Source organism: Somniosus microcephalus, chromosome 10, assembly GCF_052327205.1.
Source record: "Somniosus microcephalus isolate GS21.2 chromosome 10, FLI_Smic_1.0, whole genome shotgun sequence".
NCBI classification, from domain to species: domain Eukaryota; kingdom Metazoa; phylum Chordata; class Chondrichthyes; order Squaliformes; family Somniosidae; genus Somniosus; species Somniosus microcephalus.
The window spans coordinates 200,107,046-200,683,761 of NC_140996.1; the positions used below are offsets into that span (position 1 = coordinate 200,107,046).

At 46.6% G+C, this 576,716-nt stretch overlaps 1 protein-coding gene and 1 long non-coding RNA gene across 3 annotated transcripts; one reads left to right on the plus strand and one right to left on the minus strand.

The window, feature by feature from the left end:
• The first annotated feature begins 32,515 nt into the window (after positions 1 to 32,515).
• On the plus strand, positions 32,516 to 340,921 carry anos1 (anosmin 1). 2 transcript variants are annotated; one of them, XM_085999449.1, is made up of 14 exons: positions 32,516 to 32,808; positions 50,888 to 50,935; positions 277,807 to 277,869; positions 278,210 to 278,432; positions 292,231 to 292,415; positions 295,181 to 295,310; positions 301,105 to 301,310; positions 305,304 to 305,493; positions 310,779 to 310,934; positions 326,019 to 326,113; positions 328,579 to 328,750; positions 333,554 to 333,774; positions 338,533 to 338,674; positions 339,983 to 340,921. In XM_085999449.1, the coding sequence occupies exons 1-14, from the start codon at positions 32,623 to 32,625 to the stop codon at positions 340,033 to 340,035; spliced, it is 2,070 nt and encodes a 689-aa protein (XP_085855575.1). In that variant the 5' UTR covers positions 32,516 to 32,622; the 3' UTR covers positions 340,036 to 340,921. The 2 variants fall into 2 exon arrangements, with proteins under 2 accessions (XP_085855575.1, XP_085855576.1); XM_085999450.1 differs by having other exon boundaries at positions 32,518 to 32,808; positions 305,304 to 305,448.
• On the minus strand, positions 38,620 to 228,858 carry LOC147111998 (uncharacterized). Its single transcript, XR_015079795.1, has 2 exons — positions 228,693 to 228,858; positions 38,620 to 39,733 (listed from the first exon to the last, which is right to left on the minus strand). It is a non-coding gene; the product is annotated as an uncharacterized LOC147111998 (long non-coding RNA).
• Positions 340,922 to 576,716: the final 235,795 nt, after the last annotated feature.

Here is a 576,716-nt window from a genome sequence, read left to right on the forward strand (position 1 = left end):
CGGCGTTCCCCGCATGCGCTGTTCATGCTGAATGCCGGCATTTCCAACGGCCAGATGCGTGAGTACCCCGAGCGCACTCACGCCTTTGGCCGCGAATTTCTGGCCCAATACTACAGTCTCTTAGGGCTGGATTTTGTGGGGGATCAGTGGGCACGGTTGGTGGCGGGTCAGGTGGGAAAGTGTTTTTTCTCCCCAGCGGGTCGGGACCCCGCCGCCACGCACCTTTACCAAATGTCGAGATTGTGAGCGCTGAGCAGACCCGACACACAGCGGCGAGGGAGGCAATCAAAATCATTAATGGCTTGTTTACAGCCAATTGTCAATGGTTTATTTCCAGCTTTTTGGATTTGACAGGTTACCCTCTAGTTTCCCGCTGTTCCTAGACCTCGTCTGTGAAGCTGAGCTGGGAGGTCAGTGGCCATTGAATCAGCTGATGAGTTGACAGCTTCAAATGTCAAGTCAAAGCTCCCAGCTGATTGAGACATGTTCCCTCAACCACTAGCTTCTCTAAACTGCATTTCCACTACAGATTCAGGATGTTGCAAGTCTTTACACAAGTCTCCATCCAGTCTGACCTCATTACCTCTCCCACCATTGACAGATTGTTTCTGTCATCTCAACTTCACCTGCCATCTATTCCATCAAATGTAAGAAATCACACAACACCAGGTTATAGTCCAACAGCTTTATTTGAAATCACATGCTTTCGGAGCGCTGCTCCTTCTTCAGGTGAAGTGGAGAAATGCATAAAGACACAGCTTATATAGTCAGAGAATCATGTCAGATGTTTACAGGTAACCTTTCCAACTGCCATTTATCGCACCTCGGCAGAGAGATAATCACAGCAGTCAAAGGTGTGAATGGTGTCCAAACAGGTCAGTCAGGGAAACATTACATCAAAGAACAATGAGGTGGGGTCACAAGGGGTCAAATATTGCAGATGCTGGGGTCTGTATGAAAAACAAAAAAACAGACAAAAAACATTTTTTTTGGCTGGAAATCACAGCAGGTCCAGCCGCATCTGTGTAGAGAGAACAAGCCAATGTTGACTCGAGTCTGGATGACCCTGCATCAGGTGGGGTTACATGCAGCGTGACATGAACCCAAGATCTCGGTTAAGGCCGTCCTCATGGGTGCGGAACTTGGCTATCAGTTTCTGCTCGACGATTTTGCGTTGTCGTGTGTCTCGAAGGCCACCTTGGAGAATGCTTACCCGAAGATCGGAGGCTGAATGTCCTTGACTGCTGAAGTGTTCCCCGACTGGGATGCGGGTGGACCTGCTGTGATTTCCAGCCAAAAAAAATGTTTTTTGTCTGTTTTTTTGTTTTTCATACAGACCCCAGCATCTGCAATATTTGACCACTTGTGACCCCACCTCATTGTTCTTTGATGTAATGTTTCCCTGACTGACCTGTTTGGACACCATTCACACCTTTGACTGCTGTGATTATCTCTCTGCCGAGGTGCGATAAATGGCAGTTGGAAAGGTTACCTGTAAACATCTGACATGATTCTCTGACTATATAAGCTGTGTCTTTATGCATTTCTCCACTTCACCTGAAGAAGGAGCAGCGCTCCGAAAGCTTGTGATTTCAAATAAAGCTGTTGGACTATAACCTGGTGTTGTGTGATTTCTTACATTTGTCCACCCAGGTCCAACTCCGGCATCTCCACACCACATCTATTCCATCAGCATGGGTGCCCTTGAAATTCTCTCACCTTGGTCCTCAGAATCCCACCATGATCAGCCCCAACACCAGCATCACCAGGCATTCCAGCAGCACCAGGCACACCAGCAGCACCAACAACAACACCAACCTTCTCCGCAATCAACTGATGCTGCACAGGACACAGGGCATCAGCACCTGGCCACATTGCGGCCCGGGAGGCCAGGGATGGCCTCACCATGGCCAGATTTACTTCAATTGACGCTGTACACCCTGGCTGTCACGCCAACACCATAAAGCAATGCCCAAGCCATTCCTTTCACACACATCACCATTGCGGGGGCTACTGTTGTGTCTCACCATTCACTGCAACTAAGCCACTTCCAAAGGCGCACACAAATCTGTCCAAGAACGCAAAATGTTGAAAATAAAGGTATCAATGTTTGACACCACATTAACAGAATCCGGTGGGCAACCTGTCAAATCCAAAAAGTGGAGTTGAGGTCAAGATCAGATCAGCCATGATCTTATTGAATGGCGGAGCAGGCTCAAGGGGCCAAATGGCCTACTCCTGCTCCTATTTCTTATATTCTTATGTTTATTTGAACATTGCATAAAACACCCAAGTGCCTACCCTTGTGTGTTGTTAGTTGGTATGATAGCACTAGGATGAGGGTAAGTGTGAGGGGTGGCTAGTGAGATGGGGATGTGATAATGTAGATAGAGAGGGATGGGTTGAGGTGCAAGGTAACTTGGTGTAAGGATGTGCAGGAGTAGGGTAGGGAAGGCAGAGTGATGGGGATGTGATGAGAGGCACAGCTGTGCAGCAATGAGAGGCACAGCAATGCCGTAGAACACTGACAGCACAAATGTCAAAATAAATTTGGCCATAGTCCCTTCAAGGAAACCGGCTGATGACGCGTCAACAAATGACGTCACCAGACCTGCTTCCTCTAATTGGCTGGCAAATGCGCTTAACAAGCCCAATCTTGGGAAATTCATTTCAGAGGCCGGGATGGAGACAACAGTGGGTTCGGGACCCACCACCGACGTCACCCGCCACAGTTCTGCCGAAGTTTGTAAAAATCGCGGCCTTACTGCTTCACAGCATGAACCCACCCGTTGTCCAAATTTGATGTATTTACAAAGCGTTTTATCCAGTTTCATTAGGCATTAATCTCCTGAGCTGGCTCTGTCACTGAACTGCTCTGTAGCTGTCTGTGCTATACCCGTCCTGGTGCTGAAGCTGGGCCCCTGAAATGGAGAGTTCTGTTCCCCAACAGAAATCCCTCCCCATTCTTTTTTTGGTGTAGCCTGGTTTAAACATGGAGCCAGTGGCTTCAGGGTCACACCATTGATATTTCCAATGGAAGTCCGAGTTTGCGCATGTGCGCATTGGTCAGGTGACGTCATGCCTTCGACCCTCCAAGTTCTTGCATGCGCAAATCGGCATTTTTCGTGCATACACAAATCGACGAATTGACGTCATCCAAATAAAATCCCGAGATTTAGGAGTTCCATCGCAAGATTGCAGGTGATGCTTTAATTCACTCCGAAATCACGTCTCTAGTGATGGATTCATGAGAGTTGGCAATACTGGGGAAGGAAACCGGCTGCGTCCTTACCCGGTCTGGCCTATATGTGACTCCAGTCCCACACCATTATGGTTAGCTCTTAACTTCCCTCTGAAGTGGCCTAGCAAACCACTCAGTTGTGTCAAACCGCCACAGAGAATAGCATTGTGGGAATACCTCCACCACACAGACTAGAATGGTTCAAGAAGAAGGCCAATCACTACCTCAAGGGATGGCCAATAAATGCCCACCTTGCCAGTGACTCCCACATCACGTGAATGAATTAAAAAAAAACACATGGCTTACCACACTCCACTTGGATTGTAACTGCAAAGAAATCAAGGAGTTTGGCCAAACAGGATCTTCTCCTTCTGAATCCATGTTGACCGCTTCTTGTTGTTCAGATAATCCTCAAATTTACCCCCACTGATGGATTCCAATTTAAAAAAAATCTCTTTTGCCTTCCCTTCCTCCTCTCTTGAGCATGTCAGGATGCGCGAGAAAGATCACCAACTTTGGAAACACAAGTTCTGTGACATATGTCATAGTTGATTAACAGATCAGGAGGACTCTAAAATGCTTGAGATGTCCATCAAGTTAACAGCAACTAAAAGCGAAAGGAAGGTCAAAGCTTCAGGTGGGCGCATCTAAAATATGAATTTATCTTTCGGTTTCAGATGGTGACTCTGCCAGTTGTGCATTTCCAATGTCGTCTGTGTTTTTATTGTCTGTGTTTTTAATAACTGTATTAAAAATAACATTCAAAAAATTAATTTTTATTGGCTACGGACAGGTGCCAATTCCTAAATATTAGTTAAATCACCCACCATTTGGAGGATCTTGAAGATAATGTTCTTGAAGATAATGCAATCAATTCAAGGTTACTTTTGTGGATATTTTCTGTAAGGATTTTTTTTAATTTAGATTACCAAATACGTTTAGCATGTTGCAGCACCATGCTTTCATCCCTTTAACCCAGATTAAAATTCCATTCGAGCAGAGGCAATGGATTGATGGTTGTTGTGGATTCTAAATCAGATTAGCTATGGGAGTTTCCCTGCATGAAAATTGTTGCTTTTTCATCTTCATTCAAGCTATAAGAATTGACATAATGGGGAAAGAAAAAGTGGCACTGGTTCAGTTGTTTTATGCATGTTGCCAGGATAATTTAGAATGAGTTCTGAAATGAAGCTGACCTGTGCTTAAACATGCTGTCACTGGATATAAAGTAGGAAAATATTCCAGTCCCCAGGGCCGCCATCCAGCTCCCTGATAAGCACAAATTTATACCATTTTTAATTAGATTTTTTTTTTCGCCAATCACATCTCTATTATTAATGGTACAGACATTGTGACCTAAAATCTTTATCTAAGTAACACATGCATTTCTAAACTTGAAGACTTATTTGAATGAATGTAGGTTCAGGTCTGTGCTTTCAGGAGAGATGGAGTGAGTGAGCTTTGAGAAAGGGGTTACATTAAACATTTAATAAGGTGGATGAAACAAAATCCCTTTATTCAAACACGATTTGATTCAAGGTAATGACAGACATGTGAGTGTTGCATTTTTTAAATAATGGCTGTTATTGAAAAGCTTCAGGAGGTGCAGTGTGCATTGAGTATTGGCATTCTCTGCAAAGAGAAGGACGGAATGCAGAGCTTTGTAAATACGTCTATTATACGTTCAGGTTAGAACTGTAGGTGGTGTTGTGAAAGGTATTTTCGATATTATTGTGACACACAATAGCTGTTATTTTATAGTTGGAGTATATTACCATGAGATTATGCAATCTGATCACCTGCTTTCCATAAATTGCTTAAAATGTTTTCTAAATATTTTCTTTTAGCCACCATCTTTACTCAGTAATTGATATTTTTAATGTCCAAAATAGGCGTTTAAAATTTTTAAATTACTCATTTCACAGTAACATGATTAAATTTACCCATTGAATTTCCTTTTGTGTCTTTTAATGACTTCATTAAAGTTTTTACTTAAAGGACTCCATCTCTCCCAAAAGCCTGTTCTTGGAGCTGATACTTTTGTCCCAGTCTGTGACTCTGTGAGCTGAATTGGCATTGTGTAGTCTGAATATGCGCAGTGTACCTACTTTCCCAGGGTGTGTCAGAACTGTTCCATCAGTTGCATTGATTTGATAGTTTTCTTTACCTCCTAGCACTTTTTGCCCAGTAGCTTTTCTTAAAATATTTTTGAGTAAACAAAAGACAAATTTCGAAAGCTTTACTGATGTAAAATTTATATTGAACATTATTAAAAAACAACAGAAACGGTATGTGCCAAAGAAAAAAATGTGAGGAGATAGGGAATGGAGAAGGGATAAGGGACACAATTAGTGTGAGGGGCTGAAGCATGAGTGATTGGGGGAGCGGTTGGATGAGACGGGAGCTGCACACAGCCACATTTCCCCCACAACCCCCACCCCAAATGCAGTCATTGGTGGCTCCTTTGAGGATTCCAAGGAGCAGTTTTTCCCCCTCCTTAGCTCAGAGGTAGAGACAAATTGTAGTGTCCACAATGCCACCCCAGCTGAGATCACCTATCTCTGAGAATCAAACTTAGGGACTTTTGACGGAGCAGGCTCGAAGGGCCGAATGGCCTACTCCTGCTCCTATTTCTTATGTCCTTGCGTTCTGGTGCGTCTGCCTCAGTTACACAAAATCTGGCTCGGGAGGTGCAGTTACTACTATTAGACTTTCAGGTGCAGTCTCAATTCTGAATCTTGCAGCAAGCAATTTCTGTTATACAAGCCAAATGTTACTGTTTGTACATAACAAAGTACAGAAATATCAAAATAAGAAATGAATCTTTGAATGTGAAGTGCTTCCCCTTCGATGTGTTTTGGGGGGTTATTATTAAATCCTCAAGTACTTTGTGGGAAAGGCTCCTCTATAGAGTCCGGCAGACCTCCACCTTATTGATGAGAAATTGAATTGCTCCAGCGACACAAATCAAGGTCCCTGTGGACCACGTCTGCAGCCCAGCATTGTTGTAAATCTATTTGTGTTGTTTTTCAGACCATCTTGGAGCGCCTTCAAAAAAGAAACACCTAGCCTTTGATCAATTTTTGCTGTGTGGCCAAGTGTGTCTGTTACCTGGGCTTGATATGAATGTGGTTAGTCTGTGTAGCAAAAGTGCCAGAACCGAAAAAATAGATGCTTCCCGATTGGTCTGTTAACACGTTAACTACATTCCTATTGTTTCTGGATAGTGAGAATTCTCCACAGAGATGCCATTGACTATTATCCACTTTATTTCCTCAACGAAAAGGATGTTTCATAAGAACCTAAGAAATAGGAGCAGGAGTAGGCCATATGGCTCATCAGGCCTGCTCCGCCATTCAATAAGATCATGGCTGATCCTCTCCCTCAACTCCACCTTCCCGCACTATCCCCATATCCCTTGATGCCCTTAATATCCAAAAATTTATCAATCTCTGACATGAATATACTCAAAGATTCACAACCCTTTGAGTGAAGAAATTTCTCCTTATCTCAGTCTTATTTACATACACAGGATTACATAGGATATATGGCACAGAAACAGGCCATTCGGCCCAACCAGTCCATGCCGATGTTTATGCTCCACACGAGCCTCATCCCGTCTTTCCTCATCTAACTCTATCAGCATAACCCTCTATTCCCATCTCCCTCATACGCTTGTCTAGCCTCCCCTTAAATGCATCTATACTATTTGCTTCAACCACTCCCTGTGGTAGCGGGTTCCACATTCTCACCACTCTTTGGGTAAAGAAGTTTCTTCTGAATTCCTTACTGGATTTCTTGGTGACTATCTTATATTGATGGCCTCTAGTTATTCTCTTCCCCACAAGTGGAAACATTCTCTCTGTATCCACTCTATCAAAATGTTTCATAATTTTAAAGACCTCTATTAGGTCACCCCTCAGCCTTCTTTTTTCAAGAGAAAAGAGACCCAGCCTGTTCATCCTTTCCTGATATGTATACCCTCGCATTTCTGGTATCATCCTTGTAAATCTTCTCTGCACCCTCTCCAGTGATTCTATATCCTTTTTATAATATGGTGACGAGAAACTGAACTGGACCAGCCATATAAATACTGTGGCTACAAGAGCAGGCCAGAGGCTGGGAATTCTGCGGCAAGTGTCTCACCTCCTGACTCCCCAAAGCCTTTCCACCATCTACAAGGTACAAGTCAGGAGTGTGATGGAATACTCTCCACTTGCCTGGATGAGTGCAGCTCCAACAACACTCAAGAAGCTCGACACCATTCAGGATAAAGCAGCCCGCTTGATTGGCACTCCATCCACCTTCAACATTCACTCCCTCCACCACCGGCGCACTGTGGCTGCAGTGTGTACCATCTACAAGATGCACTGCAGCAACTCGCCAAAGCTCCTTCAACAGCACCTTCCAAACCCGCGACCTCTACCACTTAGAAGGACAAGGGCAGCAGACGCATGGGAACATCACCACCTACAAGTTCACCTCCAAGCCACACACCATCCTGACTTGGACCTGTATCGCCGTTCCTTCACTGTCGCTGGGCCAAAATCCTGGAACTCCCTTCCTAACAGCATTGTGGGTGTACCTACACCATATGGACTGCAGCGGTTCAAGAAGGCGGCTCACCACCATCTTCTCAAGGGCAATTAGGGATGGGCACTAAATGCAGGCCTAGCCAGCCAGCGACGCCCACATCCCATCGATGAATAAAAAAAAAGTACTCCAAGTGTAGTCTAACCAAGGTTCAATACAGGTTTAGCATAACTTCCCTACTTTTCAATTCTATCCCTCTAGAAATAAACCCTAGTGCTTGGTTTGCTTTTTTTTAATGGCCTTGCTAACCTGTGTCGCAACTTTTAGTGATTTGTGTATTTGTACTCCGAGATCCCCTTAGTATTTGGCCGACCCCTTATTCTGAGACTGTGACCCCTAGTTCTAGACTCCCCAGTTTCTGGACTCTTTAAAAGAGACTTCAAACAAGATGACTATCTAAAAAAAAAACTTTAATTGAGACTTTATACAAATGTTTTCAACCCAAATTCTTATTGATGCTAATTAATCAAAATGACATACATACAAATATACAATATATGCAAGCATCATTAATTTCTTGGTTGATTACTAATATTTGAATTCCTTATCAGCACTTAATAAAGCAGTTAAAGAAAAGATAAGCATACACAGCTTGACCCATGAACAGAATCTGTATAAGGTAGAGGTGAGACAAATCAAAAAGTGGAAATGGGCTTCTTGGATCAAATGAGTTGGTCCTATTCCTAAAATGTCCTTTCTTCCTATATATTTTTGGTTTTAAGGTGGTGCATCTCAAACTATCAGGTTCGGTAGTATTTGGACTTGTATGTGAGAAGTTATGTTAAATAGAAAATGTACTACTTATGGTAATTATTATATTCACTACTCTTGACACAGTGGCCTAGAAATTGCGGTCGGAGGCGTACCTCCGGAGTACGCCTCCGACCCGCAAAACAATTCCAAAAGTACCTCCTGGCGCCCAGGCTGCAAAGAGTTGCGGTCACGGGCCTTGAGGCCGAGGACAGCGCAATGGCCCACGGATTCCAGGGACACAGGCGGTTCAGAAGCGTACCTGGGATCACATGTGCCCGGTCCTCCATTGACAAAGGAGAATTCCATTGCAATCATTTACGAAGGGAATCTCCTAATGGAATCCCGAAATGTAAAAATTATACAATGTACAGAATTGCAATTTTAATTATAATTACCTTCATTGCACCAAACTCAATAAAAAATATTTTTTTGATAATTTCACACATCATTAAAAGTGTAATAAGGGCTAATACTTGCATAAATTCATTTAATAAAGTGTATGTGCATAATTTTGGATATGTAAATGTTTAATTTAAGCCTCAGATATCCCCTTACGCTGATGCAAACAGGCCCTGCGCCTGCTTGCATCAACATTAAGACTTATGTGGGCAATTGCTGGCCAGTCACTGGGCAAATAGCACAACTTTGCGCCAGCGATTGCTGTTTTGGAGCCTCCGCGGATGGCCTGTCAACGCGTATGTTGACAGGCCGCAAGTTCCGGATTTCTCGCATGCGCAACAGCATGTGGAATATGGAACTTGCAAGGCATTTCAAGGGATTACAACAACGCTGTACACCATTACAGACACCGCAATTTTCAGGGTCAATAACTTGTCACTTACATATCTAAATATATCTAAATATAGTAAATAATTACCCTACTCCTTATCAGAAACTAAATTAATATTACAGTGCACCATAGTTTCTTAGATGTGCCACCTTAAAATCAAAACAGAGAGACTGTTTAACTGAATAATAAGAAACTCTCATTTACTCAGCTATATTCACTCCCACTTACAAATATAGTTACTATAACCAGGAAATTACAGTACAAAGAACCGGGTTAACACCACCATTAAAGTAGTGGAGAAAGGAATTTAATACAAGTGCATTAAATGTTTGTATGATAACAGTAATTTCCAGGCTCGTATCTCAGTACTGACAAAAAACAGGAGACTGATTATATTAAAGTAACTGTTATTTTGATAAGTACATCCAAATTAAATAAAAGCTTGTAGGGTAATGAAGCTTTAAGAGAAATGTACAGAACTGTAGCACTTTTCCTAATTAACAGTATGTTCTTAAAAAGTACATGAAGTTGTTAATTTTAGCGCAGAAACACTACTGGAGCCCTTGGAGCCTTTGGAGCGTTAACAAGATAAGGGCTATGAAATTATCATAATGGAAATGTACCAAGTTAACAGTTTCTCAAAATATAAGCTGTACCAAATAAGGTTAACCATTTCAGTAATGTATCTTTCTTACATTGTGCTTGTGCTCCCTAACACATCATTAATAATCGCACCAAGAAATTCAAAGTAATCAGTAAGCAGTTTAATAATAAGGAAAAAAGACATTGCTCCAAAACAGCTGCTGTATTCCTTTCTGTGCGACCACAAATGGATGATAATTTGCTTTGAGTGTTCAAGTTACATTTTTTAATTTAAAACATTTTATTTTCTTCCCTCCCACCCATAAAGCAACTTGGGATGTTTTCTGCGTTAAAGAGTATATACATACAAGTTGTCATAATGCATGCATTAATTGTGCATTAAGGTGTAGTTATTTAGTGGTTTAAATGAGGAAAATGGCAATCGCCATGGATTTCCGTGGTGGAACTATGATAATTCCCTTCAAACTGTTTCCGGCAAGGGTAATGGCGGAGCGACACAAAAGTCCCAGGAAAATATGGAGTAGCTCAATTAATGGCGTAAATCACTTACTCCATAATTTCCTCTTTCTTTTGTGCCGTTCAAGGATTCCTACGCCATAGATGTGTCATTACAATGTTGGGAGACCCCCGGAAAATCTGGGTCAATCTGATGGGTTCCTTAGTTGTGTGTTGCATTCAACCTCCCAGAAAGCACATGGAGTAAAGTTGGGTAACTTGCATTTTACATAGAATCAGTGCAAGTTGATCAAATTAAATATATGCTATAAATTTATATTCCTTATCACATCCTTCCCTCCTAGAAATATATCTGTTTGAAATGTTATGTTACTTCAGTGGATAAAGAATATCATGCCACAGTGCAAGGAGGTAAAAATGGCTCTCCACCTGCATGATACAGAAGATGTGGGGAGTACACGCTAGTTAAATGTTATTGCATATTCTTATTTTTTTATTGTTATTGCATAGTCTCAAAATGTTCTCCTTATCCACCAATATTGTGACATTACAACAGTGACTGCACTCCAAAAGTACTTCATTGTCTGTAAAGCGCTTTGAGATGTCTGGTGGTCGTGAAAGGTGCTATATAAATGCAAGTCATTCTTTCTTTTCTTTTATATATGGCTCTCACCGACTAGTGCCTGAACCAATAACTGTGTCCTGATGTGACAATTCTAATCCGCTGCATACCATTCATGCCAGTATACTGACTACCTTTGCAGGTGTTCAGTTGCAGCTGTCATACCTGCAGTGATACCTACAGGACCTTGGAATGCTCTGAGCAACCACTTGAAACCCTAAGGATTACTATCCATCGATATTAATACAGCTGCAATAAACCCAACCCCATGTTGAAATCAGACAAGCATTGCAACTGCCTTACAAGGTTGGAAACAACAATAGTAATTGATCCAATTTTTACATGTAGCTGACAACTTAGATCTCACACTTTTTCATAAATAAAAGTCTGCAGTGCTTCAAGAAACATAAAGGCACCAGAAGAAGTGCAAGTACTACTGAAGACTTCAATTATGATGAAGGGTATAATCTGCTTTTTCTCTTTACAAATGCGGACTAACCTGCTGTGTATTTCCAATATTTTATGTTTTTACAACAAATTTCCAGCATTTGCAATTTTTCCTTTTAAAATGGTAACACTCTTTCATCGCAAGAACACCAGATGAGAATGGGATCAGGATGTTGGCGGGAAAGCAGACCAGATTGCTTGGTCGGGACATTGAGCAGTTATGGAATATAGCAATACTGGAGTGCTAGCCTAGATTTTTGTGCTCACGTCGTTAAATCTCTCTGATACTTTAAACTGTTTTTTGAGTGACCCCTGTTGGATGTGCATATGTATGGATGTTGAGAAAGAAAAAAGACTTGCATTTATATAGCGCCTTTCAAGACCACAGGCTGTCCCAAAGCGCTTTACAGCCAATGAAATACTTTTGAATTGTAGTTACTGTTGTAATATAGGAAATGTGGCAGTCAATTTGTGCACAGCAAACTCCCACAAACAGCAATATGGTAATGACCAGATAAGCTGTTTTTTTTTAGTGATGTTGATTGAGGGATAAATATTGGCCAAGACACCAAGGATAACTCCCCAGCTCTTCTTCGAAATACTGCCATGGGATCTTTTATATCCACCTGAGAGAGCAGACGAGGCCTCGAATTTAACGTCTCATCTGAAAGACGGCACCTCCAACAGTGCAGCACTCCCTCAGCACTGCACTGGGGTGCCAGCCTAGATTTTGACTTGAAGCCACAACCTTCTGACTCAGGGGTGAGAGTGCTACCCACTGAGCCACAGCTGACACTAGGTGAACAGCTGATCAGGGTCAACTGTGGTTCCTGTATGGTAGAATAGATTGCTGACAATCATTGTCAAGGCTCACACATAAACAATGCCCAGGAAGGAGTAAGGGCCTTCAGAAGGGCAGGGGAGGGGAGAAAATTGGCAAGGGGAGAAAAGAAAAGAAAGATGAGGGCTTTGTGAAGATTTAGGAAAGCTGCATGTGGTTTCTGCACAAGTTGCCTCTCCCCTGTGCTGACACTGGCCATGATCTCAATTTAGTTAATGTCACTGTCTTTACTGGGGCAGGTTTCTGCTTACTCAGCCTGTTGTTAGGGCAGAGCAGTAATCCGTTGTAAAACCATTTTCAGAATAAAAAGCATTTTAAATTATTAACCTTTCAGTAAAAGAATCAAATAACAATTTGACCAGGGATTAAACTAAATTTGTTCTGCATAGTTCAACCCAAAATGATATATTACTGACTAAAGTCTAAGTTTAATCCCTTTGGTGAGGAAATTAAATAGTACAGAACCTCTGTCATCTGGTCAATTATTATTGGTTAGTTTTGAAAGGTCAGACAAACAGATCTAATGAGCCCAGCTTTCACTAACTATCTGAGGACCACTCGGGCTGAGAATATCAGGCCTACAATTAAGCTGCCAACAATGCAATAAACATCACACCAGTTGATCACCAAGCCTACAGTTAATTGTTTGTTGTTTGGAACTCAGAAGAGCAGATGTAAAGAGGAAGTTTTGTTTGGCATGTCTACAACATTTATAACATAAAATTAGATGGGAATGCACAAATTTGAACGGAGAGATTTTCCTCAGCCTTCAAGCAGAGCAGTATGAAAAAGGTCTAAATTATATACACTACAGGATACTCCGATACAGTGAGTGAGTGGCAAAGCTGAAGCAGTTTTATACAGCATAATTCAGTTTTCCTTTCATTTGATTTTGTTTGGCACCTACCCCTCCAGGATCAAGGATGTCACTGAGTGGGTGCAGGATATTCTGAGGGGGGAGGGTGAACAGCCAGAGGTCGTGGTCCATATTGATATCAATGACATTGGTAGAAAGAGGGATGAGGTCCTGCAGGCAGATTTTAGGGAGCTAGGAAAGAGATTAAAAAGCAGAGCCTCAAAGGTAGTAATCTCCGGATTACTCCCGGTGCCACGTGCGAGTGAGTACAGAAATAGGAGGATAGAGCAGATGAATGCATGGCTGGAGTGATGGTGCAGGAGGGAGGGCTTTCGATTCCTGAGGCCTTGGGACTGGTTCTGGGGGAGGTGGGAGCTGTACAAGCCAGACCGTTTACACCTCAACAGGGCCGGGACCAATATCCTCGCGGGGAGGTTTGCTAGTGCTGTTGGGGAGGGTTTAAACTAACTTGGCAGGGGGATGGGAACCAATGCATAGATTCAGAATGGAGAGAAGCAAAGCTGGAAATGGAAGGCAGAAAATTCGTAAGTGAGTTTGGAAGGCAGAGGAAACAAGAGCTAGAAAATAGACAACAAAGGGGTCTGGCAGTGCTTAATGGTATGCACTTCAATGAAAGGAGTCTCGTGAATAAGGCAGATGAGCTGAGGGCAGAGATAGACACATGGAAGTATGATATAATAGCTATTACTGAAACATGGCTGAAAGAAGGACAGGAATGGCAGCTCAACATTCCTGGTTACAGGATTTTCAGATGAGATAGAGAGTGGGATAAAAAAAGGAGGGGTGTCGCAATATTGGTTAAAGAAACAATTACAGCTGTGTGGAGGGGTGAAATGTTAGATGGATCATCAAATGAGGCCATATGGGTTGAACTGAAGAACAAAAAAGGGGCAATCACACTGCTGAGAGTGTACTATAGACCCCTAAATAGTCAGAGGGATATAGAAGAACAAATATGTAGGCAAATATCTGGGAAGTGCAAAAACAATAGGGCAGTAATAATCGGGGATTTCAACTATTAACTGGGATAAAAATCAGTGTAAAAGGTATAGAGGGTGCAGAATTCTTAAAATGCATTCAGGAGAACTTTTGTTAGCCAGTACGTAGCAAGCCCAACAAGAGAGGGGGCAATTCTAGACTTGGTTTGAGGGAATGAAGCTGGGCAGGTGGAAGGGGTATCATTAGGAGAGCATTTTGTTGGTAGTGATCATAATTAAGCTAGATTTAGCGTAGTTATGGTAAAGGACAAAGATAGACCAGGAGTAAAAGTTCTCAATTTGAGAAAGGCTAATTTTACTAAGCTGAGATGTGATTTAGCAAAAGTGGACTTGAAACAGCTACTTGAAGGTAAATCAGTGTCAGAGCAGTGGGAGGCTTTCAAGGAGGAGATAGCGAGGGTTCAGAGCAAATATGTTCCCACAAAGAAAAAGGTTGGGACTTGCAAATCTAGACGCCCCTGGATGTCAAGGGGCATACAGGGTTGGATAAGGCAAAAAAGGGAAGCTGATGTCAGTTACCGAGAGCTAAATACTGCAGAAAGCCTAGAGGAGTATAGAAAGTGCAGGGGTGGAATTAGAAAGGAAATTAGGAAAGCAAAGAGAGGCCATGAAAAAATATTGGCAAGTAATATCAAGGAAAACCCAAAGATGATTCATAAATAGCATAGAGTCAGGACCTGCACATGGTGAGACACCGGGCACAAGTGCGCTGGTGCCAGGGCACTGCATTGGAGGTCTTGGTTGAAGAAGTGGAATGGAGGAGAGAAGTCTCAGGGAGGCAGGAGGTCCTCCAGGCACTTGCTTAGAAGGAAGTGACAAGAGATAGCCGTGGAGGTCAATGCCAGGAGTATAGCTCCAAGAACATGGATGCAGTGCAGGAAGAAGTTTAATGATCTTACACAAATGGTCAAGGTCAGTGAATGCATCTTCAAATGTCATATCCTACCAACTGCACCACTAGCCTCAGCCACTGCTCAATTCACCACACCCCCATCATTCACCTACCAACATTCTCCATCAATAGGACTCATACCTAATATTCATATGCTTCACTTCACCCTCACACACTTAGCACTGTTGCAAGCCTCAAACCCACATCTCACAGCTTGAACATACTGGCAGCCATTCAAACATGACAGCCACATCACCCAAACAGATTGCATGGCACTCACTGACACACTTCCCTCTCTCTTGCAGGAGAAGGTGGTGCACAACCGGAAGCAGCAGGAACTAACCGGAGGGGGAGAGGCATGTTCTGAGCCCCATGGAGGAGACAGTGCTGGCCATTATGGGAAGGGCCATTGCTGAGCTCATGACCACTGGCGGGGCTGAAGCAATTGAAGATGAGGGTAGCTGCATACTTAATCTTCCTTCTGTCATCCCACTTCTCCCTCATCCCACAATCTCTTCTGACTGAAAAATTGCTGATAGTGTAAGCAGGTACTTCTTACTTTCTCCACTCCCCTCACCACAAACCTACCCTTGTCCCTTTTTCCTTTCAGATACCCAAGAACTGCAACCTGCCCAGGCAGTGGAGGAAGAGCAAGAAGACAGTGAAGATAAAGACGCAAGGTCACTCGATTTCACAGTCGCAGCCACCAGCTCAGATACTGACATTGTGCGTATTTTAGAGGATAGCATAGAGTCAGGACCTGCACATGGTGAGACACCGGGCACAAGTACGCTGGTGCCAGGGCAGGGGGAAAGGATAACACAGGTGCCAGCTCACCGGAGGGCAATGCCGCACACTAGTTCTGCTGCAGAGGACGTAGATGATGGGCTCAATTTTGCCAGGCCCGAGGAGGCGGGATTGGAGAAGTGTGGGTTGCAAAAATTGCAAAAAATGGCGGGCGGCTCTGATCCCGCCTCCATCCCACCTCTGAGCAATTTTCCCACATTCGTGGTTTCAGACCCCGTTTCCATCCCACCTCCAAGAGGCAGGATAGGCCCTTAAGGCCCTTAACTACCAGTTAATTGCCTCTATAATCCCATTTTGAGAGGCCTTTCTGATTTTAACACATTTCCCCCGTGCTGCACGCCTCCTCTGGAACACGCCAGTTAATCCTGGCGGCCTCACAAGTGGATTGCTTACTAACAGCTGCAGCTCCACCATTAAAAAGGAGTTTTCACTAATGATCATTTGCAGGTGGCAAAACTTTGTTGTCTCAGGTCTGGGGGAACTTTTAGCAGGCCTACTCATTGTTGTGGAAGTTTGGAGCCTGACACCCATCTCCAGTGTGACCTTCTGGGAAACCCCTCTCCCCACCTTGACTGAGCGCTTCCTCAACTGAGGCATATACCAGAACCATGGGAACCATTTATTTCCTTTCCTCCTGGACATCAGAATCGGATGAAGACCAGCCGTGGCAGCAGCAGAACCCTGAACAACAGCATCACCAACAGCAGGAGCAACAACAGGAGTGCCAAGCTGCTGCTCACCCACCTGAAGCTGCATAGGCCAGAAGGTGCCAGTGCGTGACCACATTGCTACCCGGGATGCAAGGGACGCACTCATGTTGGCCAGGTTTGCTTAGCCTGCACAATCAAACACTTTTGCCTTGCATCTTCTTACCAGAGCATCGACAATGGACAAGAACCTGTGGATTCCTATCACTCTGACCATCATACTGACAATTGCAAGTCGCCCGAAGCCATCAATGTGGACGTCCCATTTGCGAAATGACATAGGCCACAACTTCAACAGTTTGCCATCATATCTGTTTATCATCACAATTCAAGGATGGCTTGTCAAAAATCAATGCAACATAACACCCAAGTGAATACCCTTGTGACTACTTGTGCTTTATCGTCCTCTTACGCGTGCTCCTATGTGGGGCTTCCCCTGTGGCTTCAGCAGATGTGGAGGCCACTTGCTCACTTTCTTGCTGCTCCTGTCTCAACACCTTTGGTGGCTGTCCTCTGGGGTTGCGAACTTGTGACGGCTCGGCAACAGTCTGCTGCTCCTGCGGCTGTGCAGGGGCTGAGATGCCCATCTCAGTTGGGTGAGGACTCTGGTGGGGCTCTGACCGAGGGCTTTGCAGTGGCATGGTCGTGTGAGCGCTTGTAGAGGAGCCCCCACTTCCTTGTTGTCTGCCACCAACATCCCTCTCATGGGTCAGCCCCACTTCAGAACTAACAAGTCGCTTGACAGCACCTTGCTGCACTGCAGGGGGGCCATGAGGACCCGTTTCTGCACTGGAACTCCTACTCCAGAGGACTTCCATGAAGGTCTGGTTTCTCTACTCAATAGCTGACCATCGTTCCTCAAGAGATGTCAGTCTATTCTGAACAATGACCATGTTTTCAATACCTTAGCGACTAAGCTCCTGCATGGCCATAGCCATCCTCTCCTCTACCGTAGCCATCCTCTCCTCTATGGTAGCCAGCCTTACCACGGAGGTAGCCATCCTTTCCACAGAGGTAGCCATCCTTTCCGTGGTGATGCATTCATAGAAACATAGAAACATAGAAGATAGGAGCAGGAGTAGGCCATTCGGCCCCTCGAGCCTGCTCCGCCATTCAATGCGATCATGACTGATCATCCAAATTCAGTACCCGGTCCCTGCTTTCTCCCCATATCCCTTGATCCCTTTAGCCTTAAGAAATATATCCAACTCCTTCTTGAATATATTTAATGAACTGGCCTCCACCGCCTTCTGTGGTAGAGAGTTCCACAGGTTCACCACTCTCTGGGTGAAGACATTTCTCCTCATTTCTGTCCTAAATGGGCTACCCTTTATCCTTAGACTGTGTCCCCTGGTTCTGGACTCCCCGACCATTGGGAACATCCTTCCTGCATCTAGTCTCTCTAGTCCTGTTAGAATTTTATTAGTTTCAATGAGATCACCTCTCATTCTTCTAAACTCCAGCGAGTACAAGCCCAATCAACCCAATCTCTCCTCATACGTCATTCCTGCCATCCCAGGTATCAGTCTGGTGAATCTTCGCTGCACTCCCTCCATGGCAAGAACAACCTTCCTCAGATAAGGCAACCAAAACTGCACACAATACTCAAGGTGTGGTCTCACCAAGGCCCTGTACAACTGCAGCAAGACATCCTTGCTCCTGTGCTCGAATCCTCTCGTTATGAAGGCCAACATACCATTTGCCTTCTTAACCGCCTGCTGCACCTGCATGCTTACCTTCAGCGACTGATGCACAAGGACACCCAGGTCTTGTTGCACTTCCCCTTTTCCCAATCTATTGCCGTTCAGATAATAATCTGCCTTCCTGTTTTTGCCACCAAAGTGGATAACCTCGCATTTATACTGCATCTGCCATGCATCTGCCCAATCACCCAACCTGTCCAAATCATACTGGAGTTTCTCTGCATCCTCCTCACAGCACACACGCCCACCCAGCTTTGTGTCGTCTGTAAACTTGGAGATATTACATCTAGTTTCCTTGTCTAGATCATTTATATATATTGTGAATAGCTAGGGTCCAAGCACCGATCCCTGCGGTACCCCACTAGTCACTGCCTGCCACTCGGAAAAAGACCCGTTTATTCCAACTCTTTGCTTCCTGTTTGCCAACCAGTTCTCTATCCAAGTCAGTACCTTACCCCCATCCCATGTGCTTTAACTTTGCACGCTAATCTCTTATGCGGGACCTTATTGAAAGCCTTCTGAAAGCCGAAATACACCACATCCACTGGTTCTCCCTTATCTATTCTACCAGTTACATCCTCAAAAAATTCCAGTAGATTACTCAAGCATGATTTACCTTTTGTAAATCCATGTTGACTTTGTCCGATCCTGTCACTGTTTTCCAAGTGCTCTGCTATTACATCTTTTATAATGGACTCTAGCATTTTACCCACTACCGATGTCAGGCTTACCGGTCTATAATTACCCATTTTCTCTCTACCACCATTCGCCAATGCCTTCACAAAGGCTTTGCTCATGTTCGCGATGGACTCCTCCACTCGCTCCACACTCGCAGTGACCCTGGAGACAAACCCTGCCAGAGACTCCTGCACCTGTTCCTGGAGTTCCAGCACCACTCTCTTTCTGGATAGACCCGGAGGCAAAGGGTCGACATGCAACTGAGCCGAGCTGGCAGAGTCCTGCGCCCTCAAACGAGGACTCTCCACTGCTGTCCCTGTCTCCACCATCTGCTGATGCTCACTTGTGATCTGTGATACACCAGGTGAGAACACTACTCTATCTCGCGAAGGTCCCACTGAGGTGTGATTGTCTGCGCTGGTGCTGGGTGCACTGAATTCTGCTGACGCTGCGCCCTCAGAGGTTGCAGCTTCCTCTGAGGAGTCTTGAGGCTCAGGCTCTGTGAAGCTGTCAAACACTGACATTCTCTGTAGTTTGATGAGTTCTTGAATACAAGAACTCATCAAACCTCTTTCTTTTGCAGAAATTAAATGCAACGGCCATCTGTCATCTCTGCCGCGAAGGTGCGAGACTCTCCGCATACCCACCGATTGAAGCCTGCAGGAAGAAACAAAGGTAAGTAAACTTTTTCTATCACTTTCCACTTACCTCACATACTCACCTCTCCACACTTGCACCCATCACTTACCTTCACAGCGCACTTTTTGCACCCCTCTGACCCCCGCAGACCCATTACTCGCCTCGGTGACCCTGGTGGGTTTCGGAGCCTTCGGGAAGCCCGCACTTGTGTGGGTAAAATAGGGATAATCCTCTTATCTGCCTGTTAACTTAAGTGGCTGTAATCCCTTTCCACCTCCAAGGTGACGGGACCCGGCGCGGGACGGCTACCCGCCTCCTGACAAGATGGCACGGAGGCGGGTTGGGCACCCGCCTCCAGATTCTGTCATTTTCCCGGCAGTCCCGCCTCCAAACCCGTTTCCCCAGGGCTGGCAAAACCCAGCCTTAGTGATTATTGTAAATTTACGTATGCTAGTTGCCAACTAATTGACCAGTAGAAATAATACCTGATCAACCCCTTAAAATTTTGAACACCGCTATTAAATCTCTTAACCTTCTCTGTTTCTCTAGTCTCTCCTCGTAACTAATATCCCCTCACTTCTGGTATCTGCTTAGTAGATCTCTTCATGCACTGCCTCCATTGCCTTCCGAAAGTAAGAGCCCAAAACTGGAACAAACAAGGGCTGATTTCCTGATTGGAAACTCCCAGCGTGGAACAGTGTTGCAGGGAGTGCTTTCTGAGAAATAGTGGGCCCACAGAACCTGAAGCAAGGCGGTCGCCGCTGGCCCTGAGGTAAGCTTCCCACAAAGATCTTGTGATCTCTGTGGCGAGAAGTTCGACTTTTCCAACGTGCAGTTGAAATCAACGTAGTACAGTGGGGAATCCCTAGTGCGAGCTGCTGTGACCTCAACAAGCTGTCGAAGCAGCCAATCACAATGCAGAATTCTCACAGCCCGAGAACCAGGAAATAGAAAGCACTAATAATCAATCACTAGATTGGGACATACACATTGGGTTAAGGTAAAAGCTGAAATATCAGGGACAAACTTTTAAAAGAATTTTTTTAATTAATTTTAAAATCCAATAGATTTTTAACTTAATGGAGAAGCTTGACATTCAACCAATATAAAATTAGTTTATCAGGGCCAGAATGGTTGTTTATCAGTAGTTAGTCCTCAGATCGCAGTTAAAAACCCAGTTAGCACCTCATTTGAATGGGTCTAACTTTTTATGGGGTTTCTAACAGTGATATTTGTTCAGGGAAGGGGAAGTTTTTGTCAGATCAGTGATTTCATTGATTGCTGGCTCTGGGTGGGGGGTCCACAGTGCAGCCTGTATCGGAGCAGTGAATGACAGACCACAACTTCACGATTTCCATGTTAGGCTGCACATGCGCTAAATCCTGAAGTTGCGGTCAGTTTCAAAGGCGAAATGATGGCAAATTCTGCCAGTTCACCGTCATCAGGACTGCAAGTTCCAGGCCATTATCTTTAGTACTGTATTCAAATCAGAGCACACATGGGTCAGGGTTCAACTGAAACCAGTAATACAAGGATATAGAAAGGCTAGCAGAGTGAGCAGACAAGTGGCAGATGGAATTTAATACAGAGAAGTGTGAGGTGATGCATTTTGGCAGAAGGAACAGGGAGAGGCAATATACACTTAATGGCACAGTTTTAAAGAGTGTGCAGGGACAGAGGGACCTGGGAGTTAATGTGCATAGGTCCCTGAAGGTGGCGGGACATATTGAGAGAGTAGTTAACAAAGCATATGGGATCTTGGGCTTCATAAATAGAGGTATTGAGTACAAAAGTAGAGAAGTTATGCTGAACCTTTATAAAGCGCTGGTTAGGCCACAACTTGAGTATTGCGTCCAGTTCTGGTCACCACACTTTAGGAAGGATGTGAAGGCCCTTGAGAGGGTGCAGAGGAGATTTACCAGAATGGTTCCGGGGATGGGGAATCTTAGCTACAAGGACAGGTTGGAGAAGCTGGATTTGTTTTCATTAGAACAAAGGAGGTTGAAGGGTGATTTGATAGGTGTACAAGATTATGACGGGCTTAGATAGGCTAGACAGGGAAAGGCTGTTCCCACTAGTGGATGGTACAAGGACTAGGGGACACAGATTTAAAGTTTTGGTCAAGTGATACAGGGGGGACGTGAGGAAAAACTTTTTTATGCAGTGAGTGGTGATGACCTGGAATTCGCTGCTGTCGGAAGTGGTGGAAGCGGAGACACTCAATGTTTTCAAGGGGAGACTGGATAGGCACTTGAGGGAAATTAACTTGCAGAGCTACAGGGATAGAGCGGGGAATGGGACTGACTGGATTGCTCTAGGGAGAGCCAGCACGGACTCAATGGGCCGAATGGCCTCCTTCTGTGCCGTTATGACTATGACTTTTATGACTCTATAAGGCAACATTAGTTACCAACAAAAAAAGTCAATTATAAAATGAATCGAAAGGTTTCCATTATTAGGTTCGATGCTGATACATTGGCTATGGAAACAATTTAACGATTTGATTGAAGTTTGAATTTGTGCCATGTACTAAACACGACGTTATATTTACACCAGCTCGGGGCTGTTGGAAGTTTTAGATGCGTTCTCCTTGTTTGTCCAGAGCGCGGCGCCCTTTTCTGATACATTGCCTGTTTATACTCGATCTCGGGCCACGCCTCACACTCCGAACCTGGAAGTTCCTACTTTCCGTATTATGCATAGCTAGCACCCAGCACAGCACTATTGCACAAAGCATCATGATTGTCCAGAGATGTTTTTATTTCCACAAGGGCTGGTTATTGCTAAGCAATAGTGATTAGCGGATAATCATTAAATATAATTAATATTGACGTTTGTTATCCTGTCATTCCAGTAAACTGTTCTGCGCGCCCAACCTTTATATAAGGAAAAGTACGGCTCTGCCCATGACGATATAAAATCCATAGCAGTAAATTAAAACACCTTTTTGGAGTAAAGGGCATTTTTGATAACAGTAATTTCACTGTGGGCCTCGTTATTTAAAATTAAAGTGAGCTTTCAGTCATTAGTATTGATTTTCTGTTCACTATGACTGTGCGTGAGTCTGTGTGTGTGTATGTGTATGAGCGTGTAAGTATGTGTGTGTGTATGTGTATGAGCGTGTAAGTATGTGTGTGTGTATGTGTATGAGCGTGTAAGTATGTGTGTGTGTGTGTGTGTGTTTACACTGGCTAAGGGGCGGGTGAAACATACCTGACAGGATATTCACCTATTTTCAGATTGGTGCTGGGAAGGTCATTGATCCTGTACATCTTTTTCTGTGTTAGCTCGTTCTGTTTCTGACATGTCCACTGACTGTGTGTAATTTCCATAATCATAATCATAATCAACTTTATTGTCATTGTTAGTGCACAAGTGCAGTACAACGAAATGTAGGCTTGCGGCTCCCGAGAGTGTACATTTAGATTAAGACATTTAAACATTCAACATACATTTGGCTTGTAATACATTAACATAAACATAACCATAATAAAGTGCATTGGCAGATGTGCAGGCTTTAGAGTTTATTTGTGGAGTTCAGTAGGATGACAGCCCTGGGAAAGAAGCTGTTCCTAAATCTGGTCGTACGGGTGCGAATGCATCTGTAGCGTCTCCCAGATGGCAGGAGGGCGAACAGACTGTGGCTGGGGTGGGTAGGGTCTTTGATGATGGACCGTGACCTCCGTAAACAGCGTTTCTGGTATATGTGCTCTATGGTCGGTAGCCGGGTGCCGGTAATGCGTTGGGCAGTTTTGACTACCCGCTGCAGGGCTTTCCGGTCATAGTAGCTACAGCTGCCATACCATACTGCGATACAGTTCATCAGGATGCTCTCTATTGTGCAGCGGTAAAAGTTAGAGAGGATCAGGGGTGACAGGTTACATCCCTTCAGCCTCCTTAGGAAATATAGGCGCTGCTGGGCCTTCTTCACCAGAGAGGAGGTATTGAGGGACCAGGAGAGGTCTTCCGTGATGTGGACTCCGAGGAACTTAAAGCTGTCCACCCTTTCCACCACAGCCCCATTGATGTGGATGGGGGTGTGACTTCCGCCTTTAGACTTCCTGAAGTCCACAATGATTTCTTTGGTTTTCTTGATGTTAAGGGCCAGGTTGTTATCTGCGCACCACTTCACGAGATGCTGGACCTCCTCCCTGTAGGCTGACTCATCGTTGTTGGTGATCTGGCCTACTACCGTGGTATCATCCGCAAACTTGATGATGGTGTTGGAACCATGAACAGTCACACAGTCGTGGGTGAAGAGGGAGTAGAGGAGGGGGCTCAGCACACATCCTTGTGGGGCCCCCGTGTTCAGGGTCGGGGGGGGGGAGGTGTGGTTACCTAATTTGACAGACTGGGGTCTGTTTGTTAGGAAGTCCAGGGTCCAGTTGCAGAGGGAAGTGTTCAGGCCAAGAGTGTGGAGTTTGGTGGCCAGCTTGTTGGGGACGATAGTGTTGAATGCTGAGCTGTAGTCTATGAACAGCATTCTGATGTAGGTCTCTTTACCATCTAAGTGATTCAGTGCCGAGTGTAGAGCAATTGTGATTGCATCCTCTGTTGATCTGTTTGCACGATAGGCAAACTGGTGTTGGTCAAGAGAGGCGGGAACACTGGCTTTGATGTGAGCCAGGACCAGTCTCTCGAAACACTTCATTATGATGGGTGTGAGTGCGACAGGTCGATAGTCGTTCAGGCACGTCACAGCCGTCTGATTACTCTGATGTCTTTTGCTTTTTTTACTGTCCCCTAACTTACAAGTGTGTGAACATGACACAAAAGACTTCTTTTTAAAAGCAAGTCCTACTTCTCGGAGAAGACGTATAACGCACGTCTTTCCCAACTTTAGTATCCAATAAAACATAGCATCCAGTGGGATTTAATCAGCGGTTCTATTTACAGTGTGATCATGGCGACAGACAGCACACATACTGTGGGCAGCAGTTAAAATTTAGATCTAGGATGTGTGATTCTATCAATTCAATAATTATTCAAATGGATGGAACAGACAGTTTCACACCAGTAGCCTGGCCTTTAGTCGCATTTGTTGCTACTTTGAAATCGCACACGGATGATGTGGTTCACTGAACACCCACACTGGACTGTTACACCTCCCTGGGTGGATCGGTTGTATTAAAGACACAGCGCCAGACTTTCTGTTGCGCCGAATGTTGAGCAAAATGGATATTTTTTTAAACTTCCCTTTTAAAAGGCGGATCCAGCAAATTAATTCCCCCCCCCCAAAAAATCCAGGATATACATAAACCTAGCATTGTATTTATGAGCAAAACAATGCAGGGGGTGGTATATTGTCCTCATGGGAATAACATTGCAAACTATTTTTGAAGAGGGAAAAGACCCAGAAAAAGTGTGCATCGTTTTTGCATGCCGTCATATGCAGTGAACGTGATGACGCCATCAGTAAGATCATTGCATGGAGTGCTGAGAAACAAGTAGCGCGGTTTATCGATAGAAAAATACTGCAGATGCTGGAAATCCGAAATAGCAACAGAAAATGCTGGAAAAACTCAGCAGGCCAGGCAACATCCGTGGAGAGATGTTGTGAAACTGGAGTGAAACTGGTATGAAACTGTTCCATCCATTTGAATAATTATTGAATTGATAGAATCACACATCCTAGATCTAAAGTTTAACTGCTGCCCACAGTATGTGTGCTGTCTGTAGCCATGAACACACTGTAAATAGAACCGCTGATTAAATCCCACTGGGTGCTATGTTTTATTGGATACTAAAGTTGGGAAAGACGTGCGTTATACATCTTTACTTCTCCGAGAAGTAGGACTTGCTTTTAAAAAGAAGTCTTTTGTGTCATGTTCACACACTTGTAAGATAGGGGACAGTAAAAAAAGCAAAAGCAGTCTCGACAAAGGGTTTGACCCGAAACGTTGACTCTATTTTCTCTCCACGGATGTTGCCTGGCCTGCTGAGTTTTTCCAGCATTTTCTGTTGTTATAGCGAGGTTTATCCCTCCCCTCCCCTGGTGCCCATGTAAATGCAGAGAACAGGTGGCTGGAAGTGTGTTGCCATGCTGTGACACACTGTAACTTGGAATTATATCATAAACTCAGTAATGAAACTTGTGTGGTTTATGAAGCTCATTCAAGCCTAGAGGTGTGTTGTAGCCCTATAATATTTTCAAACCCTTTATATTCTGCGTTCCTCCAATTCTGGCCTGTTTTGCATCCCCGATTTCCTTCGCCCAATCGTTGGCGGTGTGCCTTCAGCTGCTTCGGCCCCAAGCACTGGCATTCCCTCCCTAAACCTCTCCGCCTTGCTGTCCTCTCTTAAGACACTCCTTAAAGCCTTCCTCTCTGTACAAGATTTTGGTCACCTGTCCTAATATCTTCTTCTGTGGCTCGGTGTAAAATGTTGTCTGATGACGCTCCGGTGAACCGCCTTGGGAAAAGCACTATATAAAAGTAAGCTGTTGTTATATTACTTAGAACTCACCTGTTGTGGTGCTAGTGAGCTTTTGCATTGAAGCTTCAGCACGAAGCCTGTAGCGTCTGTTTTGTTCTGGATGTTAATGACCATGAAGTCATTCAGGTCACTTGAGGCTTTTTCAAGCAACTTTAAATCATGTACAGTACCAGCAAACGAGAGGAACTTATCGGTGGCACAAGAGCAGGGTTTTCTCATGTACATTTATTCATACTGGTCAGAAAAAAAGAGTATTTTAACAAAAATCTCATTCTTCTTTATTGAGTTACAGTAAAATGCTTCCGTATATGTTGCAATAAAATCGGTGCTTGCTAACTACCGTCGATCTCCAATCTTCCTTTTCTCTCCAAAGTCTTGGAATATGTTGTCTCTGCCAGATCTGTGCCCCTCTCCTGAAACTTCCTGTTTGGAATCTTTTGAATCATGTTTCCACCCCTCCCACACCACTGAAATAGACCTAACCAAACTCCTGAATGACATTCTCGGCGACTGTGACCATGGTGCATTATCCCTCCTTATCCCCCTCAACTGCTCTGCAGCCTTCAGCATGGTCAGTCATACCCTCTTCCTCCAACACCTCTCCTCTTGTCCAGCTTGGTGGGACTGCTCTTGTTTGGTTGCACTCTTATCTATCCGCTTGCAGCCAGAGCATCTGTAGCAATGGTTTCTCTTTGCATGCCCAAACTGTCAACTCCCGAGTCCCCCTAGGATCTATACTTGGTCCCCGCCTCTTCCTCATCTGCATGCTACCCCTTTCTGACATCATTTGCAGACATGGGGGTCAGCCCTCACCACCGATTCCAATGCCCCCCACCCCCACCGCCCGCCCCAGCCACTGTCTCAATCTGAATCAGACTGTTTGCAACCTTGGTGTCCTGTTTGACCCCAAGCTGAGTTTCTGATCTCATATAGTTTCCATCATAAAGACAGAGAGACTTCCACCTCCATAGCATTGCCTCGGCCCTACTTTAGCCCATCCACAGCTGAAGCCCTCATACATGCCTTTGTCATCTCCAAACTTGATTACTCCAATGCTCTCCTGGCCAGCCATGCACCCTCCACCATCTTTAAGCCAACTCCTCTATAACGCTGCTGCTTGTATCAGATCCTGCCCCAAGTCCTGCTTGCCCAATATCCTTGACCTTACTGACCTACATTTGCTCCTGGTCCCCAATGCCTCAAAATTAAAATTCTCATCCTTATGTTTAAACCCCTCCCTATCTTTGTAACCTCATCCAGTCCTGCAACCCCTCTCTCACCTAAACTCTCCATTTCTCTGGCTTTTGCCTGTCGTGTACCCCACTCTCTTCACCCCACCATTGGTGCCTGTGCCTTCAGTTGCCTAGGGACCATGCTCTGGAATTCTTTCCCTAAACCCTTCTGCCTCTTCACGGCTTCTCCTTTAAAAGCCTTCCTAAAACCCAGCTCTCTGACTATGTTTTTGGTCATCCTCTCCTAATCTCTCCTTTGGCTTGGCATCTGTTTTTCCTTAAATCTCCCCGTGAAGCATCTTGAAATGTTTTTCTATGTTTAATGCGATATATAACTAAGTCGTTGTTTGTTGTTGTTACATAAAATTTATATATAAAAAAGTCAAACCGAGACAGATGGAGTGGAAGTTCAGTCTGACCTGCAAAGGAGAATGCGTAACACAATATGTATAAGTGTGGGCTGGTCAGCTTTAGTTCCATGTTTTTAGGTGAGATGACTTGGGGTATAATATGTTAAGTAAACAGTGTTGGAAGATGGGGGAAGGGAAAAGAGATGAGCGTGTAAAAATTGTAATTGATTATTAAGACATTTCACTCCAAATTGGGCCGTTTGGGCGAGAGTCTGCAGTAATTGCTAGAATTCAGCATACATTGGATTCATAGTTACCTGGTCTACCCTGCCTGAAAGTGATAGGGCAAGGAAAGCCCACCTGAAACCAGCAGAGCAGTTGACAGGAGATTGGAGTGAAATGTGTATAAAGGAAAATTAAAAGATCAACTGCACCGTTAATGAGAAATGGAATCATCTAAAAGGAGCATTACACCAGAGGTTCCATAACAGACAGGCTCATCGGCATGTAATCAAGTAAATTGCGCAACACACTCGGATTTTTATAGTGTAGAAAGTATGGGATATTTAATGGGATATTGGGGAGACCAAACGCAGATTGGGTGACCGCTTTGCGGAACACCTCCGTTCAATCCGTAAGGGTGACCCCGAGCTCCCGGTGGCCTGTCACTTTAATTCACCGCTCCATTCCCACTCGGACCTCACCGTCCTCGGCCTCTTGCATTGTTCCACAGAAGCTCAGCGAAAGCTCGAGGAACAGCACCTCATCTTCCGATTAGGCACTTTACAGCCTTCCAGACTCAATATCGAGTTCAACAATTTCAGATCATAACCTCGGCCCCTATTACATTTTTACTTATATTTTTTATTCACCCCTTTGTTTTGGTTTTTCCCTTCCCCCCTTTTCTTTTTTTTCTCTCTCCCACATGGCAGCTGTCTCTCATTCTGTCAGAACATTTCACACCTAATCTGAGCCATCTTTTGTCTCCACTAGTCCTATCACCATCTCGTCTCGTTTTGAATACCTCTTAATGTCTCTTCACTTCTCTTTTGTTCTGTCCCAGCCCTGCCTTTTGATCTATTTCATTTCCTTTCCAGTTTTGAAAAAGGGTTAAACCCGAAACGTCAACTCTATTTTCTCTCCACGGATGTTGCCTGGCCTGCTGAGTTTTTCCAGCATTTTCTGTTGTTATTTGGGATATTTAATGTTCTGTTCAAGTTAGATAAATTTAATGCATGTCAGACCATTTCTTAACTGTGTTTAGTGAGTTCAGAAGACATGGGGAGGGGGGAGAATTGCTCTGGTCACTATGTGATAATGAAATTGTAAGCATATATTTTTTAATACATTTATGATGTAGCTACACATAGCAACCAAAGTAACTCTTTCCCCAGAGTCCTAGGCTAATTCAGCTGGTTTGAATCTTGCTGTCACATCAAACATTCCAAATTCTAGAAGTTGGCCCAGATCAGCTGTAGAGCTGAACCAACGCAAAGTCCTGGTCACTAAATGGGAGATTGGGCTTCAATCACAAATTCTATACATCTAGAAGATTGGCCACTATACTGTTCAACAACTGGCAGCAGCAGAACCCTCAGTTTTGAGTCTCCCTCTGCCTGATCTTAAGGTAAACATTGCCTAAATGCAGAACGCCATAAAAAGTAGCATGGATGGAAGTTACTCAATGATTGTAATCAACCAGTCTCCAAAATAAACTCCATGAAAAGGTATTAGAATAAGTAATCAAAAAAGCTCATGGAAATGCTGGCCGTTATCTCAAGTAGGTTGGAATACAAAAGTGAGGAAGTGATCCTTCAGTTGTATGGAGCCGAGGTTAGACCACATCTGGAGCACTGTGTTCAGTTTTGGGATTAACCTCAGGAAGAATATATTGACCTTCGAGGGGGTACAGTGTAGATTAACTAGAATAATACCAGGGTTTAAAGGGTTAAATTATGAGGACAGGTTGAATAAACTTAGCTTGCATTCCCATGAGTTTAGAAGGTTGAAGAGTGATCTAATCGTGGTGTTTAAATCCTTACAAGAGGGGTCTATCCCAGGCCCGGTAGAAACGAATCTTATCTCCCCAACAAAAATGGCACAATCGCAAAAAATAAAATCAGTAGAAATCTAAACCACGTCCCCTCCACTTAGAAGAAATCTCGCAAGGAATCCCTCCAACCAATCCCTGCTGACAAGAAAATCAGACCTGGCACATAACCCCACCTCCCCATCTGAGAAGAAAATTGGGCCGACCTGTTGCCCCCATCCTTCCAGCCCATTCACAGAATAATTTCCCCCTAACCCCTGCCAACCTCCCCACTGAGTATAAAAATCATCCCTGTGAGAGGGTAGGGAAGCTCACTCCCATCCCTTGCTAAGACATTTTTCCACCCACCCCCCCACTTGCTGATTTCCCCTGCTTTTGCTCACCTTTCCCCATTCCCCTCCCCTGTTTCTCCCTCTCCTCCACACACCTCTTGCTCTTCCCTCCTCCCTGCTCTGCCACCCTGCCCATATTCCCTTTCCCACCTCCCCTTTCCTTTCCTCTCCTCTCCTTTCCTCTTCCCTCCCCCTCATCTTCCTCCATCCCCTGCCTGGTTCCATCTATCCTCACCCCCCGCTAACCCTGCTTGTTCTGAATATTCCTCATGGTCTTGACTCCCTAAGTGCAACACCATGGCTGACTGAAATTTGCAAACACAAGTAAAGTTCTCATATAAATAATTTTTAACATTATGAATATTGGAAAATATATACTGTATATCAAAAATATAGGATTAAATGCCACATTCAAAAGTGGCCAAACAAGGAATTATATTGCCAGAATTTTCCTGGTACAATACTAAATGTGATAACTGTTGAATGCTCAAGACCAGTTGGTGCTAGCCAGCAGTTGCTTTTGTAGGTTTTGCTTAATGCTGAATACCTACTGAAGTGTAACTGACTTAAAAACACATTGAAAACAAATCCTTCCACTTGCTGGGCTCATGATGATCTGTCATTTGTGTACTTTGCATACACAGTATGGGTGTATTTATTCATGGTATTTTTCATGATAATAATGTATATAATCTGTACAAATATGTGATTGCAGATGTTCTTTACAGTGCAAAATACTGCTAGTAGTCACCTGCCATTTAAATACCAAATAAGCTCTTGTTACAGGAAGGATTTGTTACATGCTTGCACTGGTCTTGGCTGGCGATAGCTTGCATCACTTACCACGAGCCAACTCTTTTTGTTCTTAAAATTATGTTAAAAGGAGTGGGCAACATTCTGGGTTTTCTGCATTAATATTGCAGCATCTGCAGTACTGGTTCAAACCAGGAAATACCTGGTTTATAGTGTCATGGCTCCAACTTGCCCAGGTAGGATCTCTGTGCATGTGTAGTTACAACACTCCCATCCTAGTGATTAAAATGTTCATGTTTAGAGGGCACAAATAGATCTTCCACACCCTCTAAACATTTAAAATCAACTCCACCTATGTTTAAAAAGTGCTCAGGGGTTGGTTTAAGATGTGCTTTGCAGGCTCAAAAGGCTACCTGATCATTTTTTTAAACCAGATTGACACCACAGTAGTATGTCAGCCTTGGCTCAGTCATAGCACTCTTGCTCTCTGAGTTGGAAGGTTGTGGGTTCAAGTCCCACTCCAGAGACTTGAGCACATAATACAGGCTGACTCTTCAGTGCACTACTGAAGGAGCACTGCACTGTCGGAGGTGCCATTTCTCAGATGAGATGATAAACCTGTCAGATGGATGTCAAAGCTCTCATGGCATTATTTTGAAGAAGAGCAGGGGAGTTGTCCCTGGTGTCCTGGCCAATATTTATCCTTCAACCAACATCAATAAAAACAGATAATCGAGTCAGTATCACAATTGTTGTTTGTGGAAACTTGCTGTGTGCAAATTGGCTGTTGAGCATCATCCTACATTACAAGTGACTGCACGCCAAAAGTATTTAATTGGTTGTAAAGTGCTTTGGGACATCTTGAGGTTGTGCAAGGCACTACATAAATACAAGTTCTATCTTTCACAGTGGACTTGTACACCACGCTGTGTCAAACTGAAGTGTTGTGAGACTGTCTCCTCTGGAGCCTCTCGTTCTACTTCTCTTGGGACAAAGCATAGCTAAAGTTGCACCCATAGTATCCCAGGGCAAGGAAAACAAAGCAACCTGGCAGAGATCTAGGTTAATAAAATGTTATCCTGATTTTTTTTATTTATTCATTCCTGGGATGCGGGCATCGCTGGCAAGGCCAGCATTTATTGCCCATCCCTAATTGCCCTTGAGAAGGTGGTGGTGAGCCACCTTCTTGAACCGCTGCAGTCTGTGTGGTGAAGGTACTCCCACAGGATGATCTGCTGGCTGGTTACACAAAGTTTTAAGAAGAATTGCTTTTAATGATTCCATTCTTTTTATTTGCAATTTAATTCCAATTCTAGTTCAGGCTGTAACTACAAAATATCTTGAAACTTTGATTAGATTTTCATTTTACTGAAAAATATTGGGTCTTAACATAGACAATCTTCCAGGGATATAAAAGGCACTTGTCATTAAATAACACATCGAGTTGTTTACAACATCTTTGACTGAGTTAATAATGGGTGGTCCACCTAAAACTATTAGATTCTTAGCTCTTCCTCCTCTAAGCATTTTCTGCAGTGGATTTCTCTGGATTGTGAGAGTTAAGGTGCTCACCTAGTATGGCTGTGTGTGTGTGTGGGGTGGGGGTGAGAGGTGGGGGCGCGGTTAGCGCCTGTTCCCTGTCTGTCAAACAACACTGAGCCAATGGGCGCTTTGTGCCGCCTCTGGGAGGCGGCGGCAAGAGTTTTGACTCCAGCCTGAGAAAGGGATGTGAAGCCTGGAGACTGAGAACTGATCGCATTCAGGACGGGCTCACCATCACCCCGCTGCTAAAACGTCAAAGCCGAATCTTATCCTGGCATCAAATGGCTCGGTGCAGTGCACTGGCTGCCCGTGTGGCTCTCGTTCTGTGGATTACAGCCGGGTGGAGCTGGGCTGGTCGCAAACAAGAGGAATCGCTCGCCACCGACAGTGTTTCCAAAGCTAGATGTACGTCCCGTTGCCTGAGCCTGCACATCACCCGGCTTTCAGCTTTGTTCAAGAACTTTCAGGTAGATCAGAGATCATTACTCACACACACATACACCTCAGTGTAAAAGTCTTGCCTTAGCGGGCAAGCTATTGTTTTGGCTCTGAGTGTTTCTACACATCACGAAGTTCTCCTGTTAATTGTGTAGAAACAGTCCTGCGAGAATATTCAGTCTCTCAGGTGATGAAGACAGGTTCAGGTAGGGTCGGAAGTGCCCTCGCTACTGTTTAACACACAACCCCCAAGGTGCTGCTTAAAAAGAAGCTTGCTCGCTGCCATTTCATTTCATTTCACCTGGTCAGTTCTTCGGTTTTTATTGAACCTGACGAATGTCTAGGTGAAACCGGCACCGCTCATTTATAAAACAAAAAATAATTACTTTATGTTCTTAATGTTCTTATGCGTTTGGCAATTGGGCTACAACTTTTTTAAGATTCGAAAGGGAGAGGAGCTGATGTTCGCTTTTACTTTGGAAGGTGTTTTTTTGTTAAATAACTAGTGTAAAGAACTGGTAGGCGTTGTGCAAACGGGGTTAGAAGGTGTCTGTCATTTATGTCAAACCAGGTGAACTGACACGAATGTGCGGGTTAAACAGGAGATGTAGTCAGTTTCTTTTTGCAAATCTTTGAGTCAAATTTCAGCGCATTAGATGCACATGGTGTAAGGCGCTGGTGGATGCACTCTGTGAAATAAGTGCTCGGATTTGACCAAACGTTTGCAGAGACCTTTCTTTAGTGGAATGTCTAGTAAAATAGTTTTAAATAATTAAAAATATATATATACATATCCTTAGGAATGGCATTTCAACTTTAAAATGCCGATACCCTGCTGTGATTTTAATATTTCCACATTCCAGTTCAGGCTTGATTCGATTCTTAAAAATGGATTGAAATATCAGATGGCTTCCATTCCTACCTAGATTGTCAAACGGTATTTAGTTTCACCGTCGAGGTTCGTTTTATATTCTTTTTGCTTTCGGTGAACACAGAAAGTGCAGCACATGGTTCTTCAAGTTGCATGTTTCCGCGGCAGAAGAAGCCTTGCTTGTAGCCGTGGTTTCTTTTGAGTAAAGGCTAACAGGCGTGGGGGCGATTTCCAAACGATCCGGAGCTGCCGGGGTTGGAATTTAACCTGCACTTGTTCCTCCTCATTCTGCAAACGGCATTCAGATTCTTTCCACAACCCCAACAACAGCAATGGGCGGGGGGATGAAGTCAGACAATGCTGGGAAACGCTCCGCAGCTCAGGCAGCATGTGTGGAGGGAGAGACACAGAGTTCACCTTTCAGCTCGGTGACCTGTGGGAAGGTAACTTTGGGGACAACAATCAACCGTTAAAGAGAATGATGGTGCTAATGTCTCATTGCAAAAAAATAAAGAGGAGCTCATTTGGACTATAGGGGCTGAGATCCCGGTTCTTGAAAATGAACTTTTGCTGCAGAAATGTGGCCGTTTGTAGTTTTGTGGAAAAACGTACAGCCAATAACAAACAAAAAGGAGTCCAGACTTAGTCCCTGGCAACAAGTTAGCAAAAATGATAAACTTTTTAACATAATAAATCTGTGCCGTGCCATAACTTGATCAATCAAAATACTCAGTATAATTGGACGGGGAATTCCCAGAAATATTTCCACTTACACTGGGTGTGAGTGAGGGAAATCACCGTCTAAATACACTGCACCATCCTATCTCTCCCCCCACCCCCCCCATGCCATGTAAAACCCATACCCAGAAATCTAGGGACTAATGAAACGGGCGCCGAAAATCTACAGCAGTACGCGCCCTGTGGGACCAAAGTATTATTCGGTTCTGATAAAGCAAGCATGCTTTGCATTACAGTCCCCCAAAATGATATTCAGTGGAATGCAGAATATTACGAGACACAATGGGCAAAAGCGCCGAGCCGCACACACGTGTCTCTGTTTATAGTTACACCAGGCAAGAGGAAACTGCAGAGAAATCTTGTCGGGACAGTGTCTTGGTATTTTTTTGCCCCTCTTCTGACGTGCAGTAGTGAACTTTTATTACATCGAGGGGCACTGTCAAAGTAATTCAACAAATAATCCCCGCGGCGTTGCTGAAGGGCGGTGGAGTGTGAGATATTCCCAAATCATAGAATGATACAGCCCAGAAGGCGGCCATTCGGCCCATCGTGCCGGTGCCAGCTCTTTGACATTGCTCTCCAATTAGTCCCAGTCCCCTTAAAAGACCCCCCCCCCTTTATTTGTTAAACTTTTGTGTTGAAAAGGTTTCAAATATTACCAGTTCACCACCTGCGCACGGAGTAAAACTGAACCCAGACTCCTGCCGGAGTTCGAGATTATCTGGTCATTATCACATTGCTGTTTGTGGGATCATGCTGTGCGCAAATTGGCTGCCGCGTTTCCGACATTACAACAGTTGACTACACTTCACAAAAAAGTTCATTGGCTGTAAAGCGTTTTGGGACGTCCGGTGGTTGTGAAAGGCGCTATATAAATGCAAATCTTTCCTGCACACAGGACAACAGAAAGGCGGGGGGGAATCTCTGCGGGGCTTTGTTAGCTGTGCCTTGACCAAGCGAGGGCTGCAGTTCTATTGGCAAAACGATTGATCCGCGTGTTAACAGGTTCTGGCCAGTAAAGGTTAAGTTCACACGAATGAGCTGAACAAATATTTAAAGGCACATCTTTCCAACATATTTGAGCGCGGCGGGAGCAGCCTCGCCAAGAATTCCTGATTTCAGACAACCTCAAGTGCGAGGTTTTCAGACCATCAAACGCCTTTCGGCTTTATTGACAATGGGCGGCTATAGTGGTTATTTAAGGTCTATTGCAGTCGTGGACTGATGCTCACCACGAGTAAATGTTTATTGCCCCCCCCCACCACCACCAGCCCACCCAATGCAGACTTTAGCCAGCGCGATCAGCATATTTACAAAAGGAATTCGTGCCCCGGCTCGGCAGGTTGTGTATCGGATCTCAGAAGTTGCTTCACACCCTGCAGTGGGCTTGCTGCCTGTGTCGCGGTGAGACCCAGCACTTGCCAGGCACCAGCTCCTCCCCACACGATCAGGTTACCGCGCCCCACCACACATGTATTTTCATTCATTCTCCCTCCCCGCTGTTACTGGCGTGTCTGCCCCTCAGCTCCGCCCCGTTTTTTTTCTGAGAACACATTGCTGATGCTTCTTTTTTTAAAAAAAAGTTAACTCATTTTGGACGGGCGCCGAAAGACAAAACAATGAGAGAAAAGACTGAAAGATATTCACGGTCAGTGTAATTTCTCTCGAAGGTGAAACTCTCCACCTGAACAAATAATACCGGCTCTAACCTCATGTTTCCGGCTCAATTCTGTGCGTTGAACTTGCCTCGAAAGGATTATTCTCCCGAATTACTGTGCAGGGGAGGAACAGAGGTGGATTCGGACGAATAACAGGTGGAGGGCGGGGCTCAATCCATCCCTGCGTTGTGGAAGAGGCGATACTGGTGGGCTATGGAACGGAGACCCTTGCATAAGGAATGCTAAATGAGAAAAGGGGACGTCTTTTGGATCGTCAGAAAAAGACTTTCACGACCACCGGACGTCTCAAAGCGCTTTACAACCAATGAAGTACTTTTGGAGTGTAATCACCATTGTAATGTAATGTCAGAGTTATGTCAAATATTGGAGGGATAAATATCCAATGAATAATGATTAATGAGCACGATACATCCATTGTATAGAGGGGACGCCATGCTCAGATTCTGTCATATTTCAATCCCTATACATTCAGTGTCTGCTTAAGTAAAACTTTTTTTGTCTGTTGCATGAGTGTTCCCACGTGGTACTGTGTCTACCTACTTCAACAGTGGCACAGTGCAGTTATTTTCAGTGTCTTTCCTGGAGAGGGAGCTAGATTGCGATTGTAATACTGTACAACTTTTACCATTGGATAAAGGATCCATCGTGGATTAATGATTTACTCGGAAAAATCCCCGAGTGACATAAGCTACAGAACATAGAAGATAGGAACAGGAGTAGGCCATTCGGCCCTTTGAGCCTGCTCCGCCCTCCGCCATTCAACGAGATCATGGCTGATCATCCAAACCCTAGCACCCGGTCCCTACACCGACAGCCATCCCACCCAAGCCCTATCCCCACGTATTTAATCCCCCCTAACAGTAAGGGCCAATTTTTATCATAGCCAATCAACCTAACCCGCACATCTTTGGACTGTGGGAGGAAACCGGAGCACCCGGAGAAAACCCATGCAAACACGGGGAGAATGTGCAAACTCCACACAGACAGTCACCCGAAGCCAGATTTGAACCTGGGTCCCTGGCGCTGTGAGGCAACAGTGCTAACCACTATGCCACCGTACCAAACATGTGAAACTCACTGCCTTATCACTGAGAGTGACTGAAATGGCAACACATAGGTTTGGTGGGAACAGCACTGTTATCACTGGTAAACTATTATTTACAATTTTAAGATATCTTAGATATTTGTTGCAGTTAAAGTTATTTGTGAATAATAAAAATTGGTCTCATAACAGTACCATTTAAATTCAAAAGCGTAAGTTTTTTTTTCAAATACGCCCTGCCATAGTAATCAGTCTGACATCACATCACAGTGCTCAATCAATGTACGTTACGCCTTTATTAAAACCTTTTTCCCCTTCAATTTTCTCTCATCCTCTTCTAAGGCTACAATATAGTTCCATGCCCAAGTGGCTGTTCATTATGTTTGAGCTGTGAACAGTGGACATAGTCTTGTAGCCCCTTTGACTGTGGAGGACACCTTCTAAGCATATTCCTGTTTTCACCCAATGTCTGCATTTGCTTGCTTTCTAGCATGAGTCACTGGACAATGGTGAGGAGAAGGAAGCCTTTCTTCTTGTTGTCAGCAGTGGTAGCACTCTCACCTCTGAATCAGAAGGTTGTAGGTTCAAGTTCCTCTTCGGAGACTTAAACACATAATCTAGGCTGGCATTCCAGTGCAGTACCGGGGGAATGCTGCATTGTCGGAGGTGCCGGCTTTTGGATGAGACTTTAAACAGGCCCTGTACACCCACTCAGTTGGATGCAAAAGACCCCATGGCACTATTTCGAAGACTTTTTCCCATGGCACTATTGGCCAGTGTCCTGGCCAATATTTATCTCTCAACCAACATCACTAAACATTATCTGGTCATTATCTCATTGCTGTGCGTAATTTGGCTGCCGCGTTTCCTACATTACAAAAGTGACTACACTTCAAAAATATTTAATTGGCTGTACAGTGCTTTGGGATGTCTGAGATCATGAAAGGTGCTATATAAATGCAAGTCTTTTTTGTTCAGAGAGATTGAGGCAAAATGAAGAACCCGTATTAGCACCCCAGCTTAAATCAGCTAAATCCACAAAGGCTGGAGACCAAGGGATCTTTCCAATCCATATAGTTTAATTCCAAACTTATTAGTTTATTTACCAATAAATAATTGGTGTATCCTAGGCCCTTCTCTAACTGTCATCAGTATAGCCTTTTCCCCTTACTGAGAGCATAATAATACCATTCATTTTAGTAACTGCCATAAAATGATAAAATGTATAACATGGCTAATAAATTTTAAGAAATGCTGATGTAAAATGTTCCTTCCTTTTGAGAATTGAACTGCCACACAACTATTGCATGTATGTTGTAGTGAACCACCGTGGTATCATATGTGTTGTAGCAATGTGCTGTATAACCACCAAACATATAACATATGACCATTGTGGGAGGCTATGTCAAAGCTATGAACTAAACAGTTTGTGCTAATTTACATTGAAGTGTTTTGTCACAATTTCCATTTGTTTGTGTAACTGGTAATAAATAAAAAAGAATCACATGAACATGTATAATTCATTTTATAAATTAATTTTCCAAAAACCAATAATCACGTGATAATTAGAGCTACAACTGCTCTCGAGAGTGATATTGATTTACGCATGAAAAATGAGCTACACAATAGAATTTGCCCATGTCTGCAGTGTCAGTGAGTTATAGGGTCTTCATTATTCATAAAGTAAAAGTCAATATCACACTTGCGATGACCTGTTGTCCTCCTATTTATCATAGGCTATAATTTCTTTGAATTACAAATTCCCACTTAATAATCATTGAAACTACCCACCTCCATTTTGAGAATCAAGCCTTTTGATTCCCATGTACTGAACCTCAAGGGATTAGCTGGTTAGTTTACAGGATGGGAGAGAGGCATGAAACTTGAACTGGAAGTATGCACCTTTTAATAGGCATTTAAAATATTTTCTAAATTACATTTGTGTGATTTTAAATAAATAGATGAGATGTCATTTAAAATAATTTAATTTTCAACTCATTATAAATTGCTTTGTTGGTAAAGACTACACCACTCCAACATGAGTGACGTTCCATTTGAACTTTGCATGGAATGCTTGCTATGACTGCAAGCAACAGGCATTTAAAAGGTACCCAATACTGTACTACACTGTCATGCTGTTAAACAGCTTTCCTAAGTTATGATATTTTGATAGTCTATTATTTTAGTGGGAAATAGAGGTAGATTTTTAATGAATACCAATACAGAAAGATACTTGTTTTATTACTTATACAGATAACTGTCCTTTATTATTCCAGCTTTGTGCAGTTTGAAATAAGTGAATACTTCTATCATTTGTGCACACACACTGTTCTCTGCATTTCTCCCTTGTTCCCTTTATCGCTTTCCCTCTTTTCCGTCTCCACCTTGTTTTCTCTCCACCTCTTTTTCTGCCTCCATATTTTTCCATCTCTTTTAAAAAAAATCTTTTTCATTTCTCTTTCTTGCTGTCTTTTCCAGAGCCACGGTACAGTTGGAAGTTGCCGTCGTTACGTTCGCGTCCAGTGATGTAATTTGAATGCTGTTACTATGAGAGACATCCTGTCCTGTTCCAGGTCTTGCACCCACCAAAGCAGCATTGGGGATGACACTGGTCTTTTATTGTGCTAAGCAAAGTTGGAAGAAAGCAGCAATTAGAGATTGCGGTCCTTAGATCAGTGTGCACCTTTTCGCTAGGACCTCATAAGTGGCAAAGCAGTATATGTGGCCAGGTCATTAAGGAATTTTCTTTCCTATTTCTACTGAAAATACATGTGGTGCAGTGCTCCCTAATTACCAGGGCTCTGTAAAGGATCTTGAATAATGATTCATAGTTACTTCATAAAATGTGCAGTGCACCCCTGATTTATGAATAATTCAGAATTCTTCTACCAAGCTATTTTTGTTTAAAAGTGGTACAGAAGTTGAAACAGGAAACTGTCAGCAATGCGTGGTGCTTGACAGTGCCATGCAAGCTGTTGTACCCACGCTGCTGCACCTTAAATGGTGGTGTAAAGCAAGCATCTCCTAGACTCTTCACATTTTATAACAAATGTTTCACCACAGTAAAAACAACACTGCTGAATCATATCGGAGAACCTTTATAAGCAATAGAGTCTGGGAGCTAATTTGTGAATGAGTGCTACATAAACATTCAAAGCACGTAGGGATGAAAAAAATGACATGTCTGATGATTGATAAGTGGCTACTTAAATGAGATTACGACTAATTAAATTATGGTCATTTATGTAGCTCTTTCTCTAATATTCAAGCATCAAGGGTATACTTGTCAATTAATTAATATTGGAAAATAAATTGCAAACACTAGGAGAATGGAACTGACAACTCACAGACCCGTTGGATTAACAGGATAATCAGAGGATTGTAACAACAACAACTTGTATTTATATAGCACCTTTAATGTAGTAAAACATCCCAAGGCTCTTCACAGGAGTATTATAAGACAAAAAATTTGACACCGACCCACATAAGGAGAAATGAGGGTGACCAAAAGCTTGGTCAGAGGTAGGTTTTAAGAAGCGTTTTAAAGGAGGAAAGAGAGGTAGAGAGGCGGAGAGGTTTAGGCAGGGAATTCAAGAGCTTAGGGCCTAGGCAACAGAAGACACGGCCACCAATGGTTGAGCGATTATAATCATGGATGCTCAAGAGGGCAGAATTAGAGGAGTGCAGATATCTCGGGAGGGGTGTGGGGCTGAAGGAGATTACAGAGATAGGGAGGGTCGAGGCCATGGAGGGATTTGCAAACAAGAATGAGAATTTTCAAATCGAGACATTGCTTAACCGGGAGCCAATGTAGGTCAGCAAGCACAGGGGTGATGGGTGAATGGGACTTGGTGCGAGTTAGGACACAGGCAGCTGAATTTATCAAATTTATATCAAATTTTATTTGCCATATGTATTACTACAATGGAATGTTTTTACTCCCCGATCACTTCCACAATAGGCTGTGGGAGCTCACAGAGACACGTCGCTATTCTACAGCGCCATGTTCAGTAAAAGTCAATTCAATTGCGTCCAATGGCAGTGGGAACGCGATGTTCATCAGCTGCTCCGTCTCCACGGACTCCTCCTCCCTGTTGCCGGCTCCACAATATGGTGTCCTTCTTCTCACGCTCACCGACTGGCCTCAGGTCTCCATGCCTGGCTCTCCCTCCTTCCCCTCGAACTGCGAGCTTCCCGCACTGTCGCCGGTTCAAATTTGCAACGGCCCGGGGCCTGCCTCTCACGCTCACGTCCGGCCTCCAACCGCCATGCCCAGCTCCCCTCCTCCTAGTCCGAAACAGAAATTCACGATGAGGAGCTGCCGGGCGACGTGCCGAAGCGGGTCTTCGTGGCTGCTGCTGCCGCTTCCCGCTGCTGCGCTGCCTCCGCCCGACTCGCCGAACACATCGCTCCGGCATCGGGAGCGGGCGGCAGGGGGTGCGGGCCGTCCGAAGCAGGAGAGCGCTTAGCTCCGGACCGCCTCGGTCGCCATCTTGAATCGAATGAATCGAATTTTGGATGACCTCAAGTTTACATAGGGTAGAATGTGGGAGGCCAGCCAGGAGTGCATTGGAATAGTCAAGTCTAGAGGTAACAAAGGCATGGATGAAGGTTTCCGCAGCGGATGAGCTGAAGTAAGGGCGGAGACAGGCGCTGTTACGGAGGTGGAAATAGGTGGTCTTAGTTATACTGTGGATATGTGGTCAGAAGCTCATTTCAGGGTCAAATATGGCACCAAGGTTGCGAACAGAGTGGTTCAGCCTCAGACAGATGTTAGGGAGAGGGATGGAGTCAGTGGCTAGGGAACGGAGTTTATGGCGGGGACCGAAAACAATGGCTTCGGTCTTCTCAATATTTAATTGGAGAAAATTTCTGCTCATCCAGAACTGGATGTCGGACATGCAGTCTGACAATTTAGAGACCGTGGAGAGGTCGAGAGAAGTGATAGTGAGGTAGCCTGTACTAACTTGCTTCTTAGATCTACTTTTTTTTGGGCCATTCTTTATTTATGCAGTCCTGCATGCTCGTCTTCCTCTCTGTCTTCTCAATGTGTTGAAACCAAGACTCAGCACACTATCTGCCACTTTGACTCATTCTTTTTCAAGACCTTAACACTGTGGGCTTTCTTGTCTTCCTTTTCTTCAAACAATCTAGTGGCATTTAAAACTCAAATTTGGTACCACATAAATTCTACATCTTGATTCACTTCAGCCTTGCTCCTTTCAACCTTGGTGGTGTCTAGGACAGTGGACCTTCATCCTTTAATCGGATTTCTCAACAAAACATTGACAAACCTATCTGTTGTATTTTACGGTTTATTGTGTTTATTTTAAAGCATGAACGCTTTCCCAGTTCTTTCAATTGAAAAAGTGATATGTAAACCTTGTGTGTCCCCTGCCGCATGCTGTTGCTTTAAAATTAATGATCTGTTTTGATGACCATCTGTGCATGCGTAAAGAGGAAGGTGTGAACCAGTCATTTGGCAGCAGCAGCTTGGATTTCTGTTTTTAGCTAAGTTTGCAACACTTTTTCCCCTTTATATAGTGACTCAATGTCATTATTCTCAGTCACCTCAGGTATGTGATGTTTCTTATCTTCGGGAGAAAAGGGAAGGCGATGCCTTCTGTTGCATTCTAACTCCTGTGGGAAGCCTACAGCTGGGTGTCCACAGTGCCTCGTTCCACCCTTTGAAAGCAGCAGGAAACCAACAGGCCAGCTAGTCGTCAGCTGCACAAATACATTGGCCCTTTCAGCACCAAATGAGATCCTGATGGGTACCTGGTGTGTGCAGAGGTGGAGTTTATGTCCTGTAACATGCACAAAATATGTTGAATGTGTTCCCATCACTCGCTCGCTGGCAAGTGACTATATACCCATGGACAAAAATCAAAACTTCTTTAAAATTCCAGTGCATTAAACATAACAGATGAACGAGTAAGTTATATATAGGAATATGTCAATGTTACTTTTAATAGTTATTTTAAGTGATTATAAATAAATCCTTACCATGACATTAAATCTTGTTTAAAAAAAGTAAATTTGTTCATTATTGGCCAGTTTTGTTAATTGTGGTATAACTTGCTTGGGTCCCAAGAACAGGCCTCCTACCTTACACTGCTTTTAGAGGTTGTAAAGATTATAAGATGACTCCAAAAGTAAAAGAAAATTGGTTCTTTCATCAGGAAGGAGTTGATTTATGACCCCTCCCCCAACTAGCCGGGAAAGCCTATGGCCATGGTACGACATTTCCTTCCTCAACACCATCTGCCCCATTGGTTTTGTTGAGTGAGATTGTGTAATTAGTGGCAACTTCTAGTTTATGCTTTAGAACGGTGTCCATAGGGAACAGAATTGAGAGTTCCAAAAATTCATTTTGTTTAACACTTTTAGGATCCACCAGAAAGAAAAGATGTTTGTCCTCTTTGTTGGGTTGGATTTGAACCCAGGTGTCAGAGGTGAAAAGTACAAGTTCCCCAGTCCCTTTCCTTTCTTAACCAGGAATCTATTGAGACACTTGAAAAATCATCTGTCACCTTCATTGCATTCCTAATGTAGTTTTCACAATCGAAATGCTACTCATGTTACAGACATATCTACTGTGCCAAAACTCTTAAGCGTACATTTGGAAAAGTGACACAGCCCTGTATAACTACGTCGTTGTTGTGTTATTGATCTAATGATAAGTTAAAAAAAAAATTAGCAAAGCAAAACAGAAGAAGTGCAAGTAAAGCATACAGCAACATAAGTGTTTGTGTAAGAATATAAACAGTATGGTTTCTATTGAAAGGCTTACTTACCCAACTGCAATAGTGTTACGTTGAACTGGAGAGATGAACCCTTTATTCATGTAAGGAGTACCATAAGCTTTAAACATGTCTTGAATTTTGATTTGATCCTCCCTCTGCGCATAGATGGTTGATATTGATTAAACAATTTAAAATGCTAGAATGGGGACTTGGTACTGGTACAGTAGGCACAGAAAGATATTATGCAAGTTATATTCACAAGGCCATAATATTATCAAAGATATATTACATCTGCAGCATCGTCAAGACAGCCATATTAAAGAAAAAAACTTTACTTCCCAAAAAGAATGGGAAATTTGAGTCATTGACATGAGTAGGGTTAAACAGGAGCTGAGTCATAAAATGTTTAACGTTATCCCCAGTGCTTCCCACTGTGGTGGTGTTAATGGAGACCCTGTTTCTATTCAAAGCACCTTTTCTTTTCAACGCGACAAAGCATTAGTTTGAAGAGAGCATCTACTCGAATGCCTTTTTGTTCTCTGTCCACTCTGCAGTGTTTACCAAATACGCATGATCAGATAAAGAAAGTATTTTGCTTGCTAGAGGATGTTCTAATTGAGAGGCTTCTGTATATTTGAAGTGGGTTGAAAATGATCTCTCTAAATTAGGCTGTTCCATTGTTTGAAAAAAAACATGGAGTTGTGTTAGCACTAATTTTATGAAACTATAATTCTGACACATTCACTTTTGTAAAATCGTTTTCTTTAGTGCCCAAGGATTTTGAAACTTGCAATTGAAGAGCTTTCAGGAAATGTTATACTTGGTGTGGTCATGGTTTAATTAGAGCAACAAAAGGGAAGACATTGAGAGTGTGGTTAATGAGAATTGCTGAGTCTTAGAAGAAAAGTTCTTCCAGCATTTTAAAACACAGATAAAATATATTTTTTGATTTGTAATGTAACACAAATTTTCTAAGTGTTTTGCATAAAGGCAGTGTAGTTCTTTACTGGTTGTTTATAATATCCATTGGGCAACACCTTTCAAATTAGAAGTACTGCTCCCCCAATAGTTTAATGTCACTAAACTACAGGGACCAGAAAATCCAAGTTTGCTTCCTGTTCTGCTGAATTACTTTATCTCAGCTGGCTGCCACATTGGCCTCAGTGCCCTTAGGCTGGACAAGGGAATAATTAGCCAGGTTTCAACTCCTCTGATTACTATCCAGTGACCCCTCCTTGAAAGTGTGTGCGTGTGGATGTTGGGGAGGACAAGATTGGGGTCAGCTGTGACACTCTCCACACTCACTGCCTAGGCTCATGTGTGACGTGTTAGGAGGCTGCTAACACCCATGGAACAGTATCCCAGTAAGAGACAGAATCTTCAGGAGAGGAGAGGAGAATATTAATTGTGTACCTGCCACAGTTGTTGGTAACATTTCCTTTAATTTCCAATATGTAGAAATATGTTGTATGCTTGCCATATAGAAACCGATGTAGATTAGCACAGCAACAAAAAAATAACTGAAGTATATATGGGAACATGTACTAAAATTTGGATATTTTACACTGCTGTAGTTACATATAACACATCTCCAAGGAGAGCAGAAGGACTGCAGAGTCATTTAGAATTGGGACTTGCTACAGTTGCCACACACATTAGCACTCGTCAAGAAAGCAGCTCCAACGAAGGTTCTATTTTAATTCTTTTTATATTTTGAGATATTGAAATGCAATATTTCTCTGACCTGAGTTTAAAGTAATGGCTTTTTGATTGTGCAGTTGTCACACTCAAGCCACAAATGTCATTACCCTGCGTATCAGGGGATCCAAACCGACATCAATAATAATCTGAACTGAGTGCAGGTCACAAGTTGGTCTTGGAATTAAGTGGTTGTGGCTGATTTTTCCCTTGAATGCTTTCAAGTATGTTTTGAATATTTAAATCTTTTCAGTTAATAACTTTAGTGCATTTATCTACCAAGCCACCATTAAGGCGAACCTATTGAAGCAAGTTGGGGCATTCCAATAATAAATTGTAAAAAACAATTAATAACATTTGCTTTTCTATCATGATAAAAATCTCAAAATGCTACACATTTTTTAAGTGCAGTGACTGTTGTTGTGAAGGAAAGCACAGTAGCCATTCTCTAGTTTAAGCTCAGGAATTCACTCCCTAAACCTCTCCGCCTCGCTACCTCTCTCTTCTTTTTTAAGACGCTTCTCACTTTGACCAAGCTTTTGCTCACCTATCCTAATATCTCCTTATGTGGCTCGGTGTCAAATTTTGTTTGGTAACGCTTCTGTGAAGCGCCTTGGGACAGTTTACTACATTAAAGGTGCTATATGAATGTAAGTTGTTGCTGTTGTACCAGCAATGTTCAGCCCGTGGCTCAGTGGGTAGCACTCTTACCTTCTGAGTCAGAAAGTTGTGGGTTCAAGTCCCACTCCAGAGACTTGAGCACAAAAAGCTAGGCTGACACTCCACTGAGGGAGTGCTGCACTGTCGGAGGTGCCGTCTTTCAGATGAGATGTTAAACCGAGGTCCCATCAACTCTCTCAGGTCCCATGGCACTATTTTGAAGAAGAGCAGGGGAGTTATCCCCGGTGTCCTGGCCAATATTTATCCTTCAATCAACATAACAAAAACAGATTATCTGGCCATTATCACATTGCTGTTTGTGGGAGCTTGCTGTGCACAAATTGGCTGCCACATTTCCTACATTACAACAGTGACTACACTCCAATAAGTACTTCATTGGCTGTAAAGCGCTTTGGGACGTCCGGTGGTCGTGAAAGATGCTATATAAATGCAAGTGTTCATTTTCTTTCAAACACCAATAACATGAGCGGCTAGTTAATTTGTTTATTTTTAGTGCTATTAGTTGAGGGAGGAATGTTGTCCAGGACTCTGGAAGAACTGCATGCTCTCCTTTGAACAACACGTGGCATCCTTAGTGTTCACCATAGCCACGGAACAAAGAGACGGGACCTTTCTTAATGTCTCATTTGAAGACAAGCACTTCTAAAAAAGCAGTACATCCTCAGCACTGCATAAGGGTATCAGCATAGAATATAAACTGAAACCATCATGTAGGGCACAACCTGCTGACAATCGGGCACGGTGGCCTGCACTGCATGATGAGATATTGAGCAATACAGGCAACAAAGTTGGTTCTCGGTCCATGCTTTGTTGGCTGATTTCAGCTTGGGCGGCAGTCGGGGCACTTTAATTGGTTTCAATAAACATAATGGACAGGTTTTCTAGCAAGTTGTGCTGAAAAGTGGGTATGAGTGAAAGTTAAGCGATAACAGGATCCGGCTGTGATGCTCTTCATGGTGGAATAGCCTTTCAGCTCTCACAGTCTAGTCTCATACATGAAAGATGGCTACCTGAACGAGGTACTGCAGGACTGCTGCTATTCATGGCACCATACTCCAGCATGAAGCACTAGTTCCAGCAAAGGAAGGTGAAAATCGGGGGGAAAAAATGCTGAAGACCCGATCAGAAAGTATAGTGGCAGAAAGCGGTGAAGGTGGACAACTCGATAACATTGAATACTTTCAGATACCTAAAGCATTATGTGCACAGTTGCCGAGCTCTTTGTGGTCTCCTGAAACAACAGAGCCCTTAGATGACAGCAGGTTAACCTATTACTGGATGAAAGTGATGTATATTTTCATTTGGCTGCAATGCTATAGATATTCTCACGTTCCTATATTTCTTGTGGATTGAGAAATAACTCACACCAGATAGCAAATGACCAACAGGCTGAGCTTTAATTTTTCCACCAACTACCTCTGACTGGTAGTTTATTTTGTCGCTGCTCCACCTAACAGCAACTGTATTTGAAATATGTTGGTAAATGCCCAGCTTCCATTTACCAGCTGCAGTTTGGCAATCAGACATTCTACACTGTCTGATGTCACTCGCTTTTGGGACATGACTTATGGCATTTTAATAACATTTGTCAAATGTCAATGACTTTTAAAGGGGGAGAAATTCGGTATCGTCCCATTTGGGGCGCTAACTTTTAACAGTTGAAAAAATTAGTGCCAGGCGCTAATGTTTTTCAACTTTTAAAAAATTTGGTTTTGCACTCCCAATAGGAAGTACTCCACTTGCTTCCTGGAGCACAGCAGGCGGGGCAGTAGGGGAGCAGTTCTGCTCAATGGGCCGTGCAGCGCTGCCGCGTTGGAAGGCTCCTTCACTTCCTTAAAGGGAAGGGCCATCACTGCAGGCTCTGCAAGGGAAAACTTACCTGGTCCCGGACAGCAACCGTGATCCGGGCCGATCAGCCTGAATCACTGCAGCAGAGTGCTGGGCTGATCGATCGCTGGCAAAGAGAAATGAAAAAAAAAAACAGCATTTCACAATTTTTTTTACTTACCTCGGCCACCTCACCTTTAAGTATCGCCCCCGAAGCGCCCGGCCTCCCGATGAACGCCTCCTGCAGCTGTCTGTGTTGTCACCCGGCGATGCTACAGGGGACGGAACCGAAGTTCGGGACCGGGGCGATGCGCACGGCGATGATGTCACGATCTCTGGGCGAAGGAGATCGGGGCGCAACGCCATACTGCCGCCGCAAACCTCCCGCCGAATATAGCGGGAGTCGGTAAGTGATTAGCGCCCTGTTGTCACCCCCCCAGAGGCAATAACGGGAGGTGCTAAGGTGCCCAATTTCTAACCCATATGTCTTTTAAGGTATTGCATTTAATAGCAGGAGGCTAAGATTTTCAGCCTAACAGTCATCTCTGCACATGTTCAGAACGGACTGCATAAAATACATTTTGATTAAAGTAAAACAATATAATTCGAAGTTACTTTTTTTTTAGATACAATTGATGTATATAAGGGTAGAAAATCCTTGACATGTGTGATTCTGGCAGGAATGGTGTGCCGCAGGATGACTTTCAGTGTACGGCCATTCTGTTCCTGCCAATTGCAGGAACTAGAAGTTAGGACAAGACTGCTTGTTGGAGGCCCAGATAAGAGGTTATTTGATAATTGGGATGGGACCTATGATAGAATTGATCATACATGTGCGAGGAACTGGCTTCATGAAAGATTGGTCTTTTCTCATTCTATGTTTTCAGACATTTTTATGTTTTTCTGACTGAGAGCTTTCTGGATTTGATGTGATGGATAGCAAGATGTGCCATCTTAAGTTTCAACAAAGTCATTGGAAGCAAAATAATGCTTCACAGATTGAACTTAAATTATAGAGCTGTATTTTGGAATAACAAAGATTGTTTGATTTGTTGCTTAATTTTTCTGAGTAATTGCACACCTCCACGAAGAGGGTCAAAGTTCCTTGCAGCCCTTAAGTGATGCTGCATCACCAAGTTGACTCTCCTGCAGTTTGAAACTTAGGGGGGACGTTGCATTCTTCTTGTAGGGCCTAAACACCAATTGGGTTATAAAATGGTGCAGCAATTTAACATTAAATGCTCTCTGGAAAAATGATACATGTGGAAAATGACTCAAAGTATTTCATAAGAAGCCATGCACAACAATTTCACTGACTGATTGTTTTCTGTCTTCTTGAGTAGAATATTATTAAAATGTTCCAAAGTATGTCTTTCAGAAGATGGATAGGGTCATGCTGTATCAGAGCTAATGATGTTCTGACTTCGCCTGTTTCACATCCAAATGAAGTGGTGCTGATTTATCTCCATAATGATGCATTTGAAAGAATCGCAAGCATTTTTGTTAAATTATAAATCCAAAGCAGAAAGCAATTACTTAAAATGTGCTGCATACATAAAGGTTATGCACCATGGAGACACTGCATACCAAAATGTTGCATCATATAACGACCATATAGCAAATAACAAAATAAAAAGTCATGTGCTCACTGTAATCTTTTATAAACCTCCAGTTTTGTCTCTCCCTTTCCTGAAGGTGCTCACTCAGCTATGATTCCAGGAGCATTATCAGCTTCTTGGGATTTGTATAAGCCCCTACCTTTTATTAATGGGCTTAAACAGTGCACATTGGTAGGCTATTTGACACTGGGAGACATCACAGTCAAGCCCAATCCAGGTTCAATCTGACACCTGTGCATATACACTTTCTATCAGGAATCATTGAGTAGCAATCAGGAGTGGTGATTTTTCCCTCCTCCCTCGTGAATGCTGTTGGGCTGTTTACAGCCAAACTCAATTTTGCCCTCACCTGTTTCACACAATTTCTCTTTCAGCACTGGCTGATTTGACTTCATCCTCCCGGGTGCAGGAATGTTGAGTGAATAATGCTCCCCTCCCCACTGCTGCTCTGACTGAACTCACGCTGGGTTCAAACCTGGGACTTTGCTGATCCTTATGACTCAGTGAGAGCTGCAGGCAAATGCTTGTTGACCAATTACGCATCAATGCTCAGTGACATCATGCACAGTTAAAGGTAAAGTCTCACTTCTGCACTCCTGATGTGGAGCCTTACCCGCTGGGATCATATAGTAGGTCCATTGGAAGGGATGCAGCCCTTGATTTTTCAAGTGGCAAAATTATGGGCTCTGCCTGTGCAATGTTTTTTGATGTGTGCTCGGGGTGGGGGCAACGCAAGAGAGGAAAATTTACCCAGCAACGTCAAGGTTTCCTACAGAACATTCAGATAGTACCTCCAGCCCACCACTAGTATGCAGAACTGTTACAGAATCTTTGCAAGACTGAGCCAAAAGAAATAACTAGCGTCCAGTGTAGGATACTGTCAATCACTGAACCAGTTTTCTTGTTTTTGCATATATTATAAAAATATATACAGTCCAAAGATGTGCGGGTTAGGTTGATTGGCTATGATAAATTGACCCTTAGGGGGATTAAATACGCGGGGATAGGGTGGGATATGTGTTGGTGTAGGGGTTACGGGGAACGGGTGGGATATGTGTCGGTGCAGGCTCGATGGGCCGAAATGGCCTCTATCTGCACTGTTGTGATTCTGTGAATTCTGTGAATTCTGTGAATTCTGTGTAATTGATTCGAAATATAAAAATACTGTTCTTGTTTTAACACAGTCTTTCCCCCCTCCTTTTTGCAGAATAATGGATCCCTGAATTGGTGTCAAAATCACAAGCAATGCTCAAAGGTGAGTGCACTACAAGCAAGATATATAAGGAGATGTAACTTGTAAGTACTTCCCACATCAAGCTTTACACAATAAATAATAAAGGTAGTACAACATGCTGAACCTAAACTGGCTCTCCTCCCTCCCTCCCCATCTCTCTCGAAGGCACTCGCTCATGCTGGGGCCTCACAGGCCCTTACTGCCACCCAGCGCCCAGTCAAGCAAATATTCTTCACGTGTGAGCCTACACAGTGAGTGTCGGCAGGTTATTTGACTGGACTGTGGCGGGAAATTGCAGCCAAGTCTACTCCCGTTCTCACCCACTGCCCATACAGCTGCCTTTCCCAGCAGGAGCTACTGGCTCGTATTCATGAGAACCATTGCGGATTTTATCCCGACCTAATCCAGGGTTGCAGAAACTAATGGTAGCACTTCTATGGCCAGTCAGACAGACCCAACTAACTCCGCCTAGACTGGGGATTGAATGTGGGACCTCGCTGATCTGCATAATCCTGTTCCATGATAGGCAGTGCATTTACCATCTCAGCCATGGGGGAGAGCTGAACCTCAATAGTAGAAAAAATATCAGATTTCTTAAGAAATCAATCTCTCTTAACCTTATCCCTTTGCCATTATTTTATAACCAATAATACATATTACAAGGTTAATCATTGATGAAGTACATTTCCAGAATGAGAAAATTATTGGGGGTATAAAAGGACATCACAAGCTTACAAACCAAATGATTTGAACAGCAGCAGAGACCTACATCAGTTACTATCTGTCCACTGTTTCCTCGGTAAAGTGTACACCGCCTTTTGTCCTGATTCTTGCTGACTCTTTGACCCCAATAGATCACACAGTAACAAAGCCCATACCTTCCTGGTCAGGTTGTGTTCAAGACTCCTGGTGAGAGGGGGCAATGTGCTGGCAGCATCCAGGGTCAGAATAACACTAGAAACTGCAGGCTTGGGTTGTTCCTTTCACACCGCTACAATGGAAGGATCACCCTTCTGTAGCTCCAGAAGATTATTTCACTCAAAGCTGTAAAGAATGAGTGAAGACAAGCTGTCAGCTTCTTTGTCTTCATATCAGTTGTCTAGCACAGCACATCAGTGACAACCACTGAAGGAGCTGAGATTCAATAATTTGACTCAAGTAGTAGCACTTTGAAGAGCTCTGGCACTCAACTGTAATGTATTAAAATTTATAAATTAATATTTTATGCATGATTCTATTCAGCTTTCTGCCGCATATGTTTGGATTATATCTATAACAGTCGTTTTCTTTTGTCAAGTAACCGTTCGTAAGTTAATATGTATAAACTAATGAATACCTCAGACTGTAATCTAATAATAGAGTTCAGGTATCACCAGAAACAGTGAGAATGAAGTTCAAACAATTTAGGGATATTTAGGGCAAGGGATTTGTTATATCTCGGAAACTCAGCCTAACCGCTCGCTCTCGTCATTATCCAAACCTAGGAATTGGACTACAGGCTTGAAATCTCTCCCAGTTAACCTGTCAGTATTTATAATGAAACTTGTTTCAATTATCTGTGGGTTTTATCCTGTTTTTATATTAGCAATGTTTTTATATAACACTGTCTGTACACACTTTGGGGTTATATTTCTCCTGTTGCTAATTGTAATGAAACTGTTGGGGGTGGGGGGGTGCTGCGGTGGGGGTTGGGGAAATCTTGCTTTGTATTCATGACAACTTTTTTGAGTATAATTATTGATGGAAAGATATTCACTCCCTCATTCCTTATTTGTGATGATGATTACACAAGAGAATTAATTGCTACAGGTATATCCAGAAATAGTCTGTAATTTATTCATAAGATATACATACACACAATTTATTTTTCATAGTATTTTAGCTTTTTGGGTGCTGAATATCCTTCGTACACTTGGAAATATGCAAGGAAGTAAATTCCCTTATGGGATTGTTATTAAAAAAAACTGTGCCTATGTGAATGTGTATCCATGATGCTATAACATTATCGACCCAGTGTTGTAGAATGAGCTTCAACCAAATCAGATTGCACCAAGCACAACCCTGGACACCAGCTCTGTTCCCACCCAGACAGCGCCCTACTCCTTTGAGCGCTACAGGGCCTAGAGCAGCAGGTCGGTTCACAGTAAAGATTGTGTGCCCTCGAGGCTTGGACAGAACCAAGGCTAGAGTGGGGTCTGAGTAGGCCCGAAGCTGGAGAGGCAGCGACGCAGGTCTGGTCTTGGAGCAGTGGCTGAGCGGGGATAATGCTGCAGTAGAAACTGAGTAACCCTGAAGCCACAAAGCATGTCCACGGGAAATCGAGTTAATCTGATTCAAAAAGTGTTGGAATAGGATTCATTGTAGGTTCGGAGTGATATAAGTCCAGATATGCCAATTTTTGTAGGCTCGTAGGTGCATAAGATGATGTTAATGTGTGACTGATGCATGCATTTGTGGTTGTGTTGGACACATTCATTCCATGTTTTGTCATAGATGCAGCCAGCCAAGTCATTGAGACTGGAAGGTCTGAGGTACTAGCTTATAACTGAGGAAGGTGTCTACCGTAATGAATAGCATATGACATGTTTGAGTTGTTTTTGATCAGAAGTGTACCCTGTATTCTGATTCACTCTATGATCCATCTGACACTAAGCCTTGACCCAAAAATGAAAAACAAAAATCATGAATTGAAAAATATCAGTCATAAAAGATCCATGAGATGGGTTATGACACATTAACAATTATATCATAATTGCTCTGGCTTTGACTAGGCTACAAACAATGCCAGCTGCACTGACCTCGGTGAGTCAGAGTTTTGTGATTCTTAAATTACCATTTACAGTTGATTGTCGGTATAAACTGCAATTCTGATAAAGCGGGAGAAAGAGGAGAGGTGCAATTGTGATCACTGAGTAATCCCACTGAAAGTGGAAGTACTTGGTTATACATGGTGTGGAGTTTGATACTGTAATAAATGTGGAATTGGATTTAAATATGGTGGGCAAGGTGGCATCAGAAGATAGTTAGATGGATAGGTCTAGGTTAAAAGGGCAGAGGGGACAAACAGTCTGTTCTTCGTATTTCCTTAAGTCATCTGTTTATCTCTTGGCTACCAATCTATTCGCTGTGTTGAATTTCCTGGAATTCCTGGTGAGAAAAGCTTCACTTTGACGTACAATGACGGTTGAAAAGTGAAGTATTTAAAAGGCCAGCACTCGAAAAGCCAGTACAACTCTCAAATGGTGCCTGCCTCAGCATTTGTGGAACGCTGTTTTCCAAATGTAGCACCACATTCAGCGCTGAACTGACAAAGGACGCAGTGGGAGCTGTAGGACTGTTAAATATAACATGATGTCTCCAGACAAATTACTACATCATTTTATTAATAGCTGCAAATTGCATATGTTCCATATTATCAGCACTTGTGCTTTTTAATTTTTCATATTGCATATATTGTTTTATTTTAGCAAAATGATATGTGTTGGGAGAATTGCATAAAGTCCTTGTTTGCAGACAGGAGTGTGTTGATTAATATTTATCTAGAACTGTATATACAGAATCAAGTAATAACTGACTCTGCAAACTGAGTGCAGGTACTTGGATTGAAGGATTACACTATCAGACTGAACCTTGTGATTGTTATGTTTACTCTGAGTTTTCCGCATGAAGGTATCTTCTATTGAATACCTGATGAGAGTATCCCGAGACATCATAGACTCGAATGTTTAACCAGACATAGTGATTCAGTATTGTAAATGCACTCCCATATTTTTTTTAAAACACATATTCTGACATCAATATGCATGATCGAATAAACCTGTAATTTTCAATCAAATCAAATCAAATCAACTTTTATTGTCATTGTTAGTGCACAAGTGCAGTACAACGAAATGTAGGCTTGCGGCTCCCGAGAGTGTACAATTTGGATTAGGACACTTAAACATTTCAACATACATTTGTACATATATATTAGCATAAATATGACCATAATAAAGTGCATCGCAGATGTGCAGGCTTTAGTGTTTATTTGTGGAGTTCAGTAGGATGACAGCCCTGGGAAAGAAGCTGTTCCTAAATCTGGTCGTACGGGTGCGAATGCATCTGTAGCGTCTTCCAGATGGTAGGAGGGCGAACAGACTGTGGCTGGGGTGGGTAGGGTCTTTGATGATGGTCCGTGCCCTCCGTAGGCAGCGTTTCTGATATATATGTTCTATGGTCGGTAGCCGGGTGCCGGTAATGCGTTGGGCAGTTTTGACTACCCGCTGCAGGACTTTCCGGTCATGGGAGCTACAGCCGCCGTACCATACCGTGATACAGTTTGTCAGGATGCTCTCTATAGTGCAGCGGTAGAAGTTAGAGAGGATCGGGGGTGACAGATTACATCCCTTCAGCCTCCTCAAGAAATATAGGCGCTGCTGGGCCTTCTTCACCAGAGAGGAGGTGTTGAGGGACCAGGAGAGGTCTTCCGTGATGTGGACTCCGAGGAACTTAAAGCTGGCCACCCTTTCCACCTCCGCCCCATTGATGTGGATGGGGGTGTGACTTCCGCCTTTGGACTTCCTGAAGTCGACGATTATTTCCTTTGTTTTCTTGGTGTTAAGGGCCAGGTTGTTGTCGGCGCACCACTTCACGAGATGCTGGACCTCCTCCCTGTAGGCTGACTCATCGTTGTTGGTGATCTGGCCTACTACTGTGGTGTCATCTGCAAACTTGATGATGGTGTTGGAACCATTAACAGCCACACAGTCGTGGGTGAAGAGGGAGTAGAGGAGGGGGCTCAGCACACATCCTTGTGGGACCCCCGTGTTCAGGGTCGGGGGGGGGAGGTGTGGTTGCCTAATTTGACAGACTGGGGTCTGTTTGTTAGGAAGTCCAGGGTCCAGTTGCAGAGGGAAGTGTTCAGGCCAAGAGTTTGGAGTTTGGTCGCCAGCTTGTTGGGGACGATAGTGTTGAATGCTGAGCTGTAGTCTATAAACAACATTCTGATGTAGGTCTCCTTACCATCTAGGTGATTCAGTGCCGAGTGTAGAGCAGTAGTGATTGCATCCTCCGTTGATCTGTTTGCCCGATAGGCAAACTGGTGTTGGTCAAGGGAGGCAGGAACACTGGCTTTGATGTGGGCTAAGACCAGTCTCTCGAAACACTTCATTATGATGGGTGTGAGTGCAACAGGTCGATAGTCGTTCAGACACGTCACAGCCGCTTGTTTAGGCACAGGAATGATGGTGGCGGTCTTGAAGCATGCAGGGACTACTGCCTGGGCCAATGACAGGTTGAAGATGGCGGTGAAGACATCAGCCAGCTGATCAGCACATTCCTTGAGTACCCGTCCAGGAATGCTATCCGGTCCAGTAGCCTTTCGTGTGTTCACCCTTACGTCGGAGGTCGACAGAGTGAGCACCTGGTCTTCCGGGGGTGGCAAGGCTTTGGTAGCCGGCTCCTTGTTGTCCCTGTTGAAGCGGGCGTAGAAGTTGTTAAGCTCCTCCGGAAGGGAGGCGTCGCTGACCGGGGGACTGGTGTTTTTGCCCTTGTATTCAGTGATGGCCTGGATGCCTTGCCACATGCGCCGGGGGTCCGAGTTGTTGCGGAAGTGATCCTCTATCCGCAGTGTCTGTTTCCATTTGGCAGTCCTGATACCCTTTTTTAGGTTGGTCCTAGCTGCTCTGTAAGCCGCCGCGTCGCCAGATTTAAATGCTGCGTCGCGTGCTTTCAACAGTGAGCGGACCTCTCCGTTCATCCAGGGTTTCTGGTTGGGGTATGACCTGATATTTTTGTGGGTCGTGACGACCTCGACGCAGCTGTTGATGTAGAATAGCACTGTGGATGCGTATTCCTCGATGTCATTGTGGGCAAACATGCCCCAATCAGTGCGTTCGAAGCAATCCTGAAGCTCCGATACTGCCCCCTCTGGCCATACTTTCACTGCTCTCATTGATGTTCTCTCTCTTTTTTGATGAGCGGTTTGTATGCCGGGGCTAGAAACAGGGAGAGGTGGTCAGACTTCCCAAGGTGGGGGCAGGGAATGGCCTTGTAAGCGTCTACAATGCTCGTGTAGACTTGATCCAGTGTGTTCTCCCCTCTTGTGGGGCAGGAGACATTCTGGTGGAATTTCGGTAGTACAGTTTTTAGGTTTGTGTGATTGAAGTCCCCCGCGACGATAAAAGCTCCGTCTGGGTGCGCAGTTTGTTGTTCGCTGATGGCCCTGTAGAGGTCCTTCAGTGCTAGTTTGGCATTAGCGTGTGGTGGGATGTAGACCGCAGTGATGATAACATTCGTGAATTCCCAAGGCAGGTAGAAGGGTCTGCACCTTACCATGAGGAATTCCAAATCAGCCGAGCAGGATCTATCAATTATATCACTGTTGGTGCACCAGGCATTGTTGGTGTAAATGCACAAACCGCCTCCCTTGCTCTTACCGGAGTCTGCAGTTCTGTTGGCGCGGAAGACCGTGCGTCCTTCTAGTTGTATGGTGGTGTCAGGGATGCCATTGTTCAGCCAGGTTTCTGTGAAGATCATGGCGCAGCATTCCTTTGTCCTTTTCTGTGTGGTGAGATCCAGTTTGATCTCATCCATTTTGTTCTCCAGTGACCTGACGTTGGCCAGGAAAATACATCCTATAATGTAATTCATCAGTGGTTTGTAGTCATTATTTGCTCATTTTTTATCTACTTTCTATAATAGGGCCATGCATTGCATTTTAATTGGGAATATAACAAGGTTTCAAGACTTTAAGCCTTCTATTTTTTTTTCATTCTTTAGATGTTAAGCTAACCATATAATTGGAGAATCCCCACTTCTGCTTTCTTCAGCCTGACCAAGCATTTCCTTGGCCCTAAACTTACATACCTGACCAAAATGGCCACCAAATTTAAGTGTTGCAGCTCCATTCACAAATCACAAGATTTTACAATATTCACTGTGTCTGGCTGAACATTGTGTTTTACACTTATTTGACGAGGGTGAGTGATGTTTCAGGATACTCTCATGAGTTATTGTCATGCCGTGTGGGGGGGTTAAGCAGCAAGTCCCCCTCAACAGCCAACATTACAACACTAATGTTAGGAAATCCCATAAAGTACCTTCAGAACATGGGTGCCTTATATAAAAACAAAAGCTGGTTGGAAGTGGACTACTGCGGCATAGACAATTCCTCTTTACCTTTTATCAAGGCTTTAGCATCAGCTGGACACCAATTTGGAGTCACATACACGATTTACCATACATCTGACTATTCATTTTGCTCTACACATTCGTCAGAAGCTTTATGGTTTAGCAGTTATCATCTCTATTGTGCTGAGAAGATGTTGATTGTGCACAAAGGACTAAAAATATTCCATAAAAAGGCTTACTGTTTGTGAACTGCAAGGTTTCCGATGCATTTGGAATGAAAACAAACAAAAACACTGCCAATCATATCCATCAATTATGGCTTTGAAAGTGTGTCAAGTGTTAATCCAATAAAGTGGAGATTCTGAATGACAGCTGCCTGCTTGGAGTAACAAATGGGCAAATCACTGTCCATGGCTGTCTGTTATTTCTAGGGCAGAGGTGAATAGCTGGCTTTCCATCACCGTCAAGTGCAAAAAATAATTCATGCTGGAGCGAGAATTTGTAATGCACAATCCCTCTGCCTAGATCTATTGACTGGATGAAATGTTTTTTTTATTGTTATGTTAAACATACTGTTACTGAATAATTTAGAATAGTGTTAAAATAGGGAATGACTACAAGCAATTTGAAAAACATTGCTAGGTTACAACATGCAACATAAATTCATTTTGTAAGGAGTTTTATAAATATGGTTTTAAGTATAACAAAGGATCATTGTTTAAAGTGATCAAACAGTATACTCGCAATATATTTTAGATATAGATGATATGAAGCATCTTTTTGTTTATATTTTGACAGTTATTGGTATAAAATGTTTTATTTATGAATTTATGAATAAAATATATCTTATATGCATGCTAATCTCTGCTATTATAGCCGTGGCAGCATCTTGTCATTACGTAGAATAATGACTCCTATGCGGATGTTTTCACTACCCATCCCTCACAGTCAATAAGGCACAAAGAGGAAGTGTGCATGGAATATCTTTATCTTTTCTGTGACCCTTAAAGTGAAGTTCACTTTGAATTAAGGATGCATTCTTGGGAGCAGGAACTCTTGACTGTAAACAGTATAAACTTTTGCCCCTGGACCCTTTTTGCACTGTGACCTTTTGAATATCTTCATAATTGATGAGCCTAGATGGTATAATTCTCAGATAGAATTATTTCAAAATCACAGTTTAAAAAAAATACTTTAATATGACCTTCTACTGTCTTTTAGGTTCCCCCCCTTTCAAGCTCACACATGTTCCTTGATGAAGTGTTTGGCCTACTGGCCCCCCTCCTAGCCTTGGCTAATGGTTTGGGCTGACTCAACCATTATTTTTCTTAACCCTCCATATTTGGAATTGAGAAGTGGAAAGCCTTCACTTGGCTCCTCCCAACAAGGCTAGCCAAGACTGGAAACATTACTGCCTAATGAATTATGGACTCAAACCAGGAATCTACTGCTCCATAGTACATCACATAGGCATATCACTGTGGCATGCCATAATGAAGGTTGTTCTGTTTAAACGCTTCAAATCTAACACTGTTGAGAAGATCCCAGGTGATTCATACTCTATCAAATGATGGAGGTTGCTTTGCCTCCAGAACAACCTGCACTACAGCTCATTAAAATTTAATCCTTTGTATTTTAGGACTTTAAAATAAGTTTTTTTTCATTTGTTTAAATTGAGACTGGTTGTCTGTGAATTTTCCTGACATGCCATTTTCACCACCATACAGTATTTACATCAGAATAAAACTGGCAAAACTCTAGTCAAGAACAAAGCTTCTTAGTGCAGCTATTTCACATCAATATCAAAACAGACTGAAAACTCATCTTGACCCTCAACAGTACGATTGCAAGTCTTTGATGTTCTCTGTTGGTCTCCGGCCAACAAATGATTTTGTTGTTTGGCAGAGGATGGTTTCATACACTGAACAGATGGCAGACAACGTGGGACAATTGACCATTATAGAGTTGAGGCAGCTGAAACACTGTGGAACATGATGGGAGGGACAGAGCAGATTTAGTCCAAATGCTACTTATATTGTTCGGCCTCCAAATTAGTCCCATCATGAAACCTTCCACAAAGGAATTTGAAAAAGTGTGTGCTACGTGAAACTAGGAGCTTATATTTTGCTGAATTCCGTGTCCAGCCCAAGTTCGTTATTATCATTATAAATGGGCAATTGGATACGTAGGCCCTGAAATACTGGAGGATGAAGAGTGGGTGCATCACCCGCTGGATGGGGGGCTGGAATTTGCCGTATAACCCAGATGTGCTGAGTTTCTGCTCTGTTTACATTTCGCTATCAATTCCTGTGAGTGGAGAGCAGTCAAGACTTCTCCCTGACCGCCCCCCCACCCGCCCCAACACCACCCCACCACCACCGCCATATGTTGTGGGTATATCTAAGGGGGGAGGGGAGTTCCTGGGCTACCCTGGTATTTCTACCACTTACGCTCCTATTATGCAAAGTGGAAGGCTCCCCAGCTGAAAGCGGGCTTGTGCTATATTCAGGGTCGAATAAAAGCCCCTGAAGTTAATAGGACAAAGGAATTGATTACACGTAAAAATGCCCCCTCAGGAGCCAAAGAAAAGATAACTAACCTTTTGCTTTGACCTGGGAAGAATCTCTGGGTCCACCCAGTGGAGTGGCTGTGGATTGTTATTTCCACCGCTCTGACTATTTCAATAACCCTGTCTCCACAACTTGGAGTGAGGGGTTCATCCTTTGCTGTGAGCGCATGGCAGTCCTGCTCGGCCACGTTTCCTCTGGCAGAGTTAGGACCCTGAATTTGGGGGAAGGTTGAATTTGGAATACATTTGAATGTAAATGTCACTTTTTAGTCTGGGTTTTACTTCAGAAGCCAATGTTAACAGATAACAGTTAACATGTTAAACTGGCCCACAATTCCTTGTGCTAAAAGCTCACAACTGATTTTATTTAGTTGTCTATTTCAGTGACAACCCACTGCTGCTGAGCTGCAGGTGAACACATATATATTTTTGGCCAACATACCCACATTAGGTCTGAACCTCCACGTTCATTAAGATACTGATGGGCCTTCAATAACCACAAAACTAGAAGTTATAGACTTAAACAAGTTGGCTTTTAATCACTAAGATCAGAGCTAACATCTTAACACGCCGACTGGTTCACAGGAATGAGTCATACAGATCCTGGGATATTTATGTAAGAGAAGTCAGGGGCGGAGCCAAGAGCCAAGACCTGGAACCTCCCAGGTTAGTCGGGAAAGAGGAAGTGAAACTATACACAATGGGGGAGGGTAATATACATGAGTGCAAAACGAATACAGGATCAAGACAAACAGATTTCATTACATTCACCCCTTCTATAGATTTAGTCCATCGGGGTGATGTTTCTTAAAAGTTGGTATAAGTGAGTCTGTCAGGAGGTTTTGCAGTTCTCAGTGATCGGCGCAAAGCCGGTTGGGGTGCCTCTAGGGGAGTGGATTCTGGTTCCTCCGCTGTCCGGGCCTCCGCAGTGTCTTCCAGGTTATCTGCAGTGTCCTCCAGGTTAAAGTTGGGTATTGATACCTCTGGGCGTCCTGTCTCTTTGTAGTGTAGGTCTTCATCGGGTAGTCTCCCATCGTTCTCTCCGCTCCCCGAGGGAGCGAGGTCTTTTATGGAAACAGTGTCCTCTCACCCATCAGAGTATTCGATATAGGCGTACTGAGGGTTTGCATGGAGGAGCTGTACCTTTTCCACAAGGGGGTCCGTTTTATGGCCTCTCACGTGCTTCCGCAATAGTACTGTCCCTGGAGACGTCAGCCACGCGGGTAGAGATATGCCCGAGGTGGATTTCCGGGGGAAAACGAACATCTTTTCGTGAGGGGTAGTGTTAGTGGCAGTACATAACAGAGACCTTATGGGGTGGAGCACGTCTGGGAGGACTTCCTGCCAGCGGGAGGTCGGAAGGCCTTTTGACTTTAAGGCTAACGTGACAGCCTTCCAAACAGTAGCATTCTCCCTTTCCACTTGCCTGTTACCCCGGGGGTTGTAGCTAGTGGTTCTGCTAGTGGCTATCCCCTTCGAGGGCAAGAACTGGCGCAGCTCGTCACTCATGAATGACGTCCCCCTATCGCTGTGTATGTAGTTCGGCATGCCAAACATGCAGAATAGATTACAGAGACACTTGATGACCGTGGCACTGGTCATGTCTGGGCAGGGAATGGCGAAGGGGAAGCGGAAATATTCATCAATGATATTGAGGAAGTATACGTTACGGTCGGCAGAGGGAAGGGGTCCCTTGAAGTCCAGACTTAGGCGCTCGAATGGCCGTGTGGCTTTGATAAGGTGTGCATGGTCAGGCCTGTAGAAACGAGGCTTGCATTCCGCACAGATGCGGCAGGCTCTGGTCATTGCCCTGACCTCCTCGATGGAGTGGGGCAGATTGCGGGACTTTATAAAATGGTATAGTCGGGTGACCCCTGGGTGACAGAGGTCGTTGTGGAGACCCTGTAATTTGTCCGTATGGATGCTGGCACACATTCCCCGTGATAGGGCGTCTGGGGGTTCATTAAGGGCTCCCGGCCTGTACATAATATCATAGTCGAACGTGGATAGTTCGATCCTCCACCTGAGTATTTTGTCATTCTTGATTTTCCCCCTTTGTTTGTTATTAAACATGAAAGCCACCGACCGCTGGTCGGTGAGCAGGGTGAAACGTTTGCTGGCTAGGTAGTGTCTCCAGTGCCACACTGCCTCCACTATAGCCTGTGCCTCCTTCTCGACAGAAGAGTGCCTGATTTCAGGTCCCTGAAGGGTTCGGGAGAAGAAGGCCACAGGTCTCCCAGCCTGATTGAGGGTCGCAGCTAAGGCAAAGTCTGACGCATCGCTTTTGACTTGAAAGGGAATGCATTCGTCCACTGCACACACTGCAGCCCTTTCAATGTCCTGTTTAATACTGGTGAAAGTCTCCCGAGCTTCAGCTGATAGTGGGAAGGACGTCGATTTAATGAGGGGTCGAGCCTTATCAGAGTAATTGGGCACCCATTGGGCATAATACGAAAAAAATCCCAGGCACCTTTTTAAAGCTTTGGGATTGTGTGGCAGGGGCAGTTCCTTTAGGGGGCATAATCGTTCAGGGTCCGGTCCAATTACCCCATCTTCCACCACACAGCCGAGGATACAGAGACGGGTTGTGTTGAAGACACATTTGTCTTCGTTGTCGGTTAGATTCAGCTTTAGGGCAGTTTTTTAAAATCTCGCAAGATTTAGATCGTGGTCTTGCTGGTTGTGCCTGCAGATAGTGACATTGTCCAGATAGGGGTAGGTAGCTTGTAGTTTATTCTCGTCAACCATGCGGTCCATCTCACGTTGGAAGACCGAGACCCCATTTGTTACCCCGAAGGGCACTCTGAGAAAATGGCAGAGGCGCCTGTTCGCCTCGAAGGCGGTGTATGGGCGGTCCTCCGTTCTAATGGGGAGCTGGTGATACGCGGATTTGAGGTCGATAGTCGAGAAGACTCGGTATTGCGCAATCTGGTTGACCATTTCTGATATGCGGGGTAAAGGGTAGGCGTCCAGCTGGGTATAAATATTAACAGTCTGGCTGTAGTCAATTACCATCCGTTTCTTTTCGCTATTTTTAACTATGACTACTTGGGCACGCCACGGGCTGGTACTGCATTCAATAATGCCTTCCCGCAGGAGTCTGTCCACTTCCGCCTTGATAAAGTGTCTGTCTTCCAGACTGTACCGTCTACTTTTGGTCGCTATGGGCCTACAGTTCGGAGTGAGATTAGCGAATAAAGAGGGCGGGCTGATTTTTAAGGTTGATAGGCCACAGACTGTGAGTGGCGGCTGGGACCCGCCATATGCTAGTGTGACACTTTCGTGTTGGCACTGGAAGTCCAGGCCCAAGATTACATTAACACAGAGTTCTGGCATCACGAGGAGTTTAAAATCCTTGTAGTCCGTGCCTTTTACAGTCAGTGTTACCACACAGTAGCCCAAAATGTCCGAAGTGTGGGGCTTAGCAGCCACAGCAATTCTGCTCCGTGTAGGGGTTACCGTTAATGAGTGCCGCCGTACCAGGCTAGGGTGGATAAAACTCTCGGTACTCCCACAGTCAATTAAACATTTCGTTAAATTCCCGTTTACCTGTATGTCCATCGTGGATTTTGTCAACGGGTGTGGCCTGGATTGATCCACCGTGATCGAAGCCACTGTTGGGCCCTGGGCGGCTGTTGAGTCGGGAAAAGATGGCGGATCCCAAGATGGCGGCCCGCACGGCACGCACGAGGCGGTGACGGAGTTGGAAATCGGATTCCCCCTGCAGACTTTGCTAAAATGCCCCTTTTTCTTACATTTGAAGCATGTAGCGTCCTTCGCTGGGCATCGTTGTCTGGGGTGCTTGGCCTGGCCGCAGAAGTAGCATTTCGGGCCTCGAGACATTGACGCTGTAGTAGGACTCCTGGGTGAACTTCTGTGTGGGGACTCCGGCGGCGTAGAGCTGGTCTGAGACCTGGATAGGGAAGATGGCTGATTCCAAGATGGCGGCCCCCTCGGCACGCACGAGGCGGTGAGGGCCACATGGCCGGAAGAATAAGAGTCAGAGTTTTTCTGGGCCACGTCCAGCGATCGCGCAGTGGCCACTGCCTTTTTTAAGTCCAGGACCTCCTTCTCCAGCAGTCTCTGCCGGATATAATTCGATTTGAGGCCCGTGATGAAGGAATCGCGGACCAATTCGTCAGAGTACGCGTTGGCCGTCACGGCCTTGCAGTTACAGTCCCGGACCAGGTCCTTTAGGCCCTGTAAGAAATCGTCCATTGATTCCTCTGGTCGCTGCCTGCGTGTAGCCAGCAGATGTCTGGCGTACACTTCGTTTACCGGCCTCTGGTATTGGGCCTTCAGGATAGTGATGGCCTCCGTGTAAGAGGTGGCGTCCCGGATGAACGAATAAATCCGATGACTTACGCGAGTAGTCAGTAGACTCAGTTTATCTACCTCGCTAGCGGATGAGGCCCCCGCGAAGAGTTCGAAGCATTTGAGCCAGTGTCCAAATTGATTTGATGCTTCAGCAGAATGTGGATCCAAGTCCAGATGCTCTGGTTTTAGGAGTCAATCCATCCTAGTATTCTTTAGTGATTAAAATTGATGGGCCTTCAATAACCACAAAACTAGAAGTTATAGACTTAAACAAGTTGGCTTTTAATCACTAAGATCAGAGCTAACATCTCAACACGCCGACTGGTTCACAGGAATGAGTCATACAGATCCTGGGATCTTTATGTAAGAGAAGTCAGGGGCGGAGCCAAGAGCCAAGACCTGGAACCTCCCAGGTTAGTCGGGAAAGAGGAAGTGAAACTATACACAGTGGGGGAGGGTAATATACATGAGTGCAAAACGAATACAGGATCAAGACAAACAGATTTCATTACAGATACGTAAATTGGCTGCCGCGTTTCCTACATTACAACAGTGACTACACTTCACAAAGTACTTCATTGGCTGTAAAGCACTTTGGGACATTTGGTGGTCGTAAAAGGTGCTATATAAATGCAAGTCTTTTTCTTTTATGTGGAAAGTGGGATGAAATCAAGAAATTAGCTTTCATTTATGAACTAAGTGCTGGTACACCTATTATCCGCAATTTTTTATGGATCACTCCAAATACCGTAAGGTGTAATCAAACCAAGAATAAGTACGTATTGTAGAATTTCCATTATTTGCACTCCAATTATTCATCACATGTTAGTTTGGTTCATTGCTGGGACTTGGAGGGGTAGTCCCATCACTAGGGGCTTAGATGCTTCCACTTGGACCCAAATGGCCCAGGACTACTTTGGTGCAAGTCACTGCCCTAATGGCCGGTTCTGCCTGAATTAGCTTACATGCGCTCTGTGCCGGTAACCTAGGTGGTTTTATCTAGGTAAGCTCCAGCAATACCCCTATGAATACGCCTTAGCTCAGAAGCCTTAGCTCATGTCAATCTCCACTTAAGTTCCTTGAACTTGGGTAAGTCCCTACAAGGAGAGATTGTGTGTACTTCATACTGAACAATCAGAAACTAGATTTGGGTGAATTTCGCAGTTTGGATTATCCGAAAACCTCGGGACCAGCTGTGTTTTGGTTTTCAGAAAATTTCGGATTTCGGAAGGTATTTTATAAGACTGGGAAATTTGTCGGGGGGTCATCGGCGGGGGCCGGGGTCGTGCGCCACTCTGGTCATGTCGTGCGCACGACTTACGCTGAACGAAAAAATCTTCGGTTTTTAGAGGGTTTCGGTTTTCGGAAGTTCGGATAAAAGGTAGTCTACCTGTACTGTGGGAAACGTGCTCGCGCCGTGGTATGTTCGGCAGAATTCACTAAGACTGTCGGCCTGGAAATGGATCTTCCTGGTAACTGGTCTAAGCGAGTCCCAGTAGAATTGCCTTTGTTTTGCAGCTGGTTGTGCAAGCCCTGCATTTGGGGAACCCGGCAGGATGAACACGATTTTAAGCATTGTAATGAGTTTCTGTTTAAAAATGTTCAGGCATATTTTTAGAGACGTATTTTCTCAAATAGACAACCGAACAAAAGGTAATCCCTCTTGACTTGCCTTCCCCTTTAATTATTTTAAATGTTTGCACATTTCCCGTACTGTTAGCACAAGGAGAATTGATTACCCTGCAACATTAATAAAATCAGGGTGATTTGAACTGCCTGTTGTCATCCTTTCATTTCATTTAATATATTATCTCTAGTGGCCTCTAAAGGTCTGCAACAATCAAGGTTCTTATTTAGATTAGGTTGGAAAGCGATTCATTTAATCACAGGCGGTCGAGTCAGTGGCATAGATTAAGGCTGTAGCATTGTTAATGCCCTTTTAATATCTCTTTAGGCACCACTTTAAACAGTCAAGGGATCTGTGAGCAAATGAGTTAACTGAGCAGCTGTTTCTGGATCACTTTGTGTTTACAGTCCTACAGAGACGTATTTTTACCCCTTGACCTCAATGGAGAGCAGGGGACTTGGGGCATCCATTAGTGAGTGCAATGGCAATCCCTTTTACCATAGGTGTTGCTGGCTAACTTGAGGTTCCTGCTGATTCACCAGGGATTAGGAACAGAAGCGGGCATGACTTTTTATAATTGCATCTGCCAAATATAGCTCGTTCCCAGTCTGTTTTGATCAATTTTAACCTTCCTTTATCTTTCCTTTATGTGCACCATTACGAGAAAGATGCAATCATCCATAGTATTTTAAAAGAGCAACAGTATTGGAACCAGCAGAGGCACACTTGTTTGAGGTTTTAGTGTTGGTGGGAGGTGGTTTTGATTTTGCACTGACTTTAAACATTTTTATGCTATAAATCGGATGTCGTGCAGCAGAGTAAAACTCCTTCCTCTGGACTATCTTACTGCCATTTCCTCTGGTGTCAGATCGAGCCCCGACACCAGATTCGGACTGCACTTACACAATAACTGCATCATTGGTGGTCTTCAGCTGTAGTATAAGCGTACCCTCACGTTAATATAGGAGTGGAAAATGGTATAGATTTACTGCTAGCACAACGTTGCTTAGGGTCTGCCTCACTCACCTATGTTCTACTGCTAATGGCAAGTCCACGTTTAAACCCCCTGAACTAAAGAGTACCACTGGGGTTAGAAATGGAGAGAAAAACACCCAACCAGGCAGTAGAGTGCAAGCTGCATGGGGGAGACCTTTGATATTTTTCTAACCACCCCTTGCAACCATATGACTAGAATCCAGTGTCAATCCTGTGAAAATACTGTGTAGGCGAGAGGGGCAGTTAATGATACTGGATGGTAATAAGGGCTGCTTTGATTTGTTTTCATTACCGTTTGTTTTTAAAATTAGTTGTGGGATCCCCTTCACCAAATGCAATCAGCCATTAGCGGTAATGGATGGTAACAAAAATGCTCACTGGAAACTCTCAGCATTTAATCCATACTTTCTTTTGAAAATAATAGTTTGTCCTCCAGTGTTTTGTTTATCTTGCCTTGGAAATCTGTAGTGGAAGAGTACGGTGCAGATGGCTCAGCCTCAACAACATTGAAGCATTAGGCTGTTGAGAAAGAGACTTGTGTCTCACATCTCACTTGTTCTTGGGTTTCCTTTCCATCAGTCATGATCAGCTCACCTGGGAGAAGGAGGGTAACTCTGCAGGGATAGTTATTGGCTCAAACGTCTCTCTTGGCAAGTTGACTTATGTTCTTATTGGGCCCAGCGGGCTCAGCAGGCCAATTAAGGGCCACCCGGCAACAGGTGACATCACAGATTGACATTTCATCTGTCAAGAGCTTTTGACAGATGAAATATCAGAGTTTGACAGCGCTTTGAAGCTGTCAAACACTGGCAATCTGTACACTAAGTTAATTCCTTCCTCTCAGGCTGATTTAGAGATCTCTCCAGAACAGAAAGCTGAATGCTGCAACTTTTGACAGCTCGCGGCCATTCTGCTTTCTGTGCCGGTGAGATGAGGGACTCCTGAGACCTGAAGGAAGGAGGGCTGTAAAGGTAAGTAAAGGTAATTAAACTTCTTTAAACACTTTACACACACTAAACACACTTACCTCTTTACTCATGCACCCATCACTCACCTGAACACTGGACATCTCGAACCCTCCAAGTCTTTCAGCCCGACGGCCCGCCTCGCTAACTTGGCGTGGTTTGGAGCCGTCGGGAATCCCACACTTCAGGAATAAAAATAGGGATTAGGCTAAAAACTGCCTGTTAACTACCTGTTAACAGGCAGTTAATTGGCACTAATCCCCTTCCCACCTCGGGGAGGCGGGTCCCAGCACGGGTTGGGTACCCGCCTCCTTTGAAACTGGCATGGAGGCGGGTTGGGGGTGGGATGGGTTCGTGCCCCCCTGATTTCGAGATTTTAACCCCCCACACGCCTCCAATCCTGCCTCCACGGCCCAATGAAAATCCTGCCCTATATCTTTACTGCTTGATTAGAATATTTGTTTTGGACATTTTGTGCATTTCAGATCCTACAATAACCGACAGATAGCATGCCATGTTTTTTTTTAAGTATTTATGAACAGAAGCTGACTGCTTCTCCCTAATAAAAGTCAGTTAATCCACTCGCCATATTTTTGGTGTTATTCCAGTTTCATGTTTAAAATGGTTGTTGTTTCTGTTTGTGTAGGATTTATTCTGAAATCACTGGCAGATATCATTTGTGGATGGATGATAACTTCAGTGAGGGATGGTAACTCAAAACAGATGGGGAACATGAGTAAAATGGCACAAGGCTTTCAGTCAGCGGTCAAGCTCTCAGTATTTGTATGCATTAGCAATAAGCATGGGTAGTAGTGTTGTGATGGTCCCCAGACAGCGATTAGAGCCACTTCTCTTGCTGATTAAAGAGAGAGAGTGTGAAAGAAAAGATAAACAGGATTACAAAGGCTTTAAGCCCAGGAAACATCTTGCACAACACCGACTTGCTTTGCTGGTTGCAGGATGATATAGTCAGTTGTCTGCAGTACCTTTCACAAGTTGTTATGTGCTGTGAGATTAGTTAATCATTGACACAACAAGTACAGATTTTCCACACTGTGCCATCTGTCATTTTGCTGTGTAAAAAGCTTCTGCTTTTGATGTGAAGTTTGATCCTGGAACCCACTTTGAATGGTGTTAATGGGTTGTCTTGCCTACACTTTGACAGTGACTGGGGTAATTGTCAAGATGCTCTCATACTGTGGGACTTGCGTGAAGAAATTTACACACATTTGGTAAATCATTTACTCACTATTGTGCAGGATCTTCCAGCCTTTTCAAACAACTTTTTTTTTATAATTGACTGTACGAAAGTATATTATCCTTCTGAATGATTTTATGGTGCTGATATACTACAGGTACTAATTCGAGATGAGCTACTGCTTATGGCGATGTGGAACTGGCAGTACTGTAGTAGTGTTGGTTGGCCCTCACTCTCTGCTCCATTCCAGTTGGTCCTGGTACATGTTATACTGTTCTACTTAACAGTGTTGAAGGGCTGTTCAAAGAGCTGACAGGGCACGTGGCTCTATTTTTATTAAGAAGGTTAAACAAGTCGAAGAATTTTCAGTTGGTCCCCGTGAAACCTTTTGTGTCGTTGGAGTCGCACTGCAGTGAATGTGAAGCTGATCAGGGAAAGAGTGAATCTTCACTACTGGCTGCAAAGCAATTTCTGCTTTGCACTATTGCTGAACTAGAAATATAAACCTGGAGTCAGGGCCCAGCTTGAGTCTGGAGCAAAGCAGAGTGAGAGTTCCTGGACTCTCCTCTCACACTACTTCGGTTTGACAGCACATGGTCCGTAAATCCAAAGTGGTGTCAAAGCTGGTTTTCAGAGTGCTCCCCTGGATACTTTGTAAACCTGCCTGACCTTAATTTAAATCTTTAGGGAGCAGGCATTCTCCCCTCCTCACTGTCTAAACATTTAAAATGTCAAACATTCGGGGGACAGCTCAGCCAGTGCATGTATCTCGGCTTGTGTGGGGCTCGCTCCTCTACACAGGACAGCTCAAGCTCCAGCTGGGCAGGAGCCAGATGATGTTAAACGTGGTTCTGCCTGGCCGGGACCCGAGTTGCAGCTACTGTTCTCAAGATTGGTAGCCGCAGTGGAAGTTCGCCCTTGGACTACCTCAAGGTCTCACAACACTTGACAAAAAATCCATCTGGGCGGCTTCATTCCTGAGCCTTGTTACAAGTTTCCTTGTAGTTTTCTCAAGGTCAAAATTACATTGCATCAATGTGCGATGGGAAAGAAAGAAAGACTTGCATTTATATAGCGCCTTTCATGACCTCAGCATGTCCCAAAGTGCTTTACATCCAATGAAGTATCTTTTGAAGTGTAATCACTGTTGCAATATAGGAAACGCGGCTGCCAATTTGCGCACAGCAAGCTCCCACAAACGCAAATAATAAAAGATAATGGGGGGAAAATGTTCGCCAGCAAAGTTGCCGGTCTCACCTGCTGGAAATGGCCGCAATGCTAACCGAGTGAAATTGGTCAGGGGGGGGCATAGAGCTAGGTGGTGCAGCGCTCATCTTCCGTGCAACGCTGTCCTGGTGGCATTGCTGGAGGCATCCGGGATGAAGTTTCTATCCAGGTGCAGAGTTGCAGCTTCCCACAGCCTCTGTGAGCAAAGCTGTGGAGCTCGTAGAGAATTGTGGGCACTAAAGATGTCTGAGAATTAAAGGGGCCATGCATACTGAAACAATACAAAATAAAATGCAGTGAATCAATACATTTTTCAGCCCTTTCTGCCTTTTAAGAAATATTCAATATTTTAAAAAAGTTCCAAATGTGAATATTCAGCTATTAAAGCTGAATTACCTTCCTAACCTCAACAAATGGGAAAACTGGCTTAGCACGAACACAAATAGCTCAGCAAGCCAGGGAAAGGGCACCAAGGGTCTCGCACGCAGCACTCCAGCTTTGTGCAGGGAGTCAACACTGCAAGAGCGGCCCTCTACCCACAGGGGCCAGGAGACCCTCCAGAAAGAACGATGTGGGACCACATCATTAAGGCCATCACTGCCAGTAGTGTTGCTCCCACCACCTGGCTCCAGTGCCCAAAGAAGCTTCATGACCTCAGACCACTGGTCAAGCTCAGTGAATGCATCTTCAAAAGCCATCTCCTACCAACTGCACCACTAGCCTCACACACTGCTCAATACACAACCCCCAATCACTCACCTACCAACAATCTGCACCAATGACGAGGCACATCTCCCATTCCTAGCCTCACCTCACCCCCTTGGAGGAGATGGTGCAGGCCATTCTTGGCAGGGGCATGGTTGAGCCCTTGGCCAGCGGCCGGGTTGAAAGGATACAAGATACTGGTATCCTCGTACGTTATCCTCCTTCTGGCATGCACCTCTTGCTTTCCTGCCCCCCCCCCCCCACCGTCAGCACAACTGTACCCTTGTGCCTTCCTCATTTCACACACCCAAGAAATGCAGCCTGCCCATCCAGTGGGTCAACAAGCAAAGACAGCCTGCCCAGCCAGTGGGACCGCAGGCGGATGATTCCATCCTGGATATCCCGGCCACAAAGGGGCTGTGTGGGATGCATCCTTCCATATGATTCCTCCTCTTCGGCCTCCTCCTCTTCTGCATCTTCCTCTTCTGCATCTTCCTCTTCCCTCTGCAAGCGGATGCTGTAAATGTGAAATTACAACATAAAAGGCTGGAAATACTCAGTTGGTTAGGCAGCATGTCGACCTGCGACGTGAACTTTGTTTTTCTCTCCACGGATGTTGCGTGACCTGCTGTGTATTCGCAGCATGTTCTGTCTTCTCAAAGGCCTTCATTTACCATCTGAGCCCTTGCAAGTGTCCAGCAACACTCTCTACACACTTAAAAAACTTTTCACATCTATTGCAGCAAGTCACCACTTCAATAAAATCAAAAACCCAGTCCAATCCCTTAAATTCAAACTTAACTGAATGATGTGTGTGTCCCTTTAAGAGCTGCAGACATCGCCACTGTCAGCCTGCTTGCATGTCAGGTTAACCTGGCATTCTTAGGACCCAGTAGGGTCAAAGTTCGTGATGGTGACGTTAAGTCGGCGTTGTACGCCGATTGACATCACCACGCCGCCATTTTCTTTTAGGGTGCTGCCAGTTACCAGCAGCGCAAAGGAGGAGAGGAATATGGCGACCGTCACGGGACCCGCCATCAGCTGGCGAAAGAGCAGCAGCCGCCATTTTATCACCATTTCATGGCGCTACGGAGTGGTGGTAAGTAGATGAATTTCTAGCCCAATCTGTTTTGATATTGGTTAAGGGATAGAAATAGTGCCATGGGATCCTTTACACCTAAAAGGGGAGACGGGACCTCAGTTTAACATCTCATCTGAAAAACGGCACCTTCGACAGTGCAGCACTCCCTCAGTACCGCACGGGAGTGTCAGCCTAGATTTTGTACTTGTATCTCTGGAGTGGGACTTGAACCCACAACTGTCTGAGCCATGCCTGACAACAAGATGTGTAGGATAACTAGCCTATAAGAATTGAGTCATTATATAGTTTGAAGACAATTGCTGTCATCGTGGTTGTAGCATAATGTTAACATATCAATGCGCCACGTGTGATGTTGTACGGAGTAACCACACTGCATCACCTGGCATGCATATTTTGTTAAAATTATACAGATTTAAAACAGATGTCAGCTTCTTCTAAAGGACTTCTGAGAGCTCGTGTGGCAGGGAGGTTCTGGCTGCAGATTCAAAGTGCAAAAAGTTTTTTAAAATCTGGAGTTCATCAGCAATTAGCATGCAGCTGCCTTTCATGGGCATGTTTCATTGAAACTCTCACATCATAAATTAGCTGCACTAAGTAAATGATTAAAATTACACCACCTTCAAAATGTGTAACTTGTGCATCTATACCAGATAAATACTGTAACTGGTTTAGTCACAACTGAGTTATTGTGAGCACAGATTTAAATGGGACAGTAAAAGAACCTGAATATGGCTAAAAGTTGAGCTCATGTATGTAAATAATAACCAACCGGCAGTGGTGTTGTGTAGAAAATAATGCACAATCTTGAAGGGCAAGTGAGCTACTCGTTTATCAATGTTAGAAGTATGATGATTTCTCCTATCTCACCACTCCCAAAGTCTCTCATTAGAATTACTGATCTCCTGGCTAGCCTCCCATTCACCATCCTTCATTGTCCATAAACTCAGCTTATCCAAAGCTCTGCTGATCCTATCATATCCTATTCTATACCAAGTCCAGCTTGCCCACCACCCCTGTCCTCACTGACCTACATTGGCTCCTGGTCCCCCCAATGCCTGAAATTTAAAATTCTCATCCTTGTGTTTAATCTCTCCATTGCCTCGCTCACTCCCTATCTCTGTAATCTCCTACAACCCCTTCTCCTGCCCAAACCCACCAGTTCTTCAGGTTCTGGCCTCCTGTGTGACCCATCTCTCATTGCCCCACTATTGGTGGCTGTGCCTTCAGCTGCCTTGGCCCCATGCTCTGGAATTCTCTCCCAAAACGTCTGTGCCTCCTCACCACCTTTAAAACTCCTTTGAAAACTCACCTTTTTGACCAGGTTTTGGTCACCCCTCCTAATCTCTTCTTTGCAGCAGCATCTGATTTTCCTCATGCATCTGTGAAGCAATTTGGGATGTGTTTCAACAGTAAAGGTGCTATACAAATGCAAGTTGCTGTTGTTGTTATGTACCACACATTTTTGCACAATGAAACAAAAAATACTTCTCTCTGATAAAGCTGGTGACGTAAATGACCAAAGGTTACGTGACGCCATCAGCATCACTTCTGGATTAAAAATAATAAACTTGCTGAGTTTCATACCACAGGTTTAATGTTTGCTTTAGTCATTCCGTTCGTTGTGTGAAAGATTTATGTCGTTGCAAAAGGATTTGTCCTAAGACGAATAGGAAGCTTGGTAGGCGATGGGTGGGTTGGTGGATTGTTAGCTTTTACCATTGCATCATGCTTGTTAAGACTAAAGAAATCTCACCAGAATATAAATTCAATCTCAGAATTTCTACAGTAGTCAAGATATCTGAACTGATTTCAAAGGGTGATATCAAATGAAGTCCTACAGGTCATTTAGTTATAAACATCAACAACTTGAAAGGCTCATTGGCACTTCAGTTTTAAATTGGAAGCAGTGAGAGTCTGACTTCCCATAACCTTAACCCTTTGAGGAATGAGAGACCCTTTCATTTTCAATAAACAATACCTCATTTGTAAAACATCTGGAAAATGTAGTTTTCTGAAAACCATGCACAAGTGCACAGTGGCAGAAGGGTCGGTAACCAGTGGACATAGATTTAAGGTCATTGGCAAAAGAATCAGAAGTGACATGAGGGAAAAAAATGTACACAGCGAGCTGTTATGATTTGGAATGCACTGTCTGAAAGGTTGGTAGGAGCAGATTCAATAATAACTTCCAAAAGGGAATTGGATAAATATATGAGGGGGAGAAATTTGCAAGGCTATGGGGAAAGAGTAGGAGGGTGGAACTAATTGGATTGCTCTTTCAAAGAGTCGGCACAGGCACAATGGGCTGAATGGCCTCCTTCTGTGCTTTATCATAGTCATAGAGTTATACAGTACAGAAAGAGGCCCTTTGGCCCATTGTGTCCGTGCTGGCCAGCAAGCCCTGCCTATTCTAATCCCATTTTCCAGCACTTGGTCCGTAGCCTTGTATGCTATGGTGTTTCAAGTGCTCATCTAAATGCTTCTTGAATGTTGTGAGGGTTCCTGCCTCTACCACCCTTTCACGCAGTGAGTTCCAGATTCCAACCAACCTCTGGGTGAAAAAGTTTTTCCTCAAATCTCCTCTAAACCTCCTGCCCCTTACCTTGCAACTATGCCCCCTGGTTATTGACCCCTCTACTAAGGGGAAAAGTTCCTTTCTATCTACCCTATCTATGCCCCTCATAATTTTGTACACTTCAATCAGGTCCCCCCTCAGCCTTCTCTGCTCCAAGGAAAACAACCCCAGCCTGTCCAGTCTCTCTTCATAGCATTTTATGATTCTATTATTCTATGTAGTACAAAGCCCATGATGATTTCTAAATCCACAGTACAGCTGGCTTAATTGTGGAAAAAGTGTAATTCTGTTAATTTTGGGAATGTGTTACAGAAATGTGACTACATTCCTCACATTCTTCACAAACAATGACCTGAATGTTGCTAGGTAGACAGGACCTGTGAGGAGAGAATTTTACCCATTGTTAAACAGGTACAGGAAAGGGCCGGAACTTCACTATAGTCTGAAGCTTGTTGGTCAAGGCTGCAATCATATTTATAGGTTGGCTTGTTCAGCTAGGCATATGACCTAAACACATTTGACTAAGAATATAATTAGAATTGTCTAATCACTGTCTGTAGAGTAGGGGAAGGTACAGATATTCTCACATCATTTGTCGCAACACACCCTTCTGAATATTTCCCTTCTGAGCTGAGCTTCTGACCCCATATCCTCTCCATCACACAGATCACCTATTTCTACCTCTGTAACGTCACCCACCTCCTCACATGCCTCAGTCCGTCTACTGTTGAAACCCTCCTACATGCCTTTGTCATCTTCAGACTTGACTATTCCAATGCTTTTCTGGCCGGCCTCTCATTCTCCATACTCCATAAACTTCAGCTCATCTAAAACTCTGCCCCAAGTCCCGCTCACCCGTCACCCCTGTCCTTGCTGATCTACATTGGCTCCGGGTCCCTCAGTGTCTCCAATTTAACTTCACATCCTTGCGTTTAAATCCGTTAATGGCCTGGCCCCTCCCTATCCCTGTAACCTCCTCCAGCCTCTTCAAACCCTCCCCCAAACTCTCCATTCCTCCGACTCTGGCCTCTTGTGCATCTGCTCCTTGAAAAACTTCCTCAAAACCTCCTTTGATCATTGCTCCAATTACCTTACTCCCATTATTGCTTAGTGTTTGGTTGTCACTTCTGTGAAACTCTTGGGGTGTTTTATCACCTTAAAATGCTACGCAAATACAAGTTGTTAGAACCTGACTATCTGGTGTTTTCATTTACTCAAACTATACTCATCCTCATTGCATAATCTCCTAAAATGTTGTCATCAACTTATTTATTTGGATCACATCTCTTGTGAATTACACGGAGACACATCAGGGAATTAGAAACGGGTCTGTCTGCCTTTATTTTTAGTGAGTCTTCAGCATTGTTAATCCAAGAGATCTCGCAGGGAGACTCTTCTGTGCAATCGTGCAGCAGAACTTTCAAAGGCGCCCTTAAGACTAGCACACTGAGGCATTAATTGTTCCTTTAACTTCACTTTATCTGCATCAGTGAGTACGATGCGTGGCGTGAGGGAAATACATGAAGTGGCTCTTTTTTATACAGCTCTTCCATTGACTTTTAATTTATCCAGTCAAAAGCCATTGCTTGAAAGCAGTCTATACTAACTGAGATGTGCAAGTTAATCAACTGTAAATTCCAGTCAATTGGCATGAAGATGTTGATTAGCCAGTTCTGAAGTACCTGCCAAAACACTTCTAAGACGAGGAGGGATCTCCCTGGCATTTCCACACAAGATAAAGCAACACTTTGTGAAACTTGACAAACAAAGCTCAATTAATGAATGCTTTCAAAAATAATTATGATCTGTCTTCAACTCCCTTTCATATATTTTTCAAAAGCTAGTCAAAGAAAAACAAAATTCTTCTCCAGAGCTGTTATTAGGAAGTTCTCGGAAGCCTCCTAGATCTGAGCCAAAATATACATATAAAATTAGTGATCACGATTTCATGTAAAGCTTCACTATATTTCACCCCCGTAACCTCACAAAACAGAGCCTTTCTTTTCCAGTTTACCTCTGAAAACATGCCTCTTAACTAGAGTGGCGGTTGGGGGAGGGGGCGGCTACACTTGGCCTCAGCACCCATGCTCTGGGAAAGGGAAGAAGAATCAGCCAGGGTTCCTGTACTTTTCCGTGACTCCTGCTGGAGATTGCGAGTTTGTGGATATCGATCGAAAACAAGATCGGGTCCAGGTGTGATGCCACCCACAATGAAATCGCCAGCCAATATGCACTGTCTAGGCTCACGTACGTACAGTGCTCACTTGTGCAAGGTATCCAAAGTCAGTGCCTTCAGGGTTGGAGGGGAGAGAAACGAATCTGTCGCTTTTCCTCATGTATTTTTTTTATCAAGTGCATCGTGAGGGACTTTTACCCTCGGCTTGCTTACCTTTCTTCAACTGGGTTTCTCTCGGGTAAATAGTTAATTTATTTTCAATCCTTTAATTTAAAAAGGCAGCCGTGACTAAACTAAGCAAATGAAAACTGACACATTTTACGAAAGTTTACATAAAAATAAACGATTTCTTCTGTTGGAACATTCTGGGCCATTTCGGCATTTCTGAACTGAAGTATTTCAGATGACATATTGGAAAAGAAATCCCCACTGAATAATCTGGCCACCACGAGTAACCATTCGCTTGTAACTAAACAAATGTAGTGTTGTGAAAGTGAGGGTGAATTACTAAAAATCCTTGTGAGTGTGTAGGAGCGCCCCGAAGGAGCAGCACCTTTTGGGTTGAAACCATACTGTGTAATATTAGTAAGAAACCGGTTCGTTCCTTTTTTTTTAATGAAATGCCTCAGTCTGATGTTTTAATGAAAATGTTAAACAGCTCAACACCTGTTACAATAGCAGAAAAGAATTTCATATGTTAACATTGATTAAATTGAAAATATTTCAACCCCCTATGATTCTATTTATATTTGAACTAATGTCAGTCGTGATCACACTGCTATGTGACATTTATTAAAAGTGGCAGAATTTCTTAAACCTCCCTGCCTCTTCACTGCCCGTTCCTTAAAACACAATTCTTTGACCAAGCTATTAGTCACCCCTACTAATCGATTTTGTTTTTGATCAGTGTCCATTTTCCTCATGTCTATCTCTGAAGTGCCTTGGGATGTTTTCTATGTTGAAGGCACTATATTAATATATAAGTTGATGTTGTTGATTGTATAAAAGATTTTTAAAATGCTTTTATTCATTCGTTCTGACTGAGAGTCAGTGTAGGTCACGGAGGACAGGGGTGCGGGTCTTGGTGTGGTGAAGGATATGGAGAGTAGCGTTTTGGACAAGCTGGAGTTAATGGAGGGTGGAGAATGAGAGGCCATCCTAGAGAGCATTGGAGTAATCAATTCTGGAGATAGAGGAGGCACGTAGGAGGGTTTCAGCGGCGGATGGGCTAAGATAGAGGTGGTGGCAGGTGATGCTACAGAGGTGAAAGTAGGTTGATGGAGAGGATCTGGGGTCTGAAACTCAGCTTAGGGTTCAATAGGACACTCAGGTTGTGAACAGTCTGGTTTTAGCCTGAGACAGTGGCCAAGAAGAGGATGGAATCAGTGCCAGCGAAGTAGAGTTAGTGGCAGGGGCCAAAGACAATGGTTTTGGTCCTCCCAAGCTGACAGTTCCTTCATAAAATATCACACTGAAACACACTTTTGTGTGTTAGTTTAGGGTAATCCTGTGTATTGGGCCATTTACAGGTATTAGGCTGCTGTGTTTATTTTCAGTGATCCAGCACTTGGAAATGACACAAGATAACACAGAAGTGCTGTTTGCTGGATTGGAATTCTATACTTGTATACAAAAAACAACAGCCAGAGAGCATTTGTTCAAACCTAAATACTTGGTCTTGCTGATGAAAAGGTTAGCTGGATTAAAATGGAAGAATTTTGGTGATCAAATGGAAAAGACACTTGATAAGTTAGTGATGATAACTGGGATCTGGCTGAAATGGGACTCCATATGAAAAAAGAGACAAAACTGCTGAGTGTAAATGGCAACAAGTGGAAAAGAATGATCAGGACCTCTGAGTCTAATGACACTGGAGAATCCAAGGTTCATCTAGTTAACAGATTGTCACCAAAAATCATTGGAATTAAAGTGAACGTTTAAAGGGGAAGGCATGTGCCGAAGGAACTATTTTGTAAACAAAATGTACTCACACAAAATGTTTGTCATTTTTCCCCCCAAAAATCCAAATTTTATGCCCAGTGAGGACTTACCATTTTTGGCCGGTGACTCTAGTCCAGCAACATTAAGGACAGCAAGGAACCATTTGCATACCCAACCATTATATTCATTTCAAAGGAGGCTACAACTTGGAAGTTTAAAAAAAATGTGTTTATGGGATGTGGGCGTCACTGGCAAGGCCAGCATTTATTGCCCATCCCTAATTGCCCTTGAGAAGGTGGTGGTGAGCCGCCTTCTTGAACTGTTGCAGTCCGTGTGGTGAAGGTACTGTTAGGGAGTTCCCGGATTTTGACCCAGCGAAGTTGATCCAGTGCTGTCTGCTGATGGGAAAACACACTACCGGCAGAGTAGGTGGCTGGAGTTGGCTGCTGGATCCCAGGTCAGGCAACTCTGGATTGGATCAAACAAAGTTGGAGCAACTTTAAAGGGAAGGACACCCGAAATAATAGGTCTCCATCTGGCAGTAAATACTGAAGTTTTATGAAATTAATAAATATTTTTGTGACTATATATTTTTCATATAGATATTTGGGTGGCAGTTAGAATGGAAAACTACTCCCCCTAGACCACCCTTCCCCTTTAAAGAGGCAAAATTGGAGAACTTATGAAAAGCTGACTTTGTATATTAAAACACCTCAGGATCAACTGTAAGCTACAGAAAAGACTGCTTTCTCTGTCACTTGAAAATGAAATCGTTTTAATGATTAAACAAGCCTACGTTTCAGATTTAGCAAATTGATCGTTCTCGTGTACATTAGAAATCACAGAAATCACAGAAACCCCACAGTGCAGATAGAGGCCATTTCGGCCCATCGAGCCTGCACCGACACATATCCCACCCGATCCCCGTAACCCCTACACCAACACATATCCCACCCTATCCCTGTAACCCCACGTATTTAATCCCCCTAACACTAAGGGTCAATTTATCATCGCCAATCAACCTAACCTGCACATCTTTGGACTGTGGGAGGAAACCGGAGCACCCGGAGAAAACCCACGCAAACACGGGGAGAATGTGCAAACTCCACACAGACAGTCACCCGAGGCCGGATTCGAACCCGGGTCTCTGGCGCTGTGAGGCAACAGTGCTAACCACTATGCCACCGTGCTGCCCCTGTACATTATGCTACTGTACATTATGCTACTGCACTGTTCCTATTATTCCAGCTATGGAAAAGGACAGGGAGAAATCTAGAGTAAGAATGTTTAACTGGGGGGAGGCCAATTTCAGTGGGATGAGAACGGATCTGGCCCGGGTAAACTGGAATCAAAGATTGGCAGGCAAAACTGTAGTGGAACAATGGGCTACCTTTAAAGAGGAAATAGTTTGGGTACAGTCGAGGTACATTGCCACGAGGTGGAAAGGTAGGGCAACTAAAGCCAGAGCTCCCTGGATGACGAAACAGATAGCAAATATGATGAAGCAGAAAAAAGAGCACGTATGACAGATGTCAGGTTGCAAATACATCTGAGAATCAGGCTATATATAGAAAGGTCAGAGGAGAAGTGAAAAAGAAAATAAGAGGGGCAAAGAGAGGGTATGAGAATAGAATAGCAGACAACATAAAGGGTAATCCAAAAGTCTTCTATAGGCATAGAAATAATAAAAGGGTAGTAAGAGGGGTGGGGCCGATTAGCGACCAAAAAGGAGACCTACGCATGGAGGCAGAGGGTATGGCTGAGGTACCAAATGAGTACTTTGCATCTGTCTTTACCAAGGAAGAGGATGCTGCCATAGACATAGTGAAGGAGGAGGTAGTGGAGACAATTGATAGGATAAAAATTGATAAAGAGGCATGCGCACAAATCATTGAGGGTGGCAGGGCAGCTTGAGAAAGCAGTTAAAAAGGCTTACGGGATCCTGGGCTTCATAAATAGAGGTATAGAGTACAAAAGTGTGGAAATTATGATGAACCTGTATAAAACACTGGTTTGGCAACATAAGAACATAAGAAATAGGAGCAGGAGTAGGCCAATCGGCCCCTCGAGCCTGCTCCGCCATTCAATAAGATCATGGCTGATCTGATCCTAACCGCCAATCTACTATCACAGAACCATCTCCTGAATCTAACAGAATTAGACACACAAAATAGGAGCAGGATCAGGCTACACGGCCCCTGGGCCCGCTCCGCTACCCACAGGGCCATGTCCGATCCGAACCTAGACTCATGTCCAAATTCCTGCCCACTCCCCGTAACCCTTAATTCCCTTTACTTCTAGGAAACTGTCTATTTCTGTTTTAAATTTATGTAATGATGTAGCTTCTACAGCTTTTTGGGGCAGCATATTCCATGGACCTACCACCCTCTGAGTGAAGTAGTTCCTCCTCATCTCAGTTTTGAAAGAGCAGCCCCTTATTCTAAGACTATGCCCCCTAGTTCTAGTTTCACCCATCATCGGGAACATCCTCCCCGCCTCCACCCAATCCAACCCCTTCACAATCTTATATGTTTCAATAAGATCGCCTCTCATTCTTTTGAACTCCAATGAGTAGAGTCCCAATCTACTCAACCTCTCCTCATATGTCCATCCCCTCATCCCCGGGATTAACCGAGTGAACCTTCTTTGTACTGACTCGAGAGCAAGTATGTCTTTTCTTAAGTATGGACACCAAAACTGTATGCAGTATTCCAGGTGCGGTCTCACCAATACCTTGTACAACTGAAGCAATACCTCCCTATTTTTATATTCTATCCCCCTAGCAATGAAAGCCAACATTCCATTGGCCTTCTTAATCACTTGCTGCACCTGCATACTAACCTTTTGAGTTTCGTGCACCAGGACCCCCAGATCCCTTTGTACTTCAATACTTTCCAGTTTCTTGCCATTAAGATAATAACTTGCTCTACGATTTTTCCTGCCAAAGTGCATAACCTCACACTTTCCAGTATTGTATTCCATCTGCCAAATCTCTGCCCACTTACTTAGCCTGTCTATGTCCCCTTGCAGGTTTTTTATGTCCTCCTCACTCACTACTTTCCCTCCCATCTTAGTATCATCTGCAAACTTTGATATGTTACACTCAGTCCCCTCCTCCAAATCGTTAATATAGATTGTAAAGAGTTGGGGACCCAGCACTGACCCCTGCGGAACACCACTAGTTACTGATTGCCAGTCTGAGAATGAACCATTTATCCCAACTCTCTGCCTTCTGTTAGGTAGCCAATCCTCTATCCATGCCAGAATATTACCCCCAATCCTGTGATTTTTTATCTTAAGCAATAATCTTTTGTGTGGCACCTTGTCAAATGCCTTTTGGAAGTCTAAATACACTACGTCCACTGGTTCCCCTTTATCCACCCTATATGTTACTTCCTCAAAGAACTTCAGCAAATTTGTCAAACATGACTTCCCCTTCATAAAACCATGCTGACTTTGTCCTATTAAATTATGATTATCCAAATGTCCTGTTACTGTCTCCTTAATAATGGACTCCAAAATTTTACCTACCACAGATGTTAGGCTAACCGGTCTATAGTTTCCAGCCTTCTGTCTACTGCCCTTTTTAAATAAGGGTGTTACATTAGCAGTTTTCCAGTCTGCCGGGACCTTTGCTGAGTCCAGGGAGTTTTGGAAAATTATTACTAATGCATCCACAATCCCTACCGCCACTTCCCTCAAGACTCTAGGATGTAAGCCATCAGGTCCAGGTGATTTATCCGCCTTGAGTCCCATTATTTTACCGCGTACCACTTCCTTAGTGATTTTGATCGTGTTTAGCTCCTCCCCCCCTATAGCCCCCTGTTTGTCCAGTGTTGGGATATTCTTAGTGTCCTCTACTGTAAAGACTGATACAAAATATTCATTCAGTGTTTTTGCCATCTCCATATTTCCCACCATTAATTTCCCGGTCTCATCCTCTAAGGGACCAACATTTACTTTAGCCACCCTTTTTCTTTTTATATAACTATAAAAACTCTTACTATCTGTTTTTATATTTTTTGCTAATTTACTTTCATAATCTATCTTCCCTTTCTTAATCAATCTTTTTGTCATTTTTTGCTGTCTTTCAAAGTTTTCCCAATCCTCTATCCTCCCACTAGATTTGGCTACCTTATATGCCCTTGTTTTTAGTCGAATACTATCCTTAATTTCTTTACTTAGCCACGGATGGCTGTCTTTTCTTTTACACCCTTTTCTTCTCAGTGGAATATATTTCTTTTGGAAGTTGTAAAATAACTCCTTAAATGTACACCACTGATCATGTATCGTCTTACCCTTTAATCTATTTTCCCAATCCACTCTACTCAATTCCGCTCTCATACCTTCATAGTCTCCTTTATTCAAGCTTAGCACGCTTGTTTGAGATCCAACCTTCTCACCCTCTAATTGAATATGGAATTCAACCATGTTATGGTCACTCATTCCAAGGGGATCCTTTACTAGGACATTTTTAATTAATCCTGTCTCGTTACACAGGACCAGATCTAAGGTTGCTTGCCCCCTGGTCGGTTCAGTTACATACTGCTCAAGAAACCCATCCCTAATACACTCAATGAACTCATCCTCAAGGCAGCCCTGCCCAATTTGATTTGTCCAATTAATATGATAGTTAAAATCCCCCATAATTACTGTGTCCAATTCTGGGCACCACACTTTAGGAAGGATGTGAAGGCCTTAGAGAAAGTGCAGAAATGATTTACAAGAATGATTCCAGGAATGAGGGACTTCAGTTATGTTGATAGGCTAAGGTTGTTCTCCTTAGAGCAGAGAAGGTTGAGAGGAGATTTGATAGAGGTTTTCAAAATCATGAGGCGTCTGGACAGGGTAGATAGAGAGAAACTGTTCCCATTGGCAGAAGGGTCGAGAACCAGAGGACACAGATTTAAGGTGATTGGCAAAAGAACCAAAGGCGATGTAAGAAAAAACTTGCTTAGGCAGCAAGTGATCTGGAATGCACTGTCTGAAAGGGAGTTGGATAAGTATCTTAAGGAAAACATTTTGCAGGGCTACGGGGAAAGAGCAGGGGAGTGGGACTAGCTGAGAGTCGGCACGAGCTTGATGGGCCGAATGGCCTTCTTCCGTGCTGTAACCATTCTATGATTCTAAGTTATTGAGGTGAGATTTGCTCATGTTGTAAATGAGGGGGACGCGTGCATGGAATTAAAGATTCCTTTCTGGAGCAGCCAAAATGGCACAAAGCAGCAACAAGCAGTAACATGTGCACAAATCCACCATAAAAAAGGAAACGGACTCAGCCAGCAACCCCATCCAGACTGATGCACCAGGCCTGCTTCTGGGTGGTGCGAGTGCTGATGGGAGGCTGTGCGAATCCCAGCAGGAAGAGCTAGATCTGGTTACGGTTGTTAATTTTCATTCTGGTCTTGGGACTTACTGCTGACTGATATCTGTGAGACTCATTATTCACACTCTGGGTGGTGGGTATGGATGTAAAATGTGTTGGAACTCTGAAGACTGGAGTGGAAGGCAGGACTGCAGCTGGGAAGAAGGTTGTGAGTGAAAGAAAATAGCTAGGAAATTAAAAAAAAATATGTGTGCTTCTGAAGACTCAACTTGTCCTTTAGGATGAAACCGATGTTGTAAAAGGAAATGTTTTAGAAATTGAACTGTGAATGGAGTCAAATCTGCACAGATGTCATTTAGATAAAAACACATTTTTAGCAAGCCCCTGTATACTCCTAGTAAGGACATTCATATTTGCACAAATGTGATGAGAAGCAACGTTTTAGTCGCTCCTAGTCTATTGTACATCACAGGATCCTGTTATTATTGCATATATAACAAAATCCTTCCATCTCGAGTATCGTTTTTGTGCTGCACACAGTCAAACCACACATTTCAGAAAGCTGAAAATGCTGGAAATACGCAGCATCTGAAAGAGAAAGCCAGGTCACCGCTGCAGGTGAACAGGTTCTGATTAAGGGCTGGGCCTTCTCCCTTTCAAGTGCTGACTGACTCGTTCACTAGTTCAGACAGTTTCTGTTCGAGGTACCATCTTCATGAAAAATGTTTGCAAAGTCAGAAGAGCTGTGTGTTTTTTGTCTTTTGTCCCAAGTACGACCTGTGCAAGTGGCATAGAGATAGATCAAAGCCTTCAATCTCATTTATTTATGTATCTGTACACCGATAAAAATATAATCTTCCGCAAAATGACTTTTCACTACATAAGTCGATCTTAACGTTAAATAGTGTGATGATAAACATTCCATAACCCCATTTTACAATGGTGTCCAATGCAGCTGCACTATACTTCCAGGTGCTGTCAAAATAGTGATGTGAACTGACCCTTTCGCAGTGGGGCAAGATGAAAGTTTACGGCTCAGGCTGAGCCCAGGGACAGATGCCTGGCAAACATCAGCGGGGTGATAGCAAGAGTTTGAAGATGTCATTATACACTGGTGTCTCAGCTGCCTGTTAACAGCAAGGGTTCTGATCGCTCTGTCAGAGCTCTGTCACGAACCATGTTTATGCTGTCTTCCTTCCGATGTAAAACTGGCACTAAATCCACGACGTGGGGCATGCTTCATTTACACCAGAGCATTCTTGGCAGGGTATACTTTTGTAAATTTAGGAATTTCTAAATGGGGGCTCGTCACTTCTCCTTCCGCAGTGAGGTCCATAATGCCCTCCATTTTAGCAAATAAAAGCTGCTACCTGTTGCGTTAGATTTAAAGATTGAACGGCGCAAAGAAATATTTGAGCACTTGTTGAACACCAGAGTCAGTGTGGAATAAACACTGAATGATTCAGTGGGAGAGCGGGGGTCAAATTGGGGTATGCAAATTGTCTTGACCTTTTTACTCTTCATTACATGCCCTGAAGTCCCTAATGCCAAATTAACTTTTCCCTCCGCTCTAGCAGGCTGTGCCTCACATTTAACACTTTATTCATGTACTAGTGCATTACTTTACGTGAAAGAGTTTTATATATTCTATATTCAATAAGCATCGACATGAAAAGAAAGCTCTATTCAGACATCAAGCCTGAACTAAATGGGAAACTAAAGAGATTGTAGCTGTGTTGCAGGTCAGGAGACACACGTAGTCAGTGGGTAATATTCTGGGATAATAATGCCCGACCCTGGACTCTCTACTATTAGTCATTCCAACACAGTTAGGTCAGTTTCTCACTGCTTTAAGATGACTTTGGAACAGTCCTTTGTAAAGACACATGCAAAGCTGGAGCCAAATTACATCACTCCTCCTAATGCGAACTAGACATCAAACAAAGCTGAAGTTGCTTGAATTGCCCTGAAGCCTACTTCATTCGGAGGATGTTCTGGACTAATTGTGTGCTTTGAGCTGTTAGAGCTGGGTGAAGGCGATTGTCACTCACACTGTTCAGAAGCTTTGTTTGTCAGTTTGGATCAAAAAAGCTATTGCCATGAAAAAGTGTAAACAACAAAAATGTGAAAAAAGAACTCAGAAAGCACATGTTGCACAATATACTCTAAAGAACAATTCTGGCTTTAAGCTTTCCTTTTAGCACATATACTCAAAATCAATACGAGCCTAGATTTTGTGATATGGCCACAATATAGCCCCAAATGACTAGTAATAAGAAAGAAAGACTTGCATTTTTTCTATCACACCTTTCACGACCTCAGGACGTCCCAAAAGCGCTTTACAGCCATAAAGTAAAAATAGGGGGATAAAAATTCTGAAAATCTTCAAAAAGGCGCAGAAGACATCATGACCCATTAGCAGCCTTTGAGAAGGCTGAAGGGGGAAGACACTAAGAAGTCACAGACAAACGTGAAAGGAAAAGAAACCCAAGGTGCAGGCATGAGTCTACAGGCAAGTGATTAGGGTTGCCAATCCTCCAGGAGTCTCCAGGAATGTGAAAATCAATCTTCAGGACGCTGCTGCCAGCAACCCAGGAGAAAAAAAATCATAGGCACATTAAAAAAGAGTTGGTCATGTGATGAATACACCCAACCAAAGATGCCAACCCTACAAGTGACCTGTTTGATGGCTGCTGAAGTGGAAGTGGTCCTGCATGAAGTGGTCTCGAGGAGGGCTGTCCTGAGTGCCCAATCCCACATACAGAAAAACGATTCCCTCTGGTGGAGGAATCCAGAACAAAGAGGCATAATCTTAAAATTAGAACTAGGCCATTTAGGAGTCAAATCGGGAAACACTTTTTCTCACAAAAGGTCGTGGAAATCTTGACGTGGATGCTGGGTGAATTGAAATTTTCAAGACTGAGATCATAGATTTTTGTTAGGTAAGGGCATCAAGGGATATGGAGCAAAGGTGTGTAACTGGGATTGAGGTACAGATCTGCCATGATCTAATTGAATGGCGGAGCAGGTTCGAGGGGCTGAATGGCCTCCTTCCATTCCTATGTTCGTATATAGCAACGGTACGTTCAGGCATCTTTTGCATGCAATGTTTTCATCTGTCCCAACCTATTGCACATAACGGGATCCTGCTGAGTTATTTACACAATTTCATGGTTCACTACTTGACTGACAAATACAATGAATTGCCATGCTGAAACTGTGCTGTTCTTTCAAACTGTGGCTATTTTTTTGTATAAAATTAAATGAATGACAAACGAAATGATCAATGTTTGTTCTGTTTATTTGCTTTTCTTATCCCAGCACCATTGAAAGGAATTAAAGAGGCACAGCACTGCATTGGAACCAGCCTGACTGTCATTACAGAACGACCTTTTATAATGCGCTGCCAACTGGACTGTATCGCTGAACTGAAAGGCACTTTGAACAGGACACAAATAGGGCCAGAGACGAGGGGGCAGATCTTGACTTTGTGTGAAAGTGTAAAACGGGTGACTTCAACGGAAATAAAAATCGGGAGAGATGTAAAACATGCTGCCTTCTCGCTATCACCCGTTTTACACTATCGCACAAAGTTAAGACCCGGCCCAGGTACTTAAACAACTGGCACTATGATACCATGTAAAAATGTTGTTGAATGTTCCAATGATAGAAGTCATCGTTAATTTTTCTTTTCACCAGTTTTTCCTTCCGCCACTTTTCTTCTGTTTGAAGGCTTGTCGCAGCTTAGCGTTACAGGTAAAAGGAATAACAAAACATAATGGCCCTGAATTTCCGATCGGAGGCTTCCTGCGGGCGGATGCCTCCGATCAGAAAAAAATTCTACGAACCCACCTGCTGGTCCCGGAGATACGGAGCCTTCCGCTCCTGGGCCTCTCCTCTTGGAAATGGGCAGAGGCCCAGGTATCCCAGGGGGCCATGCGGTTCGCAAACATCCCTGGGATCACATGGGCCAGCCCAACCAATGGAAGAAGGGAATCCCCATTCATACTTTTGACAGTTCCGTACGTACAGAACTGTCAACAGTATGAATGGGGATAACTGCAAAAATGCACCAACACACTGAAATAAATAAATAAAAATCATTACATATATAAAATTTATTAAAATGGCATTAAAAATGTTAAACAAAAATTAAATTTTTTGAATATTTTATAAATATGTTTTAACGGGGCTTAATATAACCTTATCTTATTGGACAGGGTTTTTAATTTATAAGTGAGTGATAAAATCTTATCTTTCGATTTTTTTAAAAACTCTTATGCTGGTAAAAGCAGGCCTTAAGCCTGCTTTTACCAGGCATAAGAATTCGATGGCCATTCAGCGGGCAGAAGTTGAGCAAATAGCGCAACTCTCCACCCGCAGAGGCCCTTTTCTTGGGCATGTGGATGATCTGTCAAGTTCTTGACAGATCGCAAGTTCCGGGTTTTTGTGCATGCGCTTCACATGCCTAAACCCGGAACTTGCGCGGCCCCTATGGGTGCGTACGTACCTTGTACACACCCGTGGGGGTCGGAAATTCAGGGCCAATGATGAAAGGCATGTTCTATATACACGATACAGGTTACTATAAACATTGCTTTTTATATATCATTGCAATAGAATGCCTTATGTACATTGTCTGTTTCACCTGGCACTTACTGCCTGAAAATAGCCAATAATGGCCCTAATTTCTTACAGTGATTAATAAAGACTAAAAAGAAAGAACTTGCATTTATATAGCGCCTTTCATGATCCCTGGATGTCCCAAAGTGCTTCACAGCCAATTAAGTACTTTTGAAGTGTGGTCACTGTTGTAATGTAGGAAAATACAACAGCCAAATTGTGCACAGGATGATCCCACAAACAGCAATGAAATAAGTGACCAGACAATCTGTTTTAGTGATGTCGGTTGAGGAATAAATGTCAGTCAGGACACCGGCAGAGCTCCCCTACTCTTCTTCCAATAGTGTCATGGGATCCTTAATGAATAGGCAGATGGGATTATGATGGCTGATCTGCTGAAGAAAATATGTCCCTTAGCGCACAAAATCTGTAACTTTTGATTATGTCATGCATGGCCAGGCCAATAGTGTTCTTTTCTGCTCAGCTGTAGTACAGTGATATCAAAATCAGTGTACCTTCATTTCTTAGTGTAGACACCTGTTGATAGTAGCTGGAGGTAACAGGTGGAAGGAATTTGGCAAAGTCTTTCTAATTTTCTTTTTAGACTCTTGTGTGTCCAGGTTTATCTTTTTTTATTCGTTCCTGGGATGTGGACGTCACTGGCAAGGCCGGCATTTATTGCCCATCCCTAATTGGCCTTGAGCCACCTTCTTCAACCACAGCAGTCCCTATGGTTTATTCTTATTATTGTTTTTTGTAGTGGTTTGTTACAACTGAGTGGCTTGCTAGGCCATTTCAGAGGGCAGTTAAGAGTCAACCACATTGCTGTGGGTCTGGAGTCACATATAGGCCAGACCGGGTAAGGACGGCAGATTTAGTGAACCAGATGGGTTTTTATGACAATCCAGTAGTTTCATGGTCACCATTGCTGATACTAGCTTTTTATTCCAAATCTATTTAATTAACTGAATTTAAATTGCCCAGCTGCCGTGGTGGGATTTGGATTCTCGTCTCCGGGTTATTATTCCAGGCCTCTGGATTACTTGTCCAGTAACCTAACCACTATGCTACCGTTCCCTCTGTTGGATGTATGGGAGATGTATCTGATCTGTTCAGTGTGTATGGTATTCTAGGAGTTTTGAAGAAAGTATCTTTTCATATAATACGTGTAACAAGATTATAACCACTCAGAGGAACCCCCAAGAGGGATGGGGGGATCATGCAGTACGTTCTGGCTAGGGTCTTGAGGATTGTATGTTCAGTACTGCATGCTCCAGAACTTTGTCTTTCATGGAGGTCCTGAAGGATGAAGGGCACTGTGGGCATGAAGTGGACCAGCAAGAGGAGCAGCAGCAGCTTGAAGAGGCAGAGGACAACTACAAGAGACATTCATATCAGCCTCATACAGGAGACCTTGATTTCCTCATCTGGCACTACATCTTCCCCCTTCCCTCCACAAATATGCCATCATATGAGGGGCTTGACGTATGAGGAAAGGTTGAGTAGGTTGGGACTCTACTCATTGGAGTTCAGAAGAATGAGAGGCGATCTTATCGAAACATATAAGATTGTGAGGGGGCTTGATCGGGTGGATGCGGTGAGGATGTTACCACTGATGGGTGAGACTAGAACTAGGGGGCATAATTTAAGAATAAGGGGCTGCCCTTTCAAAACTGAGATGAGGAGAAACTTCTTCACTCAGAGGGTAGTAAATCTATGGAATTTGCTACCCCAGAGAGCTGTGGAAGCTGCAACATTAAATAAATTTAAAATGGAAATAGACAGTTTCCTAACAGATAAGGGAATTAGGGGTTACGGGGAGAGGACAGGGAAGTGGACGTGAGTCTAGATTCGGATCAGCCATGATCCTATTGAATGGTGGAGCAGGCCCGAGGGGCCGTATGGCCTACTCCTGCTCCTACTTCTTATGTTCTTATATGCAGACCCTTCACTGTCTACAACACATAAAGCTCCCATTCATGTCACCTGTTAAAGCTCCACCCAAGCCGTTGCAAGAATAAAGGGGCTGAAGTTCAAGTTCACCGAGAGGTCGAAATCGCCAGCTTGTTTTACACCTTTCCCAATTTTCTTTTCCATTAACTCCAAAGGGAAGGAAAATCAGGCGGTGCATAAAATGAGCAGCCAGTACACTGTCCCCCATTTTGGGCTCCCGCTGAAGTTGAATTTCACCCCCAGTGTATGTACACGCAACTTCAGTGCAAACATAATTTTACTTAGAAGCTATATTGTATGTGTGCCTCGTGCTCTCACTCTGGTGTTTTCCCTTGGTGGCGGAGCATTATGTATGTACTCTTAACCCTAACCTTGTAATTCTCCTAAGTAATACTTCAATGCCAGGTGTGCATGAGGTGGCTGGGGGCTGAGTTAAATGATGTACCCTTTGGGACTGAGGTGGCCCTTGTCTCACAGCAGCTGATGGCTGAGATGGACCTGCTGCAGGCTGCACATCTTCCCGACACTCACTGGCCCATATTTTCCGACCCCCATGGGTGCGTACGAGCTGTGCACGTGCCCATAGGGGCCGCGCAAGTGCCGGGTTTAGGCATACGGGGGTGTCCAGAACCAGGGGTCACAGTCTAAGGATAAGGGGTAAGCCATTTAGGACTGAGATGAGGAATTTCTTCACCCAGAGAGTGGTGAACCTGTGGAATTCTCTACCACAGAAGACAGTTGAGGCCAATTCATTAAATATATTCAAGAAGGAGTTGGATATATTTCTTAAAGCTAAAGGGATCAAGGGATATGGGGAGAAAGCAGGGACAGGGTACTGAATTTGGATAATCAGCCAGGATCTCATTAAATGGCGGAGCAGGCTCGAGGGGCCGAATGGCCTACTCCTGCTCCTATCTTCTATGTTTCTATGACAGACCCAATGCATGCCCAAGGAAAGGGCCTCTGCGGGTGGAGAGTTGCGCTATTTGCTGAACCTCCGCCCGCTGAAAGGTCATAGAATTCTAACGCCTGGTAAAAGCAGGTGTAAGGCCTGCTTTTACCAGCATAAGAGTTTAAAAAAAATAGAAAAATAAGATTTCATCACTCACTTATAAATTAAAAACCCTGTCCAATAAGGTATGTTTATATAAGCCCCGTTAAAACATATATAAAAAAATTCAAAAACTGAAATTTTTGTTTAACATTAAATGCCATTTTAATTAATTCTATATATGTAATGGTTTTTCTTTATTTATTTCAGTGTGATGGTGCATTTTTGCAGTCATCCCCATTCATACGTTTGACAGTTCCCTGCGTACGGAACTGTCAAAAGTATGAAGCAGGATTCCCTTCTTCCATTGGTTGGGCTGGCCCACGTGATCCCAGGGATGTTTGCGAACCGCATGCGCCCCTGGGATACGCGGGGCCTCTGCACATTTCCAAGAGGAGAGGCCCAGGATCAGAAGCCTCCGTATCTCCGGGACCAGCAGGTAGGTTCGTAGATTTTTTTGCTGATCGGAGGCACCCGCCCGCAGAAAGCCTACGATCGGAAATTCAGGGCCATTATCTGAGCTCAGATATGAAGAGTAGACATTTGGGAAAGGCACATGTGGCCCATTACCTGCAAAACTCTTTCTTTCAGGAGTGTCAGTGGGGGAGAAAACTGGCACCAAAGTAACTATTTTTTATGATACTATTATAAACAATTGGCAAGGTCAAATGAGTGAAACGTTTAGTTCTGTCGGAACAAATGAGTCATTAAAATGCAATAGTAATAAACATTAACAATAATTGAATGATAATTAATATCAGCAGGCCACTAACCATAACTGTCCAGGGGTGTTACTTACCCATCTTCTGGCTTTCTATCACCAGTTTCTATTCAATTTTCACAATTTGAATGATCTCTCAGCATGAGATTACAACAATTATGTCGAATGTATTGAGCGTACTTCCTAGGAAAGCAGATGGCCTGGGTGCAATGGGAGCTCTCCACTCACGTCTCTCCACTCTAGGTCCTCTTAGTGCTGCAGATGTGGATAGATCACTACTGTAAGCACACTCACACGGATTCAACAGTGCGTTAAGGCACCTGAGGCTATGAGGAAGACCCAGGGGTGTTTTAAAAGCCCTGACGCATTGTGATTTCAAATGGAAAGTCCAGTCACAGTTTAAAAAGGTCTATGGCAAGAAGTCCTAGTGGGCCATGAAGTGCGGTATCCTTCGAGTTTACTCATCCGGGTGCTGCAGGGCTTCAGGAACCACAGAGGAGAATTAAAATCTTGACCTGGATTGCAGTGCGATCATCCAAGTGTGGATTATGGCTGCGCAGTGGAATTCTAAAGTTATTTTACAGCTAATAAAACCCGTTACTTAAAAAAAAAACTTGTTTCCATCCCAAAATAAACAATGGGAGCCAAGAGGAAGAAGAACCAATTGTGGTAAAAGATGTAAACCTCCCTTTACTTTCAGGAAGAAAAGGCTGAGGAAGATATGTTCAGTTAGATGAAACAGAATTACATTGAAGTTTAAAAATAAATAACACAAGCGGAGAATAAGCAGCAAGAGAAAATGGAGAAAAATAGGGACAGCAGGACAAATGGTGTTTAAGCTTTTTATTTTTAGTTGTTTATGTTTTGGGGAGCTTTTCTACACTTATTGGTGCTACATTCAGTGGGGCCTAAAGCCAACATCGTTGCGCTTGTTTTATGGGCGTAAAACGGGCACAACAATGACAAATTTAGCAGTGGGTCAGCTCACGCCCAGTCTGCTCATACGTTTGGACCACTGCTAAATTCGTCGGGTCTATTATTCAGATGATCCTGCTGGCCGCTTAAATCAGTGTTAGGCCCCATACATATTGAAATGAGGGGTCCAACGCCTGTTTTAGAGCCCCTTGCTGAAATTGCTTGGCGATGAGCGGGATCCAGCAGCGGCCTTCGCAGCGGCCAATGAAAGGTAAGTTTATGTTATTTTTTAATTCAGATATTGTTGCTGAGGAGCAGGTGTGCTCTACCGACTCCACAGCACTCGTGACTGCCCCCAGCTCCCACCCCCCCCCCCAACCCCCCGCCACCACTTCGATGCCCTCCCACCCAATCCCCGCGACTTATCTTCAGGCCGCTGCCAGCGAGGCAAGTGGCCAGACATTTGCCTTTAGAAAAGGGGGCGAGTGCCTGCAGCTCCCCCAAATAATGAAATGATTGCGCAGATGGATGAACAAAGTTGGCAGCCGACAGGAAATAAAGCGATTTAGGGGTCCACAATATAAATCAATTAAAACTTGCTTACTTACTTTTGTGGGATCTTGCTACCTGCAAATTGGCTGCTGCATTTGCCTGTACAATAACAGTGACTGCCCTTCAAAATCAGTTGTGTCAAGCACTTTGAGACATTTCCCAAAGACATTATAAGGCAAGTCTTAACCTTTCATTGCTGAGCTAACTGACCACAGCCAGGCCAGGGCACCTGTAATGGCCCTAAGATTGACCTTAGTATCCGATGGATTATTGCTCCTAATTGCTGTTCAAGTGACCTTGCTGAAGCATGTACATGTATGGGCTAGATTAGACATCCCAATGGTCAAATGCATGCTCACTGTCTAAGCTAACACATAAAGAATAGCCACTTGTGTAAGGTATTGGAGGACGGTGGCATAGTGGTTAGCACTGTTGCCTCACAGCGCCAGGGACCCGGGTTCGAATCCGGCCTCGGGCGACTGTCTGTGTGGAGTTTGCACATTCTCCCCGTGTTTGCGTGGGTTTTCTCCGGGTGCTCCGGTTTCCTCCCACAGTCCAAAGATGTGCGGGTTAGGTTGATTGGCTATGATAAATTGACCCTTAGTGTTAGGGGGATTAAATATGTGGGGTTACGGGGATAGGGTGGGATATGTGTAGGGGTTACGGGGATCGGGTGGCATATGTGTCGGTGCAGGCTTGATGGGCCGAAATGGCCTCTATCTGCACTGTGGGGTTTCTGTGATTTCTGTGATTTCTGTGACTGTCTGTAACTGCTTGAGTCAATGCCTTGTGTCACCATGGCTCGGATGTTGCCTGAGGAACAGGTTGTGGGTTCAAGCCTTACTGCACAAGGTGAGCTCATAATCTGAGCTAACACTCCAGTGCAATACTGAGGGAGTGCTGTATTGTCGGAGGTGCTGTCTTTCAGATGAAATGTTAGACAGAAGCCCGATCTGCCTAGTCAGAGGAGTGTTAAAGATCCAAGGGGCTGTATTTTACCTTTTGGTGCGGCCTAGGGGCGGGACAGCTTCCTTCCGGGTTCCGATCCCGCCCCCAACAACGTCTGACGCACAGACACTATTTTGCGTCAACTGGCCTTGTTAAGTCTACCCTGTGGGCTTGACGGCCAATTAGGAGAAAGCCGGTCAGATGACGTCATTTGATGACGCGTCATCTGCCGGTTTTCTTAAAGGGGCCGTGCTCAATTTTTTTTGACAGATGATTTTCAGTGTTTGACAGCATTGAGGTGCTGCAAACACTGACAATCACTGTACAAAGGTGAGCTCTTGCACCCAGGCTCTCCAGTGACTCCCTCCTTAGGCTAGAACAGATGAGGTTACAGAAGCGATCTGTCACTGGTGAGAGAGGTTCTCCCAATGAGGTGGGACTACACAAACACTTCAAAACTTGTTACCTACAGAAAAGTCTAAATACATTAAAAATGATTTTCCCAACATTTTCTTACCTCTGAAACTCACCAGTGTACCATTGGATCCTTCACACCACTTCTGCAGTTGTCATCAATGAAGAAACATTACAGTAGACCCACAGCACGCCACACTTACCCTGGCGTGGTGTCCGGATGTCGGGAAGCCCGCAGTAGACCTGTCAAAATTGGAAAAAGCCTCTTAACTGCCTGTTAAGTACTTGTTAACAAGCAGTTAAGTGCCTATAATCCTCTTCCCGCCACTAGGTGTCGGGTCCATGCACAAATCGGGGACCCGACACCCGGGAAGATTGTTTGGAGGTGGGTTGACGGCGGGTTTGGGACCCGCTGTCAATCTTTGCAATTTTACCGGATGTCCCACCTCCAAACCCACCCCCTGAGCGCTGGCAAAATTCCCCCCCATGGTACTATTTGAAGGAGTTCTCCCTGTGACCAAGTCAACATTCGTTTCTCAGCCAACACCACCAACAATGGATTAAACAGTCATTCATCTTGTTGCTGCTTGTGGGACCTTATACAGAAATTGCCTGCACTTCAAAAATTAATTTGTGTGCAGAACTTTGTAATATTTCCAAGATGTAAAAAAGTGGTAAATGCAACAATCATATATAAATGTAAATCTTCCTGGGGAAAGCAGGGTGAAAACTGAGGGGGAAGGAAAGCAAATTTGAGAAAAGTACAATTTTAATACTTCAGGGTTTATGGAGCTCATTGAAAAATGTTATTTTAAAGGTACTGGCAACCTAACTCTTTTCACTTCTGTCTATGGCATTACTGTTCTATTTTGGGATACAGTACATGAGTAATTTGAGACATGACATGTGGTAGGTCTAGCATGCTAGGGAGGAAAAAGATGACTTTGGACCTATGGTTCCCAAGGCTCTCCACCACTGGGGTTTTCCTCATGTCATTTCTGGGTCTGTTGTAGACTAATTGAAAGGGATTGATTGCCACGATTAGTCAACAACTCCATTATCGTTGTATCGTGTGACTGCCAGGATGGTAGAAGGCGACCTAGATGGACCTTGGTCTTTTTTTGTCTAGCAATTCCTATGTTTCTAATGTAGTAACTACTTAGACTGTTGACAGTTATTCCCATAAAGCAATGTATCACATCTCTCCATAATCGGGGGGATGTGCCATCACATAAATGTCATCACTGTAGAGTAGATTCGAGATGGAAAACAAAGTGGAAAATGATGAAACCTCCAACATCTGCCTGTTTGAAACCATCTTTTGGCTCTTTATACAAAAGTGGGATTGTTTAAATATTTACAATTTTCATTGAAATATTTTTAAATTTATGAATAGGTGACACATGACAGACAAAAATAGTAACCAAAAGCACCAACTGAGTGACAGTGGGTCACATCACTCAGCTACTGCACTGCACAAGCAGGTCCTGCCTAATCCCTTTCAACGTTGGCCTAGATACTTTCTGTTAATCCAATGTATCTTTGCTAGCTCAAATTATCATTCAAAAAGAATGATTCCAGCAGTTAGTAGCGCATGATAGCAATAAATCACTGTTAAAAATGTCTGATATTGAATAATCTAGTGAAAGCCTAGACAGGGTTCATAGCATTTCCTACAGGATCTAAAAGGATACACTGAAGATACAGTGAGATAATTTTATATGAAAATATTTGGTTGTAAAATAATTACACATATTTGAAGTAAGAGGCGAGACAACTTAATGGCTGCACATATGAAAATAGGAGCATGTTGCCAAGGAAGTGACATTGTTCAGTAAGCACTCTAATGCGATCATGTCAAATGTCCCTCTCTGATATTTTAACAAAGGCATTAACCCATTTGTTTTAAACAGGTTAATACCCCGGTTAAGATAGAGGACAAAAGAATTTGATGCGGACATGTTTTTATTTAATTCATTCATGGGACATGGGCGTCGCTGGCAAGGCCAACATTTATTGCCCTTGAGAAGGTAGTGGTGAGCCACCATTTCAGAGGGCAGTTAAGAGTCAACCACATTGCTGTGGGTCTGGAGTCACATATAGGCCAGACTGGGTAAGGATGGCAGATTACCATCCCTAAAGGACAGAAGTGAACCCGATGGACTTATATGACAATCTGGTAGCTTTTCTTTTAAATTCCAGATTTATTTACTTAACTGAATTTTTAAATTCCCTAGCTGCCATGGTGGGATTTGCCAGCTGATTTGCCTCTGAGTCAGATGGTCGTGGGTTCAAGTCCCACTCCAGGGACTTGAGCACAAAAATCTAGGCTGACACTCCAGGGTAGTGCTGAGGGAGTGCTGTACTGTCGGAGGTGTAGTCTTTCGGATGAGATGTTAAACCAAGGCCTCGTCTGCCCTCTCAGGTGGATGTAAAAGATCCCATGGCACTCATTTTGAAGAAGAGCAGGGGAGTTATCCCCAGTGTCCTGGCCAATATTTATCCCTCAATCAACATCATTAATAGCCATGGTGTGGAGATGCCGGAGTTGGACTGGGGTGGACAATTGTAAGAAATCACACAACACCAGGTTATAGTCCAACAGCTTTATTAACTCACTCACTGCAGTGAGTGAGTTAATAAAGCTGTTGGACTATAACCTGGTGTTGTGTGATTTCTTACATCATTAAAACAGATTATCTGGTCATTATCACATTGCTGTTTGTGGGAGCTCGCTGTGTGCAAATTGGCTGGCGTGTTTCCCACATTACAACAGTTACTACACTCCAAAAGTACTTCATTGGCTGTAAAGCGCTTTGAGACGTCCGGTGGTCGTGAAAGGCGCTATAGAAATTCATTCCTTCATTTCTCCCTCCCTCCTTCCCTCCTTCCCTCCTTCCCTCCTTCCCTGTGCCTCTCTCCTTCCAGCCGTTCTTCGTTGGCTGTCAGAGTTTTCAGTTGTCTTGGCCCCACTTTCTGGAACTCTTTCCCCAAACCTCTTCCTCTTGCAACTTCCCTCCCTACCTTTAAAAAACTTACTTTATTGACTATGCCTTTGACCGATTCTTTGAAATCCTCTGTCCCTTTGTCTCCCGTGTGAAGTGCCTTGGGATGCTTGATCACATTAAAGGCCCTGTACAAATCCAAGCTGTCGCTTGCCATGAAAGTAAATATTTAAAACTCACCCACCTTGACCCAAGCTACCATTTTACTGAAAATCAAAATGGAAAACGGTAGAGGTTTAAGGTACGATAGCAAAATACTGCAGATGTTGGAAATCCGAAATAACAACAGAAAATGCTGGAAAAACTCAGCAGGTCAGGCAACATCCGTGGAGAGAAATTTGAGTTGACATTTCGGGTCGAACCCTTCTTCAAAACTGGAAAGAAAAGAAAATAGATTGAAGGCAGGGCTGCGATCGGACAAAAGAAGTGAAAGAAACAAAGGAGATGGTAATAGGCTGAGATTAGGTGAGAAGTGTACTGGCAGGGCAAGAGGTAGCTGCCAGGTGTGAGAGAGAAACAAAAGGAAAGCGGGGGGGGGGAAAAGGAGTGGAAAAATTACAAGAAAAAATGTGTAATAGGGGCCGAGGTTATGATCTGAAATTGTTGAACTCGATATTGAGTCCGGAAGGCTGCAGAGTGCCTAATCGGAAGATGAGGTGTTGTTCCTCGAGTTTACGTTGAGCTTCCATGGAACAATACAAGAGGCCAAGGACGGTGAGGTCCGAGTGGGAATGGAGCAGTGAATTAAAATGACAGGCGACCGGAAGCTTGGGGTCACCCTTACGGACTGAACGGAGGTGTTCCGCAAAGCGGTCACCCAATCTGCGTTTGGTCTCCCCAATATAGAGGAGACCGCATCGTGAGCAGCGAATACAGTATACTAGATTGCGAGAAGTACAAGTAAATCGCTGTTTCACCTGGAAGGGGTGTTTGGGGCCCTGGACAGTGGGAAGGGGGGAGGTATAGGGGCAGGTGTTACATCTCCTCCGCTTGCACGGGAAGGTGCCAGGCGAAGGGGAAGGGCTGTTTGGGGTGATAGAGGAGTGGACTAGGGTGTCTCGGAGGGAGCGGTCCCTACGGAATGCTGAAAGGGGAGGGGAGGGGAAGATACATTTGGAGGTGGGATCACTTTGGAGGTAGCGGAAATGCCGGAGGATGATCCATTGAATGTGGAGGCTGGTGGGGTGAAAGGTGAGGACAAGGGGAACCCTATCGTGGTTCTGGGAGGGAGGGGCAGGGGTGAGGGCAGAAGTGCGGGAGATAGAACTGACACGGTCTTTCACTTCTTTTGTCCGATCGCAGCCCTGCCTTCGATCTATTTTCTTTTCTTTCCAGTTTTGAAGAAGGGTTCGACCCAAAACGTCAACTCAAATTTCTCTCCACGGATGTTGCCTGACCTGCTGAGTTTTTCCAGCATTTGCTGTTGTTATTTTAGAGGTTTAAGGTAGGTCAGTCAGCACCTTTCCATTTCCTGCTTTTTTCCAGTTCTGACGAAAGGTTAACTCTGTTTCTCTCTCCACGGATGCTGCCCTGGCCTGCTGAGTTTTTCCAGCATTTTCTGTTGTTATTCCTGACAAAGATAAATGGGTTAATATTTCGGGCGAGACCTTTCATCAGCTCCGTGATTTTCTGTTTTTATTTCAAATTTGCTGTTTTTCTTTGCGTCGCCACCAGTTTCCTGTCGGCTGCCCACTTCTAGAGAAGCTGAGGCATCCAGCCAAAGCCTCCAAGCCCCCCTGCCTTCCACACGTTGTGCCTTGTTGCTCATTCTGCTGCCCAGGTTGCACGTGTCAGCCAGTTAGAAACTATGCAGCTCGTGCAGTTTTGAAATGTTTGTTATGTGTATAACATTTAAAACTGTGTATGGCTGCTACTGGCCAAGGATGTAGAAAATTGGGGGACTCAAGTCTGAAAAGGGGGAAATTAAAAAAATTAGCCGAGATAGAGGGGAGTACAATTACTTCTAGTCACCGGTTTTTAACATTCTAGTAATTTTGATGAGCCAATCTTAATAATCTCCTGTTTAGAAATAAAAGTAACTGGAATTAAACAAACAGGTTTGCGACAGGTTTCGTCTCTCTAATTGTGCTTCACATCAAGTGAATTATTCACATAATAAAGAACAAGGGGCTACATTTTAAATCTGGGTAGTTAGACCGAGGGAGCAGTCTGGTCTCTCTTGCTCGGTTTTGTCCTTGCTGGTTTAAAATTCACTGAAAGATGAAACCCATCAAACTTAATGGTGTGCGATTCGAAACAATGAGCTTCCTCAGCACTAAGAGTGATGTAAGCACATACTGCACCTGTTCAATATATGCAGTGCACTTCGTAGTAGTGTGTGTGTGTGTATGTATAATATATTTATAAACATAGTGCCCTCGCAATGATTCCTGACAGCCAGGACGTTGACCCACAGCAATTATATTCCCTGCGTGTCTGATTCTGTCTGCTTGTTAGCCTTTTTTCAAGTGAATTCTGAAATTTCCACATGCTCGATTGCTAACAGGTATTGTATTGTAAATCAATCTACAGTTAAATATTAAAATAAATCCTTTTTGCATGAGAAATCTTAGTAGCTGACAGAAAACCTTGGTATTCCATGCCATGTGTGGCCAATATTACATTACACTCAGAAAACACAAGGCTTTTTGTTCCCCTTACAACTGCAGCGATAATACCTTTGTAATATATATACTGGGCCTAGAAATTCCAGAGATCTAACTGTGGATTATTGAGGAATATTATTGAGCTTGTCAAGAGTTTAATCAGGATTGATATTAACTTGGTGCCGAGTTTCAGCTGCAGACGATTTCTCAATAAAGCTACAGTAATGACTTTGTGGCTGTTTATCCTGTGGTGCCACCATTATCACGCATCAAGGACAGGAGGACTGACAGCTAGTTGGCACGCCGAGAGTTATCGCAGGCACAAAAACTGCTCAAAAATAGAACGACTGCTCGGAAATAGAACACAATCGAAGTACTGCATACGTTGAGCAGTAACAAATGCCAGTGAGGGATGTCAAGGCTGCAGCCTAATGCAAGGGTTCAAACAATGGTTAGAAACCACTGAAACATTCGAGCAAAGAGGCAGGAGGCATTGCAACTCAACGGAACAGCTCTTCCTACTGACTTGCTGCAAACCTTTATCCCTCCGGGGGTTCACTTTTAATCATCAAAATCAGACTTCGCACTATGAAAAGTGGAATTCTGTCATCAGGATTGCCCCAAGCTTTGAAGTGATAAGACGACAATTGAAATTCTAACCAGTTGAGACCTAGAAATTGGATCGTGGTCACTGCTCTCATTAGCATAGTGCCAGCGAGCTGCGGGCGCCAATCGTGGCCACAGAGGCAGCTTGCCAACTGTGGCGGTGGGGTCAGGGGGAGGGGTGGGCGGCATGATCGGTTGGCCGGGACCTAAGGTGAATCCTTGGGGGGGGCGGGTGCATTCAGGAGGGGGTGAGTGGTGGCCAGTAGCGGGCCGCACTTTTCATGTGGAGCCGGGAGGAGCACTCCCTTTAAGGACCGCTGGCTCGGCCTCATGTAGACCAGGTGATCCTGAACGCAGCAGGCCTGACTAATTTACGGTTGGGGTCCTAAAACAGGCATTAGGCCCCTTATTAGCATATTCAAGTTGCCAGGCAACTACCAGGGACGCCTCTGCAGCGCCCACATCAATATAGCGCTGGACGTGTTTTTGACACACTTCCGGTGGGCCCCCTAAATGGAACCTCTTTGCAGATGTTTTCTCCCGTAAAACGGGCGCAACGAGATCCAATTCCACCATCTGAAACTCTAAGCATGGAAATTATTTTTGATTACAAGTAAACTAGGAGGAACAAAATTGTGTTTCTGGGTCTTTCAGAGAAAACAATGAAAGGAAACGTGGTAATGTTTCTTTAAGAAAGCACTACAATGTAATAAGATCCAATTTACAATAAAATCTCATTGAAGCATACAAAATTATTACAGGGTTTGATAGGATGGATGCTGGGAGAATGTTTCCCTTGGCTGGGGAGTCTAGAACCAGGGGCCACAGCCTCAAGATAAAGGGTAGGCCATTCAGGACTGAGATGAGAAGAAATTTCTTCACACAGAAGGTGGTGAATCTTTGGAATTCTCTGCCCCAGAGGGCTGTGGAGGCTCAGTCATTGGGTATATTCAAAACAGAAGTCGATAGATTGCTGACTAGTAAGGGCATCAAGGGATATGGCGATAAGGCCGGTGAATGGAATTGAGGCAGAAGATCAGCCATGATCTCATTGAATGGCGGAGCAGGCTCGAAGGGCCGAATGGCCCACTCCTGCTCCTATTTCTTATGTTCTTAAATAATTGTTTCCTTTTAAAATTACTACCTGATTCGATACTGCTGCAAATTGAGCATTTAATTAAAGGCTACTAACAGAAATGAGATAATTGGCGTCTTTATCTTGGCTGTATGCTACACCGAGTGCATAATCATTATTATTGAGAAATGAAGCAAGGTGTCTTTTTAAAGTGACAACTGATCTGTGATAATTTGAAGAATATTAACCTTTTGTTACTGCAAGATGTAGCATGTAGCTCCTTTAAATTGTTTCAATTATATTCTGACATCAGTTGAACACTCTTAATTAATGGAACCCAAATGCTGAGCTAAGTTGTAGATTGCTATTTATTTTGCCCTTTCAAAATACATTGATCTTTCAGCTAAAACATAATCAAAAAAAGATGACTAGGTGATTGAAAAATGTTCCCAACATCCTGAAGTGATTTTTCTTTTTGTATTTTATTATTGGTTTATATTGTGGGACTGCTTTCCCTGGGGGTGTATTATTTGTCTCCACTGGGCATCTGAGGGCTCAAAATGGTGGCACGTGACATCCGGTAGCGCCTCCAGCACCTTTTATTGTTTGATGCCAGCAGCTGTGCACCTCTGCTGCCAAATCCACCTCATTCATAGTACAGGGATGTCCCCGGAGAGCTGCCCTGGCCAGCAATGCTGTAATATGCGTTTGCTTTTCCCCTCATTTCCTTTTTAGATCGCCTCGTGTCACTCATCAAAGCTTCATATCTGGTAACAGTGGGTGGGCAGTGAACCAGCTCTCAGCCCTCTACAAATGCTGCTCTGTGATTGGACAGAAGAAGGTGTCAGGTGATCACCCAATGATGGCTCTTTTTTTTGTAGAATTGTCTGCCCATCTGCCCCTCTCCCCTCCCCCCCTCCCCCCCTCCCACCGCTCCCCTTGACCACTTGCCTGAGTCTTTGCTTCCCCAGCTGTGTGCTTGAGGCTCTGTCTTACTCTGATGCTGTATCTAAGGGCCCCTACATTCCACGATCTGCATCCAAGCCTTTCTTTCTGCCCGACTGTGTATCCAAGGCCCCCTCTCCCTCAATTTGTGTTTGATGTGACTGCCTGTACCTGGTTGAGTGCCTGAGGGCCCTGGCTCATCTATGTGTTTGAGATCACTACCTCCCTATTACTGTGCAAGGGAGAAAAATGTATACCAGTGCTTCGTGAATGGTATCAAAATGGCTAAGGAAGTTGAAAAAGATCTGGAGGCTTTCGTAGACTTGGTGCACAATATGTCCAATCATAATGTAGCAGGCCACCAACAATGCAAATAAAACGTGGAACAGCATAAACAAAACAGAAGCATGCAAGTCCGCAAAAGTCATGTGTTACAGAGGGGAGTTGGCACTTTGAGATAGATTTTGACTTTGTGCGATAGTGTAAAACAGGTGATGCCAAATCGGCAGCCTGCTTTACATCAATCCCGATTTTTATTTCCATTGACTTCAATGGAGAGTGGTGAGAATGTGGAACTTGCTACCACATGGAGTAGTTGAGGCGAACAGCTTAGATGCCTTTAAGGGGAAGATAGATAAGCACATGCGAGAGAAAGGAAAAGAAGGATATGCAGATAGGGTTAGATGAAGTAGGCATGGGAGGAGGCGTGTGTGGAGCATAAACATGAGCATGGACCAGTTGGGCCGAATGGGGTGTTTCTCTGCTGTACATTCTATGTAATTCTATGTAATGGAAAGTTGCTCCACAGAGCCACTTACTGGCCAGGACCGGCAACTACTTAGTGACAGTTGGCACAGCAAAATTGAATGGTAAATATTGACATATCAATTAACAATAGCAAATGTTGATACAAAAGCATGACCAAAAATTGAAAAGCAGAAGTCGGGTTTGTGGATAAGAAGTGCACATCTTACACAAGATTTTTAACAACATATAGAAAGAATATTATACCATATTTGAGGATCTCTTGGTTGAAAACCAGAAAGATTATTTCTATACAGGTATCAACAAAGCGTCTTGTTTTTAACTTATGTAGCAGTGAATTAACACATTCTGTAGGGCTGGAGTTCCAGGTGTCTTTGTTCAGCTTTCAGTAAGGTTACTGATGTGGTTGGGTAGAGGAAGCAGATGAAAGTCACAACAGGATTACCATAAGCTACTACCATTACTCTGATCTCAGTTATCATCAGAGGAAATGCAGCACAAATTGGAGTAAATAAAGAGAGGAGAAAAGAAGCAATAATAGCACCTGGCAGTATAATAGCTTTGTAATGTAACCCCCTAAAATAAGAACATAAGAACATAAGAATTAGGAGCAGGAGTAGGCCATACGGCCCCTCGAGCCTGCTCCGCCATTCAATAAGATCATGGCTGATCTTCGACATCAACTCCACTTTCCCGCCTGATCTCCACATCCCTTGATTCCCCAAGAGTCCAAAAATCTCTCTATCTCAGCCTTGAATATACTCAATGACTCAGCATTCACAGCCCTTTGGGGTAGAGAATTCCAAAGATTCACAACCCTCTGAGTGAGGAAATTCCTCTTCATCTCGGTCTAAAATAATTGGATTCAATTAACAGTGAATCTATCAATGATCATTTGTAATGGTTTTGTATGTATATCGGGCATGGAATACCCCAGCAGAAACAGTGGCAGTAACAGCTCATAATGGGGGAAAAATTCAGTTGGTTTGCACCTCCCGTTAGCGCCTTAGGTCGATGTTTGCACCGCTCGCGAAATTGACCAGACATTTTGCGGCGGCGCTAAACACTACCGCCACGATCTCCTGCGCCCGCAGATAGTGACATCAGTCAAGCGTGCAATGCCCCGGTAGCGCCCCGGACCGGATATTGAGTGGCGCCCCCTGCCTTACTGCCTGCCGCTAGCAACGACAGGTCGAGGGGAACGTTTTGCAGTTGGGAAGGGACTGGGGGAGCACTATTTAAAGGCGACCGCATCCTGCCTTTTTTTTTGGCGACATTTTTGCACCACACATTCTGAGTGAGAGAGAGAGACTTCTGGAGATATTCAACGCTGTGTTGAGGAGTTTTGGGTACTGAGTAGCACTTTGCAGGTTCATTTTGATTTGATCATCCTTGCATCAATTTAGAAGAGACTGTGGGGGCTGCACTCTGAGCTCTTTCCCTGGGTCTCTCCATTGTTCTTTCCAGCAGATTTGATGTACAGGTCTCTCCAGGCCGAGATTCAAGGCTGCAATGAGCAGGGTGTGGATGGAGAGCAAGATCGACCCTCCCCTTTAAGAACTAGCCAGCGCCAGTGTGTCTGTGTTCCATTGCTGACTGACATCACACGAGCTTCGCCAGCGTTCTGAGGTAGCGCCTCGCTCCTCGGCGTTAGCGCCTTAAGGGAGGTGTGTAGCGCCTGATTTAGTGCTCCAATCACCTCCAGGGGCAATAGAAGCCAAGTTTGCAGTCGGAGATGATAATTAACGCCAGGCGCTAAACTTTGCGCCCGGCCGATAATTGCGCCCCAAACGGGGCGATGCTGAATTTCTCCCCCGATAGCTTTTAAAAGGGAAATGGATTGGAAAAGAAAAAAATGAAGATGGTTTGGGCAATGGGCATGGAATAAGAGCGGGTACAGATGCAATAAGCCTCTTTCTATGCTGTGATTTACGAAAATTCAGTAACTTAATTATGTAAAATTCTTACAACAATGGTTGTAGGCAAAATTCAGCTAACATCCAGCACTCTCCTTGGTAGCCTCCCGGGTCCCACCCGGCATCGACGACTACCAGATTAACAGTCCAGCACCCACATACTATCCTCTTTTGCCATGTCTTGCCAGCCCCCATTGGCACACCACCCAGCAACACCTTGAATTCAAGATCATTGACTTATCTACAAGTCCCTCCAGGTCCTCATTGCAACATTTACAACATTCCACTGTCTGTGCACGGGGTAAAAATGTCACTGACCCTCTGTGTACAGGGTAAACATTCTTCTGTCCCTCTGTGTACAGGGTAAACATTCCACTATCCCTCTCTGTGTACAGGGTAAACATTCCACTGCCCCTCTGTGTACAGGGTAAACATTCCACTGTCCCTCTGTGTACAGGGTAAACATTCCACTGTCCCTCTGTGTACAGGGTAAACATTCCACTGTCCCTCTGTGTACAGGGTAAACATTCCACTGTCCCACTGTGTACAGGGTAAACATTCCACTGTCCCTCTGTGTACAGGGTAAACATTCCACTGTCCCTCTGTGTACAGGGTAAACATTCCACTGTCCCTCTGTGTACAGGGTAAACATTCCTCTGTCCCTCTGTGTACAGGGTAAACATTCCACTGACCCTCTGGGTACAGGGTAAACATTGTAAATAATATGATAGAATTCTTCATTAAGATGGAGAGTGAAGTAGTTGACTCAGAGACTAGGGTCCTGAATTTAAATAAAAGAAACTACGATGGTATGAGGCGCGAGTTGGGTAGGATTGATTGGGGAATGTTACTCAAAGGGTTTTCGGTGGATAGGCAATGGCAAACATTTAAAGATCACATGGATGAACTACAGAATTTGTTCATCCCTGTTTGGCATAAAAATAAAACAAAAAAGGTGACTCAACCGTGGCTAACAAGGGAAATTAGGGATAGCATAAAATCCAAGGAGAGGACATATAAATTGGCCAGAAAAAGCAGTAAACCTGAGGATTGGGAGCAGTTTAGGATTCAGCAAGGGAGGACAAAGGGATTAATTAAGAGGGGGAAAATAGATTATGAGAGTAAGCTTGCAAGGAACATAAAAACTGACTGTAAAAGGTTTTATACATATGTGAAGAGAAAAAGATTGGTGAAGTCAAGCGTAGGTCCCTTGCAGTCAGAATCAAGGGAATTTATAATGGGGGACAAAGAAATGGCAGACCAATTAAATACATACTTTGGTTCTGTCTTCACAAAGGAGGACACAAATAACCTCCCAGAGATGTTGGGGAACATAGGGTCTAATGAGAGGGAGGAACTGAAAGAAATCAGTATTTGTAGGGAAATGGTGTTAGGGAAATTGACGGGATTGAAGGCCGATAAATCCCCAGGGCCTGATAATCTATATCCTAGGGTACTAAAGGAAGTGGCCCTAGAAATAGTAGATGCATTGCTGGTCATCTTCCAACATTCGATAGACTCTGGAACAGTACCCATGGATTGGAGGGTAGCTAATGTTACCCCACTATTCAAAAAAGGTGGTAGAGAGAAAGCGGGGAATTATAGACCGGTAAGCCTGACATCGGTAGTGGGGAAAATGCTAGAGTCCATTATAAAAGATGTAATAGCAGAGCACTTGGAAAACAGTGACAGGATCAGACAAAGTCAACATGGATTTACAAAAGGTAAATCGTGCTTGACTAATCTACTGGAATTTTTTGAGGATGTAACTGGTAGAATAGATAAGGGAGAACCAGTGGATGTGGTGTATTTAGACTTTCAGAAGGCTTTCGATAAGGTCCCTCATAAGAGATTAGCATGTAAAGTTAAGGCACATGGGATTGGGGGCAAGGTCCTGACTTGGATAAAGAACTGGTTGGCAGACAGGAAGCAAAGAGTTGGAATAAACGGCTCTTTTTCCGAGTGGCAGGCAGTGACTAGTGGGGTACCGCAGGGATCGGTCCAAGGACCCCAGCTATTCACAATATATATTAATGATCTAGACGAGGGAATTAAATGTAATATCTCCAAGTTTGCAGATGACACAAAGCTGGGTGGGCGTGTGTGCTATGAGGAGGATGCCGAGAAACTCCAGTATGATTTGGACAGGTTGGGTGATTGGGCAGAAGCATGGCAGATGCAGTATAATGTGGATAAATGCGAGGGTATCCACTTTGGTGGCAAAAACAGGAAGGCAGATTATTATCTGAACGGCAATAGATTGGGAGAAGGGGAAGTGCAACGAGACCTGGGTGTCCTTGTGCACCAGTTGCTGAAGATAAGCATGCAGGTGCAGCAGGCGGTTAAGAAGGCAAATTGTATGTTGGCCTTCATAGCGAGAGGATTCGAGTACAAGAACAAGGATATCTTGCTGCAGTTGTACAGGGCCTTGGTGAGACCACACCTTGAGTATTGTGTGCAGTTTTGGTCGCCTTATCTGAGGAAGGATGTTCTTGCCATGGAGGGAGTGCAGCGAAGATTCACCAGGCTGATACCTGGGATGGCAGGAATGACGTATGATGAGAGATTGGGTCGATTGGGCTTATACTCGCTGGAGTTTAGAAGAATGAGAGAGGACCTAATTGATACTTATAAAATTCTAACAGGACTAGACAGACTAGATGCAGGAAGGATGTTCCCGATGGCGGGGGAGTCCAGAACCAGGTGTCACAGTCTAAGGATAAGGGGTAGGCCATTTAGGACAGAGATGAGGAGGAATTTCTTCACCCAGAGAGTGGTGAAGCTGTGGAATTCTCTACCACAGAAGGCAGTTGAGGCCGATTCATTAAATATATTCAAGAAGGAGTTAGATGTATTACTTGAGGTTAAGGAGATCAAGGGATATTAGGAGAAGGCAGGGACAGGGTACTGAGTTTGGATGATCAGCCATGATCTCATTGAATGCCGGATAGGTTCTAGGGCCGAATGGCCTACACCTGCTCCTATCTTTTATGTTTCTATGTTTAAACATTCCACTGTCCCTCTGTGCACAGGGTAAACATTCCACTGTCCCTCTGTGCACAGGGTAAACATTCCACTGTCCCTCTGTGTACACAGTAACTATTCCACTGTCCCCCTGGATACACAGTAAACATTCCACTGTTCCCCTGGATACAGGGTAAACATTCCACTGTGTCTCAGTGTACAGAGTAAACATTCCAATGTCCCTCTTGGTTGAGGGTAAACATTACAATTTTCCTCTGGGAACAGGGAAATCTTTCCACTGTCCCTCTGTGAAGAGGTTAAACATCCCACTGTCCCTCTGGGTACAGTGTAAACATTCCACTATCCCAAGGGCACAGGGTAAACATTCCACTTTCACTCAGCGTACAAAGTAAATATTCCAGTGCCCTGTGTGTACAGGGTAAACATTCCCCTGTCCCTCTGGGTTCAGGGTAAACATACCACTGTCCCTCTGTGTACCAGTTAAACACTCTACTGTCGCTCTGTGTACAGGGTAAGAATTCTACAGTCTCTCTGTGTACAATGTAAACATTCCACTGTTCCTCTTTGTACAGAGTAAACATTCCACTCTCCATCTGTGCACAGGGTTAACATTCCACTGCCCCTCTGTGTACAGTGTAAACATTCCACTGTCTCTCAGTGTACAGAGTAAACATTCCAGTGTCCCTGTGTGTGTATAGTGTAAACATTCCACTGTCCCTCTGTGTACAGAGTAAACATTCCAGTGTCCCCCTGTGTACCGGGTAAACATTCCAGTGTCCCCCTGTGTACAGAGTAAACATTCCACTGTCCCTCTGTGTACAGAGTAAACATTCCAGTGTCCCCCTGTGTACAGAGTAAACATTCCAGTGTCCCCCTGTGTACAGAGTAAACATTCCAGTGTCCCCCTGTGTACCGGGTAAACATTCCACTGTCCCTCTGTATACACTGTAAACATTCCACTGTCCCTCTCTGTATAGGGTAAACATTCCACTATCCCTCTGTATACACTGTAAAGATTCCACTATTCCTCTGTATACACTGTAAACATTCCACTGTCCCTCTCTATAGGGTAAACATTCCACTAAATTAAAGAAGCGTGCAATAAGGGCACAGCAGTCATCATGGGTGACTTTAACCTACATATAGATTGGGCCAACCAAATTAGTAACAATACTGTGGAGGAGGAATTCCTGGAGTGTTTGCGGGATGGTTTCCTGGACCAATATGTCGAGGAACTAACCAGAGATCAGGCCATCTTAGACTGGGTATTATGCAATGAGAAAGGATTAATTAGCAATCTTGTTGTACGAGGCCCCTTGGGTCAGAGCGATCATAATATGGTCGAATTCTTCATTAAGATGGAGAATGAAGTAGTTGACTCAGAGACAAGGGTCCTCAATTTAAATAAAGGAAACTACGATGGTCTGAGGAGCGAGTTGGGCAGGATTGAGTGGGGAATGGCGCTCAAAGGGTTGATGGTGGATAGGCAATGGCAAACATTCAAAGACCAAATGGATGAGCTACAGAATTTGTTCATCCCAGTTTGGCGTAAAAATAAAACAAAAAAGGTGACTCAACCGTGGCTAACAAGGGAAATTAGGGATAGCATAAGATCCAAGGAGAGGACATATAAATTGGCTAGAAAAAGCAATAATCCTGAGGATTGGGAGCAGTTTAGGAGTCAACAAAGGAGGACAAAGGGATTAATTAAGAAAGGGAAAATAGAATATGAGAGTAAGCTATCAGGGAACATAAAAACTGACTGTAAAAGCTTTTATAGATATGTGAAGAGAAAAGGATTAGTGAAGTCAAGCGTAGGTCCCTTGCAGTCAGAATCGGGGGAATTTATAATGGGAAACAAGGAAATGGCAGACCAACTAAATGCATACTTTGGTTCTGTCTTCACAAAGGAGGACACAAATAACCTCCCAGAGATGCCGGGGAACATAGGGTCTGATGAAAGCGAGGAACTGAAAGAAATCAGTATTTGTAGGAAAATGGTGTTAGGAAAATTGATGGGACTGAAGGCCGATAAATCCCCAGGGCCTGATGGTCTACATCCCAGGGTACTTAAGGAAGTGGCCCTAGAGATAGTAGATGCACTACTGATCATCTTCCAGAACTCGATAGACTCTGGAACGGTACCCATGGATTGGAGGGTAGCTAATGTTACCCCACTATTCAAAAAAGGTGGTAGAGAAAAAGCGGGGAATTATAGACCGGTAAGCCTGACATCGGTAGTGGGGAAAATGCTAGAGTCTATTATAAAAGATGTAATAGCAGAGCACTTGGAAAGCAGTGACAGGATCGGACAAAGTCAACATGGATTTACAAAAGGTAAATCATGCTTGACTAATCTACTGGAATTTTTTGAGGATGTAACTGGTAAAATAGATAAGGGAGAACCAGTGGATGTGGTGTATTTGGACTTTCAGAAGGCTTTCGATAAGGTCCCACACAAGAGATTAGCGTGCAAAATTAAGGCAAATGGGATTGGGGGCAAGGTATTGACTTGGATAGAGAACTGGTTGGCGGACAGAAAGCAAAGAGTTGGAATAAACGGGTCGTTTTCCGAGTGGCAGGCAGTGACTAGTGGGGTACCGCAAGGATCGGTCCTAGGACCCCAGCTGTTCACAACATATATTAATGATCTGGATGAGGGAATTGGATGTAATATCTCCAAGTTTGCAGACGACACAAAGCTGGGCGGGAGGGTAAGCTGCGAGGAGGATGTCGGGAAACTCCAGTACGATTTGGACAGGTTGGGTGATTGGGCAGAAACATGGCAAATGCACTATAATGTGGATAAATGTGAGGTTATCCACTTTGGTGGCAAAAACAGGAAGGCAGATTATTATTTGAATGGCAATAGATTGGGAGAAGGGGAAGTGCAAAGAGACCTGGGTGTTCTTGTGCACCAGTCGCTGAAGGTAAGCATGCAGGTGCAGCAGGCGGTTAAGAAGGCAAATGGTATGTTGGCCTTCGTAGCAAGAGGGTTCGAGTACAGGAACAAGGATGTCTTGCTACAGTTGTACAGGGCCTTGGTGAGACCGCACCTTGAGTATTGTGTGCAGTTTTGGTCACCATACCTGAGGAAGGACGTTCTTGCCATGGAGGGAGTGCAGCGAAGATTCACCAGGCTGATACCTGGGATGGCAGGAATGACGTATGAGGAGAGATTGTGTCGATTGGGCTTATACTCACTGGAGTTTAGAAGATTGAGAGGGGATCTCATCGAAACCTATAAAATTCTGTCAGGTGTGGACAGACTAGATGCAGGAAGGATGTTTCTGATGGCCGGGGAGTCCAGAACCAGGGGTCATAGTCTAAGGATAAGGGGTAAGCCATTTAGGACTGAAATGGGGAGGAATTTCTTCACCCAGAGAGTGGTGAACCTGTGGAATTCTCTGCCACAGAGGGCCGTGGAGGCCAGTTCATTAAATATATTCAAGAAAGGGTTGGATATGTTTCTTGAGGCTGAAGGGATCAAGGGATATGGGGAAAAGGCGGGGACAGGGTACTGAGTTTGGATGATCAGCCATGATCACATTGAATGGCGGAGCAGGCTCGACGGGCCGAATGGCCTACTCCTGCTCCTATCTTCTATGTTTCTATGTATACACTGTAAACATTCCACTGTCCCTCTGTGTACAGGGTAAACATTCCAGTGTCCCCCTGTGTACAGGGTAAACATTCCAGTGTCCCCCTGTGTACAGAGTAAACATTCCAGTGTCCCCCTGTGTACAGAGTAAACATTCCAGTGTCCCCCTGTGTACCGGGTAAACATTCCACTATCCCTCTGTATACACTGTAAACATTCCACTGTCCCTCTCTGTATAGGGTAAACATTCCACTATCCCTCTGTATACACTGTAAACATTCCACTGTCCCTCTCTGTATAGGGTAAACATTGCACTATCCTTCTGTATACACTGTAAAGATTCCACTATCCCTCTGTATACACTGTAAACATTCCACTGTCCCTCTCTGTATAGGGTAAACATTCCACTATCCCTCTGTATACACTGTAAACATTCCACTGTCCCTCTGTGTGCAGTGTAATCATTCCACTGTCCCTCTGTGTACAGGGTAAACATTCCACTGTCCCTCTGTTTAGAGAGTAAACATTCCACTGTCTCTCTGTGTACAGTGTAAGTATTCCACTGTCCCTCTGTACAGGGTAAACATTTTGCTGTCCCTCTGTGTACTGCGTAAACATTTCTCTGTCCCTCTGTGTACACAGTGTCATAAATCGCAACTTCTACAAGAAGTAACTCAGGAAGTGTTAGATCCGTGTATCTTGATGTGTCCTTCAATAATTAGACAAGAGACTGCAGGGAACAATCAACAGGTGTTTACTGGATGAGGGTTACTCTAAAACTAATTGTACAGATCCCTACTCAGGGTTTATATACAGGTGTGGTCACTGCCGGTACTACAGTATACAGGAGCTGTAAAAGTAGTTCTCCCCTTAAAAGTACATACACTACAATTCCTCCCCTTTTAGATTAACAGTACCATAACATTCATTTAACAATTAAATATCAACTAATTACAATTAACACTTTTAACATGCAACATTAACTGAAAATAGTCTATTTATAAATTCAGTCTTTGGGGAGGCTTCCTGATCCTTTCTGGATAGCGCCTTTCCTGAGTGTCTTGCTCTTGGTGCGGAGGCGATTCTGGCCCCGTGTCGTCGGTTGGTTCATCAGCTTCCGAAGCTGCTGTTTCTGGGGTAGATGCTACCTGTATGTCGGGTTCATCACCAGGTACGCGAGACATGGGTTGACTCGTTCCTGTGACTCTAGGATCTGGTCAACATGTCTCACAATGTTCTCCCCAACATCCACTGTGTACATTAGTGGCCCCTGCCGTGTGCATATCGTTCCTGGTTGCCATTTCTCTGTTCGGTAGTCGCGGGCCAAGACTGGTTGCCCTACATTGAAGCTCCTTGTCGGCTTCTCATTGATGTGCTGGAATTGCTGATTCTCAACATCTCTTCGTACATTTGGTCTGAGCAAATCCAGACGAGATCTCAACCTTCGGTTAAAGAACATCATGGCTGGGGTCTGGTTGGTGACTGCATGTGTCGCATTTCTGTAGGCTAACAGGAAATTGTCCACCTTATGCTGCAGTGGAATGTCGTCATCGCACATGGCCCTTATTGCTTTTTTAAAGGTTTGTACGAACCTCTCAGCCAATCCATTTGTGGCTGGATGATACGGGGCGGATGTGTAATGCCTTACCCCATTCCTTTTCATAAATCTTCGAAACTCTTCGGACACAAACTGTGGTCCGTTATCAGAGCAAATCTGCTCTGGCAAGCCGTTCCTGGCAAATATGGTCCGTAGGACTGCAATCGTTTTCTCTGTGGTGGTGGAGGACATTTTGATCACCTCAGGCCGTTTCGAGTGCGCATCCACGGCTATTAAAAACATTGAGTCCATGAATGGACCAGCAAAATCAATATGCACCCGTTGCCATGGAGATGAGGGCCACTCCCATGGGTGTAGAGGGGCATGTGGTGGTGCATTTTGGACCTTCTGGCATCCTGAGCAGCTCTTTGTCAGGTCCTCGATTTGCTGATCGATCCCTGGCCACCACACATAAGCCCCAGCAAGGCTTTTCATTTTCACCCCTCCCAGATGGCCTTCGTGAAGCTCATTGAGCACTCTCTCCCTTAACTTGGGTGGAATTACCACTCGGGATCCACACATCAAGGTCCCCTAGCATACTTACAGCTGTTCTCTTCTGGATGAGAATGCTGGCAACAGTGAGTCGCCATGTGTTGGCCATCCCTTCACCGTCAAGTCATATACCCGATACAGTGTCGGGTCATTTCGGGTCTCCTTCTCTATATGAGCGTTAGTTACTGGCAAGCGTTCAATTATAGTCAAATAAAATATTTCGACAGGGTCCACTGCAGGTGCTTCCTCCGCAGTAGGCAGTGGCAGGCGTGTTAGCCCATCAGCGTTTCCATGCTGTTTCGTGCCCTTATACTCGATTTCATATTGGTTCGCCCCTAGAAAAAGGGACCATCTTTGTAGCCGTTGCGCAGTCATCACCAGAACGCCCTTCTTTGGATTAAAGATGGAGACAAGTGGTTGGTGGTCAGTCAGCAAGGTGAACTTCTGCCCGTGCAGATAATGGTTGAACTTTTTCACTCCCCACACTAGGCTGAGGGCCTCCCTGTCAATCTGGGCGTAGTTACGCTCGGCTGAGGTTAGTGACCGAGACGCAAAGGCTACTGGCCTCTCCGAGCTGTTCGGGAATTTGTGCGACAGCACCGCTCCAATGCCATAGGGTGATGCATCACACGCCAACCGAATTGGTAGTGCTGGGTTGAAATGAGCCAACACCTCTTTTGATGTGATCAATTCTTTGCACTTCTGGAAAGCTCGTTTACATTCGTCATTCCACTTCCATGGTACCCCCGTTTGCAGTAGGGTGTTCAGTGGGTGTAGTACTGTAGACAAATTCGGCAAGAACTTATGGTAGTAGTTCACCAGCCCGAGGAACGACCTCAGTTGTGACACATTTTCCGGTGCTGGAGCCTTGACTACTGCCTCAATCTTTTCAGGGGACTTATGTAACCCCTCTTCATCAATAACGTGGCCACAATACAAGATCTGCTTCTGGAAAAACTCGCATTTGTGGCGATTAGCTCGGAGCCCATATTCCTTCAATCTAGTGAGCACCTGCTCCAGGTTGGCGAGGTGATCACTATCATTTTCGCCCGTGACCAGGATGTCGTCCAAATAACACTGGGTCCCTGGAATCCCTTGCAGGACTTGATCCATTGCCCTTTGCCAAATAGCCGGAGCTGATGCTACCCCGAACACCAGCCGGTTGTATTGGTAGAGACCTTTATGAGTGTTGATCGTGAGGTACTGTTTCGAGGCTTCTTCTACGTCCATTTGCAGGTACGCCTGGGCCAGATCAATCTTAGTGAAACGTTTCCCTCCAGATAGCGAGGCAAAAATATCTTCAATCCGCGGAAGCGGATATTGTACAGTGTGAAGAACTGGGTTCACTGTCACCTTAAAGTCCCCACAGATGTGAACCTTCTTTGGTTCCCCAGGCGTATTACTCAACGACCTCTTCATTACAGGAACGATGGGTGTAGCCCACTCGCTCCAGTCCACTTTGGACAGTACTCCTGAACGTTCCAAACCTTCCTGCTCTGCTTCGACGGATCGCATAAGGTCTGGCCTTAAAAAACTTTGGGCTTGCATTTCCCTCTATTTTGATCGTCGCTGTTATGCCTTTTAGTGTTCCGAGTCCCTCCTGGAACACTTCTTGTGCGTCAGTTAGCATTTTTGACAGTCGTCCAGGTGTGATGTCGTCATCCTTTTTGGTATCTACAGTCAGTGCTTGTATGGAATGCCAATCTAGCTGTATCTTCCGGATCCATTCACGTCCTAGTAGTGGTGGTCCTCCATCTGGCAATACATATAGGTCCATTTTTGGTGTTTCCTTGCCATTATATATAACGTTCACCCTTATTTTTCCTTTGGGGTAGACTTTTTGCCCCGTGTATGTCTTCAAGACAATCTCTGTATCTCTCAAGGGTATATGTGAGAATAGCCGCTTGTAGTCCCTTCGGTTTATGACTGTTAGGGCTGATCCTGTGTCCAATTCCATTTTCACTTGGAGTCCGGCTATCTTGAGCGTGACCCAGATAGTTTGGTGATCCTCTGTTTTGATCACATTATGTAGTTTCAGACAACCCAGCTCCTTGCTTCCAGAGTCTGTATCACTTTCCTGTTCGTCTGCACTACTCTCCGTCACCTTATGTACCTTCTTGTACTTCTCCTGTGGGGATTTCTTGCTGCTGGTTTTCTTTTCCGACCTGCAGACTCTTGCTATGTGTCCTACTTTTCCACACTGTCTGCACACTTGGTCCTTGAACCAGCAATCGTTATGGTCGTGTGTTCTGCCGCAGCGATAGCACTTCACTGTTCCGTATGACATTTCATTTGTGCCATATTCTTGCGGTCTCCGTTTTATCTCTGCCGCACCCCGTGCTGCTGCTTCGTGTGATACTGCCATGCTGAAAGCCTTGTCCAGCGTAAGATCCTTTTCTGATAGAAGCCGTTTCTGGGTTCCTTCACTTTGAAGCCCACACACAAACTTGTCCCTTAAAGTATCTGCTAGTCCCGTTCCAAACTGGCAGTGTTTCGATAGCTTGCGCAGTTCCGTTAAAAACTCAGCATTACTTTCATCTTTATGCTGGTTCCTTTTGTGAAACTTAAATCTTTCCACTATCAGCAGCGGTGTGGGGTCTAAGTGGTCCTGTAGGATTGACACTATGTTTTCAAAATCCTTTTCCACTGGCTTCTCTGGGGTTACTAGATTTCGCAGTAAGCCATACGTTTTTGCACCCATTGAATTCAACAATACCAGCGCTTTCCTGTCATCTGGCACTTCATTCGCCTTGCAGTACACTTCTATGCGTTCGACATATGTCGTCCAATCTTCGACTTCATTGTCGAACGCTGTGACACTGCCACTCTTCGGCATCCCTGGGTGTGGTTAGACTGGCTCAAAATGGTGTCTCCCGCGCTCTCCCTTCTTCTCCGCTGCGGCTCAAAATGGCGTCTCCCGTGCTTTCCTTTCTTCCCCGCTGACGCTGCTCGGCCCTTGAACACCGGCTGTGCTCTGCGCGTTTTCCTGTGCGCCTCTCTCTCTTGTTGACGCTGCTCGGCCCTTGAACACCGGCTGCGCTCTGCTGTCTCTCGTTGACGCCGCTCGGTTCTGAACACTGGCTGCGCCCTGTGCGCTCTACCCTCTCTCTTCTCCCATCGATGCCGCTCGGTCCTGAACACCGGCTGCGCCCTGTGCGCTCTACCCTCTCTCTTCTCCCGTCGACGCTGCTTGGCCTTTTTCTGTGACGTCGGTCGGCTCTAGCCGCCGTTATCCGGGAAGGGTCTGCGCCGTACCTGTTGCCAGCCCGTTTCGCTGGACCACCGTGACTGGAGAACCAAGCCCAGCTCTCAACAGCCTCCCCTGTGATGCTCAAGTCTCCGCTGGATGGTCGACGCCCGTGCTTCTGGACGCCGCCTTCTTCTTTCACTGTTCTCCAGGAGCGAATCCCTGGGCGGTGATGCAGAGTTGCAGGTAGGTTTGAATCTTCTCGTCGCCAATGTTAGATCCGTGTATCTTGATGTTGTGTGTCCTTCAATAATTAGACAAGAGACTGCAGGGAACAATCAGCAGGTGTTTACTGGATGAGGGTTAGTCTAAAACTAACTGTACAGATCCCTACTCAGGGTTTATATACAGGTGTGGTCACTGCTGGTGCTACAATATACAGGAGCTGTAAAAGTAGTTCTCCCCTTAAAGGTACATACACTACAGGAAGTACTACTGAACGGCCAGCTGAGGGCGCCGTCCGAGGAGTATAAATACTCGGGCGTGGGCCCACCGTGGCCAGAGACAATCTGGAAACAGGAAGCTAGTGACTACTAACTAGACCTCCATGTTTTGTTACAAGTCGATTAAAGCCTTGCTTTATGTACAACCAAGTGCGTAGTGAGTCTTTATTACGTCACACAGTAAACATTCCACTTTCCCTCTGTGTACAGGGTAAACATTCCTCTGTACCTCAGTGTACAGGTTAAACATTCCACTGTCCCTCTGTGTACATGGTAAACATTGCACTGTCCCTCTGTGTACAGTGTAAACATTCCAGTGTCCCCATGATTACAGTGTAAACATTCCACTGTCCCTCTCTGTATAGGGTAAACATTCCACTATCCCTCTATATACACTGTAAATATTCCACTGTCCCTCTATGTACAGTGTAAACATTCCACTGTCCCTCTATGTAGAAACATAGAAACATAGAAGATAGGAGCAGGAGTAGGCCATTCGGCCCTTCGAGCCTGCTCCACCATTCAATGAGATCATGGCTGATCATCCAAATTCAGTACCCTGTCCCTGCCTTCTCCCCATATCCCTTGATTCCTTTAGCCTTAAGAAATATATCCAACTCCTTTTTGAATATATTTAATGAACTGGCCTCCACCGCCCTCTGTGGCAGAGAATTCCACAGGTTCACCACTCTCTGGGTGAAGAAATTCCTCCTCATTTCAGTCCTAAATGGCTTACCCCTTATCCTTAGACTATGACACCTGGTTCTGGACTCCCCGGCCATCATAAACATCCTTCCTGCATCTAGTCTGTCCAGGCCTGACAGAATTTTATAGGTTTCGATGAGATCCCCTCTCAATCTTCTAAACTCCAGTGAGTATAAGCCCAATCGACACAATCTCTCCTCATACGTCATTCCTGCCATCCCAGGTATCAGCCTGGTGACTCTTCGCTGTACTCCTTCCATGGCAAGAACGTCCTTCCTCCGGTAAGGCGACCAAAACTGCACACAATACTCAAGGTGCGGTCTCACCAAGGCCCTGTACAGCTGTAGCAAGACATCCTTGTTCCTGTACTCGAACCCTCTTGCTACGAAGGCCAACATACCATTTGCCTTCTTAACCGCCTGCTGCACCTGCATGCTTACCTTCAGCGACTGGTGCACAAGGACACCCAGGTCTCTTTGCACTTCCCCTTCTCCCAATCTATTGCCATTCAAATAATAATCTGCCTTCCTGTTTTTGCCACCAAAATGGATAACCTCACATTTATCCACATTATAGTGCATTTGCCATGTTTCTGCCCAATCACCCAATCTGTCCAAATCGTACTGGAGTTTCTCGACATCCTCCTCACAGCTTACCCTCCCACCCAGCTTTGTGTCGTCTGCAAATTTGGAGATATTACATCCAATTCCCTCGTCCAGATCATTAATATATATTGTGAACAGCTGGGGTCCTAGGACCGATCCTTGCGGTACCCCACTAGTCACTGCCTGCCACTCGGAAAACGACCCATTTATTCCAACTCTCTGCCTTCTGTCCGCCAACCAGTTCTCTATCCAAGTCAATACCTTGCCCCCAATCCCATGTGCCTTAATTTTGCAGGGTATATAGGGTAAGTTTATAGGGTAAACATTCCACCGTCCCTCTTTGTACAGGGTAAACATCCCAGTGTGCCACTGTGTACAGGGTAAACATTCCACTGTCTCTCTGTGTAGAGGGTAAACATTCCACTGTCTCTCTGTGTACAGGGTAAACATTCCACTGTCTCTCTGTGTACACTGTAAGTATTCCACCGTCCCTCAGTACAGGGTAAACATTTTACTGTCCCTCTCTGTACAAGTTAAACACTCTACTGTCCCTCTGTGTACAGTGTTAGCATTCCACTGTCTCTCTGTGTACAGGGTAAACATTCCACTGTCTCTCTGTGTACAGTGTTAGCATTCCACTGTCTCTCTGTGTACAGAGTAAACATTCCACTGTCTCTGTGTACAGGGTAATCATTCCACTGTCTCTCTGTGTACAGGGTAAACATTCCACTGTCTCTCTGTGTACAGAGTAAACATTCCACTGTCTCTCCGTGTACAGGGTAATCATTCCACTGTCTCTCTGTGTACAGGGTAAACATTCCACTGTCTCTCTGTGTACAGGGTAAACATTCCACTGACCCTCTGTGTCTGGGGTAAACATTCTACTGTCCCTCTGGGTACAGTGTAACCAATCCACTGTCCCTCTGTGTACAGGGTAAACATTCCACTGTCCGTCTGTGTACAGGGTAAACATTCCACTGTCCCTCTGTGTACAGTGAAATATTCCACTGTCCCTCTATGTACAGGGTAAACATTCCACTGTCCCTCTGGGTACAGTGAAACATTCCACTGTCCCTCTATGTACAGGGTAAACATTCCACTGTCCCTCTGGGTACAGGGTAAACATTCCACTGTCCCTCTGGGTACAGGGTAAACATTCCACTGTCCCTCTGTGTACAGGTCAAACATTCCACTGTCCATCTGTGTACAGGGTAAACATTCCACTGTCCCTCTGGGTACAGGGTAAACATTCCACTGTCCCTCTGTGTACAGGGTAAACATTCCACTGTCCCTCTGGGTACAGGGAAAACATTCCACTGTCCCTCTGGGTACAGGGTAAACATTCCACTGTCCCTCTGTGTACAGGGCAATCATTCCACTGTCCCTCTGTGTACAGGGCAATCATTCCACTGTCCCTCTGTGTACAGGGCAATCATTCCACTGTCGCTCTGTGTACAGAGTAAACATTCTACTGTCCCCCTGTGTACAGGGTAACCATTCCACTATCCCTCTGGGTGCAGTGTAACTGATCCACTGCCCCTCTGTGTACAGGGTAAATGTTTCACTGTCACTTAGTGTACAGGGCACGCATTCCACTGTTCCTCCATGTACAGGGTAAACATTCCACTGACTGTGTGTACAGGGTAAACATTACACTGTCCGTCTGTGTACAGGGTAAACATTCCACTGTCCCTCTGGGTACAGGGTAAACATTCCACTGTCCCTCTGTGTACAGGGTAAACATTCCACTCTCCCTCTGGGTACAGGGTAAACATTCCACTGTCCCTCTGTGTACAGGGCAATCATTCCACTGTCCCTCTGTGTACAGGGCAATCATTCCACTGTCCCTCTGTGTACAGGGCAATCATTCCACTGTCGCTCTGTGAACAGGGTAAACATTCTACTGTCCCTCTGTGTACAGGGTAAACATTCTACTGTCAAACTGTGTGCAGGGTAAACATTCCACTATCCCTCTGGGTGCAGTGTAACTAATCCACTGCCCCTCTGTGTACAGGGTAAATGTTTCACTGTCACTTAGTGTACAGGGGACGCATTCCACTGTTCCTCCATGTACAGGGTAAACATTCCACTGACTGTGTGTACAGGGTAAACATTACACTGTCCGTCTGTGTACAGGGTAAACATTCCACTGTCTCTCTGGGTACTGGGCAAACATTCAACTGTCACTCTGGGTACAGTGAGTATTTAAACTCACTTTCACGGGCTTTTTCTCAAAGGCCGGTCAATCTCGCAGACCAGCAGCAGCGTTCCAGAGCCACGCTACAATTCAGAAAGTGACACAGGAAGAGGGAACAGCTGATTGGGTGAGTACGGCCAGGTGAGTATTTATACTACTCTATAGTTTGACAGTTAAGGTTAATAGCTTATAAAGTTTATAAGGTCTTAATTTTTGTGGTTATAGTTTCTAAGGTCTCTGTTGTGTATCGGAGAGTGCTAGTAACCAAGGGCCCTTGAATATATCATTTAATTGTAATGCAACTGGTGGTATTGATTTGATTTAATTTAATTTAAATTAATTAAAGGGTAAGTCATGACAGCACAGCTCGGCCCCGTGACATGCTCCTCCTGCACTATGTGGGAAATTAGGGACATTTCCTGTGTCCCTGACGACCATGTGTGCGGGAAGTGTATCTAGCTGCAGATACTGGCAGATCGCATTGCGACGCTGGAGCTGCGAATGGATACATACTGGACCATTCGCGATGCTGAGGACGTCGTGGATATCACGTTTAATCAGTTGGTCACACTGCAGGTAAAGGCTGCAAAGGCAGGAAGGGAATGGGTGACTGACAGGCAGTGTAGTAGGCGCAGGCAGGTAGTGCAGGGGTCACCTGTGGCCCTCCCCCTCTCAAACAGATATACCAATTTGGATATTGTTGAGGGAGATGGCTTATCGGGGGAAGGCAGCAGCAGCCAACTTCCTGGCACCGTGGGTGGTTCTGCTGCACAGGACGGGAGGAAAAAGAGCGGAAGAGCTATAGTAATAGGAGATTCTATTGTAAGGGGAATAGATAGGTGTTTCTGCGGCCGCAAACGAGACTCCAGGATGGTATATTGCCTCCCTGGTGCAAGGATCAAGGATGTCTCGGAGCGGCTGCAGGGCATTATGGAGGGGGAGGGTGAACAGCCAGTTGTTGTGGTGCATACAGGTACCAACGATATAGGTAAAAACCAGGATGAGGTCCTAAAAGCTGAATAGAGGGAGTTAGGAGGTAAATTTAAAAATAGGACCTCAAAGGTAGTAATCTCAGGATTGCTACCAGTGCCACGTGCTAGTCAGTGTAGAAGTAGAAGGATAGTTCAGATGAATATGTGGCTAGAGGAATGGTGCAAGGCGGAGGGATTCAAATCCCTGGGACATTGGAACCGGTTCTGGGGGAGGTGGGACCAGTACGAACTGGACGGTTTGCACCTGGGCAGGACCGGGACCGATGTCCTAGGGGGAGTGTTTGCTGGTGCTGTTGGGGAGGGTTTAAACTAAAATGGCAGGGGGTTGGGAACCTGTGTAGGGAGACAGAGGAAAGGGAAGAAAGGATAGAAGCAAAAGACAGGAAGGAGAAAAGCAAAAGTGGCAATCAGATAAATCAAGGGTTTAAATCAAACATGGCCACAGTAAATAATAATTCTAAAAGGTCTAAGAGTGTTAAAAAAAACAAGCCTGAAGGCTTTGGCCTAGAAATTCGGTTGGCTTTGCGCCCAGTTTTCGCCCAAAGAGGGCTTTTGCGCCATTTGCTAAAATTCCCCCGATATTCAGCGGTGCGGTAATGGTGGCGTTAGCCAGTAGCGCTGCGCCGCCACCGATGACGTCATCGGTGTGCGCAGTGCCCCGCTACCGCCCCGCTACCAGCCCGACCGCCATATTGAGTTGCGGCCGCCTCTTCCGCCGCGACGGCCGCAAACAGCGACCAGAAAACGGGGCCTACCTGATGCGGTAGTGGGGCGAGTTAAGGCGGATGTGCGGCCGGCCGCTTTTTCGGCGGCCACCTGCCCGCACCTCCTCCCCCGGCCTCCTCCACCCCCCCCCGCGGCATTGCCAGCTGTTTTCCGGGAGCCCGGCACTTCTCCGTGGTGCCGGGCTCATTTGCCGGCACTAGCGAGCGGCGATCGCGCTGTTGCAGGCACCTCCCCCTTAAGAGAGGGAGGAAGGCCTGCAGTACCGCAGCCTGCCGCTCCGCAGCGGGTGGCGCTGCGGCACTTAGCGCGCCGATATTCAGTTTCAGCACCCCAAGCGGGGGCGCCGAAACCCTTGATTTGCGGCCGGCTTCGACTTGGGGCGCTGAAACTGAATATCCGGCGGGCGCAAGTGGCTCCGCGCACAGTGGTAATTTCTGGGTGCAAGCGAGCTGGCCGCCCCAAAGTCAATTTCTAGCCCTCTGTGTTTTAATGCGAGGAGCATTCGTAATAAGGTGGATGAATTAGCTGCGCAAATAGATGTAAATGGATATGATAAAATTGGGATTATGGAGACATGGCTCCAGGGTGACCAAGGCTGGGAATTCAACATCCAGGGGTATTCAATATTCAGGAAAGACAGGCAAAAAGGAAAAGGAGGTGGGGTAGCATTGCTGGTTAAAGAGGAGATTAACACAATTGTAAGGAAGGATATTAGCTCTGATGATGTGGAATCTGTATGAGTAGAGCTGAGAAATAACAAGGGGCAGAAAACTTTAGTGGGAGTTGTATACAGACCCCCCAAACAGTAATGCTGAGGTTGGGGATGGCATTAAATGGGAAATTAGAGACACGTGCAATAAGGGCACAGCAGTTATCATGGGTGATTTTAATCTACATATCGATTGGGCAAACCAAATTAGCAACAATACTGTGGACGAGGATTTCCTGGAGTGTATACGGGATGGTTTCCTGGACCAATATGTCGAGGAACCAACTAGAGATCAGGCCATCTTAGACTGGGTACAGTATTATGTAACGAGAAAGGATTCATTAGCACTCTTGTTGTGCGAGGCTCCTTGGGGAAGAGCGATCATAATATGATAGAATTCTTCATTAAGATGGAGAGTGAAGTATTTGACTCAGAGACTAGGGTCCTGAATTTAAATAAAGGAAACTACGATGGTATGAGGCGCGAGTTGGCTAGGATGAATGGGGGAACGTTACTTAAAGGGTTGACGGTGGATAGGCAATGGCAAACATTTAAAGATCGCATGAGAGTGGTGAACCTGTGGAATTCTCTACTGCAAAAGGCAGTTGAGGCCAATTCATTAATTATACTCAAGAAGGAGTTAGATATATTCCTTAAGGCTAAAGGGATCAAGGGATATGGGGAGAAAGCAGGGACAGGGTACTGAATTTGGATGATCAGCCATGATCTCCTTAAATGGCGGAGCAGGCTCGAGGGGCCGAATGGCCTACTCCTGCTCCTATCTTCTATGTTTCTATGTTTACAGGGTAAGCAGTCCACTGTCCCTCTGTGCAGAGGGTAAACATTACATTGTCTCTCTGTGTACAGGGTAATCATTCCACTGTCTCTCTGCGTACAGGGTAAACATTCCACTGTCTCTCTGGGTACAGGGTAAACATTCCACTGTTCCTCTGTGTACAGGGCAATCATTCCACTGTCTCTCTGTGTACAGAGTAAACATTCCACTGTCCCTCTGGGTACAGCGTAAACATTCCACTGTCTCTCTGTGTACAGGGTAAACATTCCACTGTCCCTCTGGGTACAGGGTAAACATTCCACTGTCTCTCTGTGTACAGGGTAAACATTCCAGTGTCCCTCTGGGTACAGGGTAAACATTCCACTGTCTGGGTGCAGGGTAAACATTCCACTGTCTCTCTGTGTACAGGGTAAACATTCCACTGTCTCTCTGCGGACAGGGTAAACATTCCACTGACCCTCTGGATACAGGGTAAACATTCCACTGTCCCTCTGGGTACAGGGTAAACATTCCACTGTCCCTCTGGGTACAGGGTAAACATTCCACTGTCTCTCTCTGCGTACAGGGTAAACATTCCACTGTCCCTCTCTGAGTACAGGGTAAACATTCCACTGTCCCTCTGGGTACAGGGTAAACAATCCACTGTCCCTCTCTGCGTACAGGGTAAACATTCCACTGTCCCTCTGGGTACAGTGTAAACATTCCACTGACCCTCTGGGTACAGGGTAAACATTCCACTGTCCCTCTAGGCACAGGGTAAACATTCCAATGTCCCTCTGGGTACAGGGTAAACATTCCACTGTCTCTCTGTGCACAGGGAAAACATTCCACTGTCTCTCTGTGTACAGGGTAAACATTCCACTGTCTCTCTGTGTACAGGGTAAACATTCCACTGTCCCTCTCTGCGTACAGGGTAAACATTCTACTGTCCCTCTGGGTACAGGGTAAACATTCCACTGTCCCTCTGCGTACAGGGTAAACATTCCACTGTCCCTCTGTGGACAGGGTAAACATTCCACTGTCCCCCTGTGTACAGGGTAAACATTCCACTGTCTCTCTGTGTACAGGGTAAACATTCCACTGTCCCTCTGGGTACAGGGTAAACATTCCATTGTCCCTCTGGGTACAGGGTAAACATTCCACTATCCCTCTGGGTGCAGGGTAAACATTCCACTGTCCCTCTGTGTACAGGGTAAACATTCCACTGTCTCTCTGGGTACAGGGTAAACATTCCACTGTCCCTCTGGGTACAGGGTAAACATTCCACTGTCCCTCTGGGTACAGGGTAAACATTCCACTGTCTCTCTGTGTACAGGGTAAACATTCCACTGTCCCTCTGGGTACAGGGTAAACATTCCACTGTCTCTCTGTGTGCAGGGTAAACATTCCACTGTCCCTCTGGGTACAGGGTAAACATTCCACTGTCCCTCTGTGTACAGGGTAAACATTCCACTGTCTCTCTGTATACAGGGTAAACATTCCACTGTCCCTCTGGGTACAGGGTAAACATTCCACTGTCTCTCTGTGTACAGGGTAAAAATTCCACTGTCCCTCTGGGTACAGGGTAAACATTCCACTGTCCCTCTGGGTACAGGTTAAACATTCCACTGTCCCTCTGGGTACAGGGTAAACATTCCACTGTCTCTCTGTGTACAGGGTAAACATTCCACTGTCCCTCTGGGTACAGGGTAAACATTCCACTGTCCCTCTGGGTACAGGGTAAACATTCCACTGTCCCTCTGGGTACAGGGTAAACATTCCACTGTCCCTCTGGGTACAGGGTAAACATTCCACTGTCTCTCTGGGTACAGGGTAAATATTCCACTGTCCCTCTGGGTACAGGGTAAACATTCCACTGTCCCTCTGTGTACAGGGTAAACATTCCACTGTCCCTCTGGGTACAGGGTAAACATTCCACTGTCTCTCTGTGTACAGGGTAAACATTCCACTGTCCCTCTGCGTACAGGGTAAACATTCCACTGTCCCTCTGGGTACAGGGTAAACATTCCAGTGTCCCTCTGGGTACAGGGTAAACATTCCACTGTCCCTCTGGGTACAGGTAAACATTCCACTGTCTCTCTGTGTACAGGGTAAACATTCCATTGTCTCTCTGGGTACAGGGTAAACATTCCAATGTCTCTCTGTGTACAGGGTAAACATTCCACTGTCCCTCTGTGCACAGGGCAATCATTCCACTGTCTCTCTGTGCACAGAGTAAACATTCCACTGTCCCTCTGGGTACAGGGTAAACATTCCACTGTCTCTCTGTGTACAGGGTAAACATTCCAGTGTCCCTCTGGGTACAGGGTAAACATTCCACTGTCTCTCTGGGTGCAGGGTAAACATTCCACTGTCTCTCTGTGTGCAGGGTAAACATTCCACTGTCTCTCTGCGTACAGGGTAAACATTCCACTGTCCCTCTGGGTACAGGGTAAACATTCCACTGTCCCTCTGGGTACAGGGTAAACATTCCACTGTCTCTCTGGGTACAGGATAAACATTCCACTGTGTCTCTGGGTACAGGGTAAACATTCCACTGTCCCTCTGGGTACAGGGTAAACATTCCACTGTCTCTCTGGGTACAGGGTAAACATTCCAGTGTCCCTCTGGGTATAGGGTAAACATTCCACTGTCCCTCTGTGTACAGGGTAAACATTCCACTGTCTCTCTGGGTACAGGGTAAACATTCCACTGTCCCTCTGGGTACAGGGTAAACATTCCACTGTCCCTCTCTGCGTACAGGGTAAACATTCCACTGTCCCTCTGGGTACAGGGTAAGCATTCCACTGTCCCTCTCGGTACAGGGTAAACATTCCACTGTCTCTCTGGGTACAGGGTAAACATTCCACTGTCCCTCTGGGTACAGGGTAAACATTCCACTGTCTCTCTGTGTACAGGGTAAACATTCCACTTTTCCTCTGGGTACAGGGTAAACATTCCACTGTCCCTCTGTGTACAGGGTAAACATTCCACTGTCTCTCTGGGTACAGGGTAAACATTCCACTGTCCCTCTGGGTACAGGGTAAACATTCCACTGTCCCTCTGGGTACAGGGTAAACATTCCACTGTCTGTCTGTGTACAGGGTAAACATTCCACTGTCTCTCTGGGTACAGGGTAAACATTCCACTGTCCCTCTGTGTACAGGGCAATCATTCCACTGTCTCTCTGTGTACAGAGTAAACATTCCACTGTCCCTCTGGGTACAGCGTAAACATTCCACTGTCTCTCTGTGTACAGGGTAAACATTCCACTGTCCCTCTGGGTACAGGGTAAACATTCCACTCTCCCTCTGTGTACAGGGTAAACATTCCACTGTCCCTCTGGGTACAGGGTAAGCATTCCACTGTCTCTCTGTGTACAGGGTAAACATTCCAGTGTCCCTCTGGGTACAGGGTAAACATTCCACTGTCTCTCTGGGTGCAGGGTAAACATTCCACTGTCTCTCTGTGTACAGGGTAAACATTCCACTGTCTCTCTGCGTACAGGGTAAACATTCCACTGTCTCTCTGGGGACAGGGTAAACATTGCACTGTCCCTCTGGGTACAGGGTAAACATTCCACTGTCTCTCTGGCTACAGGGTAAACATTCCACTGTCCCTCTGGGTACAGGGTAAACATTCCACTGTCCCTCTGGGTACAGGGTAAACATTCCACTGTCTCTCTGGGTACAGGGTAAACATTCCACTGTCCCTCTGGGTACAGGGTAAACATTCCACTGTCCCTCTGGGTACAGGGTAAACATTCCACTGTCCCTCTGTGTACAGGGTAAACACTCCACTGTCCCTCTGGGTACAGGGTAAACATTCCACTGTCTCTCTGTGTACAGGGTAAACATTCCACTGTCTCTCTGTGTACAGGGTAAACATTCCACTGTCTCTCTGCGTACAGGGTAAACATTCCACTGTCCCTCTCTGCGTACAGGGTAAACATTCCACTGTCTCTCTGTGTACAGGGTAAACATTCCACTGTCCCTCTGGGTACAGGGTAAACATTCCACTGTCTCTCTGTGTACAGGGTAAACATTCCAGTGTCCCTCTGGGTACAGGGTAAACATTCCACTGTCTGGGTGCAGGGTAAACATTCCACTGTCTCTCTGTGTACAGGGTAAACATTCCACTGTCTCTCTGCGGACAGGGTAAACATTCCACTGACCCTCTGGATACAGGGTAAACATTCCACTGTCCCTCTGGGTACAGGGTAAACATTCCACTGTCCCTCTGGGTACAGGGTAAACATTCCACTGTCTCTCTCTGCGTACAGGGTAAACATTCCACTGTCCCTCTCTGAGTACAGGGTAAACATTCCACTGTCCCTCTGGGTACAGGGTAAACAATCCACTGTCCCTCTCTGCGTACAGGGTAAACATTCCACTGTCCCTCTGGGTACAGTGTAAACATTCCACTGACCCTCTGGGTACAGGGTAAACATTCCACTGTCCCTCTAGGCACAGGGTAAACATTCCAATGTCCCTCTGGGTACAGGGTAAACATTCCACTGTCTCTCTGTGCACAGGGAAAACATTCCACTGTCTCTCTGTGTACAGGGTAAACATTCCACTGTCTCTCTGTATACAGGGTAAACATTCCACTGTCCCTCTCTGCGTACAGGGTAAACATTCTACTGTCCCTCTGGGTACAGGGTAAACATTCCACTGTCCCTCTGCGTACAGGGTAAACATTCCACTGTCCCTCTGTGGACAGGGTAAACATTCCACTGTCCCCCTGTGTACAGGGTAAACATTCCACTGTCCCTCTGGGTACAGGGTAAACATTCCAGTGTCCCTCTGGGTATAGGGTAAACATTCCACTGTCCCTCTGTGTGCAGGGTAAACATTCCACTGTCTCTCTGGGTACAGGGTAAACATTCCACTGTCCCTCTGTGTACAGGGTAAACATTCCACTGTCTCTCTGGGTACAGGGTAAACATTCCACTGTCCCTCTGGGTACAGGGTAAACATTCCACTGTCCCTCTGGGTACAGGGTAAACATTCCACTGTCTCTCTGGGTACAGGGTAAACATTCCACTGTCTCTCTGTGTACAGGGTAAATATTCCACTGTCTGTCTGTGTACAGGGTAAACATTCCACTGTCTCTCTGGGTACAGGGTAAACATTCCACTGTCCCTCTGTGTACAGGGCAATCATTCCACTGTCTCTCTGTGTACAGAGTAAACATTCCACTGTCCCTCTGGGTACAGCGTAAACATTCCACTGTCTCTCTGTGTACAGGGTAAACATTCCACTGTCCCTCTGGGTACAGGGTAAACATTCCACTCTCCCTCTGTGTACAGGGTAAACATTCCACTGTCCCTCTGGGTACAGGGTAAGCATTCCACTGTCTCTCTGTGTACAGGGTAAACATTCCAGTGTCCCTCTGGGTACAGGGTAAACATTCCACTGTCTCTCTGGGTGCAGGGTAAACATTCCACTGTCTCTCTGTGTACAGGGTAAACATTCCACTGTCTCTCTGCGTACAGGGTAAACATTCCACTGTCTCTCTGGGGACAGGGTAAACATTCCACTGTCCCTCTGGGTACAGGGTAAACATTCCACTGTCTCTCTGGCTACAGGGTAAACATTCCACTGTCCCTCTGGGTACAGGGTAAACATTCCACTGTCCCTCTGGGTACAGGGTAAACATTCCACTGTCTCTCTGGGTACAGGGTAAACATTCCACTGTCCCTCTGGGTACAGGGTAAACATTCCACTGTCCTTCTGTGTACAGGGTAAACATTCCACTGTCTCTCTGGGTACAGGGTAAACATTCCACTGTCTCTCTGTGTACAGGGGAAGCATTCCACTGTCCCTCTGGGTACAGGGTAAACATTCCACTGTCTCTCTGGGTACAGGGTAAACATTCCACTGTCCCTCTGGGTACAGGGTAAACATTCCACTGTCTTTCTGTGTACAGGGTAAACATTCCACTGTCCCTCTGGGTACAGGGTAAACATTCCACTGTCTCTCTGGGTACAGGGTAAACATTCCACTGTCCCTCTGGGTACAGGGTAAACATTCCACTGTCCCTCTGGGTACAGGGTAAACATTCCACTGTCCCTCTGTGTACAGGGTAAACACTCCACTGTCCCTCTGGGTACAGGGTAAACATTCCACTGTCTCTCTGTGTACAGGGTAAACATTCCACTGTCTCTCTGTGTACAGGGTAAACATTCCACTGTCTCTCTGCGTACAGGGTAAACATTCCACTGTCCCTCTCTGCGTACAGGGTAAACATTCCACTGTCTCTCTGTGTACAGGGTAAACATTCCACTGTCCCTCTGGGTACAGGGTAAACATTCCACTGTCTCTCTGTGTACAGGGTAAACATTCCAGTGTCCCTCTGGGTACAGGGTAAACATTCCACTGTCTGGGTGCAGGGTAAACATTCCACTGTCTCTCTGTGTACAGGGTAAACATTCCACTGTCTCTCTGCGGACAGGGTAAACATTCCACTGACCCTCTGCATACAGGGTAAACATTCCACTGTCCCTCTGGGTACAGGGTAAACATTCCACTGTCCCTCTGGGTACAGGGTAAACATTCCACTGTCTCTCTCTGCGTACAGGGTAAACATTCCACTGTCCCTCTCTGAGTACAGGGTAAACATTCCACTGTCCCTCTGGGTACAGGGTAAACAATCCACTGACCCTCTCTGCGTACAGGGTAAACATTCCACTGTCCCTCTGGGTACAGTGTAAACATTCCACTGACCCTCTGGGTACAGGGTAAACATTCCACTGTCCCTCTAGGCACAGGGTAAACATTCCAATGTCCCTCTGGGTACAGGGTAAACATTCCACTGTCTCTCTGTGCACAGGGAAAACATTCCACTGTCTCTCTGTGTACAGGGTAAACATTCCACTGTCTCTCTGTGTACAGGGTAAACATTCCACTGTCCCTCTCTGCGTACAGGGTAAACATTCTACTGTCCCTCTGGGTACAGGGTAAACATTCCACTGTCCCTCTGCGTACAGGGTAAACATTCCACTGTCCCTCTGTGGACAGGGTAAACATTCCACTGTCCCCCTGTGTACAGGGTAAACATTCCACTGTCTCTCTGTGTACAGGGTAAACATTCCACTGTCCCTCTGGGTACAGGGTAAACATTCCATTGTCCCTCTGGGTACAGGGTAAACATTCCACTATCCCTCTGGGTGCAGGGTAAACATTCCACTGTCCCTCTGTGTACAGGGTAAACATTCCACTGTCTCTCTGGGTACAGGGTAAACATTCCACTGTCCCTCTGGGTACAGGGTAAACATTCCACTGTCCCTCTGGGTACAGGGTAAACATTCCACTGTCTCTCTGTGTACAGGGTAAACATTCCACTGTCCCTCTGGGTACAGGGTAAACATTCCACTGTCTCTCTGTGTGCAGGGTAAACATTCCACTGTCCCTCTGGGTACAGGGTAAACATTCCACTGTCCCTCTGTGTACAGGGTCAACATTCCACTGTCTCTCTGTATACAGGGTAAACATTCCACTGTCCCTCTGGGTACAGGGTAAACATTCCACTGTCTCTCTGTGTACAGGGTAAAAATTCCACTGTCCCTCTGGGTACAGGGTAAACATTCCACTGTCCCTCTGGGTACAGGTTAAACATTCCACTGTCCCTCTGGGTACAGGGTAAACATTCCACTGTCTCTCTGTGTACAGGGTAAACATTCCACTGTCCCTCTGGGTACAGGGTAAACATTCCACTGTCCCTCTGGGTACAGGGTAAACATTCCACTGTCTCTCTGGGTACAGGGTAAATATTCAACTGTCCCTCTGGGTACAGGGTAAACATTCCACTGTCCCTCTGTGTACAGGGTAAACATTCCACTGTCCCTCTGGGTACAGGGTAAACATTCCACTGTCTCTCTGTGTACAGGGTAAACATTCCACTGTCCCTCTGCGTACAGGGTAAACATTCCACTGTCCCTCTGGGTACAGGGTAAACATTCCAGTGTCCCTCTGGGTACAGGGTAAACATTCCACTGTCCCTCTGGGTACAGGTAAACATTCCACTGTCTCTCTGTGTACAGGGTAAACATTCCATTGTCTCTCTGGGTACAGGGTAAACATTCCACTGTCTCTCTGTGTACAGGGTGAACATTCCACTGTCCCTCTGTGCACAGGGCAATCATTCCACTGTCTCTCTGTGCACAGAGTAAACATTCCACTGTCCCTCTGGGTACAGGGTAAACATTCCACTGTCTCTCTGTGTACAGGGTAAACATTCCAGTGTCCCTCTGGGTACAGGGTAAACATTCCACTGTCTCTCTGGGTGCAGGGTAAACATTCCACTGTCTCTCTGTGTGCAGGGTAAACATTCCACTGTCCCTCTGCGTACAGGGTAAACATTCCACTGTCCCTCTGGGTACAGGGTAAACATTCCACTGTCCCTCTGGGTACAGGGTAAACATTCCACTGTCTCTCTGGGTACAGGGTAAACATTCCACTGTGTCTCTGGGTACAGGGTAAACATTCCACTGTCCCTCTGGGTACAGGGTAAACATTCCACTGTCTCTCTGGGTACAGGGTAAACATTCCAGTGTCCCTCTGGGTATAGGGTAAACATTCCACTGTCCCTCTGTGTACAGGGTAAACATTCCAGTGTCTCTCTGGGTACAGGGTAAACATTCCACTGTCCCTCTGGGTACAGGGTAAACATTCCACTGTCCCTCTCTGCGTACAGGGTAAACATTCCACTGTCCCTCTGGGTACAGGGTAAGCATTCCACTTGCCCTCTCGGTACAGGGTAAACATTCCACTGTCTCTCTGGGTACAGGGTAAACATTCCACTGTCCCTCTGGGTACAGGGTAAACATTCCACTGTCTCTCTGTGTACAGGGTAAACATTCCACTTTTCCTCTGGGTACAGGGTAAACATTCCACTGTCCCTCTGTGTACAGGGTAAACATTCCACTGTCTCTCTGGGTACAGGGTAAACATTCCACTGTCCCTCTGGGTACAGGGTAAACATTCCACTGTCCCTCTGGGTACAGGGTAAACATTCCACTGTCTCTCTGGGTACAGGGTAAACATTCCACTGTCTCTCTGTGTACAGGGTAAATATTCCACTGTCTGTCTGTGTACAGGGTAAACATTCCACTGTCTCTCTGGGTACAGGGTAAACATTCCACTGTCCCTCTGTGTACAGGGCAATCATTCCACTGTCTCTCTGTGTACAGAGTAAACATTCCACTGTCCCTCTGGGTACAGCGTAAACATTCCACTGTCTCTCTGTGTACAGGGTAAACATTCCACTGTCCCTCTGGGTACAGGGTAAACATTCCACTCTCCCTCTGTGTACAGGGTAAACATTCCACTGTCCCTCTGGGTACAGGGTAAGCATTCCACTGTCTCTCTGTGTACAGGGTAAACATTCCAGTGTCCCTCTGGGTACAGGGTAAACATTCCACTGTCTCTCTGGGTGCAGGGTAAACATTCCACTGTCCCTCTGGGTACAGGGTAAACATTCCACTGTCCCTCTGGGTACAGGGTAAACATTCCACTGTCTCTCTGGGTACAGGGTAAACATTCCACTGTCCCTCTGGGTACAGGGTAAACATTCCACTGTCCCTCTGGGTACAGGGTAAACATTCCACTGTCTCTCTGGGTACAGGGTAAATATTCAACTGTCCCTCTGGGTACAGGGTAAACATTCCACTGTCCCTCTGTGTACAGGGTAAACATTCCACTGACCCTCTGGGTACAGGGTAAACATTCCACTGTCTCTCTGTGTACAGGGTAAACATTCCACTGTCCCTCTGCGTACAGGGTAAACATTCCACTGTCCCTCTGGGTACAGGGTAAACATTCCAGTGTCCCTCTGGGTACAGGGTAAACATTCCACTGTCCCTCTGGGTACAGCGTAAACATTCCACTGTCTCTCTGTGTACAGGGTAAACATTCCACTGTCCCTCTGGGTACAGGGTAAACATTCCACTGTCTCTCTGTGTACAGGGTAAACATTCCAGTGTCCCTCTGGGTACAGGGTAAACATTCCACTGTCTGGGTGCAGGGTAAACATTCCACTGTCTCTCTGTGTACAGGGTAAACATTCCACTGTCTCTCTGCGGACAGGGTAAACATTCCACTGACCCTCTGGATACAGGGTAAACATTCCACTGTCCCTCTGGGTACAGGGTAAACATTCCACTGTCCCTCTGGGTACAGGGTAAACATTCCACTGTCTCTCTCTGCGTACAGGGTAAACATTCCACTGTCCCTCTCTGAGTACAGGGTAAACATTCCACTGTCCCTCTGGGTACAGGGTAAACAATCCACTGTCCCTCTCTGCGTACAGGGTAAACATTCCACTGTCCCTCTGGGTACAGTGTAAACATTCCACTGACCCTCTGGGTACAGGGTAAACATTCCACTGTCCCTCTAGGCACAGGGTAAACATTCCAATGTCCCTCTGGGTACAGGGTAAACATTCCACTGTCTCTCTGTGCACAGGGAAAACATTCCACTGTCTCTCTGTGTACAGGGTAAACATTCCACTGTCTCTCTGTGTACAGGGTAAACATTCCACTGTCCCTCTCTGCGTACAGGGTAAACATTCTACTGTCCCTCTGGGTACAGGGTAAACATTCCACTGTCCCTCTGCGTACAGGGTAAACATTCCACTGTCCCTCTGTGGACAGGGTAAACATTCCACTGTCCCCCTGTGTACAGGGTAAACATTCCACTGTCTCTCTGTGTACAGGGTAAACATTCCACTGTCCCTCTGGGTACAGGGTAAACATTCCATTGTCCCTCTGGGTACAGGGTAAACATTCCACTATCCCTCTGGGTGCAGGGTAAACATTCCACTGTCCCTCTGTGTACAGGGTAAACATTCCACTGTCTCTCTGGGTACAGGGTAAACATTCCACTGTCCCTCTGGGTACAGGGTAAACATTCCACTGTCCCTCTGGGTACAGGGTAAACATTCCACTGTCTCTCTGTGTACAGGGTAAACATTCCACTGTCCCTCTGGGTACAGGGTAAACATTCCACTGTCTCTCTGTGTGCAGGGTAAACATTCCACTGTCCCTCTGGGTACAGGGTAAACATTCCACTGTCCCTCTGTGTACAGGGTAAACATTCCACTGTCTCTCTGTATACAGGGTAAACATTCCACTGTCCCTCTGGGTACAGGGTAAACATTCCACTGTCTCTCTGTGTACAGGGTAAAAATTCCACTGTCCCTCTGGGTACAGGGTAAACATTCCACTGTCCCTCTGGGTACAGGTTAAACATTCCACTGTCCCTCTGGGTACAGGGTAAACATTCCACTGTCTCTCTGTGTACAGGGTAAACATTCCACTGTCCCTCTGGGTACAGGGTAAACATTCCACTGTCCCTCTGGGTACAGGGTAAACATTCCACTGTCCCTCTGGGTACAGGGTAAACATTCCACTGTCCCTCTGGGTACAGGGTAAACATTCCACTGTCTCTCTGGGTACAGGGTAAATATTCCACTGTCCCTCTGGGTACAGGGTAAACATTCCACTGTCCCTCTGTGTACAGGGTAAACATTCCACTGTCCCTCTGGGTACAGGGTAAACATTCCACTGTCTCTCTGTGTACAGGGTAAACATTCCACTGTCCCTCTGCGTACAGGGTAAACATTCCACTGTCCCTCTGGGTACAGGGTAAACATTCCAGTGTCCCTCTGGGTACAGGGTAAACATTCCACTGTCCCTCTGGGTACAGGTAAACATTCCACTGTCTCTCTGTGTACAGGGTAAACATTCCATTGTCTCTCTGGGTACAGGGTAAACATTCCACTGTCTCTCTGTGTACAGGGTAAACATTCCACTGTCCCTCTGTGCACAGGGCAATCATTCCACTGTCTCTCTGTGCACAGAGTAAACATTCCACTGTCCCTCTGGGTACAGGGTAAACATTCCACTGTCTCTCTGTGTACAGGGTAAACATTCCAGTGTCCCTCTGGGTACAGGGTAAACATTCCACTGTCTCTCTGGGTGCAGGGTAAACATTCCACTGTCTCTCTGTGTGCAGGGTAAACATTCCACTGTCTCTCTGCGTACAGGGTAAACATTCCACTGTCCCTCTGGGTACAGGGTAAACATTCCACTGTCCCTCTGGGTACAGGGTAAACATTCCACTGTCTCTCTGGGTACAGGATAAACATTCCACTGTGTCTCTGGGTACAGGGTAAACATTCCACTGTCCCTCTGGGTACAGGGTAAACATTCCACTGTCTCTCTGGGTACAGGGTAAACATTCCAGTGTCCCTCTGGGTATAGGGTAAACATTCCACTGTCCCTCTGTGTACAGGGTAAACATTCCACTGTCTCTCTGGGTACAGGGTAAACATTCCACTGTCCCTCTGGGTACAGGGTAAACATTCCACTGTCCCTCTCTGCGTACAGGGTAAACATTCCACTGTCCCTCTGGGTACAGGGTAAGCATTCCACTGTCCCTCTCGGTACAGGGTAAACATTCCACTGTCTCTCTGGGTACAGGGTAAACATTCCACTGTCCCTCTGGGTACAGGGTAAACATTCCACTGTCTCTCTGTGTACAGGGTAAACATTCCACTTTTCCTCTGGGTACAGGGTAAACATTCCACTGTCCCTCTGTGTACAGGGTAAACATTCCACTGTCTCTCTGGGTACAGGGTAAACATTCCACTGTCCCTCTGGGTACAGGGTAAACATTCCACTGTCCCTCTGGGTACAGGGTAAACATTCCACTGTCTGTCTGTGTACAGGGTAAACATTCCACTGTCTCTCTGGGTACAGGGTAAACATTCCACTGTCCCTCTGTGTACAGGGCAATCATTCCACTGTCTCTCTGTGTACAGAGTAAACATTCCACTGTCCCTCTGGGTACAGCGTAAACATTCCACTGTCTCTCTGTGTACAGGGTAAACATTCCACTGTCCCTCTGGGTACAGGGTAAACATTCCACTCTCCCTCTGTGTACAGGGTAAACATTCCACTGTCCCTCTGGGTACAGGGTAAGCATTCCACTGTCTCTCTGTGTACAGGGTAAACATTCCAGTGTCCCTCTGGGTACAGGGTAAACATTCCACTGTCTCTCTGGGTGCAGGGTAAACATTCCACTGTCTCTCTGTGTACAGGGTAAACATTCCACTGTCTCTCTGCGTACAGGGTAAACATTCCACTGTCTCTCTGGGGACAGGGTAAACATTGCACTGTCCCTCTGGGTACAGGGTAAACATTCCACTGTCTCTCTGGCTACAGGGTAAACATTCCACTGTCCCTCTGGGTACAGGGTAAACATTCCACTGTCCCTCTGGGTACAGGGTAAACATTCCACTGTCTCTCTGGGTACAGGGTAAACATTCCACTGTCCCTCTGGGTACAGGGTAAACATTCCACTGTCCCTCTGGGTACAGGGTAAACATTCCACTGTCCCTCTGTGTACAGGGTAAACACTCCACTGTCCCTCTGGGTACAGGGTAAACATTCCACTGTCTCTCTGTGTACAGGGTAAACATTCCACTGTCTCTCTGTGTACAGGGTAAACATTCCACTGTCTCTCTGCGTACAGGGTAAACATTCCACTGTCCCTCTCTGCGTACAGGGTAAACATTCCACTGTCTCTCTGTGTACAGGGTAAACATTCCACTGTCCCTCTGGGTACAGGGTAAACATTCCACTGTCTCTCTGTGTACAGGGTAAACATTCCAGTGTCCCTCTGGGTACAGGGTAAACATTCCACTGTCTGGGTGCAGGGTAAACATTCCACTGTCTCTCTGTGTACAGGGTAAACATTCCACTGTCTCTCTGCGGACAGGGTAAACATTCCACTGACCCTCTGGATACAGGGTAAACATTCCACTGTCCCTCTGGGTACAGGGTAAACATTCCACTGTCCCTCTGGGTACAGGGTAAACATTCCACTGTCTCTCTCTGCGTACAGGGTAAACATTCCACTGTCCCTCTCTGAGTACAGGGTAAACATTCCACTGTCCCTCTGGGTACAGGGTAAACAATCCACTGTCCCTCTCTGCGTACAGGGTAAACATTCCACTGTCCCTCTGGGTACAGTGTAAACATTCCACTGACCCTCTGGGTACAGGGTAAACATTCCACTGTCCCTCTAGGCACAGGGTAAACATTCCAATGTCCCTCTGGGTACAGGGTAAACATTCCACTGTCTCTCTGTGCACAGGGAAAACATTCCACTGTCTCTCTGTGTACAGGGTAAACATTCCACTGTCTCTCTGTATACAGGGTAAACATTCCACTGTCCCTCTCTGCGTACAGGGTAAACATTCTACTGTCCCTCTGGGTACAGGGTAAACATTCCACTGTCCCTCTGCGTACAGGGTAAACATTCCACTGTCCCTCTGTGGACAGGGTAAACATTCCACTGTCCCCCTGTGTACAGGGTAAACATTCCACTGTCTCTCTGTGTACAGGGTAAACATTCCACTGTCCCTCTGGGTACAGGGTAAACATTCCATTGTCCCTCTGGGTACAGGGTAAACATTCCACTATCCCTCTGGGTGCAGGGTAAACATTCCACTGTCCCTCTGTGTACAGGGTAAACATTCCACTGTCTCTCTGGGTACAGGGTAAACATTCCACTGTCCCTCTGGGTACAGGGTAAACATTCCACTGTCCCTCTGGGTACAGGGTAAACATTCCACTGTCTCTCTGTGTACAGGGTAAACATTCCACTGTCCCTCTGGGTACAGGGTAAACATTCCACTGTCTCTCTGTGTGCAGGGTAAACATTCCACTGTCCCTCTGGGTACAGGGTAAACATTCCACTGTCCCTCTGTGTACAGGGTCAACATTCCACTGTCTCTCTGTATACAGGGTAAACATTCCACTGTCCCTCTGGGTACAGGGTAAACATTCCACTGTCTCTCTGTGTACAGGGTAAAAATTCCACTGTCCCTCTGGGTACAGGGTAAACATTCCACTGTCCCTCTGGGTACAGGTTAAACATTCCACTGTCCCTCTGGGTACAGGGTAAACATTCCACTGTCTCTCTGTGTACAGGGTAAACATTCCACTGTCCCTCTGGGTACAGGGTAAACATTCCACTGTCCCTCTGGGTACAGGGTAAACATTCCACTGTCCCTCTGGGTACAGGGTAAACATTCCACTGTCTCTCTGGGTACAGGGTAAATATTCCACTGTCCCTCTGGGTACAGGGTAAACATTCCACTGTCCCTCTGTGTACAGGGTAAACATTCCACTGTCCCTCTGGGTACAGGGTAAACATTCCACTGTCTCTCTGTGTACAGGGTAAACATTCCACTGTCCCTCTGCGTACAGGGTAAACATTCCACTGTCCCTCTGGGTACAGGGTAAACATTCCAGTGTCCCTCTGGGTACAGGGTAAACATTCCACTGTCCCTCTGGGTACAGGTAAACATTCCACTGTCTCTCTGTGTACAGGGTAAACATTCCATTGTCTCTCTGGGTACAGGGTAAACATTCCACTGTCTCTCTGTGTACAGGGTAAACATTCCACTGTCCCTCTGTGCACAGGGCAATCATTCCACTGTCTCTCTGTGCACAGAGTAAACATTCCACTGTCCCTCTGGGTACAGGGTAAACATTCCACTGTCTCTCTGTGTACAGGGTAAACATTCCAGTGTCCCTCTGGGTACAGGGTAAACATTCCACTGTCTCTCTGGGTGCAGGGTAAACATTCCACTGTCTCTCTGTGTGCAGGGTAAACATTCCACTGTCTCTCTGCGTACAGGGTAAACATTCCACTGTCCCTCTGGGTACAGGGTAAACATTCCACTGTCCCTCTGGGTACAGGGTAAACATTCCACTGTCTCTCTGGGTACAGGGTAAACATTCCACTGTGTCTCTGGGTACAGGGTAAACATTCCACTGTCCCTCTGGGTACAGGGTAAACATTCCACTGTCTCTCTGGGTACAGGGTAAACATTCCAGTGTCCCTCTGGGTATAGGGTAAACATTCCACTGTCCCTCTGTGTACAGGGTAAACATTCCACTGTCTCTCTGGGTACAGGGTAAACATTCCACTGTCCCTCTGTGTACAGGGTAAACATTCCACTGTCTCTCTGGGTACAGGGTAAACATTCCACTGTCCCTCTGGGTACAGGGTAAACATTCCACTGTCCCTCTGGGTACAGGGTAAACATTCCACTGTCTCTCTGGGTACAGGGTAAACATTCCACTGTCTCTCTGTGTACAGGGTAAATATTCCACTGTCTGTCTGTGTACAGGGTAAACATTCCACTGTCTCTCTGGGTACAGGGTAAACATTCCACTGTCCCTCTGTGTACAGGGCAATCATTCCACTGTCTCTCTGTGTACAGAGTAAACATTCCACTGTCCCTCTGGGTACAGCGTAAACATTCCACTGTCTCTCTGTGTACAGGGTAAACATTCCACTGTCCCTCTGGGTACAGGGTAAACATTCCACTCTCCCTCTGTGTACAGGGTAAACATTCCACTGTCCCTCTGGGTACAGGGTAAGCATTCCACTGTCTCTCTGTGTACAGGGTAAACATTCCAGTGTCCCTCTGGGTACAGGGTAAACATTCCACTGTCTCTCTGGGTGCAGGGTAAACATTCCACTGTCTCTCTGTGTACAGGGTAAACATTCCACTGTCTCTCTGCGTACAGGGTAAACATTCCACTGTCTCTCTGGGGACAGGGTAAACATTCCACTGTCCCTCTGGGTACAGGGTAAACATTCCACTGTCTCTCTGGCTACAGGGTAAACATTCCACTGTCCCTCTGGGTACAGGGTAAACATTCCACTGTCCCTCTGGGTACAGGGTAAACATTCCACTGTCTCTCTGGGTACAGGGTAAACATTCCACTGTCCCTCTGGGTACAGGGTAAACATTCCACTGTCCTTCTGTGTACAGGGTAAACATTCTACTGTCTCTCTGGGTACAGGGTAAACATTCCACTGTCTCTCTGTGTACAGGGGAAGCATTCCACTGTCCCTCTGGGTACAGGGTAAACATTCCACTGTCTCTCTGGGTACAGGGTAAACATTCCACTGTCCCTCTGGGTACAGGGTAAACATTCCACTGTCTTTCTGTGTACAGGGTAAACATTCCACTGTCCCTCTGGGTACAGGGTAAACATTCCACTGTCTCTCTGGGTACAGGGTAAACATTCCACTGTCCCTCTGGGTACAGGGTAAACATTCCACTGTCCCTCTGGGTACAGGGTAAACATTCCACTGTCCCTCTGTGTACAGGGTAAACACTCCACTGTCCCTCTGGGTACAGGGTAAACATTCCACTGTCTCTCTGTGTACAGGGTAAACATTCCACTGTCTCTCTGTGTACAGGGTAAACATTCCACTGTCTCTCTGCGTACAGGGTAAACATTCCACTGTCCCTCTCTGCGTACAGGGTAAACATTCCACTGTCTCTCTGTGTACAGGGTAAACATTCCACTGTCCCTCTGGGTACAGGGTAAACATTCCACTGTCTCTCTGTGTACAGGGTAAACATTCCAGTGTCCCTCTGGGTACAGGGTAAACATTCCACTGTCTGGGTGCAGGGTAAACATTCCACTGTCTCTCTGTGTACAGGGTAAACATTCCACTGTCTCTCTGCGGACAGGGTAAACATTCCACTGACCCTCTGCATACAGGGTAAACATTCCACTGTCCCTCTGGGTACAGGGTAAACATTCCACTGTCCCTCTGGGTACAGGGTAAACATTCCACTGTCTCTCTCTGCGTACAGGGTAAACATTCCACTGTCCCTCTCTGAGTACAGGGTAAACATTCCACTGTCCCTCTGGGTACAGGGTAAACAATCCACTGTCCCTCTCTGCGTACAGGGTAAACATTCCACTGTCCCTCTGGGTACAGTGTAAACATTCCACTGACCCTCTGGGTACAGGGTAAACATTCCACTGTCCCTCTAGGCACAGGGTAAACATTCCAATGTCCCTCTGGGTACAGGGTAAACATTCCACTGTCTCTCTGTGCACAGGGAAAACATTCCACTGTCTCTCTGTGTACAGGGTAAACATTCCACTGTCTCTCTGTGTACAGGGTAAACATTCCACTGTCCCTCTCTGCGTACAGGGTAAACATTCTACTGTCCCTCTGGGTACAGGGTAAACATTCCACTGTCCCTCTGCGTACAGGGTAAACATTCCACTGTCCCTCTGTGGACAGGGTAAACATTCCACTGTCCCCCTGTGTACAGGGTAAACATTCCACTGTCTCTCTGTGTACAGGGTAAACATTCCACTGTCCCTCTGGGTACAGGGTAAACATTCCATTGTCCCTCTGGGTACAGGGTAAACATTCCACTATCCCTCTGGGTGCAGGGTAAACATTCCACTGTCCCTCTGTGTACAGGGTAAACATTCCACTGTCTCTCTGGGTACAGGGTAAACATTCCACTGTCCCTCTGGGTACAGGGTAAACATTCCACTGTCCCTCTGGGTACAGGGTAAACATTCCACTGTCTCTCTGTGTACAGGGTAAACATTCCACTGTCCCTCTGGGTACAGGGTAAACATTCCACTGTCTCTCTGTGTGCAGGGTAAACATTCCACTGTCCCTCTGGGTACAGGGTAAACATTCCACTGTCCCTCTGTGTACAGGGTCAACATTCCACTGTCTCTCTGTATACAGGGTAAACATTCCACTGTCCCTCTGGGTACAGGGTAAACATTCCACTGTCTCTCTGTGTACAGGGTAAAAATTCCACTGTCCCTCTGGGTACAGGGTAAACATTCCACTGTCCCTCTGGGTACAGGTTAAACATTCCACTGTCCCTCTGGGTACAGGGTAAACATTCCACTGTCTCTCTGTGTACAGGGTAAACATTCCACTGTCCCTCTGGGTACAGGGTAAACATTCCACTGTCCCTCTGGGTACAGGGTAAACATTCCACTGTCTCTCTGGGTACAGGGTAAATATTCAACTGTCCCTCTGGGTACAGGGTAAACATTCCACTGTCCCTCTGTGTACAGGGTAAACATTCCACTGTCCCTCTGGGTACAGGGTAAACATTCCACTGTCTCTCTGTGTACAGGGTAAACATTCCACTGTCCCTCTGCGTACAGGGTAAACATTCCACTGTCCCTCTGGGTACAGGGTAAACATTCCAGTGTCCCTCTGGGTACAGGGTAAACATTCCACTGTCCCTCTGGGTACAGGTAAACATTCCACTGTCTCTCTGTGTACAGGGTAAACATTCCATTGTCTCTCTGGGTACAGGGTAAACATTCCACTGTCTCTCTGTGTACAGGGTAAACATTCCACTGTCCCTCTGTGCACAGGGCAATCATTCCACTGTCTCTCTGTGCACAGAGTAAACATTCCACTGTCCCTCTGGGTACAGGGTAAACATTCCACTGTCTCTCTGTGTACAGGGTAAACATTCCAGTGTCCCTCTGGGTACAGGGTAAACATTCCACTGTCTCTCTGGGTGCAGGGTAAACATTCCACTGTCTCTCTGTGTGCAGGGTAAACATTCCACTGTCCCTCTGCGTACAGGGTAAACATTCCACTGTCCCTCTGGGTACAGGGTAAACATTCCACTGTCCCTCTGGGTACAGGGTAAACATTCCACTGTCTCTCTGGGTACAGGGTAAACATTCCACTGTGTCTCTGGGTACAGGGTAAACATTCCACTGTCCCTCTGGGTACAGGGTAAACATTCCACTGTCTCTCTGGGTACAGGGTAAACATTCCAGTGTCCCTCTGGGTATAGGGTAAACATTCCACTGTCCCTCTGTGTACAGGGTAAACATTCCACTGTCTCTCTGGGTACAGGGTAAACATTCCACTGTCCCTCTGGGTACAGGGTAAACATTCCACTGTCCCTCTCTGCGTACAGGGTAAACATTCCACTGTCCCTCTGGGTACAGGGTAAGCATTCCACTGTCCCTCTCGGTACAGGGTAAACATTCCACTGTCTCTCTGGGTACAGGGTAAACATTCCACTGTCCCTCTGGGTACAGGGTAAACATTCCACTGTCTCTCTGTGTACAGGGTAAACATTCCACTTTTCCTCTGGGTACAGGGTAAACATTCCACTGTCCCTCTGTGTACAGGGTAAACATTCCACTGTCTCTCTGGGTACAGGGTAAACATTCCACTGTCCCTCTGGGTACAGGGTAAACATTCCACTGTCCCTCTGGGTACAGGGTAAACATTCCACTGTCTCTCTGGGTACAGGGTAAACATTCCACTGTCTCTCTGTGTACAGGGTAAATATTCCACTGTCTGTCTGTGTACAGGGTAAACATTCCACTGTCTCTCTGGGTACAGGGTAAACATTCCACTGTCCCTCTGTGTACAGGGCAATCATTCCACTGTCTCTCTGTGTACAGAGTAAACATTCCACTGTCCCTCTGGGTACAGCGTAAACATTCCACTGTCTCTCTGTGTACAGGGTAAACATTCCACTGTCCCTCTGGGTACAGGGTAAACATTCCACTCTCCCTCTGTGTACAGGGTAAACATTCCACTGTCCCTCTGGGTACAGGGTAAGCATTCCACTGTCTCTCTGTGTACAGGGTAAACATTCCAGTGTCCCTCTGGGTACAGGGTAAACATTCCACTGTCTCTCTGGGTGCAGGGTAAACATTCCACTGTCTCTCTGTGTACAGGGTAAACATTCCACTGTCTCTCTGCGTACAGGGTAAACATTCCACTGTCTCTCTGGGGACAGGGTAAACATTCCACTGTCCCTCTGGGTACAGGGTAAACATTCCACTGTCTCTCTGGCTACAGGGTAAACATTCCACTGTCCCTCTGGGTACAGGGTAAACATTCCACTGTCCCTCTGGGTACAGGGTAAACATTCCACTGTCTCTCTGGGTACAGGGTAAACATTCCACTGTCCCTCTGGGTACAGGGTAAACATTCCACTGTCCCTCTGGGTACAGGGTAAACATTCCACTGTCTCTCTGGGTACAGGGTAAATATTCAACTGTCCCTCTGGGTACAGGGTAAACATTCCACTGTCCCTCTGTGTACAGGGTAAACATTCCACTGACCCTCTGGGTACAGGGTAAACATTCCACTGTCTCTCTGTGTACAGGGTAAACATTCCACTGTCCCTCTGCGTACAGGGTAAACATTCCACTGTCCCTCTGGGTACAGGGTAAACATTCCAGTGTCCCTCTGGGTACAGGGTAAACATTCCACTGTCCCTCTGGGTACAGGTAAACATTCCACTGTCTCTCTGTGTACAGGGTAAACATTCCATTGTCTCTCTGGGTACAGGGTAAACATTCCACTGTCTCTCTGTGTACAGGGTAAACATTCCACTGTCCCTCTGTGCACAGGGCAATCATTCCACTGTCTCTCTGTGCACAGAGTAAACATTCCACTGTCCCTCTGGGTACAGGGTAAACATTCCACTGTCTCTCTGTGTACAGGGTAAACATTCCAGTGTCCCTCTGGGTACAGGGTAAACATTCCACTGTCTCTCTGGGTGCAGGGTAAACATTCCACTGTCTCTCTGTGTGCAGGGTAAACATTCCACTGTCTCTCTGCGTACAGGGTAAACATTCCACTGTCCCTCTGGGTACAGGGTAAACATTCCACTGTCCCTCTGGGTACAGGGTAAACATTCCACTGTCTCTCTGGGTACAGGGTAAACATTCCACTGTGTCTCTGGGTACAGGGTAAACATTCCACTGTCCCTCTGGGTACAGGGTAAACATTCCACTGTCTCTCTGGGTACAGGGTAAACATTCCAGTGTCCCTCTGGGTATAGGGTAAACATTCCACTGTCCCTCTGTGTACAGGGTAAACATTCCACTGTCTCTCTGGGTACAGGGTAAACATTCCACTGTCCCTCTGGGTACAGGGTAAACATTCCACTGTCCCTCTCTGCGTACAGGGTAAACATTCCACTGTCCCTCTGGGTACAGGGTAAGCATTCCACTGTCCCTCTCGGTACAGGGTAAACATTCCACTGTCTCTCTGGGTACAGGGTAAACATTCCACTGTCCCTCTGGGTACAGGGTAAACATTCCACTGTCTCTCTGTGTACAGGGTAAAGATTCCACTTTTCCTCTGGGTACAGGGTAAACATTCCACTGTCCCTCTGTGTACAGGGTAAACATTCCACTGTCTCTCTGGGTACAGGGTAAACATTCCACTGTCCCTCTGGGTACAGGGTAAACATTCCACTGTCCCTCTGGGTACAGGGTAAACATTCCACTGTCTCTCTGGGTACAGGGTAAACATTCCACTGTCTCTCTGTGTACAGGGTAAATATTCCACTGTCTCTGTGTACAGGGTAAACATTCCACTGTCTCTCTGGGTACAGGGTAAACATTCCACTGTCCCTCTGTGTACAGGGCAATCATTCCACTGTCTCTCTGTGTACAGAGTAAACATTCCACTGTCCCTCTGGGTACAGCGTAAACATTCCACTGTCTCTCTGTGTACAGGGTAAACATTCCACTGTCCCTCTGGGTACAGGGTAAACATTCCACTCTCCCTCTGTGTACAGGGTAAACATTCCACTGTCCCTCTGGGTACAGGGTAAGCATTCCACTGTCTCTCTGTGTACAGGGTAAACATTCCAGTGTCCCTCTGGGTACAGGGTAAACATTCCACTGTCTCTCTGGGTGCAGGGTAAACATTCCACTGTCTCTCTGTGTACAGGGTAAACATTCCACTGTCTCTCTGCGTACAGGGTAAACATTCCACTGTCTCTCTGGGGACAGGGTAAACATTCCACTGTCCCTCTGGGTACAGGGTAAACATTCCACTGTCTCTCTGGCTACAGGGTAAACATTCCACTGTCCCTCTGGGTACAGGGTAAACATTCCACTGTCCCTCTGGGTACAGGGTAAACATTCCACTGTCTCTCTGGGTACAGGGTAAACATTCCACTGTCCCTCTGGGTACAGGGTAAACATTCCACTGTCCTTCTGTGTACAGGGTAAGCATTCCACTGTCTCTCTGGGTACAGGGTAAACATTCCACTGTCTCTCTGTGTACAGGGGAAGCATTCCACTGTCCCTCTGGGTACAGGGTAAACATTCCACTGTCTCTCTGGGTACAGGGTAAACATTCCACTGTCCCTCTGGGTACAGGGTAAACATTCCACTGTCTTTCTGTGTACAGGGTAAACATTCCACTGTCCCTCTGGGTACAGGGTAAACATTCCACTGTCTCTCTGGGTACAGGGTAAACATTCCACTGTCCCTCTGGGTACAGGGTAAACATTCCACTGTCCCTCTGGGTACAGGGTAAACATTCCACTGTCCCTCTGTGTACAGGGTAAACACTCCACTGTCCCTCTGGGTACAGGGTAAACATTCCACTGTCTCTCTGTGTACAGGGTAAACATTCCACTGTCTCTCTGTGTACAGGGTAAACATTCGACTGTCTCTCTGCGTACAGGGTAAACATTCCACTGTCCCTCTCTGCGTACAGGGTAAACATTCCACTGTCCCTCTGGGTACAGGGTAAACATTCCACTGACCCTCTGGGTACAGGGTAAACATTCCACTGTCCCTCTGGGTACAGGGTAAACATTCCACTGTCCCTCTTTGCGTACAGGGTAAACATTCCACCGTCCCTCTGGGTACAGGGTAAACATTCCACTGTCCCTCTGTGTACAGGGTAAACATTCCACTGTCCCTCTGTGGACAGGGTAAACAGTCCACTGTCCCTCTGTGTACAGGGTAAACATTCCACTGTCTCTCTGTGTACAGGGTAAACATTCCACTGTCCCTCTGGCTACAGGGTAAACATTCCACTGTCCCTCTGGGTACAGGGTAAACATTTCACTGTCCCTCTGGGTACAGGGTAAACATTCCACTGTCCCTCTGTGTACAGGGTAAACATTCCACTGTCTCTCTGTGTACAGGGTAAACATTCCACTGTCCCTCTGCGTACAGGGTAAACATTCCACTGTCCCTCTGGGTACAGGGTAAACATTCCAGTGTCCCTCTGGGTACAGGGTAAACATTCCACTGTCCCTCTGGGTACAGGTAAACATTCCACTGTCTCTCTGTGTACAGGGTAAACATTCCATTGTCTCTCTGGGTACAGGGTAAACATTCCACTGTCTCTCTGTGTACAGGGTAAACATTCCACTGTCCCTCTGTGCACAGGGCAATCATTCCACTGTCTCTCTGTGCACAGAGTAAACATTCCACTGTCCCTCTGGGTACAGGGTAAACATTCCACTGTCTCTCTGTGTACAGGGTAAACATTCCAGTGTCCCTCTGGGTACAGGGTAAACATTCCACTGTCTCTCTGGGTGCAGGGTAAACATTCCACTGTCTCTCTGTGTGCAGGGTAAACATTCCACTGTCTCTCTGCGTACAGGGTAAACATTCCACTGTCCCTCTGGGTACAGGGTAAACATTCCACTGTCCCTCTGGGTACAGGGTAAACATTCCACTGTCTCTCTGGGTACAGGGTAAACATTCCACTGTGTCTCTGGGTACAGGGTAAACATTCCACTGTCCCTCTGGGTACAGGGTAAACATTCCACTGTCTCTCTGGGTACAGGGTAAACATTCCAGTGTCCCTCTGGGTATAGGGTAAACATTCCACTGTCCCTCTGTGTACAGGGTAAACATTCCACTGTCTCTCTGGGTACAGGGTAAACATTCCACTGTCCCTCTGGGTACAGGGTAAACATTCCACTGTCCCTCTCTGCGTACAGGGTAAACATTCCACTGTCCCTCTGGGTACAGGGTAAGCATTCCACTGTCCCTCTCGGTACAGGGTAAACATTCCACTGTCTCTCTGGGTACAGGGTAAACATTCCACTGTCCCTCTGGGTACAGGGTAAACATTCCACTGTCTCTCTGTGTACAGGGTAAACATTCCACTTTTCCTCTGGGTACAGGGTAAACATTCCACTGTCCCTCTGTGTACAGGGTAAACATTCCACTGTCTCTCTGGGTACAGGGTAAACATTCCACTGTCCCTCTGGGTACAGGGTAAACATTCCACTGTCCCTCTGGGTACAGGGTAAACATTCCACTGTCTCTCTGGCTACAGGGTAAACATTCCACTGTCTCTCTGTGTACAGGGTAAATATTCCACTGTCTGTCTGTGTACAGGGTAAACATTCCACTGTCTCTCTGGGTACAGGGTAAACATTCCACTGTCCCTCTGTGTACAGGGCAATCATTCCACTGTCTCTCTGTGTACAGAGTAAACATTCCACTGTCCCTCTGGGTACAGCGTAAACATTCCACTGTCTCTCTGTGTACAGGGTAAACATTCCACTGTCCCTCTGGGTACAGGGTAAACATTCCACTCTCCCTCTGTGTACAGGGTAAACATTCCACTGTCCCTCTGGGTACAGGGTAAGCATTCCACTGTCTCTCTGTGTACAGGGTAAACATTCCAGTGTCCCTCTGGGTACAGGGTAAACATTCCACTGTCTCTCTGGGTGCAGGGTAAACATTCCACTGTCTCTCTGTGTACAGGGTAAACATTCCACTGTCTCTCTGCGTACAGGGTAAACATTCCACTGTCTCTCTGGGGACAGGGTAAACATTCCACTGTCCCTCTGGGTACAGGGTAAACATTCCACTGTCTCTCTGGCTACAGGGTAAACATTCCACTGTCCCTCTGGGTACAGGGTAAACATTCCACTGTCCCTCTGGGTACAGGGTAAACATTCCACTGTCTCTCTGGGTACAGGGTAAACATTCCACTGTCCCTCTGGGTACAGGGTAAACATTCCACTGTCCTTCTGTGTACAGGGTAAACATTCCACTGTCTCTCTGGGTACAGGGTAAACATTCCACTGTCTCTCTGTGTACAGGGGAAGCATTCCACTGTCCCTCTGGGTACAGGGTAAACATTCCACTGTCTCTCTGGGTACAGGGTAAACATTCCACTGTCCCTCTGGGTACAGGGTAAACATTCCACTGTCTTTCTGTGTACAGGGTAAACATTCCACTGTCCCTCTGGGTACAGGGTAAACATTCCACTGTCTCTCTGGGTACAGGGTAAACATTCCACTGTCCCTCTGGGTACAGGGTAAACATTCCACTGTCCCTCTGGGTACAGGGTAAACATTCCACTGTCCCTCTGTGTACAGGGTAAACACTCCACTGTCCCTCTGGGTACAGGGTAAACATTCCACTGTCTCTCTGTGTACAGGGTAAACATTCCACTGTCTCTCTGTGTACAGGGTAAACATTCCACTGTCTCTCTGCGTACAGGGTAAACATTCCACTGTCCCTCTCTGCGTACAGGGTAAACATTCCACTGTCCCTCTGGGTACAGGGTAAACATTCCACTGACCCTCTGGGTACAGGGTAAACATTCCACTGTCCCTCTGGGTACAGGGTAAACATTCCACGGTTTCTCTGTGTACAGGGTAAACATTCCACTGTCTCTCTGTGTACAGGGTAAACATTCCACTGTCTCTCTGTGTACAGCGTAAACATTCCAGTATCTCGCTGTGTACAGGGTAAACATTCCACTGTCCCTCTTTGCGTACAGGGTAAACATTCCACCGTCCCTCTGGGTACAGGGTAAACATTCCACTGTCCCTCTGTGTACAGGGTAAACATTCCACTGTCCCTTTGTGGACAGGGTAAACAGTCCACTGTCCCTCTGTGTACAGGGTAAACATTCCACTGTCTCTCTGTGTACAGGGTAAACATTCCACTGTCCCTCTGGCTACAGGGTAAACATTCCACTGTCCCTCTGGGTACAGGGTAAACATTTCACTGTCCCTCTGGGTACAGGGTAAACATTCCACTGTCCCTCTGGGTACAGGGTAAACATTCCACTGTCTCTCTGTGTACAGGGTAAACATTCCACTGTCCCTCTGGGTACAGGGTAAACATTCCACTGTCTCTCTGTGTACAGGATAAACATTCCACTGTCCCTCTGGGTACAGGGTAAACATTCCACTGTCCCTCTGGGTACAGGGTAAACATTCCACTGTCCCTCTGGGTACAGGGTAAACATTCCACTGTCCCTCTGGGTACAGGGTAAACATTCCACTGTCTCTCTGAGTACAGGGTAAACATTCCACTGTCCCTCTGCATACAGGGTAAACATTCCACTGTCCCTCTGGGTACAGGGTAAACATTCCACTGTCCCTCTGGGTACAGGGTAAACATTCCACTGTCTCTCTGTGTACAGGGTAAACATTCCACTGTCCCTCTGCATACAGGGTAAACATTCCACTGTCCCTCTGGGTACAGGGTAAACATTCCAGTGTCCCTCTGGGTACAGGGTAAACATTCCACTGTCCCTCTAGGTACAGGGTAAACATTCCACTGTCTCTCTGTGTACAGGGTAAACATTCCACTGTCTCTCTGGGTACAGGGTAAACATTCCACTCTCTCTGGGTACAGGGTAAACATTCCACTGTCCCTCTGTGTACAGGGCAATCATGCCACTGTCTCTCTGTGTACAGAGTAAACATTCCACTGTCCCTCTGGGGAGAGGGTAAACATTCCACTGTCCCTCTGTGTACAGGGTAAACATTCCACTGTCCCTCTGGGTACAGGGTAAACATTCCACTGTCCCTCTGTGTACAGGGTAAACATTCCACTGTCCCTCTGGGTACAGGGTAAACATTCCACTGTCCCTCTGTGTACAGGGTAAACATTCCACTGTCCCTCTGGGTACAGGGTAAACATTCCAGTGTCCCTCTGGGTACAGGGTAAACATTCCACTGTCTCTCTGGGTACAGGGCAAACATTCCACTGTCTCTCTGTGTACAGGGTAAACATTCCACTGTCCCTCTGGTTACAGGGTATGCATTCCACTGTCTCTCTGTGTACAGGGTAAACATTCCACTGTCCCTCTGCGTACAGGGTAAACATTCCAATGTCCCTCTGGGCACAGGGTAAACATTCCAGTGTCCCTCTGGGTACAGGGTAAACATTCCACTGTCCCTCTGGGTACAGGGTAAACATTCCACTGCCTCTCTGTGTACAGGGTAAACATTCCACTGTCTCTCTGGGTACAGCGTAAACATTCCACTGTCTCTCTGTGTACAGGGTAAACATTCCACTGTCCCTCTGTGTACAGGGCAATCATTCCACTGTCTCTCTGTGTACAGAGTAAACATTCCACTGTCCCTCTGGGTACAGGATAAACATTCCACTGTCTCTCTGTGTAGAGGGTAAACAATCCAGTGTCTCTCTATGTACAGTGTAAACATTCCACTATCCCTCTGTGTACAGGGTAAACATTCCACTGTCCCTCTGTGTACAGGGTAAACATTCCACTGTCCCTCTGGGTACAGGGTAAACATTCCACTGTCTCTCTGTCTACAGGGTAAACATTCCAGTGTCCCTCTGGGTACAGGGTAAACATTCCACTCTCTCTCTGGGTGCAGGGTAAACATTCCACTGTCTCTCTGTGTACAGGGTAAACATTCCACTGTCTCTCTGCGTACAGGGTAAATATTCCACTGTCTCTCTGGGTACAGGGTAAACATTCCACTGTCCCTCTGGGTACAGGGTAAACATTCCACTGTCTCTCTGGGTGCAGGGAAAACATTCCAGTGTCCCTCTGGGTGCAGGGTAAACATTCCACTGTCTCTCTGTGTACAGGGTAAACATTCCACTGTCCCTCTGGCTACAGGGTAAACATTCCACTGTCCCTCTGGGTACAGGGTAAACATTTCACTGTCCCTCTGGGTACAGGGTAAACATTCCACTGTCCCTCTGGGTACAGGGTAAACATTCCACTGTCTCTCTGTGTACAGGGTAAACATTCCACTGTCCCTCTGGGTACAGGGTAAACATTCCACTGTCTCTCTGTGTACAGGATAAACATTCCACTGTCCCTCTGGGTACAGGGTAAACATTCCACTGTCCCTCTGTGTACAGGGTAAACATTCCACTGTCCCTCTGGGTACAGGGTAAACATTCCACTGTCCCTCTGTGTACAGGGTAAACATTCCACTGTCTCTCTGTGTACAGGGTAAACATTCCACTGTCCCTCTGTGTACAGGGTAAACATTCCACTGTCCCTCTGTGTACAGGGTAAACATTCCACTGTCCCTCTGGGTACAGGGTAAACATTCCACTGTCTCTCTGTGTACAGGGTAAACATTCCACTGTCCCTCTGCATACAGGGTAAACATTCCACTGTCCCTCTGGGTACAGGGTAAACATTCCAGTGTCCCTCTGGGTACAGGGTAAACATTCCACTGTCCCTCTAGGTACAGGGTAAACATTCCACTGTCTCTCTGTGTACAGGGTAAACATTCCACTGTCTCTCTGGGTACAGGGTAAACATTCCACTCTCTCTGGGTACAGGGTAAACATTCCACTGTCCCTCTGTGTACAGGGCAATCATGCCACTGTCTCTCTGTGTACAGAGTAAACATTCCACTGTCCCTCTGGGTAGAGGGTAAACATTCCACTGCCCCTCTGTGTACAGGGTAAACATTCCACTGTCCCTCTGGGTACAGGGTAAACATTCCACTGTCCCTCTGTGTACAGGGTAAACATTCCACTGTCCCTCTGGGTACAGGGTAAACATTCCACTATCCCTCTGTGTACAGGGTAAACATTCCACTGTCACTCTGTCTACAGGGTAAACATTCCACTGTCCCTCTGGGTACAGGGTAAACATTCCAGTGTCCCTCTGGGTACAGGGTAAACATTCCACTGTCTCTCTGGGTACAGGGCAAACATTCCACTGTCTCTCTGTGTACAGGGTAAACATTCCACTGTCCCTCTGGTTACAGGGTATGCATTCCACTGTCTCTCTGTGTACAGGGTAAACATTCCACTGTCCCTCTGCGTACAGGGTAAACATTCCAATGTCCCTCTGGGCACAGGGTAAACATTCCAGTGTCCCTCTGGGTACAGGGTAAACATTCCACTGTCCCTCTGGGTACAGGGTAAACATTCCACTGCCTCTGTGTGTACAGGGTAAACATTCCACTGTCTCTCTGGGTACAGCGTAAACATTCCACTGTCTCTCTGTGTACAGGGTAAACATTCCACTGTCCCTCTGTGTACAGGGCAATCATTCCACTGTCTCTCTGTGTACAGAGTAAACATTCCACTGTCCCTCTGGGTACAGGATAAACATTCCACTGTCTCTCTGTGTAGAGGGTAAACAATCCAGTGTCTCTCTATGTACAGTGTAAACATTCCACTATCCCTCTGTGTACAGGGTAAACATTCCACTGTCCCTCTGTGTACAGGGTAAACATTCCACTGTCCCTCTGGGTACAGGGTAAACATTCCACTGTCTCTCTGTCTACAGGGTAAACATTCCAGTGTCCCTCTGGGTACAGGGTAAACATTCCACTCTCTCTCTGGGTGCAGGGTAAACATTCCACTGTCTCTCTGTGTACAGGGTAAACATTCCACTGTCTCTCTGCGTACAGGGTAAACATTCCACTGTCTCTCTGGGTACAGGGTAAACATTCCACTGTCCCTCTGGGTACAGGGTAAACATTCCACTGTCTCTCTGGGTGCAGGGTAAACATTCCAGTGTCCCTCTGGGTGCAGGGTAAACATTCCACTGTCTCTCTGGGTACAGGGTAAACATTCCACTATCCCTCTGGGTACAGGGTAAACATTCCACTGTCCCTCTCTGCGTACAGGGTAAACATTCCACTGTCTCTCTGGGTGCAGGGTAAACATTCCACTGTCCCTCTGTGTACCAGGTAAACATTCCACTGTCTCTCTCGGTACAGGGTAAACATTCCACTGTCTCTCTGGGTACAGGGTAAACATTCCACTGTCCCTCTGGGTACAGGGTAAACATTCCACTGTCCCTCTCTGCGTACAGGGTAAACATTCCTCTGTCTCTCTGGGTGCAGGGTAAACATTCCACTGTCCCTCTGTGTACAGGGTAAACATTCCACTGTCTCTCTCGGTACAGGGTAAACATTCCACTGTCTCTCTGGGTACAGGGTAAACATTCCACTGTCCCTCTGGGTACAGGGTAAACATTCCACTGTCTCTCTGGGTACAGGGTAAATATTCCACTGTCCCTCTGGGTACAGGGTAAACATTCCACTGTCCCTCTGTGTACAGGGTAAACATTCCACTGTCTCTCTGTGTACAGGGTAAACATTCCACTGTCCCTCTGGGTACAGGGTAAACATTCCACTGTCTCTCTGTGTACAGGGTAAACATTCCACTGTCCCTCTGCATACAGGGTAAACATTCCACTGTCCCTCTGGGTACAGGTAAACATTCCACTGTCTCTCTGTGTACAGGGTAAACATTCCACTGTCTCTCTGGGTACAGGGTAAACATTCCACTGTCTCTCTGTGTACAGGGTAAACATTCCACTGTCCCTCTGTGCACAGGGCAATCATTCCACTGTCTCTCTGTGCACAGAGTAAACATTCCACTGTCACTCTCGGTACAGGGTAAACATTCCACTGTCTCTCTGTGTACAGGGTAAACATTCCAGTGTCCCTCTGGGTACAGGGTAAACATTCCACTGTCTCTCTGGGTGCTGGGTAAACATTCCACTGTCTCTCTGTGTGCAGGGTAAACATTCCACTGTCTCTCTGCGTACAGGGTAAACATTCCACAGTCCCTCTGGGTACAGGGTAAACATTCCACTGTCTCTCTGGGTACAGGGTAAACATTCCACTGTCTCTCTGGGTACAGGGTAAACATTCCACTGTGTCTCTGTGTACAGGGTAAACAGTCCACTGTCCCTCTGGGTACAGGGTAAACATTCCACTGTCTCTCTGGGTACAGGGTAAACATTCCAGTGTCCCTCTGGGTACAGGGGAAACATTCCACTGTCCCTCTGTGTACAGGGTAAACATTCCACTGTCTCTCTGGGTACAGGGTAAACATTCCACTGTCCCTCTGGGTACAGGGTAAACATTCCACTGTCCCTCTCTGCGTACAGGGTAAACATTCCACTGTCCCTCTGGGTACAGGGTAAGCATTCCACTGTCCCTCTCGGTACAGGGTAAACATTCCACTGTCTCTCTGGGTACAGGGTAAACATTCCACTGTCCCTCTGGGTACAGGGTAAACATTCCACTGTCTCTCTGTGTACAGGGTAAACATTCCACTTTTCCTCTGGGTACAGGGTAAACATTCCACTGTCCCTCTGTGTACAGGGTAAACATTCCACTGTCTCTCTGGGTACAGGGTAAACATTCCACTGTCTCTCTGGGTACAGGGTAAACATTCCACTGTCTCTCTGTGTACAGGGTAAATATTCCACTGTCTGTCTGTGTACAGGGTAAACATTCCACTGTCTCTCTGGGTACAGGGTAAACATTCCACTGTCCCTCTGTGTACAGGGCAATCATTCCACTGTCTCTCTGTGTACAGAGTAAACATTCCACTGTCCCTCTGGGTACAGCGTAAACATTCCACTGTCTCTCTGTGTACAGGGTAAACATTCCACTGTCCCTCTGGGTACAGGGTAAACATTCCACTCTCCCTCTGTGTACAGGGTAAACATTCCACTGTCCCCCTGGGTACAGGGTAAACATTCCACTGTCTCTCTGTGTACAGGGTAAACATTCCAGTGTCCCTCTGGGTACAGGGTAAACATTCCACTGTCTCTCTGGGTGCAGGGTAAACATTCCACTGTCTCTCTGTGTACAGGGTAAACATTCCACTGTCTCTCTGCGTACAGGGTAAACATTCCACTGTTTCTCTGGGGACAGGGTAAACATTCCACTGTCCCTCTGGGTACAGGGTAAACATTCCACTGTCTCTCTGGCTACAGGGTAAACATTCCACTGTCCCTCTGGGTACAGGGTAAACATTCCACTGTCCCTCTGGCTACAGGGTAAAAATTCCACTGTCTCTCTGGGTACAGGGTAAACATTCCACTGTCCCTCTGGGTACAGGGTAAACATTCCACTGTCCTTCTGTGTACAGGGTAAACATTCCACTGTCTCTCTGGGTACAGGGTAAACATTCCACTGTCTCTCTGTGTACAGGGTAAACATTCCACTGTCCCTCTGGGTACAGGGTAAACATTCCACTGTCCCTCTGTGTACAGGGTAAACATTCCACTGTCTCTCTGGGTACAGGGTAAACATTCCACTGTCCCTCTGGTACAGGGTAAACATTCCACTGTCTCTCTGGGTACAGGTTAAACATTCCACTGTCCCTCTGGGTACAGGGTAAACATTCCACTGTCCCTCTCTGCGTACAGGGTAAACATTCCACTGTCCCTCTGGGTACAGGGTAAGCATTCCACTGTCCCTCTCGGTACAGGGTAAACATTCCACTGTCTCTCTGGGTACAGGGTAAACATTCCACTGTCCCTCTGGGTACAGGGTAAACATTCCACTGTCTCTCTGTATACAGGGTAAACATTCCACTTTTCCTCTGGGTACAGGGTAAACATTCCACTGTCCCTCTGTGTACAGGGTAAACATTCCACTGTCTCTCTGGGTACAGGGTAAACATTCCACTGTCCCTCTGGGTACAGGGTAAACATTCCACTGTCCCTCTGGGTACAGGATAAACATTCCACTGTCTCTCTGGGTACAGGGTAAACATTCCACTGTCTCTCTGTGTACAGGGTAAATATTCCACTGTCTGTCTGTGTACAGGGTAAACATTCCACTGTCTCTCTGGGTACAGGGTAAACATTCCACTGTCCCTCTGTGTACAGGGCAATCATTCCACTGTCTCTCTGTGTACAGAGTAAACATTCCACTGTCCCTCTGGGTACAGCGTAAACATTCCACTGTCTCTCTGTGTACAGGGTAAACATTCCACTGTCCCTCTGGGTACAGGGTAAACATTCCACTCTCCCTCTGTGTACAGGGTAAACATTCCACTGTCCCTCTGGGTACAGGGTAAGCATTCCACTGTCTCTCTGTGTACAGGGTAAACATTCCAGTGTCCCTCTGGGTACAGGGTAAACATTCCACTGTCTCTCTGGGTGCAGTGTAAACATTCCACTGTCTCTCTGTGTACAGGGTAAACATTCCACTGTCTCTCTGCGTACAGGGTAAACATTCCACTGTCTCTCTGGGGACAGGGTAAACATTCCACTGTCCCTCTGGGTACAGGATAAACATTCCACTGTCTCTCTGGCTACAGGGTAAACATTCCACTGTCCCTCTGGGTACAGGGTAAACATTCCACTGTCCCTCTGGGTACAGGGTAAACATTCCACTGTCTCTCTGGGTACAGGGTAAACATTCCACTGTCCCTCTGGGTACAGGGTAAACATTCCACTGTCCTTCTGTGCACAGGGTAAACATTCCACTGCCTCTCTGGGTACAGGGTAAACATTCCACTGTCTCTCTGTGTACAGGGGAAGCATTCCACTGTCCCTCTGGGTACAGGGTAAACATTCCACTGTCTCTCTGGGTACAGGGTAAACATTCCACTGTCCCTCTGGGTACAGGGTAAACATTCCACTGTCTTTCTGTGTACAGGGTAAACATTCCACTGTCCCTCTGGGTACAGGGTAAACATTCCACTGTCTCTCTGGGTACAGGGTAAACATTCCACTGTCCCTCTGGGTACAGGGTAAACATTCCACTGTCCCTCTGGGTACAGGGTAAACATTCCACTGTCCCTCTGTGTACAGGGTAAACACTCCACTGTCCCTCTGGGTACAGGGTAAACATTCCACTGTCTCTCTGTGTACAGGGTAAACATTCCACTGTCTCTCTGTGTACAGGGTAAACATTCCACTGTCTCTCTGCGTACAGGGTAAACATTCCACTGTCCCTCTCTGCGTACAGGGTAAACATTCCACTGTCCCTCTGGGTACAGGGTAAACATTCCACTGACCCTCTGGGTACAGGGTAAACATTCCACTGTCCCTCTGGGTACAGGGTAAACATTCCACGGTTTCTCTGTGTACAGGGTAAACATTCCACTGTCTCTCTGTGTACAGGGTAAACATTCCACTGTCTCTCTGTGTACAGCGTAAACATTCCAGTATCTCGCTGTGTACAGGGTAAACATTCCACTGTCCCTCTTTGCGTACAGGGTAAACATTCCACCGTCCCTCTGGGTACAGGGTAAACATTCCACTGTCCCTCTGTGTACAGGGTAAACATTCCACTGTCCCTCTGTGGACAGGGTAAACAGTCCACTGTCCCTCTGTGTACAGGGTAAACATTCCACTGTCTCTCTGTGTGCAGGGTAAACATTCCACTGTCCCTCTGGCTACAGGGTAAACATTCCACTGTCCCTCTGGGTACAGGGTAAACATTTCACTGTCCCTCTGGGTACAGGGTAAACATTCCACTGTCCCTCTGGGTACAGGGTAAACATTCCACTGTCTCTCTGTGTACAGGGTAAACATTCCACTGTCCCTCTGTGTACAGGGTAAACATTCCACTGTCTCTCTGTGTACAGGATAAACATTCCACTGTCCCTCTGGGTGCAGGGTAAACATTCCACTGTCCCTCTGTGTACAGGGTAAACATTCCACTGTCCCTCTGGGTACAGGGTAAACATTCCACTGTCCCTCTGTGTACAGGGTAAACATTCCAATGTCTCTCTGTGTACAGGGTAAACATTCCACTGTCCCTCTGTGTACAGGGTAAACATTCCACTGTCCCTCTGTGTACAGGGTAAACATTCCACTGTCCCTCTGGGTACAGGGTAAACATTCCACTGTCTCTCTGTGTACAGGGTAAACATTCCACTGTCCCTCTGCATACAGGGTAAACATTCCACTGTCCCTCTGGGTACAGGGTAAACATTCCAGTGTCCCTCTGGGTACAGGGTAAACATTCCACTGTCCCTCTAGGTACAGGGTAAACATTCCACTGTCTCTCTGTGTACAGGGTAAACATTCCACTGTCTCTCTGGGTACAGGGTAAACATTCCACTCTCTCTGGGTACAGGGTAAACATTCCACTGTCCCTCTGTGTACAGGGCAATCATGCCACTGTCTCTCTGTGTACAGAGTAAACATTCCACTGTCCCTCTGGGTAGAGGGTAAACATTCCACTGTCCCTCTGTGTACAGGGTAAACATTCCACTGTCCCTCTGGGTACAGGGTAAACATTCCACTGTCCCTCTGTGTACAGGGTAAACATTCCACTGTCCCTCTGGGTACAGGGTAAGCATTCCACTGTCCCTCTCGGTACAGGGTAAACATTCCACTGTCTCTCTGGGTACAGGGTAAACATTCCACTGTCCCTCTGGGTACAGGGTAAACATTCCACTGTCTCTCTGTATACAGGGTAAACATTCCACTTTTCCTCTGGGTACAGGGTAAACATTCCACTGTCCCTCTGTGTACAGGGTAAACATTCCACTGTCTCTCTGGGTACAGGGTAAACATTCCACTGTCCCTCTGGGTACAGGGTAAACATTCCACTGTCTCTCTGTGTACAGGGTAAATATTCCACTGTCTGTCTGTGTACAGGGTAAACATTCCACTGTCTCTCTGGGTACAGGGTAAACATTCCACTGTCCCTCTGTGTACAGGGCAATCATTCCACTGTCTCTCTGTGTACAGAGTAAACATTCCACTGTCCCTCTGGGTACAGCGTAAACATTCCACTGTCTCTCTGTGTACAGGGTAAACATTCCACTGTCCCTCTGGGTACAGGGTAAACATTCCACTCTCCCTCTGTGTACAGGGTAAACATTCCACTGTCCCTCTGGGTACAGGGTAAGCATTCCACTGTCTCTCTGTGTACAGGGTAAACATTCCAGTGTCCCTCTGGGTACAGGGTAAACATTCCACTGTCTCTCTGGGTGCAGTGTAAACATTCCACTGTCTCTCTGTGTACAGGGTAAACATTCCACTGTCTCTCTGCGTACAGGGTAAACATTCCACTGTCTCTCTGGGGACAGGGTAAACATTCCACTGTCCCTCTGGGTACAGGGTAAACATTCCACTGTCTCTCTGGCTACAGGGTAAACATTCCACTGTCCCTCTGGGTACAGGGTAAACATTCCACTGTCCCTCTGGGTACAGGGTAAACATTCCACTGTCTCTCTGGGTACAGGGTAAACATTCCACTGTCCCTCTGGGTACAGGGTAAACATTCCACTGTCCTTCTGTGCACAGGGTAAACATTCCACTGTCTCTCTGGGTACAGGGTAAACATTCCACTGTCTCTCTGTGTACAGGGGAAGCATTCCACTGTCCCTCTGGGTACAGGGTAAACATTCCACTGTCTCTCTGGGTACAGGGTAAACATTCCACTGTCCCTCTGGGTACAGGGTAAACATTCCACTGTCTTTCTGTGTACAGGGTAAACATTCCACTGTCCCTCTGGGTACAGGGTAAACATTCCACTGTCTCTCTGGGTACAGGGTAAACATTCCACTGTCCCTCTGGGTACAGGGTAAACATTCCACTGTCCCTCTGGGTACAGGGTAAACATTCCACTGTCCCTCTGTGTACAGGGTAAACACTCCACTGTCCCTCTGGGTACAGGGTAAACATTCCACTGTCTCTCTGTGTACAGGGTAAACATTCCACTGTCTCTCTGTGTACAGGGTAAACATTCCACTGTCTCTCTGCGTACAGGGTAAACATTCCACTGTCCCTCTCTGCGTACAGGGTAAACATTCCACTGTCCCTCTGGGTACAGGGTAAACATTCCACTGACCCTCTGGGTACAGGGTAAACATTCCACTGTCCCTCTGGGTACAGGGTAAACATTCCACGGTTTCTCTGTGTACAGGGTAAACATTCCACTGTCTCTCTGTGTACAGGGTAAACATTCCACTGTCTCTCTGTGTACAGCGTAAACATTCCAGTATCTCGCTGTGTACAGGGTAAACATTCCACTGTCCCTCTTTGCGTACCGGGTAAACATTCCACCGTCCCTCTGGGTACAGGGTAAACATTCCACTGTCCCTCTGTGTACAGGGTAAACATTCCACTGTCCCTCTGTGGACAGGGTAAACAGTCCACTGTCCCTCTGTGTACAGGGTAAACATTCCACTGTCTCTCTGTGTACAGGGTAAACATTCCACTGTCCCTCTGGCTACAGGGTAAACATTCCACTGTCCCTCTGGGTACAGGGTAAACATTTCACTGTCCCTCTGGGTACAGGGTAAACATTCCACTGTCCCTCTGGGTACAGGGTAAACATTCCACTGTCTCTCTGTGTACAGGGTAAACATTCCACTGTCCCTCTGGGTACAGGGTAAACATTCCACTGTCTCTCTGTGTACAGGATAAACATTCCACTGTCCCTCTGGGTGCAGGGTAAACATTCCACTGTCCCTCTGTGTACAGGGTAAACATTCCACTGTCCCTCTGGGTACAGGGTAAACATTCCACTGTCCCTCTGTGTACAGGGTAAACATTCCACTGTCTCTCTGTGTACAGGGTAAACATTCCACTGTCCCTCTGTGTACAGGGTAAACATTCCACTGTCCCTCTGTGTACAGGGTAAACATTCCACTGTCCCTCTGGGTACAGGGTAAACATTCCACTGTCTCTCTGTGTACAGGGTAAACATTCCACTGTCCCTCTGCATACAGGGTAAACATTCCACTGTCCCTCTGGGTACAGGGTAAACATTCCAGTGTCCCTCTGGGTACAGGGTAAACATTCCACTGTCCCTCTAGGTACAGGGTAAACATTCCACTGTCTCTCTGTGTACAGGGTAAACATTCCACTGTCTCTCTGGGTACAGGGTAAACATTCCACTCTCTCTGGGTACAGGGTAAACATTCCACTGTCCCTCTGTGTACAGGGCAATCATGCCACTGTCTCTCTGTGTACAGAGTAAACATTCCACTGTCCCTCTGGGTAGAGGGTAAACATTCCACTGTCCCTCTGTGTACAGGGTAAACATTCCACTGTCCCTCTGGGTACAGGGTAAACATTCCACTGTCCCTCTGTGTACAGGGTAAACATTCCACTGTCCCTCTGGGTACAGGGTAAACATTCCACTGTCCCTCTGTGTACAGGGTAAACATTCCACTGTCACTCTGTCTACAGGGTAAACATTCCACTGTCCCTCTGGGTACAGGGTAAACATTCCAGTGTCCCTCTGGGTACAGGGTAAACATTCCACTGTCTCTCTGGGTACAGGGCAAACATTCCACTGTCTCTCTGTGTACAGGGTAAACATTCCACTGTCCCTCTGGTTACAGGGTATGCATTCCACTGTCTCTCTGTGTACAGGGTAAACATTCCACTGTCCCTCTGCGTACAGGGTAAACATTCCAATGTCCCTCTGGGCACAGGGTAAACATTCCAGTGTCCCTCTGGGTACAGGGTAAACATTCCACTGTCCCTCTGGGTACAGGGTAAACATTCCACTGCCTCTCTGTGTACAGGGTAAACATTCCACTGTCTCTCTGGGTACAGCGTAAACATTACACTGTCTCTCTGTGTACAGGGTAAACATTCCACTGTCCCTCTGTGTACAGGGCAATCATTCCACTGTCTCTCTGTGTACAGAGTAAACATTCCACTGTCCCTCTGGGTATAGGATAAACATTCCACTGTCTCTCTGTGTAGAGGGTAAACAATCCAGTGTCTCTCTATGTACAGTGTAAACATTCCACTATCCCTCTGTGTACAGGGTAAACATTCCACTGTCCCTCTGTGTACAGGGTAAACATTCCACTGTCCCTCTGGGTACAGGGTAAACATTCCACTGTCTCTCTGTCTACAGGGTAAACATTCCAGTGTCCCTCTGGGTACAGGGTAAACATTCCACTCTCTCTCTGGGTGCAGGGTAAACATTCCACTGTCTCTCTGTGTACAGGGTAAACATTCCACTGTCTCTCTGCGTACAGGGTAAACATTCCACTGTCTCTCTGGGTACAGGGTAAACATTCCACTGTCCCTCTGGGTACAGGGTAAACATTCCACTGTCTCTCTGGGTGCAGGGTAAACATTCCAGTGTCCCTCTGGGTGCAGGGTAAACATTCCACTGTCTCTCTGGGTACAGGGTAAACATTCCACTGTCCCTCTGGGTACAGGGTAAACATTCCACTGTCCCTCTCTGCGTACAGGGTAAACATTCCACTGTCTCTCTGGGTGCAGGGTAAACATTCCACTCTCCCTCTGTGTACCAGGTAAACATTCCACTGTCTCTCTCGGTACAGGGTAAACATTCCACTGTCTCTCTGGGTACAGGGTAAACATTCCACTGTCCCTCTGGGTACAGGGTAAACATTCCACTGTCTCTCTGGGTACAGGGTAAATATTCCACTGTCCCTCTGGGTACAGGGTAAACATTCCACTGTCCCTCTCTGCGTACAGGGTAAACATTCCTCTGTCTCTCTGGGTGCAGGGTAAACATTCCACTGTCCCTCTGTGTACAGGGTAAACATTCCACTGTCTCTCTCGGTACAGGGTAAACATTCCACTGTCTCTCTGGGTACAGGGTAAACATTCCACTGTCCCTCTGGGTACAGGGTAAACATTCCACTGTCTCTCTGGGTACAGGGTAAATATTCCACTGTCCCTCTGGGTACAGGGTAAACATTCCACTGTCCCTCTGTGTACAGGGTAAACATTCCACTGTCTCTCTGTGTACAGGGTAAACATTCCACTGTCCCTCTGGGTACAGGGTAAACATTCCACTGTCTCTCTGTGTACAGGGTAAACATTCCACTGTCCCTCTGCATACAGGGTAAACATTCCACTGTCTCTCTGGGTACAGGGTAAGCATTCCAGTGTCCCTCTGGGTACAGGGTAAACATTCCACTGTCCCTCTGGGTACAGGTAAACATTCCACTGTCTCTCTGTGTACAGGGTAAACATTCCACTGTCTCTCTGGGTACAGGGTAAACATTCCACTGTCTCTCTGTGTACAGGGTAAACATTCCACTGTCCCTCTGTGCACAGGGCAATCATTCCACTGTCTCTCTGTGCACAGAGTAAACATTCCACTGTCCCTCTGGGTACAGGGTAAACATTCCACTGTCTCTCTGTGTACAGGGTAAACATTCCAGTGTCCCTCTGGGTACAGGGTAAACATTCCACTGTCTCTCTGGGTGCTGGGTAAACATTCCACTGTCTCTCTGTGTGCAGGGTAAACATTCCACTGTCTCTCTGCGTACAGGGTAAACATTCCACAGTCCCTCTGGGTACAGGGTAAACATTCCACTGTCTCTCTGGGTACAGGGTAAACATTCCACTGTCTCTCTGGGTACAGGGTAAACATTCCACTGGGTCTCTGTGTACAGGGTAAACAGTCCACTGTCCCTCTGGGTACAGGGTAAACATTCCACTGTCTCTCTGGGTACAGGGTAAACATTCCAGTGTCCCTCTGGGTACAGGGGAAACATTCCACTGTCCCTCTGTGTACAGGGTAAACATTCCACTGTCTCTCTGGGTACAGGGTAAACATTCCACTGTCCCTCTGTGTACAGGGTAAACATTCCACTGTCCCTCTCTGCGTACAGGGTAAACATTCCACTGTCCCTCTGGGTACAGGGTAAGCATTCCACTGTCCCTCTCGGTACAGGGTAAACATTCCACTGTCTCTCTGGGTACAGGGTAAACATTCCACTGTCCCTCTGGGTACAGGGTAAACATTCCACTGTCTCTCTGTGTACAGGGTAAACATTCCACTTTTCCTCTGGGTACAGGGTAAACATTCCACTGTCCCTCTGTGTACAGGGTAAACATTCCACTGTCTCTCTGGGTACAGGGTAAACATTCCACTGTCTCTCTGGGTACAGGGTAAACATTCCACTGTCTCTCTGTGTACAGGGTAAATATTCCACTGTCTGTCTGTGTACAGGGTAAACATTCCACTGTCTCTCTGGGTACAGGGTAAACATTCCACTGTCCCTCTGTGTACAGGGCAATCATTCCACTGTCTCTCTGTGTACAGAGTAAACATTCCACTGTCCCTCTGGGTACAGCGTAAACATTCCACTGTCTCTCTGTGTACAGGGTAAACATTCCACTGTCTCTCTGCGTACAGGGTAAACATTCCACTGTCTCTCTGGGGACAGGGTAAACATTCCACTGTCCCTCTGGGTACAGGGTAAACATTCCACTGTCTCTCTGGCTACAGGGTAAACATTCCACTGTCCCTCTGGGTACAGGGTAAACATTCCACTGTCCCTCTGGGTACAGGGTAAACATTCCACTGTCTCTCTGGGTACAGGGTAAACATTCCACTGTCCCTCTGGGTACAGGGTAAACATTCCACTGTCCTTCTGTGTACAGGGTAAACATTCCACTGTCTCTCTGGGTACAGGGTAAACATTCCACTGTCTCTCTGTGTACAGGGTAAACATTCCACTGTCCCTCTGGGTACAGGGTAAACATTCCACTGTCCCTCTGTGTACAGGGTAAACATTCCACTGTCTCTCTGGGTACAGGGTAAACATTCCACTGTCCCTCTGGGTACAGGGTAAACATTCCACTGTCATTCTGTGTACAGGGTAAACATTCCACTGTCCCTCTGGTACAGGGTAAACATTCCACTGTCTCTCTGGGTACAGGGTAAACATTCCACTGTCCCTCTGGGTACAGGGTAAACATTCCACTGTCCCTCTGGGTACAGGGTAAACATTCCACTGTCCCTCTGTGTACAGGGTAAACACTCCACTGTCCCTCTGGGTACAGGGTAAACATTCCACTGTCTCTCTGTGTACAGGGTAAACATTCCACTGTCTCTCTGTGTACAGGGTAAACATTCCACTGTCTCTCTGCGTACAGGGTAAACATTCCACTGTCCCTCTCTGCGTACAGGGTAAACATTCCACTGTCCCTCTGGGTACAGGGTAAACATTCCACTGACCCTCTGGGTACAGGGTAAACATTCCACTGTCCCTCTGGGTACAGTGTAAACATTCCACGGTTTCTCTGTGTACAGGGTAAACATTCCACTGTCTCTCTGTGTACAGGGTAAACATTCCACTGTCTCTCTGTGTACAGCGTAAACATTCCACTATCTCGCTGTGTACGGGGTAAACATTCCACTGTCCCTCTTTGCATACAGGGTAAACATTCCACTGTCCCTCTGGGTACAGGGTAAACATTCCACTGTCCCTCTGTGTACAGGGTAAACATTCCACTGTCCCTCTGTGGACAGGGTAAACATTCCACTGTCCCTCTGTGTACAGGGTAAACATTCCACTGTCTCTCTGTGTACAGGGTAAACATTCCACTGTCCCTCTGGCTACAGGGTAAACATTCCACTGTCCCTCTGGGTACAGGGTAAACATTTCACTGTCCCTCTGGGTACAGGGTAAACATTCCACTGTCCCTCTGGGTACAGGGTAAACATTCCACTGTCTCTCTGTGTACAGGGTAAAGATTCCATAGTCCCTCTGGGTACAGGGTAAACATTCCACTGTCTCTCTGTGTACAGGATAAACATTCCACTGTCCCTCTGGGTACAGGGTAAACATTCCACTGTCCCTCTGTGTACAGGGTAAACATTCCACTGTCCCTCTGGGTACAGGGTAAACATTCCACTGTCCCTCTGTGTACAGGGTAAACATTCCACTGTCTCTCTGTGTACAGGGTAAACATTCCACTGTCCCTCTGTGTGCAGGGTAAACATTCCACTGTCCCTCTGTGTACAGGGTAAACATTCCACTGTCCCTCTGGGTACAGGGTAAACATTCCACTGTCTCTCTGTGTACAGGGTAAACATTCTACTGTCCCTCTGCATGCAGGGTAAACATTCCACTGTCCTTCTGGGTACAGGGTAAACATTCCAGTGTCCCTCTGGGTACAGGGTAAACATTCCACTGTCCCTCTGGGTACAGGGTAAACATTCCACTGTCTCTCTGTGTGCAGGGTAAACATTCCACTGTCTCTCTGGGTACAGGGTAAACATTCCACTCTCTCTCTGGGTACAGGGTAAACATTCCACTGTCCCTCTGTGTACAGGGAAATCATGCCACTGTCTCTCTGTGTACAGAGTAAACATTCCACTGTCCCTCTGGGTAGAGGGTAAACATGCCACTGTCCCTCTGTGTACAGGGTAAACATTCCACTGTCCCTCTGGGTACAGGGTAAACATTCCACTGTCCCTCTGTGTACAGGGTAAACATTCCACTCTCCCTCTGGGTACAGGGTAAACATTCCACTGTCCCTCTGGGTACAGGGTAAACATTCCACTGTCCCTCTGTGTACAGGGTAAACATTCCACTGTCCCTCTGGGTACAGGGTAAACATTCCACTGTCCCTCTGTGTACAGGGTAAACATTCCACTGTCCCTCTGGGTACAGGGTAAACATTCCACTGTCCCTCTGTGTACAGGGTAAACATTCCACTGTCCCTCTGCGTACAGGGTAAACATTCCAATGTCCCTCTGGGCACAGGGTAAACATTCCAGTGTCCCTCTGGGTACAGGGTAAACATTCCACTGTCCCTCCGGGTACAGGGTAAACATTCCACTGTCTCTCTGTGTACAGGGTAAACATTCCACTGTCTCTCTGGGTACAGGGTAAACATTCCACTGTCTCTCTGTGTACAGGGTAAACATTCCACTGTCCCTCTGTGTACAGGGCAATCATTCCACTGTCTCTCTGTGTACAGAGTAAACATTCCACTGTCCCTCTGGGTACAGGGTAAACATTCCACTGTCTCTCTGTGTAGAGGGTAAACAATCCAGTGTCTCTCTATGTACAGTGTAAACATTCCACTGACCTCTGGGTACAGGGTAAACATTCCACTGTCCCTCTGTGTACAGGGTAAACATTCCACTGTCCCTCTGGGTACAGGGTAAACATTCCACTGTCTCTCTGTCTACAGGGTAAACATTCCAGTGTCCCTCTGGGTACAGGGTAAACATTCCACTCTCTCTCTGGGTGCAGGGTAAACATTTCACTGTCTCTCTGTGTACAGGGTAAACATTCCACTGTCTCTCTGCGTACAGGGCAAACATTCCACTGTCTCTCTGGGTACAGGGTAAACAATCCATTGTCCCTCTGGGTACAGGGTAAACATTCCACTCTCTCTCTGGGTGCAGGGTAAACATTCCAGTGTCCCTCTGGGTACAGGGTAAACATTCCACTGTCTCTCTGGGTACAGGGTAAACATTCCACTGTCCCTCTCTGCGTACAGGGTAAACATTCCACTGTCTCTCTGGGTGCAGGGTAAACATTCCACTGTCCCTCTGTGTACAGGGTAAACATTCCACTGTCTCTCTCGGTACAGGGTAAACATTCCACTGTCTCTCTGGGTACAGGGTAAACATTCCACTGTCCCTCTGGGTACAGGGTAAACATTCCAGTGTCCCTCTGGGTGCAGGGTAAACATTCCACTGTCCCTCTGTGTACAGGGTAAACATTCCACTGTCTCTCTGGGTACAAGGTAAACATTCCACTGTCTCTCTGTGTACAGGGTAAACATTCCGCTTTTCCTCTGGGTACAGGGTAAACATTGCACTGTCCCTCTGTGTACAGTGTAAACATTCCACTGTCCCTCTGGGTACAGGGTAAACATTCCACTGTCTCTCTGTGTACAGAGTAAACATTCCACTGTCCCTCTGGGTACAGCGTAAACATTCCACTGTCTCTCTGTGTACAGGGTAAACATTCCACTGTCCCTCTGGGTACAGGGTAAACATTCCACTGTCCCTTCTTGTACAGGGTAAACATTCCACTGTCCCTCTGGGTACAGGGTAAACTTTCCACTGTCTCTCTGTGTACAGGGTAAACATTCCAGTGTCCCTCTGGGCACAGGGTAAACATTCCACTGTCTCTCTGGGTGCAGGGTAAACATTCCACTGTCTCTCCGTGTACAGGGTAAACATTCCACTGTCTCTCTGCGTACAGGGTAAACATTCCACTGTCTCTCTGGGTACAGGGTAAACATTCCACTGTCCCTCTGGGTGCAGGGTAAACATTCCACGGTCTCTCTGGCTACAGGGTAAACATTCCACTGTCCCTCTGGGTACAGGGTAAACATTCCACTGTCCCTCTGGGTACAGGGTAAACATTCCACTGTCTCTCTGGGTACAGGGTAAACATTCCACTGTCCCTCTGGGTACAGGGTAAACATTCCACTGTCCTTCTGTGTACAGGGTAAACATTCCACTGTCTCTCTGGGTACAGGGTAAACATTCCACTGTATCTCTGTGTACAGGGTAAACATTCCACTGTCCCTCTGGGTACAGGGTAAACATTCCACTGTCCCTCTGGGTACAGGGTAAACATTCCACTGTCTCTCTGGGTACAGGGTAAACATTGCACTGTCCCTCTGGGTACAGGGTAAACATTCCACTGTCTTTCTGTGTACAGGGTAAACATTCCACTGTCCCTCTCGGTACAGGGTAAACATTCCACTGTCTCTCTGGGTACAGGGTAAACATTCCACTGTCCCTCTGGGTACAGGGAAAACATTCCACTGTCCCACTGGGTACAGGGTAAACATTCCACTGTCCCTCTGGGTACAGGGTAAACATCCCACTGTCTCTCTGTGTACAGGGTAAACATTCCACTGTCCCTCTGGGTACAGGGTAAACATTCCACTGTCTCTCTGGGTACAGGGTAAACATTCCACTGTCCCTCTGGGTACAGGGTAAACATTCCACTGTCCCTCTGTGTACAGGGTAAACATTCCGCTGTCCCTCTGGGTACAGGGTAAACATTCCACTGTCTCTCTGTCTACAGGGTAAACATTCCACTGTCCCTCTGGGTACAGGGTAAACATTCCACTGTGCCTCTGTGTACAGGGTAAACATTCCACTGTCTCTCTGTTTACACGGTAAACATTCCACTGTCCCTCTGGGTACAGGGTAAACATTCCACTGTCTCTCTGTGTACAGGGTAAACATTCCACTTTCCCTCTGAGTACAGGGTAAACATTCCACTGTTCCTCTGGGTACAGGGTAAACATTCCACTGTCCCTCTGTGTACAGGGTAAACATTCCACTGTCTCTCTGGGTACAGGGTAAACATTCCACTGTCCCTCTGGGTACAGGGTAAACATTCCACTGTCCCTCTGTGTACAGGGTAAACATTCCACTGTCCCTCTGGGTACAGGGTAAACATTCCACTGTCCCTCTGGGTACAGGGTAAACATTCCACTGTCCTTCTGTGTACAGGGTAAACATTCCACTGTCTCTCTGTGTACACGATAAACATTCCACTGTCTCTCTGTGTACAGGGTAAACATTCCACTGTCTCTCTGTGTACAGGGTAAACATTCCACTGTCTCTCTGGGTACAGTGTAAACATTCCACTGTCTCTCTGTGTACAGGGTAAACATTCCACTGTCCCTCTGGGTACAGGGTAAACATTCCACTGTCCCTCTGTGTACAGGGTAAACATTCCACTGTCCCTCTGTGTACAGGGTAAACATTCCACTGTCTCTTTGTTTACACGGTAAACATTCCACTGTCCCTCTGGGTACAGGGTAAACATTCCACTGTCTCTATGTGTACAGGGTAAACATTCCACTGTCCCTCTGGGTACAGGGTAAACATTCCACTGTCCCTCTGGGTACAGGGTAAACATTCCACTGTCTCTCTGGGTACAGGGTAAACATTCCACTCTCTCTCTGGGTACAGGGTAAACATTCCACTGTCCCTCTGTGTACAGGGCAATCATTCCACTGTCTCTCTGTGTAAAGAGTAAACATTCCACTGTCCCTCTGGGTACAGGGTAAACATTCCACTGTCCCTCTGTGTACAGGGTAAACATTCCACTGTCCCTCTGGGTACAGGGTAAACATTCCACTGTCTCTCTGTGTACAGGGTAAACATTCCAGTGTCCCTCTGGGTACAGGGTAAACATTCCACTGTCTCTCTGGGTGCAGGGTAAACATTCCACTGTCCCTCTGGGTACAGGGTAAACATTCCACTGTCCCTCTGGGTACAGGGTAAACATTCCACTGTCTCTCTGTGTACAGGGTAAACATTCCACGGTCCCTCTGGGTACAGGGTAAACATTCCAGTGTCCCTCTGTGTACAGGTTAAACATTCCGCTGTCTCTCTGAGTACAGGGCAAACATTCCAATGTCTCTCTGCGTACAGGGTCAACATTCCACTGTCCCTCTGGTTACAGGGTATATATTCCACTGTCTCTCTGTGTACAGGGTAAACATTCCACTGTCCCTCTGCGTACAGGGTAAACATTCCAATGTCCCTCTGGGTACAGGGTAAACATTCCAGTGTCCCTCTGGGTACAGGGTAAACATTCCACTGTCCCTCTGGGTACAGGGTAAACATTCCACTGTCTCTCTGTGTACAGGGTAAACATTCCACTGTCTCTCTGGGTACAGGGTAAACATTCCACTGTCTCTCTGTGTATAGGGTAAACATTCCACTGTCCCTCTGTGTACAGGGCAATCATTCCACTGTCTCTCTGTGTACAGAGTAAACATTCCACTGTCCCTCTGGGTACAGGGTAAACATTCCACTGTCCCTCTGGGTACAGGGTAAACATTCCACTGTCCCTCTGTGTACAGGGTAAACATTCCACTGTCCCTCTGGGTACAGGGTAAACATTCCACTGTCCCTCTGTGTACAGGGTAAACATTCCACTGTCTCTCTGTTTACACGGTAAACATTCCACTGTCCCTCTGGGTACAGGGTAAACATTCCACTGTCTCTCTGTGTACAGGGTAAACATTCCACTGTCCCTCTGAGTACAGGGTAAACATTCCACTGTTCCTCTGGGTACAGGGTAAACATTCCACTGTCCCTCTGTGTACAGGGTAAACATTCCACTGTCTCTCTGGGTACAGGGTAAACATTCAACTGTCCCTCTGGGTACAGGGTAAACATTCCACTGTCCCTCTGTGTACAGGGTAAACATTCCACTGTCCCTCTGGGTACAGGGTAAACATTCCACTGTCCCTCTGGGTACAGGGTAAACATTCCACTGTCCTTCTGTGTACAGGGTAAACATTCCACTGTCTCTCTGTGTACACGGTAAACATTCCACTGTCTCTCTGTGTACAGGGTAAACATTCCACTGTCTGTCTGTGTGCAGGGTAAACATTCCACTGTCTCTCTGGGTACAGTGTAAACATTCCACTCTCTCTCTGTGTACAGGGTAAACATTCCACTGTCCCTCTGGGTACAGGGTAAACATTCCACTGTCCCTCTGTGTACAGGGTAAACATTCCACTGTCCCTCTGTGTACAGGGTAAACATTCCACTGTCTCTCTGTTTACACGGTAAACATTCCACTGTCCCTCTCGGTACAGGGTAAACATTCCACTGTCTCTCTGTGTACAGGGTAAACATTCCACTGTCCCTCTGGGTACAGGGTAAACATTCCACTGTCCCTCTGTGTACAGGGTAAACATTCCACTGTCCCTCTGTGTACAGGGTAAACATTCCACTGTCTCTCTGTGTACAGGTTAAACATTCCACTGTCTCTCTGTGTACAGGGTAAACATTCCACTGTCTCTCTGTGTACAGGGTAAACATTCCACTGTCCCTCTGCATACAGGGTAAACATTCCACTGTCCCTCTGGGTACAGGGTAAACATTCCAGTGTCCCTCTGGGTACAGGGTAAACATTCCACTGTCCCTCTGGGTACAGGGTAAACATTCCAGTGTCCCTCTCGGTACAGGGTAAACATTCCACTGTCCCTCTGGGTACAGGGTAAACATTCCACTGTCTCTCTGTGTACAGGGTAAACATTCCACTGTCTCTCTAGGTACAGGGTAAACATTGCACTCTCTCTCTGGGTACAGGGTAAACATTCCACTGTCCCTCTGAGTACAGGGCAATCATTCCACTGTCTCTCTGTGTAAAGAGTAAAAATTTCACTGTCCCTCTGGGTACAGGGTAAACATTCCACTGTCCCTCTGTGTACAGGGTAAACATTCCACTGTCCCTCTGGGTACAGGGTAAACATTCCACTGTCTCTCTGTGTACAGGGTAAACATTCCAGTGTCCCTCTGGGTACAGGGTAAACATTCCACTGTCTCTCTGGGTGCAGGGTAAACATTCCACTGTCTCTCTGTGTACAGGGTAAACATTCCACTGTCCCTCTGGGTACAGGGTAAACATTCCACTGTCCCTCTGGGTACAGGGTAAACATTCCACTGTCCCTCTGGGTACAGGGTAAACATTCCACTGTCTCTCTGTGTACAGGGTAAACATTCCACTGTCCCTCTGGGTACAGGGTAAACATTCCAGTGTCCCTCTGTGTACAGGGTAAACATTCCGCTGTCTCTCTGGGTACAGGGCAAACATTCCACTGTCTCTCTGTGTACAGGGTAAACATTCCACTGTCCCTCTGGTTACAGGGTATATATTCCACTGTCTCTCTGTGTACAGGGTAAACATTCCACTGTCCCTCTGCGTACAGGGTAAACATTCCAATGTCCCTCTGGGTACAGGGTAAACATTCCAGTGTCCCTCTGGGTACAGGGTAAACATTCCACTGTCCCTCTGGGTACAGGGTAAACATTCCACTGTCTCTCTGTGTACAGGGTAAACATTCCACTGTCTCTCTGGGTACAGGGTAAACATTCCACTGTCTCTCTGTGTCCAGGGTAAACATTCCACTGTCCCTCTGTGTACAGGGCAACCATTCCACTTTCTCTCTGTGTACAGAGTAAACATTCCACTGTCCCTCTGGGTACAGGGTAAACATTCCACTGTCCCTCTGGGTACAGGGTAAACATTCCATTGTCCCTCTGTGTACAGGGTAAACATTCCACTGTCCCTCTGGGTGCAGGGTAAACATTCCACTGTCCCTCTGTGTACAGGGTAAACATTCCACGGTCCCTCTGGGTACAGGGTAAACATTCCAGTGTCCCTCTGTGTACAGGTTAAACATTCCGCTGTCTCTCTGAGTACAGGGCAAACATTCCAATGTCTCTCTGTGTACAGGGTCAACATTCCACTGTCCCTCTGGTTACAGGGTATATATTCCACTGTCTCTCTGTGTACAGGGTAAACATTCCACTGTCCCTCTGCGTACAGGGTAAACATTCCAATGTCCCTCTGGGTACAGGGTAAACATTCCAGTGTCCCTCTGGGTACAGGGTAAACATTCCACTGTCCCTCTGGGTACAGGGTAAACATTCCACTGTCTCTCTGTGCACAGGGTAAACATTCCACTGTCTCTCTGGGTACAGGGTAAACATTCCACTGTCTCTCTGTGTATAGGGTAAACATTCCACTGTCCCTCTGTGTACAGGGCAATCATTCCACTGTCTCTCTGTGTACAGAGTAAACATTCCACTGTCCCTCTGGGTACAGGGTAAACATTCCACTGTCCCTCTGGGTACAGGGTAAACATTCCACTGTCCCTCTGTGTACAGGGTAAACATTCCACTGTCCCTCTGGGTACAGGGTAAACATTCCACTGTCCCTCTGTGTACAGGGTAAACATTCCACTGTCTCTCTGTTTACACGGTAAACATTCCACTGTCCCTCTGGGTACAGGGTAAACATTCCACTGTCTCTCTGTGTACAGGGTAAACATTCCACTGTCCCTCTGAGTACAGGGTAAACATTCCACTGTTCCTCTGGGTACAGGGTAAACATTCCACTGTCCCTCTGTGTACAGGGTAAACATTCCACTGTCTCTCTGGGTACAGGGTAAACATTCAACTGTCCCTCTGGGTACAGGGTAAACATTCCACTGTCCCTCTGTGTACAGGGTAAACATTCCACTGTCCCTCTGGGTACAGGGTAAACATTCCACTGTCCCTCTGGGTACAGGGTAAACATTCCACTGTCCTTCTGTGTACAGGGTAAACATTCCACTGTCTCTCTGTGTACACGGTAAACATTCCACTGTCTCTCTGTGTACAGGGTAAACATTCCACTGTCTGTCTGTGTGCAGGGTAAACATTCCACTGTCTCTCTGGGTACAGTGTAAACATTCCACTGTCTCTCTGTGTACAGGGTAAACATTCCACTGTCCCTCTGGGTACAGGGTAAACATTCCACTGTCCCTCTGTGTACAGGGTAAACATTCCACTGTCCCTCTGTGTACAGGGTAAACATTCCACTGTCTCTCTGTTTACACGGTAAACATTCCACTGTCCCTCTCGGTACAGGGTAAACATTCCACTGTCTCTCTGTGTACAGGGTAAACATTCCACTGTCCCTCTGGGTACAGGGTAAACATTCCACTGTCCCTCTGTGTACAGGGTAAACATTCCACTGTCCCTCTGTGTACAGGGTAAACATTCCACTGTCTCTCTGTGTACAGGTTAAACATTCCACTGTCTCTCTGTGTACAGGGTAAACATTCCACTGTCTCTCTGTGTACAGGGTAAACATTCCACTGTCCCTCTGCATACAGGGTAAACATTCCACTGTCCCTCTGGGTACAGGGTAAACATTCCAGTGTCCCTCTGGGTACAGGGTAAACATTCCACTGTCCCTCTGGGTACAGGGTAAACATTCCAGTGTCCCTCTGGGTACAGGGTAAACATTCCACTGTCCCTCTGGGTACAGGGTAAACATTCCACTGTCTCTCTGTGTACAGGGTAAACATTCCACTGTCTCTCTAGGTACAGGGTAAACATTGCACTCTCTCTCTGGGTACAGGGTAAACATTCCACTGTCCCTCTGAGTACAGGGCAATCATTCCACTGTCTCTCTGTGTAAAGAGTAAACATTTCACTGTCCCTCTGGGTACAGGGTAAACATTCCACTGTCCCTCTGTGTACAGGGTAAACATTCCACTGTCCCTCTGGGTACAGGGTAAACATTCCACTGTCTCTCTGTGTACAGGGTAAACATTCCAGTGTCCCTCTGGGTACAGGGTAAACATTCCACTGTCTCTCTGGGTGCTGGGTAAACATTCCACTGTCTCTCTGTGTACAGGGTAAACATTCCACTGTCCCTCTGGGTACAGGGTAAACATTCCACTGTCCCTCTGGGTACAGGGTAAACATTCCACTGTCCCTCTGGGTACTGGGTAAACATTCCACTGTCTCTCTGTGTACAGGGTAAACATTCCACTGTCCCTCTGGGTACAGGGTAAACATTCCAGTGTCCCTCTGTGTACAGGGTAAACATTCCGCTGTCTCTCTGGGTACAGGGCAAACATTCCACTGTCTCTCTGTGTACAGGGTAAACATTCCACTGTCCCTCTGGTTACAGGGTATATATTCCACTGTCTCTCTGTGTACAGGGTAAACATTCCACTGTCCCTCTGCGTACAGGGTAAACATTCCAATGTCCCTCTGGGTACAGGGTAAACATTCCAGTGTCCCTCTGGGTACAGGGTAAACATTCCACTGTTCCTCTGGGTACAGGGTAAACATTCCACTGTCTCTCTGTGTACAGGGTAAACATTCCACTGTCTCTCTGGGTACAGGGTAAACATTCCACTGTCTCTCTGTGTCCAGGGTAAACATTCCACTGTCCCTCTGTGTACAGGGCAATCATTCCACTGTCTCTCTGTGTACAGAGTAAACATTCCACTGTCCCTCTGGGTACAGGGTAAACATTCCACTGTCCCTCTGGGTACAGGGTAAACATTCCATTGTCCCTCTGTGTACAGGGTAAACATTCCACTGTCCCTCTGGGTACAGGGTAAACATTCCACTGTCCCTCTGTGTACAGGGTAAACATTCCACTGTCTCTCTGTTTACACGGTAAACATTCCACTGTCCCTCTGGGTACAGGGTAAACATTCCACTGTCTCTCTGTTTACACGGTAAACATTCCACTGTCCCTCTGAGTACAGGGTAAACATTCCACTGTTCCTCTGGGTACAGGGTAAACATTCCACTGTCCCTCTGTGTACAGGGTAAACATTCCACTGTCTCTCTGGGTACAGGGTAAACATTCCACTGTCCCTCTGGGTACAGGGTAAACATTCCACTGTCCCTCTGTGTACAGGGTAAACATTCCACTGTCCCTCTGGGTACAGGGTAATCATTCCACTGACCCTCTGGGTACAGGGTAAACATTCCACTGTCCTTCTGTGTACAGGGTAAACATTCCACTGTCTCTCTGTGTACACGGTAAACATTCCACTGTCTCTCTGTGTACAGGGTAAACATTCCACTGTCTCTCTGTGTACAGGGTAAACATTCCACTGTCTCTCTGGGTACAGTGTAAACATTCCACTGTCTCTCTGTGTACAGGGTAAACACTCCACTGTCTCTCTGTGTACAGGGTAAATATTCCACTGTGTCTCTGTGTACAGGGTAAAAATTCCACTGTCTCTCTGTGTACTGGGTAAACATTCCAGTGTCCCTCTGGGTACAGGGTAAACATTCCACTGTCTCTCTGTGTACAGGGTAAACATTCCACTGTCTCTCTGCGTACAGGGTAAACATTCCACTGTCCCTCTGGGTACAGGGTAAACATTCCACTGACCCTCTGGGTACAGGGTAAACATTCCACTGTCCCTCTAGGTACAGGGTAAACATTCCACTGTCCCTCTGGGTACAGGGTAAACATTCCACGGTTTCTCTGTGTCCAGGGTAAACATTCCACTGTCTCTCTGTGTACAGGGTAAACATTCCACTGTCTCTCTGTGTACAGCGTAAACATTCCACTGTCTCGCTGTGTACAGGGTAAACATTCCACTGTCCCTCTCTGCGTACATGGTAAACATTCCACTGTCCCTCTGGGTACAGGGTAAACATTCCACTGTCCCTCTGCATACAGGGTAAACATTCCACTGTCCCTCTGCGGACAGGGTAAACATTCCACTGTCCCTCTGCGTACAGGGTAAACATTCATCTGTCTCTCTGGGAACAGGGTAAACATTGCACTGTCCCTCTGGGTACAGGGTAAACATTCCAGTTTTCCTCTGGGTGCAGGGTAAACATTCCACTGTCCCTCTGTGTACAGGGTAAACATTCCACTGTCTCTCTGGGTACAAGGTAAACATTCCACTGTCTCTCTGTGTACAGGGTAAACATTCCACTGTTCCTCTGGGTACAGGGGAAACATTCCACTGTCCCTCTGTGTACAGGGTAAACATTCCACTGTCTCTCTGGGTACAGGGCAAACATTCCACTGTCCCTCTGGGTACAGGGTAAACATTCCACTGTCCCTCTGTGTAGAGGGTAAACATTCCACTGTCTCTCTGTGTACAGGGTAAACATTCCACTGTCCCTCTTGTTACAGTGTAAACATTCCACTGTCCCTCTGTGTACAGGGTAAACATTCCACTGTCCCTCTGTGTACAGGGTAAACATTCCACTGTCTCTCTGTTTACACGGTAAACATTCCACTGTCCCTCTGGGTACAGGGTAAACATGCCACTGTCTCTCTGTGTACAGGGTAAACATTCCACTGTCCCTCTGAGTACAGGGTAAACATTCTACTGTCCCTCTGTGTACAGGGTAAACATTCCACTGTCCCTCTGGGTACAGGGTAAACATTCCACTGTCCCTCTGGGTACAGGGTAAACATTCCACTGTCCCTCTGGGTACAGGGTAAACATTCCACTGTCTCTCTGGGTACAGGGTAAGCATTCCACTGTCCCTCTGGGTACAGGGTAAACATTCCACTGTCCCTCTGTGTACAGGGTACACATTCCACTGTCTCTCTGTGTACAGGTTAAACATTCCACTGTCCCTCTGTGTACAGGGTACACATTCCACTGTCTCTCTGTGTACAGGTTAAACATTCCACTGTCTCTCTGGGTACAGGGTAAACATTCCACTGTCTCTCTGTGTACAGGGTAAACATTCCACTGTCCCTCTGCATACAGGGTAAACATTCCACTGTTCCTCTGGGTACAGGGTAAACATTCCACTGTCCCTCTGGGTACAGGGTAAACATTCCACTGTCTCTCTGGGTACAGGGTAAACATTCCACTCTCTCTCTGGGTACAGGGTAAACATTCCACTGTCCCTCTGTGTACAGGGCAATCATTCCACTGTCTCTCTGTGTAAAGAGTAAACATTCCACTGTCCCTCTGGGTACAGGGTAAACATTCCACTGTCCCTCTGTGTACAGGGTAAACATTCCACTGTCCCTCTGGGTACAGGGTAAACATTCCACTGTCTCTCTGTGTACAGGGTAAACATTCCAGTGTCCCTCTGGGTACAGGGTAAACATTCCACTGTCTCTCTGTGTGCAGGGTAAACATTCCACTGTCTCTCTGTGTACAGGGTAAACATTCCACTGTCCCTCTGGATACAGGGTAAACATTCCACTGTCCCTCTGGGTACAGGGTAAACATTCCACTGTCCCTCTGGGTACAGGGTAAACATTCCACTGTCTCTCTGTGTACAGGGTAAACATTCCACTGTCCCTCTGGGTACAGGGTAAACATTCCAGTGTCCCTCTGTGTACAGGGTAAACATTCCGCTGTCTCTCTGGGTACAGGGCAAACATTCCAATGTCTCTCTGTGTACAGGGTCAACATTCCACTGTCTCTCTGGTTACAGGGTATATATTCCACTGTCTCTCTGTGTACAGGGTAAACATTCCACTGTCCCTCTGCGTACAGGGTAAACATTCCAATGTCCCTCTGGGTACAGGGTAAACATTCCAGTGTCCCTCTGGGTACAGGGTAAACATTCCACTGTCCCTCTGGGTACAGGGTAAACATTCCACTGTCTCTCTGTGTACAGGGTAAACATTCCACTGTCTCTCTGGGTACAGGGTAAACATTCCACTGTCTCTCTGTGTCCATGGTAAACATTCCACTGTCCCTCTGTGTACAGGGCAATCATTCCACTGTCTCTCTGTGTACAGAGTAAACATTCCACTGTCCCTCTGGGTACAGGGTAAACATTCCACTGTCCCTCTGGGTACAGGGTAAACATTCCACTGTCCCTCTGTGTACAGGGTAAACATTCCACTGTCCCTCTGGGTACAGGGTAAACATTCCACTGTCCCTCTGTGTACAGGGTAAACATTCCACTGTCTCTCTGTTTACACGGTAAACATTCCACTGTCCCTCTGTGTACAGGGTAAACATTCCACTGTCTCTCTGGGTACAGGGTAAACATTCCACTGTCCCTCTGGGTACAGGGTAAACATTCCACTGTCCCTCTGTGTACAGGGTAAACATTCCACTGTCCCTCTGGATACAGGGTAAACATTCCACTGTCCCTCTGGGTACAGGGTAAACATTCCACTGTCCTTCTGTGTACAGGGTAAACATTCCACTGTCTCTCTGTGTACACGGTAAACATTCCACTGTCTCTCTGTGTACAGGGTAAACATTCCACTGTCTCTCTGTGTGCAGGGTAAACATTCCACTGTCTCTCTGGGTACAGTGTAAACATTCCACTGTCTCTCTGTGTACAGGGTAAACATTCCACTGTCCCTCTGGGTACAGGGTAAACATTCCACTGTCCCTCTGTGTACAGGGTAAACATTCCACTGTCCCTCTGTGTACAGGGTAAACATTCCACTGTCTCTCTGTTTACACGGTAAACATTCCACTGTCCCTCTCGGTACAGGGTAAACATTCCACTGTCTCTCTGTGTACAGGGTAAACATTCCACTGTCCCTCTGGGTACAGGGTAAACATTCCACTGTCCCTCTGTGTACAGGGTAAACATTCCACTGTCCCTCTGTGTACAGGGTAAACATTCCACTGTCTCTCTGTTTACACGGTAAACATTCCACTGTCCCTCTGGGTACAGGGTAAACATTCCACTGTCTCTCTGTGTACAGGGTAAACATTCCACTGTCCCTCTGAGTCCAGGGTAAACATTCCACTGTCCCTCTGTGTACAGGGTAAACATTCCACTGTCCCTCTGGGTACAGGGTAAACATTCCACTGTCCCTCTGGGTACAGGGTAAACATTCCACTGTCCCTCTGGGTACAGGGTAAACATTCCACTGTCTCTCTGGGTACAGGGTAAGCATTCCACTGTCCCTCTGGGTACAGGGTAAACATTCCACTGTCCCTCTGTGTACAGGGTACACATTCCACTGTCTCTCTGTGTACAGGTTAAACATTCCACTGTCTCTCTGTGTACAGGGTAAACATTCCACTGTCTCTCTGTGTACAGGGTAAACATTCCACTGTCCCTCTGCATACAGGGTAAACATTCCACTGTCCCTCTGGGTACAGGGTAAACATTCCAGTGTCCGTCTGGGTACAGGGTAAACATTCCACTGTCCCTCTGGGTACAGGGTAAACATTCCAGTGTCCCTCTGGGTACAGGGTAAACATTCCACTGTCCCTCTGGGTACAGGGTAAACATTCCACTGTCTCTCTGTGCACAGGGTAAACATTCCACTGTCTCTCTAGGTACAGGGTAAACATTGCACTCTCTCTCTGGGTACAGGGTAAACATTCCACTGTCCCTCTGTGTACAGGGCAATCATTCCACTGTCTCTCTGTGTAAAGAGTAAACATTCCACTGTCCCTCTGGGTACAGGGTAAACATTCCACTGTCCCTCTGGGTACAGGGTAAACATTCCACTGTCTCTCTGTGTACAGGGTAAACATTCCAGTGTCCCTCTGGGTACAGGGTAAACATTCCACTGTCTCTCTGGGTGCAGGGTAAACATTCCACTGTCTCTCTGTGTACAGGGTAAACATTCCACTGTCCCTCTGGGTACAGGGTAAACATTCCACTGTCCCTCTGGGTACAGGGTAAACATTCCACTGTCCCTCTGGGTACAGGGTAAACATTCCACTGTCTCTCTGTGTACAGGGTAAACATTCCACTGTCCCTCTGGGTACAGGGTAAACATTCCAGTGTCCCTCTGTGTACAGGGTAAACATTCCGCTGTCTCTCTGGGTACAGGGTAAACATTCCACTGTCTCTCTGTGTACAGGGTAAACATTCCACTGTCCCTCTAGTTACAGGGTATATATTCCACTGTCTCTCTGTGTACAGGGTAAACATTCCACTGTCCCTCTGCGTACAGGGTAAACATTCCAATGTCCCTCTGGGTACAGGGTAAACATTCCAGTGTCCCTCTGGGTACAGGGTAAACATTCCACTGTCCCTCTGGGTACAGGGTAAACATTCCACTGTCTCTCTGTGTACAGGGTAAACATTCCACTGTCTCTCTGGGTACAGGGTAAACATTCCACTGTCTCTCTGTGTCCAGGGTAAACATTCCACTGTCCCTCTGTGTACAGGGCAATCATTCCACTGTCTCTCTGTGTACAGAGTAAATATTCCACTGTCCCTCTGGGTACAGGGTAAACATTCCACTGTCCCTCTGGGTACAGGGTAAACATTCCGCTGTCCCTCTGTGTACAGGTAAACATTCCACTGTCCCTCTGGGTACAGGGTAAACATTCCACTGTCTCTCTGTGTACAGGGTAAACATTCCACTGTCTCTCTGGGTACAGGGTAAACATTGCACTCTCTCTCTGGGTACAGGGTAAACATTCCACTGTCCCTCTGTGTACAGGGCAATCATTCCACTGTCTCTCTGTGTAAAGTGTAAACATTCCACTGTCCCTCTGGGTACAGGGTAAACATTCCACTGTCCCTCTGTGTACAGGGTAAACATTCCACTGTCCCTCTGGGTACAGGGTAAACATTCCACTGTCTCTCTGGGTGCAGGGTAAACATTCCACTGTCTCTCTGTGTACAGGGTAAACATTCCACTGTCCCTCTGGGTACAGGGTAAACATTCCACTGTCCCTCTGGGTACAGGGTAAACATTCCACTGTCCCTCTGGGTACAGGGTAAACATTCCACTGTCTCTCTGTGTACAGGGTAAACATTCCACTGTCCCTCTGGGTACAGGGTAAACATTCCAGTGTCCCTCTGTGTAGAGGGTAAACATTCCAATGTCCCTCTGGGTACAGGGTAAACATTCCAGTGTCCCTCTGGGTACAGGGTAAACATTCCACTGTCCCTCTGGGTACAGGGTAAACATTCCACTGTCTCTCTGTGTACAGGGTAAACATTCCACTGTCTCTCTGGGTACAGGGTAAACATTCCACTGTCTCTCTGTGTCCATGGTAAACATTCCACTGTCCCTCTGTGTACAGGGCAATCATTCCACTGTCTCTCTGTGTACAGAGTAAACATTCCACTGTCCCTCTGGGTACAGGGTAAACATTCCACGGTCCCTCTGGGTACAGGGTAAACATTCCACTGTCCCTCTGTGTACAGGGTAAACATTCCACTGTCCCTCTGGGTACAGGGTAAACATTCCACTGTCCCTCTGTGTACAGGGTAAACATTCCACTGTCTCTCTGTTTACACGGTAAACATTCCACTGTCCCTCTGTGTACAGGGTAAACATTCCACTGTCTCTCTGGGTACAGGGTAAACATTCCACTGTCCCTCTGGGTACAGGGTAAACATTCCACTGTCCCTCTGTGTACAGGGTAAACATTCCACTGTCCCTCTGGGTACAGGGTAAACATTCCACTGTCCCTCTGGGTACAGGGTAAACATTCCACTGTCCTTCTGTGTACAGGGTAAACATTCCACTGTCTCTCTGTGTACACGGTAAACATTCCACTGTCTCTCTGTGTACAGGGTAAACATTCCACTGTCTCTCTGTGTGCAGGGTAAACATTCCACTGTCTCTCTGGGTACAGTGTAAACATTCCACTGTCTCTCTGTGTACAGGGTAAACATTCCACTGTCCCTCTGGGTACAGGGTAAACATTCCACTGTCCCTCTGTGTACAGGGTAAACATTCCACTGTCCCTCTGTGTACAGGGTAAACATTCCACTGTCTCTCTGTTTACACGGTAAACATTCCACTGTCCCTCTCGGTACAGGGTAAACATTCCACTGTCTCTCTGTGTACAGGGTAAACATTCCACTGTCCCTCTGGGTACAGGGTAAACATTCCACTGTCCCTCTGTGTACAGGGTAAACATTCCACTGTCCCTCTGTGTACAGGGTAAACATTCCACTGTCTCTCTGTTTACACGGTAAACATTCCACTGTCCCTCTGGGTACAGGGTAAACATTCCACTGTCTCTCTGTGTACAGGGTAAACATTCCACTGTCCCTCTGAGTCCAGGGTAAACATTCCACTGTCCCTCTGTGTACAGGGTAAACATTCCACTGTCCCTCTGGGTACAGGGTAAACATTCCACTGTCCCTCTGGGTACAGGGTAAACATTCCACTGTCCCTCTGGGTACAGGGTAAACATTCCACTGTCTCTCTGGGTACAGGGTAAGCATTCCACTGTCCCTCTGGGTACAGGGTAAACATTCCACTGTCCCTCTGTGTACAGGGTACACATTCCACTGTCTCTCTGTGTACAGGTTAAACATTCCACTGTCTCTCTGTGTACAGGGTAAACATTCCACTGTCTCTCTGTGTACAGGGTAAACATTCCACTGTCCCTCTGCATACAGGGTAAACATTCCACTGTCCCTCTGGGTACAGGGTAAACATTCCACTGTCCCTCTGGGTACAGGGTAAACATTCCAGTGTCCCTCTGGGTACAGGGTAAACATTCCACTGTCCCTCTGGGTACAGGGTAAACATTCCACTGTCTCTCTGTGCACAGGGTAAACATTCCACTGTCTCTCTAGGTACAGGGTAAACATTGCACTCTCTCTCTGGGTACAGGGTAAACATTCCACTGTCCCTCTGTGTACAGGGCAATCATTCCACTGTCTCTCTGTGTAAAGAGTAAACATTCCACTGTCCCTCTGGGTACAGGGTAAACATTCCACTGTCCCTCTGGGTACAGGGTAAACATTCCACTGTCTCTCTGTGTACAGGGTAAACATTCCAGTGTCCCTCTGGGTACAGGGTAAACATTCCACTGTCTCTCTGGGTGCAGGGTAAACATTCCACTGTCTCTCTGTGTACAGGGTAAACATTCCACTGTCCCTCTGGGTACAGGGTAAACATTCCACTGTCCCTCTGGGTACAGGGTAAACATTCCACTGTCCCTCTGGGTACAGGGTAAACATTCCACTGTCTCTCTGTGTACAGGGTAAACATTCCACTGTCCCTCTGGGTACAGGGTAAACATTCCAGTGTCCCTCTGTGTACAGGGTAAACATTCCGCTGTCTCTCTGGGTACAGGGCAAACATTCCACTGTCTCTCTGTGTACAGGGTAAACATTCCACTGTCCCTCTGGTTACAGGGTATATATTCCACTGTCTCTCTGTGTACAGGGTAAACATTCCACTGTCCCTCTGCGTACAGGGTAAACATTCCAATGTCCCTCTGGGTACAGGGTAAACATTCCAGTGTCCCTCTGGGTACAGGGTAAACATTCCACTATCCCTCTGGGTACAGGGTAAACATTCCACTGTCTCTCTGTGTACAGGGTAAACATTCCACTGTCTCTCTGGGTACAGGGTAAACATTCCACTGTCTCTCTGTGTCCAGGGTAAACATTCCACTGTCCCTCTGTGTACAGGGCAATCATTCCACTGTCTCTCTGTGTACAGGTTAAACATTCCACTGTCTCTCTGGGTACAGGGTAAACATTCCACTGTCTCTCTGTGTACAGGGTAAACATTCCACTGTCCCTCTGTGTACAGGGTACACATTCCACTGTCTCTCTGTGTACAGGTTAAACATTCCACTGTCTCTCTGGGTACAGGGTAAACATTCCACTGTCTCTCTGTGTACAGGGTAAACATTCCACTGTCCCTCTGCATACAGGGTAAACATTCCACTGTTCCTCTGGGTACAGGGTAAACATTCCACTGTCCCTCTGGGTACAGGGTAAACATTCCACTGTCTCTCTGGGTACAGGGTAAACATTCCACTCTCTCTCTGGGTACAGGGTAAACATTCCACTGTCCCTCTGTGTACAGGGCAATCATTCCACTGTCTCTCTGTGTAAAGAGTAAACATTCCACTGTCCCTCTGGGTACAGGGTAAACATTCCACTGTCCCTCTGTGTACAGGGTAAACATTCCACTGTCCCTCTGGGTACAGGGTAAACATTCCACTGTCTCTCTGTGTACAGGGTAAACATTCCAGTGTCCCTCTGGGTACAGGGTAAACATTCCACTGTCTCTCTGTGTGCAGGGTAAACATTCCACTGTCTCTCTGTGTACAGGGTAAACATTCCACTGTCCCTCTGGATACAGGGTAAACATTCCACTGTCCCTCTGGGTACAGGGTAAACATTCCACTGTCCCTCTGGGTACAGGGTAAACATTCCACTGTCTCTCTGTGTACAGGGTAAACATTCCACTGTCCCTCTGGGTACAGGGTAAACATTCCAGTGTCCCTCTGTGTACAGGGTAAACATTCCGCTGTCTCTCTGGGTACAGGGCAAACATTCCAATGTCTCTCTGTGTACAGGGTCAACATTCCACTGTCTCTCTGGTTACAGGGTATATATTCCACTGTCTCTCTGTGTACAGGGTAAACATTCCACTGTCCCTCTGCGTACAGGGTAAACATTCCAATGTCCCTCTGGGTACAGGGTAAACATTCCAGTGTCCCTCTGGGTACAGGGTAAACATTCCACTGTCCCTCTGGGTACAGGGTAAACATTCCACTGTCTCTCTGTGTACAGGGTAAACATTCCACTGTCTCTCTGGGTACAGGGTAAACATTCCACTGTCTCTCTGTGTCCATGGTAAACATTCCACTGTCCCTCTGTGTACAGGGCAATCATTCCACTGTCTCTCTGTGTACAGAGTAAACATTCCACTGTCCCTCTGGGTACAGGGTAAACATTCCACTGTCCCTCTGGGTACAGGGTAAACATTCCACTGTCCCTCTGTGTACAGGGTAAACATTCCACTGTCCCTCTGGGTACAGGGTAAACATTCCACTGTCCCTCTGTGTACAGGGTAAACATTCCACTGTCTCTCTGTTTACACGGTAAACATTCCACTGTCCCTCTGTGTACAGGGTAAACATTCCACTGTCTCTCTGGGTACAGGGTAAACATTCCACTGTCCCTCTGGGTACAGGGTAAACATTCCACTGTCCCTCTGTGTACAGGGTAAACATTCCACTGTCCCTCTGGATACAGGGTAAACATTCCACTGTCCCTCTGGGTACAGGGTAAACATTCCACTGTCCTTCTGTGTACAGGGTAAACATTCCACTGTCTCTCTGTGTACACGGTAAACATTCCACTGTCTCTCTGTGTACAGGGTAAACATTCCACTGTCTCTCTGTGTGCAGGGTAAACATTCCACTGTCTCTCTGGGTACAGTGTAAACATTCCACTGTCTCTCTGTGTACAGGGTAAACATTCCACTGTCCCTCTGGGTACAGGGTAAACATTCCACTGTCCCTCTGTGTACAGGGTAAACATTCCACTGTCCCTCTGTGTACAGGGTAAACATTCCACTGTCTCTCTGTTTACACGGTAAACATTCCACTGTCCCTCTCGGTACAGGGTAAACATTCCACTGTCTCTCTGTGTACAGGGTAAACATTCCACTGTCCCTCTGGGTACAGGGTAAACATTCCACTGTCCCTCTGTGTACAGGGTAAACATTCCACTGTCCCTCTGTGTACAGGGTAAACATTCCACTGTCTCTCTGTTTACACGGTAAACATTCCACTGTCCCTCTGGGTACAGGGTAAACATTCCACTGTCTCTCTGTGTACAGGGTAAACATTCCACTGTCCCTCTGAGTCCAGGGTAAACATTCCACTGTCCCTCTGTGTACAGGGTAAACATTCCACTGTCCCTCTGGGTACAGGGTAAACATTCCACTGTCCCTCTGGGTACAGGGTAAACATTCCACTGTCTCTCTGGGTACAGGGTAAGCATTCCACTGTCCCTCTGGGTACAGGGTAAACATTCCACTGTCCCTCTGTGTACAGGGTACACATTCCACTGTCTCTCTGTGTACAGGTTAAACATTCCACTGTCTCTCTGTGTACAGGGTAAACATTCCACTGTCTCTCTGTGTACAGGGTAAACATTCCACTGTCCCTCTGCATACAGGGTAAACATTCCACTGTCCCTCTGGGTACAGGGTAAACATTCCAGTGTCCGTCTGGGTACAGGGTAAACATTCCACTGTCCCTCTGGGTACAGGGTAAACATTCCAGTGTCCCTCTGGGTACAGGGTAAACATTCCACTGTCCCTCTGGGTACAGGGTAAACATTCCACTGTCTCTCTGTGCACAGGGTAAACATTCCACTGTCTCTCTAGGTACAGGGTAAACATTGCACTCTCTCTCTGGGTACAGGGTAAACATTCCACTGTCCCTCTGTGTACAGGGCAATCATTCCACTGTCTCTCTGTGTAAAGAGTAAACATTCCACTGTCCCTCTGGGTACAGGGTAAACATTCCACTGTCCCTCTGGGTACAGGGTAAACATTCCACTGTCTCTCTGTGTACAGGGTAAACATTCCACTGTCTCTCTGGGTGCAGGGTAAACATTCCACTGTCTCTCTGTGTACAGGGTAAACATTCCACTGTCCCTCTGGGTACAGGGTAAACATTCCACTGTCCCTCTGGGTACAGGGTAAACATTCCACTGTCCCTCTGGGTACAGGGTAAACATTCCACTGTCTCTCTGTGTACAGGGTAAACATTCCACTGTCCCTCTGGGTACAGGGTAAACATTCCAGTGTCCCTCTGTGTACAGGGTAAACATTCCGCTGTCTCTCTGGGTACAGGGTAAACATTCCACTGTCTCTCTGTGTACAGGGTAAACATTCCACTGTCCCTCTAGTTACAGGGTATATATTCCACTGTCTCTCTGTGTACAGGGTAAACATTCCACTGTCCCTCTGCGTACAGGGTAAACATTCCAATGTCCCTCTGGGTACAGGGTAAACATTCCAGTGTCCCTCTGGGTACAGGGTAAACATTCCACTGTCCCTCTGGGTACAGGGTAAACATTCCACTGTCTCTCTGTGTACAGGGTAAACATTCCACTGTCTCTCTGGGTACAGGGTAAACATTCCACTGTCTCTCTGTGTCCAGGGTAAACATTCCACTGTCCCTCTGTGTACAGGGCAATCATTCCACTGTCTCTCTGTGTACAGAGTAAATATTCCACTGTCCCTCTGGGTACAGGGTAAACATTCCACTGTCCCTCTGGGTACAGGGTAAACATTCCGCTGTCCCTCTGTGTACAGGTAAACATTCCACTGTCCCTCTGGGTACAGGGTAAACATTCCACTGTCTCTCTGTGTACAGGGTAAACATTCCACTGTCTCTCTGGGTACAGGGTAAACATTGCACTCTCTCTCTGGGTACAGGGTAAACATTCCACTGTCCCTCTGTGTACAGGGCAATCATTCCACTGTCTCTCTGTGTAAAGTGTAAATATTCCACTGTCCCTCTGGGTACAGGGTAAACATTCCACTGTCCCTCTGTGTACAGGGTAAACATTCCACTGTCCCTCTGGGTACAGGGTAAACATTCCACTGTCTCTCTGGGTGCAGGGTAAACATTCCACTGTCTCTCTGTGTACAGGGTAAACATTCCACTGTCCCTCTGGGTACAGGGTAAACATTCCACTGTCCCTCTGGGTACAGGGTAAACATTCCACTGTCCCTCTGGGTACAGGGTAAACATTCCACTGTCTCTCTGTGTACAGGGTAAACATTCCACTGTCCCTCTGGGTACAGGGTAAACATTCCAGTGTCCCTCTGTGTAGAGGGTAAACATTCCAATGTCCCTCTGGGTACAGGGTAAACATTCCAGTGTCCCTCTGGGTACAGGGTAAACATTCCACTGTCCCTCTGGGTACAGGGTAAACATTCCACTGTCTCTCTGTGTACAGGGTAAACATTCCACTGTCTCTCTGGGTACAGGGTAAACATTCCACTGTCTCTCTGTGTCCATGGTAAACATTCCACTGTCCCTCTGTGTACAGGGCAATCATTCCACTGTCTCTCTGTGTACAGAGTAAACATTCCACTGTCCCTCTGGGTACAGGGTAAACATTCCACGGTCCCTCTGGGTACAGGGTAAACATTCCACTGTCCCTCTGTGTACAGGGTAAACATTCCACTGTCCCTCTGGGTACAGGGTAAACATTCCACTGTCCCTCTGTGTACAGGGTAAACATTCCACTGTCTCTCTGTTTACACGGTAAACATTCCACTGTCCCTCTGTGTACAGGGTAAACATTCCACTGTCTCTCTGGGTACAGGGTAAACATTCCACTGTCCCTCTGGGTACAGGGTAAACATTCCACTGTCCCTCTGTGTACAGGGTAAACATTCCACTGTCCCTCTGGGTACAGGGTAAACATTCCACTGTCCCTCTGGGTACAGGGTAAACATTCCACTGTCCTTCTGTGTACAGGGTAAACATTTCACTGTCTCTCTGTGTACACGGTAAACATTCCACTGTCTCTCTGTGTACAGGGTAAACATTCCACTGTCTCTCTGTGTGCAGGGTAAACATTCCACTGTCTCTCTGGGTACAGTGTAAACATTCCACTGTCTCTCTGTGTACAGGGTAAACATTCCACTGTCCCTCTGGGTACAGGGTAAACATTCCACTGTCCCTCTGTGTACAGGGTAAACATTCCACTGTCCCTCTGTGTACAGGGTAAACATTCCACTGTCTCTCTGTTTACACGGTAAACATTCCACTGTCCCTCTCGGTACAGGGTAAACATTCCACTGTCTCTCTGTGTACAGGGTAAACATTCCACTGTCCCTCTGGGTACAGGGTAAACATTCCACTGTCCCTCTGTGTACAGGGTAAACATTCCACTGTCCCTCTGTGTACAGGGTAAACATTCCACTGTCTCTCTGTTTACACGGTAAACATTCCACTGTCCCTCTGGGTACAGGGTAAACATTCCACTGTCTCTCTGTGTACAGGGTAAACATTCCACTGTCCCTCTGAGTCCAGGGTAAACATTCCACTGTCCCTCTGTGTACAGGGTAAACATTCCACTGTCCCTCTGGGTACAGGGTAAACATTCCACTGTCCCTCTGGGTACAGGGTAAACATTCCACTGTCCCTCTGGGTACAGGGTAAACATTCCACTGTCTCTCTGGGTACAGGGTAAGCATTCCACTGTCCCTCTGGGTACAGGGTAAACATTCCACTGTCCCTCTGTGTACAGGGTACACATTCCACTGTCTCTCTGTGTACAGGTTAAACATTCCACTGTCTCTCTGTGTACAGGGTAAACATTCCACTGTCTCTCTGTGTACAGGGTAAACATTCCACTGTCCCTCTGCATACAGGGTAAACATTCCACTGTCCCTCTGGGTACAGGGTAAACATTCCACTGTCCCTCTGGGTACAGGGTAAACATTCCAGTGTCCCTCTGGGTACAGGGTAAACATTCCACTGTCCCTCTGGGTACAGGGTAAACATTCCACTGTCTCTCTGTGCACAGGGTAAACATTCCACTGTCTCTCTAGGTACAGGGTAAACATTGCACTCTCTCTCTGGGTACAGGGTAAACATTCCACTGTCCCTCTGTGTACAGGGCAATCATTCCACTGTCTCTCTGTGTAAAGAGTAAACATTCCACTGTCCCTCTGGGTACAGGGTAAACATTCCACTGTCCCTCTGGGTACAGGGTAAACATTCCACTGTCTCTCTGTGTACAGGGTAAACATTCCAGTGTCCCTCTGGGTACAGGGTAAACATTCCACTGTCTCTCTGGGTGCAGGGTAAACATTCCACTGTCTCTCTGTGTACAGGGTAAACATTCCACTGTCCCTCTGGGTACAGGGTAAACATTCCACTGTCCCTCTGGGTACAGGGTAAACATTCCACTGTCCCTCTGGGTACAGGGTAAACATTCCACTGTCTCTCTGTGTACAGGGTAAACATTCCACTGTCCCTCTGGGTACAGGGTAAACATTCCAGTGTCCCTCTGTGTACAGGGTAAACATTCCGCTGTCTCTCTGGGTACAGGGCAAACATTCCACTGTCTCTCTGTGTACAGGGTAAACATTCCACTGTCCCTCTGGTTACAGGGTATATATTCCACTGTCTCTCTGTGTACAGGGTAAACATTCCACTGTCCCTCTGCGTACAGGGTAAACATTCCAATGTCCCTCTGGGTACAGGGTAAACATTCCAGTGTCCCTCTGGGTACAGGGTAAACATTCCACTGTCCCTCTGGGTACAGGGTAAACATTCCACTGTCTCTCTGTGTACAGGGTAAACATTCCACTGTCTCTCTGGGTACAGGGTAAACATTCCACTGTCTCTCTGTGTCCAGGGTAAACATTCCACTGTCCCTCTGTGTACAGGGCAATCATTCCACTGTCTCTCTGTGTACAGAGTAAATATTCCACTGTCCCTCTGGGTACAGGGTAAACATTCCACTGTCCCTCTGGGTACAGGGTAAACATTCCACTGTCCCTCTGTGTACAGGTAAACATTCCACTGTCCCTCTGGGTACAGGGTAAACATTCCACTGTCTCTCTGTGTACAGGGTAAACATTCCACTGTCTCTCTGGGTACAGGGTAAACATTGCACTCTCTCTCTGGGTACAGGGTAAACATTCCACTGTCCCTCTGTGTACAGGGCAATCATTCCACTGTCTCTCTGTGTAAAGTGTAAACATTCCACTGTCCCTCTGGGTACAGGGTAAACATTCCACTGTCCCTCTGTGTACAGGGTAAACATTCCACTGTCCCTCTGGGTACAGGGTAAACATTCCACTGTCTCTCTGGGTGCAGGGTAAACATTCCACTGTCTCTCTGTGTACAGGGTAAACATTCCACTGTCCCTCTGGGTACAGGGTAAACATTCCACTGTCCCTCTGGGTACAGGGTAAACATTCCACTGTCCCTCTGGGTACAGGGTAAACATTCCACTGTCTCTCTGTGTACAGGGTAAACATTCCACTGTCCCTCTGGGTACAGGGTAAACATTCCAGTGTCCCTCTGTGTAGAGGGTAAACATTCCGCTGTCTCTCTGGGTACAGGGCAAACATTCCACTGTCTCTCTGTGTACAGGGTAAACATTCCACTGTCCCTCTGGTTACAGGGTATATATTCCACTGTCTCTCTGTGTACAGGGTAAACATTCCACTGTCCCTCTGCGTACAGGGTAAACATTCCACTGTCTCTCTGTTTACACGGTAAACATTCCACTGTCCCTCTGGGTACAGGGTAAACATTCCACTGTCTCTCTGTTTACACGGTAAACATTCCATTGTCCCTCTGAGTACAGGGTAAACATTCCACTGTTCCTCTGGGTACAGGGTAAACATTCCACTGTCCCTCTGTGTACAGGGTAAACATTCCACTGTCTCTCTGGGTACAGGGTAAACATTCCACTGTCCCTCTGGGTACAGGGTAAACATTCCACTGTCCCTCTGGGTACAGGGTAATCATTCCACTGACCCTCTGGGTACAGGGTAAACATTCCACTGTCCTTCTGTGTACAGGGTAAACATTCCACTGTCTCTCTGTGTACACGGTAAACATTCCACTGTCTCTCTGTGTACAGGGTAAACATTCCACTGTCTCTCTGTGTACAGGGTAAACATTCCACTGTCTCTCTGGGTACAGTGTAAACATTCCACTGTCTCTCTGTGTACAGGGTAAATATTCCACTGTGTCTCTGTGTACAGGGTAAACATTCCACTGTCTCTCTGGGTACTGGGTAAACATTCCAGTGTCCCTCTGGGTACAGTGTAAACATTCCACTGTCTCTCTGTGTACAGGGTAAACATTCCACTGTCCCTCTGGGTACAGGGTAAACATTCCACTGACCCTCTGGGTACAGGGTAAACATTCCACTGTCCCTCTAGGTACAGGGTAAACATTCCACTGTCCCTCTGGGTACAGGGTAAACATTCCACGGTTTCTCTGTGTCCAGGGTAAACATTCCACTGTCTCTCTGTGTACAGGGTAAACATTCCACTGTCTCTCTGTGTACAGCGTAAACATTCCACTGTCTCGCTGTGTACAGGGTAAACATTCCACTGTCCCTCTCTGCGTACATGGTAAACATTCCACTGTCCCTCTGGGTACAGGGTAAACATTCCACTGTCCCTCTGCATACAGGGTAAACATTCCACTGTCCCTCTGCGGACAGGGTAAACATTCCACTGTCCCTCTGCGTACAGGGTAAACATTCCTCTGTCTCTCTGGGAACAGGGTAAACATTCCACTGTCCCTCTGGGTACAGGGTAAACATTCCAGTTTTCCTCTGGGTGCAGGGTAAACATTCCACTGTCCCTCTGTGTACAGGGTAAACATTCCACTGTCTCTCTGGGTACAAGGTAAACATTCCACTGTCTCTCTGTGTACAGGGTAAACATTCCACTGTTCCTCTGGGTACAGGGGAAACATTCCACTGTCCCTCTGTGTACAGGGTAAACATTCCACTGTCTCTCTGGGTACAGGGCAAACATTCCACTGTCCCTCTGGGTACAGGGTAAACATTCCACTGTCCCTCTGTGTAGAGGGTAAACATTCCACTGTCTCTCTGTGTACAGGGTAAACATTCCACTGTCCCTCTTGTTACAGTGTAAACATTCCACTGTCCTTCTGTGTACAAGGTAAACATTCCACTGTCTCTCTGGGTACAGGGTAAACATTCCACTGTCCCTCTGGGTACAGGGTAAGCATTCCACTGTCCTTCTGTGTACAAGGTAAACATTCCACTGTCTCTCTGGGTGCAGGGTAAACATTCCACTGTCTCTCTGGGTACAGGGTAAGCATTCCACTGTCCCTCTGGGTACAGGGTAAACATTCCACTGTCCCTCTGTGTACAGGGTACACATTCCACTGTCTCTCTGTGTACAGGTTAAACATTCCACTGTCTCTCTGTGTACAGGGTAAACATTCCACTGTCTCTCTGTGTACAGGGTAAACATTCCACTGTCCCTCTGCATACAGGGTAAACATTCCACTGTCCCTCTGGGTACAGGGTAAACATTCCAGTGTCCCTCTGGGTACAGGGTAAACATTCCACTGTCCCTCTGGGTACAGGGTAAACATTCCAGTGTCCCTCTGGGTACAGGGTAAACATTCCACTGTCCCTCTGGGTACAGGGTAAACATTCCACTGTCTCTCTGTGTACAGGGTAAACATTCCACTGTCTCTCTAGGTACAGGGTAAACATTGCACTCTCTCTCTGGGTACAGGGTAAACATTCCACTGTCCCTCTGTGTACAGGGCAATCATTCCACTGTCTCTCTGTGTAAAGAGTAAATATTCCACTGTCCCTCTGGGTACAGGGTAAACATTCCACTGTCCCTCTGTGTACAGGGTAAACATTCCACTGTCCCTCTGGGTACAGGGTAAACATTCCACTGTCTCTCTGTGTACAGGGTAAACATTCCAGTGTCCGTCTGGGTACAGGGTAAACATTCCACTGTCTCTCTGGGTGCAGGGTAAACATTCCACTGTCTCTCTGTGTACAGGGTAAACATTCCACTGTCCCTCTGGGTACAGGGTAAACATTCCACTGTCCCTCTGGGTACAGGGTAAACATTCCACTGTCCCTCTGGGTACAGGGTAAACATTCCACTGTCTCTCTGTGTACAGGGTAAACATTCCACTGTCCCTCTGGGTACAGGGTAAACATTCCAGTGTCCCTCTGTGTACAGGGTAAACATTCCGCTGTCTCTCTGGGTACAGGGCAAACATTCCACTGTCTCTCTGTGTACAGGGTAAACATTCCACTGTCCCTCTGGTTACAGGGTATATATTCTACTGTCTCTCTGTGTACAGGGTAAACATTCCACTGTCCCTCTGCGTACAGGGTAAACATTCCAATGTCCCTCTGGGTACAGGGTAAACATTCCAGTGTCCCTCTGGGTACAGGGTAAACATTCCACTGTCCCTCTGGGTACAGGGTAAACATTCCACTGTCTCTGTGTACAGGGTAAACATTCCACTGTCTCTCTGGGTACAGGGTAAACATTCCACTGTCTCTCTGTGTCCAGGGTAAACATTCCACTGTCCCTCTGTGTACAGGGCAATCATTCCACTGTCTCTCTGTGAACAGAGTAAACATTCCACTGTCCCTCTGGGTACAGGGTAAACATTCCACTGTCCCTCTGGGTACAGGGTAAACATTCCACTGTCCCTCTGTGTACAGGGTAAACATTCCACTGTCCCTCTGGGTACAGGGTAAACATTCCACTGTCTCTCTGTGTACAGGGTAAACATTCCACTGTCTCTCTGGGTACAGGGTAAACATTGCACTCTCTCTCTGGGTACAGGGTAAACATTCCACTGTCCCTCTGTGTACAGGGCAATCATTCCACTGTCTCTCTGTGTAAAGAGTAAACATTCCACTGTCCCTCTGGGTACAGGGTAAACATTCCACTGTCCCTCTGTGTACAGGGTAAACATTCCACTGTCCCTCTGGGTACAGGGTAAACATTCCACTGTCTCTCTGTGTACAGGGTAAACATTCCAGTGTCCTTCTGGGTACAGGGTAAACATTCCACTGTCCCTCTGGGTACAGGGTAAACATTCCACTGTCCCTCTGGGTACAGGGTAAACATTCCACTGTCCCTCTGGGTACAGGGTAAACATTCCACTGTCTCTCTGTGTACAGGGTAAACATTCCACTGTCCCTCTGGGTACAGGGTAAACATTCCAGTGTCCCTCTGTGTACAGGGTAAACATTCCGCTGTCTCTCTGGGTACAGGGCAAACATTCCACTGTCTCTCTGTGTACAGGGTAAACATTCCACTGTCCCTCTGCGTACAGGGTAAACATTCCAATGTCCCTCTGGGTACAGGGTAAACATTCGAGTGTCCCTCTGGGTACAGGGTAAACATTCCACTGTCCCTCTGGGTACAGGGTAAACATTCCACTGTCTCTCTGTGTACAGGGTAAACATTCCACTGTCTCTCTGGGTACAGGGTAAACATTCCACTGTCTCTCTGTGTCCAGGGTAAACATTCCACTGTCCCTCTGTGTACAGGGCAATCATTCCACTGTCTCTCTGTGTACAGAGTAAACATTCCACTGTCCCTCTGGGTACAGGGTAAACATTCCACTGTCCCTCTGGGTCCAGGGTAAACATTCCACTGTCCCTCTGTGTACAGGGTAAACATTCCACTGTCCCTCTGGGTACAGGGTAAACATTCCACTGTCCCTCTGTGTACAGGGTAAACATTCCACTGTCTCTCTGTTTACACGGTAAACATTCCACTGTCCCTCTGAGTACAGGGTAAACATTCCACTGTTCCTCTGGGTACAGGGTAAACATTCCACTGTCGATCTGTGTACAGGGTAAACATTCCACTGTCTCTCTGGGTACAGGGTAAACATTCCACTGTCCCTCTGGGTACAGGGTAAACATTCCACTGTCCCTCTGTGTACAGGGTAAACATTCCACTGTCCCTCTGGGTACAGGGTAATCATTCCACTGACCCTCTGGGTACAGGGTAAACATTCCACTGTCCTTCTGTGTACAGGGTAAACATTCCACTGTCTCTCTGTGTACACGGTAAACATTCCACTGTCTCTCTGTGTACAGGGTAAACATTCCACTGTCTCTCTGTGTACAGGGTAAACATTCCACTGTCTCTCTGGGTACAGTGTAAACATTCCACTGTCTCTCTGTGTACAGGGTAAACACTCCACTGTCTCTCTGTGTACAGGGTAAATATTCCACTGTGTCTCTGTGTACAGGGTAAACATTCCACTGTCTCTCTGGGTACTGGGTAAACATTCCAGTGTCCCTCTGGGTACAGGGTAAACATTCCACTGTCTCTCTGTGTACAGGGTAAACATTCCACTGTCTCTCTGCGTACAGGGTAAACATTCCACTGTCCCTCTGGGTACAGGGTAAACATTCCACTGACCCTCTGGGTACAGGGTAAACATTCCACTGTCCCTCTAGGTACAGGGTAAACATTCCACTGTCCCTCTGGGTACAGGGTAAACATTCCACTGTCCCTCTGTGTACAGGGTAAACATTCCACTGTCCCTCTGGGTACAGGGTAAACATTCCACTGTCTCTCTGTGTACAGGGTAAACATTCCACTGTCTCTCTGGGTACAGGGTAAACATTGCACTCTCTCTCTGGGTACAGGGTAAACATTCCACTGTCCCTCTGTGTACAGGGCAATCATTCCACTGTCTCTCTGTGTAAAGTGTAAACATTCCACTGTCCCTCTGGGTACAGGGTAAACATTCCACTGTCCCTCTGTGTACAGGGTAAACATTCCACTGTCCCTCTGGGTACAGGGTAATCATTCCACTGTCTCTCTGTGTACAGGGTAAACATTCCAGTGTCCCTCTGGGTACAGGGTAAACATTCCACTGTCTCTCTGGGTGCAGGGTAAACATTCCACTGTCTCTCTGTGTACAGGGTAAACATTCCACTGTCCCTCTGGGTACAGGGTAAACATTCCACTGTCCCTCTGGGTACAGGGTAAACATTCCACTGTCCCTCTGGGTACAGGGTAAACATTCCACTGTCTCTCTGTGTACAGGGTAAACATTCCACTGTCCCTCTGGGTACAGGGTAAACATTCCAGTGTCCCTCTGTGTACAGGGTAAACATTCCGCTGTCTCTCTGGGTACAGGGCAAACATTCCACTGTCTCTCTGTGTACAGGGTAAACATTCCACTGTCCCTCTGGTTACAGGGTATATATTCCACTGTCTCTCTGTGTACAGGGTAAACATTCCACTGTCCCTCTGCGTACAGAGTAAACATTCCACTGTCTCTCTGTTTACACGGTAAACATTCCACTGTCCCTCTGGGTACAGGGTAAACATTCCACTGTCTCTCTGTTTACACGGTAAACATTCCACTGTCCCTCTGAGTACAGGGTAAACATTCCACTGTTCCTCTGGGTACAGGGTAAACATTCCACTGTCCCTCTGTGTACAGGGTAAACATTCCACTGTCCCTCTGGGTACAGGGTAAACATTCCACTGTCCCTCTGTGTACAGGGTAAACATTCCACTGTCCCTCTGGGTACAGGGTAATCATTCCACTGACCCTCTGGGTACAGGGTAAACATTCCACTGTCCTTCTGTGTACAGGGTAAACATTCCACTGTCTCTCTGTGTACACGGTAAACATTCCACTGTCTCTCTGTGTACAGGGTAAACATTCCACTGTCTCTCTGTGTACAGGGTAAACATTCCACTGTCTCTCTGGGTACAGTGTAAACATTCCACTGTCTCTCTGTGTACAGGGTAAACACTCCACTGTCTCTCTGTGTACAGGGTAAATATTCCACTGTGTCTCTGTGTACAGGGTAAACATTCCACTGTCTCTCTGGGTACTGGGTAAACATTCCAGTGTCCCTCTGGGTACAGGGTAAACATTCCACTGTCTCTCTGTGTACAGGGTAAACATTCCACTGTCTCTCTGCGTACAGGGTAAACATTCCACTGTCCCTCTGGGTACAGGGTAAACATTCCACTGACCCTCTGGGTACAGGGTAAACATTCCACTGTCCCTCTAGGTACAGGGTAAACATTCCACTGTCCCTCTGGGTACAGGGTAAACATTCCACGGTTTCTCTGTGTCCAGGGTAAACATTCCACTGTCTCTCTGTGTACAGGGTAAACATTCCACTGTCTCTCTGTGTACAGCGTAAACATTCCACTGTCTCGCTGTGTACAGGGTAAACATTCCACTGTCCCTCTCTGCGTACATGGTAAACATTCCACTGTCCCTCTGGGTACAGGGTAAACATTCCACTGTCCCTCTGCGGACAGGGTAAACATTCCACTGTCCCTCTGCGTACAGGGTAAACATTCCTCTGTCTCTCTGGGAACAGGGTAAACATTCCACTGTCCCTCTGGGTACAGGGTAAACATTCCAGTTTTCCTCTGGGTGCAGGGTAAACATTCCACTGTCCCTCTGTGTACAGGGTAAACATTCCACTGTCTCTCTGGGTACAAGGTAAACATTCCACTGTCTCTCTGTGTACAGGGTAAACATTCCACTGTTCCTCTGGGTACAGGGGAAACATTCCACTGTCCCTCTGTGTACAGGGTAAACATTCCACTGTCTCTCTGGGTACAGGGCAAACATTCCACTGTCCCTCTGGGTACAGGGTAAACATTCCACTGTCCCTCTGTGTAGAGGGTAAACATTCCACTGTCTCTCTGTGTACAGGGTAAACATTCCACTGTCCCTCTTGTTACAGTGTAAGCATTCCACTGTCCTTCTGTGTACAAGGTAAACATTCCACTGTCTCTCTGGGTACAGGGTAAACATTCCACTGTCCCTCTGGGTACAGGGTAAACATTCCACTGTCTCTCTGGGTGCAGGGTAAACATTCCACTGTCTCTCTGGGTATAGGGTAAGCATTCCACTGTCCCTCTGGGTACAGGGTAAACATTCCACTGTCCCTCTGTGTACAGGGTACACATTCCACTGTCTCTCTGTGTACAGGTTAAACATTCCACTGTCTCTCTGTGTACAGGGTAAACATTCCACTGTCTCTCTGTGTACAGGGTAAACATTCCACTGTCCCTCTGCATACAGGGTAAACATTCCACTGTCCCTCTGGGTACAGGGTAAACATTCCAGTGTCCCTCTGGGTACAGGGTAAACATTCCACTGTCCCTCTGGGTACAGTGTAAACATTCCAGTGTCCCTCTGGGTACAGGGTAAACATTCCACTGTCCCTCTGGGTACAGGGTAAACATTCCACTGTCTCTCTGTGTACAGGGTAAACATTCCACTGTCTCTCTAGGTACAGGGTAAACATTGCACTCTCTCTCTGGGTACAGGGTAAACATTCCACTGTCCCTCTGTGTACAGGGCAATCATTCCACTGTCTCTCTGTGTAAAGAGTAAACATTCCACTGTCCCTCTGGGTACAGGGTAAACATTCCACTGTCCCTCTGTGTACAGGGTAAACATTCCACTGTCCCTCTGGGTACAGGGTAAACATTCCACTGTCTCTCTGTGTACAGGGTAAACATTCCAGTGTCCGTCTGGGTACAGGGTAAACATTCCACTGTCTCTCTGGGTGCAGGGTAAACATTCCACTGTCTCTCTGTGTACAGGGTAAACATTCCACTGTCCCTCTGGGTACAGGGTAAACATTCCACTGTCCGTCTGGGTACAGGGCAAACATTCCACTGTCCCTCTGGGTACAGGGTAAACATTCCACTGTCTCTCTGTGTACAGGGTAAACATTCCACTGTCCCTCTGGGTACAGGGTAAACATTCCAGTGTCCCTCTGTGTACAGGGTAAACATTCCGCTGTCTCTATGGGTACAGGGCAAACATTCCACTGTCTCTCTGTGTACAGGGTAAACATTCCACTGTCCCTCTGGTTACAGGGTATATATTCCACTGTCTCTCTGTGTACAGGGTAAACATTCCACTGTCCCTCTGCGTACAGGGTAAACATTCCAATGTCCCTCTGGGTACAGGGTAAACATTCCAGTGTCCCTCTGGGTACAGGGTAAACATTCCACTGTCCCTCTGGGTACAGGGTAAACATTCCACTGTCTCTCTGTGTACAGGGTAAACATTCCACTGTCTCTCTGGGTACAGGGTAAACATTCCACTGTCTCTCTGTGTCCAGGGTAAACATTCCACTGTCCCTCTGTGTACAGGGCAATCATTCCACTGTCTCTCTGTGTACAGAGTAAACATTCCACTGTCCCTCTGGGTACAGGGTAAACATTCCACTGTCCCTCTGGGTACAGGGTAAACATTCCACTGTCCCTCTGTGTACAGGGTAAACATTCCACTGTCCCTCTGGGTACAGGGTAAACATTCCACTGTCTCTCTGTGTACAGGGTAAACATTCCACTGTCTCTCTGGGTACAGGGTAAACATTGCACTCTCTCTCTGGGTACAGGGTAAACATTCCACTGTCCCTCTGTGTACAGGGCAATCATTCCACTGTCTCTCTGTGTAAAGAGTAAACATTCCACTGTCCCTCTGGGTACAGGGTAAACATTCCACTGTCCCTCTGTGTACAGGGTAAACATTCCACTGTCCCTCTGGGTACAGGGTAAACATTCCACTGTCTCTCTGTGTACAGGGTAAACATTCCAGTGTCCCTCTGGGTACAGGGTAAACATTCCACTGTCCCTCTGGGTACAGGGTAAACATTCCACTGTCCCTCTGGGTACAGGGTAAACATTCCACTGTCCCTCTGTGTACAGGGTAAACATTCCACTGTTCCTCTGGGTACAGGGTAAACATTCCACTGTCGATCTGTGTACAGGGTAAACATTCCACTGTCTCTCTGGGTACAGGGTAAACATTCCACTGTCCCTCTGGGTACAGGGTAAACATTCCACTGTCCCTCTGTGTACAGGGTAAACATTCCACTGTCCCTCTGGGTACAGGGTAATCATTCCACTGACCCTCTGGGTACAGGGTAAACATTCCACTGTCCTTCTGTGTACAGGGTAAACATTCCACTGTCTCTCTGTGTACACGGTAAACATTCCACTGTCTCTCTGTGTACAGGGTAAACATTCCACTGTCTCTCTGTGTACAGGGTAAACATTCCACTGTCTCTCTGGGTACAGTGTAAACATTCCACTGTCTCTCTGTGTACAGGGTAAACACTCCACTGTCTCTCTGTGTACAGGGTAAATAATCCACTGTGTCTCTGTGTACAGGGTAAACATTCCACTGTCTCTCTGGGTACTGGGTAAACATTCCAGTGTCCCTCTGGGTACAGGGTAAACATTCCACTGTCTCTCTGTGTACAGGGTAAACATTCCACTGTCTCTCTGCGTACAGGGTAAACATTCCACTGTCCCTCTGGGTACAGGGTAAACATTCCACTGACCCTCTGGGTACAGGGTAAACATTCCACTGTCCCTCTAGGTACAGGGTAAACATTCCACTGTCCCTCTGGGTACAGGGTAAACATTCCACTGTCCCTCTGTGTACAGGGTAAACATTCCACTGTCCCTCTGGGTACAGGGTAAACATTCCACTGTCTCTCTGTGTACAGGGTAAACATTCCACTGTCTCTCTGGGTACAGGGTAAACATTGCACTCTCTCTCTGGGTACAGGGTAAACATTCCACTGTCCCTCTGTGTACAGGGCAATCATTCCACTGTCTCTCTGTGTAAAGTGTAAACATTCCACTGTCCCTCTGGGTACAGGGTAAACATTCCACTGTCCCTCTGTGTACAGGGTAAACATTCCACTGTCCCTCTGGGTACAGGGTAATCATTCCACTGTCTCTCTGTGTACAGGGTAAACATTCCAGTGTCCCTCTGGGTACAGGGTAAACATTCCACTGTCTCTCTGGGTGCAGGGTAAACATTCCACTGTCTCTCTGTGTACAGGGTAAACATTCCACTGTCCCTCTGGGTACAGGGTAAACATTCCACTGTCCCTCTGGGTACAGGGTAAACATTCCACTGTCCCTCTGGGTACAGGGTAAACATTCCACTGTCTCTCTGTGTACAGGGTAAACATTCCACTGTCCCTCTGGGTACAGGGTAAACATTCCAGTGTCCCTCTGTGTACAGGGTAAACATTCCGCTGTCTCTCTGGGTACAGGGCAAACATTCCACTGTCTCTCTGTGTACAGGGTAAACATTCCACTGTCCCTCTGGTTACAGGGTATATATTCCACTGTCTCTCTGTGTACAGGGTAAACATTCCACTGTCCCTCTGCGTACAGAGTAAACATTCCACTGTCTCTCTGTTTACACGGTAAACATTCCACTGTCCCTCTGGGTACAGGGTAAACATTCCACTGTCTCTCTGTTTACACGGTAAACATTCCACTGTCCCTCTGAGTACAGGGTAAACATTCCACTGTTCCTCTGGGTACAGGGTAAACATTCCACTGTCCCTCTGTGTACAGGGTAAACATTCCACTGTCCCTCTGGGTACAGGGTAAACATTCCACTGTCCCTCTGTGTACAGGGTAAACATTCCACTGTCCCTCTGGGTACAGGGTAATCATTCCACTGACCCTCTGGGTACAGGGTAAACATTCCACTGTCCTTCTGTGTACAGGGTAAACATTCCACTGTCTCTCTGTGTACACGGTAAACATTCCACTGTCTCTCTGTGTACAGGGTAAACATTCCACTGTCTCTCTGTGTACAGGGTAAACATTCCACTGTCTCTCTGGGTACAGTGTAAACATTCCACTGTCTCTCTGTGTACAGGGTAAACACTCCACTGTCTCTCTGTGTACAGGGTAAATATTCCACTGTGTCTCTGTGTACAGGGTAAACATTCCACTGTCTCTCTGGGTACTGGGTAAACATTCCAGTGTCCCTCTGGGTACAGGGTAAACATTCCACTGTCTCTCTGTGTACAGGGTAAACATTCCACTGTCTCTCTGCGTACAGGGTAAACATTCCACTGTCCCTCTGGGTACAGGGTAAACATTCCACTGACCCTCTGGGTACAGGGTAAACATTCCACTGTCCCTCTAGGTACAGGGTAAACATTCCACTGTCCCTCTGGGTACAGGGTAAACATTCCACGGTTTCTCTGTGTCCAGGGTAAACATTCCACTGTCTCTCTGTGTACAGGGTAAACATTCCACTGTCTCTCTGTGTACAGCGTAAACATTCCACTGTCTCGCTGTGTACAGGGTAAACATTCCACTGTCCCTCTCTGCGTACATGGTAAACATTCCACTGTCCCTCTGGGTACAGGGTAAACATTCCACTGTCCCTCTGCGGACAGGGTAAACATTCCACTGTCCCTCTGCGTACAGGGTAAACATTCCTCTGTCTCTCTGGGAACAGGGTAAACATTCCACTGTCCCTCTGGGTACAGGGTAAACATTCCAGTTTTCCTCTGGGTGCAGGGTAAACATTCCACTGTCCCTCTGTGTACAGGGTAAACATTCCACTGTCTCTCTGGGTACAAGGTAAACATTCCACTGTCTCTCTGTGTACAGGGTAAACATTCCACTGTTCCTCTGGGTACAGGGGAAACATTCCACTGTCCCTCTGTGTACAGGGTAAACATTCCACTGTCTCTCTGGGTACAGGGCAAACATTCCACTGTCCCTCTGGGTACAGGGTAAACATTCCACTGTCCCTCTGTGTAGAGGGTAAACATTCCACTGTCTCTCTGTGTACAGGGTAAACATTCCACTGTCCCTCTTGTTACAGTGTAAGCATTCCACTGTCCTTCTGTGTACAAGGTAAACATTCCACTGTCTCTCTGGGTACAGGGTAAACATTCCACTGTCCCTCTGGGTACAGGGTAAACATTCCACTGTCTCTCTGGGTGCAGGGTAAACATTCCACTGTCTCTCTGGGTATAGGGTAAGCATTCCACTGTCCCTCTGGGTACAGGGTAAACATTCCACTGTCCCTCTGTGTACAGGGTACACATTCCACTGTCTCTCTGTGTACAGGTTAAACATTCCACTGTCTCTCTGTGTACAGGGTAAACATTCCACTGTCTCTCTGTGTACAGGGTAAACATTCCACTGTCCCTCTGCATACAGGGTAAACATTCCACTGTCCCTCTGGGTACAGGGTAAACATTCCAGTGTCCCTCTGGGTACAGGGTAAACATTCCACTGTCCCTCTGGGTACAGGGTAAACATTCCAGTGTCCCTCTGGGTACAGGGTAAACATTCCACTGTCCCTCTGGGTACAGGGTAAACATTCCACTGTCTCTCTGTGTACAGGGTAAACATTCCACTGTCTCTCTAGGTACAGGGTAAACATTGCACTCTCTCTCTGGGTACAGGGTAAACATTCCACTGTCCCTCTGTGTACAGGGCAATCATTCCACTGTCTCTCTGTGTAAAGAGTAAACATTCCACTGTCCCTCTGGGTACAGGGTAAACATTCCACTGTCCCTCTGTGTACAGGGTAAACATTCCACTGTCCCTCTGGGTACAGGGTAAACATTCCACTGTCTCTCTGTGTACAGGGTAAACATTCCAGTGTCCGTCTGGGTACAGGGTAAACATTCCACTGTCTCTCTGGGTGCAGGGTAAACATTCCACTGTCTCTCTGTGTACAGGGTAAACATTCCACTGTCCCTCTGGGTACAGGGTAAACATTCCACTGTCCGTCTGGGTACAGGGCAAACATTCCACTGTCCCTCTGGGTACAGGGTAAACATTCCACTGTCTCTCTGTGTACAGGGTAAACATTCCACTGTCCCTCTGGGTACAGGGTAAACATTCCAGTGTCCCTCTGTGTACAGGGTAAACATTCCGCTGTCTCTATGGGTACAGGGCAAACATTCCACTGTCTCTCTGTGTACAGGGTAAACATTCCACTGTCCCTCTGGTTACAGGGTATATATTCCACTGTCTCTCTGTGTACAGGGTAAACATTCCACTGTCCCTCTGCGTACAGGGTAAACATTCCAATGTCCCTCTGGGTACAGGGTAAACATTCCAGTGTCCCTCTGGGTACAGGGTAAACATTCCACTGTCCCTCTGGGTACAGGGTAAACATTCCACTGTCTCTCTGTGTACAGGGTAAACATTCCACTGTCTCTCTGGGTACAGGGTAAACATTCCACTGTCTCTCTGTGTCCAGGGTAAACATTCCACTGTCCCTCTGTGTACAGGGCAATCATTCCACTGTCTCTCTGTGTACAGAGTAAACATTCCACTGTCCCTCTGGGTACAGGGTAAACATTCCACTGTCCCTCTGGGTACAGGGTAAACATTCCACTGTCCCTCTGTGTACAGGGTAAACATTCCACTGTCCCTCTGGGTACAGGGTAAACATTCCACTGTCTCTCTGTGTACAGGGTAAACATTCCACTGTCTCTCTGGGTACAGGGTAAACATTGCACTCTCTCTCTGGGTACAGGGTAAACATTCCACTGTCCCTCTGTGTACAGGGCAATCATTCCACTGTCTCTCTGTGTAAAGAGTAAACATTCCACTGTCCCTCTGGGTACAGGGTAAACATTCCACTGTCCCTCTGTGTACAGGGTAAACATTCCACTGTCCCTCTGGGTACAGGGTAAACATTCCACTGTCTCTCTGTGTACAGGGTAAACATTCCAGTGTCCCTCTGGGTACAGGGTAAACATTCCACTGTCCCTCTGGGTACAGGGTAAACATTCCACTGTCCCTCTGGGTACAGGGTAAACATTCCACTGTCCCTCTGGGTACAGGGTAAACATTCCACTGTCTCTCTGTGTACAGGGTAAACATTCCACTGACCCTCTGGGTACAGGGTAAACATTCCAGTGTCCCTCTGTGTACAGGGTAAACATTCCGCTGTCTCTCTGGGTACAGGGCAAACATTCCACTGTCTCTCTGTGTACAGGGTAAACATTCCACTGTCCCTCTGCGTACAGGGTAAACATTCCAATGTCCCTCTGGGTACAGGGTAAACATTCCAGTGTCCCTCTGGGTACAGGGTAAACATTCCACTGTCCCTCTGGGTACAGGGTAAACATTCCACTGTCTCTCTGTGTACAGGGTAAACATTCCACTGTCTCTCTGGGTACAGGGTAAACATTCCACTGTCTCTCTGTGTCCAGGGTAAACATTCCACTGTCCCTCTGTGTACAGGGCAATCATTCCACTGTCTCTCTGTGTACAGAGTAAACATTCCACTGTCCCTCTGGGTACAGGGTAAACATTCCACTGTCCCTCTGGGTCCAGGGTAAACATTCCACTGTCCCTCTGTGTACAGGGTAAACATTCCACTGTCCCTCTGGGTACAGGGTAAACATTCCACTGTCCCTCTGTGTACAGGGTAAACATTCCACTGTCTCTCTGTTTACACGGTAAACATTCCACTGTCCCTCTGGGTACAGGGTAAACATTCCACTGTCTCTCTGTTTACACAGTAAACATTCCACTGTCCCTCTGAGTACAGGGTAAACATTCCACTGTTCCTCTGGGTACAGGGTAAACATTCCACTGTCCCTCTGTGTACAGGGTAAACATTCCACTGTCTCTCTGGGTACAGGGTAAACATTCCACTGTCCCTCTGGGTACAGGGTAAACATTCCACTGTCCCTCTGTGTACAGGGTAAACATTCCACTGTCCCTCTGGGTACAGGGTAATCATTCCACTGACCCTCTGGGTACAGGGTAAACATTCCACTGTCCTTCTGTGTACAGGGTAAACATTCCACTGTCTCTCTGTGTACACGGTAAACATTCCACTGTCTCTCTGTGTACAGAGTAAACATTCCACTGTCTCTCTGTGTACAGGGTAAACATTCCACTGTCTCTCTGGGTACAGTGTAAACATTCCACTGTCTCTCTGTGTACAGGGTAAACACTCCACTGTCTCTCTGTGTACAGGGTAAATATTCCACTGTGTCTCTGTGTACAGGGTAAACATTCCACTGTCTCTCTGGGTACTGGGTAAACATTCCAGTGTCCCTCTGGGTACAGGGTAAACATTCCACTGTCTCTCTGTGTACAGGGTAAACATTCCACTGTCTCTCTGCGTACAGGGTAAACATTCCACTGTCCCTCTGGGTACAGGGTAAACATTCCACTGACCCTCTGGGTACAGGGTAAACATTCCACTGTCCCTCTAGGTACAGGGTAAACATTCCACTGTCCCTCTGGGTACAGGGTAAACATTCCACGGTTTCTCTGTGTCCAGGGTAAACATTCCACTGTCTCTCTGTGTACAGGGTAAACATTCCACTGTCTCTCTGTGTACAGCGTAAACATTCCACTGTCTCGCTGTGTACAGGGTAAACATTCCACTGTCCCTCTCTGCGTACATGGTAAACATTCCACTGTCCCTCTGGGTACAGGGTAAACATTCCACTGTCCCTCTGCGGACAGGGTAAACATTCCACTGTCCCTCTGCGTACAGGGTAAACATTCCTCTGTCTCTCTGGGAACAGGGTAAACATTCCACTGTCCCTCTGGGTACAGGGTAAACATTCCAGTTTTCCTCTGGGTGCAGGGTAAACATTCCACTGTCCCTCTGTGTACAGGGTAAACATTCCACTGTCTCTCTGGGTACAAGGTAAACATTCCACTGTCTCTCTGTGTACAGGGTAAACATTCCACTGTTCCTCTGGGTACAGGGGAAACATTCCACTGTCCCTCTGTGTACAGGGTAAACATTCCACTGTCTCTCTGGGTACAGGGCAAACATTCCACTGTCCCTCTGGGTACAGGGTAAACATTCCACTGTCCCTCTGTGTAGAGGGTAAACATTCCACTGTCTCTCTGTGTACAGGGTAAACATTCCACTGTCTCTCTGTGTACAGGGTAAACATTCCACTGTCCCTCTTGTTACAGTGTAAACATTCCACTGTCCTTCTGTGTACAAGGTAAACATTCCACTGTCTCTCTGGGTACAGGGTAAACATTCCACTGTCCCTCTGGGTACAGGGTAAACATTCCACTGTCTCTCTGGGTGCAGGGTAAACATTCCACTGTCTCTCTGCGGACAGGGTAAACATCCCACTGTCTCTCTGGGTACAGGGTAAACATTCCACTGTCCCTCTTGGGACAGGGTAAGCATTCCACTGTCCCTCTGGGTACAGGGTAAACATTCCAGTGTCCCTCTGGGTGCAGGGTAAACATTCCACTGTCCCTCTGTGTACAGGATAAACATTCCACTGTTCCTCTGGGTACAGGGTAAACATTCCACTGTCCCTCTGGGTACAGGTTAAACATTCCACTGTCCCTCTGGGTACAGGGTAAACATTCCACTGTCTCTCTGTGTACAGGGTAAACATTCCACTGTCTCTCTGTGTACAGGGCAATCATTCCACTGTCTCTCTGTGTACAGAGTAAACATTCCACTGTCCCTCTGGGTACAGGGTAAACATTCCACTGTCTCTAGGTGTACATGGTAAACACTCCACTGTCCCTCTGGGTACAGGGTAAACATTCCACTGTCCCTCTGTGTACAGGGTAAACATTCCACTGTCCCTCTGGGTACAGGGTTAACATTCCACTGTCTCTCTGTGTACAGGGTAAACATTGCAGTGTCCCTCTGGGTACAGGGTAAACATTCCACTGTCTCTCTGGGTGCAGGGTAAACATTCCACTGTCTCTCTGTGTACAGGGTAAACATTCCACTGTCTATCTGCGTACAGGGTAAACATTCCACTGTCTCTCTGGGTACACGGTAAACATTCCACTGTCCCTCTGGGTACAGGGTAAACATTCCACTGTCTCTCTGGCTACAGGGTAAACATTCCACTGTCCCTCTGGGTACAGGGTAAACATTCCACTGTCCCTCTGGGTACAGGGTAAACATTCCACTGTCTCTCTGGGTACAGGGTAAACATTCCACTGTCCCTCTGGGTACAGGGTAAACATTCCACTGTCCTTCTGTGTACAGGGCAAACATTCCACTGTCTCTCTGGGTACAGGGTAAACATTCCACTGTCTCTCTGTGTACAGGCTAAACATTCCACTGTCCCTCTGGGTACAGGGTAAACATTCCACTGTCCCTCTGGGTACAGGGTAAACATTCCACTGTCTCTCTGGGTACAGGGTAAACATTCCACTGTCCCTCTGGGTACAGGGTAAACATTCCACTGTCTCTCTGTGCACAGGGTAAACACTCCACTGTCCCTCTGGGTACAGGGTAAACATTCCACTGTCCCTCTGTGTACAGGGTAAACATTCCACTGCCCTCTGGGTACAGGGTAAACATTCCACTGTCTCTCTGTGTACAGGGTAAACATTCCAGTGTCCCTCTGGGTACAGGGTAAACATTCCACTGTCTCTCTGGTTGCAGGGTAAACATTCCACTGTCTCTCTGTGTACAGGGTAAACATTCCACTGCCTCTCTGCGTACAGGGTAAACATTCCACTGTATCTCTGGGTACACGGTAAACATTCCACTGTCCCTCTGGGTACAGGGTAAACATTCCACTGTCTCTCTGGCTACAGGGTTAACATTCCACTGTCCCTCTGGGTACAGGGTAAACATTCCACTGTCCCTCTGGGTACAGGGTAAACATTCCACTGTCTCTCTGGGTACAGGGTAAACATTCCACTGTCCCTCTGGGTACAGGGTAAACATTCCACTGTCCTTCTGTGTACAGGGTAAACATTCCACTGTCTCTCTGGGTACAGGGTAAACATTCCACTGTCTCTCTGTGTACAGGGTAAACATTCCACTGTCTCTCTGTGTACAGGGTAAACATTCCACTGTCTCTCTGGGTACAGGGTAAACATTCCACTGTCTCTCTGTGTACAGGGTAAACACTCCACTGTCTCTCTGTGTACAGGGTAAATATTCCACTGTCTCTCTGTGTACAGCGTAAACATTCCACTGTCACTCTGGGTACTGGGTAAACATTCCAGTGTCGCTCTGGGTACAGGGTAAACATTCCACTGTCCCTCTCTGGACAGGGTAAACATTCCACTGTCCCTCTGTGTACAGGGTAAACATTCCACTGTCTCTCTGTGTACAGGGTAAACATTCCACTGTCCCTCTGGGTACAGGGTAAACATTCCACTGTCCCTCTGGGTACAGGGTAAACATTCCACTGTCCCTCTGGGTACAGGGTAAACATTCCACTGTCCCTTGGTGTACAGGGTAAACATTCCAGTGTCCCTCTGGGTACAGGGTAAACATTCCACTGTCTCTCTGGGTGCAGGGTAAACATTCCACTGTCTCTCTGTGTACAGGGTAAACATTCCACTGTCTCTCTGCGTACAGGGTAAACATTCCACTGTCTCTCTGGGTACACGGTAAACATTCCACTGTCCCTCTGGGTACAGGGTAAACACTCCACTGTCCCTCTGGGTACAGGGTAAACATTCCACTGTCTCTCTGTGTACAGGGTAAACATTCCACTGTCTCTCTGTTTACAGGGTAAACATTCCACTGTCCCTCTGTGTACAGGATAAACATTCCACTGGCTCTCTGGGTACAGGGTAAACATTCCACTGTCCCTCTGGGTACAGGGTAAACATTCCACTGTCCCTCTCTGCGTACAGGGTAAACATTCCACTGTCCCTCTGGGTACAGGGTAAGCATTCCACTGTCCCTCTGGGTACAGGGTAAACATTCCACTGTCTCTCTGGGTACAGGGTAAACATTCCACTGTCCCTCTGGGTACAGGGTAAACATTCCACTGTCTCTCTGGGTACAGGGTAAACATTCCACTGTCCCTCTGGGTACAGGGTAAACATTCCACTGTCTCTCTGGGTACAGGGTAAACATTCCACTGTCTCTCTGTGTACAGGCTAAACATTCCACTGTCCCTCTGGGTACAGGGTAAACATTCCACTGTCCCTCTGGGTACAGGGTAAACATTCCACTGTCTCTCTGGGTGCAGGGTAAACATTCCACTGTCCCTCTGGGTACAGGGTAAACATTCCACTGTCTTTCTGTGTACAGGATAAACATTCCACTGTCCCTCTGGGTACAGGGTAAACATTCCACTGTCTCTCTGGGTACAGGGTAAACATTCCACTGTCCCTCTGGGTACAGGGTAAAAATTCCACTGTCCCTCTGGGTACAGGGTAAACACTCCACTGTCCCTCTGGGTACAGGGTAAACATTCCACTGTCTCTCTGTGTACAGGGTAAACATTCCACTGTCTCTCTATTTACAGGGTAAACATTCCACTGTCCCTCTGTGTACAGGGTAAACATTCCACTATCTCTCTGGGTACAGGGTAAACATTCCACTGTCCCTCTGGGTACAGGGTAAACATTCCACTGTCCCTCTCTGCGTACAGGGTAAACATTCCACTTTCCCTCTGGGTACAGGGTAAGCATTCCACTGTCCCTCTGGGTACAGGGTAAACATTCCACTGTCTCTCTGGGTACAGGGTAAACATTCCACTGTCCCTCTGGGTACAGGGTAAACATTCCAGTGTCCCTCTGGGTGCAGGGTAAACATTCCACTGTCCCTCTGTGCACAGAGTAAGCATTCCACTGTCTCTCTGGGCACAAGGTAAACATTCCACTGTCTCTCTGTGTGCAGGGTAAACATTCCACTGTTCCTCTGGGTACAGGGTAAACATTCCACTGTCCCTCTGTGTTCAGGGTAAACATTCCACTGTCTCTCTGGGTACAGGGTAAACATTCCACTGTCCCTCTGGGTACAGGGTAAACATTCCACTGTCCCTCTGTGTACAGGGTAAACATTCCACTGTCCCTCTGGGTACAGGGTAAACATTCCACTGTCCCTCTGGGTACAGGGTAAACATTCCACTGTCCTTCTGTGTACAGGGTAAGCATTCCACTGTCTCTCTGTGTACACGGTAAACATTCCACTGTCTCTCTGTGTGCAGGGTAAACATTCCACTGTCTCTCTGTGTAAAGTGTAAACATTCCACTGTCTCTCTGTGTACAGGGTAAACACTCCACTGTCTCTCTGTGTACAGGGTAAATATTCCACTGTGTCTCTGTGTACAGGGTAAACATTCCACTGTCTCTCTGGGTACTGGGTAAACATTCCAGTGTCCCTCTGGGTACAGGGTAAACATTCCACTGTCTCTCTGTGTACAGGGTAAACATTCCACTGTCTCTCTGCGTACAGGGAAAACATTCCACTGTCCCTCTGGGTACAGGGTAAACATTCCACTGACCCTCTGGGTACAGGGTAAACATTCCACTGTCCCTCTAGGTACAGGGTAAACATTCCACTGTCCCTCTGGGTACAGGGTAAACATTCCACTGACCCTCTGGGTACAGGGTAAACATTCCACTGTCCCTCTAGGTACAGGGTAAACATTCCACTGTCCCTCTGGGTACAGGGTAAACATTCCACGGTTTCTCTGTGTACAGGGTAAACATTCCACTGTCTCTCTGTGTACAGGGTAAACATTCCACTGTCTCTCTGTGTACAGCGTAAACATTCCACTGTTTCGCTGTGTACAGGGTAAACATTCCACTGTACCTCTCTGCGTACATGGTAAACATTCCACTGTCCCTCTGGGTACAGGGTAAACATTCCACTGTCCCTCTGCATACAGGGTAAACATTCCACTGTCCCTCTGCGGACAGGGTAAACATTCCACTGTCCCTCTCCGTACAGGGTAAACATTCCACTGTCTCTCTGGGAACAGGGTAAACATTCCACTGTCCCTCTGGGTACAGGGTAAACATTCCAGTTTTCCTCTGGGTGCAGGGTAAACATTCCACTGTCCCTCTGTGTACAGGGTAAACATTCCACTGTCTCTCTGGGTACAAGGTAAACATTCCACTGTCTCTCTGTGTACAGGGTAAACATTCCACTGTTCCTCTGGGTACAGGGGAAACATTCCACTGTCCCTCTGTGTACAGGGTAAACATTCCACTGTCTCTCTGGGTACATGGCAAACATTCCACTGTCCCTCTGGGTACAGGGTAAACATTCCACTGTCCCTCTGTGTAGAGGGTAAACATTCCACTGTCTCTCTGTGTACAGGCTAAACATTCCACTGTCCCTCTTGTTACAGTGTAAACATTCCACTGTCCTGTGTACAAGGTAAACATTCCACTGTCTCTCTGGGTACAGGGTAAACATTCCACTGTCCCTCTGGGTACAGGGTAAACATTCCACTGTCTCTCTGGGTGCAGGGTAAACATTCCACTGTCTCTCTGCGGACAGGGTAAACATTCCACTGTCTCTCTGGGTACAGGGTAAACATTCCACTGTCCCTCTGGGTACAGGGTAAGCATTCCACTGTCCCTCTGGGGACAGGGTAAACATTCCAGTGTCCCTCTGGGTGCAGGGTAAACATTCAACTGTCCCTCTGTGTACAGGATAAACATTCCACTGTTCCTCTGGGTGCAGGGTAAACATTCCACTGTGTCTCTGGGCACAAGGTAAACATTCCACTGTCTCTCTGGGCACAAGGTAAACATTCCACTGTCTCTCTGTGTACAGGGTAAACATTCCAATGTTCCTCTGGGTACAGGGTAAACATTCCACTGTCCCTCTGTGTACAGGGTAAACATTCCACTGTCTCTCTGGGTACAGGGTAAACATTCCACTGTCCCTCTGGGTACAGGGTAAACATTCCACTGTCCCTCTGTGTACAGGGTAAACATTCCGCTGTCTCTCTGCGTACAGGGTAAACTTTCCACTGTCTCTCTGTGTACAGGGTTAACATTCCACTGTCCCTCTGGGTACGGGGTAAACATTCCACTGTCCCTCTGGGTACAGGGTAAACATTCCACTGTCCTTCTGTGTACAGGGTAAACATTCCACTGTCCCTCTGGGTACAGGGTAAACACTCCACTGTCCCTCTGGGTACAGGGTAAACATTCCACTGTCTCTCTGTGTACAGGGTAAATATTCCACTGTCTCTCTGCGTACAGGGTAAACATTCCAATATCTCTCTGCGTACAGGGTAAACATTCCACTGTCCGTCTCTGCGTACAGGGTAAACATTCCACTGTCCCTCTGGGTACAGGGTAAACATTCCGCTGACCCTCTGGGTACAGGGTAAACATTCCACTGTCCCTCTAGGTACAGGGTAAACATTCCACTGTCCCTCTGGGTACAGGGTAAACATTCCACGGTTTCTCTGTGTACAGGGTAAACATTCCACTGTCTCTCTGTGTACAGGGTAAACATTCCACTGTCTCTCTGTGTACAGCGTAAACATTCCACTGTCTCGCTGTGTACAGGGTAAACATTCCACTGTCCCTCTCTGCGTACAGGGTAAACATTCCACTGTCCCTCTGGGTACAGGGTAAACATTCCACTGTCCCTCTGCGTACAGGGTAAACATTCCACTGTCCCTCTGTGGACAGGGTAAGCATTCCACTGTCCCTCTGCGTACAGGGTAAACATTCCACTGTCTCTCTGGGTACAGGGTAAACATTCCACTGTCTCTCTGTGTACAGCGTAAACATTCCACTGTCTCGCTGGGTACAGGGTAAACATTCCAGTGTCCCTCTGGGTGCAGGGTAAACATTCCACTGTTCCTCTGTGTACAGGGTAAACATTCCACTGTCTCTCTGGGTACAGGGTAAACATTCCACTGTCCCTCTGGTTACAGGGTAAACATTCCACTGTCCCTCTGTGTGCAGGGTAAACATTCCACTGTCCCTCTGGTTACAGGGTAAACATTCCACTGTCTCTCTGTGTACAGGGTAAACATTCCACTGTCCCTCTGGGTACAGTGTAAACATTCCACTCTCCTTCTGTGTACAAGGTAAACATTCCACTGTCTCTCTGGGTACAGGGTAAACATTCCACTGTCTCTCTGTGTACAGGGTAAATATTCCACTGTCCCTCTGGGTACAGGGTAAACATTCCACTGTCTCTCTGGGTACAGGGTAAACATTCCACTGTCTCTCTGTGTACAGGGTAAACATTCCACTGTCTCTCTGTGTACAGGGAGACATTCCACTGTCTGGGTACAGGGTAAACATTGCACTGTCTCTCTGTTTACAGGGTAAACATTCCACTGTCCCTCTGTGTACAGGGCAATCATTCCACTGTCTCTCTGTGTACAGAGTAAACATTCCACTGTCCCCCTGGGTACAGGGTAAACATTCCACTGTCTCTCTGTGTACAGGGTAAACATTCCACTGTCCCTCTGGGCACAGGGTAAACATTCCACTGTCCCTCTGTGTACAGGGTAAACATTCCACTGTCCCTCTGGGTACAGGGTAAACATTCCACTGTCTCTCTGCCTGCAGGGTAAACATTCCAGTGCCCCTCTGGGTACAGGGTAAACATTCCTCGGTCTCTCTGTGTACAGGGTAAACATTCCACTGTCTCTCTGCGTACAGGGTAAACATTCCACTGTCTGTCTGGGTACAGGGTAAACATTCCACTGTCCCTCTGGGCACAGGGTAAACATTCCACTGTCTCTCTGGGTACAGGGTAAACATTCCACTGTCTCTCTGTGTACAGGGTAAACATTCCACTGTCCCTCTGGGTACAGGGTAAACATTCCACTGTCCCTCTGGGTACAGGGTAAACATTCCACTGTCTCTCTGGGTACAGGGTAAACATTCCACTGTCCCTCTGGGTACAGGGTAAACATTCCACTGTCTTTCTGTGTACAGGGTAAACATTCCACTGTCCCTCTGGGTACAGGGTAAACATTCCACTGTCTCTCTGGGTACAGGGTAAACATTCCACTGTCCCTCTGGGTACAGGGTAAACATTCCACTGTCCCTCTGGGTACAGGGTAAACATTCCACTGTCCCTCTGGGTACAGGGTATACACTCCACTGTCCCTCTGGGTACAGGGTAAACATTCCACTGTCTCTCTGTGTACAGGGTAAACATTCCACTGTCTCTCTGTGTACAGGGTAAACATTCCAATGTCTCTCTGTGTACAGGGTAAACATTCCACTGTCCCTCTCTGCGTACAGGGTAAACATTCCACTGTCCCTCTGGGTACAGGGTAAACATTCCACTGACCCTCTGGGTACAGGGTAAACATTCCACTGTCCCTCTAGGTACAGGGTAAACATTCCACGGTTTCTCTGTGTACAGGGTAAACATTCCACTGTCCCTCTGTGTACAGGGTAAACATTCCACTGTCTCTCTGTGTACAGCGTAAACATTCCACTGTCTCGCTGTGTACAGGGTAAACATTCCACTGTCCCTCTCTGCGTACAGGGTAAACATTCCACTGTCCCTCTGGGTACAGGCTAAACATTCCACTGTCCCTCTGCGTACAGGGTAAACATTCCACTGTCCCTCTGTGGACAGGGTAAGCATTCCACTGTCCCTCTGCGTACAGGGAAAACATTCCACTGTCTCTCTGGGTACAGGGTAAACATTCCACTGTCTCTCTGTGTACAGCGTAAACATTCCACTGTCTCTCTGGGTACAGGGTAAACATTCCAGTGTCCCTCTGGTTGCAGGGTAAACATTCCACTGTCCCTCTGGGTACAGGGTAAACATTCCACTGTCCCTCTGTGTACAGGGTCAACATTCCACTGTCTCTCTGTGTACAGGGAGACATTCCACTGTCTGGGTACAGGGTAAACATTGCACTGTCTCTCTGTTTACAGGGTAAACATTCCACTGTCCCTCTGTGTACAGGGCAATCATTCCACTGTCTCTCTGTGTACAGAGTAAACATTCCACTGTCCCCCTGGGTACAGGGTAAACATTCCACTGTCTCTCTGTGTACAGGGTAAACATTCCACTGTCCCTCTGGGCACAGGGTAAACATTCCACTGTCCCTCTGTGTACAGGGTAAACATTCCACTGTCCCTCTGGGTACAGGGTAAACATTCCACTGTCTCTCTGTCTGCAGGGTAAACATTCCAGTGCCCCTCTGGGTACAGGGTAAACATTCCTCGGTCTCTCTGTGTACAGGGTAAACATTCCACTGTCTCTCTGCGTACAGGGTAAACATTCCACTGTCTGTCTGGGTACAGGGTAAACATTCCACTGTCCCTCTGGGCACAGGGTAAACATTCCACTGTCTCTCTGGGTACAGGGTAAACATTCCACTGTCTCTCTGTGTACAGGGTAAACATTCCACTGTCCCTCTGGGTACAGGGTAAACATTCCACTGTCCCTCTGGGTACAGGGTAAACATTCCACTGTCTCTCTGGGTACAGGGTAAACATTCCACTGTCCCTCTGGGTACAGGGTAAACATTCCACTGTCTTTCTGTGTACAGGGTAAACATTCCACTGTCCCTCTGGGTACAGGGTAAACATTCCACTGTCTCTCTGGGTACAGGGTAAACATTCCACTGTCCCTCTGGGTACAGGGTAAACATTCCACTGTCCCTCTGGGTACAGGGTAAACATTCCACTGTCCCTCTGGGTACAGGGTATACACTCCACTGTCCCTCTGGGTACAGGGTAAACATTCCACTGTCTCTCTGTGTACAGGGTAAACATTCCACTGTCTCTCTGTGTACAGGGTAAACATTCCAATGTCTCTCTGTGTACAGGGTAAACATTCCACTGTCCCTCTCTGCGTACAGGGTAAACATTCCACTGTCCCTCTGGGTACAGGGTAAACATTCCACTGACCCTCTGGGTACAGGGTAAACATTCCACTGTCCCTCTAGGTACAGGGTAAACATTCCACTGTCCCTCTGGGTACAGGGTAAACATTCCACGGTTTCTCTGTGTACAGGGTAAACATTCCACTGTCTCTCTGTGTACAGGGTAAACATTCCACTGTCTCTCTGTGTACAGCGTAAACATTCCACTGTCTCGCTGTGTACAGGGTAAACATTCCACTGTCCCTCTCTGCGTACAGGGTAAACATTCCACTGTCCCTCTGGGTACAGGGTAAACATTCCACTGTCCCTCTGCGTACAGGGTAAACATTCCACTGTCCCTCTGTGGACAGGTAAGCATTCCACTGTCCCTCTGCGTACAGGGAAAACATTCCACTGTCTCTCTGGGTACAGGGTAAACATTCCACTGTCTCTCTGTGTACAGCGTAAACATTCCACTGTCTCGCTGGGTACAGGGTAAACATTCCAGTGTCCCTCTGGGTGCAGGGTAAACATTCCACTGTCCCTCTGGGTACAGGGTAAACATTCCACTGTCCCTCTGTGTACAGGGTCAACATTCCACTGTCTCTCTGCGTACAGGGTAAACATTCCACTGTCTCTCTGTGTACAGGGTAAACATTCCACTGTCCCTCTGGGTACAGTGTAAACATTCCACTGTCCTTCTGTGTACAAGGAAAACATTCCACTGTCTCTCTGGGTACAGGGTAAACATTCCACTGTCTCTCTGTGTACAGGGTAAACATTCCACTGTCTCTCTGTGTACAGGGCAAACATTCCACTGTCTCTCTGGGTACAGGGTAAACATTCCACTGTCTCTCTGTGTACAGGGTAAACATTCCACTGTCCCTCTGTGTGCAGGGCAATCATTCCACTGTCTCTCTGTGTACAGAGTAAACATTCCACCGTCCCTCTGGGTACAGGGTAAACATTCCACTGTCTCTCTGTGTACAGGGTAAACATTCCACTGTCCCTCTGGGTACAGGGTAAACATTCCACTGTCCCTCTGTGTACAGGGTAAACATTCCACTGTCCCTCTGGCTACAGGGTAAACATTCCACTGTCTCTCTGTCTACAGGGTAAACATTCCAGTGTCCCTCTGGTTACAGGGTAAACATTGCACTGTCTCTCTGGGTGCAGGGTAAACATTCCACTGCCTCTCTGTGTACAGGGTAAACATTCCACTCTCTCTCTGCGTACAGGGTAAACATTCCACTGTCTCTCTGGGTACAGGGTAAACATTCCACTGTCCCTCTGGGTACAGGGTAAACATTCCACTGCCTCTCTGGGTACAGGGTAAACATTCCAGTGTCCCTCTGGGTACAGGGCAAACATTCCACTGTCCCTGTGTGTACAGGGTAAACATTCCACTGTCTCTCTGGGTACAGGGTAAACATTCCACTGTCCCTCTGCGTACAGGTTAAACATTCCACTGTCCCTCTGTGGACAGGGTAAGCATTCCACTGTCCCTCTGCGTACAGGGTAAACATTCCACTGTCTCTCTGGGTACAGGGTAAACATTCCACTGTCTCTCTGTGTACAGGGCAAACATTCCACTGTCTCTCTGGGTACAGGGTAAACATTCCACTGTCTCTGTGTACAGGGCAAACATTCCACTGTCTCTCTGGGTACAGGGTAAACATTCCACTGTCGCTCTGTGTACAGGGTAAACATTCCACTGTCCCTCTGTGTACAGGGCAATCATTCCACTGTCTCTCTGTGTACCGAGTAAACATTCCACTGTCCCTCTGGGTACAGGGTAAACATTCCACTGTCTCTCTGTGTACAGGGTAAACATTCCACTGTCCCTCTGGGTACAGGGTAAACATTCCACTGTCCCTCTGTGTACAGGGTAAACATTCCACTGTCCCTCTGCCTACAGGGTAAACATTCCACTGTCTCTCTGTCTACAGGGTAAACATTCCAGTGTCCCTCTGGTTACAGGGTAAACATTCCACTGTCTCTCTGGGTGCAGGGTAAACATTCCACTGTCTCTCTGTGTACAGGGTAAACATTCCACTGTCTCTCTGCGTACAGGGTAAACATTCCACTGTCTCTCTGGGTACAGGGTAAACATTCCACTGTCCCTCTGGGTACAGGGTAAACATTCCACTGCCTCTCTGGGTACAGGGTAAACATTCCAGTGTCCCTCTGGGTACAGGGTAAACATTCCACTGTCCCTGTGTGTACAGTGTAAACATTCCACTGTCTCTCTGGGTACAGGGTAAACATTCCACTGTCCCTCTGCGTACAGGGTAAACATTCCACTGTCCCTCTGTGGACATGGTAAACATTCCACTGTCCCTCTGCGTACAGGGTAAACATTCCACTGTCTCTCTGGGTACAGGGTAAACATTCCACTGTCTCTCTGTGTACAGCCTAAGCATTCCACTGTCTCGCTGGGTACAGGGTAAACATTCCAGTGTCCCTCTGGGTGCAGGGTAAGCATTCCACTGTCCCTCTGTGTACAGGGTAAACATTCCACTGTCTCTCTGGGTACAGGGTAAACATTCCACTGTCCCTCTGGGTACAGGGTAAACATTCCACTGTCCCTCTGTGTACAGGGTAAACATTCCACTGTCGCTCTGCGTACAGGGTTAACATTCCACTGTCTCTCTGTGTACAGGGTAAACATTCCACTGTCCCTCTGGGTACAGTGTAAACATTCCACTGTCCTTCTGTGTACAAGCTAAACATTCCACTGTCTCTCTGGGTACAGGGTAAACATTCCACTGTCTCTCTGTGTACAGGGTAAACATTCCACTGTCCCTCTGGGTACAGGGTAAACATTCCACTGTCTCTCTGGGTACAGGGTAAACATTCCACTGTCTCTCTGTGTACAGGGTAAACATTCCACTGTCTCTCTGTGTGCAGGGTAAACATTCCACTGTCTCTGGGTGCAGGGTAAACATTCCACTGTATCTCTGTGTACAGGGTAAACATTCCACTGTCCCTCTGGGTACAGGGTAAACATTCCACTGTCTCTCTGTGTACAGGGTAAACATTCCACTGTCCCTCTGGGTACAGGGTAAACATTCCACTGTCTCTCTGTGTACAGGGTAAACATTCCACTGTCTCTCTGCGTACAGGGTAAACATTCCACTGTCTGTCTGGGTACAGGGTAAACATTCCACTGTCCCTCTGGGTACAGGGTAAACATTCCACTGTCTCTCTGGGTACAGGGTAAACATTCCAGTGTCCCTCTGGGTACAGGGTAAACATTCCAGTGTCTCTCTGGGTACAGGGTAAACATTCCACTGTCCCTCTGGGTACAGGGTAAACATTCCACTGTCCCTCTGGGTACAGGGTAAACATTCCACTGTCCCTCTGGGTACAGGGTAAACATTCCACTGTCTCTCTGGGTACAGGGTAAACATTCCACTGTCCCTCTGGGTACAGGGTAAACATTCCACTGTCCTTCTGTGTGCAGGGCAAACATTCCACTGTCTCTCCGGGTACAGGGTAAACATTCCACTGTCTCTCTGTGTACAGGGTAAACATTCCACTGTCCCTCTGGGTACAGGGTAAACATTCCACTGTCCCTCTGGGTACAGGGTAAACATTCCACTGTCTCTCTGGGTACAGGGTAAACATTCCACTGTCCCTCTGGGTACAGGGTAAACATTCCACTGTCTTTCTATGTACAGGGTAAACATTCCACTGTCCCTCTGGGTACAGGGTAAACATTCCACTGTCTCTCTGGGTACAGGGTAAACATTCCACTGTCCCTCTGGGTACAGGGTAAACATTCCACTGTCCCTCTGGGTACAGGGTAAACATTCCACTGTCCCTCTGGGTACAGGGTAAACACTCCACTGTCCCTCTGGGTACAGGGTAAACATTCCACTGTCTCTCTGTGTACAGGGTAAACATTCCACTGTCTCTCTGTGTACAGGGTAAACATTCCAATGTCTCTCTGCGTACAGGGTAAACATTCCACTGTCCCTCTCTGCGTACAGGGTAAACATTCCACTGTCCCTCTGGGTACAGGGTAAACACTCCACTGACCCTCTGGGTACAGGGTAAACATTCCACTGTCCCTCTAGGTACAGGGTAAACATTCCACTGTCCCTCTGGGTACAGGATAAACATTCCACGGTTTCTCTGTGTACAGGGTAAAGATTCCACTGTCTCTCTGTGTACAGGGTAAACATTCCACTGTCTCTCTGTGTACAGCGTAAACATTGCACTGTCTCGCTGTGTACAGGGTAAACATTCCACTGTCCCTCTCTGCGTACAGGGTAAACATTCCACTGTCCCTCTGGGTACAGGGTAAACATTCCACTGTCCCTCTGCGTACAGGGTAAACATTCCACTGTCCCTCTGTGGACAGGGAAAGCATTCCACTGTCCCTCTGCGTACAGGGTAAACATTCCACTGTCTCTCTGGGTACAGGGTAAACATTCCAGTGTCCCTCTGGGTACAGGGTAAACATTCCACTGTCCCTCTGGGTACAGGGTAAACATTCCACTGTCCCTCTGGGTACAGGGTAAACATTCCACTGTCTCTCTGGGTACAGGGTAAACATTCCACTGTCCCTCTGGGTACAGGGTAAACATTCCACTGTCCTTCTGTGTGCAGGGCAAACATTCCACTGTCTCTCCGGGTACAGGGTAAACATTCCACTGTCTCTCTGTGTACAGGGTAAACATTCCACTGTCCCTCTGGGTACAGGGTAAACATTCCACTGTCCCTCTGGGTACAGGGTAAACATTCCACTGTCTCTCTGGGTACAGGGTAAACATTCCACTGTCCCTCTGGGTACAGGGTAAACATTCCACTGTCTTTCTATGTACAGGGTAAACATTCCACTGTCCCTCTGGGTACAGGGTAAACATTCCACTGTCTCTCTGGGTACAGGGTAAACATTCCACTGTCCCTCTGGGTACAGGGTAAACATTCCACTGTCCCTCTGGGTACAGGGTAAACATTCCACTGTCCCTCTGGGTACAGGGTAAACACTCCACTGTCCCTCTGGGTACAGGGTAAACATTCCACTGTCTCTCTGTGTACAGGGTAAACATTCCACTGTCTCTCTGTGTACAGGGTAAACATTCCAATGTCTCTCTGCGTACAGGGTAAACATTCCACTGTCCCTCTCTGCGTACAGGGTAAACATTCCACTGTCCCTCTGGGTACAGGGTAAACATTCCACTGACCCTCTGGGTACAGGGTAAACATTCCACTGTCCCTCTAGGTACAGGGTAAACATTCCACTGTCCCTCTGGGTACAGGGTAAACATTCCACGGTTTCTCTGTGTACAGGGTAAAGATTCCACTGTCTCTCTGTGTACAGGGTAAACATTCCACTGTCTCTCTGTGTACAGCGTAAACATTGCACTGTCTCGCTGTGCACAGGGTAAACATTCCACTGTCCCTCTCTGCGTACAGGGTAAACATTCCACTGTCCCTCTGGGTACAGGGTAAACATTCCACTGTCCCTCTGCGTACAGGGTAAACATTCCACTGTCCCTCTGTGGACAGGGAAAGCATTCCACTGTCCCTCTGCGTACAGGGTAAACATTCCACTGTCTCTCTGGGTACAGGGTAAACATTCCACTGTCACTCTGTGTACCGCGTAAACATTCCACTGTCTCGCTGGGTACAGGGTAAACATTCCAGTGTCCCTCTGGGTGCAGGGTAAGCATTGCACTGTCCCTCTTTGTACAGGGTAAACATTCCACTGTCCCTCTGGTTAAGAGTAAACATTCCACTGTCCCTCTGGGTACAGGGTAAACATTCCACTGTCCCTCTGGGTACAGGGTAAACATTCCACTGTCCCTCTGTGTACAGGATAAACATTTCACTGTCTCTCTGGTTACAGGGTAAACATTCCACTGTCCCTCTGGTTAAGGGTAAACATTCCACTGTCCCTCTGGTTAAGGGTAAACATTCCAGTGTCCCTCTGTGTACAGGGTAAACATTCCACTGTCCCTCTGGTTAAGGGTAAACATTCCACTGTCCCTCTGGTTAAGGGTAAACATTCCACTGTCCCTCTGTGTACAGGGTGAACATTCCACTGTCCCTCTGGTTAAGGGTAAACATTCCACTGTCCCTCTGGTTAAGGGTGAACATTCCACTGTCTCTCTGTGTATAGGGTAAACATTCCACTCTCTCTCTGGGTATAGGGTAAACATTCCACTGTCTCTCTGTGTATAGGGTAAACATTCCACTGTCTCTCTGGTTAAGGGTAAACATTCCACTGTCTCTCTTGGTGTAGGGTAAACATTCCACTGTCTTGCTGGGTACAGGGTTAATATTCCACTGTCCCTCTGGGTCCAGTATAAAGAGTTCAGTAGCCCTGTTCATTCAGTGTGAAAGTATAAGTAATGACACTCCTTTATTGAAATTGCCACACAGTTAAAGTAAAATCTAACTTTTCGTGGTTATTATAAATGGCATATTTTTATAAACTTACTGGTGAAATTAATTTTCAATTTAATGGAATGCAGCTTTTTGAAACAGCTTGCTTTCACAACAGGCCTGCCTATAAATGAGTTGCACTGGCTGGTTTTGAATTTGGTGTGATCTCTAATTCTTATGAACGTTTCACTTTCTTGTGTAACTGCGTATGATAGGAAGGCGGTTATGTTCGAGGGGTGACCAACCTGCGACTTTCTATTGTATGATCAAACAGTACGGATGTCATCCATTTCGTAGCTTAACAAGGCTCCTTTGTTTCAAAATCAATATCATATATGCAAATTTTGTCCCTCTAACTTGACCAGCTCACTTAATCAGCAAATCAGCCACTTATTTCAGTCTCAATCTACATTTTGAAGCCTCGTAAGTTTGTAGCCTTTACTTACACCAACAACTTGATGAATAAATCTGGCAGCAAATTGACAGTATAACTGTGCCTCTCTACTTTCTTGCTGTATCTAAACTATTGTGGCCTCATATCATTTATCTCCATTTTAGAGACCTACAATAATAGCTACAATTTTCCCTGTTCAATTTTCTTGTGACTGAAAAATAAATGACAAAGATTGTCTTAGCCAAGTAGTGAGTAAATTTACAAATCTATTTCCAGCTCTATCTCTGTATCCTGTGAGATTTAATTAAGAGTAAAATCAATTGCAGCTTTACTGGGATAAAGTGATTGCTGTGTGAATAGAGATACAAAGGCTCCACAAGTCAGAAGGAACAACTGCAATTGCATTCTACATTGTCCTACAATGCCCTTAGTAAAGTGATACTGGAGAACTGCCTTTGGTACCTCAAGTGTTATGAAAATCTTTCATGAGTGATTAATTTGTGCATTATATACGTCAAGGTCATTACTGGAATATTTGCCATATTCCAGGCAACTGAAGCAAAAATCCTGCTTAGGCCATGCACACTTGCTTGTTATTACATTCTTAAGTCTGTGAAGATGAATTTAACAGTTTTTTCAGTCACTGGAGCATGTCCAAAAGCCATGACATTATCAGAAATCAACTTCAAGATGCCACAAACTATTAACAATTCCCCACAATTGTTTAGACCACACTTGATTTAAAATAATGTACATTCCGAAAATAATGTATATTCAGATTATTTTACAATATGCAACAAAGCCTACCATTGGGGCATATGCCCTATGTCTGTCTTCTTTTGGAAACCAGAGTACTCTCTGACTTTTTGCACAGTCAAGTTTTTGAAGGACATCATGGCTGACTGGGACTCTTCTTGATGCTGTCTGATCTGGTTTCTGTCAGCTCTCCATTGCCAAAGGGTCTACTTTCAGTTTCTGTCAAAAACCAATTGCAGTAGCACTACAATTAAACTCCGAGCCAGAACTTTTTGTTAATGTCAATGTTGATAAAGTTGATTAAAAATCCTGTGGATAGCAGGGAGTTTAGAGAGGGACAGAGAAAGATGGAAGGAGAGATAGAGAGGCAGAAAGAAAAGCAGTTGAGACGGAAATAGGCCGAGGTGAATAGAAGAAAGATAGAATTCGTGAGGAGACTGAGAGGTACAGTGAAATGGAGACTGAGAAAAAGCTGGAGACAGAACTAGAAATGAGAAAGGACAGACCGGAGAAGCTGGAGTTGCTCTCCTTAGGGCAGAGAAGGCTAAGAGGAGATTTGGTAGAGGTGTTCAAAATCATGAAAGGTTTAGATAGAGTAAATAAAGAGAAACTGTTTCTAATGACTGAAGGGTCAATAACCAGAGGGCACAGATTTAAGGTGATTGGCAAAAGAACCACAGGCGACAAGACAAAAAGCTTTTTTACGCAATGAGTGGTTAGGATTTGGAATACACCACCTGATAGGGTGGTGGATACAGATTCAATAGTAACCTTCAAAAAGGAATTGGATAAATATTTGAAGAAGAAAAAATTGCAGGGATATGGGGAAAGAGCGGGGGAGTGTGACTAACTGCATTGCTCTTTGAAAGAGCCGGCACAGAATTGATGGACCAAATGGCCTCCTTCTGTGCTGTACTATTCTATGATTTTATAATTCTATAACAGGGATTTTTCAAAGAAAATAAAAGATGGAAAAATGCAAAGAGAAGTCTGAAAATAGCTGCTGGTGCAATGACTTATGCCAACAACAATTAAACAACAACAATTTACTCAGTTACTAGTTTCTTGCACTTCTTGCCTATTGAGCACCTCTCTTAAAATTGCTGTAGGGCATTTCAACAGGCAGTGCTCTTTGTTGCCCAGAATTTGCTTTTAGCTATTTATTAATGCAAATCCCTGTCGAGGTAGAGGTTGGCTACAGGTCTTGAAGCAGGTAACACAGCTCTGTAACAGCCTCTGATCCCCTGTTGTTACCAGTTCGCTGTGCCTGGACCTATAGATAAGAGGGTGGCATATTGGCATGTGCAGACAGTCCACCTCTGGTATCCCTGGCAGCCCTTCATTGCTCCTGCTCGTCCTTCTCCCTTAAATCAAGATGTGTACATAAAGCAATCCTCTTACGTACAAAGTACCAGCAAAAACTAATTCACTCTGTTGTTGTTAGCTTCGGGTTACTGATGGATGAGAAACTGGAAGACCTTAATGGTCATTTCATAGGGACAAAGGGAATACATGTGAGGTGTATGATGACAGCAAGTTACTGTGCTCCCCTTAAATACCAATAATGAGCAGGTTTGCATTGACAAACAGCTCAAAGCTGCCAATTTTCACTGATCAACTGGATTTCGCAAATACAGAGGTGATTGACGGCAGCTATGTAGTCATCTGGGCCCCTAGGCACAATGCAATGAAAAGGGTTCTTCTTCAACTGATCAATGACCATCAAACTTGTAACATTTAGAATCATAGAATCATATAATTTGACAGCACAGAAGGGGGTCATTCGGCCCGCCGTGCCTGTGCTGGCTCTTTGAAAGAGTGATCCTATTAGTCCCACACTCCAGCTTTCTTCCCAGAACCCTGCAAATTACTTCTCTTCAAATACATGTCCAATTGCTTTTTGAAAGTTCCTATGGAAACTGATTCCACTACTCTTTCAGGTAGTGCATTCCAGATCTTAACCGCTTGTGAAGTAATTTCTCCTCATTTCCCCTCTAGTTCTTTTGCCACTTATTTTAAATCTATGACCTCTGGTTACAGACCCACTTGCCAGAGAAAACAGTTTCTCCCTACTTGCTCTTTCAAAATCCCTTTTAATTTTGCATACCTCTGTTAGGGCTCCACTTAACCTTCTCTGCTCTACGGAGAACAATCACATCTCCAATCTATCCACAGAACTGAAGTCACTCATCCTTGGTATCATCCTGGTAAACCAGTCAGCTTAACATCAGCAGTAGGAAAGATAATGGAATCCCTACTAAAGGAGAAAATATAAGAACATCTAGAAACCAAAATTATTATAATAATAAACAGTCAACATGGATTTCAAAAAGGAAAGTCTTGCTTGACCAACCTCATTGAACTTTTTGAAGAGGTAACAGAGAGAGTAGACTAGGGTAATACAGTAGATGTAATTTATCTAGATTTTCAAAAGGCCTTCGATAAAGTACCACATAATAGACTAATGAATAAGGCCAGAGAATGCGGAGTCAGGGGACAAGTAGCAGAATGGATAGCTGGCTGGCTTCAAGACAGAAAGTAGAGAGTAGGGGTAAAGGGTAGCTATTCACAGTGGCAGCAGGTGGTAAGTGGTGTTCCACAAGGATCAGTGCTGGGACCACTGTTGTTCACAATTTACATTAACGATTTAGACTTTGGAATCAAAAACACAATTTCTAAATTTGCATATGACACCAAATTGGGGGGATAGTCAATACTGAGGAGGACTGCAACAAGTTACAAGAAGACATTAATAAACTTGCAGAATGGGCATATAATTGGCAAATGAATTTCAACACAGATAAATGTGATGTATTACATTTTGGTAAGAAAAATTGGGAGGTCACACATTTCTTGGAAAATATGAATCTAAATGGGGTAGAAGAGGAAAGGGATATCGGAGTACAAATACACAAATCACTAAAAGTAGTGACACAGGTTAACAAGGCCATAAAAAAAGCAAACCAAGCACTAGAGTTTATTTCTAGAGGGATAGAATTGAAGAGAAGTTATGCTAAACTTGTTTGGACTTTGGTTAGACCACACTTGGAGTACTGTGTACAATTCTGGTCGCCATATTATAAAAAGGATATAGAGGCACTGGAGAGGGTGCATAAAAGATTTACAAGGATGATACCAGAAATGCATGGGTATATATCAGGAAAGGATGAACAGGCTGGGTCTCTTTTTTCTTGAAAAGAGAAGGATGACGGGTGACCTAATAAAGGTCTTTAAAATTATGAAAGGTTTTGTTAGAGCGGATACAGAGAGAATGTTTCCACTTGTGGGGAAGAGCAAAACTAGAGGCCATCAATATAAGATAGTCACCAAGAAATCCAATAGGGAACTCAGAAGAAACCCAAAGAATGGTGAGAATGTGGAACTCGCTCCCACAGGGAGTGGTTGAAGCAAATAGTACAGATGCATTTAAGGGGAGACTAGACAAGCATATGAGGGAGAAGGGAATAGAGGGTTATGCTGATAGAGTTAGATGAGGAAAGATGGGAGGAGGCTCGAGTGGAGCATAAACGCCGACATGGACTGGTTGGGCCTGTTTCTGTGCCGTATATCCTATGTAATCCTATGTGATCCTTTGTAAATCTCCTCGGTACCCTCTCCAAGGCCCTGACATCCTTCCTAAAGTGTGGTGCCCAGAATTGAACACAATACTCCAGCTGAGGCCTAACTAGTGATTTGTAACAGTTTAGCGTGACTTCCTTGTTTTTGTATTCAATGTCTCTATGTAGGCTAATGCCTGCTTCCCTGGCAGTCTATCAATGCTCCTGCTCGCCCTTCTCCCTTAAATCAAGGTAAGCACAAAAAGCAATTCCAGCAAATCTGGACATCCTGTCTTTGGGGTGAAGACGTGTGTTGGGCCTATGAGAACAGGCAGGGCCATTGTTGCTTTGTAGTCCTTTTGATGAACAACTCTGTAGCAAGGGCTTTCCAATAACAGGCTTTTCTATATTGGCCAACCTCTGCTTAGTTCATCAGTCCGTTTGTAGCCAGCAAAGAAATAGGGCTAGTTTGTTTACTACCTAAGAAGTGAACATCCATTTTCAACGCTCAATGTATGTTGAAAAATAGTTTGGGAAGAATCTATTCCCTGGTGGGAACAGGGCAGGAAAATTATTACAATATTTAAGGCTAAGTATTTTTTTAAATGTACAATGAATGATTACTCATGAGGGTACAGTTTTTAAAAAATTTGTTTTTTTTTCCAAGTTCTTTGCTCAAAGTAATCCTACATTTTATAGAGAAAAAGTAATTTCGCATTGGTTCTGATCGACAGCTGGACAATTGCAAGCCTCTGCTAATGTGTGATCTTGTCTCACCAACACCAGTTAACCTCAAATTAACTTCATGATCTCCTATTTGCAGCAATTAGACTTTTGTGGCCTTTAGTGGGCAGGCCTCACCAAACACAACTGCAGCTTAGCAGCTGAATAATACATTGTGTATTACCTTACAGCTCCCACTATGATTATAAAACAGCTTATCATCTGATTTGCTATGATCAATGCCGTTATTTCTGATGGAAACCATAGAAAATGTAACTTGGCTTTTCCAGTAGACTTTTCAGTCTCTCACCCTGAAAATCTCATAGATCGAACCAGAAGGCTGATACTTCATTTTTTTTTTGTACAGAGCCTTTCATGACGACCCTTGCCTCCAATCACTCTGCCGGTTTAGAAGACAGAAAGTGATTTTATTTTATTACTGAGGCAGCAAACATGCATTCTAAATGAAGACAGATACCATTATCAGTTCCTTAAATAATGTATCAGGTTGACTTTTTATAGCTGTCAGCATCTATCAAGTGGATGAGTGATGGTGCAAATATTTTTACAAGTGTTTTGAGTAAGGACAAAAAAAAACCACACGCTCAATTCCTTTTTGAGTAATTTTTCGATACATAGCGTCAAAATTGAATTTTTGGCTGCCATATTCGGCTTTGTTGAACTAATCTGCTTCACGTCATGTCACATTTGGAACACTGAATGCATGGTGGAGGAGCACCAGGAATGAGACTATCATGTACACTGGCATGAACGCAGGTGCTGAAAGTCCACAGGGACGCTTAAATGTCACTCCTTCCCTTGCCACCACTTGTGTCAAGGCTTCTCATTTCAAAGACAAGCTAATCCATTTATTTTCAGAACATTACTCATCAGGATCGCTGAGATTATATTTAGCCAACTATTCAAGGCCCTTCTCTAGTGGGTTTGTAGATGTCTTTATCAGACAAGATGTCCATGGAGCTTTCAGCCAATATTTTGGTGTCACAGAATTCTCAAAACTCACCAGCTTTCTGCACATCTAACTCCTTCCCCTTCGTCCTCTCTGATCCTCTCCCTATCTCTCCTGATTGGTGCATCTGTGCTGGGAGTGCAGTTCCACGGCATCAGCTTGGTCCACTAGCTTGTCCAATGACCCTTCTTCAAATGTGACCTTGGACATTGAGTGTGGGAAGCTATTTAATACACACACACACACACACACTTAATATAAATGGCGGAATGACACCACATAACATATTCCTGTCATTTGCATGATATTTAAGTATGCCAGCCCATGAGCAGATGTAGTCTGTGCCATATGCCACTTTTGTTGGTGGCAAGTGGGGATTTTCTACCAAACGTTGCCTGAAAATTTAGTCCAGTGTGCCTATCGGGATTATACTCGATTTTATATTTCCAGCATACCTCTGGAAATAGGGAAGATGCTGCAAACATAAAGGGTGAAAAAAAATTGGGGCGCTAACTTCACTGGGGCGCTAAATGTAGCGCCCCAGAAAAATGAGCCTCCCCGCGCCGGAAATTGAGTGGTTGCGCCCCAAGGGGGAAGTGGGGTACTACTGGAAGCGCCCCACATCCCTCTTGGGGCGCTGTGAGTCAATATTGCGGCGTTATGTGCCGCAGCTCCACACGCTGCGGCACGTCGCGCCGCGGTATTGCAGGCCTTCCTCCCCTTCTTAAAGGGGAGGGGCCTTGTGCAGCGCGACCTGGGGCCCAGCTGGGCCCCCGGGGATCGGGAGTGCAGGCAAAAGAGCCCGGCACTCAAGAGAAGTGCCCGGCTCTTGGAGCGCAGCCAGCACTCTGTGTGGGGGGGGGGGGGCATTTCAGGTGGTCTGGGACGGGAGCGCAGGCAGGTGCTGGCGGGTGGCCAGCAACAAAAATGGCCGCCCCGCACCTCGCCTTTAAATTGCGCCTCCCCGGCCGCAGGTACACCCCCCTGACCCTGCCGGACATAGCGTCCAGCGGTAAGTCAGGGAGCGCCCCCAAAGATCGTGGCTGGGGCGTCAGCGGGGCGCTGCGCTCAACAGTGACGTCATCGCCAGCGGCGCAGCACCGCAGGGCGCTACCAGTTAGCGCCACTACTAACCTCCCGCTGAATTTTGCAGGAGGCGTGGGCAGTGCCGCGCCCGGCGCTAGTTGCGTTGCGTCCCGTTAGCGCGCTCTTAAGGCGCTAACGGGAGGCGCAACCAACTGAATTTTTCCCCCTAGGTTTGAAAAGTTTGAAAAATACCATACACTGCTCTGTCTTTCATACCCTCAAGCACTTGCTCTACCACTTTGAATTTGCCGTCACTATAGCCTTGATTCTCTGCTGGGTGTTAAATGAATAATACCAGCAGTAAACAAATTATTTCAATTAATATTCAGAAAATCATGCTTTTGATGGGCGAGGATTCTCAGCGGCGGTGTGTAGCAGAAGATTACACCATAGTGTTTTTTTGAGAAGTCTAAATTTGCCTTGTATTTAATTTAATTTGTTGATTAGCTCTATTAGTGACTATAGCACAATATGTATAAGAAGAAACGGTATCAGTTTTAAGAATGGTGCGATGCAGTAGGTTTGTGCACTGCTTTTTCTGGGAGTTCTATTTAAATCTAACCCTGACTGATGGGATTATTATTTCTCTCTTTTAGCTATATATAAAATGAGTTTCGGCAGTTTCAATTGGTTTGTTGTGGTTGTGAGCCTGCGGCACAAAACTGCTCATAACTCAGCACTAATTGGCTCCAAATGGCAGCTTCAATCAAAATGGCTGGTGTGGGAAATGGAAATGTCACATTTGTGTAGTAAAACTGCTCTTCTGACACTAACAGTAAAGCATTTTGTTGGTTCAAACCTGCATCTATCCTGAGCCGCGCCTGACCTGAGAGTGCTCAATACTTCTGTCATGACATAAAGTGTGAAAAATGTTCAACTCTTCAACCTAATAAACACAAAACTGAGCCAAAGATGAAACAAAATGAAATAATACTCTTATGATCTATAGAAAGACATATAGGATGACGTAAGTAAATAACATGGTCTCCTCTACATTGGGGAGACCAAACGCAGATTGGGTGACCGCTTTGCGGAACACCTCCATTCAGTCCGTAAGGATGACCCCGAGCTTCCAGTCGCCTGTCACTTTAATTCACCTCCCCATTCCCACTCAGACCTCACTGTACTCGGGCTCTTGCATTGTTCCACGGAAGCTCAACGTAAACTCGAGGAACAGCACCTCATCTTCCGATTAGGCACTTTACAGCCTTCCGGACTCAACATCGAGTTCAACAATTTCAGATCATAACCTCGGCCCCTATTACATTTTTGCTTATATTTTATGCACATCCTTGTTTTGGCCCCCCCCCCCCCACTTTTTTTTCTCTCCCACATGGCAGCTGTCTCTCATTCTGCCAGAACATTTCACACCTAATCTAGAGCCGTCTTTTGTCTCCACTAGTCCTATCACCATCTCGTCTCGTTTTGAATACCTCTTAATGTCTCTTCACTTCTTTTGTTCCCTCCCAGCCCTGCCTTTCGATCTATTTCATTTCCTTTCCAGTTTTGAAAAAGGGTTAGACCTGAAATGTCGACTCTATTTTCTTTCCACGGATGTTGCCTGGCCTGCTGAGTTTTTCCAGCATTTTCTGTTGTTATTTCGGATTTCCAGCATCTGCAGTATTTTGCTATCGTACTAAGCACTTAGTTTGAGTATAAAACAAGGTTTTAATCAACTGTTTCACAACCATGAGCTCTAGTTACATCACTAGTTCCTGGTTACCAAAAACGGCCTGAGCAAGCTGGGCCCACGCCTGAGTATTTATACTTTCCTTGGACGGCGCCACCAGCTGGCCGCCCAGTGTTATCTCATGAGTCATTTCTACATAAATGCTAAGATTCATGACATAGGATTTGTAATTGTCAAAAAGGAGAAGGGCAGCAGGTGCACGGGAACGCCATCACCTCCGAGTTCCCCTCCAAGTCACGCACCATCCCGACTTGGGCATGTATCACCATTCCATCATTGTTGCTGGGTCAAAATCTAAAGCAGATTTACCACACAGACTATAGTGGTTCTAGAAGTTCCACCATCACTTTCTCAAGGGCAACTAAGGATGGGCAATAAATGCCGGCTTTGCCAGCGATGCCCACGTCCTGACAATGAACTCAAAAACAAAAGCACGGAGCCTATTGTTAGGGTGAATTACAGCACTGCGCTTTCACTTCTTGGACCTGGGTTCCACTCTCTCAAAAGATGGCGTGAAAGTTTCCTGCTAGCTATTGTGGTAAACCACTGTTTGTATTCCTGTTTGTCCTGTTTGTATTCCACTGTGTACATGCCTGGACATGCCTCGGCTGACTCCTCCCACAGGTCCTAGTATAAAGGTGACTGCTCCCCAGCCCTTGGTATCCTGGACCGGTCGACCACTCGAGGCAGACCTCCATTCTGTTGTTAATAAAAGCCTTTAGTTACTCTTCTAACTCTCAGTCTTTTATGAGTAATTGATAGCGCATCAATTTTATTAACAACATTTTTATAATGGAGAAGATCCTCACACCAGCATGCCTGGACTTAGATCATCGGGAGGTGGACTCATCCACCAAGTTTACTCACTGGCTTAAGTGTTTCGAAAAATTCCTGACCGCCTCCGAAGCAATCAAATCGGACGAGGACAAACTGGATGTCCTGACCTCCAAAGTGAACCACCGAGTGTACTCGGTCATCCAAGACGCGACCTCGTACGCGGATGCTATCAAGCTCCTCAAGGACCAGTACACGCGCCCAGTAAACGAAGTGTACGCCAGGCACCTCCTGGGGAGTCGTAAACAACAACCTGGGGAATCGACCGTGGAATACCTTCAGGCACTGTCTGTGCTTGGCCGGGCCTGTGGTTGTAAGGATGTAAAGGCCGCCGTGTACACAGAGGAACTTATCCGGGACGCTTTTGTAGCGGGCCACAGATCCAATTACACACGACAGCGACTGTTGGAGCAGAGTAACCTCGACCTCAACAAGGCCTCTGAACTCGCACTATCGTTGGATGCAGCCTACCAGGGCATGGATGCCTACTCCTCTGCACCGTGGACGCCGCGGGGAATGACAGCCTGGGACACGGTAGGACCGCCTCATAGCACCGTGCCACCCCAGCCACACCCCAACAACGGCCCAACTACCGCAGCAGTGTCCCAAGGCCAGACAGCAGTGCCCCAAGGCCAGAAATGCTACTTCTGTGGCCAGGCAAAACACCCCAGAGCGCGCTGCCCGGCGAAAAACGCGATCTGCTCGGGCTGCGGGAAGAAGGGACACTACGCTAGCGTCTGCAGGGCCAAAGCCACCCCGAACCCCAGCAGCGCCGCGTGTGGGCCATGCGGGCCGCCATTTTGGACCTCCCCGGCCGTGTGCGAATCACCGGTACAGCAGCCATTTTGGACGCCTCCAGCCACATGGGGATCATGGACGCCGCCATCTTGGACGACAGCCGGGACGCAGCAGGCCCCCGACACCGCCTCATCTGATACCCGCAGCGACACACCGACCCCTACGCTGGCATCCGTTACACTGGACCAAGCGAGACCGCACCAACTGGCCAGTTCCACAATGGACATTAAGGTAAATGGTCACGATACAATCTGCCTTTTTGACTCTGGGAGCACGGAGAGCTTCATCCACCCCGACACGGTGCGGCGTTGCTCTCTCCCAGTCCTGCCTGCGCAACAGCGGATTTCTATGGCCTCCGAGTCCCAGTCGGCGGACATCGGCGGCTACTGCGTGGTGACACTCGTAGTAGACGGGACCGTGTACGATCATTTTAAACTTCTGGTCCTGCCTGACCTCTGCGCTGCCGTCCTGCTGGGGTTAGATTTTCAGTGCCACCTTAAAAGTGTTACGATGGCGTACGGTGGACCCCTACCCCCACTCACAGTCCGCAGCCAGCAGCTTCCAAATTGCCCGCCGCGCACCAGGTGCAACCTCTCCACACTCAGAGTCACCCCCCCACCACTGTTTGCTAACCTCACCCCCGACTGTAAGCCCATCGCCACAAAGAGCAGGCGATACAGTGCCGGGGACAGGGTTTTCATTAAAACCAAAGTGGAGCGGCTCCTGAAAGAAGGGATTATTGAGGGCAGCACCAGCCCCTGGCGAGCCCAGGTTGTGGTCGTTAAGACCAGCGAGAAGCAGCGCCTGGTCATCGACTACAGCCAGACAATAAATCGCTACACCCTGCTGGACGCCTACCCACTCCCCCGTATAGCTGATATGGTCAACCAGATCGCGCAGTACCGCGTCTTCTCGACCATTGACCTGAAATCAGCATACCACCAGCTCCCCATCCGCCCTGAGGACCGCCAGTACACTGCCTTTGAGGCAAACGGCCGCCTCTATCACTTCCTTAGGGTTCCCTTTGGCGTCACCAACGGGGTCTCCATCTTCCAAAGGGAGATGGACCGGATGGTAGATCAAAATGCGTTGCAGGCCACTTTCCCATATCTGGACAATGTGACCATCTGCGGCCGTGACTTGCAGGACCATGACGCAAACCTCGAAAAATTCCTCCGCACCGCCCAACTCCTAAACCTGACATATAACAAGGAGAAGTGCATATTCTGCACAAACCGCCTCGCCATCCTTGGCTGTGTTGTGGAACACGGAGTCATCGGCCCCGACCCCGACCGGATGCATCCCCTTATGGAACTTCCACTGCCCCACTGCCTCAAGGCCCTGAAGAGGTGCCTAGGGTTTTTCTCCTATTACGCCCAGTGGGTCCCCTACTATGCGGACAAGGCCCGTCCGCTGATCAAGTCCACCTCTTTTCCCTTGACGGCAGAGGCCCGCTTAGCCTTCCACCGTATCAAGGAGGACATTGCCAAAGCCACCATGCACGCAGTGGACGAATCCATCCCCTTCCAGGTGGAAAGCGACGCGTCCGACTTTGCCCTGGCCGCTACCCTCAATCAGGCGGGGAGACCCGTGGCCTTCTTTTCACGAACCCTCCAAGGCCCGGAGACCAGACACTCCGCTGTTGAGAAGGAGGCCCAGGCGATTGTGGAGGCTGTGCGTCATTGGAGGCACTACCTGGCCGGAAAACGATTTACCCTGCTCACTGACCAGCGTTCAGTTGCTTTTATGTTTAACAACAAGCAGAGGGGCAAAATCAAAAATGACAAGATCTTGAGGTGGAGAATCGAACTTTCCACCTACAACTACGAGATCTTGTACCGGCCCGGGAAGCTAAATGAACCCCCGGATGCGCTATCGCGTGGCACCTGCGCCAGCGCGCAGATCGATAGACTACGGGTCCTCCACAATGACCTCTGCCACCCGGGGGTCACCAGGTTCTTCCACCTCATCAAGGCCCGCAACCTGCCTTACTCTATTGAGGAGGTCAGGACCATGACCAGGAACTGCCAAGTCTGCGCTGAGTGCAAACCACACTTTTATAGACCAGACAGGGCCCACCTGATAAAAGCCACTCGCCCCTTCGAGCGCCTGAGCGTTGATTTTAAAGGGCCTCTCCCCTCCTCCGACCGCAATGTGTACTTCCTCAATATTATTGATGAGTACTCCCGTTTCCCGTTCGCCTTCCCCTGCCCGGACATGACCAGTGCCACGGTCATTAAATGTCTGAACAACCTCTTCACCCTGTTCGGCTTCCCCAGCTATATCCATAGCGACCGGGGCTCATCGTTTATGAGCGACGAACTCCGTCAGTACCTGCTAACTAGGGGTATTGCCACAAGCAGGACCACCAGTTACAACCCCCGGGGGAATGGACAGGTGGAAAGAGAAAATGCGACAGTTTGGAAGGCCGTCCTGCTAGCCTTAAAGTCTAGGGGCCTTCCAACCTCCCGCTGGCAGGATGTGCTCCCCGATGCGCTCCACTCTATTCGGTCACTGCTCTGCACTGCCACTAACGCCACCCCTCATGAGAAAATGTTCGTCTTCCCAAGGAAGTCCACATCAGGGACATCGCTACCGCCATGGCTGACGTCCCCAGGGCCGGTCCTACTGAGAAGACACGTGAGGACCCATAAAACGGACCCCCTGGTCGAGAGGGTCGACCTCCTCCACGCCAACCCCCAGTATGCTTACATCGCATACCCGGATGGGCGGGAGGACACAGTCTCCATAAGAGACCTTGCACCCTCGGGGACCACAGTAACCCACTACCCACTACCACCCCCCCCCACGATCCGATATCCAGCCCCAGCAGACGGCAGGCCTGGGCCCCGCGACCCGCTCGACATCTACGAGGACGACACGCCTGTGCCACAGCCTACGCTGGACTCGACGCCGGAAGCTTCACTACCCCTGCCGTCGCCACGCCGATCACAGCGGCAGACAAGACCTCCGGAGAGACTCCAATACACTAACTTTTAATACACTTCACCCCGCCGGACTCAATTTTAAACAAGGGGTGAATGTGGTAAACCACTGTTTGTATTCCTGTTTGTCCTGTTTGTATTCCACTGTGTACATGCCTGGACATGCCTCGGCTGACTCCTCCCACAGGTCCTAGTATAAAGGTGACTGCTCCCCAGCCCTTGGTATCCTGGACCGGTCGACCACTCGAGGCAGACCTCCATTCTGTTGTTAATAAAAGCCTTTAGTTACTCTTCTAACTCTCAGTCTTTTATGAGTAATTGATAGCGCATCAGCTATTCAACGCTTTTGTTTCATTTGTGTATGGAGGAGTGTGCAATAAGGTGAATCACCACAGGGAAGAATCATTTGGCACTATAAAATTTTTAAAAACTTTATTTGGAATAAAAGCCACAATTAAGTAAGGGTTATGCTTAAGATCCAAAGGCAGCAGGCATAGAATCTGCTGCAGCACAGATTATTCGGCACCATGCTCTGCACTAGGGTCGCAAACCCGCCAGGATTATCCTGGTGTATCCAGGGATTAAAGATTGTTCTCTAGGACACTGCTGCGAGCAACCCAAGAGAAAAATCTTAGGGGCATTAAAAAAAGTGTATTTTTTTCATTTGCTTTGAACACTTTTGTTCATTAGTTATAAAAATATTGGAGATGAGAAAAAAAGACTGTTTGACTAACGGTCAAGAATAATCCAGTCGAGCAAGGGAGTCTGTTCGCTTTCCAATTGGCAGGGGCAGGACGGTGCACTGTGAGGATTGATGTGTCGGACGACCAATGGTGGGAGTGTGGAGGCGAAGTGTGTTGAAACCTCCTGGAATATCTCCAACTAGAGTTGGTAAATCTACTCTGCACACTGATAAGATTTTGCAACACAACCCCTTCAGTTCAAGCTTTGTGGCAAATCTCTTAACTGTATTACTTGACCAGAAACTTAACTGGACCAGCCACATAAATACTGCGGCAACAGATAGCAAGAGTTTCTACAGTTATATAAAAAGAAAAAGGGTGGCTAAAGTGAACGTTGGTCCCTTAGAGGACGAGACCGGGAAACTAGTGGTGGGGAACATGGAGATGGCAAAAACGCTGAACAAATATTTTGTATCAGTCTTTACAGTAGAGGACACTAAAAATATCCCAACACTGGACAAACAGGGGGCTATAGGGGGGGAGGAGCTAAACACGATTAAAATCACTAAGGAGGTGGTACTCGGTAAGATGATGGGACTAAAAGCGGATAAATCCCCTGGACCTGATGGCTTACATCCTAGGGTCTTGAGAGAAGTAGCGGTAGGGATTGTGGATGCATTAGTGGTAATTTTCCAAAACTCCCTGGATTCAGGAAAGGTCCCAGCAGATTGGAAAACTGCTAATGTAACGCCCTTATTTAAAAAGGGAGGTAGACAAAAGGCTGGAAACTATAGACCAGTTAGCCTAACATCTGTGGTTGGTAAAATGTTGGAGTCCATTATTAAGGAAGCAGTAACAGGACATTTGGATAAGCATAATTTAATCAGACAGAGTCAGCATGGTTTTATGAAGGGGAAGTCATGTTTGACAAATTTGCTCGAATTCTTTGAGGACGTAACAAACAGGGTGGATAAAGGGGAACCAGTGGATGTGGTGTATTTGGACTTCCAAAAGGCATTTGACAAGGTGACACACAAAAGATTACTGCACAAGATAAAAAATCACGGGATTGGGGGTAATATACTGGCATGGGTGGAAGATTGGCTATCTAACAGCAAACAGAGAGTTGGGATAAATGGTTCATTCTCGGGTTGGCAATCAGTGACTAGTGGTGTTCCGCAGGGGTCAGTGCTGGGACCCCAACTCTTTACAATCTATATTAACAATTTGCAGGAAGGGACCGAGTGCAACGTATCCAAGTTTGCTGACGATACAAAGATGGGAGGGAAAGCAGTGAGTGAGGAGGATATAAAAAACCTGCAAAAGGACATAGACAGTCTAAGTGAGTGGGCAGAAATTTGGCAGATGGAATATAATGTTGGAAAGTGTGAGGTTATGCACTTTGGCAGAAAAAATCAAAGAGCAAGTTATTATCTAAATGGAGAGAAACTGCAAAGTGCTACAGTACAAAGGGATCTGGGGGTCCTGGTGCATGAAACACAGAAGGTTAGTATGCAGGTACAGCAGGTGATCAGGAAGGCCAATGGAATCTTGGCTTTTATTGCAAGGGGGATGGAGTATAAAAGCAGGGAAGTCTCACTTCAGTTATACAGGGTACTGGTGAGGCCACACCTGGAATACTGCATACCGTTTTGGTTTCCATATTTAAGAAAAGATATACTTGCTCTCGAGGCAGTTCAGAGAAGGTTCACTCAGTTGATTCCGGAGATGAGGGGGTTGACTTATGAGGAAAGGTTGAGTAGGTTGGGCCTCTACTCATTGGAGTTCAGAAGAATGAGAGGCGATCTTATCGAAACATATAAGATTGTGAGGGGGCTTGATCGGGTGGATGCGGTGAGGATGTTTCCACTGATGGGTGAGACTAGAACTAGGAGGCATAGTCTTAGAATAAGGGGCTGCCCTTTCAAAACTGAGATGAGGAGAAACTTCTTCACTCAGAGGGTGGTAAATCTATGGAATTTGCTACCTCAGAGAGCTGTGGAAGCTGCGACATTAAATAAATTTAAAACGGAGATAGACAGTTTCCTAGCTGATAAGGGAATTAGGGGTTACAGGGAGCGGGCAGGGAAGTGGACGTGAGCCTAGGTTCGGATCAGCCATGATCCTATTGAATGGCGGAGCAGGCCCGAGGGGCCGTATGGCCTACTCCTGCTCCTACTTCTTATGTTATGTAGGTCAGAGGCTAGGTATTCTGCAGCCAGTGTCTCGCCTCCTGACCCCCCAAAGCCTTTCCACCATCTACAAGGGACAAGTAAGGAGTGTGATGGAATACTCTCCACTTGCCTGGATGAGTGCAGCTCCAACAACACTCGAAGCTCGACACCACCCAGGACAAAGCCGCCCGTTTGATTGGTGCCCCATCCACCACCTTAAACATTCACTCCCTCCACCACCGGCGCACCGTGGCTACAGTGTGTACCATCTACAAGATGCACTGCAGCAACTCGCCAAGGCTTCTTTGGCAGCACCTCCCAAACCCGCGACCTCTTCCACCTAGAAGGACAAGGGCAGCAGGCGCATGGGAACACCACCACCTCCAAGTTCCCCCCCAAGTCACACACCATCCTGACTTAGAAGTATATCGCCGATCCTTCATCGTCGCTGGGTCAAAGTCCTGGAACACCCTGATATACCTATCAATTCGTCCAATAAAAGGCGACGAGTTAGGAACGTAACTAAAGGGTTTTATTGACTAAATAACAGAGCCCACCCTCGTGGGTGATCGGGTCCAACAAGGAGGAATACCAGCCAGTCGACTACCTTTATACCTGGGCAGGTAGGTGGAGCCATGGGCGGAGTCGGAGGTGGTCAGCCCAGGTATAACAGCGCGACAAGAGGCGACCTCGTATCGTGATACAACAGTGATAACGGTGATAACAATACAACAGTGATAACTATAGTGTAACGATAAAAGTGGTTTACCACATTCACCCCTTGTTTAGATTTGAGTCCGGCGGGGTGAAGTGTACTACCAGTTCTGGTATGTCAGTCTGTCCGGAGGCCTCGTAAGCCTCTCCGATCGTCGCAGCGGCGGTGCTGCATTATCCGGTGTTAGTGCTGGTGTCTGCGTGGTCGGCGAAGGCTCGTGGGGTTCCGGCATGCCGTCTACCTGGGCTGGAATTGGGGGGGTGGTGGGGGGGGGTAAAGGTGGTGTCTCCGGAGTGCCCGAGGGTGCGAGGTCTCGTAAGGAGACAGTGTCCTCCCGCCCGTCTGGGTAAGCCACGTAGGCGTACTGGGGGTTGGCGTGCAGGAGGTTCACCCTCTCGACCAGGGGGTCTGTTTTATGGGCCCTCACGTGCTTTCGCAGCAAGACGGGCCCCGGAGAGGTCAGCCAGGTTGGTAGAGTGGTTCCCGTAGTCGACTTCCTGGGGAAAACAAACATTCGTTCATGGGGGGTGGCGTTAACGGCAGTGCAAAGTAGTGACCGGATGGAGTGCAGCGCTGTCCGGAGGACTTCCTGCCAGCGGGAGGTTGGGAGGCCCTTAGACTTTAAGGCTAAGAGGACGGCCTTCCATACCGTCGCGTTCTCTCTTTCCACCTGGCCGTTCCCTCGGGGGTTGTAGCTGGTGGTCCTACTTGCTGCAATACCTCTCGCTAGTAGGAACTGACGGAGTTCCTCGCTCATGAAAGAGGAGCCCCGGTCACTATGTATATAGTTTGGGAACCCGAACAAGGCGAAGAGGTCGTTCAGGCATTTAATGACCGTGGTACTGGTCATGTCTGGGCAGGGGAAGGCAAAGGGGAAACGGGAGTACTCATCAACAATGTTGAGGAAGTACACATTACGGTCAGAGGACGGGAGGGGCCCCTTAAAGTCGATGCTCAGGCGCTCGAAGGGGCGGGTGGCCTTGATCAGGCTTGCTCTGTCCGGCCTAAAGAAGTGCGGTTTGCACTCGGCACAGGTCTGGCAGTTCCTGGTTATGGTCCTGACCTCCTCGATGGAGTAGGGCAGGTTGCGGGCCTTAATGAAGTGGTAAAGTCTGGTGACCCCGGGGTGGCAGAGGTCGTTGTGGAGGGTCTGAAGTCTATCACTTTGCGCGCTGGCGCATGTAATTCGTGACAGAGCATCGGGGGGTTCGTTCAGCTTACCTGGCCGGTACAAGATATCATAATCGTAGGTGGAGAGCTCGATTCTCCACCTCAAGATCTTGTCATTCTTGATTTTGCCCCTCAGCTTGTTATTAAACATAAAAGCGACCGAACGTTGGTCGGTAAGGAGGGTAAATCGTTTGCCTGCCAGGTAGTGCCTCCAGCGTCGTACCGCCTCCACAATCGCCTGGGCCTCCTTCTCGACCGACGAGTGTCGGATCTCAGGGCCCTGTAGGGTCCTTGAGAAGAAGGCCACCGGTCTCCCCTCCTGGTTAAGGGTGGCGGCTAGGGCGAAGTCGGATGCATCGCTCTCGACTTGGAAGGGGATGGACTCATCCACTGCGTGCATAGTGGCCTTGGCAATGTCTCCCTTAATGAGGGAGAAGGCTGCGCACGCTTCCTCCATAAGGGGGAAGGATGTGGACTTCATGAGGGGTCTGGCTTTGTCCGCATAATTGGGCACCCATTGGGCATAGTAGGCGAAGAGCCCCAGGGTTCTCTTAAGTGCCTTAGGGCAGTGGGGGAGGGGTAGCTCCATGAGGGGGCGCATTCTTTCGGGGTCGGGGCCGATGAGTCCGTTCTCTACTACACAGCCAAGGATGGCAAGGCGCGTGGTGTTAAACACACATTTCTCCTTATTGTAGGTGAGGTTCAGCCGTTGGGCTGTACGGAGGAATTTCTCCAGATTCACGTCGTGGTCCTGCCGGTCGCGGCCGCAGATGGTGACGTTATCTAGGTAGGGGAATGTGGCCTGCAGTCCGTTCTGGTCAACCATCCGGTCCATCTCCCTTTGGAAGACCGAGACCCCGTTGGTGACACCGAACGGGACCCTAAGGAAGTGGTATAGGCGCCCATTCGCCTCGAAGGCGGTGTACTGGCGGTCCTCGGGGTGGATAGGGAGTTGGTGGTAGGCCGACTTAAGGTCGATGGTCGAGAATACGCGGTATTGTGCAATCTGATTGACCATGTCAGATATGCGGGGAAGGGGGTATGCGTCCAGCTGGGTGTATCTGTTTATGGTCTGGCTGTAGTCGATGACCAGGCGATTTTTATCGCCGGTCTTAACGACCACGACCTGGGCACGCCAGGGGCTGTTGCTCCCCTCGATGATGCCCTCCTTCAGGAGACGCTGCACCTCAGAGCTAATGAAAGCTCTGTCCCCAGCGCTGTACCGCCTGCTCTTGGTAGCGACGGGTTTGCAGTCGGGGGTGAGGTTAGCGAACAGGGAAGGTGGCGGCACCTTGAGGGTGGATAGGCTGCAGATGTTACGCGGTGGGCGGTTTAACCTTCGCTGGTTGTCGACTGTGAGTGGGGGGAGGGGTCCACCGTATGCTAGGGTTACACTTTGGAGGTGGGATTGGAAGTCCAGCCCTAGTAGGACGGCAGCGCAGAGCTGGGGGAGGACGAGGAGTTTAAAATTTTTATACTCTGTACCCTTAACCGACAAGGTCACAGCACAGTAGCCGCTAATGTCCGTGGCGTGGGACCTCGATGCCATCGAGATTCGGTTGCGCGTTGGCAGGACAGGGAGGGAGTAGTGGCTCACCGTGTCTGGGTGGATGAAGCTCTCCGTGCTTCCGCTGTCGAACAGGCAGGTCGTGGCGTGGCCGTTTACTTTGATGTCCATCATCGACTTGGACAGGTGGTGTGGGCGGGCTTGATCCAGAATGACGGAGGCTAGTGTGTAGGTAAGCGAGTCGTTGTCGTCTGCGGGCGAGGCGGTCGTCGGGTCCGGGGGCCCGGTGGCAGTCGGGCGTGGTGGGTAAAATGGCGTCTCCCACGAGGTAGGACAAAATGGCGGAGAAGATGGCTGCCCCCATAACTCACATGAGGCACTATTGGGGTCGGTTGCCTTGATCAAAGATGGCCGCCCCCATGACTCACGTGTGGGGATGCTGGCCTCAGTTGCCATGAAAGAAGATGGCCGCCCCCACAGTTCGCATGAGGCACTGCTGGCCTCTGAAGATCTGCTCCTGCAGGCCTTAGAGAAGTGGCCTTTCTTCCTGCAGGTTGCGCAGGTAGAGTTCCTGGCTGGGCAGCGCGACCTCGGGTGCTTCTCCTGGCCGCAAAAGAAGCAGCCGGCGGCCCGATCGCAGGTGCCCGATGTCGGAGCCGGTACCGGGGGTGGCGGGCCCGGTCGGGTCCGGGACGCCGACGCTGAGGTAGGTCCCGGGGGCGGCGCTGCGAAGGGTATTGCGGTAGGGGTCGGGCCCGAGTCCCAGGGTCGCGAGCAGTACCTGGAAAACGCCTCCTGGTCCTGATGGGCCACCTCCAGGGAGAGAGCGAGGGCTTCAGCTTTGTCCAGGTCGAGGTCTTTAGCTTCAAGCAGTCTTTGCCGTGAGTAGTCGGACCGTAGGCCTTTCACAAAGGCATCGCGAATATTATCTTCCGTATTTTCAACAGCCGTCACCGCTTTAAAGTCACAGTTCCTGCCGAGTGCTCTTAGCGCCCGTAAAAATTCAGCTACAGACTCTCCTGGCTGTTGTGGGCGGGATCTTAGGAGGTGCCTGGTGTACATGTAATTTACCGGGCTGCGGTACTGCTGTTTCAGTAGGTTGATAGCGGCCTCGTATGTAGTCGTGTCCTGGATGAGTGCGTATACTCTCGGGCTCGCTTGGGCGTTCAGAAGTCTTAGTTTGGACCTCTGCGGGACGCCGGATTCTTCCAGGTAGGATTCGAAGCAGTCCAGCCAGTGTTTGAAGTTGAGGGCTGAGTTTGCTTCCTGTGGGTTTAGATCCAGGTACGGTGGTTTGAGGGCTTGCAGCCAAGCCGGCTGGTGTGGCTGGCGTAGCCCGGTGTCTGAAAGCTGCTGTGGCTGTGCTTCTGGGAGGGCTTCTGGCTGGCCAGTAGTAGACATCTTTAAAATTTAGTCAATAAAATTGATATACCTATCAATTCGTCCAATAAAAGGCGACGAGTTAGGAACGTAACTAAAGGTTTTTATTGACTAAATAACAGAGCCCACCCTCGTGGGTGATCGGGTCCAACAAGGAGGAATACCAGCCAGTCGACTACCTTTATACCTGGGCAGGTAGGTGGAGCCATGGGCGGAGTCGGAGGTGGTCAGCCCAGGTATAACAGCGCGACAAGAGGCGACCTCGTATCGTGATACAACAGTGATAACGGTGATAACAATACAACAGTGATAACTATAGTGTAACGATAAAAGTGGTTTACCACACTCCCTACCTAACAGCACTGTGGGAGTACCTTCACCACACGGACTGCAGTGGTTCAAGAAGGCGGGCAATTCTTGAGGGCAATTAGGGATGGGCAATAAATGCTGGCCTTGCCAGCGACGTCCAGATCCCATAAGCGAATTTAAAAAAAATGATGTGTTTTACATTCTACCTACTTTTTAGTTAGTGCAGACCATTTCTGCCTGTTTTGGAAGCTGAGGTTTCCTAAAATCCCTTAGGTAAAAAAGCCCTTTAAAGTGAGTGTCCTTAGTGGGATGACTTTTGCACTATTCAGTACTTATAGAACATGAAACTACAGCAGAAAACTTTACCTCATACTCTGCTCTGATATCCATTAATGAGAAATGGAAAAGGCATCCCTGAGCAGTAGGAGGAGTGATTCTGAGGTTGCAGCTAATGTACTTTGTAGGAATACTGTAGAGAAACTCATGCTATATTTGAAGGTGGATAAACACAACACAAGTCCTTGTTCCCTCCCCAGCGTCATAATGCCTCACATTCGGGAAGACAAATGATCAACAATTTATAATCTAAACAGATGGGGCAGTCACAGTGACACAGTAACCCAATGCTGTATGGCATGTTGTTGAATTCCTGCCTTCTGCTGCTCTACAGTGGGGAGCTTGTGATTGGAAGCCAGGGGCTTCCCCTCAGGGAGGAGAGCAAACCAGAAGGAACGTCATTCCTGGACATCTCCTAACATTTGACCACTGTCATCTATGGGCATCCTTTCAGCCACATGGGGTTTAGGGAGAAAAGAAAGGGATTTCTTATCCATGGAGAAATAAAATGACAAAAGAAAAATGAAATCCCGATTATTTAAAAAGGAAATGACTGTCAAATTTTCCATTTAAATGTTATTGGTCATTGCTACACCTATATATTATTTAACAAGTTGCACAGGCAGGTAATGCTAAAGTTAGAAAAACATAAAGGCCTAGAAATTCAGTTGCGTTCGCCAGCCGTTAGCGCCATAAGAGGAGTAGATCTCGAGCGCTAGGCACTTAGCGCCCAGGCGCAGACCGATCTGCGCCTACGCCCAACTTCAGTTGACATTTAGCGCCGGCGCAAAGTGTTTGCGCGCGCTCAGCTGCGCGCGCAGCTTATGACGTCATTTCGTCGTGCAACGCCGTTTGTGCGCCCCAAACCGGAACTTCAGTGGCGCCCGCCCAATGTGGGCGTGGCGCTGTTAAGAACTGTGAAGTGGAACGCAGCAGAGGCCCTGCGGGCCTCGGGGAGCGCTAATTAAAGGGCACTTAGACTGAACTATAAAGGCCAGCCATTTTGCTGCAATGACTTTAGTGCTACGGATTTCTGGACAGAGACCAAGGAAGAGACCTTACTGATTTGGGCCAACATAGGAGAGGTATTTTTGGCTTCTGGCCAGAGCTTGGAAATTTGACTCATTGTGATTTCACTGTTTGCAAGTATATTATGGGGGCTGCATGGGGTTCCAACCCTCAGTTCCAGCATTATGTGCGAAGGGCTCGCAGACGCTGTGTGAGAGGGGCAGCCATGCCTAGACGCAGAGGGGCCATCAGGCGTCGGCAACGTAGGCCTTACCCACTCAGGGAATACCGCCAGCAGGTGTCCTATCTCACCATGACTGCCGCGCATTGTGTTAAGAGGCTGTGCTTCAGAAGGGAGGTGGTTGCAGAGATCTGCCAGCTGCTTCACAGAGATCTGCGTCCACAGCTGATGTGCAGGACGTCTCTGTCGGTGGAAGTGAAGGTCATGGTGGCTCTGAACTTTTATGCAAGCGGCTCCTTCCAAGCCGCTGCTGGGGACATAGCAAACATCTCCCAGTTCGCCGTGCATCGCTGCATCCGGCAGGTCACCGATGCCCTTTTCGCAAGGAGACGCCAATTCATCTCCTTCCCCATGACCCTAGAGAGGCAGGAGCAGCGTGCAGTCGGATTTGCGAGGATCGCCGACTTCCCCATGGTGCAGGGCGCCATTGACTGCACGCATGTGGCTTTGCGGGCACCTATCGACAATGCCGAGGATTACCGCAACCGGAAGGGCTACCATTCCCTCAAGGTATAGCTGGTGTGTGACCACAGGCAGCGCATCCTAGCTGTCAATGCCCGCTTTCCAGGCAGCAGCCACGATGCATTTATCCTGCGCCAGACTACTGTGGCTGACATGTTCCAGGCACAGCCTCCCCCAAGAGGATGGCTTATCGGGGCAAAGGCTATCCTTTGTGTACATGGCTCATGACCCCGCTCCGCGTGCCCAGGACCCCTGCTGAGGAGGCATACAACGAAAGCCATCAAGCCACAAGGAACATCATAGAGCAAACGATTGGCGTCCTCAAGCAACGGTTCCGCTGCCTGGATCGTTCCGGCGGATCTCTACAGTATTCGCCGGATAGAGTCTCCCAGTTCGTCGTCGTTTGCTGCATGCTGCACAACCTGGCTATCCGCAGGACTCAGGCACTGCCACCTCACGTTGGACCACCACCTCAGGAGGACGAGCAGGAGGACCATGAGGAGGAGGAGGAGGAGGAGGAGGAGGAGTACCAGCCCAGGAGGGAGCCACAAGGTCCAAGGGCCGTCCGTCGGCGGCTTATTGAACGACACTTCTAGGCCCCCTGTCAGGGAATGGCTTGTGGCAATGAAGGCACATGAATGCAGCCGCTCCGCAAGCCCTCAGCCGGTTAACGCAACAACCACTTGAAACATCACACATGGACAAGCTGCATAAATAAAAAGCTTTATTGAACAAACTCAGGGCCCTTCCCACATGAAACCCAAAAACAGACAAGACCCCCAAAAAACAGTCAAAAACATATCTCACTCCCACAACCTGGGGAGGAATAACAAAACTTGTCCATCCAAATGGCCTTCATCCTCGGCTTTACCAAGACAAACCCCCCCCATACAGAACACAAACACCCCCATATAAAAAAACATTTGCCTTCATCTTCGGCCTTACCAAAATAAACCCCCCCCATACAGAACACAAACACCCCCATATAAAAAAACATTTGCCTTCATCTTCGGCCTTACCAAAATAAACCCCCCCCCCGTACAGAACACAAACACCCCCATATAAAAAAACATTTGGCAACACACTCTACTTTGTGTGCCGAGAGGGCGAGTCCTTGTCCAGGCTTTTCCGGCCCCTGGCCGACCTGCTGCTCCACCTCAACCTGGGCCCTGTGGGTGTTGCAAGGCTGGGGGAAGGCTCCTGAGGGGCACAATGCGTGACGGCAGATGCCCTTGGGGGTCGGCCTAGACGAGCTCCGGCCCTGGAGGGGCCGGCTGCTGACTGCTGCAGCTGTGGCTGGGCAGCATCAGTCTCTCCAGCAGCTCGTCGCAGCTTTGCTGGGGGAGTGGCAGTGGCGGCTGCAGCAATGGGGGCAAGCTGGCTGATGCCAGGCGCTCGCTGGTCGCCAGAGACACTGGCAGTCGGCCGGGCTGGCACTGCAGCAAGCGCAGAAATCTGGTGAAGGCCAGACCGCTGTGCTGCAGCAGCGCGGCGGGTGCCCTGGCGATGCGTGCGTGACACAGCGAGTGTGGCAGCAGTGAGTGCCCGTACTGCCCTGGTCTGTGCCCGCATCAGACCAGCCAGTGACTGCACGGCACCACTCGTCAACTCTCCACTCGCTGTCTGTGCTGCCCTGAATTCGGACCGACTCGCGTCCTGTGATGCCCTGAATTCTGCCCGACTCGCGTCCTGTGATGCCCCGAATTGTTCGAGACCCCTGGCCTGTGCTGCCGCGAGTTGTTCAAAACCCCTGGCCTGTGAGGCCCCGAAATCGGCCACACTATGAGCCAGGGACTCAATGGCCTCAGGCAACCGTGCCACAACCCCCATGAACTCGGTGTGGCGACGTTCCGAGTCCGCGGACATTTGATCAAGGAGGCGCACCTCCTGGGCGAGGACCGTCTCCGGACTGGAGGCCGGACTCTCCCTCTGGGGAGAAGGCCGCCGAGCTGCCCGACCCTTCCCGCGTGGCTGGACGCCACTGGACCCAGCAACTGCATTCCCCTGCAACACTTCCCCCCTCTGGGGAGAAGGCCGCCGAGCTGTCCGACCCTTCCCGCGTGGCAGGATGCCACTGGGCACAGGAGCTACACTCCCCTGCAACACTTCCCCCCTCTGGGGAGAAGGCAGCCGTGCTGCCCGACCCTTCCCGCGTGGCTGGACGCCACTGGGCACAGGAGCTACACCCTCCTGCAACACTTCCCCCTGGCTCTCCTCCAGGCAAGACGTGTCCCCTCCATTGCCATCCCCTGGCGCGGATGAGGGTTCCCCCAATGTGCCGCCTTCCTCTTGCTCCACGTCATCCTCCTCTTCCGAGGGACTGACACTCGCAGCTTCAGGGACCTCCTCCTCACCAGCTGAAAGCAGGAAGGCACAAGAGTAGCTTTAGAATGAGGACAGGGCGTCAGCGAGGGAGGCATGAGTGGTGGCATTATGCGCATTGGTCGGACAGTGGCAAAGGATGTAGATCTGAAGCGCAAGGGGAACGAGAGATGTCCAAACGGTCATGTCCTTACCATTGGGGCCCAGCACAGGGTCGGCATCTCCAATTGCAACGGGGCCAATCACCCGGGCACCCATGAGTCGACCCACGCGCTCCTCCAGGTCACTGAGCTCCTGGAACTGGGCACGGCCTCCCCCGGTGACAGTCCGGCTCTTCAGATTCTCGGCCAGCTTGGCCTGCAAGAGAAAGGACGGCTTCTAAGTACAGTGTGGTGCCCTGTTGTTGTGTGCACTGCCTCCCATGGTCGAATAGCTTGGCCAGTGTGGTGCCCTGTTGTTGTGTGCACTGCCTCCCATGGTCGAATAGCTTGGCCAGTGTGTAAAGTGCAGAAAGTGCTATTGATGTTCATGCCAGTGCCATAGCTGCTGGAGGAGGGCTGGCCATTAGGCCTTTGAGGTCCCTTTGCCCATAATGTGAGGTGCACATGCAAGGATGAGGAGGACACTGGAAAGGGTACTCACCCTGACCAACCGAGTGAGGTCGTTAAACTTTTTCCGGCATTAGTCACCAGTCCTGGGGACATCGCTGTTGTCTGTGACCCTCTGGCCGATTTCCCTCCAGGCTCTCCTGTACAGCCTCTTGGGAGCCTTCTTGCCACTGTCCGGGAACAAGATATCTCTTCTCTTCTCCAAAGCCCTAACCAGCACCTTCAAATCATGGGCAGGGAAGCGCTGCGCTCGCTCACGGGCCCTCTGCATCCTTGCTGGTGCTATTTCTCTCCAGCAGCAGTGTTTAGGCCTAGCTGGAGGGCTGCAGTATCCAGGGCGTGGCAGCAGACCAAGTCGACCCTTCCCCCTTTAAGAGCTGGCCGGCGCCAGGGTGTCTGCTGTCAATCAAAACATGACCGCACCTGCGCTGCGTCCGGCCTCGGCGGTATCAGTCTGCACCGCCGGCTTAGCGCCTAAAGATAGGGGTGCAACGCCAGTTTTAGCGCTCGAGCAAACTCCTTGGCCAAAGCTACTGAATATCGGCGAAGTGGCCTCCACTTTCCGGCGGGCGCAAACTTTAGCGCCCGCCCGACTTTACCGCCCCAAAAGTGGCTATACTGAATTTCTAGGCCAAAGCATCTTATTTGGTCAAGTGAAATAGCTACAGATTTGTCACCAATCTTGAACTGTATGGGTTGTGTTAGAAAATCTATCAGTGTGAAACGGATGGTGCAGCTTTCTTTCTGTTAGTGGACTACACAGACTAGTATGGAGTAAATTTTCATCTTCACCGCATGGGTCATCTGACAGAGCGAATCGCCCGCCCGTTCTAGAACCCATCTGATTTTCATTCTATTGATTTTAAATATGGGTACGGTAGCATAGTGGTTATGTTACTGGTGACTTATATGTTACTGGTTATGTTATGTAACTAGTAATCCAGAGGCCTGGACTAATGATCTGGAGATATGAGTTCAAATCCCAGGATGGCAGCTAGGGAATTTAAATTCAGTTAATTAAATAAATCTGGAATAAAAAGCTGGTATCAGTAATGGTGACCATAAAACTACAGGATTGTTGTAAAAATCCATCTGGTTCACTAATGCCCTTTAGGGAAGGAAATCTGCTGTCCTTACCCGGTCTGGCCTATATGTGACTCCAGACCCACAGCAATGTGTTTGATTCTTAACTGCCCTCTGAAATGGCCTAGCAAGCCACTCAGTTTAGGGATGGGCGATAAATGCTGGCTTTGCCAGCGATGCCCACATCATGTGAATGAATTAAAAAAAATAGCAGGCAGGCCCTCCTAAGGCATCATCTGTTATGATTGTCAATAGCAATTTCTATAGATAGCAGCCTGATCTGTATTAGTTACAGTTCTGGTCACCACAGTATGAAAATGATATGGCAGCTATTCAAAGGATACAGAAGAGAGCAACCAGAATGATTGCGAGGATGGAGGGATTGGATTATGAGGAGCGATTATGTAAATCGGGCATGTTCTCACTGGAAAAGAGAAGGTGTGAGGTGATATGATTGCTGTTTTTAGGATTCTAAAGGAACAAGATAATGTAGGCCTTGACAAGCTATGTCACCTTGCCCAGAACAGTAGAACCAGAGGACATACCCTGCACTTGAAGGGGGGTAAACTCAAATCTAATCTACGGAAACAACATTTTAGTGAGCGAGTGGTCAATCTATGGAACAGACTCCCTAAGGAGATGGTGGAAGCAGTTATATTGATTAATTCAAATGCAAATTAGATCCATTTCTTTCAGAAAATAACATTTAGGGATACAGTATATATGAATAATTTGAGACATGCTTGGAATGCCAAAGGTGACTTTGGACCTATGGTTCCCAAAGCTCTCCACCACTGGGGTTTTCCTGGTGTCACTTCTGGGTTTGTTGTAGACTAATTGGTAGAGATTGATTGCTATGATTAGTCAACAACTCCATTATCATTGTATCCGTGACAACCAGGATGGTAGAAGGTGAACTGGATGGAACTTGATCTTTTCTCGTCTAACAATTCCTATGTTCGTATGAAAAGTCTGCACTGGCTGAGAAAAAACACAGTGATATCCAAACCCACGTTTCTCCACAAAATTACATTTAAAACACAGTTAAGAATGGTCATTTTGTAAAATCCTTAAAGGGAAAGGAAAGTCCAACATGATTTTTTTCTTCAAAGTTTGTTTCTTTAATAGGAGGAAATAGGAGATTTGATCTTTTTTAAAAAATGTTAATTTTTTTTATTGGAATGGAGAATGCTCCGATCATGTCACGAATCGAGAGCCCCCAGCCTGCAGCATGCTTTCTGGGGTTGGGGGGCTGTGGTGCGACTCTCAGGCAGGGCTAAGAGCACCTCTGCCCCTCCACCTTCACTGGACTGGCCTACGGAAAGGGAGATCTGACTCAAGGGTCTCCATACTGTAAGAAAATGGTTGCTTTTTAAAAAAAAATCCAGCGAAATTCTCCAGAGTCTCTTTCCTTCTGCAAAAAAGGAGATTACCTGCAACAAAATTACTTCCCTAAATTTGCCTTCCTCATAATAGTTTTTGTGTTCCATTCCTCAGCACTAACATTTTGTGATGAGTGCAAAATTCGTAAGAAAACAAGGCCATAAAAAAGTTCCTAAAGGCATTTTTGGTGGTCAGGGAGCTTTAATTGTACCAACTGAAGCAAGAACAAACAAGAGAAAAGCTAGTTATTTAAATAATGAATAAGCAGTATTCATTCTAACCCATTGTGGAGCTAATGCTACTTACCTTATTTCTTCTTTTATCAAGAGCACACTTCTGGTCTTTATGTTTCACAGGTTTCTCGTAACTACTGTTTAAGTATTTAAAGGAACACTGCTATTTTGGAATTCTTGCTGTGTAAGGCAAAAATTCCTGAGCTAAAGCACTGGCTTGGCGGTATGTAAAATAATCGTGGCCTGGCAGCGGGCAAGATCAGTGCATTCGTGGATATTTGTCAGAGAAACTACAGAAAATAACAGTTCAAAACGTAGATCAATCATAAGCACATCCTATACATGCCATTTTGTTGTATACATTTTTGAAATAACTTATTAAAGGGATGTTATTATCAGAAATTACACGCAGTTACTGACATAAAAAGTTTCTTTGCTTGACTGCATCCATTTTATGTCAAGGTGCAATATTTAAATACTTAACTCAAGAGATGTCATAGGGTAGCAGTCCACCAGCATCTCCGATACAACTGTCATCACTGGTAACACGTTACGATGTTGCTGTGGTCAGTTATCTATCCAGCCTTTTCAGAACAGAATGGCAATAGCCCTTTAAGCAGTATTTTTTTTAAATAGATGGTACTTTGTTATACAGGTAGACTATCCTTTATCCGAACTTCCGAAAACCAAAAACCTCTAAAAACCGAAATTTTTTCGTTCAGCGTAAGTCGTGCGCACGACATGACCAGAGTGGCGCACGACTTACGCTGAGCAGGGCAGAGGGTCACAGAGTTCCCTCCTGGGTAGGAGATTGCAGGCCGAGCCGGGCAGTGTGAAGGAGGTACCGGGAGAGTGAACCCAACAATACAGCGGCCGGTCCGATGGCTGCAGCAGCCCGTCCGATATTCTTTTCTCCCCCCGACCCGACCCGACCCGCGGCCTGTCCGATATTCTTTTCTCCCCCCCCCCGACCCGACCCGACCCGACCCAACCTGATCCCCGACCCGTCCGATATTCTTTTCTCCCGACCCGACCCGAACCGCGGCCCATCCGATATTCTTTTCTCCCCCCTGTCGCCCCCCCCAGACCCCCGCCGACCCCGATCCCCCCCGGACCCCCCCCTGACCTCGGACACCCCCCCGACCCCGGACCTCCCCCCGACCCTGGACCCCCACCGGACCCCCCCGACCCCAACCCCCCCCGGACCCCTCCGACCCCCCCCCGGACCCCTCCGACCACCCCCCGGACCCCTCCAACCCTGACCCCCCCCCGACCCCCCCGGACCCCCCCGACCTGAACCGCGGCCCATCCGATATTCTTTTCTCCCCCCCCACCCAACCTGATTTGCGGGCCAGCTTAGTAGGAGTCAGCCGATATCCGGCTTTCCAGAGAAGCAGGAAGGGGAATGAGACACGGAACAGTCGCAAGAGGTAGCCTGAACTTTTAAAATTTATATTAAATACAAATTTCCCGGTCTTATAATAATACCTTCTGAAATCCGAAAAATTCTGAAAACCGAAACTCAGCTGGTCCCAAGGCTTTCGGATAAGGGATAGTGTACCTGTAATAGGAGCAGAGATTGAACTTGAGAATAACATTACCTAGGATAAAATATACAGAGAAATCTGCTTACATAGGAACCAAGTACAAGATCTTGATAAACGCAAATGTGGCAAATCTCAATTTGCTTCTGATTTCTCAATGATGGTAAGACACTAGCCTCATTGTAAGCACGTTTTTTGCCTGCCCTGCCTTATTGTGTATACAGGTTTTCACTTTATTAGAATACGGAAGACACGAACTAGACTTGTGGCAATGTGGAATTTGACCATAATTAACAGTGTTTATTGCACTTACACCCATAAGAGTAGTATCCATTGGGATAGAAATCTGGTAAATTCCAGCAACACATGGAGTTTAGCCTCTAAAGCCCAGGATTTGGGTTTTTTAATATTCGTTCACGGGATGTGGGCGTCGCTGGCAAGGCCAGCATTTATTGCCCATCCCTAGTTGCCCTTGAGAAGGTGGTGATGAGCCGCCTTCTTGAACCGCTGCAGTCCGTGTGGTGAAGGTAATCCCACAGTGCTGTTAGGGAGGGAGTTCCAGGATTTTGACCCAGCCAGATGAAGGAAGGGCGATATATTTCCAAGTCAGGATTTTGCTAATGCACATTGCAAAGGCCAGCAGTCAAGATAGGCGGCATGTTGGTTGCTCCCAATGTACTTTGATAATTTTATGTAAACATGCGACCCAGTGGTGTGAGGCAAGCACTTCCATCCTAAATACAGCGTCAATGAACTGAGGGCAAATACTTAAGCAGCCCAACCGATCGCCTCGTATTGCTTTCAATGCTGTCATTCGGCTGATTAAGCCACTGCCAGGAAGCCTGTGTGAAACACTCAAATCATCACATCAGTATCGCTCCTGTATCAACCACCAGTGACGGACCCACAACCACCAGTACTTCACTCTAGTGCATTATGACTGGACTTGCTCTCTCCACACACAACCTAAGTTGAGGAGCTTTTGACATTTAGCCGTTTTGTTGGATCATGGAAGCTGGCGTTTGCGTTGATAGAACTGGCTCCCGTACCCTGAGGGAAGAATCCAGTCAGGATAAGAGAGTTGGTTTTACGAATGCAAACGCACGGAATTTAGTCTCCTGTGACATGAACTGCAGAAGTGCTAAGTGTAGAAGCGCCCTTAGGAAGGAAAGAGCCTGTAATTGTACTGCTGGCTCTTGTTCAAGCCGGCACAGTGGAACGACTATTATGCTTTTATTGAAATCCTGGTGAAAGTAATTCATTCAACATTCCCACATGAAAATTGCAGACACCCATCATTGCATTTTATTGAAACCCCAGGGACAATGCTGAGTGTTTTCTAAAATATTTAGATACACCAACTATCCTCAGTCAGATAAAACATCAGACGCTGCCGATATGTGGGACCCTTCCGAATGCACCTCATTTCCATTCACCATAGTTTCAGTTGCAGTGCGTTCAGAATGGAAGGCACTAGCGTTACACTTTCCAGATTTTCACTCGAGTGGTAGAATAGAATTGCGTCCCCATGGGAAGCGTCCTCGGAGACAGCTACTCCTTCCGTGCCATTGGGATATGAAGAGGCACAGATGCCTGCTGCCACGATGTATCATTTAAGCTGACCATCAAATCTGACTTACATAATACACCATTCAGGCTCTTTTCAGTGAGGCGACCTCTGCATTTTGTTATGGTGTGAAATCCAGAGTGAATAGCCTCCTTTGGCTCCTACTCCTTGCTAATACGGAATATATTGCTCCAGGGTAAAAGAAACAATTAGTGTGTTAATTATGTGCACAGACACTTGTGTTCGGTGGCATGATAAAACAGGAACTTCATCTCTCAGTGCATTCCAGTAGAGCTGGGTAATATTGACAGTCCCACCGAAATGTTAGCGCAAAGTATGTAGGCTCTTGCTTCAGTCTGGAGGTGTAACACTGCACAATGAAGGCTTTGTTTTCATCTTTGCCTAGTTATTACACTTGCTTCATATATACTCCACATACAGGAGAATCGAAAGCTCTGCTTGTTACAAGGCAACAGCACTTCAAAACGTACAGATGATAATATACCTTATGAACCTTGAGTGCAATGCTTAAACATTTTACCATCACTTGAACTTTAAGGTGTGTCGCATACACCTTTAATGTTTTAAATAAAAAGTAAATAGAGGAAAAGCTGGGATCTCTGGACACCTAGGGACTGGAATGGTGCATTTATGAAATGGCTGAAGTGTTAATTTATAAGAAATGCAGAAATTATTTTTAAAAAGCTAAAAAGAAAATGATCTCTTTAAGTCAGTACATTTTAAGATATTCAAATATATGAAAGAAGCCAAATACAGTCCAGTGCAGGGAGTGCTGAAGTAAAGCACAGTACTGCCCATAATTGCAAACGCTTTTGAGGAGCTGAAAAACATGGTGCACATAACACCCAATGGTGTACATTATAATGAAGTGCCCGTAACTCTGACATTGTATTGCACTTAACACTATGAGGAAATTGAAGGCAGCAGAGTTGACTGGTAACTTCCCAGATATGAGAAAGTGTGAGGCATGACATGCTCGTGGGCATAATTCATGCTTACTAGACCACTCAACATGTTACAATGTTCTTAATCCAATAGTATGAACACTTATTTGATTAAATGAAACAGAGAAGCAACATAGCCTGAAATCAACAGCAAGTCCATCAGCATCTGAAAAGAGAAGAGGGCCTAGAAATTCGGTGGGGTTAGCGCCCAATTAGAGGCGTTAGAGGGCCTTGCGCCGGAATTATAGCCGCGATCGAAATTGCGTTGGGCCCTACCATCGGCGTTAGCCGGTAGCGCTGCGCCGGCACCGATGACGTCATCGGTGTGCGCAGCGTCCCGGTTGCCGTGGTAACGCGGCCGGACGCCCAAATTCAGTTGCGGCCGCCTCGCCTGTGGCAGCCGCAACCAACGATTGTTCAACGGGATGTTGCAGCACGTAGCGCCGGCGCATTAAGGTGGAGCGGCGACCGGCTGCTTTCCCGGCGGCCGCCTGCCCGCACCTCCCTCCCCGGACTCCTCCACCACTCCCCCGTGGCACTGATGTGTGTGGCCCGCGAGCCCGGCACTTCTCCGAGGTGCCGGGCTCATTTGTCGGGCGAATCGACCGGTCAGCGGTCGGCTGCAGGCAGCTCCTCCTTAACAGAAGGAGGAGGCCTGCAGTACCCCAGCCTGCCGCACCGCATCGGGTGCCGCAGCGGGGGATTAGCACCACAAACCTGCATTCAGCGCCCATAGCAAGGCGCTGAAACCCTCCATTAGCGCCCGCAGCCGTCTGGGCGCGGGGCAGCTGAATTTTTGGCGGGCACAGCGGCAATTATCGCGGGCGCAAAATTTCGGGCGCAAAAGCCCTGGCGGAGGCAAACCTAATTTCTAGGCCGAGGTCTCCTACAGGTGTGCATGGACCTGCTGTCTGTGTCCGGCATGTCCTGTTTTTACTTTAGATTTCCAGCACTGCTTTTTTTCTTTTAAATCACATACCCTGTATATTACAGATTAGTACTGCTGTGTGGGCTGAATATTGCAGTGCAGTCCTCTACCTCGACGTACAGTGACGATTGCCACAGCTGTACCATAATGCTGAAAGAAACAGTGGCGATTCTTTTCCTTTCTATTAATGGACCAGTTACTCATCTCACTGCCTTAAAGGGATACCGTATAGCAAACCTGTTTTCATTTGTTTACAAACATGCATTACAAAAACATCGGGCGCGATCTTGCCAGCCCTGGGGAGGTGGGTATGGAGGCGGGACTGCCGGGAAAATGGCAGAATCTGGGGGTGGGTGCCCATCCCGCCCTCAACCCGCCTCCGTGCCATCTTCCCAGGAGGCGGGTAGCCGACCCGCGCTGGGTCCCATCTCCTGGAGGCGGGAAGGAGATTACAGCCACTTAACAGTCTGTTAACAGGTAGTTAACAGGCAGTTAAGAGGATTATCCCCATTTTTCCAAGAGAGGCGCAGGCTTCCCGACGTCGGGAAACGCTGCCAGGGTCACTGAGGTGAGCAGTGGGTCTGCGGGGTGCAAAATTGTGCTGTGAAGGTAAGTGATGGGTGCAAGTGTGGAGAGGTAAGTATGTGAGGTGAGTGAAAAGTGATGTTTACTTACCTTTGTTTCTTCCTGCAGGCTTCAACAGTTGGGGATGTGGAGAGTCTCGCATCTCACCGGCAGAGATGACAGATGGCCGCTGCATTCTCCAATGCAACAACCATCTAATTTCTGCTCACTAAAGAGGTTTGATGAGTCCTGAACACAAGAACTCATCAAACTACAGAGAATGTCAGTGTTTGACAGCTTCACAGAGCTGTCAAACGATGACAATTCATCTGTCAAAAATTTTTGACAGATGAAACGTCATATGCTGACGTTCTCTGTAACCGGCCTCCCCTTAATTGGCCTGCTAAGCCTGCTGGGCGGGCTTAACAAGGTCAATCAAAGGGAAAATAGCGTGGGTTGGCCACAAGTCGATGGAGGCAGGACAATGATCCGACGAGCAGCAGTCCCGTCTCCTGCGCCCCCATTGGCAAAATCACCCCCATCATGTTGAAATGCATCTTCACACATGTGAGATCATTGTAATGAATGGGATAAATGGAGAGGGGGCGGGGTAGACCTTGACTTTGAGCGATTTTGTAAAATGGGTGATAGTGAGTTGGCAGTCCGTTTTACATCTCTCCTGATATTGAAATTTTAAAATCAATGGAAATGGGGAGAGATCTAAAGCAGCCTGCTGACATGCTCTCTGTTTTCCACTATTGCACAAAGTCAAGATCTACCCCATTCTCTTGTTCTTGTTCTTTTTCTTGGCCAAAAAACTTTTGGCAAATATTTTCTGGCATGAAGACCGCTCTCCTTTAACTAGTCATCTATTAAGCCTGTGAGAACACCTTACCTGAGTGATACCTGTTTGGTCCCGGGGTCAAACAGTTCTTGCTGTCTGTGATATTGAGTACTTAGTAAATGAGTGATACTTGTAATAACACCAATAGTTGGGTTTCCGGCCATCCACAGACTGGGGAGTCTAGAACCAGGGGTCACAGTCTCAGAATAAGGGGTCGGCCATTTAGGACTGAGATGAGGAGAAATTTCATCACTCAGAGGGTGGTGAATCTTTGGAATTCTCTACCCCAGAGGGCTGTGGAGGCTCAGTCGTTGAGTATATTCAAGACAGAGATCGATAGATTTTTGAATATTAAAGGAATCGAGGGATATGGGGATAGTACAGGAAAGTGGAGATCAGGTAGAAGATCAGCCTTGATCTTATTGAATGGCAGAGCAGGCTCGAAGGGCCGAATGGCCTACTCCTGCTCCTGCTCCTATTTCTTATGCTCTTATGTTATTAGATGCTGGCAATGCAGCAAGATAATGTTATTGGGAAAGTTGTAAAAAATCTAATTCTGCAGTAAGGCACATTCTTCCAGGATTGTAGGACACCCTGGTTTGTTTATAGCATTCTGTGTTTTCCCTCAATTTTCTTCACCTTTTCTCCTGAAGTGATTTAATCTTGCTGGAGTTTGGTACACAGACAGTGGCACCACTCCAATACCTCATCCAAGTGGCATTTTACATGTGTGAGCTTGGAGACAGTGAGTGTCAGCAGGTCATTCAGCTATGAAGGGCATCATAGCCACACCCAACACTCTTCTCCCCACAAATGCACTTTACAGCAGGGTATTGCGATCAGGAGGGGAACCCTGACTACTTTTCTCTCTCTCTCCGGTCTCGGGTGCTGATGCTAATTGTAGCAGCTCTGCTGCTGCCTCAGCTGTGATCGACTAACCCCGCATAGATTGGGAATCAAACCTGCGACTTTCTTGGCCTTTATCACTTGGTGCCATACCTTTACCCACTAGACTACTGGGGGTGCTGAATTACTGCATTCTGCTTAATAAACATTGACCCGGAGTTTGCGGTGGGTAATGAAGGCGAACTGTCAGAGCTCACCGTCACTTCCCCTCTGAAGCGGACTGCAACTTCAGGATGTAGCATCTAAACGTAGAAATCCTGAAGTTGCGGTCAGTCATTCACTGCTCCGACACTGGCTGTGCTGTGCAAACCCCCCCCCCCCACCATAGCTGGCAATCAGTGTAATCAGCGAAACTGATGAAAACTTGGGCTTTTCCGTGCTAATATCATTGTTAAATACCCCATTAAATGTTAAGCCTTGTTGGAATAGGTGCACCTGGGATTTTAACAGTGTATTGACTGCTAAACAAATGTTCTGGTCCTGAAAAACTAATATTTTTATATTTCTGGAGTGTAAAATTTCTCCATTATGATAAAAATTACAATTTATTTTTAAACTTTAAATTTTTTTCAATAAATGTTTGTTCATGATATTTCAGCTTCTACCTTATCCCCATGTGAAAGTCCCAATTGTTACATCGCTCTCTGTAACATTTTTAAAAAGTCCAGATAAAAGCTGCTTCTCATTTCCTGGTTTGCTGTTTGTGAGAATTCTTCGATGTGATTGGCTGCTCAGACACCTTGTTGGCATCACAGCAGCTCTTCGCTGGGAATCCCCATGACAGAGTGCTGCAGCCCATTGAACGGCGAAAAAAGCAAACTCCTCGCCACAGAGATCACAAGATCTCTGTGGGCAGCTTTCTTCGGGGCCAGCGGCAAGCGCCTTTGCCTCGCCGCTGACCGCAAATTAGGGGCCAATATTGGGTGTAAAACAGGCGCAAAGCATTCCAATTTAGCAGTCGGATTTCCTGTGGCTAATCCACGCAAGCATTGGTCCCACTGCCCACTGCTAAATTCGTAGGGGCCTCTTTTTAGGCATCCCGGGCGGACTCCCAAGACAGGTATTGGGCCTCTTAAATATGTAAATTAGGCGCGCTAACATTTGTTGAAGAGCCCCATCAAGAAACTTGTTGCCGATGAACGGGGTAGATGTCAGGCCTACCCTTCTCAGGATTCATCAGTGAGCCAAAAAGAGGTACATTTTTTAAAAGAATGTCTAAAAAATTGTCCTGTGGAACCAGGAGGCGCAGGAGTGTAAAACAGGAGAGAATTCACTATCGCCTGTTTTGTGCTGCTGCCCATTCTGAATTTCAGCCCCTCTCTTTCTATTACTTCTGGTTTACAAAGGTCTATTACTTCCCTAGCATTGGAAAAAGTACAAAGTTACCTCAATCTCAAAGACTAATCCACAGTTTTCAGTTGACTTTATTTCTCAAGTAATCAAGCAAATAATGTAAAGGCATGTGTGTGTGGTACAGAAGAAGGTGATGCAGCTCTAAAGCGAATGTTCCTCTGGTCTCCATAACACCCAAGTGAGCTACACGTACATCTACAAGTACTTTCTGATATCAACAAGCCGACAAAAAAAATGGCACCTCTTAAAGTAAACTTTCCGCTTGTCCAATAAGCAGGGCGGAGTTGTCCTTTAAATAAAAAAATTCCACTAACTATGTAAATTGTGTTTAAATATAGATGTTGGAATTTGTGCAAAAGTGTATCTGGTCCACATCTGCACAATTTTCAAAGCTTGAGACTCGTGGTTTTAAAACGGCAACATTGTACATTTGAAATTGTTGCCCAGAACAGGAGGGTAAAGAGTTTAGCCATCAGCAAAATATTATTCTGTGAAATGAAACAAGAACTTCCAGGAATTAACTTGTCAAGATAGTAGTCAGCAAAAATCCAAACTGCCTCAGAGCTGTTTTGAGTCTGTCATTACAGTCGACATATTCACATTAACATTAAAACTGACATGTTCAATTATGCCCTTATTAGTTGCTGTCAAAACAGTGGTGTCATGGAAATGAATCTATTTTGTTTCAGACGAGACTATGTTGCTTCCTTTTTATGTTTTATTGCAATGCCTATTCTGCCAATTTTATTCATAATTAGCCCAGAATGATGCCAGTGGAGTTTCTTGACATTTTTGGAATGCAATGGAACATTTTGAGAGACTACGTTTATTGTAGCGCCCATGATTTTTCAAACCGCGTAGGTAAAGAGATTTTTCAAATTCATACTTGGTGATAATACTGTAAGGAACATAATTGTCCAAAATCCTGTTCACTTCCTTCCTGGTTATCTTCATGGAATGGGCTGATGCAATCAGTTTTGTTAATGAGAAGTCTGAAGTGGCAGGGCTTATCAAACAGTTTGCCACCAAATTTGGAAAAAAAAGTAGGAGAGAAGACAAAATAAATCTGGAATTAGTGGTTCAGTGATGGCAAACATGGATTATTAAGACCTGCATATTGTAGAAGGCAGGAGAGACTGAGGAAGGTAAGGAGTGCCATGGTTTTGAGATCCTGAGAAAGATTGATTTGGAGGAAATATGATAGTAGATGATATGGAAAAGGTAAATCCATAATAATACTTTAAACAATGGGAGTTGGACAAGGGGGCATAGGTTCAGATTAGTAGAAGGTAACTTTAGGACTAATATCAGGAGGTCACTCTTTGTGCAAAGAGTGATCAGTTCTTGGAATGGTCTTCCAGGCAGTGGTAGAGGCAAAAACCCTGAAACCATTTAAGAAGCAACCAGATGCAGCAATGGGGGGAATGTCGGCTTGTTCTGCATGGATGAATTAGGAAAGGGTGAATAGCTTTCCTCTGCTGTGAGTATCTTGAGATCTTGTGACATCCTGTTATATGACCGCACTGTCACCAACAGCATCCCTGAGTTCAGTGACAGCATTGTAAAGAGTCAGCATTTCAGGAGGTAGCGCTTGACTGCTCCTTCAGAGGCAACACTGCGGGTAGCAGCAAATAGAAACAGCTTGCTCTGATTGCACAGGCCATTTTTTTTTCCAGCAATGCGGTTTTCCCATCAGCGGCTTGTATGGACCTTTTCCAATCATCAGGAAAAATGTGCGGCCAGCTGTTTTTTAACGGCTGCTGGTACTGTGGAATCCTCCTGATAGTCCAAATGGGCTGGATTCCACTGTGCCAGCGGCCCCAGCAAATTACAGAGCTAATTCCACTCGTTTTAGCAAATAACTTCATACCCCAAGGATTGCACTTAATCAGTTCACGATGATTTGAGTAAACGTTTAATAAAGGAGCAAGTTGGTCTTTGACAATGTCATGACCGTATCCCAGTAGAAACATTGTTGATCCCAGGATGGATACTGTCATGACATTGTCAAAGACCAACTTGCTCCTTTATCAAACGTTTACTCAAATCATCGTGAACTGATTAAGTGTAATCCTTGGGGTATGAAGTGATTTGCTAAAACGAGTGGAATTAGCTCTGTAATTTGCTGGGGCCACTGGCACAGTGGAATCCAGCCCATTTGGACTATCAGGAGGATTCCACAGTACCAGCAGCCATTCAAAAACAGCTGGCCGCACATTTTTCCTGATGATGGAAAAGGTCCATACAAGCTGCTGATGGGAAAACTGCATTGCTGAAAAAAATGGCCTGTGCAATCAGAGCAAGCTGTTTCTATTTGCTGCTACCCGCAGTGTTGCCTCTGAAGGAGCAGTCAAGCGCTACCTCCTGAATTGCTGACTCTTTACAATGCTGTCACTGAACTCAGGGATGCTGTTGGTGACAGTGCGGTCATATAACAGGATGTCACAAGATCTCAAGATACTCACAGCAGAGGAAAGCTATTCACCCTTTCCTAATTCATCCATGCAGAACAAGCCGACATTCCCCCCATTGCTGCATCTGGTTGCTTCTTAAATGATTCAAGGGTTTTTGCCTCTACCACTCTGCCTGGAAGACCATTCCAAGAACTGATCACTCTTTGCACAAAGAAGAACCTCCTGATATTAGTCCTAAAGTTACCTTCTACTAATCTGAACCTACACCCCCTTGTCCAACTCCCATTGTTTAATTTAAAGTAGTATTATGGATTTACCTTTTCCAAATCATCTACTATCATATATTTCTATAAGATAACCTCTCAGATGCTTCACTTCATGGAGAAAGCCCAAGTTTCTCCAGTCTTTCCTCAACTCAGACCCCTGACACTAGGGATCAATCTTGTGGTTCTTCTCTGCACTATGTCCAGCACTTCAAGTTCCCCTTGATTCTTGGTGACTAGAACTCGATGCAGTGACCAGAACAATGCACATTTGATCACGACTTCCTCTGACTTGTATTCTTCTATTTTGGCTATGTAATTTAATATTCTATTGGCTTTGCTGATTGCTGGTTGGTTGGTTGTCCATTTTGAGTTTCTTTCAACACCCGTAGCTATTTCAACACTAATTATGGAGTACATGTGTCACTCATTTTTACAGCCTATGTGCAATACATTATGCCTGCGTCTACAATAAATTTCACCCGCCATTGTTCAGTCCACTCACATATTTTGTTTAGCTCATTCTGTCATTTCTGTGCTGCCTCCTTGGCCACCAAGTTTAGTATCATCTACAAAATTTGAACAGTTTGTATTGAGCTTCTGAATCCCAGTCATTGATGTAAAGTAGAAACAGCAGTAGTCCCAATACTGAGCCCCGGGACATCCAGTCAGTAATTTCCTCCACCCACTGCCCTGACATAATCCCTCTAACCATTGCTTTCTACCCTTCAGCCTATTTCTTATCTATGCTGAATCTCCACAGGTCTGAGCTGAATTGGTACCATTTCAAATGGAATGATATTAAATGCCTTTTCGAAATCTAAGTACACAACACCATTGGGTTTACCAACTTTGATTGTCGCTTCCTCAATGAAATCGAGGAGGATGGCCAGGAAGGATCTTTCCTGTCTAAAGCTGTGTTGGCTGCTGTTTACTAGGTTGTCACTATACAGATAATCATCACGTTTACTTTGGATAATCAATTTTATTAATTTACACAGAATTGAAATAAAATCAATGGGGGAAAAATTTAGTGCCTTAAGAGGGCGCTAATGGGGTGCAAAGCAACTAGTGCCCGGGCACAGCAGTGTTTGCGCCGCTCGCGAAATTAACTAGACATTTTGCAGTGGCGCTAAACACTACCGCCATGATCTCCTGCGCCGGCAGATTGTGACGTCAGTCGAGTGCGCAACGCCCCGGACCAGAAATTGAGTGGCGCCCCTGCCTTACCACCTGCCACTAGCAACGACAGGTTGAAGGGAGTGTTATGCTGTCAGAAAGGGACTAGGGGAGCGCTATTTAAAGGCGACCGCTTCCTGCCTTTTTTTGTCGGTGACATTTTTGCACTATGCATTCTGAGAGAGAGAGAGAGAGAGAGAGAGAGACTTCTGGAGAGATTCAACGCTGTGTGAAGGAGTTTTGAGTACTGAGCAGCACTTTGCAGGTTTATTTGATTGGCCCTTCCTTGCTTCGCCAGTGCTCTGAGGTAGCGCCTCGCTCCTCAGCCTTTGCACCTTAAGACAGGTGTGAAGCGCCTGATTTAGCGCTCCAATCACCTCCAGGGACGATAAAAGCCAAGTTTGCTGTCTGAGGCAATAATTAGCGGCAGGCGCTAAACTTTGCGTAGGGCCGATAATGGCGCCCCAAACGGGGCGATACCGAATTTTTCCCCCAATATCTCTGTAGTTGCCTGTGTCTGTTTTGTCACCCTTTCTGAATATGAGTACCACGATAGCCTGTTTCCAATCTCCTGGTACCTCTCCAGTGACCATTGCCTCTTCATTGGTTATCAGTGCTTCACAAATCTCCTCGTTACACTTTGGGATAAATAGCAACTAATCTTGGGGATTTATTTGTTGTAAGCCCTTTCAGCTTGTTTCGGACTTTTATTTCATTTATATTGAAATACTAAAGTTTGTTCCTTTTTGGGGGGCCTTTTTCTAGGTCTCTCTTTGCCCCACCGTTCACCCTTTTAACTGATTGCTGCATGATCTTATATTCATTCCTTCTCCTTTCTCTCTGCAGGATTTGTAAAGGTAATGGCCTAGAAATTGAGTGCCCTTAGCGCCGATTTTGCGGCGCGAAACGGCAGTTAGCGCCGATTTACCGCCGCAAAGACCCTTCAGTAGCGCCGGCAGCCGTTTGGGCGCGGCCCTGCTGAATTTTTGGCGCGCGCAGGGGGACTTAGCGCCGGCACTAACTTCCGGCGCTAAAGCCCTGGCTAAGCCAAAACTCAATTTCTAGGCCAATGTTTCCTCAGTCAGATGAGGAAGGCCATTCAGTCCATCTTAGCTCATTCATCCGTGAAAGGACTCTACATTCTCCCTATCACCGCATCCAACTGCTTCTTAAATGGATGCAAGGTTTTTATAGTCATTACTGTACCCAAAAGACTACTCCACGTGTTGATAACTCTGTGAGGAATAACCTTCTGATATCAGCGCTCAATTTGACTTTTACTAAAGTTTAAACTTACATCCTGTCATTGAGGTTTAACTTGAAGTAGTAATCCAGATTTACCCATTCTATCCTGTTAACTATCTAAAACATCTGTATAATGTAGTGAAATAGCAATTGCGTGTACTCATGTTGCAACATCAAAAAAAATTCTTGCGCTTCCAGAGTGTAAGGTTGGTTTTGCTTCACACCAGAATGCTGTCTGGTCATGTAAACCGGCAAGCACTACTGAATGGAACCGTGCAGCTCAGACTGCTTTTGGGATAGGCTGCGCTGTTCATTGTTGCCCTCAGGCAAGTTTGTACATGACATAAATACCACATGTGCACTGAAGTGGAATGAAATAATGGCCAAAGTCAAAGAAAACTTACCCATAGACACCGACAATATTAAAAAGCTTTACTGCCATTACAAATTAACCAGGTATGTAGTGCAACTGCCTTGTGCTGAGGTTGTTCAGTTACTGAATAAGTTACATGTCCTATTGGAGCCAAGGTTTTCAAACTGGGGTCCACGGACTCTAGGGACCCGTGAGGTCATTCGATTTCTGTTCGGCTTCCATGCCATGAGCACACTGTCTTGAGAATTTTGTATGCTACATGTTTTCTGTACTTCTTGGCTTGATATGCCACGATAGTATTTTTACTTTGGGCAGCTGGCATTATCTTTTGGAAACTAGGATAGGGGTTGCTGGGAGTGTGTCAATATTTTGCAGGGGGTCCTCAGGGATGTATCAATAATTTCAGGGGTTCCCACATCGCAAGGTTTGAGAACCACTATATTAAACAGGTAACTGCACACATTGTTTGGTTCTTTTGCAACACTTAAAGAGTTATTTCCATGTCACCAGCTGGGGAAGCCATGCTCAAAGTGATAGGGCTATAATACTTTGCCCGATTCTCTGATTTGTGCTCTCTGCGAGTGCGGCTCCCCACTGGGAGTGAGGAATTAGCCCTGTCAATAAAGAACGTTCTCTCCCAGCACCTTAAAGATTCTGAAAATGTTTTAATATGTATAACAGAACATTCCCATGTACCAGACATTGCCAATGGTATTAATGAGCACCCTCAGTTACTTTGTTTAAAAAACAATGCCTGTAATATAATTCGCATAACATCCATAACGTATGAAACATGTGTAAGTAAATGAGGTATAAATGCATAAAGGTTGGGAGTGATTAAAAGAAAATAATCTCGAGGGTGCAGCTAGAATTGTAAACAGTGAGAGCGGTGACTGAATCATGAGGTGCCGTTATTTTCAATATAATCACTCCCACCTGTGCCTTTTTGTCTTTATCATGTATGTAGTGTTAACTTGAAAGAATTCCCAGGAATTTTTCATTTTAAAAAATCTATGAGTATCATGGCAGATATCAAATGCGAGGTCACTGCATTCCTTTCATACATGATGATGTCTTCACTGAAGGATTAAATTAGTAACGTTATCACTGCCGGAGTAGTGGAACTTGATCAGGTGTGAATTATTGGGAAATAACACCGTGGCATAAATTTTATGATGCAGCACTCCAAGCGTGGAGCTTCCAATGACAGGTGTATGTATTTGGAGCTCAGTCGTGGAGGCCAGTACGCCTAATGCATTGCCCACTGCTTTATAAAAAGAAATGGGAAGTGAATTTAATGCTGTACAAGTCATAAAATCTTGGGCTTCTGATATAAACTGAAGAGAGCATGGAATAAAAAAAGGCCATTCAGCTCAATCCTATACAGCAACACAAATAACATAAACCATCTGCTCTTTCATGCACTCCACCTAACTCATTTAAGCTTGTGTAAACTTTCCTTCTGCTCCCCCAAAGATAAATTGCGCATATCTCCAGAATGTCTACCTTACAACCTGCATTATAAATGCTAGACCAGTTGCCTCCGTTGGCATGACAGTTCCATGGTCCCAGCAGCTCAGGTTCCATCATGTTCCACGCAGCTTTTGATTGCCTCAATCCTTACTTGTCTTTATAACCCTCAGTATTTATAACTCTCAGGATTCTTGAAGCTCTTTTTATAACAATATTAATCAACATATGATTAGCTGTTTTAGTTGGGAGTCTATTCCACAGATCTATGAGTCTGGGGGGAAAAATTCCTTCTAATCTCAGGTCTTGCTTAACGCTTGTTAATTTTATACTTGTGTCCTCTAGTTACACTTATGTCCTTTAAATAAATATTATAAATGGCTTTTGTGGTTTACAATGTCATCTGAACCTCTCGATTAGATTACAGTATGCTAACTTGCTCAGGGTTATAATATTTTCAATGCCATTCACATGATGATTTGCACTGGGAGGCCAAATACTTCTTGACTCCCAGGCATCCACATAAATAAGGATATCAGTCACCCTGTGTCAAGAATCAAAGATGCCTAGCAACAAGTCGGAATCATGGATAGAAATGGAACATGATTAAATTGAGCTGCATTGGCCTACAGATTAGGATATACTCTTACTGTAAAGAACTTTTGTTCAGACATTATTTCTTATTTAGCTGTATATTCTTCTGTTTGTTTTTTTCCTCTATTTTCTCCCTGCTTCTTCTGAGTGCTAGCCATCTTACTCCTTACTCAAGTGTTCATTCTTCACATGCAAAACTAGACAGAACATGTTGGTGAACTACTTGACTGTGGTGGGCATTGCATCCAGCCCAATCTTATCCTCACCTAACATCCATATATTCTCACTTTTCAGAATCCTCACTGTAGGGCAATCAGGAGTGGGACTGATATTTCCCTTCTCTTGTTCAGTGCAGCTGAGGTCGTTTAGCAGCCCACTGGAGTTCAGGAATCAAACCGGAGACCTTGTTGGTCCTCAATTTCTTTTTTAACATCTCTTTGCTCATAATGCAGAAACATGGAATTTGGAGAGATTGTGAAGTAAATCTTGATTACATGAATCCTTCACTTGATTTTGGTTAAGCTTGCGACCTGAAGGTTCTCACTATAAAAAATCGAATTGTTTTTGCAGCTGCCCAACGACAGAAAAAATAAGCAGAAAATGGTGTAACCAAGATCAGTTATTTTTACCTTGCCAGAATGTGAAATAAATCCGGATGTTAGGAAGCAATAAATCATCGATTGATATTGTAATGCAAACTGTTTTAAGATAAAAATAATTGAATGCAAGATGACTCTGAGCCCACATTCTAGAAACGTGTCCAGAGTCACATTATTGTCGATTCGCCTTGCTTCTTGGGTTATATACCCAAAGGAACCCTACAAGATTGCAGCTGACGTTCTTCAAAAAATGATTGTAAGTGATATGCGAAAAGGAAGGAAGCAGCGGCCTTTAGCAGGATCAGCTTGAAGATCAACACAAGGGCAAACTACCATGCCCAGTTGATGTCATTAGAGCTGGAATGTGCAAATATGAACTGAAGAGCAAGAATTGTTGCATGGCCAACTTTTTCCTCCTCCTGCTATGGTTGCAATAGTAGAGGGAAGAACAAACCATTAACACGCTACTGGAGGAAAGCAAGACAACTTGGAGGAAGAAGAATTGGGAACCCTGGAAATGGCATCTGTTGGCGGGTGTACTGCTGTTTCCATCATTAAAACTGAAGGCATGGAACAAACAGTTGGTAGCATGAAGGGGTGTGAGTAGCATCATTCAGTAATAGTGTATTGAATCCAGCTGATAATCTCACCTAAGAATGGGCATTAACATATGTTTCAAGCCTACACTCCTATCATGCCCTCAATTGCTGCTGCCCAGGAGGTACGTGGCAGTCTATTCCCTATAGTCATAATGAAAATGTCAATGCATTTATGCTGGAGTAAGGGTTCTTAAGATGTTGACAGTACTCGACGTCATTGCTTGCTTTTATCTGTGCTCTGTTCCTATACTATTTTCATATGAAACACATTGCTAAAAAATTCCTAAACTAGATGATAATGCAGTTACATGAATTTTTGGACAATAGGAGGACAACATGTTTGCACTGGGAACATACATTGTCATGCAAATTGCTGATCTTGATGGTTTGGCTGGGACTAGGTTACAATAAATGTTTTGTGACAATATAGGAGGGGGGTCCAATTGAGTGTTCATTAATCTTAGTGGAAAATGTAGTTGCAAGTGAAGAATGGTGGATGATTTCTCCATCTTTATCACTGCTTTGGTATTCCTGCCTTTCAAAGAGAGTAAAAATTGCTCAGGATGTGTGAGAAAAAGACCCATTTAACTAGTTGGAGTTTTGTTAAAGAGTCACATTAAAAAGTGCAGTCAGGCCCTTGTTAACCACCAGCACTGCTCCACCCATCACTAATGCTTGTGCCTCACCCTGTGTTTCCTGATCAACGTCACTACTTCCACCATCGTGTGTGTCTGTGCTAATGCCAACGTCAAGTGAAGGTGGTAATGATTAGTGCTAAGATGTGTGGTGCTTTTCAGATGCATTTTCCATGCCCTGTGAAGAGAACAGTTAGTGCATTGTCTGCATAACACATTTATTTACTTGGGGCCACTATAACACATTTATTTACTTGGGGCCACTGCATTGTCATTGTGCGCATAATAATATGGGCCATATATTCCAATCGGAGGCTTCCTGCGTGCAGAGGCCTCCGATCTGGAAAAAATCTACGGACTTACCTGAGGGCTCCCGAGGTCCGGACACTTCCGCTCCTGGGCCTCTCCAACTCGAAATGCGCAGGGCCCATGTATCACAGGGGCGCATGTGGTTTGCAATCGTCCCTGGGATCACGTGGGCCATGGGGAGCCAATCAAAGAAGGGAATCTCCCTTCATACACTTGACAGATAGACCTGTCAAATATATGAATGGAGATCACCCCAAAAACACTGTAAAACATTTAACTTAAAAAAAAGTCACATTTTTAAAATGAGTTGAAATTACAATAAATTAAATATTTTAAACAAAAATTTAATTTTTTGAAAAAAGTAATTAATGTTTTTTATGGGACTAAAAATAAACTTACCTTTTTTAAAAGTATTTTTAAATGATAACTGAGTGAAAAAATTGTATTTTTATTTTTACTTTTTTCAAATCTTATGCGTAAGATTTCTAAGGGTTTTCAGCGGGCGGAGGTTCTCCAGAGAGTGGAACTATTCGCCCGAAGAGGGCACGCATCTGACCTGTCAAGAATGCTCTTGACAGATCGGAAATGCCGGTTTTCAGTGCATGCGCTTGGCATGCCTGAAACCGGCATTTCCGATGTCCCTACTGGTGTGTACATAGCAGGTACACACCTGTAGGGATCGGAATATACGGCCCTATATTTACAACCAGTGTGTTTGGGCATGTGTATGCAACATACTGTACAAATCATATCATTTATTATTAATGTGGTACAAACCAGTAGTTCTGCACTCTCCTCTAATCTCTGCAGTCCCAAGTTCTTCTAAAATTTCAAACCTAAATTAATCAATAATTGTTTCCTCAAATAAGAACATGAAATGCTGGAAGTACACAGCTGGTCAGTCAGCACCTGTAAAGAGAAAAGACAAGTTATGACAATTTGGGTGTGTACCTTTCATCAGAACTGAAGTCTGAAAGAGAAATTAAGCATTTTAGTTAGATTGGAAAATAGAGAGAAAGAGGGAGAGAGGGAAGGCAAGAGAATCAATAGATGTGCCAATCACAGGGAGGGGCTGATGGGTTAATAGACCTGATTAATGGAAGGATCTAAAAGATCATCAATGAGATGATGCAGAGATATAAAAGAAGGACAAGGAATTGTACAAATGGACTTCAATGAAAATTAAAATTGGGAAAGATGTGTAACAGGCGGCTGAATCGATATCGCCTGTTTTACACTGTCACCCAAAGTCACAATTACCCGAAGTAGAATGTTTATCATTAAGACTGAAGCTTTTCTTCCCATATGAAAGGTAATTCCCTATAATCTTACTTCGCTTGTTCTCTAAGCTACCTGGAGACAGAAGGGGATCTCCCTCCATCCACCTGTCTATTTGTCTGCATCCATTAAAAAATCACCAAGAATAAATTCTAGGCTCTGGAAACATGTTCTAATGGTGTAGAACAATTTTAACCTCTAGCCTTCATTTGAGTTTGAAGAACAGTCGCTGAATGTGTTTTAGGCAAACAATGGAATGGCCTCAATCATAACTCATTGTTGGATCAACTTAGATTCTTTTCTTCTGAAAAAGTTTGGTCTTACATGTGGCTTGGCTGGATTTTAGCCAAAATATTTATTTTTGGCCAGACATTATACAGAATATGATGCAATGTTTTGAATGTAAACAGCTCTTCCTTCAGATAAAAATAGTTGAATATAAAGAGAGCATTTTTTTCTGTCAATGTGAGTTATAGAGAATGTTCAATCTTGGGTTAGATCAACAGTTGTTTCAATCTTTTCATTACTGTGGTTAGCTTCCATATACCACAATGGATTGTGGGATGGGGTTCAGACACAGAACATTGAACTCACTGGTCATAAAGTCCCTGGCAGTGTAAGCTGTATTATAAATATGCCAACAATTATTGGCTCTGTCTCTTTAGTCAACAGCAGCTACCGGTTTCTAACTTTTGTCCTTGAGATGTACAAAACTGAAATCATTCTGGATGATTTAAAAAAAAATCTATTATGCAATTTGTTGGGGAGTCGGTAAAGTTGCTTATAGCTAAACTTGCTGGTAGCAGGATGGCTCTGTGACTATTTGATGTGAATGGAGCACATTTGGGGCCAGATAAGAATATAATAGCTGTTTACTTTGAGCTTTTAGTTAGAGCAGGGATTATATTGAAAAAGCAACAGCTCTTTGGGTGGCCAAGAAATATCCATCAATCCGATCTGGCGTCCAAAAATGTAAAGATCTATTTCATGAAGCTGTGCAACAGTTACATTTTGTTTTTGAGATTTGCACATTTTATTTGAATTATTAAGTTTAAAACATCTTTCATTGAAAATGCCAATGCCAAAGAAAACATCACAGCATCTCTAACCGCAACAGAATAGATTTGGCAACTGAAATGTTCAAATGGAGTTAGTATGACTTTCCGATTTTTTTTAAAAACACGTTTCATGTCATTTAGGTAAAAGACTATGTCAGTGTGTAAGAGTGAGCCACAGGCATAGACAGGCATGGACTTTAATGCATCACGTCCCTTTGATGTGGCTTTTGACACTAACAGGCACTTTGTTCTGCTTCACAGTGCCTGGAGCCCTGCAAAGAATCCTGGGACCTACAGGAGACTCACTGCCAAAGCAAGTGTGAGGTAAGGTCCGCCCTTGGGCGATTTATTTTAGCTATTGTCAGCTTTGAAGATGATCAAAATGCTGGTTCAATTTGTAGGATTACTGGATTTAAGCGCAATGGCGAGAGGGATATGAAATCGCAGTCTAAAATGGAAGGACAGCACAATGGGTTGAATCACTTGGGACCAATTTCTTCATATAGCCACAGATGTTCAACTAAACGAATGCATTAATTATAGAATTTCTCCAGCCTTGCAGCTTACTATGTAAAGAACTGGTTTTGCAAAGCTTTCAGCAATAGTTCAAAAAATGGTTTTATTTAGAAAAAAAATAAATCACTTCTTTTTATTTCACTTCCAGTCTCTTTTTCCAAAGAAACACTATGAGTGCCTGACCAGCTGTGAGTTTCTCAAATCGATCCAGTCAGCAAAGCAGGGTGACTGTCCCGCTCCGGAGAAGGCCAGTGGCTTCGCTGCTGCCTGTGTTGAAAGCTGCGAGGTCGATGATGAGTGCTCGGGACTGAAGAAATGCTGTTCCAATGGCTGTGGTCATACTTGTCAAATACCACGGAACCTGTTCAGGGGTATGCGCCAGTCTTATATGTTGAAAAATGCTAACTGAAATTTTAAAATGGTTGTGCTGTATATCAAATGTTTCCCAATAATATTGCGTGGTGTAAGGATTATAGTAGCATGGCAGCAGTGTTATCCTTCAACATCTTCTGTCAACAACTGACATTTATATAGCACCTTCAATGTAGTAACAACATCACAGGAAGGCAATCAAACAAAATTTGACATTGACATTAATGATTAACTAAAAGATTGATCTGATTCATCAAAGGAATGAGCATTGTGTGTAATAAAAGAAAGTCTATTCTCCCAGAACTTTAGTTTTTTCCCCCCTTCCTACCTCCTATCTTTCCTTCCCCTCTTTACTTCACCTTGCACTATGAATGTTTCTCACCAGATAGGATAGACGAGTGACATGTTACCAGGCCTCTGATTCTGCCCTTGTGCTAATTACCTGTACTAGAGTGGCTTGGGTTGATTCCTTCCACTTTCCTTCTCTCTCTGGGGAGGCTTCTGTTGTCTCCTCTTTGCACCGTTCCACGATGGCAGGACTGAAACCAGCAACTCATGTGTGGAATTTACAGACACAAGCCCACAACCTGTGGTACATGGTGGGTTCATCAGCCTATTGTGTCACCTGCCATTTAAGGTCATGCTCAAGGATGATGTTACTATCAGGGGATGCTCACCAGATGTTAACCAAGAAAATATGTTAGCTTCAATCATCATACAGATAAAAGCTTTCAGGCAAATATTCAACTCCTGTGCTGAGGTATACAGGTGTGTATTACTAATTCATACACCACGCTGCAGCAGCCAACTAAAGAACTAAGATAATGATGTTTCTAACACGTGTCTAGAATCTTGTGTACTACATGTACATTTTTAAATGTTCATGGGATTTAACAGAGGCTTAATTCTGTGATGTTGCACTCCAGTAAGGAAGTCACGCTCAAAGGGAGCACATGTTGTAGAGAGAGAGAGCAACAACATTGTAGTCCCGATTCTCTGACCCATGCTCGCTATGATCATGGCTCTCTGCTGGGTGTGAGGAATCTCAGAATTAGCCCTCGAGTGTTTAAGGAACTATGCATTGCAACATGTGAGACTGCGGGTAATTTTTTTGTAGGTTGCAAAGCAATCCAGCCATCAATGCACACTTTAATAATGTAGAACAATAGAGGCCTTTGTTGTGGTTAGGAATGGAATACGAAGCTTAGGAATTTAGTAAAATACTTCAGGGAATTAGGCAGCGCTGACTCAGTCTCCATTAGGACATTAAAAATGTGATCTGATAAATTACTAGTAGTAACTGTCAGGACTGAACAATTTTATGTATTACAGTGAAGGAATTTCAAAAATTTAAACTTCAAATTTTATGTACAAAGTAATTAAAGTATCGAACAAAGGCTTCCCTGATGGCTTGTTGCATTTAAAGTGAATAGCTGAGACATATAGAACAGGACTGCTGGTCTAGATTGTTCAGGTGGGCAGCAAGAGTGGGACTACAATTGACCTTAGGGCCAAAGTTCCCATTCATCATCTTTATTTTGTAACCCCTGCTGGAAGTTCATGTGTATGGATATAGGAGAGTAGGTAGAAAACAGTATTAAAAGGAGAAATACATATTCACAGTCTGTACCTTTTCCTATTCAGATTACAGTGTCAAACATAAGGAGAATATGCATGGGGAAAATGTCACAGCATTGTTATACAATATTTTGGAGGCCAGTCAACTCATTAAAAATACCTTTTGTAGTATTTGGAAGAACTAATTTCGCAGAGTATTTAAGATATTTCAAGGGCATTTTTTTGTGATTGAGAGCTGTGTAGAAATCATGGATTAGAAAAGCTGTTTAAATTTCATGGTCGCACTGAAATATAATCATTTATCAACCTGCAGTAGGTAGCAATACTTTTTGCAGATGTAAAACATGGGGCTGGATTTTCATTGAGGAGGCGGGACTACAACTTTCGGGGTTGTAGTCCCGCCTCCATCGAGTTCTAGCCAACCCACGCGATTTAGACTTGATTGACCTTGTTGAGCCTGCCCAGCGGGCTCAGCAGGCCAATTAAGGGCCACCCGGCAACAGGTGATGTCACAGATTGATATTTCATCTGTCAAGACCTTTTGACAGATGAAATATCAGCGTTTGACAGCTGTTTGAAGCTGTCAAATACTGACAATCTGTACTCCAGGTTAATTTCTTCCTCTCAGGATGATTTAGAGATCTCCCCGGAACAGAAAGCTGAATGCTAGAACTTTTGACAGCTCGCGGCCATTCTGCTTTCTGTGCTGGTGAGATGAGGGACTCCCGAGACCTTAAGGAAGGAAGGCTGTAAAGGTAAGTAAAGGTAATTAAACTTCTTTAAACACTTTACACACACCAAACACACTTACCTCTGCACTCATGCACCCATCACTCACCTGAACACCGGACATCTCGACCCCTCCAAGCCCTTCATCCCGACGGCCCGCCTCGCTAACTTGGCGTGGTTTGGAGCCGTCGGGAATCCCACATTTCACCAATGAAAATAGGGATTAGGCTAAAAACTGCCTGTTAACTACCTGTTAACAGGCAGTTAATTGGCACTAATCCTCTTCCCGCCTCGGGGAGGCGGGTCCCAGTGCGGGGCGGGTACCTGCCTCCTTTGAAACTGGCATGGAGGCGGGATGGGGTCGGGACCCCCGACTTCGGGATTTTAACTCCCCACGTGCCTCCAATCCCGCCTCCACGGCCCAATGAAAATCCTGCCCCATTAATTTATTCACTAAATCTTTTTTTTTAAAGTCTTGTGAGATAAAACATTTTTTGGAGCTGTTCCATGTTGATATAATTAACACTGAATGAGAAATTCTCACCACATTTATTATAAGGGAATGCAAGAATGTGAAAATACAAACAATATTCTGAGACTCACCCAGCATTATCTTCCAATTGTAATGACTCATTCCAGTCAAAAGCAGCAATCATTTTAGGTGAAATTTGAGTTGTGAAAGTGTTCTTTAACTGCTTCTGTTCCTGAACCAGTAGCTTTTTCCTCTAGTAGTGATGTGATTTGACCATTGTAATGAATAATTACAAAGATCTCGAGGAGTGTAAAGATGTTATCTGTTAAAGAAAGACTTGCATTTATATAGCGCCTTTCACGACCACCAGACGTCCCAAAGCGCTTTCCAGCCAATTAAGTACTTTCGTGGAGTGTAGTCACTGCTGTAATGTAGGAAACGCGGTAGCCAATTTACACACAGCAAGCTCCCACAAACAGCAATGTGAAGTGATAATGACCAGATCATCTGTTTTAGTGATGTTGGTTGAGGGATAAATATTGGCCTGGACACCAGGGATAGCTCCCCTGCTCTTCTTCAAAATAGTGTCATGGGATCTTTTATGTGCACCTGAGAGAGTAGACGGGGCCTCGGTTCAATGTCTGATCCGAAAGACGTCACCTCTGACAGTGCAGCATTCCCTCAGCACTGCACTGGAGTGTCAGCCTAGATTTTTGTACTCAAGTCTCTGGAGTGGAACTTGAACCCACAATCTTCTGACTCAGAGGCAAGGATGCTACCAACTGAGCCACAGCTGACACATCAGTTCCATTGGGGGGAATTTTTCGTGGGTCAGCGGGCGCGTTCGGTGGCGGGTCAGGTGGGAAAATGTTTTTTTTGACAGCGTGTCAGGACCCTGCTGTCAACCCGCCAGCACGTGCCTTTCCCAAATGTCGGGTCTGTCAATGCTGAACAGACCCAACACGCAGCGGCGGGGGAGGCAATTCAGGTCATTATGACCTTGTTAACAGACCATTAAGAAGTATTTTGAGCTGACCTTTACATTTTACGAGGTTGCTCACGGGGTCTACGCTGCTCGAGGATCACGTCAGTTAAGCAGGTCAGGAGTTGTATGACCATGGAATCATCTCATTACTTGACAGCTGCAAATGTGCTATAAAAGCTCCCATCTCACATCTGTTCACTTTCCAAGCTCAGAAGCTGTTGCTTACTGCGTTTGGAAGACAGATTGAGCTTTATGTAGGTTGCAAGTGTTTGGAGTAAACTCTCTATCAGTGTCACCTCATTTGAACAACCTCTTTCACCAATGACAGATCGCTTCTATCATCTCAAGTTCACCTGCTATCTATTACATCAGCATCGGTGCCCTTGAAACTATCTCACCTTTGTCCTCAGAATCCCACCAAGATCAGCCCCAATACCAGCAGCACCAGGCACACCAGCAGCACTAACAACAATACAAATCTTCTCCGCAATCAACTGATGCTACACAGGACACAGGGCATCAGCACCTACCCACATAGCTGCCTGGGAGGCCAGGGATGGCCTCACCATGGCCAGATTTACTTCACTTGACACTGTACACCCTGGCTGCCAGATGATGCACCAGGTTGGCACCACCCCACACCAGCACCATAAAGCATCCCTACAATGCCCAAGCCATTCCTTTCACACTCATGACCATTGCGCGGGATACCGTTATGTCTCACCATTCACTGTAAATCACTAAGCCACTTCTAAAGGTGCACACAAATCTCTCCAAGAACACAAAGTGTTCAAAATAAAGATTTAATTGTTTGACACCACATTAACAGAAACTTTACATGAACATTGCATAAAACACTCAAGTGCCTACCTTTGTGTGTTGTTAGTTGGTATGATTGGACGAGGATGAGGGTGAGTGTGAGGGGTGGCTAGTGAGATGGGGAAGTGATAATGTAAATGGAGAAGGGTGGGTGGAGGTGCAAGGTAAGTTGGTGTGAGTAAGGTTGTGCAGGAGTAGGGTAGGGAAGGCAGGGTGATAGGGATGTGATGAGTGGCACAGCAGGATGAGGTTGAGTGTGGCTTTGCAGTAACGTTTCGTGATCTATTAAGATCATTGAAAGGTTTGTGGCACTGCACCCAGGCCCTCCTGATGACATCCTTGCTTGTGCCCTCTTGTGCAATGTGCAACCAGGCTGCTTTGGTCTCCTGGGTGGTCTATTCGCCCATTGGAAGGGAAGAGACCTCCCTGTGTGCTGTGACTCCCTCCATAAGCATATGGAGGGAGCCATGGGAGAGCCTGGGTGCAGCCGTGCGCCTCCGTGCAGTCATTGTCAGTGTTTGCAGCACCTCAGTGCTGTAGAACACTGACAGCAGAAATGTCAAAATAAATTTGCACATGGTCCCTTTAAGGAAACCGACTGATGACGCATCATCAAATGACATCAGACCCGTTTCCTTCAATTGGCCTGGGAAACACGCTGGGCGGATAATCAGGGGAAAATAATTCTCGACAGCGGGCTGGAGACTGCAGGGGGGTTAGGACCCGCCACCGACGTCACTCGCCCTGGACCCACCGAGGTTGGTAACATCCAGCCCATTGTTACAGTGAATAATATGAAACCTAATAAAACAGCAACAGCAACTTGCATTTATATAGTGCTTGTAATGCAGGAAAATGTCCCACGGTGCTTTGTAAAAGTGTAATCAGACAAAAATTGACACTGAACTAAAGAAGGAAAGCGGGGTGACTAAAAGCTTGATCACAGGTTTTAAGTGTCCTGGCCAATATTATACCTCAAACATCACTAAAAGATTATCTGGTCATTATCTCATTGCTGTTTGTGGGACCTTGCTGTACGTAAATAAGCTGTCACGTTCCCCTACATTACAACAGTGATTGCCCTTCAAAAAGTACTTCATTGGCTGTGAAGCGCATGAGGACCTCCTGAAGTCAGGAAGGGTGCTATATAAATGCAGGGGCTGGGTCTTGTGGATAATATAAGCTCGGATAGGGCATGAGATAGGAGAGACACTAGAGAAAGGCTCGGGCAGGCGGGAACCTTGGGGGAAATTTGGCCTGGTGGGCGACTAGAAGGGGGATGTGGTAGAGGCAGCTGAATGATTGGTGTCAATCTTAGGAGTTGTATCGAAAGAAAAATAACTTGCAATTATATAGTGGCATATCACAATATTACACCACAGGATGTCTAAAAGTGCTTCATATATGATGAATTACTTTGAAGTGCGTTCACTGTCAATACGTAGGTGAACTTCCTTGTACACAGCAAGGTTCCACAAACAACATAAGATAGATGATCAGCGAATCTGTCTTTTGGTGATGTTGATTGAGAGAACACTGCTGGCCAGGACACCAGGACAGCTGCCTGTCTACTTTGAATAGTGCCATGAGATCTTTAGCATAGACCTGAACAGGCAGACAAGGGCATCTGTTTAGTGGTACTTTTATGTCCAGCTACACTATACTTTTGTGAGCAGTGTTGCACTACTTTTATTTGCAAAACTGTTTCTAAAAGGAGGGTCAGTCCCCTGACACCATTCAGAACTGATGGGAATGCTTCAAAATGATGCCACCCACAAGTTGTGGTCCCACAGCTCTACAAGCATTTGCTTTCTGCAGCCGGCATCTCCTTAGGGCTGTCACAGTGTGACTAGTACAATAGTACAGCACTTTAACCTTGTGACTGTAAGCTGTTGCATCTGGGTTTGTTTCCAAGCTTACAACACTAGCTAAATGTCAATATACAATAATGACATATTCATAAAACATCAATCAGAATTTTCTTTGGATAGGATTTTGCGGTACTATGTTTGCACTGTTTTTATTGTACACTCTTTGAGGGAGGGCAGGGGATGAAGAAGAGCATGGTAGAGCTGCACAATTATAAAGTGTTGTCGTGTGCAAAGTTCAAAGAATAAAAGCTGAACCTATTAGGCTTTCTTTCTGATTTATGCTGTCTATGTCTGTGGCTAAGATTTTTATATGTATTTTTAAAACCCACAAAGTCAAAGTGGAGGTTATTTTCACAGAATCACAGAAACCCCACAGTGCAGATAGAGGCCATTTCAGCCCTTCGAGCCTGCACCGATACATATCCCACCCGATCCCCATAACCCCTACACCAACACATATCCCACCCTATCCCTGTAACCCCATGTATTTAATCCCCCTAACACTAAGGGTCAATTTATCATAGCCAATCAACCTAACCCGCACATCTTTGGACTGTGGGAGGAAACCGGAGCACCCGGAGGAAACCCACGCAAACACGGGGAGAATGTGCAAACTCCACACAGACAATCACCCGAGGCTGGATTCGAACCCGGGTCCCTGGCGCTGTGAGGCAACAGTGCTAACCACTATGCCACCGCACTTTGGGTTTCCATTATATTTGATAATTTAAATTATCCTGGGCTGATTATTACAGAAATTGAAGAAGTAAATCATATTTTAAGTGCTATGGAGTTGCACTGCAAGCAGGAAATATTTGTACACCTGTGAGAACTTGGAGGTGACCTTGTTTGAAACCACACTAATGAGATTAGAATAGTACTGGGATGCTACTCTGCATCTTTAGAAGCATTTTTATGAAGACACTAGCAAAACACTGATACCTTTTTGATCAAAAAATTGAATGTGTCATGGAAATAAACTAAGGTGAGGAAACAAAATACTTCCAAAAAATGAAATGGAGCAATATTAGACAATAGAAGATTTGACACTTGCATTTCTCCCATCCAAGTCAGTGCCTTTCCACATCTGACTCCTCTAGATTGATGGTGACTGACAATTCTATCAGTTTTGACTTCATTCTCCTGCAGTTAAAAATATCTCTCATGTCGCTAAATTCACCTGCTGTCTCTATTTCTCTGCTAACCTTGGTAACGTTTGAACTATATGTCAAGCAAAATTGAATCCATCATCTCTATAACTTCCTATGCTGTTGAAATTACCATTTTCAGCAAATTGGGTTCTTACTATTAGCAATGGTTCTGCTGCTTCTCTTCTACCGATCAGGCCAGCACTAATCCCAAGTCCTTTGACGTCCTGAATCAACAACAACAGCAACTTACATTTCCATGGTCTATATCATGTACAAGAAAATACTTCAGTGTGCATTATATGGTCTTGAGCAACTTGTCATTCAACCTACTCCCATTTCTAATTGCCCTGTTAATTCAACAAATCTCCATGGCCTCCTACTCACTCCAAATTCTAACTGTTAAGACTTTAACTATCTCTTCACTGCTTAGCTCTGCTGACAATGTCTCATATCTACCTATGGAAGAATACCTCGCAACAAATTATTCCCTGTAAGGGCTTGTTTGGCTCGAAACGATGTATTTCCCAGCACTATTAGAGTTGCTGCTGAAGCAGAATGGGTGTTGTAGAGTTGGTTGACAATTTAGAATCATGCACACTATTTCTAAGTGTTCTCTAATTTCAGCCCATATTATGGGCTCGAGACAGGAATTTTCAGAATTTGTGCTCCCAGCGGGGAGTCTCGGCTGCAGCAGCGCATTTTGTAAATTGGAGCGCATGGGACCTATGATTTTTCTACCAGTGAGGCTCTCCACTGGGAGCACAGTCAGAAAATTAGCCCGTTGAAATTTACCCACAACCCAGGAACAACTAACTGGCGTATCGTTTCCAGTCTTATATTTTTCCATTTCTTGCCACCCACCAGTCTTTTAGGACAATTCCCATCCCCAAATACTTTTGGAAAATTATGGTTCGTGCCTTCACTATCTCCTTTCCACCCTCTTTCACTATTCTGAGATTCATACCACATGGGGATGGTGACATTTCTAATGTTAGTCCCATTAACTCTTCTAATACAATTTGTTTTAAATATTTGTCTTATTAGTGGCTATTCGACATATTCCTGAGAACTGCACAAACTGAGGAAAAATACTCACTAAGCATCTCTGCCATTCCCGTATAAGTTGCCCTCCTTCATCTCATGTGATCCTATCCCCTTTTCAACTATTATTTCTAGTCCTTATGGTACTGAGGCCAATTGTAGTATTCCATCTGCTGAGCCAGTTGCAATCAGCTAACTACACAATACAGGAATGAAACTTTTGGCTTTCTGGTCTGCATGGCTTGGTACTGCACTGTGTGGTGTCTTTATCCATTGGCTCAACAGGAGATTCACACTGCTTTTAATTTAATAATAGTGTAGCTATAATGAACAAAAAAATCACAGCTGTGTTTTCGAATCTAGCCTTGGGATCCAAAGTTGCAGATTGGAGTTCACAGAGCCAATGATATAGGCAATGGTGTTGTACTCCTTGTGATTCCAAAGAATCTCTGGCCACAATTAAATACAGGAGAGATCTTGGGCTGGATTTTCATTGAGAAGTTGGGTAGGAGGCGGGACTACAACTTTCGGGGTTGTAGTCCCGCCTTCATCGAGTTCTAGCCAACCCATGCGATTTAGACTTGATTGACCTTGTTGAGCCCACCCAGTGGGCTCAGCAGGCCAATTAAGGGCCACCCGGCAACAGGTGACGTCACAGATTGACATTTCATCTGTCAAGACCTTTTGACAGATGAAATATCAGCGTTCGACAGCTGTTTGAAGCTGTCAAACACTGACAATCTGTACTAAAAGTTAATTCCTTCCTCTCAGGATGAATTAGAGATCTCCCCATAAGTAAAGGTATGTAAAACTTATTTAAACACTTTACACACACCAAACACACTTACCTTTGCACTCATGCACCCATCACTCACCTGAACACCGGACATCTCAAGCCCTTCATCCCGACGGTTCGCCTCCTCTAACTTGGCGTGGTTTGGAGCCGTCGGGAATCTCATATTTCAACATTAAAAATAGGGATTAGGCTAAAAACTGCCTGTTAACTACCTGTTAACAGGCAGTTAATTGGCACTAATCCCCTTCCCGCCTCGGGGAGGTGGGTCCCAGTGCGGGGTGGGCACCCGCCTCCTTTGAAACTGGCATGGAGGCGGGTTGGGTGCGGGATGGGGTCGGGACCCCCGATTTTGGGATTTTTAACCCCCTGCACGCCTCCAATCCCGCCTCCACGGCCCAATGAAAATCCTGCCCCTTATGTTACCTCCAATGAAAGAACTAAACAAATTCTAGTAAAAAAGCAGAAGTGCTGCATATCACGTGTAAATTGCAGTTTCATTGCACATTGTAATTAAACTTGTTTTCTGCAGCCTACGATTCAGGTTGACAGGAAGGCCAACATGATAAAGATCACCTTCAGGCAGTTAGGTTGCTTGAAGTACAGTTTATAATTCTAAGTGAACTGAACACTAAAGTCTGTCACAAATAATAAAAATAAACTATGATGAGCCAGAATATAAAACCATATCACCTGCTTTTCAACTGAAAGTGCTAGTCATTCCTTGTGTGCATTATAAGCCCCACACTTAGCTGCTTATATGTTTGATATTTATTCTGGAGAAATATTGTGCTAGTATATCCTTTAAAGGTTCTGATTGTAGTGTACAAGTCACACTGTCATGCATGGCTTTATATTCTCTATAAGGGTGAAACTTATATACTACTGTGACTTATGGAGTGAAATTGTTCTCTGTTTTAGAGGTAATGGTTGGGCTAAGTATGAATTCATGTGTAATAATTTGGTGTATTTGCTTTAACAAAATATTAGTGCATTGTTGCTGACACTTCCGAAAATTCCTCCTCGGACCGAACTAGATTAATACAATTCAATGCATAGACCCTGGGTTAACTTTTTATTAGCTTGTTAAGGGCTTATTAAGTACCAATTAAAGGCAAACTGCAAATATTCCCATACTTGCCTTTCAACCCACATCTTATTAATAGTCTCCACTGTAAGGTGCTAAGGCAACGGAAAGCGTCAGCAGAAGAGCAGAGTAGGAGATGTAAAGATCAATTCAGCTGTTTCAGGCCACACAACACTATAAATGCATTAACAAGCCTCAATTTGTTGGGTATGTTGGAGAGGATGAGTAGCAACCGGTGGCGAGGAAAGTCTGAGGAGGCCCACCTGGATCCATTACCATGCAGGGTACCATGCAGGGTATCTTCCTCCAGTGATAGAGATACCTCAACTTCATCAAGGACCAATCTGTGAAGAAACCAAGACACAGCAGGGAAGTCATGGGTGAACTGTTGTATCTCTTGCAACCATACCTGCAATCACAGAATAATATCAGCACTGTGTTATGAGTAATACATTGGTGAATATATTAAAATCATCCAACATGCAGCAGTGACAGGAGAGGCTGATGATGTGGTTCTGAGGGTACATGCACAATTGACTTCAACCTTGTGACCTTGCCTCCTTGTACCCATGCAACATTTCATGGCAATCATCACTTGATGAACATCCAGATGGTATGTGACCATCCCTAAGTCATTAATGGATGAGTTACAAAGAGTGACCACAACACCCATATTTTAAGGGAATCATGAGTTGCCCACTTATTCCCTTAGAAATTATTCCAGGATTGTTAACTCTTCAGGGATATGGGGTTACTTGCCCTAGTTGAGGATCATGGCATGATTATGCAATTCTCCACAACCCCTAACACAATGCTTACAACAAGCACATTTAAGAGACAGGGACATCATTGACAAGACATTTGGGGCTAGATTTTCGTGGAGCCGTCAGGCGGGGTTTCAGGCGTGTGGGGGGGGAAATCCCGAATTTGGGGGTCCCGACACCATCCCACCCAAAACCCCGCCCCACGTAACTTTCAGGGGCGGCGGGTACCCGCCCCGCACTGGGACCCGCCGAAACCAGGCGGGAAGGGATTAGTGCCAATTTTTTAGCCTAATCCCTATTTTGAGGGGTTTCGTGTGGGTTTCCCGACGGCTCCAAACCACGCCAGGTTAGAGCAGGCGGGCCGTCGGGTTGAAGGAGTTGGAGGGGTCACGATGTTGGTGCTCAGGTGAGTGATGGGTGCATGAGTGTAAAGGTAAGTGTGTTTGGTGTGTCTAAAGTGTGTAAAGAACTTTTACTTACCTGTACTTACCTTAACAGCCTTTCTTCCTGTAGGTGTCGGGAGCCCATCACTCAGCCGGCACTTAAAGCTGAACGGCTGCGATCTGTCAAAAGTGACAGCCTTCAGCTTTTAGTGCCGGTGAGAGTTCTAACTGAGTCTGTGTGGAAGGACTCATGTTAGAACTCAGAGTGTCAGTGTTTCACAGCTTCAAACAGCTGTAAAACACTGATATTTCATCTGTCAAGAAGTCTTGACAGATGAAATTTCAGTCTGTGACGTCACCTGTTGCCGGGTGGCCCTTAATTGGCCTGCTGAGCCCGCTGGGCGGGCTCAACAAGGTCAATCAAGGGAAAATCGCGCTGATTGGCTGGACATCGAAGTAGGCGGGTCAAAAACCCAAAAGGGGAAGTCCCGCCTTCTTCCCGACAGGTTCGGGAAAATCTACCCCTTGGTGTACTCAGATACTCACCAGAGAAAGTTAGCAAAATGCTATTGCTGCACAACATATTACTGAAAGAGGCATATCCATGTTTCAGGAAGATAAGCAGCTACAAACCATGCACAGCAAGTGGAAGAGGAGCCCAAGGCATGACTTAAGGAAGAGGAGAAAAGAGCTAGCAAAGGATCAACAGCTACTGTATGAAAGAGCATGGTTTCGCCCAACTGTGTACCAAACATTTGTAGCACCGTGCGAGGAACTGTTGTATGCATTCATGGTTCTGAAGTATTCTTCATTTCACAATTAACTGTGAGGTCTGAAGCATGAAGTGACTCAGCAGGGACTGTAGCAAAGCTATGCCTCTGCCCAGCAACATCCAGCCCTTCCTCAGCCACCATCTGTGCTCTTTCCACAACTGTGAAAAGGAAATTAGCTATTGCTTCCTCATCTGTGTGTCCCTGGGCAGGTGTGAGCTTCATGTGGCGATCATACTGAGTGCTGTGATGAGGCTTGCTGCTCCTGGGGCTGGGATATAACGAAGAATCAATGCACATAGTTAGACACGTTACAGACAGTACATAGCACCTTTCAGTGTTTTTACACATGCTGAAATACATTTGCAAAGAGAAGGCGTGCAATTATACAGTAATTGTACAAACCTGGCATATATTTCCATCCTCCAGCTTGTACAAGTTCATCTAACCCCTTTAGCTTGTTTAGATTGTCACCAGTGTCTACTTATAGACATGACATCATGATATATGGTAGGCCACCTTTACTCATGCTCATTGACATATGGAAACTTTTCTTCAAGTCAGACACCTTCTAGATATTCTCTACGATTCTACTTATGCTTGCTTATCATGTTTCATTATGTGGACATTGGTGGCTTTCCCCTCTACTGCATATAGACTATTTCAGTGTGTCCTACTAATTATTATAATCATTATATCTTCATCCTCCAGCCCTATGGGCCAACATGCGCTCTCCACGTTCCTGACTGTGATATCCTATGTACACCTCTGCCAGTTCTACCATTGAGTGCAGAGCCTTCAATCATCTGGGACTTTCTCCCTAAACCTCCTTGTCTTTTTAACTCTCTCCCAACCTTCAAAAGTCTCCTCAATACTGACCTCTTTAAACATGCTGTTGGTCAATTCTTCTACTGCTTGGAAGTGTGAAGTGCCTCAGAATATTAAGGGTGCTATATAAATGCACGTTGTTGTGCTGTTTAACTAGTTCAGCAGTATTTTTATAGATATTTTTCAATTGACCACTCAGTTATGCTACTAACAGACCCAAGTTTCTTAGGGTACAGTTGGGCATTCGTGCAGGTGTGTTAAAAAAAGGGTAATGATTTTAACTCTCATTTAATGCACTACCTGGATCTTGAGTAGTTTCCCTCCGAAGGAGAGTTGTATGAAAAGCTCAGCTACAAAGTAAAAAAAAAATGGAGATCTTTTTGTTGTCACTCTTTGTTTTTTATTTTCTCTGTATTCATTTATATGTCTTTGTCTTTCTCTCTATATGTACCTGAATATTTTCTGCATCGCTACCTGTGTACTTTAACTGCTCTAATGATGACCTCCTATTGTACCCTCTGGTCAGGTGTCCCACTGAAGCCCAGAAAGGAATTAAGTTTTGCAGAGTTACAACCTGGAAATCTGGAGATCAAATGGTCGTCGAAGTTCAACATTTCTGTTGAACCAGTTATCTACGTGATGCATCGAAGATGGAACTATGGCATCCATCCCAGCGAAGACGATGCTTCCAACTGGCAAACAGTAGCACAGGTCAGCAATTAGAAGATTGCACTCAAATAGCCCCAAACTCTGCTTAAACATTTCAATTGACCCAGCATCCATAGCCTTTTGGGGGAGCGAGTTCCAGATTTCCACTACCCTTTGTGTGAAAAGGTGCTTCCTAATTTCACTCCTAAATGGCCGAGCTCTAATTTTGAGATTTTGCCCTCTTGTTGTCGATTCCCTCACCAGTGCAAATCATTTCTTTCTACCTACTCTATTGAAACCCTTAATCATTTTAAATACCTTGATTAGATCACCCCTCAACCTTCTAAACTTGAGGGAATACAAGCCATGTTTATACAACCGTGATAATTGAACCCTTTAAGCCCCAGCATCATTCTAGTGAATCTGTGCTGTGCCCCCTTCAAGGCCAGTATCTCTTTCCTGAGGTTTGGTGAATGCAAAACTCCAGCTGTGGGTCTGGCCAAGGCTCCGTACAACTGAAGCATCACTTCGTGAATTCTTCACTTTTAAATTCCAACCCCTGGAGATAAAGGCCAACATTGCATTAGTCTTTTTGTGCACTTTTTGTACCTGTACACGAGCTTGAAGTCCACCATGGTTAACTAACGCAATACTCCTGTGAAGTCAAGTTTTTCTCCTCTGATTGAACCCAGCCACAGCAGGCACAAAAACTTTATCTGCCTAGCTGGAATATTTTGCATAGTGGTGTTGCGCGGGATGACAGCTCTGGGCAACCTGACTATGCAACAGAGACTGTAACATGGTATCTGTGCAGGCACCACAGGTGTGATTTCATTCAATCTGTAACTTGCTGTCCCAAAATATTAAAGAGTTGCATTATGTATGTTAGTGAATTGCAAGCACACGGATTGTATCTGCCATTTGATTTCTCTTACTGCTGGTCAATGACTCTGTTCAAGTAGAACCAGTTACCCTGTGTTTTGTTGTGATGTTTTATGATTGTTCTTGGTTTACCAGATTAGGGAAACTGCACTGTTATTTCAGTCAAAACTGTGAAGAGAAACTTTGCAGCAGTAAATGCACTATTCAGCTGACTATGAGATGGAGCATTTTTTCCACAAGCTTGGTGGGGGGGACGGGGGGCAATCAACAAACTGACCTCTGTTAATCTAAAAGCTCGTGAAAAATGGTGCCAATTAGCAGTCAGCTAATTGGAAAGTGTCCTGTTTACCTCAACGTGTAGTTTAATGAGTGTAATCAGTTTACCGATTGTAAACATTCCCAAAGGGATAGTGAGCGATTTTTATTTTAAAGTGCAGAATACTATTACATGCAAAGACGTATGCCCGCACTTTCGTGACAATGCACACAGCAGCACTTTCCTGGAGCCTGCTTCTAGTGAAACCGTATCAGCAGCCTTTGAGAACTTGCAGCTTGTGAGTTTAAGGAAATATATGTATGTATGTATTGCAGTGACATCTACTTTCTTTACTGGCGAATGCCCTTTACTGGCGAATGTTATGATTCTATTATCAACAATCTTCAGTGTTAAAAATCGATTTTTTTTAAAAATAAATTTTTTTTCCAGCCTTTGCCCGGGCTTCGATTTTAACTGTGGGCAGGGCTGAGTAACTGCTGCTGCAGCATGTTTCTGCCCAACTCTACTTCACTAGTTGCCTATGTGAGAGAGAGAGAAAGTGAGAGAAACACAGAGACAGACAGGTTTGAGAGGCAGCTCTGTTTTCACCTCTGAAATTCAAGGACGAGGCCTGTTAATCTATTAGTGCCAGCAAGCATCTTGATTGACACTTTATTGCATTTAGTCTTTCATAGCTTGCTATTGTAATGTGATATTTTAAAAAAACCACAGAGGTTCTCCCTATGGCACTGTGGTTAAATACATTGCCTGGTGCCCTCTGAGTCTCAGTTTAGTGCCTGTTCTTCACTGAGATTGCTTATCTCAGTCGTTACGACACTGAAGGCACTATAATTGGTTTCAGCATCCCTGGACTAGAGAGGGAAAAAGTCAAGGTTTTTGCTTCTAATCACTATCAAGTGACACTAGAAAGAGTCTGCACATTGAGTGAGGATAGGATTGGGTTTGGGCGCCCTGCCCTCCACTGTCAATTACATAAGAATATAAGAAATAGGAGCAGGAGTAGGCCATTCGGCCCCTTGAGCCTGCTCCGCCATTCAATAAGATCATGGCTGATCTTCTACCTCATCTCCACCTTCCCGCCCGATCTCCATATCCCTTGATTCCCTTAATATCCAAAAATCTATCGATCTCTGTCTTGAATATACTCAACGACTGAGCCTCCAAGGCCCTCTGGGGTAGAGAATTCCAAAAATTCACCACCCTGTGAGTGAAGAAATTTCTCCTCATCTCAGTCCTGAATGGCCGACCCCTTATTCTGAGACTGTGACCCCTGGTTCTAGACTCCCCAGCATCTACCCTGTCAAGCCCTTTAAGAATTTTATGTTTCAATGAGATCATCTCTTATTAGTCTGCTGACCCTCAATACCCAGCTATAATGCGTTCTTGGGAGGTTCTCAACGCTTGTGGAACCACACTGCAGTATAAATGCCTTAGATAGGGCAGTACGGGAGAAATTAGGAAAAAATAGCACAAGTCCAGTGTGTCAGTGCCAGGTATATTGAGAAGTGCTAGAAGTCAGTGTCATTCACAACAAAGTTTCGAAGTGGTGCCCACAGATATACCTCATGCACAGATAGATGTAGTGCTTGTCGGTATTGATTTGATTCAAATTGATAGTTTGAATTTCTTAAAACTATTTAAACAAAAAAAAACATTTTTATGCCACCAGACCACAGAAGAGCGAGTTCAGCTGCCTGACATCCGACCCAGTAGGTGGTATCAGTTTCGAGTTGCTGCCGTTAATGTACACGGCACCAGGGGATTCACCGCTCCCAGCAAACACTTCCGCTCCTCAAAAGGTTTGTACGACTCCTTACATCTCACACCAGCCTAGGGTTTGGCCAAGGATAAGAGCTGCCTTCATCATTCACCACCCCCCCCCCACCACTTTGCTGTAACTTAAAAGTCCTGAAGCAGGTGGATTTTCCCAGATTTAGCAAAGTGTCTGAAATAACTGTGGTTTCTGCGGCGGATATAGTTAGTAGTCTAGCCAGAATGGAGCATTCTTTTCAACTGTGCTCATAATCCTCGGTAAATCTACAGTATACAATGAAAACCACTTGATCCCATTATTGTCTTTATGAATGGCACTGTTAAACATTAACCTTTAGACTGCCTGTAGGTCCAGGGCAATTAGAGACTGTCCAACCATTTTTAAAAGTTTTCAATTCATGAACTTATACGCTAAAACAAATATTAATGTTACAATAATGAAACTGCTCAAATATCAAACATCAACCCTTTACAGTTAACAGAAAGGGGGCGAAATTGGGTGCCTTTGCGCCGCCCGTTAGCGCCCCCCAGTGAGTGCTAATGGGACGCAAATGGCTTTGTGACCAGGCGCGACACTGACATCGACTCCCGCCATATTCGGCAGGAGTTTTGCGGCAGTGCAACTGCATTGTGCCCCGATCTCCTCCGCCCGGAGATCATGACGTCATCAGCGTCCGCATCGCCCCAGAGGCGCCCCGGACCCGAAATTGACTTCCGCCCCCAGCAGCAGCTCCAGTTGAAAACACCGACAGTTGCAGGAGGCGTGCATCAGGCGGCCGGCCGCTTCAGGGGCGATGATTAAAGGCGAGGTGGCCGAGGTAAGTAAAAAAAAAACGTACCTTGTTCCGCTTTTTTCACGGGTTCCTGCCCACACTCTGCTTGAGTGCTGGGATGATCGCGCGGGGTCGCGGCTACCTTGGTGGTCCAGGTAGGTACTTTTTCTATTGCAGAGCCTGCAGCGATGGCCTTTCCCTTTAAGGGAGAGAAGGAGCCTTTGAATGCGGCAGCGCGGCACGGCCTAGTGTGCAGCGCTATTGAAGTCTCCACCTCGCCTGCTGCCGATTGCGCTCCACTTCCTTCTTGGAGCGCAAACAGTGAATTTTTCAAAAGTTTGAAATCGTTAGCGCCTGGCGCTAACTTTTCAAACTTTTAAAAATTAGCGCCCCGAACAGGGCGATAGTGAATTTCTCCCCCAAACTGTTTAAAAATCAAGTAGAATAAAACATTTTCAGCACTTGCTCTGTATGGTAATGAGAGCAGTCAATGCTGATAGGAAGGAACATAGGAACAGGAGTGAGCCAGTCGGCTCCTCTATCATGTTCTGCCATTCAGTGAGATCGTGGCCGGTCTATAGCTTGGCTCCATCCACCCGCCTTGGCTCCAAGTCCTTGGTGCCTTTGGCTGGAAAAAATCTATCGATCTCAGATTTACAATTATTATGCATAAAGGGGGGGGGGGAAAGTGGAATTATGAAATTTGTTGGATATCCTTATCCTGGCATTTGTTGCACACAAGGAAAAATTAATGTATCACACTGTCAGTCTGAATGGAAAACTGTAAAGCTTTCTGTTATAATAGATGAATTGACTATATTTTCACACATTTGCTGCAATTATGTACCACTTTTAAAATGAATATATTGAAGTATATGGAATTCAATATTAAAATCTTGTATAATAGAAAATATAGGTCAAAGTGATATAAATCAAAGAAAGGGGCAGTGGTCCTGACTACATTAATCCCTTTGAAAGCCATTTGGGACTAGCACAGTTTTACAATGTAGTACAGTTGGTCTCTGAATAGGATGTACTGCCATTCCTTTAGGTTTTCGAGAGCACTCTGATAGCAATTCTTTATCCAAATTTCAGAAAACAACCATCACTAAGGGGAAAATTTCCTCTGCGCACTATGTGTAACAAAATTGTAAATTTGTTTAAAAAGAACATTTATGATTGCGCACAGTGCAAAGAAGAAACCCCCTCCCGCCCCGCAAGTGGTATATGTCATGAATACTGTAGCCGCAGACCCCTTCAGGATACTTGTGCTTTTTCTGTTTAACACCAGAAATGTGCAGAGAACCCCTGTTTGCAGATACATGACAGAAAAGATATGGATACCAGCAAAGAAAGTTTTGTAATTGCAAGGGATACGTTTGCACCAAGGTTTGCATTTGCAGGGCTGGGGGGCCCTTAATAGCTCTGTTGAAATACTTAAAAGGAATTCTAGAGATGGCGTCGTGTTTCAAGACTTGTAACACCTTGTTAAGTTTATTCTCAAGGTGGCCCCTTTCCTAATGCTTGTACGTAAAAGGCGTAAAATACTCCAACTAGTTGAAAGCCTTTATCTTGATTGCTTTTGTGCCAACTAATAAGTTATATAAATTGCATCTCTCATTTCTATTCCTGAAACACGATCCATAAGGTAAAGAACACAGCAGAGCATCGACAATAATAGGAATATGGTATTTATGAAATCTTGATTTCAACTGCCATTTTCTGTTTTTTTTAAAGTTTTCTTATTATTTTCCCTTTTATAAAACTGCAGTGTTATTGTTAAAAGCAACAACCGATTGCGAAGCCTCGCAAATTTCACGGAGCTGTTGAATGAGGCACCTCCATGAGATTTCTGCCAATCCACATCAATGGGGAATGTTCTCGGTTATTTGTGATGGGTTCAGAATAATGGGAAAAAAAACAAATGATAACTTCATTCATTTATATGATGTTTATGGTTGTCAGTGCTAGTTGACTTAAGGGCTGCTCAGATCGGCTGTTCTGAGTGGGACAAATGGATTTTGGGTGCAATAGGATAATTTAAGTAATTGCTTTTTCCTTTTCTGATAAGTTTTGAGTTTTCACTTATTACTCCCCTGTTGACATCTGGAAGCCTTTAAAATGGAAAACCCTAACACCATCACTCATGATAGTCTTGAATTATGCACTGTAAATGACAATGGATCGTGTTTAACCCATTTGTCTTACAAATGTCCAACACAATCCATAAGTCATAGCACGGATGCTCATCAAAGTTTTTATTCACTGAAATCCAAAGAGTTGTATTTCTCCAATTTTAATGGTCGGTTAATGTCACGGAACATTCAAATAATTTTTGACCTGAAAGTAGCAGACTTAACACCCTACAATGAAAATAGACATACAGATTTTTATTAACTCAGACTTTTCATGAGAAGGTATTTTTGGACAGCGCATAAAGCTGAGTGAAAGTGAAGATTTGGTTCCCCAACCAAGTCTCAGAAAAACAGCTCTTAGAAATTGCTTTCTGAGAGATGAGTGTTCTGAACAGCTGCCCTGCCCCTCCCTCCTGGAACCACGATAGGGCTCCCCTTGTCCTCACCTTTTACCCCACCAGCCTCCACATTCAACGGATCATCCTCTACCATTTCCGCCACCTCCAACATGATCCCACCACCAAACGCATCTTCCCCTCCCCTCCCCTTTCAGCATTCCGCAGGGACCGCTCCCTCTGCGAAACCCTAGTCCACTCCTCTATCACCCCCAGCACCCCTTCCCCTTCGCCCAGCACCTTCCCGTGCAAGCGCAGGAGATGCAACACCTGCCCTTTTACCTCCCCCCCTTCCCACTGTCCAGGGCCCCAAACACCCCTTCCAGGTGAAACAGTGATTTACTTGTACTTCTTGCAATTTAGTATACAGTATTCGCTGCTCACAATGTGGTCTCCTCTACATTGGGGAGACCAAACGCAGGTTGGGTGACCGCTTTGCGAACACCTCCGTTCAGTCCGTAAGGGTGACCCCGAGTTCCCGGTCACCTGTCACTTTAATTCACCGCTCCATTCCCACTCAGACCTCACCGTCCTTGGCCTCTTGCATTGTTCCACAGAAGCTCAGCGTAAGCTCGAGGAACAGCACCTCCTCTTCCGATTAGGCACTGTACAGCCTTCCGGACTCGATATCGAGTTCAACAATTTCAGATATTGAAGACGTTCTGAACAGCTGTTCTTCACGGTAAAATGCCCCACCAAAAGAAAGAAAAAGACTTGCATGATCTCAGAGGCCTCCAAATTGAGCTGGAGCTTGAATGAGTGGTAGACTCAGATAGATGTTCTGAATTCAGGAAGACGTCTTAAGGTAACCTAAGAATAACATCCCATTATAAGAGGTCATATAGGCAATCCAGAAAAGAATGAGCTTTTGCTTTTAACACATTTTCTTCATTCAATTCTTGAGGCTAAATTCATGATAAGATTAAGTTAATCCTCTTATTTCTCTCTGCACTGAGTAGGTTACCAGACTCCTGAGATGTGAGTTCAAATCTAACCCGGACTGATTGGATGAAAGTTTCCTCCTATCTGCTGTAAAGATCTGGGCCCTGAAATTCTTCAAGGATTCCGCCAGTCTCCCGACATAATTCCCGAAGGAAAATTGCGGAGACCTGGTCGTGCCATTTCTGGGAGTTGTCTGGTCGCCTTGCAGGTGGCAGAACCTCCAAATTATGGCTGAGGGAGATCCAGATGCGGGGACTCTCTAAGCCGGGAGTTCCTGCTCCTGAGACTGGAAGGGGTCCCGGTGTTTCTGTGGCAGCTAGGATGCCAAGTGAAAGGAAGCATAGTCCTCTATAAAGCTTTATTTCAGCCTCAATTTTGGAATCCAGTCCAGCGAAGCAGCCTTGATGCCAGAATAGTGGCAACGTTTAAAAAAAAAAAATTCTGCCCGATTATCCTCCTTGTTCTAGGGGCTGAGGGGAATGGGACCAGAGTTTGGCAGGGGGTGGGGGGGGAGAGGCAGGGCAGAGTTTGTGGGTGGACGAGGTGGGGGGGAGGCAGGGCCTGGACAACCCCTCCTCCCCCATGGGTAGGTGAATGGTAGAGTTTTATTTAGCAACGAGCAGGTGGACACCAGAGATGCAGCTGAAGTGGTGCTTGTGCTTTCTAATGAGATGTGTTCCCACTGACCCCATAAACTCCAGCAGAGTTAGTGCTGGAAGGCACTAGTGAGCACTAGTGGGATCATGTTCCACAGATTTTGACCGCCTTATAAAATAACGAGTCTCACTCCACTTTCTAAGGGGTGCAGGCCCACAAAATTCTGGTACTAAATTGGCATTCCCACTCGGAGAAGCCACAGGGGTGGTTGGTATGGCAAATGTCGCTGTGATGCTGTAAGGAGTGCTCTTTTAAGGAAGGAGAAATGGCACAATTTTGGGGCAGTATAAAGATTCACTCTGCAGCTGACCATGCTTTCCTTCACCTGGAGTGTTTAATGTTGACAGAGTGGAAAAGTTGCACTCCTTGGCCTCGAAGAGGACAAAAACCTACCAAAAAAGCAAGATCTGCTCTTCAGACAGAAAGGAAGCTAGGGGAGGAAGACTTTAAAAGAATAATTTTGCGACTTCACACTCCAGCAGGAGCCTGGCATTCCAGAAGCACATAGGAAATTCATGATTTTCCAACCATTCCTCACCAGGAGATTATCCCTATTACTGCCAACTTTACTGTACCTTGTGTTGTGCTTTATAGACTTCTCCACTTACAGGCATTTCATCCTCATATATTGGGTGAGAGTCCAATCAATAACAGCAGCAAAAGGAATTAGCTGCCCTCAGCAAGCCGAAGGCTACAATTAAATTTTAATCTCAATATGCACCTCGAGAATTAAAGGCACTTCCCAAGGGTGGCCAGAATGTTGTATTTACTGAAGCAGAACATGTGTTAAATGCTTCACACTTGAATGTTTTAAATCAAGTTTCCAAGTGCATTTTGATTTTAAAAGAGGCTGACAATTAAAGGCACCGCGCTGTTGAACCTTTAGCTTTCACTGATTTCCTCTCTGCGTGGTTTCAGATCCTTCAGCCCCACCCGCACCATCCAATGTGAGAGTCGGCAACTTTACTGCAAATAGTGATGGTACCATTACCACGAGGATCCTCTGGGATGTGTTGGAAGAGCCTGATATCCCTGTTCACCATTACAAGGTTTTCTGGAGCTGGACCGTCAACCCAAAGTCAGTAGTGCCAGCCAAGAAGAAAAGAAGGAAAACCATAAATGGGGTGAGTGGTGTTGTGTATGTAATATGTGTGCTACTTTGAACCTATGGACAGGACTGCACTACTTGTTGGGCGTAGTGATACGCAGTACCACTCCTGGCCATAGGGGTATAAATAGTACTGTGGGTACTGATCCCCCTAAGTTCCCGCCTGTGGGCATGAAGTAAAGACCTATGTATAGTCCCTACCTCCAACCAGTAAAGACCTGTTTGAGTTATACGTTTAAGTCTTTGTGTTAATTGTTCAATACAATACACATACTTAACACTGGCGACGAGTCGGTTCGAACCCTGCGGCAGTTATTCCACAGCGGCTTCGTCCAAAGACAGGACGTTGAAGAGAGGTTCCAATCCTCAACACCCCACTGAAAACTGAAGGGCAGCAGAAATCCTGACAGCTTCCAGCGACTGGAAGCGACAGGCATTAGGACCCTGAAGCCTCCATAACCTCGTGGGTAAGCCAGAGCCCGGGAGGGAGCGAGCAAGAGCCGCCGAGCGGGTGAGCCAGAGGCCGGGAGCCGCTTCAAGCGGGAGGCGCTTAGCGGGCCAGCGATCGCACCGGTGATAAGGGCTGAGAACCGTTTCGGGCGGGCGGCGCACCAGCGATCGCACAGGAGATAAGAGCCGCAGTCGGGCTGAAAGTCAGCGACGAGAAGCGCGGGAAAACCGCCATTGAAGTGGGCGGGGAGAGCGAGAAGCGCGGGAAAGCCGCCATTTTTCGCGGGAAAACCGCTGGGGAAGAAGGCAGAAGCGGGAAAACCGCCATTTTGTGGGCGGAGGACGACGGCAAGAGCGGGAAGCCGCCATCTTGGATAACAGTAAAAAAAAAAAATCTGAGAAATTGCAAATCTGATAAAGTACTACAATGCCTAAACACGGGAATATTAGCAACTTTGATAGTGACATCGAAGATTGGGCCATATATGTTGAACGAGTTAAAAATTATTGTAAGGCCAATAAAATTCGTGAGGCTGATAAAGCACTAACATTATTAAATTTAATGGGTGCGAAGACATACGGGCAATTGAAACACCTGTTATCACCAGATGAACCGGCGGATAAGACGTTCGATGAGATTGTTACTGTCCTGAAAGATCATCTAAACCCCACGCCGCTGATGCTAGCGGAACGATTTAAATTTTACGACAGAAGGCAGCTACAGCATGAAAGCAATGCTGATTATTTGCTGGAATTGCGTAAATTAGCGAAATATTGCCAGTTTGGAACGGGACTGACAGAGGCACTTCGAGACAAATTTGTGTGTGGTTTATTTAAACAGGATACACAAAAGCGACTGCTCGAGGAGAATGAGCTGACGCTTGAGAAGGCGGTCACTATGGCAGCAGCACACGAAGCCGCAGCGAGAGGCACGGCGGTAATGCAGCTACGGTCACCGGAGCTCCGTGCACACAAATTGGGTGTGAGTTCTGGCAAATGTTATCGTTGTGGAAAGACAACGCATGATCAGAACCAGTGTTGGTTTAAAAACCAAGAATGTAGAACTTGTGGTAGGCTTGGACATATAGCTAGAGTATGCAGGTCAGGGAAGAAGACCAGCAACAAGAAGTCACCGCAAGGAAAATACGCAAAGGTACACAAGGTGACCGAACAGGAGTCCGATTCAGACGCTAGCAGTAATGAACTGGCTAGCTTAAGCTGTAATGAACTGGCTAGCTTAAGAGTACTCAACGCTGGTAAGGGTGCAGACCTCCAGACAATTTGGGTCACTCTTCAGATAGAAGGAGTCCAAGTAAAACTGGAATTGGACACTGGATCGGCATTGACGGTCATAAATAAGAAAGATTACGGAAAGTTATTCCAACATATTCCCCTACAGGATACGGGGATTATATTGAAAACATACACGGGGCAAAGAGTACCCCATCGGGAAAATAGAGGTTGCAGTGGTCCACAAGGGCGAAGACAGTCAAATAATGGACTTATATGTGATATCTGAAGGAGGTCCTCCACTACTAGGACGGGAGTGGATTAGGAAAATGAATATGGACTGGCATTTCCTACAAACAATAACGAGTGAGAACTCGGTGAAGATAGTCGGCCCAGACTCTGGAACGGATGATGGTAAGCCCAACTCAGGTGCAAAAGACAAAGTTTCAGCACAGAATTCCACTGAGCAACAACAACATAGTTTAACTGTGGCTTCTGAGTCTGGCAAGTCTACTGATGTGCCCATTTCTGAGGGACACCGGGCTCGAACTCAACTCCATTTCAAACTACAACAGCAATTAGAACAAATGCTTCGCCGTTGTGAGCAAGAGTTGAATGCAACGAAAGAGTTCTTTGATATAGAGTTGGAGAATCTGGAAAGACAACAGAAGCAGCTGATGGAGAAAATGGAGCAGGAGCACACAAAACGTCTGATGTCAGAGGAGTTAACGGTCAGCCAACTCCTGCATATGCTGAAGGACAGGACTCTGAAATGGGAAAAACTTGAACATGAACTTCAATATTCAAACGAAAGGGGTTCAGAGCTCTCAAAGGTTATTGGAAGAGCTGAGGTGGCAACACAGACTGAGATGACTGCAACAGAGCAGCCCTTGGATGCCAAAAGTACGCTGACTCACGTCAACGTAGAACAACAGACCGCTGAAACAGCTGCTCCGGTAGAGGGATTGCATAGTCCGATCAATCAATCTCCAAAGGAAGTTGAAGTATTAAAATCACAAATGAGGTCGCTAGTAAACGACTTGCTGAAAGCCCAGAAAAAGCTGGATGCAGAGGTACACATGAAGAAGTCTCTTCAGGAAAGATGTCTGGATTTGGAACAAGAGCTGGCTAACGTCCAGCTGGGTATGGAGGAAATAGACGACCCTCTCACTGGTCTAGCTCAGGACGACACCGAATATTACGATGTCCTGTCCTGCCCAGCTTGTAACTTCGACTCCCAAAGTGCAGAAATCATGGAGGAGCACCAAAAGTCTACGGAACATCGGGAGAAGCTGGCTCTACGACGAAAACAGGAGGAAGAGAAGGAGGAACTGCGCATGCAGCTGGCAGCTGTGGCAGCTGACAATGGAGCCCAGAGAGTCTCCAAGAAGCAGAAAAGGAAAAGTAAAAACAGAAGATGACCCATCTGAACCATTATCACCTCTACCAGATCACACACGTGGTCCCTCCGAACGGAGCCAATTCAGTTCGGAAGTTCAAACTGTTAAATCCATGGAAGGACTATTGAATGAGTCACTCCAGCAACGTGAACCGACTACACCACAGAGATTGAATCTGTGAACTGTTTTCCGCAGAGACTGAATCTGTGATCTGTTTTGACATGAAGTTATCTATGTATCTATGTTATTCTGTTATGTAAACCTGAAGTTATATATGTATATATGTTATTACGTTATGTTAAATGGGGAGATGACTGTAAAGCTAGGAAGGGAGGAATGTTGTGTATGTAATATGTGTGCTACTTTGAACCTATGGACAGGACTGCACTACTTGTTGGGCGTAGTGATACGCAGTACCACTCCTGGCCATAGGGGTATAAATAGTACTGTGGGTACTGATCCCCCTCAGTTCCCGCCTGTGGGCATGAAGTAAAGACCTATGTATAGTCCCTACCTCCAACCAGTAAAGACCTGTTTGAGTTATACGTTTAAGTCTTTGTGTTAATTGTTCAATACAATACACATACTTAACAAGTGGGAAAGAAAATGTGGTCAACCAGTTAAAACAAAAGTATGAGACACAAATGCTTTGTGTGGCAGTGCATTTCCCACGCAGTAAAACAGGAATACAACACATCTCTACATATTTGTGTGTGCATCCACCTAACAATTTATGATGATTGTATGCTATTTTGGTTTGCAAATGAGGGGCTAAATTTGGTAGGGTAGTTCAATAAAACACAGGAATTCTGTTTTCAAAGACCACAGTTGAACTTTCTGCTTGTATTCCATGTTGGAGCAGAATTTAGATGCTTATAATCAGACCACATACTGTATGCATAATCAACAGTGTTTCGTACTCCTTACAGTCTCAAAACTATGTGATCTTGGAGGGACTCCAGCCCAACAACAGCTATATGGTGGACCTGCAAGCTGTAACGTATTGGGCTCAAGTACGTCTAAAAGGTCCCAAAGTCTCCCTGTATTTTGGCACTCCTCGAACACCCAGCATGAGTAAGGAATCATTTTCTTTTCTGATTATTGCAGTGTTAATAGCAGGTAACTTGAGATTGCTGTTTAATGCTCAGTGTGCTCATGTCTTAAATGTATTTTTACATTTTAACAACCTAAGCTTGGAAGTCACTGTCAGCGATGTTACTGTTTGAAGGCTCGATGCAGCCATATCAAACACTTCTCTCTCCACTATTTTAGCAGAGGCACCATCCCATTGAAAATGAATGGGTTAAAATAGCCAAGAGAGCAATTTCATACAAGCTGTGTACAATAACATTGTCGCCAGTAATTTCAAATCTAGTTTCCATCATCTAAAAATGTGAAATGTATCGGATATTACTGAACGTTCTACTACTGGAGTGAAGGTTTATCCCATCTTACCACACTCCTTCCCACGTTTCCCCTATGAGATCTACTGCAATTAGGGTTGTCGTTGCATTGTGCTATTTGGGAAAATCATGTTTCCATTGCTTCCCCCTTGTTTATTTCACACATAATTACATGGGACCCAATAGTTACCTCGGAGCGGGGAGGAGGAATTATGGACGGGAAACGTCCTGTAGCTGAAACCTTTTTGATTTTTTCCCCAGGTTTCCTTCCCAACAGCCAGCCTGATTGGTAGGCTGGCTGCCTGTCAGCGGGAAAGCCTGCAGCAGAAGGTCGCAGCGGAGGAGTAGGCAGGGAGAGATCAGCATCGGGGGTGGGTCTAGGATGGGGGGAAAGATTGCGAGGAGGTGAGATGGTGGTCGGAGTGGGGGGGTGGCAAGATAATTGTCTGGGGGGGTGAGATGGTGGTCGGGGAGGGGCGAGATAGTGGCTGGTGAGGGGCGAGATGGTTGTCTGGGGGGCGAGATAGTGGCTGGTGAGGGGCGAGATGGTTGTCTGGGGGGGCGAGATGGTGGTCGGGGGGGTGAAATGGTTGTCGGGGGTGGGGGGGCGAGATGGTGGTCGGGGGCGGTGAGATGCTTGGGGGGGAGATGGTGGTCAGGGGGCGGTGAGATAGTTGTCTGGGGGGGGCAAGTTGTTGGTCGGGGGGGCGAGATGGTGGTTGGGAGCGGTGAGATGGTTGTCGGGGGGAGATGGTGGCCGGGGGGAGGAGAAATGGTGGTTGGGAGAGCGAGATGGTGGTCTGAGGGGCGAGATGGTGGTCAGGAGGGCTGAGATACTGGTTGGGGGAGCGAGATGGTTGTCTGGGGCCGAGATGGTGGTCGGGGGGGCCGAGATGGTGGTCGGGGGGGCCGAGATGGTGGTCAGGAGGGCCGAGATACTGGTCGGGGGACGAGATGGTGGTCGGGGGACGAGATGGTGGTCAGGAGGGCCGAGATACTGGTCGGGGGACGAGATGGTGGTCTGGGGGGCGAGATGTTGGTCGGGGGGGCCGAGATGGTGGTCGGGGGGGCCGAGATACTGGTCAGGGGGGACGAGATGGTGGTCAGGGGGGACGAGATGGTGGTCGGGGGACGAGATGGTGGTCGGGGGAGCGAGATGGTTGTCTGGGGCCAAGATGGTGGTTGGGGGGGTGATATGGTGGTCGGGGGGATGAGATCGCGGCGTGGTGAGTGGACAGATTGCGGGGGGTGTTTACAAGTTAGCTTGTTGGGCCAGGGGGAAACACTCCTGCTCCTCCTGGCCCACAAGTAATGCTGTAAAGGCACTTGCCTTACGGATCCAGCCCTCTTTGCCTCCTTTTACCTCCTTTTACCAAGGCCCAGGAAACCCAGCCGACATTAGTTGAAAATAAAAAAGCGTATTAAAATGGAGGCACACAGCCTCATTAAAAACTTTTCCCGACCAACCCTTCTCAGAGAGTGGTTGGTCGCCCCACCGCCTTCGTTAAACATAGAAACATAGAAGATAGGAGCAGGAGTAGGCCATTCAGCCCCTCGAGCCTGCTCCACCATTCAGTGAGATCATGGCTGATCATCCAAATTCAGTACCCTGTCCCTGCCTTCTCCCCATATCCCTTGATCCCTTTAGCCTTAAGAAATATATCTAGCTCCTTCTTGAATATATTTAATGAATTGGCCTCCACTGCCTTCTGTGGTAGAGAATTCCGCAGGTTCACCACTCTCTGGGTGAAGAAATTCCTCCTCATCTCTGTCCTAAATGGCTTACCCCTTATCCTTAGACTGTGACCCCTGGTTCACTGGAAGTGGGTGGGTTTCATGCATGTTGGAGTCAGGTTTGAAATTTTTAAAATTTTAACTTTTCACCTGACTCAAACCCAACTGTTTTTGGGGGTTAAAATGACCCCATAGCATTTACAGCACAGGAACAGGCCATTCGGCCCAACAGGCCCATGCTGGTGTTTATGCTCCACAGGAGCCTCCTCCCACCTTACTTCATCTCACCCTATCAACATATCCTTCAATTCCTTTCTCCCTCATGCACATATCCAGCTTCCCCTTAAATGCATCTATGCTATTCGCCTCTATGCTATTATCTGGTCATTATCACTCTGCTGTTTGTGGGACCCTGCAAAAATAAAATAATCTCACCTTCAAAAAAGTACATCGAAACCAAATGCAGTTTACAAGACCCAGAGAAATGTGGGTCTGCAATTCGACTGAGTCTCTGGAGGTCAGTGACTTTATACTGGAGTGTATTGCAGATGATGGGAGAACTACATCCATGCTATCAATGACATTCTCAGTGCGCTGCCTAGCTCCTCCTTCACTCCTGTGCCTCCGCATTTCTTCTGTGACTTTTGCTGTTCTGTTTTTCTTCACTTTGTGCCCCTCCTTCGTCACTTCGCATCTCTTCCCTTTCACTCTTCTGTTTTTGTGTTTCTCTCGTGTTTGTGGCGGCCGCCACAAGGGGGTGGGGGAGTCACCAGCATTGGGAGTCAGTTTGCTGACAGAGAGAGTCCGATTCAAGCAGGCAGGCAGATGGGGAGAGGCAGGAGCACCAGGATTTAAGCAGAGGGGCACTGCATCAGGTTGGGGGAGAGGAAGGATTACACTCAAGTGGGTAGACAGAGTGAGGATTCTGTACTTTTGTACATATTTTGTCACAACTACCTATAATATCCTCTTGTTTTCACAATATCTTGAGGCCACTGCTATAAACCTCGATACAGGATAAAAAGCAAAAAAAAAAATTTCTATATATTTGGTGACTTTCTGATTAGATGGAAATTTGTAAAAAAAAAACAACATTGCAAAGACTGAAAAAAATAAGAACCTTCAAGATTCATTCCTTTATGTCAGCAAACATATTGGATAAGTGTAGAATCCCTTTATTTTTCTATTAAATTATAACAACCAGGTATTGAGCAACTTCACAATCTTCAGCAAGTGAGATCAGAGGGTGAAAGAAAAGATGGCAACAGCATTCCAGGCAAAATGACATTGAAATGACCTTTGACCCCGAGTAACAATGACTTCTCTTGCCCTCTGAATTCATCAGTCTCTCACTATACTGACCGGCTCCGTACAGCTCTTGTAATATATGCTGTCCCATTCTGCAACTTTTAAGGATGGGAGTACTTTCAGGATAATATTTTAGCATCATAACATTCAAAAGCTGACTATTTGCACGTAAGCGAAAGGATACATGGACTAGAAACCTGAATGTGGTCTGTTAAATATAATCTCATTTTCAGTACAGACTGTTGATTAGCTGGGAAGTGCTGCACTCTTCAGGATGTATCATCAGAGGATAGTAGAACAGCAAACACAATAGAGTGACCTTTACCTCTTGGTCCCACAGTGAAGGTGATTGCTGTCAAATGTACTGAACGGACTTCATGTGGCTAATGAGCTGAACTTCTAATAGTGAATAGAGCCAAAAAGTATATATAACTAAAACAAATATTGACTCCAGTCACTGGCTGTAAGTACTCAAGTACTGTCATATTTACAAAAGCCTTTGACTTTAGGTACCATAATATATTCTAAGTCAACTTTCTAATCCATAAGGCAATGCGTATAGCCTTTTAAAGCAGTCAATATTTGTGTAATATAATACAAACTTGTCACTCATTTAAGGAACAGATTGCAGTCAAAGTTTAAACATCTAATTTGAGCCATTTGCGCCTAAACTGATACTGATGTTAAGCACAAATCTGAGATTCATAGAGCAAACAAATAGATTTTACTTAGTGGCCTGAAGTGCAGTATATTGCTGTGTAAAGAATGCATTTTTATATTTAGCATGCCGTGCCTTTGTGTTGGCATGTTCAAATTCAACAGATTTGAACAGAAAATTGGACTTACACAGTATAGGAAATTTTTAAAGGCCTATTTTCTCACCAGTATGAGGCACAAAAGGGCACACTCCTATTTTTTCTGGGAACAGCAGTGTAATGTTGCTGCGACACTGTCTCCACAGTCTGGATATCAGTGATTTGAGACCAATCACTGAGAAATCTTTAAAGTGATGGCTGGATTGAAGAAACATGGGGCATGATTTGCACACACCTAACTGGCATTTGCATCATCAGCAACTTGATAATGGCACTATAATGATATTGAAATGATTATTTAATGCTCTCTTTGTAGTGAATAGTACATTGGTGCCTCACCTTGATCTATGCCACTGAGTTGGAAGAGTGCAAGCCCCACTACAGGCTGGAGTACACAACCTAGGCTGACACTCTAGTGCAGTACTGAAGGAGTGCTGCATTGCCTGAATTTTGTTTTTTGGATGAGACTCTGTTTAGCGGTTCCATCGGTTCGGGTGCACGTTAAAGATTCCATGGCACTGTGCAGAGAAGAGAAGCGAGTTCTCTCACTATCCTGGGCAACATTCCTCCCTCGAGCAACCACCACTAAAAACTGGTCATTCATCTCATTGCTGTGCAGATGATGGCTGTTGCCTACATGATAAATCTCTACACGTCACAGTAATTCAGTGTGTGTGAAGTAGTTTGATGTTTCTGTGAGATATAGGATGGTGTAAAACTGCAAGTCTTTATTTCAGAACCACTTCAAGTTGAAGCTGTACAGGTGGACTGAGCACTCTGCCTGTATGGCAGAGACATGGTGCTGCCTCTGGAGGTGCTGGGGCAACAAAAGCCATTTGAGGTGGTTCTTGGTGCTCCGGAGACAGCGGCATTGCCTTGTTTACTTTAATGTGCTGCCGCCATGGTTGGACTTGTTGGCAAAAGTGCTGTAATGCAAATGGTTTAATGGCTTAATAGTAACAATGAGTGGGAACCAAACTGGCCATTTTTCAGAATTCCCCTTCTGCAATGGATTTGGGGACATCTTAACTTGTCTAAAATAATGAACAGGACTTGCACTTGGATGGTGTACTCCATCAGCTGCACAAAACATGACGTGTTATTTTGCAGCAATTGCTTTAACACTGGCATTATTTCTTCAAAGGAGAGCTATCACCTTCAGCAACAAAAGCCAGGCATGGTGTTGTCAATGCCCTCCCATCATCTCATGGGAAAAGAACTATGCGTCTCATTGATGTCGGGGCCCCTTTCTATCAGGACAATCAACTTCAGGTTAAAGTTTACTGGAAGAAAATGGAAGGTATGTATTTGTATACTATAAGATACATATCTTCAAACCTTAAGTAACTCTTGACATTCAATCTCATGTTTTGCTCAGCGTAACAGTGAAACTGAAAGATTTGTTACCTGTAGGAGGGAAGCAATAAGGAAACAAACAGTGGTGGAACAAAGAAATTAATTTTGGATATCAAGCAGCATAATTTGTGACAGTTGAAGGCATATTCTCTTATGTTGGTGGCTTACTTTCCATAAAGCATTGGCATCTTTTCTATTACTCTTTTTTTGTACCTGCCCATTTTGAATTGCAGTTGTAATGTTTATTTAACTTGTGTGGATGGCACACTGGGTTAGCACACTCATCTTTCACCTCGAAGACCTGGGTTTGAATCCAGCCAGATTGATCAGGTGAAAACTTCTTTCCTTTTCTCCTAGGTATAAAGGTCTTACTTGAGATGTGTTTGGATAGCCTCATTCCAGCTCTAAGCACCAAAACAACAATTACTTGCATTTATATGGCGCCTTTAACGTAGTAAAATGTCCCAAGGCCCTTCACAGGGCCAACACAATTTGACACTGAGCCACATAACGAGATACTAGGACAAGTGACTGAAAGTGTGGTCAAAGAGATAGGTTTTAAGGAGCATCTTAAAGGAGGAGAGAGAGGTAGAGTGATGAAGAAGATTAGGTCAACTGCCTATATATAGAGCATAAACTAAAGTATCACTTAGTGATGGTGTAATGATGGTTGTCTTGGGAAATGGTAAGGTAGCACTGGTCGAGTAAGAGGTGCTGTATTGAAACTAGGGTAAATGTACTTTGTCAACACAGATTAGAAGGAGCTTTCATTTGACATCTAGCCCATACTACTCCTGCCCAGAGAGCATTTGATGCTGTCATTGGGAAGCAAGGAGGAAAAGTGTTCCATAAAATCTAAAAAAAATGCTTGCCCAATACCCTAACTGTTGTCACGTCTGCGTATTATTCTCTCCTATGTGCTAATTGTGAGATCATAGGTGTGACAGTAATTTACTTGAAGTATATAAAAAAAGACCATGTAACAACGAATAAAACAGGAAGCTAGTTATTGTTTCTAACATTCTTAGTTGGAGTATTGTAGGTGCCTCTGAACTGACAGGGCTGATGTGTATGTTTAATGAGCTCTTGTTCAAAATAAGAATAGAAACATAGAAATATAGAAACATAAAATGATTTATCTAGGAGTTATAAAACTGATTAGCATTAATATAATATCATAACCATCAAGACTAATGATGAAGTTATTTCTAAATATCATTTGGACTCCCAAGATTAGATTGCAACCTTTAATTTGCTCCTTGGTATCTAATTTATATAATGTGTGCTGTGTGCAGAAATAAATGTACATTATGTTAGCAACTAAGTAAAACATTTTAGGGATTCCTAGGCATTATTGAAACATTCCAGAGTCTGAGTGACATGTTGAGTGACTCTCACTAAAGGGCATTCTACTCCTGAGGTAAAGACCCTTGAACCTTTTAAATTGAAAATGGATAAATATTTGAAATAGAACATAATGGGGCGAGAGCAGGACAGTGCGATTAATTTTGGATTGCTCTACCACAGAGCTGGCAGAGGCACAATGGCTCCTTCTGTGCTATAAACATTTACGATTCAGTGATTCCTTTGTGCCTCTTAAGAAACTGGTGAGCATTACTTGTGTTAACTGTTAATATTGCCCATATATCCTGGATGCTTCAGCTTCATCTGAATCTTGGAGCACCAACAATGCACATGGCCATTGGCTGTGGAGTTCCAAGATTCCATTGAAGGAGATTGCACAGTCCTTAGACTGTCACATTAACAACCGATCCAAAATCATTTTGCTGTTGACTAGTCTGTTGCTAAACATGATCAAAAGGGTTCCTCTGGGCTAGTGGCAATGACGGACAAGTCTGGTGCTCTCCGACAAGCCTATGAGGGCATCCCTAAGGTCTGGAAGGAGCATTAAACTTCATTGGCATCCAATCCAACAGGCTGTAGCAAGGATCTATCTGAATGGAGGTCTGAAAAACTGTTGGGAGTGTTCTGCAACAGATAGAAGGCCTTAATGAGCCAATTTGATGGGAGGAAGTGGATTGCACATTGCATTGCTTAGCTAATAGCAGGGCAGCAGGCATGAACAGTGTGCAAACGTGATTTCTAAAAGCCTCTCTAGGCAGGAGTGTGGGGAGAATGGCAATGGTCATGGTGAACAGCAATAGATGTAGAAGGGGGATCGCAGTGAACCAGAAGCTGTTAAGGTGGTTCTTTGGGTTGTTCACCTGAAGACCGGCGGAATAATCATGTTGTTGTACACAGGCTCATGAGAAATGTATAGGACAGGTTTTGGCTTCATTGAGAGCACAGAGTATTGTAAGACTCAGGGAAACCTACTTATATTATTGCCATCAATTTTCCAGTGAAGTTACGGAGGTGGAGCGGGAGCTGCTCCAATGAAAATCCCAGCCACATGCATCCGCACATTTGATTATGTAGTATTGGCATAGCATTCAGAGGGGCACTGCAAATGATCAAGCAGTTATGAATAGCTTGGCATGTATATGTTAAGCTCACGTTGAATCCTGAAAAGACTGACTATTCTTGGTTGCCGAGTTATGCCATAGTTGAGACATTTAGTCACATATAATGAAGAATAGCTGGAGGGAAAAATCAAATTAGCATGGTACCTTCCCAATTGGAAACGTAAGTCAGAATTCTTCTTGTACTTACTGTATTGGGGGAGGGTTGGGTTTATGACAGACCTTAACAGCTACTATTACTTCATCAACATGTCTTAGTAAAAGTTAGTATCCTCTTGTCTACCTATATAGAGAGATTAATGGATAGTGGAGAGGCCTTGAAAACCACAAAAGCATTCTATAGACATGATCTGAACACCAAGCTATGGTTAGAGGCTAAAAATAAATCATCTTTCATCTCACCCCTACTATGTATAAGAATGTTGAGCACTTTTTGTTCATTTTACCATTTTGTCTGTAGCTGATAAAATGCAGACAGCTTTCATGACTTTTTCTAACAATGTTTTGATTCTCATGTTAATGAATAAAATCACCATTTCCCTCATTGTTAAAAGTGAAGAACAGTAGTGAAAGAAGCAGGTACATAGCTTTGTGTGTATGTATGGATTAAGAGTTGTTGTGGCATTTTATCAGTCTCTTGTGGGCTTCTAGGGTAGCTGATGGCTGAGAGCAGTGCAGTATGATGTTACCAAAAGAATATTAAAAAGGTGTTTGTTACATGATTACTTTAGATTTACAGATTCTGAGGAAATGGTATCTTTGGTCTATATTGTTCATACATTATTGTATATTTCCAACTAATCAAGATGTGCCCAAGAAGGCATTATCAACTCTTTGCTAGCCCTGCTAGCTTACTGTCTCGACCAACCACTGACAACAAGCACTAGAAAAAAAATCTCTCACTGAAGAGGAAATGGAAAGATGGTTAAAATGAATTCATTTAGGTTTGTTTTGATGAGATTAGACTGAACTAGATATCAAACTTAAGTCAGTTAGTGCAGAGCAATACCATTGTACCGTACAATCCTAACATGCTGAATAGCACCGAAGTATATAGAAACATAGAACAATAGGAGCAGGAGTCGGCCATTCGGCCCTTCGAGCCTGCTCCGCCATTCAATATGATCATGGCTGATCCTCTATCTCAATACCATATTCCCGCTCTCTCTCCATAACCCTTGATGCCTTTTGTGTCTAGAAATCTATCAATCTCCTTCTTAAATATACTCAATGACTGAGCCTCCACAGCCTTCTGTGGTAGAGAATTCCACAGGTTCACCACCCTCTGAGTGAAGAAATTTCTCCTCATCTCAGTCCTAAATGTCCAACCCCGTATCCTGAGACTGCGACCTCTCGTTCCAGACCCCCCAGCCAGGGGAAACACCCTCCCTGCATCCAGTCTGTCCAGTCCACTTGTGGGGGGAGACCAAAACCAGGGGCCACAAACACAAGACAATCACCAATAAATCCAATAGGGGATTCAGGAGAAACCTCCTCATTCAGAGAGTGGCGAGAATGTGGAACTCACCACCACAGGGAGTGTCCAAAGCGAACAGCACAGACACATCCAAGGGGAAGCCAGACAAGCATACGAGGGAGAAAGGGGAGATACAATGGTTGAAATTTGCTGAGGCAGCTGTATCTCTGAGTTGGACAGCAGGAAGGAGATTTAAAACTGGTGTCTTGGGTTGTATGGGTAAGGTTTGAATACAACCATGGTAGTTGAGAAGAAAGGTGAACTAGTAGGAGATAGAGATAAGAGGTGGACATACATAATTCACAAAGATTAGGCTAATTCATCTCCCCCCCCCTCTCCCCCCCACTGAAATGAACAGATCCATATATTTTTCAATTAGTGGTTGCTTTGTCTTGGAGCTTGCTGGAGATGTTCTGAAGAACATCTGAATGACTGGGTTGTAATGACATAGTTTAAAAATATGCTTGAAGAACTGACAACAATGGTTTATTAAAAAAATGTTCAGGAATTACATTACATAGAATTTACAGCACAGAAACAGGCCATTCTATGCCCTATCTCACCCTAACAACATATCCTTCTATTCCTCTCTCCCAGCGTACCTAACTAGCTTCCCCTTAAATACATCTATGCTAATCGCCTCAACCACACCATTGGTAGCGAGTTCCACATTCTCACCACTCTCAGAGTAAAGAAGTTTCTCCTAAATTCCTTATTGGATTTATTAGTGACTATTTTATATTTATGGCCCTTAGTTTTGGACTCCCCCACAGATGGAAACATCTTCTCTACGTCTACGCTATTGAACCCCTTCTTAATTTTAAAGACTTCTATCAGGTCATCTCTTTGTCTTCTCTTCTCTAGAGAAAAGAGCCTTAGCCTCTTAATTCATTCTTTCCTGATAGTTGTACCCTTTCAGTTCTGGTATCATCTGTCTAAATCTTTTTGCCCTTTCTCTAGTGCCTCTATATCCAGTTTGTAATTTGGAGACCGGAACTGTGCACAGTACACACAATGTTGGAGGTTTTTTTAATCTATTTTGAGAGTAGATTCTTTGTTACACCAGAGTTAGAAGGGTGAGCCTTTAGAATACATTCTTAAAATGTAGTAAGAACCTTCAAAGAACTACATAAAATGATAGCGTATTGCAGGTTTGATGTAGGTCTTGAGGGATAGGCCAAACCTGTGTTGCAGGACTTTAAATAATACCATCTGTGATTTTCTTACTATTCTGCTAGACTGACCAATTTAAGTACGCCCAGTACCTGGTTTTAGATAGTTTATTGACAATCTAGTATGTAGTTACATTTATGATCATCTCTTGTGACAGATGCCTATTGTAACTTTCCAGTATTCTGTCACAATTACAATCATGTGTGTCATAAGTATCCAATGAACAGTTATATCCACATAGGTCACATAATTGGCCACCTGTCATAACAAAAGTTGGGTATGTAATTAGCCAGGACATCCTGCCAGTTCAGTAACTGACCGGCTTGTACCAGAAGAGCTCTCAATATTCCCCATGATTATAATAATCACTACATAGTTCTGTTACAGTAAGCTACCGAATTCTATAGTTTACCTCCAATGTACGACTACATTCAGTATTGGAGAATCTGTTGCCATAAGTGGTGCCTCTTACCAGAAACATTATAGGATTTTGAATCTGTTTTATAAGACCATTAAAAGCTCATAAAGCAGCAATAAATTCCTGTTAGTTTGTCAACAGGATCCTGTGAACAATTTTCAGTATTCATCCATTATTTAGTTACATTCCTCATACTAGTGACAAGTTAAATGCCGTGGTGGTTCAGTGTCGCCAAAAGGGTATATAATACAGTACTGTGATGTGTGATGTTTAATTAATGTTTAAAGGGTATAGACCTGATGCTTTCTGAATACAGTACCAAAGAATTAGATGTTTAGTCAGCAGAACAGGGTAGATTTCACTGGCACTTAGCTTTGCACGGCAGGAGACCATAATGGGAATTAGGACACGGAATAGATTGCACCCCATACGATTTTTGTCCATTCAAATTACTTTTTATTTATTTCTCATTAATTTGAATTGCTGAAAAATCTGATCTCTGCACCCGACTTCCCAATATGTGCACAGGTCTGCACTGGGAGTGCCAATTTGTAAAATGTACCATGATAGCTTTTATAACTCATTACTTTTGTCTAATTTCATGATTGGCAGAGTCAGGATCCTTTGTCCTTACTAATAGAACAGTGCCTGCGATCTGGAAAGCTCCCAGTTGCCTGCTTCTGTAATGCCCAGAAGTCCCACGCTGGCCATTTATGCCACTGAAGCAAGCTGTCAGTCAAGCTTGACTTCTCAGGAAGCCCCATGATCAACATTACCTTTTATTTATTTCTCAGCCGTCTTTCATCCCATGAAGTTTCCAGGTTGTTCACAACAATCACTGCCAGCAGAGACCCACTCTCATCAAAGAATTGTTTGTATCCTAAAACTGAAAACGAGCTTTTGACGTGCAATCAAATGCTGAATCATTTATTAATGCGAGATAGGATTTTGTAATTATTGTTGATAGGATTGGGATTAACAATTTAGGTAAGTGATTTGTGACATTCACAGAGGAGGGATGATTTCTTTCTAATGCTGGTTTGATCTTGACAACCTTCAGCCTGAGACTGCCTTGACTGAGGAATCTGTTCTCCTCTGCACCCAATTTGCTACCCTCACTGGATAAAGATCACCAGCGGGAACTCTACCCCAGGGAGACTGAAGCCTGACTAAATCCACACACAACAAACTGCACAGACCACAGATTCATCCTGAAACTTTCCAACTCTCTGGCTCGGTACCAAACTACGCAACACATTTACCTACTTATTTGGGGCAGGGGGGATGGGAAATCCTGACTGAAAAATGTTTAATAATGGCTTTAGCTGCACTATATGCTAATAGCATTTTAGTCGAACTTCCACTTTTAAATAACCACTGACGCTGCCAGATTATTTTTGTAGGATAGCCAAAGATACGGGTGGGAAACAATTGGGCCATTGTACGCTTAGTTTTCATTTTATTTTCCAAAATTTAACTCTACAAACCCATCAGGTCTTGTTCAGTCAGTAACGAGACTTTTTCCTCGAAATTTATTTCCTTGGATTATGCGGTGTTGCATCATAAGCTGTCTGTGATTTTAATGTGGTTATTCGGCTTCAAAATGGCCAGAGGAAATGGGGCTGAGATTGGATGACTGCCTCAAGCCTGGGCAAGAGTGGTAAAAGCTAAGGACGAGTCTAACTTGGTTACTCTCAGCTACGAGCAACAGGCTATGTTGGATTGACATAAGCCTGCAAGCACAGGCCATTAGCGGTTCCTCTCAGCCAGGCGATGTTGTGTGACTATAGGATAACTAAGAAAGAGAAAAAATTAATTAGATTAAAAAAAAACACTTTAGTGCTATGATAGTAGCCGAGCTCTGTCTTGCTTCAAATCGTGACATTTTTGTATTTGAGTTTTTTCCCTCTCAGCCAGGCAATGGGGCTGGAAGGGGTAATTAATAGGAAAGGGAAAAAACAGCTGTGTTAAAAAAACTTTAAGGCTGTGACAGGAGCTACCTTGCTTCAAACTGTAACATAAAAACATAGAAGATAGGAGCAGGAGTCGGCCATTCAGCCCCTCGAGCCTGCTCCGCCATTCAATGAGATCATGGCTGATCATCCAAATTCAGTACCCTGTTCCTGCCTTCTCTCCATATCCCTTGATCCCTTTAGCCTTAAGAAATATATCCAACTCCTTCTTGAATATATTTAATGAATTGGCCTCTACTGCCTTCTTTGGTAGCGAATTCCACAGGTTCACCACTCTCTGGGTGAAGAAATTCCTCCTCATCTCTGGCCTAAATGGCTTACCCCTTATCCTTAGACTGTGACCCCTGGTTCTGGACTCCCTGACCATCGGGAACACCCTTCCAGCATCTAGTCTGTCTAGTCCTGTTAGAATTTTATAAGTTTCAATGAGATCCCCTCTCATTCTTCTAAACTCCAGCGAGTACGAGCCCAATTGACCCAATCTCTCCTCATACATCATTCCTGCAATCCCAGGTATCAGTCTGGTGAATCTTCGCTGCACTCCTTCCATGGCAAGAACATCCTTCCTCAGATAAGGCGACCAAAACTGCACACAATACTCAAGGGGCTAGAAATTCAGTTAGGGGCGCCCAGCTCGCCTGGGCGCCGGAATTACCGCTGCGCGCGGAGCCACTTGCGCCAGCGGGAAATTCAGTTTCAGCGCCCCAAGTGGAAGCCGGCCGCTAAACAAGGGTTTTGGCGCCCCGCTTGGGGCGCTGAAACTGAATATCAGCGTGTAAATTGCCGCAGCGCCACCCGCTGCGGCACGGCAGCCTGTGGTACTGCAGGCCTTCCTCTCATTCTTAAGGGGGAGGTGCCTGCAACAGCGCGATCCCCGCTCGCGAGTGCCGGCAAATGAGCCCGGCACCAAGGAGAAGTGCCGGGCTCTCTGGAAACAGCCGGCAATGCCGCGGGGGGGGGGGGGTGTAGGAGGCCGGGGAAGGAGGTGCGGGCAGGCGGCTGCCGAAAAAGCGGCCGGCCGCACCTCCACCTTAACTCGCCCCACTACCGGCACAGGTAGGCCCCGTGTACTGGTCGCTGTTTGCGGCCGGCGCGGGGGAGGCGGCAGCAACCAAATATGGCCAGCGGGGCGATAACGGGGCGCTGCGCACACCGATGACGTCATCGGTGGCGGCGCAGCGCTAATGGCTAACGCCGCCATTAGCGCCCCGCTAAATATCGCGGTAGGTTTGCACAGTGGCGCAAAAGCCCTCTTTGGGCGCAAACTGGTGGCGCAGGCCACTGAATTTCTAGGCCAAGGTGTGGTCTCACCAAGGCCCTGTACAACTGCAGCAAGACATCCTTGTTCCTGTACTCAAACCCTCTCGCTATGAAGGCCAACATACCATTTGCCTTCTTAACCACTTGCTGCACCTGCATGCTTACTTTCAGCGACTGGTGCACAAGGACACCCAGGTCTCGTTGCACTTCCCCTTCTCCCAATCTATTGCCATTCAGATAGTAATCTGCCTTCCTGTTTTTGACACCAAAGTGGATAACCTCACATTTATCCACGTTATATTGCATCTGCCATGCTTCTGCCCAATCACCCAACCTGTCCAAATCATACTGGAGTTTCTCAGCATCCTCCTCACAGCACACACGCCCACCCAGCTTTGTGTCATCTGCAAACTTGGAAATATTACATCTAGTTCCCTCGTCCAGATCATTAATATATATTGTGAATAGCTGGGGTCCAAGGACCGATCCCTGCAGTACCCCACTAGTCACTGCCTGCCACTCGGAAAAAGAGCCGTTTATTCCAACTCTTTGCTTTCTGTCTGCCAACCAGTTCTCTATCCAAGTCAATACCTTGCCCCCAATCCCATGTGCCTTAATTTTACACGCTAATCTCTTATGCAGGACCTTATCGAAAGCCTTTTGAAAGTCCAAATACACCACATCCACTGGTTCTCCCTTATCTATTTTACCAGTTACATCCTCAAAAAATTCCAGTAGATTAGTCAAGCACGATTTACCTTTTGTAAATCCATGTTGACTTTGTCCGATCCGGTCACTTTTTTCCAAGTGCTCTGCTATTACATCCTTTATAATGGACTCTAGCATTTTCCCCACTACCGATGTCAGGCTTACCGGTCTGTAATTCCCCGTTTTCTCTCTACCACCTTTTTTGAACAGTGGGGTAACATTAGCTACCTGCCAATCCATGGGTACTGTTCCAGAGTCTATCGAATTTTGGAAGATGACCAGCAATGCATCTACTATTTCTAGGGCCACTTCCTTAAGTACCCTAGGATGTAGATTATCAGGCCCTGGGGATTTATCAGCCTTCAATCCCATCAATTTCCCTAACACCATTTCCCTACAAATACTGATTTCTATCAGTTCCTGCCTTTCATTAGACCCTATGTTCCCCAACATCTTTGGGAGGTTAAAAAACTATCTTCATCATATGAAATTTTAGATAGGCTATTATATTGTGAATTTTTAAAAAAGTATTTCAGCTACTTTCTGAGAGGAATTCTCTTGTCTGTGTATGTGTAGAGGGGTAGGAATGGGAAATGAGTTAAAGCAATATGCATATACTGCCCAGGGATTTATGCATTGTTGTGGGGGCTATCTAGCCTCCTGAACTTGCAACATCAATTCTAACCTGGCTTTAATCTGTTGGGTACATGCAATGGCTGACTGGGTGTGGGGGGTGGCGGTGGGGGGAGGGGGGGCGGGGAGCGGGCAGAGTGATCAAACTCGAGATTTAGTTGACTTGACAGGAAGTGGACCAAGCTGAGAACTGGACAATGCCGACATACCTCATCCAAAGGCCGAGCCAGGAAACACACAGGGCTGGATTTTCCTAAGCCCCTGGAGTCGGGTTGGAGGCGTGCGGGCGATAAAAATCGGAGATCCGGGGGTCCCGACCCCATCCCGCCTCCATGTCAATTTCATAGGAGTCGGGTTGCCGGCGCGTGCTGGAACCCGACTCCCAGAGGCGGGAAGGGATTAAAGGCAATTAAACTGCCTGTTAACAGGTAGTTAACAGGTAGTTTTTTGCCTATTCGCGATTTTTATTGCTGGTTTGTGGGCTTCCCGACAGCTCCAAACCACGAAAAGTTTTCGAGGCGGGACGTGGGTCTGAGGTCTTGGAGGGGTCGAGATGCCCAGTGTTCAGGTGAGTGAGGGGTGCAGGAGTGCAAAGGTAAGTGTTTTGCAAGTGTTTAAAGTGTTTAAATAAGTTTAACTTACTTTTACTTACCTTTACAGGAGTCCTGCATTCCGGTGTCGGGAGTCGGCTGCAAGAACCACAGAAGCTCCGATTTTTAAAAAAAAATCAGCTTCTTGGTTTCTGCAGCAAAATGATTTTAAAGTTATCCTGAGAAAGGACTGAGTCTGAATTAGCAGTTTTTCAGTGCTTGACAGCTTCAAACAGCTGTTAAACACTGATATTTCATCTGCCAAAAGCTTTTGACAGATGAAATGTCAATCTCTGACGTCACCTGTTGCCGGGTGGCCCTTAATTGGCCTGCTGAGCCCACAGGGCGGGCTCAACAAGGTCAATCAGAGGAAAATCCAGTGGGTTGGCCACATCTCCATGGAGGCGGGACAACAAGCCCGAATGTGGGTTTCCCACCTCCAACCCGCCCCCGTAGCAAAATCCAGCCCACAGACTTTCAGGCCAAACCTAGAGGCCAAAGACGGGTAATCAAGTTCCTGGGAGCAAAATGGAGACAGTCCTCCAAAGTCGCGTTGGCCGACCTCTAATTGATCGAGGAGGGTCACGACCCCCCCCCCCATCCCTCCACCGCACCCCCCCCCGCTGGCTCCGCCTCTGGATGCCTCTCTATAACTCTCTCCTTTTTAAGATGCACCTTAAAACCTACCTCTTTGATCAAGCTTTGGGTCACCTGTCCTAATAGCTCCTTATGTGGCTCGGTGTCAAATTTTGTTTGATAATCGCTCCTGTGAAGTGCCTTGGGATGTTTTACTATGTTAAAGGCACTTTATAAATGCATTTTGTTGTTATGTGAAGATTGCAGATGAACACTGGTTGCAGCATGATGCTTTTCACTTTTTGAAAAGGACAGAAGTGGGCACATTATCTCTGTAAAAAAAGTAAAAGGTGTGATGCTTTCTGCCGGGAGCCCATACCGGAACACCATGGCGTGGAGGAGAGGAAGCCTGTTACACATCCGTCCAATTTTCTGGCCATTAATTTTAGTGAAAGAAAATCAAGTAGGCTGTGTTATGGGCACCGTATCCTCCACTCCTGATATTCCAATACATGCTGCTGCTGTGTGATGCTGTACACCCGGTGCACACAATCAGAACATTATCCCTTAATTGTTAATCCTGTGGTGTGTTATTCTCATTCACAGCATAGGAGTAGGAGTTTCTGATTTTAGGAGGTGCAGATCTGCTGGTGGAAACCAAATTATGCTGTGAACATGAATAATGAGGGTTGGGAGAGAGTTCAAATTATAACAAGAGCATCACAGATATTGTTAGAGTTTACATAATCATTAATACATGGGTAGAAAGAGTTGAATTTGATCTTTGTGCATACTGAAGTTATTATTGTTAGTAAGCCTCGGGCTAGATTTTCAGTTGCTTGCGCCAGCAGTTAGCGCCTTAAGAGAAGTGATTTTCGGGCGCTATGCGTGTAGCGCCTGGGCGCAGCGCAGTTTGCGCCCCGCCCCAAATTAAGTTGCCCGTTAGCGCCGGCGCAAAGTTTAGCGGCCGCCCGGATGCGCGCGCAGAAAATGACGTCACATCCTCGTGCAACGCCCTTTGGCCGCCCCGAATCCAAACTTCAGTCGGACCGCCCCATTGTGAGCCTGGCGTCCAGAGCGTTTGTAAAATGGAACGCAACACACCCTGGGGAGCGCAAATTAAAGGGCACTCGTACAAAAGGCACTCTGCATGTGTTGTGTGGAAGTACGCTGTGTGTTGTTCTGAACGGTCTATTTATGTTTCCTCCTCCTCCTCCTCCTCCTCCTCCTCCTCCTCCTCCTCCTCCTCGTTTCTCCCCAGACTTTGCATTTGAAAAAAATACATGCACCCTTCCCCTTTAAGAGCTCACTGGCACCAGAGTGTCTGCCGTGCGCTGCGCCCGAGCTCGGGTGTTGCGCTCTCCACCGCCGGCTTAGCGCCTAAAGATACTAGTGGAACGCCTCTTTTAGCGCTCCACCAACCTCTTAGGGCGAAGCCACTGAATTTCCGGCAACGGGGCGCTACTTTGGGGCGGGCGATAACTTCGGGCGGGCGCTAAGCTTAGCGCCCCAAAACTGTCTATACTGAAAATCTAGCCCCTCATCTCTCCTCATGCTACCAATGAGCCCAAATCACCACTAGAGTTCAAAGATTCAGATGCAAGTACTGCTTATTTATCCAAATATAAAACACTGGGCTCATATTTCCAGTGTATGTGTTAGTACCGAATTGATCAGGCCAGGGAGTAGCAGTCTGAATATTAATTGCTAACCTATGAACAAAATTTACATTTCCATTGTTAAAGCCAGTTGATGGTGAAATTGTTATTGAATACTGCAACACATGAAGTTTATAAGTTATATTTCCTATAGAGGCCTCAAGGGTAGCGCCGACTCCCATGAAAGATTTAATACGAACCCATCTTGAAGGGGGATAATAGATCTGTTTACAATTCTTGACAACGTTTTTTTTCTAATCAAAATGAATAGGAAATTAAAAAGGAAAAAAAGGAAATAGTACTTGGTAAAATAATAGAACTAAAAGATGACAAGTCCCCTGGACCAGATGGCTTGCATCCCAGGGTCTTAAAAGAAGTGGCTGCAGAGATAGTGGATGTATTGGTTGCAATATACCAAAATTCCCTGGACTCTGGAGAGGTCCCAGCAGATTGGAAAACCGCAAATGTAACACACCTATTTAAGAAAGGAGGGAGACAGAAAGCAGGAAACTATAGACCAGTTAGCCTAACATCTGTCGTTGGGAAAATGCTGGAGTCCTTCATTAAGGAAGCAGTAGCAGGGCATTTGGAAAATCATAATGCAGTCAAGTAGAGTCAACATGGTTTTATGAAAGGGAAATAATGTTTAACAAACTTGCTGGAGTTCTTTGAGGAGGTAACGAGCAGGGTGGACAAAGGTGAACCAGTGGATGTGGTATATTTGGATTTCCAGAAGGCATTCGATAAGGTGCCACATAAAAGGTTACTGCACAAGATAAGAGCTCACGGAATTGGGAGTAATATATTAGCATGGATAGAGAATTGGCTAACTAACAGAAAGCAGAGAGTCGGGATAAATGGGTCATTTTCCGGTTGGCAAACGGTAACTAGTGGGGTGCCACAGGGATCGGTGCTGGGACCTCAACTATTTACAATCTACATTAATGACTTGGATGAAGGGAACGAGTGTAATGTAGCCAAGTTTGTGGATGATACAAAGATGGGTGGGAAAGCAAGTTGTGCAGAGGAATCAAAAAACCTGCAAAGAGATATGGACAGGCTAAGTGAGTGGGCAAACATTTGGCAGATGGAGTGTAATGTGGGAAAGTGCAAGGTTATACTCTTTGGCAGGAAAAATAAAAAAGCAAATTATTATTTAAAAGGAGAGAGATTACAAAATGCTACAGTTCAGAGGGACCTGGGGGTCCTTGTGCATGAAACACATAAAGTTAGCATGCAAGTACAGCAAGTAATCAAAAAGGCAAATGGAATGTTGGCCTTTATTTCAAAGGGGTTGGAGTATAAAAGCAGGGAAGTCCTGCTACAACTGTACAGGGTATTGGTGAGACCACACCTTGAGTACTGCGTACAGTTTTGGCCTCCTTATTTAAGGAAGGATATACTTGCATTGGAGGCAGTTCAGAGACGATTCACTAGGTTAATTCCAGAGATGAGGGGGTTAACTTATGAGGAAAGGTTGAGCAGGCTGGGCCTATACTCATTGGAATTTAGAAGAATGAGAGGTGATCTTATTGAAACATATAAGATAGAGGGGGCACGACAAGGTAGATGCAGAGAGGATGGTTCCCCTCGTGGGGAAATCTAGAATGAGGGGGCACAGTTTTAGAATAAAGGGTCGCCCTTTTAGAACTGAGATGAGGAGGAATTTCTTCTCTCAGAGGGTTGTAAATCTGTTGAATTCTCTGCCCCAGAGAGCTGTGGAGGCTGGGTCATTAAATACATTTAAGGTGGAGATAGACAAATTTTTGCAAGATAAGGGAGTGGAGGGTTATGGAGAGCGGGCGGGGAAGTGGCTTTGAGCCCAAGATCAGCCATGATCTTATTGAATGGCGGAGCAGGCTCGAGGGGCCAAGTGGCCTATTCCTGATCCTATTTCTTATGTTCTTATGTTCTTAATTATCAGACTATTTGGCACCATCTTTCTTCAGACCAAATATTTCATTGAACTTTTCTGACACATCTGATTAACATATGGTTGGCAACTGCTCCTAAATTGCACATGTGAATTCTGTCAAGAGCATCTGCTGGATGATAACATGCAAGTTACATTGTTCCTAGATCCAGGCGGCATTGCGGAGCGATACCTTGTCCAATGGATGCCGGAGTCCTGCACGCACAATGAGACCAAGGTTTCCAGAAAAGCCATCTCCCATGTAGGTTCCAACATATCAGCTTCCTTCCTTAAGTTATTTGATCCTGTGAGTGTCTTTAATGAGCTTCTATCTTCCTTCTTAGGCAGTCCCTCGGAACCGAGGATGACTTGCTTCCACATTAAAAATGAGTTCGCAGGTGACTGATGAGTCCAATGCGGGACCTACAGTCTCTGTCACAGGTGGGGCAGACGGTAGTTGAAGGGGTGGGTGGGTGGGGTGCTTGGGTTGACGTGCGCTCCTTGCGCTGCCTGCGCCTGGCTTCCGCTTGCTCCCGGCGAAGAGACTCGAGGTGTTCGGCGCCTTCCCGGATGCTTCTCCTCCACTTTGTGCGGTCTTGGGCCAGGGATTCCCAGGTGTCGGTGGGGATGTTACACTTTTTCAAGGCGGCTTTGAGGGTGTCCTTGAAGCGTTTCCTCTGCCCGCCTGGGGCTCTCTTGCCGTGCCGGAGCTCCGAGTAGAGCGTTTGTTTTGGGAGTCTCGTATCGGGCATGCGGACAATGTGACCCGTCCATCGGAGCTGATTGAGCGTGGTCAAAGCTTCGATGCTGGGGATGTTGGCCTGAGCAAGAACACTGACGTTGGTGCGCCTATCCTGTCAATGGATTTGCAGGATCTTGCGGAGGCAGCGTTGGTGGTATCTCTCCAGTGCTTTGAGGTGCCTGCTGTACATGGTCCATGTCTGTTAACTTCAATCACAAGAGTCCGACTCTGCTTATTTTGTCCTCCCTTTCCCTCAATTTTCTATCTTTCACTCCTAAAAGCATTGACTCTTGCTGTTATATGGCTCGATGGGCACCTAGAGTCCTGCAGCAGCCTATCTATGTGGTCGTTTATTATGTATGAATCTAGACAGGAATCATTAACAGGGTATTTGGGCATGGAAGGTTCCACAGCCCAATTATGTCCTCGCCCAATAGCCACATAAATGCACTTTCCAGCAGGAGTCATTGGCCAGGAATCAGGAAAGGGAATCCTAGTGGATATTTTCTCCGCCCCAGCCCAAGGCACAGATCATTTGTGTTGGCTCCAATGACACCTCTACTGAAATATAGAAACATAGAAACATAGAAGATAGGAGCAGGAGTAGGCCATTCGGCCCCTCGAGCCTGCTCTGCCATTCAATGAGATCATGGCTGATCATCCGAATTCAGTACCCTGTCCCTGCCTTCTCTCCATATCCCTTGATCCCTTTAGCCTTAAGAAATATATCTAACTCCTTCTTGAATATATTTAATGAATTGTCCTCTACTGCCTTTTGTGGTAGAGAATTCCACAGGTTCACCACTCTCTGGGTGAGGAAATTCCTCCTCATCTCTGTCCTAAATGGCCTACCCCTTATCCTTAGACTGTGACCCCTGGTTCTGGACTCCCTGATCAGTTCTTGGTCTGTATTGCTCAGCACCATATCAGGTAGTCACAGAGCGACCAACAGATCTAGAGACTTGCTATAAATAAGAACAGAAAATGCTGGCAATGCGCAGCAGGTCAGGCAGCATCTGTGGAGAGAGAAACAGAGTTAAAGTTTCAGGTCGATGACCTTTCGTCAGAGACTGCTAAATGTATCCTGTTGCTTTTTTAGTATTTATTGTTTTGAAATAAAAAAAATCCTGTGGCAGCCCAGCAGTGCTGCTTTCCCATTCAAGTTGTTGTAGGTTTTAGTCTGCCTGACACTGGTTGGCTTAAGTTGTGATGTTTTGTCAGCCACCCAAGCTATAAAGGCGGGTGGGCTGGGGGAGAATCTGATTTTGTTACTTTGACCCATTTTAAGTATGGTAACGCAGCACTATAGCAGAAGGGTGGAAGCGGACTTCTTTTTCCTCAACTACAGGAAACTTTCTGGTATCTGGCACTGACGGGACCGAGCTGGTGCCATACCATCAAAACTGCCATAGAAACCAGCGCTAATGTTAAAACATACGGAGCTTTTGAGCTCCGTGTGAATCAACAAACCCTGTTGCTTAGCAACAGCTTCAAAACAGTCGGCCGCAGCTTAAAAGCGTCTCTGTAGCTAAGCAACAGCTTCAGCTAGACCTTGCAGAACCTGACTGGAAAAAAAAAGCAACGAGAAGTAAAAAAACTTATAGGAAACGGCTCCTGAATTTTGCCGGTAGATAGAGCTTTCCGGACATTTAACCTCCGGTTAAACGAAAGTTTCCTGTAATAAATACTGCACTGGAGTGATGTGCGAACAAAAAGAGTGGGAAAATTTGAGTCAAAGAATGCCTGAGGAAAGTAATTATAAATGGAATATATTAAATGAATCTGCTGATGCTATGTGGAACTTGTTTACAGTTATAAATATAGAAGAATAAAACCAGATTTCTATTTCTTTACTGTCTGAGTCTAATCATGAGAAAAATAAATTAAAATATTCATAATTCTTCATGATTTAATTACAGTCCAACTCACAGCAGTAACTACAAGGCCAACCCAATAAGTATAATTTTATTTTATCTTTGGCACAGGAAAATTACATAATTCTCCCAGGACTATCATTCTCTTGCAAATACAAAGTTACAGTCCAAGCAATAATGGCCAAGGGTCAAGGGAAAGCAGAGGCTGTGATCTTCACAACTCCATCATGCTCATCTCCTCGAGGCAAAGGTCAAAAACACAACAGCTGTCCCAGCGACGGGGGTATGTACAGCAACATGAGTGAATTATATTCTTCCACTGAACTTTCTATTTTATTTACATGTGTGTTTCAAAAGCAAAAATGTATGACAAGTAAATATAGGCCAACTCAGTAGCTTCTTGTCACTCCTTCTCACTATTCCTCAACTGAGGCAAGTGAATACAGATTAGATTGGTAAGATTCTCAGATAATGGGGCCATTCCTAGTTAGGGTAAGTGAATACAGATTAGATTGGTAAGATTCTCAGATAATGGGGCCATTCCTAGTTAGGGTAAGAAAATCACAGATTCTTGAACTCCAGAGCTTCCTATCATTCTAGGTTTAGTGAGAGGTTCTGTTCCCTTATTGTAGTTTATACACAATGATTTGGTGAGGAACCTTGGGGGTGAAATATGGTTTGGGCGTTAGTGCAAAATGGGGAATAGCACATCAGCAGCCTGTTTCACACACTGCCCAATTTTCTTTTCCATTGACTTCAATATTGTTTCTTAAATTTATAGTTTATTGCAGAAACATGGTAGACACCAAGCAAAGTCTAGTTGATGTATGCAGTTGTGTCAAGATGGTTAAAAGTATGAGAGACCCAGGTGAAGGGGAAAAGACATGTGATAAATGTCATTACATTTGCCAAGGTTTTCATGGAGAATTAAACACCTCAATGCTGGCACTGTTGTGTCTTGAGTCAGAAGGTTGTGGGTTTAAGCCCCACTCCAAAGACTTGAGCACATAATTTGGGCTGACATTTCAGTGCAGTGTCGAGGGAGGCACTGTTGGAGGTGCTGTCTTTCGGATAAGGCATTTAAACTGAGTCCCGTTTATCCTCTCAGGTGGACATGAAAGATCCCATGGCACTATTTGAAGAAGAGCAGGGGAGCTCTCCTGGTGTCCTGACCAATATTTATCACTCAACCAACACCACCACAACAAATATTAGCTAATAATTTACCTCATTGCTGTTTGTGGGAGCTTGCTGTGCACAAATTGGCTGCTACATTTCCCTACATTACAACAATGACTACACTTCAAAAGTACTTCATTGACTGTGAAACACTTTGAGATATCCTGAGGATGTAAATGCAAGCTCTTTCTTTAGTATCCTCTCTAGCAGAGGTCAAGGAGTGAGCATAAGCATCATCCATCTCTTACTCAAACCACATACAATTTGAACACCACGTAAAAGCTGACATTGGCCCTCAACCTGTGACATTAGTGTCAATGTCAGCTTTTATATAGCATGCTCTGCACAGACAAAAATGTATTCAAAAATAAGCTCGAATTCGGCATATTTGTGTAGTGAAACAAATACTGTAGGTAGCCAAGCCTGCGTCCAAAACTAAACTGATCTCAGCTATGGCAAGTGTATTGTCAGACATCGTGAAATATATATCAGTCCAGCCCAACCACACACAACTTGTGGAATAAGGGCCAAAGGATTTGCCTTTGCCAATTTTTGCATAAGTACTCTTTGTGTAAAGTTATCAGAACTGGAAAATTCACGTCCCCTATAGACACCACATACAATGGATTGCACAGGCCTGGTTCAGCCCAATTTGATTTGATATTATAGATCTTGACACATATTCCCTTTTGGCTCCACAGGAAACCATAGCTCATTTTATTTGGATGCAGTTAGTTCGAATGTAGCAAGTTAAGCGGTTAAGTTTGGACTTCAAGGCGACTGGGGTGGTGGAGCACAGTTCTGTGATCTTAGACTTGCCATCAGCGGGATGCCGAGACAAGGTGATAACTCACAGGGAGGAAGTATAAACAATGGATAGCCATTCATCTCAGGACACTCATAAGAACATAAGAAATAGCAGCAGGAGTAGGCCATACGGCCCCTCGAGCCTGCTACGTCATTCAGTGAGATCATGGCTGACCTACTTCAACTCCACTTCCCGCCCCATCCCCATACACCTTGATCCCCTTAGTGTCCAAAAATCTATCAATCTCAGTCTTGAATATACTTAGCAACTGAGCATCCACAGCCCTCTGGGGTAGAGAATTCCAAAGATTCTGTACATTCTTGTGTACTTCTTGGAGTTCAAGATTTATATTGGCAGACAACTGGGAGCTGGTCACCTGCTTACCTCTCAGCCAGGGGACAGCACATGGCATGCAGCGCTCAAGAGAGTGGGAGAACTTTTTTTATAACATACCCTAAAATGGTAAAGAACAAATAAAAATTGCAAAATAAGTTTGGACTTTACCGGTGAAGCTTTCTTACATACAGAGTAAGATTGATGAATAACATTTCCTTACAAGGTTATTTTTTTCTGCTGGGAGAATTGTCCCATGACATTTTTCATAACTTATATTGGATATGATGGCACACAAGGTTACTTGGGATATAGTGATGTACCACTATGATGGCACATATATGACTCAAGACTAATTAACAATGATGTATATCTAAGAATGTCATCTGGAACTGGCAGAAACTGCTCTTTGGGTAGCAGTTTACAGACACAATAAAAACAGGTATTTAAAATGTCAAAAATGTTGCAAAAAACTGTCAACTGGTACAATCAAAATACAGTAAATATTCTATGCAGATGTGATCGTGGAAGAACCTACATGTGACTCATTTGTGGCAGATTATGCCCTTGGTTCATTGGATCTTTCTTTGTGTTGCAGTTTTCTATCTCATAACCTCAATATACTTTGCTGATTATCTAAAAAAGCATTTTCGTTATTACAGTGAAAGTAACTGAATAGCAGACCTATGGATAGGGTTGCGACTGTTTGCCGTTCTAAAGTGTACAGCGGACATGGCTGAGGGTAGGGCCAGAGGCATGGCTTGGGAGAAATCTTTTTAAAATGATGTTAAAGCCGTATTATGTGGCTTCAACATTCAACTGGTATAGACTCATACAGCACAGAGGGAGGCCATTCAGCCCATCCTATCTGTGCCGGCCCTTTGAAAGAGCTATCCAATTCGTCCCACTCACTTGCTCTTTCCCCGTAGCCCTGTAAATGTCTCCTTTTCAAGTATATGTCTAATTCCCTTTTGAAAGTTACTTTTGAATCTGCTTTCACCACATTTTCAGGTGGTGCATTCCAGACCATAACAACTTGCTCCTCATCTTCCCTCCTGGATTTTTTGTTAATTATCTTAAATCTGTGTCCTCTGGTTACCGAACCTCCTGCCAGTGGAAACAGCTCCCCCATCAAAACCCCGTATAATTTTGAATAGCTCAATTAGATCTCCCCTCAACCTTCTCTGCTCCAAGGAGAACAATCCCAGCTTCTCTAGTCTCTCCATATAACTGATGTCCCTCATCCCAGGTACCATTCTGGTAAATCTGCTTTGCATCTTTTCCAAGGCCTTGACATCCTTCTAAAAGTGTGGTGCCAAGAATTGGGCACAATACTCTAGCTGAGGCTTAACCAGTGATTTTATAAAGGTTTACCATAACTTCCGTGCTTTTGTACTCTATGGGGAAAAAATTTGGTTGATTTGCGCCTCCCGTTAGTGCCCTAAGAGGGCGTTAACGGGGCGCAAAGCAACTAGCGCCCGGGTGCGGCGCCACTTACGCCTCCCGCGAAATTCAGTGGGAGGTTAGCGGCGGCGGCGACGACGTCCCGGCCACGATCTTCGGTAGCGCCCACTGACTTACCGCCGGACCATACGTCCGACAGGGTCAAGGGGTCAAGGGGGCCTACTTGTGGCTCAAATTAAAGGGGAGGTGCTGGGCGGCCATTTTAGTTGCTGGCTGCCTGCCAGCACCTGCCCCAGTTGCTGTCCCTGGCCTCCTGTGAAGCACCCCCCCTCCGCCCCCCCAACGGGGTGCCGGCTGCGCTCTGTGACGGCACTCCTCTTGAGTGCCGGGCTTTTTTGCCTGGTGGCCCAGCTGGGCCCCAGGCCGCGTTGTGCTAGGGGAGGAAAGCAGGCAGTACCGTGGCACGTACCGCCGCGATATTCACTCGCAGTGCCCCAGGAGGGAGGCGGGGCGCTTTCAGTAGCGCCCTGCCTCCCTCTTTTGCCCCCTATACCTCTATTTATACAGCCAAGGACCCCGTATGCTTTTTTAATAGTATAAGGGGTACATTTATTTTCATACTGCCTCTCTCATTGTAGGATTTCTTGGCTTCTGCTTGTTTGGCAATTCAATTATTAGATTTTACAGTGCAATCCTATTAGCTTATGGTACTGGCTGTTCCCCTGACCATATTGATGGCACTAAGCTTCATTTCAAAGCTCTGGCCAATTTGGAGCCACAGAAACGGTTCAAATTGGTCCAATTTTCATCTTTTTCTGATGAAAATGATCCAGAAAAAACATACAATAACAATTGGAGAACTTGTTCCAAAAATGGACTGTCTGGTCAAACATGGACAGCCGCCAACCTGGCTTGTGGATAATATTAAGCAACGTACAACACTCACAAAATGGGTTCTGTTTCTTATACGTTAGATTTCTCTGTTGTCTTTCAGGAAAAAATTCTGCTAAGATATAAAGCTTAAATAAACTAGACAGTTTGTTTCGGCACCTGCATTCCTTTTTTGTATTATATCCCAGATTTGAAATGGAAAACCTTTTTAAGCACAAAACATTCTCCCTCTGAAGGTATAAGATTATGTGTTGTTCTTTAGGTTAAAACAAATATTCGAATTGCAGTGCTCCATTCCTGTGCCTGGGTAGTAATAGAGTAAGTTCAATTAGGATTTAGCTGAGTTTGCAACAGAAATGTCAACCATCAGATATTTTATTGCTGGTGATATAGGCATAATTTTGAAATGAACGATTATTGCTATAAGTACTAAAAGTCGACAGTTGTGTGAACCCTGTTCCTCTTTTACAGTGACAACCATTCCCAAAGTGCTTGTCAAACCTGAGAACCTGTCGGCCTCATTCATAATTCATGCAGGGAACATTACAGGACACTTCCACTGGAGGATATCTAAAACACAGCTTCATCAGCCTATCACAGGATTTCAGGTTACTTGGGCAGAGGTGACTACGGAAAGCCGACAAAACAGCTTACCGAACAGCATTATATCCCAGTCGCAAATATTGCCACCAGTAAGTCAGTTACTATTCTTCAATTGTATTCACTCAAGTATATTTTTGGTACTTTTTCCCCTTATTAGATGCTCCTGATGCCAGGCACTTTATCTGGCCAGAACATCAGGAACCCACAGGCTACAAACTTCTGCATGACCAAAGTTAATGCAGGGCGGGCTTTCTCTCTCTCTTCTCATGTATATGACAAGCTGTTAGATCAAAAATTGGCCATACTGAATGCCAGTGGTCTTTAGGGTTGAACTCATGAGCGTGCAGCATGGAAGTGCAGTGCTCCAAGAGTAGTAATATCAATGAGGATTTCCCCCAGTTGACTTTGATGATAACAGCTCTTTGCCATTTCTTGCACAATAATAAGGATCACATGGAAACAAATGTGATGTGAAAACCCCAGCATACCACGTAAGATGGATGGCTCTGTCTGTACCTTTGTACTTGAGCACTGTAAAATCCACAATATAATGAATAATAAAAAAATACTGATAACCCAAACATAATGGTATAAATAGACCACCATGAATGAAATTACAGTAAATATAGGTATAGCTACAGGACTATTATATTTTAGTATATTTAGGTGCTTTATTTTAAAGTATGCTAAACTGGACTGACCTTTGAGGCTACTTTCTTGGTTCTCATACAGATGATGTACCAAGCTCCATTAATGACACCACTAAGTACAGGAAACTCTTTATTATCCGGCACCAACGGGACCGGCGTGGTGCTGGTTTATCAAAAAGTCCGGATTACAGAGAGGAATAGTTTAAAACGTACGAGAGCTCCGTACACAGCAACAAATCCAGGCTTCCCTGTTACTTAGCAACATAGAGTCATAGAGTCATAGAGTTTTACAGCACAGAAAGAGGCCCTTCGGCCCATCGTGTCTGCGCCACCCATCCATCCCTGTCCAGTCTAATCCCATTTTCCAGCATTTGGTCCATAGCCTTGTATGCAATGGCATTTCAAGTGCTCATCCAAATGATTCTTGAATGTTGTGAGGGTTCCTGCCTCCACCACCCTTTTAGGCATTGAGTTCCACATTCCAACCACCCTCTGGGTGAAAAAGTTCCTCCTCAAATCCTCTCTAAATCTCCTGCCCCTTACCCTGAATCTATGCCCCCTTGTTATTGACCCCCCTACTAAGGGGAAAAGTTCCTCTTTGTCCACCCTATCTATGCCCCTCATCATTTTGTACACCTCAATCAGGTGCCCCCTCAGCCTTCTTTGCTCCAAGGAAAACAACCCCAGCCTGTTTAGTCTTTCTTCATAGCTGAGGCACTCCATCCCAGGTAACATCCTGGTGAATCTTCTCTGCACCCTCTCCAAAGCAATCACATCCTTCCTATAGTGAGGTGACCAGAACTGCACACAGTACTCCAGCTGTGGCCTCACCAGCGTTTTGTACAGCTCCATCATAACCTCCCTGCTCTTATATTCTATGCCTCGGCTAATAAAGGCAAGTATCCCATATGCCTTTTTAACCACCTTATCTACCTGTTCCGCTGCCTTCAGGGATCTATGTACATGTACACCAAGGTCCCTCTGACCCTCTGTACTTCCTAGGGTCCTACCACTCATTGTGTATTCCCTTGCCTTATTTGTCCGTCCAAAATGCATCACCTCGCACTTTTCAGGGTTAAATTCCATTTGCCACTTTTCCGCCCATCTGACCAACCCGTTTATATCGTCCTGTAGCCTGAGGCTTTCCTCCTCGCAATTTACCACCCCACCAATTTTCGTGTCATCTGCGAACTTACTGATCATACCTTTTACATTCTCATCCAAATCATTTATGTAGATCACAAACAACAAGGGACCCAGCACCGATCCCTGAGGTACCCCACTGGACACAGGCTTCCAGTCACAAAAGCAACCTTCGACCATCACCCTCTGCCTCCTGCCACTCAGCCAGTTTAGGATCCAACGCGCCAAGGCACCCTGGATCCCATGGGCTCTTACCTTCTTGACCAGTCTCCTATGCAGGACTTTGTCAAAAGCTTTACTGAAGTCCATGTAAACCACATCCACAGCATTTCCCTCATCCACCCCCCTAGTCACCCCCTCGAAAAATTCAATCAGATTTGTCAGACATGATTTACCCTTGACAAAGCCATGCTGACTATCCCCGATTAATCCTTGCCTCTCCAAGTGGAGACTAATTTTGTCCCTCAGAATTTTTTCCAATAATTTCCCTACCACAGATGTTAGGCTCACTGGCCTGTAATTCCCTGGTTTATCCCTGCTACCCTTCTTGTATAATGGTACTACATTAGCTGTTCTCCAGTCCTCTGGTACATCCCCTGTGGCCAGAGAGGTTCTGAAAATTTGTGTCAGAGCCCCTGCAATCTCCTCCTTTGCCTCCCACAGCAGCCTGGGATACATCTCGTCCGGGCCTGGGGATTTATCCACTTTTTGGCCTGCTAAAACCGCTAGCACCTCCTCCCTCTTGATGCTAATATGTTCAAGTATGTCACAGTCCCCTTGCCCGATTTCTATGTCTGCATCGTCTTTCTCCATAGTGAACACAGATGCAAAAAATTCATTTAAAACCCCGCCTAAATCATCTGGCTCTACACACAGATTGCCACTTTGGTCCCTAATGGGCCCTACCCTTTCCCTGGTTATCCTCTTGCCCTTAATATACTTATAAAACATCTTAGGATTTTCCTTTATTTTGCTCGCCAGTGTTATTTCATGGCCCCTCCTCGCCCTCCTAATTTCTTTTTTAAGTATGCCCCTGCACTTTTTATACTCCTCTAGGGCTTCTTCCGTCTTTAGTCTTTTGTAACTGCCAAAAGCCCCCCTTTTATTTCTAATGCATTTTTGTATATCCCTTGTCATCCAAGGTTCCCTTTGCTTGTTGGTCCCACCCTTGACCTTTACAGGAACATGTTGGCGTTGTACTCTCTCTATTTCCCTTCTGAAAGTCTCCCACTGTTTTGATGTGGATTTTCCTATAAGTAGCTGCTCCCAGTCCACTTTGGCCAGATCCTGCCTTATCATATTAAAATCGGCCTTCCCCCAATTTAGAACCCTTATTTCCGGGCCGTCTTTGTCTTTTTCCATGACCACCTTAAATCTCACCGAATTATGGTCACTGTCGCCAAAATGCTCTCCTACTGATACTTCCACCACTTGCCCGGCTACATTCCCCAGAATTAGTTCCAGTACCGCCCCCTCTCTTGTAGGACTTTCTACATGTTGGCTCAAAAAGCTCTCCTGGATGCACTTTAAGAATTCTGCACCCTCTAAGCCTTTCACACTCTGACTATCCCAATTTATATTGGGGAAGTTGAAATCCCCCACTATTATTACCCTATTATTTTCACACTTCTCTGAGATTTGCCTACATATCTGTTCCTCTATCTCCCCCTGACTGTTTGGTGGCCTATAGTACACTCCCAGCAAAGTGCTTGCCCCCTTTTTGTTTTTAGGTTCTACCCATATGGCCTCATTAGAGGAACCCGCTAATATATCATCCCTCCTTACAGCAGTAATTGACTCCTTAATTAATATTGCAACACCCCCTCCCCTTTTACACCCCCCTCTGTCTCGCCTGAAGATTCTATACCCCGGAATATTGAGCTGCCAGTCCTGACCCTCCCTCAACCATGTCTCCGTGATAGCAACAATATCGTACTCCCATGTGTTCAACAACAACTTCAGTTCATCCACCTTATTTGCAAGACTCCTTGCATTAAAATAAATGCCTTCCAGCCCTGCCATATTCCCTTTTGCCTTCACATATTTGCTCTGCCTTCCCAGCTGACTTGTTTTTTCCTCTGTATTTGGCTGTAAATCACCCCCTACTATAGCTCCACTCTGTACCCCATCCCCCTGCCAAGTTAGTTTAAACCCCCCCCAGCAGTGCTAGCAAACCTCCCCGCAAGGATATTGGTTCCCCTCTGGTTCAGGTGTAAACCGTCCGACTTGTACAAGTCCCACCTTTCCCAGAAGCAGACCCAGTGATCCAGGAAACTAAAGCCCCCCCCCCCTGCACCATCCCTTTAGCCACGCATTCATCTGTTCTATCTTCCTATTCCTATACCCACTAGCACGTGGCACCGGGAGTAATCCAGAGATTACAACCTTTGAGGTCCTGCTCTTTAATCCTTCACCTAGCTCCCTAAATTCTTGCTGCAGGACCTCATCCCTCTTTTTACCTATGTCGTTGGTACCAATGTGGACCACGACCTCTGGCTGTTCACCCTCCCCCTCCAGAATGCCCTGCAGCCGCTCAGTGATATCCTTGACCCTGGCACCAGGGAGGCAACAAACCATCCTGGATTCACGTCTACGGCCACAGAAACGCCTATCTGTTCCCCTTACTATAGAATCCCCTACCACTATTGCTCTCCCACTCTTTTTCCCCCCTTCCTGGGCAGCAGGAGCACCCCCAGTGCCAGGAAGTTGGCTGCTGCTGACATGTGCAGGAACTCTGGCCACAGACCAAGCGTCCCTGTTACTTAGCAACAAGTGCACAAACCCCAGTTACACAGCCACAGATCCAGGAACTGCCACTAATATGAAGTAAAACTTACCTGAACCTACTCCTGAATTTTGCCGGTTAACAGAGATTTCCGGTTAGGTGCCGGTTACAATGGTCCTAATCAAGATATTTTTTGTTAATCCACAGTAGCTAATTGTGTATTGATCTGACACATTCTATAAAGTGAACCAGTGTCTACATTTAAAAAAATGTTTTTATATATATATATAAACATTAAAATGCTGAAATATTATATTTTTCTTTCTCAGGATCACCACTTGCTCATTGTTCCCAATCTGAGGCCATCAACATGTTATAGGTTGGAGGTACAACTACTGACTACAGCTGGAGAGGGACCAGCAACTGTCAAAACATTCCAGACACCTAGCTTATCTTCATCCCTCTTATACAGTAAGCTTCAGTGCCTCCACTATCCCAACTATGGTAGAGAATTACAAAGTCATGGGGGAAAAATTCAGTATCGCCCCGTTTGGGGCGCCATTATCAGCCGTGCGCAAAGTTTAGCGCCTGGCGCTAATTATCGCCTCCGACAGCAAACTTGGCTTTTATCGCCCCTGGAGGTGATTGGAGCGCTAAATCAGGCGCTTCACACCTATCTTAAGGTGCAAAGGCTGAGGAGCGAGGCGTTACCTCAGAGCGCTGGCGAAGCTCATGTGATGTCAGTCAGCAATGGAACACAGACACACTGGCACCGGCCAGTTCTTAAAGGGGAGCTCTGACGAATGGTCATCGACCTGAAACGTTAACTCTGTTTCTCTCTTCACAGATGCTGCCTGACCTGCTGAGTTTCTCCAGCATTTTCTCTTTTTATCTTAAAGGGGAGGGTTGATGTTGCTCTCCATCCACATCCTGCTCATTGCAGCCTTGAATCTCGGCCTGGAGAGACCTGTACATCAAATCTGCTGGAAAAAACAATGGAGAGACCCAGGGAAAGAGCTCAGAGTGCAGCCCCCACAGTCTCTTCTAAATAGATACAAGGAAGGTCAAATCAAAATGATCCTGCAAAGTGCTGCTCAGTATGCAAAACTCCTTCACACAGCGTTGAATCTCTCCAGAAGTCTCTCTCTCAGAATGCGTGGTGCAAAAATGTCACCGACAAAAAAAGGCAGGAAGCGGTCGCCTTTAAATAGCGCTCCCCCAGTCCCTTCCTGACTGCAAAACGCTCCCCTCAACCTGTCGTTGCTAGCGGCAGGCGGTAAGGCAGGGGGCGCCACTCAACATCCGGTCCGGGGCACTACCGGGACGTTGCGCACTCGACTGACGTCACGATCTGCTGGTGCAGGTGATCGTGTCGGTAGTGTTTAGCGCCGCCGCAAAATGTCTAGTCAATTTCACGAGCGGCGCAAACATCGCCGCGCCCGGGCGCTAGTTACTTTGCGCCCCATTAGTGCCCTCTTAAGGCACTAACGGGAGGCGCAGACAACTGAATTTTTCCCCCATAGATTTCAATCTTCTCAAAACCTGGAACACAAAAGGAAACTATTACAGTTGCTTAAATTGTCAGCTATAATCTATTTATCTTAATAATAGTAATATGGGTAAATTACTTAGCGTGCATTGCTGCCTGGCAGCTTTGTTTCTCTAGTCTTTGCTTATTGATCTTAGTACTTGTCAGTGGGAAAGCGATATTGTGACTTCAGTACTGTTTCGGTACGCTGTTTATTTATGGCTAGCCATCTCTTATCTGTTTTGCTTTAGGGCCCAGCCTGAAACATCATCAGCAGCAAAAACCAGCATCAGTAAAACACTGAAACAATTCGAATTACATTCTGGAAGATATCTAAGGACTGTTGATGTGACGAGAATAAAAAAAGACTCCTCTCCCCTCAATAGAAAAGAAAGCAGAAGAATGTCTCCCTCCCTCCAAGGCCTCCTTTAAAAGTTGATTATCAAACCAGTGCCATAAAAATTGTATACTTCAATGTTATCATCACTGTATTGTGTCTTCACAGGGTGGCTTTGAAATTGTGCTATTTATTAACCTGTTTTGTTGAATGCGCTGATCCTGATATATGCAACATTTACATATTTCCTGTGGATAGCTGTGATTGGTAGACAGCTAGGAAAATGTGACTAAAATCTGCATATTTTAACTGGGAATGAGAATTATGTCAGCTAATTAATCTATTGCATGTAATAAAGTTATTAAATTATAATGTAAATGAATCTTATCAGATGTTGGCAAAATATGGTTGCATGGTAGACCTGTCAGTGTTCCGTATAGGCATGAATCCTATGTCTATGTTACCTCCGCTGAATATATTAACATGATACAGTTTACAGAATAATTAACAAAGTCTATATGTACAAATTATTTACTTTTTAATATTGGAATGATAATGTAGTGTGGAAATACCAGTACTGTTTTGTCTATTACTGAATTGGCTGTAGAAATCATGTTCCTCATTGCAGTCATTTTTAGATCAATATTTATTACTGTATAACACCATTTTTTTTTGGTCCGTTTAGTGTATCTTTGTCGTCTTTGGGATAACAAACCTCTTGTAAAGACATTTTGTAAAAATGGAATTGTAAATAGAGTTTGTTGTAAGTTACATTACCCAATATTTTCATGTTAGACTTTGTACATATTGTCGAAGTATTAAAGAACTCCCCTAAACATGTACATGGACAAAATGTCTGCAAGTGGAATTTTTTTATTTAAAAAAAAAACTTTCCAACATGCACTTACATATCAGATTAATTCAGTTTACATTCTGTTCACAGAGTACTTTGTACATTGATATTTTACAGATGTGTATTGAGTTTGATGCCAAGATTGTTCTGCTCGTGAGTGAGAAGGATGGATCAGGCTGTTGGCTGTGGCTCTACAGGGAGGTGGGATGAGCACCATGCACTGGGTCACCTCCACTGTGGTTCTGCCCTCTTTAGTCGAGGTTCTTTATACCCAGGTTTTATTCCTTTTACCTACAATCAGGATGTGTCAATTCCTGTCACCTGTGCAGACAATAAAGAACTTGTACATGCTATACCAAGTACAGGTTAGACAGTTAAAGGACAAGAAGGCCTTTAATCTAACTACAGGAAACTTTCGATTAACCGGCCCCTAATTAACCGGAACGCTCTATCCACCGGCAAAATTCAGGAGTCGGTTCAGATAACTTTTATTACTTTTTTTACTCCATTTGTTGCTGTGCAAGGGTGTAGCTGAAGCTGTTGCTAAGCTACAGAGACGCTTGCAACTTGTGCCGATTGTTTTGAAGCTGCAACAGGGTTTGTTGCTTTATACGGAGCTCTGAGCTCCGTATCTTTTACTATAGCATTCGGTTATCCGGAATTGTTGATGAACCGGCAACACGTCGGTCCCGTCCGTGCCGGATACCAGAAAGTTTCCTGTAGGTACACAAAGTATTACTTAAAATAAAAACACAAAATGATGGAAACACTCAGCGGGTCAGGTGGCATCCATGGAGAGAGAAACAGAGTTAACGTTTCAAGTCGATGGCCTTTCATCAGCTATTCTTATCATGCCGCGGTATGGTTGCACAATTGCACTCACGCCTATATGGCATGCGCCGAGATATTGAGTATTGACAAGCTATTCAACGAGAATATTCAAAGGAGAGTATGATGCTATCTTCACCTAATGTCCACACACATATACCTTCTATCAAAAGCCACTGGAAACCAAATTGTTTTTTCCTTCCCTAACCCAGGGACACTGAGATTTAATTGTTGTATCCTCTCACCACCTGATATCAGCTAACTCAGCACAGACTGTGGATTGGACATAGAACCTTCCTGCTCTGTATGGCTCAGTATTACAGCACATGAAGCATTTTCAGTGAACCGTTGGGGAGCTCCTCATTTCTACTGTTCAATCACATTATAGCGATAATTATACATCAGTTCTATTTATTATTTGCTTACATATTATATTTCACACTAGTTTTAGTTCTTTCCTAGCTCGCCATGCTTCCCTCACTGAAAGACATGGCAAATAGGTTATAGAATTAGGAGGATAGGGGTGTAACAGGTTTAAAATAAAATCAGAGATTAGAAGACTTTTTTGCACAGGGTATTAGGAGACATCTAATACACTTCCCTCAAAAAATAATAATTGGTTTAAAATTGTGGTGAAAAGGATAAAGATACATAGAATTACGTAGAGTATACGGCACAGAAACAGGCCATTTGCCCAACCAGTCCATGGCAGCGTTTATGCCCCACTTGAGCCTCCTCCCAGCCTTCTTCATCATCTAAATATAGATATAAATGATTTATTCTCTAAAATATTGTGTGTGTTGTTAGGGCTTTTCAAATATCATTTGAGGAATGCAAATGGGTTGAATAATGTAGATTAAAATGTTAGATTGATATCATTCAATTACTTTTAAAGGCCAAAGAGAAATTCTACCTGCTGTTACTCCCTTTCATGAGGAGATAAAATAAAGAGGAGGGAGTTCTCTCTGTGTGAAAATTGTACATGGTCTTAGATACAGCATTATGATATCAAGGTACCTCCATATTAGGGAATCAGGATATCTAAATTTTGGCCCATCAGGATTCATTAGGATACCTCAAATTGAGCCAATCAACCTTCAGTCTTCAAATAAGGTGTCATTGACTTTGATTGCATTCTATTTGCTAATTTAAGGGGCAGTTTGACTCAAAGTGACAGTTACAGCATTTATTGTAATGATGACTACATGAAGTCCCTGTTTATTGACATACGTGAGGATTGAAAAGAATCATTTGTTAGGTGGAACCACCCAGGGATCAACAGAGCAGGATCAGCATGCACTGGCATTCATTCAAAAAGCTCTCGATAAACCAATGCAAGATTTTTGACAGGACAACAACATGTCCAATAAATAAATAAACACAAAATATGGGAAACAGAAATTAAACTAAATGAATGCATCCTTTATTTCAACATATTTCACAATATGTATTGTCTGAAAGAAATGGCGAAAGAAATAAGTAATGGTGTTTTTTATTGTTGAAGAACTCATCATAAAAAGAATTTGATGAAATATATATTTTGCCATGAACTATGCAGCATTGAATTGAGAGGAGACGTTACCTGAGGCCCTGTCTGCAGTCTCAGGTGGACGTAAAAGATCCCATGACATTATTTTGAAGAAGAGCAAGAGAGTTCCTGGTGTGCTGGCCAATATTTTATCCTCAACCAACACCTAAAAACAGAATATATGGTCATTATCACATTGCTGTTTGTGGGACCTGGGTATGCATAAATTGGCTGCCACATTTCCTACATTAGGACAGTGACCACACCACAAAATGCACTTCATTGGTTGTAAACCACTTTGGGTATCCATATGTCATGAAACCCACTATATAAGTCTTTCTTTCTTTCTTAGAAATCAACTGTAGAAGTGGAACTCTATCTGTGATGGGTTTTTGTTTACTCTTGGGAAAAGAGATCACAGTTCACCACAGTAGTTCTAATCCTTTTTTTACTATCTATGTCTTTATTTATGACCTAACTAGCTTGTCAGCTGAGACGCGTACGCCTAAGTAAATAATAATCAGGGTCACAATCACTGTGCTTGAAGCAATGTTGCTGTTTCTTTTACTGCTATTTGGTGGGCATCCTACTTTTTGGTTTTATACATTGAGTTGAAAGCAACCACAATAAATCAACACACAATGACTTGGGGGACTGGCTTAGCACACAATTGACTCCCAAATAATGGGAAGTCTCTTCAGTCTGTTTGCTGTAGAGCTCCTATGAGAATTGTCATTATCACCTTGAAAAGTTTAAGCCTTTGTTTCCACAGTTCCTCCAATAGGCCTAGGCAGGTCTATAAAGTATCATGGATACGATTTTCCTGTTCTCTCTTTCCTGTGTGCCCAGATCTTCATAGAACAAATAGTACAAGAACCATGCTGTCGCTTCTAAATTATTAATTGTTGTTATTCCAAATTAGAGTGTGACTTATAGTTGGAATATGTAGTGTGCTTTAAGTTAATTAGATCCATATCTCAATTGTTGGCTCATTGCTTGATTTGAGTCCACTGGTGCTAAGTTTTTACCACCATGTTAAGCCTACATTGGATTTTTGAATTACTGTTAGCAGCCCCCAAACTAGCCTTAATGGCCTAGATGGGATCTATCAAAGAATCCTCAAGCAACCGAGATTCTGCTTAACATTTTTAGAAGGTTCATTAATAGATGAACTGTATCTAAGAACTGGAGGATAGTGACTGTTATCTTAATATTCATGAAAGGAGTGAGACAGGAATCTGGCAATTATAGACCACTCAGTCCAACATTTATAGATGAGCGCATTTTACAGGATGGTATCATTGCTCATCTAAAGTGTTGGAGGCCATAAGGAGCATTTAGAATAGTTTTTGAAGCAATAGGTCATGCCTCATGAACTTACTGGAATTCTCTGAGGAGGTCACAAACTTTGCAGAGAAGAGCCAGCCCGTAGCTAGGTTTACCTGCATTACAGAAGGTATTTGATTAAAAGTATTGCATGTGACTCTTTTAAAGAAAATTGCAGCTAAGGAATTAATAACAAATTAGCTAGCTGGATTGAAAACTGACTTGGCAGTGGAAAGCCTATGGTGATAATTGATGAAAAAACTTCAGTGAGTTGTAAAGTTTTGCAGTGTTCCGTTTTGGGTCCCCTGATGTTGACATTATTCATAAATTATACGGAGGACAGCGTTTGTAGGAATATAAAATGTTTTGACGATGCCAAGTTATGTGGCTAAAGGGACCAAGTGCAAGGGAGGTTGATGGTATCAAGACAAATTAAAAAGTTAAGTAAAATGTTTAAATTTATGGCAATTCTTTCTAACTCACCACTTAAATAGTTACTAATAATGAGACTCCCCTTATATAGAGGCACTTCAGTCTTGATGTGAAGGACAGAGGGAGCAGGCTGAGTGGATCTGCCCTACTTTTCCAGCTGGGAATCTGTATGTTATTCACGTCAGATCTTGGTTTGCGCAAGGCAGCTGTTATGTGTGGGAGGTCCTAATGATATAGGGGTGGATGTGGTGAATAGGATAGGCAGGACTATGGGATGGTAGAGGAGGATTTGAGTTGTGAACTTGCCACCAAACTGTGTTTGCATGTATCTGAATTGACACGATCTTGGGTAGCTACCTCTGAGATTGGTTTGGTTAACACTCATGACATATCACAACTGCATAGTACATGTGATTTATAGTGGCAAATGAAGGCCAGATTTCAGCTGATTTTGAGAAGAATCCAACTTCTGTTTGCTGCTATAAATAAGTCTTTATATTCCTCCTGAATTGGTAAACAAAAGCCATGGAGCTAATTTTGGCTCCAACCCAAAAGTCTGTTGGTCATAGGAATGAAAGAAAGAATAGTTGAATTGGTCCTAAACCACTAAATTATCAGGCCTGAGCTAGAGTCCTTCTGAGTCGGCAGTTCTGCGTTGCAAGGCGACCTGCGCGACTGCCATTACAGCCCCAAACACTCTCACAAAGTGGAGAGCTTGGACATCTTGTCGCAATGAGACATCAAAAACTTTGAGCAGGCACCAGGCTGGAGCAAATAATAAAGGTTGGCCTACCCTGAAAACCATTCCCTTTAATTAGCGCTCCCCAAGCGGCCAGCTGAATCAACAACGCCTCCTCTTCCTGCCGTTGTTCACGCCCGGCGATACAGCAGGGGGCGGAAGGCAATTTCACATCCGGGGCGATAACGGGGTGCTGCGCACTTTATGATGTCACGATCTGCGAGGCACTAGAGGCCCAGGCAGTAAGAGTTAGCGTCAGTGCTAAACTGGCACTGAAGTTCGCAGGCGTCGCTGGATTCACCACACCCAGTCGCTAACCGCTTAGTGCCCCCCCGCCCCCCGGCGCTAACCAACCAAATTTCTCCACCATTGTTACTAATGGAGCCACAGCTGGTGTTACAGTTCAGGCCCTCCCCCGCCAACTTTAATCTATGCTCACTGCGAGAACAGTTTTCACATGCACAACAAGCTTGCTGTGAACCAAAACCTACACCTTTATGTATGCCATGAGTGAGATAGCATGCCACAGGCCTAACAATTACCCCCTACTTATGGTATATTGCACTGGAGCTTACATGGAATTTTCACTCTGTTCAACTGTATACTCAAAAATATGGTAGGTAGCACCCTATCAGACCTTTATGTTTAGGCTAAATCTAGTAGTCAGATTTCTTTACAAGCAAGATAATTCATAGAAGCAGTTTGACAAGAGAATTTATTCATGGTACAGATACCTAGAAAACAATAAAGACAGAATAAGTGCACAAGGGAGTAGACACAATGGAGTATCCTATGAATAGAATCTCTGGACAAGCAGATGTTCATACCTCATCTTTGCATATCCATTAATACTTTTACCATGTACCAGGGGTACCAATACAAGTTAAACCACTAAAGTATGAAAAATAACCAACAGGCAGATAAATAAAAACAGAAAATACTGGAAATACTCAGCAGGTCAGGCAGTTCGCTGCCCCACTCCCACTCTGACCTCTCTGTCCTCGGTCTCCTGCACTGTTCGAATGAAGCTCGAGGAACAGCACCTCATCTTTCGGATTAGGCATTTTGCAACCTTCCAGACTCAACATTGAGTTCAACAATTTCAGATCAAAACCCCTACTCCCATTTTTTTTGGACAGCAGCTGCTGTTGATGATTCTGCTATTACCATTTACACCTCCTCCCGACCCATCTTTTGTTTCTTTACTTGTCCCATTACCATCCCCTTTCACCTTGCACCATCATCCCTTTTGTCATTTAATCTCTCCTGTCTTCCACCCTATCACTGACCTTCCCTTTTGTTTTTTCCTCCCCTCCCCCCTTTCCCTGCCTCTGTACCTGCTTAATGTTCTCGGGGTAATTTTTGATAAAGCAGTTCGGGAGCATTTAAACTAGTATGGCAGGGGGCTAGAAACCTATGTAGTGAAATAGAGGAAAGTGAAAGGCAGACAGAAATAAATGGTAAAAGGGTGAGGAACAAAAAACAAAGGGCCAAACTAATTCATAAAAAATGTGAGCATAAAAAAAGCCTGAGGGTTTTATACCTTAATGCGAGAAGCATCAGGAACAAGGTAGATGAATTAGCTGTGGAAATAGAGGTTAATAATTATGATCTAATTGGGATTACGGAAACATGGTTGCAGGGTGAGCAGGGCTGGGAGCTTAACATACAGGGGTATTCAGTATGGATCGACAAAAAAGAAAGGGAGGAGGGGTAGCATTGCTAGTAAAAGAGGGGATAAATGCAATTGAAAAGAAGGATATTAACTCAGTTAATACAGAATCTATATGGGTGGAGCTAAGAAATAGCGAGGGGCGAAAAACATTAATAGGAGTGGTATATAGGCCTCCAAATAGTAAAATAGAGGTTAGGGAGGGCATCACGAGGGAAATTAGAGAAGCGTGCAATAAGAGCACAGCTGTCATCATAGGTGACTTTAACTTACATATAGATTGGACTAGCCTAATCAGTAAAAATAATGAGGAGGAGGAATTCCTTGAGTGTTTAAGGGATGGTTATCTGGATCAATATGTCGAGGAACCAACTCGGGAACAGGCTATATTGGACTGGGTACTGTGCAATGAGAAGGGACTAATCAGTAATCTTGTTGTACGGGGACCCTTGGGTCAGAGCGATCATAACATGATCGATTTCTCACTCGAAATGGAGAGCGAAGAAATTGACTCAGAGACTAAGGTCCTGAATTTAAACAAGGGGAATTATGATGCCATGAGACGGGAACTGAGTAGGTCTGATTGGACAACGTTCCTGGGAGGACTGGAGGTAGATAAACAATGGCAAACATTTAAAGATAGAATGACAAAATTGCAAAAATTGTTTATACCAATCTGGCATAAAAGGAAATCTAAAAAGGTGACTCAACCGTGGATAACAGGGGAAATTAGAGACAGCATAAAATCCAAAGATAGGGCGTATAAAATAGCCAAAAAAAGCGCCAGAGCGGAAGATTGGGAACAGTTTAAGATAGAGCAAAGGAGGGCAAAGGGCATGATCAAGAGGGGCAAAATAGCTTACGAAAACAAGCTGGCGGAAAATATAAAAACTAACTCCAAAAGCTTTTATAAATATATCAAAAGGAAAAGACTGGTGAAAACCAAAGTTGGTCCATTGCAGTCAGATACGGGGGAATATATAATGGGAAATAAGGAAATGGCAGATCAACTAAATGCATACTTTGGGTCAGTCTTTACGAAGGAAGACACAAAAAACCTCCCTGGGATATCGGGAAAAATAGGGACATTGGCAAAGGAGGAACTGACGCAAATCAATATCTCTAAGGATATGGTGTTAAGGAAGCTAAAGGGATTGAAGGTGGACAAATCCCCAGGGCCTGATAACATGCATCCTAGGGTACTGAAGGAGGTGGCCCTAGAGATAGCGGATGCACTAAGGATGATTTTTCAGAATTCATTAGACTCGGGAACAGTGCCGATGGATTGGAGGGTAGCTAACGTTACCCCACTATTCAAAAAGGGGGGTAGGGAAAAAGCAGGTAATTACAGACCTGTAAGCCTTACATCAGTTGTGGGCAAAATGCTGGAGTCCATCATTAAGGATGAAATAGCGGAGCACTTAGCAAATGGGGACAGGATAGGACAGAGTCAACATGGATTTACAAAGGGTAAATCGTGCTTGACTAATCTATTGGAATTTTTTGAGGGAGTAACTGGTAGAATAGATGGGGGAGAGCCAGTAGATGTGGTGTACCTGGACTTCCAAAAGGCCTTCGATAAGGTCCCACATAAAAGATTAGCATGGAAAATTGAGGCTCATGGGATAAAGGGGAAAGTTTTGGCGTGGATAGGGAACTGGCTGTCAGATAGAAAACAGAGAGTTGGAATAAACGGCTCATTTTCTGAATGGCAGGCAGTAACAAGTGGGGTACCACAGGGATCTGTCCTGGGCCCCCAGCTGTTCACAATTTACATTAATGACCTGGATCAGGGAGTCGGATGCAGCATTTCCAAATTTGCAGACGACACTAAACTAGGAGGGGGGGTGGGCTCAGAGGAAGAGACCAGGAAGCTCCAGAGCGATTTGGACAGACTGGGCGATTGGGCGGATAAATGGCAGATGCACTATAATGTGGACAAGTGCGAAGTTATCCACCTTGGGTGCAGGAACGGGAGGGCAAATTATTATTTAAATGGCAATAGATTGGGAGAGGGGGAAGTACAGAGAGACCTGGGTGTTCTTGTACACCAGTCACTGAAGGCGAGCATGCAGGTGCAACAGGCGGTCAAGAAGGCAAACGGTATGCTGGCCTTCATAGCAAAAGGGTTAGAATACAGGAACAGGGATACCTTGCTGCAGCTGTACAGGGCACTGGTGAGACCACACCTCGAGTACTGTGTACAGTTTTGGTCGCCTCATCTGAGGAAGGATGTTCTTGCCATGGAGGGGGTGCAGCGGCGATTCACCAGGCTGATACCAGGAATGGCGGGAATGACCTATGAGGAGAGACTATGTAGTTTAGGGATGTACACACTGGAGTTTAGAAGATTGAGAGGGGACCTCATAGAAGTGTATAAAATTCTGACAGGTCTAGACAGACTGGATGCAAAAGGAATGTTTCCCTTGGCGGGTGAGAACAGAACTAGAGGACATAATTTAAGGATAAGGGCTAAACCATTTAGGACAGAGATGAGGGGGAATTTCTTCACTCAGAGAGTGGTGAACCTGTGGAACTCATTGCCACAGAGGGCAGTGTACGCCAGCTCATTAAATATATTTAAGAGGGAATTAGATATATTTCTACGGGCAAAAGGGGTTAAGGGTTACGGAGAGAAGGCGGGGACGGGATACTGAATTAAAGGATCAGCCATGATCTCATCGAATGGCGGAGCAGGCACGAAGGGCCGAATGGCCTACTCCTGCTCCTATCTTCTATGTATCTATCTATGTAAAACCTGTTACATCTCTAACTTTTTCCAGTTCTGATGAAAGGTCATCGACCTGAAACGTTAACTCTGTTTCTCTCTTCACAGATGCTACCTGACCTGCTGAGTATTTCCAGCATTTTCTGTTTTTATTTCAGATTTCCATCATCTGCAGTATTTTGCTTTCGTAGACAGATAAATATAGAGGTATAAGAAATGGCAGATTAAACAGTGGATCAGGGTAGTTAGTTATTTAAACATGAGATGGATAAGTTACAGATTGAATACTAGATGTAAATAGTGTTCCTTAAATACAAGATTCTATGGGCTAGAAATTCAGTAGGCTTTGCGCCCAGTTTTTGCCCAAAGAGGGCTTTTGCGCCACTTGCTGAGCTTTCGCCGATATTCAGCGCTGCGGTAATGGCGGCGTTAGCCAGTAGCGCTGCGCCACCACCAATGATGTCATTGGTGTGCGCAGTGCCCCGCTACCACCCCGCTACCGGCCCGACCGCCATATTTAGTTGCGGCCGCCTCTTCCGCAGCGGCCGCAAACAGCGATCAGAAAACGGGGCCGTCCTGTAGCCTTAGTGGGGCGCTTTAAGGTGGAGGTGCGGCTGGCCGCTTTTTCGGCGGCCGCCTGCCCGCACCTCCTTCCCCGGCCTCCTCCACCTCCCCCCCCCCCGCCCCCCCGCGGCATTGCCGGCTGCTTTCCGCGAACCCGGCACTTCTCCGTGGTGCCGGACTCATTTGCCGGCACTATCCAGCTGCGATCTCCCCGTTGCAGGCACCTCCCCCTTAAGAGAAGGAGGAGGCCTGCAGTACCGCAGCCTGCCGCTCCGCAGCGGGTGGCGCAGCGGCGCCTAAAGCGCTGAAATTCAGTTTCAGCGCCCCAAGCGGGGGCGGGCACACCCTGGAATAGCGCCCGGTTCCGACTTGGGGCGCAAAAACTGAATATCTGACGGGCGCAACTGGCTCCGCGCTCAGCGCTAACTTTTGGGCGCACGCCAGCTGGCGGGCCCAAAGTGAATTTCTAGGCCTATGGATAAATAGAGAAGTTAGAGGTAAATTGAAGTTGTATAAAAGAGCATATGATAAATATGGGGGGAATAAAGAAAAAAACTAAGAAAAGTATAAAAAGTATAGAAGGGCATCAAAAGTGAGATTGGAAAGGCTAGAGTGTAGTCAACATTAAGGGAAATAACAGTGGCTTTTATGAGCTTTAAGAAATAAAAGGATAATTAAAGAAGGGATGAGACTATTTGGAGATGAGCTTGGCATCTTGTAGTTGAGAATGAGGGAATGGTGGAGATATTTTAAGCATTTCATCTCAGTTTTTACAGAGGAAAGTGAAAGTGAGACTGCAGAGGCACAAGAGGAGAAGTACTGGAGATAAATATTAAAACTGTATTTACAAAGTTGACTAAAAATAGAAAAGTACGAGGTCCTTTTTAAGATTTGGTCTCAGGATGTAGGCAATTCTGGCAAGGCCACATTTATTCCCCATTGCTAGTTGCCTTGAGAAGATAATGGTGGGCCTTCATCTTGAACTGCTCCAGCCTTTGTTGTGATGATGCTTCCACAATAGTATTAGGTAGGGATGATATGGATCCTGAATACTGAAAGAGTTTGGGGGGACATTAACCATAATTTTCAAAAAAGCTTTGGAAATAGGAATTGCGCCAAAGGACTGCAAGGTGGTAAATGTTATCCTTACAGGAGAGGGATATTATTGGCCAATTAGTCTTATTTCAGTTGTGGATAAACCTCTGGGAGTAGAATATCTGCGGGGGTACTCCCGTAACATTGATGGAAGACTGGTGTAAATGGCTATTTACGTTGTTTCACTGGGATTTCTGTTGAAGTTTCACTGGGGGATCAGGAGAACTCCCACAGAAATTCTATCTACTGAAGTCAATAATATTGGGATGAAAGCAGTGAACAGTGAGAGAGGTGTGGACTCATCAAGATCAGTCCAGATGAATTTGTAATGAGTAGAATGTGTTTAACTAAACTGATTTTTTAAGGAAATCACAAGATTGTATAGATAAAGGCAATCTGGTGAATGTGTATACAGATTTTCAGAAGGCCTTTTATACATTGTTGCATAAGATTCTTGTAATAAACAATAAGCCACATGGTATTACATAGAATATAGCTATATGGAAAGAGAGAAAGCTAAGGCCCATAGTACAGCCCTACATTGGTTGAAAAGAATAGAGAGAAAAATTAATAAATTAAGAAATATTGATTAGGTACTGCCAGGTTTGGTTTTAAAGGTCTGTGAATCATAAAGAGGAAGGGAAGACTGTACAATGGCCAACGAATCTGGCAATATTCATATTTTTGTCTTCGTACAGATATACATAATAAGATAAGTCCTTGAACCAGGGTCAAAATGACCTGGGAATATGACACATCAATTCTATTAGGAAATATTCAAGATAAGAAGCTGGAGAAAGGTAAGAGTCAAGTCCCAGTGTAAAATATTAAAGTGCTTTGCTTTTTATGATTGTAATCATAGTATTAAATTAGTAATAAATATTTCCACATGGGCTGGATTTCACCCTGCCCAACAATTCTACCTGACTCATGCTGGGTATCCTTCCACATCCCACCACCTGTGAACTCAGACAGTCAGTAAGAGGCCAATTATTGTCCTCCTCAGCAAAAACCAGAGAAAGAACTCGGGACCTCCCTCATCTTTATGGCACTGTAAGTTGCATGAGCAGAACACATAATATAGAAACATAGAAGATAGGAGCAGGAGTAGGCCATTCGGCCCCTCGAGCCTGTTCTGCCATTTAATGAGATCATTGCTGATCATCCAAATTCAGTACCCTCTCCCTGCTTTCTCCCCATATCCCTTGAACCCCTTAGCCTTAAGAGATATATCTAACTCCTTCTTGAATATATTTAATAAGTTGGCCTCAACTGCCTTCTGTGGTAGAGAATTCCACAGGTTCACAACTCTCTGGGTGAAGAAATTCCTCCTCATCTCAGTCCTAAATGGCTTACCCATTATCCTTAGACTGTGACCCCTGGTTCTGGACTCCCCCGCCACCGAGAACATCCTTCCTGCATCTAGTCTGTCTAGTCCTGTTAGAATTTTATAAGTTTCAATGAGATCCCCTCTCATTCTTCTGAACTCTAGCGAATATAAGCCTAATCAACCCAATCTCTCTTCATACGTCATTCCTGCCTGGTGAATCTTTGCTGCACTCCCTCCATGGCAAGAACATCCTTCCTCAGATAAGGCGACCAAAACTGCACACAATACTCAAGGTGTGGTCTCACCAAGGCCCTGTACAACTGCAGCAAGATATCCTTGCTCCTGTACTTGAATCCTCTCGATATGAAGGCCAACATACCATTTGCCTTCTTAACCGCCTGCTGCACCTGCATACTTACCTTCAGCGACTGGTGCACAAGGACACCCAGGTCTCATTGCACTTCCCCTTTTCCTAATCTATTGCCATTCAGATAATAATCTGTCTTCCTGTTTTTGCCACCAAAGTGAATAACCTCGCATTTATCCACATTGTACTGCATCTGCCATGCATCGGCCCAATCACCCAACCTGTCCAAATCATACTGGAGTTTCTCTGCATCCTCCTCACAGCACACATGCCCACCCAGCTTTGTGTCATCTGCAAACTGGGAGATATTACATCTAGTTCCTCGTCTAGATCATTAATATATATTGTGAATAGCTGGGGTCCTAGCACCGATCCCTATGGTACCCCACTAGTCACTGCCTGCCACTCGGAAAAAGACCCGTTTATTCCAACTCTTTGCTTCCTGTCTGCCAACCAGTTCTCTATCCAAGTCAGTACCTTACCCCCAATCCCATGTGCTTTAACTTTGCATACCAATCTCTTATGCGGGACCTTATCGAAAGCCTTCTGAAAGTCCAAATGCGCCACATCCACTGGTTCTCCCTTATCTATTCTACCAGTTACATCCTCAAAAAATTCCAGTAGATTAGTCAAGCATGATTTACCTATTGTAAATCCATGTCGACTTTGTCCGATCCTGTCACTGTTTTCCAAGTGCTCTGCTATTACATCTTTTATAATGGACTCTAGCATTTTCCCCACTACCGATGTCAGGCATACCGGTCTATAATTCCCCGTTTTCTCTCTACCACCTTTTTTAAATAGTGGGGTAACATTAGCTGCCCTCCAATCCATGGGTACTGTTCCAGAGTCTATAGAATTTTGGAAGATGACAAGCAATGCATCTACTATTTCTAGGGCCACTTCCTTAAGTACTCTAGGATGTAGATTATCAGGCCCTGGGGATTTATCTGCCTTCAATCCCATCAATTTCCCTAACACCATTTCCCTACAAATACTGATTTCATTCAGTTCCTCCCTCTCATTAGACCCTATGTTCCCCGACATCTCTGGAAGGTTATTTGTGTCCTCCTTTGTGAAGACAGAACCAAAGTATGTATTTAATTGGTCTGCCATTTCTTTGTTCCCCATTATAAATTCCCCTGACTCTGACTGCAAGGGACCTACGCTTGGCTTCACCAATCTTTTTCTCTTCACATATCTATAGAAACTTTTACAGTCAGTTTTTATGTTCCCTGCAAGCTTACTCTCATATTCTATTTCCCCCCTCTTAATTAATCCCTTTGTCCTCCTTTGCTGAATCCTAAATTGCTCCCAATCCTCAGGTTTGCTGCTTTTTCTGGCCAATTTATATGTCCTCTCCTTGGATCTTATGCTATCCCTAATTTCCCTTGTTAGCCATGGTTGAGTAACCTTTTTTGTTTTATTTTTATGCCAAACAGGGATGAACTGATTCTGTAGTTCATCCATGTGATCTTTAAATGTTTGCCATTGCCTATCCACCATCAACTCTTTAAGTAACGTTCCCCAATTCATCCTAGCCAAATAGCACCTCATGCCATCTTAGTTTCCTTTATTTAAATTCAGGACCCTAGTCTCTGAGTCAACTACTTCACTCTCCATCTTAATGAAGAACTCTATCATATTATGATCGCTCTTCCCCAAGGGGCCTCGCACAACATTGCTAATTAATCCTAAGTAACAGATGTAATGTATACATCATTGAAGGGACTACTTTGTTTTGCGGATGCTCATCCTTAGTTGCAAGCGTATATAACAGACGCGTATCGATTTGTATAGTCAGTGCCGAAGTTCCAGTTAACCAGTAAAGATCACTTGAAGTTACTCTCAGTCTCTGCTGCTTTATTATTTTATGTAGTTGTGTATAGCGGTACAAACACAACAAATTGGCGATGAGAATTATGAACCTATGTCTTCCTATTCTGGCATCGCATCCAGAGGACACCGAAACTTGGAAGAAAGGAGCGAGAAGGCAGAGAAAACGGAGTACGCTTGCTAAGCTAGGCAGGGGATACGTAAGTCAAGTGAAAAGTGCACAGTGACTTGCATGATGCTAGCTAACTAGTAAAGAAAGAAAAACGGGTTTGGAAAAAAAAAATGGCGATGATTGGCACTATTGCAGCATTTGATAGCAGCATTGAAGGCTGGGCAACTTACATTGAAAGAGTGGAGTTGTACTGTGAGGCTAATGGAGTGGAGGTAGAAAAGAAAGCCACTGTTTTGCTGACTGTTATGGGCGCAAAGACATATGGGCTGCTACGTAAAGCTGAAAAGCCAGCAAACAAAACATTCAAACAAATAGTGGACACACTCCAAGACCATTTAAGCCCCAAACCACTGCTCGCTTTAGAAATTCAACAAAAATCCCTGGAATATTCAACTAATAAAATGTCACTGAAAGAAGAAAAGAAGTGTTATCACTGTGGCAAAATGTCACATGACCACAATGACTGTTGGTTTAAAGACAAAGGCCTAGAAATTCATTGACGCCACTTTTGGGGCGCTAAAGTGGGGCGTCCGCTAAAGTTTGCGCCCACCCCCAAATCTAGGCCACTTCTCCGATATTCATTAGCTTCGCCCTACTAGTTCGGGCGAGCGCTAAAACTGCTGTTGGACGCCTCTCTTGGGGCGCTAAGCCGGAGGTGGTGATCGATAGCGCCGAGGCCAGGCGCAGCGCAGGTGCGGCCATCTCGTGACTGACAGCAGACACCCTGGCGCCGGCCAGCTCTTAAGGGGGAAGGGTCGACTGTGTCTGCTGCCACGCCCTGGATAGTGGCGCCCTCCAGCTAGGCCTGAACACTGCTGCTGGACCCAAATAGTGCCTGAAGACATGGAGAAGGCCCGTGAACGTGCGCAGCGCTTCTCAGAGCGTGATCTGAGTGTGCTGCTTGCTGCTGTGGAGAAGAGGCGCCATGTTTTGTACCCGGACAATGGCAAGAAGGCGACGGTCCGCGTCTACAGGAGAGCCTGGAGGCATGTCGCCAGCAAGCTGTCAGCCAACAGCGACGTCCCCAGGACCGGTGCCCAATGCCGCAAAAAGATAAATGACCTCACACGCATTGTCAGGGTGAGTACCCTTTCCACTGACCTCCTCATCCTTGCATGTGCACCTCACATTATGGGCAAAGGGACCTGAAAGCTCTAATAGCCAGCCTTCATCCAGCATCTATGGCACAGGCATGAGCATCAATTGGACATTCTGCACTGAACACACTGGCCAAGCTATTCCACCATGGGAGGCAGTGCACAGCAGATCATGGCGACACACTGGCCAGGCTATTCCACCATGGGAGGCAGTGCACAGCAGATCATGGCGACACACTGGCCAGGCTATTCCACCATGGGAGGCAGTGCACACAAGATCACGGCGACACACTGTACTTAGAGGCCGTCCTTTCTCTTGCAGGCCAAGCTGGCGAATAATCACAGGAGCCGGACTGCGACCGGGGGAGGACGACCCCATCTCCAGCCACTCACCGACCTGCAACATCGCGTGGAGCGCCTCATGGGTCGCCGGGTGATTGGGCCCGTGGCATGTGGAGATGCCGACCCTGTTCTGGGAAGCAATGGTAAGGACATCACCTTTTGCACCTCTCTCGTCCCACTTGCGCATCAGATCTACATCCTTTGCCACTGTCCGACCAATGCGCTGAATGCCACCACTCATGCATCCCACACTGATGCCCTCTCCTCACTCTAAAGCTACTCTTGTGCCTTCCTGCTTTCAGATGGTCAAGAGGAGGTCCCTCAACTTGCCAGTGACAGACCCTCCGAGGAGGAGCAGGAGGAGGAGCAAGAGGAAGGCGGCCCATCAGGGGAACCCTCAGCCACGGCCACCCAGGCCAATGTAGGGGACACGTCTTTCCTGGAGGGCAGCGTGGCGGAAGTGTCGAAGGGGAGGGGAGCTCCTGGGACCTGCGTGCTGCAGAAAGGCGGGAGGGGGGTGGAAGCTCGGCGGCCTTCTCCCCAGAGGGGGGATGCGTCGGAGGGGAGTCCAATTGCTGGGCCCAGCGGCCTCCAGCAACGCAGGAAGGGTCGGCCAGCTCGGCGGCCTTCTCCCCAGAGGGAGAGTCCGGCCTCCAGTCAGGAGATGCTCTTCGCCGAGGAGATGGAAGGCCTCGAAGACTTGTCCGCGGACTCGGAGCGCCGGCACACGGAGCTCATGGCGGCAGTGTCACGGTTGCCTGAGTCCATCGATTCCCTCTCTCGGAGTGTGGCCGAGTTCGGGCCCTTAGAGGCCACCAGTCGGGCGGAATACCGGGCAGATCTTGCTGCGACTGGCCAGGTGATTAGTGGTGCCGTCCAGTCACTGGCTGCTCTGCTGCGGGCAGTGAACAGGTCAACACGGGCACTCACTGCTGCCACACTCGCTGTGTCAGCCAGGCATCGCCAGGGCACCCGGCGCGCTGCAGCAGCACATCGGTCTGTCTCTCGGCAGATTGGTGTGCATGCTGCAGTGCTGGCCCGGGCAAGTGCCAGTGTCTCAGGCGACCAGCGAGCGCCTGCCATCCGCCAGCTTGCCGCCATTCCTCCAGCCGCCACTGCCACTCCCCCAGTGGAGCTGCCAGGAGCTGCTGCAGCGACTGATGCTGGCCAGCCACAGCTGCAGCAATCAACAGCCGGCCGCTCGACGCCCAGACCTCGACTAGGCCGACCCCCAAGGGCATCTGCCGTCACGACATGTGCCCCTCAGGAGCCTGCCCCCAGCCTTGCAGCAGCCAATGGCCTTACTTTGAGGCGGAGCAGCAGGGCGGGCAGGGGCCACCCAAAGATGGCCAAGGCATCGCCCTAGCGGGCCAAATATTCGAATGTGTGGCCATTTGTGTTTGTTTCTTGAGGCCGAGAATTGGATGTTAGTTTTTTGAAGGCCAATGATGTGATGTTTGTTTTGGACGAAGGCCGACAAGGACGGCCATTTTAGTTGCCCTATTTTGTTAATCCTCCCCAGGTTGTGGGAGCGAGTAATGTGTTGGAGTGTTTTTTGGGGGTTTCCTCTGTTTTTGGTTTTCATGTGGGAAGGGCCCAGGGTTTGTACAATAAAGCTTTTTATTTATTCACAATGTCCATGTTTGATCTTTGAAGTGTTTGTTGCCTTAACCGGCTGAGGGCTTGCGGAGCGGCTGCAATCATGTTCTATCATTGGCACAAGCCATTCCCTGACAGGGGGCCTAGAAGTGACGTTCAATAAGCCGACGACGGGCGGCCCTTGGACCTTGTGCATCCCTCCTGGGCTGGTACTCCTCGTCCTCGTCATCCTCATGCTCCTCCTGCTCCTCCTCCTGAGGTGGTGGTCCAACATGAGGTGGCAGTGCCTGAGTCCTGCGGATAGCCAGGTTGTGCAGCATGCAGCAAACGACGACGAATTGGGAGACTCGATCCTGCGAATACTGGAGGGCTCCCCCGGAGTGATCGAGACAGCGGAACCGTTGCTTGAGCACGCCGATTGTTTGTTCTATGAGGTTCCTCGTCGCTTGATGGCTCTCGTTGTATGCCTCTTCAGCAGGGGTCGTGGGCGCGCGGAGCGGGGTCATGAGCCAGGTACACAAAGGATAGCCTTTGTCCCCGATAAGCCATCCTCTTGGGGGAGGCTGTGCCTGGAACATGTCAGCCACAGTTGTCTGTCGCAGGATAAAGGCATCGTGGCTGCTGCCTGGAAAGCAGGCATTGACAGCTAGGATGCGCTGCCTGTGGTCACACACCAGCTGTACCTTGAGGGAATGGTAGCCCTTCCGGTTGCGGTAATCCTCGGCATGCTCAAGAGGTGCCTGCAAAGCCACATGCGTGCAGTCAATGGCGCCCTGCACCATGGGGAAGCCCGCTATTCTTGCAAACCCCACTGCACGCTGCTGCTGCTTGTCCAGGGTCATGGGGAAGGAGATGAATTGATGTCTCCTTCTGAAAAGGGCTTCGGTCACCTGGCGGATGCAGCAATGCACGGCGAACTGGGAGATGTTAGCGATGTCCCCAGTAGCGGATTGGAAGGAGCCGGAGGCATAGAAGTTGAGAGCCACCGTCACCTTCACTGCCACCGACAGAGACGTCCTGCGCATCAGCTGTGGCTGCAGATCTCTCTGAAGCAGCCGGCAGATGTCTGCAACCACCTCCCTTCGGAATCGCAGCCTCCTAACACACATCACGGCAGACATGGTCAGATAGGAGGTCTGCTGGCGGTATACCCTGCGTGGGTAAGGCCTCAGTTGGCGACGCCTGTTGCCCCCTCTGCGTCTAGCCAGGGCTGCCACTCTCTCACGGCGTCTGTAAGCCCTTCTGGCATAAGGCTGAAATTCAGCGCTGCCACCCAATGCAGCCCCCATTATATGCTGGCAAACACTGAGCTCTGAATGAAGGCTAAGATAATTGGTAAGCTCTGGCCTGAGCCAAAAATACCTGTCCAAGTGTTGGTCCAAAGCAGTAAACTCTCCTCCTTGGTCTCTGTCCAAAAAACCGTTGCACAAGAGTGAATGCTGCAAAATGGCTGGCCTTTATACTGCTGGGTAAGTGCCCTTTAATTTGCGCTCCCCCCGGCCCGGCTGGCCTGTGTACCGTTCCACTTCACAGTCGCTCGGGACGCCCGGCGCACAATGGGCCGGCGCGAGTGAAGTTCCGGTTTGGGGCGCACAAAGGGCGTTGCACTATTATATGACGTCATGATCTGCGCGCGCAGCAGGGCGCGCGCTAAGACTTTGCGCCGGTGCTAAATGAGTCCTGAAGTTGGGGAGAGGCGCAGATCGCGCTGCGCCCGGGCGATAAGCGCCTAGCGCTCGAGATCTACTCCCCCTAAGGCGCTAACGGCTGGCGCGCCCAACTGAATTTCTAGGCCAAAGACTGCAGACAAGGGCACATTGAAAGAGTCTGCAAAGCAAATAAGAAGCAGAAAACTGATACAATACAGAGTAACAAGAAGGTACATCAAGTGACTGAAAACAAGAAACCTTTCAAAGAAAGATACAAGAAGGTACACCACATGACTGGAAACAGTTCAGATATAAAAAAAAGTGACACAGACTCAGAGGAAGAGGATTTGGCTTGTCTGAAACTACACAGTGTGAAAGAGACAGAGGATCACAGAATAATATGGATTACTCCAGATGTGGCAGGAGTTAGGCTGAAAATGGAGTTGGACACAGGCTCAGCTTTAACAGTGATCTCTGTACATGACTACAAACAACTGTTTTCACACATACCGCTAAGGCCAACTAAAGTACTGTTAAAGACATACACAGGACAAAGAGTGTGCCCCAAAGGTAAAATAAAAGTGACAGTGACATACAAAGAAAAAAAATACCGCAATTGAACCTCTATGTACTGAAAAATGGAGGACCACCATTGCTGGGACGCGAATGGCTCAGGAAAATACAGTTGGATTGGCACACCATCCAAGCACTGTTTGTGTCAGCAAAGGAGGACAGCAACGCCACTCCTGTGAGACTGTCACAAATACTCTCTGACTCTCAGGAAGTGTTCAAGAAGGGAATAGGAACACTTAAGGGCATGAAAGCAAAAATTAAGATTGAGGAGAACGCAAATCCAAAGTTCCACAAGGCCAGACCAGTGCCTTATGCAATTCATCCTTCAGTAGAAGCAGAGCTAGAGAACTTGGAGCAGTTAGGGGTCCTGTCCAAGGTGGATTGGAGTGAATGGGCCACACCTATAGTTCCAGTGATGAAGAAAACCTCCAGCACAAAACCAGGAAAGCCAAGAAAAGTGTGCATCTGCGGAGACTTTAAAGTGACTGTTAACCCAGTCCTCCACACAGTACAGTACATATTGTCTCGCATTGAGGACATCTTTGCTTCCCTGTCAAGAGGGGAACACTTCACAAAGATTGACTTGGCCAGGCCTATCTCCAAATGGAAATTGATGATGCATCAAAGAAGTACCTGACAATAAATACGCACAAAGGCCTTTACCAGTACAATTGGCTGGTATTCGGAATAGCATCAGCTCCTGCAATCTGGCAAAGGGTAATGGACCAAGTCCTGCAGGGGATCCCAGGTACTCAGTGTTATCTTGATGACATCATCATTACTGGCAAGAATGACAACGACCACCTTTCCAACCTCAAACAGGTGCTCATCAGGTTACGGGAGTATGGGCTCTGAGCGAACCGAGACAAGTGTGAGTTTTTCAAAAAGGAAATCTCATACTATGGACATGTGATTGACAAGGACGGTTTACACAAGTCTCCAGACAAGATTGAAGCTGTGATTAATGCACCAACACCTGAAAATGTGTCTCAGTTGAGATCATATCTTGGACTGGTGAACTACTATCACAAGTTCTTGCCCAACCTATCCACAGTGTTACATCCACTAAATGCACTGCTACAGACAGGGTCACAATGGAAGTGGAGTGACAGCTGTGAACAAGCTTTTCAAGAGAGTAAAAGACTCATTACTTCAGAAGAGATGCTAGCTCGCTTTGACCCATCCTTACCTATTCGACTGGCATGTGATGCTTCACCCCATGGCATTGGTGCTGTGTTGTCACATAAGTTCCCAGACGGCTCAGAAAGACCAATAGCCTTTGTCTCAAGATCATTGACTACAGCTGAACGCAATTATGCACAGATTGACCGAGAGGCCCTCAGCCTTGTGTGGGGAGTCAAGAAATTCAACCACTACTTGTATGGTCAACAGTTTACACTGTTAACTGACCACCAGCCTCTCATTTCAATCTTCAACCCAAGGAAGGGCGTTCCAGTGATGACGGCACAACGGCTGCAGCGATGGTCACTCTTCCTAGGGGCTCACCTGTATTACATTGAATACAAGGGGAACAAGCAACATGGCAACGCCGATGGTTTGTCACGTTTACCACTGCCGACCTCAGAGAGAACTACAACAGTTGACTCAGTAAAGGTATTTCACACAACAATAGTTGAGCAGCTACCAGTGACAAACTCCCTCATTGAAAGAGAAACACGCAATGACCCTACATTGTCAAAAGTTTATGACATCACTGTGAAGGGATGGCCAGCGCTTGGTGACTTATTGTTTCCAGCATTCTCAGCTAGGAGGGAGCAGTTATCAGTGTGTCGGGGAACACTGATGTGCGGCTCACGAGTTGTGATTCCTCCCAAGCTTCGTAACCGAGTGCTAGATGAACTGCATGAAGGCCACTTAGGTACGGTAAAGATGAAAAGCCTTGCCCGTGGATACGTGTGGTGGCCGGGAATGGACAAACAGATCGAGGACCTGACAAAGAGCTGCTCAGGATGTCAAAAGGTCCAGAATGCACCACCACAAGCCCCTCTCCATCCATGGGAATGGCCCTCATCACCATGGCAACGTGTGCACATCGACTTTGCTGGACCGTTCATGGACTCCATGTTCTTGATTGCAGTCGATGCACATTCCAAATGGCCCGAGGTCATTAAAATGAAATTAACCACATCTGAAAAGACCATTTCAGTTCTGAGGACCATGTTCGCTAGAAATGGCCTACCAGAACAAATCTGCACAGACAATGGACGACAATTTGTCTCTGACGAATTCCAAGGTTTCATGAGGAAAAATGGAATCAAGCACTACACATCTGCCCCGTACCATCCAGCTACAAATGGCTTGGCAGAAAGATTTGTACAGACTTTCAAGAAGGCCATCAAAGCAATGTACAGCGAGAATCTACCACTGCAACACAAGATAGACAATTTCCTCTTTGCTTATCGGAACGCAGTACACGCAGCCACTAATCAGACTCCAGCGATGATGTTTCTGAACAGGAACCTGAGATCTCGCATGGACCTTCTTAAACCGAATGTATGTCGTGATGTAGAGAACAAACAGTTCAAACATTTGAATGCTAAGCCAACAAGAAGCTTCAGTGTGGGACAGTCAGTTCTTGCTCGTGATTTCCAGATGGAAAAGTGGCAACCAGGGACAATATCCACAAGAGAGGGACTACTGATGTATACTGTGGATGTGGGAGAGAACGTTTTGAGATGTCATGTGGACCAAATTCTGGATGTTCAGGTGGAAAACACCCCTATACCTCGCCCAGACTCACCTGACATGGAAACAGACACTCCTGATTCATCAGCATCAGCACCAGCCTCATCCACAGCTGAGAGCTCTACCTGTGCTGATAGCTCACCTGATGCACCTCTACCTGTACAGTCTCATTCTCCAAAGCAAGAGAGTCTGGAGAGACATCACCCAGAGAGGCAGAGGAGGCCTCCCCAGAGACTTGACTTGTAAAAGGGCTGTTGACAAAATAAAATGTTATGTTGGAATTTGAATTTTGTTACTTTTAAGAAAACAAAAAGGTTACTGTAAAGACAGACTCTGTATGTTAATTATAGAAATTTTGCGTTAATATACTATTAAACTAAAGGGGGAGGAAGTGTAATGTATACAACATTGAAGGGACTACTTTGTTTTGCGATGTACATCCTTAGTTGCGAGCGTATATAACAGATGCGTATCGATTTGTATAGTCAGTGCCGAAGTTCCAGTTAACCAGTAAAGATCACTTGAAGTTACTGCTTTATTATTTTATGTAGTTGTGTACAGCGGTACAAACACAACAACAGAAAAAGGTGAACACTTAGTACATTCCCGCAAAACAAATCTTCAAAATTCACTTGTAACTTTCATCTCAGTTATAAAAGTTTTCTCATAAGTGGTCTCAGCTGAGGCCAACCTGTTACCCAGTGTGTGTCCAATATAGGTCCTAAATTTGGTTCAGGCTTTAGCCCGAGGTTATTCTTTTGTTTATTCTTGTCTAGTTTACAATACAAAGTTAAATAATTGAAAACATGACCGAAATAATTACTGTTACATACTAAATGCATATACAGGAACATAGAGAAGTAAAGACAGCTGCGTAAACTGAAATATTAGAATAGCGCTCCATGGAGAGCTTTGTGGTTTAAAGCACATGTTTTCGTAGTTAGAAGGTAAAATAATAATTCGCGAGATGATTGCAGTACTTGTCTTTAGCTCAGATATTTTCATCATCCATGTTGTGTTAATTGATAGCATTATATATGGCATTTTTTTTAAAAATTCCAAGTTGAATGGAACATTTTGAAGGTGCTAATTTAAAATTGAATTACCCCTCTTTCCCTGCAGCTCCTGTAAATTTGCAGTGTCTCCTTTGAAAGATGGGAGGCAAGGAGACACTCGGCTGATGTCACCGGAATAGTTTAATTAGTGTCTCTCATAGCACCATGGCGACTGGCAGCCTAATAGAACTGGCGTTCACATCAGCAAGTCTCAGCTATTTTAGAATTCAGCACTTCCACTTGAACAAAGCCTCCCTTAGCAGCTATAGTTAAAAGAAAAGCTGCTCCGACTCCAAATAAAATTCTACGGCCTAGAAATTCAGTATCGCCACGTTTGGGGCGCTACAGCCAGGCGTTCGCTAAATTTAGCGCCCGGTGCAACTTAGCACCACCTTCGCCGAAATTGAGTTGCATCGCCCCAAGAGGTTGCTGCTGCGCTAAAGCAGGCGATGCACGACTATCATAAGGCGCTAAGCCGGCGTTCCGAGGCGCTAACACCGAGGGCGGGTGCAGTGCAGGTACGGCGAGTTTCTGAATGAAGGCAGACACGCTGGCGCCGGTCAGCTCTTAAAGGGGGAGGGTCGACTTGTTTGGCTGCCATGCCCTGCACACTGCAGCCCTGAAGCAAGGCCTGACCATTGCTGGTTCATCAGTTCTACGCCCTGGACCATGGGGAAGCCCGCTATTCTTCCAAATCCCATTGCACGCTCTTGCTGCTTGTCCAGGGTCATGGGGAAGGAGATGTACTGATGTCTCCTTCTGAAAAGGGCATTGGTCACCTGGCGGATGCAGCAATGTACCGCGAACTGGGAGATGTTGGCAATGTCCCCAGTAGCGGATTGGAAGGAGCCGGTGGCATAGATGTTGAGAGCCACCGTCACCTTCACTGCCACCGACAGAGATGTCCTGCTCCTCAGCTGTGGCTGCAGATCTCTGCGAAGCAGGTGGCAGATCTCAGTGACCACCTCCCTTCTGAATCGCAGCCTCCGAACACACTGCTCCTCAGACATGTTCAGATATGAGAACTGCTGGCGGTATACCCTGGGTGGGTAAGGCCTCCTATGCCGACGCCTATTGGCCCTTCTCCGTCTGGCCATGACTGGCACTCTCTCACGGCGTCTCTGAGCCCTTTGAATACAATGCAGAAAGCCAACGTTTCCACCCATTGCAGCCCCCATTATATGTGGTGACTCAAGGCTATGGCACTGAAAGTTAAATCCAAGTGCAAAGCTCTGGCCTGAAGCCAGAAGTACCTGTGCGAGCACTTAGTCAAAGCAGAAAGCTCTCTGCCTTTGTCTCTCTCCAAATATCCATCTCTCACACAGAAGGATTGGCACAAAATGGCTGCTACTTATAATGCAGGAGGAGTCCCCTTTAAATAGCGCCCCCCGCGCCCCGCAGCGACTGGGAACCGTTCCCCTCTACCAGTCGCTGGGGGCGCCAGGTGCAAAGAAGGGCGGCGCCACTGAAGTTCCGGTTCGGGGCGCACCAAGGGCGTTGCACCATGAAATGACGTCACGATCTGCGCGCGCAGCTGAGCGGGCGCTGTGGTTTTGCGCCGCCGCTAAATCTTGAGTGAAGTTTGCGAGAGGCGCAGATCATGCCGCGCCCGGGCGCTAGCCGCTTAGTGCCCCACTTCTCCTCCTCCTAAGGTGCTAGCGGCTGGCGCTAACAACTGAATTTCTAGGCCTACATGTGGAAGGTGTTGAACCGGAGCTAAAAGGGTTAAATTATGAGGACAGGTTGCATAGAGTAGGCTTGTATTCCCTTTAGTTTAGGAGGTTAAGGGGTGGTTTAATTGAGGTGTTTAAGATGATTAAAGGTGTTGAAAAGATAGATAGAGAGAAATTATTTCCTCTGATGGGGGAGTCTAGAACAAGGGGGCATAATCTTAAAATTAGAGTTAGGCCATTCAGGGGTGATGTCCGGGAACACTTCTTCACAGAAAGGGTGGTGTAAATCTGGAACTCCACTCCCCCAAAATGCTGTTGAGGCTGGGTCAATTGAAAATTTCAAAACTGAGATTGATAGATTTTTGTTAGGCAAGGGTATTAAGGGTTACGGAACCAAGGTGAGTAGATGGAGTTAAGATGCAGATCAGCCATGATCCAACTGAATTGCAGAACAAGCTCGAGAGGCTGAATGGCCTACTCCTGTTCCTATGTTCCTACATGTACTCTGCAGTCTAAATTTTCCAAGTACGCAATTGCAGTGGGGAATCTCATGCGGCACCGGTGAATATTAGAAAACCGTGGGCGCCCTGCTTGAGACTTTGCAATACACTGGCTGCAGGCGAGGTTCCCAGCCGCCAGCACATACGTGGAAAACTACCTCCTACATGTGGACCCTGAAATTCCACGGGTGGGGGGAGGGTTCTACCAATTTCCTGCTGTTACACCAGTGGGAGAATGGGGAAACCCCAGGGAAATGGTGTAAACCGCCGTCATTGACATTGTTTCCCAAGGGTTCAGGCGGTGTTCTGCCCAAAGTTCTGGTGGGAGATCAATAGAACTCCTGTGGAATTTCAGGGCTGTGCAGGTTGGCAGGCTTTTGCAGATGCAATTAGCTTCTCCCAGATTTGTCCTGTAACTGGCACTCTTCTCCCAACTCCTGCTCAGTGTCCAAATCCCCTTGATAAGCACCTTGGGACATTTTGTGACATTAAAAGGTGCTACATCAATCCAAATTATTGTTGTTGAAGTGCCATACGAATAAGTGCAAAGCTGAAATTTGGAACACCGCAATTGTTGGGCGATTCAAAGTAGAAAAGTGGGAAGAATTTTAAATTTTTTTAAATGAGACTGGAACTGAAATTCATTCCAACCAAATCGGAATAGATTTAATGGACAATGGAAGCTATTACAGTTCACAAGGAAAACAAAGTGTATATCAAGACAAAGCAGGAAACTGTCACTCTCCAAACGTGAGAGATTCTGCCACTTAATCTGGAAGCAAACAACCACCAGTTATTGCTGTAGAGTTCTCCTGATCCCCCACTTTAACTTCAGCAGGAGATTTATGCCATTTCTCCAGGGTTTCCACCGAAATGACAGCGGGATATCGGGAGAATCTCCATAGAAATTACTGGCGCATGTTTGCTTGGCTGCCCCACACCCTCACTTTTGGTGCCATCACCGTTCACAGTGGTGGGCAAGCAAAAGGATTGGGTTCATGTTCGTGCCTCTGAATTTGTAAACCAAAAAGGAGGGTTTTCTAAGAGTCAGACCAAACGAAATCCACTCTATTTATAGTGATAAGAAGTGGAAGTGAGTTATGTGTTTTTGTCTGCCTTGAAATTCTCTCGGGTACAGCAGGGTTGATCATTTCTATAAGTAGTCCCCACATAAGCTCAGGAGTGTGCCCATAATACAATGTCTAATCCAATGTTAGCGTAACCTGGGATTGTAATAATAGTATCGTGATCTGAACTGGATATCATGGCAAGAATTTTAATCTGGAGGGAGGTTGGGAGTAGGGGTCCTAGAAAGTGGTCGGGAAACCTGGGAGAATGGGTTTCCCGCAGGGCCTGATTAGCATTTCAAAGCACTGATTCCCTCCCACAACCAGGCAGGTGGAGAGGCTGGCTGACTGCGGGTGGGTAGGCCTGCGGTACTAGGCTGCAGACAGGAGGGAGGGAGGCATCGGGTGGGTGGCGGTTGGGTGTTCGGGGGCCAGAGGAGGATTAGGGCCGGAGGAGCATTGGAGCTGGAGGGGAGAGGCTAGGAAGGCAATCGTAGGCCGTGGAGGGGTGCGGTGGGGGGGGGGGGGGCGGATGTCAGGGGGAGATCGGAGGCCTTGGGGAGGGGAGGTCGGCGGGTGAGCAGAGGCCTCGGGGGGTTTGCTGCTCGCGGGGGGTGGGGTGAAACAGGGACACTGGATCCAGCAGGTAAATAGAAAGGCACTTACCTCCTACATCCACCAGTCCTCGCCTTCCTTTAGCTGGTGGGTTCCCCGAGGCCCGGGAAATCCGACCAGCCACAGTTAAATTTAAAATGGTGGGTCACCATGAGGCACGCCAGCCTCATTATAATATTTAAATGGCCAACCCGCCTCCTGGGAGCGGGTTGGTTGCCCGCCCCCATCCCACCTCCATTAAAATCGGAAGTTGACGGGTTGGAGTCGGGATTCAGTTTTGTTAACTCCCACCCGACCACAATCCACATGTTTTTTGGGATTAAAATTCCCCCCATGTCTTTCACATGGATCCTTACATGTGTTTCCCCAATCTTGCAGTAGGCTGACTGAGAAACACTTTAGTAAGACGAGGCCAGATACAAATCATTAGTTAAGCTGCTTTATTTTACTGACAGTGAGTGAAGATACAGAGGGGGTGATTTTAACTTAGGTGTGGGATGGTGTCGTGTTATCCGAATTTCGTGTTTCCCACACGAATCTAAATGGATGTGGGAGATTGATGCAATTTTAACTGAATTGGCCAATTGATTTCCAACGTGTGGGAAGCCTTTGCAAATGGGTTTTTCATGACTGAAAGTCCCCATCGATGACGTCATCATTGCTGCTGCATTTAAGGTCCACAGCAAGCCTTGCTTCTTCTGCAGACTGCCAAGCTTCTTGACTGTGCAGTGTGAGGGAGCTGCAGCAAACACGACAAGTGGGAGGGCCAGATCAGCTCCTCGCTTTGACAAGGTGGCACTGCAGGCATTAGTGGATGGGGCTAGGGCCAACAGGGAGGTGCTCTTCCCGATATCAGGGAGGAAGAGGCCTCCCACTCAGACCAAGGCAGTGTGGATGCAGGAGGCTGAGGAGGTCAACTCCTTGGGGAGTCACCCGCAGAACCTGGATACAGTGCAGGAAAAGATTTCATGACCTTCAGCGCACTGGAAAAGTGAGTATGAATTTCCCATCATGCTCAATCTGATCCCCATTGCATTTCCTCACCAGCACTCAGCTTTAGCAATCTCTTCCTCCACATCCCACTTGACACTGACATCCATGCACCCTTACCCATTCCCTCTCTTGCTATGCTCACATTCACATAACTATTCCACCATGCAGCCCTCACACTCCCTATCACTCTGATGCTTTGAACACAACTGACAACACACAGGGAGGGCCCTTGGTCTTGCAACCTCATTCCATCTTTGTCTCCTTCTAAGTATCTATGCTATGCAATCTCTACACTCACTCCTTCATTCTCACTCAACCTCCACTTGTCTCCCTCATTGCAGGAAAAGAGAGCTCACAACAAAAGAGAGCGAGCCAGGACAGGAGGAGGGACAGCCTCAATAGCCCACCTGACCCCTAGGAGGAGGCTGTCCTGGAAGTTATGGGAATAGAGGATGATTCGCGCATGGGGGACAGACAGATGGGTGTAACACAGCAAGCTGGTGACAGAAAAGTTTCCCATCTCTCTCTTTGACATTGCATGAGTCGCTGATAATGATTGTGAAGCTGTAACAGATGGACTTAAAAGCATCTGCAAAAAGCTATGTGCATGTAGCCTTTGCATCACATTTCTGACTCTTTCCTTTACTCCCCCACAGGACCATCACAAGCATCCATCCCCTCTAGCCAGGAAGAAGAGGCTGAGCAGCCAGACTCCTCAGAGGGCGCAGCGTCAGCAGAATTCAGCGCACCCAGCACCAGCACCAGCACAGACACTCACACCTCGGTGGGACTTTCGGGACATAGAGTAGTGTTGTCACCTGGAGCATCAGCAGATTGTGGAGACAGGGACAGCAGTGGAGAGTCCTAGTCGGAGGGCGCAGGACTCTGCCAGCTCGGCTCAGCAGCATGTCGACCCTCTGCCTCTGGGTCCATCCATAAGATTAGAGGTGATGGAACTCCAGGCACAGATGCAGGAGTCTCTGGCAGGTTTTGTCTCTAGGGTCATTGCGAGTGTGGAGCAAATGGAGGAGTCCATAGCGAACATGAGCAGAGCCTTTGTGGAGTCATTGGCGCATGAACGCATCACCACGGAAAGGGTGGCTACCTCTGTGGAAAGGATTGCTACCTCCGTGGTAAGGCTGGCTACCGTAGAGAAGAGGATGGCTACGGCCATGGAGGAGCTTAGTCACCAGGGTATGGAAAACATGGTCATTGTTCAGAATAGAATGACATCTCTTGAGGAGTGATGGGCATCTATTGAACAGAGAAACCAGACCTTCATGGAAGTCCTTCTGAGTAGGACAGCCATTGCAGATACAGGTCCCCATGGCCCCCCTGATGTGCAGCAAGGTGCTCTCCAGCCACTTCCAGGCGCTGGCCCCTTCTGGCCTGTGCAGCTTCAGGTGGGTGAGCAGCAGCCTGGCGCTCCTGCTGCTGCTGGTGCTGCTGTTGTTCCTGGTTCTGCTGCTGCCGTGGCTGGTGCTCGAGCTCCTCTAATGCCCAGATGGGAAGGAAATAAATGGCTCCCATGCTTCTGGTATATGCCTCCGTTGAGGAAGCGCTGAGTGAAGGTGGCGAGAGGGGTTTCCCAGGAGGTCACACTGGAGATGGGTGTGAGGCTACAACCTTCCACAGGTGTGGTTAAGCCTTCTAAAAGTTGCCCCAGACCTGAGACCACTAAGTCCTGCCACCTGCAAATCATGGCTGATCAAATCTCCTCTTTAATAATCATAATAATAATCATAATCAACTTTATTGTCATTGTCAGTGCACAAGTGCAGTACAACGAAATGTAGGCTTGCGGCTCCCGAGAGTGTACATTTAGATTAAGACATTTAAACATTCAACATACATTTGGCTTGTAATACATTAACATAAACATAACCATAATAAAGTGCATTGGCAGATGTGCAGGCTTTAGAGTTTATTTGTGGAGTTCAGTAGGATGACAGAGGACAACAATGATTGACCTGCAGTTGATAGTCAGCAATCCAATAGTGCTCCTGCCAGGTTTCACATTCGTGTTTCTCACCAGGCGTGTTTCATGTGGGAAAAGGGTTAAATTCGCAAGGGCCTTTCAAAGTAGGATTATAGAGGCCATTTAATGGTTGTTAAGGGCCTTAACGACCAGACCCACCTGTTGGATGCGGGACGGAGTCAGGACCATCAGACACGACTGAGTTAAAATTGCTCGGAGTCGGGAACCAGGCGGGGGGGGTTCCCGCCCGCCAGTTTTTGAGATTTTAACCCCCCGCACGCCTCCAAGCCCGCCTCTACGGCTCAATGAAAATCGAGCCCAGAGTGTCAGCTGTAATCAATTCTCGCTCACTTCACTTAACTTCAAACCCCTTTTCGTGAAGAAACAGAAATGAATCACGCTACAGTATCCCACATTAGTGGGCCAACGTACCTTTTTTTGCTCGGCCTCAGAAGGGCCCAGCATTAATCTCTGGGCATTTAATGACTTTTACTGCACTTTTCCTCTGCTTTATAGCCAAGGTACAATTATTTCCTTGTACAAAGAAGGCAAAAAAAAACCATGTGCTTCATGTGTGTTTTCGGGAGTATCCTTGAGTGGGGGTGGACAGCTTCCAGCACAGGCAAATGGTATACGAATAAAGCGGGAGTGATGTCAAATGCCTCCTGTGTCATTTTCCTGTTTCCACCTGGCATAATCTAAGAAGTCAGCTCGCCCATTTAAAACTGACCTTTAAAGTTGTGCCTAGCTCCTTCAGCTTAAGAGTCTGACAAGGGGCTGCCAGTTACCTCTTCCCACCTCCAAGCAATGGGATCAGTAGGGTTGAAGTTTCTAAGGCCTGCAGAAGTGGTGCAGGTTCCTTGCCCAATATTGGCCAGATGCTTGTTTGAAGGCACGTTCCTGCACTTGGGAATATTGAGGACATGGCAATGACGTGAACCCCGAAATATGGATGGGTTCAAGTCAATTGGGGCAAAGTGCATTTTCACAGCACACATCCGAGTTGCACTTGGGTGGGCTGGAGGAGAAAAATTGCTCTTCACGTGATGTAAGTGGAAGGAGCAGCTAAGTTGTATTAGAATAATTTTTATGTGTGAAGACATTTGAAGATGTCATAGAAAGTTACAATATAAAAAGAAGCAAATGGCCTCATCAAGTCTGTGCCGGGAATGTTCTCCATGTGAGCAATCTAGTCTAACCTCACTCTTCTGCTCGCTTCCCAATACCCTTCAATATTCTTCTTTTTAAAGTAACTATCTAATGGGGGAAAAATTCAGTTGTTTGCGCCTCCCATTGCGCCTTAAGAGGGCGCTAATGGGGCGCAAAGCAACTAGCGCTCGGGCGTGGCGATATTTGCGCCGCTCGTGAAATTAACTAGACATTTTGCGGCAGCGCTAAACATTACCGCCACGATCTCCTGCGCCGGGAGATCGTGATGTCAGTCGAGTGAGCAACGCCCCGGTAGCGCCCGGGACCGGATATTGAGTGGTGCCCCCTGCCTTACCGCCTGCCGCTAGCAACGACAGATTGGGGGGAGCGTTTTGCAGTCAGAAAGGGACTGGGGGAGCGCTATTTAAAGGTGACTGCTTCCTGCCTTTTTTTGTTGGTGACATTTTTGCACCGCGCATTGTGAGAGAGAGAGAGACTTCTGGAGAGATTCAACGCTGTGTGAAGGGGTTTTGGGTACTGAGCAGTACTTTGCAGGTTAATTTTGATTTGCCCTTCCTTGCTTCGCCAGCGCTCTGAGGTAGCGCCTCGCTGCTCGGCCTTTGCGCCTTAAGACAGGTGTGAAGCGCCTGATTTAGCGCTCCAATCACCTCCAGGGGCGATAAAGGCCAAGTTTGCCATCAGAGGCGATAATTAGCGCCAGGCGCTAAACTTTGCACACGGCCGATAATGGCGCCCCAAATGGGGCGATGCTGAATTTTTCCCCCAATGTCTTTTCGAAAGAATTCATGAACTCTGCTTCAATAATCTATGGCAGAGAATTCTATATTGTAACTACCCTCAGTGTGGACATAAGGCTTGATTTTTAACTACCCCTGGCGGGGGTGGGCAGTTAAATTGGAGTGATGGACTCTTCCCGCCCCAATCTGGCTGACTGAAACTTTTAATTGCAGGTGGCAAAGGCACCAGCCCCAAGCCAGCGAGGTTCTCGTTAAAAATGCAAATCAGGTTCTGATTACCTGAAAGAAGAAGATGGGAATTAAAAAAAAAATGTAATGCAACCCCAGTGCAGGAGCCACAAGATACTTAAATGGTCCTAAAATTGCATCAGTTGTTGTACAGGGAGAGTGCAATGGGTGCACTTGGGACAGGAAGGGGGGTAGTTGGGCTAACAGCAACCATATTATTGGTCACCAGTTTTTTTCTTTCTCCTCATGGAGCCACTCAAAATGAAAGAGGTGACAGTTTAAGCAGTAGGGGGTGAAATCACAAATGTACAGAGCTAATTTGAAAAGTGCCAGTGGGCTAAATACAGTAATAAAAGCTTTCATTCGAACTCAGCTATTGGAAGCAGTCCCAGGTCAGACGCACAGCCTGAAGAATCAGAAAACGTAGTATTTTTTTCATTTGCGAGTCTTTGAACCAATATCAAGAATGCAAAGTTTTCTCGCTCAGCTGAGTGTTCACTGTAACTGAACTCGAACCTGATGCTTCCTCCACTTTATCAAGCTGTCAGTCAGTAACACTCAATCAGCAGGCTTATGAAATAGTAACGCTCCTAACATAGTAAAACGTTGTCGTGACAAATAATAATTCATTATTAAAGAGTTTCAAATAAATTCCGCCTACTCTTAGATGTGAAAGTTAGTGTTTTACAAAATGTCTTACATGCCTACAGAAAAGATGACAACGCTTCAGTACCTTTCATTACCACAGCCAGTTTTAATCACTGACAGAAAATTGTTTGTATTCCATTGCCATCAGTGTCATTTTTCACCTTGATAAGCATAAAAATCACAGCATGTAAAGGAATTATGGAGATGGTTTTTGCTCATTTTAACATGCAGTGGGTGTAGACTGGGAAAATGATTTAATCAGTGCAATGAATCAGATTAAAACCTTTGATTTCAGACTTCTTCAGAAATTTATTGCCCTATTTGATGAATGGCTTTATTTAAAGTATCATTATTCATCAATTAAAAATAAAAATGCTTTAAATATCACGGGTGTGATCCTGCCCTGGAGTGACGGCTGTGGATTTACTATCAGTAAATACATTACATCCAAAAATGTTTATTTTTCCTTCACCAGTGGAAGAAAAATATTCCCCATCCCCTCTCATTTTTCCTGCAATTTTCTCACTTTATATCTTCCTTCCTGAAGGCAGTAACTGTTATATCCGTGTATCTTAATGTTGTGTCCTTCAATAATCAGACAACAGACTGCAGGGAACGATCAACAGGTGTTTACTCAACGTGGTTCAAACTGCAACTGACTGTACAGATCACTACTCAGGGTTTAAATACAGGTGTGGTCATTGCCGGTACTACAGAATACAGGAGCTGTAAAAACTAGTTCTCCCCCTTAAAGGTACATACATTACAATTCCTCCCCTTATAGATTAACAGTACCATAACACTCATTTAACAATTAAATATCAAACTAATTACAATTAACACTTTTAACATGCAACATTAACTGAAAATAGTCTATTTATAAATTCAGTCTTTGGGGAGGCTTCCTGATTCTTTCTGGATAACGCCTTTCCCGAGTGTCTCGCCCTTGGTGCGGAGGCGATTCTAACACCCTGTCGTCAGTTGATTCATCAGCTCCCAATGCTATTGTTTCTGAGGTAGATGACCTGTACGTCGGGTTCCTCACCAGGTACGTATGGCCGAGGCATGGGGTTGACTCGTTCCTGTGACTCTAGGATCTGGTCAGCATGGCGTCTCACAATGTTCTCTCCAACATCCACTGTGTACATTAGTGGCCCCTGCCATGTGCATATCATTCCTGGTTGCCATTTCTCTGTTCGGTAGTCGCGGGCCAAGACTGGTTGCCCTACATTGAAGCTCCTTGTCGGCTTCTCATTGATGTGCTGGAATTGCTTACTCTCAACATCTCTTCGTACATTTGGTCTGAGCAAATCCAGACGAGATCTCAACCTTCGGTTAAAGAACATCATGGCCGGGGCCTGGTTGGTGACTGCATGTGTTGCATTTCTGTAGGCTTACAGGAAATTGTCCACCTTATGCTGCAGTGGAATGTTGTCATTGCACATGGCCTTTACTGCTTTTTTAAAGGTTTGTACGAACCTCTCAGCCAATCCATTTGTGGCTGGATGATACGGGGCAGATGTATAATGCCTTACCCCATTCCTTTTCATAAATCTTCGAAACTCTTCGAACACAAACTGTGGTCCGTTATCAGAGCAAATCTGCTCTGGCAAGCCGTTCCTGGCAAAAATGGTCCGTAGGACTGCAATAGTTTTCTCCGTGGTGGTGGAGGACATTTTGATCACCTCAGGCCATTTCGAGTGCGCATCCACGGCTATTAAAAACATTGAGTCCATGAATGGACCAGCAAAATCAATATGCACCTGTTGCCATGGAGATGAGGGCCACTCCCATGGGTGTAGAGGGGCATGTGGTGGTGCATTTTGGACCTTCTGGCATCCTGAGCAGCTCTTGGTCAGGTCCTCAATTTGTTTATCGATTCCCGGCCACCACACATAAGCCCTGGCAAGGCTTTTCATTTTTACCCCTCCCAGATGACCCTCATGAAGCTCATTGAGCACTCTATCCCTTAACTTGGGTGGAATTACCACTCGGGATCCACACATCAAGGTCCCCTGGCATACTGACAGCTGTTCTCTTCTGGATGAGAATGCTGGCAACAGTGAGTCGCCATGTGCTGGCCATCCCTTCACCGTCAAATCATATACCCGAGACAGTGTCGGGTCATTTCGGGTCTCCTTCTCTATACCAGCATTAGTTACTGGCAAGCATTCAATTATAGTCGAATGAAATATTTCGACAGGATCCACTGCTGGTGCTTCCTCCGCAGTAGGCAGTGGCAGGCGTGATAGCCCATCAACGTTTCCATGCTGTTTCGTGCCCTTATACTCGATTTCATATTGGTGCGCCCCTAGAAAAAGGGACCATCTTTGTAGCCATTGCGCAGTCATCACTGGAACGCCCTTCTTTGGATTAAAGATGGAGACAAGTGGTTGGTGGTCAGTCAGCAAGGTGAACTTCTGCCCGTGCAGATAGTGGTTGAACTTTTTCACTCCCCACACTAGGCTGAGGGCCTCCCTGTCAATCTGGGCGTAGTTGCGCTTGGCTGAGGTTAGTGACCGAGACGCAAAGGCTACTGGCCTCTCCAACCCGTCTGGGAATTTGTGCGACAGCACCGCTCCAATGCCGTAGGGTGATGCATCACATGGCAAACGAATTGGTAGTGCTGGGTTTAAATGGGCCAACACCTCTTTTGATGTGATCAATTCTTTACACTTCTGGAAAGCTCGTCTACGTTCATCATCCCACTTCCATGGTACCCCTGTTTGCAATAGGGTGTTCAGTGGGTGTAATACCGTAGACAAGTTTGGTAAGAACTTGTGGTAATAGTTTACCAGCCCGAGGAACGACCTCAGTTGTGACACATTTTCCGGTGCTGGAGCCTTGACTACTGCCTCTATCTTGTCAGGGGACTTATGTAACCCCTCTTCATCGATGACGTGGCCGCAATACAAGATCTGTTTCTGGAAAAACTCGCACTTGTGGCGATTAGCTCGTAGCCCATATTCCTTTAATCTGGCGAGCACCTTCTCCAAGTTAGCGAGGTGATCACCGTCATTTTTGCCCGTGACCAAGATGTCGTCCAAATAACACTGGGTCCCTGGAATCCCTTGCAGGACCTGATCCATCGCCCTTTGCCAGATAACCGGAGCCGAGGCTACTCCAAACACCAGCCGGTTGTATTGATAGAGACCTTTATGGGTGTTGATCGTAAGGTAATGTTTCGAAGCTTCTTCTACCTCCATTTGCAAGTACGCCTGGGCTAGATCAATTTTGGTGAAGCGTTTACCACCAGGTAGCGAGGTGAAAATATCCTCAATTCGTGGAAGCGGATGTTGCACCGTGTGAAGGACTGGGTTCACTGTCACCTTAAAATCCCCACAGATGCGGACCTTCTTTGGTTCCCCAGGCGTATTACTCAACGTCCTCTTCATTACAGGAACGATGGGTGTAGCCCACTCGCTCCAGTCCACTTTGGACAGTACTCCTGAATGTTCCAACACTTCCAGCTCTGCTTCAACCACTGGTCTGATCGCATAAGGCACTGGTCTGGCCTTCAGAAACTTTGGGCTTGCATTATCCTCTATTTTAATTGTTGCTGTTATTCCTTTTAGTGTTCCTAGTCCTTCCTGGAACACTTCTTTTGCGTCAGTTAGCATTTTTGACAGTCGTCCAGGTGTGACGTCGTCATCCTTTTTGGCCTCCACCTTCAGTGCCTGTATGGAATGCCAATCTAAATGTATCTTCCGGATCCATTCACGTCCTAGCAGTGGTGGTCCCCCATTTGGCAATACATATATATCCATTTTAGGTATTTCCTGACCTTTATATGTCACTTTCACCCTTATTTTTCCTTTGGGGTAGACTTTTTGCCCCGTATACATCTTCAAGACAATCTCTGTAGCTTTCAAGGGTATGTGTGAAAATAGCCGCTTGTAGTCTCTTTGATTTATGACTGTTAGAGCTGACCCTGTGTCCAATTCCATTTCCACTTGGACTCCGTCTATCTTGAGTGTAACCCAGATAGTCTGGTGATCCTCCATTTCGGTTACATTATGTAGTTTCAGACAACCCAGCTCCTTGTTTCCGGAGTCTGTGTCACTTTTCTGTTCGTCTGAACCACTGTCCATCACCTGGTGTACCTTTTTGTACTTCTCCTGTGGAGATTTCTTACTGTTGGTTTTCTTCCCAGACCTGCAGACTCTTGCTATGTGTCCTGCTTTCCCACACTGTCTGCACACTTGGTCCTTGAACCAACAATCTTTCTGGTCATGTGTTGTTCTGCCGCAGCAATAGCACTTCCCTGTTCCATAGGTCATTTAGTTGGTGCCATATTCTTGCGGTCTCCATTGTATCTCTGCAGCGCCCCTTGCGGCTGCTTCGTGTGATACTGCCATACTGACAGCTTTGTCCAGCGTAAGGTCCTTTTCTGATAGAAGCCGTTTCTGGGTTCCTTCACTTTGTAGCCCACACACAAACTTGTCCCTTAGCGTGTCTGCTAGTCCCGCTCCAAACTGGCAGTATTTCGATAGCTTGCACAGTTCCGTTAGGTACTCAGCATTGCTTTCGTCTTTGTGTTGGTTCCTTTTATGGAACTTAAATCGTTCTGCTATCAGCAGTGGTGTGGGGTTTAAGTGGTCCTGTAGGATTTCTACTATGCTTTCAAAATTCTTGTTTACCGGCTTCTCTGGGGTTATTAGATTTCGCAGTAACCCATAAGTTTTTGCACCCATGGAATTTAACAGAACTAGTGCTTTATTAGCATCTGGCACTTCATTCACCCTGCAGTACACCTCAATACGTTCCACATATGTCGCCCAATCTTCGACTTCATTGTCGAACGTAGAGATACTGCCACTCTTCGGCATCCTTGGTTGTGCATTAACTATCACCAATGGCGCCTCCCGCGCTTCCCCTTCTTCTCCGCTGGCACAAAATGGCGTCTCCCGTGCTTTCCTTCCTTCCCGCGCTCGCCCGTCTTCTCCGCTGCGGCTTCGCAAAATGGCATCTCCCGCGCTCTTCCTTCTTCTCCGCGGCTCAATGGTGCCTCCCGCGCTCTCCCTGCTTCTCCACGGCTCAATGGCGTCTCCCGCGCTCTCCCTGCTTCTCCGCGGCTCAATGGCGTCTCCCCTTGCTTCGCCCCGCGGACCCTGATCAGCCCGTGATCCCTGGCTGTGCTCTGCGCATTCTTCTCTTGATATTTGTCGACGCCGCTCAGTCTAGAACCCGGCTGTTTCTTACCCTCTCTCTCTCCGGTTTGCAGTATTTTTCCTCGACGCCGCTCGGTGATCAACCCCCGGCTGCGCCCTGTTCTCTTTACCCTCTTTCTTACCCCGTCGATGCTGCCCGGCTCTCTCTCTCTGCCGTCGGTCGGCTCCAGCCGCCGCTGCTCGGGAAGGGTCTGCTCTGGACCTGTTGTCGGTCTCTTACTGCTCGTTGTGGCTGGGGAACCAAGCCCGGCTCTCCACAGCCTCCCCAGCGAAGTTGGATCTCTGCCTGACTGCTGGGTGGTTGCTCACGGTCGACGCCCGTGTTCCTGGACCCGACTATTTTTTTTATTTTTTATGTTGCAGGTAGATTCGCATCAACACTCGTTGCCACTGTTAGTTCAGTGGATAAATAATTACACGGATGCTGTACATAAACAAATAACAGGTCTTTACTGGAGGAGGGTAATCTCTAGACTGGGGTACAGAGGCATGCGTACAGCTTATATAACGGTGTGGTCACTGCCGGTACTACAGTATACAGGAGCTGTAAAAAGTAGTTCTGACTTAAAGCACATACACTACAAATACGAGATCTGCTTCTGGAAAAACTCGCATTTGTGGCGATTAGCTCGGAGCCCATGTTCCTTCAATCTAGTGAGTACCTGCTCCAGGTTGGCAAGGTGATCACTGTCATTTTCGCCCGTGACCAGGATGTCGTCCAAATAACACTGGGTCCCTGGAATCCCTTGCAGGACTTGTTCCATTGCCCTTTGCCAAATAGCCGGAGCTGATGCTACCCCGAACACCAGCCGGTTGTATTGGTAGAGACCTTTATGAGTGTTGATCATGAGGTACTGTTTCGAGGCTTCTTCTACCTCCATTTGCAGGTACGCCTGGGCCAGATCAATCTTAGTGAAGCGTTTCCCTCCAGATAGCGAGGCGAAAATATCTTCAATCCGCGGAAACGGATATTGTACAGTGTGAAGGACTGTGTTCACTGTCACCTTAAAGTCCCCACAGATGCGAACCTTCTTTGGTTCCCCAGGCGTATTACTCAATGACCTCTTCATTACAGGAATGATGGGTGTAGCCCACTCGCTCCAGTCCACTTTGGACAGTACTCCTGAACGTTCCAAACCTTCCAGCTCTGCTTTGACGGCTGGGCGGATCGCATAGGTACCGGTCTGGCCTTAAAAAACTTTGGGTTTGCATTTTCCTCTATTTTGATCGTCGCTGTTATGTCTTTTAGTGTTCCGAGTCCCTGCTGGAACACTTCTTGTGCGTCAGTTAGCATTTTTGACAGTCGTCCAGGTGTGACGTCGTCATCCTTTTTGGCATCTACAGTCAGTGCTTGTATGGAATGCCAATCTAGCTGTATCTTCCGGATCCATTCACGTCCTAGTAGTGGTGGTCCTCCATCTGGCAATACATATAGGTCCATTTTTGGTGTTTCCTTGCCGTTATATATAACGTTCACCCTTATTTTTCCTTTGGGGTAGACTTTTTGCCCCGTGTACGTCTTCAAGACAATCTTTGTATCTCTCAAGGGTATATGTGAGAATAGCCGCTTGTAGTCCCTTCGGTTTATGACTGTTCGGGCTGATCCTGTGTCCAATTCCATTTTCACTTGGACTCCTACTATCTTGAGCGTGACCCAGATAGTTTGCTGATCCTCCGTTTTGATCACATTATGTAGTTTCAGACAACCCAGCTCCTTGCTTCTGGAGTCTGTATCACTCTTCTGTTCGTCTGAACTACTCTCCGTCACCTTATGTACCTTCTTGTACTTCTCCTGTGGAGATTTCTTGCTGCTGGTTTTCTTTCCCGACCTGCAGACTCTTGCTATGTGTCCTACTTTTCCACACTGTCTGCACACTTTGTCCTTGAACCAGCAATCATTATGGTCATGTGTTGTTCTGCCGCAGCGATAGCATTTCACTGTCCCGTATGACATTTCATTTGTGCCATATTCTTGCGGTCTCCGTTGTATCTCTGCAGCGCCCCGTGCGGCTGCTTCATGTGATACTACCATGCTGAAAGCCTTGTCCAGCGTAAGATCCTTTTCTGATAGAAGCCGTTTCTGGGTTCCTTCACTTTGAAGCCCACACACAAACTTGCCCCTTAAAGTATCTGCTAGTCCTATTCCAAACTGGCAGTGTTTCGATAGCTTGCGCAGTTCCGTTAAATACTCAGCATTACTTTCATCTTTATACTGGTTCCTTTTGTGAAACTTAAATCTTTCTGCTACCAGCAGCGGTGTGGGGTTTAAGTGGTCCTGTAGGATTGACACTATGTTTTCAAAATCCTTTTCTACTGGCTTCTCTGGGGTTACTAGGTTTCGTGGGAAGCCATACGTTTTTGCACCCATTGAATTCAACAATACCAGCACTTTCTTGTCATCTGGCACTTCATTCGCCTTGCAGTATACTTCTATGCATTCGACATATGTCGTCCAATCTTCGACTTCATTGTCGAACGCTGTGATACTGCCACTCTTCGGCATTTTTGGGTGTGGTTAGACTGGCTTAAAATGGCATCTCCCGCGCTTTCCTTTCTTCCCCGCTGCGGCTTAAAATGGCGTCTGCCGCGCTGCTGCCAACGCCGCTCTCGGTGGTCCTCGTGGCAAATGGCGACGCCCTGTGGGTTTCGTGTGCTGCTCCTGCGCTGCTGCCAATGCCGCTCTCTGCGGTCCTCGTGGCAATGGCAGCGCCTCGCATTTTCCTGCGCGCCTCTCTCCCCCGTTGACGCTGCTCGGCCCTTGAACATCGGCTGCGCTCTGCTCTCTCTCGTCTCTCTCCCCGTTGACGCCGCTCGGTCCTGAACACCGGCTGCACCCTGTGCGCTCTGCCCTCTCTCTCTCCCCTGTCGACGCTGCTCGGCCTTTTTCTGTGCCGCTTGGTCGGCTCTAGCCGCCGCTGTCCGGGAAGGGTCTGCGCAGTACCTGTTGCCAGCCCGTTTCGCTGGACCACCGTGACTGGAAAGCCAAGCCTGGCTCTCGACAGCCTCCCCTGCGATGCTCAAATCTCCGCTGGATGATTGGGCGGTTGCCCGTGGTCGACGCCTGTGCTTCTGGACTCGACCTCCTTCCACTGTTCTCCAGGAGCGAATCCCTGGGAGGTGATGCAGAGTTGCAGGTAGGTTCGAATCTGCGTCATCGCCAATGTTATATCCATGTATCTTAATGTTGTGTCCTTCAATAATCAGACAGCAGACTGCAGGGAACGATCAACAGGTGTTTACTCAACGTGGTTCAAACTGCAACTGACTGTACAGATCACTACTCAGGGTTTATATACAGGTGTGGTCACTGCCGGTACTACAGGATACAGGAGCTGTAAAAAGTAGTTCTCCCCCTTAAAGGTACATACATTACAGTAACTTCCACTGCAGTATGAATCTATGGTTGTTAAGGGCCATTTTGTACCTCACTCAAGTGGCTATTTTTTACGTACAAGTGTTATGATTCAGATTTTAAACTATCATTGTTTTCTTTCAGTGGTTTCACAGCAATCTCAAAAATTAGCCTTGGTCCCCTTGAAATCCAGATATCATATTATATCTGTCCTTGTAAAGGTTATACAACCAAGGGCTAACAATAACCCCAATTGTAATAATCTGCATGCTGGAATTTATTCATGCAGTATTAGAGTCACACTGGGCTAAAAATTCGGTATCGCCGCGCCAGGTCTTTAGTGCCCGAAATTTTGCGCTCGCCCGGATTCCCGTAGCGCTCGCCTGAAATTCAGTTGCGCCGCCCCAAGACGGAGGCGGGCGCTATTGCAGGGTTTGGCCGCCTCGTTTGGGGCGATGAAAGTCAGTTTCAGGCGTCCAGCTGCCGCTGCGGCACCCGATGCGGTGCGGCAGGCTGGGGTACTGCAGGCCTCCTCCTTCTCTTAAGGAGGAGCTGTCTGCAGCCGTGAGATCGCCGCTGGATTCCCCCGGCAAATGAGCCCGGCACCACGGAGAAGTGCCGGGCTCGCGGGAGTCAGACACCAATGCCGCGGGGGGGTGGTGCAGGAGTCCGGGGAGGGAGGTGCGGCCAGGCGGCCGCCGGGAAAGCAGCCGGCCGCCCCTCCACCTTTATGCGCCGGCCTCTCGGAGCTGCAAGGCACCGTTTATTCAAACGCTGTTTGCGGCCGCTACGGGCGAGGCGGCCGCAACTGAATTTGGCCATCGGCACGGAATAGCATTGGAACCGGGGCGCTGCGCACACCGATGATGTCATCGGTGCCGGCGCAGCGCTACCAGCTAACGCCGATGTTAGGGACCAACTGAATTTCGGGCGCTAAAAAACTTCCGGCGCAAACCACTCTATAGCCAATAAGTGGGCGCAAACGCGACTGAATTTCTAGGCCACTGTATTTTTAATCTTCTCACTATGGTGGAATATCAAAGCACAGATGAGAGTTTCTACACACTGAAGTAACGCAAGTACTGATATACAAATAAGAATTCAGTGCATCATTGGTAATCAATAATATTACGACAGAACAATTTACAACAATTGTTTTTTAAGCTCGAATGAAGCAGTAGGGATAAAAAAAATCACTCCCCTGTGTCTTAAAATGTGAAAATAAGAAAAAGGCAGCTACAACTGAGAGACCAGCCACAGGTAAGAGAATATTTTAAAATTGTTTCACTGCTTCTTGGAATATTCCTTTAATAATGGCTGTGATTTTTTTTTACAATACTGTGGTTTAAGTGTCAGCCTTCGTGGTAGCACTCTTGACTCTGAAGCAGAAAGTTGTTGCTTCAAGTACCTCTCCAGAGACTTAAGCACATAATCTAGGCTGACACTTCACTACCATCCCGAGGGAGTGCTGCACTGTCGGAGGTACTGCCTTTCAGATGAGAGATTAAACTAAAGCCCTGTCTGCCCTCTCAGGTAGATCCCCACAGTACTGTTCGAAGAAATAGTAGGGGCGTTGTCCTGGCCAATGTGCAATCCTTAACCAATACAGTATCACAAGAAAACAGATTAAATCTTCATTTATTCATTACTGTTTGTAGGACTTTGCTCTATGCAATTTAGCTGCCATGTTTGTCTACATAACAACAACGGCTGCACTTCAAAAGTAACTCATTGGCTGTTAAGTGCTTTGAGACATTCTGAGGATGCAAAAGACACTATTTAAATGTAAGCACTTTCTTTCCGTATTACTGTACTTGATAATGTGCAGTCATGTAGCTACAAGGTACTCCTAAGATCTTAATTTTATATTATTCTCCTTTAACTGAGAGAAGAAAGGGGTTAATTGTTTATTCCATTCTTGTACTTAAAAATATCTAGTAGATACTTAGACATCTGTTAATTCTTTGTTGTTTTTGTTTCTTGTGATATTTGGGTACCATTCTGTTATGCTGCCAGGAATTTGTTCCTCTCAATTTGATGCCAGCGTAATCTTGCCTCCTCTGTGGTTTTGCCAGCCTATCTGCCATGGGCACTTGATTCACACTAAACCAAACATTGTGCAATTGTGCGTGCTTTCACGCTTGTGCAAATGCATCTTCATGAAATGCCACATTGCAAGCCAGAAAGCATAACAGATTGCAGCCTGCCATTTTCTACTCTGAGGGTGACTGATAGTAGATAGAAAGAATCCAAGAAAACAATTCCAATTAATCCATTTGGACTGCATCAAATCAGCCTCCCTCTTCCTACACTCCACAGGCTTTCGAAAACTCAAGCTTGATGTCACTTAACCATCGCTTCTTGATTTATCTCATCTTCTTTCCTACTCCATTTCAACCAGGACTTTGCACTATGGGCCAGGACCCTTTACCTATGTTTCTCAATAATAAAGCACTTTTGACTGTGCTGTGTACTTTTTTTAATGTCTATTTTATCCCCAAATAAAGCTGTTTAAAAAGAAACTGAGAATCCTGAGCTGGAGTTGGATTGGTTTCATAACAAATGGGAATTTTAAAGAAAAGTTTTGGTTATGTAGGACAAACTAACAATTTGAAAAATATTACTTTGATCACTAAAAATGTGGAAAAATACATCCAACAAATATTTGGATGAGATTTGGTTGTTTCTTAAAAGATGATTTGGGAATATTATAGTGGAAACAAATCCCATTAGATTTCAATTACAAGCCATTAAAAACAGTAAATATATCTTCCTGGAAGAATCTTTTAACAATGCATTTGCACCTTGCTCCAAATATAAATATTGAAAACACAAACATAAAGTCCAAAGTGAAATTCTAGCTACAAACTGAAACTACAAAGACTATTTTATCACGGGCCTAAATCTGTCACACCTAAATCCCAGGCTTTCAGCATTTAAGACTCAGATTAGAGGTGTAATTGACCATATGGTGGAATTTCTAAGTCTCCTATAAACATGCTGCTATTATGCTTTTTTTCCACTCAGTTCCAGTTACATCTTCCTGAGGCTAGAGCTCTGGATGTTAATCCTTTCAGAAGTTATTGTTCATGGTTTTGTTCCTGGCCACTCATCAGCCACCAGGCAACAATTCAACCTTTGGCTTCAACCTGGTTTCAGGTTGAAAAAACGCTTGTATGAAAGGGTCAAAGAAGGTTTAATTCCTGGCAATAAAAAGGAATGCAAAAGAAAAAATATGACAGAACATTAATGCTTTGCTTTATAATTCACTGGGCAGATCTTCCACGTGACTGAAGTGATCCAAATGGAAGATCAAATGATCCTACAAGAGTTTAAAGCACTTTGACGAATTGTTTTCCAAACCAGTTCTTCTGCCCAATTTAGACTGATCCTTCACTAATTGACCTACTTATTTGTGTTTTAGTCAAATGAAGGAAAAGTATCTCTTTCAGCATCAGAGGTTTCACAGCGATGTAATAGATTACCCAAAGAGGATCTTCCCAACCTATGTGGCACAAATCAGTATTTTGTAGTCAGTCCCCTACAGCTCTCGCCCCTTTTCTCCACTTATCTACTTGAAGCACTGACTCATGATGAGGTATGGTTCCACAGGCAACTGACAGCCCACTTCACACAAGTGGCCATATCTCACGTATAAGCCGAGACAGTGAAGGCAGTTAAAAGCCCGAGCAGAATAGCGGCAGAGCATGAATTGCACCTTCCCTGAAGTAAAGTGGGCTAACTCAGCCACATTTTCCAGGGTAAGCCTAATTTTAATATTGGAGGTGAGCTCCCAGCAGTGTTTCCACCTCTGACGCTTGCTATTTGGCGGGTGGGAAATTGCACACTGCTGCAGGATATATATTGTTTTGGAGAGGACAGACATCTCCCTGTTTCCTTAGATGTCAAGGATCACCAAAGGCATTTCTTCACTGCACACTCACCAGGGTCTGCAAACCAGGGTGCACGAGAGGAAGAGGAAGTGGAACAGGATAGCCAGCTTCCAGCTTCCAGAGCAGGGAGAGCACAAATGAGAGCCCAGAGATTTCGATAAATAAAGGTTGACTAACCAAAGACAGTCACTTCACAGCTGCCTGTTCTATGCCCCCTCCCTCACCACCCTCACAAAGTGCCTCATTTTCCAAGATTTTTGCCAAGGTCCTTCATAAGACAGAAGTCAACATTTCCCCATGCTATCATTAAATATCCAAAGGTTGAAAGCAGACACTGTGGGCTGAATTTTCCGGGGTAGGGGGGGTGGGGGGGGGGTCAGTGGGCATGATCAGCGGCGGGTCGGATGGGAAAATGTTTTTTTTTTGACAGCGAGTCAGGACCCCGCTGTTAACCCGCCACCACGCGCCTTTCCCAAATGTCGGGTCTGCCAACACTGAGCAGACCCGACATGCAGCGGCAGGGGAAGCAATTGAAATCATTAATGGCTTCTTTACAGCCATTTAACAATGGTATTTTTCCCAGGTTTTTGATTTTTGACAGGTTGCCCATCAGTTTCCCACTGTGCCTGGACCTCGACAGTGAAGCTGAGGCAGGAGGTGACTTGTCATTGTTTCAACTGATGAGTTGACAGCTTCAAATGTCGAGTCAAAGCTCCCAGCTGATTGAGAAATGTTCCCTTAGCCACTAACTTCTCTAAACCGCATTTCCACTACAGATTCAGAATGCTGCAAGTCTTTACACAAGTCTCCATCCAGTCTGACCTTACTACCTCTCCCAACATTGACAGATCACTTCTGTCATTTCTACTTCGCCTGCCATCTATTCCATCAGCATTGGTGCCCTTGAAACTATCTCACCTTGGTCCTCAGAATCCCACCAAGATCAGCCCCAACACCAGCAGCACCAGGCACACCAGCAGCACCAACAACAACACCAACCTTCTCCGCAATCAACCGATGCTGCACAGGACACAGGGCATCACACCCGAACACATTGCTGCCCGGGAGGCCAGGGATGGCCTCACCATGGCCAGATTTACTTCACTTGATGCTGTATACCTTGGCTGCCACATGATGTGCCAGGTTGGCACCACCCCACACCAACACCATAAAGCATCCCTACAATGCCCAAGTCATTCCTTTCACACTCATCACCATTGCAGGGGTACTGTTACGTCTCACTATTCACTGCAACTCATTAAGCCACTTCCAAAGGTGCACACAAATCTGTCCAAGAATGCAGTGTTCAAAATAAAGGTTTCAATGTTTAACACCACATTAACAGAAGCTTTACATGAACATTTCATAAAACACCCACGTGCCTATCCTTGTGTGTTATAAGTTGGTATGACTGCGCTAGGATGAGGGTGAGTGTGAGGGGTGGCTAGTGAGATGGGGAAGTGATAATATAAATAGGGAGGGATGGGTGGAGGTGCAAGGTAAGTTGGTGTGAGTAAGGATGTGCAGGAGCAGGGTAGGGAAGGCAGAGTGATGGGGGTGTGATGAGAGGCACAGCAGAATGAAGCTGAGTGTGGATTTGCAGTAACGTTTCGTGATCCACTGAGATCATTAAAAGGTTTGCGACACTGCACCCAGGTCCTCCTTATGACATCTCTGCTTGTGTCCTCCTGTGCAATGTGCAACCAGGCTGTGTTGGTCTTCTGGGGAGGTCTCTTCCACCCATGGAAAGGGAAGAGGACCTCCCTGCATGCTGTGACTCCCTCCATAAGCATAGGGAGGGAATCATGGGAGAGCCTGGATGCAGCCCCGCACCTCTGTGCAGTGATTGTCAGTGTTTGCAGTAGCTCAATGCTGTAGAACACTGACAGCACAAATGTCAAAATAAATTTGCGTATGGTCCCTTTAAGGAAACCAGCTGATGACACGTCATCAAATGACGTCATCAGACCCACTTCCTTCAATTGGCTGGCAAACGCGCTGGGTGGGCTTAACAAGCCCAATCAGGGGAAAATCACTTTGGACAGCGGGCCGGGTCCTGCCACCGACATTGCCCACACTGGACCCACCGAGGTTGGTAAAATCCAGCCCTGTGCAATCAATCATCTCTCTTAACTCTTCTACTGCTGCTCAGCATCCATTGCCTCCTATGTGAAATGCCTCGGGAAGTTTTATTGCTGTAAAAGTGAAATATACATGCAAGTTGTTGTTGTTGTTGTTGCTGTTGTCCACTCCCAGCCATTATGCAGTGGCTCCCTACACCATAAGCAGCATTGTCCTCTTCATTGGCCCAGAAATTAGGTTCGGGGGCTTGCCGCGTGTGCAAGCCCCCGATGTGCACTTACCTGGCGCGTCGACAGCTGAAGCCTGGGCCTGCTTGGAATTCCTGTCACTGGCCCGGTTCAGATGTCGGCGCGCTGTGCTTGCCTGATCCAGCGGCGTAGTTAGTTCGATGTGCCGGCTGGGATCAGGTGAGCACTGGGCAGCCAATCAGGGGAGGGGAAACTTCATTCATGAGTTTGATAGTAAGAACTGTCAAACTCATGAAAACTACGGGCGCCCAAAACACTACTTAAACTTTAAATAAAATTTTTAAAAACATCCCACTAATTAAATGAACTATAAATAACTTAAAAAAACTATTTTAAACAATTATTCAAATTTTTTTTAAAATAATTTAAAAACTTGGGTCTAAAAATACACTTACCTTACTGTAAAGTCCTTAAAAACAATAAAGCTGTGGAAAAAATGTTGTAATTTAAAATAATAGACCACTTACCTTAAAGAATCAAGTCCTTACGTCTCCTTTTTACATTTCTAAAAAGTTGAGGCCCTTACACATGGGCAAACCTGTAAAAAAGAAGGAAGTTCAACGCGTGCGCGCAGAGTCCTGTGCGCACGCGTTGGACCTCTGAACCCCTTGGAGGAAATGCTGGTTTCCCACGCATGTGCTACCTTATTCTGTGCCATCAGAAACAAAACGCTTTGGACAAAGCAGAAACATGTGCAGCTAATTTATATCCCTACAGTGACCTGCATATGGATGTTTTTTTACCCTGGTACTTCCCTTTGATGACAGTGTATGATGTGTATCTTTTAATAATGATCTTAGTGCTTCTTCCAGGTGCACTCCCAGTGGAAGGAGTAAGTGAGGTGGATGACTGCTGGGCTTCAGTAGGAGTCTCTCAAGATTGTCTGAATACCAACAGTGAAAAGATTACTTTAACAACAAGACTGTTCAAGTGCTCTGGTAGCCACAGTAATGGAGCACAGCAAATACATTTGTACTATTAACTTCCCCATTATTCCCCATGCAAAATCTTCTTTGGAATCTTCTCCATTGTTAAGCTCACTCATTTAAAATACTCCCTTTTCAATGTGAATCTGCAGCTGAGGAATGCCTCACAAATTCCTTGTTAATGATCTTTAACAATGTCTTAACTAGTTAAATTGGTCTTTTATCCATTACTGCTATTATTTTTACTTTTTTCTGAAAGGTAGGAATGGCTGGAGCAGTATTAAAGAGGAATAAGTTTCCTTCCCCATGAACGCCTGACATTTTTTCACTAAAATTAGCATAATCACAATTGTCGGGGCTTTAGTTTCTATCACTGAATAGCAACCTGCAATTTGTTGTGATCTGTCAGTTAATTAATTCCTTCCCAAGGAAACAATCATTTGAAGCTAACAGAACTAGTTGGAAACAAAGCTTGACAACAGTTGCCTCAATGGGCTGTGTTCCAACATTTCTTGCATGATGTACAGAGTAGATTTTTTGTTTTTTGCTTTGCACCTGATGAGAGCTGGCACTGCCTCGGATAGCCTGAAGGCCTGTGAGATCACTGAGAAACCTTTGACCCCCCCACACAAACTAAGAGATTGTGAGTTCATTATTGGATTCCCAATGGGCATTCTCTTGTTCGCTATTTTAATGGAGGAGGATGAGGAGCAGTACAGGATGGCAGAAAAGGTTAGGCAGCATTTTGAGGAAGATACATCCCACAATATATTATGCCCTGCCCCCCGCCCCTTCCAAAGAAGTTACAGACCACATAGCTCTTGTGAAGATCTCAGTCAGAGGCTCTGCGTGAAAAGACTGACCTAGAAACTGGATTGTGATGCGCTCGTTTTACAGGGTGGTGTCTAAATGGCTGCCAGCAGATCACGAGAGCCTGGCAACAGCTTGTATTCTAGTCCCATATATGTGGGTAAAACAAATGAAAGACAGAGATACAATGAGTTGTCAGTCCAAGTGCTTGTTTACTAGGCCAGAGCGAACTGAGCATGCTCATATTAAACCATGTGACAAACCATGTGATAATACATTACACCAAGTACCTGAAAGTTGGTACAAAGGGTTCTGCCTACTGCCTCCAGGACTGCAGTCTGCTCTTCCAAGAAGAAGGAGACACCGACTGGCCCTGGGCCACTTGTGAGGTGGGGGAATGCTGCAGATTCCAATGAAGCTACTGTATGCTCCAAATGTCCTTCTCTCCTCTCTTTTTTAATTCATTCACAGGATTGGGCATCACTGGCAAGGCCAACATTTATTATCCATCCTTAGTTGCCCTTGAGAAGGTGGTGGTGAGCCACCTTCTTGAACCGCTGCAGTCCATGTGGTGAAGGTACTTCCGCATTGCTATTAGGTAGGGATGCCAGGATTTTGACCCAGCGATGATGAAGGAACGGCGATGTATTTCCAAGTCAGGATGGTGTGTGAATTGGAGGTAAAGTTGGAGATGGTGGTGTTCCCATGCGCCTGCTGCTCTTGGTGGTAGAGGTCGCGGGTTTCGGAGGTGCTGTCGAAGAAGCCTTGGCGAGTTGCTGCAGTGCATCTTGTAGATGGTACACATCTGCTGCATTTCATCCAGGAGTGACTCAGTATCAGATTCATTATGGCCTTAATTTTAACTGATCTTTCATGCTGCTCCTCACCTCCCGATCACTGCCCCGATATTTCACGCTCCCCCCCTCCCGATCGCTCCCTTGAGCCTTCCCCCCAATAAGTCTCCTGCCACTAACTTCTGCTCTTGCCCACTGGCCGGGCAGTCAATCTGGCCGGCTGTCGGGTGGGAGTCTGCAGTGTTTTATTTAAATGAGGCCCAGTTAAGATCAGCAAGGCCTCCACGTCCCCGGCCTTGCTGGGTTCTTTGCCTGCTACCGGGCTCCCTCATACCCTCCCCACCTCCCCGTTAATATTGGGGCCATTGAAGTTTGGGTTCATCTTTTCTGTCTCCTTTGTCTGCTCCCTTCTTCGGGCCCCTCTGCCTACTCCCAACAGTTGAAAGCATTCTCATATGAGTTAATTATGACAGTAAATTGCGCAAGGTACACTATAGACCTGCTTCTCCTGCAGCGTGCTATTGAAAGTTTAAAGTCATTGGTGCTTCTTAAAGACTAGACCTGAAGTTTCCACCACCTCTCTCCCTCCTAGTGCTGTAGTCCCATGTTACACAGGAGTGACCATCACCATTGAGTATGAAAGTGAGCTGATCCCATGATGGGCCAACGGTGGACGTCCCAGCTAATAAGCACATCTACGGGGAAACTGGCCCTGTGCTATTTCAGGGCCAATGTATTATTCTGCTGATGAAGTGTACCTGTGTATCCCTTTACAGCTACCCAGTCTAATTGATGTGAAGTAAACACTGAGTGAGTTTATTCGAAGTTTCATTGTTACTCAGGCTGGAGATCAGAACCCTGACTTTGTTTGCGGGAACATTATAGAGGTGAATTTCCATGGGTGTTATCCCGATCGACTGCTGTAACTTCAGCGGAAAAACCACAGAAACCCTGGAAAAATGGCATTAGACAGAGTATGACATATGAAGCGTGACAGACAGGAAGTGTGTGCATATGTAAAGTTTTTATAGTATTATAGGTGGACAGGTGGTTACTGGAAACATACACCTGGAATTTCCATGGTGTTTTCCTGATCTATTGCTGTAACTTCAGTGGAAGATTAGCGGAGCCCCCCTTTCCCCGGAGGAGTGATGTAAACAGCTGTTTTTAGCCATTTTTAGAAATGTAGTAATTTCTCCAGGGGTGTAATGTATATACCTTTAAGGGGGGAACTCCTTTTTACAGCTCATGTATACTGTAGTACTGGCAGTGACCACACCTGTATATAGCATTGAGTAGTAATCTGTACAGTTCAGTTCCAGAGTGAGCCACGTTGAGTAAACACCTGTTGTACCGTTCTCCTGCAGTCTTGTGTCTTACTAGTGACGGACATAACATTGGCGACGAGGCAAATTCGATCCTACCTGCAACTCTGCATCACCTCCCAGGGATTCGTTCCTGGAGACCAGTAGATTGGAGGTCAAGGCCAGAGACATGGGCGTCGACCACGGGCAACCGCCCAGTCATCCAGCAGAGACTCGAGAATTGCGGGGGAGGCTGTTGAGAGCCAGGCTTGGCTTTCCAGTCGCGGTGGTCCAGCGAAACGGGCTGGCAACAGGTAGTGCGCAGACCCTTCCCGGACAGCGGCGGGCGAGAGCCCGACCGAGCGGCGCAGCAAAGGGCCGAGCAGCGTTGACGGGAGAGAGAGAGGGCAGAGCGCACAGGGCGCAGCCGGTGTTCAGGGGCCGAGCAGCGTCGAGGAGAGGGAAAGAGACGCGCAGAAACCCGCGAGGCACCGCCATTGCCATGAGGACCGCCGAGAGCGGCGTTGGCAGCGGCGCAGGAGAAACACGCGAAACCTACAGGGCGCTGCCATTGCCACGAGGACCGCCGAGAGCGGCGTTGGCAGCAGCGGGGGAGGAAGGAAAGCGCGGGAGACGCCATTTTAAGCCATTTTAAACCACACCCAAAATGCCGAAGAGTGGCAGTATCACCGCATTTGAAAATGAAGTCGAAGATTGGACTACATATGTCGAACGAATAGAGGTATACTGCAAGGCAAATGAGGTGTCAGATGACAAGAAAGCACCAGTATTGTTAAATTTAATGGGTGCAAAGACGTATGGCTTATTACGAAATCTAGTAACCCCAGCGAAGCCAGTGGAAAAGCGTTTTGGAGACATAGTGACGATACTACAGGAACATTTAAACCCCACACCGCTGCTGATAGCAGAAAGATTCAAGTTTCACAAACGGAACCAGCATAAGGATGAAAGCAATGCTGAATATTTAACAGAACTGCACAAACTATCGAAACACTGCCAGTTTGGAACGGGACTGGCAGATACCTTAAGGGACAAGTTTGTGTGTGGGCTTCAAAGTGAAGGAACCCAGAAACGGCTTTTATCTGAAAAGGACCTTACGCTGGACAAGGCTTTCAGCATTGCGGTATCATATGAAGCAGCAGCACGGGGCGCTGCAGAGATACAACAGAGACCGCAAGAATATGGCACAAACGGAATGTCATACAGAACAGAGAAGTGCTATCGCTGCGGCAGAACAACACACGACCACAATGATTGCTGGTTCAAAGACAAAGTGTGCAGACGGTGTGGAAAAGTAGGACACATAGCACGAGTCTGCAGGTCGGGAAAGAAAACCAGCAATAAGAAATCTCCAAAAGAAAAGTACAAGAAGGTACATAAGGTGACGGAGAATAGTTCAGACGAACAAAAGAGTGATACCGACTCCGAAAGCAGGGAGCTGAGTTGTCTGAAACTACATAATGTGATCAAAATGGAGGATCACTGAACCATTTGGGTCACTCTCAAGATAGCAGGAGTCCAGGTAAAAATGGAATTGGACACAGGATCAGCCCTAACAGTCATAAACCGACGGGACTATGAGCGGCTATTCTCACACATACCCTTGAGAGACACAAAAATTATTTTGAAGACGTACACGGGGCAAAAAGTCTACCCCAAAGGAAAAATAAGGGTGACCGTTATATATAACGGTAAGGAAACACCAAAACTAGACCTGTATGTATTGCAAGATGGAGGACCACCATTACTGGGATGTGAATGGATCCAGAAAATACAGCTGGATTGGCATTCCATACAAGCACTGACTGTGGCTGCCAAAAAGGATGACAACGTCACAACTGGGCGACTGTCAAAGATCCTAACCGACGCACAAGAAGTGTTCCAGCAAGGATTCGGAAAACTAAAAGGCATGACAGCAACAATTAAAATCGAAGAAAACGCAAACCCAAAATTTTTAAAGGCCTGACCAGTACCTTATGCGATCCGCCCAGCCGTCGAAGCAGAGCTGGAGAGTTTGGAACGTTCAGGAGTACTGTCCAAGGTAGACTGGAGTGAGTGGGCTACACCCATCGTCCCTGTGATGAAAAAGTCGTTGAGCAGCACGCCTGGGGAACCAAGGAAGGTTCGCATCAGTGGGGACTTTAAGGTAACAGTGAACCCGGTCCTTCACACTGTGCAATATCCACTTCCGCGGATTGAAGATATTTTCGCCTCGCTATCTGAAGGGAAACGCTTCACTAAGATTGATCTGGCCCAGGCGTATCTGCAAATGGAGGTAGAAGAAGCATCAAAAAAATACCTCACAATCAACACCCATAAAGGTCTCTACCAATACAACCGGCTGGTATTCGGGGTAGCATCAGCTCTGGCTATTTGGCAAAGGGCAATGGAACAAGTCCTGCAAGGGATCCCAGGGACCCAGTGTTATTTGGATGACATCCTGGTCACGGGCGAAAATGACAGTGATCACCTCGCCAACCTGGAGCAGGTGCTCACTAGATTGAAGGAATATGGGCTCCGAGCTAACCGCCCCAAATGCGAGTTTAAAAAAAAAACAGATCTCGTATTGTGGCCACGTTATCGATAAAGAGGGGTTACATAAGTCCCCAGATAAGATTGAGGCAGTAGTAAAGGCTCCAGCACCGGAAAACGTGTCACAACTGAGGTCATTCCTCGGGCTGGTAAACTACTACCATAAGTTCTTGCCAAATTTGTCTACAATACGACACCCACTGAACACCCTACTGCAAACTGGAGTGCCACGGAAGTGGAGTGACGAATGTAAACGAGCTTTCCAGAAGAGCAAAACACTAATCACATCGAAAGAGGTATTGGCCCATTTAAACCCAGCACTACCAATTCGGTTGGCGTGTGATGCGTCACCCTATGGCATTGGAGCAGTGCTGTCGCACAAATTCTTGGACGGCTCAGAGAGGCCAATAGCCTTTGCGTCACGATCACTAACCTCAGCCGAGCGTAACTACGCCCAGATTGACAGGGAGGCCCTCAGCCTAGTGTGGGGAGTGAAAAAGTTCAATCACTATCTGCATGGGCAGAAATTCACCTTGCTGACTGACCACCAGCCTCTTGTCTCCAATTTTAATCCGAAGAAGGGCGTTCCGGTGATGACTGCGCAACGACTACAAAGATGGTCACTCTTTCTAGGGGCGCACCACTATGAGATTGAATATAAGTGCACGAAACAGCATGGAAATGCTGATGGGCTATCACGCCTGCCACTGCCTACTGCGGAGGAAGCACCAGCAGTGGATCCTGTCGAAATATTTCATTCGACTATAGTTGAATACCCACCGGTAACTAACGCTCATATAGAAGAGGAGACCCGAAATGACCCGACACTGTCTCGGGTATATGATTTGACGGTGAAGGGATGGCCAGCACATGGCGACTCACTGTTGCCAGCATTCTCGACAAGAAGAGAACAGCTGTCAGTGTGCCGGGGGACCTTGATGTGTGGATCCCGAGTGGTAATTCCACCTAAGTTAAGGGATAGAGTGCTCAATGAGCTTCATGAGGGTCATCTGGGAGGGGTAAAAATGAAAAGCCTTGCCAGGGCTTATGTGTGGTGGCCAGGAATCGATAAACAAATCGAGGACCTGACCAAGAGCTGCTCAGGATGCCAGAAAGTCCAAAATGCACCACCACATGCCCCTGTACACCCATGGGAGTGGCCCTCATCTCCATGGCAACGGGTGCATATTGATTTTGCTGGTCCATTCATGGACTCAATGTTTTTAATAGCCGTGGATGCGCACTCGAAATGGCCTGAGGTCATCAAAATGTCCTCCACCACCACGGAGAAAACTATTGCAGTCCTACGGACCATTTTTGCCAGGAATGGCTTGCCAGAACAGATTTGCTCCGATAATGGACCACAGTTTGTGTCCGAAGTGTTCCGGAGGTTTATGAAAAAGAATGGGGTAAGGCATTACACATCCGCCCCGTATCATCCAGCCACAAATGGATTGGCTGAGAGGTTCGTACAAACCTTTAAGAAGGCAATAAAGGCTATGTACAATGACAACATTCCGCTGCAGCATAAGGTGGACAATTTCCTGTTCGCCTACCGGAATGCGACACATGTAGTCACCAACCAGGCCCCGGCCATGATGTTCTTTAACCGAAGGTTAAGATCTCGCCTGGATTTGCTCAGACCAAACGTACGAAGAGATGTTGAGAGTAAGCAATTCCAGCACATCCATGAGAAGCCAACAAGGAGCTTCAATGTAGGACAACCAGTCTTGGCCCGCGATTACCGAACAGAAAAATGGCAGCCAGGAACGATATGCACACGGCAGGGCCCACTAATGTACACAGTGGACGTTGGGGAGAACATCGTGAGACGCCATTCTGACCAGATCCTAGAGTCACAGGAACACGTCAACCCCATGCCTCGCCCATACGTACCTGGTGAGGAACCCGACGTACAGGTCGCATCTACCCCAGAAACAGTAGCATCGGAAGCTGATGACCCAACCGACGACAGGGTGCCAGAATCGCCTCCGCACCAAGAGCGAGACACTCGGGAAAGGCGCTATCCAGAAAGGATCAGGAAGCCTCCCCAAAGACTGAATATATAAATGGACTATTTCCAGCTAATGTTGTATGTTAAAAGTGTTAATTGTAATTCGTTTGATATTTAATTGTTAAATGAGTGTTATGGTACTGTTAATCTAAAAGGGGAGGAATTGTAATGTATATACCTTTAAGGGGGGAACTACTTTTTACAGCTCATGTATACTGTAGTACCGGCAGTGACCACACCTGTATATAGCACTGAGTAGTAATCGGTACAGTTCAGTTCCAGAGTGAGTCACGTTGAGTAAACACCTGTTGTACCGTTCTCCTGCAGTCTTGTGTCTTACTACTGACGGACACAACATGGGGTTCTGCAGATCTTCTCCCCAAGTTATGGCAGTAGAGCAGGAGAACCCCATAGAGATTCTCATGCATCTTTCACGCCCAAAGAAGGTGTTAGGTTCCTGGCATATGCAAATAATGGGTCCAATACCTGCTTGAGACCCCCAACTGCCCGCACCGGCAGCGCTCGGGCAAACCAGACCTTCGGACCGCCTGTTACCAACAAGGTACGTTTTTGAAATATAATACTCCTCCCATAATAAGACCCCACAATTAAAGAACGTGGGTAGCCGCCGCGTCCCCCCCATAATCTCCGTCTGTCCCCACCCCACCCCGATCTCCTGACTTCCCCTCCAGGCCTTTGACCTCCCAACACCCGCCTGACCACCCCACGACCTCCCATGTCCTGACCCCCCATCTCTCGATCCCTTCTGGCCTTCGATCTCCCGAAAGCACCTCCCGCCCCCCGCACCTCGCCAGCTTGATGGAAATGAGGTCCGAGGCCCAATAACCACAAATGGACCCAGACAAATTTCTACCTCACAAACTGTTACTTTCTTTGCTGCCATTAGAACACGGAAAAATTAAACTAATAAAATATACAAGGTACGTGAATCTATTTATTAGTCTGCAGAAGACCTACACACGCAGAGGGGTAATGTTAAGTCTGTGTGTTATAATGAGAATTACTACACAGACCACAAGAGTAAATTTTAACAGGTCTTTACTAGTCGAAGGTCAGGGCGGAACTGCCCAATAAATCATTACGCAGCACTTATATACCGGTGTGGTCACCACCGGTATTACAGTATACAGCAGCCAAGATAAAGTAGTGCAACCCTTAAAATAGTTCTCTTAAAGGTGGAACGGTTACATACACTACAGGTAACATATTTGTCCTTTAATGTTTATATGTGTTGGGACGGGGCAGGAGAAGTTTCTTTATATTGGACTCATTTAATAAAACATTTTGCAAACTACCAGGTCTAGATGGTGCTCAAGTTTTTTTTCATATCCCCTTAGGGAAGGCAGGTTTGATATCGGAATGATGCTTTTTTCCTTGTTTTGTGCCAAGTGCATCATCATAATTGAAATTTAATATTATGCCTGATTGGTCAGGTGCCAGAGAAAGGGAGTGCAAAAAAAACTGTGCCACAAAAAGCACTTTCGCCCTCGTTTTGCACAAAGCTCACAAGTGGATACAGGGTATGATCTTGCCCAGAGAATCATGGCCTTTGAGATTTGACCCTGTGATTGAATATGCCGTTGAATGTCAGCAAGGAATTCATGCACTGTAACTATGGCCCCGATTTTAATCCTACTTTAGCACGGCAGGAACTGAATGCGTGAGCGGATAAGATCACGGGAATCCACTTACCGCTCTGTTCCCACCGTGAGCTCCGCGATTTTAACGTTCCCACTGACTCCGGTGGGAAACACACCCACCAGAAACCGGCGTGTGCCTGACGAATATATTCAAATCCTATGATGTCCTCGGGACCCTGATGCTATTTTAATTGGACATGACAGAAATCCTGTCCAGCGGCCAACCTGTTCAGTAAAACCTCGCAGGATCGGCCTCAGAAACTGACTGACACAACTGGAGTGACGTTTAAAAGGGACACTCACCTGCAGTCATTTGGATTAATAGGATCTCTGCGCATTTCTCATTACTGCCTAGCCCAGCACTTAAGAGCTTGGAGATTGCTTCTTTTTAATTAGTCACCCTGACGAAGCATTTTCAGCTCATCATGGCTGGCCATTTTTGCTCCTTTTATTCTGGATGGACGAACGGTTGGAGCAACAGCAGCAGCCTCAGCAACCAGGACGAACAGCTGCTGGGCCTGTTAGAGCACAGCAGTTGAGTGGGGCTGCTTGGAGAAGGTCGTACTCCCCCATAGGGTCCATAGGCCAAGAGTCACTTTCCTGGACATCTCAGAACAGCAGTGCGACAGGAGGCTGTGCTTCACCAGACAGACTGTTGCAGATCTGTGCAGCCTTCTGCAACAGGACCTGCTGCCTGTTAGACTGGGGGGGCGGGCTACAGTTTGCCAGTGGCTGTGAATGTCGCCACTGCCCTGAACTTTTACGCCTCAGCCTTCTTCCAGGCTGCTATAAGAGTCACCACCCGCATCTCCCAGTCTCAGTGAGCAGGTCACAAATACCCTCTTAGCCAGAGCTAATCACTACATTACTTTCCCAATGGATGCCTACAGCCAGAATGAGAGAGCTCTGGGATATGCAGCAGTGGCCGGCTTCCCTTGTGCTCAGGGCATCGTTGACTGCACACATGGAGAACCAGAGGATGAGTCAGGAGTATTTCTGAACAGGAAGGGCTATTATTTCATCAATGTCCAATTGCTGTGAGATCACCTGCGAAGGATCGTCCAAATCTGCACCAGTTTCGTTGGCAGCTGCCATGATACTTTCATCCTGAGACCCATCCATCCCCCCTACTATTCCACTCCTCTAGGAATGTCAGGGGACAAGGGATACCCCATCCACACCTGGCTGATGGCACGCCTCCACAACCCCACCATGCCCGAGCAGCACAGGTACAATAATAGGAACATTAGAAACAGGTGTAGGTCATTCAGCCCCTTGATCTGCACCTCAACACCATTTACTCACCTTTGCTCCATTTCCCTTGATATCCATATCGAACAAAAATCTATCTCTCAGTCTCGAAAGCTCCAATAACCAGCATCCACAGCCTATTGGGGGAGAGAGACATGGGATCACCAGGAACATCACCAAACACACAATTGGCATCTTGAAGCTAAGGTTCCAGTGCCTTGATCTGTCTGGGGCACCCTGCAATCTGTCCCAGACAAAGTGGATCGGATCATGGTAGTGTTCTGCATTCTACACAGCATGGATAACCAATGTGGATTGGAGGGATAGCAGGAGGCATCATCCAACGAAGAAAAATGTGGTGATTGTGAGGGAGAACCAGAAGATTGTCAATACAAGACCTGGCAGCCAAAGAGGCTGAGGAGTAGTTGATCTCTCAGCACTTTCGATAACCTGCTGAATCCACTCACCTGAAAAGTGACAAAAGGCTTGTTAACCCCTTTACCATTCCGTTCATTCTGCATTAAAGAACAGTCAAACTATTCAGCCAACGTCCCTATCACCGACATTCTGCCAATGGAGACTAATTAGCTATAAAGAGGGAACTTTCACCAAACTCCCAAATGTGTAAAAGATTAATTTATTTACAGCAGAAAATTGAACTAAAATCTTTTGACACCGAAGTGCTCAACCCATCGTACCTCTCTTAATAGTATGTTCTCTCACTTTACTACCCCTACTAAATGCTCCTCCAGTGGTTTTAGCAGAGCTTGTGGAAGGTTGCTGTTGCTCGTGTGGGGACACTTGAGATGACCGTGGCCAGCGACTCCTGGGCGCTGGAGCCTGTGAGGGCCTGGCTGCAGGCTGATGCACTTCAACTTCTGTCGGCCCAGTCTGGCCCAGTTGCCTTTCCGGCACTGGCTATTGGTTGAGGGGGTAGTGAAGGAGAAAATGTGCTGACATCACTGCACCACTGCCACTCCCATGGCGCTGGAGTTTATCACTTCCACTGATCTGTGAGAGGACAGACTGCAGAAGATGTGTGACTCCTTGAAAGCCCCTATATACTTACTCCACCAATCTCTCCCAGCCAGACGTCTGCCCATCCAAAGACATGCACAGTTGGATGTAGGTTTAGTTTTCATGATTAATTTTTCATGACCTTAATATTGACTTCAAGGAATTAAAATAGAAACATTATTGGTGCAAAAATAATGTACCTCCATTAAGTGTCTGTATGTAACACTAGGGAATCTTCATGCTCAATAAATGTTTATATTCCCAAATTGCAGCAGTCTTGCAAAATTTTATTTGTTGGAAAAATTATTATTACAGTATGCAAAAGTAAAACGATTCAATGCTTACTGACATAGAATGGCCTCTACATTTGCTTACATAGTACTTCAAAAGTAATTGTGTGAAGCATTTTGAGCTATTTTGACAATGTGATAAAACACTTTATAAAGTCTCTCTTTTATTTATGCTGACAGGCTGTCTGATTTTCACAGCTTCGATCGTTTCCCTGGTTTCCAACTGGAATAGTAACTGTCCATTGGACACTTGGCCATCTGGGTGGAATAATCTTGCGGCTTATAATCTTCCCCCTCATTTGGTCTAAAACTGCTGATTTGGTCTAAAACTTGCCCATGTTCCAGCTAGTCTGTCTCTAGGTGTGATAGTGTTACAGCTAACTGCGTTAGTGTACAGTTTGAACTTTTTTGCTGTTGATACCTTCAATGGAAAACATCAAATTTCACAGGATCTGTTTGCTTCATGAATAAAGAGCAACAATACATGCAAGCATGAAATAAAGCCAACTCAGTTTAAAGATGAGATTCAGCAGAACCATTTAAATTGAAATCTAGCTTAATGCATTAAAACTATTTTACTCGACCAACAACAGTTAATTATTCATTGTGAAATTATTGAATAACTCAGGTTATTTCCTGTACTTTTACTGGCAATATATCTAGATAGTTAGGATAATTAACTCATCCTGTTTTCTTAAAATCCCCTTATCTTCAACCCATCCCCAATCCTTTGATGTTTGGAAAAGACAGATATCTCCAATCTGACACCCCTGGCACCTATGATAGTAGTCTGAACATTAATGGTAGAAGCACAGACTGCCCTTAGGACCTCTGTCACATAGATTTCCTTTTGGGGGACTGCAGAGAAGCAAACCAGTCCTCCAATGTCCCATGCATGCTGCTAGTGGATTCCTCCACCTGAGCCACCTCCTGCAGCACAATGTTTGGATCCACCCTCCAAATGCCTACACTAGTGCTTGATGCTCTGCCAGCATTGTTCTTTTAAAAGGCGGACCCATGAGATACTGATCCCCAGGCTCTTCAACTGAGGGGCAATGCAACCTAACCTTCCAGCTAGCAACAGCTACCCCTGCTCACTTGTGCTCTGTGGTGTCACCTAATGCACTGCCTTCTGGTTGGCTCTCCAACTCCTCCAGGGTGGATGTGTTCGAGCTGATGCTCTGACAGGATCAATGCCCTGAGGCTTATGTGTTCTTCTTCAGCAGCACTTAGTGGAGGAAAAGAAGTTACAGTACAATGATTTCTTGATTAGCAGAGTTCACATGTAACTTACACTAGGAGAGAAATTAGGCTTTCGTAATATAGCTTGCTTACAGTTCATAGGATGAGAAAGAAGAGTAGATGTTCATGATTAACTTGCATATGCCCTCCTAGTACCCTGTATGGTTTCCCTCTTCAGGATTTATATCTAAATTAGGGGAAGAGGATGGCATTTGGTGGGGCTGCCATCTGATTCAGCACTCTCTGGGGTTATGGGCTGTCTTCTTCTTTATAACGAGTTCAACAAGCGAGAATTACCTTAAGAAGGTATCTTTATGCATTCCAAACTGAATGGGATGACTGTTGCTTGCAGTGAGTGACTACATTCCATGTGAGGCTTTTGTGGGTGGAAACATCTAAGTATATGAGTGAAGAAATATTTCCAAGTGAAAACAAGGGATGGCAAGGGCACAGCTCAGTATCAAGGGCATTGATGGTGAACTTTTATAGCATTTTAACACAGTGTGATGGGGCAACCCTTTTAAGTAGCAGACATGCTGGATAGAATGCATTCTTAGAAGATGTTGATGGTGCATTTTACCTTATTTTACCTTAGCTGACCCAGTGAGGTCATTAAGGTTCTGATACTGCCTGGCCAAACAAGGGGTAATGGAGCTGGCACTCCCTGCCATGGCAGTCTCCATCCAGTGCCCTGAACAGCTCTCCTTAGGGTCCTATAGTGTTCTGTGCTAATAAGTATCACCCTCCTTTGTCTTACTGCCTAGAACATATTTCCACTGCCTCATCATGAGACTGTGGGACCTCTGCCAGACCAGGCAGCCATTCTGCAATCTCAGACCTTTTTCCTGACGCAGACTGTAATGATGATGTCTGGATCTTTAAATTGCTGCAAGCATTTAAATCCTGCAGTGGCACACTGTTTCCTGCCCCAACCGGTGAGCTCCCAATCGAAAGCATTTCTAATGTCTAGAGCTCACCCAAAATACTATAATATGGCCAACCCCTGAAATTATGGTGTGGTCGGTGCTCATTTGGCCCAGCGAGCTGAATTGCACTCCGCTCTACTTATGGTAAGGCCTAAATGGAAAATCCATGCTACCTGGTTCTAAATAATCATTTAAATAGACTTATAAAGACATTTACTGCATAGCACTGGGATCTGTGTTTAGCACTCGCTGATGTAAGCAGTAATAGTAAAATCTTGCCCTGTATCAGTACCAGCAACAGCTTTTGAAACAACTTGTTTTGGATTTTTATTTATTTACTGAAACTTGTCAGGACCGGGACAGTTGCTAACACTGCTAACTCTAATGATATTGCAGCAACAATCCCATGATTTCACACAACTCTGATTAAAAGCCTGCCAAACTGTTTTGCAAGACACTTTACCAGATCAAAATAGGGCTAATTTTGTCTCTGGGCAATGATGTAAAAGTGGCGATATCGGATCTGTTGCCCATTATACATCCCTTGGGAAGAGATGTATATTAGGCAGCCGATCTGATATCGTCCCATTTTACACTATCGCTCAAGGTCAAAATTACCCCTGGTGTCTTTTAGGAATTTGAGATCCAGGGAGGTTCAGCAATTGATAGAACTATAGCTTTGTTCCTTAAAGTAAAATCTTTACAATCATCCTGCATTTTTTGAGGTTGACAAAAATGTAGTTAGACATCGGTGAATTACTGCACATGGACGATGGGACTTTATTGACAAAGAGGCTTGCTTTAGTTTTATGAGCAGGTAGGTTTGCTCAAATTTGTGATCAATCTGAGCTGAACTAATTGTACAAACTTTTGGGTGGTGCAATCACTTAAATACTCAAAAATGATCAGAGCCTGGTATTTCCATTTGTGGACGCTTGGAGCCCAATAGCACTAGGATTAGAACATCGAGGCCTGGCATCGCCAGCACTAGACAGTAGAGGCCTGGTATCGGCAGCTGTAGGCGACTAGAAACCAATCACCCCAGCACTAGATTACTAAACATTTTACAGGGTTGCAAGTTCAAATCCAATCTTTAAGTTGGAGGAGTTAGTTTTACCAGTTTATTGGTTTATGTTTCTTCACTGGTACAGCTATAGGCAGCAAAAACCAAGCAATGCAAAGATATCAAGCATTTTGCTTGATTCAGACGATTCCTGATTTTGAAGTATTTAACACAGGCACCAGATATGAAGAGGGGCAAAATCTCAACTGTCCAGATTTTGGAACCCTCGTTTTAAGGAGTACCAAAACGAAAATGAATAATTGGACGTAAAAAACGATCTGCTTATTTACTTAGGACGTGTCTTCTGATACGTTATGAAGTACTTAAGATTTATTTAATCAAAAACAGATTATTTTTCTTTCAACTCCCTCAGATGTTACTGACAATTTGATTGAGAAAAACAGTCGCATCAGTCCCAATCCCCTGATTGAATTTAAAACAAAAACAACAAAGTAAAGGACACGGCAATGTGCACCAGACATGAAGTTTGTTGATAAAATGTTGTCAGCATCGCTGCACACACCAGCCCTGTAAAAGATTTCACACATTTAAAATAACAAACCTCCTTCATAATCAATGGTGTTATTCATTAGAGCCTTAAGTATTGTTGAAATTAATAAGAACCAGTAGGTCATTTTCCCCGGTGATTTCCACAGGGAAGCTGGACATGTTTAAAATACTGACTGCGGTGTTGTTATTTTAGATGAAGTACTTATGTCAGTAGCAGCTGTTTAGAATTAACAGTTATGCTATTGTCTCGCAGATGTGGATTCTTTGAAATTCTTGTTTGGAATATTTTCCTCAAACAACATCCAATTATTAATACACTACAACTGTAACCAACTTGTTTGGTTTCTTCCCTCGTCTTCCCCGCCCCCAATTTTACCCCCCTTTTCCTGGCTGGCCTGTATTGAATGTGGTGATCCGTACTGAGCCTCGACTGCACTCCAGCTCCTCATGGAAGTGACCGAATGTGCGAGCGAACACAGTGAGTGTTGGCAGATTATTCAGCTGTGGGGGGGGGGTTGGTGTTTGGAAATGACAGCTGAGCTCAGCTCTGTCCTGATCTCACCTTCATACTCTGCAGGCACTTTCCAGCAAAGATCACTGGACAGTCATCAGCAACAGGAACCTTGGTTTTCTTTTATTCCTTAACCAAGGGATGTGGAGGCGATCCGCAAGATGCCGAACTGTTACTCTGGCTGAGATCAGCAAACAGTATAGACGAGGAATCGAATCTGGGAGTCTTCTGCCATATATAGTTCAGTACCGCACACTGGGGAGCACCATTGTTTATTATTTTTTTTAACTGACGTCTTATGCAGGCTCCACAGTCCACACAGATACTTCAAACTGTGCTAAGGGCCGTATGGGTTTTACATTACATTTTATTAAATACTAATTGGGGTAGATTTGATATTGTGCACTATTGCAAAACGGGTGATAGCAAATCAGCAGCCCGTTTTACATCTCTTCCCATTTTTATTTCCACTGAAGTAAATGGAAATAAAACTCGGGAGAGATGTAAAACAGGCTGCCAATTTGCTATCACCTGCTTTACATTATCGCACAAAGTCAAGATCCACCCTATTGTAATAATGAACTATTTATTTTTTTAAAAAGCTTTATATATGGAAGGCCTTTGACGTACTCTCGAAGCAGTTCTTCCAACCTCAGTCAGACATTCGCAGACATTCGTTGTATGACAGAGCACTGTGGTCACTGAACATCATCTGCTTTTGATATGCAGGCAGCAATATGCAGCTGCTCTGAAGGTTGTTCACTGCAGTACATAAATCTCGTCAGGTCCAAACGTTTAAAAAAAATAATTTTAATTTCCTCAACAAAATAACAGCTGAAGACAACCTGTGGCGAGCTGATACTGCTGACCAATAAAACCTGACCTGCCTTTACCACAGTGCAGCTGCACAATCCTTTTATTTGTAAATCCCCCCCCCTCACCCCTCATCCTCCTCCCCAAAAAAGAACTCTCTGAGCAACACAAGCACCTGTTAGGCATTCACCCACATCTGCAAAACAAGAGTTCATTAAAAACGAATTAAACATTCCCATGGTCTATTGTTGCATCTGCTTGTCAAATAGGAAACATTTGGAAATTATTGACATAAAAAAAGAGGGAAATACACACATCGAAAGAGTAACTAGAATAATTAGTGCTGACTTCATGTCAGAATGATTGTGGTGATGTGATGGATGGGTACATTTTTCATGGGACAGTTTCTTGGATAGGACTGCTGAAATTGTTTAGAGCAATTTGTGTGACGCTCCATCATCATGTTCTTCGGACAGGCTCTCAATAACGTATCTCTGGAGCTTTCCCCATTATCCTCTGGAAACCATTTGGATAATGGGCTTAGAGAACATGGCCCCCACTGCTTGTGGATAAATATGTGCGCACTCAAGCTGCAAACACAAGCCATCATCTTGTATTTTGTTTGTTCTGGAAACCATCAAACCTGCAAATTGAGAAAATTGGTCGCAGTTTGAAAACACTAACACAAATGGGTCACATAAACAATAACGATTCCCTCTTCCCCAGATTGTAAACACTGATTGCTATCACACAAACATACCAGAGGGAGGGGGGGAGGTATAAAGAGAGTGACACAGTCTGTTTACTACAGCCATCAACACACATAGGGGCTTCGGAGGAAGCACAAGAAGAAAACAATGTTTATCCTCCACCTCAAACATTTATACACAAAGTTTCAAAATTTAGAGAGGAAGCTGAGCCTTGGATAAACAAATGGGCCAGTGGAAGTGTTGGAAAAATGATCTAGATGCTTTTCTATGTGCTATCATAATGTGTGGCCTGGTAGCTACAGCACAAAGATGTTGGACTCATGTCGATGAGACGCAAATTAGGATTCCAGATTTGAATGACATTTCACACGGCCGCTTTCCTTAAATGGTCAGCTCTCCATTTTCGTTTGGCCAGGTTGGGAGAAGGAAGGGAATGAAGAACGAGACTTACATTTTAGTGATATTTTATTACATCTTTCAGTGATGACTCAAAGTACTTACATAGAAAGTACAGCACAGAAACAGGCCATTCAGCCCAACTGGTCCATGCTGGGGTTTATGCTCCACACGAGCCTCCTCCCACCCCTCTTCATCTAACCCTATCAGCATAACCTTCCAATCCTTTCTCCCTCGTGTGTTTATCTAGCATCCCCTTAAATGCATCTGTGCTATTTGCTGCAACTATTCCCTGTGGTAGCGAGTTCCACATTCTCACCACTCTCTGGGTAAAGAAGTTTCTCCTGAATTCCCTATTGGATTTATTAGTGACTATCTTATATTGATGGCCCCTAGTTCTGGTCTCCCCCAGAAGTGGAAACATCTTCTCTACATCTACCGTATCAAATCCTTTCATAATCTTAAAGACCTCTATCAGGTCACCCCTCAGCCTTTCTTTTCTAGAGAAAAGAGCCCCAGCCTGTTCAATCTTCTCCCGATAGGTTTAAAATCTCAGTTCATGTATCATCCTTGTAAATCTTTTTTGCACCTTCTCCAATGCCTCTCTATCCCTTTTTGTAATACGGAGAACAGAACTGTGCACTGTGCTCTAAGTGTGGTCTAACCAAGGTTCAATACAAGTTTAACATAACACTTCACGTACAATTAACGAGGCTGTGGAAAGGGAACACTTAGGCACACCAAGTGGCAGAGCAACAACAACAACTTGCATTTATATAGCACCTTTAACATAGTAAAGCATCCCAAGGTGCTTCACAGGAGCGTTATCAAACAAAATCTGACACCGAGCCGGGGGTGATGGGTGAAGGGGACTTGGTGTGCGTTAGGATACGAGCAGCAGAGTTTTGGAGGAGCTCTTAAATTCCTGGTGGGTAGAAGATGGAAGGCTGGCCAGGAGTACATTGGAATAGTCCAGTCCAGAGCTAACAAAGTCATGGATGAGGTGATATCATGGAGTGATATCTACAGAATCTGGAGGTATTCATAGACTAGATTATAATATGGTTACAGGGGCTAACCTTGGCTTGGAGGTGGGTTTGGAATGAGTGAAAAAAATTACATTCCCAAACAAGACACTACTTTTGAGATGTATTATTATCTAATCATTACCAAATTCAGTGAATTGAGAGCTTTCAAAAATACTTGTTCATCTTCCCTCTGCTCTTAAGTTACTGAGAATTTAATTGCTGTGCTTTGTTGACACAAGACTTGAAAGAGAAAGAAATTATGCGCCTCTACTATTTTATGATAACTAGATTTCATTTTTCTATCACCATCCTGTTATTATCTAATGAATGATCTCTTTATTAATGTGGTTATCTTGGAGCATCGCAAATAGCCTAGGATAAAAGCAACACAGCATACATATAGGATATCAAACCAGTGACAGCAGTAGTTTAGGAGTGTTATTACATGATTGTGAAAGATCCACAAATCACAGGGATGAGTGAGTTATGAAAACTTTCCTCACTGCTCAAAGATGCTCATCCTTTGAACAAATTTTCATCAAAGGCAATTGATGTTTCTAGTAATTGTTGATTCCACAATGCCCATGTTAAGTGATGAACCACCACAGTGAGTGAAAATATTAAATTTTACTATATTGAAATTCTTTGGAGCAATGCAGTTATTGATAAAAACTATAATGGCAATGATAGCAATGATCTGGTTACCGAAAAGCAGAATAGGGCTGCTTTTTCTCCCCCCATTTCATTTGCAACGTTGGTTCACCCCTGTGCTCGCTGACCTACTTGGCTCTCGGTCTGGCAACGCCTCAATTTTAAAATTCTCATCCTTCTTTTCAGATCCCTCCATGGCCTCGCCCCATCCTATCTCTGTAACCTCCTTCAGCCCTACAACCCTCCGAGATCTCTGTGCTCCTCCAATTCTGGCCACTTGAGTATCCCCTGTTTTAATCGCTCCACCATTGGTGGCTGTGCTTTCAGCTGCCTAGGCCCTAAACTCTGGAATTCCCTCCCTAAACCTTTCCACCTCCCTACCTCTCTCTCCTCCTTTAAGATGCTCCTTAAAACCTACCTCTGCCCTAATATCTCCTTATGTGGCTCAGTGTCAAATTTTGTTTGATAATGCTCCTGTGAAGCGCCTTGGGATGTTTTACTGCATTAAAGGCACTATGTAAATGCATGTTGTTGTTGTTGTTGTTGGTTCAGGCTGTTTCGGTGCTGTGGCAGGGGTAGAAACCTAATTGGGAGAGATTCAAATAGTAAGTTGCAGGAAAGATGGGCATGGATTTTGGAGGCGACAATATGTCCAAGGACTTTGGAGAGGAAAGGGAGATTGGTGATGAGGCAGTAGTTTGCAAGGATAGAGAAGCCATGATGGGTTTTCCGAAGATGAGGGTGATGACTGGTTTTGAAAGGCAGGAAGAATAATTTTCAATGTCAGCTAGAATGGGGATCAGGAAGGGAAGTTCAGTGATCAGCAAAGTGGGAATAGGGTCAAGGGAGAAGGAGGTGGAGAAGATGAGCTCGGAGAGGGCATGAGGAGTGATGGGAGGGAAGCTAGAGAAAGACGTGGGTTTAGGGCTAGGGTAGGAGGCAGCCTTAGGAGAGTTTGGTTGGGTAGACAAGAGGAAAAGCGGGTGGGGAGGGGCAGGGGGAAGCAGCAGAAGCAGCTGAACGACGGTCTCAATCTTGGTGGCAAAGAAGTTGCTGAGTTCCTTGCACTTGTTGTTGGCGGTAAGGATGGAGGAGGAAGGAGAGAGAGAGAGCGGCTTGAGATGATGGTAGGCAATGTTCCCGTTTAGCTGCACAGCCGCGCAGCTGTCAGAAGCTCCCACGCAGGCCGCTTGCCGGTTTCTCAATGGAAAAACCACGCACGAGCGGAAGTTTGAATGGGCCACACAGCCCCTCAAATGGACTGCGCGCCAAAAAAAAAATTAGAGGGAACATTGCTGGTAGGTGGTGGAGAAAAGAATCTGAGAGTTATCTTTGCTCTCCAGAACGATCCTGGAGTAGTGGGCGGTATTGGCAGAGGAGAGTGAGGACCGTTAGCGCTTGATGTGATCCAGTCAGATCTGGTGATTCATTGGCTAAACCAGTTGTGCATGGTGAAGAAAGCAAGGAAATGGCTGGAGATAGTCTTGACAGTGATCAAAACTGTGGGAGTAGAGAAAGCACAGGAGCTGGCAAAGTTGAGGAGTAGGCCATGAATATGGGTATGAGTTTGTATGGAAGGAGAGGTTTAGGGAGGACAAGAGGGCAGTGAACTTGTGCAGAATTGCTTAGGGTGGGAGCTGGTCAAAAAGGGAGAATGTAACTCCAGGTGAGACCTGTCGTAAGTGATTTTAAGAAAGGTAAAGATTTCGAAGCATCGCCACAACAGTAACGAAAGTGTAGTATAGAACATGCCAGAAAATGGGTGTAGTGGCCATTAGCAACTATCTCGCAGTGCAGTAGCAAGAAAGGGGAGAGGGTGCCCCATCAATACCCCCATCAATGCTATCGGTATGGAAAACATATGTACCCCAACTTGCACTTTGCTCGGCAGTGGGGCTACTGAAAGAGAGTCTATTATCTGGGCATGGTGGCGCCTAGGCTCAGACTCAGCAAGAATGCTGTGACTAAATTGTACCACCAGATTGAAGAAGACTTTCAGAGACAATGGCCTAGAAATTCAGTATAGCCACTTTTGGGGCGGTAAAGTCGGGCGGCCGCTGAAGTTTGCGCCCGGCGCAAAGTCGCGCCCCCTTCGCCGATATTCAGTTGCATCGCCCCAAGAGGTTGCTGCTGCGCTAAAACAGGCGATGCACGACTATCTTTAGGCGCTAAGCCGGCGGTGCTGAGCGATACCCCCGAGGCCGGGCACAGCGCAGCGAGTTCTTGATTGACGGCAGACACTCTGGCGCCGGTCAGCTCTTAAAGGGGGAGGGTGGATTTGTTTGCCTGCCACGCCCTGCACACTGCAGCCCTCAACCTAGGCCTGACCACTTCAGCTTCACCTGCACAACGCCCAGGGCTATGGAGAAGGCCAGGGAGAGAGCGCAGCGCTTCAGCGACGGTGACCTGAGGCTGCTGGTTGGCGGAGTGGAGCGCAGGCGCCATGTTCTGTTCCCAGAAGGTGGCAAGAGGCCGCTGCCCAGCGCCTACCAGAAAGCCTGGAGGGAAGTCTCCAACAGGGTGTCTTCCAACAGTGTGGTTGCCAGGACTCCTGTGCAATGCCGGAAGAAGTTCAACGACCTCACTCGGGTTGTCAGGGTGAGTACCCTTTCCAGTGTCCTCCTCATTCTTGCATGTGCACCTCACATTATGGGCAAAGGGACCTGAAAGCCCTAATGGCCAGCCCTCATCCAGCAGCTATGGGACTGGCATGAAAATCACTTGCACATTCAGCACTTTACACACTGTCCAAGCTATTCGACCATGGGAGGCATTGCAGACAAGATCAGGGCTACACACTGTCCAAGCTATTCGACCATGGGAGGCATTGCAGACAAGATCAGGGCTACACACTGTCCAAGCTATTCAACCATGGGAGGCATTGCAGACAAGATCAGGGCTACACACTGTCCAAGCTATTCGACCATGGGAGGCAGTGCAGACAAGATCAGGGCTTCACACTGTACTTAGAGGCCGTCCTTTCTCTTGCAGGCCAAGGTGGCGCACAACCGGCGCAACCGAACTGAGACCGGGGGAGGCCGTCCTGACCTCAAAGAGCTCTCCGACCTCGACCAGCGTGTGGAGCGCATTATGGTAGGCTGGCTGATTGGCCCCGTCGCCAGTGGAGATGCCGACCCTGTTCTGGGCACCAATGGTAAGGGCATCACCTTTTGGACCTCTCTCGTTCCACTTGCGCATCAGATCAGCATCCTTTGCCACTGTCCGACCAATGCGGTGAATGGCACCACTCATGCCTCCCTCACTGCCGCCCTGTCCTCACTCTAAAGCTACTCTTGTGCCTTCCTGTTTTCAGATGGTGAATCGCCAGGTGAGGAGGCGGGCCCTCAAGCTGCCACTGTCAGCCCTTTGGAAGATGAGGAGGAGGAAGAGGAAGCCGGCCCATCAGTGCCACCCTCAGCCGCGCCAGCCCATGGTGATGTAGGGGACACGTCTTCCCTGGAGGGGAGCCGGGGGGAAGGGTCGGAGGAGAGTGAAGCTCCGGGGTCCAGCGGCCTGCAGCAACGCGGGAGGGGTGGGGAAGCTCGGCGGACTTCTCCCCAGAGGGTGAGTGCGGCCTCCAATCCTGCGACGGTGAGCGCAGAGGAGGTGCGCCTCCTAGAGGAAATGGCCGTCCAGGCTGAGCGCAGGCACACTGAGCTCATGGCTGCAGTGGCAAGGATGCCTGACTCCATAGAGTCTCTGTCAAGGAGTGTGCAGCAATTCGGAGCAGCACAGGCCAGGAGTCTGCAACAATTCAGTGCAGCACAGGCCAGGAGTCTGCAGGACTTCGCGGCAGCACAGTCGGCTTCTAGCCAAGTGCTCAGTCGTGCCGTCCATTCACTGGCTGGTGTCATGCGGACACAGACCAGGGCCACACGGGCACTAACTGCTGCCACCCTCGCTGGATCAGCCAGGCATCGCCAGGGCACTCGCCGTGCAGCAGCAGCCCAGCAGTCTGTTCTTCAGCTGTTTGCTGCGCATGCTGCAGTGCTGGCCCGTGCGAGTGCCAATTTCTCAGGCGACCAGCGAGCAACTGCGATCTGCCAGGTTGCCACCATTCCTGCAGCCGACACTGCCACTCCGCCATTGCAGCTGCCACGAGCTGCTGGACAGACTGCTGCTGCCCAGCCAGAGTTGGAGCAGTCAGCAGCCGGCCACTCCAAGGCCAGAGCTGGTGCAGGCCGACCCCCAAGGGCATCTGCCGTCTCGCCATCTGCCCCTCAGCAGCCTTCCCCCAGCCTTGCTGCAGCCACTGGGCTCCCATTGAGGAGGAGCAGCAGGGCGGGCAGGGGCCAGGCAAGGATGCGCAAGGCATCGCCCTCGCAGAGCAAAAAGTAGAGGTATGCACAAACGCCTGGTGCTTGTTGTAAGGCCGACACTGGTGCAGTTGTTTTTGTGTAAGGCCGAGACTGGTGTCTTTCTTTCTTTTTGTAAGGCCGAGACTGGTAGTTTTGTGTTTTTGGAGGGGGCTTCTCCACATGAGCATGTAATGTGGGAAGGGCAGAGGTTTTCAATAAATTATTGTTGCTAAATTGCAGTGTGCATGGTTTTTTGGTTAAGTCCTGGTTGCCCTGCTCGGCTGAGGGCTTGTGGAGCGGCTACATTCATCTGCTGACATTGGCACAAGCCAGTCTCTGAGAGGGGGCCTAGAACCGACGTTCAATAAGTCGGCGACGGGCGGCCCTTGCACTTTGTGCCTCCCTCCTGTGCTGGCCCTCCTCTTCCTCCTCCTGCTCCTCCTCCTGAGGGGGTCCTCCAATCTCTGGTGGCAGTGCCTGAGTCCTGCGGATAGCCAGGTTGTGCAGCATGCAGCAAACGACCACGAAATGGGAGACTCGCTCCGGCGAATACTGTAGGGCTCCACCGGAACGATCCAGACAGCGGAACCGTTGCTTCAGGACGCCGATTGTTTGTTTGATGATGTTCCTGGTCGCTTGATGGCTCTCGTTGTATCCCTCTTCAGCAGGGGTGCTGGGCGCACGGAGCGGGGTCATCAGCCAGGTACACAAAGGATAGCCTTTGTCCCCGATAAGCCATCCTCGTGGGTGAGGCTGGGCCTGGAACATGTCTGCCACAGAAGTCTGGCGCAGGATGAAGGCATCGTGGCTGCTGCCTGGAAAGCGGGCATTGACAGCTAGGATGAGCTGCCTGTGGTCACACACCAGCTGGACGTTCAGCGAATGGTAGCCCTTCCGGTTGCGGTAATCCTCGGCATTCTCCAGAGGTGCCCGCAAAGCCACATGCGTGCAGTCAATGGCGCCCTGCACCATGGGGAAGCCCGCGAATGCTGCAAAGCCCATTGCACGCTGTTGCTGCTTGGCAAGGGCCATGGAGAAGGAGATGAACTGACGTCTCCTTTTGAAAAGGGCATTGGTCACCTGGCGGATGCAGCAATGCACGGCGAACTGGGAGATGTTGGCAATGTTCCCAGTAGCGGATTGGAAGGAGCCGGTGGCATAGAAGTTGAGAGCCACCGTCACCTTCACTGCCACCGACAGAGACATCCTGCTCCTCAGCTGTGGCTGCAGATCACCGCCAAGCAGCTGGCAGATCTCTGTGACCACGTCCTTTCTGAATCGCAGCCTCCAAACACACTGCTCCTCAGACATGTTGAGATAGGAGAACTGCTGGCGGTATACCCTGGGTGGGTAAGGCCTCCTTTGCCGACGCCTGTTGCCCCCTCTCCATCTAGCCAGGGCTGCCACTCTCTCACGGCGTCTGTGAGCCCTTTGGATGTAATTGAGAAAGCCAGCGTTGACACCCATTGCAGCCCCCATAATATGCTGGCAAACAATGAGATGTCAATGAAGGCAAAGACTAGTGGAAAGCTATGGCCTGAAGCCAAAAGTACCTGTCCGAGTGTTGGGCCAAAGCAGAAAGCTATCTACCTTGGTCTCTCTCCAAAGATCCGTTTCTCAAGAAGGAGTGCTGCGAAATGGCAGCCTTTTATAGTGCAGGAGGAGTGCCCTTTAATTTGCGCCCCCCGCGCCCCGCATCGGCTGAGCACCGTTCCACTCTAACAGTCGCTAGGGGCGCCAGGCGCACAATGGGGCGTCGCCACTGAATTTCCAGTTGGGGGCGCACAAAGGGCGTTGCACGAGGAAATGACGTCATGATCTGCACGCGCAGCTGAGCGCGCGCAAAGACTTTGCGCCACCGCTAAATCTCTAGTGAAGTTGGGGCGAGGCACAGTTCGCGCTGCACCCGGGCGCTAGCCGCCTAGCGCCCGACATCTACTCCTCCTAAGGCGCTAACGGCTGGCGCAACCAACTGAATTTCTAGGCCAATGTACCATCCATACAGCACTACCACTGGGAGTGAAGGTTGGAACTGCTTCAAATTTTATGGTACAGGGTCTTTCTTGGCATCTACAGGGACATGTCATCGAGGGAGTGCAGCGAAGGTTCACCAGACTGATTCCTGGGACGGCAGGACTGTCGTATGAGGAGAGATTGGGTCGACTAGGCCTGTATTCACTAGAGTTTATAAGAATGAGAGGGGATCTCATTGAAATGTATAAAATCCTGACATGGCTAGACAGACTGGATGCAGGGAGGATGTTTCCCCTGGCTGGGGGGTTGAGAACGAGGGGTCACAGTCTCAGGATACAAGGTAGGACATTTAGGACTGAGATAAGGAGAAATGTCTTCACTCAGGAGGGTGGTGAACCTGTGGAATTCTCTACCACAGAAGGCTGTGGAGGCCAAGTCACTGAATATATTTAAGAAGGAGATAGATAGATTTCTAGAAACAAAAGGCATCAAGGGTTATGGGGAGAGAGCGGGAATATGGTATTGAGATAGAGGATCAGCCATGATCATATTGAATGGCGGAGCAGGCTCGAAGGGCCGAATGGCCTACTCCCGCTCCTATTTTTCTATGTTTCTATGACATCTCAGGTGTCACTATTCGTTTGTACACCAGTCCATTCAAGGGGATACTGAAGCCCTGCACTGGCATGCACCCTGCTAGCTACACTTCAGCACTGATCAGCTGCATCAGACAAGCCACTTCAGGTAAGAACATGTGCAAGGGTCTCAATGCCTAGTTCTTCGAGTGAACTTTGCAATTGGGCACTCTTACTTTCTATTGAACAGAACAGCTTCTGCTTTGTCTGTATATTTGTTGCAGAGAACATATGTTCTGTTTTAGACAGCTGACACTTCATTTTCTGCGTAATGGAAGAATAACAGTCTGCAAGATACATTAAAAGTGAATTTGTTTTATATTTGGCTTCAGTGCGTTTACTGTGTCTTACTTGTGCTTTCCCCCCCTTGTGCAGCATGAACTAATGCATTCTTAATGAGCCTCACTGTTGTCTATTCCCTTCAATGAAGAATTACCATTGTTGGGCTGATGCACAGCCAAGTGGTCAGCTGTAGGGGAAGTCCATTCCTGTGAATGACTGTATTGTACCTGCATTTGTTCTTGGAGTCTGAGTTTTTTTGCTTACCGAGGCAGCATCTACGGATATGTGCTGTACAATACGCTGGCACATATCCGCTGCTGACATGGGCAACAACAAGGTACTCCTATTACAGGCATCTCTTCACAAGGCCCACTGATCTGTGTGAGCTTCCCACCAACATTTAGTATGAACTTCTATACTCTTTAAATACCTTAATCTAGCAAGGGAGAAGGCAAGATTTGACTTGTAATCATCCAATCATATTGCTAGACTCTGAATTCCAAACACAAGATTGGACCTTACTCCAGAATTGCTCAATCAGATGATGGAGTTTCATGTAATTGCTGCAAGGTTAAGGTGTTACAGGATGTAACTAGTCATGCTGGATTACTACTGCTTCAGCAGAAAACTGATTAGAATCAGTCTGGTGTCAGATGGCCCATTAGTTACAATGTCAAAAGGTTGAACTTCTGATTAAGGGATCCAAGTTCAATTGACGTTGGCCCTTAGGATTTTCCAAGACAGCAAATTTACCATTCTTGACGAGTGGAAAAGCAGGGAATCTGCCAGGTAAGACGATTCTTCCTACATCTTCAGTCCCAAATGGACCAATAAGAGGAAATTTAATCTGGATGAAATGTAATGAAATCATAAACTCCTACTTTATAAATTTAATTGCACGCAGCATACAGAAAGAATATTCCCCCAATATGACATTTCTGATCTGCTTTGTGTTTGCAAATGATTTCACATCGACTTTATAATCATGCACTAGCTTCATTATTTATGAAGTATTATGAAGTATTCCCTTTCCATTCCAAAGTTTCAGTGTCTTTGATATAGTTGACTATGCCATCCCCATCCAATGCTAGTCTGCCATTGTCCAATCCATGGGATGCCTTACCTAACCAATCATAGTGAGATGATCTCCAGCAAGGGCTTCTCTTTTCGCTCCCACACATCTCTGGAGTCCCCCAAGAATCTATTCTTGGCCCCTTCCTCTACCTGTTGCCCATTGCCGACATCATCCAAAGATGTTGGGGCATCTTCCAAATATATACTGACTACACCAAGCTCTACCTCATTACCGTCTCTACTGCTTTTATTGTGTCAGACTGCTTGCCCAACATTCAGCCCTGGATGAGCAGCAATTTCCTCCAGCTAAGCATTGAAAAGACCGCAGTCATCGACTTCAGCTCCCGCCACAAACTCTGTACACTTGCTGCTGATTCCAGCCCCTTACCCGGCCACTGTTTCAAGCTGAACCAGACTGTTCATAGCCATGTTGTCCTATTTGACCCTGAGCTGAACTTCTGTCCTCATTTCCTCTCCATAACAAAAACCACCTACTTCTAACTTCATAACATCATTAGGTTTGTGGTTTTCTGGTTAATGCACTATGTAGTTTATTTAATATTATTACATTACAACAGTGATTACACTTCAAAAGTACTTCATTGGCTGTAGAGTGCTTTGGAACATCCGAGGTCATGGAAGGCGCTATAGAAATGCAAGTATTTATTTACTGTTATAATTGGTACTATAGCATAAAGTATATCAATACATGGGCATTATCAATTATGTCTATAGTAAGATCAAGTTCATAGAACTCCATGGCCAGAATTTTCTTTACCTGGGCGGGTCAGGTGCGGGTGGTCGACAAGGCGGGTCGGGACCCCGTTGTTCTTTTCATCATGCTCCTCAGAGCGACTTTCCCTTAATGGCACCTATTAAGGCAGTCCTGCGCGTTTCCTGGCCCTATTAAATGGTGTGGGTCTGATGACGTCATCGATGACTCATTTCCAGCCGGGATATTTAAAGGAGCCATGACCACATTGCATTTGAAGGTTCATCTAGGAGTGTGCAGGCTGTACATTTTAGCTTGTGGGTCTTGCTCAGCCTTGCACACATGACTGCACAGAGGCAGAGGGCTGCTCCCAGGTTCTCAGGTGCTTGTGGAGGGAGTGACAGCACGCAGGGAGGTCCTCTTCCCTTCTGAAGGGTGCAAGAGACCTCCCCAGGAGACCAAAAGAGCCTGGCTGGAGATAGCAGAGGAGGTCAACAGCAGGGATGTTGTGAGGAGGACCTGGGTGCAGTGCCGGAAGAGCTTCAATTATCTCATCAGATCAGGAAAGGCGAGTGCAAAGCCACACTTAACTTCATCCTGCTGCATCTCTCATCACATCCCCATCACTCTGCCTTCCCAAGCCTACTCCTGTGCATCATTACTCACACCAACATGCCTTGCTCATCCACCCATCTCTCTCTTTCTACATAATCACATCCCCATCTGACGAGCCACAACCTCACACTCATCCTCATCCTAATGTAATCATAACAACTATCAACACACAAGGAGACCATTTGGCATTAGCACTTTGGCATTGGCACCACACTCCCTCATAGTCAGCTTCTAAAGATGTAACCCATCCATTCCTTACACTCATTGGATCACGCTCACTCAAACTTCTCTCCTTTCCCTCCTTGCAGGAGAAGAGAGCCCACAATAAGAGGGAGAGGGAGAGAACCGGAGGTGGCCCTCCATCATTCGCCATGTTGACTCCAGCAGAGGAGGTTGTCCTGGAGGTCTCAGGAGTTGCAGAGCAGCTGGCGGTGGGAGACGGAGAGAGGGGGACATCTCAGCAATGTGGTGACAGAATTACATCTCGTACAACCACATGCATACAGCGGTCACTCATATGGAGACTGATGTCAGCAGCCAGTGAATGTTCATCATGTGCATAATGGTATCGTTACCCATTCTTGATATGACATTTCTAAATCATCTCTTTACTCTTCCACAGGTCCATCAAGAGCCCCCTCCCACCCACTGCCTCCAGCCACTGAGGGTGCACCGTCACCAGACATGAGCGCACCCAACACCAGCGCAGATACGCACACCTCGGTGGGTGCAACGCGAGATAGAATAGTGTTGTCACCTGGTGTCTCACAACTCACAAGTGAGCAAGAGCAGATGTTGGAGACAGGGACAGCAGTGGAGACTCCTCGCCGGAGGGCGCAGGATGCTCCCAGCTCTGCTCAGCTGCATGCAGATGCTGAGCCTCGTGGGTCGTCCAGAAAGAGGGTGATCCTGGAGGTGCAGGAAGAAGTGCAGGAGGTTCTAACAGGTTTTGTGACCTCAATGTCTGCAAATGTTCAGAGAATGGAGGCGTCCATCTCAAACATGAGCACCACTGTGTCGCAGGCGATGACGACTGTACGCTCTTCCATGGAAAGGATGGCCACCTGCATGGAGCAGGTAATGCGCCACTCACATCAGCACATGCTATCTATGGAGAGCAGATGGCAGAGGCTCATAGACCTCCTCTCTAGGAAGGATGACAACATTGACTTGGGTCCTCATGGCCCCACTGCAGTGCAACAGGGTGCTCTCCAGCTCCTTGCTAGCAGGAAGTGCGGGTGGCCCATGAGAGAGATGGTGGTGAGAGGGGACATGGAAGTGTGGGCTCCTCTCAAAGCGCTCACACTTCTCCCCCATTACCTCCCCCTCAGTCAGAGCCCCAGATGCCTCCTGGGATCGCGATGGCCAAGTCTGCCCCTGCACAGTCGCAGGAGGAGCAGACTTTGGCGGGACCATCTGAGGCTCCAAAGCCCAGAGGACGTCCACCAAAAGTGTCTATGCAGTCGCAGCAGGAAAGTGAGCAGGCTGCCTCTACCTTTGCTGAAGCCACAGAGGATGCACCTCGTAGAAGCACACGTAAGAGAAAGATGCCACAGAAGTAGAGGCACAAGGGTAAGCACATGGGAACTAGATGTAATATCTCCAAATTTGCAGATGACATAAAGCTGGGTGGGCATGTGTGCTGTGAGAAGGATGCCGAGAAACTCCAGGATGATTTGGACAGGTTGGGTGATTGGGCAGAAGCATGGCAGATGCAATATAATGTGGATAAATGTGAGGTTATCCACATTGGTGGCAAAAACAGGAAGGCAGATTATTATCTGAATGGCAATAGATTGGGAGAAGGGGAAGTGCAACGAGACCTGGGTGTCCTTGTGCACCAGTCGCTGAAGGTAAGCATGCAGGTGCAGCAGGTGGTTAAGAAGGCAAATGGTATGTTGGCCTTCGTAGCGAGAGGGTTTGAGTACAGGAACAAGGATGTCTTGCTGCAGTTGTACAGGGCCTTGGTGAGACCACATCTTGAGTATTGTGTGCAGTTTTGGTCGCCTTATCTGAGGAAGGATGTTCTTGCCATGGAAGGAGTTCAGCGAAGATTCACCAGGCTGATACCTGGGATGGCAGGAATGATGTATGAGGAGAGATTGGGTCGATTGGGCTTATACTCGCTGGAGTTTAGAAGAATGAGAGGGGATCTCATTGAAACTTATAAAATTCTGACAGGACTGGACAGACTAGATGCAGGAAGGATGTTCCCGATGGTCGGGAGTCCAGAACCAGGGGTCACAGTCTAAGGATAAGGGGTAAGCCATTTAGGACAGAAATGAGGAGGAATTTCTTCACCCAGAGAGTGGTGAACCTGTGGAATTCTCTACCACAGAAGACAGTTGAGGCCAATTCATTAAACATATTCAAGAAACAGTTGGATATATTTCTTAAGGCTAAAAGGATCAAGGGGTATGGGGAGAAAGCAGGGACTGGGTACTGAATTTGGATGATCAGCCATGATCGCATTGAATGGCGGAGCAGGCTCGAGGGGCCGAATGGCCTACTCCTGCTCCTATCTTCTATGTTTCTATGTTTCTATGGGAGTTTAAAGAACTGTTTCTGTTACGGTTCCGTTACTCTTATGTCACATATAAAACTGTTCATTTTCACCACTTTCCGGTCATGCCCAATTTTGTCAGTTACTTTGGAAGTGGCTTTGTGAGTTGGAGTAAATGGTGAGACATAACGTTATCTCAATGGGGGTCAGTGTGAAAGGAATGGCTTGGTCCTTGTAGGGATGCTTTATGGTGTTGCTGTTGGGTGGCAGGGGGGGGGGGGGGACCTGGCACAGCATGTGGCAGCCATATAGGTGTAATGCAAGAAGTTAAGTAAATCTGGCCAGGATGAGGCCATCCCTGGCCTCCTGGGCAGTAATGTGCTCCGGTGCTGCTGGCATCTGGACCACAGGTTCCTCCTGCTCCTCCTGTACCTCATCTTCCATCTGATGCTCCTCCTCCTCCTCTGATGAGGCTGTGTGCTCAGAGCCTTGCTCCACATGCAGCACTAATCCTCGTTGCTGCGCTATGTTGTGCAGCGCGCAGCAGATGACGACGATTCTGGAGACCCTGGCTGGTGCGTACTGAAGTGCTCCTCCAGATCTGCCAAGGCATCAGAAGCACATTTTCAGCATGCCTATTGTCTGATCTATGACACATCTGGTGGACATGTGGCTTTCATTATATCTCTCCTGAGCCTCAGTACTTGGCCTCCTCAAGGGTGTCATCAGCCATGTCTTCAGTAGATAGCCCTTGTCTTCAAGCAGCCAGCTGTTTGGAGGTGCGAAGAGATGAGGGAGGGTGGATTGGCGCAGGACGAAAGAGTAATGACAGCTGCCAGGGAATTTGGTGCACACATGCATGATGATCTTCTTATGGTTGCAGACCAGCTGCACATTGAAGTACTGGAAGCCCTTACGGTAGACAAAGACTCCTGGGTGATGATGAGGTGCCGTGATGGCCACATGTGTGCAGTTGATGACACCCTGCACCTGTGGGAAGTCAGCCAGAGCGGCAAAGCCGAGCGCCCGCTCAGTAACACTGGCGTCATCAGTGGTAAAGTTGATATAATTGGTTGACTTGTCAAACATGGCATCAGTGACCTGTGTGATGCATCTGTGGGCGGCCGACTGTGAGATAACGCAAATGTCTGCTGCAGATCCCTGGAAGGAGCCTGAGGCGAAGAAGCTGAGGGCGCTGGTGACTTTGACAGCCACTGGTAAGGCGTGTCCACCCGCTCCTCTGGGCTGCAGGTCTTGCTCCATTAAGCTGCAAATGTCTGCGACGACCTGGCGTGATAGCCTGAGCCTCCTTTGGCACTGCTGCTCAGTCATGCTGAGGAAGCTCATCCTCTGCCTGTATACCCTGTGTTGGGGGTATCGCCTCCGGCGTGGTGCAGCCCTGCGCTGATGCCCTCTGTCCTGTGGAACATCAGGTCATTGAGGAGAAGGTTGGTGGTGTTGTTGTTGCTGCTACTGGTGTGCCTGCTGCTGGTGGCGTTGGGGCTCATCTTGATCCGATTCTGAGGACCAAGATGAGATAGTATAAATGGCACCTATGCTGATGTAATAGATGGCAGGTCAAGTAGAGATGAGAGAAGCAATCTGTCAATGGTGTGATAGGTAGTAGCAATAAGGTGACAGTGGTTTCTGAATTTGCAGAAAAGACTTGCAAGCTCTAGACACCTAAATCTGTGCTGAAAATGCACCCAGCAACAGCATTTCCCTGAGGAAAGTAAGCAGGTGCCAATATTTATTGTGCTTTCCATGCTCTACATTAATGACTTCGATCAATGGCCACTGAACTTCCACCTCAGCTTGAAAAATGTGGTTCCCGAGTTGCGTGATTCCCCTGGTCATGCAGTGAAATTCAAAAGGTCTGGTTAAAAAGATGGTGAAGGGTCTGACAACAAGCTGATAATGATCTAGATTAGGTTGCCCGCCTCTGCTGTTCGGGTCGCTGCCGCGCTGGCAAACGCACCCGAGTTAAAAGCACGAGGAGGCGGGATGACAGTGGGTTCCCGACCCCCTCCCATTTATTTCCACTTTCACTCCCGACCTGCCTCCAATCCCGCACGCACGGACGAATGAAAATTCCAGCCCATATATTGCTTAAATTGATTTGATTTGATCTTGTGACTGCTGCAGGCTAGTTTATTTCTCCTTGTTTTTGTGAAGTCTGAACATATTTCTTACTAAGCTGCCTCCATCTGCCTGTACATAATTGTGTCTGTAACAGTTTAAAATAACTTGCATATCATTAAATAGCAACATGGCTTGCAAACATACCTCAGTGTAGATAACGCGAGGGCAGCTTTCAGTCATTTGGAATGTAATTAAAGAATAAAGGTTTGCAATTATGCGAAACAAGACGGTGGGAACAACAGCTGCAGCAAGGCTAGGATGCTGGAAGTAACATTCAGGCATCTGTGCTGGCGAGCTGAGCCAAGGTTTGTTAATATTGGACTAGATGGATAATGGGAAACAAAGTTGAGCAATTGTGGAGATAGACTCTGGAGAGAGAGGATTAAGAGCCTGAAGGCATATTAAAACAGAAAGTAACAATGAATGGAGAAATAAACAAATGTGAGAAAACATTGAACAAGAAAAGCCCATCAAGCCTGACCCTTCCCCAGTTCATATGCAATTTGCCTCAGCATATACTTACTCAGTTTATTTAACCCTTGGGGAAAGTTCTGCAAAGTTCCTTTCTGGTCTCCCAAAGTCAATCAAAGCTCCAAAATATCTAAGCACCATCTATCCTATTAATCTTCGGCTCATTGATTTCCGTGGCAGGACTTGTCCATGATCACAGTACTTCAAAAGCATCATGCTCCATAGAATAGTTGATCATCTTTATCTATACTTACCCTTAGAAGCTACAATTTCATTGTTGTTCAAATGTCTATCAGAATATTTCTAAAAGTACATCAACACGGTATTGTTTGCTTATGCTGGGAGTCTCTTTCACAAATACACTACTGGGAAGAAGAAATAAATGAGGGAAAAATAAATTGAAGATAATAGAAAAAAGTGGATGGAAGCAGGAATGGGGAGGGAAGAAATCTGTAAACAGAAGAAAGATGAGAAGAACCTGCATTTAAATAGAATTTTATAGTTAACATTTTGAAGAATCTTGCTAGTGTTTGTGGACCTCCCAAATTGCCTTCCCAATTTTCATGCCTTTGCTGGGGTACTGAAATACTTTGCTACAAATTTTAGGTCTGCACTAGATATTCTCTCAATTTCAGTGCCACTGGTCTCTCTCTTATAAGCGTACCCTGTATCTCTTACAATCAGGACTTTAATGTTATTGCCCAATATCTAGTTATACAATAGCATGAAAACCCCTTGCTATGCGAACCAGATGTTGTAATCGGTATGTGCCCCCATATGCGCTTCTACTATCGTCCATAAGGCAGACTGATGAACACTCCAGTGAGATGAGGTCAAATATAACCAGGGGATTGGTTTATTTTATACAAAATACAGGACTGAGCAAAACCTCCCCCCCTCCCCCTTAGAGGTTCTGATTTTGCAATTATGACAGAAGAACAGAAACATTGACAGGGATTTCTTACAGCAAATCCACCATGTCAACACTTCTTTGAACACGAGGAAACACCCAAAGAGTAAAAGACAGATGCAATTTTCCTCTTGCCTTAAAAAAGGACATTGTGCTAACGACAACCTATAGTTGGTTCAATCTCATATCAATCAACACAAAGGCCGAAAGAAGAATTGTACTAAACAGAAAAGACTCATCCGAAGGGAAATTAGGTAAGTTTTCATGTAAGGAGATATTGCTTTGAACTGATACAAATCCAATGCAGAGTCACCAAGGGAACAACAACCCACAATTGCCCTTCTTGTTTTTCTCATTGATTTCAATAAACCATTTAACTGGATTGATTTGTTTCATCATGAAGCACTATGGCATCTCTCAAAAGCTGGTCCAGGCAGCCAGGCTACTATATGACAACACAGACAGATTTATCTTTGTAAATGGCCATCTCACGGAAGAGTTTCAATTTATAAATGATGCAATATCAGCTGTGGCTCAGTGGGTAGCACACTCGCCTCTGCGTCAGAAGGATTGTGGGTTCAAGTCCCACTCCAGTGCAGTGTTGAGGGAGTGCTGCACTGTCGGAGGTGCCATCTTTTGGATGAGATGTCAAACCGAGGTCCTGTCTGCTCTCTCAGGTGGACGTAAAAGATCCTATAGCACTATTTAGAAGAAGAGCAGGGGAGTTATCTCCGGTGTCCTGGCCAATATTTATCCCTCAACCAACATAACAAAACAGATTATCTGGTCATTATCACATTGCTGTTTGTGGGAGCTTGCTGTGCGCAAATTGGCTGCCAAGTTTCCCACATTACAATAGTGACTACACTCCAACAGTACTTCATTGGCTGTAAAGTGCTTTGAGACGTCCAGTGGTCATGAAAGGCACTATATAAATGTAAGTCTTTCTTCTTTCACTTCAAGAAGATCTTTTGGTCCCATTACTCATCACTGTAGTTGATTACATAATGTGTAATTGGGGCTTCAACATTAACTTACATCAACCTGTGCAAAAAAAAGGTTTGCCAAATACATTTTCAAGCAAACAATGTACTTTCAGAATTAATTTAAATCTGTTCTACCAGGAAACATAAGTACAGTATAATTAGCAACAGTGAGCTTTAGATGTTCTTTGGCTGCAGGAAAGATTGTCATGTCATGAAAGAACTATGATAAGTTGCAGAATGGCAGAATCCATTCGGACCATCCTGTCTGTGCCAGTCACTGTCACTTGTGAGACATCAGGGGTAATTTTCAACTTGGCTTCCTGGGCAGTAGCCTGGCACAGTAGATTGCCCGCCCATTGCAGAACCTGTCCAACATTGATGCTGTTTTAAACTATAATGGACAAGCAGCATAGTGGATTCTAATTAATGATGGGAAACTTTTTTGAAGGACAAAACTGCTGAGAATCTTTTAGTCAAATTGTCCTCAGGCCAATAGCAATCTACTGACTGACCGTATGTCCATTATTGTTCAGATTTTTTAGCCTTTTTTACCTGTGCTCTAATCCAATTGGATAGCTCAACAGCTCACTGATCAGGTAACCGCAACCGAGTTCAAGCATCCTTTAACTAAAACTAAAAAACATCCACCAAATAGTTAGATTTTAGCTTTAAAATAAATTGCCACTTAATTATTTGAAAGGTTTCTGAATGTCATGGTTAGAAAACAATTCAGTGCTCATTCTGCATTTTTCAACCAGACGGCACTGAGCTCTGAAGGTGTTTTAAGTTTTCCTTCAAAACTTGTTTAAAAGGGTATATTTATCTTTAACTAGCAGATCTCCCATGGTGCTGCTCATCGTGAATAAGGAGTGCAATTCCAAGCAGTGTAACCAGGGTCACAGACTTGTCAGTGTTGAGGATAACATTCAAATCTAGGAGCACTGAGGAGGAGGCTTGAGGCCTAGTGATATTTTGAGGGGAGGTGCCAGGATCTGGGTGTCCTTGGCGGGATGGCGGAATCCCAGCTCTCCAGGAACACGGGAGAGGGAGTTTCATGGATCACTGAGACAGGTGCTAGGATCTGGGATCACTGGGAGAGTGGGCACAAGGGTCTGGGGGCATTGGGGCTGGCCCATGAATCATAAGCCACTTATTCTCTGTTTGGACACTGTTCTTTTAATTATATAAAAAATGTTCATTCCTGTTCAACCACAGGAAATGGTACGTGTCAAGAGCACATCTGTTTCATAACACGTTCCCTCAGCATTTGGTCAAACACACAACCAGGAAAAAAACTGCCATTGGATTAGGGAGATTTTTAGAAATCTCAAGTCTGAGCTGTTTTTGCGGTTTCATTCAAATTGCCAATTAGTATCATCAAATATAAGAACATAAGAAATAGGAGCAGGAGTAGGCCATTCGGCCCTTCAAGCCTGCTCCACCATTTGAAATGATCATGGCTGATCTTCTGCCTCAACTCCCTATCGCCATATCCCTTGATGCCCTTACTAGTCAGAAATCTATTGACTTCTGTTTTGAATATACCCAATGACTGAGCCTCCACAGCCCTCTGGGGTAGAGAATTCCAAAGATTCACCACCCTCTGTGTGAACAAATTTCTTCTCATCTCAGTCCTGAATGGCCTACCCTTTATCCCGAGGCTGTGACCCCTGGTTCTAGACTCCCCATCCAAGAGAAACATTCTCCCAGCATCCACCCTATCAAGCCCTATAATAATTTTGTACACTTCAATTCCTCTCATGCTTCTGAATTCAGGAGAATACAGGCCTAGTTTACTCAATCTCTTCTCATACGACAGTCCCGCTATCCCAGGAATCAATCTCGTGAACCTTTGTTGCACTCCCTCTATGGCAAGTATATCCTTCCTTACTTAAGTTGACCAAAATTGTACACAGTACTCCTGGTGTGGTCTCACCAAGGCCCTATATAATTGGAGTAAGATGTTTTTACTCCTGTACTCAAATCCTCTTGTAATGAAGGCCAGCATACCATTTGCCTTCCTAATGGCTTGCTGCACCTGCACATTCACTTTCAGTGACTCATGTACAAGGACACCCAGGTCCCTTTGAGCATCTGCATTCCCCAATCTTTCACCATTTAGGAAATACTCTGCCTTTCTGTTTTTCTACCAAAGTGAATAACTTCACATTTATCCACATTATATTCCATCTGTCATGTTCTCGCCCACTCACTGAGCCTATCGAGATCCCCTTGAAGCTTCTTCACAACTGACACTGCCACCTAGCTTTGTATCATCAGCAAATTTGGAAATGTTACATTTAGTCCTCTCATCCAAATCATTGATAGAGATTGTGAATAGCTGGGGCCCAAGCACCGATCCTTGTGGTACCTCACTAGTCACAGCCTGCCATCCTGAAAAAGACCCATTTATCCCTACTCTTTGTTTTTTGTCTGTTAACCAATTCTCAATCCATGCTAGTATATCACCCCCAATTCCATGTGCCCTAATTTTGTTCAACAACCTCTTGTGTGGAACCTTATCAAAGGCCTTCTGAAAATCCAAATACACCACATCTACTGGTTCGCCTTTGTCTACTCCACTTGTTACATCCTCAAAGAACTCCAATAGGTTTGTTTCCCTTTCATAAATATGCATCTGTATTCCAATAAGACGTCACTTCTCAAATATATACTGCACTGTATGCATATATTGACACCTATTGACCAAAGATGATGCTGAATATTACATCTGTGATAGTGTAGTCCCTGGTTAATGTTATCACTATAAAAGGCAAGGAAGGTAGTCACATGGGAACGATGTAGGTTTTTTCCAAACTGGTGAATGCAATCATTTTCAACCCACTGCTAAGAGCTCACAGTTCAATTTGTTTTCTGCTTCCAATATGTTTGAAGGGATTAGGCGATGGACCGGCCCAAATTATTGATTGTTTCTTTGGGTGCAGAATGCTAGAAGGGATTGACTGTGGGATCTCATCTGTTTTTGGTTAGCTCTGGCCTGACCACTGGTTGTTAAGAGTGACAAGACATGTGGTGCAGAACGATATTTTTTTATTGCAATGAATTATCAGTGTGATTTCCACTGCAGTAAAGTAACACTGTTGGTTATGAGATCAATTTAATTGAAGACATCAATGGAAATTCATCCATATGATGGCACTGGCCCGTAGATTGAATTCTTGAAAGGTGGTCCTTTTGTTTAGTCAGTGAATCTGATGGTTCATTAGCCATATGATATTAAAAAAGTTAAAGGATTCCTTGATAACAGACAACACAGTCCTCCCAATTTATTCTTTGAACTTACTCCTGCCAATCCATTTGACAGGTGCTTGATGCACAAGGCAGGTTTAAAGAAGGCCACGGCTGGATGGTCCTAGATTTGGGGTTGATCGTTAACTTGTTCTGCAGGCATCTTTTGTTTGACTCGTGAATCCTCACCCACTGGGCCCCAGCTGCCGATACTAATGTAAAACAGCCGAGATCCAGACATTCTTTTTTTTCTGCTGTGCACAAGACGGCAGAAATTGATACAATGCCACCACAAACTGAACACACACAGGTAGAATTAGGCACAAAAGATTTTGCAAATCAGTTTTGTCAAGATTGCTCGGACTCAGCAAGCCTCTGTCATGAATTCAAGATGGAGTGTTTTTCTCTTGTTTCGTACAGCACCGATCCCAGTGTGTAATTCTTTTCAAACAGTTCAGTGATTTGGCAGTAACTAGTAGAGCACACTGAAGTCCAAACCCACTGCATTCCAGCAAGAACTTCTATCATATTCGGAAATTCATTACTAAAGAATTGTGTAAGCCATTTAATTGAAATAATATTTAACTCACATGAAAACAAACCAAATATGAAAGAGCTTGTGAGAAATCTGTAAAGCATTCAGATATAATAAAAAGTTGGTTAATCTGCTAAAAGTTATATTAAGGGGTAGTGTGTTGACCGAAATAGGCTTTTCAAAACCTTATCCAAGAAAGATACTTTTGGCAAAAACATGTCTTAATTTTCCATTGCATGTGAATTCCAATCAGAGAATTACTTCTACTATGTAAACTCGATCAAAGTAACATGAGTCCACTGATTAACTAGTATGGTCAAGCTATATTGTTTTGCAAGACCATTTGGAAGATATACTAAACGGTTACTGAGGGGCCAATTTAAACCCTACTCACCCGGCAGTTAAAAATAGCCCAAGTTACTTACCAGACCTGATGGGCTGGATTTTGATACTGGAGGTGTGTAGGAGGCGGGACTACAACTTTTGGGGTTGTAGTCCCGCCTCCATCGAGTTGTGGCCAACCCACGCAATTTTCACTTGATTGACCTTGTTGAGCCCGCCCAGCGGGCTCAGCAGGCCAATTAAGGGCCGCCCGGCAACAGCTGACGTCACAGATTGACATTTCATCTGTCAAGAGCTATTGACAGATGAAATATCAGCGTTTGACAGCTGTTTGAAGCTGTCAAACACTGACAATCTGTACTACAAGTTAATTCCTTCCTCTCAGGATGATTTAGAGATCTCTCCAGAACAGAAAGCTGAATGCTGCAACTTTTGACAGCTCATGGCCATTCTGCTTTCTGTGCCAGTGAGATGAGGGACTCCCGAGACCTGAAGGAAGGAAGGCTGTAAAGGTAAGTAAAGGTAATTAAACTTATTTAAACACTTTACACACACCAAATACACTTACCTTTGCACTCATACACCCATCACTCACCTGAACACTGGACATCTCGACCCCTCCAAGCCCGTCAGCCCGACGGTCCGCCTCGCTAACTTGGCGTGGTTTGGAGCCGTCGGGAATCCCACACTTCAGGAATAAAAATAGAAATTAGGCTAAAAACTGCCTGTTAACTACCTGTTAACAGGCAGTTAATTGACACTAATCCCATTCCCGCCTCGGGGAGGCGGGTCCCAGCGCGGGTCGGGTATCCGCCTCCTTTGAAACTGGCATGGAGGCGGGTTGGGGGTGGGATGGTTTTGTGCCCCCCAATTTCGTGATTTTAACCCCCGACATGCCTCCAATCCCGCCTCAATGGCCCAATGAAAATCCTGCCCGAAGCCTCCGGGAGCTGACAGGTTCCAATTTTCACCTGCCGTCCTCAGCAGGCAGCAGGGACACCCACCAAAGCCACTTGCGTTCTTTTTAACATATCCGTGTCGGGTCCTGATGACATCATTAGGAGCTGATGGCAAATTTTACTAGGCGGTCTAAGTGGGAAGTGGCAGTGAGTTTTGGCAGCCCAACCTGGTGGCAAAGAGGATCGGGGCCAGAGGAGGCCCAAAAAGGTAAGTGCATTTTTTAAAAACTTTTTTTACTTTCCTTGTGGGGCCGGGAGGTGCAAGAGTGCTCTTCAGAGCAACCGCGCCCCCCCCACACAAGAAAAGATTAGGCATCTGCAGCCTCAAACTTGCCTCCTCCTGATCGTGGCCCCCCTGCGAGATGTAATAGTAGAGCAGAGCACTTGGAAAACAGTGACAGGATCGGACAAAGTCAACATGGATATACAAAAGGTAAATCGTGCTTGACTAATCTACTGGAATTTTTTGAGGATGTAACTGGTAAAATAGATAAAGGAGAACCAGTGGATGTGGTGTATTTGGACTTTCAGAAGGCTTTCGATAAGGTCCCGCAGAAGAGATTAGCGTGTAAAGTTAAGGCACATGGGATTGGGGGCAAGGTACTGACTTGGATAGAGAACTGGTTGGCAGACAGAAAGCAAAGAGTTGGAATAAATGGGTCTTTTTCCGAGTGGTGGGCAGTGACTAGTGGGGTACCGCAGGGATCGGTCCTAGGACCCCAGCTATTCACAATATATATTAATGATCTAGACGAGGAAACTAGATGTAATATCTCCAAGTTTGCAGATGACACAAAGCTGGGTGGGCGTGTGTGCTGTGAGGAGGATGCCGAGAAACTCCAGTATGATTTGGACAGGTTGGGTGATTGGGCAGATGCATGGCAGATGCAGTATAAGGTGGATAAATGCAAGGTTATCCACTTTGGTGGCAAAAACAGGAAGGCAGATTATTATCTGAACGGCAATAGATTGGGAGAAGGGGAATTGCAACGAGACCTGGGTGTCCTTGTGCACCAGTCGCTGAAGGTAAGCATGCAGGTGCAGCAGGCGGTTAAGAAGGCAAATGGTATGTTGGCCTTCGTAGCGAGAGGGTTTGAGTACAGGAACAAGGATGTCTTGCTGCAGTTGTACAGGGCCTTGGTGAGACCACATCTTGAGTATTGTGTGCAGTTTTGGTCGCCTTATCTGAGGAAGGATGTTCTTGCCATGGAGGGAGTGCAGCGAAGATCCAACAGACTGATACCTGGGATGGCAGGAATGACGTATGAGGAGGGATTGGGTCGATTGGGCTTATACTCGCTGGAGTTTAGAAGAATGAGAGGGGATCTCATTGAAACTTATAAAATTCTAACAGAACTAGACAGACTTGATGCAGGAAGGATGTTCCCAATGGCCGGGGAGTCCAGAACCAGGGGTCACAGTCTAAGGATAAGGGGTAAGCCATTTAGGACAGAGATGAGGAGGAATTTCTTCACCCAAAGAGTGGTGAACCTGTGGAATTCTCTACCACAGAAGGCAGTTGAGGCCAATTCATTAAATATATTCAAGAAGGAGTTAGATATATTTCTTAAGGCTAAAGGGATCAAGGGATATGGGGAGAAGGCAGGGAGAGGGTACTGAATTTGAATGATCAGCCATGATCTCATTGAATGGCGGAGCAGGCTCGAGGGGCCAAATGGCCTACTCCTGCTCCTATCTTCTATGTTTCTATGACCCAGTAGCCAATCCCGCCACTTGCCTCTTGTTGGCGGGCAGCCTCCAAGCCATGCAATTTTCCGTCGCTTCTTGCCAAGTACCCACCAAGAACGGGTGGGATTTAATTGAGGCCTGGGAATTAAAATACCCCGGGCCTCATTTCTAGAGCAGTGAGTGAGTTTCTAACTCCCACTGTTGGTCACCTGCCGAAAACCAGCCCGCAGTTATAATCAGGACTATAGTAATATGTGATGCAGGAAAGTTTAGGGTCAGGAACTCAAACTTATTTTCATGCAACGACATGGTAAGGTAAAAAAAAAGCAATTTTATGGTGCGTAGTCAGCGTGATATCTTGGAAAATACTTTATAAACATATGGGGTTGCAATGCTATGGTTGGTGAGTGAGGTGACATCATTGCCTATTTTTGAATGATTTAAAAAAAAATTTCAGATGGTAGTTCACCTTTAAGGGTTCGAGACTGCTTTCTAAAATGACAGCCTTGCTTTAAGAGAATGCAGCCTCGCTCCAGGGACACTACAGTGATGCGACATTGGGCCTCCTGCTGAGTGCACAGCGTGTTCATCGCTGGGCTGTGCAGTGAAATCATTCAAATCAGCAGGCAGCACCAAAATAACATGCTGCCTGTGATTTTTAAACGGGCGCGAGCAAAGCTCATCCTGTGGTGCCTGTTGTGTATGTGCCTTTAAGAGAAGAACTGATTCTATACTGCAGTACCGGCAGTGACCACCCCTGTATATAAAGCCATAGCAGGCTTCTGTATTTCAGTCTTGAATTACTCGCTGTTCAGTAAATACCTGTTTTATTGTTCTCCTGCAGTCTGAGTATTATTGATCCTCGGACACTACACTGGCGACGGGCAAGTTTGCACTCACCTGCAGTACTGCATCACCTCACGGGGATCTTTTCCCTGAAGAGAAGCTTCTTGGAGGTCGAAGTCAGAACGGCGGGCGTCGACCGCGGGCAACCGCCCAGGGATCCATTGGAGAGTTGCAGGGGAGGCTGTGGAGAGCTGGGCCTGGCTCCCCAGTCGAGCTGTTCCAGCAAGTCGTGCTGGTAGCAGGTAGTGCGCTGACCCTTCCGGACTGCGGCGGGCTCGGGCTCGATCGAGCGGCTCTGCAAAGGGGCCGTGCAGCGTCGTCGGGAGGAAGAGAGGGAGAGAGGGTGGAGCGCACAGGGCGCGGTCGGTGCTCAAGAACAGGGCAGCGTGGAGAGGATAGAACACGGGTGTGGTAAACCACTTTTATCGTTACACTATAGTTATCACTGTTGTATTGTTATCACCGTTATCACTGTTGTATCACGATACGAGGTCGCCTCTTGTCGCGCTGTTATACCTGGGCTGACCACCTCCGACTCCGCCCATGGCTCCACCTACCTGCCCAGGTATAAAGGTAGTCGACTGGCTGGTATTCCTCCTTGTTGGACCCGATCACCCACGAGGGTGGGCTCTGTTATTTAGTCAATAAAAACCTTTAGTTACGTTCCTAACTCGTCGCCTTTTAATGGACGAATTGATAGGTATATCAATTTTATTGACTAAATTTTAAAGATGTCTACTACTGGCCAGCCAGAAGCCCTCCCAGAAGCACAGCCACAGCAGCTTTCAGACACCGGGCTACGCCAGCCACACCAGCCGGCTTGGCTGCAAGCCCTCAAACCACCGTACCTGGATCTAAACCCACAGGCAGCAAACTCAGCCCTCAACTTCAAACACTGGCTGGACTGCTTCGAATCCTACCTGGAAGAATCCGGCGTCCCGCAGAGATCCAAACTAAGACTTCTGAACGCCCAAGCGAGCCCGAGAGTATACGCACTCATCCAGGACACGACTACATACGAGGCCGCTATCAACCTACTGAAACAGCAGTACCGCAGCCTGGTAAATTACATGTACACCAGGCACCTCCTAAGATCCCGCCCGCAACAGCCAGGAGAGTCTGTAGCTGAATTTTTACGGGCGCTAAGAGCACTCGGCAGGAACTGTGACTTTAAAGCGGTGACGGCTGTTGAAAATACGGAAGATAATATCCGTGATGCCTTTGTGAAAGGCCTACGGTCCGACTACTCACGGCAAAGACTGCTTGAAGCTAAAGACCTCGACCTGGACAAAGCTGAAGCCCTCGCTCTCTCCCTGGAGGTGGCCCATCAGGACCAGGAGGCGTTTTCCAGGTACTGCTCGCAACCCTGGGACTCGGGCCCGACCCCTACCGCAATACCCTTCGCAGCGCCGCCCCCGGGACCTACCTCAGCGTCGGCATCCCGGACCCGACCGGGCCCGCCACCCCCGGTACCGGCTCCGACATCGGGCACCTGCGATCGGGCCGCCGGCTGCTTCTTTTGCGGCCAGGAGAAGCACCCGAGGTCGCGCTGCCCAGCCAGGAACTCTACCTGCGCAACCTGCAGGAAGAAAGGCCACTTCTCTAAGGCCTGCAGGAGCAGATCTTCAGAGGCCAGCAGTGCCTCATGCGAACTGTGGGGGCGGCCATCTTCTTTCACGGCAACTGAGGCCAGCATCCCCACACGTGAGTCATGGGGGCGGCCATCTTTGATCAAGGCAACCGACCCCAATAGTGCCTCATGTGAGTTATGGGGGCAGCCATCTTCTCCGCCATTTTGTCCTACCTCGTGGGAGACGCCATTTTACCCACCACGCCCGACTGCCACCGGGCCCCCGGACCCGACGACCGCCTCGCCCGCAGACGACAACGACTCGCTTACCTACACACTAGCCTCCGTCACTCTGGATCAAGCCCGCCCACACCACCTGTCCAAGTCGATGATGGACATCAAAGTAAACGGCCACGCCACGACCTGCCTGTTCGACAGCGGAAGCACGGAGAGCTTCATCCACCCAGACACGGTGAGCCACTACTCCCTCCCTGTCCTGCCAATGCGCAACCGAATCTCGATGGCATCGAGGTCCCACGCCACGGACATTAGCGGCTACTGTGCTGTGACCTTGTCGGTTAAGGGTACAGAGTATAAAAATTTTAAACTCCTCGTCCTCCCCCAGCTCTGCGCTGCCGTCCTACTAGGGCTGGACTTCCAATCCCACCTCCAAAGTGTAACCCTAGCATACGGTGGACCCCTCCCCCCACTCACAGTCGACAACCAGCGAAGGTTAAACCGCCCACCGCGTAACACCTGCAGCCTATCCACCCTCAAGGTGCCGCCACCTTCCCTGTTCGCTAACCTCACCCCCGACTGCAAACCCGTCGCTACCAAGAGCAGGCGGTACAGCGCTGGGGACAGAGCTTTCATTAGCTCTGAGGTGCAGCGTCTCCTGAAGGAGGGCATCATCGAGGGGAGCAACAGCCCCTGGCGTGCCCAGGTCGTGGTCGTTAAGACCGGCGATAAAAATCGCCTGGTCATCGACTACAGCCAGACCATAAACAGATACACCCAGCTGGACGCATACCCCCTTCCCCGCATATCTGACATGGTCAATCAGATTGCACAATACCGCGTATTCTCGACCATCGACCTTAAGTCGGCCTACCACCAACTCCCTATCCACCCCGAGGACCGCCAGTACACCGCCTTCGAGGCGAATGGGCGCCTATACCACTTCCTTAGGGTCCCGTTCGATGTCACCAACGGGGTCTCGGTCTTCCAAAGGGAGATGGACCGGATGGTTGACCAGAACGGACTGCAGGCCACATTCCCCTACCTAGATAACGTCACCATCTGCGGCCGCGACCGGCAGGACCACGACGTGAATCTGGAGAAATTCCTCCGTACAGCCCAACGGCTGAACCTCACCTACAATAAGGAGAAATGTGTGTTTAACACCTCGCGCCTTGCCATCCTTGGCTGTGTAGTAGAGAACGGACTCATCGGCCCCGACCCCGAAAGAATGCGCCCCCTCATGGAGCTACCCCTCCCCCACTGCCCTAAGGCACTTAAGAGAACCCTGGGGCTCTTCGCCTACTATGCCCAATGGGTGCCCAATTATGCGGACAAAGCCAGACCCCTCATGAAGTCCACATCCTTCCCCCTTACGGAGGAAGCGTGCGCAGCCTTCTCCCTCATTAAGGGAGACATTGCCAAGGCCACTATGCACGCAGTGGATGAGTCCATCCCCTTCCAAGTCGAGAGCGATGCATCTGACTTCGCCCTAGCCGCCACCCTTAACCAGGAGGGGAGACCAGTGGCCTTCTTCTCAAGGACCCTACAGGGCCCTGAGATCCGACACTCGTCGGTCGAGAAGGAGGCCCAGGCAATTGTGGAGGCGGTACGACGCTGGAGGCACTACCTGGCAGGCAAACGATTTACCCTCCTTACCGACCAACGTTCGGTCGCTTTTATGTTTAATAAGAAGCTGAGGGGCAAAATCAAGAATGACAAGATCTTGAGGTGGAGAATCGAGCTCTCCACCTACGATTATGATATCTTGTACCGGCCAGGTAAGCTGAGCGAACCCCCCGATGCTCTGTCATGAATTACATGCGCCAGCGCGCAAAGTGATAGACTTCAGACCCTCCACAACGACCTCTGCCACCCCGGGGTCACCAGACTTTACCACTTCATTAAGGCCCGCAACCTGCCCTACTCCATCGAGGAGGTCAGGACCATAACCAGGAACTGCCAGACCTGTGCCGAGTGCAAACCGCACTTCTTTAGGCCGGACAGAGCAAGCCTGATCAAGGCCACCCGCCCCTTCGAGCGCCTGAGCATCGACTTTAAGGGGCCCCTCCCGTCCTCTGACCGTAATGTGTACTTCCTCAACATTGTTGATGAGTACTCCCGTTTCCCCTTTGCCTTCCCCTGCCCAGACATGACCAGTACCACGGTCATTAAATGCCTGAACGACCTCTTCGCCTTGTTCGGGTTCCCAAACTATATACATAGTGACCGGGGCTCCTCTTTCATGAGCGAGGAACTCCGTCAGTTCCTACTAGCGAGAGGTATTGCAGCAAGTAGGACCACCAGCTACAACCCCCGAGGGAACGGCCAGGTGGAAAGAGAGAACGCGACGGTATGGAAGGCCGTCCTCTTAGCCTTAAAGTCTAAGGGCCTCCCAACCTCCCGCTGGCAGGAAGTCCTCCCGACAGCGCTGCACTCCATCCGGTCACTACTTTGCACTGCCGTTAACGCCACCCCCCATGAACGAATGTTTGTTTTCCCCAGGAAGTCGACTACGGGAACCACTCTACCAACCTGGCTGACCTCTCCGGGGCCCGTCTTGCTGCGAAAGCACGTGAGGGCCCATAAAACAGACCCCCTGGTCGAGAGGGTGAACCTCCTGCACGCCAACCCCCAGTACGCCTACGTGGCTTACCCAGACGGGCGGGAGGACACTGTCTCCTTACGAGACCTCGCACCCTCGGGCACTCCGGAGACACCACCTTTACCCCCCCCCACCACCCCCCCAATTCCAGCCCAGGTAGACGGCATGCCGGAACCCCACGAGCCTTCGCCGACCATGCAGACACCAGCACTAACACCGGATAATGCAGCACCGCCGCTGCGACGATCGGAGAGGCTTACGAGGCCTCCGGACAGACTGACATACCAGAACTGGTAGTACACTTCACCCCACCGGACTCAAATCTAAACAAGGGGTGAATGTGGTAAACCACTTTTATCGTTACACTATAGTTATCACTGTTGTATTGTTATCACCGTTATCACTGTTGTATCACGATACGAGGTCGCCTCTTGTCGCGCTGTTATACCTGGGCTGACCACCTCCGACTCCGCCCATGGCTCCACCTACCTGCCCAGGTATAAAGGTAGTCGACTGGCTGGTATTCCTCCTTGTTGGACCCGATCACCCACGAGGGTGGGCTCTGTTATTTAGTCAATAAAAACCTTTAGTTACGTTCCTAACTCGTCGCCTTTTATTGGACGAATTGATAGGAAAAGTGAGACGCGCCGAAGCCGCAGGTTGCCGCCATTACCCTGTAGAATGCTAGGAGCAGCGTGGCAGCAAGGGGAAGAAGGAAAAGCGCAGGAGGTGCCATTTTAAATCACCCAAGATGCCGAAGAGTGGCAGTAACACTGCTTTCGACAACGAGGTAGAAGACTGGACCACGTATGTGCAAAGAATTGAAGTGTACTGCGAGGCAAATGAGGTGGCCAATGGAAAGAAGGCGTCGGTATTATTAAATTTGATGGGCGCGAGAACGTACAGCCTATTGCGGAATTTAATTACCCCAGCTAAACCAATGGAGAAAAGTTTTGAAGAGATTGTTAATATCTTACAGGAACACCTAAACCCTACACCGCTGCTGATAGCAGAAAGATTCAAGTTCCATAAAAGAAACCAGCACAAAGATGAGAACAATGCTGACTATCTTATGGAACTACGCAAGTTATCGAAGCACTGCCAGTTCGGAGCAGGACTGGCAGACACCTTGCGGGATAAGTTTGTCTGCGGGCTCCAGAGTGAAGGAACCCAGAAACGACTACTTTCGGAAAAGGACCTGACGCTAGAACAGGCTTTCAGCGTGGCAGTATCCTACGAAGCAGCAGCACGGGGAGCTGTGGAAATACAACAGAAACCATAGGAATACAGCGCTAACGAAATGGCGTATGGAGCAGAAAAGTGCTATCGCTGCGGCAGAACAACCCATGATCAGAAGGACTGCTGGGTTAAGGACAAAGTATGCAGGCAATGTGGGAAAATGGAACACATAGCAAGAGTCTGCAGGTTGGGAAAGAAAACCAACACTAAAGAACTACTAAGGAAAAGTACAAGAAAGTAAAGAAATTGACAGACAGTAGTTTGGAAGATCAGGAGAGTGATAAGTACTCCAGGAGCAGGAGACTAAGTTGTCTAAAGTTACACAACGTGATCGCAAAGGAGGATCACCGAACCATTTGGGTCACCCTCATGATAGCAGGGTCCCCAGTAAAGATGGAATTGGACACAGGATCAGTCCTAACTGTCATGAATCGACGAGGCTATGAGCGGCTATTCTCACACTTACCCTTGAAGGACACGTCCATTGTATTGAAGACATACACGGGGAAAAAAGTATACCCCAGAGGAAAAATAAGGGTGCCAGTTGAATACAACGGCAAGGAAACACAGAAACTGTATCTATATATACTACCAGATGGAGGACCACCATTATTGGGACGTGAATGGATCCGAAAAATACAATTGGATTGGCATTCCATTCAGGCGCTAACTGTGACTGATAAAAAGGATGATGACGTCACACCTGGACAACTGTCAAAAATTCTAACTGACGCGAAAGAGGTGTTCCAACAAGGACTTGGGACTCTAAAAGGAGTAAAGGCAATGATAAAAATCGAAGATAATGCAAACCCAAAATTTTTTAAGGCCGGACGGGTACCTTACGCGATCCGCCCAGCCATTGAAGCAGAGCTGGAGAGTCTGGAGCATTCGGGTGTGCTGTCCAAGGTGGACTGGAGCGAGTGGGCCACACCCATTGTTCCTGTAATGAAGAAATCATTGAGCAGCACGCCTGGGGAACCGAAGAAGGTTCGCATCTGTGGGGACTTCAAGGTAACTGTGAACCCAGTCCTGCACACAGTACAATATCCACTTCCACGGATAGAAGATATTTTTGCCTCACTATCTGGAGGGAAACGCTTTACAAAGATTGATCTGGCCCAAGCGTATCTACAAATGGAGGTGGAAGAAGCATCTAGGAAATACCTCACAATAAACACTCACAAAGGCCTTTACCAGTACAATCGACTGGCATTCGGGGTAGCATCAGCCCCGGCTATTTGGCAGAGGGCAATGGAACAAGTCCTGCAAGGGATCCCGGGGACTCAGTGTTATTTGGACGGCATCCTGGTTACGGGCGAAAATGACAGTGAACACCTTGCCAACCTGGAGCAGGTGCTCACGAGATTACAGGAATATGGGCTACGAGCCAACCGCCCTAAATGCGAGTTGTTCAGGAGACAAATCTCGTATTGTGGCCACATGATTGATGAGGAAGGGTTGCATAAGTCGCCGGACAAGATTGAGGCTGTAGTCAAGGCTCCAGCACCGGAAAATGTGTCGCAACTGAGGTCGTTCCTCGGGTTGGTGAACTACTACCATAAGTTCTTGCCGAATTTATCTACAATTCTGCACCCACTGAACGCCCTACTGCAAACTGGAGTAACATGGAAATGGAGTGATGAGTGTAAGCGTGCCTTTCAGAAATGTAAATGCCTAATCACTTCAAAAGAAGTATTGGCCCACTACAATCCAACACTACCGATTCGGTTAGCATGTGATGCATCTCCCTACGGCATCGGAGCGGTGCTGTCACACAAATTCCCTGACGGTTCAGAGAGGCCAATAGCCTTTGCATCGCGCTCGTTAACCTCAGCCAAGCGTAACTACGCCCAGATTGACAGGGAGGCCCTCAGCCTGGTGCGGGGGGTGAAGAAGTTCAATCACTATCTGCAGGGGCAGAAATTCACCCTACTGACTGATCATGAGCCCCTAGTCTCCATTTTTAACCTAAAGAAGGGCGTTCCGGTGATGACAGCGCAACGGCTGCAAAGATGGTCACTTTTTCTAGGGGCACATCAGTACAACATAGAGTACAAGGGTACGAAACTGCATGGAAACGCTGATGGGCTGTCGCGCCTACCGTTGCCTACAGTAGAGGAAGCAGCTGCAGTGGACCCTGTTGAGATATTCCATGCGACCATAGTCGAATGTCTACCTGTTACAAACTCAAGTATAGAGAAGGAAACCCGAAATGACCCGACACTCTCTCGGGTCTATGATTTGACGGTGAAGGGATGGCCAGCACATGGCGACTCACTGTTGCCAGCATTCTCGCCAAGGAGAGAACAGCTGTCAGTGTGCCGGGGGACCTTGATGTGTGGATCCCGAGTGGTAATTCCACCCAAGTTGAGAGATAGAGTGCTCAATGAGCTTCATGAAGGTCATCTGGGAGGGGTAAAAATGATGAGCCTAGCCAGGGCATTTGTGTGGTGGCCGGGAATCGATAAAGAAATCGAGGATATGACCAAGAGATGCACAGGATGCCAGAAGGTCCAAAACGCTCCACCACAGGCCCCGCTACATCCATGGGAGTGGCCCTCATCTCCATGGCAACGGGTACACATTGATTTTGCTGGTCCATTTATGGACTCAATGTTCCTAATCGCTGTGGACATCCATTCGAAATGGCCAGAGGTCATCAAAATGTCCTCCACCACCACGGAGAAAACTATTGCAGTCCTACGGACCATCTTCGCCAGGAATGGCTTGCCAGAACAGATTTGCTCTGACAATGGGCCACAGTTTGTGTCAGGATTTCCGGAGGTTTCTGAGGAATAATGGGGTGAAGCATTACACATCTGCCCCATATCATCCAGCCACAAATGGATTGTCTGAGAGGTTTGTTCAGACCTTTAAAAAGGCCATAAAGGCAATGCATAATGACGACATACCACTACAACACAAGGTGGATAATTTCTTGTTTGCTTACCGGAATGCGACACATGCAGTCACCAACCAAGTTCCAGCCATGATGTTCTTCAACCGAAGGCTAAGATGTCGCCTGGATTTGCTCAAACCAAACATAAGACGAGATGTTGAGGATAAGCAATTCCAGCACATAAATGAGAAGCCAACCAGGAGCTTCAAGATAGGGCAACCAGTCTTGGCCCGCGACTACCGAACAGAAAAATGGCAGCCAGGAACGATATGCACACAGCAGGGACCACTAATGTACACAGTGGACATTGGAGAGAGCATCGTGAGACGCCATGCTGACCAGATTCTAGAGTCACAGGAACAAGCCAAACCCATACCACAAGCAGGTGCACCTGGTAATCAACCCGAAGTACAGATTGCGTCTTCCTCAGAAGCAGTGGTATTGGAAGCTGATGAACCAACCAATGACAATGAGCCAGAATCAACTCCGCCGCAAGAACAGGATACTCGAGAAAGGCGCTATCCAGTCAGGATCAGGAAGCCTCCTCAAAGACTGAACTTATAAATGATTATTTCAGTTGATGTATATAGTACAGAGAAAATTGTAATTGTAATTAGTTATTATTTAGTTGTTAAATGAATGTTATATACTGTTTATCTAAAAGGGGAGGAATTGTTGTGTATGTGCCTTTAAGAGAAGAACTGATTCTATACTGCAGTACCGGCAGTGACCATCCCTGTATATAAAGCCATAGCAGGCTTCTGTATTTCAGTCTTGAATTACTCGCTGTTCAGTAAATACCTGTTTTATTGTTCTCCTGCAGTCTGAGTATTATTGATCCTCAGACACTACAGTGCCACTGCCCATTTTCGGGCCTTATCGACTATCTAGGCCTAGGAGACCAGGGCTCACACCTGAAACGTGCGTTAGGCACTTTGCTTCTGCAAATAAGGGCCCTTACACCTATCTGAGGCCCCCACCCCGGTGCAAGATTGGGTTGGCCCGAACACAGCCAGCACCAGGCTGGCTGTATGCAGGAAAGTCAGATCTATATGCGTTCTAACCAGACGTCTTTAAAGGGACTGCTGCAGGTCGCCACTAGAAAGGTAAGTTTTTAAAATATACTTACCTGAATGTGGAGTCGGGAGGAGCACTCCTGGGGACCAGTGCCTCCCTCCTTGCCCTAACTTCCTCCACAAACACCTCCAGGGAGGTTTCAGAAAACCTGGTGGGGACAGCTCTCAGAATTGTTAGTCCCCGCAGAATCGTGTGCACAGTTTTGGAATGCAAGCTGTCTTCGGGGAAGGCAACCTCACTTTAAGAGGTGCATTGCCATGTTGATAATCCTCAGGAAGCCTGCTGGGAATTGCCCACGTAAAGTGTGTGGGCCGCCTATTTCTCGGCGCAATCAGGTGGGCAACTCCTCAATCATATCGAAATGAGGCCTGGGAGTTAAAACCGGGGCTCAAGTCTCTCCGTCTGCATTGCAGAGTGGGAGATGCAGGTGATGACTCCTGTAGAAAGGAGCCTGTGCAAAAAAGCTAAGTGTGCTGGTGACTTTCACAGCCATTGGTAAAGCGTGACCCTCCCCCCCACCCCTGTCCAGCAGGCAGCAAGTCCTGCTGCAGTAGAGCTGCATTGGTCTGTCTGGTGAAGTGCTGCCTCCTCCTGCACTGCTGCTCCGAATATCTGAAGAAAGTAAGTCTTGGCCTATAGCCCCTGTGGGCTGCGGAAGGCCTTCTACAAGAAGCCCCTCTCACCTGTTGTCTTCTAACAAGCCCAGCTGCTGCTTGACCTGGTTCTCCAGGAAGCTCCGATGGCTAATCTTCCTCTTCCGACAACTGCTTGTCCATCCAACTGTGTGAAGCTAAAACAGCACGCATGCTAAGCACTGAGTGCTCAATGAAGGTATAGCTTCCAGTCATGTGAGTTTGCGAAACCAATGCTGCTAAGTAACACTCAATGGGTTTGCCGCTGGGCGGGACCTCTGATCCCCAGGGCCTGATAATCTACATCCTAGGGTACTTAAGGAAGTGGCCCTAGAAATAGTAGATGCATTGCTGATCATCTTCCAACATTCAATGGAATCTGGAACAGTACCCATGGATTGGAGGGTAGCTAATGTTACCCCACTATTCAAAAAAGGTGGTAGAGAGAAAACGGGGAATTACAGACTGGTAAGCCTGACATCGGTAGTGGGGAAAATGCTACAGTCCGTTATAAAAGATGTAATAGCAGAGCACTTGGAAAACAGTGACAGGATCAGACAAAGCCAACATGGATTTACAAAAGGTAAATCGTGCTTGACTAATCTGTAACTGGTAAAGTAGATAAGGGAGAACCAGTGGATGTGGTGTATTTGGACTTTCAGAAGGCTTTCAATAAGGTCCCGCATAAGAGATTAGCGTATAAAGTTAAGGCACATGGGATTGGGGGCAAGGTATTGACTTGGATAGAGAACTGGTTGGCAGACAGAAAGCAAAGAGTTGGAATAAACAGGTCTTTTTCTGAGTGGCGGGCAGTGACTAGTGGGGTACCGCAGGGATCGGTCCTTGGACCCCAGCTATTCACAATATATATTAATGATCTAGACGAGGGAACTAGATGTAATATCTCCAAGTTTGCAGACTACACAAAGCTGGGTGGGCGTGTGTGCTGTGAGGAGGATGCTGAGAAACTCCAGGATGATTTGGACAGGTTGGGTGATTGGGTAGAAGCATGGCAGGTGCAATATAACGTGGATAAATGTGAGGTTATCCACTTTGGTAGCAAAAACAGGAAGGCAGATTATTATCTGAATGGCAATAGATTGGGGGAAGGGGAAGTGCAACGAGACCTGGGTGTCCTTGTGCACCAGTCGCTGAAGGTAAGCATGCAGGTGCAGCAGGCAGTTAAGAAGGCAAATGGTATGTTGGCCTTCGTAGCGAGAGGGTTTGAGTACAGGAACAAGGATGTCTTGCTGCAGTTGTACAGGGCCTTGGTGAGACCACATCTTGAGTATTGTGTGCAGTTTTGGTCGCCTTATCTGAGGAAGGATGTTCTTGCCATGGAAGGAGTTCAGCGAAGATTCACCAGGCTGATACCTGGGATGGCAGGAATGACGTATGAGGAGGGATTGGGTCGATTGGGCTTGTACTCGCTGGAGTTTAGAAGAATGAGAGGGGATCTCATTGAAACTTATAAAATTCTGACAGGACTGGACAGACTAGATGCAGGAAGGATGTTCCCGATGGTCGGGGAGTCCAGAACCAGGGGTCACAGTCTAAGGATAAGGGGTAGGCCATTTAGGACAGAAATGAGGAGGAATTTCTTCACCCAGAGAGTGGTGAACCTGTGGAATTCTCTACCACAGAAGGCAGTAGAGGCCAATTCATTAAATATATTCAAGAAGGAGTTGGATATATTTCTTAAGGCTAAAGGGATCAAGGGGTATGGGGAGAAAGCAGGGACAGGGTACTGAATTTGGATGATCAGCCATGATCGCATTGAATGGCGGAGCAGGCTCGAGGGGCTGAATGGCCTACTCCTGCTCCTTTTTTCTATGTTCTATGTTTCTATGATCCGCCCCGTTAAAAATGCATCACGGTCCAAATGACGTCATCAGACTCCTATTTCAATTTATTTATGAGGCACCTGCCTGTTTCTGGTTGGGTGCGTTTCCGATCTGAGTCAACTCCGGTGTTAAAATGGCAGTCGGCAGCTTTCTGGCGGAAACAGGGTGGTAAGTCGATTTCTGTAGTGGTAACCATTCACAAGCTCCGTCCCCACTGGCCGGGTTGGGTTAAAATTGAGGCCATCATCTTAGCATGTATGTGTGACATCATTCAGGATATGAGTGATGTACGACCCTTCTGGCTCCTCTTCCTTCTCAAGCAAAGACAACATTTAGCAAAAGAAAGATGTTCTTTTCCTTTAGATATGCTCCTTTGAACTTGCTATCCCCATTTTGGTACACCTGGCTTCTTTTTGATCAGATCCACAGCTCAGTGCCTAACTGGTCACGTGAATTTATACCACCATTTGTCTTTGTGGAGTTCAATAGTTCAATTGAGTCATTCTGTACCTTGCTTGACTCTGGGGAGGGAATTGATATAGTTTAGTTCCTTTTTTGAAAGGATCCTCATTTAATAGTTACATTGCATTCGCCTGCTAATGCAACAGACACGTTCTTTTCTGATCAGCTCAATTTTTCTGAAATGCAGTTAATCTGTGTAATTTTTGCATTTCCCTGTCCCAGGCTGACAGTTAAATTTACCAGTCACGTGTGTGATGGGTCACTCCGACATTCCTCAGACAGTCTACTTGGCAAGGGTGTCCAGTTACGCATTTAATGGGGACCAACTGGGATATTTGTCCTAGGCCTTTATGAAACAACCAAAACATAAGATATCACTGGAAAACATTCTTCGATCCTGAGCAGCAGAATAATACTGAGTCTGGAGTGTGAAATCCTGATTTTACCCCTCAGTCTTCCTGTAGCTAAGCAGAGAACAGCTTTGGAACCAAAAATGATGAGACAAACTCAGAGCCACGTGTCCCTTCGATGTTGGAGGACACACAGAGGGGGAAAAAAAAGAGGTACATAGAACTTATGGAGAGATTAATATGGCTTTGTCCTTGCAATTTTACACCATGATGAGTTCTCTTTGAAAACACCACAGAAGAAAGAAGCCCAATAAGAATTGGCTAGGTTTGAGTCAGTAAACAACTTCCCAACAGCTGCAGTAAACTGCAGGCGCACTGGAAACAGTTGTAAATGATTAACATTTGATAACAAATCGTCGTGGGAATGCAACTTAAATCCAGATGGGGCCAATGAGGCAATGACAACGTCAAATAAATAAAGTCACATTTTTTCATTGGGAGGGTTAGTTTGGTAAACCATCTGTGTCTTTGTGTTTTCTCAGCACAGCAACTTTTTCATATGACCTCTATTTACTTGTTTTGTTGTTATTGTTTGGCTCTTGGTATAAACTTTACTTTGCCATTTGCTTGATCTGCCTCCCTTTCCCCCATATAAAGCAGTCAGGAGTGCGGATGACATATTCTATTGTGGTGGTGTGACACTGCAGCTACAGCAACAGCAACTTGCATTCATAAAACACCTTAACAGAGAAAACCATCCCAATCGCAGTGCATGCTTTAGAGAAGCGCAAATGGGCAGAACTGAGTTCTATTTTTGTCTCCACGCAACTCCGGTCAGGATAAGAGAAGCTCTGCCCACGTGCGCTTGCCTTCATGTGTGCATCTCTGTCACTGATGTTCCAATGCTGGTTACACTTGTAATCTTAGAGCTGCTGAAAACATTTTAAAATGAAGTTTTAAAAGTTTGCTGTGCACTGGTTGCAATTGCAGCGATCTGTTTAAACTGAATCTAGGCTGAATCTGCTGCAGCCATACGATATTCGCGAGGGCTTCGCGGGTGAAGCTTCCCACCTGGCCCATGAGAAAAGTGCTGGACAGTCAGCTCCTGAGAGATCCATAAGAACATAAGAAATAGGAGCAGGAGTCGGCCATTCGGCCCCTCGAGCCTGCTCCGCCATTCAATAAGATCATGGCTGATCTTCTACCACATCTCTACTTTCCTGCACTATTCCCATATCCTTTGATTCCCTTAATATCCAAAAATCTAACGATCTCTGTTGTGAATATACTCAATGACTGAGCCTCCACAGCCCTCTGGGGTAGAGAATTCCAAAGATTCACCACCTTCGGAGTGAAGAAATTTCTCCTCATCTCAGTCCTAAATGGCTGACCCCTTATTCTGAGACTGTGACCCCTGGTTCTAGACTCCCCAGCCAAGGGACACATCCTCCCTGCATCTACCCTGACAAGCCCTGTAAGAATTTTGTATGTTTCAATAAAATCACCTCTCATTCTTCTAAACTCGAGAGAATATAGGCCTAGTCTACTCAATCTCTCCTCATACGACAATCCCCCCATCCCAGGAATCAGTCTGGTGAACCTTCGTTGCATTCCCTCTATGGCAAGTATATCCTTCCTTAGGTAAGGAGACCAAAACTGTACACAATACTCCAGGTGTGGTCTCACCAGGGCCCTATATAATTGCAGTAAGCTGTCTTTACTGTTATACTCAAATCCTCTTGTAATAAAGGCCAACATATCATTTACTTTCCTAATTGCTTGCTGTACCTGCATATTAACTTTCAGTGATTCATGTACAAGGACACCCAGGTCCCTCTGAACACCAATATTTCCCAATCCCTCACCATTTAAAAAATACTCTGCTTTTCTATTTTTCCTACCAAAGTGGATAACTTCACATTTCTCCACATTATATTCTATTTGCCATGTTCTTGCCCACTCACTTAGCCTGTCTATATCCCCTTGAAGCCTCTTTGCATCCTCTTCACAACTTGCATTCCCACCTAGCTTTGTATCATCAGCAAACTTGGATATACAGGTACAACCCCAGTAATCCGGCACCCTCAGGACCAGGCCGGTGCCGGACCACTGAAAATTCCGAACCACTGAAGGTGTCAAAAGTCACCACAAACACCGCCACCACCTGCTCCTCCTCTTCCTGCTGCTGCCCTCCCTGTGCCGCCGTCGACCCCGCCGCCCACGGGCTGCTCGGGCTCGGGCTCCATCGCTCCGCCGAGCTCCATCGCTGCGCGGTCCAGGCGCTGATCCTGACCCGGCGGCGGTCCCGGGACCCGAGCCGGACCCATCTAAGGGAGGGAATGTGACAGCAGGACCTTCCTCGTGCCGGACCACTGAAGGTGCCGGACCATCGGGTGCCGGATTACCGGTGTTGTACCTGTATTACATTTAGCCCCCTCATCCAAATCATTGATCCAGACCAGTCTACACCTCCTGCTGCTCAGTTGGCGAAGCATGCTGTGTCGGAAGGGACAAAGGTTGTGACAAAAGTACGCCGGCTCCAAGTGAAACGCCACAATTTCACATACAGCAGGCATGCGGAAAGAAACACGACAAGGCTGCAGAACAATATATAAGCAAGGAAGCCGTATCTTCTGCTTCAGATCAGCATTGACATAAAATGTGCAATATAAGGGTTCTATTCAAATTATTTTACACTCACGGGTAGAAGAATGCTTTTTCAATAATGACACAGATGTGTTTCAAGGCACAATGTGTTGTTTTTATATGCTGCTGTCAAATAGAATTCATGCATTTTATTTCTTTTTTTTACTGTGATGCTGGGGCATGCCAAATGGCGACTTCAGCATTTTATTCCAAAATCAACATCACGTGGGATTCAGCAGGACTCTGGTTAAAAAAAAAAATCAATTTTAACTGTATGAAAAATAAAGGTGTATCAATGGAGAGACAGAGGAAGGGTGCTGGACACGGTGATGCAGTTCATGTTCATTCCAAGCACAACAGTAACAGTTGCATGTCTTGAAAATGAATGGAAATCACATCACGAACTTAGACAATTTTCTGCCGACGCATTGAATCATGCAACTTTACAACACAGAAGGAGATTATTCGACTCATTGCACTTGCTCTTTGAAAGAGTTATCTGCTTCGTCCCATTTCCCTGCTCTTTCCCCATATCCTGTTAAATTTTTATTTTTCAAATATATATCCACATCCCTTTTAAAAGCTATTATGGAAATTGCGCCCACTCCTGCTTCTGGTAGAGGGTTGATTCCATGTTCTAATGTCCCTCTGCATTATAAAATTCTGCCTTTTGCTTCACTTTTTGGTGATGATCTTAAATTTGTTACTGACTCACTGGCTAGAGGAAATAGTTTTTCCCAATTTACCTGATCGAAACCTCTCATAATTTTGAACACCTCCATCAACTAATACCATAAACTTCTTGGTTCTAGTGAACAGAGCCCCAGTTTCTCTAGTCATAAATAAAGGTTCTCATCCCTGGTATCATCTTAAGTGACTCTCTTCTGCACTCTCTCCATCGCCTTTATATCATTCCGAAAGAAAGGCCCCCATAATTGGACATAATGTTCTAACTGCAGTTTAACCAATGAGTTGTATAAAAAGAAAAAGAAAGTCTTGTATTTCTATAGCGCCTTTCACAACCTCAGGATGCCCCAAAACGCTTTACAGCCAATGAAGTACATTTTGAAGTGTAGTCACTGTTGTAATGTAAGAAACGCGGCAGCCAAGTTGCGCACAGCAAGCTCCCGCAAACAGCAACATGATAATGACCTGATAATCTGTTGTAAGTTGAAGGATTCTTTGAATAATGCCATGGGATCTTTTACATCCACCGAAGAGGGCAGACTATTTAACAGCTCATCCGAAAGATGGCATCTCTGACAGTGCAGCACTCCCTCCGTACTGCACTGGAGTGTCAGCCTAGATTTTGTGCTCAAGCCTCTGGCGTGGGGCTTGAACCCACGACCTTTGTGACTCAGAAGGCAAGAGTGCTACCAACTGAGCCAAATGGCCACAAATTGGCTGACACTATCACATTGAACATTATCCCTTTTCTTTAGTACTCTATGCCCCATTACAAATTTGGGACTGCCAAAGATACATTCAGTGGCATCAATCACTCCCATAAATGATCTGAGTGTTTTACCTTTGTATGAATTGGCTTGCACTTTCCCATATCTACTTGTATGATAGTGTTACCTGGGAGCTTAAAATAGTACCCCCTTGTAACCTGAATCAGATATTTGTGACTTTCCCATGTGAACTGCTTCAATCTCTCTAAAGGCAAACTGAGCAGTCAGTTGGTGAGAGGCGGCCTCATATGAAGCAATAGCCACTTTATTTCACCGTGAGGTGAACATACAGAATGTCAGTTATGATTGGACTCACTTAATTCAAACAGTACAATTGACCTTCGCACAATAACAACAACAACTTGTATTTATATAGAGCCTTTAATGTAGTAAAACATCCCAAGGTACTTCAAAGGAGCGTTATCAAACACAATTTGTCACTGAGCTACATAAGGCAATATTAGGGCAGATGACAAGTAGGTTTTAAGGAGCGTCTTAAAGGAGCAGAGAGAGGTAGAGAGACGGAGAGGTTTAGGGAGGGAATTCAAGAGCTTAGGACCCGGACAGCTGAAGGCACGGTTGCCAATGGTGGAGTGATTAAAATCGGGGATACGCAAGAGGCCAGAATTGGAGGAATGTCGAGATCTCGGAGGGTTGTAGGTTTGGAGGAGGTTACAGCGATAGGGAGGGGCAAGGCCATGGAGGGATTTGAAAATAAGGATGAGAATTTTATGATTGAGGTGTTGCCGGACTGGGAGCCAATGTAGGTCAGTGAGCACAAGGGTGATGGGTGAACGAGACTTGGTGCGAGTTAGGATACGGGCAGTAGAGTTTTGGATGAGCTCAAATTTATGGAGGATGGAAGATGGGAGGCCCCGGCCAGGAGAGAGTTGGAATAGTCCAGTCTAGAGGTAACAAAGGCATGGATGAGGGCTTCAGCAGCAGATGAGCTGAGGCAGGGGTGGGGTTGGGCGATATTACGGAGGTGGAAATAGGCAGTTTTAGTGATGGGGATATGGGGTTGGAAGCTCATCTCAGGGTCAAATATGACACCAAGGTTGCGAACGGTCTGGTTCAGCCTCAGACAGTTGGCAGGGAGAGGGATGGAGTCGGTGGCTCGGGAACGGAGTTTGTGGCGGGGGCCAAAGACAACGGCTTTCATCTTCCCAATATTTAGTTGGAGGAAATTTCTGCTCATTGTGTCGGACAAGCAGTGTGACAAATCGGAGACAGTGAAGGGTCGGGAGATGTGGTGATGAGGTAGAGCTGGGTGTCGTCAGTGTACATGTGAAACCTGACGTTATGTTTTCAGATGATGTCGCCGAGGGGCAGCATGCAGATGGGAAATAGGTGGGGGCCAAGGATAGATCCTTTGGGGACTCGAGAGGTAACAGTGTGGGAGCGGGATGAGAAGCCATTGCAGGTGATTCTCTGGATACAACTGGATAGATAAGAATGGAACCAGGTGAGGGTAGTCTCACCCAGCTGGACGACGGAGGAGAGGCGTTGGAGGAGGATGGTGTGGTCAACTGTGTCAAAGTCTGCAGACAGGTCAAGAAGGATGAGGAGGGATTGTTTACCATGGTCACAGTAGCATACCATTAGCATTTCTGACCTCTTAGTCTGGTGTCTGCCCTTGCAGCTTTCTTATTTCAAAAAGCATCTTTCTCCCAGCCTACAGCCCAGCCTTTATCTTACATCACGGCTAAAAAAAGGATCAAAAACTTTCTAATATAATAGGTGTGAGGTGTTTCTCGAATGCTGAAGCAGGCTAATGAATTGCTTATATCGGAAACAATATCAAAGCTAACTCATTAGTATCATATCTACCTAGCATCTCAGTCTTATTTTTAACGTCTGAAAATGCTATGGGGTTGATTTTGACTGTTGGTCGGTCACCCATTCTGGCAGTGAAATGGCTTCTGAGATTTTAGGCTCTGGCCTCATTTAAATTTGTTAGGTGAGCCACAGGGCGGCAAACTGGCATCCCAACGCAGCTCGCCAGATGGAAGACAGGAAATCGGGTTGGAGCTGCTGCCAGCGAGGTGAGTTGCATGGAATGTGGGTCAAAATCCCAGAGGGTGAGGGTCCTGGGGTGGCAGCAGCCCAGATTATTTTTGTGGGCTCTCGAGGTGCACTCCAGAACCCACAGAAAACAATTCAAGACTTACCTTTTTAGAGGGGCTCTTCTCTCACATCGCCCATGGAACTGATCGAAGTCTGCACAGAAACAGGGTCCAACCAGTTCCTACCTAAAATGGCAATTGGGGCCCTATTTACATCATAGGACCACGATTTCCATGTTAAAAGGGGCCTATTGCCTGAAACAGGTGAGCGCTTTGATCCCTTTTAAAATGGAGCCGGCCGCAATGCCGGTGCTAACAGGGTGGTAAGGCTACCAACCCCATTTTGAGGCGGTTACCACCCTGTTAATGCTAGGCGAGGACACTGAAAATCGGCTCCTATGCTTTTAAAAACCTAACATTAAAAGTAGCTATTTTTTTCAAATGCTTGCTGTGCAAGAATGGAATGGTCAAAAAAGTTTTGAAGCGTGACTGCCTTATTTATAAAGCCTAGGATTCCATGGGCGTGAAATTCGGTAGCGCTCCGTTTTGAGGCGGTAACGCTGGCGAGGCGGGACATCTTGCGCCCGACGTGGAAGTCCCGTGCTGGCCACGAAATTCGCCTTGCCGCCCCGCGCAGGAAGTGGAGCGCAGTGTCAGGTGCTCCACTTCCTGGTGGGGCGGTAGCCAAGGCGATGTCGGGGTGCGGGGCTGCCCCTCCCCTTCAGTTAAAGGGCCTCCGATGGCCCACACTAGGCCACCAGAGCGGCGTGGTGCAATGGCAGCAGCTCGGCACCGAGACGCGGTGCCGGGCTGCGCGATGGTGGCCAGGACCACGCCACAGCCCACCACGGACGGCCGACCTGGGGGGTCGGCCAAAATTGAAAATGGTGGCGCGGGTCGCGGCCGCACCTCCCCTTTAACTACCGCCCTGCAAGCTGAGGTCGGCGTGGCTCGCGACCCATGAGGCTGGCGCTGACACCGCCCGCGGCAGCCTCATTAGGCGCAGCCGAATTTCTTCCGCGGGTCGGTAAGGGACCATGGCGGGATGCTAAGGGGTCACGGTGCACGGCGATGGCATCATCGCCGGAGGTACGGCGGCCCAGGGCGCTACCGGCAGGGGCGCGGCACTATTGGGTAGCGCCAAATTTCGCGGGAGGCGCTTTTTTCACCCCCCCTTCTGGGTAATAACCCCTTTGTACCCCGGGACGCTAACGGCAGGCGCAAAGGAGCCGAATTTCCCCCCCCCCCCCATATGTTTTTTCAACAACTTTGTCTTCCTGCTTTTAAAATGTATGCACTGGGACCTACCCGTGAATCTCTTGCTCCTCTATTCCTTTTAAAGTTTTACTGTGCAGTAATAGCAATAATAGATTTCTGTTTCAATTCTAAATTGGGTTTGCTTGAATGCTCCTTCAGAACGAGTGCAAATGCAGGGTACTTCTGACACAAAAAACTCGCAAAAAGGAACCTAGTCTAACAAATTACTTTTTGTGCCTCAATTTGCTCTTTGTGATTTTGAAGATTTAAAAAATGTTCCTGTTGCTGCTATTTGCCACAGGGGCAAAGGTGGCTGTTTTGTTTTCCATCGCTCCCTTGATTGTATTACACATGGAAAATCTAGGCATCACGCTTGAGCTATTTTTGATTAATACTCAGTACACAGAAATCTGTTATCTGTTGAATTGTGGGAATGGGAACAATTCAAAAGAGACAAATTGGGAACATACATTCAGAGTGCAATGACTCATAGCACTGAAAGTGACAGAAGAATGCCACCAGATTTGTTTTCATTTACGAGGAAGCTCGTCAGGCATAATTCCCTAGCAACCCCCGAATGGAACTTTTACTCCGAGTGCTAAGCAAATCAACAGAAAGGCTTTAAAGTGTTTCTGCAGTAAATGCGCAACATGAACAGGGTTACTGTCCTTATTGTGCACCTTTACAGCACGGGAAAACAAACTTTTTATCAAACAACTTTAACATATTTAAATAACCAAAACGAACTTTTCCCCTCACTGCTGCTCAATGTGCTTTGATTATTTCTTTTAAAAGTAGACTGATTTCCTTGAGCAAGCTAGCAAAGGGTTTCACTCCTAGTTGCAGGCGTAGGGACTCAAATCCCAAGGGTGACCTGAAATTTTTACTCTTCCCTCACTTGGCTGAGTTTGGTCAGCTCCTGGGTCGGCTGCTCAGTGAGACAACTGTATTGAAGTGGAATGGGCAAGTCTACTTGTGCAGAATGGAAACAGGAAGGAAATTGCTGGCATCATCCAACCTCCCCCTGCTTGAATTTCAATCTCTGATGGACAGTCACACAATCACAAATTGGCATTGAGTGCAGTTGTGGGGAAGCTTGTTGTCAAGTCTATCCAGCTCTCTGCGAGGAAGATGTGTGGTAGCGAATGTCCCGCAGGGCACCTTTCTGCAAAAAAGGAAAAGCACATAACGTAACTTTAAAGGCTATTTTTTCTGTCCAGTCAAAAACTCCTACCTCTCTTTAGAAAAAAAGCTTGGGCTGCATCCTGCTAGAATACAGCCTAACACCATGTGGGCACGGCAAGCAATGAGCCAACATTCAAAGACATTTGATAAATAATATACAGAATGTTATACAATGCATAGCATGGATCTGTTTTTTTGATCGCCTTGTTTTGAGAAAATAAAGACTATTTAATAGAGTATCACTGACTATGGAAAATATTCATGCAGTGATCTTCCATTTTGTAAATATTTATTCTCAAGATATGGGTATCGCTGGTAAAGCCAGCATTTATTGCCCATCCCTAGTTGTCCTTAAGGAGGCGGTAGCGGGCCTTCTTGACCCGCTGCAGTACCCCTACAGTGCTGCTTGATAGGGAGTTCCAGGATTTTGACCCAGTGACGATGAAGGAGCGGGGATACATGTCCAAGTGAGAATGGCATGTAACTTGGAGGGGAACTTGGAGGTGATGGTGTTCCCATGCACCTGCTGCCCTTGTCCTTCTAGGTGGTGGAGGTCGCTAGTTGTGTGAGGTGCTGCCGAAGAAGCCTTGGCGACTTGCTGCAGTTCATCCCGTAGATAGTGCAGACTGCAGCCATGGTACGCCGGTGGTGGAGGGAATGAATGTTTAACGCTGGTGGATGGGCTGCTGATCAAGTGGGTTGCTTTGTCCTGGATGGTGTCGAGCTAATTGAGTGTTGTTGCAGCTGCACTCATCCAGGCAAGTGGAGAGTATTCCATCCCACTCCTGACTTGTGCCTTTACTGTAATTATGTATTTATGGCCTATTTCAGTGGCTCTTAAACAATATTTTCCACTCATTTTATTAATGCTGTATTCATACTATCATTTTGGCATTGGTCCCACATCCTCTGGGGCATCAACCTGATGTCAGGAGTAAAACCCACAAAAGAGGTTGTGTCACACCAGAAACAGTGATCAATATAAATGCAGTGGAAAACTGGACACAAATTGTAATAGGCTTTTTTCCTTACAATTTTGCCAGCACAGACCAGGGATTGAACCTGGGCCTGTCGTGGTCTGTATACAACACCATTTATGTATTGAGGACTACTGAATGAGTAAAATTTAACAGTTAAAAAAATAGGGACCCATTTTTAATTATAGTGTCCATTGGGTGGGAGGTGACTGGAGCAGTTGCACCACTCACCCGATGGCAATGCAACAACAACAACAACAACTTGTATTTATATAGCACCTTTAACGCAGTAAAACTTCCCAACGAGAAGTCTGAATCATCTTCATGATTGGGCCTTGTTTGAATTTTTTCCTCTGTGGAGCTGAACTAGAAGTTAAACCATAAAGTGAGGGGGAGGCAATCCATGGGGGGGAGGTGCACTGAACAACCGGTAGATGGTGGGAGTATTTCTCTGAGGCGAGGAGCAGCATTTATGCTCTTCCTAGCCCCACAAAGGTCAGTGGCACTGAGGTTTCTGCCCTGTTTTTGGAACGGCCCTTTAAGGGCCACTCTGTTAGGCCATTCTACATCCGGTACTACAAAAGCAAAATACTGCGGATGCTGGAAATCTGAAATAAAAACAGAAAATGCTGGAAATACTCAACAGGTCAGGCAGCATCTGTGGAGAGAGAAACAGAGTTAGTGGGCTAGATTTTCAGTATAGACAGTTTTGGGGCGCTAACCTTAGCGCCCGCCCCAAAGTAGCGCCCCGTTGCTGGAAATTCAGTGGCTTCGCCCTAAGAGGTTGGTGGAGCGCTAAAAGAGGCGTTCCACTACTATCTTTAGGTGCTAAGCCGGCAGCGCAGCGCCCGAGCTCGGGCGCAGCGCACGGCAGACACTCTGGTGCCAGTGAGCTCTTAAAGGGGCAGGGTGCATGTGTTTTTGGAGGAGGAGGAGGAGGAGGAGGAGGAGGAGGAGGAAAATACACCGTTCACAACAACACACTGGATCCTTCCACACAACACATGCAGACTGCCGTTTATAGTGCAGGAGGAGTGCGCTTTAATTTGCGCTCCCCAGGGTGTGTTGCGTTCCATTTTACAAACGCTCTGGACGCCAGCCGCAGAATGGGGCGGTCCGACTGAAGTTTGGATTCGGGGCGGCCAAAGGGCGTTGCACGAGGATGTGACGTCATTTTCTGCGCGCGCATCCGGGCGGCCGCTAAACTTTGCGCCGGCGCTAACGGGCAACTTAATTTGCGGCGGGGCGCAAACTGCGCTCCGCCCGGGCGCTACACGAATAGCGCCCGAAAATCACTTCTCTTAAGGCGCTAACTGCTGGCGCAAGCAACTGAAAATCTAGCCCAATGTTTCAGGTCGATGACCCTTCGTCAGAACTGGAAAAAGTTGGAGATGGAACAGGTTTTTTAAGCAAGGGCAGGGAAAGTGGGGAGGGGAGGAAAGAACTAAAGGGAAGGTCTGTGATAGGATGGAAGGCAGGAGAGATTAAGAGACAAAAGGGATGATGGTGTAAGGCAAAAGGAGATGGTAATGGGACAAGTTAAGAAACAAAAGATGACTCTAGATGAAGTGTAAATGGCAATGGCAGAATGATCGACAGCTGCCATGAGAGAGAGAAAAAAAAATGAAAAAACGATAGGGGCAGAGGTTATGGTCTGAAATTGTTGGGCCTAGAAATTCGGTAGGCTTAGCGCCGCTTTTGAGGCGCTAGAGGGCCTAGCGCTGGAGTTATGGCCAGTTTGGAAATTGAGTGGGTCCCTAAATCGGCGTTAGGCCGTTAGCGCTGCGCCGGCACCGATGACGTCATCGGTGTGCGCAGCGTCCCGGTTGCCATGGTAACCCGCCCGAACTCCGAAATTGACTTGCGGCCGCCTCGCCCGTGGCAGCCGCAAGCAACGTTCTGGCAGAGGTGCCTTACTGGACTTTGCGCCTGCGCATTAAAGGCCCCGCGGCGGCCGGCCGCTTTCCCGCCGGCCGCCTGGCCGCAGCTCCCTCCCCGGACTTCTCCCCCCCCCCCCCCCCGGGACAGATGCAAGCCCGGCACTTGTCCGCGGTGCCGGGCTCATTTTTACAATGATTTTCGCGGGCCGCGGCCAGGTGCAGGCAGCTCCTCCTTAAGGGGAGGAGGAGGCCTGCACTTCCCGAACCTGCCGCACCGCAGCGGGCGCCGCAGCGCCGGAATAGCGCCGCAATTCAGCGCGTAGCGCCAGTTTTCAGGCGCAAACAGCTTTCAGCAGCGCCGGCAGCCGTTTGGGCGCAGAACGAGTGAATTTTTGGCCCGCCCAGCGCGACTTAGCTCCGGCACTAACTTCCGGCGCTAAAGCCGTCGCTGCGCCAAAACCCAATTTCTAGGCCTTGAACTCAATGTTGAGTCCAGAAGGCAGTAAAGTGCCTAATAGAAAGATGAGGTGCTGTCCGGTACTACTGGGTGGATTGTGCAGACTGCATGCACCACTTAGTGATACCAGAAAATTGCATCGGGGTCCAATAACTGGCATAGGACCTTGTTTTTAATACTTAAATAAGGCTTCCGCTTGTTTCGGGTGGGAGCATTGGCTGTTCATTTCGAGGCCCACTCTAAAATTGAGTCAGGCATGTCTGGGGTGGCCAGTGGGCAGTAGGATTTAAAATATTTTTTTTGTCTGCCTACCGTCCTGTTTTTTTTCAGCAGGAACTGTGTTACGTCCGTGTATAATAAGACACAGACTGCAGAGAATGGTACAACAGGTGTTTACTCAACGTGGCTCAAACAGCAACTGAACTGTACAGATTAGCTATCTTTTGCCCTGCCAGTACACTTTACACCTAATCCCAGCCTATTACCATCTCGTCTAGCTTCTAATCTCTTTTACTTCTTTTGGTTCTTTTATTCTTTTGTCCGATCGCAGCCCTGCCTTCGATCTAGTTCCTTTTCTCTCCAGTTTTGAAGAAGGGTCAAACCCGAAACGTCAACTCAAATTTCTCTCCACGGATGTTGCCTGACCTGCTGAGTTTTTCCAGCATTTTCTGTTGTTATTACAGATTACTACTCGGTGTTATAGACAGGTGTGGTCACTGCCGGTACTGCAGTATATATGAGCTGTAAAAAATAGTTCCCTCCTTAAAAGGTATATACATTACAATTCCTCCCCTTTTAGATTAACAGTACCATAACACTCATTTAACAATTAAATATCAAACTAATTACAATTAACACTTTTAACATGCAACATTAGCTGAAAATAGTCTATTTATATATTCAGTCTTTGGGGAGGCTCCCTGATCCTTTCTGGATAGCGCCTTTCCCAAGTGTCTTGCTCTTGGTGCGGAGGCGATTCTGGCCCCCTGTCGTCGGTTGGTTCATCAGCTTCCGATGCTACTGTTTCTGGGGTAGATGCGACCTGTACGTCGGGTTCATCACCAGGTACGTATGGGCGAGGCATGGGGTTGACTTGTTCCTGTGACTCTAGGATCTGGTCAGCATGGCATCTCACGATGCTCTCCCCAACGTCCACTGTGTACATTAGGGGGCCCTGCCGTGTGCATATCGTTCCTGGCTGCCATTTTTCTGTTCGGTAGTCGCGGGCCAAGACTGGTTGCCCTACATTGAAGCTCCTTGTTGGCTTCTCATGGATGTGCTGGAATTGCTTACTCTCAACATCTCTTTGTACGTTTGGTCTGAGCAAATCCAGGCGAGATCTTAACCTTCGGTTAAAGAACATCATGGCTGGGGCCTGGTTGGTGACTGCATGTGTCGCATTCCGGTAGGCGAACAGGAAATTGTCCACCTTGTGCTGCAGCGGAATGTTGTCATTGTACATAGCCTTTATTGCCTTCTTAAAGGTTTGTACGAACCTCTCAGCCAATCCATTTGTGGCTGGATGATACGGGGCGGATGTGTAATGCCTTACCCCATTCTTTTTCAAGAACCTCTGGAACTCTTCGGACACAAACTGTGGTCCGTTGTCGGAGCAAATCTGTTCTGGCAAGCCATTCCTGGCAAAAATGGTCCGTAGGACTGCAATAGTTTTCTCCGTGGTGGTGGAGGACATTTTGATGACCTCAGGCCATTTCGAGTGCGCATCCACGGCTATTAAAAACATTGAGTCCATGAATGGACCAGCAAAATCAATATGCACCCGTTGCCATGGAGATGAGGGCCACTCCCATGGGTGTAGAGGGGCCTGTGGTGGTGCATTTTGGACTTTCTGGCATCCTGAGCAGCTCTTGGTCAGGTCCTCGATTTGTTTATCGATTCCCGGCCACCATACATAGGCTTTTCATTTTTACCCCTCCCAGATGACCCTCATGAAGCTCATTGAGCACTCTATCCCTTAACTTGGGTGGAATTACCACTCGGGATCCACACATCAAGGTCCCCCGGCACACTGACAGCTGTTCTCTTCTTGTCGAGAATGCTGGCAACAGTGAGTCGCCATGTGCTGGCCATCCCTTCACCGTCAAATCATATACCCGAGACAGTGTCGGGTCATTTCGGGTTTCCTTTTCGATACAAGCGTTAGTTACCGGTAGGTATTCAACTATAGTCAAATGGAATATTTCGACAGGATCCACTGCTGGTGCTTCCTCCGCAGTAGGCAGTGGCAGGTGTAATAGCCCATCAGCATTTCCATGCTGTTTCGTGCCCTTATATTCAATCTCATAGTGGTGCGCCCCCAGAAAAAGTGACCATCTTTGTAGTCATTGCGCAGTCATCACTGGAACGCCCTTCTCTGGATTAAAAATGGAGACAAGAGGCTGGTGATCAGTCAGCAAGGTGAATTTCTGCCCTTGCAGATAGTGATTGAACTTTTTCACTCCCCACACTAGGCTGAGTGCCTCCCTGTCAATCTGGGCGTAGTTACGCTCGGCTGAGTTTAGTGATTGTGACGCAAAGGCTATTGGCCTCTCTGAGCCGTCCGAGAATTTGTGCGACAGCACCGCTCCAATGCCGTAGGGTGACGCATCACATGCCAACCGAATTGGTAATGCTGGGTTGTAATGGGCCAATACCTCTTTCGATGTGATTAGTGTTTTGCTCTTCTGGAAAGCTCGTCTACATTCATCACTCCACTTCCATGGCACCCCAGTTTGCAGTAGGATGTTCAGTGGGTGTAGTATTGTAGACAAATTTGGCAAGAACTTATGGTAGTAGTTTACCAGCCCGAGGAACGTCCTCAGATGTGACACATTTTCCAGTGCTGGAGCCTTGACTACTGCCTCAATCTTCTCTGGGGACTTATGTAACCCCTCTTTATCGATAACGTGGCCACAATACGAGATCTGTTTTCTAAAAAACTCGCATTTGGGGCGGTTAGCTCTGAGCCCATATTCCTGCAATCTAGTGAGCACCTGCTCCAGGTTGGCAAGGTGATCACTGTCATTTTCGCCCGTGACCAGGATGTCGTCCAAATAACACTGGGTCCCTGGGATCCCTTGCAGGACTTGTTCCATTGCCCTCTGCCAAATAGCCGGAGCTGATGCTACCCCGAATACCAGCCAGTTGTATTGGTAGAGACCTTTATGGGTGTTGATTGTGAGGTATTTTTTTGATGCTTCTTCTACCTCCATTTGCAGATATGCCTGGTCCAGATCAATCTTAGTGAAGCGTTTCCCTCCAGATAGCAAGGCAAAAATATCTTCAATCTGCGGAAGTGGATATTGTACGGTGTGAAGGACCGGGTTCACTGTTACCTTAAAGTCCCCACAGATGCGAACCTTCCTTGGTTCCCCAGGCGTGCTGCTCAACGACTTTTTCGTCACAGGGACGATGGGTGTAGCCCGCTCGCTCCAGTCTACCTTGGACAGTACACCTGAACGTTCCAGACTCTCCAGCTCTGCTTCGACGGCTGGGCGGATTGCATAAGGTACCGGTCTGGCCTTAAAAAATTTTGGGCTTACGTTTTCTTCAATTTTAATCATCGCTGTCATGCCTTTTAGTGTTCCGAGTCCTTGCTGGAAGAACCTCTTTCGCGTCAGTTAGGATCTTTGACAGTCGCCCGGGTGTGACGTCGTCATTCTTTTTGTCAGCCACAGTCAGTGCCTGTATGGAATGCCAATCCAGTTGTATTTTCCGGATCCATTCACGTCCCAGTAATGGTGGTCCTCCATCTTGCAATACATACAGGTCTGGTTTTGGTGTTTCCTTACCGTTATATAGAACGGTCACCCTTATTTTTCCTTTGGGGTAGACTTTTTGCCCCGTGTACGTCTTCAAAATAATTTTTGTGTCTCTCAAGGGTATGTGTGAGAATAGCCGCTCGTAGTCCCGTCGGTTTATGACTGTTAGGGCTGATCCTGTGTCCAATTCCATCTTTACCTGGACTCCTGCTAACTTGAGAGTGACCCAAATGGTTCGGTGATCCTCCGTTGTGATCACATTATGTAGTTTCAGACAACTCAGTTCCCTGCTTTCGGAGTCGTTATCACTCTTTTGTTCATCTGAACTATTCTCTGTCATCTTATGTACCTTCTTGTACTTTCCTTTGGTAGGTTTCTTATTGCTGGTTTTCTTACCCGACCTGCAGACTCGTGCTATGTGTTCTACTTTTCCACACTGTCTGCACACTTTGTCTTTGAACCAGCAATCATTCTGGTCGTGTGTTGTTCTGCCGCAGCGATAGCACTTCTCTGTTCCATATGACATTTCATTTGTGCCATATTCTTGCGGTCTCTGTTGTATCTCAGCAGCGCCCCGTGCTGCTGCTTCATATGATAAACCATACGTCTTTGCACCCATTAAATTTAACAATACCGACGCTTTCTTGTCATCTGACACCTCATTTGCCTTGCAGTACACCTCTATTCATTCGACATATGTAGTCCAATCTTCGACTTCATTGTCAAATGCTGTGATACTGCCACTCTTCGGCATTTTGGGTGTGGTTTAAAATGGCGTCTCCCAATGGCTTAAAATGGCGTCTCCCGCGCTTTCCTTCCTCCCCCGCTGCTGCCGGTTCTCGTGGCAATGGCGGCGCCCTGTAGGTTTCGCGCGCTTCTCCTGCGCTGCTGCCAACGCCGCTCTCGCCGGTCCTCGTGGCAATGGCGACACCTCGCGGGTTTCTGCGCGTCTCTCTCTCCCTCTTTCCAACGCTGCTCGGCCCCTGAACACCGGCTGTGCCCTGTGCGCTCTGCCCTCTCTCTCTCTCCCCTGTCGACGCTGCTCGGCCCTTTGCTGTGCCGCTCGGTCAGGCTCTAGCCCGCTGCTGTCCGGGAAGTGTCTGCGCACTACCTGTTGCCAGCCCGTTTTGCTGGACCACTTCGACTGGAAAGCCAAGCCTGGCTCTCGACAGCCTCCCCCGCAATTCTCGAGTCTCTGCTGGATGAGTGGGCAGTTGCCCGTGGTCGACGCCTGAGTCTCTGGCCTTGACCTCCAATCCACTGATCTTCAGGAACGAATCCCCGGGAGGTGATGCAGAGTTGCAGGTAGGTTCGAACCTGCCTTGTCGCCAATGTTATGTCCGTGTATAATAAGACACAGACTGCGGAGAATGGTACAACAGGTGTTTACTCAACGTGGCTCAAACTGCAACTGAACTGTGCAGATTACTACTCAGTGTTATATACAGGTGTGGTCACTGCCGGTACTGCAGTATACATGATCTGTAAAAAATAGTTCCCTTCTTAAAAGGTATATACATTACAAACTGGGCCTCTATAAACTCCGAGGAGACCTGCCCACTGCAATTTACATTTTGATAATTGAAAAGAGCCGATTGTCCTGTCTTCATTCACTTCAATAGAATCAAAAATCTGGAGAGGTGTTTAATGGATGGCCGAGCCGATAACACGGGTTTTACCCTATTGCCCAATGGCAAAATGATGCCCCTTGACTTTTGATCGCGGAGTCTCACCCAGGCATGCCCATCCTCGTGAAGGCATTGAATGATAGTAGCTACTTGGTCCAGTAGTCCAAGGTTCTGAAGACACTTCAAGTGTACATGTTTAATACCATTGTAAATCCAAACCAAGTTAATAAAGCAGAAATGAATGCAGCGTTACCAGCATGGCCCATATCCCAACAACAAATAAAGGTCAGGAAATTCCTCGGAACTGCTCCCATTCCACTGCTCCACTGGTGTTACTTACGGCGAAGTAATGCTCACAGAGTGGGAGGCGCTCTGAGGAATTTCTCAGCCAAAGTCTTTTTTTTTCGACACTCTTCTCCGGAGGGCACAGACTCATGCTGGGTTATGGTTCCACAAGCCCTGCCAGCCCTTTAATACCTTACGTTCATGTGTGAGCACAGGCAGTGAGTGTCAACAGGTTATTCAACAACGGGGTCACCACAGCCAGGCCAGTCCTTGCTCGATGTCCGCAACCGTGTACCTTCCAGTGGGGATTCATGGATGGTCATCACCAGTGGGAACCCTGGCTAATTTCCACTCCCCTGCCCTAGCCCAGGGGGACACCCTACCTAACAACACTTAACAGTACAGAGTAGGTACCAAACCTGGAACCTTTCTGCTTTATATAGCTCAATTTGACAGTGGGCAGTGTGCTTACCAAATTGAACAAGTCAGACTGCACGTATATGGAACAGAATAATGGACCGCTGAACACAAATCCTTCAACATTTTCAAATATGCCCTTCTTAAATATTCAACTTAGAAATGAAATGTAATTGAAAGTGCTGGAACCTGTGTTGACTCACTGCCTGATGGTGTCTTGTATATCCTGATATGGCTCTGTGACAATCGTGTGGTTCAAATGAATGAGCTATTAGTTGATTTCTGAACAGCTTTAAACACAAGGATACAACACGTTGAACAGATCTTCATTGTGAAAATGTATAAGCTTGGCTATTTTAGATATATTTGAGGTTACTGGGATATTCTAACACCTTCAGGGCAACTTTGCTTTCCAAGTGCTTACAAGCACAGAAGTGGGGAGTCTGAAGAAGGTTTTGGAATTTTAGCTATTCCCAAAGTGTTAATTTAAATTCTATGTCCTCAAGGAACAAATTGCTGTCCTCAATATGCTTTGACCATCCCACTTCGAATGCCATGGTTTAAAGCACAATATGAGAGGAAAGCTGATTTCATTGCTTTCCGAGCAGTCCAACAAGGCCACGATCACGCAGGCACCTTGTAAACGGCTCATTAATTTTGTCCTTGGCCTTTCTGACAAGGTGCCTGTCTGTGGCGTTACAGTGCACTGCAGTCTTTTAAACAAATGTCTGTGCAGTGCAAAGGTCTGCAGGTGACAGGACATAAACATGAAGATGTATGTGACGTTCACCTGCATTTATTTCTGCTTCTAGCCAAACTACTGTGTTTTCTCTACCGCTGTAGATTATGATTTATCTCTGCCATTTATACCGGCTGCACCCTTTTGAAAACTGGTTTGTGCCTCTAGATATGATTTTTTGTTGTTGTTCTGAATATAATTGAATTCTTGCTGTAAAATTTCAGTGCTTGCCAACGCAAAGCTGATGGTCTGACAATCTCTTATTTCTCAGGCTGAGTTACGTGACGTTATTAAAGTGAACTTGGCCCTGGTCCAAACTCAGCTTTTAATTTGCCCCCTATTGCACTTCTCTTTGGTGTAATCATTTATTTAGGGCATTCGCTGCTTGATCCTTCAGACCTTTCTCTATCTCATTAAATTGCGATTTTGTACCAATTCAAAACATGTTCCGATGGAAGCCTGATGTATTTAAGCAGTGGAAGATTGCGAGCTACGTACTGGATGGAATTAGATTAATCCTCACACGATAGGAATTATTTTTCCAATTGAGACTTCATCAGCATTTGTTAACATTGTTTGACATTTCATTAAACTAACAAGGACATTAAAGCCCATGCATTTTAAAGAAAGGAGAGGGAAGCGCCCAGACCATTTCAGCCACTAATAGAACATGATCATGACCTTCATCAGACAAACTACAAAGTGAAATGAATGAGCTTATAAGAACAAAGATTGTCAGAGCGTGGAGAAAAAGGGAATGGAAAATAAAGAATAATTGGTGTACCTGGGAAAGAGGGGCCCAGACGACCCCATAAAACAGTTTATGACCGTCACCTGAATCTTCAGTTTATAGCACAGCCTGGAAGCCTCTCCCTGATACTTGCTGTTAGTTATAATATACTAGTGGGTCTCCCATGGCAGAAACATTGGCCCAATATTATCAGGGGTGGGTTGCGTAGGCCGGGATGGGGTGGCTTCGGTCGGGAAGCCCTGCAGTCCGGGTTTCCCCGAGTTTTGACTCCACAGCGTACGGCTTTTTTCTTTGACAGGATCCCCGCCAGGAAGTACACCTGATTGACAGGTTTGGCTTCCAGTCGGGCGGGGAGCACTCCGGGGCAGGCCGCAGCCACAGGTAGGGAGCCTGCAGCTGCTACTAGGAGCGAGTGTGGGGGGCGGTGGAGGGCGTCCGATCCCCAATTCTGGGGGAGGTCCAATCACGGGGGTGGGGTCTGGCCCCCAATGCGATGCTGGGAGTGCTGTTCAATTCCCCCCCCCCCCCATTACAAGCTCATCTCTTCTATAAGGTCCACTTCCTGCTCCTTTGATTGCCTCCTCACTCAACTCCTGGTCGTGGTCATGATCGATTCTCTGCCACCTGGCTACGCAACTCACCCTTGCCAATATCGGGGCCAATGTTTCTGCATTATAAAAGTAACATAGTATCTGGCTTATCATGAACAACTCCTGGTCACTTAGATACCACTCTTGGCTTCCATGCTTGTTGACCTTGTAAATGTCTCTTGTGCTAAATATCAGCAACAATGAAGCCATCCTTCTTTGGCTCTTGCAAATGCCTGCACAGATCTACCCTCTGACTATATCAACTTGCTTACCTGCCACCACAGGTTAAGCCCTGTCGTGCAGAACCTTGACTTCCTGTTCAACCCAAGCTCAGCTCCCTCCCCAACCCTCGCCCTCCACAATCTAATGCATCACTAATCACCTTCTGTCTCTGAAACATCACCCGCCTCCCTCTTTACCCTCTACCCCTGATAACCTAACACACACCACTATCATCTTGAGTTTGTGATTCGCCAATATTCTCCTTGTTTGCCTTTTCGCTTTTTCCTTCCATAAATTACAAGTTATCCATAGCTCACGTTCTCACCCACACTAAAAAAATAACAAATCTCATGACCAACGCAGCAGTGGCCCCGGCACACTGCTAAATCCATCATTGGTGCGCCTGTTTCGAGCCTGAAAAAACGGGTGCAATAATGTGGAATTTAAACCCCACTGTGTCCAAAATCGACTGCCACATTTGCCCGCATAACAACAATGACTGCATTTCAAAAAAGTCATTCATTAGACGTGAAGTGCTTTGGAATGTCTCTGAGAGGCATGATAAGGTATTACAGAAATGTAAGCTTCTATTTTTTTTGAGTTTCTAATAAATTTGCAGGAAAGCCATCAAGTGAGGGTTTTATTTGAGAGCACTTTTTGATAGTAAAAATTTTATAGAAATCCTCTCTGCTTTTTATTAGAATCCTCCTCACTATGGGCCCACAGGTAATAAATCCAGCTCCAATTTTTGACATTCCTACTGCCCCCGATGAACAAGTAATTTAATAGTTTGCTGCCAGTGCTACTCATCACCATTGCATTGCATCAATAAACTGCTGCAAGACTTATTATCGAGTAAACTAGGGGATGCCTGGACACAAAATCTTCTGATCTTCTCATAAATTGAAAGCCGATTGGTTTAATCCAAAGGGAATGATTTCAAAAATATTTTTACATGTAATCTGCAATGGTCTGGTTTACTGCAGTGATTAAGATATATAATTTAATAGGAAGTATCATTTTACTGTTCATTTAATGATGTTTCTCATTTTTAGGGTGTTACATCCTTAAACATATTGTACATTTGGCTTACATTACCTGCTATTATTACAGTACTTTGATTTGTTCGGATTTAATCATCATGATCCTTATGGCCCAGAAAGCAAATGTAGCCACTATCGCAAAATTAATGGCCAAGTGTTTCCACTTTGGGGGCAATCAGCGATCCGGACACAAATTGCGCTCAGAATTGTGCTAGTTTTAAGAGTTTTTTAAAATTTAGTTTCCGCTCAAACTTATTTGCATATCGCCAAACGTAAAATCTTCCATGAACCAGCGCAATTGGGCCGCGTTTTAGAATGTAATTTAAAAAAAAATTGCATTCAAAAATGTGCCTTGATGTATTTAAGAGTGGCAACCTGGTGCAGTTTTATTAATACGGCTGAAAATGGGGTTATCACAAAAAATAAGCATTTGTAACCAGAGTGCTTAGTCCACCGCCCGTGAGTAACTCAATTTTAAATAACTGAAAATGACTTTCAAAAGCTACACAGAACCATTTACTCGTTACATTAATGAACAACCGTCAGTTTCTTATTAAATTTAAAAAAAATTAAAAGCTTTTAAAAGGTGCCAATTAGTGTCCTTGCGCTGAAAAAAAAGCTTAAATTTAAGAGCCTCTTCAAAAGCCCGTAAATGGGCACAATTAGCTGAAACTCACAATGGTGATTAATTCGATCGGGGGCGTGGCCAATTTTGTGGGCAGGGCCAGCTTCGAGTGCAATGTTTATTAAACTGGCGCAAAAGATCGCGGAAACTCGGGCCTAGAAATTCAGTTAGGGGCGCCCAGCTTGCCTGGGCGCCGGAATTACCGCTGCGCGCGGAGCCACTTGCGCCAGCGGGAAATTCAGTTTCAGCGCCCCAAGTGGAAGCCGGCTGCTAAACAAGGGTTTCGGCGCCCCGCTTGGGGCGCTGAAACTGAATTTCGGTGCGCAAAGTGCCGCAGCGCCACCCGCTGCGGCACGGCAGCCTGCGGTACTGCAGGCCTTCCTCTCATTCTTAAGGGGGAAGGTGCCTGCAACAGCGCGATCCCCGCTCGCGAGTGCCGGCAAATGAGCCCGGCACCAAGGAGAAGTGCCGGGCTCTCTGGAAACAGCCGGCAATGCCGCGGGGGGGGGGGGGGGGGCGTGTAGGAGGCCGGGGAAGGAGGTGCGGGCAGGCGGCCGCCGAAAAAGCGGCCGGCCGCACCTCCACCTTAACTCGCCCCACTACCGGCACAGGTAGGCCCCGTGTACCGGTCGCTGTTTGCGGCCGGCGCGGGGGAGGCGGCAGCAACCAAATATGGCCAGCGGGGCGATAGCGGGGCGCTGCGCACACCGATGACGTCATCGGTGGTGGTGCAGCGCTAATGGCTAACGCCGCCATTAGCGCCCCGCTAAATATCGCGGTAGGTTTGCACAGTGGCGCAAAAGCCCTCTTTGGGCGCAAACTGGTGGCGCAGGCCACTGAATTTCTAGGCCTCGATTTGCACTGGACGTAATTTATGCTTGAAATTCCACAATCTTTTGCGCTGGTTTGGCCGATTTCGGGCGAATTACGCTGAAAATCCAACGGAAAATAGCGGAAACTGCAGGCCATTAAAACTATGTTCAATATATCACTGTCACTGTACATTTTATTTTAACAGTGTTTATTCATCACTGGCATCTTCACAACAAAAGACAATGGGCTAGAAATTCATTATAGCCCAGGAATGGGCAGTATCATTAGAAAAGTTGGAGAATTAGCGTCAGGCGCTAATGCTTTAGACTACACGCAAAACTCGTACTCACTGCTCAAAGAAATGATTGGAGCGCTAAATCAAGGCCTAGAAATTCATTGTAGCCACTTTTGGGGCGGTAAAGTCGGGCGGCCGCTAAAGTTTGCGCCCGCCGCCAAATCGAGGCCACTTCTCCGATATTCATTAGCTTCGCCCTAAGAGTTTGCTCGAGCGCTAAAACTGGCGCTGCACGCCTCTCTTTAGGCGCTAAGCCGGCGGGCCGGGGCGCTAAACCGGAAGTTGGGCGCAGGGCAGGTGCGGCGAGCTGCTGATTGACGGCAGACACTCTGGCTCCGGTGAGCTCTTAAAGGGGGAGGGTGGATTTGTTTTTTTGAAAGGCCGACACTGGTGTATTTGTGGTTTTGGGGAGGGTTTCTCTCCATCGTCAGTGTCCCGGCACACCAGTCGTCCTCCTCCTCCTCCTCCTCCTCCTGCTGCTGCTGCTCGGGGCGCACAAAGGGCGTTGCACTAGTAAATGACGTCATGATCTGCGCGCGCAGCAGGGCGCGCGCTAAGACTTTGCGCCGGCGCTAAATGTGTACTGAAGTTGGGGCGAGGCGCAGTTCGCGCTGCGCCCGGGCGCTAAGCGCCTAGCGCTCGAGATCTACTCCTCCTAAGGCGCTAATGGCTGGCGCGCCCAACTGAATTTCTAGGCCCAAGTCTTTAAACCCAAGCTCATTGGCGTTACATTCAAAGGATGGACCAAGATCAGGTGAAGTCTAATCGCAAGTCATGATTGCCACAGGCTTTTCTCAGTTCTTAAAGGGGAGGATCATTGATGCTGCAGAACATTGATGCTTCAGATGTGCTGCCTCAGCAAGCAGCAGCAGGTCAAGGAGAAGGAGCTGGAGGACTGAAGCAGCTGTAATCATGGCAGATCCACGCCCCAGGGAGAGAGACCGCAGATTCTGCGATCAAGCATTAGAGGTGTTGGTGTTCGCTGTGGAGAGACGGAGGGCGGTGCACTACCCGGCAAGTGGCAGGAGGCCCTCGCCGCAAGTCTTCTGCACCATGTGGAGGGAGGTAGCGCAACACGTCTCAGGCAGCACTGTGGTCCCCAAGACCCACACACAGTGCAGGAAGAAATTTAACGACCTCACTTGGGTGGTCAGGGTGAGTCAATGCTTCAACAAATTATACATACCACCATCTGAACCATAGTCCTCACACATTTCCCAAAGCACCACACTCCCAGCACTCACCCACCAACAATCTCTACCTACCAACACTCACACCCACATCTCACACCTTGCACACAATGAGAGCTATTCAACTATGGCAGGGACATCACCCAAACACATTGCTCCACACTCACTCACAAACTTTCCTTTCTCTTGCAGGCCAAGGTAGCTCATAACAGGAGGATGCAGGAGCACACAGGCGGGGGACAAGCCAACACCCAACCACTGTCTGCGCTGGAAAATAGAGTGCTGCAGATTATTGGGCACCAGGTGGTGGATGCCGTGGCCACCGGCGACGTTGATGTCCTTGGGGACAACAACGGCATGTTCATCCCTACTCCTTCTTCTCACATCCCACTTTCCCCTCACCCCACAAGCGTTTCGCACTTTCCAGCTAATCATGCTGTTTGCATGCATTTCTCCCTTCCTGCTCCCCTCCCCTCACCTTAACCCGACTCTTGTGCCTTTATGCTTTCAGATAATCAGCAAGCACCTGAGCAGCCTGTTCCTGAGGGCACCATAGAGAGCGAGGCAGGAGAAGAGGAGGAGGAAGAACACACCGCGTCACTGCATGTCTCACCCGCAGGCACCAGCACAGATACTAGCATTATGCATTCTTTAGAGGCTAGTATAGTAGCGGGATCTGCACAGGGTGAGGCACCGGGAACGAGTGAGCTGCAGCAAGGCTAGGGGGAAAGGGTAGTTCGGGGGCCAGCTCCCCAGAGGGTGAGTTCTGCTGCACAGGACTCCGATGAGGACCTCGATGGGGGGCCTTTAGAAGGGTGATGGGCATGCACACGGATATGATAGGTGCAAAGGCAAGGGTGCCCGAGAGCCTCTCGGCAATGATAAAGAACGTGGAGGAGTCCGCCTCCAACATTGCACGAGGCTCCGCGCACACCATGGAGCACATCATTTTCAGTCTGCAAAGGATGGTAGACTCCCAGAGAGACCGTGGCGACCCAGACCTGATGCCGTGAGTGATGGGCAATCTGACAGCTTCCATTGCAGCACAGGCAGAAGTGACACTATGTCTTAGTGCTGTAATGCAGTCTATGCTTGGTGGCATCCAATCTCAGACTGCTCTCATGCAGTCTCAGCTTGATGCCACGCAAGCTCTGACTGCTGCCATCGTGGCTGGGTCTACCACCGTCGACTGAGGCTTTCGCAGTGTCATGGGAGGCCAGCAAACTGTGCTCCAACAGATTGCTAGGGATGCTGAGGTGCTGCCCCAGGGGAGTGGCAATGGGTCAGTGGAGCAGGAACCTGCTGTCCTCTCTCAGGATGACAGCATTCCTGCTCCCACCACTGCCACTCCGCCTTGTTGCTGCCTGTCATCCAGCCAGCCCAGACTGCTGCCGCCCATGCTGAGGTGGTGCAGTCTACAGCCGGACCTTCCAGGCCCAGAATTGGCCGAGGGCCGCACGGACACTCAGCAGGCTTCTACCAGCTCTGCTGCAGCCATTATGGGCCAACACTTCGTAGGAGCACTAGAGTAGGCAAAGACACAGTAACGACAGGCACTAAGGGATTGCACAAGGGTGAATAGTTAATATTTTTGTTGTAAATATGTGTTCACTGATTTTTGATAAATTTATTAATTCAGTTTGGATTCTTTTGTGGTGTGTCTCATTTCAGCTTTACGCTGTGATATGGCCTGCGACAGGGATGGAATGATGGGGATGTGGTGAGCAATGGGGATCTGGGGCTTAATTCATTGGACCCGCAGTCTGATGAGGCGGTCATGGACCGCCCTTTCAGAAGGCCGATTGAGTGGCTGTCTCCCCCCTCGCTCCTGTTCCTACTCGTCCTCCTTATCTTCCTCTTCGTCCTCCTCCTCCTCTCCTTCTTCCTCATCCTGAGTGGTCCCACAATCCCTGGTGGCAAGGGCTGGGCCCTCATGATGGCCAAGTTGTGGAGCCTGCAGCAGACCACCACAAAATGGGGCACCTGCTCAGCCGAGTACTGGAGAGCTCCGAGCGAGCGAGTTCCAGGTCATCACCACTCGCTGCGTAAAAATGTTTTTCCGTACATCCCCCCATATCTCTTGCCCAAAACCTTAAATTAGTGTCACCTAGTCCTTGGACCATCAACTAGTGGGAACAGCCTTTCCCCGTCTAGCCTATCCAAACCCGTCATAATCTTGTACACCTCTATCAAATCACCCCTCAACCGCCTTTGCGCTAATGAAAACAAATCCAGCTTCTCCAACCTGTCCTTGTAGCTAAGATCCCCCATCCCCAGAACCATTCTGGTAAATCTCCTCTGCACCCTCTCAAGGATCTTCACATCCTTCCTAAAGTGTGGTGACCAGAACTAGACACAATACGCCAGTTGTGGCCTAACCAGCGCTTTATAAAGGTTCAGCATAACTTCTCTACTTTTGTACTCAATACCTCTATTTATGAAACCCAAGATCCCATATGCTTTGATAACCACTCTCTCAATACCTCCTGTCACCTTCAGGGACCTATGCACATTAACTCCCAGGTTCCTCTGTCCCTGCACACTCTTTAAAACTGTGCCATTAAGTGTATATTGCCTCTCCCTGTTCCTTCTGTCAAAATGCAACACCTCACACTTCTCTGTATTAAATTCCATCTGCCACTTGTCTGCCCATTCTGCTAGCCTTTCTATGTCCCGTTGCAGTTGATTGGTATCATCCTCACTGTTTGTCACACCCCCAAGTTTAGTGTCAATGGCAAATTTAGAAATTCTACTATGTATTCCAATATCCAGGTCATTTATATATATCAAAAAAAGCAGTGGCCCCAGCACTGACCCTTGGGGAACACCACTGTCTACCATCCTCCAGTCTGAAAAACAGCCATTTACCACAACTCGCTGTTTTCTGTCCTTAAGCCAATTCCTTATCCAAGCTGCCACTGACCCACCTATTCTGTGAGCCTCAATTTTGTTAACTAGCCTTCTAAATGCTACTTTGTCAAATGCCTTCCTAAAATCCACATAGACAACATCCATTGCATTCCCTTCATCGATCCTTCCTGTTACTTCATCAAAAAATTCAATTAGATTAGTCAAACATGATCTGCCTTTTACAAATCCTTGTTGGCTCTCCTTAATTAGCTTAAACCTCTCCAAGTGCCCGTTAATTTTTTCCTTGATTATTGTTTCTAAAACTTTACTCACCACTGATGGTAAACTGACCGGCCTGTAGTTACTAGGATTGTCCTTACACCCTTTCTTGAACAATGGTGTCACATTTGCCACTTTTCAACCATTGTATATGGTCTGGTTCTCCCTTGAAGAATTCACCTGACATGCATCATACACCCTCTTTCTTTGTTTCATCATCTTCTCTATCTCCCTCGTCGTCCAAGGAGCCCTTGCTTTGGTTCCTTTACCCTTCCCTCTTGTTGGAATGTACCTAGCCTGTACTTGGAACATCCCCTCCTTAAAGATCACCCATTGTTCCATTACAGTTTTTCCTGTCAGTCTTTGGTTCCATTTTACCCTGGCTAGATCCTTTTGCATCCCATTGAAGTTATCTCTATTCCAGTTTAGAAGTTCCACTCTAGATTGTTCCTTGCTCCTCTCCATTGCTAATCTAAATCTTATGGTACAATGATCACTCATACCCAAGTGTTCTCCCACAGACACTTGGTAAACCTGGCCCACCTCATTCCCCAGCACCAGATCCAGCAATGCCTCCTTCCTAGTTGGGCCAAGAACACCACGATTGAGTTTGCCTCCACCACCCTTTCATTCAGTGCATTCCAGATCCTAACCACTCGCTGTGTAAAAAAGTTTTTCCTCATGTTGCCTTTGGTTCATTTGCCAATCACCTTGAATCTGTGTCCTCTGGTTCTCGACCCTTCCGCCAAAGGGAACAGTTCCTCTCTATCTACTCTGTCTAGACCCCTCATGATTTTGAATACCTCTATCAAATCTCCTCTCAACCTTCTCTGCTCTAAGTAGAACAACCCCAGCTTCTCCAGTCTATCCATGTAACTAAAGTCGCTCATCCCTGGAATTACTTTCGTAAATCTTTTCTGCACCCTCTCTAAGGCCTTCACGCCCTTCCTAAAGTGCGGTGCCCAGAATTGGACACAATACTCCAGCTGAGGCCAAACCAGTGTTTTATAAAGGTTCATCATAACTTCCTTGCTTTTGTACTCTATGCCTCTACTTATGAAGCCCAGGATCCCGTATGCTTTTTAAACCGCTTTCTCAACCGCTCTGCCACCTTCAACGATTTATGCACATATACCCCGAGGTCTCTCTGTTCATGCACACCCTTTAGGATTGTACCCTTTAGTTTTTTTTAAATTCATTGATGGGATGTGGGCGTTGCTGGCTGGCTAGGCCTGCATTTAGTGCCCATCCCTAATTGCCCTTGAGAAGATGGTGGTGAGCCGCCTTCTTGAACCACTGCAGTCCATATGGTGTAGGTACACCCACAATGCTGTTAGGAAGGGAGTTCCAGGATTTTGGCCCAGCGACAGTGAAGGAACGGCGATACAGGTCCAAGTCAGGATGGTGTGTGGCTTGGAGGGGAACTTGTAGGTGGTGATGTTCCCATGCGTCTGCTGCCCTTGTCCTTCTAAGTGGTAGAGGTCGCAGGTTTGGAAGGTGCTGTTGAAGGAGCTTTGGCGAGTTGCTGCAGTGCATCTTGTAGCTCGTACACACTGCAGCCACAGTGCGCCAGTGGTGGAGGGAGTGAATGTTGAAGGTGGTGGATGGAGTGCCAATCAAGCGGGCTGCTTTATCCTGAATGGTGTCGAGCTTCTTGAGTGTTGCTGGAGCGGCACTCATCCAGGCAAGTGGAGAGTATTCCATCACACTCCTGACTTGTGCCTTGTAGATGGTGGAAAGGCTTTGGGGAGTCAGGAGGTGAGACACTCGCCGCAGAATTCCCCGCCTCTGGCCTGCTCTTGTAGCCACAGTATTTATATGGCTGGTCCAGTTCAGTTTCTGATCAATGGTAACCCCCAGGATGTTGATAGTGGGGGATTCAGCGATGGTAATGCCATTGAATGTCAAGGGGAGATGGTTAGAGTCTCGCTTGTGGAGATGGTCATTGCCTGCTCCTTGTGTGGTGCGAATGTTACTTGCCACTTGTCAGCCCGAGTCTGAATGTTGTCCAGGTCTTGCTGCATATGGACACGGACTGCGTCAGTATCTGACGAGTCTCGAATGGTGCTGAACAGTGTGCAATCATCAGCGAACATCCCCACTTCTGACCTTATGATGGAGGGAAGGTCATTGATGAAACAGCTGAAGATGGTTGGGCCTAGGACACTGCCCTGAGGAACTCCTGCAGTGATGTCATGTGATTGAGATGAATGATCTCCAACAACCACAGCCAACTTCCTTTGTGCTAGGTATGATTCCAACCAATGGAGAGTTTTCCCCTTAATTCCCATTGACTTCAGTTTTGCTAGGGCTCCTTGATGCCACACTCGATCAAATGCTGCCTTGATGTCAAGGGCAGTCACTCTCACCTCACCTCTTCAGTTCAGCTCTTTTGTCCATGTTTGGACCAAGGCTGTAATGAGGTCAGGAACTGAGTGGCCCTGGCGGAACCCAAACTGGGTGTCAGTTAGCAGGTTATTGCTGAGGAAGTGCCGCTTGATAGCACTGTCGACGACACCTTCCATCACTTTGCTGATGATTGAGAGTAGACTGATGGGACGGTAATTGGCCGGGTCGGATTTGTCCTGCTTTTTGTAGACAGGACATACTTGGGCAATTTTCCACATTGCCGGGTAAATGCCAGTGTTGTAGCTGTACTGGAACAGCTTGGCTAGGGGCGCAGCTAGTTCTGGAGCACAAGTCTTCAGTACTATTGCCGGAATGTTGTCAAGGCCCATAGCCTTTGCAGTATCCAGTGTCTTCAGCCATTTCTTGACATCACGTGGAGTGAATTGAATGGGCTGAAGACTGGCATCTGTGATGCTGGGGACCTCAGGAGAAGGCCGAGATGGATCATCCACTCGGCACTTCTGGCTGAAGATAGTTGCAAATGCTTCAGCCTTGTCTTTTGCACTCACATGCTGGGCTCCACCATCATTGAGGATGGGGATATTTTTGGAGCCTCCTCCTCCTGTTAACTGTTTAATTGTCCACCACCACTCACGACTGGATGTGGCAGGACTGCAGAGCTTTGATTTGATCCGATGGCTGTGAGATCGCTTAGCTCTGTCTATCGCATGTTGCTTCCGTTGTTTGGCATGCAAGTAGTCCTGTGTTGTAGCCTCACCAGGTTGACACCTCATTTTTCGGTATGCCTGGTGCTGTTCCTGGCATGCTCTTCTGCACTCTTCGTTAAACCAGGGTTGATCTCCCGGCTTGATGGTAATGGTAGAGTGAGGGATATGCCGGGCCATGATGTTACAGATTGTGGTTGAATACAATTCTGCTGCTGCTGATGGCCCACAGCGCCTCATAGATGCCCAGTTTTGAGTTGCCAGATCTGTTTGAAATCTGTCCCATTTAGCACGGTGATAGTGCCACACAACACGGTGGAGGGTATCCTCAACATGAAGACGGGATTCGTCTCCACAAGGACTGTGCGGTGGTCACTTCCACCAATGCTGTCATGGACAGATGCATCTGCAACAGGTAGATTGGTGAGGAAGAGATCAAGTAGGTTTATATTGCCTCTCCACGTTCTTCCTACCAAAATGTATCACTTCCCACTTTTCTGCGTTAAATTTAATCTGCCACGTGTCCGCCCATTTCACCAGCCTGTCTATGTATTCTTGAAGTCTATCACTATCCTCCTCACTGTTCACTTTACTTCCAAGTTTTGTGTCATCTGCAAACTTTGAAATTGTGCCCTGTACTCCCAAGTCAGTCATTAATATATATCAAGAAAAGCCGTGGTACTAGTACTGACCCCTGGGGAACACCACTGTATACCTTCCTCCAGTCTGAAAAACAACAGTTCCCCACTAATCTGTCTCCTGTCAATTAGCCAATTTCGTATCCATGCTGCCACTGTCCCTTTTATTCCATGGGCTTCAACTTTGCTGGCAAGCCTATTATGTGGCACTTTATCAAACGCCTTTTGGAAGTCCATATACACCACGTTAACTGCATTGCCCTCATCAACCCTCTCTGTTACCTCATCAAAAAACTCAATCAAGTTAGTTAAACATGATTTGCCTTCAACAAATCCATGCTTGCTTTCCTTAATTAATCCACACTTGTCCAGGTGACTGTTAACTTTGCCCCTGATTATCATTTCCAAAAGCTTCCACACCACTGAAGTTAAACTGTAGTTGCTGGGTTTATCCTTACACCCTTTTTTGAACAAGGGTGTAACATTTGCAATACTCCAGTCCTCTGGCACCAACCTCGTATCTAAGGAGGATTGGAAGATTATGGCCAGTACCTCCGCGATTTCCTTCTTAACCTCCCTCAGCATCCTAGGATGCATCCCATCCGGTCCTGGTGACTTACCAACTTTAAGCACAGACAGCCTTTCTAGTACCTCCTCTATCAATTTTTATCTCATCCAGTATCTCCACTACCTCCTCTTTCACTATGACTTTGGCAGCATCTTCTTCCTTGGTGAAGACAGATGCAAAGTACTCATTTAGTACCTCAGCCATGCCCTCTGCCTCCATGTGTAGGTCTCCCTTTTGGTTCCTAATCACCCCCCACCCCCTCCTCCTACTACCCGTTTATTATTTATGTCTATAGAAGACTTTTGAATTCCTTTTTATGTTAGCTGCCAATCTATTCTCATAATCTCTCTTTGCCCTTCTTATTTTCTTTTTCACTTCTCCTCTGAACTTTCTATATTCAGCCTGATTCTCACATGTATTCTCAACCTGACATCTGGCATACACCCCCTTTTCTGCTTCATCTTACTCTCTATCTCTTTCATCATCCAGGGAGCTCTGGCTTTAGTTGCCCTACCTTTCCCCCTCATGGGAATGTACCTCGACTGTACCCGAACTATTTCCTCTTTAAAGGCGGCTCATTTTTCAATTACAGTTTTGCCTGCCAATCTTTGATTCCAATTTACTCAGGCCAGATCCGTTCTCAACCCACTGAAATTTGCCTTTCTTCAATTAAGTATTTTTACTCTAGATTGCTCCCTGTCCTTTTCCATAGCTAATCTAAACCTTATGATACTATGATTGTTGAATCTGTGATTCTTAAAGTATGATGTTTTCCAATAACTACACAGAGGCTGTAACTTAACAATCAACAGGTGTTTACTGGAGGAGGGTAGTCTAAAGACTGACAGTACAGAGGCATGCTCAAGGCTTATATACAGGTGTGGTCACTGCCGGTACTACAGTATGCAGGAGCTGTAAAAGTAGTTCTCTCTTAAAGGTACATACACTACAATTCCTCCCCTTTTAGATTAGCAGTACCCATAATGTTCAAATAACAATTAACACTTTAACATGCACATTAAACTGAAATAGTCCATTTATAGATTCAGTCTTTGGGGCGGCTTCCTGATCCTTTCTGGATAGCGCCTTTCCTGAGGTTCTTGTTCTTGGTGCGGAGGCGATTCTGGCCCCCTTTTCGTCGGTTATTTCATCAGTTTCCACTGCTACTGTTTCTGAGGTAGATGCTGCCGGTATGTCGGGTTCATCCCCAGGGAGGCGAGACATGGGGTTGACTCGTTCCTGTGACGCTAAGATCTGGTCGACGTGGCGTCTCACAATGTTCTCCCTGACATCCACTGTGTACATTAATGGCCCCTGCCGTGTGCATATCGTTCCGGGTTGCCATTTCTCTGTTCGGTAGTCACGGGCCAAGACTGGTTGTCCTACATTGAAGCTCCTTGTTGGCTTCTCATTGATGTGCTGGAATTGTTTATCCTCAACATTTCTTCGTACATTTGGTCTGAGCAAATCCAGACGAGATCTCAACCTTCGGTTAAAGAACATCATGGCCGGGGTCTGGTTGGTAACTGCATGTGTCGCATTTCTGTAGGCTAACAGGAAACTGTCCACCTTATGCTGTAGTGGAATTTCATCATCACACATGGCCTTTATCGCCTTTTTAAAGGTTTGTATGAACCTCTCAGCCAATCCATTTGTGGCTGGATGATACAGGGCGGATGTGTTCCTTCTCATAAATTTCCGAAACTCTTCGGACACAAACTGTGGTCCATTATCAGAGCAAATCTGCTCTGGCAAGCCATTCCTGGCAAATATGGTCCGTAGGACTGCAATCGTTTTCTCTGTAGTGGTTGAGGACATTTTTATCACCTCAGGCCATTTCGAGTGAGCATCCACTGCTATTAAGAACATTGAGTCCATGAATGGACCAGCAAAATCAATATGCACCCGTTGCCATGGAGAGGAGGGCCACTCCCATGGGTGTAGAGGGGCATGTGGTGGTGCATTTTGGACCTTCTGGCACCCTGAGCAGCTCTTGGTTAGGTCCTCGATTTGTTGATCGATCCCCGGCCACCACACATAAGCCCTAGCAAGGCTTTTCATTTTCACCCCTCCCAGATGACCTTCGTGAAGCTCATTGAGCACTCTCTCCCTTAACTTGGGTGAAATTACCACTCAGGATCCACACATCACTGTCCCCTGGCATACTGACAGCTGTTCTCTTCTGGATGAGAATGCTGGCAACAGTGAGTCGCCATGTGTTGGCCATCCCCTCACCGTCAAATCATATACCCGAGACAGTGTCGGATCACTGCGGGTCTCCTTCTCTATATCCGCGTTAGTTACTGGCAATCGTTCAATTATTGACGAATAAAATATCTCGATAGGGTCCACTGCTGGTGCTTCCTCCACAGTAGGCAGTGGCAGGCGTGATAGCCCATCAGCGTTTCCATGCTGTTTTGTGCCTTTATATTCTATTTCATATTGGTTCGCCCCTAGAAAAAGGGACCATCTTTGTAACCATTGTGCAGTCATCACCGGAACGCCCTTCTTTGGATTGAAGATGGAGACAAGTGGTTGATGGTCAGTCAGCAAGGTGAACTTCTGCCCATGCAGATAGTGGTTGAATTTTGTTACTCCCCATATTAGGCTGAGGGCCTCCCTGTCAATCTGGGCGTAGTTGCGCTCGGCTGAGGTTCATGACCGAGACGCAAAGGCTACTGGCCTCTCCAACCCGTCTGGGAATTTGTGCGACAGCACCGCTCCAATACCATAGGGTGATGCATCACATGCCAAACGAATTGGTAGTGTTGGGTTGAAATGGGCCAACACCTCTTTTGATGTGATCAATTCTTTGCACTTCTGGAAAGCTCGTTTACATTCGTCATTCCACTTCCATGGTACCCCCATTTGCAGTAGGGTGTTCAGTGCGTGTAATACTGTAGACAAATTTGGTAAGAACTTATGGTAGTAGTTTACCAGCCCGAGGAACGACCTCAGTTGTGACACATTTTCCGGTGCTGGAGCCTTGACTACTGCCTCAATCTTTTCAGGGGACTTATGTAACCCCTCTTCATCAATAACGTGGCCACAATATGAGATCTGCTTCTGGAAAAACTCGCACTTGTGGCGATTAGCTCGTAGCCCATATTCCTTTAATCTAGTGAGCACCTTCTCCAGGTTGGCGAGGTGATCACTGTCATTTTCGCCCGTGACCAGAATGTCGTCCAAATAGCACTGGGTCCCTGGAATCCCTTGCAGGACTTGATCCATTGCCCTTTGCCAAATAGCCGGAGCCGATGCTACCCCGAACACCAGCCGGTTGTACTGGTAGAGACCTTTATGAGTGTTGATCGTGAGGTATTGTTTCGAGGCTTATTCTACCTCCATTTGCAAGTACGCCTGGGCCAGTTCAATTTTGGTGAAGCGTTTACCTCCAGATAGCGAGGTGAAAATATCCTCAATCTGTGGAAGCGGATATTGTACCGTGTGAAGGACTGGGTTCACTGTCACCTTAAAATCCCCACAGATGAGGACCTTCTTTGGTTCCCCAGGCGTATTACTCAACGACCTCTTCATTACAGGAACGATGGGTGTAGCCCACTCGCTCCAGTCTACTTTGGACAGTACTCCTGAACGTTCCAACCCTTCCAGCTCTGCTTCGACGGCTGGTCGGATCGCATAAGGCACCGGTCTGGCTGTAAAAAACTTTGGGCTTGCATTTTCCTCTATTTTAATCATTGCTGTTATGCCTTTTAGTGTTCTGAGTCCCTCCTGGAACACTTCTTGTGCGTCAGTTAGCATTTTTGACAGTCGTCCAGGTGTGACGTCGTCATCCTTTTTGGCCTCAACCTTCAGTGCCTGTATGGAATGCCAATCTAATTGTATCTTCCGGATCCATTCACGTCCTAGTAGTGGTGGTCCTCCATCTGGCAATACATATTGGTCCATTTTAGGTATTTCCTGGCCTTTGTATATCACTTTCACCCTTATTTTTCCTTTGGGGTAGACTTTTTGCCCCATGTACGTCTTCAAGACAATCTCTGTAGCTTTCAAGGGTATATGTGAAAATAGACGCTTGTAGTCCCTTTGGTTTATGACTGTTAGGGCTGATCCTGTGTCCAATTCCATTTTCACTTGGACGCCATCTATCTTGAGTGTGACCCAGATAGTCTGGTGATCCTCCATTTTGGTTACCTTATGTAGTTTCAGACAACCCAGCTCCTTGCTTCCGGAGTCTGTATCACTTTTCTGTTCGTCTGAACTACTGTCCATCACCTTATGTACCTTTTTGTACTTCTCCTGTGGAGATTTCTTGCTGTTGGTTTTCTTCCCTGACCTGCAGACTCTTGCTATGTGTCCTGCTTTTCCACACTGTCTGCACACTTGGTCCTTGAACCAACAATCCTTCTGGTCGTGTGTTGTTCTGCCGCAGCGATAACACTTCCCTGCTCCATATGACATTTCATTGGTGCCATATTCTTGCGGTCTCCGTTGTATCTCTGCAGCGCCCCGTGCGGCTGCTTCGTGTGATACTGCCATGTTGAAAGCCTTGTCCAGCGTAAGATCCTTTTCTGATAGAAGCCGTTTCTGTGTTCCTTCACTTTGAAGCCCACACACAAACTTGTCCCTTAACGTATCTGCTAGTCCCACTCCAAACTGGCAGTGTTTCGATAGCTTGCACAGTTCCGTTAAGTACTCAGCATTGCTTTCGGCTTTATGCTGGTTCCTTTTGTGGAACTTACATCTTTCTGCTATCAGCAGTGGTGTGGGGTTTAAGTGGTCCTGTAGGATTTCTACTATGCCTTCAAAATTCTTATCCACGGGCTTCTCTGGGGTTATTAGGTTTCACAGTAAGCCATAAGTTTTTGCACCCATGGAATTTAACAAAACCAGTGCTTTCCTAGCATCTGGCACTTCATTCGCCCTGCAGTACACCTCAATGCGTTCCACATATGTCGCCCAATCTTCGACTTCATTGTCGAACGCAGTGATACTGCCACTCTTCGGCATCCCTGGGTGTGATTTAACTGTCTAAAATGGCGTCCCCCGCGCTCTCCCTTCTTCTCCACTGGCACAAAATGGCGTCTCCCGCGCTTTCCTTTCTTCCCGCGCTCGCCCTTCTTCTCCGCTGCGGCTTCTAAAAATGGCGTCTCCCGCGCTTTCCCTTCTTCTCCCCGCGGACGCTGTTCAGCCCTTGAGCCCTGGCTGTGCTCTGCGCGTTCTCCTGTGCGCCTTTCCTGTTGCCGCCGCTCGGTCCTGAACCCGGCTGCTGCTTTACCTTCTCTCTCTGTTTTGTTTTTCCTCGACGCCGCTCGGTTTTCAACCCCCGGCTGCGCCCTGTGCGCTTCACCCTCTCTCTTACCCCGTCGACGCTGCTCGGCTTTTTCTCTGCCGTCGGTCGGCTCCAGCCGCCGCTGTCCGGGAAGGGTCTGCGCTGTACCTGTTGCCAGTCTGTTGCTGGATCGTTGTGGCTGGGGAACCAAGCCCGGCTCTCAACAGCCTCCCCTGCGATGTTCACTCTCTGCCGGATGGCTGGACGGTTGCTCATGGTCGACGCCCGTGCTTCTGGCCTCGACTTTCTTCCACCGCCCTCCCGGAGCGAATACTTGAAGGGAAATGCAAAGTTGCAGGTAGAATCGAATCGACCTCGTCGCCACTTTTGAATCCGTGATTCTTAAAGTATGATGTTTTCCAATAACTACATGGAGGCTGTAACTTAACAATCAACAGGTGTTTACTGGAGGAGGGTAGCCTAAAGACTGACAGTACAGAGACATGCTCAAGGCTTATATACAGGTGTGGTCACTGCCGGTACTACAGTATACAGGAGCTGTAAAAGTAGTTCTCTCTTAAAGGTACATACACTACAATGATCACTGTTCCCTAAATGTTCCCTTACTGACACTTGTTCCACTTGACCCATCTCATTCCCCAGAACCAGATCCAGCAATGCCTCCTTCCTCGTTGGTCCATCGGAAACGTACTGATCAAGAAAGTTCTCCTCAACACACTTCAGAAATTCATCCCCATCCCTGGCCTTTACACTATTATTATCCCAGTCTATATTAGGATTACCATGCGTCGTGCATTTACACACATGGACTGTAAACCTATCTTAGACCTTCTTGTATTCTCTCTTAATCTGACCCCACCTAATACCATACTATTTCTTACTCTAGTGCTACCTGTCTCTCCCAATCCTTTGTGCACCTTGTTTCTCCTTTCTAATGCTACATCTTTTTCCAGTTCTGACGGAAGGTCATTGACCTGAAACGTTAACTCTGTTTCTCTCTCCATAGATGTTGCCTGACCTGCTGAGCATTTTCCAGCATTTCCTGTTGTTATTTTAGGTAACATACCATTCTGGAATCACGTCTGCGGCCATAGAAACGCCTGTCTGTTCCCCCAACTATCGAATCCCCTACCACTATTGCCGTCCCGATCTTCCTCCTCCACCCCCCCCCCGCCCCGTACAGCTGAGCCACCCATGGTGCTCTGGCTGTACTCCCCAGAGGGGCCATCGCCCTCACCAGTATTCGCTGGTTGGAGAGTGAGATATACTCAGGGGACTCCTGCTACCTGCCTGGTCCTCCTTGTCTGTCTGGTGGTCACCCATTCCCTCTCTGCCTGCACACTCTTACGCTGCGGGGGTGACCATCTCCTGAAACGTGCAAAGCCTCACGGATGCACCGCAGTGACGCCAGCTGCTGCTCAAGCTCTGAAACCCGGAGCCAGAGCTCCTCCAGCCGTCGACACTTCCTGCACATGCAGTTGTCCGGGACACGGGAAGCATCCTGGATTTCCCACATGACACAGGATATGCATTCCACGGGACTGAGGTGCCCTGTCAAGCCTCTATTTATTCGACTATTAACTAAGTTACTGAAATAAAATTAAGAGTATAAAAAGTCGGGCCTACCTTTATCTCTGGCCGCTTCTCTTGCTCTCTTAGTTAAAGTCTTTATTCACACGATTATTTATAGTTATATTAATTAGTTTATCCAGTTAAGTTAGAGAGAATAAAACGCTAATACTCACCCACCAATCACCTACCTGCAGTCCTGTGATGTCACTCCTTGCTTTTGCTGTCCTTTTGGAATTGGCCAGATTTGTATCTGCCTCCTCTGCTGCTGCTGCTGTCGACTCCTTCCCAGTCTGCATTGTCCTCGGACTCACTCTCTTTATTCTCTGCCGCCTCTGCAGCCGACTCCTTGCATTTCTAATTTTGAATCTGAGATTCAGCAAAGGGACTTTTACGAATTGCGGGTCTACACTAGATATTCTCTTGGGTTCGGCATCACCTACATCCCGTGTCCGTTATGATCAAAAATTGACCTTTGACATGAATCAGTCATTCATGAAAGAAAGACTTATGAAATAATACTGAGCAGCCTGTGGGTGGCGCTGTCCAGGGAGAGTATAAATACTCGGGCATGGGCCCAGCTTGCGCAGGACATTCTTAACAGGAACTAGTGAAGGACACAACTAGACCTCCATGTTGTAAAACAGTTGATTAAAGCTTTGTTTAATGCTTAGACCAAGTGCCTAGTAGTTTTCTTACGTCAACCTTTTGATGTGCCTCAATAATTCCGAGACTCGATGTTAGCGAAACAAAACAAGGCTTTTATTAACTTAGAAAGTAACACGTAAGAGAGAGAGGTATCTTCCTTCTGGAGACTGAGGCCAGACTGAGCTAGCTTACAAAAGGGGCCAGGTATGGGCGGAGCCCTACACACACAGCACATTCCAGCACATTCCAATAAACAATACAATGAGGACTGGGGGAAGGGAAATGACACTGAAACCGACCACAGTCACAGGCAGTGATGAATGGAATATTTCATCACACCTTTACTGTCCAATATCTAGTAGTTAGTTATTTAGAGTCCCTTGTACATGAGACAACCCATTTCTACCACTGCTGTCTGTCCGGAGCAAGATATTTGACTCCGATCAGAGTACCATCTTGTCTTACATCCAGCAGATTGTGGTTCTCCACAGTTGATATTTATATTTGCAAGTCTGTAACAAACTTGCCTTGGCTCTGAGTTGTTTCTGTAGCGAAAGGCATTTTCACTTGGACAGGTCGCTAGCCTGACTCACAAACCCCTGCCAGGAGGATCGGTGGGCAGCCTTTTGCCTGACACCTACCAGTCAACCTGCCTAGCTTGGGTGCTTCTACCAGGAGTTATACACCCGCCGGCCTAGCTCTCAGGGTCATAGGAGCACACAAGCCTCCCCAACAGGTCAAGGTGCAGTCCTAGGGACAGAATATATAGTTATACAGTAACATGATCGATGGGACTGTAACAATGATACCCCTATTATATGAACTACATATCATAAACTCACGTGTCCACATATCCGCCTCTACAATTTTCTGAAAGGTTGACAAATTCACATTTTAAGGAGAAAAAGCCGAATGCATATCTGCAAAATAGTTTACATGGTAAATATTAAGTGAACAAATGAGGCACCTGGCCACCTATTGCTTAAATGGCTGCAGTCAGCCTTCCTCTCTCGCCAAATAACAGAACGAATACTGGACGTTTGTGAATTAACCCATAAAAACCTGGAACTTGAGTTCATATCAGAAACATATTTGGGCCGATTATTGATAATAGCATTGATCAGACGGCAGTGGGCGGGGCATCTGTCCGTCTGCATCACTGCAATCAGCTGGAGGCCCAATCGATCTTTGTGGTTGGGCTTCATTTGCATGGAAGAAGTGCAATTCCAGCGTTAATCACACTGCTTATAGGTAATTCGTTGTTTGGGAGGGTGGGAAACCTGCCAATTGTAGTGGGCCGGCAGCAGCACCTTAAAAGGGAGAGATGGAAGGATCAAGAGTGAAACGGAACAACAGGTTTCAGCACCAGGGAATTTTTTGCTGCACCCACAACAGCAAGGAGATAAATCAATGGAAAGCTTTAAGGCTCAAAACACACAGGAAGGAGAAAAATGATTGCCCGACCCGGTTCTAGCTTTCCCTGATTGCAGTTAAGGATCCCTGCCAACAGTAATGGCAAATTAGCCTAACTGTGAAAAATCGGTCCGGGCCACAAATGTAACTGTGGGACAGAGGCAAATTTTACCCTGACGAGTTTATGCCTGCAATGGAATGTCCTACCAGAAACAGTGGTGGAAGCAGAATCAATAACAGCTTTTATAAAGAAAGTGGATAAATGTATATTTTTTTAAATCCTAAAGGGTATGGTGAAAGAACAGGGGAATGGGATTAGGCAGATGACTCTTTTAGAAAGCCAGCACAGGCACGTTTGGCCAAATGGCCTTTCTGTGATTCCACGGCCTGAAATTTAATCTGCGGGATCGCGTGGGTTTGGGTACGGGTGGGGGGTTAAAACCGGCGAAATTGACATCACGTTGGGAAACCGGCTCCAACCCTGCTGACTTCTGCATTTGACTGAAGCGCATTAGGTTGCATGCGCGCAAAACCTTGGGAGAGGCGGGTGGTCGATCTCCATATGCTAATCGCTCATTTAGAGCGATATTGACACACTGTTTTCAGTTCAAAGTCGGTTCCACGGGTTTCCCAGGATTCCTGAAACTCGCCATTGAAAGCAATCTGAGTACACAGCGGCAATTGAGGGGGGCTGAAGCAATCTCAGGCAAATGTGTTAATAAATACTCTGTACTCACAGCTGCTTTCTTACCAGCTAGTGGGAAAGAGTTTGTTCACAGTACTTTTGCTGAGATGTTACTTTGTACAATTTAGAGGTTACTTTCTATACTTTGGAGATTTGCTCTATCACATCAGGATGGATGCCACTTATGCTGCCTTAGATTGGACCTCAGCTGACGACCAAAATGACCAGCAACAGCACCCGCAGCAGTCTGCTGCTCATAGACCTGTAGCTGCACAGCAGAGAGGGGACCAGCAGAGAAGTGCAGCTCGCAGGAGCCACTACCCACGAAACAGGGTGTACAAGCAGAGCTCAGTTTCCTTGACATGTCTGAAGACCAGTGTCTCAGGATATCACATTAGGTGGTGGCAGACATCTGCAGACTCCTAGAAGAAGACCTGCTGCCTGCTGGATCTGGTGGCTACACATTATCAGTGGCTGTCAAAGTCACCATCGCTCTCAACTTCTTTGCTTCCACATCCTTCCAGGGCTCTGCTGCAGACATATTCAGGATCTCCCAGTCGGCTGCCTGTTATGTATTGTGTGTTCTATTGTGTGTTCTCCTCCCACCTGTGGTGGCGCTGTCACAGGAGATAAATGGTTGGGTGTTCTCGGTTAAGTTTAGCTCTCTTTGTTCGGAACTTTCCAGAACTTCCTTTCAGAAATCACAGAATCAGAATCACAGAAACCCCACAGTGCAGATAGAGGCCATTTCGGCCCATCGAGCCTGCACCGACACATATCCCACCCGATCCCCGTAACCCCTACACCAACACATATCCCACCCGATCCCCGTAACCCCACGTATTTAATCCCCCTAACACTAAGGGTCAATTTATCATAGCCAATCAACCTAACCCGCACATCTTTTGGACTGTGGGAGGAAACCGGAGCACCCGGAGGAAACCCACACAAACACGGGGAGAATGTGCAAACTCCACACAGACAGTCACCCAAGGCCGGATTCAAACCCGGGTCCCTGTCGCTGTGAGGCAACAGTGCTAACCACTATGCCACCGTGCTCCCCTTCCAATAAAGCACTTCATCTTTGAATCTCTGAGTTCTGAGTCCTAAATTGTGTCTAGGTAGAAAGATACCGACAAAACAAGTGGCGACGAGGATCGGATGAATCTGTGTTGTGGGAACTTTCTTGTTTTCGACTACAAAACACTCGGAACAGAGATGGGTGCAGTGAGTAAACAGAAATTTTAATTTGAAACGTGAGATGGCTACTATATTAGGAAACATCGGTGCTTTTGATGAAAATGTGGAGCAATGGAGCGCATATACGGAACGTTTTGACGATTTTGTATTGGCGAATGCGGTGGCAAATGAAAAGGTCGTGCCTACCTTTTTGAGTGTAATCGGGCCGAAGACATTCAATTTACTTCGCAGCCTCGTACAGCCAGATAAGCCAGGAACTAAAACATATAAGCAACTAGTGGAAATTCTTGGAGCACATTTTTCACCAAAACCTCTGGTTATTGCTGAGAGATTTAGATTTCACAAACGGAATCAAGAGGAGGGGGAATCAGTGACGATGTTTATTGCTGCTTTAAAAAGGTTGTCAGAACACTGCGAGTTCAAGGAGGTGCTGAAGGACACCATTAGAGACAGACTCGTGTGTGATCTGCAAAATGCAGCCACACAGAAGCGCCTTCTTACTGAGGACAACCTTACTCTTGAAAAGGCCATTGAAGTTAGTGTCTCCATGGAGATGGTGGAAAAGGAGGCTCACCAGTTGAGTTCAACAGAGAGAGTTCACAAGGTGTCGTCTGAGCCTAAAGGTGCGCGGAACGGCACATGTTACCGTTGTGGGAAAACGAGCCATCACGCTAATGACTGCTGGCGTACGGAGCTGGAATGCCGAAATTGTGGCAAAAAGGGTCACATTGAATGTGCCTGTAGAGGTAAAAAAAGAACAGACAGAGCTGGGAAGCATGGAAGCAAAATGTCTGTATTTGGACAAGAGAGGAAAAAGAGTGTTCATTCAGTGCAGTATGATGGAACAAGCAAAACAGAGGGGAGCAACACCTCTGAGGAGGAAGAGGTGCACATACTGATGGTTGCAGGTGATTCAAATGGCTACTGGGTGTCACCACTAGTGGAGGGACAATCAGTGCGGATGGAGGTGGACACAGGCGTGGCTGTGTCCCTTGTTTCAGACACTGTCTACAACAAAATGCTAAAGCACCTTACCCTTCAGCCAACAAACATTGTGCTAAAGACGTATACCGGCGAACCTGTGGCCATGAGAGACGCCATTGAGGTGACAGTTAAATTGAACGGACAGACTGCAAAACTGCCACTATATGTGGCAAAGGGAAATTACCCATCACTACTGGGACGTGCGTGGCTAGAGAAAATCACGCTGGACTGGCCTGCAGTCCGCATGATGTCAAAAGGGGAGTCAGGTCTGATTGCAGTGTTAAACAAACATGCAGAACTCTTCAATGGGGAAATTGGGAGCATGAAAAAGATCAGCGTGAGACTGGACATTAAACCTGACAGCAAGCCGAAGTTTCACAAAGCCCGACCTGTACCCTATGCAATTAGGCCAAAAGTTGAGGCTAACTTGGAGGCCTTAGTCGAGAATGGAGTGCTGGAGCCTGTGAGCGTGAGCAAATGGGCCACACCCATTGTTCCTGTCCTGAAAAAGGATGGATCTGTTCGAATCTGCGGGGATTTTAAAGTGACTATTAACCCGGTGCTGTCTGCGGAACAGTACCCTCTTCCCCTCATTGAGGATCTTCTTACGGGCCTGGCTGGAGGGCAAAAGTTCAGCAAAATAGACTTATGCCAGGCTTATCTACAAATGCATGTCGATGACAAATCAAAGGAGCTGCTGACAATTGTGACACACAAGGGGCTATACAGGTACTGCCGCCTTCCATTTGGAATTACGTCGGCCCCTTCTCTATTCCAAAGGGCAATGGATCAGATTTTGAGTGGACTGCCAGGAGTCCAGTGCTACCTGGACGACATCCTTGTCACTGGGACAAATGAGGAGGATCATCTTCTGAACTTGGATGCGACACTACAACGACTGAAAGAGTACGGACTCAGAGTTCGTAAAGACAAATGTGAATTCTATCAGTCTTCAGTTGAGTACCTGGGGCATGTGATTGACGCTACTGGCCTGCATAAGGCGCCGTCAAAGGTGAAGGTGATCGTAGAGGCCCCAGCACCCCAGAATGTGAGCCAGTTACGTTCATTTCTGGGGCTACTTAACTACTATGGGAAGTTTATTCCAGACTTAGCAACATTGCTGAAGCCGTTACATCAGTTGCTATGTCAAGGCAAAACATGGAAATGGACTGAACTGTGCAACTAAGCTTTCGCCCAAGCAAAGAAAGCATTGCTGAAATCATGGTCCTGACACACTTCGACCCAAAGCTACCCATGCAGCTAGCATGTGATACATCACCATATGGTGTGGGAGCAGTCATATCCCACATCATGCCTTCGGGTGAAGAGAAACCTATCGCCTTTGCATCATGCACCTTGAACAAGGCCGAGAGTAACTATGTGCAGATCGAGCGCGAGGCCTTGGGAATCGTTTTTGGAATTCGAAAATGTCATCAGTACCTGTTTGGGAGAAGGTTCACACTCCTGACAGACCACCGTCCATTGACTTCAATCTTCAGGCCCCACACCGGAATTCTGTCTCTCGCTGCAAGCAGGATGCAAAGTTGGGCTTTACTGTTGTCAGGACACACATACGACATCAAATATCGCAAATCAGACTTGCACGGCAACGCAGACGGTCTCTCGAGGCTGCCCTTGCCTGTTACTCCCCCAGAGCCTCGTCAGATAGACATCATCTACTTTAGACAAGTGGAGGGAGCACCTGTCACTGCAGTTCAGGTGCGAAGGTACACCCGCAACGATCCAGTCCTGTCTGAGGTAATGGACGATGTCATTCGAGGGAGAGCTATAGGAGATTCTCCTAGTTTGAAACCATGCGTTTCAAAAAGAAATGAGCTCTCCGTCCAGGCAGGTTGTCTTGTTTGGGGATGCCGTGTCATCATTCCGCCACCTCTGAGGGAACCTATACTGCAACAACTTCATACAGGCCACAGTGGGATGGTTCGGATGAAGGAAATGGCAAGAAGCTACTTCCGGTGGCCAGGTCTCGATGGGAATATTGAGGAGAAAGCCAAAACATGTTCCCCATGTCAAAGGGTCCGGAATGTTCCACAGCTGGCAACCCTACACCCCTGGGATTGGCCTGCAGAAGTGTGGCAGCGAGTACATGTGGACTTCGCCGGTCCTTTCGAAGAGAAGATGTTTATGGTGGTTGTAGATGCTCGTAGCAAGTGGCCGGAGGTTGCTGTGATGAGGTCTACCACGGCAGAGAAAACAATTGAGAAACTTGGTGAGATGTTCAGCCGTTATGGCTCACCGGAACAACTCGTAAGTGACAACGGTCCACAATTTGTATCACAGGAGTTTGCAACCTTCCTGCATGTGAATGGTGTCCAACACATCAGGTCTGCGCCCTATCATCCCCCTACTAATGGCCAGGCAGAAAGGTTCATGCAAACTTTGAAGCACGCCTTAAAGGCATCGCAAGGTCAGGGCTCAATCCACCAACGTCTGAACAGCTTCCTGTTGTCCTACAGGAATGAGCCACATGCCACAACCAAAACTTCCCCCGCTTCGCTCATGATGAAGAGGCAGTTGCAGACAAGTTTTGACTTACTCAAACCTCCAAGGGCAGAGCAGGTTGTCCATCGTCAACAACAAGCTCAAGTTGAAAAGAGAGAGAAAAGAGCCAAGGAGAGACGGTTTCATCCGGGAGAGCACGTCCTAGCTCGAAACTACAACACTGGACTGAAATGGGTTCCTGCTATGGTGATCGCACAGACGGGCCCTGTGTCTTACACGGTTGAGACTGCTGAGGACATCGTCTGGAGAAGACACACAGATCAACTGTTGCTAGGAGCAGAGACAGCCATAGAGGCTCCAACGGCTGGCTGGCCTGAACTGTTTCCGGATGATACCGCAAACCAGCATCCCTTGCCACAGTGCTCTTCTCCAACACAGGAAGTCAAAGAGACTGTTCCACCTGTGCAAACTCCTGACTTTCAACTGACACAGGCACCTTCTCCATCTAGGCCTGTGTCAATGCCTACTGCTGTGGAAGCCAGCGATGACAGCCAGTATCCTGTCAGAGAGCGGCGGCCTCCAAGACGCTTGAATCTGTAGGCTTAGCGACTTACCCACAAGACTGGGGCAGAATAAACCCCAGGGTAAAGTCAGGGTTTGAGGCAGTCTACCTCTACCCTTTGTTAGTTCAGTGCATTGAAAGTAACTTACCTGTTGAGGAATAATGTGGACCTTCCATTTAAGAGGGGAGGAAATGTTATGTATTGTGTGTTCTATTGTGTGTTCTCCTCCCACCTGTGGTGGCGCTGTCACAGGAGATAAATGGTTGGGTGTTCTCGGTTAAGTTTAGCTCTCTTTGTTCGGAACTTTCCAGAACTTCCTTTCCTTCCAATAAAGCACTTCATGTTTGAATCTCTGAGTTCTGAGTCCTAAATTGTGTCTAGGTAGAAAGGTACCGACACAACACTGCCCACAAGTGCATAAGACAGGTCACTGATGGGTTGTTTGGCAGGGCCACTAATTATGTCAACTTTGTCGGCGATGATGCCAGTCAGAATGAGTGGGCACTCAGCTTTGCGGCTCTAGCTGGCTTCCCACAGGTGCATGGCATCACCTACTGCACACGCGTGGCAATCCGTGCACCCCCAGATCAACCAGGAATATTTGTGAACTGCAAAGGCTTCCACTCCATCAATGTGCAGCTGGTGTGCAACCACAAAAAGCTATTTCTGCAGGTGTGCACAAAATTCCCGGGGGGGGGGGCGCGGGGGCGCCATGATCCTTTCATCCTGCGCAGTTCAAGCTCCCTGACGTCTTTTGACCTGCAAGTACACTTAAGGGGTGACTGCTAGGAGACAGTGGATATCCACTTCAAACTTGGCTGATGACACCTGCCAGAAACCCGAGCAAAGAAGCCCAATAGCGCTACAATGAATGCCATATGACCACCAGATGTGTGATTGGACAAGCCATCGGCATGCTGAAGATACGCTTCAGATGCCTTGACAGATCTGCAGGCGCCCTTCAGTACCCACCAGCCAGGGTCTCCAGAATGGTCGTGGCGTGCTTCGCTCTGCACAGCATTACGCAGCAGCGAGGTTTGGACCTGCAGGAGGAAGAAGGCGCAGAGCTCAGATACTCCTCTGACGATTCGGAGGGGGCTGAGTTAAAAAGCCACTGACAGACGCGCTCAACTTACTTCTGGGTTTCCCATGCACTAGTGGACTCCCCCGCTCCCAGCACGTCACAAAATTAAAATCGGGGCCTGTGTTTCAGTAAAGTCACAGTAGCCATTCTGCTGCCAACAACGGCAAATGAAGCTGCTGCTGCTGACCTCCTCCGCCACCTCCAACCCACGCCTCCCTGATCTCAACTGCAGGCTTCTTCCTCTCATTGGTAGGGAACAGTATCTCTCTCTGACTCCTCACTGACCCCAGCAGCACATCCAGGGAGGCGTCACTGAAATGAGCCGCAGCCTTTGCCCATCTGGACTCCATTCTGCCACTTGCTTCTCTTTTCTTCCCAACTCCAAACTCCTTCAACTTGCATCTTTGGAGTGTCCCTTTAAATACTGGAGTTGAGATCGCATCATGCGGGCCTACACCACGCCCACTGCCGCTGATTGGACGGGAAACCCAGAAGTAAAATTATAATGAGGTGACCGAGTTAAAAAGCCACTGACAGATGCGCTGAACTTACTTCCGGACCCCCTGTTCCCAGCGCCTCGCAAAATTAAAATCGGGGCCAATGATTCAATAATGTCACATTAGCCATTCTGCTACCAACAATGGCAAATGAAGCTGCCTTTAAAAGGTAACCATGTTACTGCCAGAAGCTAAAAAGCTGGATAGGATTTAAATCAGAAGTTATAAGAAAAAGTATAAACAGAGATAATATGACAATCTGTTCTGACGATAGGTCATCGACCTGAAACGTTAACTCTGTCTGATCTGCTGAGTATTTCCAGCATTTTCTGTTTTTATTTCAGATTTACAGCATCCGCAGTATCTTGCTTTTATAATATGACAGCCTAACAATCCCGAACTGTTCTTCTTTGCCTTCACAGCATCTCCAGTCCCTGCTCAACTGCTCCTCCCTCTTCTCATCTGTTCAGCCCTTTTCCCTTGGGGCACAATGGTCCTGTACTGCTGCATTGTCATCTGTGAGAAGCAACCAACCAAGGTTCTTTTTGTTTATTCGTTCCTGGGATGTGGGTGTCGCTGGCAAGGCCAGCATTTATTGCCCATCCCTAATTGCCCTTGAGAAGGTGGTGGTGGTGAGTCGCCTTCTTGAACCGCTGCAGTCCGTGTGCTGAAGGTACTCCCACAGTGCTGTTAGGGAGGGAGTTCCAGGATTTTGATCCAGTGACGATGAAGGAACAGCGATATATTTCCAAGTCAGGATGGTGTGTGACTTGGAGGGGAACTTGGAGGTGGTGGTGTTCCCATGCGCCTGCTGCCCTTGTCCTTCTAGGTGGAAGAGGTCGTGGGTTTGGGAGGTGCTGTTGAAGAAGCCTTGGCGAGTTGCTGCAGTGCATCTTGTAGATGGTACACACTGCAGCCACGGTACGCTGGTGGTGGAGGGAGTGAATGTTTAAAATGGAAGTGTAAAGACAGACAGTATTTCCGATGCTTCACTTGATTGGATTTAGGGTTTGGGGAGATATTTTGCAAAGCCTTTCTTTAGGAGATTGAATAAGTGGATTGAGCTAATGATAAGACAGAGTGTACATGGTCAGTGCAAGGAGCAGCCCTAGGTCAAATGCCCTTTTTTTCATTCTGTGCTTTCTTATGTTCTCTTGTTCTTAAACAGCTGCTTATATGAAAGGCGAAAAAGTTAAAAGTCAAAAACCTCAATTGCTTATGTCAAAGTGATGCCGCGATGAAAGAACAGTGATCTTATCAGATAGAAAAATTAGTAAAATATCAGATGGGGACAAGTTACACAGATTTCCTTTGTGGTTCTAAGCCTAGAAATCACATTTCCCATCAAGCTAGCCTCTGTGTAGTAAAACAATACAGCGCACTGGACAATTCAAGCATATAGCATTAGCTCACTGTTTGAATTTGGAACATTTTCATGAAATCTGGGTAACTACTGCCATTTCTTTTACTGGTTTCAGCCGCATACTCCCTTGGGGTATTTCTGGATTTCCTATAGCTCTAAAGTCATCAGATGTATCCCCGATAAACTAACTTTAATTCTTTTCAGAAAACCAATTTCGATTGGTTTACCCTGATACGATTCTGTGTTTATATGGCTATCCGTTGTGCCAGTTGTACAGTACTGTAACTTTCCCTTCTAATCAGAGTTGTACATTTATTGTATAGAAAATTTAAATGACGATGTCAGTGAAGGTTGAAAAGGTTTTTCAATTTGTATCCATACAAAAGCCTAAAAGTCCCAGGTTAATGTCAGCACAGATGACTTTCAGAGAATGCTTTTTAGTGGGAGAGATGTCTGATACAACCCCAGGAAAAGTAGCCAATTTGCAAGAGAGTTAACTGACTCATCGTGCCAAGCAATCATTGTTAGTCATTGGGCCCAATTGGCAGGAGACTGACACCAGTCATCTCCCACAAAGTGTCCATAATCGTCCCCGGAATGGAATTATTCTGGAACACTGCCACAAAATGTGATGCTGTTTCTTTTTCTCATCTTCAGAATTGTCTTTAGGAAAGCATTCCATTTTGAACCTTCTATTCCCTGTCAAATGGCCTTTATGCAGAATGTTTCATAGCAGAAACCTCATTTTAATACCTCACATATTCATTCACCCACACTCACCCAATTTTAACTCCTTCCGTGCATTGTTTCTGCCCAGCAGGGTTAAAATCGACTCCATTGTGTCCAGTTCTGGGCCTTACTTTAGGAAGAATATTAAAGTCATGGAGAGGGTTCAGAAGAGATTGACTAAGATGATACCAGGGACGAGAGGCTTTAGTTATGATGAGGTCTCGTAAACCTAGTGCTCTTTCCATTAAAACAAAGAAGGTTAAGAGATCTGACAAGAGGTGTTGAAAATGATGAGAGGTTTTGATAAGTTAAATTGGAAAAAAAACTATTTCCACTGGTTAGAAGATCGGTAGCTAGAAGGCATGAATTTATGATAATCACCAAAAAAGAGTGAAGGAGAGGTTGGGGAATTTATTTTTTATGCAGAGGGTTGTTACGGCATGAAGAGCCCTATCAGAAATAATGGTGGAAGCGGAATCTATAATAGCATCCAAGTGTTAACGTGCAGAGCTCCATGTCACTAAAATCAGTGTGATATGCAGCTGGCAGTATTACAGTACTTGGGTTTAGCATTTGAAGATGCTAAACTCATTTCCACTCTACAGATACTGCTCTGTATCTCTAGCATTAAATATTTCTCTTTCACCAAAAGCAAAAATAATTTTAAAAGCTACCATTATTTTACAGCACTTTGCATGACATACGTTTGCAAAGATAATAAACTGAAGCTCAGCGTTTTGTAGCCTGATAAAGAATGTAGGTAAGTTTGATGTTGCTGCTGTGTTGTGTGATCCCTCACTGTTGGGTTTTATTACAGTGAATTTATTGAAATCTTCAATGAAGACTGAGTAAAAGGAACATCACAGATCCACCCTTTACAAAGAGTTTCTTCTGTGTGACGTGCTGACAGATACGTGTTTCCTTTGCCTGTATTGTGATATTGCTCTTTGAATCGTGTGTTATTCTCCAGAAACCAAACTGAAGAATGTGCTGTTGGCACTTTTAGGAGGATCCAATCTTTTAATGCCTTTTGATTCACAGCATCAAAGAAAATCTTCATTAAACCAGAACTTATAACTTGAGTATAGCAAAGTATGCAGGCTGAACTAAAGTAAAATTAATGGATCAGGAACTAATACACCCTCAATCTCATTTGGGAGCTCTCAGCTAAAGCACCACTTCTCCCACAAGGTTACAAAGCTTTTACATCTATTTTTTTCATATTATCCTTTATCTTACAAGTTGTCTCCTTTAACACACAGGGGCCAATACTGCGCTCCCAACGCTGGAGTAGTGGGTCATTTCTCTTCGGTGTTACATGCATCTGCAGTGCTATGAGTTTACCTCGTGCTACAATGCTGTTTTGCATTGCAGTGCTGTGCATGAAACAAAGGGACCTATTATCTGTTGCCAACATCTCCTAAAGGATTGCCGGTTGCCTTAAAGCTGTATTGATAATGAGGGGTAGAAATAGTTACAGCCAGACAAGAATGACAAAATGGCACCTTTCGAGGATGTAATTTTGGAGGTCTTGCTGCAGGATGTGCTGAACAAAAAGGTTGGGGTAGATTTTGCCGATCCTGTCGGGAAGAAGGCGGGACTTCCCCTTTCGGGTTTTTGACCTGCCTACTTCGATGTCCGGCCAATCCGTGCGATTTTCCCTTGATTGACCTTGTTGAGCCTGCCCAGCGAGCTCAGCAGGCCAATTATGGGCCACCTGGCAACAGGTGACGTCACAGACTGAAATTTCATCTGTCAAGAGTCCTTGACAGATGAAATATCAGTGTCTCACAGCTGTTTGAAGCTGTGAAACAGTGACAGTCTGAGTTCTGACATGAGTCATTCTGCACAGACTCAGTTAGAACTCACACCGGCACTCAAAGCTGAAGGCTGTCACTTTTGACAGATCGCAGCCGTTCAGCTTTAAGTTCCGGCTGAGTGATGCGCTCCCGACGGCTACAGGAAGAAAGGCTGTTAAGGTAAGTAAAAGTTCTTTACACACTTTAGACACACCAAACACACTTACCTTTGCACTCATGCACCCATCACTCACCTGAGCGCCGACATCGCGACCCCTCCAACTCCTTCAACCCGACGGCCCACCTGCTCTACCTGGCGTGGTTTGGAGCCGTTGGGAAACCCACACGAAACCCCTCAAAATAGGGATTAGGCTAAAAACTGCCTGTTAACTACCTGTTAACAGGCAGTTAATTGGCACTAATCCCTTCCCTTCCCGCCTGGTTTCGGCGGGTCCCAGTGCGGGGCGGGTACCCGCTGCCCCTGAAACTTACGTGGGGCGGGGTTTTGGGCGGGATGGTGTCGGGACCCCCAAATTCGGGATTCCCCCCCCCCCCACACGCCTGAAACCCTGCCTGACGCCTCCCCGAAAATCTAGCCCGTTGTCTTTTTTCTTTTTTTAAAGAGTGGAAGGGAATTAATTTCTAAAATGTAGCACAAGTGCAGTATGGATAGGAGTAGCAGAAAGCATGGCCAGATCCTGGGAACAGATGAGGAGGGAATTTGCTGGTCTCTGAAAGGTCACCAAGGTAAGTGTGCTGACAGGTGGCTTAATTTTAGTACATTACCTCACAATACATCTTAACAGCACTGTGGAACTTGGTGGAGTGTCACAGATGGCAGCAGTTCACCTACTTTCTAAATGCACAGGCATACCCATGTCTTAGCACTGCACTCTGTATTACTGCCATTTCAATGCATCCACTCTGTAGCCCATGAAATGTGACAAGGAACAAAACCCAAGTACATATCCAGCACAAGGCAGGCATATGTTTCATGTTCACACACTCACATGAGGTAAAAAGTAAAATGCTGCAGATTCTGGAAATCAGAACAAGCTGGAATCGCACAGCATGCCGATCAGCACCTGTAGCGAGAACAGATAGTCTACCTTTCAGGTGCATACCCTTCTTCAGAACTGAAAAATAGGAGAAGGGCAAACATAAATTAGCATGGTCAGAAAAAGAAGAGATGTAAATAAAAAACAGACACACACACAGATAATGGGGGGAATTTTAACCTGGAGGAGTGCGTGGTTGCGGGTGGGGTTAAAACCAACAAAAATGCGAGCACGTCGGGAGGCCGGCTCCAACCCACCAACTTGCCCGTTTAACTCGAGCGTGTTCGGCTGCTTGCGCTTAACCCCCTCAGGAGAGGCGGTTTGCCTATTAACATATGTTAATCACTCAACTGGAGATATATTTCAACACAGTTATAAATTTAACATCGCACCCATGGGTTTCCCGGGCTTCTTGAAACTCACCAGTGAAAGCAAGGCGAGAGCACAATGGCAATTGAGTGGGCTGATTAAAACTCATGGAAATAATGCAATAAATACGCAGGACTCGCAGCTGCTCTCTTACCTACTAGTGGGAAAAGGTTTGTTCGCAGTACTTTTGCTGAGAGGTTGCTTTCTACATTTTGGAGGTTTTCTGAATCACATCGGGATGGGTGGTGCCTTGGCTGCCTTAGATTGGACCTCAGAATAGGAGCAACATGACCAGCACCAACACCAGCAGCAGCAGCAGCCTACTGATGAGAGACCTGTTGCTGGACAGCAGAGAGGGGAGCAGCGGAGGGGTGCAGCTCGCAGGAGGCACCTGTGACTACCCGTAACATAGAGTGTACAGGCAGAGGTTGAGTTTCCTTGACAGTGCTTCAGGAGGCTTTGGTTGTCATGTCAGGAGGTGGCAGACATCTGCAGCCTTCTAGCAGAAGACCTGCTTCCTGCTGGACCTGGAGGCCACACATTACCAGTAGCTGTCAAAGTAACCACCATCAACTTTTTTGCCTCCAGTTCCTTCCAGGGCTCTGCTGGAGACATATCAAGGATCTCCCAGTCGGCGGCCCACAAAAGACAGGTGGCTGATGGATTGTTTGCCAGGGCCGGCAATTATGTGAACTTCGCCTGTGATGACGCCGGTCAGAATGAGCGGGCGCTCGGGTTTGCATCTCTGGTTGGCTTCCCACAGGGGCAGGGCATCACCAACTGCACACGTGACAATCCGCACACCCCTAGACCAACCAGGCGTATTCATCAACCGCAAGGACTTTCACTCCATTGATGTGCAGCTGGTGTGCAACCACAAGAAGATATTTCTGCAGGTATGCACAAGATTGCTGGGGAGCTGCCAGGGTGCTTTCATCCTGTGCCAATCCAAGCTCCCTGACATCTTTGGATCTGCAAGCACACTTAAGGGGTGGCTGCTAGGAGACAAGGGATACCTATTTCAAACTTGGCTGATGAAATCCGTCAGAAGCCCGACCAATGAAGCCCAACAGCACCGCAATGAATGATATATGACCACCAGATGTGTGATCGAACAAGCCATTGGCATGCTGAAGATGTGCTTCGGGTGCCTGGACAGAGCTGGCGGCGCTTTTCAGTACACGCCAGCCAGAGTGTTGAGAATTGTCGTGGTTTGCTGTACTCTGCACAACATTGTGCAGCAGCGAGGCTTGTACCTGCAGGAGGAACAAGGCACAGAGTGCCCAGCGTCTGTGGATGATTGCGAGGAGGAGGAGGAGGAGGAGAGTAAGTGGCAGTGGCGGATGGATAGGTGGGGATTTGAGGAAATGCATAGCAAGGTAAGTAGGTTTGAGAAGTGGTGTGTTGGAGTAGGCTTGACAAGACAGAGTGAGGGGGTGGGCTGATGCGCATAGCAGGATGTAGGCGAATGTGCAACTGTACTCACCTTTCCTGACCTGGTTAGGTCATTAAAGCGCTTCCTGCACTAAATCCAGGAGTGTGGTACAATGCTCCTGCTCCTGACCTTCTGGGTGTCCTCCAGCCATTCCTTCTTTGTGGCAGCAGCAGGCTTCTTCCTCCCATTGCTGGGGAACAGTACATCTCTCTGGCTCCTCACTGACCCCAGCAGTACATTAAGCGATGCATCTTTAAATTGAGGCACAGCCCTTGACCATTCTGAATCCATCATGAATCTTCTTCCTCTCTTGCTTCCAACTCCCAGCTCCTCCAAATTCCATGTTTGGATTGGCCCTTTAAATACTCGAGTTGAGTCTGCACCACGCCCTCCCGTGCGATTGACGCCAAATCCAAAAGTAAAATGATAATAAGGTAGCCATAGACAGAAGTGCTGAAATTCCTTCCAGGCTTCCAACGCGATATTTAAATTTAAAATTTAATTAAAAAAAAAACTCTATGAAGAATTTACTACATGCAGGAATGAGACTCAACAGTTTAACTAGTTCCCTTTCTGGGCGGAGAGGTTGATTGGCATGGCATTAGCAAATATCACTACATTAAATGGGTACGTCCGCTGTTAAGTACGAGCCCTAACTTTCTGCGGCAACTCATGGCGTATCTCTTCTTCGCCTGAACTTGCTGGCCGATTTGTGCATTAATAACTTACAATTTGGGTGAATAAAAACATACAGGACTTTTGATTAGCTAAGGAAGTTAGAGGCCCGAGGGAAATGGGAGAGTTGAAAGAGATGAAACACATGGAAATGCTTGGAGTCGGGTATGAAATTAAAACAGTTTGAAAATGAGAATGTCGCTGAAATCTGAAGTTACTTGAGTCAGTGTTCACACACCTGCTCTGCATTTCAAGCTTTTTCTTTTCCTGTTGCAGACTCACATGAGGTGTCCAGTGGCCAGAGTCCTCTTCTGCCTCTGGTTGAAGCAGGTTCTTTTCTTCTGGTCCATGGCAATAGTCTTTTGCAGGGCAAGGTTGTGTAATGTGCATCAGGTCACATTGATCTTGGATATCAAAGCTTTCCTGTACTGCATGTCTCTTGTTAACCTGCCAACATTGCTCTCCTGCCTGGTCCAATCACTGGATCTTCATCTAGCTACATAAGATCTCTTTTCAGATTTTCCTTGATAGCATTTGGAACTATTAGGCAATGACTTGGATGAATAACTGCCAGTACTGATCTCTCAGGTAGAACTTTGTAAACTTGGAAAATTGTCCCCCTTGCCCTCCCTTGTGTCCACCACCTGATGTCTAAGTAATGTGTCCGGTACCCAACCCTGCAAATTACGGCAAAGATGCAGCCACCACTACTGAAGGTGAACGGCCTGATGTGGATGGGGAAGAAGCTTCTGCAGGGCACTGTGACCTATAACAGCATGATATCGAGTGCCATCAAGGTAGGACCTAAAGTGTCCTACTGCCCAAATGACAGCCAGTCACTCTGTTTCAGTTACAGAATATTTCCACTCCATCTTGGTCAGAATTCAACTTGCAATGGCTACCACCCATGCTTTGTTGTTGAGCCAGAGCTGTTCCTAAACCCAAGTCTGATACATCAGCGTGTACCTCAAACTGCAGGAAGGCAATTAACATAGGTTTCTCTTTAATATTCAGTAGACTGTGCAAATGGGGTATCCCTTTGAGTTAATACAATTAGTGGTTCTGCAATAATGGCACAGTAAACTTACTAAGTTATCCTGCCAGTCCAAGAAATTACAAAGTATTACAAAGTATTTACAGCAGAGCAACAGGTCATTCAGCCCAACAGGTCCATGCCAGTGTTTGTGCTCCACATGAGCCCCCTCCCAGCCCTCTTCAGCTAATTCCTTCAACATACCTTTCTATTCCTTTCTCCCTCATGTGCTTATCTAGCTTCACCTTGAATGCAGCAATGCTATTTGCCTCAACTATTCCTTGTGGCAGGGAATTCCACATTCTAACCACACTCTGAGTAAAGAAGTTTTTTCCTGAATTCCCTATTGGATTTATTAGTGACTATCTTATATTCATGGCCCCTAGTTCTGGTCTCGCCCACAAGTGGAAACATCTTCTTTATGTCTGACATTTGACACCCTTTTGAACTGTGGAAATGTAGTTACAGCTATTACTTTTCCAGGTTCCTGCATTATGACTTGAGAAGAAATAAAAGGTTTGATAATGCAGTCTAGGTGCAGTGGTACTGGGACCACTGTTCATTGGACGGTGCTATGCCTATAGGGCAATAAGCTGATCATGCAAGGTCAGTAAATTTAAAGAAATTTTGTACGCTCCTAACACTTAGCACATGACGCACCGAGAGTGTATTGTGGAGGGGGCCATAAAGGGATACGCTCACTTAAAGATATAGCGGCAGCATTGGAAGGGAAAGTCTTTCATTTAAAAAAATGTTTCAAATCTGTTAACTTTTTGAATCTTTTAATATTCACTAATGTTTTTCAATATTTGTCAAGCTGCATGGAGGAGGGAGGCAAAAAAGTGGCAGGTCAAAAGTGACCCAATTTCAAACATGAAACAGCTTGTGGGCAAGTAATTGAGTGGCCCCGAAGCCATTATGGACAGTGAGGTGGAAGTTCTACTCTATGGAATGAGCGCAAGGAGGGCAATCCAGAGCACCCTCCCTACAAGATGGTAGTGCAACATGCCTGATGGCAGAGGGTGGCAGGCAGGCTGAAGACTGTGTGCAGCATCTGCAGGACCTGGAACTAGATATTTTTTTAAATATTCGTTCATGGGATGTGGGCGTCGCTGACAAGGCCAGCATTTATTGCCCATCCCTAGTTGCCCTTGAGAAGGTAGTGGTGAGTCGCCTTCTTGAACTGCTGCAGTCCGTGTGGCGAAGGTACGCCCACAGTGCTGTTAGGGAGCAAGTTCCAGGATTTTGACCCAGCGACGATGAAGGATCGGCGATATACTTCCAAGTCAGAATGGTGTGTGACTTGGAGGGGAACTTGGAGGTGGTGGTGTTCCCATGCACCTGCAGCCCTTGTCCTTCTAAGTAGAAGAGGTCGCAGGTTTGAGAGGTGCTGCCGAAAAAGCTCTGGCGAGTTGCTGCAGTGCATCTTGTAGATGATACATACTGCAGCCACGGTCCGCCGGTGGTGGAGGGAGTGAATGTTTAAGGTGGTGGATGGGGTGCCAAGCAGGCTGCTTTGTCTTGGATGGTGTCGAGCTTCTTGAGTGTTGTTGGAGCTGCACTCATCCAGGCAAGTGGAGAGTATTCCATCACACTCCTAACTTGTGCCTTGTAGATGGTGGTAAGGCTTTGCGGAGTCAGGAGGTGAGACACTCGCCGCAGAAGTCAGGAGGTGAGACACTCCCCGCAGAAGTCAGGAGGTGAGACACTCGCCGCAGAAGTCAGGAGGTGAGACACTTGCCGCAGATATGGTGTAAGGGTAAAGGTGACATACTATAAGGACCTTAGCAAGGCAAAACTATCCAACCTGATACAAGATTACATCCCATGCCAAACCTTCACACAACCTTAAAATTCTTTCATTGCATTGCATATATACACATACTTCAGCAAGGCACATAGTCAGGCTACAAATTACAATAGAAATAGTTGTCACACTCACATCTTCCAAAGGCTTCACAATAAAACCATTGTCATACAAATAAACAAAAGCAAAATGCTGTGGATGCTGGAAATCCGAAATTAAAACAGAAAATGCTAGAAACACCCAGCAGGTCAGGCAGCATCTGTGGAGAAAGAAACAGAGTCGACGTTTCAGGTCGATGACCTTTCGTCACAACTGGAATACAAATGTAGTCACATTCTGACACCCAGGATGAGTTTCAGATTGGGAATACAGCAACCAACTTTTGTGCTTACAGCAGTCTGGTGACGTTGGACAGCTGTGTCATGTGGCTCAGTGGGAAAGGAAATGAAAAGGTAAGCCATGCTGACCAGTGTATCAGCCGTGTGTTTGATCTGTGAGCAGCAACTTGGCTGATATCGCAGTGCTAGCCAACAATGAGCTGTGAGGATAACAGCGGAGGGCAGTGCTGTCCCTATGTTTCAGTTTGCCTGCAGGTGTGCTTGCTGCAGATGGCAAAACTCTGCAACTGGCACCCTGCTGACCCACAGGAAGATCAGACAGCTGTCCTCAGTCATTGACAGATTAGTGCGCCAAGGCCAGCACATATGGCCTGCTGATCTCCACTGCTTTCTTTCATCTTCTACCACTTCACCTGTGAAATACTGCATTTGAAAACGATCTTAACCTTGAAGAGTAAAATACAACTGCCCCCCCAAACTTTTTCTGAAGTATATATAAAAAATTGAAATCTCAAAAAATGGGGAAAAACTCTTTAATAACAGAAACATTACACTAACAATGTACTGTAAACATTGAAAACCATAAAAAAAATTACAATTTTGTTGCTTTAAGAACTCTTACACTCATGGACCTTCCTTGCTCCTATTCCAAGTGGCCGCTGAAGGAATGAAGAGCAAAGCAATAGCAGATTGTGATCCTATGTGCTCTTTTAAATATTATTACATGAAATCTGGGACCTTAATGAGGCTTGCTCATATCTTGTGCCTTCAGCACCATGGAGCCTATAGTGAGACAGCAGGCATCTGATGCACTCCTTGTATTAAAGATTGCAGAGGCCCAATGCCTGCAACTTGCACAAAGCAGGCGCCTGGCATGTCTCAATGGGGCACTCGAAACCAAAACACTTGTTTGTTCTCCCCACAGATGATCTGTTGAGTGTTTCCAGCATTGGTTTCAGTTTTTGTTTCACCTTCTGCACAGTTGACCTGGCACAGAGCGGGGAGGGGTGGCAGAAACCTTGGGGTGAATTGGTACCTTGAAAATGCACTGTCCAGTATTTACTGACCAGCTTGTGCTGGGTGCTCAGGAGGCTTGTGCTGCTGTAGTGCAAGAGCCTCATTAGAGTTTTTAAAAGGTGCTAATGAGGCTCGGGCATCCCTCCACCACACTTTCCACAGTTTCTTCCTGAAAAGTGATCTAATTGCTGAGTGAAAGTATAAAACAAGCTCACTTCCAGACTTGCTTCCTAGGTCCCTGGGTTTCTCAAAGGTGTGCATCCTTTGGTTTTCTGAATGAAAGCGAACTTCACTTACGTTTGCCTTCTTCATTTGCTTTGGCGCATCACCTATTTTCATCGGTCCACCATTGGCGGCCATGGCTTCAGCTGCCTAAGCTCTGGAATTCCGTCTCTAAACCTCTCCGCCTCTCTACCTCTCTCTCCTCCTCTAAAACCTACCTCCACCTGTCCTAATATCACCTTATGTGGCCTGGTGTCAAATTTTGTTTGATAGTGTTCCTGTGAAGAGCCTTGGGACATTTCACTACATTAAAGGCAATATATTAATGCACGTTGCTGTCACATTTTTATGGTATAATGGCCCGGATTTTGCAGTCAGCGCTGAAGGAATGGTGCTTGCCATTCACCTCGCTGACAGTTGCCCACAAAGGTTTCTCGGGCTTCTCAACATAGACATGCACTAATCCGGCATCTGAGCCAGCACGGCACTCTCCAAAGGGGATCTGTGGCATCTGTGAGTAGGCAGTAAACAGCGAGGCTCTTCAACCAATCTGATTGAAGAATCCTCACTGAGACACGCAGGGCAGGATTTTCATTGGGCCATGGAGGCGGGATTGGAGGCGTGTGGGGGGTTAAAATCTCAAAATCGGGGGGCACGCACCCATCCCGCCCCCAATCTGCCTCCATGCCAGTTTCAAAGGAGGCGGATACCCGACCTGTGCTGGGACCCGCCTCCCCGAGGCGGGAAGAGGATTGGTGCCAATTAACTGCCTGTTAATAGGTAGTTAACAGGCAGCTTTTAGCCTAATCCCTATTTTTATTGCTGAAATGTGGGATTCCCGACAGCTCCAAACCACGCCAAGTTAGCGAGGCGGGCCGTTGGGCTGAAGGACTTGGAGGGTTCGAGATGTCCGGTGTTCAGGTGAGTGATGGGTGCATGAGTGCACAGGTAAGTGTGTTTGGTGTGTGTAAAGTGTTTAAATAAGTTTTACTTACCTTTACTTACCTTTACAGCCTTCCTTCTTTCAGGTCTCGGGAGTCCCTCATCTCACCGGCACAGAAAGCAGAATGGCCACGAGCTGTCAAAAATTCCAGCATTCAGCTTTCTGTTCTGAAGAGATCTCTAAATCAGCCCGAGAGGAAGGAATTAACTTAGTGTACAGATTGTCGGTGTTTGACAGCTTCAAAGAGCTGTCAAACGCTGATATTTCATCTGTCAAACGTTCTTACCTGGACTCTGTGTATCACGAGGTAGTCACACCAATTAGATTAATTAATTCAGATGTAGTCCGTGGCCAGGGTCAGGATGGTGTGACTAGAAGTGAGGCAGGTACGGGGATCCAGGAGGTAGTGTTGGAGGAGCCGCAGCCCTTGCACTTGTCCAACAGGTTCAAGGCTCTTACTCCCTGTGGGGACAGGAGCAGGGACTGCAGGGAGGATGAGCAACCTGGCCACAGCACTGTGGAGCAGGGGGCCATTCAAGTGGGGGGAGTTAAAAGAAATGTTGTAGTGGTAGGAGATAGTATCGTTAGGGGGATAGATAGAGTTCTTTGCAGCCGAGAGCGAGAGTCCTGAAGGCTGTGTTGCCTGCCCAGGGTTAAGGACATCTCCTCTGGACTGGAGAGAAACTTGGAGTGGGAGGGGGAGGATCCAGTTGTCGTGGTCCATGTTGGTACCAACGGCATAGATAGGACAAGGAAGGAGGTTCTGCTGAGGGAGTTTGAGCAGCTAGGGGCCAAATTAAAAAGCAGAACCACAAGGGTAATAATCTCTGGATTATTACCTGAGCCACGAGCGAATTTGGCTAGGACAAATAAAATTAGAGAGTTAAATGCGTGGCTCAAAGACTGGTGTGGGAGAAATGGGTTTTGCTTCCTGGGACACTGGCACCAGTGCTGGGGCAGGAGGGAGCTGTTCCGTTGGGACGGGCTTCACTTGGCCAGTGCTGGGACTAGAGTCCTGGCGGATCATATAACTAGGGCTGTAGAGAGGGCTTTAAACTAACTAGTGGGGGGGAGGTTCCTAGAGAGCAAATAATAAAAATGACAACAGAGAAGGTCATAGACTTAGGTAGCAGTGGGGAAATTAAAAACCAGAGCATGTCAGGAAGGGGCAGAAGGTATGGAGTGAAAGGTAAAGTAATAAAAAGGGCAAAAGCAGGAACTAAGTGTCACAAAACATATTTGAAAGGTCTCTATCTGAATGCACGTAGCATTCGTAACAAAATAGACGAGTTAATGGCACAAATAACTACATATGGGTATGATCTTGTGGCCATTACAGAAATATGGCTGCAGGGTGACAATGCCTGGGAATTAAACATACCAGGTTATTTAACGATCAGGAAGGACAGGCAGGAAGGAAGGGGAGGTGGGGTGGCTATGTTAATAAAGGAAGGAATCACTGTAATACAGAGAAATGATATTGGGTCAAAAGATCAGGATAATGAAACAGTTTGGGTGGAGGTAAGGAATAATAAGGGGAAAAAAACACTAGTGGGCATAGTCTATAGGCCTCCGAACAGTGGCAACTCTGTTGGACGGAGTATCAATCAGGAAATAGTTGAGGCTTGTAATAAGGGAACATCTATAATTATGGGGGATTTTAACTATCATATTAATTGGACAAATCAAATTGGACAGGACTGCCTTGAGGATGAGTTCATTGAGTGTATTAGGGATGGGTTTCTTGAGCAGTATGTAACTGAACCGACCAGGGGGCAAGCAACCTTAGATCTGGTCCTGTGTAACGAGACAGGATTAATTAAAAATGTCCTGGTAAAGGATCCCCTTGGAATGAGTGACCATAACATGGCTGAATTCCATATTCAATTAGAGGGTGAGAAGGTTGGATCTCAAACAAGTGTGCTGAGCTTGAATAAAGGAGACTATGAAGGTATGAGAGTGGAATTGAGTAGAGTGGATTGGGAAAATAGATTAAAGGGTAAGACGATACATGATCAGTGGTGTACATTTAAGGAGTTATTTTACAACTTCCAAAAAATATATATTCCACTGAGAAGAAAAGGGTGTAAAAGAAAAGACAGCCATCCGTGGCTAAGCAAAGAAATTAAGGATGGTATTCGACTAAAAATAAGGGCATATAAGGTAGCCAAATCTAGTGGGAGGATAGAGGATTGGGAAAACTTTAAAATACAGCAAAAAATAACAAAAAGATTGATTAAGAAAGGGAAGATAGATTATGAAAGTAAATTAGCAAAAAATATAAAAACAGATAGTAAGAGTTTTTATAGTTATATAAAAAGAAAAAGGGTGGCTAAAGTAAATGTTGGTCCCTTAGAGGATGAGACCGGGAAATTAATGGTGGGAAATATGGAGATGGCAAAAACACTGAATGAATATTTTACATCAGTCTTTACAGTAGAAGACACTAAGACTATCCCAACACTGGACAAACAGGGGGCTAAAGGGGGGGAGGAGCTAAACACGATCAAAATCACTAAGGAAGTGGTACTCGGTAAAATAATGGGACTCAAGGCGGATAAATCACCTGGACCTGATGGCTTACATCCTAGGGTCTTGAGGGAAGTGGCGGTAGGGATTGTGAATGCATTGGTAATAATTTTCCAAAACTCCCTGGACTCGGCAAAGGTCCCGGCAGACTGGAAAACTGCTAATGTAACACCCTTATTTAAAAAGGGCAGTAGACAGAAGGCTGGAAACTATAGACCGTTTCGCCTAACATCTGTGGTAGGTAAAATTTTGGAGTCCATTATTAAGGAGACAGTAACAGGACATTTGGATAATCATAATTTAATAGGACAAAGTCAGCATGGTTTTATGAAGGGGAAGTCATGTTTGACAAATTTGCTGGAGTTCTTTGAGGAAGTAACGTATAGGGTGGATAAAGGGGAACCAGTGGACATAGTGTATTTAGACTTCCAAAAGGCATTTGACAAGGTGCCACACAAAAGATTATTGCTTAAGATAAAAAATCACGGGATTGGGGGTAATATTCTGGCATGGATAGAGGATTGGCTATCTAACAGAAGGCAGAGAGTTGGGATAAATGGTTCATTCTCAGACTGGCAATCAGTAACTAGTGGTGTTCCGCAGGGGTCAGTGCTGGGTCCCCAACTCTTTACAATCTATATTAACGATTTGGAGGAGGGGACCGAGTGTAGCATATCAAAGTTTGCAGATGATACTAAGATGGGAGGGAAAGTAGTGAGTGAGGAGGACATAAAAAACCTGCAAGGGGACATAGACAGGCTAAGTAAGTGGGCAGAGATTTGGCAGATGGAATACAATACTGGAAAGTGTGAGGTTATGCACTTTGGCAGGAAAAATCGTAGAGCAAGTTATTATCTTAATGGCAAGAAACTGGAAAGTACTGAAGTACAAAGGGATCTGGGGGTCCTGGTGCACGAAACTCAAAAGGTTAGTATGCAGCTGCAGCAAGTGATTAAGAAGGCCAATGGAATGTTGGCTTTCATTGCTAGGGGGATAGAATATAAAAATAGGGAGGTATTGCTTCAGTTGTACAAGGTATTGGTGAGACCGCACCTGGAATACTGCGTACAGTTTTGGTGTCCATACTTAAGAAAGGACATACTTGCTCTCGAGTCAGTACAAAGAAGGTTCACTCGGTTAATCCCGGGGATGAGGGGATGGACATATGAGGAGAGATTGAGTAGATTGGGGCTCTACTCATTGGAGTTCAGAAGAATGAGAGGCGATCTTATTGAAACATATAAGATTGTGAAGGGGTTGGATCGGGTGGATGCGGGGAAGATGTTCCCGATGATGGGTGAAACTAGAACTAGGGGGCATAGTCTTAGAATAAGGGGCTGCTCTTTCAAAACTGAGATGAGGAGGAACTACTTCACTCAGAGGGTGGTAGGTCCATGGAATATGCTGCCCCAAAAAGCTGTAGAAGCTACATCATTACATAAATTTAAAACAGAAATAGACAGTTTCCTAGAAGTAAAGGGAATTAAAGGTTACGGGGAGCGGACAGGAATTTGGACATGAGCCTAGGTTCGGATCGGTCATGGCCCTGTGGGTAGCGGAGAGGGGCCAGGGGCCGTGTAGCCTGATCCTGCTCCTATTTCGTGTGTCTAATTCTGTTAGATTCAGGAGATGGTTCTGTGATAGTGGATTGGTGGTTAGGATCAGATCAGCCATGATCTTATTGAATGGCGGAGCAGGCTCGAGGGGCCGATTGGCCTACTCCTGCTCCTATTTCTTATGTTCTTATGTTCTTATGTGACGGCACCTGTTGCCGGGTGGCCCTTAATTGGCCTGCTGAGCCCACTGGGTGGGCTCAACAAGGTCAATCAAGTGAAAATCACGTGGGTTGGCCACAACTCGATGGAGGCGGGACTACAACCCCAAAAGTTGTAGTCCCGCCTCCTACACGCCTCCAGAATCAAAATCCAGCCCGCAGAGTCTAAACCAGGAAGTATAAAGCAGGATATATAAATTAGATTTAAATCATGTACAGAAAGTGAAATAAAGATTGGGAAAGGCAGATGAGATTAAGAGAGAGAGATAAGAGAGATAGACAGAAAAACTTAAAGAAACCTTTTTATTGAAAAAAAATCTCCAACACTAATTAACTTCTGAACGAATGAGACTCCAAACTTATAAAATTAAATGTTATGAGTCAGAGAGGTTGTTCAGCAGTAAATATCAGTTAGCGTGCCGTTAAAAGTTCACTTACTCCTGAATGCACCAGCTCTAACTTTTTCTGGTGTCTTTAGTGGGCAAGTACAGCAGGTTCATACCAGTACAGTGATTTCAGTGCCGAGTCTATAGGGGAGGACTGCAACAGTGCACCGTGTGGAGGAGCAGGATGTCCCTGACAGCAACTTCTGGATTCCTACATTTAACTGGGCATATGCATACCTCCGGAAGTTGCTGTCAGATTTTTTTCTACCAACTCCCACTTAAGAGGTAACAGCCCTTGCTGGTACATTACACATTCCTATAGAAATTCTTCTTGTCTTAAGGAAGCTAAAGGGTGAAGATGAGTTCCAGAAGAATGAGCTCCAAAGGAGGATATTCCCACATTGGAGGGGGATCAGGAGACCTGCTGTTACCCAAGGGAGTCTGATAAAGACAATAATACCATCTGTCTTCACTGCTTCTGCTTCACCAGGAAGGCAGCCTTTGAACTTTGCTTTCTCCTGCAGCCTGATCTCCAAACTATGTCCACAGCTCTGACGGCCCTACCTCTGGTAGTGAAAGTCATTACTGCCTTGAACTTCTATGAAAGTGGCTCCTTTCAATCCACCTTGGTTGATATCTGACAGATCAGCCAGTCTGCAGCACACTAGATACATCAAGTCAGTGATCTCTTGTTTGTGAAGGACTTCATCATTTTTTCTAAGGAAAACTACCAGCAGCAGGACTGGACACCTCATTTCTCTGGATAGCTTGGTTCCCAAGAGTACAAGACCTCACTGATTTACCACACAACAACAACTTGCATTTATCTGGTGCCTTCAACCTCGTAAAATGTTCCAAGCTGCTTCACAAGAGCGTAATCAAACAAAGCAAATTGGCACCGAGCCAAAGAACATTAGGGCAGGTGACCAAAAGCTTGGTGAAAGTGATAGGTTTTAAGGAGCGTCTTAAAGGAGGAGAGAGGGGTGCAGAGGCGGGGAGGTTTAGTGAGAGCATTCCAGAGCTTCGGGCCGAGGCAGCTGAAGGCATGCCTGCTAATGGTGAGGTGAAGGAAGTCTTCTTTCCAGAACACTATAGCATTTATGAATGGGAAGGGGCTCAATTCAATTAATGTTTTTGTGAACTTCAACACCGCAACATGCAGGCGGATGCCAGGTAAACTGGAAACATCAATGGTGTATTCATTCTATGGCAGTTGACAACATTACCGTTATTTAATGAAAAATTTCAAGTCTAGACAAATGGACCCTGGCAAAGCAGGAATACTTTCTTGTAACATGATGACACCAGTCCAAAATCCCTGAAACACAGCTGAAAGAAAATATAATGAAGTGCACATTTCTACAAAGATATAAATAGAGCTTTCCACAGGCACACTGTAAATATTCTGCTGCTGGGATTATCATATGTATATCCTTGAAAAGGTATACAAAATGGTAATAGTGTGGTGTATCCTGCACAATTATGTTCTCAGCAGAGGAATGACCAGGCAGAAGATGATAGAAAAGCCAGAAAGGAAAGAAATAAAGAAGGAACTTGCATTTATCTTCTTAGGCAGTCCCTCGGAACCGAGGATGACTTGCTTCCACATTAAAAATGAGTTCTCAGGTGACTGATGAGTCCAATGCGGGACCTACAGTCTCTGTCACAGGTGGGGCAGACGGTGGTTGAAGGGGCGGGTGGGTGGGGTGCTTGGGTTGACGTGCGCTCCTTCCGCTGTTTGCGCTTGGCTTCCGCTTGCTCCCGGTAAAGAGACTCGAGGTGTTCGGTGCCTTCCTGGATGCTTCTCCTCCACTTTGTGCAGTCTTGGGCCAGGGATTCCCAGGTGTAGGTGGGGATGTTGCACTTTTTCAAGGAGGCTTTGAGGGTGTCCTTGAAGCGTTTCCTCTGCCCACCTGGGGGCTATCTTGCCGTGCCGGAGCTCTGAGTAGAGCACTTGTTTTGGGAGTCTCGTATCAGGCATGCAGATGATGTGGCCCGTCCTTTGGAGCTGATCGAACATGGTCAAAGCTTCGATGCTGGGGATGTTGGCCTGTGCGAGAACACTGATGTTGGTACGCCTATCCTGCCAATGGATTTGCAGGATCTTGCAGAGGCAGAATTGGTCATACCTCTCCAGTGTTTTGAGGTGCCTGCTGTACATGGTCCATGTCTCTGAAGCATACAGGAGGGTGGGTATCACTACTGCTCTGTAGACCATGAGCTTGGTGCTGGGTTTGAGGACCTAGTCTTCAAACACTCTTCCTCAGGCGACCGAAGGCTGCACTGGCACACTGAAGGCGGTGTTTGACTTCGTAATTGACGTCTGCCCTTGTTGACAGTAGGCTCCCAAGGTATGGAAAGTGGTTCACGTTGTCCAAGGCCTCGTCATGGATTTTGATAATCGGGGAGCAGTACTGTGTGGCGGGGGCAGGTTGGTAGAGGACCTTTGTCTTACGGATGTTTAGTATAAGGCCCATGCTCTCGTTTGCTTTAGTGAAGGTGTTGACGATGGTTTGGAGTTCGACCTCAGAGTGTGCGCAGATGCAAGCGTCATCTGCATATGTAATTCGATGACAGAGGATGGGACGACCTTGGATCTGGACTGGAGGTGATGGAGGTTGAACAGTTTCCTGTTTGTTCTGTAGATTAGCTCCACTCCAGCTTACTGAGGGTGAGATGGAGCATTGCAGCCAGGAAGATCGAAAAGAGCGCTGGTGCGATGACACAGCCTTGCTTGATCCCGGTCCGTACATGAATTGGGTCAGTGGTGGATCCGTTGGTCAGGATCACGGCTTGCATGTTGTCGTGAAGCAGGCGGACGATTGTGACAAACTTTTGAATGCAGACGTGTCGAAGGCCTTTGTGCTGTTCCCTGCATTTCTCTTGTAATTGACGTGCGGTGAAGATCATGTCCATTGTGCCCCTTAGTGGGTGGAATCCGCATTGCAACTCTGGGAGGAGCTCTTCAGCCACTGGGAGAAGGCGATTGAGGAGGATTCTTGTGATGACTTTCCCTGTGGCAGACAGCAGGGAGACTCCTCCGTAATTACTGCAATCGGACTTGTCACCTTTCTTGAAGATGGTCACAATTATGGCATCTCTGAGATCCCCTGGAATGCTCTCCTCCTTCCAAATAAGAGAAATTAGTTCATGCATTCGCACCAATAATGCTTCTCTACCATTTTTTAGCGCCTCGGCGGGGATTCCATCTGCTCCTGAGGCCTTGTTGTTCTTTAGTTGTTGGATGGCCTTTTCAACCTCATGCCGGGCTGCAGTTGTGCTGAGGTGGTGGCGGGTAGCATGCTGAGGATGGATGGACGCGTCGAAGACAGAGTCTCGGTTAAGGAAATTTTCGAAGTGCTCCTTCCAGTGGGCACTGGCTGCCTCTCTGTCCTTGATGAGTACCCCTCCATTCTTGGCCCGTAGTGGGGTAGGACCTTTGGTGCTTGGGCCATAGGTGGTCTTGACTGCACTAAAGAATCCACGCATGTCGTGGTTGTCGGCTAGCTTTTGGATCTCCTGCGCTTTCTCCACCCACCATCTGTTCCTTAGGTCGCAAGTTTTTTGTTGGACCTCGGCCTTCAGGCATCTGTAGAGCTGCTTTCTTGCTCTCGAGTTCTGTTGCTGTTTCCAGATCAGGAATGCCTTGCGCTTGTGGCTTTTTAGCTTCTGGATCTCCTGGTCGTTCTCGTCGAACCAGTCTTGGTGTTTCCTGGTCGAGTGACCGAACGCTGATTGTGGAGGCCTTGAGTGCAGACCAGGCACTGTGGACACTCTGTGTCTCTGAATCACTGGGAATCGTCAGGTTGGTTGTGAGGCACAGGCTGAATAGAGCTTTCTTATCAGGGTCTTTGTGTGCTCCAGCGTTGATTTTCCTGCGGCATTGCTTCTGTTGCCGTCGCTGTTTTGGGGCTACATTGATGGAGATGACAGAGCGGATTAGGCTGTGGTCTGTCCAGCAATTGTCAGCTCCTGTCATGGTGCGGGTGATGCGGACGTCCTTGCGGTCCCTCGCTCAGACGATGACGTAGTCCAGCAGATGCCATGGGAAGGCAGACAGGGCTTGGTTTAGTATCTCATGAGAAAGACAGCACCTCAGACAGTGCATCACTCCTTTAGGCTGCACTGAAATGTTAGCCTAGATTATGTACTCAATCTCTGGGGCTTGAACTTCCAACCTTCTTGATCCAGGAGGTGAGAGTGCTACCACTGAGCCAATGCTGACACACTAGAAGAGGACAATGATAATGAACCTGAAGCTGAAGAGATGCCACCTCTACTTGAGCTGCAACAAGGAAGACAAATTTGACAAAATATAATAGACAACCATTTCAATTAAATGACAAAGTCACCCCACCACAAGCATTTCTGAATATGAATACGGGGGTGGGGGGGGGGGGTGGAGGGAGGGGGCGGCGATCATCATTTAAAAATTATTACTGAGAGTGAAGGGACAGATTCATGGAAATTTATTTAATCAAAGGGATGCTGAAGCATTAAAGTTTTTGCCACAGGGAGCAGTTGAGGCAGAAGCCATTGCATGTTTTAAGGGAAAATTAGTTAAATGTTTGAAGCAGAGAAACATCTAGGGCTATGGTGGTGGGGGGGGGGGGGGGGGGGGGGGCAGGGGCGGGGGAGTGTGGAGATTGGTCCAGTGCAGTTAGTTTTGGATTGCTCTTGCAAAGAGTCGGTAAGGACACAACAGGCTAAATGGCTTCCTCTTGCCCTGTAAGCTTCCCCCGATAGCACACACCTGTCAGCAAGAGAATTCATTAACAATCCTTTAATTGTCCTTAATAAGCAATGGATTAAGATTGAACGCGCTGAACTTTAGCGCAAACTGGTATTGTTTAGCATATTGGAAAGCTGGAAATATCAGTAAAAGAACCTGCAAAAGCTTTTTTTCCCCAGTTTTCCACCCACTCTATCGCCCATCTCCATAGACACAAGAAGCAGAAATTATGGCGACCAATCATATAATAGCACCAAGAATCACAGCAAAGCATCACAGTGAATGGAAGCGTTCATTCTTGAGCACTACGAAGATACATATGCAGGTTTTTCATCGGCAGTATGAACATAAACCCTGTCACAAACAATGCAGCTATCAAAGGTTTACAGAAAGGGAGTCACGTACAGGTGAAGGAAGTGATGGCTAGAGGTCAACACTAACTTTCTTTTGTTCTGTGTCCTGAAATTACCTACCTTACAAAAAATGTGATTTTGGTCAACAATACAATAAACATTAATGATAATCAGTTCCTGCATGTGAAGTACACTTCCATGACATCATTGAGTGAGCCTCTAGCCAAAGCCAGTTTCTTACTTAATCGATAACAGTGATATGGTATCAGAATCCTGGTGTCATACTGACCGAACGTAGCCTGCAAAATACTACTGACTTCATATCTACTGGGGAATAAGAACTATTAAGTTAATTAACCATTAAAAGCAACTACTTGTAGTCTTCTCATTTCAGACTAATTGCTGAATTACTGCCTCTCTCTTTGTCCTTGGATCCAGTGTCACTCCTGGCTTTCTTTTCTCTTCAAAAGTTACTGACTAAATAGTTTCCAGATGGTGATTTGTCCTCCTCATCCCACATTTCAAACTGTTCTCACAGACAAAAAAAAATGATTTCATGCAATGCATGTGTAGAAATGCCCGTCAAGCCATCTGTGCAAGGGCTCCGGGGTAAAGTAATCACTCTGTAGACCTTGAATTATTGACTGTGGATATTTCTATACCTTTCACCCCTCATAATACCTCTACACGATTTTACTGCTTGGCTAAGGGCCACATGTCAAAAGTTCACTAAAACTGCACTTGTTTAAAAGTTACAATGCTTAGGTTGAAGTACTCCGCAGCAATATTTCACCTGCAAAATACAGCAATACCATATATAAATTGTCTAGCCTTTGGCCCTCCATTCGTCATAATACTTCTGCAGCTGCCGATCTGCTCAATCACTCCTTCACCTCTGCCTTTGATGCCCTTGTCCCCAGTAAAAACCCTTACTTTCTCCCACTCTTGTAATTTCCTCTGGTTTGGCACCCATCTTTGCTTCCTCAAATCCAAGGGCTGTGCCTTAAACTTAGCTGGCGCCCTGCTCTCCTCTGTCAAAACCTACTCCAGGATGATCCTAGAATGCAAAGCTAAAATCCGGCTTTTTTTCTCCACTACTAACTGTAATGTATATACCTTTAAGGGGGGAACTATCTTTTACAGCTCATGTATACTGTAGTACCGGCAGTGACCACACCTGTATATAGCACCGAGTAGTAATCTATACAGATCAGTTCCAGTGTGAGCCACGTTTAGTAAACACCTGTTGTACCGTTCTCCTGCAGTCTGTGTCTTATTATACACAGACACAACATTGGCAACAAGGCAAGTTCGAACCTACCTGCAACTCTGCATCACCTCCCGGGGATTCGTTCCTGGAGATCAGTGGATTGGAGGTCAAGGCCAGTGACTCGGGCGTCGACCACGGGCAACCGCCCAGTCATCCAGCAGAGACTCGAGAATTGCGGGGGAGGCTGTCGAGAGCCAGGCTTGGCTTTCCAGTCGAGGTGGTCCAGCAAAACGGGCTGGCAACAGGTAGTGCGCAGACCCTTCCTGGACAGCGGCGGGCTAGAGCCCGACCGAGCGGCACAGCAAAGGGCCGAGCAGCGTCGACGGGGGAGAGAGATGGCAGAGCGCACAGGGCGCAGCCGGTGTTCAGGGGCCGAGCAGCATCGAAGAGAGGGAGAGAGAGACGCGCAGAAACCCGCGAGGCGCCACCATTGCCACGAGGACCGCCGAGAGCGGCGTTGGCAGCAGCGCAGGAGAAGCGCGCGAAACCTACAGGGTGCCGCCATTGCCAAGAGAACCGCCAGGAGCAGCGTTGGCAGCAGTGGGGGAGGAAGGAAAGCGCGGGAGACGCCATTTTAAGCCATTGGGAGACGCCATTTTAAACCACACCCAAAATGCCGAAGAGTGGCAGTATCACCCGAAGAGTGGCAGTATCACCGCATTTGACAATGAAGTCGAAGATTGGACTACATATGTCGAACGAATAGAGGTATACTGCAAGGCAAATGAGGTGTCAGATGACAAGAAAGCGTCAGTATTGTTAAATTTAATGGGTGCAAAGACGTATGGTTTATTATGAAATCTAGTAACCCCAACGAAGCCAATGGAAAAGAGTTTTGAAGACATAGTAACGATACTACAGGAACATTTAAACCCCACACCGCTGCTGATAGCAGAAAGATTCAAGTTTCACAAACGGAACCAGCATAAGGATGAAAGCAATGCTGATTATTTAACAGAACTGTGCAAACTATCGAAACACTGCAAGTTTGGAGCGGGACTGGCAGATACCTTAAGGGACAAGTTTGTGTGTGGGCTTCAAAGTGAAGGAACCCAGAAACGGCTTTTATCTGAAAAGGACCTTACGCTGGAAAAGGCTTTCAGCATTGCGGTATCATATGAAGCAGCAGCACGGGGCGCTGCAGAGATACAACAGAGACCGCAAGAATATGGCACAAATGAAGTGTCATATGGAACAGAGAATGTACTATCACTGCGGCAGAACAACACACGACCAGAATGATTGCTGGTTCAAAGACAAAGTGTGCAGACAGTGTGGAAAAGTAGGACATATAGCACGAGTCTGCAGGTCGGGAAAAAAAACCAGCAATAAGAAACCTACCAAAGGAAAGTACAAGAAGGTACATAAGATGACGGAGAATAGTTCAGACGAACAAAAGAGTGATAACGACTCCGAAAGCAAGGAACTGAGTTGTCTGAAACGACATAATGTGATCACAACAGAGGATCACCGAACCATTTGGGTCACTCTCAAGATAGCAGGAGTCCAGGTAAAGATGGAATTGGACACAGGATCAGCCCTAACAGTCATAAACCGACGGGACTACGAGCAGCTATTCTCACACATACCCTTGAGAGACAGAAAAATTATTTTGAAGACGTACACGGGGCAAAAAGTCTACCCCAAAGAAAAATAAGGGTGACCGTTATATATAACGGTAAGGAAACACCAAAACTAGACCTGTATGTATTGCAAGATGGAGGACCACCATTACTGGGACGTGAATGGATCCGGAAAATACAACTGGATTGGCATTCCATACAGGCACTGACTGTGGCTGACAAAAAGGATGACGACGTCACACCTGGGCGACTGTCAAAGATCCTAACTGACGCGAAAGAAGTGTTCCAGCAAGGACTCGGAACACTAAAAGGCATGACAGCGACGATTAAAATTGAAGAAAACGCAAGCCCAAAATTTTTTAAGGCCAGACCGGTACCTTATGCGATCCGCCCAGCCATCGAAGCAGAGCTGGAGAGTCTGGAACATTCAGGTGTACTGTCCAAGGTAGACTGGAGCGAGTGGGCTAGACCCATCGTCCCTGTGATGAAAAAGTCGTTGAGCAGCACGCCTGGGGAACCAAGGAAGGTTCGCATCTGTGGGGACTTTAAGGTAACAGTGAACCCGGTCCTTCACACCGTACAATATCCACTTCCGCGGGTTGAAGATATTTTCGCCTCGCTATCTGGAGGGAAATGCTTCAGTAAGATTGATCTGGCCCAGGCGTATCTGCAAATGGAGGTAGAAGAAGCATCAAAAAAATACCTCACAATCAACACCCATAAAGGTCTCTACCAATACAACCGGCTGGTATTCGGGGTAGCATCAGCTCCGGCTATTTGGCAGAGGGTAATGGAACAAGCCCTGCAAGGGATCCCAGGGACCCAGTGTTATTTGGACGACATCCTGGTCACGGGCGAAAATGACAGTGATCACCTTGCCAACCTGGAGCAGGTGCTCACTAGATTGCAGGAATATGGGCTCCGAGCTAACCGCCCAAAATGCGAGTTTTTTAGAAAACAGATCTCGTATTGTGGCCACGTTATCGATAAAGAGGGGTTACATAAGTCCCCAGAGAAGATTGAGGCAGTAGTCAAGGCTCCAGCACTGGAAAATGTGTCACAGCTGAGGTCGTTCCTCGGGCTGGTAAACTACTACCATAAGTTCTTGCCAAGTTTGTCTACAATACTACACCCACTGAACACCCTACTGCAAACTGGGGTGCCATGGAAGTGGAGTGACGAATGTAGACGAGCTTTCCAGAAGAGCAAAACACTAATCACATCGAAAGAGGTATTGGCCCATTACAACCCAGCATTACCAATTCGGTTGGCATGTGATGCGTCACCCAACGGCATTGGAGCGGTGCTGTCGCACAAATTCTCGGACGGCTCAGAGAGGCCAATAGCCTTTGCGTCACGATCACTAACCTCAGCCGAGCGTAACTACGCCCAGATTGACAGGGAGGCCCTCAGCCTAGTGTGGGGAGTGAAAAAGTTCAATCACTATCTGCACAGGCAGAAATTCACCTTGCTGACTGATCACCAGCCTCTTGTCTCCATTTTAAATCCGAAGAAGGGCGTTCCGGTGATGACTGCGCAACGACTGCAAAGATGGTCACTTTTTCTAGGGGCGCACCACTATGAGATTGAATATAAGGGCACGAAGCAGCATGGAAATGCTGATGGGCTATCACGCCTGCCACTGCCTACTGCGGAGGAAGCACCAGCAGTGGATCCTGTCGAAATATTCCATTTGACTATAGTTGAATACCTACCGGTAACTAACGCTTGTATCGAAAAGGAAACCCGAAATGACCCGACACTGTCTCGGGTATATGATTTGACGGTGAAGGGATGGCCAGCACATGGCGACTCATTGTTGCCAGCATTTTCGACAAGGAGAGAACAGCTGTCAGTGTGCCGGGGGACCTTGATGTGTGGATCCCAAGTGGTAATTCCACCCAAGTTAAGGGATAGAGTGCTCAATGAGCTTCATGAGGGTCATCTGGGAGGGGTAAAAATGAAAAGCCTAGCCAGGGCTTATGTGTGGTGGCCGGGAATCGATAAACAAATCGAGGACCTGACCAAGAGCTGCTCAGGATGCCAGAAAGTCCAAAATGCACCACCACAGGCCCTTCTACACCCATGGGACTGGCCCTCATCTCCATGGCAATGGGTGCATATTGATTTTGCTGGTCCATTCTGTAGTGTCCGAGGATCAATAATACTCAGACTGCAGGAGAACAATAAAACAGGTATTTACTGACAGAGAGTAACTCAAGACTGAAGTACAGAAGCCTGCTAGGGCTTTTTATACAGGTGTGGTCACTGCCGGTACTGCAGTATAAAATCAGTTCTTCTCTTAAAGGTACATACACAACAATTCCTCCCCTTTTAGTTAAACAGTACATAACATTCATTTAACAACTAAATAATAACTAATTACAATTAAAATTTTCTCTGTACTATATACATCAACTGAAATAATTATTTATAAGTTCAGTCTTTGAGGAGGCTTCCTGATCCTGACTGGATAGCGCCTTTCTCGAGTATCCTGTTTTTGCGGTGGATTCGATTCTGGCTCATTGTCATTGGTTGGTTCGTCAGCTTCCAATACCACTGCTCCTGTGGTAGACGCAATCTGTACTTCGGGTTCATTACCAGGTGCACATGCTCGTGGTATTGGTTTGGCTTTTTCCTGTGACTCTAGAATCTGGTCAGCATGGCGTCTCCCGATGCTCTCTCCAATGTCCACTGTGTACATTAGCGGTCCCTGCTGTGTGCATATCGTTCCTGGCTGCCATTTTTCTGTTCGGTAGTCGCGGGCCAAGGCTGGTTGCCCTATCTTGGAGCTCCTGGTTGGCTTCTCATTGATGTGCTGGAATTGCTTATCCTCAACATCTCATCTTATGTTTGGTTTGAGCAAATCCAAGTGACATCTTAGCCTTCGGTTGAAGAACATTATGGCTGGAGCTTGGTTGGTGACTGCATGTGTTGCATTCCGGTAAGCAAACAAGAAATTATCTATCTTGTGTTGTAGTGGTATGTCATCGTTATACATCACCTTTATTGCCTTTTTAAAGGTCTGAACAAACCTCTCAGCCAATCCATTTGTGGCTGGATGATATGGGGCAGATGTGTAATGTTTCACCCCATTATTCCTCAGAAACCTCCGGAAATCCTCGGACATAAACTGTGGCCCATTGTTGGAGCAAATCTGTTCTGGCAAGCCATTCCTGGCGAAGATGGTCCGTAGGACTGCAATAGTTTTCTCCGTGATGGTGGAGGACATTTTGATGACCTCTGGCCATTTCGAATGGGCATCCACGGCGATTAGAAACATTGAGTCTATAAATGGACCAGCAAAATCTGGGCGTAGTTACACTCGGCTGAGGTTAACGAGTGCGACGCAAAGGCTATTGGCCTCTCTGAACCGTCAAGGAATTTGTGTGACAGCACCGCTCCAATGCCGTAGGGAGTCGCATCACATGCCAACCAAATCGGTAGTGTTGGGTTGTAGTGGGCCAATACTTCTTTTGAAGTGATTAGGCATTTACATTTCTGAAAGGCACGCTTACACTCATCACTCCATTTCCATGTTACTCCAGTTTGCAGCAGGGCGTTCAGTGGGTGTAGAATTGTAGATAAATTCGGCAAGAACTTATGGTAGTAGTTCACCAACCCGAGGAACGACCTCAGTTGTGACACATTTACGGTGCTGGAGCCTTGACTACAGCCTCAATCTTGTCTGGTGACTTATGCAACCCTTCCTCATCAATCATGTGGCCATAATACGAGATTTGTCTCCTGAAGAACTCGCATTTGGGGCGGTTGGCTCGTAGCCCGTATTCCTGTAATCTAGTGAGCACCTGCTCCAGGTTGGCAAGGTGTTCACTGTCATTTTTGCCCGTAACAAGGTGTCGTCCAAATAACACTGGGTCCCCGGGATCCCTTGCAGGACTTGTTCCATCGCCCTCTGCCAAATAGCCGGGGCTGATGCTACCCCGAATACCAGTCGATTGTACTGGTAAAGGCCTTTGTGAGTGTTTATCGTGAGGTATTTCCTCGATGCTTCTTCCACCTCCATTTGTAGATACGCTTGGGCCAGATCAATCTTCGTAAAGCGTTTCCCTCCAGATAGTGAGGCGAAAATATCTTCTATCCATGGAAGAGGATATTGTACTGTGTGCAGGACTGGGTTCACAGTTACCTTGAAGTCCCCACAGATGCGAACCTTCTTCGGCTCCCCAGGCGTGCTGCTCAATGATTTCTTCATTACAGGAACGATGGGTGTGGCCCACTTGCTCCAGTCTACCTTGGACAGCACACCTGAATGCTCCAGACTCTCCAGTTCTGCTTCAACGGCTGGGCGGATCACCTCCGGTACCGGTCTGGCCTTAAAAAATTTTGGGTTTGCGTTATCTTCGATTTTTATCATTGCCTTTACTCCTTTTAGAGTCCCAAGTCCTTGTTGGAACACCTCTTTCGCGTCAGTTAGAATTTTTGACAGTCGTCCAGGTGTGACGTCATCATCCTTTTTGTCAGTCACAGTTAGCGCCTGAATGGAATGCCAATCCAATTGTATTTTTCGGATCCATTCACGTCCCAATAATGGTGGTCCTCCATCTTGTAGTATATATAGATACAATTTCTGTGTTTCCTTGCCGTTGTATTTAACTGGCATCCTTATTTTTCCTCTGGGGTAGACTTTTTGCCCCATGTATGTCTTCAATACAATGGACGTGTCCTTCAAGGGTATGTGTAAGAATAGCCGCTCATAGTCTCGTCGATTCATGACAGTTAGGGCTGATCCTGTATCCAATTCCATCTTTACTTGGGACCCTGCTATCATGAGGGTGACCCAAATGGTTCGGTGATCCTCCTTTGCGATCATGTTGTGTAACTTTAGATAACTTAGTCCCTTGCTGCCGGAGTCATTATCACTCTCCTGATCTTCCGAACTACTGTCTGTCATTTTTTTTACTTTCTTGTACATTTCCTTAGTAGTTCTTGTAGTGTTGGTTTTCTTTCCCGACCTGCAGACTCTTGCTATGTGTCCCATTTTCCCACATTGCCTGCATACTTTGTCCTTAACCCAGCAGTCCTTCTGATCATGGGTTGTTCTGCCGCAGCGATAGCACTTTTCTGCTCCATACGCCATTTCGTTAGCGCTGTATTCTTGTGGTTTCTGTTGTATTTCCGCAGCTCCCTGTGCTGCTGCTTCGTAGGATACTGCCACGCTGAAAGCCTGTTCTAGCGTCAGGTCCTTTTCCGAAAGTAGTCGTTTCTGGGTTCCTTCACTCTGGAGCCCGCAGACAAACTTAACCCGTAAGGTGTCTGCCAGTCCTGCTCCGAACTGGCAGTGCTTCGATAACTTGCGTAGTTCCGTAAGATATTCAGCATTGCTCTCATCTTTGTGCTGGTTTCTTTTATGGAACTTGAATCTTTCTGCTATCAGCAGCGGTGTAGGGTTTAGGTGTTCCTGTAAGATATTAACAATCTCTTCAAAACTTTTCTCCATTGGTTTAGCTGGGGTAATTAAATTCCGCAATAGGCCGTATGTTCTCGCGCCCATCAAATTTAATAATACCGACGCCTTCTTTCCATCGGCCACCTCATTTGCCTTGCAGTACACTTCAATTCTTTCCACTTGTTGTTGAAAGCAGTGATACTGCCACTCTTCGGCATCTTGAGTGATTTAAAATGGCGCCTCCCGCGCTTTTTCTTCTTCCCCAATGGAATAAAATGGCGCCTCCTGCGCTTTTCCTTCTTCCCCAATGTAATAAAATGGCGCCTCCCGCGCTTTTCCTTCTTCCCCTTGCTGCCACGCTGCTCCTAGTGTTCTACAGGGTAATGGCGGCGACCCGTGGCTTCGGCGCGTCTCACTTTTCCTTCCCCGCGTTCTATCCTCTCCACGCTGCCCGGTTCTTGAGCACCGACCGCGCCCTGTGCGCTCCACCCTCTCTCTCTCTCTCTTCCTCCCGACAACGCTGCACGGCCCCTTTGCAGAGCCGCTCGATCGAGCCCGAGCCCGCTGCAGTCCGGAAGGGTCAGCGCACTACCTGCTACCAGCACGACTTGCTGGAACACCTCCACTGGGGAGCCAGGCCCAGCTCTCCACAGCCTCCCCTGCAACTCTCCGAAAGATCCCTGGGCGGTTGCCCGCGGTCGACGCCCGCCGTTCTGACTTCGACCTCCAAGAAGCTTCTCTTCAGGGAAAAGATCCCCGTGAGGTGATGCAGTACTGCAGGTGAGTTCGAACCTGCCCGTCGCCAGTGTAGTGTCCGAGGATCAGTAATACTCAGACTGCAGGAGAACAATAAAACAGGTATTTACTGACAGAGAGTAACTCAAGACTGAAGTACAGAAGCCTGCTAGGGCTTTTTATACAGGTGTGGTCACTGTCGGTACTGCAGTATAAAATCAGTTCTTCTCTTAAAGGTACATACACAACACTTTCATGGACTCAATGTTTTTAATAGCCGTGGATGCGCACTCGAAATGGCCTGAGGTCATCAAAATGTCCTCCACCACCACGGAGAAAACTATTGCAGTCCTACGGACCATTTTTGCCAGGAATGGCTTGCCAGAACAGATTTGCTCCGACAACGGACCACAGTTTGTGTCCGAAGAGTTCCAGAGGTTCTTGAAAAAGAATGGGGTAAGGCATTACACATCCGCCCCGTATCATCCAGCCACAAATGGATTGGCTGAGAGGTTCGTACAAACCTTTAAGAAGGCAATAAAGGCTATGTACAATGACAACATTCCGCTGCAGCACAAGGTGGACAATTTCCTGTTCGCCTACCGGAATGCGACACATGCAGTCACCAACCAGGCCCCAGCCATGATGTTCTTTAACCGAAGGTTAAGATCTCGCCTGGATTTGCTCAGACCAAACGTACAAAGAGATGTTGAGAGTAAGCAATTCCAGCACATCCATGAGAAGCCAACAAGGAGCTTCAATGTAGGGCAACCAGTCTTGGCCCGCGACTACCGAACAGAAAAATGGCAGCCAGGAACGATATGCCCACGGCAGGGCCCACTAATGTACACAGTGGGCGTTGGGGAGAGCATTGTGAGATGCCATGCTGACCAGATCCTAGAGTCACAGGAACAAGTCAACCCCATGCCTTGCCCATACGTACCTGGTGATGAACCCGACGTACAGGTCGCATCTACCCCAGAAACAGTAGCATCGGAAGCTGATGAACCAACCGACGACAGGGGGCCAGAATCGCCTCTGCACCAAGAGCAAGACACTCGGGAAAGGCGCTATCCAGAAAGGATCAGGAAGCCTCCCCAAAGACTGAATATATAAATAGACTATTTTCAGCTAATGTTGCATGTTAAAAGTGTTAATTGTAATTAGTTTGATATTTAATTGTTCAATGAGTGTTATGGTACTGTTAATCTAAAAGGGGAGGAATTGTAATGTATATACTTTTAAGGGGGGAACTATCTTTTACAGCTCATGTATACTGTAGTACCGGCAGTGACCACACCTGTATATAGCACTGAGTAGTAATCTGTACAGATCAGTTCCAGTGTGAGCCACGTTTAGTAAACACCTGTTGTACCGTTCTCCGCAGTCTGTGTCTTATTATACACGGACACAACACTAACCATCTCCTTAAACCCCCGTCACCTCCAACAACTAATACAAAGAGCTCATGGGCCTTTTAGTCACTAATATCGAGACCATCTGTTCAGCTGCCTCTGCATCCCCCCCTTCCCATTGCCCACTAAGCCAGACGCCCTCCAAGAATCACCCCTGCACTAGCCCTGAATCCACGTCTTTCTCTAGTTTTTCTCCTATCTCTCCTCATGCCCTCTCCAAGCTCATCTTGTCCATGAGTTCCAACTCCAGCTCTCCTGACCCCATTTGCACTAAACTGCTAAACACCCAGCTTCCCTTCCTGGCCCCATTCCAGCTAACCCCTCTCCTCAGGTTCTGTCCCCCTCCCTTTCAAAACTGCCATCACCCCCTCCCTCAAAAAACCTATGCTTGATCCCTCTGACCTTGCAAACTACCACCATTCAGCATGTTGTTGGCTCTCAAATCCATGCCCATCTTCTCCTTAACTCCATGTTGCAATCAGCACTGAATCACTTATCAAAGTCACAAATAACATCCTCTGTGACTGTGACTGTGGTGCACTATCCCACCTCGTATTTCTAGACCACTCTTCAGCCTTTGACATTACCAATCACACCATTCTCTTCCAACGCCTCTCCTCCGTTGTCCAGCTGAGTGGGACTGCCCCAGCTTGGCTCTAGTCTTACCTATCTAATCATAGCTAGAATATCTCCAGCAATGGCTTCTCTTCCTGCACCTGCACCATTACCTCTGGAGTCTAATCTTGGTCCCTTCTATTTCCTTGTCTACATACTGCCTCTCGGCAACATCATCCAAAGACATGGCATCAGGTTCCACATGCATGCTGTCGACATCCCACTCTACCTTTCCATGATCTCTCTCGGCCTTTCCACTGCTTCAGTTCACTTGTCCTACATCCAGTCCTGGATAAGCCATAAACCACAAGTTTCTCCAGTGAAAAATTGGGAACAACAAAGCCATTGTCTTCGGCCTCCGCAAAAATTGTTCCCTAGCCACCAATTCCATCCTTCCCAGCCACTGTCAGGCTGAACCAGACCATTCACAACTTTGGCATCCTATTTGTCTATAAGCTGAGCTTCCCACCTCATATCCTCTCCATCACAAAGGCCGCTTACTTCCAATTCCATAACATCGCCCATCTCCACCCTTCCTTCATAAGAACATAAGTAGTAAGAGCAGGAGTAGGCCATAAGGCCCCTCGAGCTTGCTCTGCCATTCAATAAGATCATGGCTGATCATCGATCTCAACTCCAGTTTCCCGCCCGATCTCCATATCCCTTGATTCCCCTAGAGTCCAAAAATCTATCTATCTCAGCCTTGAATATATTCAATGACTCAGCATTCACAGCCCCCTGGGGCAGAGAATTCCAAAGATTCACAACCCTCTGAGTAAAGAAATTCCTCCTCATCTCGGCCTTAAATGGCCCACCCCTTATCCTGAGACAATGCCCCCTAGTTTTAGACACTCCAGCCAGGGGAAACAACCTCTCAGCATCTACCCTGTCAATTACTCCCCAGAAACTTGTATGTTTCAATGAGATCACCTCTCATTCTTCTAAACTCCAGAGAGTATAGGCCCATTCTACACATCTACCACTAAAATCTTCGTCCATGTCTTTGTCACCTCCAGATTCGACTATTCCAATGCTCCCCTGGCTGGCTTCCCATCCTCCACGCTCCATAAACTTCAGCTCATCCAAAACCCTGCTGCCTGTATCCTAACCCGCTATGGTTGCCGAGCTACATTAGCTTCTGGTCCTCCAACACCTCCAATTTAAAATTATCATCCTCTTGTTCAAATTCCTTCATGGCCTCGCCCCTCCCTAACTCTATAACCTTCTCCAACCCTACAAACCTCTGCAAACTCTGCATTCCACCGACTCTGGCCTTTTAAGCATCCATCGCGCCCTTCGCTCCACCACTGGTGGCCGCGCCTTCAGCTGCCTGGGCCCTAAGTTCTGCAATTCCCTCCCTAAACCTCTCTGCCTTTCCACCTCTTCTCCTTTAAGACCCTACTTAAAGCCTACAGCCTAGAAATTCACCTCTATAGCACCCGATTGTTCGGCGCTACAGGTGCCGTTTGTGTCAAAAATGGCGCCCACACTGCGTGCGCACACTTCTGGTATGGGCTGTGCCAGAAGCCATTTTGTTGAGGGCAATTGTATTGGTACAAGGAGCGTGCACCGGAAGTATGTAGAGTACGCAGATCGTGACGTCAATCAGCGTGCAACGCTGATTTGATGCCAGTGCTGCCATTTTTGACCTCAATGCTGGAGCTAATGCCCTCCCTTAACCTCCCACAGCCGAATATGCAATCAGCGGCATGAAGGACCCCCATTTAAAGGGATCATGACCTGCATTCAGCTTAGTTGCTGATTGATTTCTACTGGCTCTTGGTTTCTTGGTTTGGTGTCTTGTTGAAGTTGCTGAAGTGCCAAAGGAGTGGTGTGGCAGGTTACTTCAAGGATTCTGCTCAGGCCAGTTGCTCCCAGACATGGGTGCTGTAGTTTGTATCCTCCTTGGCCTGCAGCTTGATAGGGAGAATGAGCAGAGGTGACACAGAGGACAGGCAGCTCGAAGAGGGAGGATGAGGAGGGGGAGAAGGGCTCTCAGCAGGAGGCTATAGCCACCCAGGGTCTTCAGGGAGCAAATCTCCTACCTCAACTTCAGCAAGGAACAGTGCATGCGACGTCTTTGTTTCACTAAGGAGATGCTCACTTGAACCTGCCACCTGTTGCAGACAGACCTGCCGCCTCAGAGCAGGGTGAGGGTGGCATTGCCCATGGCTGTGAAGGTGAGCATTGCCATGAATTTTTATGCGTTGGGCTTCTTCCAGGCTGGAACAGGCAACATTTGCAGCATCTCACAGTTTGCCATTCACCATTGCATAAGGGAGGTCACTGAGGATCTGTATGCAAAGAAAGGTTAAAGACATTTCACTCTCGCTCGAGAGAAGCAGCTGGAACAAGTACGCGGCACCCCCAGGATAGCAGGCTTTCCCATGGTGCAGGGTGCCATTGACTACACACACGTTGCTTTGCAGGCTCCACATGTGACCTTGGAGATGTACCGCAACCGGGAGGGATTCTACTCCCTCAATGTCCAGCTGGTCTGCCCCCTCAGCCCTCAGGTGGACGTAAAAGATCCCATGACACTATTTCGAAGAAGAGCAGGGGAGTTATCCCCGGTATCCTGGCCAATATTTATCCCTCAACCAACATAGCAAAAAAAACAGATGATCTGGTCATTATCACATTTCTGTTTGTGGGAGCTTGCTGTGCGCAAATTGGCTGCCGTGTTTCCTACATTACAACAGTGACTACACTTCGAAAAGTACTTCATTGGCTGTAAAGCGCTTTGAGACGTCTGGAGGTTGTGAAAGGCGCTATATAAATGCAAGTCTTTCTTTCATACTCAGCAAGTCAATGCACAGTATCCTGGCAGCAGCCATGATGCCTTCATTCTGCGGCAGTCCGCTGTACCATCTTCATTTGATCCACCACGACAAACCAGAGGGTGGCTACTGGGCGACAAGGGCTAACCACTGGCCACCTGGCTCATGACTCCGGTGCACAGCCCAACCGCACGTGGGCAGCATGTATATAAGAAAAGCCAAGTTGCCACATGGCATGTGATCGAGCAGACCATTGGGGTCCTTAAATAATGCTTCCACTGCCTAGATTGCTCTGGAGGAGTCCTGCAGTACTCGCCAGAGCACGTCTCAAGATTCGTCGTGGTCTGCTGCAGGCTGCACAACCTTGCCATCATGAGGGCACAGCTCTTGCCACCAGGTATACGACAAAGAGCTGAGGAAGAGGAGGCGGAAGGGAGGAGGCAACTAAGACAGCCCCTTTTGTTCTGGGTGCCCGTCTTCAACTGATCCGACTGTGGTACCAGAGAACGCAACCCTAATTCCCCATTCACCCACTGTCCCACACCTTACCTTCCCTCTGTTACTGACCTTGGCCACAATGCTGCAATAAAAGCCACCACAAAAGAAACATTCCAAACCAACTTTATACATCAATCCATCCGATATTACATAGAAAAGTCAACTAATCACCCTTGTGCATTCCCTTAGTGCCTGTCTTACGTGTGCCTTTGACATTTGACACTCATGTGAGGTCATTGAACTTCTTTTGGCACTGATTCCAGGTCCTCAGGGACTGCTGCAATCCTATAAATTATCAGGCAGCACGAAGTTTGCGTGCCGCCTGCATCGCGATCCACACGCCCGTTTTTGGGGGCAATCGAATTTTTAGCCTTACATCTTTGATCAAGCTATTAGTCCCCCTCTTAATAATCATTTTTGGCTTGGTGTCAATTTTTGTCCGATTACGTTACTGTGAAGCAGCCTTGGACCATCTTCCTGTGTTAAAAGCACTATATAATTTCAAATTGTTGTATTTTCAAGATTTGTTGCTTACATTTCAGATTTCCAGCATTTGCAGTATTTCTTATCATCTTTTTTGTTGCAGGCTTGAATTGAAAGATATTCTGGGATGGTTGTTCAGAAGCTGCTGTCTTGTTCAAGCTGTAGTTCTGTAATTATTTTCCACATTGCTATTATTTACAATGATTAACACCTAAGCCAATCATTCAGGGTGCGAAATACAGGCCCATAATGGCTTTCACTTAGTATTGGAGACGGCATATTCTAGGTCTGATAACAGCTCATTCGATTTGTTTATCCATAAATCTATTATTTCATTGCTCTCAAGTGCTTGGGTTGCTCATTCTTGTCAGTAGCAGACTTCACCAAAGTCTTTCACTCAATAAAACACACCATTTGGTGTGTGAAAGAAAAAAGAAAGACTTGCATTTATATAGCGCCTTTCACAACCACCGGACGTCCCAAAGTGCTTTACAGCCAATTAAGTACTTTTTGAAGTGTAGTCACTGTTGTAATGTAGGAAATGCAGCAGCCAATTTGCACACAGCAAGCTCCCACAAACAGCAATGAGATAATGACAAGATAATCTGTTTTTGTTATGTTGATTGAGGGATAAATATTGGCCAGGACACCGGGGATAACTCCCTTGCTCTTCTTCGAAATATTACCGTAGGATGTTTTATATCCACCTGAGAGAGCAGACGGGACCTCAGTTTAATGTCTCATCTGAAAGACAGCACCTCCAACAGTGCAGCACTCCCTCAGTACTGCACTGGAGTGTCAGCCTAGATTTTTGTGCTCAAATCTCTGCAGTGGGACTTGAACCCACAACCTTCTGACTCAGAGGCGAATGTGCTACCAACTTTTTTTTAATATACTTTATTGAACATTAAGACCATTTACAACATCGTGATCATTTCATTGTATCATACAAATCAATTCCGCCGCTCTGCATAGCCATTCCGCCACCACATTTTAACATCAAAACCTGAAGTTTAATTTGTCTCCTGTAACATATATTAATCGATTGTACTTTAAAAATTGATTGTAAAATACTATCTTTAAATTCCTTTCTGAATAAAACATCCACAGAGCCTTATAATGATCTTTTAGCTGATATTTAAAATACTCTTTTAGATTGATTCTCCTCCCCTTAAAAAACAGAGCATTCCTTCTTTGCACAATCACGAATCTAGCCAAACTGCACATTAAATTAGTTGCCGCTCTGCTAGACTCGGGCAGACTCTCCTGCAATCCCTGATGTAAGAAAACTACTAAGCACTTGGTTTGAGTGTAAAACAAGGCTTTAATCAACTGTTTCACAACCGTGAGTTCTAGTTACATCACTAGTACCTGGTTACAGAAACATCCTGAGCAAGCCCACGCCCGAGTATGTATACTTTCCTTGAACGGCACCACCAGCTGGCCGTCCAGTGTTATCTCATGAGTCATTTCTACATGAATGGTAAGATTCATGACAATCCCCATCTCAAAATTGAGTCTGACGGGATTCCCATTCTCGCTCTTCGGGCCCCACCCAGCAAAAAAACTTCACACAACTGTTGAACATAGTACTTAAAATCATTTAACTGTGGACAATTCACCAGTAAATGGGACAGAGTCTCATCCCGTGTCCCACACACTGGGCAAGTTGCCCCCTCCACTCGTCCAATCTTGCACAAGACCGTCATGGTAAAAATCCGGTTATGAGCCAATTTGAAATCCAGTTCCATCCACTCTGGACATTTAAAATTCGCCCACACTCCCTTCCAAATCCTGTTGAAGTCCAGCTGTGGGTATATACTCTGCCAAAACTCCTGACCAGCAGGTGTCTTGAATCTCCATTCTCTAAATACCTCATAGAAATCTCGAGTATTACAGTTGTCAAATTGGACCAACTCTCCCCCTTTCTCCAGCAAAAAGCTTGGAAAAGCGGGACGCATTTTACTTCCTTTGGAGATTTCCGCATTTATTTCTTCCATCCAATCCTGTGGCATTGCCCTCACAATCTTCTCATACATGATCCCTATTGCTTTTTCCTCTACCTCCTGATCCTCCTCCCACACCATGTCCTTCACTATCGCTTCCAGCAACCAACCTGGAGTTACCTCGTATAATACATCTTTCACCGATATAATCCCAGCTTTTATAAAAGCTTGATTAAATAAAACCTCTCCTTCAACGTTGACCCACCTGTTCAAAAATAAGGGCTGTTCTAAAAATTCCTCAGCCCCCTTGGGCATAAACTGCACACTTTTTAAAAATTGGGCCCAAGTCTCTACAACCCCTTATAAAACCTAGGGAGAAGTTTAATCGATTTCAAAAACATATTATTGTATTTCATACACAATATCCCCTGCCCTCCTATCCCACTTCATTTTTAAAAATGCTCAGAACATCTCTTCCAAACACTTGTATTTGACTTCTGAAGAAATCTCTTCAACCATTTGATTCTAAAGGATTTTTTCTTCAAATCAATATCTGGGAAATTGAGTCCTCCCTGATTTCTCTGTCCAATGATGGTATTGTAAGCCACCAAGGCTGGTTTCCCTTCCCATAAAAACCTCACAAGCCTCTCGGGTGGACTTATCCGCCCACTCAGGAATATCCTCCACCGTCAATAAGTACCATAGCTTAGATAGCAGGAGAGCAGACACCACTGTCGCTCTTCCTTGCACTTTCAACCACCTTCTTTCCGATCTTCCCAAAATCTTGTTAATTTTCATAACATTTGGTTCCCAATTTAATCGATCCACTTCATCCCTGTCTTTCTTGCACCCCATATGCACCCCCAGAACTTCCAAAACCTCCACCACCTTAAAGGGTCTTTCCCCCAACCATTCCCCCCTACCCCTTCCTGCAACCAGGCATTGGAACTTACTATAATTCACTCTGGCTCCTGAAGCTCTACAATACTCCTCCACTACACCCATAGCTTTCCTCATTGACTCCCCATTTCTCAATGTTAAGGTTGTGTCATTTGCATATTGGTGTATCACCGACACCAGCCCAGAACTGGGAACCACAATCCCAACTACACCTTGTTTCTTTCGCATCATGTAACCTAATGGTTCTGCTACCAATGTGTACAACAATGGGGACAGGGGACAACCCTGTCTCACTGATCTCTGTATCGGAAAATACTTAGATAAAAAACCATTACATTTAACACAGCTTGTTGTGTATGTAATATGTGTGCTACTTTGAACCTATGGACAGGACTGCACTACTTGTTGGGCGTAGTGATACGCAGTACCACTCCTGGCCATAGGGGTATAAATAGTACTGTGGGTACTGATCTCCCCTCAGTTCCCGCCTGTGGGCATGAAGTAAAGACCTACGTATAGTCCCTACCTCCAACCAGTAAAGACCTGTTTTATTGTTACTGATTAAGTCTGAGTATTAATTACTTGAACAACTCACAGATTTAACACTGGCGACGAGTCTGATTCGGACCCTGCGGCAGTCACTCCACGGCAGCTTCGTCCACAGCCAGGACGTTGCAGAGAGGTTTCCACCCTCTCCACCCCACTGGAAGACATCCTGACCTCGGAGCCTCCATCGGCGACCGTCAGCTTCTTCTCCAGCTTGGTGGTGGGTAAGCCGTTGTCTGAGCCGGGCAGCGACGCGACAGGCAGTCGACCGCGTTGGCCGCACGAACGGGGCTGGGGGAGCTGGAGGAATAGGGCGCGAGAGCTGCTTCGAGCGGGAGGCGTTTCAACGGAGCGATCGCATCTCCTGATAAGAGCCGAGAGCCGCTTCGCGATCCAGCGATCGCATCCGCTGATAAGGGCCGCACTCGGGGGCTGAAGGGAGACGGCGTTGGGGGACGGGTGAAGACCGCCAAGCGCGGGAAAACCGCCATTTTGTGGGCGGAGGACGACGGCAAGAGCGGGAAGCCGCCATCTTGGATAGCAGTAAAAAAAAAAAAAATCTGAGAAATTGCAAATCTACAATGCCTAAACACGGGAATATTAGCACCTTTGATAGTGACCTCGAAGATTGGGCCATATATGTTGAAAGAGTAAAAAATTATTGTAAGGCCAATAAAATTCGTGACCAAGATAAAGCTCTAACATTATTAAATTTAATGGGTGCGAAGACATACGGGCAATTGAAACACCTGTTATCACCAGATGAACCGGCGGATAAGACGTTCGATGAGATTGTTACTGTCCTGAAAGATCATCTAAACCCCACGCCGCTGATGCTAGCGGAACGATTTAAATTTTACGACAGAAGGCAGCTACAGCATGAAAGCAATGCTGATTATTTGCTGGAATTGCGTAAATTAGCGAAATATTGCCAGTTTGGAACGGGACTGACAGAGGCACTTCGAGACAAATTTGTGTGTGGTTTATTTAAACAGGATACACAAAAGCGACTGCTCGAGGAGAATGAGCTGACGCTTGAGAAGGCGGTCACTATGGCAGCAGCACACGAAGCCGCAGCGAGAGGCACGGCAGTAATGCAGCTACGGTCACCGGAGCTCAGTGCACACAAATTGGGTGTGAGTTCTGGCAAATGTTATCGTTGTGGAAAGACAACGCATGATCAGAACCAGTGTTGGTTTAAAAACCAAGAACGTAGAACTTGTGGTAGGCTTGGACATATAGCTAGAGTATGCAGGTCAGCGAAGAAGACCAGCAACAAGAAGTCACCGCAAGGAAAATACGCAAAGGTACACAAGGTGACCGAACAGGAGTCCGATTCAGACGCTAGCAGTAATGAACTGGCTAGCTTAAGAGTACTCAACGCTGGTAAGGGTGCAGACCTCCAGACAATTTGGGTCACTCTTCAGATAGAAGGAGTCCAAGTAAAACTGGAATTGGACACTGGATCGGCATTGACGGTCATAAATAAGAAAGATTACGGAAAGTTATTCCAACATATTCCCCTACAGGATACGGGGATTATATTGGAAACATACACGGGGCAAAGAGTGTACCCCATCGGGAAAATAGAGGTTGCAGTGGTCCACAAGGGCGAAGACAGTCAAATAATGGACTTATATGTGATATCTGAAGGAGGTCCTCCACTACTAGGACGGGAGTGGATTAGGAAAATGAATATGGACTGGCATTTCCTACAAACAATAACGAGTGAGAACTCGGTGAAGATAGTCGGCCCAGACTCTGGAACGGATGATGGTAAGCCCAACTCAGGTGCAAAAGACAAAGTTTCAGCACAGAATTCCACTGAGCAACAACAACATAGTTTAACTGTGGATTCTGAGTCTGGCAAGTCTACTGATGTGCCCATTTCTGAGGGACACCGGGCTCGAACTCAACTCCATTTCAAACTACAACAGCAATTAGAACAAATGCTTCGCCGTTGTGAGCAAGAGTTGAATGCAACGAAAGAGTTCTTTGATATGGAGTTGGAGAATCTGGAAAGACAACAGAAGCAGCTGATGGAGAAAATGGAACAGGAGCACACAAAACGTCTGATGTCAGAGGAGTTAACGGTCAGCCAACTCCTGCATATGCTGAAGGACAGGACTCTGAAATGGGAAAAACTTGAACACGAACTTCAATATTCAAACGAAAGGGGTTCGGAGCTCTCAAAGGTTATTGGAAGAGCTGAGGTGGCAACACAGACTGAGATGACTGCAACAGAGCAGCCCTTGGATGCCAAAAGTATGCTGACTCACGTCAACGTAGAACAACAGACCGCTGAAACAGCTGCTCCGGTAGAGGGATTGAATAGTCCGATCAATCAATCTCCAAAGGAAGTTGAAGTATTAAAATCACAAATGAGGTCACTAGTAAACGACTTGCTGAAAGCCCAGAAAAAGCTGGATGCAGAGGTACACATGAAGAAGTCTCTTCAGGAAAGATGTCTGGATTTGGAACAAGAGCTGGCTAACGTCCAGCTGGGTATGGAGGAAATAGACGACCCTCTCACTGGTCTAGCTCAGGACGACACCGAATATTACTATGACCTGGTGGACGACACCGAATATTACGATGTCCTGTCCTGCCCAGCTTGTAAGTTCGACTCCCAAAGTGCAGAAATCATGGAGGAGCACCAAAAGTCTACGGAACATCGGGAGAAGCTGGCTCTACGACGGAAACAGGAGGAAGAGAAGGAGGAACTGCGCATGCAGCTGGCAGCTGTGGCAGCTGACAATGGAGCCCAGAGAGTCTCCAAGAAGCAGAAAAGGAAAAGTAAAAACAGAAGATGACCCATCTGAACCATTATCACCTCTACCAGATCACACACGTGGTCCCTCCGAACGGAGCCAATTCAGTTCGGAAGTTCAAACTGTTAAATCCATGGAAGGACTATTGAATGAGTCACTCCAGCAACGTGAACCGACTCCACCACAGAGATTCAATCTGTGAACTGTTTTCCGCAGAGACTGAATCTGTGATCTGTTTTGACATGAAGTTATCTATGTATCTATGTTATTCTGTTATGTAAACCTGAAGTATATATGTATATATGTTATTACGTTATGTTAAATGGGGAGATGACTGTAAAGCTAGGAAGGGAGGAATGTTGTGTATGTAATATGTGTGCTACTTTGAACCTATGGACAGGACTGCACTACTTGTTGGGCGTAGTGATACGCAGTACCACTCCTGGCCATAGGGGTATAAATAGTACTGTGGGTACTGATCTCCCCTCAGTTCCCGCCTGTGGGCATGAAGTAAAGACCTACGTATAGTCCCTACCTCCAACCAGTAAAGACCTGTTTTATTGTTACTGATTAAGTCTGAGTATTAATTACTTGAACAACTCACAGATTTAACACAGCTAAATATGTTTGAATAAAAAATCCTTATCCACTCAATGAAATTTTCCCCGAAACCAAATGCTTCCAAAACCTTCAATAAAATCTCATGAGAGACCCTATCAAAGGCTTTCTCTTGATCTATCTTTAATACATAAGCCTCCCTCCCACTCTCTTCCATGAGCTCTATCGCATCTCGGATTGAGACCACAGAGTCTGCGATGTCCCGGCCTATGACTCCATAGGACTAAGAGGGCAAAACTATCTGCGGCAATACTTCCTTCAAATGATTTGCCATAACCCTCGCCAAGATCTTATAATCCACGTTTAATAATGTGATGGGCCTCCAATTCTTCAGATCCCTTCTATCCCCTTTATTTTTATAAGCTAAGCTTATGACACCTCTCCTCATAGATGGGGCCAGGCTTCCCTCAATTTTAATTTCCTTATAAACTTCTAAGAGCAATGGACTTAAAATCTCGAAAAATTCTTCATAAAATTCTGCACTTAGTCCATCGGACCCTGGGCTTTCCCCCCCCCCTTCATTCCACTTATTGCTACTTTTATTTCCGCTAATCCTACTTCTTTGTCACACATGCTTCTCTCATCCTCCTTTAAACCCTCTTCAATAAAAGCACTAACCTTCTCCATCGCCAAATTGGAAATGTCTTCTTTTGTATATAACTCTTGATAAAAGCTGCTAGCCGCCTCTAAAATCTCCCCACTTTCATGAATGATCTTCTCCCCAACCTTCAACTCTCCAATTAATGATAATCTCTGTTGCAGCTTCTCTTGCTCTAGAAAATATCTAGTGCATCTTTCGCCCTCCAACGCATCTCTAGCCTTTGCATGGAGAATGGCCCCCTTGCATTTTTCAGCTTGCAATAATTCCCACTCTTCCTTTAGCACCCGGAACTTAGTCTCAGCTCCCTTATCCCCTCTGTCAATTGCTTTACAGACATCCGTAAACCTTTTGTTTATATTCTCTTCTCGACGCCGGTTAGCTGCCGCTCTCTTTTTCCCATAACGTACCGAAAAAACTTTTACCTCATATTTGAAATTGTCCCACCAAACTCTTCTTTCTTTCAAGAACAAAGGTTCCTTCCGAGCATTCTTTATTATATTTAAAATCCCTTCTTTATAAGCAATTTCTTTCAGGTATTGATTGTTTAAAATCCACACCCTGAACCGATCTTAACTCTGCTGTTCCTAATTCTAAGAACCAAAGCCGAGTGGTCATTGAAAAATACTTTTTTATAATAAATCTCCATCACCTCAGAACTTAACCCGTCTCACATTAACACAAAATCTATTTGGCTCTGTTTTAAAACATCACCCACCCAACCTGTTCTGGAGAACTCCCTTTTTATGGGGTTCTGGTCTCTCCATAAGTCTCTTAAATTTGCCATCATTTTTACAATCATCCCTCTGGAGTTATCATCCTTAAAGGTCATCTGGGCTGAAATGTCCATCCGAGATAAAAATACATGAAAATCCCCCACTATACAAGGATTTTCCACCTCTGCCACTTCAGTGAATAACCCCCGAAAAAACTCGCGACACTTGCAACGGTCGTACGGTGCATAGATATTAATTAAAGAGATTGCAATTAAATTCCTCCATTTTTACCCTTAGCCGTAAAAATCTCCCCTCAGTGTCCTTGTCCACTAAGGCAACGTTCTCTTTTATGGATGGACTCACCAAAACAGCCACCCCTCTGCGGTTATTGTTTGCATAACTTGCAAACACCTCTCCCTTCCAAACTTTCTGAACTCTTTCTAGGATATCCTCATCCCAAAAGGTTTCTTGTAGACACAACGGGCTGGATTTTCATTGAGGAGGCGGGTAGGAGGTGGGACTACAACTTTTGGGGTTGTAGTCCCGCCTCCATCGAGTTCTAGCCAACCCACGCGATTTTGACTTAATTGACCTTGTTGAGCTCGCGTAGCGGGTTCAGCAGGCCAATTAAGGGCCACCTTTTGACAGATGAAATATCAGTGTTTGACAGCTCTTTGAAGCTGTCAAACACTGACAATCTGTACTCCAATCTGTATTCCTTCCTCTCAGGATGATTTAGAGATCTCCCCGGATCAGAAAGCTGAATGCTGGAACTTTTGACAGCTGACGGCCATTCTGCTTTCTGTGCTGGTGAGATGAGGGACTCCTGAGACCTGAAGGAAGGAAGGCTGTAAAGGTAAGTACATGTAAGTAAAACTTCTTCAAACACTTTACAGTCACCAAACACACTTACCTCTGCACTCATGCACCCATCACCCACCTGAACACCGGACATCTCGACCCCTCCAAGCCCTTCATCCCGACGGCCCGCCTCGCTAACTTGGCGTGGTTTGGAGCCATCGGGATTCCCACATTTCACCAATGAAAATAGGGATTAGGCTAAAAACTGCCCGTTAACTACCTGTTAACAGGCAGTTAATTGGCACTAATCCCCTTCCCGCCTCGGGGAGGCGGGTCCCAGTGCAGGTCGGGTACCCGCCTCCTTTGAAACTGGCATGGAGGTGGGTTGGGGGTGGGATGGGGTCGTGCCCCCCGATTTCAGGATTTTAACCCCCCACACACCTCCAATCCCACCTCCACGGCCCAATGAAAATCCTGCCCAACAAGTCCGTGCCTTTAAAACCCTGCAACAACTGCTGCAATTTCTTCTCACCCCTCAGTCCGTTCACATTAATCGAGACCAATGTAATCTTGGCTCCGAAGAAGGGAAGTATGCCTGATAATCTCATCAGTTAATCTCTGGCCCTTCCCTCCTCTCATGCTCCTTCCCAACTTTTCGGCCAGTTGTTGCTTTTTCCTGCAGCCTCCAACTCTTTTTCACCTCCTGTTTGAAACTTCCCTGCTGTTTCAGCCTCTTCCTTGCATTAAGTTTGGGCCAAGGAGCTGCCCTTTCTCCCTCCTTCTGCCCCTCACCAACCTTTCCCTTTCCACATGATGCCACCCCATCCCCCACTTCCATGTCTCTGTCCCCCTCTAATTCCTCACTCAAGCTCTTCTGTAACCCTCTGTGCCTGCTCCCCGTCAGATACATAATCCTGCTCCCCGTCAGATACATCGGGCTCGATTTTCATCGGGCCGTTGAGGCGGGATTCGAGGCGTGTGGGGGATTAAAATTGCAAAATCTGGCGGGCGGACCCAACCCCCCCTCCATCCTGCCTCCAAGCAATTTTCATTCATTCGTGTCTACTGGTCCCGTCTCCGTCCTGCCTCCAAGAGGCGGGTTAGACCGTTAAGGTCCTTAAGCACTAAATTGCCTCTATAATGCCATTTTGATAGGCCTTGGTGATTTTAACCCTTTTCCGACGTGAAGCATGCCTGTTCTGAAACACGACGGTGAAACCTGACGGGAGCACAGTTTAACTGCTGACTATTAGCTGCAGCTCCACCATTAAATAGGATATTTGATCAGCCATCATTTGCAGGTGGCAGGACTTTGTCTCAGGTCTGGGGAAACTTTTAGAAGGCATAACCACAGCTGTGGAAGTTTGGAGCCTGACACCCATCTCCAGTGTGACCTCCTGGGAAACCCCTCTTGCCACCTTCACTGAGCGCTTCCTCAACTGAGGCATATACCAAGTAATCCTAAGCCCTCAATGTGAAAGTCCCATTAGTGAAATGACACACGCCACAACTACAGCAGTAGCCATCAGATATTTTATTTACAGTAATCATCTGATGGCTTTTTAGCATAAAACATCAAATTTCACCCAGGTGACTACCCTTGTGACTATTTGTGCAGTATCTTTCTCTTACGCGTGCTCCTACATGGTGTTTCCCCTGTGGCTTCAGCAGCTGTGGAGGCCCCTTGCTCACTTTCTTGCTGCTCCTGTCTTGACACCTTTGGCGGGCATCCTCTGGGGTGGCGAACCTGTGAGGGCTCGCCAACAGTCTGCTGTTCCTGTGGCTGTGCAAAGGTTGAGACACCGATCTCAGTTGGGTGTGGACTCTGGCGGGGCTCTGACCGAGGGCTCTGTAGTGGCATGGAAGTGTGAGCGCTTGGAGAGGAGCCCCCACTTCCTTGATGTCTGCCACCAACTTCCCTCTCATGGGTCAGGTCCCCCTCAGTGCTTGCAAGTGGCTTGAGAGCACCTTCCTCCAGCGATGTCATTCTATTCAGAACACTCACCATGTTTTCTGCACTCTGGTAACTTATCACCTCCATGGAGGTTGCCATCCTTTCCATGGTGATATGTTCATGCTCCAATGACTCCACAAAGGCTCTGCTCATGTTCGCAATGGACTCCTCCATTCGCTGCACACTCGCAGCGACCCTGGAGACAAAACCTGCCAGGGACTCCTGCATCTGTTCCTGGAGTTCCAGCACCGCTGAACTTATGGATGGACCCAGAGGCAGAGGGTCGACATGCAGCTGAGCTGAGCTGGCAGAGTCCTGCGCCCTCCGACTAGGACTCTCCACTGCTGTCCCTGTCTCCACAATCTGCTGATGCTCACTTGTGAGCTGTGATACACCAGCTGACAACACTACTCTATCTTGCGATGTTCCCTCCGAGGTGTGAGTGTCTGCGCTGGTGCTGGGTGCGCTGAATTCTGCTGACGCTGCGCCCTCAGTGGTTGCAGCTTCCTCTGAGGAGTCTTGAGGCGTATGCTCTTCCTCCTGGATAGTGGGGACAGGTGCTTGCGATGGTCCTGTGGGAACCGCACCTTTACGTAACGGGTTCCATCTGCTACTCGTGTTCCTGGATAGTACCTCTTTATTTCTGAGCAAATTTTAATGTCCCATGACTCCAACTTTTGATTAGCACATTGTCCTCAATATAAACTGGCAAGTTTAAGAATGAGACCACCACCTCTTCTGAATATAGCAGAGATACCTCCAAGAACTTATTGCCAACTTCAAACTGAGTAAAAGTCTTTCCACCTCCTCTCAGCCACTGACCATCACCTCAAACCCAACATTCGGCTTTGGTCGGCAGGCAAAGCAGCTTCCCTCGCCACAGTCCTCATGTACCGCTTGGATGATATCCCAAGCTCGTATCTCCTTATCCTTGCACTGAACCACCACCGTGTTTTCTTTTCCAAACCTCCTGGTGTCCCAGACCAAATCTTTCGGTCTTTTTCTTTCCCTTCCAACCACAGTTTCTCCCCTAATTAAATTAATCTTGGGAACACTGTCCTCTGAGGGGTCCGGACCCCTCAGCAGCCATCTGGCTGTTGTTTATGGGCCAAAAAGGCCCTAAAACCTGAAAAAAAAAACACCACCAACTTTTTACAAACTCACTCCAACTCCCTGCAGCAATCTGGCAACCAGTAACACCTGCTCACTCCTAGCCCCTCCCACCTAGAGAGTGCTACCAACTGAGCCACTGGCTGACATTAGAAAAATGAGAGTAAATGATTCAACTGTTTTCTGATACAAGGATATTGTGAACCTTTCTGTAAAAATGACTCGTCCTGAAAACACGCTGAGGGTAATTTTGCTCCGGGACGGGGGTATTAAATCAGCAAATTTGCAAAACCCAACGCCAACCCGCCACAAACGGGCCTGCTTCCCTTTTAACGGTGGCAGGTTTCAGGACATCTGAGCGACCCGCTCTGCAGAGGCGGGTCCCTAATTATAATATTCAAATCCCAGAGCTCGGGAAACCCGGCAGCTAAAGGGAGATGGGAGCAGCCAGAGCAGCAGGTCGGCGCTTTTTAATAGCACTGCTTGTGGGCCAGGAGGAGCAGGAGCGTTCCCCACGGCCCCTCAAGCAAATCTTCTGTCACGATCGACCGACCAACAACCCGCGATGTCTCTCGGACCCTCCCCCCTCACCAACCCCATGATGTCTACCAGTCCACCTCCCTGTCAATCTGGCCGGTTGCTGGGCGGGAAACAGAGTAAAAAGATTATATTGAGGTCCTGTCGTTAAATTTGACAGGGCTTCTGCGTCCCCGGCCTTTCTGGGCTTCCCCCGCAAACACGTTCCCCCACTCCCTTCCTGACACCCCGTAAATATCGGGGCCACTGGCTTTGTGGATTTTCAATTGAATTGTGGGTTGGACAAATTACGATAATTGTTTATTGAAGGACAGCAGTTTATGTTCAGCTTCCATCCAGATGATGCCTCTTGTTCTCAATGCACCTGAGAGAAGTGTGACAACTGAAGGTGGTTTGGGAGGAAGTAATGGTAATTCTTAGCCTATTTTTATACAGATACACACACACAACTTACTATTTTTCTGAAGGAGAACTCACTTAGTGAAACTGGATACTATAATATAATATGGTGCAGGGAAATTCTCCTTAACTTATTGCTAATGATCTTCTAATAATCTTTGAATGTCGCAAAGTAATTTAATTTCCTTCTGTGAATGTCACTGGGCACTGGACTGAGACTAGAATGTTCCTGAGAATGCCAAACAATTTCAAACAGGAGCACTGCAATAAATGGTAAAACCACTAATTTGGTGCACTTTACAAGCTTTATAGGCAAGACCATGAATTTTTGTGTTGCGGTCAGTCCAATCCAGCAACTAACCTGTAAGTAGTTCATGATCCCTTTAAATAGCGCTGGCGGGGGGGGGGGTCCTTCATACCGTTTAATGTTGTGTTCATCTGTACGAGGTTAAGAGCGTAGTGCTCCAAAATGGCAGCGCTGGCGTGATTGACGTCATGATCTGCCTGCTCTGCATGCTGCTGGCAGTTGTTAAGAAGCCAGAAGTAGGCGTTAGGCCCCCAGTTTGCATAAGCAATGGGCCTCATGCCCGTTTCAGGCAGGCGCCCTAACCAATATAGTGTCCAGTTCAGAATGAGTAATACATGACATATTGGGCCCTGCAACGTTCGTTTTTCATCTGTGTGATCCAATTTCTAGGCCTGTGATTAGTTTGTACCCATGTAACTCCAAACTTATTAAGTCTCACTTATACAGAGTAAGGTCATTTTGGCTTAGAAATTTGACCTATTTTCATGTACCACACTCTTAGAAACAAACACAGCTCTATCTGTTTTAATGAGTTTGTGGTTTGTCTCATTCTTTTTGACCATGAATCTCACTCCAGCAGTTCCTGGCTTTTGAGAGCTATGTAATTTCTAGGTATTTATGGTTCTTTCAGAACTGTCATATCATAGCAAATCATAGGTTGTACACCTAAGGCGTCAAGTCACAGTGGAAATATAAATGTGGCTGAAAGTTGTACAGTGCATTGCACGGGCTGCAGGGGATGAGCAAATGGCATTAAAATATGTTTCCTCCTCTCTCTCATTGCAATTTCTTTCCTTTGTCTTTTTCTTTCACACTGTTTCAAATTTTGTTATCATTTTTTTCCCCTTAATTTCTCCTTCTTTCTTTAAGCCTACCTGACTGGAGAGCAAGAGAAAGCAACAGATTGCTTATCTCAGCATTGATAGTGCTAGTCGAAGTTCTCTATTAAAAAGAACTTGCATAGCACCGTTCATGACCTCAGGACAGCCCAAAGCACTTTACAGCCATTGAAGTACTTCTGAAGTGTAATCACAGTTGTAATGTAGGAAATGCAGCAGCCAATCTGCACACAACAAGGTCCCACAAACAGCAATGAGATAATGCCTAGATAATCTGTTTTAGTAATGTTGGTTGAGGGATAAATATTGGCCAAGACACCAGGGAAAACTACCCAGCTCTTCTGCAAAATAGTGCCATGGGATCTATTACACCTAAATGAGAGGACAGACAGGGTCTCAGTTTAACATTTCATCTGAAAGACAGCACCTTCAGTGAATCATTCCCACAGTCAGTCTAGGTTTTGGGCTCTTGTCCCTCGAGTGGGACTTGAACCCACAATCATTCTGACTCAGAGGCGAGCGTGCTACCAACTGAGCCACAGCTGTCACCTATTAAATCTATAGGACTAGCAATTTTGCTCAGGACTTTAACTATCAAGACTTTCAATAGTGAGAGAAAGCAAGAGAAGTGCTAGGAATTAACAGCGCTGTCTACTTATTTGAAGTAGCAACCCTAAAGTGAGAGGACATGAGATCATGATTTTGCATGTGAGCTTGCTTCCGAATGTGGAATAGTTGGTATACCTGGTTTCTGTATAAAATCTACAAGAGGCATTTTAATCCCCATATGCATTTTATACATTCACATCCCTGTAAACTGTACAGTCTTTTGTCTGGAAGTCCAGATTATTTTGCACTATCATCATCAGCATTCTTGTAACTTTTACATGACACACCTACCAATGTTTAGGCAGTTATAAAGTGACCCAGTTTAGAACACCTCTTGCTCAGAATTCAGAAATAGAAGGATGTCATTCTGAATTCAAAACTGAGGCTGATAGGTCCCCACTTAATATCAGCGGAGCAGCATCCTACTGAGTGTGGACAGTAAAATGGTGGTTCTCCAAAAAGGAGAAGAAACAATTTTAAATATCTCCAAAAATGTATGAGTTTCTTAAACATTACTTCTTAATTTCCTAGATGGGATAATATTTTATATTGAAGATATAAGTAGCATCAGTAGGATGCTGCTCTGCTGATATTCTGCTGGTCTCCAACCCGCAGGAGACCAGCAGAATCCTCTAAGAAACAGGGAAGACCTGGTTATGTTAGGTCTCTGCTCTTTCTGGGAGTTTGCTGGTGGCAAAGGGATGAACTTCTTTCTGCCCCTTCCAAGGCAAATGATGGGCCGGGAGCAGGGCTGGGAACAGAGCCAGAAGCAGGGACTTTCTGATCCAAAGTTTCCACTCCTGAGGTTCACTGTGGACATGGTTAGTAGTGGTGGCCAGTACACCAAAAGAGTTGAGAAGTACCAGCCTCCACAAAGGTGCATGTGGGCCCTACCGCTGGGGTCCAGACCGGGCAAGCAGCCTGAATCACCCCCCAAAGAACAACAAAAGAGATTATCCAGATTGGTCCCCTTGCTCAGAGGGCTGATTATTGGAACATTTTTGGGGTTGGAGGGTGGGTGATGTAAGAAAACTACTAGGCACTTGGTCTGAGTATTAAACAAGGCTTTAATCAACTGTTTTTCAACATGGAGATCTAGTTGTGTCCTTCACTAGTTCCTGTTAAAGAATGTCCTGAGCAAGCTGGGCCCATGTCCGAGTATTTATACTCTCCCTGGACAGTGCCACCAGCAGGCCGCCCAGTATCATTTCATAAGTAATTTCCGCATGAATGACAAGATTCATGTCAGTGGGTTTGGGGGTTTCTGGGCAATTGTGTCCCCCCACCCCCTCACACCTCCACAGGCAGATGATGAGCCAAATTTCTGCTGGCATTGGACTGGTGGGTGCCAAAGATGTGCCCCAAGTGCTACTTACGTCTATTGGCCCCATGCAAACAAGATGCCCTACCACTGACCCAGCAAACACCGGCAGAAGTCAATGTTGGAGGACGCAGGTGGACACGATCCTGAAGCAACCACTAGGATCACTGCCTGTGGAATTTCAGGGCCATTCTGTCACCCAAAATTACTCTTGGTAGGTAGACCTTTACCATTTTCAGTTGAATTGTGGAGGTGGATTGCGCTGTAGAATTGTGGAAGTATTACATTGCTGAAGCTATATCTTGAGACCTTTCAGACTCCCATACCTCATTTTACATCAGCTTGGTCTACTTTAGGTGTAGGCTTTCTTTTTCTTCCTTCTAACGCTTTTGAAATAAATACCCTACATGTGTACAAAAGCACATAACTGAATGTTATCGTACAAAAGATCAGATTTGAGTAACTGAAGGCAGCCTTTGTTTGGGTGGTGGAGGGGGAATAGGGAGCAACAGGATTTTTAGAAGTACTCTATTGTTGAACAGATGGAGAACAGAACTTTTTTTTCCTTCTAACTTGCATCTGGTATCAGTACTAGAGACTCATTCATCATTTGTAAGCTATAATAAATTTTACTTGTCCCCAGCACTGATTCAACATCAAGCAAAATAAATCCCAGCCTCAGAAAAGCACCCTTGCTTAAACCAGGTGAAACTTTCATTCATCATATGCCAGGACCCTTAGAACTTGGTGGTCTGACAAATTAGAAATATTGATGAGTGAACTCCGGACATGTGCACTGTACGGGAAGCATATATCACTCATTCATGGGCTTTATTTAATTTCTGATGGAGAAACTGCAAACATTGTAAGTAGCTCTCTCTCTTCAGGGACTGTCCCTCTTCCTTTCAGAACCTTTGTCATCACCCCCATCCTCAAGAAACCAACCATCAATCTTTCCTTCTCTCCCCTTGCAAGCTACCATCTTATCTCCAGCCTCCCTTTCCTCTCCTATGTCTTTGAACCTATTATCACCGCCCTGATCCATGCCCATCTCGCTCAACTCCCTAGTACGATAGCAAAATACTGCAGATGCTGGAAATCCGAAATAACAACAGAAAATGCTGGAAAAACTCAGCAGGCCAGGCAACATCCGTGGAGAGAAAAGAGAGTCGACTTTTCGGGTGAAAACCCGTTGTCAAGACTAAAGAAGCACAGGAAATGAAATAGATTAAGAGGCGAAGCTGGGAGAGAACAAAAGAGAAGAGACATTAAGAGGTATTCAAAACGAGACGAGATGGTGATAGGACTAGTGGAGACAAAAGACGGCTCTAGATTAGGTGTGGCCTCTTAACCTATTTCATTTCCTGTGCTTCTTTAGTCTTGACAAAGAGTTTTCACCCGAAACATCGACTCTATTTTCTCTCCACAGATGTTGCCTGGTCTGCTGAGTTTCCAGCATTTTCTGTTGTTATTTTACTCAACTCCCTTTCTGAATCCATCCAAGCAGGTTTCCATCCCTCCCACAGCACCAAAGCAATCCTAACCAAAGTCCTGAATGACATTTTCTGCGACTATGAGCGTAGCACGTTATCTCCCCTTGTCCTCCTCAACTGCTCTGCAACTTTTGCCGCGGTTGACCACACCATCCTCCTCCCACACCTCGCCTCACTCTGTTGGCCAACTCTGTCCTCATTTAGTTCTACTCTTACCTCCACAAATTCTCCATTCCTTGGACTCTTGTGATTCTCCCCTTTTACCCACCATTGATGCTCATGCCTTCAGCCACCTAGGTTCCTTGGTCTGGAATGTCTTCCCTAAACCCCATCCACCTCTCCACTTCCTTCTCCTCCTTTTGGATCCTCCTTAAAACCCACCTCTTTGATAAAAGTTTTGGTCACCAACCTAATATCTGCTCCTGCGGCTCAATATCTTTTTTTGCCCTTACTCCTCTGTGAAATACCTTGGAATATTTTTAATCAATTAAAAGGTGCTATATAAATGCAAGTTGATGCATTGTCTTTATCCATTGCATCCTTTAGGTTCTCACCCCTAATTTTATTCCGCTAACTCTGTTGTATTGCTTATTCTCTGCAGATTTTGTTGAGCTTACATTATTGGCCCAGAAATTCGGGTCTCCACGGGTGAGTACGCACGGGGTACTCACCCGTAAGCCCAATGGAAGTGCCGGTTTCCTGCATGCAGTGTATGCGTGGGAAACCGGCACTTCCGTTCCCCTGAACGAAGGGGTTCAGAGTTCGAACGTGTGTGCGGGAGAGGCTGCGCGTGCACATCGAACTTACGTTTTTTTTTGCAGGTTTTCCCGGGTGGGTAAGTCTGCAGAATTTACACATTTAAAAAGCAGGCGTAAGGCCTGCTTTTTACAAGGTAAGTGGTGAATTAATTAAAATTGTACCATTTTTTCCACAGGTTTAAAAAAAAAATTATTTGAAGATTTAGTGATGTTTTGGGGCCGTAGTATTTATAAGTTTTGACAGCTCTTCTTGTCAAACTTATGAATGGAGCATTCCCTGCTCCGATTGGCTCCCCATGGCCCACGTGATCCCAGGGGCCACATCGAACTAACTGCGCCCCTGGGAGACGCAAGCACTGCGCGCCGGCAGCTGGAGCAGGCCCCGGATCGGAATTCCATGGGAGCCCACAGCTCAACGGCCGGCGCACAAGGTAAGTGCAGGTCGGGGGCTTACACCCGCAGGAAGCCTCCGACCCGAATTTCTGGGCCATTATTAATCATCTCCTGACTCTATATACAGCACATCATTATAAAGCAGCTATTTTTACTCTTCTTTCAGTAAAATGGTAGATCGCAATCTCATGAAGAAAAGGTGAGAAAGACTATAAACTCAAGTTCCCAGTGCGGAGCAGCCCTTGAAAGGAGTGTAGGTGGAGATAGGTCTGCAACATTATGGGCTCAATACTTAGCTTTTGGTATTGCGGTACACCCCCCCCTTGAATAGATCATGCCAATTTTAAAAGATAAATATATAAAAGGGAGCACGTTTACTCCACATCCCGTTTTCTCCTCATTGGACAAAAGAGTGCACAATTTATATTGGGCGAGGAATAATAAACTGTGTGTCATCAATAGGTTCAATTTTATGAGAAAGAGATTTGCAGGACAAATGCGTTCCTGTCTTTATTAAGAATGAGCCACAGCCTTTGACCCCATGAACAAAGACTTCAATAATGATTTTTTGAGAATGATTTCTTATATATGACATTTTTTTTTACCTCGTGTATAATTGCACATCATTTAAAAATAAAGATTGCTTCATTCCAGAAATATGATTTATATGAGTCCAATCTTAAGGCTCTGTGGGCTTGTCTTTGTGGGTGGGATGAGGTGGGGGTGGGGAGGGGATGGATGTGTTTACGTTTCAGATAGGCACCTGCAAATACAGAGGAAAGGAGAAAGCAGGCTCTGCCTTTGTGATTTTCTATTCCAGGTTGTATTTCTCAAGCCCTCTCAGTTACCAGAATGGCACAATATTTAGTAGCACAGAGTCAACCCAGATTTTTGGATTGTCAGCTTTTTGTAATAAAGCATGTTCGCCCGACCACGTGTGCTGCCTCTTCTTTCTGGGTTCCTCACTAAAACAGGAAACGTGCATCGACAAAGCGGTAAGGTCACCCAATCAGGAAGTTAAACTAACATAAAACATATGCTTTCTAATCTTTCTCAATCTATTCAGCATTTAAAATACTGACCTATGTACTGTAACGTCAGGCTGGTTATGCTGCAGTGGGTAATAGTATTAAATATTGTAATTGGAAAAATCACATGTATTATTTATTTTTATTCGAACTAAGGCTCATTATAACATGCTGGCCTAGAAATTCGATGACACCGTGCCTGCTTTTCAGGCGCAATGCAGGCGCCAGAGCATCTGATATGGTGGGTGGGGTGCCGCCTGAAACCAGGGTTAGACTCTCTGCATATGCAAACAGGGGGCTTCAAGTCTGTTTGAGGTCCACTTTGCTAAATTGGACACCCTGAACACAGCTGTCCCTCTTCAATTGCGTCTCCCCATCTCCTGATAAGTATAAGAGTAAAGGGGGGAAAAATTCAGTATCGCCTCGTTTGGGGCGCCATTATCGACCGTGCGCAAAGTTTAGCGCCTGGCGCTAATTATCGCCTCCTACGGCAAACTTGGCTTTTATCGCCCCTGGAGGTGATTGGAGCGCTAAATCAGGCACTTTACACTTGTCTTAAGGCGCAAAGGCCGAGGAGCGAGGCGCTACCTCAGAGCGCTGGCGAAGCTCATGTGATGTCAGTCAGCAATGGAACACAGACACACTGGCGCCGGCCAGTTCTTAAAGGGGAGTTCTGACGAAAGGTCATTGCCCTGAAACGTTAACTCTGTTTCTCTCTTCACAGATGCTGCCTGACCTGCTGAGTTTCTCCAGCATTTTCTGTTTTTATCTTAAAGGGGAGGGTTGATTTTGCACTCCATCCACATCCTGCTCATTGCAGCCTTGAATCTCGGTCTGGAGAGACCTGTACATCAAATCTGCTGGAAAGAACAATGGAGAGACCCAGGGAAAGAGCTGTGTGTAGCCCCCACAGTCTCTTCTAAATCGACACAAGGAAGGGCAAATCAAAATGAACCTGCAAACTGCTGCTCAGTACCCAAAACTCCTTCACACAGCGTTGAATCTCTCCAGAAGTCTCTCTCTCTCAGAATGCGTGGTGCAAAAATGTCACCAACAAAAAAAGACAGGAAGCGGTCGCCTTTAAATAGCGCTCCCCCAGTCCCTTTCTGACTGCAAAACGCTCCCCTCAACCTGTTGTTGGTAGCGGCAGGTGGTAAGGCAGGGGGCGCCACTCAATATCCGGTCCGGGGCGCTACGCACTCGACTGACGTCACGATCTGTCGGCGCAGGAGATCGTGGCGGTAATGTTTAGCACCACCGTAAAATGTCTAGTTAATTTCGCGAGCGGCGCAAACATCGCTGCGCCCGGGCGCTAGTTGCTTTGCGCCCCATTAGTGCCCTCTTAAGGCGCTAACGGGAGGCGCAAACCAACTGAATTTTTCCCCCTAGATGTCTTATTACAATTATATAGGGCCCTGGTGAGACCACCCCTGGAGTATTGTGTACAGTTTTGGTCTCCTCACCTAAGGAAGGATATACTTGCCATAGAAGGGAGTACAACGAAGGTTCACCAGACTGGTTCCTGGGACGGGGGGATTGTCCTATGAGGAGAGATTGGGTAGACTAGGCCTATATTCTCTAGAGTTTAGAAGAATGAGAGGTGATCTCATTGAAACATAAAATTCTTACAGGGCTTGGCAGGGTAGATGCAGGGAGGATGTTTCCCCTGGTTGGGGAGTCTAGAACCAGGGGTCACAGTCTCAGAATAAGGGGTCGCCCATTTAGGATTGAGATGAGGAGAAATTTCTTCACTCAGAGTGTGGTGAATCTTTGGAATTCTCTACCCCAGGGGGCTGTAGAGGCTCGGCTGTTGAGTATATTCAAAACAGAGATCGATAGACTTTTGGATATTAAGGGCATCAATGGATATGGGGATAGTGTGGGAAGGTGGAGTTGAGGTAGAAGATCAGCCATGATCTTATTGAATGGCGGAGCAGGCTCGAGGGGCCGAATGGCCTACTCGTGCTACCATTTCTTATGTCATTATGTTCTGATGGCCCCCCTCCCTCCTGATCCCTTTCCTCATTCCCTCTCCCGATCACTCTTACTCTCCCAATCCCTTCTTGTCCTCTCCTGATTGCCCCCTCCCTCCCGATTCTTTTACTCCGTCTCCTGATTGCCCCCTCCCTCCCGATTCCTTCCCTCCCTCTCCCAATTGCTCTCTCCCTCGCCCGATTACCTCCTCCCTGTCAATATCTCCCCCTCTCTCCTGATGGCCACCTGACTCCCTCTCCCGTTTGCTCCCAACCCCTCCCTTTCTCTCCTGATGGACCCCTTCCCTCCCAATGGACCCCTTCCCTCCCAATTCCTTCCCTCCCTCTCCCGATCACCTCCTCCCACCCGTTTGCTTCCACCACTCTTCCAGGACACAGCGGCCTAAAATTAAAATCCTCTTCACCGGTGAACTGCCTGGGGACGCCCAGCAGGCACCTGCAGCTTGCCAACCTCATGTAAATGAGGCCCGAGGCCCAATTTGAGGTGTGCCTTGGGCCTCATTATACACCAGTTATACAACATAATTGTGTCCCAGTGTGAAGAGGTTTGGTTTTTCATGGACACAAACGGTATAGTGTCATTCAGGCCTGAAGTCATCCCAATCTAGGCAAGCAATGGAAGACCGTCAGAGGAAGTGGGCTGATATCACTTTGGCTTCCTGCCAACCACACAGTAACTGTTACTGGTCCAAAGCAAAATTTAAAAATGTTTAAATCCACAAAAAACAAAGCCTATCAGTAGGTTATGCCTGGAAACATCTTAACCTTGTTTTTAATGCTAGTAAGCGACCACCTATTGTTGATCAGATGGCCATTTGTTAACATTAAACGTTTAACCGCGTTCAGATTTTAATCAGCTGAGATCTGCACTCATGGCAGTATAACTCAGGTTTGCATTGATCTAAGCAAGTACCAGTCTCAGAACGTCACTTGCAGTATATCAATGCCCTTTCAGGCAGGGAGGCATGAAATCCTACAAACAAACCCTTTACACAATTCCGTGAGCTTAGATTCTGCAGATATTAGGTAATGGCAATTTTTCACAATGGCTTCAATTAACTAAATTTGGAACCTCATTTTTTTTAAATTTTTTTTTTTTTTACTGCGTTTAAGGAAGGTACACAGGCTTTAATTAGCAAAGCTGAGACAATGCCTTGCATTTAAAAAAAAAATCCAGATGGTCCTTTGAGTCACACAAAATTAACAAACTTTTTAGAATATGGTTACAACCAAAATGATTATTATTAATGAGTGGAACATTTAATTATAACAAGGGATTGACCACAGATGGATTTCAGTATCTAACCCCTGATACCTTTAACCCATAACCTGCTGAATAAAGAGATCCTTTATACTAGGAATGGGCAGCATTCTGACCAATATAAACTTGGGCTATTTAGAGGCTGGGATTTGCTGCTTTTGTGGAATCCTGGCACATCTTTGGCAGGTTGAGATGTCTGCCCACCAGACAGAGGCCCCCATGGCCCAGGCCGTTTTTTGGGGGGGCCAGGCTCATTTGTATTTTTAGGAGGGATCTCCAGCATCCGTTGGGATGTCCACCAGGGGGAGAGGCAGAAGTTGGCTGCGCCACCTGCGCTGGCCAAAAAGTCCAACATTTAAAAAAAAGTTTTTGAAAAAGTGCAGTACCGCTAAAATTGATGACTTTGTGATTGATTCCATCGACTTTCTGTCCCTGGCGATTGACGAAAGTGACTACTCAGACACAAAAAGGGCATAGCTGGAGATTGCAGAGGAGGTCAGTAGTAGGGATGTCATCAGGAGGACCGGGATCCAGTGCCGGAAAAGATTCAATGATCTCATGAGGTCAGGAAAGGTGAGTGCAATGCCACACTCAGCTACATCCTGATGTGCCTGTCAACACAACCTCATCACTCTGCCTTCCCAAGCCTACTCCTGCACATCATTCCTCACACCAACCCATCTTGCAGGTCCACCCATCCCTCTCCCCCACCATCAACATCCTGGGGGGTCACCATTAACCAGAACGTTAACTGGACCAGCCACATAAAAACTGTGGCAACAAGAGCAGGTCAGAGGCTGTGTATTCTGCGGTGAGTGTCTCACCTCCTGACTCCCCAAAGCCAGTCAGGAGTGTGATAGAATACTTTCCACTTGCCTGGATGAGTGCAGCTCCAACAACACTCAAGAAGCTCTACAACACTCAAGAAGCTCGACACCATCCAGGACAAAGCAACCCGCTTGATTGGCACCCCATCCCCCACTTTAAACATTCACTCCCTCCACCGCTGGTGCACCGTGGCTGCAGTATGTACCATCTACAAGATGCACTGCAGCAACTCGCCAAGGCTTCTTTGGCAGCACCTCCCAAACCCACAACCTCTACCACCTAGAAGGACAAGGGCAGCAGGCACAAGGGAACACCATCACCTGCAAGTTCCCCTCAAAGTTACACACCATCCTGACTTGGAAGTATATCACCATTTGTTCATCGTCACTGGGTCAAAATCCTGGAACTCCCTCCATAACAGCACTGTAGGAATACCTTCAGCACACAGACTGCAGTGGTTCAAGAAGGCGGCTCACCACCACCTTCTCAAGGGCAATTAGGGATGGGCAATAAATGCTGGCTTTGCCAGTGATGCCCACATCCCATGAATGAATAAAAAAAAGTACCTACTCACATCCCCATCTGACTAACCACCACTGACTGTCACGGGGCCGTGCATTCACGGGGCCGTTTTGCTAGGGTTTCGGTAGAGGACCCAAGCGCAGGAAACCTATCCAAGGACTCGAGACCGGGTAGAACTCGAAAGATGCTTCCTTGAGACTCGAGAACATAGAGACAGGGTAACACTCGAAAGGAGATTCAATTGAGACTCGAAAACACAGAGAAACTCAAGAACGCCAGAGACACAGCAAGAGCTGTTACTTGCAGGCAGGCAAACCCAGGACTGAGCAAAGATGACAGGAAACAGGAAGCTTAAATACAGGCCAGAGTGGTCACGTGACAATTATTCAAATGAGACAGGAGACAAATACTTTAACAACACACAGGTGAGGCCAGAGGCACAGAGACAAAACAGGGACTGGACCGAGCCAGCTTTATTAACTAACCTAATTTACTCTGATGAGAACAATTACTCGAGAAACAGGTGAGGAGAGGGGCCCAGAAGGCACGGCAGCAGTGCACCGAGGCCTCAAAAACCGCCCTCAGGCGGCGAGCAGAGGGAAGTGCCGCTGAAGCCATTACACTGACACTCAACCTCACCCTAATGCAATCATAGCAAGTAACACCACTGAAGGAGGCCATTTGGCAATATCACACCACTCCCTCATAGTCACCCTCTACAGATGTAGCCCATCCATTTCTTACACTCATTCCATCACTCTCACTCAAAGTTCTCTTCTTTCCCTCCTTGCAGGAGAAGAGAGCCCACAATAGGGAGAGGCAGAGAACCGGAGGTGGCCCTCCAGTCTTCAGTCAATTGACTCCAGCAGAGGAGAAGGCCCTCGAGATCATTGGAGCTGCAGAGCTGCTGGTGGTGGGTGACGGAGATGGGAGGACCTTCCCGCAACCTGGTGACAGAATCACATCTCATACAGCCACATGGCATACAACAGTCACCCATATGGTGACCGATGTCAGCAGTCAGTGAAGTGTCATCATGTGCATAATGGTAACGTTACCCATTCTTATTATAACACTTCTAATTCATGTCTTTACTCTCCCACAGGTCCATCAAGTGCCCCCCCCAACTGTCCAGCCACAGGAGGAAGATGATGCCTCAGAGGAAGCTCAGCCTCTGAGGGTGCAGCCTCAGCAGACCCACGTGCAGCCAGCACCAGCGAAGATACACACACCTTGGTGGGTCCTGTGCGAGATAGAGTAGTGTGGTCGCCTGGTGTCTTTCACATCACAAGTGAGCAAGAGCAGTTGACAGGGACAGCAGTGGAGAGTCCTCGCCGGAGGACACAGGACACTCCAAGCTCTGCTGAGCGGCATGCAGATCCTGAGCCTCGGGGGCCATCGAGAAAGAGGATGATCTTGGAGGGGCAGCAACAATTATGTGAGGCTCTGGCATCTTTTGCAGCCGTGATGTCTGTAAATGTTCAGAGAATGGAGGAGTCTATCTCCAACATGAGCACCACCATCTCGCAGGCGATGGCGACGATGTCCTCTTCCATGGAAAGGATGGCCACCTGCATGGAGCAGCAAATGCGCCAGTCACAAGAGCACATGCTAGCTGTGGACAACAGATGGCAGGCACTCATAGACCTCCTCTCAGGGAGGGATGTAGATGTTGACTTGGGCCTTCATCGCCCCACTGATGTGCAGCAAGGTGCTCTCCAGCTCTTGGCTAGCAGGGAAGTGCGGGTGGCCCATGAGAGGGATGATGGTGAGAGTGGACATGGAAGTGGGGGCACTTCTCAAAGTGCTCCCATTTCTCCCCCATTGCCTCCCCCTCAGTCAGAGCTCCTCGGATCCCAATGGCCAAGTCAGCCCCTGCACAGTTGCAGGAGGAGCAGTCTTTGGCGGGGCCCTCACAGGCTCCAAAACCCAGAGGATGTCCACCAAAAGTGTCTAAGCAGTCGCGGCAGGGTAGTGAGCAGCCTGCCTCTACCTCTGCTTAAGCCACAGGGGTTGCACTTCATAGAAGCGCGCAGAAAAGAAAAATACACAATCCTAGACGCACAAGGGTATGCACATGGGTGTATGAAAGGAATTTCAGTGATAAGTTTCAGTTATATTTATGACACAGATAAATGTATTTCTTTGCACCACTTTCTGGTCTTGACCATTTTTGCCTGCTACCTGGGAAGTGGAGTTGTCACTTGAATGGTGAGACATTAGTTAACCTCGAGCTATGGGGGTTTGGGTGAGAGGAATGGCTTGATCATTGTAGGGCTGCTTTACGGTGTTGTTGTGGGTGGTAACTTAGTACAGCATGTGGTAGCCATATGGATGCATTGGAGCAAGTTTAGTAATGAGGCCATTATGAGGCCATCCCAGGCCTCCCAGGCAGCAATGTGCGTCACTGCTGGTAGCATCTGCATCTCAGCTTTCTCCTCCTCCTCCATCTCATCTTCCACCTGCTCGTCCTCCTCCTCCTCATCCTCCACCTCCTCTGAAGAGGCTGTGCATTCTGCGCCTTGCTCCCCCTGCAGCTCCAATCCTCGCTGCTGCGTTATGTCGTGTAGCGCGTAGCAAATGACAATTATTCTGGAGACCCTGTCTGGTGCGTACTGAAGGGCTCCTCCAGATCTGTAAAGGCATCTGAAGCGCATCTTCAGCATGTCTATTGTTTGCTGTATGACACATCTGGTAGACATGTGGCTGTCATTATAGCGCTCCTCAGCCTCAGTGTTTGGCCTCCTCTAGGGTGTCATCAGCCACGTCTTCAGTGGATAGCCCTTGTCTCCAAGCAGCCAGCCAGTAAGTCTGTTTGGAGGTGTGAAGAGCTGAGGGAAGGTGGACTGGAGCAGCATGAAAGAGCCATTACAGCTGCCAGGGAAACTGGCACACACATGCATAATGATCTTTTTATGGTTGCAGACGAGCCGCACATTGAGGGAGTGGAAGCCCTTGCAGTTCACAAACACTTCTGGGTGATGTGGGGGAGCCTTAATGGCCACGTGCGTGCAGTCGATGATGCCCTGCATCTGTGGGAAGCCAACCAGAACCGCAAAGCCGAGCACCCGCTCAGTAACACTGGCGTCATCAGTGGCAAAGTTGATATACAGGAAACTTTGGTTTATCCGGAGGTTAACTGTCTGGAATGCTCGAGCCACCGGCAAAAATCAGGAGCCGTTTCGTTAGGTTTTTTTTCTTTTCGTTGCTTTTTTTTCACCAGTCAGGCTCTGCAAGGTCTTGCTGAAGCTTGCAAGGTACGGCCGACTGTTTAGAAGCTGTAGCAACAGGGTTTGTTGCCAGATACGGAGCTCAAAATCTCCGTATGTTTCAACATTAGCGCTGGTTTGTCCGGCAGTTTTGATGGGACGGCAACAGCTCGGTCCCGTCGGTGCCGGATAGCACAAAGTTTCCTGTAATTGGCTGACTTGTCAAACATGGCATCGGTCACCTGGGTGATGCACCTGTGGGCGGTTGAATGCGAGATCCCGCAAATGTCTGTTACAGATCCCCGGAAGGAGCCTGAGGCGAAGAAGTTGAGGGCGTGGTGACTTTGACAGCCACTGGTAAGGCATGTCCACCAGGTCCTCTGGGCAGCAGGTCTTGTTCCAGCAAGCTACAAATGTCTGTGATAGCCTGAGCCACCTGAAGCACTGCTGCTCAGTCATGTTGAGGAAGCTCATCCTCTGCCTGTATACCCTAGGCCTAGGGGGCCAGAACTTCGGGTCCCCACCGGTAAGTACGTGCTGGGTATTCACGCGTAGGCCCAATGAAAGTTCCCTTAAAGGAAGGGGTTCATAGGTCGAACGCGTGCGCCAGAGAGGCAGCGCATACGCCTGGAACGTCAATTTATTTTTGCAGGTTTCTCCGGGAGGGTAAGTCTCCAGGAACTACACTTTTAAAAAGCAGTCGCAAGGCCTGCTTTTAACAAGGTAAGTGGTGAATTAAGTAAAATTAAAACATTTTTCCAAAGGTTTATTATTTTTAAATACTTTAAAGAAAGGTAAGTTTATTTTTAGCCCCGTTAGAAACTGTAATTAATTTTTTCAAAAATTTAAATTATTGTTTAAAATAGTTATTTTACGTAATTTATAGTTATTTTAAAATTGTGATTTAAAAAAAATTATTTGAAGTTTTAGCTATGTTTTGGGGCTGAATTGTATTCATAGATTTGACAGGTCTTCCTGTCAAATCAATGAATGCAGATTCCCTGCTACCATTGGCTCTCCATGGCCCACGTGATCCCAGGGGACGCTTCAAACTAACTGCGCCCCTGGGATACGCAAGCACTGCGCGCCGGCAGTTGGGGCAGGCCCAGGATCAGAATCCTACGTGGGCCCACAGCACAACAGCCGGTGCGCTAGGTAAGTGCAGGTTGGAGGCTTGCACTCGCGGGAAGCCTCCGACCTGAATTTCTGGGCCCCTGTGTTGGGGGTATCGCCTCCAGCATGCTGCAGCCCTGCGCTGACCCCCTTCTGTGGTGCATCAGTTCGTTGAGGAGAAGGCTCCTGCTACTGCTGCTGGTGTTGTGGCTGCTGCTGCTGGTGTGGCTGTTGTTGGTGCTGGGGCTCATCTTGGTCCGAATCTGAGGTCCAAGATAAGACAGCATAAGCGGCATCCATGCTGATCTAATAGATGGCAGGTAAAGTGGCCCAATTCCGCAATGTTGTGATAGTGATAAACAATGTGGTGAGAGTGGCTTCTGAGGTTGCAGAAATGACCTGCAAACTTGTGGCAGCTAAATATCTGCACACAATGGAGTCAGCAAGAGCCTTTCCATTAGTCAAGGAAGCAGGTGTAATGTGGGAGCATTTATGTGTTTTTCCCAGCTGTCAGTTAATGGACTGGCACAATGGCCACTGAGCTTCCGCATCCCCTTCACATACAAGGTTCCTGAGATGCGTGAGTCCCATGCTCAAGAAGTTAGGGGGAAAAATTCAGTTGTTTGCGCCTCCCGTTAGCGCCTTAAGAGGGCGCTAATGGGGTGCAAAGCAACTAGCGCCCGGGCGCGGCGATGTTTGTGCCGCTCATGAAATTTACTAGACATTTTGCAGCGGCGCTAAACACTACCACCACAATCTCCTGCGCTGGCAGATCGTGACGTCAGTTTAGTGCGCAATGCCCCGTTAGCGCCACGGACCTGATATTGAGTGGCGCCCCCTGCCTTACCGCCTGCCGCTAGCAACGACAGGTTGAGGGGAGCGTGTTGCAGTCAAGAAGGGAGTGGGGGAGCGCTATTTAAAGGCGACCGCTTCCTGCCTTCTTTTGTCGGCGACATTTTTACACCACGCATTCTGAGAGAGAGAGCTAGACTTCTGGAGAGATTCAATGCTGTGTGAAGGAGTTTTGGGTACTGAGCAGCACTTTGCAGGTTCATTTTGATTTGCCCTTCCTTGTATTGATTTAGAAAAGACTGTGGGGGCTGCACACTGAGCTCTTTCCCTGGGCCTCTCCATTGTTCTTTCCAGCAGATTTGATGTACAGGTCTCTCCAGGCCGAGATTCAAGGCTGCAATGAGCAGGATGTGGATGGAGAGCAAGATCGACCCTCCCCTTTAAGATAAAAACAGAAAATGCTGGAGAAACTCAGCAGGTCAAGCAGCATCTATGAAGAGAGAAACAGAGTTAACGCTTCAGGTCGATGACCTTTCATCAGAACTCCCTGTTAGATCCGTGATTCTGAGAGTATGATGTTTTTCAATAACCACATGAATGCTGTAACTTAACAATCAACAGGTATTTACTGGAGTAGGGTAGTCTCAAGGCTGGGGTACAGAGGCATGCTCAAGGCTTATATACAGGTGTGGTCACTGCCGGTACTACAGTATACAGGAGCTGTAAAAGTAGTTCTCTCTTAAAGGTACATACACTACAATTCCTCCCCTTTTAGATTAGTAGTACCCATAATATTCAAATAACAATTAACACTTTAACATGTACATTAAACAACAATAGTCCATTTATAGATTCAGTCTTTGGGGTGGCTTCCTGATCCTTTCGGGATAGCGCCTTTCCTGAGGTTCTTGTTCTTGGTGCGGAGGCGATTCTGACCCCTTTTCATCAGGTAGTTCATCGGGTTCCACTGCTACTGGTTCGGAGGTAGATGCTACCGGTGTGTCGGATTCATCCCCGGGTACGCAAGCCATGGGGTTGACTCGTTCCTGTGACGCTAAGATCTGAACAACGTGGCATCTCACAATGTTCTCCCCGACATCCACTGTGTACATTAATGGCCCCTGCCGTGTGCATATCATTCCGGGTTGCCATTTCTCTGTTCGGTAGTCACGGGCCAAGACTGGTTGTCCTACATTGAAGCTCCTTGTCGGCTTCTCATTGATGTGCTGGAATTGTTTATCCTCAACATTTCTTCGCACATTTGGTCTAAGCAAGTCCAGACGAGATCGCAACCTTCGGTTAAAGAACATCATGGCCGGGGTCTGGTTGGTAACCGCATGTGTCGCGTTTCGGTAGGCTAATAAGAAATTGTCCACCTTATGCTGTAGTGGAATTTCATCGTCGCACATCGCCTTTATCGCCTTCTTAAAGGTTTGTACGAACCTCTCAGCCAATCCATTTGTGGCTGGATGATACGGGGCGGATGTGTAATGCCTTACCCCATTCCTTCTCATAAATTTTCGAAACTCTTCGGACACAAACTGTGGTCCATTATCAGAGCAAATCTGCTCTGGCAAGCCGTTTCTGGCAAATATGGTCCGTAGGACTGCAATCGTTTTCTCTGTAGTGGTTGAGGACATTTTTATCACCTCAGGCCACTTCGAATGAGCATCCACTGCTATTAAGAACATTGAGTCCATGAATGGACCAGCAAAATCAATATGCACCCGTTGCCATGGAGAGGAGGGCCACTCCCATGGGTGTAGAGGGGCATGTGGTGGTGCATTTTGGACCTTCTGGCATCCTGAGCAGCTCTTGGTTAGGTCTTCGATTTGTTGATCGATTCCCGGCCACCACACATAAGCCCTAGCAAGGCTTTTCATTATCACTCCCCCCAGATGACCTTCATGTAGCTCATTTAGCACTCTCTCCCTTAACTTGGGTGGAATCACCACTCTGGATCCACACATCACTGTCCCCTGGCATACTGACAGCTGTTCTCTTCTGGATGAGAATGCTGGCAACACTGAGTCGCCATGTGTTGGCCATCCCCCTCACCGTCAACTCATATACCCGAGACAGCGTCGGATCATTGCGGGCCTCCTTCTCTATATCCGCGTTCGTTACTGGCAATCGTTCAATTATTGACGAATAAAATATCTCGATAGGGTCCACTGCTGGTGCTTCCTCCACAGTAGGCAGTGGCAGGCGCGATAGCCCATCAGTGTTTCCATGCTGTTTCGTGCCTTTATATTCTATTTCATATTGATTCGCCCCTAGAAACAGGGACCATCTTTGTAACCGTTGTGCAGTCATCACTGGAGCGCCATTCTTAGGATTAAAGATGGAGACAAGTGGTTGGTGGTCAGTCAGCAAGGTGAACTTCTGCCCATGCAGATAGTGGTTGAATTTTTTTACTCCCCATACTAGGCTGAGGGCCTCCCTGTCAATCTGGGCGTAGTTGCGCTCGGCTGAGGTTAGTGACCGAGACGCAAAGGCTACTGGCCTCTCCAACCCGTCTGGGAATTTGTGCGACAGCACCGCTCCAATACCATAGGGTGATGCATCACATGCCAAACGAATTGGTAGTGCTGGGTTGAAATGGGCCAACTCCTCTTTAGATGTGATCAATTCTTTACACTTCTGGAAAGCTCGTCTACGTTCGCCATTCCACTTCCATGGTACCCCTGTTTGCAGTAGGGTGTTCAGTGGGTGTAATACCGTGGACAAATTTGGTAAGAACTTATGGTAGTAGTTTACCAGCCTGAGGAACGACCTCAGTTGTGACACATTTTCCGGTGCTGGAGCCTTGACTACTGCCTCAATCTTTTCAGGGGACTTATGTAACCCCTCTTCATCGATGATGTGGCCACAATACGAGATCTGCTTCTGGAAAAACTCGCACTTGTGGCGATTAGCTCGTAGCCCATACTCCTTTAATCTGGTGAGCACCTTCTCCAAGTTGGCGAGGTGATCACTGTCATTTTCGCCCGTGACCAGGATGTCGTCCAAATAACACTGGGTCCCTGGAATCCCTTGCAGGACTTGATCCATTGCCCTTTGTCAAATAGCCGGAGCCGATGCTATCCCGAACACCAGCCGGTTGTATTGATAGAGACCTTTATGAGTGTTAATCGTAAGGTATTGTTTCGAGGCTTCTTCTACCTCCATTTGCAAGTACGCCTGGGCTAGATCAATTTTGGTGAAGCGTTTACCTCCAGATAGCGAGGCGAAGATATCCTCAATTCGTGGAAGTGAATATTGTACCGTGTGAAGGACTGGGTTCACTGTCACCTTAAAATCCCCACAGATGAGGACCTTCTTTGGTTCCCCAGGCGTATTACTCAATGACCTCTTCATTACAGGAACGATGGGTGTAGCCCACTCGCTCCAGTCTACTTTGGACAGTACTCCTGAACGTTCCAACCCTTCCAGCTCTGCTTCGACAGCTGGTCTGATCGCATAAGGCACTGGTCTGGCCTTAAGAAACTTTGGGCTTGCATTTTCATCTATTTTAATCGTTGCTGTTATGCCTTTTAGTGTTCCGAGTCCCTCCTGGAACACTTCTTTTGCGTCAATTAGCATTTTTGACAGTCGTCCAGGTGTGACGTCGTCATCCTTTTTGGCCTTAACCTTCAGTGCCTGTATGGAATGCCAATCTAATTGTATCTTCCGGATCCAGTCACGTCTTAGCAGTGGTGGTCCTCCATCTGGCAATACATATATATCCATTTTAGGTATTTCCTGGCCTTTATATATCACTTTCACCCTTATTTTTCCTTTGGGGTAGACTTTTTGCCCCGTGTACGTCTTCAAGACAATCTCTGTAGCTTTCAAGGGTATATGTGAAAATAGCCGCTTGTAGTCCCTTTGGTTTATGACTGTTAGGGCTGATCCTGTGTCCAATTCCATTTTCACTTGGACTCCGTCTATCTTGAGTGTAACCCAGATAGTCTGGTGATCCTCCATTTTGGTTACCTTATGTAGTTTCAGACAACCCAGCTCCTTGCTTCCGGAGTCTGTGTCACTTTTCTGTTCGTCTGAACTACTGTCCATCACCTTGTGTACCTTTTTGTACTTCTCCTGTGGAGATTTCTTACTGTTGGCTTTCTTCCCAGACCTGCAGACTCTTGCTATGTGTCCTGCTTTTCCACACTGTCTGCACACTTGGTCCTTGAACCAACAATCCTTCTGGTCATGTGTTGTTCTGCCGCAGCGATAGCACTTCCCTGTTCCATAGGACATTTCATTGGTGCCATATTCTTGCGGTCTCCATTGTATCTCTGCAGCGCCCCTTGCGGCTGCTTCGTGTGATACTGCCATACTGAAAGCCTTGTCCAGCGTAAGATCCTTTTCTGATAGAAGCCGTTCCTGGGTTCCTTCACTTTGCAGCCCACACACAAACTTGTCCCTTAACGTATCTGCTAGTCCCGCTCCAAACTGGCAGTGTTTCGATAGCTTGCGCAGTTCCGTTAGGTACTCAGCATTGCTTTCGTCTTTGTGTTGGTTCCTTTTATGGAACTTAAATCGTTCTGCTATCAGCAGCGGTGTGGGGTTTAAGTGGTCCTGTAGGATTTCTACTATGCTTTTGAAATTCTTGTTCACAGGCTTCTCTGGGGTTATTAGGTTTCACAGTAACCCATAAGTTTTTGCACCCATGGAATTTAACAAAACCAGTGCTTTCCTAGCATCTGGCACTTCATTCGCCCTGCAGTACACCTCAATATGTTCCACATATGTCGCCCAATCTTCGACTTCATTGTCGAACGTAGCGATACTGCCACTCTTCGGCATCCCTGGGTGTGATTTAACTGTCAAAAATGGCATCTCCCGCGCTTCCCCTTCTTCTCCGCTGGCACAAAATGGCATCTCCCGCGCTTTCCTTCCTTCCCGTGCTCGCCCTTCTTCTCCGCTGCGGCTTCTAAAAATGGCGTCTCCCGCGCTCTCCCTTCTTCTCCCCGTGGGCACTGTTCAGCCCTTGAGCCCTGGCTGTGCTCTGCGCGTTCTTTTTTATTTTTGTGCGCCTTTACCGTTTCTGCCGCTTGGTCCTGAACCCGGCTGTTGCTTTACCCTCTCGCCGTTTTGTTTTTCCTCGACGCCGCTCAGTTTTCAACCCCCGGCTGCGCCCTGTGCGCTTCACCCTCTCTCTTACCCCGTCGACGCTGCTTGGCTTTCTCTCCGCCGTCGGTCGGCTCCAGCCGCCGCTGTCTGGGAAGGGTCTGCGCTGTACCTGTCGTCAGTCTATTGCTGATCGTCGTGGCTGGGGAACCAAGCCCGGCTCTCCACCGCCTCCCCTGCGATGTTCACTCTCTGCCGGACGACTGGGCGGTTGCTCGTGGTCGACGCCCGTGTTTCTGGCCTCGACTTTCTTCCACCGCCCTCCTGGAGCGAATCCTCGAAGGGAAATGCAGAGTTGCAGGTAGATTCGAATCGACACTCGTCGCCACTGTTAGAGCCATGATTCTGAGAGTATGATGTTTTTCAATAACCACACGGATGCTGTAACTTAACAATCAACAGGTATTTACTGGAGTAGCGTAGTCTCAAGACTGGGGTACAGAGGCATGCTCAAGGCTTATATACAGGTGTGGTCACTGCCGGTACTACAGTATACAGGAGCTGTAAAAGTAGTTCTCTCTTAAAGGTACATACACTACACTCCCCTTTAAGAACTGGCCAGCGCCAGTGTGTCTGTGTTCCATTACTGACTGACATCACATGAGCTTCGCCAGCGCTCTGAGGTAGCGCCTCGCTCCTCAGCCTTTCAGCCTTAAGACAGGTGTGAAGCGCCTGATTTAGCGCTCCAATCACCTCCAGGGACGATAAAAGCCAAGTTTGCCATCGGAGGCAATAATTAGCACCAGGCGCTAAACTTTGCGCACGGCCGATAATGGCGTCCCAAACGGGGCGATACTGAATTTTTCCCCCCTTAAAGGCAAAACCTGCTGTTAAAAAACCTCTTAAGTGTCTCTCAACAAGCATTGAAGTACTTCAATGAGGTCACCCACCTCTCCCGAGCGGGTCCGTGACGCGCTGGGAAACAGGCCTGAGATAAATGCTGAAGCCAGTGGGATGATGGCACAATGCCGACACGCTGGCAATTTCGATGACTTTTACTGACCCACCCCGAAACCGGTACACTCAGCACTGGGAAAATTCCAGCCATAACTTCACCAGAAAATCGACGCAATTTCAAGTGCAATTTGCACCCGTTGCCGATTGCGCCCAAAGCAGAAATTCTATCTCAATATGTTCAATCACTGTGGAGCAACAATCAACAAAGCAAATACTATGCTGCACTATATAGTCAAAAGAATAGAATAGAAGGGAAACATGCAGCAGGTAATTCAGAAAAGAGCCTGTGGAGGCAATTTTCACCTGCTCCTTTAGCGCTAAAGAGCCTCCGAGGTGCCAAGATGGGGTCTTGAGCTGAAACGCCAGTTTACCCCGTGTTTAGTGCAAGACACCATCTTGGTAAAGGAGTTGAAGTGCGTGCTAGGAATGGCCACCCGGAGGATCATAAAGGGGCTGGATGCCAATTAAATTGCCTGCTAGCGCTCATTAAAGAGGCTGCTAGTCCAAACACATCAGGAGACTTTCTAGCACAATTTGTTTCACAAACACTCTGGGGGAAAAATTGAGTCGTGCCCCCTTTGGGGCGCTAACTTCGCCGGGACGCTACTTTTAGTGCCCAGAAAAAATGAGCGCCTTCGCGGCCAAAATTGAATGGTAGCACCCCAAGAGGGAAGCGGGGCACTACTGGAAGCGCCCCGCTTCCCTCGTGGGGCACTGCGAGGGAATATCGCAGCACTACGTGCCGCAGTACTGCAGGCCTTCCTCCCCTTCTTAAAGGGGAGGGGCCTGGTGCAGCGCATCCCGGCACCCAGCTGGGCCACCAGGGATCAGAGTGCCAGCAAAAGAGCCCGGCACTGAAGAGAAGTGCCGGGCTCACGGAGCGCAGCCGGCACTCCACGGGAGGGCTGCAGAGAAGGTTGGGGACAGCAGCGGGGGCAGGTGCTGGCAGGTGGCCGGCAACAAAAATGGCCGCCCAGCACCTCGCCTTTAATTAGCACCACCTGGGCCGCAGGTGGGCCCCCCTGACCCCGTCGGACATAGCGTCCGGCGGTAAGTCGGGGGCACTACCGAAAATCACGGTCGGGGCGCTGCACACAGCGATGATGTGAGGCACTAATGGGAGGCGCAAAGCAACTGAATTTTTCCCCCTCTATCAACAATTATTCCTGAAATTCTCTGAAGACTTCACCTAAAATAGTGAGTGCCGTGCTATTCTACCTTATTGGACACTTTATAGGAGTCACCAGGAGAAAGGGAGTGCTTGGTCATGGGCATCTTGCTAGGGGTCCCCTTGGTCTGCAGGAGGAATGGGAGGAGGACATGGGGCCAGGCAGAGCAGCACTAGCTGCTGCAGCAGAGAGGGACAAGAGAGCGAGGTGGACTCCTTCCCCCCCGCAGGTACAGGACACCCTCCTCCTCTGGACCTCCTCCACCAGGACCTCCAGTGCCACGTCGCCCTCTCCCTCGGTCCCTGAGCCATCCTGAAACCTGCCGCTGTGTGTCAGCCAGCACACTCCACACCTTCAGTGGAAGTGGTTGTGTGGAGCCCACATATACTGCTCCATGAAAATTCATCTAATCAGTGCTTGAGTGCAAAACCTGCAGGTGTGTGTTTTAGCACCTCCAGGCAAGTTCAAAGTATGGTAATCAGCAATTAGGACCAAAATTGCACGCTAAATCCAGACTTACAACCAGGCGTGTCTTATTTGCACAGCACTTTTTTGTCACCCTTTGCTGTTCTTTGTATCTGTCCCATTCAGCAGGATGTGTGCTATTTTTTGCATTCTTGTATGCTTTGTCTTTTAATTTTATGTTGTTGCTTACCTCTTTATTTGTCCATGGCTGTTTTCTTTTGGCAAGTAGAACTCTTGCCCCTTAGGTTCTGTATCATGTTAAATTCTTTTTTGAACCCCCCCCCCGAACTTCTGTCATTTTACCCATTAACAGATTTGCTGTAGACAGTCTCTGTCTCATTCCGTTGAGATCTGGTCTTGAAAACGTAAAAAATGAAATGAGAAAAGGCCATTCAGCCAACCTAGCCAGTTCTTCCTATGTACACGTGTCCTGTTACTGACTCTGTCTAATCTATTCATGCTCCTAAAGGGTGAAAAATCCAAGAAATTAAAGTTCTGTGAAGTTTCTCCCTTAACTACCAAGGGTAAGCAAGCAAAACTCCTAAGCGTAGAATAACAGAACTCTTTTGAATGTCAAAGGCACAAGTCTTTAAAAATCTTTCTCAATCCAGCTTTCTGCTAACCTTTTGTGTGCGAGCCTCAGGGGAATGTTACTTTTTGAGATTAACTTCCATTTTCAAGCATCAGCACTATTCTGTCCTGGCACACACCAACAATTATATTACAATGATGAATTAAGTCACAAAACCCCTCAGCTGTGCGATGAGTAGCTGTTAATCTTGCTGCCAAGTCTATTTATTTAACACGTTCTTATTTTCAGGACCTGGCGACTACTTTTTCATATCATTTTGTTGAAAATAGTTTGTCAAAATCATTAGTAATAAGTTGTGACAGAGATTTACCAATGTCGAGTGGCTGAGATGCATGAATGGACATTACACGATTAAAATTGAACATTCATCTCATCAAATAATAATACTACATCATTCAGTATAAAATCACAGGTTCCTGAAAAACTGAAAGATTGTATTTACGAACATACAAACTTCTGAAAATGACAGACTGGAAAAGACCAGCGAGTCCATTGAGCCTGTCCCACGCATTCATGCAGCAATTAAGCATCGTGATCCCCAGTGCTACCCATCCACCAGCAGCCATGTAATCTCCTGGGAGAGGCAAGAAAAAAAGCAGTTAAGAAAAACCCTCAGCCAATTTAGAGAAAGAAGTATTCTAGAAGTTTCCTGTCTGGCCTGCGAAGGCGGCTAAAACAGGTTCCAGGAGACCACAGTGACCATTGAACTCTCTGCCCCAGAGGGCTGTGGATGCTGAGTCGTTGAGTATATTCAAGGCTGAGATCGATCGATTTTTGGACTCTAGGGGAGTCAAGGGATGTGACAATTGTGACAAGGGATGGAGTTGAGGTCGAAGATCAGCCATGATCTTGTTGAATGGCAGAGCAGGCTCGAGGGGCCGTATGGCCGACTCCTGCTCCTATTTCTTATGGTCTTATGTTCCTCTGAAGCACACCACCCAAAATCCTACTTATTTTTTGGATGCAGTGTCAGCCTCAGCCAGGAACTCTTCCAGCTCCCTTTTGAGTGTTTGCAGTGAATCCGCACTCACTGGATGAGCCGGCGACTTTTCATCTTTTAAGGTATTTATTGTCATGCTTATTATTCTGTAAATTTTGCAAACCCCCAAAATTCACAGGGGCACGACCCCAACGGTCAAGTTGGTGCGGTCAAGAAAAGGGCCTCCATGGACAGATTTTTGGTGATCTGTGAATGCTATTGTGACACTCCACAATCCTTCCCCTTCCCCACCCCATCTAAGATCCCAGAAATTCGGAAGGAAGTGGGTTGGCCTGTGGGACAGGTCACTAACCCCCTAAATAGCCCCACCCAGCCCCCTCCATCCTGGAAAGCAGAGGATCATGGCCTCAACTGGCCTGTGTTTAAAAATTGCAATGTTGAAGGTATTTGCAAACATAAAGTCATGAGGCATTAAACACAAGGATGAGAATTTTAAATTTGAAGGGCTGGGGGAATGGGAGCCAATGCAGGTCAGCGAGGTGAAGGGATTTAGTTTGGGATAGGTTACGCGCATCTGTTGTGGATGAGATTAAGTTTGCATAGGGTGAAGGGGGAAAGCTGGACAAGAGAGCATTGGAGTAATCAAGACTGGAGGTGACAAAGATATGGATGAAGGTTTCAGTGTTAAATGGGGTAAGGTAGCAACAGAAGTGAGCAATGTTATAGAGATGGAGATAGGCAGTGTTTGGGATGGAGAAGATATACGGAGAAAAATTCAACTCACAGGAGTCCGTTTCTGCAGCATAAAATTGGCTTCTAGGTGCGCCAGACGCCATGAAACATAAAACAGGTGCTAGGCACCTTAATTATGTAAATCGAGGTCCTACCCGGATGTAGCATCCTGAATGTGAAATTCAGGTTCAAATGGACAGAGATTGTGCCGCTAATGCTCCACCTAGGTGTACCAGGCATTGCGCGGTCTAACCAGCAATCCTCAAAGGGACCCCGGAAGGTCACGCAAAGAAGGCCCAGGAACGTTTTAGTTTTTATTGTTGTGGACCCAGGAGAAGCAAAACTGCAACTTTTGGGCTCATGATAAACCTCCAGTCCACAGTCGGTGCATTTTAGACTGCCTTCCAGGATCTCATCCCCTCATCCCCACCCCACCACCCCATACACCTGACCTACCAGCCAGCCCGCGGTAGGAGCTGTAATGTATGTACCTTTAAGGGGAGAACTACTTTTTACAGCTCCTGTATACTGTAGTACCGGCAGTGACCACACCTGTATATAAACCCTGAGTAGTGATCTGTACAGATAGTTCTAGAGTAACCCTCATTCAGTAAACATCTGTTGAATCGTTCCCTGCAGTGTTGTCTGATTATTGAAGGACACAACATTAAGATACACGGATCTAACATTGGCGACGAGCAGATTCGAACCTACCTGCAACTCTGCATCACCTCCCAGGGATTCGCTCCTGGAGAACAGTGGAAGAAGGTCGAGTCCAGAAGCACGGGCGTCGACCACGGGCAACCGCCCAGTCATCCAGCGGAGATTTGAGCATCACAGGGGAGGCTGTCGAGAGCCAGGCTTGGCTTTCCAGTCACGGTGGTCCAGCGAAACGGGCTGGCAACAGGTACTGCGCAGACCCTTCCCGGACAGCGACGGGCTAGAGCCCGACCGAGCGGCACAGAAAAAGCCCGAGCAGCGTCGACGGGGGAGAGAGAGAGGGCAGAGCGCACAGGGCGCAGCCGGTGTTCAGGACCGAGTGGCATCAACGGGGGAGAGAGGTGCGCAGGAAAACGCGCAGAGCGCAGCCGGTGTTCAAGGGCCGAGCAGCGTCAACGGAGGCGAGAGACGCGCAGGAAAACGCGAGGCGCTGCCATTGCCATGAGGACCGCAGAGAGCGGCATTGGCAGCAGCGCAGGAGCAGCGCACGAAACCCACAGGGCGTCGCCATTTGCCACGAGGGCCGCCGAGAGCGGCATTGGCAGCAGTGCGGGAGACGCCATTTTAAGCCGCAGCGGGGAAGAAAGGCAAGCGCGGGAGATGCCATTTTAAGCCGCAGCGGGGAAGAAAGGAAAGCGCGGGAGACACCATTTTAAGCCAGTCTAACCACGCCCAAAAATGCCGAAGAGTGGCAGTATCACAGCGTTCGACGATGAAGTCGAAGATTGGACGACATATGTCGAACGCATAGAAGTATACTGCAAGGCGAATGAAGTGCCAGATGACAAGAAAGCGCTGGTATTGTTGAATTCAATGGGTGCCAAAATGTATGGCTTACTACGAAACCTAGTAACCCCAGAGAAGCCAGTAGAAAAGGATTTTGAAAACATAGTGTCAATCCTACAGGACCACTTAAACCCCACACCGCTGCTGATAGCAGAAAGATTTAAGTTTCACAAAAGGAACCAGCATAAAGATGAAAGTAATGCTGAGTATTTAACGGAACTGCGCAAGCTATCGAAACACTGCCAGTTTGGAACGGGACTAGCAGATACTTTAAGGGACAAGTTTGTGTGTGGGCTTCAAAGTGAAGGAACCCAGAAACGGCTTCTATCAGAAAAGGATCTTACGCTGGACAAGGCTTTCAGCATTACAGTATCACATGAAGCAGCAGCACGGGGCGCTGCAGAGATACAACGGAGACTGCAAGAATATGGCACAAATGAAATGTCATACGGAACAGTGAAGTGCTATCGCTGCGGTAGAAAAACACACGACCATAATGATTGCTGGTTCAAGGACAAGGTGTGCAGACAGTGTGGAAAAGTAGGACACATAGCAAGAGTCTGCAGGTCGGGAAAGAAAACCAGCAGCAAGAAATCTCCACAGGAGAAGTGCAAGAAGGTACATAAGGTGACGGAGAGTAGTTCAGACGAACAGAAGAGTGATACAGACTCCAGAAGCAAGGAGCTGGGTTGTCTGAAACTACATAATGTGATCAAAACGGAGGATCAGCAAACTATCTGGGTCACGCTCAAGATAGCAGGAGTCCAAGTGAAAATGGAATTGGACACAGGATCAGCCCGAACAGTCATAAACCGAAGGGACTACAAGCGGCTATTCTCACATATACCCTTGAGAGATACAAAGATTGTCTTGAAGACGTACACGGGGCAAAAAGTCTACCCCAAAGGAAAAATAAGGGTGAACGTTATATATAACGGCAAGGAAACACCAAAAATGGACCTATATGTATTGCCAGATGGAGGACCACCACTACTAGGACGTGAATGGATCCAGAAGATACAGCTAGATTGGCGTTCCATACAGGCACTGGCTGTGGCTGACAAAAAGGATGACGACGTCACACCTGGGCGACTGTCAAAGATCCTAACTGACGCGAGAGAAGTGTTCCAGCAAGGACTCGGAACACTAAAAGGCATGACAGCGATGATTAAAATTGAAGAAAATGCAAGCCCAAAATGTTTTAAGGCCAGACCGGTACCTTATGCGATCCGCCCAGCCATCGAAGCAGAGCTGGAGAGTCTGGAACGTTCAGGTGTACTGTCCAAGGTAGACTGGAGCGAGTGGGCTACACCCATCGTCCCTGTGATGAAAAAGTCGTTGAGCAGCACGCCTGGGGAACCAAGGAAGGTTCGCATCTGTGGGGACTTTAAGGTAACAGTGAACCCGGTCCTTCACACCGTACAATATCCACTTCTGCTGATTGAAGATATTTTCGCCTCACTATCTGGAGGGAAACGCTTCACTGTGATTGATCTGGCCCAGGCGTATCTGCAAATGGAGGTAGAAGAAGCATCAAAAAAATACCTCACAATCAACACCCATAAAGGTCTCTACCAATACAACCGGCTGGCATTCGGGGTAGCATCAGCTCCGGCTATTTGGCAGAGGGCAATGGAACAAGTCCTGCAAGGGATCCCAAGGACCCAGTGTTATTTGGACAACATCCTGGTCACGGGCGAAAATAACAGTGATCACCTTGCCAACCTGGAGCAGGTGCTCACTAGATTGCAGGAATATGGGCTCCGAGCTAACCGCCCCAAATGCGAGTTTTTTAGAAAACAGATCTCGTATTGTGGCCACGTTATCGATAAAGAGGGGTTACATAAGTCCCCAGAGAAGATTGAGGCAGTAGTCAAGGCTCCAGCACCGGAAAATGTGTCACAACTGAGGTCGTTCCTCGGGCTGGTAAACTACTACCATAAGTTCTTGCCAAATTTGTCCACAATACTACACCCACTGAACACCCTACTGCAAACTGGGGTGCCATGGAAGTGGAGTGACGAATGTAGACGAGCTTTCCAGAAGAACAAAACACTAATCACATCGAAAGAGGTATTGGCCCATTACAACCCGGCATTACCAATTCGGTTGGCATGTGATGCGTCACCCTACGGCATTGGAGCGGTGCTGTCGCACAAATTCTCGGATGGCTCAGAGAGGCCAATAGCCTTTGCGTCATGATCACTAACCTCAGCCGAGCGTAACTACGCCCAGATTGACAGGGAGGCCGTCAGCCTAGTGTGGGGAGTGAAAAAGTTCAATCACTATCTGCACGGGCAGAAGTTCACCTTGCTGACTGACCACCAACCACTTGTCTCCATTTTTAATCCAAAGAAGGGCGTTCCGGTGATGACTGCGCAACGGCTACAAAGATGGTCCCTTTTTCTAGGGGCGCACCAATATGAAATCGAGTATAAGGGCACGAAACAGCATGGAAACACTGATGGGCTATCACGCCTGCCACTGCCTACTGTGGAGGAAGCACCAGCAGTGGATCCTGTCGAAATATTTCATTCGACTATAATTGAATGCTTGCCAGTAACTAACGCTGGTATAGAGAAGGAGACCCGAAATGACCCGACACTGTCTCGGGTATATGATTTGACGGTGAAGGGATGGCCAGCACATGGCGACTCACTGTTGCCAGCATTCTCATCCAGAAAAGAACAGCTGTCAGTATGCCAGGGGACCTTGATGTGTGGATCCCGAGTGGTAATTCCACCCAAGTTACAGGAGAGAGTGCTCAATGAGCTTCACGAAGGTCATCTGGGAGGGGTGAAAATGAAAAGCCTTGCTAGGGCTTATATGTGGTGGCTGGGGATCAATCAGCAAATCGAGGACCTGACAAAGAGCTGCTCAGGATGCCAGAAGGTCCAAAATGCACCACCACATGCCCCTCTACACCCATGGGAGTGGCCCTCATCTCCATGGCAACGGGTGCATATTGATTTTGCTGGTCCATTCATGGACTCAATGTTTTTAATAGCCGTGGATGCGCACTCGAAATGGTCTGAGGTGATCAAAATGTCCTCCGCCACCACGGAGAAAACTATTGCAGTCCTACGGACCATTTTTGCCAGGAACGGCTTGCCAGAGCAGATTTGCTCTGATAACGGACCACAGTTTGTGTCCGAAGAGTTTCGAAGATTTATGAAAAGGAATGGGGTAAGGCATTACACATCCGCCCCGTATCATCTAGCCACAAATGGATTGGCTGAGAGGTTCGTACAAACCTTTAAGAAGGCAATACAATGACAACATTCCGCTGCAGCACAAGGTGGACAAATTCCTATTCGCCTACCGGAATGCGACACATGCAGTCACCAACCAGGCCCCAGCCATGATGTTCTTTAACCGAAGGTTAAGATCTCGCCTGGATTTGCTCAGACCAAACGTACGAAGAGATGTTGAGTGTAAGCAATTCCAGCATATCCATGAGAAGCCAACAAGGAGCTTCAATGTAGGGCAACCAGTCTTGGCCCGCGGCTACCGAACAGAAAAATGGCAGCCAGGAACGATATGCACACGGCAGGGCCCACTAATGTACACAGTGGACGTTGGAGAGAGCATCGTGAGACGCCATGCTGACCAGATCCTAGAGTCACAGGAACAAGTCAACCCCATGCCTCACCCATACGTACCTGGTGATGAACCCGACGTACAGGTAGCATCTACCCCAGAAACAGTAGGATCGGAAGCGGATGAAGCAACCGACGACAGGGGGCCAGAATCGCCTCCGCACCAAGAGCAAGGCACTCGGGAAAGGCGCTATCCAGAAAGGATCAGGAAGCCTCCCCAAAGACTGAATTTATAAATAGACTATTTTAAGCTAATGTTGCATGTTAATAGTGTTAATTGTAATTAGTTTGATATTTAATTGTTAAATGAGTGTTATGGTACTGTTAATCTAAAAGGGGAGGAATTGTAATGT

Excerpts from the sequence above, each read along its gene's own strand:
- anos1 (XM_085999449.1), top strand. The coding sequence starts at position 32,623 with ATGGCTCGGTGCAGTGCACTGGCTGCCCGTGTGGCTCTCGTTCTGTGG. Across the intron at positions 295,311-301,104 it reads ACACTTCCGCTCCTCAAAAG|ATCCTTCAGCCCCACCCGCA; the intron begins GTTTGTACGACT and ends GCGTGGTTTCAG. Across the intron at positions 305,494-310,778 it reads TATTGCAGTGTTAATAGCAG|GAGAGCTATCACCTTCAGCA; the intron begins GTAACTTGAGAT and ends ATTTCTTCAAAG.